General features: G+C 29.9%; 7 protein-coding genes and 2 long non-coding RNA genes across 16 annotated transcripts; 4 read left to right on the top strand and 5 right to left on the bottom strand.

The window, feature by feature from the left end:
• Positions 1-5531: 5531 nt before the first annotated feature.
• On the bottom strand, positions 5532-7141 carry LOC148234218 (uncharacterized). 3 transcript variants are annotated; one of them, XM_088187838.1, is made up of 2 exons: positions 7024-7141; positions 5532-6642 (listed from the first exon to the last, which is right to left on the bottom strand). In XM_088187838.1, exon 2 carries the CDS (start codon positions 6627-6629, stop codon positions 5601-5603), a length of 1029 nt encoding a protein of 342 aa, XP_088043964.1. In that variant the 5' UTR covers positions 6630-6642; positions 7024-7141; the 3' UTR covers positions 5532-5600. The 3 variants fall into 3 exon arrangements, with proteins under 3 accessions (XP_088043964.1, XP_088043962.1, XP_088043963.1); XM_088187836.1 differs by having other exon boundaries at positions 7033-7141; XM_088187837.1 differs by having other exon boundaries at positions 7105-7141.
• A 5373-nt stretch (positions 7142-12514) lies between these two features.
• On the top strand, positions 12515-14089 carry LOC148234217 (uncharacterized). Its single transcript, XR_015810123.1, has 2 exons — positions 12515-13817; positions 13885-14089. It is a non-coding gene; the product is annotated as an uncharacterized LOC148234217 (long non-coding RNA).
• A 2660-nt stretch (positions 14090-16749) lies between these two features.
• On the top strand, positions 16750-39670 carry LOC148234216 (uncharacterized). 4 transcript variants are annotated; one of them, XM_088187571.1, is made up of 7 exons: positions 16750-16850; positions 31543-34745; positions 34842-34934; positions 35201-35358; positions 36628-36773; positions 36902-37068; positions 37419-39670. In XM_088187571.1, exons 3-6 carry the CDS (start codon positions 34897-34899, stop codon positions 36953-36955), a joined length of 396 nt encoding a protein of 131 aa, XP_088043697.1. In that variant the 5' UTR covers positions 16750-16850; positions 31543-34745; positions 34842-34896; the 3' UTR covers positions 36956-37068; positions 37419-39670. The 4 variants fall into 4 exon arrangements, with proteins under 4 accessions (XP_088043697.1, XP_088043696.1, XP_088043695.1 ...); XM_088187570.1 differs by having other exon boundaries at positions 31543-34934; XM_088187569.1 differs by lacking the exons at positions 34842-34934; positions 35201-35358; positions 36628-36773; positions 36902-37068; positions 37419-39670 and having other exon boundaries at positions 31543-34240.
• Positions 39671-51321: 11651 nt separating this feature from the next.
• LOC148234215 (uncharacterized) lies at positions 51322-60998 on the bottom strand. 2 transcript variants are annotated; one of them, XM_088187596.1, is made up of 3 exons: positions 60957-60998; positions 53343-53675; positions 51322-52759 (listed from the first exon to the last, which is right to left on the bottom strand). In XM_088187596.1, the coding sequence occupies exons 2-3, from the start codon at positions 53664-53666 to the stop codon at positions 52364-52366; spliced, it is 720 nt and encodes a 239-aa protein (XP_088043722.1). In that variant the 5' UTR covers positions 53667-53675; positions 60957-60998; the 3' UTR covers positions 51322-52363. The 2 variants fall into 2 exon arrangements, with proteins under 2 accessions (XP_088043722.1, XP_088043723.1); XM_088187597.1 differs by lacking the exon at positions 60957-60998 and adding an exon at positions 60602-60666.
• A 2957-nt stretch (positions 60999-63955) lies between these two features.
• On the top strand, positions 63956-69543 carry LOC148234213 (sensory neuron membrane protein 1-like). Of its 2 annotated transcripts, XM_088187593.1 has the most exons (9): positions 63956-64152; positions 65546-65703; positions 66164-66302; positions 66722-66970; positions 67063-67274; positions 67546-67697; positions 67788-67906; positions 68045-68161; positions 69120-69543. In XM_088187593.1, exons 1-9 carry the CDS (start codon positions 64042-64044, stop codon positions 69282-69284), a joined length of 1422 nt encoding a protein of 473 aa, XP_088043719.1. In that variant the 5' UTR covers positions 63956-64041; the 3' UTR covers positions 69285-69543. The 2 variants fall into 2 exon arrangements, with proteins under 2 accessions (XP_088043719.1, XP_088043720.1); XM_088187594.1 differs by lacking the exon at positions 63956-64152 and having other exon boundaries at positions 65549-65703; positions 66139-66302; positions 69120-69420.
• LOC148234214 (uncharacterized) lies at positions 67755-69273 on the bottom strand. The gene is made up of 2 exons (XR_015809930.1): positions 69177-69273; positions 67755-68178 (listed from the first exon to the last, which is right to left on the bottom strand). It is a non-coding gene; the product is annotated as an uncharacterized LOC148234214 (long non-coding RNA).
• LOC148234212 (metallophosphoesterase domain-containing protein 1) lies at positions 69338-77285 on the bottom strand. The gene is made up of 4 exons (XM_088187595.1): positions 76923-77285; positions 74604-74850; positions 72868-73094; positions 69338-71733 (listed from the first exon to the last, which is right to left on the bottom strand). The coding sequence occupies exons 1-4, from the start codon at positions 77188-77190 to the stop codon at positions 71606-71608; spliced, it is 870 nt and encodes a 289-aa protein (XP_088043721.1). The 5' UTR covers positions 77191-77285; the 3' UTR covers positions 69338-71605.
• A 30151-nt stretch (positions 77286-107436) lies between these two features.
• Positions 107437-475015, bottom strand: LOC148234210 (uncharacterized). Its single transcript, XM_088188112.1, has 7 exons — positions 474681-475015; positions 381554-381592; positions 305499-305559; positions 259301-259356; positions 170201-170278; positions 128728-128824; positions 107437-109369 (listed from the first exon to the last, which is right to left on the bottom strand). The coding sequence occupies exon 7, from the start codon at positions 109366-109368 to the stop codon at positions 107596-107598; it is 1773 nt and encodes a 590-aa protein (XP_088044238.1). The 5' UTR covers position 109369; positions 128728-128824; positions 170201-170278; positions 259301-259356; positions 305499-305559; positions 381554-381592; positions 474681-475015; the 3' UTR covers positions 107437-107595.
• LOC148234211 (uncharacterized) lies at positions 425748-427461 on the top strand. Its single transcript, XM_088187833.1, has 2 exons — positions 425748-426450; positions 426523-427461. The coding sequence occupies exons 1-2, from the start codon at positions 425867-425869 to the stop codon at positions 427037-427039; spliced, it is 1101 nt and encodes a 366-aa protein (XP_088043959.1). The 5' UTR covers positions 425748-425866; the 3' UTR covers positions 427040-427461.
• Positions 475016-523438: the final 48423 nt, after the last annotated feature.

Raw genomic sequence — 523438 nt, 5'->3', positions numbered from 1 at the left:
GACGCTATGGTCATGCCGAAATTGACTGCAAAAATTCCAAGCATGGCCATCAGCAATGTACGTAGGGCCATCCCTAGATATATCCAACTGGCAGACAATGAATTTGACTTGCCGGGAGAGGTGGATGTCATCCTTAACGCAAGTTGGTTCTTTGAATCAATGCGCAGTGGGCGCAAAAGAATCAAACTTGAGAATGGGTCAGTAGTAATTCTGTCAAATTCCACATTTGGGTGGATAGTGTCAGGTAGCATCTTAGCACCGGTCGCTAAAGATCCTGCCTGCAATCTTAGCTTGGTGCAGATGGACAGGCAGTTAAAAAAGTTCTGGGAGCTCGAAGAGGTCAGTAATGACCTAAGAGCTAGTCACAGCGACAAGTGCGAGGAAGAATTCAAGGGTTCAACAAGTCGTACAACGGAAGGTAGATTTGTTGTACGCCTTCCATTCAAAACTGATGACCGCACTTTGGGTGTATCATACGAGCCAGCGCTTAAGCGGTTCTTTGCTTTAGAGAGAAAGCTGGCGAAGTCTGTAAAGATTCGGGATGAGTATACTGACTTTCTTAAAGAGTATATCTCTCTTGGTCACATGTCTGAGCTTCCCACCGATCCGTCCATAAGGGACGAGGGTTACTACATTCCACACCATGCTGTGATAAAGGAAAGTAGCCTCACAACCAAGCTCCGAGTGGTTTTCGATGCATCGTTCAAGTCCAGCAACGGTGCCTCGCTCAATGATCTACTGATGGTTGGTCCAAAACTACAGCAGAATATTTTTGTCGTGTTGATTCGTTTTCGTCGGTTCACGTATGTCATTACGGCTGACATAGAGAAAATGTACCGGCAGGTTCAGGTTCACGCCTCCCATAGGAGATTTCAAAAAATCTTGTGGCGATCTGACCCACGGGACGACGTGAAATCGTTCCAGCTGAACACAGTAACGTACGGGACAGCTCCAGCTTCATTTTTGTCGGTGCGTTGCCTGCATCAACTTGCAGCTGAGGCAGAGGTTGATTTTTCTGCAGCCTCTGCAGTCATAAAAAATTATTTCTATGTTGATGACCTGCTCACCGGAGCAGATTCCATTGTAGCCCTTAAGGCATTACGGTCTCAAATTGACGTCATATTGAGAAAGGGTTGTTTCACCCTGAGAAAATGGCTGTCAAACGAGCCGAGGGTGATAAGCGATCTCAAGGAGGACGCAAAGGGACAGATCTCTCACCATATCATTGAGACGAATGAGTCAACGACACTGGGAATGGGCTGGGAAACGAGAACAGATAGTTTCTTTTTTATGGCAGCGTTCCCGGAGACAGTCCCAGTGACCAAAAGGGAGATCCTCAAGTCGATCGCACAAATTTTTGATCCGCTGGGTCTCGTCGGTCTTGTTGTTGTAATATTAAAAATATACATGCAGCAGTTGTGGAAGGAGAAGCTTGGCTGGGATAATAAAATCCCCAGCTCTTTATTCAGCTCCTGGCAATTGTTGTACGGGGGTTTAAATGGCCTAAAGGCAATAGTTGCCCCACGCCATAGGTTTGCGCAGTGTCAGTCTACCATCAACTTGGTCGGATTCTGCGATGCGTCCATCAAGGCATATCGGAACCGATCAATGATGAATGGATATGTGTGTGTCTTTGTGTGTTTTGCGACAAAGGCAGTGCACCTGGAGGTTGTCACGGGACTCACTACAAATGAGTTCATGAACACCTTGAGACGATTTATCGCGAGGAGGGGCAAACCTGCCGAGTTGCACTCCGATAATGCCACGAACTTTGTGGGAGCCTCTCGTCAGCTAGGAAGGCTTCTAAGATCTGCCGACTTCAAGGAAGTTCCGGCTTCGTTAGCTGAACAAGGGATTCAATGGAGATTCATACCACCACGGTCACCGCATTTTGGCGGTCTGTGGGAAGCGGCTGTCAAATCAGCCAAGCGACATCTGGTAAGGGTAGTGGGAAACGCGTCCTTAACATACGAGGCCTTCAGTACCGTCGTTGCGCAGTTCGAGTCAGTATTAAATTCGCGTCCGCTCACTCCAAGTTCCAATGATCCAAATGACCTCGTTCCATTGACTCCTGGTCATTTCCTTATCGGCGAGCCACTAACTGCTTGTCCACAGGAAAACGTGCACGACGTGCCGGAGTCACGGCTGTCTCAGTACAGACGTTTACAGCAGCTGGTGCAGCACTTCTGGGCCAGGTGGTCCAAGGAGTATGTGACATTGATGCAGCAGCGCAGCTTCAGATCGGGTTCCTCCAATCCTGACATTGGCGACATGGTGTTGTTGAGGGAGGACAATCTGCCTCCTCTTCAATGGCAACTTGGACGGGTGATCGGGTTGCAGCCAGGAGAAGATGGAGTTGTACGCGTTGTCTCGGTAAAAACCCCTAGCGGCATCACCAAACGTGCAGTCAGCAGGCTAGCACTCTTACCAGTGGGGCAGCAACAGGACACAGTGTAATAAAACAAATGTGCGTAAACATCGCTCAGGCGATGAAATTAGAAAATAGTGAGTAAACAAGTATCGTTTCAAAATAAGATACAAAGCTACTTGAAGTGTAGGGAGGAAAAAGTGTTCCAAACATAAGTTTTTGCAATGTTCATATGTTACGATGTTTGTACGTGTTATCTGTTCTGTATACTTGTGTATTATAATTTTTGTTGTGTATACTTTGGTATTGTTTTTCGGTTGGGAATACTCATGTGTTATAATTTCTGCGCCTATGTGGCAGAGTTTTTATTTAGCCGAGTGGCTAACCTTTTTTAATAGTTAATATAATTGCGTTCAGCCAACTGTTTTTCAATAAGTTTGTTCAACTAGTGTTTTGAAAGAACAATACTTCTCCCTTGTTCAAAGTATGTACGTTCCTTCAAGGGGGGAGAATGTTCCGACAATTTTACATATATTTATGCATGGCCGAATAAAAGTGTGTTATGGCCGTGCGTGGTTTGTGTGTGTATAAATAACCTGAAGACGCCTCAGCTGTCACGGCGTGTGGTCGTGCGTCAGCAAGGATTCTGAGGATGTAAACTCTGATAATAAAGCATTTCTATGGTTAGAGGCGTTTAATTCCGTCGAAAGACGGTGGTCCTTCGAGAAGAAAAGACGGCCATCTCCAAAGGGGAGAGGTCGCAACAATCAGTAATTAGTTGGCACACCAAAACGAAATTCTTCCAGAATCTCCAGATTGTGTATATTATCTTCCAGAATCTCAAGATAGAAAAAATATACTCGTCGACCCGACTCTAGGGAATCATATCTTAGCATACCTTGTAGGAGTTTTGTAGGAAATAAAAATGGATAATAATTATATTCCCTCATGTACCATTATTTGAGAAACCTTTATTGTACATTTTCTATTAAAAGTGAATCGGTTGCATTATTTGGCAACCATACCGGAGAATTATACAGGATATCCAAGGTTTTTTACTCTAAATATTTGCTTATTCTAATTTATATGAATAAAAAACCTTAATTAACGTTTTAAATTGTCTTAATAGAAACATTTGTCTTAAGTTGACATACTATGATTATTTCTTACATGATTAGTTTAATTTTTCATTGCCTTACAATACACTAATGAGATAATCTAATTGTGTTTGAATAGTTTAATACAAATTATAAAAATACATACATTGGAGTAAGTTAAAAGATGCTACTTTAAAACGATTTTTAAGTTTATATACGATTTAAGTTAAATAAACCGATCACTAGAAGAACCCTTCACTATAAATCACTACAAGGCTTCAAACCTTTTACAACATAAAAGAAAGAGAAAAATGCACAAAATTATTAAGTGTAAATTAGATAATATCTAACTTACTTAATGGGGCTGTTGAAATTGAAGTTTGAGAACCTAAATCAAAATGTGCTTGGACATTTCATGTTTTTATTAAAATTTGAGTTGGATTTTGTTGTCACTGTTTGTATTACTTGAAGGTTAAAAACTAGTATTACTAGTGTTACACCACACAGAAATGCGTATTTTGTCACACTTTTTCTGTTAAATGTCGGTCGTTTTTTATGTATCTACTATAAATATTTTAAGACCGTAAGAAATAATTAATATTTTTGTGTCGTCAGAGTACATAGATAAGTAAGTATAACCACTTACTCGGCGACTATCTGCTTAATGATTGCTCACTTACAATGGAGAACCTTTTTTCTCAGCCTTAATCTCCATTTCGCTGTTAAATAATGAAACATGTCAAGCTAACTAACAATGATTTAATAGAGTTGAAAGTGCAGAAGCACATGTAAAAGAAAATAATGAGGAAGTTCTTAAGAAGCATTAACAAGATTCTTCTCGAAAGCTACATCCAGGACCCCAACTTACAAATACTTGTATTTCCATGCCATCATCTCTCTTATAACTCATGACCAAAAACTACTATCAGACTTTGGAGGGTTCACTTTTTTATGAATTTTCATTATTGTATTTATGGTCTGTAATATACAATAAGATTTTCGTCAATACACATGCTCCGACAAAAGAGGCAGAAGAGGAAAATAAAAATAGATTTTATGAAAAACTTAAAAAACAAATATAGCGCATTAGTAATTCTAGACGTTTTACATGAAAATATTAATGAAAATGGTGAACGACTATCCTACTTTGCAGCAGCCAATAATCTAGTATAAATGTAATAATCTAGTAACAAATGCTTCCCACATAAGAACATACATAAAATACTGGGTAGCACACTATGCAATCAAATAAATCATATGCTAATATTTAAAGAGCGGATTCCATACACAATGTCAAAACGTAAGAGGAGCAAATGCCGCTGCAGATCATTACTTGGTAAAATTTAAATTCAAACAAAAGATATCTATTATTCAACAAAAAGAAAGACAAAGACACGATGATGAACTATCAAACACTTTGGAAGAAAAACTAATGTAACCCAGGAAAGATTTAAGGAAAGCGTAGTAGCCAGCGCGGAAAAGACCATAAGAACATATAAACCCAAAATAAATAAAGAATGGTTTGACGAAGAATGCAGCCACAATCATTGAAAAACTCAAGCAAGAAAGATATGCCTACAGAGGAGCACAAGAAATAACGCAGAAATCTGAAGTTCAAGACGCTATTAAGTTTCTTAGTAAATATTTTTTTTAATAAAAATAAAATACCTTATAGACGTATTCTAATTAAGTCTCAATTTTGATTTAATGGACTGAAAACTATTATTAAAATAATTTCAACAGATGTATTAATACAAGTACCTTTGATTCAAAATTTATATTTTTCTCTTTTAAATTTGCGTTGCACGAAATTTTCGCATGACTGCCTGCTACCATACTGCAGGCAGCGAAAAATCGACTTGTCGTTTAATTATTAATAGTTCATCAACAGGATAAGAGACCATGAAAAAGCATTAGTTATAGTATATCTAGCATACATTATCAGTTATATTTTAAGAACGATAGAAAGGAATGTTGATAAACAATCGTCTTCATCAAACAGTAAGCTACTTTTTCAGTCCATCATCCACACAGCTTTTGGAAAAGGTATAAAATAAAAATTGTAATCACATTAGACAAAGATTATTTTATTAAGTATACTATTAATGGACATTAAGTATTGTCAACAAATGCAGTTAAACTGGATATGGTGTATCAAACATGAACTTCTTCACTTTCTCGTTATTATTTTCATAGTAAATAAAACGCATCTCCGAAGTAATTATATCCTTTGGCGGTCTCAAGGTAGTATTTATAACCAGAGCATGTACATTACTCTTCTTATCAAGCAGATTTTTCTGATAGATCATCGGTACACCGAACAAGTTTTTATGAACTAGTAAATTTTGAATGGGCAGACTTTTTAACAACTTTGTGTGAACGATCACATCAACCATCGACTGAAAGTATATTTTGCTTTTCATGTACAGCTTCTCAGATATAAAGTCGAGTTGAGACGAAAATTTGATGACGGGAACTTTGATCTCGTTAATTTTAGGCTTTGGAGGTAAAGCTTTCAACTTTGACCTGGGTATGATTGCTGCAGTTAGGTCGAAATTTAAAAATTTTGGTTTCTTCACTTGGACTTGTATTGTTGATTCTATAGAGTCCTCCGATTTGTCTTGAATATAATCAGTATCGTCATTAGACAAACTTTTGATCCATCCTTTGGCAACCTCTCTGGCTTGACATTCACTTTTTCTTATTTTTTGCAACTCTTCCAAATCAGACAGTTTATCTATTTTTTCTTCTGTCACCAAATCTGGCCTATCATATTTTTTTAGATCGATTCTTTTTCCTCTTCCCAAAAGCCCTAAGATTATTTTTAAATCATCTTTCGGTGGTGGCGGTTCAGACAACTTTTGCTTTTCTTCACTTTTTAATACAATAAACCATTCTTTAGCCTTAGACACTTTTTCATTGTAAAGTTTCCTGCTTCTATAGACTATTTTAAAGGATAATCGTCTTTTACGTTCAAATACATTTGGTATTATAATAACTCTCTTCTGGAGGGCGCTCTTAATATTAAATTTTTTTTTATACAGTCCCCTCGCGCGTTTGAGATATTTCTTGATATATTTTTTTTCGTACACGGCACGATATGGAGCAAGCTTTAAGCGACTAGGCGTTAATTGCACTATTTTTGGAATAGATTTCGGGTCCATCTCTGAAGTTTATCTGAAAGATAATAAGAATATTAAAATAACATAAATAACTGATGTTTCGCTCTCAATATAGACCTATTTCGTTCATATTTAACAATTGTAAAATACATAACTTTCTAAAAATATGCACATACGGTAATATTCACATAAGTAAATATTTTATGGTAACGTACAAAGTAAAAATGATTAATCCTTAAACTTTAAACAGTACCCCAAATTATTTTGATCGCATACCCCAGACAGAGAAAAATAGTGCACACCCCTAAATAATTACATATATTGATAAGAAAATTAATTTATCTAAAAGATTTGCTGTCTACTCTTATTATGGGTATTCGAATGCATCGTTGTCAACTTTTCATTTATTTAAATTATACAAATGTGAAATTATCACTTGGTGTACCCCTAAGTGTCGAATAGCGTTGCCTGAGGTACGACCACTGCCCTAAATCACGAAATACAAGTTCCGACGTACCTTAATAACACATGTCAAGCAGAGTCTTAAAAGCTATATATTTGGCCATTATCTACTTTACGTGGTTCGCAAACACGCGAATTTGCTGGCCAAGAACATTTTTATAATAGTGTATATTTACTTTTGTAATTAAAAAAATAGTCATTTTTTTCGTTGTATATACAGCTTTGGCCTTAAAAATTGGGCACCCCTTAAAATAGTGTATAACTTTTTACAAGTGCATAGGCTGACCGAAATATTTTAGCAGGTAGTTTTAAGCATAATTCTGAAAACTAGACAAAGTCCTTTTTAAATGATCCCTTGAGTTTTAAAAAGAGATTGCAAATCTAATTGTTCAGTCTCGCTTAAGTGACTTTCATATTCAGTTGCGTGATTCCGGCCTTTATTTATCGTAATAATTATTTTAATGTAATAATTTATTTTAAATATTATATAAACATTTTAAAAATGACAAAAAAAATTCGAATTAACTAAAGCTAAAAGGGCGTTTTGCGACGAGGATGGTGACGGGTGGCATTTAGACACTGATTGAGCCGCTGCAGTAATGTTTTATTGAATTATTTTAGGTGTTTACATTGTTACAAAGCGGACACGAGACGACGCGTCCGAATGCGAAAGATTGCCAGTCGAGAGAATAAACATCAGGCCAGTGCTACTGAAGTGCCGCAATGTTTTGGCAATAACAAATCTAGGCTCCCACAGGCGAATATAATTTGATTACATATTATTGATTGATTATATAAGAAATTAGAAAATACATTATTTGTTAAGGACAAGTTATCCAAAATGCTTTGCAATGGTTCAAAGAATGTGGTTCTTACAAATCAAAGCCAAAAAACGAAAACAAAAGTCACAGTGAGATCGTTGTTCGGACGATATTACACGATCAGTCGAGACTGACATAAGTTTTCTTAAGAACGCTTTCGGGTGATACGTTTTTTGCTGAAAAAAATAAAGTGACGTGCTGTTATTTACATATTTATTTGGTTAAAACCCAACCACGGCTTTATTTGACATCGAATTGGAAAATCGCAAAATAAGATGGAAATGAATTATTTGATTTGCAGCCCATTAGCACTCGAAAATCACCAAACGATGTAAAAATGATAAGAAAAAAATTTTGTCACTTTTTCAATAACGAGGATATATTGGATATTCGCAAGAATTACTAATAAATGTGTTGCGTGTAGGGATACGCGTGCTGGTTAGTTCTTAGGTCTGAATCCAAAGTAAATGGGTTTGTGTGTAAACCTTTATTGAGCTCGGCGTGATCCGATCACTTCGTAACGACAATCGGAGCCGACTTCTGTCAATTCGGGGACATTCCCGAACGCTGTATGACAGCGTTTGCGAACGGGTACAAGAGGCGAAACGGGCGTCAACATACCCCCCACCATGAAACATTAGTTTCATAATGACGGGCACATTAGCGGGCCTTACAAGTATTTGTCTTCACATTACAAACTCTGTGAGGACGCGATGTTTAAAATAATAACAAAAATAAAATAAGTAGTTAACGCTAAATTACAATAAACGTGAAGAAAAGATGAATGTTAGTGGCACAACAATCTTCTTCGATTGTCTGCACAAGATTTGTAACAATACCGGTCTGCCTGTGCAGTGCCGGTACCGTCTTGAATAAATGCGACGATGCAGGGAGGCTTGAGTGATATACTTGAGGATTTGTTTCCTCAAGTTGACTGACATTTTTGTACGAAAGGAAACAATCTTCTTCGATTGTAGACCGAACCCTTCTCAGAGCTGTACCACCTCTGAGCCGCGTCCAATAGACGTCGGTTGGAGCCCAATGTCCGCCGAAGCGATGTCACGGCCGCGTTAGACGGTACCGGAGCCCTATGCCACGAGACTGCGCCCCCTTCAGAGCTGTGCCACCTCTAAGCCGCGCCTCATAGACGTCGGTTGGAACCCGATGTCCGCCGGAGCGACGTCACGGCCGCGTTAGACGGTACCGAAGCCCTATGCCACGAGACTGCGCCCCCTTCAAAGCTGTGCCACCTCTAAGCCGCGCCTCATAGGCGTCGGTTGGATCCCGATGTGCGCCGAAGCGACGTCACGGAACGTTAGACAGTACCGGAGCCCTATGCCACGGGACTGCGCCCCCTTCAGAGCTGTGCCACCTCTAAGCCGCGCCTCATAAACGGGTTGGATCCCATGCTTAGCCGGAGCGATGTCACGGGCGCGTTAGACGGTACCGGAGCCCTATGCCTTGAGACTGCGCCCCCTTCAGAGCTGTGCCACCTCTAAGCCGCGCCTCATAGACGGATTGGATCCCATGCTTAGCCGGAGCGACGTCACGGGTGCGTTAGACCGTACCGGAGCCCTACGCCTTGAGACTGCGCCCCCTTCAGAGCTATGCCACTTCTGAAAAGTGCACCATAGACGTCGGCTGGAACCGGATGTCTGCCGAAGCGACGTCACGGCCGCGTTAGACGGTACCGGAGCCCTATGCCACGAGACTACGCCCCCTTCAGAGCTGTGTCACCTCTTAGCCGTGCCTCATAGACGTCGGATGGAGCCCGATGTCCGCCGGAGCTAAACGGTACTGGAGCCCTACCAATCACCAAGGACCGTCGGCTTCCACCAGTGTATATTAGAAAGATCGGTGTTGTGGGTTTCGCGATTTACTTCCACCATTGTGCGTGTTTTATAAAAATGGTATTGTGGATGGTTTAATATAGACTATCCAAAACTAAACAACAAACATAACCACCCCAACAATACATATGTCAACGTAACGTATAAGAGATCATCTAAGCTACGAAATAGATATGTATTTTAAATAATAAGTTGTATGTATAAATATGGCAATGATTGACTTTATGAATTCGCTTTTCCAGATCAAAACAACAATGAACTTGATGGATTGGTTCGAGAGAAAACTGTCAAATGTCAAATAAAATTCATATTCCTTCACCCTTCACCGAAATGGAGAAATAATATATTTATAAGCAACTTAGCTTGAACTATAACAATGTAATTTATCTTAAAATTATGTAGATCAATAAAATGTAAACACTTATCAAATAAACTATAGTTTTGTGATATTCGTTGCATGTTCTTTTCAGTTCTATTATTTTATGAACAAACTTATTTAAAATAAAAATTATACTAGAATTTTCAAGACAATCCATTCACAAAATAATAATTTTATTACATTAAAGAATTATTTTGCATACTAAGAAAGACGTATTAAAAATACGGAAACCATACAAGCGTTTAGCTGTAGATTCTTTGCTACTATTCACTAAAAGTCACTAATGTCTTAAAATCTCATCCGGCACCGTTAAATGAAATAAGGCATAATCCCTTTTCGTTTTGATATTTTCAATTGAAATATCTGTGCACGCCGGTACAGATTCTTTCACATGTTCCTATGTCTGTGTCCTGACCGTCGAGCTGACGGAGGAGTCAACTTAGAACCGGTATCTGGGATCTCTGATCCTGTTGGCAATTTCGATGCTGGTACTGGCTTCGATGCAACCTTCAAAATTAGGCATTCCGCTTGCTTCAGTAACATCATCACCGTCATTTCTGACAATACTTTCTTTAACCAAACCCATGGCTGGCTCACTGTCTCGACTACGGTGCCATACGGTCTGTGTTGTTTTTAACCAAGACTTAAAATTAACATTACATAAAAACAAAACCCTTGTAACTCGTTTAAATAATTAACAAATTCCATTAGCCTTTCAAAATAATAATCATTTAATTGAAGCAAAAATACTTTTAAATCTTCTCACCAAAATGTGAGCACGAGTTTCATTGACATGATCATATTTAATCCTGATATATTCAATACTGATCCTCAATACGTTGTCATCGTATCGTACATTGATATATGACGATAAGAGGAAATATATCCATTTTTTAAGCGAAGAAGTAAAATTTTTGAATAGTAAAAAAATCGTTATATATACATATAGATACATATATCAGAAACTTCGATTATATACATTTACCTCATTCGAATACAGTTCATAAAATTTGTTTAAAATATAATTCCGATCCTCAGATTCAACAAACTGAGGCATAGATTTTAACTTACATTAAACCACAGTTTCACTTTTTTAAAGTTAGTGATAAAATTGTTAGTTTAATTATTGACGATAATTATAATAAGCCTTATTTTGATTATAATAGACGAAATATTTCAGATATGGCTTATAACATTGAAGAAGCAGCTAAATCTGCTTATGTATTTATGTTACAAAGTTTTAATTCCTTGTTTAAAGAAGTATTAATGACGATGAAAGCAATGCAATTATTTTACATCTACCTTAGGCCCTGCGTACACGTAGCAACCGTTTTGCAACTCGAGTTGCAAATTCGTTGCATACTAGTCACACACACAACCATTTTGCAATCAAAATAAAACCTCACACCACATACGAGTGCAATTGTTTCTGGATAATTCGGAGTAAAGTTCTCTACAAGTTTGTAGTCACAAAGCTGTTTTTCGCAAAATGTCAAGGAGTAGTTCAGATGAGGAAGACATAATTGGCTATTATCAGTACCGCAGAGTACAAAGAGCATTAATAAGGGAATATTGGTGCAATCCCTATATACAGAGAAATATCAAGTCAAATCTGTTTGTAGCAGCAGAACAACTGAATCAAACAGACGGAAATTTTATAGCATTCTATAGAATGTACCAAAGATTCTTACCTGTAATTGTTGAGGATGCTTACTCCTTCCATAAAGAAGATGGACACAAATAGGAGGGAATGTGTGACTGCAGAAAAAAGAATATTAATAACTGTGAGGTAAGATTTTTATTATTTTGATTCAAATACAAAATTACAAAATTCTCCTTCGAACTCGGTTTTACACCTCGCCTCCAGTCTGAGCAACCATCTCCAGGACACGCGGTCGAGACAAATACCAACGATTACTAGAAGTGTTTAGCTACGTAAACAAAGGTTCACCGTCAACACTACGTCACAAATACTGAAAGGTTTCATAAGGGCCACTTTGTACAGTTCGCTGAACAAGCGTCATAATACTAGAAGGGTTTATCACTACGTAAACAAAGGTTGACCGTCAAACATTACATCACGAATACTGAAAGGTTTCATAAGGACCACTTGGTACAGTTCGCTGTACAAACGTCCTAATACAAATCATCAACCGGCACTGTCGTAAACGTTATTTTGAAGCGTTGACCGCTTCACTCATTTCTTGAACTTTTTGTGAGGACACGTGCAACCATGCAAGGTGACTAGGTTTGTGACTAGGAAAAACAATCGCATGCAACCAATTGTTGACTGATTTGAAATAGGTTTGATTTTAGTCGACTCATGTGCGGACCCACACTCCTGTACACGGGCATGGTCACCAAATATTTGCATGTTCAACTCTTTTGCAGCTCGAGTTGAAAAACAGTTGCTCCGTGTGCGGAGGGCCTTAACCTCGCAGCCGGAACGTCGCCACGCGTCCCTATAGACGTCGGTTGGATCCCGTGGTTCGCCGGAGCGAAGTCACGGCCGCGTTAGACGGTACTGGAGCCCTACACCTCAAGAGTGCGCCCCTCTCAGACTTGTACCACCTCTGAGCCGCGTCCCATAGACGTCAGTTGGAGCCCGATGTCCGCCGAAGCGACGTCACGGCCGCGCTAGACGGTACCGGAGCCCTATGTCACGAGACTGCGCCCCCTTCAGAGCTGTGTCACAACTGAAAAGCGCACCATAGACGTCGGTTTGAACCCGATGTCCGCACGGAGCGACGTCACGGCCGCGTTAGACGGTACCGGAGCCCTATATCACGAGACTGCGCCCCCTTCAGAGCTGTGTCACAACTGAAAAGCGCACCATAGACGTCGGTTTGAACCCGATGTCCGCCGGAGCGACGTCACGGCCGCGTTAGACGGTACCGGAGCCCTATGTCACGAGACTGTGCCCCCTTCAGAGCTGTGTCACAACTGAAAAGCGCACCATAGACGTCGGTTTGAACCCGATGTCCGCCGGAGCGACGTCACGGTCGCGTTAGACGGTACCGGAGCCCTATGCCACGAGACTGCGCCCCCTTCAAAGCTGTGCCACTTCTAAGCCGCGCTCATAGGCGTCGGTTGGATCCCGATGTGCGCCGAAGCGACGTCACGGTCGCGTTAGACAGTACCGGAGCCCTATGCCACGGGACTGCGCCCCCTTCAGAGCTGTGTCACCTCTAAGCCGCGCCTCATAGACGGGTTGGATCCCATGCTTAGCCGGAGCGACGTCACGGGCGCGTTAGATGGTACCGGAGCCCTACGCCTTGAGACTGCGCCCCCTTCAGAGCTATGCCACTTCTGAAAAGTGCACCATAGACGTCGGTTGGAACCGGATGTCTGCCGAAGCGACGTCACGGCCGCGTTAGACGGTACCGGAGCCCTATGCCACGAGACTACGCCCCCTTCAGAGCTGTGTCACCTCTAAGCCGTGCCTCATAGATGTCAGATGGAGCCCGATGTCCGCCGGAGCTAAACGGTACCGGAGCCCTACCAATCACCAAGGACCGTCGGTTTCCACCAGTGTATATTAGAAAGATCGGTGTTGTGGGTTTCGCGATTTACTTCCACCATTGTGCGTGTTTTATAAAAATGGTATTGTGGATGGTTTAATATAGACTATCCAAAACTAAACAACAAACATAACCACCCCAACAATACATATGTCAACGTAACGTATAAGAGATCATCTAAGCTACGAAATAGATATGTATTTTAAATAATAAGTTGTATGTATAAATATGGCAATGATTGACTTTATGAATTCGCTTTTCCAGATCAAAACAACAATGAACTTGATGGATTGGTTCGAGAGAAAACTGTCAAATGTCAAATAAAATTCATATTCCTTCACCCTTCACCGAAATGGAGAAATAATATATTTATAAGCAACTTAGCTTGAACTATAACAATGTAATTTATCTTAAAATTATGTAGATCAATAAAATGTAAACACTTATCAAATAAACTATAGTTTTGTGATATTCGTTGCATGTTCTTTTCAGTTATATTATTTTATGAACAAACTTATTTAAAATAAAAATTATACTAGAATTTTCAAGACAATCCATTCACAAAATAATAATTTTATTACATTAAAGAATTATTTTGCATACTAAGAAAGATTAAAAATACGGAAACCATACAAGCGTTTAGCTGTAGATTCTTTGCTACTATTCACTAAAAGTCACTAATGTCTTAAAATCTCATCCGGCACCGTTAAATGAAATAAGGCATAATCCCTTTTCGTTTTGATATTTTCAATTGAAATATCTGTGCACGCAGGTACAGATTCTTTCACATGTTCCTATGTCTGTGTCCTGACCGTCGAGCTGACGGAGGAGTCAACTTAGAACCGGTATCTGGGATCTCTGATCCTGTTGGCAATTTCGATGCTGGTACTGGCTTCGATGCAACCTTGCAAAATTAGGCATTCCGCTTGCTTCAGTAACATCATCACCGTCATTTCTGACAATACTTTCTTTAACCAAACCCATGGCTGGCTCACTGTCTCGACTACGGTGCCAAACGGTCTGTGTTGTTTTTAACCAAGACTTAAAATTAACATTACATAAAAACAAAACCCATGTAACTCGTTTAAATAATTAACAAATTCCATTAGCCTTTCAAAATAATAATCATTTAATTGAAGCAAAAAATACTTTTAAATCTTCTCACCAAAATGTGAACACGAGTTTAATCGATGATAATATTCAATTGATCCTTGATACGTTGTCATCGAATCGTACATTGATAGATGATGATAAGAGGAAATATACTTATTTCTTAAGCGAACAAGTAAAACTTTTGAATTATTGACGAAATTTATAATAAGCCTTATTTTTTTATTATATTGAATGAAATATTGAAGGTATGACTTTTTACATTGAAGAAGCAGCTAAATCTGCTTATGTATGTATGTTTGAAAGTTTGCATTTTTTGTTTAAAGAAGTATTAAAAACGATGAAAGCAATACAATTATTTTACGTCTATTTTACTGTAAAAACTTAAATACATATTTTTAACTTCAGAGAATTACTAAGCTAGTCTCAAGAAAATGTTTAATTGCCGCATAGGCGACTGGAATATCACCAAAATAGACATCCGAAAGACAGCTATCGCAAGGCCGGCCGAGGGGCAGGTGGTACAGGCGATCGCCTGGGGCGCTAGATCTTGTGGGGCGCCGTAATACCAAATAAAAACGCAATATTCACTTAAAATTATCAAACAATATTCTTAAAGAATATAATCTGATATTATTATTTTTGTGTACACTACTGTGTACTCTAGATTATTTCACGCGTAAAAAATCGCGACGAAAAATAAACTACAAGTTCTTATATACCCACAATCGCAAAAAAGAGTATGGTGTCAAATAAATTAAAATACTTTAATTTTAAATATATTTTTGCGATTATGTAATGAGCTAATAAAGTATTAATATGGGGTGGGGGAGAAGTGCGCAAATTTAGTTTTTGCCTGGGGCGCCAATTAACCAAGGGCCGGCCCTGCCACTATGATATAAAAATAAAAATTTTGTTGGCGGATGGCTGTGTGACACTTGGTTGCAAACATTTATGGCTTTTAAATTTAATTTAAAATTTGGAAAAAATTAAATTTATAACATTTTTTTTATTTTAAACAATTTTAGTTTAAAATTATTTTAAAGTTGGATTTATCGGACCAAGTGACACTCGTCTAATCTATAGATGACCAATCTTGATGTTTTTGGGCCCACTTTAACCTTCGAGTTTTATTTATTTCTTAAAGCCACGGGTTGTGTCGCGATTAACAACCTCTGAGTTGCAAATTGTTAAGCTTTCTTCTGACTGTCCGCGAAAAAATGGATGGCCTACTGCTTCAGCAGCCAGATTTGAAGACCTTTTTCGACGATTTTTAAGAAACTCACGACATAAATTCAATCTTTCTGGACAGTTCTATTTCGTTTTCTTCTAGTTTTTGACGTTAATTTGTAATAACCACATTCGTTTAACCGTTTCAAAGCATTTTGGACAGCATATATTGAACAATTAAAATGTTTACTAAAAAATCCAATTTTGAGGAAATCTTTAACTAATGTTCCTTAATATAAAAAATATTAAAAACTTCATTTATTAACACACCTTTTTAATTTTTTTTTTAGGTTTTTGTGTTTTTTTTTTAATTATCTATATGCTTTCGATTTTTAAGTCAAAAATACCTAAGTGCTACATTAATATTTAACTTGAAAATATTTTTGTTAAGCCGGATAAAATTATTTAGAAAACAGTGTATGATTAATTAATTATATCTTATTTTAATTGATTGTTTTTTTAGTTTGTTCTGGTAATATTGAAATTAAACATTTTTTTTTAAACCATGAGAGTGATATTCTGTGTGAGCAATATTCGTAATGAGTAATCTTATTGTAAGCGATCTTTTTGTGACCATTTTTTTGAGTCCGTTTACGCAATACCTTAATAAAATTAAATCTTACGTTCGATATTACCCCGTATAAAGTAAGAAAATATATATTATATTTTGAATATATTTTAAATATTAAATAAAATATTACTTTGGCATGTTTTTATAAATAAGAGATTTTAAAATCATTATTCTGTTATAATAAAAAAAATATACTACTGATTGAATTATCGTCGATGGCAACATTAGCGGCCGGCTTATTGCGACTCACTCGCCGCTGGGGGATTACACCGTCTGCGTAGATTTTCTTCTGTGCTCAGTACTCTCAGCCGTGTCAGAGGTAAAATTTTAGATATATTCTTAGTTTAGATTTCAACTACAAACGAAAAAACTTGATTTTTATGTTTTTGTTCATCTTATTTGTACAAACACTTGCCGGTTGACAGCCCAAATATTTTTTCCCATTGTAATAATTCGCTTGATTTCTATACATACCGGTAACAGGTAAGTGTTTATAATACTATTGTTGTAACATTACAGGCGCCATCCCAATTCGTTACAACGGGGGGTAACTATTAACGCATATGGCTGGGGATTGTGAAAATACCAATCTGAGATTGAGTCTGGGAATCGGTGATATGTATTTTATTAATTGTAAACTTATAGATTACAATAAATACATGTCACCGTGCAGAATGGGTCGGCATTTATTAATGACGTATTTTTATAAATATAAATTCGATCCTGCTGCGGGAATCGAACCTGCGGTTTTGAAATATTAGTCCCACGTCTTACGGACTACGCCATTCCAGTTTTACATGTAATGCAATATCATAAATAAACGATACAGTCTATTCGTTTGTGCGATTAATGTGCTGCGGTTATATTTTTTAAAGCAATCATTACTGATTAGACATCCAACACATATATTACTCTACGACAATCTCCAATTACGTTCAGAACGGTCCTGCAATATCTTCCATTCCTAAATCTCCACTCAATATCCTCCGTGTGTCTATAAATATGTCTAGCTGATTTATTTTTGTTAAATTAATCACAACTTATTGCCTAGATCAGAGATGGCAACTACTTTTACAAGCTACTTATCTATATTTTTTATTCTCTACCAGAATAATTTATTGTCTATTCATTGCTTAACTTCAAGTATAATATTTCCCTTCTCTCTTCCAAACCGGTCCTTTGGAGCTTGTGACTGCCACCTTCATTTCAACCTATCTATGTACTTCAAAAATACCATATTTTTTGCATTTTGGTGTGCCATGCAGAGTTCAATCTGTAGCATTCTTTGTTTAGATGATTGATATCTACCACTCTTCCATACAGTCAACAAACGTGAAATATTGCACTCAAGGCAGTATAGGTACATTTATTTATTGAACCGTCTTAAGGTATTCAAAGTAGTGTCCTACATCAGCACATCTTTAGAGCATGTCTAATTGCGCTCATACACCCTCAGGCTTATTAGAGAAATATTGGAAACACATGTCAGAATCAGAATTATTGTAGATAGTTGCTCTGGACATCGTATTATTGTGATTGTTTATGTTCTGCAACTTCCATCAGAAGATAAGTTGGACCCCAGACATACAAAATCTTATCCAGTATCAAGTCTTACAGCCCACATATTCTCTCTTAAGTTTAATTTACCTCATGTTTATTTTAAAACCAAGAGATAATTGCTCTGGACATCTGTATTATTGTAATTTTTTCTGTTCTACAACTTCCCGTCAAAAGATAAAGTGGGCCCCAGATACCCAAAATCTTATCCAGTACTGAGTCGTACAGTCTATTAGTTCTCTTTAATCTTTTAGCCGGCAGTATTATTACTTGTTACTTGATTAAAAATGGTTGAATCTGAATGGACAGTTTAATTTGTCAAATTTAAATTTATTAAAATTTAAAAGTTAAATTCACCGAAAATTCGTCACAGAATGGCTACACACTGACTGTTGTGATGATATGATATAAGGTATGGTAAAATTCGTCTCTTCTGTAAAACACTTTAAAATTCCATGACAACTTCTTGCATCATGCCCGGTTAAGTTTAGTTTACCTCATGCATATTTTAAAACAAAGTGATATATTTCTACTTTTATGTGGAAAAAGGTAGCAGTTAGTTTCGTTTCATCATTGGCTAGAAGAGTAGTATCATAAGCATAATGTAGATTGGATATCTTCTGACGCCTGCTTTCCTTCATTGTGCATTCACCATAAAAGATGAATAATTTTAAAGTACACCCCTGTCGAATACCTCTTTAAAGTTTATAAAGAGCTGACAAAGAATTGTCAATTCTAACAAAATATACATTGTGTACGAGAGATGTTAGGTGGGATAGAACAATCCAACACAATCGATCTTTGGCACAATCAACAAAGCATTAAATTATTAGCTTATGAAACTTTTTCCGGATATATAGCCTGCCAGTCTTGAATACTTTTAGGCATCTATATATTATCACCAAGAGAATCTTGCTGGGATGTGACACTAAAGATGCGATTATTTTGTTGCTTGTGTCAATATTTTTATACAGAAAAGTCAGAATTGATTTCATCTAGTTTTAGACAATTCTTCTATTCTCTAAACTTTTTTACATATCATGTGTATGATTCTGATTCCTTTCTGATCTAGATGCTAGAGGTGTTCTGCTGATATACCACCGTTCGAAATTTGTTGTCTTAACTTTTCTAAATATGCATATCACTATTTCTTATTATATATTTATTTAAATATGGTGGGAGTAGCTTACTACATAATATCCATTTCCAACATCCATTCTTCCTGATTTATTTAATATGTTTGTATTAATTCTAATATTGTTATATCGTTCTTAATGCAATATTTGTAGATTAATATTTTGTTCATAACTAGCAAGGAACGAAATTATATTTTTTTTATTTCCTCTGCATTTGCAATATTCTGTGTCCTCACTTTCTATCTGCTTGCGTTGCTTGCGATCGCCGAACTTCACCTGGTGACTAGTTGCCTATTGCGCGGTTTACCCAGGCAGCCAAATACATTTTTCTGCACTGTCTCTGTTGATTTCTGGTTGCGAGCAGCCACTGATTACTCGCAGCCAGTGGCGGACACTACGACTCTGGCAGCCAGAGCAGCCGTGGCTGCATAGTGAACGGTCTACCTCAGGCAGCCAATACATTTCTGTGCGCTGTCCCTTTTTTTCTGGCTGCGGCAGCCAGGTTGCTGCAGCTAAGTTGCCTAGCGTACTGCCTACCTAACAGTACTGTAAGATATTTTCTGTAAATTTGTTACAATATTTGTTTTTCTTCATTGAAAACTAGTTGTGAGCAGGTCCATTATTGTGCTGTAGCTCCTAATCACCTATGACAAGGGTCGGCAACATTTTCTACTAGGAGGGCATATTTCAGAAATGTGGTAGTTCGGTGGGCACCGTAGGACGAAGTGGATGGAGGAATAATATATAAACATGAAAATATAAATTTATTACATACATTTTTAATACATAAATTCAAATTTTAATTAAAAAAAGAATCTTAAAATTGATAATTAATGCAATATTTGACATTGTAAATCTGCAGCCAACTCGTAATGTGGAACATGAGTTGAATTCCCAGTTCTTAGGTATTGGTTCAAATGAGCGTCAATGAAGCTTGATTGGTACTTTGATTTTAAATATCTCATATTGGAAAACAAACATTCACAAACATTTCAACGCGCAGAGAGTTCAATCTTAGAGCATATTTTCTCAACAATGAAGTTCAAACTTAGAGCATATTTTCTCTCAATTTCCATTCACTAAATTCCATTTTTTTTTTCGTTATGATGTGATTTTAATTCAATGTTATTTGTTGGGTGATCTAACTTCAGTTTCCGATCTTTTATTTTAATAAAAAACAAATTTAAGGATATCTTTAATTTTTTAATATTAATCGAATATTTGATGTTTTTCATTAATTATGAAAAATAATATCAATTAAATGGCCACCTCTGGACCTTTTGCAGCAACTGATCCTTTCGATGACTCATTCATTTTGGGCGGTATCTTGGCTGTCACTTGGGGGATGTAGTTTTTTAAGTGCTCCAACGTATTGGGTTTGTCGGCGTAGGCACGACTATTAACCCCTTCAACGTTATGCTTCACTGTTGAAAGTGTGATCCGCAGTGACATGAACTTTTTGCCGCTAGCGGATATATACACAAAAAAAATCTTTTTTGGTGTGATATATTTTAAGACACGGAGCTGCGCAAAGTGGTGATCTGTTGCAGTCTTCACACCAGTATTTAGATTATTAGACATATCCGTCGTTTCCATTGAGTTTTGCTAAAATTTTCAAAATGCGGATATATCCGTCATACCCACTTTGCAAGTACTTTTGTCATGACGGATATATACGACATATCCACTTAAGGGGTTAATGTAACCCCACAAAAAATCCAATAAAATTAGAGCATAAATTTATTGCACCACTTCCATGCAGCGCGGGATCTGAAGGCTCAATATTAGTATTTAATGTTTGCGGTAGAAATAAAGACTTAACCATAGTAATTTCATCAATTGAAAGATTAACGTTACCTCATAAAGAACAGTATTACTAATGTTCTATTGCGATATAGATTGTTTTATTATTAAATAACTAATTTAGTTGTCTTTGCAATTGCGCTCTGTAAATTATCGTTTTACTTTGGGTATTTTTTTGTTCTAAAATCGACTTTTTCTTACAAACTTCCATTATTGTATATTTGATTTTTTTATTATTTATAGATTACTGAAAAGGAATAAATCACATATCTTACACGTAAACCAGTAGAAAGTCAAATATTCAAGTTGAAACAGAGTGTATAATATTATAAGGTGTGGCAAGTGTCATTCTACCATTTTGGTTTGTAATCTTTTGCTATGAATAAATGAAATTATTTTTTCTTCAACTATGATTTATTGAAATTCAAAATTTAATTTTATCATGTTCTGAAAAAATATTAGATACAGACAGCAACTATACAATTTTCATAACTTCGTTTAGTATTTCACTATGAATGTTGCTATTAAGTTGTTAAACTGTTTCCAACTTATTCACATACATTGTCCTTCAAATATCTCTGTAAAAAAGGTCAGGTCAGGATATCTTAGTAGTCAATTGAAATCACCAAAACGTGAAATTAAAAGACCAAAAAACATATTTTAAAGTTTGAATTCAATATTCTCGGGTTACGTCTGACACCATCTCGTTGAAATCACGTATCGTTCCAGTTATCGTTATTATAATTTTTCAGTCGAAAAGTTTTGAATCATTTCTTCAAATCTAAATTTAAAATTCTTTGTAAACTTATGTCAGACAAATTTAATTGTGCCGCAAGTCACCAAATTAATGTTTCAGAACACTCGCTTATACGTGCAATATTGGTGTATATTTGTCTATAATAAAATTTACTCTTTTGCTTTATAGTTTGTATACAAACTTCAAAACCAAACTCATTAACCCTTTTAATACCTTTCGACTTTTTAAATAGAAATGCCAAAAATACCTTTTGAAATGTCTGTTTACTTGAATTTATGAAAAAGTATTAATAATAAAGACATTTTGGTAAAATATTTTATATTTTATAGAGAAATAATATCATAGACTTATTTTAAATTAATAAATGAAAACTAAAGCAATTAAAAATAAGTTTAAAAAATTAACATAGAATTTTTTTTAAAAAGTAAAAAAAAAACGTTTTTGAACACATTTTTATATTTCAATTTTATTATTTTTTGATATTTTCTTAGTGATTTGTTTTTTAATAATTTCATGTCTGTGTTATTGTATATTATATAAAAATAAATAGATCATTTTGAAGAGTCGATATATCAGCTCAGGGTATTTTTGCGATTCTATGAAAGCCGATATATCGGCTCTAAAGTATTATAAGGGTTAAAGGTTAAAATACAAAAATGGTGCCAAAACAAAATGATAGAATGACACATGTCCCACCCTGTAATAATGCGACTAACATTCGCTTGAAAATATATGATTTGGATTTATTTATTGATGCATCTCTCGTGTTTGTGGTCAATTCCTCATCAGGAACAGAAGATGGTTGTTGAGTGCAGCTAAATTAGTAATCTTAACTTTGACGTTTGGTGAATTTGTATGTTAAGCGAGCGTTGTCTCTAATTTTTACGATTTATTGAGGAATAGCCGCCTATTTCGAAGCACCTAAGCAACTTCCAAGGTTTACCTGTGATCCGACTGCATGGATGTAAACCCACCGCTTTCAAGTGAGCGAAATACTCATTTAACTGATTTAACATTTTGTAAGCAGGAGATGAGAATCTTCATTTCGCGACGTTTATCGATTAAAATTGGGAGACATAGACGAAACTTTTTTGTACTAAATATTGGTATAATGTTCATCAACGTCCATCTGTTGTAAATATTTACTATTTAGAACAGGTTTTGCAATTTTGGACTATTAGCTTTTTTTATGATTTTAATTAACTGCATGAACTACTCCGTGTGCAATCATGACTATCGCGACCCACATACAAAGTGTTTGTTATCCTTTAACTGAGCTTAAATCTATATTTATATCACTTTAACGTTATTATTTTTTATTATAACTTTCATTAGTAGATTATTGTATTTTACAATTTGTTGTAGATCTACTAATTATCATTATTTCACCATTAGAACATACAATAGTACATTTTACTTTTTGTTTTTGTCTCCAAACTATTTTGATCGCATACCCTTAAGACTTAGTCCTTACATCTAGTAATATAATATATAATGTTAATGATGCTGGAAAATATATAGTGCTTACACCTGAATATATTATATATAAGGTTGATGATGCATAATTAATGTATTTCATTTTTTCATACAATTTTTTTTTATTAGTTGCTTACATTTATATTTTTTCATACAAACTATATTTTATCAATCGATATATTATTGCTAATGGCTGCCTCCCATCATTCTGCCAGCATTTTAATGTCATTGATATAGAAACTTTCAGGTTTCGACGCAAATAATGTGTCCAGTGCTCTTTACCCCCCCCCCCTCACCATGTTTAATTTTTTCCATTAAAATAATTTTGGAAATATAAAAATAATTGAAAATTTGGAGGAGTCCAAAACATAAAAAAATATTCATTGTTGTAAATGTAAATTAAATCTAAAAAAACTAACTGCATTCTTGACAATATGTTTTTTTATTCTATGAACCGCACAAATATTTTTTACATGTACAATGAATATTTGGTTTTTTATCTTCATTGCGAGGGCAAAAATAACACCTCGCACGTTTTCGAGTATTTGGCTATTGAAATATTACCTGATGTTCACGTGTTTCGTTTTTCATTTTTACTTATTAACTCTTCATTTTTTTTAAATTATTCCGCCGTTTTTTTTCGAATATTTACATTATCAAGTTCCAACTGAAAAGTCAGCTCTTGGATCTTGCGACGGCGGCTTCGCTCAGATTTTTTCCAATCAAGCTACTTTTTTAGCCATAATATATTTGTATATGGATTAAATGCAGCTATATCTATTAACTCCATAAATAGTCAGTCTCACACATTAATACTGCCGCATTATTTTGTCTGTTGGGTCAACAGCTACTTTTGTTTGGTTGTAATGCATTCTTTTTTCTGGCTTCTTTTTTTTATACCTTCCGCCATTTTATTGTCACGAAATTCAGTGCTCAAAAGTGTAAAAAGACCTGACTAGGCTCATATTTTCGGTGAAACCAAAGAAACTAGAAAATTCTTCCCTATCCTTTGATTTAAAGAATTTCTCTCTTGTTCGTCCTGAGGGTTCCTGTTATTGTTAAATTTTTCTCTAACAATTTCTTCGCCGAGTGCACTGACATGAAAAAAATTGTCAGTTGTCACGCCTTGTCCTGAACGAGATAATAAGACTACCAAGTCAACTACAACGTGTTCTTGATTTATTTCCTCTCTATTATTTATTTGACCCGTGTATAACTGTAAATTTAAACCAAATTAAAGACAAATTCAGAAACAACAGCAATAAAACAAGATCATCGAAATTGAGCACTGAATATGTCTATTTGTTTCGTTGCATATATAATCTATCATAATTTCGGAAACAAAAAAATGGATGGCATTCTTCATTGTGATAAAATTATTACTGGAATCAATCTAGCCAGAGACAATTTATAATATTTGCCAACGTACAAAAAAAATCAATAAAACATATTTTAAAGTGAATAGTATTAAAATAAACATTCTAAAAAGTAAAAAATGTATTTGCCAACCTAGTTCTCAAGTGTCTTGAGGGGATTGGATTTCGTATCGTATTCGCTACCGTATTCGGTATCGTATTCGCTACCACTCGTCAGAATCTTGCGAAATTCTTAGCAACTCTTCGTCAGTTACAACCCGATCAGCCATTTTCCAATTACAAAAGTAACATGAGAAATAAAATAATAGCGATCGAAACAGGCACCTAAGTTTGGCGGTTTAATTCGTACTGCATGTTTTTTCGGATAACGATAGGGTGACCATTTTTTCTAGAGTACAATCCGGGATATCTGTCGGGGGGGGGGGGGTAATTTTATAAAAATAGTTATAAAATTAATCTTAATGAAACAAATACTAATAAAAAAGTATTTAATAATAACACATAAGTAATTTAATTGGTTTTATAAGTAATTTGTGACAAAGAATTTTTTTAAGGACTTATTCACAATTTTCTATTTGCTGCTTGAAGTCCTCGCAAGTATTGCATTCGAAATTACACAAGTATCAATATTTAATTGCGATTTATCTGCTGTCCACATATTATTAATAATTGAAAAAACTTTCTGTGACCTGAGCAAACAGTGAAAATTCCATAATTTTTATTAAACTACCACTAGGAATATGATTTTTGCTGAAATGCTTAAAAATTTGAATCCATCGCTTATCGATGCGCGATTCCTCGCTGTTCATGTATACTTTCAAATACGAATAGTCTCTAATAAAATTAACCACACAGTGAACATTTTCTCTTAATAACCGTTAATTCATAATTTTATAGTTTAACAAAAATGAAAATTTACTTGATATTCGTGCAACAAACATTTTTATTCAATTTAACGATGATAAGGGTTAACAAATTCTCAGGCAAAAAGTTATCAATTAGTAAACAATGAATGGAAGTTGGGGGGGGGGGGTTACTCGGACTCGGCTAAAAACGTTTGTCGATACCCAAATACGAAGACGACATCTAATGCAAAATAATTTTGGCTTACAATGTTGTCAATATAAAGCTCTGAAAATAATTCGATCTGTATGTGAAAATATAACAAACTAAATTTATTTTGATAATATACGAATCTCTAATTCCGAGACATTTTCCGGGACGTTTGTTAGTTCCGCAGGATCCGGAACGAATGGTCACCCTAGGTGTAGTTTGCAATAAAGCATTGAAGGAACCGGCGTGGAGGGTAGGTACTGCGTGAATTTCTCGAAAAACTGACTCAGATATAAAAATACCATAGCGCACACGGCAACAGTAGCGAATAGTATTGTTTTTATTTTTTCCTGCGATTGCAGATAATAAAGTATAACGATTATTTTTAATAATTATTCTTTAGACTTGTTTAAACAAATACAAAAAGTTTGTGACGTAGGATTTGTATTAAATAAGTTATTCGAGAAAAACCAAAAAGGTGGGGTAGTCAAGATGGTCAAGTCACCGGCACAGATGGGTTTTAAAACTACGAAAACATGTTTTGTTTTCTTGAGTGGGCCAGAGCTGTCACTACGTCCATATATAATAGTCTTCAACAATAACGAATTGGTGATATTTTGTAAACTATAAAATATTTAATAAATTTCTTTCTTTTACAATGATGAATAACATTAGAGTTTCGGCGCACAGTCATTAGTATGATGTGTAGTCGCTCTCGTTGTCGATAATAGCCTGGCACATTCTAGGCATACTTTCGATCAATTTTTTCGCGTAGTCACTAAGTGCACTAAAAAACAAAATATTGGGTAACTAAAACCAGAACTAGCTCATGGCTATTCAGTGCCCCAAACAGAAACTATTTTTTTGCAAGGTTGTAAATATGAATAATTTTTAAACATTTTTTTATGTGACGAAGTTTTTGCGTGATTTTATGAAGAAATGTGTGGCAGATATTATTATTAATCAAGAAATCGCAAGAAACAACAACAAATGGAGGTGAAAACACTAAATTAATTTTAATTTTAACTTTAATTTGTGTTGCAGTGTATTTATGGTAATTTACTTGTCATTAATTAGTGAGTTAATATTTGTTATACAATTAACACTATTGCAAGTATTATTATTACTAACATTTTTGTATTTATATTTTCCTGCTTTATATTTTCCTGCTTTATATTATTAGGTAATCCCGGAATTAGTGTCGTTTTTTATAGTAAAACTCAAACTTGATTATTTAAATTATTCATTATTTTTTTATACAAAGTAATTTCTAGTGTTATCTAAGACTCTTTGCCATCTATTTACTAGATCTAAAATTCCTCTCATAAAAAGCTTTTGGTTTAGATTCGAAGTACTCCGAGAAACCCGATTTCAGTTTTTCGATATTGTGAAATTTTTTGTTCCTTAATTGCGTTTATAAAGAACGAAATAAGTGCCAAGTCCGGAGAATAGGGTGGATGCAATAAAACATCTCAGCCAAGGTCCTGGATGTTTTTGCAGGTAATATCGGCAACATGCGGCCGGGCGTTATCATGTTGAAGAATAAAATTCCTTCTATTCACAAGAGAAGGTCTAATTTCTTGTAAATTCGCATTTAACCTATCCATCTGTTCACAATAGAGGGCTACGGTAACAGTTTGGCCTTGTTTTAAAACTTCATAATAAATTACACCTTTCGAATTCCACCAGACACACAATAATGCTTTCCGAGGATGTAGTCCTGGTTTTGGTGCTGGAATTAGGCTTTGACCCTGATTTAACCATTGTTTCTTTTTTTAATATCATGATAAAGGACCCATTCTTCGTCTCCGGTAATAAGGTCATGGAGATACGGGGTAGACTATTGCTTTTCTTGCAGTATTTTGCATATGTCGCGGCGTTGCGCTTTATTACGATCAGCTAGCTCATGAGGAACCCAGATACCTTCTTTTTGAACTTTTCCCAGTTTCTCAAGATAGCAATGGGTGTTTGATTGTGATGTGCCGACCTTGTTCGATAATTCATCAATGATCATCATCGGATTTGCTTCGATTTCCGCCTTTAGAGCTGCTTCATCCACTAGACTACGTCCACTTCGAGGCTCGTCTTTCAAATCGAGATTGCCCGCTCGAAATTTTTTGAACCAATCTTGGCACTGTCTTTTGTCCAGTATATCACCGTAAATGTCACAGATGGATTCCGTTGCTTCTGTCGCAGTTTTTTTTTAATGAAACAAAAACAGAATATAGCTTATTAAGTGTGCTTCCGAAGGACACATCTCTCCCATTGTTTGTAAAAAGGGCGGAAGAAAGTGTTTTTGTATAAAAGAAAGGCAAATGATCACAAAGAAGGAAAAAATTACAACACACAAAAATACTAAGTCAAAGTTGGCTATTGAAAAAAACGACAATAATTCCGGGATTACCTAATATGTTTTTTAAAAAAATTGCTAAATATTTCTTAAAAAAACGGGTTTCAATAAATTTAAATAATATTTTTTAAATATAATTAAAAACAAAAAGTCTAATCTTGTACAGGCAACCCCCATTAAACGCGGGGGGGGGGGGGGGGGAATACGTTCTGGACATGATCGCGTTAAGCGAAATTTCGCGATTAACGGGGGATTTAAAAAAAAACATTGTAAAACTCGAAAAACACTTCATTTATTAAATAAACATTAATAATAACAAAAAGGCATACATTTCCACCGAAGAGAAGAGTTAAACGGTCCTTGGATGATTTAAAACCAGAAGCTGTCGTCTCGTCTATGGAAATAAATATACGTGTTGGCATTCGTTTCCAATCAAGTCCACATTAAAAATTTAATTTGGTGGATAATTTCCCCTTTCTACAATTTTACGGAACTCCATTGGATATTATTCAGTTGATTCTACGTCTGCACTATTCACCAACCGCTGGTTATGCAAGTTTAATCGTTTTCTAAACCGATCAAACCAACCTATGCTTGCTTTAAATACTTCTTCTCCTCCATGTTGAGATTTTAAATGCTCCCAAAGACTAAGTGATTTATTCATTATGATTTGAGTACCTACTAATAGGCATGTGGTTTTTGATTCAGACCCCCTATCCATTTTCTTAATAAATTCTCCATTTCCGTCATCAAAAAACTTCTGGTTCGTAAAATTTTCTTCACTATAATTGGAGTAACATTCTCACCAGCCTTTTTAATTTTATCTTTTTGTCGCACAATTGATCGCACTGTAGACTCAGCCAATTTAAAATCACTTCCTACAGCTGTAAATTTACCACCATTTTTTATCATTTCAATAATGTCACTATTTTTTTTTTTTTAAATTGTCGGTCGCAATATAACGAATCAACACTCGCTGGGGTCGCGATGAACGGGGGTTACCTGTACTAAATATACACAACAAATTATGTAAATAAAAATAATAAAAACGTGAAGTAATAAATAAAAAGAACAACTTACTTCTATATTAATTCATAAATACTTTTTTTAAATTACTGCTTTTAAATTCGTAATCGACGAAGTAAATAATATATAAAATATGTTTTCCTTAAATACTCGGATCAAAAAATAACTACTGTGTAACAAATACACGCGCCGATGAAGCCAGGAGTATGGCTTCATTGGCGCGCCATGTCCAAGACCAAGCAACTTCGTCCGAAAATAATCTCGACGCGCCGCGTCAGCACGACCGCCTCAACGCGCCATGCTCGGAAAAATATAACCGTGAAGACAGCCACCGATGCGCTACGTTCAGACACTAGGAATTGAAACTAAAAATCGACGAAGTAAATTCGTAATCGATGAAGTAAATAATATATAAAATATGTTTTCCTTAAATACTCGGATCAAAAAATAACTACTGTGTAACAAATACACGCGCCGATGAAGCCAGGAGCATGACTTCATCGGCGCGCCATGTCCAAGACCAAGCAACTTCGTCCGAAAATAATCTCGACGCGCCGCGACAGCACGACCGCCTCAACGCGCCACGCTCGGAAAAATATAACCGTGAAGACAGCCACCGATGCGCTACGTTCAGACACTAGGAATTGAAACTAAAAATCGACGAAGTAAATTCGTAATCGATGAAGTAAATAATATATAAAATATGTTTTCCTTAAATACTCGGATCAAAAAATAACTACTGTGTAACAAATACACGCGCCGATGAAGCCAGGAGCATGACTTCATCGGCGCGCCATGTCCAAGACCAAGCAACTTCGTCCGAAAATAATCTCGACGCGCCGCGACAGCACGACCGCCTCAACGCGCCACGCTCGGAAAAATATAACCGTGAACAAGACATCGTCTGACGATGGCTGGTGTGATCCAGCTGAAATATCAGAACAAAAAAAACTACGCGAACAACCCAATAAGACCTTATACATAAGTACACTCGGTTCTCTTTTTATGCGGTTTAAAGCAATTTTTTTGAATTAAACCAACCAAACGTCGACAGTTTTAGTTGAAATAATTTCTTGTGAAAAAAGACTTTTTTATATATAAATTTAGAAGGAATATGTCAAGATTTTATTTTTCTGAAATTTAATAAATTTTTCTGTGCGATTTTCGGTAATTTTAACTCGTTGGTTTGCTTTCCAACAAGAATTTAAAGTTGGGGCCTTATTTGAGAGATAGCAAGTGCAACATGATTTAAATAGTCCAAAATAGAAAATCTTTTCCAAATGTTAGTTACTGTCACTGACTCATTATTTAGTTTATCTACTACATATCGATAAGTGCTCTTAATGTAATATTTTTTAAAAGTGGAAATTATGCATTGATCCAATGGTTGGATGATGCTTGTTGTGTTGGGTGGAAGAAATAGTACCTGTACATTAGGATATTCCAAATATGGATTACCTTAATGTTCCTCGACACTCGACCAGAGACAAAATCCTCAGAATTTCTTACCCTTTTAACATGAACAAAAAGGTCTAAATAGTTATTTAAAAAAAATGTTTCTTGAAATTTAAACTACATAACTTCAAAACCGCATAGAAAGAGAACCGAGTGTATATCTTTTTGAACTTGTATCGGGTATAAAACGGTTATTATGGTTAGATGTATTGCAAAGTTAACTCAGTTCGACTTCACATTCAATTTTTCCATTACACTGGTCTTATTGGATGTTTACAAAATGTTAGTTTAAACAGTAAGTCGGATTTTAAAACAATCACATTTAAACTTAAATTAATAGTATTATTTTAATAAATGAATTTTACCAGTAAACCTTTTCCCTTGTTTGATTAAGCCGTTAAAAACATTTCCTTAACAATATTTTTGTTGATCAGTAAATATCTGAATATCAGTATGCCACTCCAAGTCCCGAGAATCGAGACAGCAAAAAGCGTAGGATTCCTGGAAATTTATTCCTAGGTTATCTGGACCATGCTGTAATCAAAGAGTTAATATTTGTCCAATAAAAAAAGTTCAGTTCAAAAGAAATGTAATTAAAATCCAATCCAAAATAAAATATTTAAAAAAGTAAAACGTAAAAGTAACAGTGCCGGCAGGAGTTTTTTTTTGTTATATTTTATAATTTTTATTTAAATTTCATTGTATTTTTGTATTGCTTATGGCATTTATGAATAAACAATAATAGAATAATAATTAATACTTAATATATATTGATTTTGCCATGCAAAAAATCTGAGCACTTTTAGAAAAAAACGCTCCATTTTCAAGGTAAATCTATAAACATTTATTTTTTATTAAGATAAAAATAAATTTATTGTATTATAAATCTATTAAAATAAATTCTTAGGTAATTCTACAGCTTGGATGTAAACTTATAATTTTCATCCATAGGATCTAGTGGGGTTTGACTTTTTAAATTATGCTTGAAACTCGTTTTATTGCTGATTTATTTCATATTTCAGATTATTCAACCATGAACAACCATAAACTGGAAGTTACGCTTTTCACCAATTACTTGGAGATTAAAAGGCCTCAAGCTGCCGGAGATTTTATCAGTAATAATGATATTTGGAACCGCGTCAAAAGCACTGTAGTGAAATTCATGGTGAGCAAGAAGCCAGACAACACTAATGCTATTGCAATCCAACCGGCCGATGCCGACTACTTGTGTCTATTGGGAGCCCTAATTGAGGAACGCAAGTCTGGAGAGGACAGTGATTTTTTGTTTCGGGCAAACGAGCAATGGAGTGATGATACTCTGGAAAATATGGCTAAAAGCATATCCTTCTCCTTGGCGCAATTGTGGTTCTATACAGCACCTGCACATGACTCAGTCAACATTGAATTGCTGATACAAACTGCTTTTAAGTGCAATCAAGAAGACGCATTGCCAACTACCAGTATTCCTATGATCGGTTGCGTCGCTGATGACCAGTGTATCCTCTGGTTGAACCATCCTAATGAAGATATGTTGGCTCAAGAGCTGAAGCTTGTTTTAGACAGTGCCATAGAAGGCACACACTGGGATGTAGTAATTACATAAGCTGAAACTCCATTTAAATTTATCCCTTCGGAGTGTTATATTTTTTATTATTAAATTATTTTATCCAAATTTTACAATTTTTGAAATTTATTTTAGAACTCAAAAGTTATGCGGTTTTTAATTTTTAACTGCTACATATCTACATATATTTGCCTAAGCCAATATGTCACATTTTATGTAATTTTAAGTTCTAAATTCGGAATGGAAATATGTTCATATATGAGGGTGAGTCTAATGAGAACCTTATCATATAGGCCTATGGAAAACCTTTCCATATCTAAATAGGGGCAGACAACCACACTAGCTTCTTTCGTTAATTCGACTGTGGCAACTGTCTGGGAATATTATTATTGGTAACCACAATCTCCGAGCTTTCTAATTCACACGCACACTCACTGAGGTGATATATGCTAGCATAATTTTCTACATATGTTTCATTATTTTACTCCCGAAAACCGATAAGAGAACACTCATTCCACTAGTGCATGTTTCTTAAAGGACGGCGATCTTTATGTTGCCACAATGATGGCTTACCGGATATTATATATATAGTCTACAGTATTTAAGATTTCTATTACAATTTTAAAGTTTTTATTTGACCCGACCCCAAAATATGTGACAATTTTCATTTTTGTGAATTTGATATTAATTAATAAGTGATATTCTTCATGCCAAATATAGTATTTTGATTAAAAATTTAAATTTTACTTTATTTTAACTACTAATTATGACAATTGGCTATTTACAATTTAATTTTAATTTTGCTGCTGAATGATATTCTAATTGTATTATTTATTTTTAGACCATTATTATTGAGAATTTTCATTAGATATTAAATAGGCTTAGAAATAATACCCATTTAACTCCTATAATATTTTAATTTCATATACATTTTTGAAAAAAATATTTTATCAGTGCTATTTTTTTATTTTATTATTCTGTAAGAAAATCTAGCAAGCCTTACAGGCAAATGCTAATTCGTCCTTTATATTTAAAAATAAATTGTATTAAATACATTGGATTAAATATTAAATACATTCCTATTTCCAATAAAAGAGAGAATGTACCATAATTTTATTACAAATTAATAAAATTACTTTTTTTTTTCATAATTATCCATATAGATATACATTAGTATTAGTAATTAAAACTATTAATCGGCTAAGAAGCTCGTGGAATTTTAATACTATTATACGATTTTCTTCAATTACTTTTCCCCATATTCAAATATGATATCATATATTTAAGAGTAGAGTAATATAGGGACAGGCCCGATCGGTGAGATGTTTTCCCTTAGCAATGGCACACTCTTATTTTTCATTCACTCTCGTTATTAACACACGAGCGACCGGAAGGAAAAAGATCTCACCAACCGGACCTGCGTAGGGATTAATTATTAATATCATCTTGAAGCTATTCTTCTGAGCGATGAATATAGAATTTAAACGGTAGCTGAATTAAAATTTCTCAATTCAAATCACGTCACTTGTGGTGGTATAGTGATATCACAGTGAAACAGCTGGATGTTTTACTATAATCGCTTGCTACAGATTTTCTAGCGTTTTCACTATTTTTCTGCATTTATTTATTTATTCATTTAATTTGAGTACTCTATAACACAATATCTCGACTGTCTCATCACATTAATGGAATTAATCATTTCTCTTGTTTTCGTTTCAAATGATTTTTTGATAATTATTTTTCATCTTGTGCTATTGATCTCTAATTTTTTAACAGATAAATCTTCTATATAACATTTTTTTAGTTTATGCATATTCTTCATCAGTGTGAGTACTTTCTGTAGGTTAAATGCTTCCATAATATGTGTCGTAAATAATATTCTTACTGGAAATAATATATTTAATCTTGTAAATCTAGAATGCATGAAATTAAATAAGTTATACGTTGAATACTAATGGTAACCAATTTAAATCAAACTAAAGTATTAGATTAAATATAAATTTATTGTGATATTTTTTCACATATAAATTAAAAATAGTTTCAAAAGCTTTTTTAAATTAATATAATATAACCGTAAACTGAAATTCATGCACTCTAGAAATAACTATTGTAACCGTAAAAGTGTAATTAAGTGTGAATTAAAAATTTTGTATTTATTCTAAGAGTTTTATTTTCAAGAATTTTGACTCGTCGTCATCATTAACGCATTCACCACGGATGGCATCTACGCATGCCACGTCAAATATCGCTCATTCGCGGAGGGCTTCTATGGTGTCATCAATTTTTTGATTCTTATAATTCTCAAAACTATAAGGCTCAAAAACTCATGCCACTTAGATACCCATTGTGGTGAAATAGTTAATAATAATCATTTTTCTCATAGTCATTTTTTTCTATTCATGATGTTTGCAGATTACTTCTATTATAAAGTTGCTGATTTCACACAATGAATTCTTTTCCAACGAATCAGCAGTGTCATATTCCTTTTTTTAAGATAAAGAACAATGAATTCATTTTATCTTACTAATAAAAATTTCAATAGATTTTTTTGATTTATTTGCTAAAGAAATTGGAGGAGGGGTAGAAATTGATTATATAGGTCTACACAAAAGCGCAATCCTGGGAACTGCATAAAAGTCAGTATCGTTTGAGCATCCGAAGGTAAAACATATTTCACTATTTCATCAGAAACATTGTTATATTGCTGTATTACTTTTTCGCACGTGTTTTAATAATTATTTTCTGTGTTCGCTTTAGCAGTCTGTTCGGGTTGGATTATTGACGACAGGTGCACTAGCATTTCTTGGAAAAGATGTTTCGGTGCGAAAAGTGCAAGAAGGAGTTTACAAGGTAATCTTTATTCTATTAATACTAATTACTTCATTGAATGTGGTGCTAATATTCCGAGATCTTCGTCTTTACTCCGGCTTAATCCCACAAGAGATGCAATTCTATCCAAGCAGTCCGTTATAACTAGAAGACTAGCAATACTAATCGTGATTGGGAACTCGGCTACAGTCGTAGATCGTGATTATAATTCTTGAAACTTCAAAACCAATATTTGCAAATGTTTCAAGACGAAACAATACTGTGTTTGTACATGTATTATGTTTTAGGAAAGATCATCTGGACAGGCACGTTGCCGGCCATGAGGCTATCAAGCGATTCCTTTGTGATCTCTGCCAGAAGGGCTTCAACCGTTTTGAACACGTCAAACGCCATATAATCCTTGTTCATTCTGCACCGAAGGTGCTCTGCAACACTTGCAATAAAGGTAATTTGTTACATATACTTATTTAGGTTTTGAATTATAGTCTAAATGTGAGCTTTTCGTATAAAGAAAAATAAAGTGTTTTGTGATAAACAAAGATTTTGGTTTTCTATTAACCACTTTACGTGGGAATTTAGAAATGTCCATTACACGCGGTGTCGAGCTCGTGCTGGAATATGAAAATCGGATTTAAATGCGGTCCCACATATAAACGTAATTGTATTTGTCGTTATACTCAGCTTCCGAGTATATGCGAGGATCCTGGCATTTCGTTAAAAGTAAAAAAAAGTGTCTCTTTGCCTTGGAAGTCATAAATTAGACAACTACATGTGTGTTATCCCTTGAAGTATTTCTCAATTGCAGTAGATCCATTGTTTATTATTGGGTTTATTCTATTTTTTTATTATTGCTTGCGATTATTTAGAAATGGTGGAGAAAATATTTACAGTTACATATATAATGTATAGTTCGTTCCAATACAAACGTATAAATTATTTGAAGTTTCATTAACTTTTTTTAATGTATAAAGATTTATATGTAATTATTTACTATTTTAATTTATAATAAAAAAATATGATTTTTTTGGAACACTTTTCAAAAAGAAATCCTCATGTTAAGTGGTTAATTACTATACCGATCATGTTTTTTCTTTTGATTGTTTTGTCAAAATAAAATCAACAATAACTATAAACAACAATTTGATAAAACTAACGTAGCTGAAAAGCCCGTGTTATCTTATTTTTGTAGTAAAAATCTTTCTGTATAGTGTAATTGTCAATTAATAATGTTTATAACTCATACTCTAGGCCAGTGGTGGCAAACAGAATTCACTTGGTGGGCCAAATAAAATAACGTATATCTTTGAAGGGCCACACATAAATATTTTACTTACTAATAATATGATTTAAACAGCTTACAATTAAGATATAATATTTTATTATTTTTTAAAATCATTTCAACATTTATTTTTTATTACGATCGGTATGAAAATGTAAAACATATAGAAATTTCAAAATTTCAAAAGGGCCACATGTGGCCCGGGGGACACGGTTTGGCCATGTCTGCTCTAGGCGCTTTAACACGCACTTATTTAAAAAGCTTATACTAAAAACTAAATGCTTATTAAGTATGTATAAAATGTTGGGCATAAAAATCAATACTTCAATATTATATATTACAGAAAAAAGGTTCAAAATTAATGATTAATGCATGTAATTTAAAATGCAGATAATATATTTAATTTTGCTATATATTTTGTATTGAATATTGCAGGTTTTGCTGAGGAGAAGTATTTGGATATGCATAAGGCGCAAGAACACTCTGACAATATATTCATATGTGACATTTGCAACTCTATTTTCAATAGAAAGTGGAATCTGATGCAGCACATTAAGGCGCATACTGGTGATAAAAAATTCGTATGTATTGATTGTGGGCTAAAGTAAGTGAAAATTTATTTTAGGGAAATATGAATTATAAAAATATCATTAGACATGCAGTATAGTTATTTATATAGCTTTATTATAATCATAATATATTTAATCAGGTGTCTCCGCAAAGACCTATTAGACGTGCACATGAGAAGGCATGTGGGAGATAAGCCTTTCAAATGTGCTTACTGCCCGAAGGCATTCACGAGACTTTGCGATTTGAAAGTACACGAGCGTCGACACACAGGCGAGATAACACACATTTGCAGTGTGTGTGGATTGGGTATGATATCGATCTCTACTTGTGTACTGTATTTCCTTGAAAATAGCCAGCTCCGAGTATTAGATGGGTTCAAACGTGGTTGACAAATTTAGGCTTGTTCTGAAAATAAGCCTGGTAATTTTAATCCAATTACTTCTTTACTGTATGCTTAGGAGTGATTCCTAGAACTGCTTTCACTCCCAAAATGGTATTCCAGAGTAATTCCTGGAACAGTATCATTCACATAATGACATGGCAGGAGTAAAATATGAAAAAAATAATATTGACCCGGGCCTATATTCGATGAAATACTGTATTTATAAGCTGATAATGTTTATTCAGAGTACTAAATTCTTTTGATTAAATTGCAGGATTTTATCGTTCATGGAACTTGACGACTCACTCTTGGACGCACACTGGATTAAGCCCTCATGAGTGCCAGTTCTGTGGAAAAAAGTTTCAGCAGAAATGTGGACTCAATAAGCATATTCGATCGCAGCACGCACAATAAGCTGTACATAACATTCCAAGCACTTCAGAAGAATGAATATTTAGAAGACGACTAGCAGATTAGAATAGATTTGAGTACCTGTTGTGCACAAATGGCGAAACTTTTCTGACGCCAGACTTGTTGGTGCTAAACTAGCCATATATTATATCTTTTTATTTTATTTTTGTTATCTTATTAAACTAATAATTTTAATCAATACATATCTGTTAAACGATTCACTCGTGGAAACACACTGGAATAAGCCCTTATGAGCGCCAGTTCTGAGGAAAAAAGTTTCAGCAGAAATGTGGACTGAATAAGCATATTCGAACGCAGCACACAGAATAAGCTGTACATAACATTCCAAGCGTTTCAAAAGAAAGAATATTTAGAATTCGACTTGCTTATTAGAATATATTAGAGTACATGTTGTGTTCAAATGGCGTAGCTATCCTGACGCCAGACTTGTTGCTCAACTAGCCATATATTATATCTTTTTATTTTATTTTTGTTATCTTATTAAACTAATAATTTTAATCAATACATATCTGTTAAACGATTCACTCGTGGAAACACACTGGAATAAGCCCTTATGAGCGCCAGTTCTGTGGAAAAAAGTTTCAGCAGAAATGTGGACTGAATAAGCATATTCGAACGCAGCACGCAGAATAAGCTGTACATAACATTCCAAGCGTTTCAAAAGAAAAAATATTTAAAATTCGACTGGCTTATTAGAATATATTAGAGTACATGTTGTGTTCAAATGGCGTAGCTATCCTGACGCTAGACTTTTTGTTGCTCAACTAGCCATATATTATATATTTTTATTTTATTTTTGTTATCTTATTAAACTAATAATTTTAATCAATACATATCTGTTAAACGATTCACTCGTGGAAACACACTGGAATAAGCCCTTATGAGCGCCAGTTCTGTGGAAAAAAGTTTCAGCAGAAATGTGGACTGAATAAGCATATTCGAACGCAGCACGCAGAATAAGCTGTACATAACATTCCAAGCGTTTCAAAAGAAAAAATATTTAGAATTCGACTGGCTTATTAGAATATATTAGAGTACATGTTGTGTTCAAATGGCGTAGCTATCCTGACGCCAGACTTGTTGTTGCTCTATTAGCCATATATTATATCTTTTTATTTTATTTTTGTTATCTTATTTAACCCTATAACGCTGAGCGTGACGTTTTCGTAACGTTTAATTAAAACGTAGCTAATACCAAAAATATAAAGTTTTTGTAGTCGACGATATCGTCGCATTTCATTAATAAAAATCAAAATTTTATATTTATAATTTTAAATTTAATATTTTTTTGAATTTTATTTTTAAATTTTATATTTTTAAAAAAAAATTTAAATTCAGGCGTTATAGGGTTAACTTATAATTTTAATCAATACATATCTGTTAAACGATTCACTCGTGGAAGCACACTGGAATAAGCCCTTATTAGCGCCAGTTGTGGAAAAAAATTTCAGCAGAAATGTAGACTGAATAAGCATATTCGAACGCAGCACGCAGAATAAGCTGTACATAACATTCTAAGCATTTCAAAAGAATGAATATTTAGAAGTCGACTAGTTTATTAGAATAGATTAGAGAGTGCATGTGTACAAATGGCGTAATTTTCCTGACGCCAGACTTGTTGGTGTTCAACTAGCCATATATTATATCTTTTAATTTTATTTTTGTCATCTTATTTAATTTTCTTTTTTATTTAATTTTTTTTAATCTTGTAATTTTAATCAATATATATCTGTTAAATGATTCACTCTTGGAAGCACACTGGAATAAGCCCTTATGAGTGCCAATTCTGTGGAAAAAGTTTCAGCAGAAATGTGGACTCGATAGGCATATTCGAATGCAGCACGTAGGAAACGAAGCTGCACATAACATTCCAAGCACTTCAAAAGAATGAATATTTAGAAGTCGACTACCTGGTTAGAATTGATTAAGAGTACATGTTGTGTACAAATGGCGTAATTTTCCTGACGCCAGACTTGTTGGTGCTCAATTAGCCATATATTATGTCTTTTAATTTTATTTTTGTCATCTTATTTAATTTTATTTTTTATTTAATTTTTTTTAATCTTGTAATTTTAATCAATACATATCTGTTAAATGATTCACTCTTGGAAGCACACTGGAATAAGCCCTTATGAGTGCCAATTCTGTGGAAACAAGTTTCAGCAGAAATGTGGACTCGATAGGCATATTCGAATGCAGCACGTAGGAAACGAAGCTGCACATAACATTCCAAGCACTTCAAAAGAATGAATATTTAGAAGTCGACTACCTGGTTAGAATTGATTAAGAGTACATGTTGTGTACAAATGGCGTAATTTTCCTGACGCCAGACTTGTTGGTGCTCAATTAGCCATATATTATATCTTTTAATTTTATTTTTGTCATCTTATTTAATTTTCTTTTTTATTTAATTTTTTTTAATCTTGTAATTTTAATCAATACATATCTGTTAAATGATTCACTCTTGGAAGCACACTGGAATAAGCCCTTATGAGTGCCAATTCTGTGGAAAAAAGTTTCAGCAGAAATGTGGACTCGATAGGCATATTCGAATGCAGCACGTAGGAAACGAAGCTGCACATAACATTCCAAGCACTTCAAAAGAATGAATATTTAGAAGTCGACTACCTGGTTAGAATTGATTAAGAGTACATGTTGTGTACAAATGGCGTAATTTTCCTGACGCCAGATTTGTTGGTGCTCAATTAGCCATATATTATGTCTTTTAATTTTATTTTTGTCATCTTATTTAATTTTCTTTTTTATTTATTTTTTTTTTAATCTTGTAATTTTACGCCATTTGTACATGTTGTGTACAAATGGCGTAATTTTCCTGACGCCAGACTTGTTGGTGCTCAATTAGCCATATATTATGTCTTTTAATTTTATTTTTGTCATCTTATTTAACTTGTAATTTTAATCAATACATATCTGTTAACCAACAATCTGTTGTCTCTTTCTCTTCAGCCAACACACATCTTCCAAAAATCTCATAAGCATTAACCAGTTCACACTCATTCACGCATCAATGCCTGAAAAATGTATTTGGTGTTAGATGCACTCACCCACGGGTGCGTGAGAACTGTATTAAAAACAACTCATACGGAATATTTCTTAACATATGAATCTGTATCAACTGTAGCAAAAATTAAATAATTCTCATCAACCTCGGAATTAAAATTAAGTCAATAATTGAGAAGAAGACGCCTCCATTGAGTCATGACTCCGCCGCTTGACCAAAAGATACTTTTTAGATGTGTTCCCTCCAAGTGTAACCTTACGAAATCCAAGAAGATTGTGTCTTGTGTACAAAAAAGGGACGCGAATGGAAAAGAATTAGAATAAATACACTATACATATTGTCTGAAATGTATGGTTGTTTTATGTGTCACACCTTGTTTCAAAAATCACAATACTATATTATAAGGTATTTTTTTTTATTTTACGAAAAACATAGTGTACAGTCCGTCCAAGATATGAACGCTTATCATCATAGTATTGGTGAGAGAATATAATAGGTTGACCATGTGAAATTACAAATGCAATTAATTTTTACTTTATTAATTTAATTTGTTGAGGAAGGTGTAAAATATCACTTTCTTACTTTTTTGTTTATTTATATACATATTTAACTCAAAAACATGAGAGCAGTTTTGGTATCACTCTCCAGGTTGAATATCTGTTCAATATAATATTTTTAAAAATACCAATAGAATATTACAGGAATTGTTTTATTGATTACAAAATACCACAACATGACAATAATTTATAATAAAATATAGCACATTATAATTTTTAATTCAATTTCCAACATATGGTCACCCTACCCTTAAAACAGCCCTGATTTAGTATTTGTAACGTTCTCCTATCGGTGTAAACAAATTCGCAGAAAACTATGTATGGATACATGCATGCGTACATGCACCCTTATTTCCAACACAACGATGATGAGCGCTAACATCTTTGATGGGCTTATACACATACATATATAATACATTTTTATGTTATTTTCAAAATTTGTAAAAACAGCAAAAAAAGCAACTTTTAATATATTTTTTTAAATTGTAATTATAAAAATGATTATGAATAAATATTTTTTTCCAATTTTTAATATAATTATTATATAACAACACACAATAAATCGCAATAAAGAAGTTGATTATTTTTAACCATTTTTTAAATAAACCTGAGTATGCGAGGGACGGTTGATAATTAATCAGCCTAGGCAAGAGATATCACTACCAGTATCATTAAAATTGTGTTATTCATAAATACATACTAATCTTTACACATCGACTTGTCAATTATTGTCAGCCTGCTGCGCCATTTAGTTTGTGTTGTGTTTGTGTTGTGTTGAAAGCAACAACTTTTGAATTTTTACAAAAATGAAGAAAATCGAATATTGTGCAGTGATCAGATACTTGTTTTTTAAAAAAGAAGACGATCGATGGGATTAACACCTAATTAAATGATGTTTATGAGGACTGCGTCTTCGATATAATCAATAAAATATTGGACTGCTGAATTTAAACGCGGTCGTACGAGCATTTTTGATGATGATTGTCCAGGCCATACAAATGCAGTCACCACGCCAGAAATGGTTGATAAAATCCATGAAATTATAATCAACGATCGACAAGTGACTGAGCGCGAGATCCTGAGACCATGGGCATTTCAACCGAACGGGTACTCAAAATTTTACATACATATTTGAGTATGCGGAAACTCTCTGCCAGATATGCATTATTCATAGTGACTATTTAAAAATTTAAAATTAACTATCAATCTTCTTCTACATCATTAGAAAGTGATAGTATTGTTGGAAAGAAACCAAAGAAAACTGACTTCCAACTTAACCGTGATTTTATTTTGAATTTCTATTTTTAAAATGTACTATAATTTTTATTTTTAAATGTAATTAATTGCATTTTAAACTATGTATATTTTCTATGTAAATTTTCTGTAAATATATTTTCTATGTATGTAAATTTATATCTATTATATTTTTGCGACGGAATAGTGACGAATGGCAATTAGACACAGATTGAGCCGCTGCAGTAATGTTTTATTGAATTATGAAGTGTTTATATGGTTATTAAAGCGGACGCGAGACGATGCGTCCGAATGCCCGGAAGATTGCCAGTCGATAGAATAACCGTCACGCCAGTGCTACTTAAGTGCCGCTAAGTTTTGGTCATAACAAATTTAGGTTCCCACACGGCTCCCGCCCTAGCGATTTACAATTGAGATATTCAACTAGGGAGAGAGAATGGGAGCTTTGGCACTGCTGTTAATTAAATGCTGGCGACACAAAAGTAACAAAGTCGTGACATATGGTGTAGCGGCGCCGACTCTTCTTGTAGACTCTGGGAGCGCGTGTGCTCCATGATGCGCGATGGCGCGGCCTCCAGTAACGCGCGGCGTACTTCGCTCCAAGCCGCGTGGAGCACATGTAGACCTGGGCAGCTCATAGAGCTCCAGAGGGTGCGAGAAGAACGGGAATGTCCGGGAGCACCTTTCGGGTCCCTGTGGTGCGTCGGTGCAGCTACACAGAGCGCGCGTGCGTCGGTCTCCGGACATGCTGTAGGAGCTCGGAGTCACGTGGCGAAGCCCTACGAATAGGTGACGGGTCACACGTGGTCCAATCGAGCTTGATTTATGGCGACTCTTTGGTGGTTTCTCGCTGGAGGCGTGTGGCGTAGCGGGTACTTCCTGGGTCACGTGGTCGGCGACAGTGGCGGCTGTCAACGGCGACGGTGGGTGACGACGGGGGCGCAGGCCCATCGTATTGGTGGTCCGCCAGCTCGAGTCCGGATCCAGGGAAGCGCTGGCGAGTTGGCAGCAAGCGGCTCGGCTTCGTTGTACTGCAACGGCGTCTGTGTCGGACATTTTAAATTTACTCCATTTGTTCAAATATCACGTCGTAGGTCAATAGTTTGGCGACGGAAGGGTAACGGGTGTCAATTAAACACAAATTGAGCCGCTGTAGTAATGTTTTAATTTACGATTGATTCAGTTTACATGTTGCTTAGAAAGTACCGTGGCGGTACTTTGTAAATAACATGTAAACCCACGCATCCGTAGGGCTGCGCCCCCGTGACTCGGAGCCCATAACGCATGTCCGGAGCATAACGCCCATAGCGCATGATGCACCACAGCAACTCGGGACACTCTCGGAAATATACGAGCGATACATTTATCGCTCGGATTTTGATTGTTGGTATTATCGGACATTTCATTTCTTAATATATGCTTAAAAACCCCTTGCTTATATTTGTAGGGCAAGCATTTGGTACTATAATTACCTATCTTTCCAAGGACAGAGTCGGCTTTCTCCTGTTTTAATCTGTTGTACATAAGGGTTGTTTACCTATGACAAAACTTCTTTATGTTGCTTATTTTACCATTGCTCTGATGGAGTCGAATAGTGATTACTCTGGGATGAGCGTTTAGTGCAATCCTCAGAGACTTGTTATGTACAACGTGTAGTCTCTTAAATTGGCTGTTTGATATACTAGATCAGACCGGGTAACAAGTGGTATAATTATATATTATATTTATATAAATGTAGTTTGTTTTTATTATTGAGCTTACTTCGGTGCCGGTAAATTGAGGATAAGGCCGATAAGGCCATAAATATCATTTTACGAGTCGTCCATTTGAAATTTAAAGTTTAATCTACGGTTTAAGTATGGACCTAAGTTTTATTTAATTTTGTTATTTTAAACAAATACTTTAAAATAAATTTGCAGTAATATTGTATTTTTAACTATTATAGTATTTAAAAAATATTAAATTTTGGCGACAGGATAGTGACGGGTGGCAATTAGACTTGGTTTGAGCCGTTGCAGTAGTATTATGTTGACGATTTGAATTTATATGTTATCTATTATTTAGATAGTGAACGGTGCGAGCCCGCCGCACCGACATGCGAGCCCGCCAGAGTCGCCAAGAGAAGAAGTTTGTCACGTTAGTGTAACGAAAGTGTCCTCAATTTTTGGCCATAATAAAACCTAAATATAAATATAATTAAGTGTGCTCTCTTCAATATAATAAAAAAAATGCTGCAATTCGATGTCGTTATTGCAAAATCTGTTAAATTTGGATTGACCAAATTAAATTTTATAACATAACAGTAACTCAAAAATATTACAAGCAACTATTTACTCTATATCATTAATTATATTTTGTCAGGCACTGAAGAGAGATACATGGAGGAAGAGTCATAAAAAATAATAAAATATATGCCACAACTTAGTATTGTTAAGACCAAATTTGTCAAATCGCTATTGATTTTCCTGTGGTAAGCTGCGTTTTATTCACAATGAACATTGAAAACGTTAATTCATTTATGTTATATATATGTATATATATATACTTTTTCAGGTTGCTTAAAAATATAATATGCAACAGGTTACCGGCGCCAAATTAGCCAAAACGCCCTGAACCCAGGCATGAGCGTTTCACATTTAATAGGAAGAACTGTACGGAATACACTGCGGATATTAATCGACGAAACAGAAGAATTGGTGGTGTACGAAATCAATCGCAAAAACATGTGGGCGAGAAACTGGGAAGACAGAGAAACTCGATTGGGTCGTCCCATTACAATTGCGAGGGAACTTGAATTTGGACATGCTCAAGGGCATTTTGGAGATCTAAGAATAACTAATGCCTCATTTAATACGCTGCTGAGCAAAGTAGAAGGAGTCATTCAACGATCTGACACTTTGATGAGGAGTGCCATTCCGGCGAAGATTAAATTACTAGCGCTTTTGACGTATTTGACGACTGGTTGTAGTTTGCGGAGGCTTCAGGATAACTACGAGATATCCAAATCGAGTCTGTCGTTAATGTTAGTGGAGGTGTGCGATGCAGTTTGTGATGCCCTAAAAGAATATACTGATGTGAGTCTATTTTTTTTTAGTTAAATTTACAAAATACAATAAATAACATTAACTACTTAATCGCCACACATTTTTATAGACACGCGCTTTCGAATATATTGAATATTAACGAAAATAATCATTTTTCTAGACTTTGTTACTTTTACGTAAGTTAATTTTCCTTTATTTTGGTTGTAGAAACTAAGTGCCCACGAGCAGACACACGGCGATTTTGAGCACCTAGCTTAAACGCCCACTAGTGCCATATCTGTTAATAGATGTTGACAATCATTTTGGTTACATTTATTTTGTTTACTACCATATTAAATAAGAAGGTGGTGGTCTTTCTTAACCACTGCCGTCGATTCTTTAGCCAAGATGTTCTTTTTGGTCCATTGATTATAAGGTGTAATAATTAAGGAGATTTTTTCGGATGACACATATCGTGACCAAAGTAAAAGATAACGTACCAGTAAATGAAAGTAAATTGCGAAATGCAAGTTTTGTTTTTTAAGGCGGAGTTACATTAACGTGGCGTGGAGTGTCATGACGCGATCTGTCTGACGGGGCGTGCTCTGGCTCTACAAGGAAGATTCCATCTTTATTTCAGTTTGCGCCATATGACCCCCACAACACCACTCTGGCGGCGATCGGAACCAAGCAGTCGCCGATATGACACAATGCGCTACATCATGCCACGACACAGTAATGTGAATCTAACTGTTCATTTAGTATGGTTCCGATACTATTCTGATGCGTCAAGACAGTCCACGCCACCATAATATTAGAATTATATTCTCTGTTATAAAACAGAGGGGATATAATACAACATTGTCTCACTTCTACATGTATTTTGATATCATCAGATTGATTTTTGTAACTCTCGCTTTTTGTTGTCAATTTAGATTGACAATAATTCGGAGATGCTTATCGTCTATTCCTGTAGATGTTGGACTTTGTCAAACACTTCCAACACAAGTCCATGAAACATTTAAATGTTTATGTTAATATCTCGATAAAATTTGCACAGTGCGTTGTTCGCAGTGGGGTAGCTAGAGTTTGTGCCATTTGGGCAGTCCCTGAATTTCCGCTCCTTAAACAAATATTAAGAAAAAAATTAAATTAAATTAAAAACATATCGCGCATAAAGGCGAAAGATTTAATTGTACTGATGGGAAACCATAGTTATATCACGCATAAAGGGAAAAAAACATGTTAGGTTCCCTGACTACTTTAGTAGAAATGCCATCCCAAAAAATGAATCGACCCCGGTGGACTGCCCCCCCCCCCGCCCCACGCGAGTAGTTGTTCGTGATAAAATTTGTATACTAAAAAGAGCTTCTCTTTTCCCCAACACTTTGCAGAAATGCTTATTTTATATCTGGTAGTCAATTTTAAATAATCAACATAAAGTAAATGTAGACATTGTTATTGTTCCGTTAATTTGAGTTAAGGCTGATTTACAGCGACTAGCACCGTATAAACGCTTAACGCCAGCCACTGGAGAAGCGAGTGCGTCACTGGCACGCCAGCAGAACATATATTTTTGTTTTACTAGTACGCCAGCTCCCCCTTCCACCACACTACCGTACTGGCGCAAGTTGAGCAGCGCATTTTCGCAACGATAATTCTTTCAGTTGCTGGCACTGTGTAAGGGCCCATACGCACTGTCGGCTAGCCGCCGGCGACTAGCGGCCGCCGGCTCAAAAACGTAGGCAACTAGGCTAGGCGGCTAAGCCGAGCGACTCGAGGTCGGGTAGTATATTCGCGAAGAAATTGCAATATTAATTTTAAAGAAAAAAAAATATTATTTTAATTTCAATATAATATTCAATTTCCCCGTATGAAATATAAATGTATATATCTCACACAATGTTTTAGATGCTAAATTCATTAAATAAATCGAGAAGCAAGAAATAATATAATATAATTATACATATTATTTCACAATATTTTTTTTTCGTTATATTCATATAAAATTATTGTAAACAATTCGGGATTCAATTTCTACGATGAGCTTTTCTGTGTCGAAACCATTTTGTGTGAATGATGTATAAGTCGCCTCGAAAGTCGCTCCTCGTGCGAATGCACTCATCTAAACCCATGCTTTTATAGGTTGCCGCGACAGGCAAGTCGCCTGTGCATCACCTCTGCATAGGATCGCGCCTGACGCTCTGGCGACTCGGCGCCTGCGTGCGTATGCACCCATTTAAAACCATATAAAGTACAGTCGTCGGGCGGCTAGCCGACAGTGCTTATGGGCCCTAAACGGTAAGGTGCCAGTGGACTAGAATGCCAGTCATCGCGTGCCAGTGACCCGCCAGTAAACTTCCGGCTGGCATGCCAGCAACTGGCAGCGTGTAAATCAGCCCTTAATGCAAATAAATAAATTTGTGATTGAAAATTGTCTTTTAACTTACTATTGTATATGAAATAGTCAATTCACGGTCATTTTACTGTGTCTTTTTATCGTGTGGACATCTTACCGTGCTACCTTTTTATCGTACGACCTTCTTACCATAGTGATTAATGAAATCTGCTGCACTCAATCCTGTACAACCTTCTGCCAATAGCTGATGACTCCAGTGTTGCGTTGTAATCGCTTTATCTTTTATCAATTGAAAAGTTTTAGTGACTTCGATTCTCGACGAATTTCCGGAATGATTGTATTCACGGACTCGTTTTATGATTTCTTTAATCTCATGAAATATTGCACACATGATAAAAAGGTCGTAATGTAAAAAGTTCCCAAGGTAAGAAGGTGGTAATAGTCGTGTATCATTATCAAATTTGAATGGATTTTGTGGCAAAAGTAGTTTAAAATTGTAAAACTAATGATGGCACCTATTAATTTATTTAATATGACTATTTTTTTTGCAGGTGCCCGAAACTAGGGATGATTGGAGTCGTATTGAAAATGGCTTTCTTGAAAAATGGAATTTTCCTAGTTGTTGTGGAGCGATCAAAGGAAAAATCGTTACATATAAGGACCAGAATTCCAGAGGAGTTAGCAGTGTTGCATTTTTGGCAATAATAGACGACAATTATTGCTTTAGATATGTCGATCTAATAAGCAGCGATACCAATGCAAGTAATAATAGACGCAGTGTATTTCGAAACAGCCAAATTTGCGCCGCATTAGAAAATCATATTTTGCCCAGTAACAAATTCATTGTTGGAGATATTGCCTATCCGTTAAAAACAAACCTAATGAAGCCATTTGCAGGTAGTGAGTTGAATACAACACAGAAAATCTTTAACTATAGAATATCGCGGGTGAGTAGAATTGCTGAAAATGCTTTTGGTGTTTTAACGAGCAAATTTAAAGTGTTTCAAAAGCCGATCTTTTTTCATCGGGATAAACTCGAGAAAATAACGAAAGCAAGTATTTCACTCCATAACTGGCTCGTAACAACGGACAGCAAACATTACATACGAAATGGATTTCTCGATGTGGAGGATGTCATAAATGGAAGAATTGTTAAAGGTATTTGGAGAAATCAGCAGATTGATCGCGGATTGCCTCCCCTGGTAATAAAATCTAGTAAACATTCTACCTCAGAAGCGATATACATGAGAGAATCATTGTCTAAGCACTTTGTTGAGGAGGGTTCTCTCGATTGGCAATTGAGAATGATTTAATTTAGTAATTACTGTCCCATTCGGTATATATTTTAATATTCTAATGAACTAATTATTGATGTTTAATGTATTTATTATAATGTATGACTTAATTTTACTTTTTTAAGAAATATAAGAATTTTTTTTTTTTAAATGTAAGAAATTTTCAGATAAGTCGAGCAGAGATATTTAGTGATTAAAATAAAATCCGTAAAGCTAAATAAGCTAAAAGCTTCATAACGTTAAAGCTGTGTTATGGTCTCTCATTCTAATTGTTAATTTTAAAATTAGAAAAGTGGTACTTTTAGTATAAATATTGATATAATTAACATATTAGTTTAAGAAAAATAAATATTTTTCTTTTCTTTTAATTAATTTTTTGTTAGCATTTGTATTTTTTCCTTATAATCGATTTTTTACGACTAAGTACGTTGTGTAGATGTATTAACTATTTAGCTAGGATTAAACTACAGTACATTTGAAATAACATTTAAAATTTAGATTTAAACTAAATTATCTTCACTAAATCTTTGTGGTAAAAATAGCGGTTAGTTTTATTATATATCAATTAGTTGTATATCGAATTTATGATTATATAATTAATCACTGTAATTAAGATGACTAAATATACATACTAGTATCTAGACTTTTATTTGTATTTAAGTTTAATTTTTTTTACTTTTTGACCCTGTAACGGAACTATGGCTTCAAGAAGCTGGGAAAATATACAATGATTATAAAAAAGAAGGTAGGATAAATGTATCCATGTATTATTGTAACATTGCAATCTGAAATAGTTCATATCTTTGCTTATCTAGAACAAGGCTGTTCAACTTTTCTTTTTTTCTGAAAACATTTCATAGGCCATCTGAAAGTGTAAGTAGTTGAAAAGTCCGATTTTGTCACCTTACACGTTATTTTGTTTATCCAAAGAAAATAAAGAAAAATATATAAAAGAATAATTTTTTTATATATTAAAAGTAAAAAACTTGTTTGGCCGGATTGGAACTGTTTTTCAATTATTGAGTTTAAATTGTGTATATATAGATTAAATAAAAAATAACATCTAAATATGATTTATAAAATTAAAAAATCAATTCACAAAATAATATCTAAATTCAATTAATAAAATATACAAATAAACTACTATTTAATGGTATGAATGGATGGATGCAATTGGTTAAAGGAAATTTTTTAATTTATTTTATCTTTTGTAAAAATGTTTTAAGTTCCTCGCACTACATCATAAATTATTCTTTCAACTGTATTATCAGCAAGCGATGTCTGTTTTGCATACATAAGATGTGTATGATTCGTGAAACATTATTTTAACTAAATTAGCAGCTGCTAGTAAAATAAGCTTTTCTTCTGTCGTATGCGTTTTTTACATTTTGCGATTCTATATACAACTATAGCTATGCGTTTCATACAACATAATCTATATGTTTGCATTTGCACATTCGCCTTTACTTATTAAACTTAATTTCCTTTGATAAATTCTTTGGATTTACCAATGTACAATATTTAGAATGCATATTTGTAATGAGCTGTTTTAATTTATCTACATGGTTTCATAGTATCCCAATCCAAAATTTTCGTACAAACAAATTTTTTTTTTTAAAGCCATTTATCCCGTTACTTGTGATTCATAATAATAAATTAGATAAATCGTATTTTCTTGCTTTAGGGTTTCTATTTTCTTCTTCTACTTTCACTATATTGTATCAGTATCTTTATTTTTAGTGGATTTTGTAACTGCTCCAAAATTATAAGTTCTATTGAAAATATTAGAAATAAATTTAAAATAAATAATTTAACTCCCCCCCCCCCAGTTTGAAAGCCGCTTGCCTAAATTATAATATTGCGAACAATTGCTCAGTAATATTTTAGTTAAAAACGTATTAAATACATATTTTATGTATAAATGACAAATCTAACCTCTTGTATAAATATATCAAACGTCAATTTCGTTGCTACTGCGTACTTGCTTTGCGCAGATTATTTAGAAGTGCAGAGTAATACCACCACGGTGTATGGCTGAGAGGCAAGTAGTATTGGATTCTAATTATAATGTAACGGTATATCGTCGAGCTCGATGGGGAATTTTATGATGCGGCGGGGTTACCACCATGAGTGAACTCTTAATCTGATTTCTCCAGATGGAAATTCTATAAGTGATTCGTTTATGACTTGTGATAAAATTGTGCCGAAAAAGAAAAAAAATATAGAGGAAAATTAAATAAAAATTAACAGATTATTTTTTATTTGCTTTACATGTAAAATTTTAAACAAAACAATTTTACATAACAATATATACAAAATAAATAATATTGTACTAATAAATAACAATAATAATTGGATACATGTATATATCGCATAAATATTATATAATATAAAATAATAACATAGAAAAAAAATGCAATGGTTGTTTTGAAATGCTTAATTCTTTTTTTTTGTTCGCGTATGAAATTTAAGAGTGTATATAAAAAATCTTAACAAACAATGAAGAAACAGAAATTTAGTAAAGTTATGTGGTCCATTACATGTATGTATATAGATGTATTTTACGTTTGTTATTATATCATAGTATAAATAAATTAATATAACTTTCACAATTGGACTAAGAAGCTGTTTTAGATTTGTTTCGATCACAAAAGAAATATTAATTTTTCTATTTAAATCAGCACGAAGACGGAGAAGTAAAGTGTGCCAATCGCCAGAGCGGGCTTTGGGAGTTGGCATAGTTGAACCGAAATAATAATGAGGCCGCGCGTTCACCGGTTGTGCGTTCGTCCGATTGGTGACTACCGATTGAGTCCTTGCATATAGCCATTTCAGAGAAAGATATTTTGGAAAGACACTAGAAGTTTTGCGATGAAGCGCTAGTATTTGACCAAATATTGAGAATGCTCTTATAGCTCTTAACAAATTAATCTGAATTGGCAAAATATAATATACAATAATTAACCGGCAGTATAAATAACAAATATGCAGATGACATAGATCAAAACAGGCGCAATAATCACAATAAACAAGAATAAAGGTTAGCGCAGCAGTTTCTCAATAATTGTGCCAATCGTAGTTATGGAACGTTTTTCAAAAAATTACCATTCATATTACTGTCGTTGGACTGTGATGCAACTGTATGATGTTGATGATAAATATACCAATAATCCAAGTAGTATAAAGTAGGAAGGTGTTATAATGTTATGTTTTATTAAACGTTCACGCAGCCGATGAATGGGCGCAGTCTGAGGGTGTTTTTGAAGTCTTAGATTAATTAGAATGCGCGTTCGATGTTCTCGTCCATGAATGCGCGCAGATCTGCGGCGCGACGGTCGCGCTTGGCTTGGCGTTGTGCTATGGCAGTGGTCTCTTCCTCCAGATCGCTGAGGCGCGCCCTGGTGGCGCGGGCCCTAGCGGCGGCCGTGTTCGAAGATTCCTCCATGGCCGTCCAGCGAACAGTTGCTGTCGACTGCTCCTCCACGGACCTCTGTGGTTTCCTGCGTTCGACCAACTCTGAGGTGCTGCTAAGGCCGGCCGACTCCATAATCTTGTCAGCGAGGCCTAGGCGAGACCTGTTCTGGAGGGTGGAAACAGTGGTTTCCATGTCCACGTCGTCCAAGAATATAGACTTCTTCTTGTTAGCGCGCAGACGGCGCAGCGAGTTCGAAATCTAGAATGCAAAAAACGTGTGTGAAGTAGTGACTACCCAAATGAACGTTATCTTCATACTATCAATTACGGAAAAAAAACATCAGTACATATTATATCGATAATTTTCCTGGAAGCTCAACTTAGGATTGTCAGTAGTGAATTAAGCAATCTTATTAAAAACGTAACATAACTGTTCTATTCATTTTAGAGCGGTGATTGTGCAGTTGTTCCTAAACCGGCAAACCATTTGACGTAAAACAACCCCATATGTTCAGAAGAATGTCAAATATTTAAAAATATTTCCTCAAAGGCATCCATTAGAGTACATTTCAACATTAAGATTTACGTCCTGATTCCTATCCCAACTTCGGACCATAACCAATTTGTTGTCAAAGAACGCATTCTAGACTAATGCAAGATTTGATCTTTATTTCGTGGACCTTTCTGTACATCTTTAAAATCGCGTTTTATTTTACATAAACAAATTATGTGTTTGAAAATAATTCAAGGGTGCTCTACTATTATGGCTAAAACTGATGGAATATATATGTTTAAATTGACAAAATAAAAAAAATATGGTAAAGAACAGAAGAAAATGTCACCTCTTCGTCGAATTCGTTATCGACTTCTTCCATGGCGGTGCTTAATGGTCTTCCACGCGCAGTCTTTCCTCCGCGGGAGTCGAATAGTGACTCCTCTGAGATAATCTTTTCCGCGCGACGCCTGGCACTGTTGAGATCATCGTCGCCAAATGTGCGATTGTAGCGTTCTTCTAGAGCTGGAGATGGCTCAGGAGCCTCGGCAGGACGTCCGGTGGACTTCTTGTCGAGCTTGTCGATGGCCGAACGGTAGTAGCTTTCGCCCATGTTGTAGTTGCAGTCGTAAACGCGGGTGCGTCTACTCCTTACTCCTGAACGGCCGGCCATCTTTTCCTACTGTTGAAAACATACAACAAAAATAAAGCGGTATATACACAAGCTCACCTACATCGATATACTCTCTGTGACAAATAATATGTTAAACCAATGAGCGGAAAACGTTCTGGAAATGTGCTATTGTTCCAATACATACTGCTAGTTGTAATTCTAGATTTAAAATAAAAATATTTCATATTATTGGAATCACTGGCGAAAGTTGATAAAAGTCCCAAACGTGCAATGCAAAAGAATTAGGTAAAATTATGCAACAAGCGCGAGAATCAAAATATTACCCTATTGGGTCATAAAACATCGGCAGGTCGATATAACTTTTCGTCAGATAAGCCTATAAAGCTTTTAGAGTACCTGCCATAAAAAAAGCACTTATGGTATATGCCGATAGACGAATGCAATATGTTTTAAAAATGACACGCCGACAGGTCGGGACATCTTTTCGGTCATATATCTCAAAAGAATTTACTTCGCAATTGTCTAATTTTAATGGCCGTTTCAAAAAAGTGGCAACTTACAAACGCAATGGTGACACCCTAACCAGTAATTGATTGGAGCAGTAAAAGTTGAAGAGCTCTAAATTTCCCTCTGAAGGAGTCATGTGTTTAAACACAGGTTCACTCCACCTCATTTTTATATAACAGTATAAACCAGTGCTCTTCAAACTTTTCACATCCGCGGCCTAGCGAAAATGTGAAAAATATTTCGCGGACCGCCATCAACCCAAAATAAAAACAATGCTAGCTGCTGCTTTTTTCAAGCAAATTTGATATACGCGATTGCAGCGCGTTTTCTGAGAGACGAAGCGCTGAATTAACATCCAATCGATTCATTTGTTTGATTTTTATTACTGACATAGATGAAACAGTCTTTTTACACAAACATGAAGTTCAAAAAAATACCATCGTGTCGCATCGGGTGAAAGTTTGCACGGACGGGCAATAATTTCTTGCAGACCGGCGCCGGTCCGCGAACCACCAGGTTGAAGACCACTGGTATAAATTATATACAACTAATTAATTACTTAAAAGCTTACTTCAAGTATAGTAATTATAACCTTATTGCAATTACAACAATAGAGTACTTAAAATGAGTTTTCACTTATGTTTTTTCGCAGCACTAATTATTCATATATTTATTTGTTTTTCAAACATAATGTTATAATTTTTTTCAAAAGAATGTTTAGTCCGTTTGAAAGTGATTCAAAACCTCTCATTTTTAATGTAAGCTCTAAGATGACATTAGTATTAGCCTTCAAATTATCATAAAAATAGTGGCGAATCATATATCATAGATCAAGAAAAAGCAATAAAACATTTATTAAGAATCAAAGGTCGAAACCAGAAGATTATGATAAATCATTAGTAAGATTATGTTCTACCTCACGTATTTTTTCTAAGCACTAAGATTTTTCGATAGAGTTCATTTTCCGCAAATAGATTAGATTAAAAACATATATCTGATTCATAATCATAATATAGTGCTAGCCCATTATTAATTCACCTTTATTCAACTCAGACTCAGGGAAAACATAGACTTAAATAAATTTACTTAGATTAACGCTGTAACATAAAATAATACATATACTTATATATAAATAGCAAACCTTGCAATAAAATGGCTAGCAAATACAATATGATACATAATCCTGAAACGCAACATATAATAGCAAAAAATAATATTTCGTTTATAAACTATAATCCAATTTATAGCCATTTTTTGTAATAAGCATTATTAGAAATAGATAATTTGGTTTTAACTCGAGACTCGGATTATAGTCGATTTGTGGCTTGCGATTGTGTTAGCATTTGTAAAAATGTTCGCTAGCCAAATTTATACTGATTAAAATAGATTGTAAATGTCAGAGCAGCCGTAAACATAATTTAGACATAGCTGTTATAATAATACAAGAAAATAATTATTGCGAAGTCCATTATTTCTTTCAGACATCCGACCAATACAATTATATAACATGGGATATGTATCGATGACGAAGCGAACAGACTTTACAAATAGTTTATTTGTATAAGCCAGGGGTATTTATATTCCTACTTGATCCCTCATTTTCATCTAGTCTAATAAGTGCATAATTATGAGCATATAATACATTCGTTGGTTGATGATTGAAAGCATTTTTCTAGATGATTTAATCTGAATAGTTTGATATCTTTATTTCTATATTTTTGAGCAACATTTGAAAGTAACCTCACAGGGATTAAGATATAAGCAATAAAACTGTATGAACAGCTTATAGCAGGTACCAGCTGCACTTTTATTTATACTATTAAAAAATACTATAAAATCTTTTGCCTACACTAGATATATTTTCCGAGCATATATTATATAATTATCAAATACTTTAGTAGCAGTTTTCTTGCTTGATTATTGTGGATGATGTGATAAGCCAAAGTTCTTCTATAAAATATTGTTAGCATATAAACATAACATAACGTCTCTTTTTTTGTAGGTTTTTATTTTATTTACTTTTAACATACCATCTCATAAATGCTATGTTGTATTAAATGTGAAGATTATTTATGTTAGTTACCGCTCTATATTGTGTATATTTTTTATCTGGAAAGGTCTCTAAAGAGACTCGACGGGAGAAATAATATGCAGAGTTTTTCTATGGAACCTAAAACTAGTTTTCAGTGCATCATATGATGTTAAAAACTCAACGCAAGTATGGAAAAGGTTAATTGAAAATATAAAATATAACATGATTTTATGTAATAAAATAAATAAATTAACACTAAAAATGAGCAACTGTTAGCCTTGACTTTACAACTTATATTATTTTTATTGGTGTATTTTTAATGTATTACTAAAAAAACATGTCGAGTTTTGGGTCAGGGTGATCGGATAATTCGTTCGTTATCCCCGATATTATAATAGTTGCTCAGTTATTCTCTGTCGTCTAATTATAAGTGGGCGCTTTCTAATTATAAAACCTTTACGGCACGATGACATCGACTAGTCATTAAACATTAAACGTATTCAAAGTTTGGCTGCTGTTTCTGCGAGTGAATCACTACCTAGCGATGATTCACTGTGTTCTGTAATAGATAATTTGCACAATGGATGCTCTGTCAAAAATGAAATTTTACTTTAAATGTGTTAAATATCACGTGAATGATTATGAATACAATAGTTATAGAATTTTAAATTTATAGAATTTTTCAACTTGATCTTAATATGGATAAACAAATTACAAGAAAACGATTACTTTTGATTATTATTTTAATAATTTGTACTGTATTCTCTTAATAATATAAGATATCTACATAATTCAGACTTTATCACTAATAAAGTTTTGTATGGGTTTTATGGGTTGAAAACTTGTGACACAAAATATTATATTGCCAGTAATTAAAATGTACATTTTATTATAATTTACACTAAATTTATAATATAAACATTAAAATCATATTTGTTAAGTACTTGACAATTTTTTTACCGTCTAATATGTAATTTATATATATTGGTTTATATAATTTTAAGTAATGTTTTAATACATTTTAAACTTATTGTAATATATTGTATGATTACATTAATATATATTAATTATTTACTCAAATATTTCTGTTGTTAAACATTTTAATACTCATATATATATTATGTATAATGAATATATGATATATAAAATAATAATTAATAACGTTAAATTATATCTATATTCTGTTTATTCAATGATTGTGCTTCACTTACATATATATATACATACATATACTTATTCTGTTACTATATGATTTTTAAACTATAGCTGATTCAGTTCTTAGCCATTATCGTGATACAGACTTTACTGTGATGAGTTAGGCGAGATAAAGAATCTGATCTTATCACCGGATGTATTAAAATATTTTATAAATTTTCTTAAACGTTGCCCAGTTACACAATTTAAAACTTTTAAGAAGCGTCGTATATTCCTATGACGTACATTCTTCCGCATTTCTTCCACAAAGAATATTTATAAACATAATTAATTATACGTGTAATTTTATTTTTAAAATAGACAAATAAATAAACTCTAGACAGTGACAAGAAACTTTACGAAAAAAGCAAAAACTAAATGAAATCGAACACGCTCAAATAAGTTTCATGGTTCTTTTTCATTACTTGTTTTTTTAGACTTGGTTGCAAGTGTAGATAAACTGTTAAAAAGATGAGTTTTGATGGAATTTTCTAGAGCTTAAAAAAATTCGTTATTTTCAACTATTCGAATATCGAATAGTGAATGATAAAATATTCGAATATGAATAATAGAAAAATACAGTTTGAATAATGAATATAGGTTTATAGTGATTTTAATTTTTAAGACTACTGATTTTAATTTTAAAAAGAATAGAGCATCACGTGTCTTAAACTTTAAATCAGTAAGAATTTAAATTTTATATATACTAAAATTTGGTATGTTTATAAAACATAACCATACTTTAGACAGACTAAATTATTGACTTGAAAGAGATCAATACCAGTCATTGAAAAATTATGCAGCTGCACAATATTATCACGTAATGATGAGTAATATATAGAAGTTCGGCAATTACAAAGTGTTTTTCCCTCATTTTGTTTGACGGCTATCAGTTGTAATGGCCATAACACATAGATAAGAAGATAAATTTCGCAAAATAAAAAGGGCACGCTTAGCCTGTAGATAATGTTATTTTTATGTAATTTTGTAAATTTAGCAACGAAGTAAATTTTTATGATTTTTTATAAATTCAATTTAAATATATTATGTTATTCCAAAGTGGGAATAAATATAAGATTCCAACTTTACTCATCCCTTTTAAGTTAACACGGTAGTAGTCTTCACTTTTTAATACATGCTATTCATTCACATACTCTTTAAAATTACGTTTTACAAACTGTCTTCGTTCGTTGCTGCTCTGATAAACCACTTATATAAGATTAATATCCCTCATTTGAAATAATTTTGATGACATATACATTTCAGTTAAATATTAAATAGAAATATACTTCAAAACAGTTTTACATTAATTTTCGTGTTTTGATTTTGTTCAACTTCTCAGTATAAAAGCTTTCATTATATCTATAAATTCTATGTTTAATAGCCAGCAGTAACCAACAATATATGCTTTGCATAATTTAGCATAAAGAGTTGGATTTTGAGTTGAAAATATGGTGACTTATAATATAATAAAAAATGCATCATAGAAACACTCGAATTGATAAATTCGTAGCACTTCTAATTAGCAATAAAACGATAACATTTATTCATTTCCGGTTTACCCATAGTATCATTTTACCTGTGTAATCTGATATGTTTAAAGCGACCATTATTATGCGATATGAATCTAGGAACTATCACTGTTGATTACAACAATTTAATATTTTTTTTCACGAAGTTAATGTAAAATTACGACCATATAATTTATTTTCTTTTATTTAAATGTTATATTTTAATGAGAACATTTTAAATGAGCCATATATGAAATAATTGCTCCATAAGACGAACCATTGAACAGATTAGGTGCGAGCGAGCGGCAGCGAGCGAGCATTCGTCACAAAAGAATCCTTTTTCGAAGATAAAAATTTAAGATTTACCTTACATAAATGCACAAACAATTCGTTTTATGGAACAAAATATTTATTTAAATGCACATATCTCTCAAAATAATTTCCTGTTAAATAAAACCCTATTTTAATTAGAAATGTGTACAAAGATATACAAGTAATATAGTGTAATGAGCGCAATAGAAGGATATTGCGTTTTTTAATCTACTCAATGAACCATTGCATCACTGTGAGTCCCTATCTATCTATTTTAAATCGATGTGTTGTGATATAGCTCACATGGTATAATATATCGATTGAGCGTAATGGAGCGTTCACACTAAAGCTGACTTTCAATAATGAACAAATAATTGCTCGCACAAATTATAGTAAAATAATGCTTGTGAGCAATCGAAAATTTTAAACGCAATATATATTCTAAAATATTTTAAAAACCAACAAAAATATAGCTCAACAAGTGACCAAAACTAATAAACAATACTGATATTGATTACATTTATTTATTATTTTTTTAATTAAGTAAAGTTGGCTAAATTCTCGTAAATTTTGTGATGTAATCTAAGTTAGTTTTCGTACAGTAGCAATTTTTGATGTATTATTATTTACTTTTCCTTTGCAGCTTTACAGGAATTAACCAAATGCGTTGAAGTGGCTAAAATTAGGTATTTAAAACTGCGGATGGATTGAGGATGAAATCAGCTCGGGGATTTTCATGGAAATCGATCCACCTACAAACAGGGATCGGTAACCTTCGCGTTTAAATTGAAGGTTATTCCTAAACATTCATTATTTTTAGCGTGGAGGTGTGAAGTAAAAATAAGATTAGAAGAGAATTTTTGAAAATGAAATTATTTTTTGGCCCAATACGGTATTTTGAGGAATAAATATAAATATCATCTGTAAGTTTTCAGGAAAAAGAAAAATAAGATATTTTCAACATCGAAGAGATACGTCATTACATCTGTACTGTGTATTTATTTTAACTAATAAACAGTACAATCTGAATAAGAGTAGTTTTAACTAAAAAAAATATATTTTTTATAAAGGCTATTAAGCAAGGTATTTTGAAAACACACACAGATAACTTGCTACGAAGATGAACGCTCTCGTAAAAGTTGAGTATGCATTGGTTGGGTCACTGTGTTTGAAACGCATGGGATTGTTCTGAGGCAAATAACTTGAGTTAAGTCAATCCGTGATATTTATAATAAGCAATGATCCAGATCTTTCTATTTAAATAAATATTTTTCCCAATTAGGATTCCATATTTATAAAACGGATTGAATGTATCTAGGTACCTAATAATATAAGTATTAAAAAAAACATAACTATATATTTTATTATGTCGCATCGGTCGCAATAGTCGCTAAGCAATAGCGTAACATAATACGTACGGAAACAATGTGAAATGGGTCACAAAGTTGCTCTTTGCTTATTTCTAGACGGCACAAAGTCCACCGGTACAAAGATAGCGCCCGCTGGGCAGCTGCTTCGGAAAGGTCAGAAACGCGGTTCTATTCCCGGCGCGTTTGCTTTTAAATTTATCCTAGGCATTTGGCGTACAGTCGATCGTTTCGGAAAAAATCGGCGCTAACAATGGAAATAGCCCGGGATATCTGGTTACGGTGGGGGAGTAGGGAAAATTTATTGATAATTAAAAAAAAATCGATACTCGGCACGAGCCGATGGGGGTTCTCTTGCGGTTCTATTGAGGCTGCGTCGATCGGCGAACGGTCAGCCCCGACTCACCTGGTGGGTGTGTGCGGACGGGACGGAAGCAGCAACAGCACTGACTGACCGATCGTCCTGAAGCGAAAGTATTAATACCTCGCAAGTGTCGAGGTCTCGTGTGGGTAGGAAATCCAACGCTAGCTGCTGTAACCCTCCGTTTCCGCGATCCACATCGATACACAATTACAGCTTACGTTTTATTTCGGCCGCGGCGATTGGCTTCGCAATCCGAAGCGGCATAAACCACAGATCGGCTGTAGAGTAAAAAGAGTTCGACCTGACGAGCAGTGCAGCAATTTGCAGCAGTTTATCGAAATACCATTGAACATAATATGTATAGTTAGAGAAGGTTTTATGTCTAATAAGTAGTATTAAAGTGTCATGTAAATAGCAGCCGTGAGGCAGCTAGTTCTAGATCAGTAGTTGCATAAGACTCTAGAGCTTTTGATCCTTACCCAGACATCAAGGTGACGGATAAGGAATACCAGGAACGTAAGAGCGGGAAAGGTAGTGGTGAGTTATGAAGTGCATTCAAGTAGAGAACAAAAAGACACACCAAAAACAAATCACTCATTACATCTACTTAAATTGTCAGACACAATCTCGAAAAACACTAAAGGGAAAACACACATTGAATATAATAAAAAAAGTAAAAATAGTGAGTCACTCTGGTCTCTGGTTTCAGTTGAATCGAGTTTGTGAGTCTTAACAGTCCGCTAGTTTTCGCCGAGTAAGTGTCAATTCTTTCTTCATGATCCTTAAGTGAAGATTTTTAGGACTAATAGCATTGTTGTTCAGCTCCGCTTCCTGTACATCCAACGGTGAAAGCGTAGCTTACTGGTGGCCATGTGCTTCGAAGTGCATGAATAAAGGGCTTTGTGTTGTGAATGTTAATTGATTTCAAAAGTCTGCGTGAATATTTCGAGCTTATTATAATTTTGCCTTACAGGACGTTTTCACTCGTGTTTTGTTTGGTCAAACCTTTGTTGCTTTAGCTTTGTAGATAGCCATTATTGGAACACCTACATAATAAATCCTTTATGGGTGTTTAAAGACAGCATGTATACAATATATTAAGAGGTTTCGAGACTTGCTTTAATAATTGAGTAATGAACATAATAATTGTTAATATTTCACATATTAAACACTCGTATGCACCTATAAGTACCGGAAAAACTCTTTGTTTGAAAAAGCGTTTACTATTGTTTTTCTAACTATTTCCGGAGTTCCCATCTAACCGTTTCACTTTTAAGGCGTAAACCCATTTTGTGGGTGTGTCCAAGAAGCCTTGCAATTGTCCCGCTAACATTCTCATTTGCAACTCACCATTACTATCTCGAATCAGCAATATAAAAATGTGACACAAAGAGGCAGACGGAAGAAGACGCGACCAGAGACGCACCAAGAGAGACGCCAAGGAGTCACATATGAAACACATCAGCAGATAACTCGGCATCGTCATAAAAAAACATCACGACATATCACACTCCATTTCACACGACACTCCGACTTTCAAGTTTTATTACCTAAAACCAGCATTTGCATTTCCATATAAAATATATAAATATAGCACAAAAAAATTTTCATACATGCCATTGGAAACACATTTTCGAAGTACATTTATATGGGGGCACAGACTCTCAGCGATGAGGCATTTAGGAACTGCGGCCACGAGGTGCATCGGATGTTGTCATCTGAAAGACGATTCCTGGTTCGTAGAAAACTCACACTTATTCGGTCTCAAAACCGATAGTAAATAACCAAGCCTGCTCTATGTCACTTTAGTTCGCATCATTCCTAAATCGGGATCTATAATTTGAAATCCCCGAATAACTAACTATATATATAACTATATTATCAATTCATTTTAATATCTTATGATTTTTTTTACTAAAAAGTTATTCGATTGGTGCTCATCCTAGATATCACGCATGGTGGGGGCAGTAGTGGCGTAGCAATGGGGAGGGGGCGGGCCGCCCCGGGCGGCACTTGCTTGGATGCGGCATATTCGCGATGGGATCATCTAGTGTGGTTCTTAACACTGAATGCACCAAAACATATATAAATCCACGAATAACAAGAGCTTAATAATAACCAATTTATTATTTTATGACCCTGCAAAAATGTATGGAGAGGGGGGCGGCCATTTTAAGGATCGCCCTGGGTGGCACATACCCTAGCTACGCCACTGGGTGGGAGAGAATATTAGAGAATTATTATTAAAGAATCAAGTCTGTAGGAACCTTTTGTCCGTAAAGGTCTGTCCTCGAAACAATGTTGTGGAACGTGTTATTTGACGACGTTTTGTGATCTCACTGCCAGTGCTTAGATTACCTTATTTTGTTACTGTCTGCAAATATCAGGAGAGAGATCGAGTTCTCAGGTAAATAAACCCCTTTCTACGGTGTCAGATATGGTTCTGGAATAATCTCTCCTTCCCCCTCTTATAAGTTTCCAATGCGGTCATACTTCGCGGCATTTGGGCAACAGAAAAGTTCACATATGCTTATTTATGAAATAGGTATTGAATAAAATTCGTGTTACATACCATAATATACGCTTAGTACGCTATGTGCAAGTTGGTGCGACATGGTTGTCATTATTAGCGAAGCGAATCATTTATAAAAAAAGGATTAAAACAAATCCAGCTTCTAAAGTACAACCTGACGTATTATTCGTTGAATTAAAAAAAAATTGTAATTAAAACTTAAAAACATTGATACATTACACTAGATATCATCAGTTATCATGCTTTACCTTGTAAGATAAACAGGAAATTACCGATTTAAAATGTGTTTTAATATATGTATCTTATCGCTGCATTAAAAAATGCAAAATGGTTTATACGCGATTATAATTTCTTAGAATATTTTTTGTTGTCGTGTATCATTGTTCATAAATTACTAATACTATTTACGAGTTTATTTTAATTGTAGTGACTCGTCGCTGTTATCTTTGCCTAGGTACAGATATATTGTTTTTTGCTATCGTATAATTTAGATAATATTCTGAAATTTATATATTACGACCAGTCGTCGCTGTGAGCACTAAGTGCAAGGATTAAAAAGTTAGCCCAGTAGTAGTTTTAAATAAAACTTTTAAAATGGGGTGCTGCCACATGTGTTGCACGTGTATAATGTTGATTATTTTCGTACTAGTCACAGTTTTGACATTGTACGGCATACCTACTCTGCTTCATACGATATTATCCCAGGTATTATTTTCTCGCTATTAGATTAACTCTGATAATACATTTTCGTTTAGCGTTCTTTGATTAGCACCATGTGCCTCTGGAATATTAGTCCATGGTCAACTGTGATTTAACCCAGTTTTGAATCCAATCCCGGAGCAAAATTTCGGGTTCGGGATTTCGGCGTTAGAAGTTTACGATCCCGGAATCTGATTATTTTAAAAATTCAAGTTAAATATATAAATAAAATTGGCAAAACGTGATTTATACAATTCATTTTATCATAGTCAATGATTAATCTATATAGTCTATTATTTACTGTATTAAATTTATCTCTATGATTCATAGAGATAAATTAAATACAGTAAATAATATTGCATTATGAATGTATAATAGTTTAAAAAATAAAAAGAGGTATAATTGAAATAAAACACTAAATAAATACCGGTATTATTAAAATAATACAATAAGCAATCCAAATATTATTTTTAATAATATGCTCGTAGTAATATTAGAACATCGATTGTCTCTTTGTTTAGTCTCTTAGGTATCTGCTGAAAAAGTCAACACTCGTTGGAGGTATTGTCATGAGATATTTGTATACCAGTTCTAGGTGATGATATCCTCATCATTTGTTCATATGATGAGGATTGTGGGTGAGACGACTGTGCTTCAAGTGTCTCTTCTGATGTTTAACCACATATTGATCATGTTCTTCAGTTAACATTTCCATTAGTTTTATAATTCACTGCCTTGGAGTTTTACGAATTGTTATAGGGAAAGTTAAATATTTAATGGTATAATCAGTGGCGTAGCTAGGTTATGTGCCGCCCAGGGTGATTCTTAAAATAGCCCTCTAGCATTTCTTAAAATAATAAATTGGTTATTATTAAGCTCTTGTTATCCGTGGATTTATATATATATATATATATGTTTTAGTGCATTCAAGGTTAAGAACCACACTAGACGATTCCATCGCGAATATGCCGCCCCTAAGAAAGTGCCGCCCGGGGCGGCCCGTCCCCTCCACCCCCCCATAGCTACGCCACTGGGTATAATTTAACATTTCGTTGGAATTTTCAATAATATGTAGTAATAATATGTGTTTATAAGCATATGACTTAGAGTTGTTATATTGTAGATATAGGTGTATGAATGCATTGGAAGTGTCAAATAAAACATGTTTGTATAATGGCTATCATGACGTGAATATAGAATAATGATTATAATATATACATATATAATTATTGCGTTTTTACTGCCTAATATGCGACAAGTTTTTCTCATGATCAATGCGTGAATTTCAATAAAATCTTTGTATATGCCGATAGTATTTTAATTTTGTGTAACATGTATATTGTAATTCTTGAAAAAAATGTTTTTTGGTTTTAAAAGTTATTTTACAATTTTTTTACAGCAATTATCACTTGTGCCTGGAAATATCATATATGATGCGTGGTCTCAAGGATCTTATCCGATCTTAAGGCGCAGTTACATATTCAATATTGAAAATCCAGATGATGTGAATCGCGGAGAAAAGCCAATATTTAATGAAATTGGACCGTTTGTGTTTAGGTAAAATATTATTTTGATTATTACTTGTATAATGCACCCCATATATATTCAAGATTAAATTTATTAAAGGATAATGGCTTGCAGCCATTGTCCATTATTCTAGATATCAGAAAATTAAAATATAATTTGTCATTCAAGTTGAATTAAGTGACTGTCTAGTTGAATAATTATGATATTTTTATTAAACATGTTGTACCAAATAATTTTATGTTATGTGTAATGTTACTTATATTTATTTGTTTTTTGGGATAAGTGAAATTAGTAAGATATCTGTTTCAATTTTAATGTATTTTTTTAGTCTATCTATTCATTACAAATTATGTTAAGACTTAATTTTGCAAAAACTAAAACATTTTTATATTAAAGATATATTTTTTGTTATAAAAACTATATAATGAGTTCTAGTTCAATTTATAGTTGGTTATTATATTTAAGGTAATAATACATTCGCAAATTATAGCGTTGGACGAAAGAAGAGTAATGTAATAGCTGATGAATTTATATCATATACGGATAAAGTTGGGGCTATATTCAACGAAACTGAATCGCAACATTTGTCTCTTGACGATGAGGTTAAGATATTGAACGTTCCTTTATTGGTATGTATGCAAATAAATATGTATATACGCGAAGTAATTCAATATATTATTCTAACAAAAAAGTTCTAACGGTGAAATTGAAATTTCTCATGGTGGTGTCTCATTTTAATAAAATACTCATTTTTTGTCTTAAAACATTTAAGACCCACCTTCGAATACCATATACAAAGACTAATAATATTTAGATTCTCATGGTTGTAAATATTGTTAAAAGATTTTTAACTATTTATAGAGCTGCCAATTTAATCTAATTGGATGGTCCAGAGTGGTTCAATTGAAGAACTTTACAATTTATTATTAAAAGATAGTTAAAATTCGATTCATAAATCAGTTTATTTTTGTGGCAAAAATTTGATTATTTTTTAGAACTATTATAAACGAAGGTTTGTGCAAAAATGGGTGTTTTCATATTTTTTCAGTCTATTTATTACTGGGCTCAGAAAAATGGTTCATTAGAGATTGTCAGGAAGAATAAAGATATCATATTTAATGAAGGTTATGATCTAGTTTTAAACGTGAAAGTGAAAAATATACTTTATGAAGGAGTGAAGATATGCGATGGTGTTAAAGCGAGCAACACGGAGGTTATGCAAATATGCGAAGGCATAAAAACTATTAAAATGGTATCTAAAGTAGGAAATACTCTACTTTTCGCATTGTTCAAAGAGGTATGTCATTATTCGCTTCATCTAGCAAAAATTCCTTTTAACGTTTTTATTTTTAATTATTGAGAAACACATAAAATATTTTTGCTTTTTAGAAAATTTATTATGAAGAAACATATACTGTGAATTCTGGTAAGGGAGATATAAAGAAGGTTGGGCAAGTTGTAAAAATGCAAAATGAAAGAACTCTAGTAATATGGCCTACTACGGGAACTTGCAATGCGATCGACTCTACCCTGGGCGACGTATTTCCACCGTTTATAAAGAAAACTGACCAGGTCGAAATATTTAGACCAGATATATGCAGGTGAGATAAAAAAATCAGCTGAAGTAAAAGATTAGGTAAATATGTCTCAATAAAAATTAAATAATAAACGTAATTTGTCAGTTTTAGTAAAATATAAAATATTGCACCTTCATTAAAAATATAATATAAAAATAATATTAAATTTGACATTATCTTGTATGTACCTAGCTACTCCTTGAGAGAGTTCTGAATTGGAAACTGAAAATGGCATGAAAATCAAATCAACAATAGCTTGATAGCAAAATTGAGAAAAGCGTTTTATTTTTTTTAGGAAAATGACATATTTTTTCAAGAGGCAGGTTCCAGGCAGTTCAAAGGCGTTTGAATTTGCAACGTTCTTGGAAAAAGTACCACAAGAATGCTTTTGCTATGAAGAACACGGTTGCTACTTGCACGGAGTAGTCGACATGCACGAATGCTGGGGTGATTTACATTTGCAAACGCGATTTTTTGTTGCGGAATATAAAAAAATGATGCTAATTGTAAAATTTTTATATTTATTTTATTCACCAGGTCCGTACATGGCGATGAGTTTGCCGAATTTTTATGGAGCTCATGAAAAATACTTGACAGCCGTTGGAAATATGAAACCTAATGAGGAAGAACATGTATCCAGAATCACATTAGACTATGTACGAATTAAATAGTATCTTATATCTATATCACTAAAGTTCTCGTATATTTAATAACATTAGGAAAAACTAGAAGAACATATTCTAAGCTTAATTGTGATTTAAAAAGATATTGTCTAAAACAATTTTTATTCACAGTATTTCGGATTTCTGAACAAAGCTAACTTTAAATTTCAATACAACATGAATTTAAAGAAAGACTTGGAGTTTTCCAACACGGAAGACATCTTATTCCCATTGCTGTGGATTGATGAGGTAAGTGAAGATAAAATCTGAAAGTAAAAATACATTCAATAAATTATACCGGGCATTGCCATAAAGACATATCGTTTATACCAGGGTCGTGGAGTCGTTGGAAATTTTGACTGACTCTGAATTTGAAAATTTCGATAAAACAATCTTAAAATATTAAATTTATTTTCATGTGAATAACAACAAAGAATAATTATATTATTAATTCTGACTCACATTCTTAATTTAATCAATAATATTTTCAAAAATCCATTATTCAAACTGAATTAGATCTTAAAAAAAAATTGCTTCTAATAATTCATCGTTTATGGAAGCTCTTCAATCGGATATGATTATTTTAAGCGTGGAAAATAAGCGCTCTACTGAGACTTGCTTCGATTAGTGCCGCGCCATTGTATGTGTCTACATGTGACCACACCGGCTGGTCGGCTGTTGTTGGGTATTTGCATAATAACTTTTATTTACTTCATATTATCGACTTAAAATGCAAGGTGGACGATGAACAATTAAAAAATTATTGGTCAGGGTGAAAAGGGTTAAAAAGGAGTCAGTCTATTTTTTACGACTCCGCTTAAAATGCTCCTACTCCGACTCCACACAACTGTTAAAAATATAAAAAACTCGGGTTTAAATATTTTTTTTGCTATAAGTTTCAAAACATCAATTTCTCAGTTCATTCAGTAGTTTTTCATATATTTTTTTCCAAATTTTCAAATTTGAACACAGCAGTATTACATACTCATAAAGCGAATTATACATTATTGTTAATTTCTAAAAAAAATCATGTTCAATATACTTTAAATTTCGGTTATCTAATTATTTTGAAACTTGTGAGGCATATTTCTAGGAAGTCAACAAGAATGTTGAGGATGACATAGTCATATTATCAAAATTTAGAAATATGGTTATAACAATTTATACATAGCAACTGTATTTTATATAAATTATTTGTTAATTTCAGGATACCTACATACCAGGCGAATTGAACGAATTTCTTGTCCAAGTGTTTTATTATTACCTCTTCATTGTCCAAGCTGCCTGCTATGGAGTAATGGGTCTATTTGGAATCTTGTTCCTCGTGCTGGTACTGTGCAAACTTTGCATGGTTTTGTGGCCTAAGAATTAGAGCATGAACTATGGATGGAGTTAAATTTGACATGGATTGAAATAAAATAAATATTTTTGAATAATTTTTATAATACTCCCACTGCTACAAATCTTCGGTAAAAAAATGTTACATAAGCTTATATTAGTTATGATAAATAAACATGAGATATGCATCTTGTACGATTAAATTGCCATATATACAAATACAAACAATGTTGAATCATTATAAATACACCTTGTAGTTATGCTAAAATTAAATAAACTGAACCAAATGTAAGTATTTATTTTCTTTAATATACTTTCACAGTTTGGACGTAATGTGAGTAAATAATAATGACTAGAAATCTTTTTTCAAAAAGATAAGATACAAAATAAGTAAAATTTAAAAATCACAGATTACAAATATGTTTTAAACAATCACTTGTATTAATAATACCATATAAAGTAAAACTATGTTTTCGTTGTACTTTAAATGCTCCTTTAAAATGGTATGTTCTTATTAAAAATATTGTATTCCTCAAGTTATAATCACACCGTAATTTGTTTTCAATAAAATCTGTGCAACTACTAAAAGGCTAATAATAATAAAAATTATATCAATACCTGAAATGCTACACTGGAATATAAAAAATGTCGTTTCAGAGTCATACAATGTTGGATATCTAAACACTCTATTTAACATATTTCTGTGATATTCTCCAAGTCAGTGATTCCTAACTGGTGGGAGGGGGGGGGGGGGGTTTATATGAAAAATACACAAATTAACAGCAGAAGATACATACATTATTGCGGATTATTAAAGAAAATAGAGTTGACGAAAATCTTTTAATTTGTCACTCTCACTCAGAATGTACAGGAAGTAGAGATCAATGTGATAACAACTTATATTTTGAGTGTGATACTATTAAACAAGAAAACAGAAAATTGCGAATAGTGTGGATACTCATTCATAGGAAAAGAAAGCTTTCTATATTTCGTGACAAACATTTAATCCACGGAAGTGTTTGATACACTGTTATGATATGTAACAAATGAAACTACAACATGAACCCTTTTGGTAAAGAAATTATACAACCAGAAATGCAGCACTGCAACACACACAAATACATGCAGATGTCAACCGGTATAAGAAAAACATTTAAACAGTTTATGGATCACAAAGTGCTCACATTTGCATTGCCACAAAATCCAGACAAGCTTTCACTAATGTGGATACGACACTTGGATCCGATAGTACACAATATACATATAGCATGCGAAGGAAAATTTAATTCTTTCTCCAGATTAGATAAATATGTCACAGTGCTTATCTCTTATGAGAAGATCAAAAAGTAGTAGGAGATAGACAAAGAATTTAATGCATGGTTTTGCGTTGATTTGGGTATTTTGATGTTTCATACACCAATTTTATAGGTATGACTAATTTTGGAGTCTGCATAATTTGGCACACGGATAGCAAAGCAGTTCAAACAATCGTCAGAATAATTAGGTTCAACGTTTCTTCCTTACATGTACATTAACATCGTTAAATATCCAAGCGACGGATGAAGTCTTAGTGAAATGATTACCTCATCTATTCTTTGAGGTATCCATATAATCACATGCTTTATGCTGTTTAGCATTATTGTATAGTAGCAAAATAGCACATACCCTAAAATGTTGATTTAAACACTTATTAACCGACTGTGGCCAAATGTGAGAAATAAGGATTTAACATCATGTTAATAGGTAAAACTAGCGCAAACACAACTGGTTTTCATATTGAAAGGTTAACATATATTAGATGCAAAAAAAACACATAAAATTTGAGTAGGAGGGGACATTAGAAGCTTATAATTGCTTTACTGTAAAAAAACAAACATTATTTTGATACTTTAAAAAAATTATCAAGATTTTTTTTGGTAGCCTTTGTTTGCTGAACCGTTTGGGATCACTTTCTAAATATCAACATATCTAAATATCAACAAATTAATTTTTCCCTGAAGCAAATACAGCCCATTAAAAATGTATTCAGTTTCTTATTCAATGATGACGTCATATCTGACAATTTTTGACAAAGTAGTTAAAGCAAATATATCGAATTTCGGCTACTAAAGGTTAAACTAACATAATTTTAATATTTACTAATATTAATTGTGCAGTATATATAATATTAAATGATAAAATAATATATTTTTTCATTCAAATTTCCAGATTTTTTATCTTAAATCACACCTTGATTCAATATAATGTAAATTAAATATTTTTTTCTACATATACAATATTAAAAGTATAAAAAGAAGTTTGCCTTTTCAAAATATAGACATATTAAGTCGATAGTCAATTCTATCATGTTTCTTTTTAATTTTTAACGACACCCGTTGGCAATTTGATGTCAAAGACGACAGGTGGATTACCTGGCAAATAGTTTAGATTACAAGTAGATGCATTGATGAATATAATCTTTCCGTCAGATGTGATCCCATAACCTGTAACAATTAAATAATAATTATTAGTATGTGCTGTAAAGTTATATTATCATAAAATTAAAATTTAAATAAAAAAGAAATACAAAGATCAAAAAAAATTACATTATCATTTAAATATAAAACGTTATCTCTAAAATAAGCTCATATAATCATATCAAATAGGGAAAAAACATATTTAATTAAACAGTGTATTCGCGTTGTTAATATCTATGTTTAGAAGAAATAGTTGAAAAATAATATATTGTATGTACACAAACACAGAAAATTTTCATTCGTTTTACACGTTTGTATTTATGTATTTTTATTATTCGCACTAGTCATTTCAAAAGTGTAAAAAGTATATATTTAGTAAAATTAAATTCTATAAAATTTCGCCGCAGAAAAGCCGCATTAATACATAACCAATAGATAATAAGCTAATGCTGAATATATATATGTTTTTATAAAAAAAATTGTATAAAATATTATTTCCTACAGAAATTTTATTATTTATTTTCCATTGTATCATTTCCGCCGCACAAAAATAAAAGAAATATATAATATATTTTCTTCGCTTTTCAATTGTGTGTATGTTACAGTGTACGTGTATTACCATTGAAGTTATAGCGAATTAACCAAAACCAACATAGCTTAATGAGAGTTTTAAATTAATTTAAACGTGTTTTTGACGTGTCACAAAAAAATAATTAGATATGCCTATACATACAATTATAAAGGAAAACAAGCAATTGGAGGTATATGAAGCAGGTTTCATTTGCAAATGTGTACCTAGTCTAATATTAAATAAACGTATTTCATGATTTTTGAAGTCCATGCTAATATTTTAACATAATTAAAAAGAAAAGTGAAATCATAGATATTTTAGTGACCAACATGTACAATTTATATAAAAACTTATAATGCACTATAAAGCGCCAAATCAAACAGTCATAAATGATTAAGCGCATTTAATCATACCTATTGATTTTTATATAAAAAAAACAATAATAGTTTATAGTACTTTGTTGATTTTATGGGTATTATAGTAGGTACACATAAATAATATGCATATTCCGCTTTTAAGTATAACTTTGTCACTTAACTACATTCGCTCGCTACAGAGGAGCAAAATATAACCTTTTTGCCGTAGTTTACCTTCATGTACATGACCGAATATGTGGTATTTTACGTTGAGCCTTTGTTGTAGAACTGTGAGGAGCTCAACACATCCAGCTCGTACGCCATCGCAGCACAAATCACCGTGGCCAATCGGTGGCGTGTGAGATACCAGTATGTCTGTGTCGGTCGGTATTTGCATCCACTTTTCTAAACACGCCAGTCCTCTTGGTACGTTAAAGGCCCACTTGCAAAACTCGGGTTGCCTGTAAAAATGTTAGAAAATAAATCGACAGCTCAACTGTGAAGAAACTCTGCTACTCATTCTCATAGCTGACCTAAAACTCAAAAATAATTAAAGTCGTAGAATATTTTAAAGAGCTTTATAAAAAGAAAAACACTAAGAAAACAGATAACACTGACAAATACATATATAACCGTAACATATAGCGATGAATATCTGGGTAATTGTTGCCACTGAAGTATCAGCACTTACAATACTGTTTAACCCTTTCGTGCCCGTTGGGAATACGGTTTCCCACTTTCGAAATTGCCCTAAAAAGATCAGTGGGAATCACGTTTCCCAATTTTATTCACTACTGCCATCTAGAATTATTATTGGGTATTACGATAAAACACTTATCTACTTCATCGATTGAACTTAAAAGTGGCAGTTGAGTTTAAAATAACACAGGTTGTATTATTTCGAGTGTCGTGTGTTAGATAAGTTGAATTTGTAACAAAACTTTAAAATTTTAAGGACAATAAGAATTTTGACGGTCGATTTGAGTTATAAAAACATTTTTTTACTGTGTGATATATACATTAGGGGTGATTTGATCTGAATTTTAAATTAGCCTTTAGGATATCTCTAGAAAATCAGTTGATCGGCAAGTATTGTTCGCTGAAACGCCGTGGCAGACCATCAAGCTTTTTGGCTAATAATGCCCGAGTACTAGAGAAAATACGACTAGAATCTGTAGGTAAACATATGCCTCTAAAAAGTGAAACTTACAGAAAGTGTAGACTTTGTAGAGTAAAAAAGAAGGCGAAACAAACTAAAAGCATGTGTAGAGGTTGCGATGTATCACTATGTACATATTTCACCATTTTTTGATCTTTTTCATAAGAAATGATTTTATTTTTATTTTTAGCATAATAATATTGTTTTTTTACTTAAAATAAATTAAGTAAATAAATTAATTTCTTACAAAAAAAAAGAAGTTTTTCTTTTTTGGGCACAATAAGTACTCTAGCAAGTATCAGTGGGAAGTATAGATCCCAGTATTTTTTCAAGTTCCAATCACTTTTTTTTAATATTTTTTTTCTATATTTTTTAATAAATATTAATGATTAAAAAATGAAAAAAAAAATTTTAAAAATTAAAAAAAAAATTTGAGCACGAAAGGGTTAATCGACAAGAAAATTAATCTACACAAAGGTATTTAAAATCTCTAAAAAACGGCAACTAATAAGCACTACACTATTGGAATCCAAAGTAGTGCTACATAAGCTATTTGAGATATTTAAGATAAATTTAGGTGTAGGATAAGAGATATATTGTCCACCAAGATATTCAATTTACTGCCTAAAGTATAATATGTAGATTATGAAACATTTATCTTTTGAATATTTAATTTTAATTAGGTTCGTATAGCAAAAGCAAAAATATCATATGAAAAAGAGGAAAAATTCAAAGACAAAAAATAGCTAGTTGACAAATATTTTCAATGAGTTGAATTTATAATATTGTTAAAATTTTACTGTATTCTTACCACGGTGTTCCGTAAATTTTAATTCCATTAATCGTTACTGATGCGTCTTCCAAATAAATGCAGTTTGTTAACAAATCTTTTATGTTGATGGTGCTGATAGCATCTGATAATTTATCTCTAGCCATTCCCAGCGTCGGTATCTTGTCAAGAACAGGCGTCATGTTTTTCAATGGATGTGTAAAGCTTTTATCAAAACTCAGCTCATGATTTCCAGCTATGACCACCTTGTGTTTGTGAGGTAGCTTTCCTGAAAATCATAATAAATATGAATATAAATAATAATTGAATATACGAGAAAAAAAATTGAAAGATAAAAAAATGTAACAATTTTATGCACAAGTTATTTATTAACACTAGATTTACGGGTGTTATTAAAAATAAGTATATAGTGACCAGATTTTTAAAAATATGAAGTTTCCGAAGATAAAAATAGTGTTAATATATTTGCATTGTGCAAATATAAAATGCCGTAAAAAAAAATACTGTCTATCTGGTACAAATCAAATTATAAATCAGAAACGGGTTTCATAAATCTAGTGTTAATCGATTTGTGTCAACTCAACTGGCAAGGAGCGACTATATCAATCGTTTCAATGAGCTTTCGAATTGTGCAGAAAAATTCTTCTGGCCCTATATGCGCATTGACTGCAAGCGATGTCTGTTATCGAAAGAGAATGTCGTGCAGAAGCGAACAAACGGACTTGAACCCCTACTTTTCAGTAAGCTGAGAGATTTATAGGGGCCACTCTGTATATTTTGCTGTACTGATCCACAAAAATCATCAATCAATCTGAGTTGACACAGGTCACTCATATATATGTATGTACCAGGCGTGGGTGGTGAGATACTTTTCCTCTCGCTCGCTCATGTGTTAAGTGACGAGAGTGAAGTTATGTATCCAGTGGCGGCTGGAGACAATAAAAACAGGTGGAACCAGGGGGTAAAAGAAATAGTTTTCAAATTAAACATAATATTATTATACATACAGCTATCACCACGAAAAACTATGCACTCGCAGAATAATACTAAACCAACATTATATTGCATCTTCCCCAAACACTGTCACTGTTTGTTGTGTTATATGGGCTGGTGGAATCATTGTTCCATATTTCTTAAAAAATGTTGCCGGCCAGAATGTTACAGTCAACGGAGAGCGCTATAGATCCATGATTACTGACTTTTTTGTTCCCCAATTGAATGGCATTAATGTGGAAGAGCTTTGGTTTCAACAAAACAGTGCAACATGCCAAACAGCGCTCGCCACAATCAATTTATTGAAGGAAACGTTCGACGAGCATATAATTTAGCATAACGTACCTGGGAATTGGCCTCCACGATCGTGTGATTTAGCACATTTGGATTTTCTGTGGGAATATGAAAAGTCGCTAGTCTACGCCGATAAACTAGACGATGGATGACTTGGAAGCCAACATTCGCCGTATTATTGCCGATATATGGCTCCAGCTGCTCGAAAATCAGACTTCCAGATTGCGCATTATTCAGTCAGTCAGTCAGTCGCGGGCGCCCAAATGCCCGAAATCATATTTATACACTAATGGCATATAATTATCTTTCCAATAAAGCCAATACCGTGGCCATTACTAAAATTTTTATGTGTCATTTTAAAGTTCTATACCTCTAAAAAAAACACCATTTACTTACAAAGCAAGGAATAAAAATATATTAGCTTGCTACGGACAAATTATTCTGTATGAAAAAAAAGATTGCACTGTGCCGTCAGACGAATTTGTTAGATTTTATGAAGCCATTGAAGTATTTTTTTTATGTAACACATTTATTTCTTATTATTTTGTATTAATATGTATAAGGAACTGCAATTTTATTAAATATTTTTTTTCTAAAGCAGTGTTTTTATTAATCCTTGGCTTCAATTAATCAAAATTTATATGTATTCACATATATACAAAGTTATACCACGACTTGTGCGATTCTTCATTGGTCCCACCTATCGTGTTATTTCGGGGGTACTACTGTATTTTCAAAAAACGATCCTAACATGTGCAAAAATTTAAAAATAAACTGAGACTGCATGTGGAAACTGATGTATTTTAGACACAGCATTTCTGGAATAATCTACAGCATAAAAAAATAAACCTAGGTGCATTTATATTAAGCCTTCATTGCCTTTACGATTTTGTTTATTCAGGGTAATTAATTTCGGTTCTCCGACCTTTGATAAGGGACAGTCTTTTGGGAGCCAAAAGAAAGGTTCAGTACAGTGAATTCATTATTGATGTTTAAATGAATATTCTAGCAATAGTATGTTTTGTAAAAGGAGAATTAATGTAAAAAGGGTACCCAGCCATTCGTCGAATTCGGCCACTTCCTCGGGGTGTCCGCACTTGGTGAAGTCGCCAGCGTGCACAAACAGGTCACCATGCGGCACAGCGAACTTGATGTGTTGCGTGAGGGAGTGCGTGTCGCTCATGCAAACCACCCGCATCTTGTCTGGCGGCGCCGGCCTTTGTGGCATCTTCGTGGATACTTTGATGACCCTCTGAGAGCGGCTCAGCTCCAGCCAAGCCTGCGTAGGCTGCCCGGTCAGTGGGTGCACTGGCACCTCCATGACCCTTCACTTGGTCGTCTGTCGGTTTTAATTTCGCATAGCAAATATTCGAAATGCTCAACTAACATGTGACGTTAGCGGCTCGGTGTTACCATATAGGAAAAATGCTAAATTCGGTTCAGTGATTATTACGCAAGTGAAAATTGCGCACAGCAATTTTGTATATATATATATATATATATATATATATATATATATATATATATATATATATATATATATATATATATATATATATATATATATATATATATCAGTGGCGTGCGGTGACTTTAAAACAGGGTATGCGGTTAGGGGGGGGGGAATAAAAACTATATTTAAAAATTTATTTTCTTTATTTTATAAATATATTATGTATCTATTTTTTAAAAATTAATTTTATTCGACACTCCTTCTTACAAAAGTCAGCAAAAACCGCATTATGTAATATATTGTCTTTTTTTTTTATTGATTTTAATGCAATAACTGACAATCTATTCTCACTTTGACTATTTCTATTGAATGTTTGAATTATTTTCATTGTTGAAAATAATCATTCTACAGAAGCACTTGTCACCGGTATGGTAAAAATTAATTTTATTAAATTAAATACTTCCGTTAATATATATTTTAGTTCATTTTTAATGATCACATTATTAGTAATACAATTTTTAGATTTCAAATGGAATTCTGGTGACGAATATTTAGGGACGGTAATAGTGACGGGTGGCAATTATACACAGATTGAGCTGCTGCAGTAGTATTTTATTGATGATTAACGGTTGTTTACATTGTAAAAAAAGCGGACGCGAGACGACGCGTCCGAACGCCCGGAAGATTGCCAGTGTAGAGACCAAACCGTCACGCTAGTGCTACTCAAGTGCCTACCAGTTTTGGCCATAACAAATCTAGGCTCCCACACGGCTCCTGTCCTAGCGATTTATAATCGTGATATTCAACTAGGGCGAGAGAATGGGAGCCTTGGCACTGCTGATAATTAAATGCTGGTGGCACAAAAGTAACAAAGTGGTGACGTATAATGCGGCGGCGCCGGCTCTGCTTGTAGAGCTTCAGGGGCGCCGCTTCCGGAAGCGCGTGTGCTCCCGGAGCTCGGCGTGTGTCGCCCCAAGCCGAGTGGAACACGCGTAGACCCAGATTTTCCAGATTAGCATCGTGGTTGAGACCACATTAAATGCTTTGCTGTTTGTCCATATTAGGGGTTATGACAAATAACTAATATTTTTATGTCGTAAATAATGAAACAAATCTTTCATTTGAGTACACTAAAAATAAATAAAAAATAATAATTCAGACAGTATATATTTAATTGAAAAAAATTAAAAAAATTGCCGAAGAAATAGATAGATTCAAAATGTTAACCACATCAACGGTTGCTGGCGAGCGATTGTAAATACGTAACGGCTAAAGTTCTAGTGCGCATGCGCAACAAATTCCACTCGCGACAAGCATGGCGCACGCGTATCGACTACGCCCGCCCGCTCTACAGTCGTCATATGCCGTTCTCTCGAAAAGGTCGTGTGGCCGATTTTCTGAGCGTTTGCGTTTCATAATTGCATAAATTAAAAAAAATGAATAAATGCATCTACCGCATGTATGGACCGACGCCACGAAACGGTTACTTGCGTTATTCACTCTAAATATTTTATGATTTATGGAGCGTAATCCATTAAGTGATCTCCCACGGTATTTATTTTTAAACGAAGTAAGCTATTTTTTATGGTAAAACATACTTTTATCGCGAGTAGAACTGGCCATTTTTTATTATATTCGATAATCCTTCCAATTATAGATATAGGAATGGTTCTGTTAATGAACCCGACTAGTCATATGAAGTCAATTCGTTTAAATTACATAAAAGATTATTTAAAAAAATATTTTGATGTAAATATTTTTTTTTGGGCTGAATTTAAAAGACAGCGAATCATACAGATTTTTTTAATGTTAGATATAAACAAAATAAGCATAATCCAATCCAAAATTTACCAGAGGACCACCAATGTTATTGGGTTCCTTCAATATTTAGACAATATATTTCGAGCACTAATTTCCGAATCGTGTAATTGCTGTTGACAAATCAAATGTCAATTATAAGGGTAGAATATGCTTCATTACACATAATCCTCAAAAACCACATACATACATGGTAAATCTGTGCATATATTTGAGCTGATTCGCTAAGTTGATCGCGAGTATTTTAAATAGTCAAATATTTTTTTAATAGGAGACAGTCCTACATTTGTACGATAAATTATTGTGATACATTTTTCACGTTGAAGGATATCATATGTATGTATATTGACCAATTTTACAAGATTGTATTACTTGCTGATAATTTACTTTCTCAGAAATGCCTTTTAACTGCTTCAATAACAAAAACGGTCTTCCACGAGTAATATAAAAAAATACGCAAAAGAGAAGTTGTAATTAATAGATGAACGAAGAATAATATTATAATATTTGCATGGAAGGACAGGGAAATCGTCCCTGTCCAAAGTTTTAAAAAAAAACCTAAATTATATCTGAATTACGTAGGTCGCATATGGTATTGGATTATTTTTATTTTTACATGCATACACCAACCATATTTAACTGTTTTGGTTCGTCCCAATTCGTGTCGGATGAACGTTTACCATTCTTTTTTGGAGCTGTATTTTACGCATTAGTGCCAATTTATGCACGAGAACCCCTTTGAAAATACGAAACAGTCAATATTTTAGTATTTTTTTTATTGGTTATTTATGTACCTATACCTAAATATACATTTAACTCTCGTCGTGCGTACGGCACTCATAAATAAAAAGTTATTTTTATTGTCACTAAAAGTAGCAATTTAATTATTAAAATAAAGCTATTATATAAATTAATACATAAAGATCCTAAGACAAGAGATTGTTAACTGAAATAAATGTAGTTTCGATATATTTAGACATTTTCAAAACGATCTATATTTTTATAATTTATAGAAAAAGTTTTTTGTGTAGGTAATTATAAAATCTCAACTGAATCATTATGTTATGTTGTCTGTTTAAATATTTAAAAATATATTATCGATAATTTTTATAATATTTTTTTTGGTAAAATAAAGTTGAATATAAATATATTTATGTATTTTCTAATTTTTCTACAATGCAATTTAAAATTAATAAAACGAGTTAAGCTATAAAAAGTTGTATAAGATATCGTTTAGACAGTTTCGTGGCTGCCCTCATGATAATGATGATGAAATTCGATATTTATTATTGGTGTTAGTTTACAAATACAGGGGTTAAAAATAGTCTAAATATTGACGTATAAAGTCAGTGTGTATAATTGTGCACAATGTGCATGCACACTTCTCATGTTAGATTTATATATCATATATTTTACTCATGTACTGTAATTTTCTTTAAAGAATATGTCAAGAATTAATTGGGCACGCAGCGAAAAATTGTCATTCAGTTTACTTTTATTATTTTACAATCCATGTTTTATTAATTTCCATAAATTATATTTTTTACAGTAGAAATAAAAAGAGTGATAGATATTTTATTAACACAATTTAGATGGATATATATAAAAAAACTACATAGGGGAGCAAATTTATCATTTTGCCTCAGGTGACAAAATGTCTGGTCCCGGCTCTGATATGTACATACATATATTTCAATAATATTAGTTCCGCATACTGTTTTTTTTTTATTGAAACCATAGAAGAAACGTATATCGATTACTATATATCAAGATACTAGACTTAAACATGTCCGTTGGCGAAATCATTTTACTTGCCTCCGACATGTCGTTTATAATTGTATATAAATAATAAAAATGTATAAGCAAATAACAGGAAAGTAGTAAAATAAAACTCAAATAATTATTATTATATTTTATCTTATTTTATTCAAGAAAGTAATTATTTGTGATCTAATTACCAATTAAAAAACATTTTGGTGCTCCTCCGGATAAATCCGTTCTTCTAATGCATTATTGCATTGTTATGTATAGTCAGTATTGCTCTACAATTTCGAGATTTGCACTTTTGTGGAGCATACGAGTGAAACGACCCAAAGAAATTAATCCAAATGGTAAGCCACGTGATAAAGTTTTATGTTGTAAGATGGCGCGACCCATCGGATTTCCGGTCAGATTTGAAATAAATTCTAATGGCGGAAAATAGTCGTCTGGATATTGTTTTAACGTGGTATAAACGAGCAGAGCTGAGGTCTTTTGTGGAGCGTGTTTTAAATAAAAACAATATGCAATTAAGTCGTAAAATGGCCTTTAATGAGGGTTTCATTATATGTTTGCGATGGGCAAGGGGTCAATTTCAACAGTCGGACCCAATTAAACCCAAGTGGATTTAGGTTTTAAAAAGAAACGAATCGGCTAAACGACGTGTTCGTGAGCAAACATACTACATATAAGAGGAACATATCAAATACGAGGAATATTCAGAAAGTAAAAATACAAGACTAGTAAAAATGAAAGCGAAATATTTTTTCGGTTGGCAATACTACGCGGTATAGTTAATTAGGTTTTAGTCGAAGCATTGTTTCACTTGCAATGTGTGTTTAAATTTTTTTATCAATTCTGAATCAGGCCAAGTTTGTTAAGGGTTCCGATATTTTTATTCTACAATGCCGTCATGAATCATAAAAAATGATACTGTTAATGTAAATAAAATTTATGAAATAAATCAAAGTTCAATAGTTTTCATTGATAAATTCATTGAAAACATGTTTGACGACACAGTATACAACTATATGTTTTTGATTTACTTGACAGATTTAATTTTTAATAAAATAAAATATTTAAAATCCATGAATTTACAATCTTGTCCACCTTTTTTGGTTAATACGCTATAATGTTCAATAAGACTAAAGGAACATCTAAGGTCTTACAAAATGGTGTATATCTAATATGCTCCTAGTATTTTGTAAATTTTCCATAAATTCTAATACATTCAATGGTACCAAAATACAAAAATCTGTGTAAATAGAGGTATATGATAACTGGTCTCTACAATTAAAATTTTATCTGCAATAAAACAATTAATTTATAAATATTATATAGAATACAAACTATACATTTTTCTAAAGTATGTGTTTACACGTCTGCGTGGTTGCATCTATTTGCCGTGGAAACTAATCGAAACTAAACACATATTTGCTTGCAGCACTAATTAGGTTAAAATAGTTTCAGGTTGAAACAACCAGGATAACTAATACTGATTAGTATTCCAAATTAAATGTCACATATAAATAAACTTCGATTTACAATCAGCAAACCGTGCACGGCTGAATAACAGAATCAAGGATGTACTTTATATATTTTTGTTGCTACAAAGATAAAATAATTAAGTTTAACTATACGGGGATTTCAGCAAGTTAATTATTATTATTTTTTTTAAGATGTAGTTTATTTTTTATTTAAAAAAATGTTTTTAAAAAACATGCAAAAATTATTTTTGAATACATTTTTATGACATACACTTATGTACTGCAGTGGTGAGAAACATTTTTTCGCGGCGGGCCACAACCGAAAACTAAAGAAATCACGCGGGCCGCAACTTTAATAAAAACCGAATTAATTTTTTATCTAAAAGAAAAAAAATAATTCTGTTATTTTTTAATTCAATTTTATAAACTAATTAAAAATTATAGTCTTAGAAAATTAAGATATTTATGAGATGATTGGTATTGTTTTTAATCAACATTTTTTTTAAATCCGCTGAAGATAAAATAAGATGAAGAAGATCGACGTTTTGAAATTCATATTTTAATTCAATTTTACATTGTAAATCAATTATATGCATTTCAAATTTTTCATTTTTTTTTTCAACATTAGTTCAAAGGGTATGAAAATATATCACATATTTTGAATCGAGAAGCAAGTTCTTGTCTAAGCTTTTTTATTTCTTCCGCATATTTTCTTGTATTCGATGGATTTTCTAAATTGTAAATATGAGAAATCTATTCAAAAGTCTAGAGTTTAAAACTCAGTATAAAATGTACTATAGTTTATCTTAAAAATGTAATTCAAAATTTTTATTTTAGAAATCAAGTTTTGATAAAATTTAAATAATATATTTTTTTAATATTGCATTTAATGAATAATTTTATAAGTTAATTTTGATGTAAAATATGCAGTAAAGTGAAATTATGTTTTAAGAATCACATTTTAAGCTAGGGAGGTTACATCCGAGACTACAAAACGGATTTAAAAATTATCGACGGATGGATTACGAAAACGATAAGTAAGAGGATGAATAAAAAAAACAGGATTAAAGTGAGAAATAAAAAAAATACAAGGAAGGAGCGAAGAAAAGTCCCCGCGGGCAATTAGGGGACGCATTGCGCATATTTTTTATAACGGAAATTTTCTCGGGAACACCTGCGGTCGTTTCAACTTCAAAAACTTATTAATATATGAATCGCTAAGTATTCAACTTGCTTCGAAGAAATTTTACTCGGCTGAGAGTAAATGAGGAATGTCAGTCTATATCTCCGGGCGGGAGATGTGGAATCTGCGTACGAATGCGAGGGCGGGGATGTATAAGTCTAGCTGAAGATATTATACTTTGTTAAACGAATTAATAATAATAAGAAAAAGTTAATGAATATCAATTTCACCTTGGTGGTAACGATCAAGGCACCCGAGGGCAGTGACCGGTTTCTCGTGTTATATTTTACTATCATATTCATATTTAAAAAATATTACACGTTGATAACAATTTAAAAACGTGATTTGAAATCAGAATTTTTGTGATCTTCGTTTTTCTTAGTATCATAGGAAGTCCATAATACAATCTAACAATTTTATTGAACTAAAGAAAACGTTCTTTAAAGAAATATAGAAAACTTATTTTAATTAATATTCTAATTTATAATTTAGAAATACAAAAGTAAAATACAGCATACTACGATACCATATTTTTGTAATTTAAAAAGTTTTATTTAGGGTATCATCCAAGTTCGTTTTTAGACTCATATCAATTATTGTAATTTTATGATTAAATTGTTCATCTAAGCCGTTGTTTCTTAACCTGGGGTGTGAGTAAAATTTTAAATTTTAAAACTTTAAGATGTATAATATACCATTTAAACTGTTTTATGCTATATAAATTTCACTCGACTGAGCTATGCATGTACTCTTGGAGCTCTTGTTAAACTTTTATATTTTTTGTACGTAATATTAATACTACGAAAAAACGCAAAAATTTCTATTAGGAAAGACATTTACTTGTATAACAAAAAAATATGGTATGCATTGGACCACAATGCATTTTATGTTATAAAACAAAATATTATAAAACTTAAATCTTCGACCGTCAAAATTGGTAGAGCATTTTAACAAGTATGATGATTGTGAAGCTGCAGAACATCTTGCACTCTCTCCCAAAATTTGACGTTGCAGCGGATCAAAAACCCGTACTTAAAAGCTTCTTAGAAAGTGGCTTTCTAAGAAGCTTAAATACGGGTTTCTAATATCTTATATGTAATTGTTTTAAGCCGCTTTCGGACGCGCATATTTTAAAATGAAACATTCGATGCGCAATTTTCTACTCTGTAAGTCGTATCGTTATATATGTGCGGTGTATATAATAATACATGTAAACAAAGGACATATATTTAATTATAATAATAAAAATAAAAATTGAATTTGCTTCGATTGATTTTCGAGCCGCCGGTAATACATTCGGTTGTTTCGACCAATGAAAAACAAGCATTCAAATATAAAACAAAATGGCCGACATCAACGTGGCAACAGTTTTAAATAATTATTATTTATAACAAAAGTTTGCTATGCGACAATAATTTTCATTAATTCGTCATGTGCGTTGTTTGATTTGACTGAATATAAATAATCGGATTGCAAATTAACTAGGTATGTTATAACTATGAAAATGAAATATATTGATAATGTGTATGAGGATTATAATAATACACTGATTAAACTAGATAAACAAGCATAAAACAATCTTCGTAATGAAATCTTCAAATTTTGAATTCCCGTCGACGGGCTGTGAGGCCAAAAAGTGAGTTTTTCCTTTTACAATACATACAAACTATCATTGCTTCTGAACCAGGTACGTTTTGAACGTAAACATGTAATATATCCTTAGTATGTATGTGGATTGAAAGTTAATGTCGATCAAATCGGCGCTGTCCCAATGGGAACGCTATATATGTTAGCCAACGGAGAGCTTATGTGTAGTTTCTTGGATGTTATCTAATATACGATATTTTACAATCATTATAAATATGTGATTGTATACCTGAAATAATCAATAGCGAACATATCTAAGAGTGGGTTATTTTTAATTCTGATGTAGTAAAATATGCATCTACGTCATGGCTTCTTATCAATTTTTCTTCTATGCAATCATTTCTCTTTTGGAACAGCCAAATTCAGGATATTCAGTTACATCAAACTTATGTAGTATGTTCTTTATAAAAAGATAATACTTGTTGACAGTGACTTCAACTTTTTGTTTATATATACCAATTCTACGTTGTCGTCATATAGGGCATAAAATTGTTCTATCATTGTTTCTGAAAAATTATTAAAAATAATAAGAACACGTTATTACTACGAATATAATCCATAAATAACATTTAAACGACAACTGAAAAACAAAATTAACGGAAGTTACCGTAGAGGATTCAACAAGTATATTGCGATCACTTCTTGAACTGATAAGTTGTACGTCATAATTTAATTGTTTGCCATATGTAAATCTTTCGTTGCTTGTGAAATTTAATTGTAAACGATACCATATAGTAGGTAAAATGTAACTATTTGCTTTTTTATTATTACTACCTTGCTAATCATACCATTGTAATATGTTTAATTAACTTTGGTATGTATACCTTTAATTGCCAAATCACTGATGTTTGTGCTCACTGTCCACTTTTGTTCTAAAGCAACAGATTAGGTGGTCAATATTTTCATTTTATTGCTTCTTTCTAATTAGTAAATGTGATAAAAACTGGCTTTTATATTTACACATAAAAAATATTTTTTTCAATTATAAAGCAACTTATGGTATAACTAAAAAATGTTCTTATTACTGAAATTTACATTTATGATAAAATTGTGTTATATGTAAGTAACATGTTATTTATATCACATAGTAATATAGTATTTTATTTTATCATACTATATTATAAAGAAAGCGAGTTGTAATATATTTAAAATTATATTATTAGGGTATGTATTCTTAGATTAAGTTTGACTTGCAAGTTAAATATTCAATTATTACCATTAAAACGACGTTCTGGTATTTATATTATATTTTCTTTTTACGAAGGAATGAGTCGACTCATAAATAAAGAAGAAAAATATATGAAATCGCAGCTTCTTATTGAGGTTAAACGCTATGGGTTATTCCGACGGCTTAAAAGCAAATTCTTCTAATTTAGCCGGCAATATTGAAAATAAATCCCGAGCATTAAAGACTGGTCTTTACCGGGCTTTGTGGTAAATCTCGTCCTTTCAAACCTGAACGGTCAAATTTAGGGAGCCCAATAGCTGGATAATATTTCACCTGTATAGATAAGTATTATAAATAACTGTTGTTTGGAAAGTCTTCAAAATCAATCTTAACATTATCTTAATTTAACCATTATGCTAATATTACAAAAATAAAAAGTGATTGCAAAATTATCCAATATAAATAATAAGGAAAGTAAATATTAGCCAAATTTATATTTATGGTATTATATAATATACAAAAAATATTCGCACACATATAATTGTGATTAAGTAAAATACATTTGAATTTGGGGAACTTTTAAAAAGCCTTAGAGATGGGGCAGGAGAGCTTAAAATATAATAAAGGAAAAGTTTTAATTGAATTATTTGGACGTGTGTTTATTTGAGTAATTCACTTAGATGGACTATTTTTGCAAAACGACTTTGAATTTGTAATAAATATAATATAAATATGTATGTATATATGGTATACAGGAAAAAAATATTTCACAAATTAAAACATTAAAACTATAAGGTGTAAATAAAAATCATAACTTCTTCTTTAGAATAAGATGTAAATAATCACTATAAAATGTTTATTAATTTGTATTAAATTTTAGATATGTTTGATACATATTTATTATTGTTTGTAAGATAATGAACACTATAAAAAAAATCATTAACTTATATACATACATATGTATGTACATTATAGATGTTAGAAATACATTGAGTAAGATTTGCACTCAGAACCGACACCCGAAATTAAAAGTTACTCAAGTAAATTTATCAAAGTAAAATAATGGTTCTTATTAAAAGTTGAATATAAACATCACTTAAATAAAACGAGCGACCGTAAATAATACCCCCTTTGCGAGTGTGCTAAATTTGAAGCAGATGCTTGAAAGATTTACATCGGAAAAACGGTAGCGGCTAATTGATATAATGCGTACATTCTAAAGAATACAATCGAGAGTCACTCAGAAATTCAACAATCATATTTCCACTGATTTCAATTTAAAATTTTATAGGATTATTGCTGCTTGATATCATAATAACCTTTGCTACCTTATGGTACTTAAAAAAGAGACGTAGACCAGTAACGATCCTTTTGAGCTCGGTGTATCAAAATTCTGAAAGAAACCTAGCTTAACTCGGGTGCTATGTCACATTTAGAAATATCCAAAATTTTGTGATATTTTAAATTCTGCTAAAAATTATATTTTTAAACTATATTTATTATAAACATGTAGAAATATTTTGTAATATTTGCAATATTAGTAAAAATTATATTTTTGAACTATGAGCAAAAACCAATAATTCTACATTAGTGACTTTTTATTGCTGAATTGCATTCGATAATTATTATTTTGTGCACTTCAAACCGAAGCAAGCGCTACAAAATTCATATGTAAGTCAGTTTTATTTATTGGTTTTAATATTATTTATAGCTGAGAATATAGTCTTACAAAAGTACGTAGAGGGGAAAATTACGAGTAAAGCCATCGATAGATTTGTCTGTGTTCTAAAAGTCTCTATCCTTTTCAAGCACTTCAAATTTATTTTTTGTAGTAGCACTTTTTTCCATTCTCCAAACAATTGCTTTCCAGATTCTTAATTTTTGACTTAAAGTCGAAAAGCTCGATGCTATCTTAATATTCTGCAAATTGCATTTTAATTAATATTCATTTTCAAGAATATATAATTCTGAAAATCAGCACATTAGACAAGTTGTATTAGTCTCTGACTATTGACCTGAAAGGCCTGGGTTTCAGTACGCGACAATTGAGCGATGAACAAATGGGCATTTTCCGGTCAATTGGGCGACAGTCATATTGGCGAAAGAAATTAAAAAAAACTTGCACGCTTGGCTTTATTGTAAATATTAGTAAAATATAAATTAAAACGAAAAAGTATAATAAATGAAAAACAATTTTATTTTAAAATTATTAACTCATATTATAATTATGTATATGCAATACCACGTAAATATTGTATGAAATTTTCTTTATTGTACCTCAAAACCTTTATACCAATTATTTGGTAAGCTTCTTCGTAACATCTTATTTGCGCTGATGTTCAAAACCTACTATAGTTCTCTCATAATCAACATTATAGCTTTTTGGATTTATCTGAGACCATTGATAAAAATCTATAAATTTGGATGACTTAAACTGCTACAAAAGCTCAATTGCAGTTTCCGATACTATGCCTCGGCAAAATTATTGGTCTTATCGCTTCCGTTTAATGTTTTATGATAAACATACCAAGCGTTGGATGGAAAAATCGGTGGAATCTTACTTCTATTATTTCTTAGGCGACCTATATAGGCGTTCGTAAAGCATTTAAAAATTGCTTCTAATTCACTGGATAAATGATTCTCTAACTCAGAAAAAGCATGTATTATATCTTGTTCTGAAAAGAAAGCAAGTGAAGTAATCATTTTTGGATTTAAAGCGAATCATAATAGTACCTAGGCAAAAAATTACATGAATCTAAATGCTTTCGGAGATTTTGTACCAGATTAAAAAAGCAACCATTTATATTAGATTGTGGAAATACCGTACGCAAATCTTGATGTATTGCCATTTCATAATCAACATTTCATTTATAATATAAAATAATTTTATTAGGTAATAAATTAAATAGAGCAGGGAAAACAAAACCTCCATCCTTTCTAGCCAAAATGCAAAAATTAAGAAAATAAAGGGGGTAAAAGTAACAATGTGCCATTCAAATAATTCTTTCATGCTTTGGCTCCACATTGTATGACTTTGACGATCGAAAATTAAGATTCTCATTGGGTCGACTTGTTCTGATCCTGAATCAACTAAAAGAAAACGTTAAAATTGTAATGGACTGAATTTATAATTTTAATATTCTACAGGAATAATTAATGTTTTCCTAGAATCAGGTATCAAAAGTACATTGTGCGCTAGATATGGGTTATTGGAACTACCATTATATAGTTTAAAATCGATAACTGTAAAATATGCAATTTTTGGAAATTCTAAAAGTTTGTTCTCACAGTAATTTCCAAGGCTCAAAACATAAAAAGAATATCGCATAAAGGGCAAATTCAACAATAAGCATTTATCAGTAGTAATGTTCAAATTACCGGCTTAAGCCAAAATGTTTTATGATATCGGGTAACTCGCACAAGTTCTTGAATAAAAAAATCAAACAATCAAACAAATATTTTATGATTTAGTAAAAATATATATTCTATGTTTTGTTCAGACCATATAATGCTTTTTTCTTTTAAGTCTTTTCTAAAAAATATTAGTAATTTTTATTTTCGTGTGTACGTATGTATATGCAATATTTTAATATGTAGTAAAACTTGTTAATTAATTATTTAATAATAGGGTCATGTTACTGAATAAAATGATAAAAATAAGATTTTTATTGCAAATTTATTTGTATTGCATTATTATTGTATCGCCCAAAAGACCATCGCCTATTTGTTCGTCACCCTTTTTGAATCGTCCAATCGTCGTCGCCCAGTTGACCGTGTCCGCTGGGTTTGAATCTCATATGGACCATTGCGTTTTTTATTTTCTATTGTGTCTGGGAAATCAAAATTATCACCACAGATTTATAATATTTTTCTAAGTAATCTTGATAATTATGAATTTTCTGTATTGGTAATATTAATTTTTAACGAATTTATCTTTTTACATCTAGATCACGTAATATTAATACACACATTTTTTATTATGTGCTTTAATATTATATAGCAGGTCTAACGGTTAACCCTAGTTTTATTTTAGTTCACTACCGATGCTTCGTTATACTATAAACATTATTACGTTAGGGTCGAGAAAATCTTTCTGTTCTCTTTTATCTAGGGGAAACTCTCAAGTTGAATTAACATTTTCCGAGGCAAAAAACTGCTGATAACCGGTCCTTGAATAAATTATGGGATTAGCTTAAACCTAAATGCCTCACTTTGCATATTGTATTAAGTAGTGTATTCGTCAATATTGGTAATCGAATCTTGATAAATATATAAATATTTATTTATATTATTATCTCGAATTTTCAAAAAGAGAATTTAAGAATGAGAATCAAATGTGCATAAAATGCCATATGCATCTGACTGAAAAAAACTGATTTGGCTTAACGTAGAACTCGCTTGGGAAATGGGAATTGCACACAGATAACTTACAAAGTATTGTCAGCATTTGGATGCAGCCAACTGTGACGGAATCGGCGATGTTAATTGGTTATTATAACTTTGCGAGCGCGTGAGCTCTATTGTGAAATTAATTTATAATTTGTGAACGTGCAACTTGGCGCCGGAACGATAAGTAGAACGTGCAGAAGTGGTTTTATATTAAAAAATATATGTCATATTTGGACGATGGATGTCGTGTTATCTTGTGCTATCTTTTATTTCAGAGTTTCTTCTACAAATTGTCGTTGGAAGTATTTTTTAATTTTACGGAACTCGTAACGATATAGTGGATCAAAAATATTTAGGTATCTGAAAATTAAATTTTTATTTTTAATTTTTACCCAAAATTTATTTTTTGGCTGTGAGAATGATTTATAGATAATTTTGGAAACACTTTTTTATTTTTACATGAATACTGTAGTTTTATCCAAATTTATAGTAAATTAATTTTGAAATTATTTCTATACAATAGCAGCTAAAGTATTTATAACAATTTCCTTCATTAATAAAAACAGTATTATTTCACAAATAGTATTTAGAGAAAAACATTCTACTGAGACTGTATAATAAATAGTGATAAATGATTGGTTGTTAGCTAAGGATACGAGCAAAATCATTAGACCACTTGGATTTCATGAAAGCTTTTGAAACAATAGCCAGAAGTATAATATTGAGGAAATCAGAGATTATAGGTATAAGTGAAATAGTTTCAAGATGGTTAAATAATTATTTAAAAGAAAAAAATATTTTAATTCCAAATAAAATAAATACTATTTCACGGTGTACAACAGGGGTACAAAATAGGACCATTTTTGTTTATATATTAGTATTTAATAATGATACAATTATTGATATAGAAAATAATAATAATTGTAAAAATAAAATGGTTATAAATCAGTAACACGCATTGTTTATGATAGTATGTTTTTAAAATTAAATTTAGTTAGCCCATAAAAGCATTTTTAATATAATTAAATACACAATCTCTGGGACTTGCATGCCTGTGTCAACATGTATCAAAACAACATTTGTACAAACATGTATAATTGATAAATGCCATTGATATCAGTGAACTTATTTAACTCAAAACATATATTTTATGTATGTAAATAAATATATAAATTTTATTCCTTAATTATTAAATTTTACTTTTTGCTTTTGATAATGAATTATTTAACATCAGGTTACCCATAGGATTGGAATAAAAATAATTGTTCCAAGTATGTAACACAATGGTACACGTTTCATTATTTTAATATAATACTTAAATTTTCATATAAACAAGGGCGAATGATTTTTCTCTTAATCAAAGGCTCACCCCTGTCGAACGAACAGCGATTATGTTTTATGAAGAAAACTTTGAAAGCGTGGCAAGAAGTTGTCCGTTACGAAATTTTCCGATAAACATTTTAAGAAAATTACTCCCTTTGATGATATAAAATTTCTAAACTCTTAAATCGTTAATGCTTTTATAATCCGTACTGCGCGAATGAAACAATTAAAGAAATTTAATAACACTGTGCGCTTTTGCGTGTATTTTAATTTATATAAATGTATATAATCCAAATAAATAATTATTTATTTTTAAAATATAACGCTTATCAATCGCTGCATCTTTTTTCAAGTCATAATTAAAATTATGAAATACAATGGTTACATATAATATAAATTAAAACTACAATTTGTATATTTACGTAATCATTTTTAAAGGGAATTAATGATTTTTTATAGCTAGAAGTAAAATAAAAATTTTAAACCATGCATGCGGATTGACGTTTTGAATCTACCTCATGTATGGACGGCACGTCACTGATTAAGGCAATTAAGGCAACATTCCATTTTTAATTATATTTTTTTAATTCAACATATTTCACGTATAAGCATTTGAGTGAATAATACAGGTGCGCTAATGGTAGACACAATTTCAATATTTTGCTCATTTTGTGTCAGTCAGTGGTACAAAAAGAAGGGACGGAGTGCTGCTAAAATGGCGACGACTCGGCCACGTTTTTGTCGGACGCATTTGCACTCGGGTGCATTGTGCAAAATTTAATGATAGATATTACAATTGCGAGTCGGGCTTGGAAAGTGCGATAAAACCATGGAGCAGTGGTGCTATTCCTTTTTTTAAACTCCCATCCCCTTATAGTAATTATCAATGTAACACCTTTTCATGGCATTTTGTGAATCTCTGCATATTTTGCTCTCTTGGTCTAAAAATGAGACGCAATTGTGAGAGCTTTGCTTTCAAAATAATTGCTACTTGTAATACGTATGAATTTTAAATTATTATATATGTGTACTGGTTTATAGATCTATAATTGTGTATATAGATCGTTAAAAAAAAGGTGTTAAGTGTAGGTTCTATGTCAGCTATTCAACATTTTTAACTTACTACTTTGTAATACATTTGAGTTTAAATATAAAGTTGAACATAACAAATTACACAAAAAAAGAATTAAATCTTATACAAGTTTTGACGAACAAGGTTTAATAAAATCATGCTCTGTGAAATTAGGAAAATCAAGGTATATCTAATTTGTAATGATCCAGACAGTATAGTAATTAAAAAAATATATTGGATTCGAACCAAGGCCATTCAAGTCAAAAGTGAGTGACTTATACCACTTTTATATCGTACTGGATATTTATATTTGCAAAATAAATGCAATGCTATCGTCAGAGATGTTTATTTGTGTCTTTTTATACAATTTTTTGTTGTTGTTTAGTTTTTGTACAACAATCGAGATCATCAGGTATAGTTTGTGTAAGTTAGTTTTCCATGGGTGCGTCAGTATATTCTAGGAGTCCCTAAAGCGGGTTCAACTTTTGAGTGATGGGTGTCGATTAAAAATAAAGAATGCCAATTCGATGGCTTAAAGCAGGGCATCTTAAACTTTTTTTCATTCACGACCCCGTTTATGATTGAGTTTCTTTGCGACCCCAGATAAATATAAAATAAAGATATATAAATATTTTGTGCTGATTTATTGATTAGGGAATACGAAAAAATATGGTTTTAGAATTTTCTTAAAAACATACAAAAATATAAAATTAAAAATTGCACAAAAAGTTGTAAAATTGTATTTATTATAGTTACAAAAATATTTTTCATCAAAACTGCATTTTTTTCAATAACATGAAAATATATCGTCGCTTAGTCCGTTCAAATATATTCGAGCACTGTCGTTGTGGTTAAGTATACAAAAATTAAAGGCAAAAATCGTTTTTTAATGAGACGGATGTGCTTGTTTTTTAACTGCATAACTAGTTAGATCTTGGTGCAATATTTGACACTGCTGAACGTATGTGTTAAAGCAGAAAAAATAATTTCACACAAATATGTGATGTTGAATTGCAAAAGAACACTTAATGCCATATCATATATTGTGGGAAATTCAGTTCTAGTTCCGATCCAAAATTCAGTCTAAGGCTTTTTTGGAAAATCTAGTTTTAAGTTTGAGTCACTCGAAATTCCTTTTGAGTTTCATATGGCAGGTGAACAATCACACTCAAGCCAATCAAAAATGGTTTTTAAATATAAGGTAACTTTTTAAAAACAATATTTAATAAAAAATATTCACGATACTGTGTTTCTAGAGCTTTTAAGTGACCTATAATATTTTTTGCGATAAAAGTTTTACAATGATTTTTCTCGATTATAAAATTGTCGATACTGGAAAACATTTCGAACGAATCCTTTTCTACCCTACTTTTCCAAAAATTGATCTTTTTAATAAAACTCAATTTTAGCATTCGAAGTAAATGTATCGCAATTGTTTCCATAAAGAGAAGTTGAGATCGTTTAATTTCTCAAAAATATCTGGCAAATAACGCAGCTTGGATAGCAATAGGTCATTAAGATCACATTTTTGTTCGGTTAAAAATATTTCGATTTCGTCCTTTAATAAAAATAATCTTCTTAAACTTTGACCTTTTAATATCCTTCTTACTTCTACAGATAATAATAAATTTGTATAGTGGGAATCCGTATTCTTACAGATATTTGAAAATAAGCGGCTGGTAAGGGCATGGCTCTTAATAAAATTTATAATCTTAACAGCATCCTGAAGTACATCGTTCAATTCTGGTGGGCTTTTCGATGAATAAGGCTGTGAGTAAAAGTTATATGATCATAATGAGTAGCTTGAAAAAAATATTTAATTTAAATATTTTACATTAAAATCTCGCGACCCCATTTGGGGTCGCGACTTATAGTTTAAAAAGCCCTGGTCTAAAGTGTACAATTTTACCGATTCCAAGCTGAATAGCTCTTAAAATTCTGATACCTTGATCGATGGTTACCTGCGTTTCTGTATTTAAATATATAGCCCCCTCCGCAGGAGCTTTGTTTTTGGCCTTAGAATGGACAATTACAAAATAGTTTTTAATTGCAATTTTAATCCAAAGCATTGCGTCAGATACTTCATCTTATACTCATCTTCTGATGAATTAGGGTACTTTGTTTTAATCCACAAAAAGTTTTTCTCTCGTTGGTGTTCCATTGTAACAAAAAAAAAACAATTTTTGTCTTGCACGTTAAAAACATGTCTTTGTATATTATATACCAAAACAGGCTATATCATCGGGACGCTTGTATATTTTGCTAAATGGTTTTAAATCGGTTTTTAATATGCCGATTTAATCCCTTCATTGGTTGGTTCAATTAACGAACCAGACAGATCTATTCGAAATTTATTTATTTAACCAAGTAATAATGTATAAAACCCTATTTTTTTACTGATAAGAGAACAATATTTATTATTTTGCAATGTATATACATATGTATTAATTAATTGTAATTTACATTAAGAAAAAAAAATTTGGGTAATAAGTATCGACTATGGTATTAAAACATTTTAATGTTGATTAAATGTATCATTTATGATTTTTTCATAATGACAAATACATCGTGGTTGATCATAGGAACAACACAGTTCAATGTCGTTTTTACGCATAAAAAAAATCTACTAAAACAAATCGTGACTTGGTTAAGAGTTTCATGAAAAAATAAAGATTGTTTTTTCTTTACAGTCGCTCACCGCTTTCTGAGAAACAGTCTGTATATTTTAAAATATTTTTTTTCGCATTTTGTTGCAATACTTACGTTTTGTCAGTTTAGCTTTATCAGATTAAAATGCGGAATTCGTTTAAAAAAAGTAAAAAAACTACAAAGAAGCAATAATTGAAATCAAAATTAGAAAAAATAGCAAGAAATGAATTAGTTATCAGTTTTAAAGCAAGCGAAATTCACAAAAATAAAATTATATTTCATAAATATGAATCTCCTAAGATCGTACACAGAAATTGAATTTTATTTATACTACGATATATTATGATATTATGTAGTTATTCTTACATACATACGTATTTATGAAAATTTCACTAATTATGAAATAAAACAATTTGAACATAAACAAAGAGAGCACAAGGGGTATCTGTAGCAGTAGAAGTAAATTCTACCTTTATGTGTCGTATGCATATGAGCAGGTTTGATACGCTTAGGATTTTGGAGGGTATTAGTGCTAAGGATCGGTTTTGAGTCAGTCTGTTGTGAAACCAACCGAGCTGCGGTCATATTGCTTTGCTTAAAAGTCTGTTATTAAGTCTGTAATATTACAAACGCTTTCCAAATTCATTATAAAGCGATGCTCTTGTTTAGGCCGTATATTGAGAGTGGGATGTACATTTTAAATATATATATATATATATATATATATATATATATATATATATATATATATATATATATATATATATATATATATATATATATATATATATATATATCAACTTTAACGTTAATATCTTTCTAAATATGATAAATAAAATACTTTGAGTAGCAAGAATTATTAAGAGTAGAGGAAAAAATTCTTGTCCTGAAAAAAATTTCATCATCACATATTATCATATGAATATTAGACTTTGTTGAGTATAAAAACACACAATGATATTACCATATTTGTGAATCATCGTTATTTAGATGCCAATTGGTTCATTCTCCACAACCATACATATGTATATATACAAGGAGTGGCGAAAGACGTTTGCCAGTGGCACAAAAATTTTAAAACCACATGAAGAATATTTCCATTGAGCATTACAGAGGCCTCCGGCATTATTGAGTTGTATACAGGGTGGTGATTGAGTATATTGGCGATAATCTTTGATGCATTTACTATAAATTTTACCACATATTACTAATTTGTTACATGTCTATTTTCTTTATTTAATACCATTCCACGTACGCTCTTATTTAGTCTATTGATAATATCATTCGATGCAATAATTGAACCATCTAATCATTGGTCTAAAAACGAGCAAAAAGTTTTTAGAAAAACATGCAGGCGCGTATAAGAAAGTAATATGAATAAAAATACTTTTTTGTCTAATTAATCAGAAATATGCAACTGCATTGAAAAAAGATAACACGTGCATTCGGTATTGCCATCCAAACGGTCATTTGTAATATAACGGCATTTATCTGATCTCGAAAAAAACTAGGGCAGCAGATACTTCCTCAAATACTTTTTAATGACATTCACACCTGAACATCCACTCTGGGGTTAAAGCCATCAAAACTTCAGAGGCTCCCGAATTTAGACTCACTAAGCTCATACGAACCAACCCAACTTCAGACCAGCAAAGATGGCAGAAACTATTGCTTCTCTCTTCGTATCTTATGAAACAGCTTGACGTCCGGAATCAATAGTTAGCCCCGCTTTAGTCTCTTATATACATATGCACCCACGGAAAACTTCGTGGCTTAAGAAAACTCTGGCGAGTTGCAGATGAGGATGTTTGCGAGGCAATTGCATCGCTTTTTGTACACATCCACATAATGTTTTTACTTTCACTATATTCTTTAGAGTTTCATATACTCAATAAATTATTAATTCATTTACAAATTAAGGAATATGTAAGACAAGCAATATTAAACGTAAATTTTATTTAAATATTATTTTTCATGAACTACTTTTTAAATTTTATGCATTAATTATGTATTTTTTCCATATATTTTTTTAATGCTATTTTAAATTTAGAAACAACGCACTAATTATTTTTTTTATTGTCAATTTTTACAATGCAATTTGATTATAAAATGGCGTGTATCTTTCTAACAAAGTAACCTTATTGACAATAACATAAAACAAAGTTATATTAGAAATAATATATAAACTTTGACCGAAATTAATTGTGTTATTGTAATACTAATATAATCACACAAATAAAGTTTACTTTATCGATAATAAATTAAAAAAAAATATAAGAATACATAAACATCCTGTGTGCATTTATGTATTTACCTACATATATATGGGTAGGTGCCTTTATTTTTTTGCTTCTTAAATTCTCCTCGGGGTGGTCGGCGATCTCTTTGTCTTCTCCACATTTGTGAAGAATTACGAGATTCGCGTTAAATTCAAATTTTCTTCCACGAGAACACGGAACAAAAGGGGAGTCTAGACTCACTACCGTATAATAGACGTGCGAATATGAATGAGAGAATTTTGCACAATTCAAGTATCTACCTCAGACTTATCTGGATGTAATTATCTGGTAATGGGCGGCATTAAGTGAAATACTAGAACGTGTAACATGTAAAGTGTGCATTTACATATTATGATGCATTAATGTAGCGGTGCTACGTGCATACAATGCGTTTGGCTTGTTGTGGTTCAACTGTGAAATATAAATAGCCACTTCTGGTTTAATATAGCCGGAAAGAAGTCCGAAATGGGCTAGTGTTGTACATCAAATGGTACAAAGAGCTTATCGCTGAAATCTTGGAGCGAAATTACTGCGGCAATTTTCTAGCGCTTAAAACGCGACTTTGAATACTTATTTTAAATTGTAGATATTGTATTTATTAAAAACAATACCATATAATAAAACTACTTATTAAGTTTGAATACAGATTTGGAGTGTAACCTTCATATTAACTATCAATATTCTTGAGAGATTTATTTGGTTTGTGCCTAACAATTATATATTAAGTAATTGCAACTGTGTCATTGTAAAAAAACATTTAAAATATAAATGAACAATATTAGAACAGATTAAAAATTCACTTTAATATACTGGCAATGTTTTAACTAACCGTAAACTTTATAATATTATTTTGAAAATTAATTGCAGTAATTGTTTATCGCTGTATTTTAATTTGTTTTATTGATTTCCCGTTGTTTCTCTTTTTATTTCTGACTAACATGCAAATTTATTAGAGGGTAAAAAACGCATTTATTATTAAAGCATCAGAAACAGCACACTAATTCTATTACAAAATCGATCATCAGATAAAAATATGTATTATACTTTTAAGTTATTATAAGTATGATATTATCGAAGCCGTAAATTGTATCCGTAACAAATAAATCCATATCGCGATAAAAAAATAAAAGCACAAGAGATTCATTTCCTTTTATCGCGAATCTATGATTGGCTATTAACGACAAACAAAACAGAGAAAGTCGTTATTTTGCTCGAATGCTAAGAATTATCAAAGTATCTTTGTATTTCATTTAATTTCAACGCCCAAAGTTTCAGATATATTGTTCCAATTAAAATATGTAAATGCGTAAGATAGAATCTTTATGTAATAATATTTTAAATAAAATATCTCAAGGCGGTAGAGATGTGATTTTTTGTGCAAATATTATATAATAATTGTTTGAGATTTATTTCACATCCCTCAGATTAATATTATATAGTATTTTTAAACCACTAATTCGAGACTTTAAAGCTATGTAGAGTAAGAAAAAGTTAAGTATATTTAAAGGTATTTTTACAAAATATCTCGCTGGAGCGAAATATTTTATATTTTGAGATAGATATCAAATTAAAACGCAATTTTATCTAAACTGAACAATAAGACTGTGATAATTTTTAATTAATTATCGGCTAATTTTCATATAATTTTACTCAAACTGTTTGCTTAAAACAGAAAGTAGCGTCACCTAATTTAAAAAAAGTTAAATAAAAGAGTAATTTCGTAGTAATAATTTTTAATTACTCTTAACTAAACATAACTTATTACTAAAAAGTTGAACTTATTTATCTCAAGCTTGAACTTTCTTTAAAAAATATTTGTTATTTTTAGTCGCGTCGAAAAATTTACTACAATTTAGTTTACTATTAAGCAGCGTAATAAAGCTTTTACTGTTGATTCACCTATTATACCTTTTTATTCAGACCATATGTTTATTCTTTATTAAGAATATGCCTGGCAGCGCAAAATATATTTTATATTTTGGACAAGATTTGGCAATGAAATGTTATTTTATTTGAAATGACTGAAAAGTTTTTTTTTTAAATCAACAGTTCATCCATATTTATTGCTTTGTTTGCAACAGTTTCGTAATTTTTTTCACCTGAAGCTTTGAAAGTAAAAGATTCTGCTCCACCAAAACTGGTTTCCCATAGCTCAATGTAAAAAATACACCGTTCATATAATAAAAAAAAAAATCATAGGTTTTCAATAATATTAGAACATCATTTATTTTATAATAATATATAAAGTTTTTTTTGCTTCTTCAGGTATAAATTTATTAAAACGCCTTTCCTCAAGATTTGTTTTTAATTTTATAATTTCACTAACAATATCTGTGGCACTCGCTTTTATACTTTCTACAATTAAAATAGATTTGTTAAACAATTTGAGTTGCCTTGCACAAACCACCAATAGTTTTCACCACAATCATTTACAGATTTTTTTTTTTATTAAAAAAATATGATCTTAGTCCAACAAAAAATTCAAGTATTCTGTTCAATAGTAGGAAGAATCGAAAGAAAATGGGTGTTGTCGTGTTGAATAATCTTTTGATACTCTACATCTACATATTCACAAAACGCTTTTAGCATGTATGCTTCTCGACCAACAACATGGTTTCCGTAAATCTCGATCCACTGTCACTAATCTAATGGTTTTGTCTAACTATGTTTCAAAATCATTGGACTCTGGTATACAAGTGGGCGTCATATACACAGATTTTGAAAAAGCATTTGATAAAGTTAACCATGCTTTACTTGTAAAAAAGTTATCTAATTTCGGGTTTTCTGAAGATCTCATAAATCTATTCTCAAATTACTTGACCAATAGATATCAATTCGTCAAGTATAATAACTCTTTTTCAGAACGATATAAGACCCCTACTGGAGTACCTCAAGGATCCAATTTGGGTCCATTGTTGTTTTTATTGTTCATTAATGACATAGAAACAGCAATAGAGCATTCAGATTTTTTATTATATGCAGATGACTTGAAAATTTACAAGAAAATGCATTCGATTTCTGATTCCCTCGACCTACAGGAGGATCTCAACTCTATATGGAAATGGGCTTGCTATAACCAATTGCCTTTCAGTGTAAAGAAATGTCACACAATTTCATTTTCAAGGTCGTTAACGCCGGCAAAATATTCATACCATTTAGGCGGATATTTTCTGGTAGGGTTTTCTTCAACTAAGGATTTAGGAGTGACTTTCGAAGAACGTTGGAAATTTAGCCAGCACATTGCAGAGACTCATAGCAAATCCTTAAAAATGCTCGGTTTTATCTTGAGAAATGCGCGTTACTTCAGGAATACTTTAGTATTGCGCACTCTTTATGATACTCTAGTCCGCAGCATACTAGAAACTAGCTCCATCATTTGGATCCCAGGCGTAATGAATCAATGTAATGAATTGAAGCTGGAAAAAGTACAACGTAAATTTCTTCGATATTTATACTTGAAGGAATACGGGTATTATCCGTTCTTGTTTCCCAGTGCTTTTATTTTGGGAGCCCTGGGATTCGTTTCTTTGTCGACTCGCAGAAGTGTTTATGTAATTAAACACTTCTGGAAATTGCTCAAGGGCATCGTAGACAATCCTTCAGTGCTCGAGCAGCTTCAAATGTGGGCTCCTAAAGGTGGTTATAGTTCTCGGTCGCGTACACTATTCTTGCCTGTAAAGTCTAGAACTGGAGCACTTTCCAACTCTTCTCTGGCCAAGGCTATTCATCTGCTCAATTCTGTCCATAGAAATATTGACATTTTCTCTTGCACATATGGAGTTTTGGTTCAGTTCGTATGGGACAATGCACACCTGTTGAGGTGATTTGTGTCTGTTGTTTTGTCTTGTTTATATTTGTATGTATTATGATGTATTTGTACTTTTGACTATCGTGACGCATTGGGTTTGCCTGGCAGGTCACGATGGTTATAATTTTATTAAATAAATAAATAAAAGTTGTGTGACTTGAACCGTATGAATGTGAAAATGTTTATAAATTTTGTCCACTAAAGCTTAAATTTCAATAGATAGAATATCAATTACAGTTGTGAACGATGTTAGCACTGCAACCACTGCACACAATATTTTTTCTCAGTTTCTTCTCCAATCGACTGTAAATATTGTTATATAATTTCCGTTTTACACCGCTAAATTGTTGCTGCTGTATAAAAGTTTTATTTTTACTCGACAATCTGATGCAAAATACCGTACGACATATGAGACAGTTTTAATTTCTTTCCTGTTATAAGTATAAATTGTTTTGCTTAAATTTTTACAATTTGCGGAAATAGCAGTAGTTCGATCACATTAACAATATCTTCACATTTTGTTTAAGCCGGTCTAAACTTTGATTCGAAAAGCTTTAATATCAATTTAGATGAACTATTGCCAAACTTAAAGCTGAGATTGTTGCTTCTCTAGCAACTTGTATCAGCACCTTTAAAAAATGACGATATCCTTGAAGAAGTTACTGACGCTTCTAGACTATCCATATGTTTCGCACATTTCAAATGATTTTTGATGTCTAAACGTCCACTATGAGCCAAATATTATCTAATACATATGAAAGATTTCTAGCTTTATTCAATTTAAGTTGGTGCATGGATCAAACAAATCCAGATGCTAAATTATGAAATAATATATATGAACAAGTTATACAAGGGACGCGGAAAGTGTGCCACGGGCATAAAGCCAATAACAAAGATAAAGTAAAATTCTCGCGAAAAGTTTGAAAACCTTTTAAGCTAAGAGTGGTTTAATTATTTGTTAACGTCTCGAACCGTCCAAAAATTGATATATGTACTTGTGTTTATCCTGTATATCCATTAAAAAAGTACGCCTACTTAATAGATATTTATTGCCAATAAATATGTAAAAATTAAATTAATATAATTTTTAAGTCTCTAATAAAGACCATAAATAGTGATTTACAACTTTCAATAACCGCAGGTAGAATATTGTAAAATTACACTAAAAATTTAAAATTTCATATAATTTAATGAATTTTATTCAAATAAGAATTTAAATTAAATAAAAATATAAATCTGCAATACTTTAAACTTAATAAATAATCGTGCTCTTATTTTCTTCCAATAGTTCCAAGTATTCCTCCCGATCCTTGGCTACAGGAAACTATTCTTCGGCAATATGTTCTCTAAAAAAAGTTAATTTGAAAAACAAATACAACTTTTTTATTATTTTCTGAGAATCGAAACGGAACGATTGTTTTATCTATTGAAATTATTATACGTTATTTGTACAGTGTAGGCAAACTAATTTTTTGATTTACTGTCGAGCGCTAGAAATTAGAACGGCATAGTTTCTAGAGTTTTCAGCGGCAGCTCAGGGCCGCGGAAGCCGCGATACAACCTTTTGAAATTCATGACATGTAAATAAATTCGTATTCAAAGCGCCTGTGCTTTTATAAAAACCACCTGTATTTGTTTTTTTGCCAAGGTGGTGCTTAGAGATTTCATTACTGAGTGTATAAATTTAATAATAAATAATTAATAGTTTAATCTAATGAATAGATATTAAGTATGGCAGCAATAACTCAAACTTTATCTTTTTCTTTTAAGTTTTTTAGTGGAAATTTTGTGCAACGTTAAAAATTATCTTAACAATTAAAATTAATGATTTTATTTACTACCTGAAAGGGTTATAATCACAAAAGTCGATCATTACAGGTTAAGTTTTCCTAGATTTTCATAATCCCACGGATGCATAGGTAAACTAAAATTGTATTTTAAGTCATGCATTAAAAAATGCTTAAAAGAAACTTATTAGGTATAAAACCTAAAATCTGTAAAAAATAAAAGCAATTCCAAAAAAAATCATAAAATAATTTTACAAAAATATATTCGAAAAAACCGGTTTATTTTGTATATAATATGAAAAATGTAAATTAAAAAAAAATTATTCATATATAATACATAGTACTTAATATGTATATAAAAAATAGCCTTGTTGAATAACATTATTTTTAAAGCATATCATTTCCATAGAAGCAAAACGAACATACATCATAGATCTGCATGAATTCATTTAGATTTATGGCATATGTGGATTTGATAATAATTGTAAAATGATTGATGCTTGTAACGCACCGCTTGTCGAACACATATAATAAATCAAAGGCAATTATGTTACAAAAGTCGCGTTTTGCACATAGTACTACAGTATTTGATCATTGAAAAAAATATAATAAATTAACATTATAAATTTAAAATAAAACAACTGTTGTATTTATATTTTATCAATATATAATTAATCAAAATACAATCAAATTAATGTTTAATATAAAAAAATAACTTAAATTATTGTATTGAACAAATCAAATTGATAAACATCGCTACTCAAATCCTTAAATTATTATTAAAAATAAACAGTGCACATATTATAATAATAAATAAAATATACGCGTGAATTACATAATTGTCATTTTAATTGCATTTTTTAATAATTTTTAAACATTTTCAACACTTAGATTTTTTGCAATATACATATATATATATATTTTCGATTATATCGTTTTTTATTTATTTATTTTAAAAAGTTTATACATAGTATATAATATTGGTATTTAACATTCCATCCATATAGTACATTTTTTAAACATTTTCCGCGATTTTCTTATAAAAATATATATTAATATCTATTATTTATATTTAAATTCATCACACGATAATATGATATCAATGTATTGTTAATTATTTATTATAAAAATTAAAGTAAAAATCAACGTCATTATCTCAACCCCTTTTTGAATATAAATTTAATATTTTAAAGTAAATAATATAAGTAAAAAACTAATATTCAGTCTCAGTATATAATTAACATAAATTAAGCATGGGACAAAACTTGAGAACTAAAAACAAAAATGACAGTTTATAAAATTTGCTCGTTTACAATTTGGTCCCAAATCCTCTCTAAAGTGATGCCCTTCGAAAACTTTCAAGTTGAAAAAAATACTTAAACAGTACATTGATATTAACAAGTAAGTCGTTACCTTAACTCCTACAGTTACTTAATGCTAACAATTTATTGCGTATAACTTATAAACAAAATAATTTTTATACACACACATCAAAATTAATTGTAATCATATAAAAGGACGATATTTTAATTACTATTAAATACACACTTAAAGGTATGTTTTTATACGCCGTAAAGACACACATATGTATAGTTATTGTTGTATTTATAGAAAAAAAAAAACGCACACCAATTAATTAGCATATTGTATGTAATACATTAAAAAAATGCTTTAAAGCTTGAAATCAATTAACACTCTATTTAAGTCGCAAACTTATATATAATTATTGAAAAACATAATTTAAAATATAAGCTATGTATTAAATTTTAATTATATTTAATGCTACGTGTTACAACACAGATTTTGCATGTCGCATATAGTTAGACTGAGAAAAAATACAAATTTTATGGCACATACGCGCGTCATAAATATTTCAGAATACGTAATAAATAACCCCCTTTTTCATATTTATGATATTTCACTTTGAATTTGGCACATATTTGTTCGAATCTATCTACACGTGTTTTTATTTATTTGATTGAATGTGTGTGAAGGTTGGCGCCTTTTGTGTGTTTACACATTTTTTATATATAAATATATTTTATATATTTAACGAACACGATGGAAAGATAACACTGAAAATATATTCTATGTAAATAATATATTGATAATGCCATATGTTATTGATCTTGAAACGATACTATTTATTCTGAAAATATAACACATTTTCAGTATCTTTCGTTTACCATCGTGCGGTTATATTAAAATCCGTTATAATTTATCAAGTCTTTGAGTTTCTTCGTTAAAAATTATTACCCCGTTTTTTTATTAAAAAAATACTAGCTTCCGTCCGACAAACATTATACATACTCAAATATATATATGACGTTTATGAAGGATTTATTATAAGAAAAAATAATTTTTATTAGTATTAGTTAAGTATGATTGATAACTGTAATAAAAAAATCAGGTCTTAAAAATTAACTTGTGGTTTTTAAATAAATTTTGATTTAATAAACGAGTGATCTCCAATGAAGATATACATTTAAAAAAAATCTATTCAAAGTCTAATTGGTTATGTTTAATGTTCCTGTTCATTTTGAATACCTTGAAGACGATTAACTTAAGGAGTTCGAGTTAGTTAGGATCAACTTTTACCTCACAGCACCACTCATTTAAAAATTTTATACCAAATAAATATTTCAGCGATGCTTTAGGACTTTTAAAAATATTAGTTTTACATCGTTTAAGCAAGAGGTTTGGGTTTTCAAGAGAGCTCTCAGAAAACTGTGGTCAAATTTCGGTTAAAAACGGGAGCCGCTAATTGTAGATGAAATTGTGTGAGAAGAACATGGGACTGGAGGTGAATGAGTTGGTGGGACATGGCCAGAAGCTGACCACTGAAAAACTAATAGATATGGATCGCGAGCAATTGTTTGAGGGGAAGAAAAATATTTTACAAATTAGGAATATCTGTTGAATGAGAGAGATAGTGCAACATTTTATAGAAAAACACAACCCTGGTGAGGTAGCAATGTGAGCAAATAAATCTATTCAATGAAAATGCAATGAAATATTTTAGCCAAATCATCAAAAGGAGAAAAAATCAAAGTTCCACTAAAGAAAAATATTAAATTGAGCTATCAGTGATATGGATATTATTAAATTCAATTATTTACTATTAAATTTAAATAGTAAAAATATACAAGTAATTTACAAAATTTATTTTTATATTTGAAGAACCAGCACATTTCCGGAACGAATAATGTTCTTAACTGAGGTTTCACTGTATTTAAGAAATAACCCACATAATCAACAATAGATTGATCTTAATATTTTGGCCAAATATATTAAATGCTTGCAAATGATGATGCTCTGTAAAAATACATTTTGCCTTTCAAGGGTTAAATTTTAGTTTATTTAGAAATACTGCCTATTTAAAAGAATGCATTCTTATATGAATTCTGAATATCAGAAGATAAGATTTCAAGAAACATTTTATTAATTCGGGACATCATATTAAGCTAATTAAAATTTAACATTTATGAAATAAAAAATAAATACAAATCGCATCCTAAAATCCACAGGCTGAAATGCATTTTGCAATATATATATATATATATATATATATATATATATATATATATATATATATATATATATATATATATATATATATATATATATATATATATATATATATATATATATATATATATATATATATATATATATATATATATATATATATATATATATATATATATATATATATATCTAGTAAAACAATAAGTGTGGGTCACGATTCTCGTCAATGATTGAACAAATTGTTTTATAATATATGGTATTTATTGTTAAATTAAATATTTTTCCCTTCAACGTATACACATATTTGGTGTAATAATATTTACTTTGGTGTCGTTTCACAGCACCGTATCGTCAATTGTCGGACGGAAGGTCGAAAGCTAAATATCCGTGGCTAAGCTTCTAGCTGTGGAGTCAACGGTGGCCACTCCTGCCCTCTCCTCGCTCACCAAAGCGAACGTAGTCTCTGCGGCTGGCATTCCATAATTAACGTCCTCGTCATTATCGAGAAGCACTACCGTACGACCATTCTCCGGTTCCGGTTCGCCTTTATTTTCATCAGAAAAGAACTCAACTATGCTTGGCTTTGAAGTGCACAAGATGAACCATATCCCTATGACGACTACAAAAGCCACCGGGGCAATTACCCGCCTGCTATCGTCGCCGATCCCCAAACGCTTAATGCGGTCCCTGTTGCACAGAGGGACGTCGTGGAGGGAAAGCATCCTCATCGGAAGACCCTCCACGCTTTTGGGACCTTCGCAAATAAGCTCTCCCAAAGTGGCGTTAAAACTGGCCTTCTCCTTGTATATCAGCATGTCGCTAATTCGACAAGAGTTGCAGTCCCAAGGGTTTCTACCCAGATAGACCTTCGGTATATCTTCCATGCGCTGCAGAGCCTTATCGTCCAGACCCTTTAATTGATTGTCGCTCATATTTAGCTCTCTCAAATGAGGCGTCAACGCTAGAGCATCCATTGGAAAATTAACAAATTTATTATCACTCAATTTCAAAGATCTTAATTTGATATTATTAGTAAAAATCCCAACAGGTAGATCTTTCAAATTTAACTTGGATAGCCCCAAATCTGTCAAATTCATCAAAATATGCAACGCTATAGAGATGTCTTCCAAACCTATATAATTCCCGCTAATATCTAAACCCCTAAGGGTATCTGCGACGGGATGTAAACACTGAACGTCCAACTTATCCAATTTATTATAGCTTATATCCAAATACGCCAATGTACTAAGATTCAAGAAAGCGGCGGTCGTCACCATCGCTAGTCTGTTCCTCGAAAACGATAGATTTTTCAAATTGTGTTGATTCGCAAACGTCTCTTTCAAAATGACAGGTATTTGATTGCCATCATACTTCAAAACTTGTAATTTTTTCAAATCTCTGAACTCATCTGACATCAAATATTTGAAATTGTTCTCCCCCAAATCTAAGTACAGCAATCCAGATAATAAATGGTAGAGCTGCGTGTTGATCATCTTCAAATGGCAACGTCTGCACTTGAGCACTTTCAAACCTTGAATGTCTTTGAACACTTCTGGAGTCAGTTCAACGAGAGGATTTTCGCTTAAATTTAACTCTGTTAATTTACCTAACATTCTAAATAGTCTCGGAACCAATACCGATATGCTGTTGTCTTCCAAAGACAAATGTCGCAGCTCCAACAAGTGGCGGAACGTCTCGCTAGGCATCTCGTCTATCCTATTATGACCTAAATATAATTCATTCAGATTCACTAAGCCCCTAAAGTTATTATCGACGATGCTCGATATATTGTTGTGTGTCAGATTTAACACTTTTAGGTTTTTTAGACCCCAGAAGGAGTACTGTCCGATCGAAGGAACGTTCGACCGGACTATGTGAAGTTCTTGGAGCTGAGTAAACGGCTTCGGTTGAGTAAATATGGGACCGATAGTTAGATAGTTCATTATGGAGTCGTCTGGTGCAGATATGACTATAAGTTCAGTCTCGAGGTCCATCTGCGAGACTGGAATGCTAGTCATATTTCCTAGGATGCACATCACTCCGGGTCTTCCTTGGTCGTCAAAGGTGCAAGCGCACTCCTCCGGACAGGTGGCGAATGCACCTCGCCACCACACCACCCATATCACCAACACTTCCCATTGGTGCACCATCCTGAAATAAATAAAAGAAACATGTAATTATAAATTATAAGCTATTACATATTATATATAAAAGATATTTGTAAAACAAAGATACAAAGCGAGAAAAATGGATCTTTAGCATTTTATTTTGGATTGACTTAAATGAACCTTAAAAGAATTTATTAATTAAGTCTCGTACCTAATCTCTATTTTGGAACTCAGAAAAAACTCCTATTCTAAGTAAAATTTACAACAATTAAGGCATAACGTACGGCAGAAACAATACTTAAATATTTTTCTCTTAGAATATGCTATTATAATTTCACAGTTGGTTTAGGCGAATAGCACATTTATTATTTTATTTAGAAATTATGGACCATAATATTAGGAATTAAAATTCATTTGCTGGTTTCGGAATAAATATGTAACATTTTTAAGAACCAGATTCTGTATAAAATAGAGTTTTTGAAGATTTTTTAATATGATGCTCATTAATTAAACAAACGTCTAATAAACATAGGTTTCTTCGTTCATAAGGATACGGCCGTGAGTAATATTTTAACAGCTTAAGTTGAAAAGTACGTGGCATAAATTAAAAGCGATTACAATATTTGTTGCTTTTTAATAGTATTTTATCAATGGTTTTCAATCTGTGGGTCGCATAAGAATAAAATTAATAAAATAAAATTTGTTTTATTTCTTGTTTAAATAAATATTTAAAAAGATTTAAAAATTTTTTTTTAAAAAGTTTTTAAATATTTAAAAAAATATTTTTATACATATTTTTTTAAAACATAAGAGATGTTCTCTATGTGCTGAAATAGCTTATTTTTTTTAAATTTGTAGGACTTTGTTAGATTTTTAAACTAATTATCATGATATTCATCCGTGAAATTAGGAAATCTGTGATTTTCGATCATAATAATTATTAAAATAACTAATTCTAATCTTCCTGATATGATGCAAATTAAAAAACATTTTCCATATTAGATTCGAACCCAGGTCTTTCAGTTCAATAGTCAGTGATTATACCACTCATATATCGTGTTTGTTATATACTTTGAGTTACCATATGATTTGCTAAAAAGCATTACAAAAAGAGTATTTAGTGCTTTGTTGGAACTTAAGTTTTTATTGATAAAAACTAATTTTAAGTAAAAACCAGATATCGTATAAAATAGCAAATTACATCAGCAAACTTTTCATATTTATGAAATATCGGAAAATGTTATTTATGTTAGTGAAACATTTATATGTAATAATTATTATTTAAATTGTTAAAATAAACTGTATTATTTTATAGTATAAAAATTATAATGCACAAGAAATCATTTTTAATTTTTATATATTAAATAATCCCAAAATATATTTCGTTTTTTTAATGAAACACTAAAATCACTTTTGAATGTTTATTTGCATTTTAATGAAGCAAAATATATTTTCCTTCAAAAGATATAACCCATTTCACCTCTCAGCTGAATAATTGTAATTAGTTTAAATTAATTTAAATTTCATTAACCTAAAATATTGAAGGCATTTTTTAATTCAAAATATTTCGATAACCTTTTCACATCATATGCATTGATATTTTTCAGATAAAAATCCAAAAATTATATATAGTTTGTTTTGATTGAACACTTATTAAAGAGTTGCTTCGCAATTTATATAATAGTCGTGAGTTTTGGGAAATAAGGTGGATGAGATAAAATCATCTAGTCAAGTTCCTTGATTTTATCGAGTTCGACATATGGGAAGCGCATTGTCGTGTTGTAAAACTCATGAAACGATACAGCTGATAACAATAGAAGCTTGCTGTTTTTATTTGGGCATGCTTATAAGTTTCCTAATGCACAATCTCTTTGCGATCTCACCATACACAAAAATGAATGAGTACTGGCTTTTAAATAGGTTTTACCTTTTGCTTTTTGAATAATCATTGTCTTCTACAATTGTTGTTGTATAACATTCATTTCTCATATACGGTTAGTAAATAAACGATAAAAGATGACCCAGTGGTAATATTCAGAAGCTCTTGAGATATGCAGATGGGCGCCGACTTGTTTTGTTCGCTCAATTCGTATGGAAATCATACACCTTGTCTCCAAGCCTTCTCAAACTTCTCAACGACCAGCTGATGAACAGTTTTATTACTGCAGCAAGGACGTAAACTTTTATATTTGCTGGTTTCCCACATCCAGGATTATTCTTGTTTTAAAAAATATTATTTGCATATCGATATCTAATGAATTATCCACAACTTCACAAATGTTTTTATTGGCTGTATTAAACATTTTTTTTAAAATTTTATTATATAACATACTTGTATTAATTTGGTAAAAATTTCAGGACCATTTAAAAAAAATGCAATGGAGTTTAGATGGTTAGATGTGGAAAATTACGTACTTTATTTAAGGATTACATTGAATTTTGTCGCCATTGTGAAAGAAAACTTGTAAAATTGCTTTACATTTATAAAATATTTTCTCGAATTATTTCAGCCACATTACAACTACTAGTCTGTATTATAACAACAAAAGTTATTTTAATATAAAACATTTATTTCAATACGATACTTTATCATGTTTAAAATTAAGATTTCAGCTACAATATAATGAAATTAAATACAACAATGTGACTGAAATAATATTGCTTTACTATTATGTGAATGATTTTTTAAAATACAAGATAAGATTTTTGTATTACAAACAATGAAGGTTTAATGTGAAATATGGATTATTATTATCTAATATTTTGACTATTCTATTGAAGACATTGCCATCCTGTTAATTTATATTTTTAATTCAAAGGATTAAATTCAAGAATTTGATATGCGTGAAATGCTAATTTGTTAAAATATATTAGTTGTTTTTATATCAAGTTATGGATATACTTTTACAGCTATGTAAAGAAGGGATTATTATGCATATTTATTAAAATTTACAGATAGTGGTACCAATTATTAAATTTATATATAAAAAAATATATAATTAAATACGTACATTCGCTCCTCTCAAACCTAACCGTATTATTTCTTCAAGCATTCTTTCAGATTTTCACATTCTATCCTTATTCAAAATACTTCTCATTACTTTGCTCTGCAAAACTTGATATTGAACTTAAAATTAATATTTAAAAATATATTTACTCGGCTCAAAGGGTATATGAGTTTATAACTCGGGTTCTAGTTTCACAAAATTAATATTAAAGGTCCAACATATATTTGCAATTATACACTTTATATTTGGATTGAATTTTATATTCAAAATTGCTTTTCATGCTACCTTCAATGGAAAAAAATATATAATGATACGAAAAAAAATAATGGCGTTAAACATGTGCAGAAAATATAAAATTACCTTAAATGTATATGTAAAAACAATTGGAAAGAGTAACTAAATTTTTTACTTTTACCTTTGCAATACTTATATATTTATTTAATTATTTATTTCGAAAGATTATTGTAGATTATTTATATTTTATTTATTAAGAGCATTAGTTACTGTAAATATATATTTTTTCGTCTATTGGTATTATTTATGAATTTTTATAATATAGAAAAATCATCTAAAGTTGCTTACAAAAATATTAATTAATTAGTTATTGTCATTAAATACACGTGACGCATAGTAATTATAAGTATTTAACTACAATATAATTTTATTACAATACAATGATATATATACTAAATTGTAATTTTTATATAAATTCTTAAATTGATCAAAACTTTTTTATTTAAAAAAATCAGGTAAAAATTAAATTATTAAATAGCTCCCGTTTAATTATTAATGACATTTATAAAAATGTAAACAATTACTAATAAATTAGTAACATCAATATAATATGTTTAAAAACAAGTAAAATATATATTTATGTGCAAGTTTTATGTATTATTTTACCACTATCTGGATTTATAACACATTTAAAACATGTTAATATTAATGTTTAAATTAGTTATTAAATAATTAAATTAGCTACTTTTAATATAAAGAATAGGAAAATAAAAAAAACGATGTAAATATGTAGGTATATGAATTATAGATTTACTATATTTTCATTAATTAAATATCATTTAATATAATTATTTGTTATTTAGAGTTGCTAAAGTATTTTTTTTAATTTTCTATCTGCATAAAATTATACTAATTTCGGTCGGCATTGAGATACTGAATTAACAATTGATGATAAATTGTTGTTTTAATTAGCACTAAAATATATTAAATCAGCAATTACCAAGTCTGTTATTAGGATTTTAATTTTCAATTAATTATTTTTAAAAAATAAAGTTTTTTTGTGAATTACTAAATACTTAAAACTATGCATTTTTTCCTTTTAATTGAAAATGTTCTGATTTTATTTTTGTTGTGCTAAATGAATCATATTTAAATTAATAATTTTAATAAAATTAAAATATAATCAGTCAATATTATAGTTCTAAACTGTTTTTTATATCTTTTGTATATAAACATATCTATTTTACATATCAATAATGTATAAATACAAAAAAACTTTTATCTTGTATATAAATATAATATAACTTTAACAACATTTGCAAAATACAGAAATGTTTCTACAGGACAAGCGTTTTAAATTTTAAAAATAAACTCCGAACAATCTGTATGTATTCTACAAAAATAAACGATGTACCAGTAATGGAGAAAGGTTTTAAAATAAATCGGTCCACAAACTTTAAGCAATATTATCCAGAAGGAAAACGGCCTCGGGTCACGTTAACGTCGTATATTCTCGCCGATCCATTATTGCGACGCTTCTCAAACCGTGGGACAAATGGGAGTTACATGATCGAAAATTGGCATCTGTACATAAGAGTTTTCAGCTAACAAACTTCAAAAGTTGATATACGAACAGCATTTAGGAATTTATCGATACAAAAGACGTTGTTACGATATGAGTTTTCCCCCGGGAAATACGTTTAATATTTATGTATCGTGTACGAAAAAAAGTAACAAAAATATATTAAATAATAAATCATTGTACAATCTTCAATAAATGCCGAAACCGCGGAAGTATATTTTTTTGAGCCACGCATGTACAAAACTTTTATACGTGCAATAAAACAAAGCTTATTTAGCAATAATGTGCTTTTCCTATCGTATTTTCTTTTAGGTAGCGATTCGCGTGAAAGTTGGAGTTGTGAAAATATAACATGCGTATATTTATATATTGTAAATAATATAGGTAATAGTGAAAAAGTTTTGAATTATTATATATATTATTAAATAACATATGTATTTAAATAGAGACTTTGGTGGTTAAGAGTAAAGTCTTTGATTACAATGTTTTTCTGAAACGAGAGTATAATAACGTTTTAGCACGAAAACGTTCGAATAGACAAAATACACAAAAATCTTGTTTTTATTAAATAAAATATGATTTTATTATTCTATTATGTTATAAAACTAATTAAGTTATAAATCATAAGCTAACACAACCGACCCCGAAAAATTAGAATGTAGCATATTTAAATGTTGAAGCTTACTATTAATAGGGGGTAATGAATTAATATATTTATATTCATATATACATATATATTCATATATGTATTAATGTAATATATTATTATTCATAAAATATTTAATTATATAAAAAATTTAAAAATTTGCTAGCTGTCATTTTGTTAAATCTAAATATTCATTAAATAACGTTTCGCATGCTTTCTAAAACAAATGTAGTCATATTTCGATAACTGACAAAATATATTATTTTAGGCCCGATCTTTATTTTTCAAATTACCGAGAAAGCCAATACGTTTTGAATTTATAGTAGTGAATTAATGAGATTTTACATCTAGATTTCAATGCAGCAACTATTAAATCAAACACGAACACAGGGTTATTTTACTTTGGAGCTTTGGAGTCGGAGTCGGTGTCAGCCGGTCATTTCTGGAGTGGAGAATAAGAGAAACTCATGGTCTGTTCGTGACGTGAAATAAAATTATCGGCAAATCGTAGACTGTAGGATGTGGCGCTCAAACGACAGCCGCTGGCTGCACCAGAGCATTGTCTCTCTTCTTTTATGTGCAGAATATCACATTTTATGATATAGAAAGAATTGCAACGGAGTCTGCAAACCTCGAATAGGGCTGTTATAAGGAGTCTCTTGATTTGACGCATGTGCATCGCTCGATTGGATATGACATATTTTAGTTTGTATGCAACAGCATTTTTTTATTTATAAAGTTTTAAGATAAGTGATATAAAAAACTATATCACTTAATATATAAATATTAAGTGATATAGTTTTAAGATGATTTAATAATTACTTATATAAAAGAAAACAAAAAGTTAAAATAAATAATGTATATTCTGAAGAGAAATTAGTGTCTTATGGAGTACCACAAGGGTCTAAATTGGGACCATTGTTATTTGTTTTGTATATTAATGATATAGTTAATAACGTGAAAAAATGTAAAATTCATCTATTTGCGGATGACACATTAATGTATTGCATAGGTGATAACATTAAAGAAATTGTAAATAATTTAAATAATGAATTAAGTATATTAGAAATATGGTTAAAGAATAATGTACTTAAATTAAATGAGAATAAAACTAAATGTATGTTTATTAATTATAAAAATGTTTTAGATAATAGTACCAAAATAGTAATAAATAACTCTAGTATAGAAATAGTGGATAATATAAAATATTTAGGAGTAATTGTTGATACAAAATTAAATTTTAAAGAACATTGTAATTACATATTAAAAAAATTGTATAAAAATAGGTTTATTATCTAGATTAAGAAATATATTAAGTATAAATACAAAGAAAATAATTTACAATAGTATAATATTGCCCCATTTTAATTATTGTGCAACACTATTAAATATGTTAAATAAATTAGATATTACAAAAATTACAAAATAGGGCAATGAGAGTAATCTTAAATAAAAATAGATTAACTAATTGTAAAAGTATGATTGATAGATTAGAATGGTTGAATGTTCAAGAAATATTGAGTATGAATGTTTTAGTATTTATATATAAGTTAGAAAATAATATGTTACCAAAATATTTTAATAAGTATTTAATAAGAAATAAAGATGTACATAAATATAATACTAGAAATAAAGAAAATTTAAAGATAATTAAGTATAAGAAAACGAGTACGGCTAGGGGAATTATGTACGGAGGTTTTGATTTATATAATAGTCTTCCAAGAGAAATCCGAAACAGCAAAAATATAACGGGTTTCATAAATGGAATAAAAAAACACCTTCGTACATATAGAAATAAATTATAATATTAAGACTTTATTATTGTATATTCTTATTTTTTCTTTTTGTTATGTATTTTTTATATATGTTTACTAAATTTGTTAGATGTAAAGATTAGCTATTAAGCTAAATAAATTAATAAAATTAATAAAATAATAAATGCACTATATCTATTTATTGAACTTTAGTATTAGCATACAAAAAATCTGAAATTAAAACTTAGATTCTATAAAAGCAATCTAATTAGCTTTTATAGAATTTATTTTATTTATTTTTATTTTTTTAATTAAATTAAAACCATCGTGGCCTAACAGGTTACCCCAATGCGCCACGATTGTCGAAAACAAATTTTAAATTTATAAAACATAAAAAAACGTATATATACATAAATATAACAATACTTAAACATAACAAAAAAATTAAATGATACAAACTGGATCAGATCCTCGTAGCTAACATTAAATAAGTCATATGTAATGCCAGCGTATTAAGGAGCCGGATGGCCACAGCTATAAGCGAGTCGGCAAGTGCGGATCTCCTAGCCCTAACGGTCATCAAAAGAGGTCTCAATCGTGATTCTCGAAAATGTTCCGGAACCCAAAACTGGAATTCCTCGAGAATAGCTGGATTGTCGACAGCACCTTTTAGTACTTTGAAAAAATGCTTAGCGACATACAGCTTTCTGCGAAAACTCAGCGAATCATATCCCAACGCTCCTAAAAGAAAAGCGCTGGGATATAAGTACGGATAATAACCAAATTTCCTTTTGTAAAGGTATCTTAAATACCTTTTTTTGAATTTTTTTCACTAAAAGGGAATATTTGGCTATTCGGGGATTCCAAATTATAGATCCCGATTCAAGAATGCTACGAACTAAGGTGTCATAGAGGATGCGAATAACTGACGGATCGTCAAAGTGAAAGGCATTCCTCATAACAAAGCCGAGCACCTTGGAAGATTTATCACAGACGTCGTGTATGTGTAGAGAGAACCTCCATTTGCTCTCGAAAGTGACTCCGAGATCTTTAGTGGAAGTTTCTCTAGTCAAAATGTTACCACCGAGATGGTAGAAATAAGCTGATGGCGAACAGGATCGAGAAAATGACACTTTCCGACACTAAAGGGCAGACGGTTAATGAAAGCCCATCTCCACAGAGAGTCTAAATCACTTTGTAGAGAGGAGTCCACAACAGATCGAATGCATTTATATAATTTTAAATCATCTGCGTTCAGAAGAAAACTTGAATTTTTAATAGCTGTATGTATGTCATTAATAAATAACACAAAAAGCAGAGGTCCCAGGTTGGATCCTTGAGGAACCCCCGAAGTGGTAAAATATTCTTTCGACAATCGGCCACCATAGGTTATAAACTGTCTACGATTGCTTAAATAACTCGAGAATAACCGAGCTAAATTATCCGAGCAACCTAGGTTCGACAATTTTTTTAATAATAACCCATGACAAACTTTGTCAAAATCTGTATAAACGACGTCTACTTGAATTCTCGCATCGAGAGAAGTTGTCACCGTTTTGGTGAACGACAGAAGGTTAGTAACAGTGGAACGAGCAGGACGAAACCCGTGCTGTTGATCTAATAAAACTTGCCGAAAGTGATTATAGAGATATTTATAAATAATTATTTCAAATAATTTAGCAGGAGCTGACAACACTGCGACTGGTCTATAATTCTTTATATGTAATTTGTCACCCTTTTTATGAATAGGGGTGACTTTTGTGCATTTTCATAGATCAGGAAATGATGATGTTTTGAGAATCAGATAATAAATACATTTTAGAGGAGCAGCAATACTAACTTCGCAACCCTTCAAAATAAAATCGGGAATTAAATCAGGTCCAAAAGAACGCCCTGTCTTTAATTTATTAAATCCGTATTTAATGAGTGCTCAGTTTCTTTGATGGTCAGTACTGAAGACCAAGAACATGACGAAGGAAGCGACTGAGCAGAAGGCGAAAAAGATTTCTCGAAAACAGAACGAAAATATTGCGCAAAACCGTCAGCAATATTTTGTGAACCGTTCAATGTTTTATCGTCGAGGTTCATCACTGTCGACGTCGACTGAGTAGCACGTTTAGTGTTAACCAGAACGCTTTGGGATTATTAATTATTTGTTTTTGGCAACTTTTGTAATGATTGCGATGACAGGAAATTATCAAACACTTAACGCGTGCTCTTAATGAACGAAATTCCTCGAGAGCAGATGGATGTTCCGATCTCTTCCATAACTTATGAAAGGCGTGCTTTCTTTTTAGCAATGAGATGATCTCATGAGAAAACCATCTAGAATATGACACGTCAAGCACTCGAGGGCGCTTTCGAATAAAGAGCTGGTCGAATGCACAGTAAAGAACCTCATAGAAGGCCGCTAGGGAAGATTTAACATCAACGCACCCGCCCACATTATATCTAGCAAATTTTAATGTGCGGACAGTTTTACATAAAATGCATTTATTGGAGAAAGGTATTTTTTGGCAGCCAGTCAAAAAAGCGTGCGTCAAATGAGCGCTGCATTATAAACGCGGCGTCATAAGAGCGTTTACCAAAGTAGCGCTGTAACAAAATAGCGTGCATCAAATGCGCAGACAGTCATATGAGCGTTTGATAAAAGAGAGCACGTCAAAAGAGCGCCAAAATACTTGGAGAAAATCAAGTAATGAATATTTTAGGAATTAGATATACAAAATTTATGTAAATTGTGAGAAACTTACAAAGAATAAAAATTCACGAGATATAGGCGGTAAAATTAGTATTTTATGTGCCAGAGCGTAATGACGATTAAAATGATTAGCCAGTGAAAACAATGGCTCCTGATCCCCATACGTACGATATACATATGTTTTTTACTAAAAGGAATCGCTGATTTTGAATCTATCATATTTGCTCTGTAATGTTTCATAAAATTGACAAATAATTATCGACTCGACTTGCAATGAATGTGTACAGTTATATGGCTGGTATATGGCCCGCCAGAATTTTTTTTCATTTATTTTAGACAACTACACTTTATCTTGAATGTCGGCTGAGTACGGATGTTATATAATATATTTTTCTAAATTAAACGATTATTGTATTAATCGTTTAATCTGTAAGAAAATTTATATATTATTAAGCCCACACATATGATATCTGTATATCGAAAATTTCCATATCTATGGTCAGAAATAAGCCAAAACGTTGGGTATCATAATAACGAAATATAAATAGAAAAAAATTAAGCATAGTAAGGTATGTTTATGTAAAAATAAATAGATTAAGCTAAATAAATAAGCTAGGTTTGGTTAGTCCGTGTGTGTTAGATTTGGATTTGAATAGTAAATGGACGTTTCGCAACTGTCAAATCGAGTTTCATAGACATTTTGGAGCAGCGTATAATTTCACTAGAACCTATCAGTTGAATTGTATTTTCGATGGGATAAATATTTATCTACTGGTTAATATAAATAATAAAAGCGAGTGTAGAAAGTATGCCTAGAAGAGTACTTAACCCTATGGACGCGGAAATCGACTTAAGTCGCCCAATTGATTTTTTATTTCTTTACGCAAAAATCAGTAAAACAAAATGTTTTTAAGAAAAACTTTTTTTGTGAATAAACATAAAATATTATTTTAAATAAATTAAAGCTAAAAAAACAGAACATTTAAGCACAGTATCAAAGTTAAATTTGCATTAAAAAAAAAATATCAATTTTATATTTATTTTTGATTAACGCGTCCAAAGGGTTAAAGTACAAAAGGAGAAAGAAGGTGTTACTAGATATTATTTTTTAAAATTAAAAATGTGAAAAAAATATATTATTTGTGTAAAAGTATTTTTTTTATTACATTAAAATGTATAGAAACTACAAAAATATAAAAAATTATGTTTGTTCCAATTATTTTGTCACACCCCTGTAGAAAAATAAACTGTCACTACAATTACATCTATCCATATTACCATTGAGCAATGATATTATTTTTGCGGCTACGTTGCTGTGTGTAGTTTGTCGAAGATTACCACCTGTCAAACGCATTTGACACCTACGTTATCAACAATTTATCACATCAGAGCGGACCAATTGATAAATTTCTTGTGACATATTTGTTTAGAATTCGGTGGGCAGCCATCGTATCACCGCATTGAGGCGCATACATATTATACATATATCGTCAATGTATGCGCTGTAGTGGCAAGTGGCTCCCGAATGACGATTGCGGTCTGCGGTCATGTCATGGTGCATATCCATCAACGTGACCGACTGATCTCGATTCGAATCTAATCATCGCAATTCACCTGTGTGTAATTCGTATTATATGTCATCGACAGTGGCCCCTGAGAGCCTTGGATCAATTACCACGGTGGCCACATGCAAACGAATGCACATACAATATATCTACACCATATGGCCTATATTAATTTTATATATACACTAATTATTCAGAACTGCCATGGGTATAACCATGACTCTGGAAAATGGTGCCAATAATATTTAATTTCCGATGTCTCTTGTAACTTATTTATTTAAATTAAATAAGGACCATTGTGCCTGTTTACCTAATGGTAAAAAACAGTACATATTATTATTACAATATACAAAAAAATATAATACTATAATACAGTTTCTAACTTATTATCTATAATACAAGAACTGATAATAATCAAATTTCTAAGCGTTTAAGAGAGAGTATTTGGTTATTTCGATTAAGAGGGAGTACTTGGTTATTCGGGGATTCCAAATTATAGATCACGATTCAAGAATGTTGCGAACAAAAGGGTCATATAGGATGGAACGTCAAAGTGAAATGTGTTCCTCATAAAAAATCGAGCATCTTGGAAGATATATGGCAGACGTCGTTTACATATAGAGAAAACGCAAAATGTTCTTTAGCCAAAGCATTCCCACCGAGATCGTAACAATAATCTAATGGCAAACGGGATTGAGAAAATGACACAATATAGCACTTTCCGACACTTAAGGGTTGACGGTTGATTCAGATGATCTCCATTGAGAATCTACATCATTATTTAGAGAGGAGCCCGCAACAGATCAAATGCATCTAAACAATTTTAAAACTTGAATTTTTAACTGCAGTATTTCTGTAATTATTAAATAAAGTGAAGAGCAGGATAAAATATTCTTTTGAAAATTTGGTCTGCGAAAGCTCACATAACCCGAGATTAACCGAACTAAATAATCCAGGCAATATATAACTTTATGTGAACACAACCTAATTATTCTCAATTAAGCACCTTATGAGGACAGAACATTAACTAATGGGGTATCAACATACATACAGAGGTCGGTAATTTGATATAAATTTCAGCAGCCATAAGTATATATACGTTGTATTATAAAATGATGAGTGTTCCATGCAATGTCTATTGATAAATGTCCTAAGAAGGAAATACACCTGTTAATTCACAAAGTCGCACCGGTTATCGTCTCAGTTATTGAATTTCACCGTAACACTAAGCCGCTTCTATGCTGGGAAGTTAATTGGTCCGTAGGTACGAGTAATTAAATTTGAGGCTCTTGTAAAATAAGTTATCCAGTTCATGGGCAATTTGACCCCAATCGATTTTCGATTCATTGCCGTGCGTATACCATAATGATCCGTTTTATATATTATGGCTCGTAAGGGCGAGTAAGTACTGGTCGTTTTTATCAAACGACACTTTGCAATATGAAAATATTTAAGCCAGTCCATAAATTTCTAGGTATTTTTGAAATAATTTGAAACAATTTGTCGCTGAAATTTGTTCAAACATTCACCATGTGTTACGATTAAACCATTTAAGAAACACGAGTGAAACAATTAAAAGTTTAAATCGCAATTGTTAGTCTTTGCATGTGTACATACATAGGTATCACGTATGGTAGAGTGCGACACGTGCTGCTTAATTTAGGCAAATTAATTAATTGCTCTTCATCTATTTTAAAATAATTGTTGGTATTTATTATCTACATTTTGGTTTAATAAAATTAAATATTCGCTAATACTATCTCGAATGAAATTTGAAAAAATCTTGTAATATATCAATTTGAATACCTTGGCAACATATGTAGTCGTTTTTCTCTCAATATACCCGAGTGACTAGTGTAGTTTAAAAATGCAAGATAATGAGACGATTCGTCTTAGAAAAAAAATGCTTTTACGCATTCGAAAGACATTTATAAATAAAATGTTTATCGTGGTATCTACTATTTATTTATATTATTTTTTTTATTTTTTTAGATTAAATTAAGACCATCGTGGCTTAACAGCTTACCCCAATATGCCACGATGGTCGAAAACAAATTTTAAATTTATAAAACATAAAAAACGTATATATACATAAATATAACAATACTTAAACATAACAAAAAAATTAAATGATACAAACTGAATCAGATCCTCGTAGCTAACATTAAACAGGTCAATATGTAATGTCAGCCTATTAAGGAGTCGGATGGCCACAGCTATAGGTGAGTCGGCAAGTGCGGATGTCCTAGCCCTAACGGTCCAAAGAGGTCGCGATCGTAATTCTCGAAAATGTTCCGGAACCCAAAACTGGAATTCCTCGAGAATAGCTGGATTGTCGACAGCACCTTTTAGTAATTTGAAAAATGCTTAGCGACATACAGCTTTCTGCGAGAACTCAGCAAATCATATCCCAACGCTCCTAAAAGAAAGGCGCTGGGATATATGTACTGATGATAACCAAATGTAAAGGTATCTTAAATACCTTTTTTGAATTTTTTTCACTAAAAGGGAATATTTGGCTATTCGGGGATTACAAATTATAGATCCCGATTCAAGAACGCTACGAACTGAGGTGTCATAGAGGATGCGAATAACTGACGGATCGTCAAAGTGAAAGGCATTCTTCATAACAAAGCCGAGCATCTTAGTAGATTTATCACAGACGTCGTGTATGTGTAGAGAGAATCTCCATTTGCTCTCGAAAGTGACTCCGAGATCTTTAGTGGAAGTTTCTCTAGTCAAAATGTTACCACCGAGATGGTGGAAATATGCTGATGACGAATGGGATCGAGAAAATGACACAGTATGGCACTCTCCGACACTAAAGGGCAGACGGTTAATGGAAGCCCATCTCCATAGAGAGTCTAAATCACTTTGTAGATAGAAGGAGTCCACAACAGATAATTTTAAATCATATGCGTACAGAAGAAAACTTGAATTTGTAATTGCTGTATTTATGTCATTAATAAATAACACAAAAAGCAGAGGTCCCAGATTGGATCCTTGAGGAACCCCCGAAGGGGTAAAATATTCTTTCGACAATCGGCCATAGGTTACAAACTGTCTAAGATTGCTTAAATAACTCGAGAATAACCGAGTTAAATTATCCGAGCAACCGAGGTTCGACAATTTGTTTAATAATAACCCATGACAAACTTTGTCAAGGACTTTCTTAAAATCTGTATAAACGACGTCTACTTGAATTCCCGCATCCAGAGAAGTTGTCACTAGAGTCTCCAATTACTCGAACCATCAACTACTCGAGTATCGAATATTAAAATTTAAAAAAACTCGAGTACTCGAGTACTTTCGAGTATTTACCAAATGTACCAAAATAGCTATTATTCAAATTCGTGCACATATAAATAAATAAATAAAATACTTAGTATGTTTATTTTTACAATTATTTTAACTTCACGAACATACTTTTTAAAAACAATAATGCAAAAAGTGTCTCGAATTTAATATTACTGCTAACCTTTGGTTTTATTATTCCCGTTATGGAAAAAACCCTTTCCGTTGCTGTTGATGTTGGTCTTATTGTCATTAACGCGTTGGATAAGGCTTCTAATTTATATCTGTTCGCTTTTTATAGATATAAAATTTTTTGAACTCTCTTTTTATGTTCTCTTCTTTCATTCCCTTCTCTGCTTTTCTCTTATTTCCTTCGACTATTGACAAAATAGAATTTTGTAATTCTTCTTGAATAGATTTTTTTTCTTAACAATATACAATATTCTACTCCTTCTGATTAATGCGAAGAATTTAAATCTATATCCTTCGAAGATGTATTTGGGTGAATCACTTTCACTCTAGAGCAGCGGTTTCCAACCTTTTTGTTACTACGCCTCCCCAAAAAAAAAAATTTTTTCCGCGCCTCCCTTACCTTTTATTTTTTTAATATATTAAATAATATAGACACGTTTTAAATAATAAAAACTTTATTACAAAAATAAACTGAAAACCACAATTAACAGAACAATAACAAGGTTTAGTTATAACATACACATACGTGTATATTTATTTTTATATATAAGTTTTTTTAAACAAATAAACCAACTACATCTATCGCATAAAAATTTAATGCGACGGATGTTGTTGTTTATTAGCACAAAACTTATCAAATCTTGGGGGCAATGTGGAGAGTGCCACTCGTATCTCTTTTTCGACTACTAACCTGTTGCGATATTTAGTTTTCATTGCAGCCAGTGCCAAAAAGCCCGTTTCGCATAAATACGACGTTACAAACGGTAGAAGCACTTGCATTGCTTTGCAATACAAAGATTCATACTCTCCTTTAAGATTCATCCAAAATTGAATTAAGGTTTCATTTTGAAACTTTTGTTTTAGTAGGCTATCGCATGATAATTCTATAAGTTTTTCCTTTTCAATGGTTGTCAGCTCAAATTTGTCGTTTTCATCGTCGATAAATGGATTCTGTACCCACAAAAACTTTGAGAAATCAAGGTCTTTAAAATAATTTGAAAAATGCAGCACTAGACTATCCAAGTGTTCAATAAAAAGATCCTTGTTTGTTTCAATATTGGCTGTGGCCCAGAAATCTTTTGACAGTGAAAACATGTCCAACTCATTCTTTTGTAAATTTGACTTCCATAACTTCAACTTTTTAATGAAAGCTTTTACTTTGTCTTTTTGAACAAGTGGATGCATTTGTGATCCCTGCATTGATTTATTCAAACTGCTCAATTTTCCAAAAATTTCAACTAAATAGGCAAGTTTAACAAGGAAATTATCGTTCGTCCACAAATGTGCCTCTTCGTGGTGATTTTCTTCGAGAAAGGCTGTTATTTCTTCTTTGAGTTCAAATACCCTTTGAATCGCTTTTGCACGAGATAGCCAGCGAACTTCACAATAATACAGAAGTGAGGTATAATTAGCTTCCATATCTACACACAACTTTGCAAACAGCCTAGATCTCAAAGGACTGTTCTTAATGTAGTTTATAATTTTTATAATTTTTGTAAAAATGTTGTTAAGTTCCTCGCTCATATTTTTTGACACTAGAGCTGCTCTGTGACATTGAGTGAGCTCCGTCAGTACACAGTCCAATACAATTATTCCACGTTATGTCGTTTTCTTTAAAAAAACTGTCCATTATATTAAAAATTTCAATGGATGTGGTCTTTCCAGGAATGGGTTTGCAAAATAATATATCTTCTAATATATTATTTTCCACAACATATCGAACATATGCAATTAAATGGGCATCTTTAGCTATATCTTCGAAGTACGCAGCCGAGAAACTAATTGATCGCAAATATCTTCAGATATATCATTGATTCTTCTTCCGACTGTATTATCAGCAAGCGGAATTTGTTGCAACTGTTTTGCATATGATTCGCCGAACATAATTCGAACCATATCAATAGCTGCTGGTAAAATTAGAGTTTCTCCTATTGTATGTGGTTTCTTACATTTTGCGATTCGGTAAGAGACATGGTACGAAGCCAATAATGCATTTGGTGATACAGAAAGAATATTTTTGAACGTTTGCTTTTGATTATTAAGCTCATCCAATTTTCTTTCAAAATATTCTATGGACTTATCAACGTATTCAGAATGTAGAGTTTCATGGTGCCGTTTTAATTTGACTGGTCTCATACTATCTGAAGCCAAAACTTTCGAACACAACAAACACATTGGTTTTTCCAAGCCATCTATAATGACACTAGTGAATCCTAATGATAAATAGGATGAACTGTATTGTCTTTTCTTGGGAGCTTTACTTCCTTGTACTTTTTTGATTTTATTCCCACTAGTATCAGCATCAGTATCTTCATTATTGTTGACTTTTCTCTTGTAACCACTCAAAAATTTATCCATTCGTCTAAAAAATATTTTAAAAAATGAAGTTTAAAATATACTAACGATTATTTTCAAGAAGAAATCACGTCAGAAACAATTAAAAAAAAACAATATCACGCCCTGCCGACACGCTTCAGTTGACACGAGTGACATTTAAATGTGAGGTTATTGTTTTATGCAACTAGCGGTCGTTTTGTGTATTACCGAAACAGAGCGTTTGCAAACGCGCCATTTTTAAATTTCTCCGCTCCAGATAATTTTTTTAATAGGAATTAAATATATTTAAATGTAAAAAAATGAACATTCATGCACTGAATTTTCACTGTTACATTAATATATCAAGTTTTATTCATTTGTGGATATTATGGTATAAAAAATAATTCATTAAAAAATGTTGGCGCCTCCCCTGGGAGGCGCGCCTCCCAGGTTGGAAACCGCTGCTCTAGAGCTAAACGGTTCGCAAAGAACTGACTTTACTTTAAATGCCTTCAAAACACACAATTGTTTTGATTTATATTTTAACGAGTACTCGATTACTCGAATTGGAGACTCTAGTTGTCACTATGATAGAAATCTGCAGAATTCATCCGTTGAATGAAATAAAATGGATAACTTTACCCTTTATTATCGTTTAACGTTTATCTCAAAAACATTTTTTTTAAATGATGAGAGATTTTAAGAATTAAAAAATCAAGCAAAAAATTTATGGTTGGTTTGACGTATCAGTGCAAAAGATCTGTTATGAATTATAACATATCAACGTATCGCTCTCAGATTTTTGATGAAAACTTACATATTATTATTTGAATTTTAACCACCGACTTACATACTGGTGTTAAAAAAATACTAAAAACGCTTTCATTCATCCCATTAATGTAAATTGTATGTAAAATGCATTTTACATACAATTTAAAAAAATTACATAAGTTCTATAAGTGTATAAATATTTTTATTTACGAATTAACGATACCTATTTACGAATTAAGGATACCTATCATATCATAGTGGCCATATTTTAAGACAAATCAATAAAATTATTTATTAAAATTAATAAGTTTTTTTTCGGAGATGGATCATGAGGATTTAAATCCACTTCCTCGAAGTTCTAGCAATATGTGTTTTTATTATATCTTAAATATGCGCTAATTATGATTCAATTACCATAATTACTTAGTGCACATTACAGAAAAATCTTTCGTATTTAGAACTTATTTTCAAGATAAATTTTAGGCAATTTTAAAAATAATTAAAAGATATTCGCTCATCGTAATTTATTTTTTGGAATTGTAAATTAATTAGTTTTACTTATGAATTGTATTAAATTTTTTCGTAATTTGTAAAAATAATAGTTCGTCACTGATTTAGCCAACCACCCCCTGATTATTCTCTACCTATGACCCACAACACTCCAAGAAATAATCAATCCGACGTACCCTCTTTAACAATTGCACACCCCTGATCTAGCCTCAAGTTACAGACCTATCAATCAAATATTAACCCATTGTAACATTTTTTTTATTTAAATATGTTACTTCTTGAAGTATTAAATAACATATAATATATAGTATCTTTACCTTGATTCAGATAATTAAGTGATTAATGCAGAACTTAAATCGTTTGAATCAATATAAAATGGCTTGCTATAGCTGCACAATTTTTATTGCAAATAAAAACTCTTAATTAAATTATTATTGTTAGGATTAACGATAAAGCGCGGTTTAATTCCTTAGTCTTTAGTTAATTTCCCATATGAATTGAAAGAAACAACCGGAAACTATCACGCAAAAGTCACTTATAGCCATACCTCCAATATTACCAAGAAGTAGTTACTTCTGTAGTTGAAACAAACTCTTATTGTATAACTTTTTGATACGATATATGGAACACCTGTATTTAGATAGCGCAACCTCAAGACTATCTTAAAGAAGGGGGGTTTGGGAAGTCATAAAGTAATTTTACCATTAAACTAATTTTGGCAAATATAATTTGTATAACTAATTTTAAAGGTGCAAACATAAACTATCTTAACATATTAAAATGAGATGATCTAAAAAAAGCTAAGCATCGATTCAAGTTATCAATTACCTTTGCACGTAACGTTATCACTCATTGATATTCAGTGATATGTTATTTGGTCACCAGTCAAACCCTGAACATGATGAACGTCCTACGGGAGAGTCGCCTGTCAAAAACAAACGGTCGTCAATATACCTTGACCTCAATAAAAATAAAATAATAAAAACAGCTCGCAATTTCGCACAACAACGCCGCCGTATGTCAAAATTCGACAAAAACAATAAAGGGATATCCCGTATTATAGTATTACACAGTTGGTATATATCCCATCGTCGCAATAATGGTTACGCAAGCAATAAACAACAGTTAAGGAAGTATCGTATGTAAGTGCCCGGCAGTAAAAAATAAAACCATTAACATTATAGGCTTATATATTATACATATGTATATGTAAAATATATAATATGTGTTTTAGTAATATTTGGGATGTATCAATTTATTTATGAAATCTTTAAAATATACACGGTTTATATTTTTTAGCATTTTTATGTATTATTAACACAATGTTCATTTGACCGAGCTTTAATTATTGCTTTCTATAAAATAATTGTAAACCATTTTATTATTTATTTTTTATTTAGATTGAATCTTATTTTAAATACATTAAATATGCATAAACAACTTTAACAGGTTTCGCCAATTGATATATATATAAACACTGAAATGGAATCAACAATTCGCTACGCTAAATAAATGGACGGCGCCATTGCCTGCCAGATGTATCTAACTGGCACATCAGTCACTGCATCCTTTATGCAATGGCAAAGCTAAACTCAGAGTGGGTAGTTTTTATACATAAATTATTAGAATTTATTGCTACTTAAAAATGGACTTTTCTTTAAATATGTATGTTTATGTATAAAACTATTTTTTGTATTGGTAAATAAAAATGTTTTTGCATTAAAAATATATGATCTTTGCATACCTCATTTTACTCACAAAATGCTTTGAAGTTAAATTAACTTTTAAAGCTCTTTTTAGGATATTTTAATCTATTGTTCAAAAATTATCGAATGCACTGGATATAAAGTTAAATTTTTAGTTATTATTACGATTATTTAATTGTTGCATCAATAAATTTATATTAGCCACATATAGTGTTTCTTCTAGAAAATAATGCAAATTTATGATTTTTCATTTCTCAGTTAAAAATTAAATTTATACGAATATTTTTGATTGATTGCCGATGCAATTTAAAAAATAAATGGTGGATTTATTCAACTAAATTCAGAGCTGCATTTAGAGCTGGTAGTACAAAAAGCGACAGATATTTCTGATAATATTCGGAAAATATTACTTATTAACAGTTTATGCGGTGCTATTTTAGCAAAATAAAATATATATCCAGTGCTTAAAATTAAATTTTTTTTATCGTATTTAAGGCAAATTCTCGTCTGACAAGTCTTTTCGATTCCTTTTATATCTAAGATCAAATGTCGTACTCTGAGTAACCACAAATCAACGTACTTTAAATATCAAAAAGTCTGTTGACCAAAATTTTAAAACTGTCTTAGGCTTCAACAATGCACTTGTAATTATATTAGAATCATAATAAGATGAGAACATTCAATTTTATAAATGGATGCGTTCTATTATAAAAAGGCACGGGTTTCATGATAAATTTCACACGGCCATATAGAAATTTTTGCTAATTTTTTATTAAAATAATAATACATTTTTTTAAGATACATATAATATTTATCACCATAAATACGATTGATAAATTAAAAAAAAAGTCAGTCATAAAAAAACTCTGTCAAAATGTAAAAAATACACAATCAAAACACATTCGTATTAAATCGCAAGAAATTTAAGCATTTTCCTTTATCATAAATTATAACGCCGCAAGCATTTAATTGACATCGATGGAAATATAAAACACGTAATATTAACCGCGTTCCAAATTACGCTCGTTATGTATTACAACAAACAACTAAGTTACCATGTAAATTTTACCACGTGATACGTTTACGTAAATCGATTAATTATAACTTATAATCGCACATGAGCTAGAGGTGCAAAACATAATATACCACTCAGGGACTATCATCGAACTAATCGATCTAAACGATTAGTTTAACTAGCCGCTCTGTTACACTAAACTAAAAGATGTACACGCGCAATAAACTAAAAAGGCAGTATATTTTGATTTTAAGTTATTTATGTAATAATTAGGTATGAGAAATATAAAAAAACAGTCTTAAAACATTCATTATTTCTCAAAAACTTCTCAAGAAAATACCAAATCGAGATACCAAAAAAAAATACCAAATTTCTTAAAAATGTTCATAGAGTCTTTTCTTGTTGAAATATAAATTTGTACGATTTTTAAAAATGTTTTACAACCTTTTATTTAATTTTTATACCACTGCATTATAAAGAGTGGGGCGTGTCAGCAGCTTAAAAGCTAAGACCGCAATAGACCTGATTGTGATATGCTTAGTGTAATTAGACTTGGAATTCAGATGTATACCCAAGTATTTGCCGCTTGCACTTTATTCAATGCAGTTTCCTTGCTTATTTTTAAGAGCTAGAGGCAAGGGTTGTCTTAGTGTTATAAAATTCATTGCTTCGTTTTATTAAATTTAAAATTTCCATTGAGTAAAAAAAATATTAAAGTTTTGTAAAGATGTTTGTAACTTAATTGTAATATTTTAAGACCGTAAGAAAAGATATGACAACTGTTGGCGTACATTGATGTGTCAGTTTTTTTTAAATTTATATGTAACTAGGATATAAAATAAAGAGGAATGGCCCGAGCAATCTACCTCGCGAAAATCCTGTTGGAATATACGCGTTATTCATTTGAGTTCATTATTGAGCGAAACAGCATAGCTTCGACCTTTTAAATGTAAGCATATACAATGTATAAAATAATCAGGGTTTTTATAATTAATTAATTTACAGATTATTATTGTGTTCATTTACAACAATTATCTAAAATATTCCAGAAAATAAAAATATAGATGAGAAAAAAGTTATACTAAATAATAACGGAGATTCAACTACAGATAAAAAAAATAGCCAATGTATTAAATAAGCATCCCATTTTAATTGGAACATTTCTATCATATCAAATTAACATTGAAAATATGAACAGAATCACAAATATGGCGCAAGTTAATATTTGTTTTCAGCAAATTGAATTGGAAGAAGTTATAAGATGTACATATGTATGTACAAACAAAATAAAAAGTAACTCGCGTCTGTTACTAATGGCATAACAGTTAAAAAAATCTAATCAATTACCATTCTTATTGCTACTACTTTAGTAAATTTATTTAATAAATGTTTAAAAAATTGGCCGACGGACAAATAGGCGATTCAAAAAGGGCGACAGACAAATGGGCAATGTTCTTTTGGGCGACTGTCTTTTGGGCGATACAATAATAATGCAATACAAATAAATTTGCAATAAAAATCTTATTTTTATCGTTTTATTTAGTAACATGACCCTATTAATAATTAATTAACATGATTTACTACATATTAAAATATATATATACGAACACACGAAAATAAAAATTACTAATATTTTTTAGAAAAGACTTAAAAGATAAAAAGGGCAACGTCGCTAATGAGCGCGGACAAATGAGCGTGCGTCAAAAGAGCGCTGCCTTATAAGCGCTGCGTCATAAGAGCGTTTACCAAAGTAGCGCTGTAACAAAATAGCGTGCGTCAAATGCGCAGACAGCCATATGAGCGTTTGACAAAAGAGAGCACGTCATAAGAGCGCAAAAATACTTAGAGAAAATCAAGTAATGAATATTTTAGGAATTAGGTATACAAAATATATGTAAATTGTAAGAAATTTAAAAAAATAAAAATTCACGAGATATAGGTGGTAAAATTAGTATTTTATGTGCCAGAGCGTAATGACGATTAAAATGATTAGTCAATGAAAACATTATTATTTATTAATTATTACGTACATACTCGAGTATGGCTCCCCATCCCCATACGTACGATATACATATATTTTTACTAAAATAAAACGCTGATTTTGAATTTATCATTACATTTGTTCTGTAATGTTTCATTAAATTGACAAATAATTATCAACTCGACTTGGCAGGTATACAAAGGTCGTCCGACCTTTTTTTTCATTTATTTTAGACAACTACATTTTATCGTGAAAGTCGAAAACAAGCACAATATAAATTTTAAGAGCTAAGTGTAAGATAAAAAAAATAATCTGAAAATAAATGTGATTGCAAAGGGGTAAGACATTAATTTTGCTAAATTCATTTTAATCATATTATATAATTATCAAAAAGGAAGTTAGCTATGATTTTTTAAATACCTAATTGTAACACTTTACAAAAAAAATTCACCGCTGTCTAGGTGCATAACAATGCATGACATTGGTGAATGACACGGACGATACGCAATTGTTTAAAATTATTTTTACGATATTAAAACTAAAGTAGTAATTGGTGAATCAGTATGATTTTTATTAAATACTTTTTTAGTCTGATATTTAGTTCTAATGTGTTATTCCTAGAGACTTTAATTTTTCGCGATTACGATAAAAGTATTTTTTTGTGAATTTCGTACTTTGTCAATTTCAAAAAGGGTAGTATTTATACAAATAGACCAGTTAGAAAAAAATAGTAATCTGTCTAATATTCTAATATTTTTTCCGGGTTCTTGCCTTTTTACCTGGTTATCGATATCATATTTTTTTCCCTTATGTTACATATTTGTTAAGCTCCAAAAACTATTTGGCGGCACGCACATTTAGAAACTGTTATAGAATAAATTGTTATCTATAAAGAAGATTAATCCTTATAGATAGTTGTAAGTCATTCGTGGTATTTTATTTTTATACTTTTCAAAGGCGAAGCGAAACTTTTTGCGAACGTTTTTAGTCAAAATTCAAAAGTATACTGAGCGCTAATATATTTATATGTAACTACCCTATCTAGCTTTAAATAGATAACTGTAAAATGCAATTTTTGTGAATTCCTAAAGTTTATTCTCACACTAATTTCCAAGGCTCAAAACATAAAAAAATTTCGCGATAAGGGCCAAATCCACGATAAACATTTATCAGCGCTATTTCTTGGTTATTATATTTATGTATAACTACCTTATCCAGTTTAAAATAGATAACGGTAAAATATGCGATTTTCGTAAATTCCAAAAGATTGTTCTCACAGTAATTTATAAATCGCAAAATATCAAATAATCGCGTAAATGGAAAACTCCACGACAAACACTTATCAGCGCAAGTTCTGTGTTATTATATTTATTAATAACTATCCTATCTAATTTAAAATAGATAACTGTAAAATATCCGATTTTTGGAAATTCCAAAAGTTTGTTCTCACAGTAGTTTCCAAGGCTCAAAACATAAAAAAAATTCGCGTAAGGGCCCACTATAAACATTTATCAGGTATTTATAATAAAATTACCGACTTACTTGCATTTTTATTGTATCGCCCTAAAGACCATCGCCCATTTTGACGAATTGAATTGTCTTTATAGTATGTATGTATACTAAACACAATAATTCCTTAAAATACTAAATTAACCTAAATTTTCGATTTACAAACATATGTCATATGTGTATGATTAATGATAGATTAATGTTCTTACAGTTTAATATATAAAACAATAATCATTTAAAAAACTGAAATATATTATATAATATTCGTACTCAGTCGTTATTCAAGATAGAGTGTAGTCGTATAAAATATATACCCAAAAACCAACCAACTGTTTATCGTCAAAAAGCAAAAAAAAGTATGACGTCAAATAGCAAAAAAAAAGGTCTATACCTGCCTTAAACTTTATGCATTCATTGCAGGTAGAGTAGGTATATATTTGTCAATTTAATGAAACACTACCGAAGAAATCTAATGATAAATTTAAAATCAGCGTTTCATTTTAGAACAAAATATATGTATATCGTACGTATGGGGATGGTAAGCCATACTTTCGAATGTACGTAATAATTAATAAATAATAATGTTTTCATTGACTAATCATTTTAATCGTCATTACGCTCTGGCACATAAAATACTAATTTTACAGCTTATATCTCGTGAATTTTAATTCTTTGTAAATTTCTCACAATTTACTTATATTTTATATACCTAATTCCTAAAATATTCATTACTTGATATTCTCCAAGTATTTTTGCGCTCTTATGACGTGCGCTCTTTTTTAAAGCGCTCATATGACTCTCTGCGCATTTGACGCACGCTATTTTGTTACAGCGCTACTTTGGTCAACGCTCTTATGACGCAGCGCTTATAATGCAGCGCTTATATGACGGCGCTCATTTGACGCCCGCTCTTTTGACCGGCTGCCGATTAAAAGCATTATATGGTCTGAAAAAACATAGAATATATATTTTTAAACAAATCCTCACAGGATCACTAACAATTATAACCATATATCTGTTGTAACAGTTCTGTTAATATTTTAAGAATCAATTATAGTCAGTAAAGTAAATGAATTTTTAAAAAACATATTTTTTTTATCACATTTAAAATTTAAAATCAAATCTAATTTAAAATAATATATTAAATGTGATTTTTAAGATATTTGAACGAAAGCTGATAAATACAGATCTATCATGATTCTAGAAATATGGTAAAAACATACAATTAGATATTGTCTGTAGCATATTTTTACAGCTTGCAAAAATGAAATGAATACAACATGTACAAGATGTACGAAAATAATAATTATTTTTTAAATGATAAAACCACATAAACCTCGAATTGTATGTTTTTGAAAAATGACTGCTGTTTGTTTTAATTATGCTGTGGTATTTAAACAAAACTTGAAATTATTTAATATTTTTATATAATATATGGGTCGGTTGATATCCGCATTAAAAATATGATACGTTTTTTTGCCATCCTGTATATTATATATATATATATACATATATATATATATAAAGTTTTTTCCCTGTATCATTCCCTGTACATCTTTTAAAGGCGGAGAAAGGGTTCGAATAAATTAGCATGCATTATTCAAATTCGTCACCCGACACGCTGCGTGCACTTTAGCGCCGGCCCTGGCATGTCGCGCCCCAGCCGACCCTGGCCGATGATATTATTATTTTATTGCCGATATTCAGGTTCGGGCCACGTAGCTGTGTTATTCAGGGCTGCTGTACTCGTGCACCACGGCCCAGTTTTTTCGTACGGTGTAGGTTATTTGTCCTTTTTACGGCTAGTTTATGAGTTTGAGGGCCATCGAATGGGCTAAAAACGCTGAGCAAGCTCGGTCACTCTGTACATTTATATTGGTAAAATTAGTTCAAAAAAACGCTGCTCACGCAAATTGTAAAATACATAATTCATGATATTAAATAAACCATAAAGTTATACATGTTTAAATTACAATGTTTCGTTCATAAAATAATAGTGGTAATCAAATCCGCAGAATATACGATATTTATAGCAATATGTAATAAGTATGATACAATACTTTTATTTAATAAATATTAAAAGATTAAATGCTTATAAAGATATGCCAAGTAACATGGCTGTTAATTAAAAAATATTTTTTAAATATAATTCATAAAGCATTATTAAATTACATTTAAAACAAAATTACATTTGCCTTAATTTTGAGAGACTGATTTCTATAATATATCATAAAATAATAGATAGACAATCATTAGCCAATATTAATACAAAAAATATTTGATATCTAGTTGTTAGTATTAAAAAAAATATAAAATACTTCCATATACATAATATTTTCAAAATGAATAATACTCAAATTTTATTAAAAGTTAATATATGTATAGAGGTTTTAATATAATACACGATTTGCTACCAACAACAATTTCGTTAAAACGGAAAGAGTAATCAACCCGTCTCGAAAGTGAGGCATCTATATTCACAACAATGGAAGAGAGATCTCGTGACCAAATAATTGCGTGATATTTTGAAATAATGCACTTGAAAAACTACTCTTTTCTTGGAAAGAATACGCGCTAGACAATACATTATATTTTGCGCATAATACTATTGTAATTCTACTCTTTGGTTACCGATCGATAAAGTTACTATCTGAAACATTTTTATTTTTAGGCGTTAGCACATTTCATGGATATGTCCAAAAAGTGATGTATTTGGCTTGCAAACATCCACATCTGAGATTCGCTAGAGCTGTCTCAAACTAGTATTATAAAAGATGTGACACTTAGTCACAGATGGTGAGATGCCACGGAGTCATAGCAGCAGAGACGAGCCACAGGAATTTTTATATGAATTTTGATCTATTTTTTGTTTTCATTATTATTTAGGACACAAATTTATGGGTCGTGTTTATTGGCTTCTAGAAAGTACAGTTTTTAAAGGCTTATATAGTTTGATAAGTATTTTTTTCTGCAAAGTTTGACAATAAAAACAGTTGAGTCGAAGAATCCGATGAGTTCCTCTCCATAAAACTAGTAATATCAGGAGATTTTTTGAAAAAACCCGAACGTTTTATTATTGTAGATTATACAAAACTAAAAGAAAGAAACGAAAGAAAATAGAGTACTATTTGCGCTAATATATTTAATATATTACTATCAAATGCATTCTTTCAGTTAATGTGTTGTCCAGATTAGAAGATCGAAGGTGACATTTTATTAAAACTTGTTGGTTAATTGTCAACAACTGATAATGTAGTAAAAAACAATATCTGCATCTCTAGAATCATCAGCAGCAAGCACACGTGGCCAAAAAAGAGGCAAAAGTCACATTTGTTACAAATTGTTTATAACCACACTATCAAAATATATAATAAGTGCCTTTATAATTTAAAATAAAAAGAAATACTGTTAAATATAATGTTCATAATGAAATTAATGTAAATAATTATTTATTCTTTGTTTAAAGTCAAAATTCTTTGTTTAAAGTGTATAATCGATTTAAAGGACGGATGAAGGTTAAGTTACCATATAATCCATTGTTTTTCCCCCCACTTACATATATTGTAAAATGTTATTCAATATACTTTCCCTCACTTGTAACCATTAACGTTTAATTTTATATATTTTTATATTGGTAGCTATTAGCAAAATTGTAAAGATAAAACTGGTTATAAATCATTACCATGTTTTGTAAAATTAATTAAAAAAAATTGTCATGTGTTCGAGTAATTTACATCTAACATTATTTGTGGGTGTAGTAATTGATAAGCTTGAATTAATTGTTTTGTTTTTACAAGCAACGTTGAAAAGTTTAAAATCACAAATGACTTACTGATTTAATTTGAGTCGTATTAAATGTTAAAAAAATAAAGATAATACAAGATTCGCAAAGTTCACTACTTCTGACCTTCATTTATTGTCAGTAAGAAATTATATGTATATCTATTTTTACAGACGTATAAAGATTTTTTCAAACTTGTGTACTATTATAGTTTTTATATCCATAGTTAGTATAGTTTGAGATTACGATTATGACTTTCAGGATATATAATACATATCTAGAATATACATTTCCACACGGCTTTTCCTTATAGCGCAATAAACATGCTAACTTATATGTGAGATACTAAACAAAAAAAGAATGCTCATTAAGATCGTTATGTTTGATTGCCTCCGAGCAGTATGTGACATTATCTATTTTAGTTATTGGTACCAATGTGCTATATAAATATTTATATGATATGAAACTCACATGTAAGATAATCGTATTATTTTATTGCTGTTTACGTTTTATTTTTACATACAATAAAAATATAATAATTACCTCCAAAATTTAAGATATATGATATACTCGTAGTATGTTACTTTAAAATTTAATGGGATCAAATTTGTTTTGTAATAGATTATTAATACCCATACGAAAGAAAGCATATTTAAACGTATTATTATTTGATTCAAAGCTTTAAAATGTAACAACAGGGTGGGATAAATTGTATATTTTTTTTGGGTTTAGGAAATGAAATATATCTTATCAAATTATCATAAAATAATCTTTTAATAATATTATATTTGCATACTAAATGTGATTAAGGCAAAATTATTATTTAAAATTTTAATTGTATTTATATATTTTTTTTTAATTATTGTACAACTAATGTTTTAAAGATTAATTTATAAAAAAAGTATCATTGTCACTTCAGATATTTTTCTAAGAAAAATTGTGCTAATACTCAATATATATTAAGTTCTCAATCATTGCATATATGCCATTGATAACAAAAAGAAATAGTAGGGAAATGAAATTGAATCCAGAATGAAAAAATACTCGTTAAAGCGAGGAAAAGCTTGCGAGAACGCTCCAAGAAGCTAATGATATTCGTATTCGTAAAGCAAACTTGTAACCATATTCATAAAGTTATGAAAAATCGATAAATACAGCGTGAATAACGAATACAGTTCATATACATATACTTATGTATACAAAGTGTAAAAAACCCAATAAAAAGTATCATGATTATTAAATTTTTTTTTTTAATTCTAGAGCATTGTGTTTCAGACTTTAAATCTGTTAATTTATAAAGATTAATATGATTAATAATTCCTGCTAAAATACTATAATTCAGTATGATTATATAATAGTATTAAAATACATTTTGTATAAATTTAAAATCAGCAATTGAGAAAGTCCACAGCTACACAATGTTGACTGGATAATCAGCAGATTTTGTACCATGAGATTCGATAGCACATTCAAAATCTCTGTATTGCACGTAGTGAAATATATCAAAAACAATTTGATATTTATATTTGTAGTATTTGTGCCATAGATTAACGAAAAATAAATGTTCAAAGAATTTTTATCGAATTTTCTAAAAAATAAATTAATGTTTTCAATTGCATTAAATACTTTTTTCTCTAAATATAAGGTACGAATTATTGTGTAATCTCAGTTTGCACTGATAGTGTCTTACAACGTTGGGCTAAATTTTGTTAGTAAGTAAATACTACTTTTGTCTAACAAACCAACAACAATACTACTGGATAAACATTGTGTAGATATACAGTTTAAAAAAATGGACACTTACTAAGGTTGACGAGTAATAGCTTAATAACATATTCACGAGAAAAGTGCTACAATGGATATACATATTATATTATACGCTATAAAATAAGGAAGGGAATGGTGCATCAGAGTAAACTAAGAGCTTTATAGTTTCTTTAAAAGAGGTGAACGTCCTTCTTCATCAATATCGAAAGACTACGTTGGGTTTGCTTGAATTTACTTCGTCTAATTGTCTAATATTAGATTTTTAAAATCAGTCAGTAGATCATTACGAGAATGTGGGAGAAGGCATGTCAGACTAGAATAAGTTAATAATCGAAAAGCTCGCAAAACCTAAAATAACATTATTTTTAAAAGTAAATAAATATTTTTCTGTATCATAACTCATATTTGATATTTAATATTTAATTCATATTTAATAATATTATTTTATATTTTCCGGAACGACGGCTCACATCACTCTCCAAATAAACCACTCACATAATAAATATACAAACGTACATACATACATACATATTGGAAATATGCCTTTTATAGCGATACAGACAGGATATGATCGCATTTTTACAGGTTATATAAAAACCGCTAAAATCAAATTGAATCCGCACCATAAAACCTGTGCCAGAGAGGGATCTTACATCCACGAAATTGGCCCTTGGATCTCGGATAGACATATAAATTTATGATGTTTTCTCTGTTATATTTGCTCGCCCTTTCGCAAGCGCATTATTGTGTATAAATAAAATTTAATCTCGATCAGTGTGTCAACGTGTGTACATTGTAAATACTATTTCATGAAAGAAGACGCACGGCAAATTTACACAATTGAAAGGAAAGAGAAAAAAAACGAGTCAATAATTTGCCGCCCGTCCGTGAAAACGTCCGCTTTTGTTGCACTGTTTACACACGGAGACGTTTTTTATTGTTATATTTTGTTAAACGCCACTTTAACTGACTGAACAAACGACTGGCAAACTGGCACAAAAATATACATGAAATTTATAATTTAAATTGTGAAAACGAATGTGTGCTTTCACAACATACACGACGAGGACAGAAGGATGTAAACGATGTGTATTTTGCAAAATATTTATTAAAATATATTATATGTAGTTCAAGGAATTTTACAGTCGCCGTTCTTTAAATACCTCACATATTTTCATGACAATTCAAACGATTGATAAATAAAAATATACGATAGCTAAAATAAAGAAACGAGAAGCTTTTTGTCATAAATACATATTAATAAATCTTTTTTTAATTATCATTTAACCAGTGTTAGAAAAACAACTTTTCCACCAACTAACCACCTAAATTTATGCAATGACTTAATGATATGGAAAAAGAAGTAGATCACTACTTAAATTAAGACTTGGCGATTAGAAAATTATTTTTCAAGAGGTTTAAACCATTTTTGGTAATAAATTAAGCACTTAAAAGACATCAGAATATGACTTGATAAATATAATAATAACGAAGGAACTAGCGATAAAGGCCACAAAGATTATGCCTATTTTATATATTACTATTAGTAAGGGTAATATTAAAAAAATGCAGCTAATAATTGTAAATACAAAATCATTCCTGATTTTGGATTTAGAAATAAACATTACACAGTGGAACAAGTTCAAAGACTCGCGAAATCCATCAACACGGATATAAAGAGAAAAAAAATATTCGACGCTGTGTCTTTGTATATTTTGTAACCACTTGACAAAGTGAAGCATTCAAGGCTACATTATAAAAGAAAGCGACAACTTTCTCATAATTTATTTTTAATACTTTAATTCTATCTGAGTGAACGCCACTTCAAGGTCATGTTTAGAGACTATTACGGACATCTTGTTTTATGTTTAAATGCTGATTTTTCATTGGTCAACAGTCAGAGCTTCCAATCAAAAATAAAATAATTCAATACCAGGGGTTTGAAAATGAACCGAGCAAACTCAATTTTTATTTTTATTAATTATAATTGAATATATTATCTTTATTTAAGTGTATTATTATACACTGCTCATACAAATTGAACGTAGAGCGTTTCAATTTTGAAGCAGATGAGATAATATAAACAATAAACATTTGCTTTAAATTTATTTTAAACTTAAAATAATATTAAAATTATTGAATAAAATATATATCTAAAAAATCGTATTTGTAACGCACGTCACTAAGCGTAAAAGTCAAAACATTTGATTAAATTTGTTAGTTGGATTACAAATTAACGTACCATTTATTTAATTTGTAGAGTAAAATTAATACAGCTATATAAATAATATAGTTATGAGTATTTTACTTGAATATTGGTAATCAAAACATAAGCATGTAACAAAAAAGAAAAATAAAGAAGAGACGACAATCGGCTTATATTAATATTTTTAATTCACCTGAGAATCGACATTACGGGCGTTTTCTTTATATATATATTTAATTACATCAGATGGCTGAAAAAGTTGATATTGCAACTGTATTTTTCATTTTTTTTGTTATGCACTGTTTTTAAGATAATCAATCGGAAAATCATAATTTTAATTGCCTTACAAAAATAAGTTAATTATAAATAATTTTACGAGAAATAAAAAATATAATTATGGATTATTTACAAACTATAAATTCTTCTATAATTAGAGAAAATCAATGCATAAGATAATACATTAAAAATCTACTCTATTATCTTAATGCATTTAAACATAAATAACAGTATTTTTAATAAATAATATTTATTTATTAAATAGTTATTAGGGGTATCATATTATTATGAATTCTTTAAAGTTAATATATACTTTGTATTATTATTGCAATCCAGAAAATATATCATAAAAAGAGCATAAAATAAATTTTATTTTATAGTTTTTATTTTACATTAAAAAATCGTACCTGTATTTAGGTGGGTACATACAGCATACAAACATCGCATTGCAGAACACATGGTTTAAAACTTGTATAAAACTTATATAAGGTTTCCGAAACAAATTGTTGTTATATAAATACATAGAAAGTTTGCCAAACTTTGACAGTTTGATTCACGGAATATTGTCATTTAGTGTATGTTACATTATATTATGACATTTATTTTTATGCTACATATATTTTGTATAAAAATAGTGGAATATCGCATGCAACCGAGATTACAATCGGAACTGAAACTTCAATCGGATAGATTTAAGCGACTTGGACGTAAGCCAATTTGAAAGCCACGAGTGTAAGTTTGGAGAACGTGATCTTGAAATCTGATCATCTAGATTTCAAAGATGGCTCCCAATATCGAGGAGTTGTGAACGTGATTCATAAAAGATACGGATAGTTAACCGAAAAGATAGATCGTTATTTATGTTACGTTTTTATATTAATATTTAATATCTACTATGGCTAAGTTGAAACTGACAAACAGGCTGATTTACATAATGCCTGTCGGCTTGCCAGTCACTGGATGCCGGGTGTAAACGCTTAACGCCAGTCACTGGAGAAGCCAATGTGCCACTGGCACGCCCGCAAAAAAATATTTATAAAAATATTTTACTGGCACGCCAGCTTCCCCTTTCACCATACTACCGTACTGGCGCTTTTTCGCAACAATAATTCTTTCAGTTGCTGGCACTGTGTAAACGGTAAGGCGCCAGTGAAATGGAATACCAGTCCACCGCCAGTCAAATTCCAACTGGCATGCCAACAACTGGCAGCGTGTAAATCAGCTCTAACGTTGGAGATATAGAGTTGCATCAGACGCTACTAGTGCAATGCAATGAAGTTGGGTCGAATGTTATTATTGACATGGTGGTATCTATTAAAGTTTAAAAATGCTGTTTGATATAAATGAATTATCTTTCACGATATTTTTAATGTGTAATGTGAGAGGCGTAATATTAATTTAGAGGGAGACAGTCAATCTAAAATATACAGCTGACACAACACATATCAGGACGTAATAATATTAAAAAAAAAATGAGTTGAATATTTGAGAAAGACCTGTTGTGAGGGTCTGGAGAGACTTGTAGTGACTGTAAAGATTGAGGTTCATCAAGAGAGAAAAAAGCTATGGATTTCTCAGTCTCATATTGGTCACGATCTTCAGCATTGAGGTCACGACGAGTAAGAAGAAGAGCAAGCACAACGTAGCTACAGCCGAGTCCTGGTAATCACTGAAATAGCGAAATAGAAAGTGTTGCTAACCGGGAAACTAACCCTTATATATTTACTTTCAAAATATCTCTTGTAGATTTCCAGGCACTTCAAACTTTCCGTATACGTTTTATATATAATATTTATAAATAAAATACGTCGCTTTCGATTCGCGTCGTTAATTTCGCACCGGAGCAAAATGATGCTACACTTTTTTGTGTGTGTTTTTTTGCAGTCCAGTAAACAAAAGTTGAAAAGTAGGGTGTGAGGGTGAGTGGAGGCGGGTCTGTTTGTGTTTAATATTTTTTACCTGGCCGTTGAAAGTCATCGCGGTGGGAAAATTTTAATTTCCAGGCGGCCGATATTAATAACGGGCCTGGGAACAGTTTGAATTGATGCCCGGCAAGCGGATGCTGCTGATTAAAAAATATATAAATATGTAAAACACAAACATATATAATATTATATGTCTAAAAAGAAAACAAAAATAAAACTCAACGAATGTATAATAAATTAACGTTAAAAAAGCGCAAGGAAGAAAGACTTGAGTGAAGTTCGAAAAACCCCGAATCGTTTTTTCTGTATGGAAAAATTATCTCGCTCGTAGCATTATTAAAAATTTAAGTTAATATGCTTGTTTTAAAATTAAATATACTCGTATCGCACAGAATTCGTAAGAAAAATGTGAAAAATTAAAAATACAGACAGTTCTCTATACAACTCACTCGGCAAAAAATTTTGGGGTCTGAAACGAGACTTGTAACTGTTTTTGACACGTCCGAAAATTAAATTTATTCGTTTAATATATATTTAAAAATATTACATGACAGTGACTTGAGTTACGACGTTATGGGATATTAATTAATCAAAATAATATTAAAAGCAATGCACGAAAATATTATTTTCACATAAAATGACCGTTTAAATGCGATTTTATAATTAATCTATTGATTTAAAAAATCATTTAATTCTTGTAACAGTCTATAGATATAAGCCATATTTTTCATTTTATTATTTTTAAAAATGAATATACCTAAATTAGATTTATTAAGCATTATGCAGATAAAAGAATAAACTATGGGCGTATAAAAACATAAGAAAAAGTGGGACCATACTATATATTTTCTAGAAGCTTTCTTAAATACCTTAAAATAGATGTCGGAAATATTTAAATGGCAAAACATTGTTTACGGTTTTAATACATATTCTAATCGGCCTTATCTTTGCTTTGGTAATAAAATAACTAAATTATTAATCAGATTAGAAGAAACCGCGTGGGAATCAGCAGATTGCAAGAATGTGTGAGTGTTTTCTATTGAGTTACGCCATAAAATATGCTTGTAGGTGAACTTAAATCTCGTTTTTTATCTTTATCTTGTTAAAATATACAGTAGCTATAGCTGTTATTGACACATTTGTCTACAATTCGATTATAAACACGGGAGTCCGAAATTTCTTTGTAATGGTTTTGTTTATATTATTAATATTACTAATATAAAATAAAATATTCGGTAACTAAACTAATAATTTATCTGTGGATGGCGCATAATTTAATAATGTAAAAAATATGTATTAAATATATTTAGGACCATAAAAAAAAATATAAAAAAATATTCTAAATACTCTTTTTAAATGGTGCACCATAATGGTCACATTAAAACGTTTTTTTTATATAATAAAATTACAATAAAAAATAAATATAATGTATGGTAGTTAGTTTATACATATTATAGTTAAATATGTACAGTTAAAAAATAATTTAATATATAAAAATGTAATTTAATTATCAATACGAAGGTATATTTAAATATCTTATTTTCACGCCCTAATAATTGATAAACCTTTGTTTTGATGGCCTTTCACTTAAAACAAACACTTTTATATTAATTATTTACCTCTCACTTTTTTCTTTTCTTTTTTAACGAAATCTAACGACGCCTTTCGGTCCAAGAGCAATGAAAAATGTAGGCAAGAGGTAAAATAAATAAATAAATACAAATTATCAATATTTAATTTAGGAAAATATTCTCTCGGTTGTAAATCAGTATAAATATCTAAATATATTTAATATTATAAAAAAATAATATTTTTCAACTTTCTTTGCACATGAATTGTTAATTTGATATAATAATGAAAAATACTGAATTCTGGTAGATAATTTAAATGTCACGGTATTTTCAATGTACATGGTTGGCATTTAAAAAATAAGTTATGCATCGACGTTTAATAAACGATCTTAAAAGTCAATCCTATATTATATTTTTAGATGGTTTCCGTGCTCAACAAAATGTAAGTGTTACATTAAAATATAAGATATACATTTTTTTATATTATACATTTTAACGATGTTATACTTATTATTTTATGTATTATTTCAATCATTTTGTTATGAATATTTATATTTCTTTATTAGATTCGTTTATATTAAGGTTTTTTGTAACATTATATATTATAAATATATCTATGCTGAAAGCCTTTGTGGTATACATAACTATGCCAATTTCTGTGGCAACATGCTAACTTTTTTAATAATCGAGATATATGCATAATATATAAGGCAACTAAAATGAAAAAGTCGTTACTTAAATGATGACAGAGTTGCTGTGACTCGTAAGAAAACTGACTGAAAATATTCTAAAAATAGCCTAATATATTTTTAAAATTGACACATTTAGTTATAACGATAGAAATAAAATGCAATGGTCTATTTCATATATCTATTTCAAGTTATGGTATTAATTTATAAAAGATACGAGCAAAATTACTATAATAAAATACAATATAATATAGTATAGCAATTAAAAAAATCAAGTTCATATGGGAAACAAGAATCAGTAACTGGGATATTAATCAATGCACAAGGTTATTTAAAACATAAAGAGGAAATAGAATTAATTACTGAAAATGAATATCCAATACTTTTAGGGTTAACTGAAACCCATATCACAAATGACATTGAAGAATTTGAACTGAATATTGGCAATTATAATATAATTAGATGTGATTCTAATTCCAGACATACAGGAGGTGTTATACTGTATATTATAAATGATATAAAATTCAATACTATATTTAAAAATAATCAAGATAAGACATACTGGTATATCACAGTCAAGATTTTTATTGAAAAAATTCCCATAATATTATGTATAGCATACAGATCTCCAAATAGTAATCCGATTATATTCATAGAATTTATAAATAATATTGCAGAATGGAGTTTTGATCAAATTTTGGATAAATTTAAAAAAGGAACTAGTACTGATGAAATAGATATAAATATAATTAAAGAAACATGGGAAATATTAGGAACTAAATTAAATTATTTAATAAATAAAGCACTCTCCTTAGGAGAAATGCCTGAAAATTTAAAGATTGCTACTATTGTACCTATACCTAAAATAAAAAATAGTAAAAAAGTTGAAGAAATGAGACCAATCAACATGCTACCGTGTATAGAAAAAATAATAGAAGAAGTAGTAATCAAACAATTAAAGGAATTTATTACTTCTCAAAACATAATATGTGAACAACAATCGGGATTCAGAGAAAAGCATTCCACTGAAACTGCATTACAAGTAGTGATAAATGATTGGCTGTTGGCTAAGGATACAAACAAAATCATTGGAGCAGTTTTCTTGCATTTCAAGAGAGCCTTCGAAACAATAGACAGAAAAATAATGTTAAAGAAATTGGAGAGTATAGGTATGAGTGATATAGTTTTAAGATGGTTTAATAATTACTTATATAAAAGAAAACAAAAAGTTAAAATAAATAATGTATATTCTGAAGAGAAATTAGTGTCTTATGGAGTACCACAAGGGTCTAAATTGGGACCATTGTTATTTGTTTTGTATATTAATGATAAAAAAAATTTACAATAGTATAATATTGCCCCATTTTAATTATTGTGCAACACTGTTAAATATGTTAAATAAATTAGATAAACAAATGTTGCAAAAATTACAAAATAGGGCAATAAGAGTAATCTTAAATAAAAATAGATTAACTAATTGTAAAAGTATGATTGATAGATTAGAATGGTTGAATGTTCAAGAAATTTTTAGTATGAATGTTTTAGTATTTATATATAAGTTAGAAAATAATATATTACCAGAATATTTTAATAAGTATTTAATAAGAAATAAAGATGTACATAAATATAATACTAGAAATAGAGAAAATTTAAAGCTAATTAAGTATAAGAAAACGAGTACGGCTAGGGGAGTTATGTACGGAGGTTTTGATTTATATAATAGTCTTCTAAGAGAAATCCGAAACAGCAAAAATATAACGGGTTTCCTAAATGGAATAAAATAACACCTTCGTACATATAGAAATAAATTATAATATTAAGTCTTTATTATTGTATATTTTTATTTTTTCTTTCTGTTATGTATTTTTTATATATTTTTTATATATGTTTACTAAATTTGTTAGATGTAAAGATTAGCTATTAAGCTAAATAAATTATTAAAATAAAATAAATAAAATAAATAATTTAAGTTTGTATTTTTATTTTGTTTGAAAAACGATTTTATTAAATTACAAATAATGCAGCCATATAAAATTAACGCTATAAATTCATTAGAAACGAAGCAAGGTAAGATGCGTAAACATAAAAAAACTAAAACCAGCAAATAATAAATTATGGATAACGATTCGATTTTCAATGTCATTAAAAACTTGAAAAATAACAAAAAACCCGACAGGAAAAAATACTTTGAGGATCATATTGTTGTTTAACAGATCGAAAAATAAGCGGATGAAATCAAAACAAGTCTAAATAAAAGGTGGGTTAAGTTAAAATCATTTTAGATTGTTTTGGATGAAAGCACAATATTTTCAAAGCAGATATATTCATTTAAAACGATTTGATTAAATAAAAATTCATAATGTATTCATTATTTTGCTCAGTACTATACGTTTACTATTTATAATAAATGTCAATAATTTTTATATAATTAAAAGTCAAATTTTTAGTACAATTTCATTTAAACATTAATTATTGGCTAATACAGATTGTGCAGATTGTGATTTTCCTCAGACAATTTATTACATATACTGCAAATTAACACCTTCCCTAATTTTTAATAAGCAACACGTTATGCTTGTGTGCTAGCTTCTCTATCATTATAATCGGACCAAATTTTATGGCAGCCCTAATATCCTCACTAACAATCCATAAGAACTACTCGCCCTCACATAGATATTAATTTTTAAATTTTCCAGAACGAAATTTTTAGAGCCACATTTGATAAATTTAATGACATTCCTGCCCCTTGTTTTATAAATGTTTTCAACTGATATTGTCGCATTATGACCGAATTGAAACTCATAAAGCATAATATAGCTTTATTAAGATTATTTTATCTCTACTGCTCTTGTCGATTTAGGGTTGAAAATATCGAAACAATAAATATCCCGTTACTAAATAGCATTAATGATACGACTACTGTTAACAAACAGTGAAAAAATAACAACCTGATATACTCATTTATATTTATAATCAAATACAATTAATAAATATTTTAAAATATATTAAGATATCTTATTACAAAATAATTATGAAACCAGATAAATATTGGGAAGTATTAATAAATCTGAAAATAAATATTTTTTTCTAATACATCTCATTTATGTAGCAAAAGTCTAGTTTATGTTATAGAAAATAAAATAAAAGAGATATTAATCATTTTTAACGCAACATTATGCCCCATTCTATTCGACTTAATCATTAAACAAGAGGGTCACGTATTCACGTTTTACGTCACACACCACGTAATTATGCGAATTTTCAAAATATTATCTCGTTAACAACAGGCACCCGCGTTGCTTGCAATCTAGTGCGAAATAATCTCACCGGCGATTTACAATTATCGCCTCCGGGCTAATGCTTCTACCAATAAATACCGTAATAATATTGTATCACCATCTATAGGTATAACATGTTTGATGCGAAAACGACTTTTAATTAAATCGAAAGTAGTGCACTGTTCGTTTTGACCCTTGGTGCTCAAAACTCAATTAACGCGCGGATTGGCCGTAAAGAAATGGCCAATTTGCGGTCCAAATTGTGTTTTGGGGGCTTTCAAGAAATTTTGTTAAAATTTAATTGCGGCCATACCGTGCGCTGCTTGTTTCGCTACAAACACTCCCTTACTTGCTATGTATTGCGTGAGGGAGTTTCAAAATAATTTTATACGAATTAAAAATTATATTTAACTCTTTTCTGTTCTTTAACAATGACTGCTTGTGATTAAAAATGTTGATGACTTGAAAGCCAACATTCGTCACGTTATTGCCGATATATGGTTTGAGCTGCTCGAAAATTAGATTTACAGATTGCGCTTTATTGGAACCAGCCGCGGTGCCTATAAGCCCAAAATCATATTTAAACACTAATGGTATAAAATTATCTTTTCAATAAATCCAATACCACATATTTCCTTCCTCCGTCTCCAACAAAAGATAGTGATGCCGGGAGATCATCAGCAGCTTCGGACCGGGATACCAACCGTAGCCGTTCACAGTGGACGGCTCAGGTTGAGATTTGGCAGTGGACCATCGTCACTAATGGGAAGCAATTGTGCTCAAGTAAGGGTCGCTAATGAGCCGATAGGTAAGGGCGCGGCAAAAAAAAATTCAATACCATGGCATTCATTTTAAAGTTCTATACCTCTAAAAAAACAGCCTTTAGTTATTTATACACAATTTTCACTGATTTGTATATTATCTATGTTATGATTTTTGCGAATCAGATTAAAATACGTTTTAGGAGAATAGCGAACCATTAAAAATAAAATTGAGAACCCAATCAAACCTAGAATGACTTCAACATCTTGAAGTCGTATATAAGACTGAGCGCCTAGTTTTCTTGATTGTCAGTACGAAGAACAAGTACAAAAAAAAAAGAGACTGAATAGAATAATATTTATAGCCGTAGTATATTATAAAAAGTGTGAGATTGTACAGTAATACTGGTGCAGAATTAGGGCATTCGAACCGGGTAGAACCGGATCCGGGCATCCGGGTACCCGGCACGTTTTTAATATAACCGAAAACCGGGTAATTTTCTTACGGGTATCCGGTTAATTTCATTTAAAATTTTTTTTCCATTATTTCAAATTAAATGGAAGAGCCGAATCGGCGTTCTTAAACGACAAACGCCTTTGAACGACAAAAAAAGGGACAGTACTTAGCGACTTATAGATTTTGAGATAAGCGAATGCATAGATAAGAATTATTTTTAAAGGATGCAGTTGTAAATAAAAATAAATTTTAATGCGTTGTAGGGTGAAAATATAACATTAGATTCGTTAGTGTTTTTAAATTATAACTTTTTACAAAAAGAACATCACTAAAACTTTGTTTTCTTACCTACATATAATACATAGGATAAATACAATCATCTAATTTTTTTTTTGTAATTTTAATAAAATTTATTTCCTCAGTATTTTTCATGTGCAATTTGTATTATTATTGCCAAATATGTGTTAAAATAAATATTTCGGTTTTGTACTGCTACACATGTATGAAGTATGTAGGTATATGTACATATGTACCTACCGTTGGAATGTAAAAATATTTCGATTGAGTAAAGTATTAATAATTACATAATATATTGATTTTATTTCAATACCTTATTTTTTTTAAAATAATATTAATTATTAAAGTAAAATTAAATATATCACGTCATATTAAATCAAATATTCAAATATAATAAAAATTGGACTCTTAACGGCTTACAAAAATTACCCGGAACCGAACCGGGTACCCGGTTCTTTCCCGAAAAATACCCGTATAACCGGGTAATAAATTAGGCCGGGTATTTGGATGCCCTATGCAGAATAATACGAGTTACAATAATTTTAGCAATAGTATAAAATTCTATGCAATCTTGGTTAGAACTATTTCAATAAATTTATTCCAGTGGTCAAACACAATAATCATGCTCTAAGCATTTTTAAGCAAAGGAAAACAAAAACATAAATACAAAGCTCAATATTTCAATATCGTATAAAGGTTAATTTATTATATATTTATAAACATAAACTATTTTGGTTGTGTTTTGGTTGTAACCGTTAGTGTACATGTATCACATATTAAATAATAAACATAGACGTGTACATACATACATACTACGTATGAGTAAATTGGCTAAAACAAAAAACACACAATAAATACAAAAGTCAAAGCTGTCGGAGACAGGCCGTCGTCATCAATGACATCTTCAATTTCCGCTCGTGACTGCCAACTCACATATCTGTATATACGTTATTGTGTATAAATTGAAATTTTCATAAAGCCAGAGGTACTTTTACGCATCCATTACGTGTATGATACGCGAATTATACAAATCTACATACAGAACGACTTGTTTCGAAAACTAGGAGACCCGGGGGTATAAATCAACAGTGATGAATTATTAAATTGATGTTCATGTATTTTTTGCAATGTAATTCTGGAATGGTCCAGTAAAGAAAATCAGAGGTTATGTAACGTAAGCATGCATTTTTTTAAAATCAATTTTCATCTACCTTAAAACAGTTGCTTTATCATCTTAATTGGCAAAGCTCTTTAGCAAGTTATATTTTAATTCATGTGTGATTTTTATCTTATTAAAAAATAAAACTTTAAAAATAATGCCTCTTTGGTATGGAGTAACTTCAGTAATACTATTTTTCCAATTTGCAAATCATCTAAAATAAAGCTATTAAGATAATATATAATACACATTTTCAAAGTAATATTAAAAAAAAAATTAAATGGCAAGAATCAAATATTTAAATAATCTTAATCCTGAAATCCTTTTTATGTAAAAGCATTTTTGACTTAAAAAACATTTTTTATAATAAAGCCGTTTCAGTGATGATATAACAAATTGTTGATGGGTTAAATTAAATTTGTAATATTAGGAGTAACATTTTTGCAACCATACGACCATTATTCGTTTACGTTTATATTACTAAATTTCATATCAAATAATTTTTACATTTATGCAAATGTGCTGTATTAATTTTGTATATTTTATGTAATAATGTGCAAATTTTAATAATTTCTGTATTGCACTACGAGAAATAAAATTTTATTATATTTTACTTTTTTTTGATATTTGGAAATGCAATCAAGTATTATTGAAAATAATAATAAAAAATACTGTGCATTAAAGATTAATTTTAATCACTTATGGACATTTTAAGCGAATTAAATTTTTCTCAATAATAATTTATTAATTAATTTTATTTTATTTAAGATAGTTGTTATTTTATTATATTGATGATTTAGATTTTAAAATTATTTTTTTGAATTAACCATTGTAATCTAATAGTAACGTGAGATTAATTATGTAGGAGCGCTAGTTAAAAAATCGATACTATTGGGTCGCCTCGTTAAAATATGTATTATTTTTTTATATTTCTGTTGCAAAATAGCAATACAGAAAAATATTAAATAAAAAAAATACATACCTAAAATAAGCGAAATAGGGCAAATTCAAAGTCAAAACCGCGAACGATATTGCTACTGGAAAAAGGGACCTTCTGCGTACGTGGCTCGAATTTAGAACAATACAAAATAACTAAATAGAGAAACGCTTGTGTGTATGTGTTTTAAAGAAAATTGAAGAAAAAGTTATTTTCGAGAACGACATTCTCGTGAAATTGGTTTTTATTATTGAGGGAAAGCGATGCGCCCCTTTGGAATTTAGGTAAACATACTGATTTTGACTCGCTAAACTTTCAATGGCATCTAGATCTAAATAAGAGTATGAAAAATAAACTAATAAACAGATTTCGTGCTCAAAATAATATTTTAATTGATGTATGTACTATATAATATTTTTTCCTATTCTCAGTCGTAATGTACATTACATTTTGAATATTGTTTGCCATGACAATCTAACAACAATCAACATAACTGTCAAATTTTATTTTTATCGAGCTAAACATAGACATATAGATATAGTATTTATCAGATTAACTTAATAAAAAATGTATGGGTTGGAAAACCTGGGTAAAAAGTAAATTCTAGGGGTCTATGAGAATTCATTGAACATAAATAAAATTAAAAAATTATATAGGAATTGTTTGGAGTCAATCGTGACGGCGTAACCTCATCACTAAATAATACTACAATATATAGAATCGGTTCGCTGACAGTTGATCCCCAACAGTTGCTTCCCCGGACAGTTGATCCCCCTGACAATTGCTCCCCCAGACAAATCATCCCCCAAAGTTTCTTCAAGTATTTATATTTGTAAATAGCAGCAGTAGGTTATAAATATATATTATTATTTAAAAAAAAAGAAAATTTATGAAAATATAGCTCTCTTACGAAATTACACATAATTTCAGATAATTAAGAATGATTTTATATATACAAAACGTTAAAGTAAATAGAAAAAAAATTATGTATATTTCGTACATCCCCATGATCGTGTTCTAAATTTAAAGAATACGAAAAGAATTTTCCCGAACCGATTTTTATATCACTTCAACGTTCATAAGTAACTTTTTTTAATTTGACTTGGTTGTAAAGTGAACTGATTTATATGTATTCGTCACCAGATTTCCATTTAAAATCTTTAAATTGCATTAATAATATGATTATTAAAAATAAACTAAATTAATTTTAACGGAAGTATTTATTTTTACCATACCGGCGACAAGTGTTTCTGTAGAAAGGTCATTTTCTACAATAAAAATAATGAATACATTCACTAGAAATAGTCAAAGTGAGAATGGATTGTCAGCTTTTGCTTTTTTATCAATCGAAAAAAAATGAGAAACAATATATTATATGAATAAAATTAATTTTCAAAAAATAAATTCATAATATGTAAAAAAACAAATATATGGATATATAAAGAAAGATGCATGTGCAGTAACAAATCATTACCTAATTAAATTTATAGAAATTAGCAATTAATGTTAGAGAATATATATAAATAATAAAACGCTACGAATCTCTACATCGTTGAAAGAGGTGGAATTGATTTCCCTAATCATTCCGGTGGTAACTGAAATACCTGGTACGAAAAGTAGTTATTTACTTTTTGTATTATATATTTTTATATATATTATTTAAATGCGGTTATGACCTTTAATATATTTAAAAAATACATCAAGAAAATAGAATGGTATAATATTATAATCAAATAGAGGATTTGTAATAAAATAGTTTCTTTATTTGATGAATGTACATACAAGCATATGATTATAATTAGGTTTAATTATTATTATATATGGTTCATTTTAATCAAGTAGTTATAAAATTTGCGGGTAACCCAAAGAAGCGTTAAGTGGAAATCGTTTCCACTGTAATAACGAAGTCCGTTAAGCAGTGCATGAGTGATTTTGCAAAGAGCTAAGAAAATTTTGCTCCGACGAGAAAAACTTTTGCTTTGGAAGTGGATTAAAAGAGGCTTAAGCCTGTGTTGATAAGTGGAGAAGTTTCTTTGAGACAATTTTTCATTATATTAAAAAAACCGTGAGAGACACAACACAAGAGGTTTTTCTGATATGAGTCAAGTTGTTAAAATTGCTGAGTATTGTATGCTACTATTATTATTATTATATTACAATAAAACTATTATTGTATAAATATGTATTAAATCTACCCGAACTAATTTTTGAGTTTATTAAAAGTTAACCGCTTTGTAGACTTTGAGTCATCCATGTGAAACATATGTCCGGTACAGTTATGAGTTAAAATTATATCGATATATAATTCTTTCGCAAAGAAGCAAAAGCATTTATAATATACGCACCGGTATACCTGAAATTGTGTACACGTGTTAAAATGTTTTTTTTTTTAAATTAAAATATGTGAGCAGTGCATAACAGACAAGCAAAAATGTAAAACACATAGGTTAATGGGACAAAAGGTGATTTGTTTACATAAATTAACGTTCAGAAATAAATCGGTTTTACTTAAAGGGAGAATGCTAATAAATATTATATTAATTTGTAAGCTTAATAAGCCAATTCTTCTATAAAAATCATAATAGTAACAAAGTCAATTATAAATACTGCATCCAAATGTATAAGTAAATAAAATACTTAAATTAAAATGGTAAATACGATCATTATTATTATAATATATCTTTATCTGTGAATTTTTCAGGACCATTATAAGAAAATAGGCTACATCAAAATTCCTTTAATATTACATGAGGTGCCTTCCACCTTTTCAAACGGACAAGAGTTAATAATGTATGGATCATATGGAGATCTCGCGCAAAGGTAAAGCACTCTTTCGCGTTTGAGAAGTATTCACCTCATTGAATTTTATCGAGATATGAAATAATTATATGTGTGTAACATATTATATGAATATGCGAGCAAATAGCAAATCTATTTATATGCATTGAATAAAAAAATTCGGTGAGTCATTGCAGAGGGGAGCTTTAGGTACATTAAACAATTTTAATTGGAAAATCTATCTACAAACCCCTGCACACAAGCAAAAGGGTTGAGCTCGCTGGACCATTTAGATAATATGAGTACACTGCATAAAATAAAGATATGTTTGTGTACTCAATAATTTCAAAGGGGAGCTTAATATCACGCTCTAAACAATTATTTTGTGTACCGTTTTATTAATCTTGTTGTTTAAAGTGTATTTGCATATTTTAATAAAAATAATTTAATTAATTTCAATTAACTATAATTTTTAAATTAAAATCTATTTTTATGTTGATAAATAAATATAGAGCTAAAACAAGCACTCTACAATATTGCAGTAAAAGTAACATAGAGCTTATTTTAAATATTGACACTTCGCTCGTTTCAATCAAAATCTAGTATTAATAACTCTTTCCATCGCAGAAGTGTTTGAATGCCAATATTTATTAGTCGTTTTAATATTCGACTCATCTATTTTGCTGTCAATCATATATAATTATATATAAATAATATACATATGCTTATAAATTGAATTAAAATCCTAAATTGTAAAATCCGTTATAATTGTAAATTATATTTTTTCACTTATTTCATAATACTTAATAATTTCACCCACATGTAGAAATATGGCAGTCAAAGTATTAAGAATGGCTAAAAAGAAATGGTATGAAAAATTGATAGATGAAATACAAAATGATCCAAATAAGATGTGGAAATCAATAAAACATTTAATTAATCCAACTCAGAAAAACAACATAATAAAAATGGAAATTAATGGAAATATATATCAAGATCCTTATATAATAGCAGAAAAAAATAAATACATATTACATTTAGAGCATAGAAGAAATTGTGAATTCAATACCAAGGATTAGTAATTTAGTACAATATAATAATAAAGCAATAATTGTAAAATTTAGTAAATTTAAATCAGTATCATTAGATGAAATTCATAACATAATATGTAAATTTAAAAAAGGAACTAGTACTGATGAACTAGATATAAATATAATTAAAGAAACATGGGAAATAATAGGAACTAAATTAAATTATTTAATAAATAAAGCACTCTCCTTAGGAGAAATGCCTGAAAATTTAAAGATTGCTACTATTGTACCTATACCTAAAATAAAAAATAGTAAAAAAGTTAAAGAAATGAGACCAATCAACATGCTACCGTGTATAGAAAAAATAATAGAAGAAGTAGTAATCAAACAATTAAAGGAATTTATTACTTCTCAAAACATAATATGTGAACAACAATCGGGATTCAGAGAAAAGCATTCCACTGAAACTGCATTACAAGTAGTGATAAATGATTGGCTGTTGGCTAAGGATACAAACAAAATGATTGGAGCAGTTTTCTTGGATTTCAAGAGAGTCTTCGAAACAATAGACAGAAAAATAATGTTAAAGAAATTGGAGAGTATAGGTATAAGTGATATAGTTTTAAGATGGTTTAATAATTACTTATATAAAATAAAACAAAAAGTTTAAATAAATAATGTATATTCTGAAGAGAAATTAGTGTCTTATGGAGTACCACAAGGGTCCAAATTGGGACCATTGTTATTTGTTTTGTATATTAATGATATAGTTAATAACGTGAAAAAATGTAAAATTCATCTATTTGCGGATGACACATTAATGTATTGCATAGGTGATAACATTAAAGAAATTGTAAATAATTTAAATAATGAATTAAGTATATTAGAAATATGGTTAAAGAATAATGTACTTAAATTAAATGAGAATAAAACTAAATGTATGTTTATTAATTATAAAAATGTTTTAGATAATAGTACCAAAATAGTAATAAATAACTCTAGTATAGAAATAGTGGATAATATAAAATATTTAGGAGTAATCGTTGATACAAAATTAAATTTTAAAGAACATTGTAATTACATATTAAAAAAAATTAGTAGAAAAATAGGTTTATTATCTAGATTAAGAAATATATTAAGTATAATACAAAAAAAATAATTTACAATAGTATAATATTGCCCCATTTTAATTATTGTGCAACACTATTAAATATGTTAAGTAAATTAGATAAACAAATGTTGCAAAAATTACAAAATAGGGCAATGAGAGTAATCTTAAATAAAAATAGATTAACTAATTGTAAAAGTATGATTGATAGATTAGAATGGTTGAATGTTCAAGAAATATTGAGTATGAATGTTTTAGTATTTATATATAAGTTAGAAAATAATATGTTACCCGAATATTTTAATAAGTATTTAATAAGAAATAAAGATGTACATAAATATAATACTAGAAATAGAGAAAATTTAAAGATAATTAAGTATAAGAAAACGAGTACGGCTAGGGGAGTTATGTACGGAGGTTTTGATTTATATAATAGTCTTCCAAGAGAAATCCGAAACAGCAAAAATATAACGGGTTTCATAAATGGAATAAAAAAACACCTTCGTACATATAGAAATTAATTATAATATTAAGTCTTTATTATTGTATATTTTTATTTTTTTTATTAATTATAATATTAAGTCTTTATTATTGTATATTTAAATTTGTTATATGTAAAAATTAGCTATTAAGCTAAATAAATTAATAAAATAAATAAATAAATAATAATTAAAATAAGATAAAAATAGCTTACTTAAACCAAAAATTTGAACAAATCTCTTATTGCTTTTTATAAAAAAATATTGCAACTTTCGGACACAGCTTTACAAGAAAATAAAACAAATACTATTTTAAACTAATTTATATAGCAGTCATATAATACCATAGAGCAGATAAAATTGTATATAATAGACATAAATTTAAGGAATTTAAAGAGTTTAAGAAAGTCAAAGAAGCGTTTAAATTAAATGGCCTCACTAATATTCATGACGAAAAGAAAAATAATAATTAAAAATTATTAAAATATTTTTTTTATTTAATATTTTACGTTTACCATATGTTTGGGAAATCTTAAAAAAAATTAGGCGATTTTTTTCTGAAGAGGGTGCTTAAAATTTAAAAATCTTATAAAACAATATGTAACATTCTACCGAATGATAAATAGAAAATTTATAATGAATCAAATTAATAGTAATACATAAGACGCGAAATATATATATTATATATGTGTGTATATATATATATATATATATATATACATATATATATTTTCAGATTGTGTATTTGAGATATTCGCTTGTTCCGGTCCGTATTGAAATCAAGTTTTGCCTTGTATTGAATAATTGAAGTGTTGATTCAAACAGCATGGTAGATATTGAAATTGCGGATAAATGAAGTGAGAGTGGATGAAGCCGAGAATGGAAATTGAAATGAAAAGATTATGAGAAACGGCTCGGTGACGACGACCACAATGAAAAAAGGGTGGCGCATTTTTATTTTATTTTTTATTACTGTCCACGTTATAAATGATTTAATTTAAAGGTAGATACTTTAAGCCCAATCATAAGATCGGTACAAATTATCCATAAGAAATAAATCTGTATAGCTAAAAGTATTTAAATATTTTATATAGAAATCTATACAAGTTTGTCCTTTGTAATTCTTAAACTAAATTTAGAAAGAGAGTCGACTTACATTTAATCGATTTTTAGTAGATTAGCAGGTCTCTATTAGTAAGATTTGATTTCTGATAAGTTAATAAATTCTATATTGTTAACAGGCAATACTTATGGCAAGCAACTGTTCATAATGCAATGTCTGTTATTATATATAAGTCACTCGGAACAGAACGATCTAGATGATTTTTTTGCTGCAATAATGGTTTTAATTTATTTTGCGGTAACCAAGCTTCTTCAGCCAAATAACCGACTGCATCACAATCATTGTCACGCGATCGTTGTGAAAGATAGTATCCCCAAATATCAATAAATAAAAAAATACCTTTTTTTAGCATTTATATGGTTTGATCGCCATTATCCTCATCCTTCATACGTACTAAGTATGAAGATTGAGGTTAATGTCGTTAGATGTGCATTTAATCGGAAGCAATGATAATGTTTATGTATTATAAAAGGAAAAACTCACTTTTCGGCCTCGGAACCCGTTGATGGGAATACAAAATTTGAAGATTTCATTATGAAGATTGTTTTATGCTTGTTTATCTAGTTTAATCAATGTATTCTATTAATCCTCAACACAATATGTATATATTTCATTTTTATAGGTATAACACACCTAGTTAATTTGCAATCCGATTATTTATATTCAGTCAAATGACGAATTACTGAAAATTATTGTCGCGTAGCAAAATTTTATTTATAAGTAATAATTATTTAAAACTGTTGTCAGGTTGATGTCGGCCATCTTGTTTTATATTTGAATGCTTGTTTTTCATTGGTCGAAACAACCGAATGTATTACCGGCGGCTCAAAAATCAATCAGAGCAAATTCAATTTTTATTTTAATTATTATAATTAAATATATTTCTTTTGTTTATGTGTATTATTATACATCGTACAAAGCGCGATGGCCCTCCACAACACAGACATCTCGTGGCCACGAAGGGAAATCTTCTGGCGTTCGAGAGATACTGCGCCGCATATGGCGCCCGCACAGACGTCCGTCCTCAATAGGACCACCTATTAGCCCCTTAAGGGCCACCCGCGAGCTCTCTTCTCTCATCGGAGCGAGCTAGGCAGCAGGGAAAAAAAATTAAAAAGAGGAAATAAACAAAACAAGCACAAAGGATGAGTTGATGAAATAAATATTTTTCTTTCCAGGATGCGTAAAATCATTTCTCTCCCGCAGAGACCCCAGGTACGCGGAGCGCGACTGCCCGCATACCTTCCCTCCCCCCACATCCCCTATCCAACCTCCGTCTCCAAAAAAGATAGTGATGCCGGAGACCATCAGTAGATAAATCGCGACGGTCTACCCGTCCAGGTCGTTCACGTGACGACCTAGGAAGGAGGCCTGGTCTAGCGCCTGTATGCGCAGTATGCAGGCGCGAAAGCCAGGCTAGGTACATCCGGTCGCTCATGGGCCGAAACTCCTGAGCCTGATGCGACCGTGGAAGGAGGGCGTGGGCCCATGGACCTTCCACATCGTACAAAGCGATCGATTTATATAGTAGAGAATTGAAGGGAGAATGTTTAATTTTCCTGTGTGTGTGAATGTTTATATATAAGATGTTTCATGTGAATATTGTAAAACGCTCTATTGTGTAACAGCAAAAAATTATAATACTCGCTTTAGAATTAATATTTCGAAGCTTGCGTGAGCAAGAATACAAGAAGAAAGCAAATAAGAAGTATCATAAAAACTGGATCCAGATAGCGTAACAGTTGGCAGCATTGGTTTGTTCTCGACTCGTTTTCTTTATTGCTTTGGCAATAAGTAATATTTTGGCCCTGACCGGTCATCACGTGTCGCATGAATAACTTGAACAAAGTGAAAACACGTGCTTATACGGTAGTGCGTAGTCGTCACACGTGGGGTTCGAAAAGCGACACCTGGGCACTCTGGCTTTGTTTCGCCGGCTTTTTTGTGTGTGCCGGTTTTAATTGAAAAAAGTTTCGCTCAGGTCTATATTTACACATATGGGGCAGGAAGGTCTGGGCTTAAGCCCCGAGGGTTATACTTTAAAAGATCCCAAAACGCACTAATTTATATTTTTAAAAGTATTTTTGGAAGGTGATAAAATATTAATTGTTGTGGAAGTATATCGCATATGTAACTGACGTGGGAAAATTGCTAGAATTTGTATCAATATTAGTACTCTTCTTTGAGTGCTGTACTGTGTTTTTAGTATATAATTAAACCTAAATCTATATATTTTAGTATACTTCAATAAATGCCACAAGTTTAAGTTATTCTAAAAATATATTTTTTAAATAGGTAAATATTATTTATAAAGGTTTTTCATTCAATAACTTTCTCAAGGTTCTCATCTCAATCCATTAAAGTTTATTCTGTTTAATAATTATATTAAGTAATAAAGTTGTTTTAAATTCTAAATTCATATTTTTCGTAGATTACCTTAAAGCAGGTATAACAAACCTTTCTATTAGGCCGCTTTCAAGAAAACGTTAAGAAAATATTTTTAATAAAAAAATCTATTAATAAAAATCACAAATTTATAAATTTATATTTATTGTTAAAAAACAGAATACTGAAAATCACAGGAATGTTATACATATTTAATTGAATCATATTATGTTATTTTTTAATTTTGTGTCACACAGCCATGTATCTACAAGAAACATTCATAATAATCTCTCGTATACCTTACATCCCAACGATCGTGTTCTAAATTTAAGGAATACAAAAAAAAAAATTTCCAGACTGCTTTTCACATCACTTCAACACTCGTATGGATTTTTTTAAAATTTAATGAGGTTGTAAAATTAACTATGTATATGTATATATATATATACTTCGTTACCAGCATTCCATTTAAAATCTATAAATTGCATTAATAATGTAAAGGGTCACTAATGACAAAATAAATATTGACTTTTTTATCGAAATAAGATCAAACATTTGGTTCTGCACTGGTATGAGTAGTCACGAGATGGTTTACCATATATTATATTTACCATATCGAAAGATTTAAAAGCAGCTCTTTTACTTTTAAAATAACAATCTTTCTTTTTTTGTAACGACAAGGAATCATGTAATATAATACATTAAGGAAATTTCAAATAAGAGTATCAAATGATGCAAACAAAACAGAAAACGTGTGAATTTTATTCTAATTAATTCAAAATTAAGCAGTTTATTTTACTTATGATTCTTAAGTTACTTAAATATCTTGAATATATCATATTTGTTATGTTTGTCTTATTGTATACAAATTTTATGAATATGAATAATATCGTAATCTTGAAATCTCGCAATTGAATTATTTAGTTTGATAATAATAGCTAAGACCTAGAAAGAAACATTTCAATAAAACTTTATCGTAATTGAGCCGTCGAACTGCTGTATGGTAGAGAAAATCAGGATATTCGGTTTCTTTTTCTGATAAAAAAATCTACGGAACTGACACTTCAATAACACATGATAGATTGAGATATTTACCACAAAGTACTTGCTGGTGTATAATACAATGAACACTCTAGAGGTTTGGAATACTTTGTATTTTCACAAGCTTTATAAACTTTTTAACTTAGCCTTATCTTGTTTTGCACATATTTTAACCACCATCGGATGTAATTTTTTAGGGGGCGTTGGTTGACCTCGTGGCCAATGAGACTCTTAGGTGAATCTTATTAGATTGTTTATTAAGTTATAATTACAATTTTGACTATGGACGATTACGGCGTGACGTTTCTCGCGATGAAGGTGTGCAGCTGATGATTTGTGGTTGCGTGCGGTGAGTGTCAGGTGTGATCTTCAGGTCTGTCGGTGAGGGCGCGTGGCTGGTTCCTCCGGATGGCTGCTGGTAGATCTTGGCTCTCTGAAAGTCTGCGTCGCTGGCTCTGCTGTCTGGTGACGTCTCCTGTCTCGTGCCTCGGACCGTCTGCCCTCTCTTCGTCGGAATCCGGGCTTATATCATCGATCTCCTAGCCAATCGCTGCAGTGGCTTCTTACTATTTGAGAAATCGGATGTGTATTTCCGAAAGCGAGGTTTTTGCTTGGCTCCAGACTTTCAAATTCTTCGGAAAGCGTTTGCATTGTGGTGATTGATTGCGTCCGTACCGTTTTGTCACAAAAGGGATTCTCTTAACGACCCGTGTTGTGTGGTCAAAAGAAATCCCTCTTGTGCCATGATGTTTGTCTCATTGTTAATGAATGAACGTTTTTGATCACGTTCACTAAAAATGAGACAATCGCCCTTTTAAATGTGCCTATATGTGTGGTCGCCACAATTTATTTTAGTTGATTTTATTTCATATTATACTTTATTACGTTTTATCAACTATAAAAAAAGTCACGAAACTAATGACAGATGTGTCTATGAGATTGATATACTTCTACAAGTTCCTGCTGGTGAATAGTACGATAATAATCAGATTTTTATCTGCAAATATATTTACCACCATCGGATGCTCATTTTATTTGTTAACTTTTTTTCAACTTTACTAAAAATATTCTCATCTTGAGTTGATATATGCAGACTATTTATAAAATATATAAACAAAACGGTGACTCCTTGAATAAACAGTAGCAACTGAGCAGTATCAAACTGATGGATCCAAAGTGCCACCGAAAATCTAAGGGCAAAGATATTCACTTAAAATCATTTACTTTGCTATTAATGTTACTCACAATGTGCTCAATATTTCTAGCATCTGTTCTCCCAGAAAATCTGATAAATAAATATATTTTCACTGGATATATTTTTTGGTTCAAGCATGACTTAATTAGTTTACCTTCGGTAAGCAGGTTTTTTGTGTTAGTTGATGTTAAATGAAATACTCAAGAACTGATTGCCTCATTAAAAAAAAACGTGAATAACGGTATTTCTATAGCTAGATTCTTATTGTATTATGTATGGAACGTGTGACAAACGAGGCTGTTTTTGGTACTAATATTTTTAGAAGAAAGTATCTAATGAGTGCAATAACAACTTTGTTGATTTATGCGCAGTTCGATGTATAAGATTCTTCAAATTACTAATCAGAGCAAATTCAATGGATGTATTAAAGTAGTATTATAGTTAAGACACATTAAAAGCTCTTTCACTTTACAAGTAAAAGAAAACACATTCAGAAGCTTCTAAAACGTCTCAAAAAGACCTTCGTCTGAATCGAACATATTACGAATATATCCATTACGAGCACGGCTTAAAACCAGATCAGTATTTTCAATTTAAATGAAAAACTGTATTTACTGTGTAAAATTAATTATAAGAACAACATCTTGAGTTTCCATTATTATTTTATTTTATTATATCTTTTGAACCTTACACCAAACGTTTGAGCTTATTAAGGCTCATCCGTTTAGGAATTCCTACAAACGACTGCGTGCATATTTAAAGAGAGCGCGAAAGAGGAAAAGCGTCTCGTGCCGCATCAGTCATTCTCAACGATTCGCTGTTCAGGATATGAATTTTCCGGACGAGGAGTTAAAGAGAAAGTGAAAAAAAACAACATGGAAAAACGACCCCTCTTCCCGAGAGCCTAAATGCGATTGGCGCACGGCCAATAACTCATTGTGAAGTGTGACCTCTTATCATTAAGGTTAGTGAATTCTGATCGTGACTTGATTTATCTTCCCGTACTGCCGGCGAACTAATTTGTTAAGTTACTTTGAAAAGAGTGTCCGGGGAATGGGTCACGGATAGCGAAATATGGGACGATAAACTTTTTGCATGAAGTATTATTATGACGACGGTCGTCGATTTGTTCATTTTCGAAGATTTCTTCTGTACGAGCGCTTTCGTCACTTTACGTTATTTGGCGAAAAGTTGGAAAGCCATTCATACTTTTTCAAGAAAAAAAGTTTCTTCTGCAAAACGGCTGCGTCCAACGTGACGGAAAACTCGTTTCGGAAAATTATTGTGCGCGCAACAATACACAACGATTCTATGTAATAACTGTTTGTTTTCCGCAAAATGCTAAGATTAATAATTGCGTAACGTTAATCCGACACTTTGCTTGCTTTTGTTACTGTACACATTAGCGTTATTAAACGAGTGCGTAATTATTTTATTTAAATTAAAGAATAAATCCATTGTATTTTTAATATCGGTGTTTAAGTTTTCCTGCTACTTTATAAATACTTAGTAACCATTTTATAATAGTAATTATGTAACAATTAATTAATTATGTAATCACAAAAAACACAAATACTTCAGCCGTTGATTAAATAATATGTTTTTCAATTTTAATATTGCTTAAATCTGATATCTGTTTCTATTGATTCTCAAAAAATATGTATTTTTGTTTAATTTTTGTGCATAAAACAAGTGCAAAAAAATTTCAACAAAGAAAAAAATAGCTATGGAAATATTTACAAATTTATTCATGAAATACTATTATTACTGCAAAGATTGCTTTATCATACTATTTGAGTGTTTTATAGTTATTTATATTCTCACAAAGCAATTGAAGTCGATAATTAAAAAATCATTACGTTATATGGCATACACCAATGACTCAATAATTCCTATTATTATTTTTCACTCAGTAAAATTCGTTGCAGCGCGTTATTACAATTCGGCCATGTACACTTTTTTCAATCTAGATTGCTTTAAATTTATTTCTTCCATATATAAATACTTTGTGCCTTCATACGTATGTACACATGTGTTCTTCTGTGTAAGTAAAAAAAAGCATAATTGTTATGTGCCTCTTATACGATTATTTTTATGTTACTTTTATCGCTTCAAAATAAAACTTTTCCCACTTGAACCATCACAACGAAGAAAGAGCTTTTTTCGTATCTTGTAGTATTATTTCTGAGAAAATTTTGAGTGCCGCCGTAAAAAAAACCATTTTACATACGCAACAAATAATTATTGTTCGCTTCAAGAAAAGATCCTGAAATCAATTCGCAAAACCGAATATTTCTTACTAGAGTATATTTACCATCGTAACCATTCTGGCAATTACAATTTATGTTATTATAAAACAATAGTTTTAGCATAAAGCAGCCGACCCTTTAACCGCCGACGAGCTGAGATTTCCATAATAATAACATAAAAACGGTTTAGCTAATAAAACTTTATGTCGCGTATTATTGTACCTTATTAATAAAAGTCGCATTCCATGATATTTATGGCGATTACTTGCTATTACATATATTTTACTAAATGGTGTTATTTAACAAAATGTAATTGTATCTTATTTTATTTATACAATACATTAAACTTCTTACAAGGGTTAATTAAAGACTTGATCATTTAAAATCTATATATATAAATAGATATATACAAACAGATGTAAAATTAAATCAATAAAATAAATATTTAAAAGTATTTTTTTCTGGTTCATACACATTTCGGGATTACTTAATAATATTTAAAACAAATATCAGTCACTCAGATTATGGCTCTTCTTTCTACTCAACATTTATGAATGGCCTTTTTGCCTCATCCTAATCCGTATTGTATTTTAATTTTTAATGAATAATCTTCCCATATATCACATGGCGAGTATATATTTTTTTAATAAAATCTCCGGATGAAGGCTTCCACAATAATTTTACCCGAATTCAATTCATCTCCCAAAAATATAAAACAACAACACAGCAATCAATCGCTCATTCTGTGTTGCGTGCCGAATGAAATTAACAAAAAACACATACACACACACGACATGAATTTACAAAATCAAATTGACAGGTTATGAATTATTCACGTTGGCGTTTGACAGGTTAGCGCCTGTCATGTGAAACGTAGCTATACAGTAATTACTTAGTCGTCCCATACGTATCGTGATTACGGGAAACAATTTACTAGCGGCTGTGTAAATCAAAGGTTTAGATTTATGCGTCCTACCCATTCATATTAGTGAGGCATTGTTTTTGGATGTTGGTCGCTATTTGTTTCCGTATTGTGGACAGTTGTGTTGCTCCAATCAAGGATGTCGTGTATTTATATGTATCGCGATTATACGCTACAGATCAGTGATGAGCAAACTTTTGAGGATTGCGGTTTTTGTCAATATTAAAAAATCGTGTTAAAAGTTGTAAACGTTGCTAGAATAATATTATCATATTAAAGAGTTCTGAAGGCCTTTAGCCATAGAAAGATTAAAACAATGCATACAAGTGGTTAATACTAAATAAATCTTAAAGCGTGAATAATACAAAAACAACGTTTAATTATGAACATTGTTATATGGCATTGTTCTTTTTTAACCCTTAGACCGCCGACCGGTAAATTCTTAATTACTCGCTGTACGCCATGCGTTTTTAGCGATATAATTTTTTGGCTACTTACTCTGTTTAACACATCATTACAGCCAAAATACTCAATTTTTATACTTTAAAATTATATATGTATGATAAACATGATTTAAACATTCTAATTATATCAATAAACAAACATTTTTAGTCGTATTGTTGGAAATATGGAGTGAACAAAACTAAATCTATTGGTCGGTCCGCGTGTTGGCTCGCGTACACACACCTACACACACATGTACGTGCGCGGCACTATACAAGCGAACGACAAGCAGGGTCATGCTCACACTGAGACAATTTTAATATATAAATCTGCAACGCATTTTTTCTTCGTCTGACCTACATCCTGTTATAAAAATTTACAAATCGACAAGATTTCTTTGATGCATACAAAATCATATATATCGTACACAAAAATAACCCTAATAACCAAACCGTTTGTTTTTGATCAATGGTGTTTGCAATTGGTTGTTGTTGAAGGTTGTCATATTTCTTTATATATAAAAATAATAAATAATAAAACTTGATAGCAAGATACGATGTTACATTTAACTATATATAATTATATGTATAATTTATAATATATACATATTCTTCTTCTTCTTCCACGGCACTACAACCGGTGATCGGTTTTGGCCTTTCCACCTAATTTCTTGTAGGGCTTCTAGATGTATCTTGAGTTTTAGTATTTCTTCCGCTATTGTTTGCATTTTTCCTGGTTGTAATATTGCACATTCCAGCTTCCAAAATTGAAGTCCAATCGTTTATCTAGATTTCGATCGTCTAGGTCAGGGTTTCCCAAACTTTTTGAGCGACGGAACACTTCGTAAATCCGAAAATTTTGGCGGAACACTTAGCTTATTTTGCTGTACCCAACTTCTAGGTACTAAAATCTTCGCCTTCATTATGAAGTAGAATATGTTCATTCTTTTAATTTACTCCAAATTTTTGTGAAATATCTATTTAGGCTCCATGGAACACATATTTTGGATTCGCGGAACACCAGTGTTCCGCGGAACATAGTTTGGGAAACCATGGTCTAGGTCATTATGAATCGGGGCGGATTTATTATTTCTTTGTGATTTTTTCATAACTATTTGGATTTATCCACGTTGGTTGGTTTGCTCCATGATAGAAACCCTCCTCCTTTATCCGGGCTTGGGACCGGCAAGAGTGCAACATATCTACACTCCAGGCGGAATATGTAATATATATTACACACACACACACACACACACATATATATATACAATAAATAATAAAATTTTCGACCATCGTGACGCATTGGGGTAACCTGTTAGGTCACGATGGTATTAATTTAATGTAAATAAATAAACACATTACAAATAAATTATAAAATAATAGAAGTAAAATAAAATGATTCTACGACAAGGAATCGTTTTTGTTATTATTATTATTATTTAATAATTACTAAGAGTTAATATTGATATTTTATTAATTATATCTTATTTATATTTATTTATAAGTATTTAATAGTAATTATAATTAATATTATTTAATTATTACAAACAATAAAAACCAATCACAAAAACAGTTGACAATATTAAAACAGTCGAAATAACGTATAAATATATTCACAAGTATTTACAAATCACAATTATCATTGAAATATTGATGACATAATTTAATTTCGATTCATAAATTAAAGTATAAAAAAACGAATTTCCGCGATGCGTTTGTGCTAACCCTAAAAGTGGTCTAAAGAAGCACGATCGAAACCGCGCGCGAAATACAAACGACTAAAATTAAGGCGTGACTTTATAATTATATATACCACTGTTTCATCGCAAATTCTATAAATAAAATCACTGAAATCGTTTACTAGGAACTCAAACTGATTTTTAAAACATGTATTGCCAACTTTTACCTTTCCGTTTCTTTAAAAAACGAAGGTTTTAACGAGCGCATCATATCATGCGCTTGGCGTTAGACAGTAGATTTAGTTGCGCATCATATCATGCGCTTGGCGTTGAAAGGATTAATTAAACAAATATTTATTTGTAACCACTCCGTTATTATTATAACATACAAAATAGCAATCACATCGCACTGTACGCTTTTTGCTAATTAATAACTTGTAATGGGAATATTTGTTCGAAATTGTTTTTATATGTTCTTCCTATACCATGTTTACACACATATACATACATCTTTCGCTAGCGAAGTTTATACAATAGTATTGTACGTACATACCTAAGCGTTTTCTGTCTCTTGGCAAATCGTTACGTTCCAAATCGTCGCAATTGTCGACTCTTTTTTAACGTCGTAGCTCTGGAACAAGAAAAATTACACCAATCAATAAACATACTATAGAAATAAAAGTTTGTGCTTTACCGACAATATATAAAATGTGTATTTATTATTTTTTTGTTATTTATTAACATGCAACTCTACAGTTCTAGATATATTATATAGCTTTAAACAGCCACTATCTTATCCTTGTTGTAATATAAAACTTTTTTTATTTGCCAGCGATATTCATTATGTTTCGTTTATTTTAAAATGATTATATACGCATATGTGTATGTTCATAATAATTTAATACCATTAGTAACTTTGCTAATTAAATTTGAAGCACATTAAAAAGGCAATTCAAACAAGATTTTACATGAGTAATTTGTAAACCATGAATACGGATTTATTTCCTTTTTGTATTACTTATAAAACGTACACGTTAAAATTAAAAGCAATAAATGTATGTATATCCATAGAGGGCATTGCTAATATATGTGTACGAGTACACGAGAACGTGTATTTTTTCTCCACAAAAACGCTAAGTAAATCTGATATGTTATATCAGTCTGCTTTTTGGGTTGATTTTTATTTAAATTTTCTTTTTGAATTTATATTAAAATTTTTATTATTTATAAAATAATAAATGTGTTTTTTTTTTTAGAAATTTAGTATAGCAATTATTTTTATTTTTTACTGATACAGTGTTCATCTTTAAAGGCTTATAAATAATATAAATAGTAAGGGTTGTATATTATAAATTATTTAGATGGATAAAAACATCCTAATTAAAAATTAATTCATTATTTTATATTTGTTAGCTTTAATAATTTATAGTCGATTATAAGTATTTTTTTCATACAAAACAGTGTTTTGGAAAGCTTCAAATAGTTCAAAATTTAGGTGTCTATAAATTATGCATTGTATTAAAAATTGTTTCTGTTTTATAAGAAGCGTTGCATAACTGTTAAATTTTGTTAACAGAGCTTGTCCCTTATGAATTAAAATAATAAAAATATATATTTCTTAAGATAAATAATGACTGTTGTCAATGCATAAAAAATCAACAGGTAATGATTTTATTCCAGTCGGTGTGTCACATCATGCAGTTTTTAACCTATTGCAAAAGTGACATCCATACATAAAAATGCAGAATTATAGGCTTGTGCCGATTTTATCAAGGCCAGCCAAAGTATTTGAAGCCTTCTTTACAAGTATGCTTTAACCAAATCAAAGGATACTTGATTGATCAACAGCATGGTGTTCGTGTATCGTGTTTTTACAATTACGTGCCGAAAAGTCGCAATATAGGCAATCTTGAATCAAAAAGCTTTTGATAAAGTTTGTCATGCTTTTTTATAAAAAAAAATCGAGTTTTATATTTTACCCTAAAATATTGTTTTTTGAATCATACTTTTCAAATCATCGTCAATATATTCAATATGGGAAACACAAGTTATCTTAATACATTGTTACATTCCTCAAAGTTTTAAAAATTATTCGTAATTCGATTTTTTTACTTTTTGTCAAAGATCTTGGAGTATTCCTTAAAAAATATTTTTTTGAGGATTGTAAACTATTTTAATTTTATGCTAAAAATGTGGGTGGTCATCCGATTGCCATTTACCATTAAAAAATGTTATTATGTAACATATTTGAGAGCAAAGGCACCGCTTAAATTTGATTAAAAATTGGATAACAATGTGATACATCGCACATAAGTGGTAATCGATTTACGTGTATTGTCACAAAAGAGCTACTAATTCCAGCAGCATATAGAAAACATATGCAATAAAGCCTAAAAAATGTTGAAATTTGCATTGCGATACCTGCATAAATTGAAAATCTCGAGGGTAGTGTCTGCGTTATATATTCACCTATTGCGCAGTACTCTCAGTTGCCAAATAATGTAATCGACTCACTTTTAATAGAAAAGGTCCAAAAAATAATTATTTGATATCTGTACATAAAGGAATATAAATATTATCAATTTTTTTTTCAATGAAAGGCCTACACGGTATGCTGGGATAATTTGTTTAAAATATAAACAGGAGTAATGATAGATCAACTGAACGTACATCCGTATCATGTGCTTTAGAGTTAATAATAGAGGCGTAAACAACACTTGTATTCTCTTTCGCAATTATCAATAATAATGAAATGGATAGCTCTCGAACTGACTGTGTTAACGCAAATATAGTATATTTTATTGATGCGTTGTGGTCTAACCATAAGTGTATATAATTTAATCTAATTGTTTCTGTGAATATATTTTTTACGTATTTTTTTAATACGTATTGTTTTATCTCTCTGCAGGGTGCATTAATGTAAAGTTGTTGTGACCGGCAAATGTATTATTGTATTTTTTGGAAGCTCGGATTGTAGCGTCAAAATGCATCTGCCTTTGTTTATTGCGTTTTTAACGCGTGTGCGTGTCAAGTGTTTCACATCTGGCCGGGTTTTTTCGCTGTAATGCTATATATATATATATATATATTTTATCATACAGAAATAGTAAATATTAAAATCATTATATGACATTACACATTTAGTATAATATTTAATATAGCTTCCAATTTCGATAAATATTACTTTATTTCGCATAATAAATAATGAAAACATAGCAACTTTATTGTTAAAAAAATTAAAAGTCGTGTTTTTGTTGTCGAGAATGATATTAAATCATATAATAATTTCTGTCGTTCACTGACATCAAAATCACATGTCAACAGAGCACGACGTCGAAATTAAAAAGTTTTTAATAATATTAAATATAATTTGACAAGTTGTTTTGTCAGTTATTTTAGTCATTTTAGCATACAACAATAATAAAAATTACTTATGAGGTCATTATATAATTTATTTTTTATACACATTCATATATACCATGTGTTTATAGGCAGATTAATGTATACGGAATTGCATGCCGCGAATATGCCACTTGAAGTTTCAATTAAATGTACAAGTTTCATATTTCGTTAATAAAATTTAACTTCAATAGAAAGGGTTAACGGGCGCACACAGACTGGCCTCAGTTAATTGAAAACGGTACAACTTTATGCATATTATATTTCACTGGTTAGTGAGTGAGTTCATTAGTAATGTAATACTGTACACGGATTTTTCATTTGAAATGGAGATAAATCAACAGCTTCAGAGAACAGCTCAAGGGAATACGAACTTTATTTTAAATCGAAAAAATAATTTAGTTAAATAAATATAAGGGATTTTAATACTGATTGTTGGTCAATCGGTATAAACCATTAGATTATAAGCCATTTTTTGATAAAATAGTACGACAAAATTATTTAGCTCTATACGAATGTCGTACAATTTTAATATTTTAAACGTGCATAAAATAAACGTGTTTACTTTCTTACATAAAAAGTAAACAGCTGTATGAAAACTTCTTGCATTATGATTTTAGTTTGTGGTTAATGTGTTGTTTACGGTTTGCGGAAGTAGTCAAATAAATCCATGAGATTTACGCAAAAAACTACAAAGCAGTAATCTGAAACGAATACATAAATTGGCCTAAAGGTATGGGTTCACAAAATATGCCCCCAAAAGGATCTTTACCGTGTATTGCATTAAATATTGCGTAGTTAAGTGTGATAAAAAAAATCATGAATGAAATCAGTAAAAACGTTATTAAATAGTATTTATCATATAAATTAATAATTTTATAAATATTAATTTTTTGTTCAATAATTTTAGGTATTTAACGTAATTTAGTATATTATTTTTTATTTAAATCCCTATTTGCTAACTTAATGGGCTAAAGAAAATTGTTTAAAAAAATGTTACGGTTTCTATATTAAGTTAATATTAATATTTTCTTGTAATTGATGTTCTTAGTTTTAATTGAAGCAAATTATCATTTACAATGTAATGCGCAACAAATTAAATGTTGACAAATATTCCTATTAATAAAAAATCTTTATTTTTGTTGTTTATACAAAATATTCCTAGCAACATAAATATACATTTTTATATGAATTAATGGTTTCTTTCAACATAACAAAATCAAATTATTGGAATGATACAAGAAACATGCGTGCTTATGATAAATAACTATTATTTTTTATAATAATATATTGACAACATGCGGTTTGCATGCAATTTTGCGTATTGTAGAATGTGCGCATTGTCATAGATAAACAATGAATGAAAATAATCGCCGAAAAATCAATGTGAACGAAAAAAAATTATACTAGAGCAATCAAAAGTATTTAAATGAAAAACTATATATATATACACTAAATACTAATATTTTTAATACAAAGATAAGATAACTTAATATAAAACGTAAAAATACATGCTAATTTCATTAGTTGTAGTTGTATGTATTTTAAATCGTTGCAAAATAAGGAATAAAAAATAAAAAATATAAAAATCACTACAAAAAGAGATTTTATGTTATTGTAGTTGGTTTCTTGTTAACGTGTGAAAAATATGTAATTTAAAAAAAATTATGTAATCAAACCTGGTTTCAGAAAATAAGGCAATGTGATGGAAAATATTTAAATGTTAAGTTATTATATTTATCATTATTATTATATGTAATAAAAAAGCAAATACTACTATTTTTTTCCTTGGTATTTTCTATCAATACATCTGCTTAAGATAAGAAAAAATATTATTATTTTATAAATGCATAGATAACTTGTGTGACTTTTGTCAGGAGTGTTTTTTTTTTTTGAAGACAAAGTTTTCTGTTATTATTTGATTTTTGTATGCCAAAAATTGATTCCGTCACGTACAATTGGTATATGTTAGTTATACGTAAAGATTTTCGCGCTTGTGTCTATGTTACAGGAGTCTTAGAAGCGAATTCAAAGACCAGGGGACGCGAAAAGAGAAGCGGCGGCTTCTGCGATCTTTGATGGTTGGTTAGGCTTTCTCTTGATTCAAGTTCGAGAGCTCTTGATGTACAAAATAAAAAAAAATAGAAGAACCAGAGGGTGTAAATGTATTAAAGTTTAATAGTCAGTAGAAGTCTCTGAGGAAATTTGGAAGTTATTAATTTAGAAGTCATTTTAACAAAATTAAAATATATACTCATTCGTTCCGAAAGTAAGGCCTAACCACGGAAGAGAGATCTAGGGATTAAACAATTGCGCTAATAATTGTATATATTTTAGATATAACCTATTAGGTTACTGGGGCGTTAAGCACTCGTAAGTATCCGAAAAAATACTATTTATTTGGTTGACAAACAATGCGTATATCCGCATTGTCTGTCACCCATTTTGTATATAGCCGCTGGAGCAGATTACGAACGGCCGTTTAGATCACAATCTCGAATGCACGTATTATTCCCTCTTAAAACATTTGCGATAGATTGCTTTTTCATTCATGCCGGGTAATTTGATTTATGCTTCAAAAAGGTTTCGGAGTCCCATTTAACCAAAGAATTACTTTTTTTGTCTTAGACGTTTAAAACCCATCTTTAAATATCACATGCTGAAACTGGCTTTGTCATTAGTGTTAATGATTCAATAGCATGATAATTTGCTTCTTACGCCTGTGAATTTTGCTAAAAGCTTTTTGCCATAAAATAAAAATAACATTTAATTTTAAAAGGCATAAAATAAAAAAATAATATTACACTTTTACATTATTTTCCGTCCTCGCTTATCAAGCGATGTTTAATATCGAATTAAGTTAAGGAACTTTTACTCATTTACTAATTTTTTAAGGCGAGTAAAAATCGAGAAAACACCCGTGATTAAATTTTTCAACTCAATTACAATCCAACGAGCCAATGACTAATGGATTGCGCCGTTGATTAAAACTAAACTCTTGCTGATTAACATTGGCGTTTTTCTGCGATGCTTATATTATATAAAATTAGATTAAAATAAAATAAATGTTATTATTGTAATAGTAGATTAAGTGTTTGATTAGGGAGCATCTTATGAACATTTAAATAAAATTATTGGGTGGTAGAAGTGTAAGAAATCATGTGTTTAATTTTATTTTTATTTGTAAAATTTTGATTATGGTTGGATATCCATTCGGTAAAGCGTAACTAAAAAGAAAGTTCATTTTTTATTTTGTGGAGCTTTCAACCACATGCACAATTTTACCATTTCGGTGAAACTAAAACACTGCTCAAAAGTAAGGTCACGAACAGTATTTTTCACAACAATGTCAGAGAAACATCATGACCAAATAATAATTATTAATATTGTACGTACCACTTTATAGCACGTCCATCCCTAGACATTTAGAGGGTATGTCCAAGAAGCAATGCGATTGACTTGCCAACATTCACATCTGCGTATCAATAGTCTTGAGCCGGCATTATAAAATATGTGACAGATAGAAGAGATGCAGAAGACAGACGAGCCAAGAGACTGCATCGACACAAAATACATCAACAGATCGTTCAGAAAGACTATCGAGAACACATCACAACAAGTAAAAGATGCTACACCGATATCATAACCGGCAACCGCCAGCGAAGACTCTCCGAGTTTCAAGATCTGCCATTTCAAATTTCAACTTCACTGCCCGATAGCAGCATCTACGTTTTTTCTATATATGTGGTGATATATATATGAATATAAAATATACTATTACTAGTAAAAACACATTTTTTTTGTCTCAAAACCCATTAGTGGTAATATTAAAATCGATACTCTAATAAAGTGGTTCTTAACCTTTTCAAAGTCACGGTGCACTTTTGATCATGGGAAAAAGTGGCGGTGCACCAGAATTAAGAGGTCGAAAAAAATATGTGGACATAATTTTTATTACATATTTAAAAAAAATAATAGGTACGTACAAAATTACATACAAATTTCTTACATAATTTTTAAAATTTAATTATATAAAAAAGTTTAGTATTGAAAATAAATTTAGGTAGTTAATTTTGCCCTAGAACCAATTTTTAATTACGTGTTTTATTAAAAATATTTGTATTAATATTTAAAGGTGCTTTTTGGATGGCAAATCTAAGTGGTGCATTTTCCCCCTTTTTTTACCCAAAATGACGTTCCTGCTTAACATAATGAAATTGATATGATCGATCAAAAATTAATTAATGTGATACCTGAGCTTGTTGCCTTTTGCAGATATCAGAAATATTAGGTAGAATATTTTATGTAGTTACCCTGAATTCTTCGTTTAAATTTTTTTCTGTCTTTCTCGTTTTTAGTTTTCATATTAGTTGTTGTTGAGAAACCAAGCTCACACAAATATGATGTTGAAAACTGTAACAAAATTTTCAGTGCCTTCACGTAAAGAACTGAATATTCCTCTTGGACAGTAATCCAAAAATTCTTCATAGTTATTTCGGAAAATTTAATTTTTAGAGTACGATCAGTCGACAATTAGACTAATTTGATGATTTCGTATCCGGTCATAATTTTCTATATTTAAGAATGGAAAATAATGTGCAATTTTTTCTTCCAATAAAGTTAAATGTTCTATTATTGCGGAAATAACTTTCTTGGGAATGTTTTCGTTAAGTGAAGGAAACATATCTACTTTTTTTTCTATTATTCGATTTTTCGAAAGAGTTATTTTTTTCCGAAATCCTGTCAATTTGTCAATGGATGTCATGAATTTTTCGTTTTCTCCTTGAATGCTAGTGTTAACGTTATATAACTAATTAAAAATATCTGCTAAATATGCCACTTTAGCATACCAATCATTATTCTGAAGACATTTTAAAAAATCATCCATACCTTCATTTCGAAAAAAGATTAACAATTCATTCTTAAGTTCTATGAATCGGCATAAAACTTTACCTTTAGATAACCACCTGACTTCAGTGTGAAAAAGCAAACACTCGTACATAGCTTCCATAGAAATGCAAAGTTTTTTAAACATGCGTGTTTTTAAAGGTCTTGATTTTATGAAATTCACTATATTTACAACTTGATTTCGTATAGGTTTTAGTGTTGCTGGTAATGTTTTCTTTTAAATTAAAGATTCTCTATGTAAAAAACAGTGCGTAAATATAATATTATGTTTTCTTGTCTTTGCAAGTGTTACAAATCCTTTAAATGAGCCTACCATTGAAGGAGCACCATCCATACAAATTCCTACACATAATTCCCATGATATTTTAAATTGTTCTAAATATGAATAAATAAGATCAAAAACATCTTGTCCTGTCGTATGCTCGGTAAGTTCTTTGCAGCATAGATATTAATTCACTGTTTTGTTTTTATTTATGAAACGAACGAATCCTAGTATTTGTGCCTTACCGCTAATGTCAGTAGATTCGTCGACTTGTAAAACAAAATATCGCTTGGAAAGTTTATCGTTAACTGTTTTCTCAGTATCATCCGACATATTTAATTTTTTTTATTGTATCGTTTGAAAGAGGAATTTTTATAATTTCTTTTTTGCTTCATCACCAAACATAATTTTTCCTATTTCACAATATGCAGGTAAAATTAGAGACTCTGCTATAGTATGTAGTTTTAATGGTACAGCAATCAATTCAGCAATCTTGTATGACGCCAGTTGTGCCTTATCGGAAATTTTAACAGTTTTTTCAAAATATTTCGCTTGTTTATTTTGCATGCTTAACAATCTTTTGAAGTTATCTTTACTTTTTGATGCAAGATCGGCGTGCTTCGTAGTGAAGTGGCGATTTAACTTGTCAGTATACATCGCGCTATTGGACAGTTTTTCTCCACATACAACACATAGTGGAATGTGATATCCTTTCTCATTGATGCTAGTAAAACTTAAACGTAAATATTCTTCAGAATACTGTCCATTATTTTATTTTTTATTTTACTGGATATATTTTCTTTTGTATGAGACGTATGATGTCTAGTAACATCTTCACTACTTCTTTCACTTGTACTTCCAGTGTCATTAATATTTTGTTCTTATTCCCAATTTCGTTTGGAAATAAATTTATCCATTGTGGGGTATCACGACTATAATAACATATAGATTGATTAAAACATTAAAATTTTACTATTTTGCGGAATTTTTGTTTTTACCAATTTTCTCGCGGTGCACTTGCAATAAGCTCGCGGTGCACTGGTGCACTGCGGTGCACCGGTTAAGAACCACTGCTCTAATATGTTACTTTACTACGACCTATAAAAAACTTTGTAAAAATTATCACTAACTAAAAGAAAGTTAATCATGTTGCGCTCCATTATATGTTCTGATTATTCTCTAATATTCTTAACGCTTCATAATCTATTCTATCCATTATATGTACTAAATACTGTATTATAATACTATGTAAGTAAATAAAAAAACGTTTAACGTATCATAAAAATAGCTTTTCTAAATACCTTTTTAATTTATCTTTTGTAAATTTCATATACATATGTATATTCTAGAAACAATGGTAGCCCAAAACTATTACATCTACTTCCATTCCTAAGAAAATTCGTAAGAAAAATGTTTATAGATAGCACTTATTTACACAATCGTATTTTTGTGAACTCCTTATACATATGTATGTAGATAAAGGATACGTGCAAATCTCAAAATGTTATTTTTCAGCACTTCTTTTACCACTATTTCTATCTGGAAGATAAAAACGATATAAATCACACGCCGGAGCATGTTTCTTAGCAGCCACCCGGTATATATCACACGGTGTCGTTTTTTTCGTGTGAATGAACGTCACCCCGCTCGGCACGCGCTGCCATTTTTTGCTGATCAAGTCACGGCTATGATTCTCCAACGAAGGGCGTAATGAATTTTATTACGGCGCTCGAATCGCGTGTGAAATGTTCTTGATGTGTGTGCATGACGGAAAAAAATGTATAAGTTTCGTATGTATTATTACACTTTTTGCGAACTATGTGTCAACTGATGATAATAACGGGCCTACCAGTGGTGGTACAAGATATATATTTTATTTATTCAAATTAAATTAAAACTAATAATAAGTAAACTAATAGATTATCCTAATGTGTCATGCAGGTAAAAAAGAAACATTGCATTATTACAATACACAAAACATATTAAATAAGTAGGATTAAAAATAGTACACTAAAGAAATAAAGCATAGTAAAATAAAAATCATAAATTATTATTAAAATAAATTATACAAATAGGACCAGCTCCTCATAGCTAACCCTTTTATAGTCCTATGTCGAATCTCATTCTACATCAATTTTGTTATATTGGGTTCTATGTCTCATTCAACATTTTTTTCATTTTTATTATTAGCTAAAATTTTGAAGCGTAGTATTTTTTTCATCATATATTTAAATTTATATTAGTATTTTGCAAAGAAATTACATAGCTTGTGGGTTTTTTAGGACTACAAAGAGCTAAGGAGCCGGGTGATTTCACACATAAATGAGTCGGCTAGTGCAGACGTTCTGGCTCAAAAAAACAGCAAAAGAGAACGCGATCGCGATTCTCGAATACGTTCTGGAACCCAAAATTGGAATTGCTTGAGAATAGTTTGATTATTGCCAGAACTCTTTAGTATTTTATTTTATATTAAATCATAATGAAAATGAAACTCTTATGCTTCAGGGGAAAAGTATAAAAGTTTTTATCCCATAAAATCTGTAATAGGCGTAAAATGGCTAGTGCGTTACATTATTCGATTTACAATAAGCTGATGAAAAACAGAAAAATTCTTATACGCAATAACAATTATGATCTATATTTAGATTTGTGTAACTACGTATACACACTGTCATAACCCAGGCATATGCACGTGTAATCTGTGGTATGTGTGAAGTTTTAATGGTCGTAGTAATATTGGGGGTGCAAATCTCCCCCGCGGCAGATGTGTCGTCGGGGCAGATGTTTTGCCGTTCAATACGTAGCAGCCCCCAAAGTATGCTGGCAAATCACGATTCACCCTTTGGGATACCACCGCAAGTCTAGACAGATGAACTGTCACATAATGCTTGTTTCATTTTATCATTTTCAATGCCGCGCCGTATATTAATTTTTGTCATTAGTTTGCCGTAGCTTGATCGCTCTCTAAAATAATGATAAATTATATATTTTACTTTAGTTAAATATTTGTATAAGAGAGACACATAAGTATGAGTTCTTTTATCGCAACAGGTGTTGCAAATCACTGCAAAATATATGATAGATGACAATAACTAAATAATTTCACACATCAGTATTCGAATTAATTTAATACAACATGGGACGAGATTAGAAATATAGATGTAATGTAATATATTAGTTGATCTTTTATAAATTTTGCATTCATTTTTAGGGAGTGTCCAAATATGATTCAAGTTAATAAGTTGTGTTTGTGTTAAATTTATAAAAAATAAACATATAATAAAATAAAAATTCTATGAAATTAATATTTTATATAAGCATTGTAGAAATATATGTATATTTATTTAGTGTAAATCTAATTTGTTAAATATCAATATTAACACTAATTACTTGATTATATCACAAGACAAACCTTGAGGAATGATTTATAGAAACGACACAATCAAGTGTCAATGTTTCTTTTACATAAAGGTTCTAAGGGTACCGCAAAATTGACGATGGAGTTTTGGTGGAGCGCGAGAGACGGCAAAACCGACCCCAGAATTCGTATTTATCATGTTTTTTTAAGAAATTAAAATAACGCAATATGAATTTTAGTTTTATATTTTGTGATACTAAATATAATATTCACGTTTGTTTTTATTAAATTTTTACTTTAAGCGCTAGGTCTTATGCGAATGAATCAGAGCCAGCCCTTGTTATTAGGTTGTGCATTTTAATAAACAATATCGAACAGTTCAGCTTTCAGACCCCTGACTATCTGCTTTGCTTAATACGCTCATAAATGAGAAGTAGAAGCGATGTTGTTTCACTAAATAATAACACTTAATACTGCGTAAAATTTCAGCTGAAGTTTCTTAGGGATGTTTGTATTGTCTGTTTCTCTTGATCTTGTATACGAATACTCGCTTATATGATACAGCTATTTTAACGAGTGATTACGGTCTTAAAGCAAATATTAATAATAAAAAAAGTTAAGGTTGAAAATTTCAATCAACCAGTAAAACAGAATCCAATATATTCACGAAATCCAGACAAATTTTGCCACCGCCTCTCCAAAGTGAACTGGGTAATTATATAGAATGGAAATCCAGCATTAAGTACCTGGGCTTACACGTGAACTCAAAGCTTGAATTTAATAAACGTATTTTAGAATTTCAATCTTACCGCCATCGCTGCTCTTAGATTGATATTTAATAGAAAGAGTGCGCTTAACATATGGCAGTACGGTATAAAGTAGCACTAGTAATACTATATTTTCTTAGCTAAGAGGTATCCTAAATAAAGATATAAAAATAATATAAATTACAAATTTTTATACTAATTCTGAAAAAAAATCATACTAGCTTTCAAATACAAAAATTATAGCAAAAAATACTAAAAAATATTTCGCGCAACCAAATAGACCCAATAATCTCGTGTATCAGAATTACGATAAAAATAACATTAAATTTATTATAAGCACAGAATACCAAAGCACATATTGCTTTATTGGTTCAAGAACACATTCGGCTTAATGTACTTAAATTAGCATTAAATCCATGTTTTTTTTTCACTTATTTGTAAAAGGTTCGCCACTAATAATGTAGCTAATAATAAAACTGTAAACATAAAAATGGTTATAAAACAGTTTGGACTTTAAAGCTCTGTGATTTCATTTCGAGCTTGGTCTCTACCAATAATCAACACATCGGAAAATAAACTTCAGTAATGCAATTTCTACTATAAACTACATAAGAATAAATAATACATATGTACGCATTTTTTGCATGAAAGTTCGAGATATTATGCCTCATATGTATACGTGCGTTTGCATTCGAACTATTTAAAGTTTAGTTTTATTGCTGATGAAAGGGTCCGTTTCCGCGACGTTAATGCTTGACGGGGTCAGCGGTGAATACTCTCCTGGCCCCTTTGTGTGCTCTCGAAACGGGAATGTGGAATAAAATTATACCATTAAATAGAGTCGCCCCCTTTATCTGCCCGCCCCGGCGAAAGATTATGTTACCCGGCGAAAGAAACGCCGATGGGATTTATTGCGCAGTACCCCAGCATTGACCTCAAACTTTTGTAATTGGATACGAAGAAGTCTTTGCGAATGACGTTTTGTTTTCTTTGTTAATTAAAAATATATATTATATTTTATTGCATTATAAAAACATTTTTGTGATGGCGATGCATACACGCGATCGTATTAAAAACGAGACTGAAAAAAAGACACGCAAAATATTTTTTTTATACTTCCTTTGTTAAAAAATAATGTACTATGAATTGCTACTTATTAAGCGAAAGCTCTGATGTTACAAAATCATTATTCTACTACAGAGAAAGAAAAAAGTTTTCATTTACGAAAATAAAAATATTTAAATGTTTTCTAAAATTAAATTTATTTTACGTGTTTTTTTTTTTTTTTTATAAAAGTTTATTTCTTAAATAGACATAGGTAAAATAGCATACAGATATATTAAATGCACAATACTGGTTCATAACCATTTACATTGTTTACAAATTGTTAAGTTATACAATAACATAAAAAGAATAATAAATTATACGAGAGTATACTAAATTAAAGAAAAAATACATAAAACCTTTTACAAATTTAAAAAATCCAAAAAAAAAAAAAAAATTTTGGAAAAGAACGAAGCAGATGAGAAAAACAAATTATACAAAATACATAATATACAAAATAAAACACATACAAAGGTAAATAAACCTAGCCCTGTAGACCTGAAACTGATGACACTGCGATGAGCTTAACTGCATCAAAGCAATATGTGCTTAGGCATTTTATGTTTGTATTTAAATTTAAGTTTTGCTTTGTCGTAATCACCGATTCTTGAAATTACTGGGTTTGCGTGGTCTCGCGAGATTTTTTTATAGTATTTTTCGGTTTGATAATAACAGTATTCTTTAATGGTAGGAATTAAATGTTTGGTGTGGAGTTTTTTAAGGTTAGTATAAAACGGTGTATTATAAATTATTTTTATGGCTTTATTTTGGATTACTTGCAGTTTATTAAAATTACTATTACTCGCGTTACTCCACACTGAACAAGCGTAAGTTAAAACAGGTCTGATTAATTGTCTATAGACTAGAATTTATTTTTTATTGTAAGCGCACTTTTTCTATTAAATATTGATTTTAGAGCCGCAATGGCGCCGAGCCCTTTTGACCGGAGTTCAGTTATATGTTTATTGAATTTTAGTCTGGAGTCCAGGTGTATACCCAGGTATTTAACGCTCGCTCTCCATTCAATGTTATGCCCTTGTTCACTTTTAATGGGTGCAGGCAAGGGTTGTCTACGTTTAGTGAATATTATAGCTTCTGTTTTGTCTTGATTAATTTTAATTCTCCATTTCATAAAATATTTTTTTAAGTTTTCAAGGGATTTTTGAAGTTTGACTGCAATAGGTTTAAGACCTTAAGAACTAGTAAGGATTGCGGTGTCGTCAGCGTACATTGAGAGTTTAGTATTTTTTAACATTGGAATATCATTAGTATATAGAATGAAGAGAAACGGGCCAAGTATACTTCCTTGAGGAACACCAGCATTTTACGTGTTAAATGTATTTTAATTAAAGTAAATAATCTGCAAAACTTACAACAGAAAGACCACAAGAGCCGTAAAAAATATAAATATCTTAGGGTTTTGGTACGAATTAACTTAAGTTTGGTGAAATTCGAAAAAAGTCCACTGTAGGTGAAATTCGAAGGTTTAAAATAACTAGAGCTAAAAGATGTTATTTTCTTTTCCTTAAAAGTAAATTGCACATTAAAATAAATTACTTATTCAAAAATCTATAATAAGACCTGCAATAACATAAGCTTCTCCGGTTCGGAGATACATAATTAAACTACAAAAATACCCGAAAAAACTTCAGACCCCAACAAAATATTTCGCCAAGAATCCCGTCAAATGTTCCATTGTTTGTTTGCCACTCGATGTTACACCGTGATTTAAAAAGAGATATATTTTGAAAAATCGGACAAATTTCATTAAATTGTACTAATATTAAACCTTCATTAAGAATAAATAAAAATATGTTTTAATATACATATGTTGCTCACAATTTAAACGAGCTGTGTTTTCAATGTTTGAATGATGCAAAAAGGGGCCGTTTCTATTGTCAATCAAACAGAAGAGGAAGGGAATGTAGGTGAGAATACAAGTGAAGAAGATACTATCAAGTACATTATCCATTTTATTGGACCCTATCGACCAAAAGGGATTCGAATAAACGATATAATAGCTTGTAGAAAAATTCGTTCTGATATTCGAGACATTTAGTCTGTATTGTAAATATTATATATTGTACATACAATTTTAAAAATAAATAAAAATTGATAGTTTGGATTATCCGTGTTTTTTAATTATATGAGCTCTTCTTCTCCTGCCCGGATAATCGAGAGTATACTGTGTTTTAATTATATTAAATTTAAATGATTCAAAAACTAATTTCTTTCTTAAGAAATTTTCTCACCTCATGGATAATTTTTTATTTCCATTAGCAAAAAATGTTGTAAATTTTGATTAAAAATATTGCGATAGCCCATTTTTTATAAAGTCTGCATTTTAGAAGTGTTGCATCGATAGTAGTCGGAAAGAACAAGTTCTGGGTAATAAGATGGATGAAATAAAACTTTCTAGCCAAGTTCCTTGATTTCATCAAGAGTCAATTTCGCCACATGGAGACGCGCATTGTCGTATTATGGTACTATAATTTTTACTTCCTCTTGCAAACGATCCAGCTGATCAAAATATAAGCTTTCTTTTATTGTTTGGCCAGGTTTAAGAGCTTTGTATTGTAGTCCCATTGCAATCCCACCATATACACAAAATTACATTTTTTACAGTGGGTTCGAGCTTCGAGTTAGGATTTGTACTTAGCTTATAGATAACCACTGTCTTCTACGACAATTGTTGTCCTACAACACCCTTGTTATTTTCCCTTAATTCGTGTGGAATCTATACAAGTAGTCTCTAAGCCAGTGGTTCTTAATTGGTGCACCGCGACCTTATTGCAAGTACAGGGCGAGAAAATTGGTAAAAACGAAAAATCCGCAAAATAGTAAAATCTTAATGTTTCAATCAATCTATATTTTATAATAGTCGTGATACCACAATAGATAAATATATTACCAAACGAAATTATGAATTAGACCAAAATATTAATGACACTGGGAGTACAAGTAGTGACGATGTTATTAGCCACCATACGTCTCATACAAAAGAAAATATATCCAATAAAATCAAAAAAATGAATGGACAGTATTCTGAAGAATATTTACGTTTCAGTTTTACTAGCATCAATGAGGAAGGATATCACATTCCACTATGTGTTGTATGTGGAGAAAAACTGTCTGTGAAAAAAAAAAAAAAAAAAATTGTTAAGCATGCAAAATAAACAAGCGAAATATTTTGAAAAGACTGTTAAAATTTCCGATAAGGCACAACTGGCGTCATACAAGATTGCTGAATTGATTGCTGTACAATTAAAACCACATACTATAGCAGAGTCTCTAATTTTACCTGCATGTTGTGAAATAGGAAAAATTATGTTTGGTGATGAAGCAAAAAAGGAAATTATGAAAATTCCTCGTTCAAACGATACGATAAAAAAAAGAATTAAATATGTCGGAAAACAGTTAACGATAAACTTTCCAAGCTATATTTTGTTTTACAAGTCGACGAATCTACTGACACTAGCGGTAAGGCACAAATACTAGGATTCGTTCGTTTCATAAATGAAAACAAAATAGTGAATCAATATCTATGCTGCAAGGAACTTACTGAGCATACGACAAAACAAGATGTTTTTGATCTTATATATTCATATTTAGAACAATTAAAAATATCATGGGAGTTATGTGTAGGAATTTGTATGGATGGTGCTCCTTCAATGGTAGGCTCATTTAAAGGATTTGTAACCCTTGCAAAGACAAGAAAACCTAATATTATATCTACACACATAGAGAATCTTTAGTTTCGAAAACATTACCAGCAGCACTAAAACCTGTACTAGATAAAGTTGTAAATATAATGAATTTCATAAAATCGAGACCTTTAAAAACACGCATGTTTAAAAAACTTTGCATTTCTATGGAAGCCATGTACGAGTGTTTGCTTTTTCACACCAAAGTCAGGTGGTTATCTAAGGGTAAAGTTTTATGCCGATTCATAGAACTTAAGAATGAATTGTTAAGTTTTTTTCGAAATGAAGGTATGGATGATTTTGTAAAATATCTTCAGAATAATGCTTGGTATGCATATTTAGCAGATATTTTTAATTACTTAAATAACGTTCACACAAGCATTCAAGGAAAAAACGAAAAAAATATGACATCCATTGACAAATTGATAGGATTTTGGGAAAAATAACTTTTTGGAAAAATCGAATAATAGAAAAAAAAGTAGATATGTTTCCTTCACTTAACGTAAACATTTCCGAGGGAGTTATTTCCGCAATAATAGAACATTTAACTTTATTGGAAGAAAAGATTGCACATTATTTTCCATCCTTAATTTAGAAAATTATGACCGGATACGAAATCATCAAATTAGTCTCATTGTTGACTGATCGTACTCTAAAAATTAAATTTTCCGAAATAACTATGAAGAATTTTTGGATTAATGTCCAAGAGGAATATTCAGTTCTTTACATGAAGGTACTGAAAATTTTGTTACAGTTTTCAACATCATATTTGTGTGAGCTTGGTTTCTAAACAACAACTAATATGAAAACTAAAAAACAAGAAAGACAGAAAAGACAGAAAAAAATTTAGACGAAAAATTGAGGTTAACTATATCAAATATTCGACCTAATATTTCTGATATCTGCAACAGCCAACAAGCTCAGCTATCACATCAATTAATTTTTGATTGATCATATAAATTCCATTATGTTAAGCAGTGACGTCATTTTGGGTAAACAAAGGGGGAAAATGCATGACTTAGATTTGCCATCCAAAGAGCACCTTAAAATATTAATACAAATATTTTTAATAAAACGCATAATTAAAAATTGTCACTAGGGCAAAATTAACTAACTAAATTTATTTTCAATAACTTTTTTATATAATTTAAAAAATATGTAAAAAAATTGTATGTAATTTTGTATGTAACTATTATTTTTTTTAAATATGTAATAAAAATTATGTCCACACATTTTTTTCGACCTCTTAGTTCTGGTGCACCGACACTTTTTTCCATGATCAAAACTGCACCGTGACTTTGAAAAGGTTAAGAACCACTGCTCTAAGCCTTCCAAATTTTCTGAATGTGTCGATGCATTGTTAAATCGGGCTGGTTTAGTTTCTTGAACAGTTGATATAGTTTAAGTGGGATTTGATTCCATTTATGCAGCCAAGACATCATCGTCTATATTTTTTGATCTCCCACATATAGCACTATTCTTGATATCGTATTTTATTAACGGATATCTAATGAATTATTTTCCATTACAAATTTGTTTTAAGTGGCCGTAGTTTTTGAATATTTTAAATAAATTCATATTACATGCAATTTCGAAAATCTATATAGCAATCTTTTATATGAAAATCACAATATTATAGAGATACATATTTTTGATCAATATCGTGATGTTTTAAATTTTTTATGGTTGAAGTTTACTAATTATTTATGTATTGCGTAGACTTGAAAAGAAAATTCATAATTACGGATTTTTCTGTGTCGTTTTGCTAAATTATATTATTTAACATCCTCGTGTGGTTGAAGCACGTGATTTATCTTGGAACACATGTTTTCATCGCACAAAATATATTAATTACGCGTACACAATATTTGGTTTTTCATTTTATGAGCACGAGTTCCGAATACGTTTAAATGTCTATCTTCCCTCGAGGGTGAGCGTTCACTGATCTATAGTTCGCTTATGTTTCTAAAGGCACCATACACATATTATGATCTGAGGGTTCAGCATGAAGCTAGTCTCGAGTGAAATTGTAAATATTTTTATTAGCGTATTAAACTTCTATTGTATGTTAAATAAACATAAATTTAAAATAATATGATCAATATATAATATATAGTAGCTCTGTATACTGTAAAATTTAGTTGAAATATCATTAGTAATTTAAAAATATTAAATAAAATAAAAAAAATATAGTAAAAGTACATTTCATAGCAATTATTTTAGAATTTAATATTAAAATATAATAATAAAATACAGCGTTTATATTTTATGATATCATACGTAATATGGGGCTCTATTATATTCAATGACAATGCTTGAACCGCATAGTATGTACATCACAATATATGCTGAAAAATAGAATACGAGGCATTATCTCGTTACATCGCATCACATGGTACATTGTTATTTAGAAAAAAATGTAAAAACATGGACAAATTGGTGTATTGCCCCAGCAATGAAGGTCGAAATAGAGGATTTTGTTTAAAAATATTTCATTGTTGCGTTAAAGATGAATAAAAAGCATATAAGATAAATTTTTAAATAGAGAGTTAAAGTGCTATCACAATAAATTTATAGCTTGCACAAAAGATAAATGTTAGTAATTAAACATTTATGGAGCATTTAAAATAACTAGGCTTTATAAATTTATTCAATATGACCTGAATGAAAAGCACTAAAATCGCTTTCATGAAATTTGTTCCTCGCTTATTTAACGCAACAGGAACTTATAGTTTTTGATCGTATTGTAACGTGCGACCGACTAAAAGTGAATCATTTGTAAAAAAAATCGGTCTATACAATGGGTAGACATAAAAAGCTGCAAAAGCATTTCGTGAAACCGAAATTATTGTAAATATTTAGTGTATTGATTTGGATGGCACCTAGAACTGTAAGGTCTGACCCCTACACTTGGCAAGCGTACTCTAGAAGCCTTAGTCTGTTAAGTAATTCATTTTTAATATTGAAAAAAATAATTCATATTTATATTGCCTATAATTAAGAACTTAATATACTTCTAACTTGCATAAACGAAGGGTTTTCATTGTTTAGATTGAGATCGTTTCGGTTGTATCGAAGCGTAACGTTGTAACTAAATCTCCCAGTTTTTTATGGTTATAATATTTTTTTATTATTTTTATTATTGTATGCTTTTATCTACTCGTGCCAAAACTGCCGCAACAGATGTGCAGCTCTCCATTATTGTTGCGAGCGTGTTCAATTGCGCGTGTGAGCAACGTGTTCAAACAAGAGACGCGTGTAAACGAGAGTTATTGATGGATGTACTATTGTGACACTTTTATTTTGATTCATCATAATTCAATCTTTTCTAGCGATGGATATAAAGTGCGCATACGAATAGTGACAGGGTCGTATTTGGGTAAGAGATGCTGTCTGGAAAATATATTATGCTGGGGCTTATAACTATAACCAGATTGAAAATTAAGTTATAGAAAATTTTTGTCTTGCATAAGATGAAATTTGTTCATTATTGCTTTTAACTTTTTTTTTATTTTAGTATATTAAATAATTTTTACTGAAAAGTATATTAAAAAAAGTCTGAGTGATACAATAAAGTTCTAGAATAATATTTATATTTTCATTGAAACTTAATACTTAGTGCTAATAATATTGTATTAAATCATATGTTAGCTAATCTGTAATATGAAGAATATTTTTTTTATTAAATTAATGTAGAGTACGCTCGAGATGAGGATTCCGGTTTGTTATTGTGTGCGTGAACTGCGTGGCTCAAAACAATTTCGCTCAGAATATTTATTTTTTTTATTTTAAAAGAAAATATATGTTTATTTAACATACATACATCTGAGCTAAGTTGGAAATTTCAACGGACAATTAAAAATTCGAACGAAGAATTATGATATCAAGAATAGCCCTTGATGTGAGAGACCAGTTATATACGAAATGTCTTGCATACATGGTAGGAATTTATACTCAAACTATTCATCAGTTGACTGAGAAACTAAATCAGTCTTATTTAGCAGTGCATAAACACATTAGGAACATTAGAAATGCCTGAAGACAAGATGTATAGGTTCTACATGAATTGTACGAAGAAAACATGTCGGCGCGTATATGGACATCACTTCACATTCTGGATTTTTCTCTATCATTTGATAACTGGAGATGAAAAATGTTTGTTGTACGACAACAAATGTCAAAAAACAACGGTTATCTAAAGGTAAAGTAGCAAAACCTACCTTAAAGCCATGGCTATTTTTGTGTATTGTAGGATTGCAAAGGAGCTGTGCATTATGAAATTCTTAAGCCTGACCACTAGAGTCTCCAATTACTCGAACCATCAACTACTCGAGTATCGAATATTAAAATTTTAAAATACTCGAGTACTCGAGTACTTTCGAGTATTTACCAAATGTACCAAAATAGCTATTATTCAAATTCGTGTACATATAAATAAATAAATAAAATACTTAGTATGTTAATTTTTACAATTATTTTAACTTCACGAACATACTTTTTAAAAACAATAATGCAAAAAGTGTCTCGAATTTAATATTACTGCTAACTTTTGGTTTTATTATTCCGGTTATGGAAAAAACCCTTTCCGTTGCTGTTGATGTTGGTCTTATTGTCATTAATGCGTTGGATAAGGCTTCTAGTTTATATCTGTTCGCTTTTTATAGATATAAAATTTTTTGAACTCTCTTTTTATGTTCTCTTCTTTCATTCCCTTCTCTGCTTTTCTCTTATTTCCTTCGACTATTGACAAAATAGCATTTTGTAATTCTTCTTGAATAGATTTTTTTCTTAACAATATACAATATTCTACTCCTTCTGATTAATGCAAAGAATTTAAATCTATATCCTTCGAAGATGTATTTGGGTGAATCCCTTTCACTCTAGAGCTAAACGGTTCGCAAAGAACTGACTTTACTTTAAATGCCTTTAAAACACACAATTGTTTTGATTTATATTTTAAGCTGAGGGATCAATATAAACAATTTACAACACTTTAAGCTACAACTGAATAGTCATAAAACCTAAAATTTTTTTTGTTGATATTTCATATTGTTCATTGCCATAAATTAGATAAGTCGGGACTGTCGAACAGAAAACACAAAAGAAATTTCTCCGTCGTACCCACTAACATAGCCGACGACCGGAACTATGCAACTATGGAACTATGAAAAAATTATACCTGATAGTAACCGCTCTAACTCGGGACTTCGGGCATAAACGCCAAATAAAAGCAAGACGTTAACCTTTACCGGACCGAGTTAAAGTTATTTTTGTTTCTGAAATATTTCAAAATTTTTTAATTTCGGGTATTAATTTTCTTAACAATAATTTTCAAAATACTCGATTATCAAGTACTTGAAAAATAGACAAAAATACTCGGGTATCAAGTACTCGATTACTCGAATTGGAGACTCTACTGACCACACAATAACAGCAAGCTTCACTCATGATCAGCTGGATCGTTGGAAGTATGAAAAAATCTATATTCTTGTCAACAAAATACGTATAGTTATCATACTACTTGATAAAATAATATCACACACATTATTTTTAAGACTTATTTTGAATAACAATTCTTTTAATCGATGCAGCAAATAAATCAAAATGCAGTCGAAGTGAAAAGAAGGCTATCGGAATATTTTAAGTTAAAGCCTCCAACATTCTATGCTAATGAAATTAAAAAAATGACCGAGAGGTGAAAGAAGGTTGTATTTGTGAAAGAAAGTTATATTATCATAAAAATAAAAATAAGTATTTAAAAGTGATTTTTTCGTTTCATTAAAATAACGGTATTTATTTCAGAATTACATAATAACGATAAATTAAACTATATCGTTAGTTATATTTCACATAAATTATAAATATAAAGTGACAAAATATTTTCAAGAACTATTATACAGCAACGGATTATTGCAAGGCTTTCATAGCCATAATTTGTTTGTAGTCTGCGAAGATTGCCCCGAGGTGTTTGAGCTCTTTGACCCTTTTAATGTTTCCACTAGATTAGTCCTACTTGTGTGATTAAATTCTAATCTCTCCGCCTTTAACGTCATCTGGGTAAACGCGCACCCGATCCCCTCAAATGACTCAAATGCAATCTTAATGATACAATCAAACGATAATCATTCGAGAATAAAAAATCTTCTTAAAAAGTAATTAAAACACCATCGTGAAAAGTATTCGCGGAGCGGAATTAAATCTTTTGCGCACCAATTGACAATCGCTGATTTATGACCGCAGATGACGAGTTTAAGAAACTTTGGCGCCGCAATTAATCCGATGGTAGCAGATGCCTTGATTGAGCTTTTAGTATTAATGTTCGATGGTGAAACAGCCGAGATCAAAGTGATATAAACGTAGCGGGCCCGCGGGACCAATAACCGTACGAAATTGCATTAGTTATACCAATAGTTTAATTAATTTATATATGTACTTGGAATTAATTTATCGATGTCGGAAACGGTCTTTATTCACAACACGGACGCTACGATAGGTTTAGCGGGATTAAATGAAATTACGCGCGTCTCGCCTATACACTATATTAAATTTATGTCTTTATTAACGTGCCCGGAACCGTATCATATGAAATAATAAATTGGCAGGTCCGACGCTTCGGCCGTTGGGTCGTGATCACGTTCGCGATTTGTCTCTTATCGAGGGTGACGCGAATCGGATCGATTTTGCCGTTCTATGAACGATTATATTAGAAAAATTGGACAACCAGATGATGTTTAGACTTATAAAACAAAGCTGAAATTTTAGTTTAATAAAGGTCTTAAATAATACATAAGTAACCTTGTATGTTGAAAATAAAATCTTTAATTTTGGTATAAGCAAAATATACAAATATGAAAAAAAAATAATAATGGATATTCTAAAATATATAATAAATCGAATTATTATATACCAGTGTTCTTTTTTTTATCTTGAGTGCGAGAAAGTATTTTCAGGGGTACGAGAGAAGTTTCTAACTTTTACATGCTTAATATAAAATTTAAAACAGTTTTGTGCTATATAAATTTTACTCGACTAAACTACGATCTCTTGGAGCCCATGATAAACTTTTCTATTTTTTATGTGATTTCCGACTATTATTTTATTGATCGTAGTAACCTTCGCTATGTCGAAAAACGCCAATGGAAAGACGATTATGTTAACATAAAAATATGGTATGCAACGATCAAAATGCGTTTTATGTCACAAGATATTTTTAAGCTTAAATCTTAAACCGTCAAAATTGTTACATCATTTCTACAATCTGTAGGGTGGTGAAGCTGCGGGACAATAATCTTAATATCTCGGACACGCTCAATTGGTCGACGGACAAATGTGCGATACAATAATAATGCAATAAAAATCTTATTTTTATCGTTTTATTTAGTAACATGACCCTATTATTAAATTATTAATTAACATGATTTACTACATATTAAAATATATACATACGTACACACGAAAATAAAAATTACTAATATTTTTTAGAAACGACTTTAAAGATAAAAAGCATTATATGGTCTGAACAAAATATAGAATATATATTTTTACTAAATCATAAAATATTTGTTTGATTGTTTGTTTTTTTTATTTAAGAACTTGTAAGAGTTACATGATATCATAAAACGTTTTGGCTTAAGCCGGTAATTTTAACATCATTACTGATAAATGTTTATCGTTGATTTTGCCCTTTATGCGATATTCTTTTTATGTTTTGAGCTTTAAAAATTACTTTGAGAACAAACTTTCGAAGCTTCCAAAACTTGCATATTTCACAGTTATCGATTTTAAACTATATAAAGGTAGTTCTAATAACCTAGATTTAGCACACAGTGTACTTTTGATACCTAATTCTAGGGAAACAATAATTATTCCTGTAGAATATTTAAATTATGAATTCAGTCCATCACAATTTTGACATTTCCTTTAGTTGATTCTGGATCAGAACAAGTCGACCCAATGAGAATCTTAATTTTCGATCGTCAAAGTCATGCAATGTGGAGCCAAAGCATGAAATAATTATTTTAACACTTTACCTACCGCTCACGCCAATTGGCGTCCTGAGTGTGCCGAAGTTAAACACCGCAGACGCCAATTGGCGTCCTGCGTATGTTTTCGTTTCCATGTCAAATTAAAAATACATGTTTAGTGTTTTATTAGCTTTTTTTTAAGAGATGACTAAATAAATGTATGAATTTTCATTTTATTTTAATTTTTTTTTTTTTTAAATTATATTTAGACAAATGCGAAGGTTTTATAAAAATATTTTATATTTCTGTCATCAGGCAGTTTCACTACCAGACAAACTTATGTATCTTTTGATGTGGTCCGAATATTTTAACAAATTTTTCTAGACATGTTATAAATGTAACAATGCATCAATTCAAGCCATTATTAAGTGGTTCTCAACATGTGGTTCGCCGGAAATAAAAATTATTACATTTCCTTATTATTAGATTTTAAAATTGATTGATGATTTTAAAATTATAAAAGTAAGTAATCTAGGAATTTAAATAAAAATAATTTAAATTGAGTTAACCAGCGGTTCTCAAACTTTTTCAAATTTCTAAAAACTTTTATCCAGCACACTTTTTTTTCGGACGGTGTAAAAAAAGAAAAATATGATATTTTATACACAAACATATAAATATGTATATTTAAAAATAATTTATTGGGTAAATGGGTTTATTTAGAAATAAAGCCAAATTACATAAAATTAAAAAATACGATGTACATATATAAAAAGTACAAGACACTAAAAATTTATCATATCATTAACCATTAGATAGTATTGGATTACGGAGAATCTCAAGATTGTCAGATTAGTAAGATTCTATTGTATTTTTTTCTATCCTGTTATAAGGAAATTCCAACATATTTTTTGTGAGTAAATATGTTGGTATTATCTCCCGTCAGATAATTAAATAAAAATAAAATAAAATAAAAAAAGGAAATACCGAATCTCAGTGACACATTATTTTAGAAAGTGGGAATTTTTTCGAGTTATTATTTTTGAATTATTAGCACGATACACATAAAAACTTATGGATAAGAATTAAGTTTAAGTTATACTATCGTGTGAAGTGCATCTGGTTTTCGTGTGCTCGAGTGAATATTCGAAAAATATTACGAACTGTTTATAAAACATAGTTTTTTAGTTAGATACGAGTGTAGAATCTACGTGAAAATAATTACAGTTTATGTTATTTAATATAGTGTTAAATATATATAGATATTCCAAGTGACAATGAAAATTAAAGTGATAGTGATTCAGAGTCCTCTGTTCATGAAAGAAATCGTCCACATGCTACGATGCTCATGAGCAATGAGGAAGATGAACAAGAAAAATTTTTAGAAGACACTTTACAAGACACAAAACTTTATTGAAGATGACTTGTTTCCCGTTATTGCAGAAGAAACGAATAGACACCATAATCAACACATCAACAGATACAAACTGCAAATAAAATCTAAAAAATGGGTGGATGTAACGGTACCAGAATTAAAAAATTGGTTTGAGTTGATATTGCTAATGGGCCTGGTAAAAAAAGGCTCATTACACCTGTATTAGACAATAAATCCACGAATAGGAACCTTGATATTTACAAAAACCATGAGTAGAAATAGGTTTTATCAAATATTACGGGACCTGCGTTTTTCCAATAATGAAAATGTTCCTGATAATGTAGGATTACTGTTCAAAGTACAAAAAATAATTGATTATTTCTCCGAAAGATTAAAAAATATGTACAAACCAAGCCAAAACATATCTCTGGATGAAGGTATGATCCCATGGTGTGGAAGATTAAATTTTCACGTATACAACCCCAGTAAGCTCACAAAGTACGGTATAGTGATAAGAATGGTATGTGAATTAGTGTCAGGATACATATCGAAATTTAAAATATATTCAGGACCTGGAATTTCGTTACAAGATTCAATATCACATCTAACATCAGACAATAAATACAAATGGCATCGTATTTATATGGACGATTTTTATAACAGTGTTGAAATAGCAAAAAAAATATATATGAAAAAAAAATAGAATCTGTGGTACCATAAGGAAGAATCGGGTTTTACCAGAATATCTGAAAAATGCAAAATTACGAATATTTGAAACCAAATATAAACGATATGGGGTAATATTGTTGCAATTGCGAAAAACAGTAAAAAATCGAGACACTTTAAACTTTCATTATATAACTAGTTATTGTGAAAAGTGATTTACACGTGAAAGACAATGTAAATTATCTGTGTATGTGCCTGGAAAATTTCACATTACGATGGAGTGAATTACAACGGTTAGTGAATATTTTATTGCAAATGAATTATATATTAGTAAACTCGTATTAGTAAAAATGTCACAATACAAAAGAAAAGTTTGCTTGAAAAATGTTTTTACAAATTTAAAAAGTTTGAGAACCGCTGGTTAGCTCAATTTAAATTATTTTTATTAAAATTTTTAGGTTATTCGTTTTTATAATTTTAAAATCAAGATAATCATTTTAAAAATCTAATAATAAGGAAAAGTAATAATTATTTTTTATTTCCGGTGAACCACATGTTGAGAACCATTTAATAATAACTTGAATTGATGCATTGATACATTTATAACATGTCTAGAAAAATTCAATGAAATATTCGGACCGTATCAAAAGATACATAAATTTAAATAAAAAAGGTAAAATTCGCGAAGTTTTGCGAAAAAGTGCCGGTATTTAGCGTAAGTCTGGTACTGAAACTGCCGGTCGGTAAAGTGTTAATGGCACATTTTTACATTTACCTCCGTTATTTTCTTAATTTTTATCATTTTGGCTTGAAAAGATGGAGGTTTTGTTTTACCTGCTCTATTTTGTTTATTACCCAATAAGACTTTTGAAACGTTCATAAAATTATTTTATATGATAAATGAAATGTTGATTATGAAATTGCAATACATCAAGCTTTGCCTACGGTATTTTCACAATCTAACACAAATAGTTGCTTTTTTAATCTGGTACAAAATCTTCGCTAATGCAGTAAATATAGAAAGGTACATATATAAAAATACGAGCGCCTTATCATCGTATCTTTAGAGTCTTTTGCTAATATGAAATCACACAAGAGCAATATTTTTATAAATTTGCAAGCACAATATTAAAATATAATATTCTATATTTATAACCTTCAATTTACAAATAAAAATATATGAATAAACTTTGGGGATCACCTGTAAACTGGATCAAATGAATCAATTAAACATTAAGCTCCAAGAACACATTAACAACTAGTGAAAAATTTAGACACGTCGAGATGTAAATGGGAATTTTGCAAACTTTTTCTTACTTGATTCAATCGTTTTAAAAAAACAGTAAGTCACTGTTATATATTAAGTTGGCAATGCATTTACAACAATTTAGTAAATTATTTTATAAATATTTTTTATGGGAGATATTAGCAAAATTCATAGATGGATCTGGAGCCATTTCTATGATGTATAACAGCGATTCAATTAAAGTCGATCTTATTACGGTTTTAAATTGTATTTCAAGAACTAGACATACAACAATTTGAATGTATACAGTTAGCACCATATCCACAGCCGGCGAGAGCAGCATTTCAAACACTTTGCCACTATTTACTTGTGTGAAATGGAATTTTCATCACTTTTGCACAGAAACGCAAGTAATGACTTTTGAAAAATAAAAATACAACATACTATAGTTTGTATATGTTAATATGTATGTAATTTCTTAGGTTACAAAAATCGACAAATTAAAAATCGTTATTTTCAGATTATGGAAAATTTATTTAAATAAAAAGTCATTAGCTTAAAGGCTTTTTAAGATCACTAAACTACTGCACGGCTAAATTTACTTTTTTATTATTTTAAGCTAATAAAAGAATTCGTAACGTAACTTTATAAGCTATGATATTAAACATATTACATAATTGAAAATTATGTTTCGTTAAAAGATACAACATACAATGTTTATACAACAAAATTATACACCTGTTAATAAAAACAAAGCGTTATTTGGAGCTGTAACTCCGCTACTAGAATAATGTAAAGTACACACAATAAGCTTATGTTCAACAATAACCGTGCAAAATGTTATTGACAATGTATGAAATACGCATTGTGTATTTTGAATTGATATATTACAAATATTTGCTTTTTTTTATATTGCAATTCAATGAACCATTTACAAACATTTGGCGTATGTTATTGCATCTGTTGCATTGTGTTCCAATTGTGCTACTATCATTCGTTAAAAAATCTCGTTAACGTGCTCGTTTTTTCAAAGGCGTCAATCGAAACGCTTGAATTTTGATTTGATTTTAGAGGCAAAATAAAATTGGAAAATTCCAATTGTCACGAACTCGAATTTTTACAATTTTAAAATTCATATTTTCACAATATATGCAAATTATTTTTGTTATATTGTTCTGATCTTGACTTTTTACTATAAAATCTTAATTTATTTAAAATATTACAAAAAATGTGATAATCAAAATTTTATTTAAGAAAAAATACTTTCATAATTTATTTTATTTTAATTAAAAATTTCAGAATTATCAGAAATATCAAGGTAACAATATGACTTTAAATGCTCTGTAATGATATAAGAAAAAATATTTTTGCTACTGAACTCATACAAACTTTTAAAATGGTAAGTTATGTTAAGTACCTGTAAACCATTTAAAATATTATAAATACTAAAAATACAAAGAATTGACTTTTTAGTCAACTAGAATATAAAATATCTAAGATAATAAAGGTTCAAAACCATACAAAAATGTTGTATTTGAGCAAATATCTCAAAAGAAGACTAACAGATGCGTTTCTTAAAAAATAAATTATGCATTTAATTTATGAATAGACCAAATCTGATCTAAAAAATACTGCTGCCCTTAATTTTGAGCAACAAAATACATATTTCTTTGATATAAAAATATAGTAATTTTAATGAAATTAAATGGTTATACATTTCAGCTTTAATAGATAGTGATTGTATAATGGCTTAATCAATTGATAAGAGAGTTTTTTTTTATGAATGTTGAGAATGCCTTTGACAAGGCTTGCTATTGTGTAGAAACTCAAATATAATATCACAGTTTGGTTATTTATAAGTTATTTAGGGTGTCGCCATTAGATTGTGAGTTATAGTGGCTACCTGTCAAAAAAGAATGGAGTTCCATGGGTTTCAAATTTGGATCTTCCGATCCATTTTTTGATTTTTTGTATGAAGAATCATGAGCCAGAGTAACTCCATTTCCTCCATAGCTAAACACAGATTCTTTTACTCCATGAAATTTATAGAATACGCACATAAAACCAAGTTTTTCAAACGCTTTGTACTCTTTTCCGACCCTAGGGCTTCTATAAATATGGTTTTAGAGCATATATTTAAAAGATTAAAAGAAAGACAACATCAAGCTTTCTATGCTTTTTGGGTATTATTGTCTGCTTTAGCTCAATGCATGTGAATTTATTACTTAATATAGTAATAAATTTAAGATAATAAAAGATCAAGACACCGCTGGATTATAACTGGACACGAAATTTTTCATAAATGAAGTTGCATAAAGTCAAATCAAAAATCGCGCAACAAACTCTCACCCCCACTCTATCCGCTAATCCCTCATTCCCACCACCTCCAGTAGTCAATCCCGATCTGCCCCCCCACCACTCGCTACTCAGCGACAGGGACTCATTTTTCACGTTGACGTGACAATGTCGCCGAATTCAGGACCGGATTGTGTCGATCATTACCGCCATTGTCGGCTTTCCGACAAAGAAATTTACGTTAGCAATAACTCCAAGTGGTCGCGTACTGTTAATAAATTTGGATGTATTTAGCTCGAATTGCGGATTTTGAACGATCAACTGTAAGAGAATAGTAGCATTCTTTGCTTTCATAAGTCAAACTCAAGTAAATCTCAATGCAATGGCGTTTCGCGTAAAATAACTGCCAGCAGTTTTAAATGTGGGGCGAGCCACATCGGGAAGACATCGTCACAAGACATTTAATGCATCCCGCTGGAGAAACACTGTCAAACAGATCCAGTACAAGTCAGTGAATTGAAAAATTGAAAAATTTAAAAGATTGATGGAAAAAAAAGACATTTGAAATTTGTAAGTTTATCAATTTCATTTTCATCACAAAAAATACAAGAAGACCCTTCAAAGTTTTTTGCATGCGAGCCAAAATTTTCTGGTTATAAATTAGCTTTTTTGTTAGGGCGCTCAGCTGTGTGTTTAAGTAGCAGGTCACAAAATACTTCAGTATCTTTTGCGATCTGCAATTCAAACGAACCGCTAAGAGTATCGTAAATTTAAAAACAACGGCTTTGAACCCTTTCGCTTTTCGTCTTTATCCGTGAATCTAAAGAAAACCCTATTTTTTCATTTGAATATTGTTTGAATACACATATAATTCAAAATCATACCTTCCACACATGAATTTTAAAATTACTTTCTTTCTTTTTACACCCTCAATGATTTGTGGTTTGCATAATTTAAGTTTTGAAATGTGTTATATACACCAAAGCCTCGTATAACACGGTTTTATATAACACGGTTTCAGAAAAAACAACAATTAAAAAATAATTAGCATGTTTGATTTATACGCATATGGATCGGGCTACGACAAGATGAAAATTTAACAGTTACACAAGTTTGGATAAAATTTCCTATTCGAAATTGTATCGATATGGTCTCTGCAAGCTGTGGCCAGTAGTAGTCTCTGAAGAAAATGTTGTACCACAAATAGAAGATAAATACCAAAGAATAAATAACATTTGTCGTGGTATTAGTGGAGAAGGATTTCATGATATGGATATTCAAGATATCGGAGAAATATTGGAAGATCGTACGTTGAACAAAAAAATAATAAGAAGAATAAATGTTAGATGAAACGTTCTTAGTTAATGACTCAGAAAGCAGTAGCAGCGAAGTAGCTAAATGTTTTACATTAAAAACAATAAATGACGGCTTGGGATTCGCTGATAAATTAGAACATTTTTTTATAGAAAATTATCCTATGATCCTATAAGTTTGAAGTTCAAGAAGAGATTACAGCAGATCTTGGCCCCTTATAACGCAATACGTAAAGATTTATCTGCTAAAAGTAGACAATCGCTTATTACAGATTTTTAAAGAATAAATCCAATCCAAATCCATTAAGTCCTTTGATGATGAAAACTTACAACTGATCTTGAAAAAGAGTCGAGCATATAGAATTTTAAGTGATAGCGATTACGAATGAATGATCTATTGTATGTTACCTATTAAATTTGTTTTCGATAAATATGAAAATGTATATTTTTTTGATTGCTTATTAAAAAAACAAAGGGTATTAACAATTTTAGATTTTTTCTTGGAACGCAAACCTTAAGTTTGTATGAACTGCAAACCTCGTATAACACTAACTATATTGTGTATTACTAACTTAAAGTGATTTTTTATATATAAAAGATAAGTTTTAAGAAACATATTTTATGAAATTAATTTTTTTTAGAGTAATATTTAATTAATATAATAGAATGTGGCGACCACACAAATAGGTCCACATACAAAAAAGGGCAATTAGCTAAGCACACACGTACGGATATGCCCGTCGGACATCTGACGGATTTGTCCGAGCTTGGCCACACACTCATTGTTAATGACTGTGACCAAAAACATTCATTCATTTACAATGAGACAAATATCATGGCACAAGAGGGATTTCTTTTGACCACACAACACAAGTCGTTAAGAGAATCCCTTTGTGACAAAACGGACTCAATAAATCACCACATTGCAAACCCTTTCCGAAGAGTTCGAAAGTCTGGACAAGCAAAAAACTCGCTTTCGAAAAGGCGCATCCGATTTCTCAAGCTCTACGAAGGGACTGCAGCGATTGGCCAGCAAGCGTGCAACCCCTAAAGTATATAAGCCCAGAATCCGATGAGGAGAGGGTAGACGGTCAGAGGCACCATACGAGACGGCCGGAGACAGCAGAAAGACGCAGATGAACCACCCAGCCAGAGAGAGAAGATCTACCAGCAGCCATCCAGAGGAACCAGCCACGCGCCCTCACTGACATTCCAGAAGATCACTCCTGGAACTCCCGAACCACTCGCCCAACGCAGTCACAAGAGCCCTGAGACATCACCACCTGCGCCACCTTCACCGCAGTTGGGAGAAACGTCACGCAGTAATCGTCCATAGTCGAATGTAAATATAACTTAATAAAAAGTCCATCTAGATTCACACAAGAGTCTCATTGACCACGAGGTCAACCACCCCTAGGGCTACGCACCCTAAAATACTTCTTTCAGAATAACAAATATAAAATGAAACGACTGAAAATAGTGCAGCACAATTACAAAATTGGATAACGAGTATTAAAAATATAGCACTTGATACAAGCACGTAATATAGAATATAAAGAAACAACTTCCATTAAAGATCAAAACGATGGAGGGATAATTGAAATAAAAAAAAAAAAAAAGGCCGGATATATATCATTTCAACCGCGGATAACTGATAATATAAAATGTATTTTAATTGAACATGAACCGGAGCAAGAAGAAGACGCATATTTTAATAAATTTGCATCAGCAGATGGAATAAAATTTTCGAAGGATTGGTTAAAAATTAGTAAAAACGAATTCATCAAAATTTGCTCATTTAAAAAATCTTAACCGTCATTATATTTTCCGTGCATTATTTTAGTTTAAAAAAATCAGATTCTGCTATCCCTAATCAAAATCGAGGGCTTAAAGATTAGCAGAATTTAAACAGTATTTCCTTTCATGAAAATTCTGCTACTCATCTTGACCCATATCTTTAATGGAAATGTTTTGAAAATAAGCTATAAACCGGTTGTTTTATAGACGATTTGTTGCAAAAAGCAATACAAAAGAAAAAATAATATTAACGTGTTGAATTGAAAGTGAATTTATATTGTGCAAAAAATAATTTACCTCTCAGAACTACCAAGAAATTGTTAGTGAACATAATTAAAATTTTTAAAATTAAATAATATTAACCCTTTGCGCTCGTAAGTCGACTATGTGTCGACATCGTATTTCAAGCGTTGTACTCGAACGTCGACAAAACTTTGAATGCATTTATTGGCTTTGTGTTCAAGCAAATTTTGAAAATTTAAATTTAATAATAGTGAAAAGACTTCTGTTAAACACATTTCAGTAATATTGAATTTTTAACTTATGCAAATAACTCAATAATCTTAAATTTACAAGTGTAAGTTTATTGTAAAATTTTTCATCGGAACATGGTCAAAGCGCGCGCTGTTAGGACGGCATCGCGCTAGACTTGACAGATTTAGGTTGTCAATTATTGCCTTACAACTGATTTTTTCCTTCTAAGGGCATCTATATTTTTATGATATGGGATGAAACGGGATCATATGCTCTAATTGTGCATAATTATTACTTTATATTGTGTGTCTGTTATGAAATAAAAATATTTTTTTTAAGACGGAAAAAAGAGCGAGATGCCGTTATGCTAGCAGAGCTCGCTTACTCGCTCGCACTAATAACATGAGCGATTGACAACTATCGACCTGGGTACTCAACTCAAACGATAATATTAGTCTCGACACATTTAATTTTTTTTTTTTGAGCTAGTAAATAACTAAATTGTGTAAAACAGAATTAGTAATCTGTGTTTTAATTATTTATAAATACATATATTGATTTTCTTTTAAAAATTATCAATATAATTACGAATGACGATATAATATTGAATTTTTAAGGACGTGACGATGAATTCGATATTAACCGTGATATTATTACTGTGACAGTAATAGTATGCGTTTATGCTAAGATTATTTTTACCAAATTTAAATCTGGTACAAGTATTTAAAGTTTCAAGTTTTAGGATAATCTTTTAATGTAAAATTTTTTTATGATCAATTTATTTATATTTTTAGAACTGTTTTAATAAATTCAAAACTTAAAAATTCAAAAATAAAGCCACGAGGCCAAACTACGCTGGTTCGCTCTAGGTGTAAAAACGCCTGCCAATCCAAAACAGATCCCCACAAAAAAAACAATGTAATATTTATCATTTCTGCCTCAAATGGGCAAATATTGTACATACGAAAAACTTGTAGAATATTTGTCTAAATATAAAATTTGATCATTTTCACAAAATATAATAAAACTTTACCAGCCCCACCTATTTGTTTTTATGTACGAAAAAATTGGGTGGGGCCTGGTCCCAATTGAATTTATATTATCACCACAGCTGATATTTTTGAGCGCCATTTCGAAATTTGTTAATATGTGGGGGCACCTATTCATGCCATATTTTTAAAAATATTATGGTTCAAATAATTGATTTACAGCCTTAAATTATACTAAAAAGCCATTTTATTAGGCTCAAATGCTTACGGCACCTTTAAATGTCTAATGAGTACTGGCGATTTTCTTGATGACACCTATAGAAGTCATCCGCGGTGAAAGAGTTAAAAGTCTTGTAAAACATATTTTTTTCAGTTAGTTTTAGGATTGTATTACACTTATATAAATTTATCCATATTTAACACTCTAAAGGTGGATGACTCAAATATGCGTCATTGAAAAACTATTGGTAAAAGTCGTTTATGCACAACATAATCAACACTTAAAATTTAAAACACAGTTTGTAAATTAGTGATATCTATTATATATTGTTAACTATAATTACAGCTTACAATCAATAGATGTCGCTTAGCAGTTAGGGCTTAATTTTAATAATAGCGCATTCTTAATATTAAAATGTTTAGTTTGCTGCGGGACCTGAACCGATAGTCTCTAGGATATCAGTTCAACGCCTTAAGGACTACGACATTCCGGTTATACAAGACAATCTAAATATAAAGTTGTAAAATCGCCATGACGCGTTTTAAATGTCTCTCTGTAAAACATATGACTGAAGAATATAGACAAGGTTATTTTGCTCGTGTAACACCATAGACCAGGGGTCGGCAAACCTTTTTTGTGAAGGACCAGATATTTTAAGCTCAGCGGGCCAGGAAGCAAAATTTAAATTAGCTTTATCATTTCTCTCAAATATTCAAATGTATTGCAAAAGGCGTTACGTGGGCACTGAAGATGCTGTCAAATTTAAAGTGCATAGCGTCACGGTGAAATACAAAGCAATAGGAGCACCTTATAAGGTGATACCTAGCTAGCTCCTTAACTCGACGGTTGGCCGCTCTATTATAGCACATACTTTGATTTTTTTATATGTCAAATCTAACAATTACTTGCAGCCCGGATTAAAATAAGCAGAGGGCTGGATTTGGCCGTAATTTTCTGACCTCTGCCATAGACAGTGAATATATTAAAAAATATCTAATTTAATTTGGCCTTCTTTTTCGTATTTTAAATATTCCTATCCTAAGTGCATGTAAACGCAGGACAAATACCCCCTGGATAGATATATCTCCCATCAAAACTCCCCTGGACATTAACCCCCTGTACAAATAATCCCCTGTGCAAATAACCCCCTGACAAATAGCCCCCTGAAAATTAACCCCCCGTGTAAATAACCCCCCTGACGATTAACCCCCGCCACGTATAGAGATAAGTATTTTATATAAGTTGTTATTATTTATAATAAATGGTCATTATTTTAATAAAATAATGTTTAATACGAATAATCAGTATCAATACTAATTTATTTCATTCAGCAAAATACAGAATTTTTAAAATATCAATAAAACTAACACATTTACGAAGAAAATATACGTATTGTATATTTTGTACCGGTGACCGGTGCGAGCAAAATTGTTATAAAGAGTATTAAAAAAAAATAAAAAATATTATTAGGCTAGATACATATGTATGTATAATACAGCTAAACTTTGGTAATGGCGTCAGTATCTGTTTTATTAAGTATAATAGAGCGTCACGAGACGTGTTAAGTAATATCTGTATTATCTTTATACGTGGCGGGGGTTAATTGTCAGGGGGATTATTTGCATGGTGGGTTAATTGTCAGGGGTTATTTGCACGGGGGGTCAATGTCCAGGGGGGTTTTGACGGGGGGTTATTGTCCAAGGGGTATATTTCCAGGCGGTTAGTGTCCTAGAACCATATTTCCTAATCTAGATTCTCCTTTATATATGGACCTTCGCTTTACTTTATTTGGAATCTCATTATCGGCAACTTAGCGTCAAAAGTGCTAAATTTTGCTTTTAAAAATCATTGGTTATATCGTCAAAATGTATCCTTTTGCTTAAAACATATGTGCTGATGTGCATATTGTTTGTGTTTTATTTATTGTAAGGTGCATAACAATTTTTCGTATTAAATGTGTTTTTAAACGTTATTATATTTTGATATATGTTTTATTTAACTAACAGTATATTTTTTTATTTTTTATAATACGTTTATTGTAATCTGATTTTCTAAAAAGTCTAAAACTTGTTAATGGGAATATATTAACTATTTACCAAGAAAAAACAACAATTAAAAAAACTAAAAACTAAGGTTTTACTAAGAAAAAAAAACTACAAGTGAAAACTTGTGCTCTTTGTAATTTTAATCTTGATTAAATTTTATTGTAACCATTATTTTTTTGTATGAACGCAAATTGTTTATCGATGTTATGAGCGCTAAACGCTATAGAACGAGCGCGATGCGCAAGATAATAAGCGCATTGCGCAAGATAATAAACGATGGGTGCAAAAAAAATACAAACAGTCCAATATTTTAATTATTTAGAATTCATATGACATCTAGCTATTTACAAATTTCTTAATGGTTATAAACCCCTGCCGCTACATCACTCAGCTGTTTTTTTAAATAATTCATTTATTTGTTTTACCGCGCATTTGATTGCGATGGACGAAAAATCATCTAAAAACATCATTACATTTACCTTCCTATACTATGTATACCTAATACTATGTCATTTATTTTTTGTGAATAGTAAGTACAATTCTTCGTGAACACATTTTAATAAATTATTCTTTTCTAAGTTTCATGGTTAACGTTTTACAAATTATTTAAAAAAGTACAATAAAAAAAGTTATTTTCCGATTAAAGTATTTAAATTATAATATATTTTAAATATTTATTTAATTTTTTTTTAACTAAAATACTGACAAACTATCAATCTTTCGCTGTATTAATTTTAATTTGTAAAAAGATTAATCAAAACATGTTTTATTTCATTTTTACTTCCAAAAATTGAACATAAAAAAAGTCTCGAAATTAAATACGAGCTGGCGCTACCCCAACCAAAAAAAAAATACGAGTGCAAAGGGTTAATACGACGATACGGAACACATTTATGATTTTAAAAAAAAATTTAAGTCAGAAAATGAATATTAAACAAATATAAATTAGCTTCTAAATATCCCAACAGGGCCGGCCCTATGTTATTTGCCGCACTAGCTCTAGCGTAAAATCTGTTCAACATTGCCCTAAAAATTCATTTCCGAATTTGGATATTGCGTTAAAGATAATTTTAACAATACCGATCACTGTAGCCTCTGCGGAAAGAGGTTTCAGAAAAATAAAAATTATAAAAAAGCTATTTAAGATTGTCACTTACCTACTCAGGAAAAACTATCGAATATGGAAATTTAATCGATTGAGCGTGATTTCACAAAACAGATTGATTTTAATAAAATAACAAATGAATTTACTTCAACAAAAGTAAATAAAATAAAACATTAAACATAAAGAGTAAACGACTTTTTTTTGTTTCAATAACAATGGAAATATATAATATATAACATCGCTGATATGTGAATTTTTCAAACTAAAGACGTAAATTTTCTAAAACGCATTACGCCTTAATCAAATTGTTACTTTCATTTTTTTTTATGTAAAAGACTCAGAGCATAATACGCACATTGTGAAAATACAAGAATAGACGTACTTGAATAAAAGCTTTAAAAAATACACAAGCACTCTCAAGCAAGAGAGCGTTATGTGATACGCAAAGGTTTAACCTTTTGAGGTTATTGTCATTGTTCATGACAATTGCTTCCCCTTTTTATTCCAGGAGACTAAATCTTGCGATAAGGTTGAGAGCTACAGCGCAGAAAATGTTTTATATAATATATAATGCAGCATTATACGTCAACTTTTCCTGGAATCATAGCAAATAATAAATTAAACATCCACCAAGGGACTCTAATGCCGCAGGAAAAATCAATCGACCGTAAAGTGTTACTGCTATGGGACCATCGTGAATACAAAATGTTTCGGGAAGGACACATAAAAAGGAAGAGAGTCCTTCGAAATGACGGAATAAAGTGCATGTTGATAATACGAATGACATAATAGCGGCGTGAATGTTTCAGGGTATTATTTATAGAAGCTGTTGCTGTGTATTTATTATGTATGAAGGTATTCTTTTTCTTGTGTAAAGATGTTGATGTGTGTTATTGGCAATTTCCTATAATATAGTATCGACACTCACTGCGTTATTATATGAGAGTCTTCGCTGGAGTGTTAAGTTAGATTATCGTCGGCTGTGATTTTATATTTTTTAACGGTACGTATGAGCGATTAACGTCCAATGACGTGCTATTATAAGTGTAATATACAGTATTTTTTTACCAGTAGATAAAAAATCTAATTCATATTTTTACGGACCACCTAATAGTACATCTCTCCAGAGATGTTGATCACCTAAAAGTACCGCAAAACTACTTTTTGTTTAGTAAAAATGCATGTTAAACAATGCGTTCTACCCTGCTCCTAATACTATTGTTATTTTTCCCTTGCTTACTGATCGCCGGAGTAGCTATCTATTTATATTTAAAGGCTTAAACAGATATTGTGGGTGTATTAAATAAGCAATGTATATATATCATCATATGCGATTTGCCAGAACTCTTTCGAACCAGTATTTTAAAAGAAGTGACACTTGGTCGCAGGGAGGAGAGACGCCACGGAGTCACAGCAGCAGACACTGCTGCTGTGACTCCAAGAAATCACTTTGACATACCAGTGATTCTCCAAATTTCAAAACTACATATTAAAACTCCTCTATCTGATATTATACATTGAAAAAAATATTTTTTTATGCTTTTTTGCACTATAATTAGTTAATAAATCACAGATAAAATATGGATACAATTTGTTAAAAAAATATTATTATTATTGACATTTTTATGTCTATATCTTTCAGTATTTGTACTTAAACATATTACTACATTGCCTTAACCCGAGAATGTTACGAATTTACCCGCGGTGGCGTAATTTACTCATGATACAACAGATTTGGTTGACATTTTGGCATATTCTGCCTATGGTTTCGGGTAACCTCCGAACAAATTTCCGTTCGGCATCGACTCTCGTCTTCGGTCGGCTCGTTTACCTTATCAAAGATAAATTTACTAATTAAGATGATCTCAGCCAATAATTATAACGAGGAATATAAAATATTTTATAAATTTTAACCATGTAGGAAAATGATTACAAATAGATAAAATATTCACAGCGTATAATTATTTTTATGCAAAAATATGGATTTAATCTATTTAAAAAAATAAAATTACTTTCTCTTTGATTAATAAATTAAAAAGATAAACACAAACAAATTAATATTAATTTGATTAAAAATTTAATAACTATAATTTAGTGATATTTTTTTAAATACAATATTTTTTCAAACCTCTCATCGATATCTTTATATTTAATGAAAATTAATATGGTTAATATTAATAAATATTCTTTTAGTATTTAAACTGTATTAATCCAGAACATTAGCAGCTCTTACTTAAACCTAATTTAAAAACATTAAGGTAAAACACTTAAATCCATTAAATTAAATTAAAATTTTAAATTTCCAGCAAAGGCCGCAGGTAAGTATTTTTAATAATGAAAAACTATCTAAGCAATTATAAAAATGTAAAATTCTCAGTCACACTTTTTTTAATGTTTTTATTTAATATAAAAATATTCAGTTTTTATTCATACATAGCTATTTATATTATAAGTCGTTCTTTTAAACTTTCCTCAAGTAAGATAGTTAAATTATATGGCAATCAAACTAGATATGTATATATATTAATTGCGAATATTGAGCACTAAATCTACCCAGTCCTGGTTTTTAATCTCGAATTAAAAATAAATAAATAGAAGCTTATATGATTCATGGTATTGCAATGATTAAAAAAGATAAACATTAGTTATAAGTAATTCAATATCCAATATATTTGTTTTAGAATCGTCAAGTGTTTTTAAGTCTAAAATATAATCTATGTAAAAACATTTTTGATGCTAGGCGCAAATCAATTTACATGATGCTACATTTATGTAATCGCTACAGAGTTCACATGGATACATTAAATATAAAAACACATGCTTGAAAAACATTCCTTTGAGCAACCCTCGAGTTTAACGACCAACTAATACCACATGAATTTCACCTGAACTCCAGGTGGATGAAAGTCTAAAAAGGGTTTAAATCATAATCCACCGCAGAAAACGTTTGTTAAATTTTCGGACAGCGGCGTTGTTAACACATTCCCTCACTTATGCCAACTCGAATCCCTGCGCATTTCACCACGTGTTTTAATGAATTTAAGCATCGCGAAGGGATTTTGAAGTGAGTGGGTGTGAAGACGATGGTAACTTTTGGATGGTGGGCGTTGGAAATTTTTGCTTTCGCTGAGAAGTTTTCGCTTCACGTATGCCGAAGGCTCGACGACTAATGCCTCGCTAGCGTAAAGTCTTTCTTGACTTTCTGCTTTTTAAGCTGTTTGCCAGAAGATTCAAGTTGGCGCGTGTACATCCAAACATTTGCTAAACAAACTGTGGAGAATCGGGCCATATGCGATGCTCGCGTGTGTGCCGCTAAACTTCGACAAAATTACCAACCCTTCACGATAAGCAAAAATACGATTTGATTTTTTCTGTTACGGGAAACGAGAGGCAGATTAACCCCTGGAAAGAAAATAGGAAAATCCTCGGTAGGCCCTATACAAGTATTTTCTAGAAATTCATCAACACATTTTCTTTACAAATAAAATAATATATTTTACAGCTATAATTATTCTTTAATAAATGTTGAAATTAGCAACATTGTTTATTTGTTTCATTCTCAACAACCATCTCACTCGTCTGTAAAAATATTCATGGATTCTTGGCTCTGGTGTTAGTCGAATCAAGATAAATGCCATTCGCCAACTTTGATAATTTATTCTTGCATTGTTCACATCATTAAATCTCGATAAATATCTATCTAAATTCCTACAACACATCTGTACATAATATTGTATTTAAAAACATTTTTATTTTATATCTGATTTTATCGCAGAACTGCTTTGAAGTTTACTTTGATACATCAATGGCAAATGATTTTCTTATTTAATACAATAAAATTGCACACTGATATTAGTATTTATGCATATGGGACAATTCTTTAGTTATTAATTGTAATGATAATACATACTTTTGATAGTAAAAATAATGTACTGCGATTTTCTTTCAAGAGTAATATCAATAATATTTGTTTGTAATATGCATACATTACAGAGACGTCATTTGAGAAAAGCAGGTCCAGAAAAAAATGTCATTTAATTAAATATTCAAATATTAATATTACACAAATCTGAAATAACGTCCCTGATTCTAAACTATAATATAAACACTATCCCTTAAAGGTAATCGAAAAATACAGTCCCTAATTAGGGTTTTCAACTATTCGAATTTTGAATAAAAAATGCATGAACTATTGGCATATACAAATGTATTTGTAATTATTTTCTTGGTTTAAACTGATACATATTTGGTAATGAAAATCTCTAATAATGATTTATTTTTAACTTAAAAGAATATCTTATATGTAATTAATTGAAAAATAATTAGTTAGTAATATTTTTTTAAATTATCATTAATTACTTTCATTAAAACTTTTTGAATCATTAAAAATATGCATAACACAATGCTGTACAATTTACTGATAAGTGAGAGCGTAATATTTGGAATATTTTTTGATTAGAGATTATAGCTCTTTAGAATAAAGATCATCTGCGATTGAATTAATTCAGCAAAATTTATGGAACATTTAAAATACACAATTTTATTAAATTTATTGTATATATATATATATATATATTTCTATACAATAACTAGTAATGTTTGAGACGAATTTTATATACAAAATCGGATCTGAATTGGCGTTTTTTTGTGCGGATTTTTACATGAGTTTAATGAATATAAATAAATTATTGTAATGATTGAAACATATTTTTGCGTCTCAAACAACAAATACAAAAATGTAAGACGAACTTTACAAAAGTTGCGATGCACACCTGTTTTTGAGATAAACGTTTAAAGTTAATAATGGGCGGGCCTTTCTTAAGTTTTGATTCGTTCAACGAACGAATTCTGCAAATTTCGGTCATAATAGATACAGCCGAATTCTATTCACAAATGTTTTTCAGAGGCGTGAAAGCATTTTTTTGTCATTTTTTCACATTTCGAAACAAAATAAAAGCGCATCAAGACCATAGATTTTGGAGCGGCACTTATCACTTGAATATTTAAAAAGAAAAAATGATTACATATATTGCTCAAGTATATAAATTGTTTCATTCTAAGATTCCTTAAATTGCGGTTCGAAAAAATGGCATTATGAAACAAATTATGTTTAATAACCAAATTTCTAAAAAAAAGTAATAGACAATGTAAGCTTTCAACCTAATTTTTCTTTTACAACATATAAAAAATATACCCAACGCCACTATTTATATCGAGATGGAAAATAAACTAATAAGAGCAATTTGCTGTATCAGTTTAAAACGGGTGGTATCGATACAAAATAGGTAATCGACTATATAAAAAAATAAATATAAACAATGACTAGAATTTTCAATATAAAACGAAAATTGGAACTCAACAATTAACTGATAAACAAACAAATTGTAAAGCAAATGTTTTCGTCGGCTTAATCAAACAAAGAATAATGTTTTTTGGAAAAAAATATTAATAATATTTACGAGAAAATATTGTTAAATATATGAAAGAAATAATTTTATATATTATTAAAAAATTATTTTTAGTTTCCCATGATATTTACGGTGAAAATGTTTATTATTTAATATAATTATTCTTAAAAGTTTGCCTTTTCTGTTGTGATTTCAGTTAAATAACCTTATTTATTTTGGTCTCGGTCATATAATCGTGCTTGAACAAAATATTTTTGAGCCTAGTGTGGTAAGTATTTCTAAAGAAAAATTTAAAAGTTCATATTTTATAAGTTAAAATTAAAAATAACTGTTTATTAATCGCTTTATTGCTTTTATATTAAAATAAAAAAAAACTGTAAAATACCAAATGTACTCATTTTTAAAAATAATCAAGCAAATTGGAAAGTATTCATCAAATACCCATTATTAAAAAATCTGAAAAATCCACAAATGCCGAATGCTCAAATAGTGAAAAACATTTACACCAGCAGATCGTCCAACATCATCACGAGAACACATCACAATAGATCGGAACTATTCTACGAATATCACAGCCGACAATAATACGACTCTCCGACTTCCAAATCTTGCCATTTTAACTTTACCTACTGATAGCGGTTTGTTTATAAAATAAACTGGTTTTTCCGCGTCTATTTGATACGTTGATCAATCTTGTTAGGAATGGTTTTATTAAAATTATTTTTGTACATAATAGTTTTTCTTAGAACTTAGCAAAAGTATTTTGACTACTGCTAGTTACATGTTCTGATAGTAACAAATAATTCAATTTCGAGCAAAATGCAAGCAAAGTTGAATACATATAGACGTCGTTCAGTTACACTTTGAGCTACCTGAGTGGCTAAGAATTTAACCTTGAACTATTTGCGTGGATATATATTCAAGTAGTCGAAGATCAAACCAAATGATAATCACACAAAAGGAAATCTACAAGTTCATCATCCCAACGTTGCACGCTGGTCCCTGGACAATCCCGCTGATTGAAGCAGCCCGCGAGCAGATGTCTGCTCGGCCATTTCTTATTAATCTCCCCCAACCCCATTGGCCTGGTCATGGCCGTGCCTTTTGTTTTTATGTCTGGAAATAAAATAGACGGATACGAGTCGAATTTCGGATCGAGGCGCTCTGCTTTATGTACGCGCGCGCATGTAAAACGCGCTTTATTCGTTTTGTATACTCGCCTATATTAAATGGATACCTGGGTATACCTACGTACACATTAGCTACAAATACACACCAGTTTGCGAATTCGATGCAAACAAAAAAATCACTTGCCGTGTCATTCACGCTTTTAACCATGTCTTAAAATGCTCTTTTAAGACATGGTGATCTATTAAAAGTTTACATTTAAAACAGCAATAAAAATATTTTTTATAAGGGATATGATACAATTTTGGAAAAGTTAGGATATAAGATAAAAGCACAGTTGATTCTGTTAAGGTCCACACTGGACCACAGTAGCAAAAAAAGTGTTAAAAATACCCGCGTGAGGTTCATTTAGAGCAGAGGTGGCCAGCCTTTTGTAAACCATGCTCCAATTTTTTCACAGACAAGTTCAGATGCGCCATACAATTCAAGCACTTTTTTTATTTTCTTACGTTCACATTTGGGGTTGTAAAATAAAGATAGGAGTAGGAACTGCTTCGCTTATGGGAGGAAAAGGAATAACTCAATCACGGAATTCAATTTATTAATTTACGTCATTTTAAAAGCACACGTTTATTAGAGCACAAATCTACAATAGTAAGAAACAATCACATGGGCGAGAGGGTGATCGCTGTTCAAATTCTAATTAGTTTTTCGGGACCCTGTTTTGCTTTTTACTAATTTCATTTATTAAAAGGCTTGTTCACACCTGTATGCGCTTTCAAAGCGACATATATAACTTTTTGCATATTTTCTTAGCTCTGAGAAATGTTCACTAAGTAATAAATGCCAGAAATTAATAATGTCAGACGCATTTTGAACCGGGAAAAGCTTATCGAATTTCATTTTTAAGAAGGAATTTGATTTTAAATCAATCAATTCCATTTGCATGTTACAAAGCATCTGCATTTTATTTTGTTCACTTACTAAAAATGGCTTTATAAATGAGAGCATACAGTTTTCTTCTTTAGCAAAATCACGAAACCACTTTCAAATGACTCTTGCATAATCTTGATTTTGTCAATATATTTGGTCAAATTGCTATTACCCGCAGCACGTTCACTCTGCTCTTTTAAGTGTGAAAATTGATTTTAATCCTCATTTTGTAACTGGGAGATAAACATTTTTAATTTGATTTTAAATAAACTAATGCTATTTACTCAGCTAGAAAATAATGTATTTTTATCTTGTAGTTTTATATTTAGATCATGAAGATGGCTAGTAATGTCAACTAAAAATTTCAAATCTAATAGCCAGTATAATAAAGTTCTTTCATCAGGTAGTTCATTTTCCTTTACCAAAAAATTAGAAACGGCATTTTTCAATTTCCAAAATCTACTCAGAATCGGACCTCTAGAAAGCCAGCACACTTCACATTGAAGGAAGTTCACCATATTCCAAATCTAGCAATTCACAGTATTCTCTGAATTCTCGTCTGTTTAATCCTCTTGCTCTAATTTTATTCACACATTTCACAACCGGTAACATAACATGTTTTATATTTAAAGTTTTCCCACACAATGCCTCTTGGTGTATAATTCAGTGATATTTTAATACAGGACGTTATAAAAAGTTTTCAAGCAAAGTTGTAAATACAGAAACTCCATCAGTACAAACACTGATGAGCTTACTATAATCGAATTTTAGATTTTCTAGGCATAATTTTACTTTTTCAAATATGTCTGTTCCTCTTGTCTTACCATGCAATGACTTCAGACTAGCAATTTCTTGAAATACATTAAAATTATCATTAATTCCTCTTATAAAAATGTTTAATTAGGCAACATCACATATGTCCATTGATTCATCCAAAGCTAGCGAAAAGAAAGTACAAGAACGAACAACATCTCCCAGTTGCTGATCTACGTCCTTTCTTTCTAAAACTTTGGATAAATATTTGGAGACAATATTTAACAATTTCTTCTCCTTAAGAAAAAAGGCTTATTTTTTTTGCCAATGCTAAAGCAATTTTATATGATGCTTCTGTCATCGCCAAGTCTTCACAACCTACTTTAAGAAATATATTTTGTCTTTTTTCTGATTTCTTCCTTTTTCTTAGTTACATATTCTTTTCGTAACTCAGACTCAAGAACAAGCTTCATTTTTCCTTTATATTAGTCTGATGCTGTGTTTGATAGTGTCTCTGAAGATCATGCCTTCTATTATGTGAAAGAGTACTTTCACAAACAATGCAAAACGGTTTTCCTGATGAATTTGCTATAAATAGCTATTCATTTTCCCACTTTTCAATGAAATCGCGCTTACTATCACTATCTTGGCTTCTTTTCTTCATTTTCTTTTGCATTATAACAGATAACAGGAATTTATAAAAAACATAGAAAAGTATATAACTCTAAATAGTTTAAAAAGAACAAATAGATCCAATGTACGTACGTCATATTACACAGAATATCAACTATGTGGCATTTGAATTCTATATATTGCTCTGCTTCGACAATTGTAATACATATTTATTCTTGAATCTGTCTTTTAATCACTCAATACAAAAACCACGCTAGTACACCTAACACTCGCAAAAACTCCGCTTCAAACTCCACACCACGGTGGCTCACTCAGAATTAACTGACAAGCACGTTGTGTGTTGATAGTGCGCAGTGATTGCGAACGTTTGAGTGGGAACGCGCAATGACAACACCTATAGCAGCGGTTCTGAACTGGTGCACCGCGATAAAAAATATGAAAAGCCGAAAAATCCGCATAAAGTTGGACATTACCGAAGGCTGAATGAATTGAATTAAGGGGACTTGAGTTAAATATGGAGTCAGTTATGACGCCTATTTAAAAGCATAAGTGGCGCAAGAATGCAATGCGCCACTTGTGATCATCCAATGCGCCACGTTTGGCGCATGCGCCACGGGTTGGCCACCACTGATTTAGAGCATACGATCTCAAAGTACGCATTATCGGTCTCCAATGGGCGATGGAAAAATCTCTGTGAGCAATACTGCCCCAAGCGAATTTTATGGGCGACAGAGGAGCCACGGAGGGCGATTAGGCATCAGCTCTGAATACAACGAAAACTATTAAAAAATATTTTAGATCTTGTTCTGGTCAAAGAGTTAGTGCAAGAGATGCAGAACTTCAGACAAAATTAGTTCCTGATATTTTAGGAGACCATCTAGTTACATAAAATAAAATTCAAGTTGTTGAAAGTAAGGAAATTTTCAGAATTTTTCTGCTTTAGATTTTATTATTAACGATTTAAAACAGCAAAAGAAATTAACAAATTGTTTTTACCTATTTTTGACATTCATAATTTAGACGATAATTAAAAAAAATTGACAATAATTTAAATTTTAAATTAAACAAAAGGAGCAACATTTTTTTTGGCAAATAATTATCGGACGATTAAATAGGAAACATAATTTGTATCGGATAAAATAGTTTGTATCGCTTCTTGACACACTTATCAAATGTGTTTACGCATTAAAACATAAACAGTTTAGATAGGCACTCCGGCGATTAGTAACCTGAGGGCAAAGAAACAATAGTATTTTCCAAGCATTCAAACATAGTACTCCAGAATGAGTGAAATACTAATTGGAGCGAAGATCTGATTATAAATATACAACTGACTTAAAATATAAGTATAATTAAAATATAACTTGTGATATATAAATTAGTATTTCTTTAATCGAGTCGGAGGTATGTATGTGTGCTGTATTTTTTTATATTTTACATTCACAACTTCAATATTTTATTTTAATCAATTCGTTGAAATTTTTAAAAATTACCGTAGTATATGAATTTGTCATAATTTACTTAGCTGATCTTCTATTTATACCATGTGCTATGTGGTTTTTGAAGTAACACTTTTTCCATATTATTCTTACTTATACATATTGAATAAATATATTTATCATGAACCCCAGATCAAAAATCGTAAGAAGATTTATACATGATACAAAAGTAAGCATGTATTTGCATACTTTTTTATGTAGGAAAAGGAAGCCTATTATGTTAGAATGTATACATAATATAGAGCACATGTGTCTTTTTCTCACAAAAATATGTCTATTCTCCACTCCTTTAACCCCCTAAATATAGGGGCTAAATATCGATTGGGTGGGTTTTCCCAAGAGAGAAACATCAACGCGGCGATCGCAACTAAAGACACAATTAAACACATTCGCACGTGCTAATTAATAAATTAATTAGCACAAACTAGAATTATTTACACGTATGTATGATTTTTAAAATGAGTATTACATTGGAAAATACGATAATTGATACATTTAAATTATAATAAGTGATTTAAATACCTATTTATATATTTAATTATGTATAATAAGCTCTTGCTATTATATAATTATAAATTAGGCTAATTTAATGAGCTAATTGCTGGGTTAAATAATTAACATATAGTGTGATTAGTATCAGCTTTCTATATAAATTAGAAATATATTTCACAATATAAAATAGATTTACACTTATGCAGGGTATAAATCATGCATTGGAGATGTATGAGGAATAAAAGGAATTTATGCTCTAAAAAATATAGGATTAATAAAAGTCGAAGACTAGGTGCTCCTTAGATTTATACCATTTTCTTTATTTTAAACCATGAATTTTGAATTAAATAAAACTTGTGTTTATTTATATTTATTAAAATAATAGTCTTAGTAAACAAGAATAACATAGCACCATGAAAAAAAAACGTAAAAATAAATTTATTATGTTTATGAATAGGAACAGTCCCTCTTATAGCTGACGTCAACAGATCAAAGGGAACTGCTAACGGACTATAATCTCAATGTTTAAAATATTATTCTTTATGTGTGTTTGGGGTGACTTTTGTACATTTTTACAATAAAAGGAACAATAAAGTTCAGAGATATAGATCAAATTAATCTTTATAAAAACAGCTAAGCTAATTTACTAACCTTTTAAAATTAAATCAGGAACCATGTTTTACCTAGAAGAGCATCTCTGATTCAACATTGGAAATAAATAATATATTTTTTTTAAAAATCGAAAAAAGCTTGATATACAAATGCCTATCTACGAAGATGGTATAGCCTAATTTTAATGCTATTAAATTAATTTTACTTAATTTTAGTATCTAATATACATCTGTATATTAGATTATGCATTAGTTTAACCGTTCACTGAACAATAGTTAGTTGGGTTTCGATTGGTTGTATGATAGAATAATAATCTTATTCAGTAATACCAATTGAACAGTTCAATAAATACAATAATTGCGTGTGCATAAATATGTATATATATAGACTATTGTCATAGTTTATACATTAGTGTGTATATGAAATAGCTTCCGTTAATGTTGGTATTATGCATATATTATAACACTCGCTTTGTATACAAATAAGACATTTGACAATTGACAGATGCTACGTCAAAAGGTTAAATTATTCATTAAAGAGAGTGGACAATACGTTTGCAAATTGCTAAACCCGCTGCGAATACTATTATTTTATCAGTTGCGTCTTTAGAGACAATGAATGGGTTGATGTTGATCATAAGTATGTTGTTATAAAAAGAGGCGTATATTTCATAGAACGTATTAATTCATACCTTCATTGTAATGGGTCGCATTATAATAATTTATAAACGCAATTTATTTTGAAGAGATAAACTATAAAAATACAATAAATAAGTAAAAAATTAATAAATCCAACTTACACATTAAAAGTTTTGGTTGATACTTAACTCGAAAATTTTTATTATTGCTATCATATGATATGGATTGATAAAAACCTTTGTTACATTTAAAACACTTATGATATAATTTATATTTATTAATATAGATGTCACTGATTCCACTGTTGTTAATACTATCTTTGTAGGTATTCATTATATCTGATTGACTTACTCAGTTGGTATAGACTTTCCCCGTTGTAACGCATTGGGCTCATGCCTGTCAGGTTACAACGAAAGATTTGTTAGAAATAAATAAATATAAACAATGTCATGTTACGATTTGGTATTTATAAAATTACCACAAGACATTTGTTAATTTTGCGTTATTATTAATTATTTTCAATTACGTCTTAAATTAATTGTTTTAATTATGTAAACTATAGCGAATAATCTATGGTGTTATTCATAATTGCTTTTTACTTGATTTACATTAGCATACATAGTATGCTTTCCTTTAAGCAAAATATAAATACCATATAATTTCCAAAGGGATTGTGTTCTTAAGAAAATGCGGACCACTTTCAAAATTTCATACTATTGGCTCTGTTGCCACAAAAGCTTTGGCGCTTCTGGCTTACGCGATTACATTGTATAATACGTTTCATTTATTGACTTTTTTTTCATTTTACTTCCGCAATGTAAGTATCGATTTTTGCAATGTACATTCGCATTAAAGCTAATCGCCTATATCCCGCCAACAAAACGCTATTAACGTCCGCGCAAAAACTCTCGCATAGAATAAAACTCTGAATATAAATCTTGACGTGAGAGAAAGAGAGAGCGAGAGGGAGATCCCTTCCTCTTGATCCGGCCCTGGTCGGTCCGTAATTAGGCCGTGTAATAATTACAGGTAATTAATTTGCACGCACGTCTTATCCACAGGTATCTACGGTTATCTGTCGCGGCTCGTTCATCTCGACGGGGTTTTATCTCACGACACTTATTCATAATACATTGTGAGGTGGTCTGGGGTGGTCCGGGGGCGTAATGGCTCTCTCGACTTAACTACGCGAACTGTTAGGTAACCGTGTAATCTCTTCATCTATGGCGATAAACCTCGTTGTCAAAGTCGAGTTTAATTAAACTATTATGGCCCTTTGCGCATCATGGTGGTCATGCATCAAGGATCGACGTAAAGGGAGATAAATGTACTTCGACACGCGCGTGACTCCACGATTTCGGATGTTGACATTCGAGGGAGCATTTCAAGGGACCTTTTGAGGGTCAGTGGGTGCGTATGGATAATGGGTCGTTCGTCTTTGGATCATTTAAATTCAGCTTAAGCTTGCGCAATGCTTAGGGAAAGGGATAAATAGATTTTCAGATATATGACCCAAATTAAAAATAAATAAATTATGCTTTTTTAAATTATTCAAGGAAGAACGAAATAAACAAGTTCGCTCAATAGGACATAATCATCATGTAAATTTGTGTCTAAAAACTGTGTCTATGATTGACGTATTATATATAGCAAGTTATGTAAAATATATGAAACAACAGTGGATCATTGTATAAGTGATAATGTTGCAGATGGAGGCGTAGTTTTACATATAATTAATTTAGCAAAATATGACGCTCTGATTATATGTTAATATAATATCTATATGTACGCAAATAATAAGTTTTTGTATGTATGTACGTATATTGCTTTTACTCGTTTGAGTTTGCGATGTTAACTGGATAAGAAACGGAGGGAAATTTTTCATTCAATCTGCAGGTGAAAATCTGCTTAAAACGTAACAATGTTTCGTGTGAATTTAATTTTGCAAAACAACTTTTAGCGAAAGTTTCGAGATGCATTCATTAAATTAATGTTTTCGAAAACATTCTCCTTTAAGATGTTGTTCGAGTTTAGGATTTCAGAGGATTGATGAAACAATTTTAAAGACCTTGCGGTAATATTTCGATTTTTTTTAGGAAGTTAACGCAGCTTTTCGGATTTATGATAAACAATTACGCTGTGTAATATATCACTTAAATAACTTTATTAATATATATTATATTTTCGACCCTTTTGCCTTCAATATAAAAAATATAATTTACGATATCTATAAATCAATATATTATAAAAAAAAAACAATAAAATGCGCCTAACATTGTAAAAAAAATTATTGTTTTACAGTAGAAGGTAATTATCGTCATTAATTAATTCGAATCTTCCAGACACGATAGATAAAAACAGCAACAAAACTATAAGATAAGTTATACATATTCCTTTACCGCAATTTCGTGAGCTATAAATCGTGACCGTCAAAGTTTCTCAAACCTTCTACTCCTGGATATGTCTTAATCCCGCAGTGGCCGAAGCAAGTTTCGATATTGCGGTGGTGTTGGAGCATTCTTCACACATTCCAGAGTATGAATTTCGACTATTACTATTGGCAGACGGCCAATAATTCAATGCATTGTTAGTAAGACACGAATAAATAAACTACAACCGCCACTAAATCATACTTAACCTGTTTAGAACGTTTCACTATTTGTAATAACCGGTTAAATAAATAAGAATAAAGCGCAAACAATAAACTTCTTAATATACCTAATATTATATTAACATCGTTAAATGAAAAAGAATTTTAAATGTGGCGTTGAATAAAAATGCATATTTTATATAAAATATTATCAAAGTGTCAATTAACAAATTAGTATTACATTACCATAGACTATGTTTCACAGAAGGTGTTTTCAAAAAACATTTTCAACCTCATATTAACGTAGTCACTAGTTTGTCGACAGTTGCCAAAACTATCAAGTTAGTTGGCCACGCTAAAAAATTGTTCACAAATCTGATTAAACTATAAAAAGAAATTCAGTACAACGCTGTCTAAATTCTGAAGGAAAAAAGTCTGCCAAATATTACCTATTTCACAAGTGTATGCTGTTTTAATAATTCAAATTTGATCAAATTTGAATCGAAACTCTTTGTAAATTATTTCCATGATATAAAGGTTATATATTTTTAGAAATATAAATTGTTTACATTTGCATATAAATGACATTTTGCCAAAATTGTTTTTTTTTTATTATTGAATTTAAATGTTATCTAAAATTATCAATGGATTTTGGGTTAAAAAAGGGAACTATAACAAACGGAAACTAACATTAAAAAACAAGTTTCACATATAAAGAGACCAAAATGGAAGTACTGTAAAAGTTATTTAAATTATGTATTTAAGCGTATTAGTAATTCAGATGCTCCTGATGCAATAAATGTTTTATGTTGTGTAATGTGTGCTTTATAAGATATTCTGAAACGGTTATTGGGCTTCAGCTAAACTTCGTAGGACGTGCATTTTTTTCGGAGGCAACCTGACTTTATAGAAAATTGTAACTTGAAATCATTACAATTCATAAAACTAGATATGAAAGGTGCTCTATCACGTATCTTGCAAGTAGCTACAAGAGCTATCAAAGATCATCATATTTTGCAAAGGCAAGCACTAGTAACAAAAAAATTATTCAAATTTAAAAAATGTACTGAATGAAGCAGTAAAAATTATTAGCTATGTAATATTTCGACCACTTCAATCCAGGGTATCAAGAATTTTGTGCGACGAAATGGGTAGTGAACATAATGCATTTTTATTACACACTTTCAGAGAAAAGTCACAAATGAACTTTGATCTGATTTATGGGTTTTCTTTAAGGCACATAATAATTCTGTACAAAATTTTATTAAATTTTTAACAAATCATGATTGATAAATCTCGCGTATCTGGCAATTATTTTTACTTACCATTACAAGGCAAAATAAATTAATTTTCTTATAGTTATTTTGCCAACCATAGAATTAAAATGTGCATTAAGCTTGTTGATTTATATTTAAAAATATATAGGTGAATTTATAAATTTATATTTTAATACTACGATTATGTCAGTTGCAATGTTTGTGCCTTAAAGGATTCATATATAATTATCACTTTATTTATTTATTTATTTTATTAATTTATTTAGCTTAATAGCTAATCTTTACATCTAACAAATTTAGTAAACATATATAAAAATATATAAAAAATACATAACAGAAAGAAAAAATAAAAATATACAATAATAAAGTCTTAATATTATAATTTATTTCTATATGTACGAAGGTGTTTTTTTATTCCATTTATGAAACCCGTTATATTTTTGCTGTTTCGGATTTCTCTTGGAAGACTATTATATAAATCAAAACCTCCGTACATAATTCCCCTAGCAGTACTCGTTTTCTTATACTTAATTATCTTTAAATTTTCTTTATTTCTAGTATTATATTTATGTACATCTTTATTTCTTATTAAATACTTATTAAAATATTTTGGTAACATATTATTTTCTAACTTATATATAAATACTAAAACATTCATACTCAATATTTCTTGAACATTCAACCATTCTAATCTATCAATCATACTTTTACAATTAGTTAATCTATTTTTATTTAAGATTACTCTCATTGCCCTATTTTGTAATTTTTGCAACATTTGTTTATCTAATTTATTTAATAGTGTTGCAAAATAATCAAAATGGGGCAATATTATACTATTGTAAATTATTTTTTTTGTATTTATACTTAATATATTTCTTAATCTAGATAATAAACCTATTTTTCTACTAATTTTTTTTAATATGTAATTACAATGTTCTTTAAAATTTAATTGTGTATCAACAATTACTCCTAAATATTTTATATTATCCACTATTTCTATACTAGAGTTATTTATTACTATTTTGGTACTATTATCTAACACATTTTTATAATTAATAAACATACATTTAGTTTTATTCTCATTTAATTTAAGTACATTATTCTTTAACCATATTTCTAATATACTTAATTCATTATTTAGATTATTTACAATTTCTTTAATGTTATCACATATGCAATACATTAATGTGTCATCCGCAAATAGATGAATTTTACATTTTTTTACGTTATTAACTATATCATTAATATACAAAACAAATAACAATGGTCCCAATTTAGACCCTTGTGGTACTCCATAAGACACTAATTTCTCTTTAGAATATACATTATTTATTTTATCTTTTTGTTTTATTTTATATAAGTAATTATTAAACCATCTTAAAACTATATCACTTATACCTATACTCTCCAATTTCTTTAACATTAATTTTCTGTCTATTGTTTCGAAGGCTCTCTTGAAATCCAATATATTATACTTATACTAATTACAAAACTTTGACATAAAAGTCGGTAACTTTTCGACTCATGAGTTTCAAAAGTAGTCGAAATGTTAATTTAACATCGTGTTCTATGCAGTTATTTTTTTTTTGGTAATGTATAAAATTAACTGCCTTAATAATTAAATTTGTATGCTGGAGAAGCTTAAAATAGTATATTAGCTTATATCATTCTTTTCAATATAATATCTAGTTAGATTGATGTTAACACGATAGTAGTTTTTAGTAGTGTTGTTGGATTCTTGGAGTTTAATAACGCTATGAATATATTTTTTTTATTATAACTTGAAAGATAGAGTAATCTAAATATAGTGTCGAATAAGTGGGTGTTTGACATTGGATCCAAAGAATGAATTGCATTATTTATAGTACACCAAGGGTACGAATTTAAGTGAATATTCACATGATATATGTATAAAATATTCACGGACTTTGAGATAATTTAATTTAATAAAATAACTTAAGATACAATAGAAAAAGCGTAAATTCATGTAGATCGTTTTTGCACGTCGCTTTTTCTCCAGTTTCAAGAACTTTCCCCTTGAAGCACTTTTAGCGATTATGAGTCAAGTTACACTGAAAATTACTGTGGTGATGAGCAAACTTGTTCGGTGGCTTTGTTCAAATGTCGGCACAATGTCATGACCTATAGAGCGAGGGAGAAAGAGAGACTGCAGTTTGAAAATCGCTGTAAGTGGCATGTTATGTAAATTACCCAAAACTAGGGTCCAAGCAATATAAATATAAAGTCGTATTTTAAATATATTCTAATATAAAGAAAAGCTGTACATTATACATAAGGGTTTTTAAAAAGTTATACTTTTATTTAAAAAGTCGTAAAATAAGACGTAAATTAAAGGAATAATTTTCCGTTTTATGCTTGACATAATAAGGGAACTACGCAAACCAGAAATACTTATGAAACTTTGGTCGTAATTTTTAATTTTATTTTAAATCGTTTTTTTCTACGTATCTTTGCAACAGAGCAACCTTAACTCTTTTCGCTCGTGAGGCTCCCTTTAATAACCGTAGAAACTTTGCGTATATTTTATTGTATCACATAATGTATGTATACTTGAGTTACTTTTAAAGTGAAACTTCTTAACACTTAGCGGATGAAGGTAGAAAAGTCGCGATTTGCCCTAAAAAGTGCTCCTTTCTGGTTCTCAATGTCTTATGCCAAATTAACATCATTTTTTGACAAAAAAATTACACAAAGTCGTTGATAGGTATTTTTATGAATATATTACAGCTATATATATCGACCGAAAGACCGATCAATAACTATATAATTAGCACCAGCTCTACGAATTTTGATCGAGCGTAAAGGTACGTGTGTGTATGTGAGTCTATACACATGTCTGTATCGAGCTATTGCATACACCAGATGTTTCGATAATTTATATTTTTTATCTTGTCATATTATTTATAATACGATCAAAAGAGTTTGTTTACTATTATTAAAAAAAGTTCTCTGGAGATTTCAAAGACGATGAAATAGTCTCCGCGTTACTGGACCAAAAGATGAAATTAAGCATCGCATGGAAAAGGTTAAGGACAGACGCGATCGCAAATCCCCCATTATACTGTTTAGAATTGCTAATGGTAGAATGTATTACAGAAACTAAATTGCCTGAACAATGAACATATCACACATATACTGATCTATCCCAACTCATCGTCGACAGATGACGTTTACAAAACGAGTCGCGCATTCGCCCGAATTTCGTTATTTATTTTTTCAGTTAGTCTACTTAAGCATATGATCCGCATCGAGCGCAGGCTCTCGTGATTTATGGCTCAAAGGCGTTGCTAGAGCGGGCAAGTCATCGAGTAAATCTCGATATTGACGACGTCATTACCGATACTAGCATGCGAGCAAACACAAAATTGTTGCTCGAGTCGAACCGAGCAGAAGAATTCAATTTGTTCGGCCGAGTCTCGCAACCAAACGTGTAATTTGCATTCGGAATTCGGGAATTCGCGTCATTTGCAGCCACATTTTACATTACCGTGTTTACGTAACAATGAAATTTTCTCTTCTGCTCCTTCGCCTTTTGACCATAACTTTTTCGTTTCCCTTTTGTTTGCCTCAACCGTGGAAAAAATATATTATAATCGCGCCCATGCACTCACGCGAGTGTTATACAACGGAGAGTAAATAATAAACAGAGATGTTGTACTAATTTTAAATATACTTTTATGGTATATGTATGTTTTTTTTTTAATGTTTATTTAAATCATGTAATAGGGCGTTGAAAAAATTAAAAGCAGCTCAATTCTCGCTGTGTTTAAGATTAATGGGAAAATGTATTAATAGGACTAGTTACTGTAAAGGTCTGGTTTATGAGTTATAGAAGCAATGCCATAACTAGGCTGGTGCAACAGGTTTGTAAGCCTAGGACAAAGATTAGGCTATAATTGATAAATTTATATTAAACTAAAAATATATATAAATAAAAAGAATTAATGATATTATTTTTTTATTAAATATCTGACCATCATGATTTGACAGGTTTATCCAATATTTATACCAAAATAAAAATTGTTTTATATAATATACACTAAGAAAGATATATTATAGAAGAATATTTTTTTTGTTATTATATTTAATGATCAATAAATATATTCATTCATAATTGAGACAATACTACAAAAATGTCATTGCGAAAAAAATCACATAAAAATGTCACCGACCTAATTGCTAAACAATTTAACAAACACATTAACACAGACACAAATGACTCATCCGGGGCAAATAATTAATTAATATAATTAATAATCCCCCACAATCAAGGACCAGAGCGGCATTTACTGATAATTCGTGATCATGGTTGGAAAATCGCAGCCGAAATATTGAAAAAAAGTAAATAAAAATAGCGATGATTCCAAATATATATAAATATATATTTCAGAGTAGAAAATTTATTTTTTCACCGTTTGTTACGTATATGAAACAGTGATGCGTCAACGATCGAATTTATGACTTCTTGAGTCCTTCGACAAATTAAACGAGAGGTCTCTGTTTCGGTCGGGCGCTCTCTAAATATTTATATAGGATATCTCAAGGATCAATATTGACCGAAAATGTGATTAGATCCGAATTGCGGGAGGGTCTGGAGTCGATGCAAAATTTCGACCTCACTGTGCGTCACAAAGCCAAAACGGCTTTAATTTATTTTCATTTCAGCTCTGGATCATTACGTAATTACATTGATATGCATCGGTAGGTATCTCCACATGTATATGTTTCACATAGTAGGATCATCCGAATGATTTGTTCTGGTAAATATATTAATTTTAAATAATTACATTGGGGAAAGATTATATCTAAAGTTGAATTATTGCAATGAAGATCGTTACGAAAATCTTAAGCAACATATTGTAATAAAAAATATGTTTTATTTTTCGCCTCTTTAGCTGATACAGGTTAATTAATATGTAAAAATTGGTATGAAAACCTTGCACTGATCTAACCATTGTTAAATTATAATTTAACAGCCCGTCGCACGGTGGGGTATTTGCTCGATATGGGCGGCTAAAAGTCGATTATGAAAATTTAAGCGCAGGTAAAAAAAAAGAGTTGATAATTTTACGCATGATATTTAACAATTCTCCCACTCTTTGCATAACGCTAGAGCCTTCACGATCGGTCGGAAGTCAGTCATCCCTTCGAGTGCACGCATCGTTTTTTCGGCGTCGAATGCATACTAGTACATTGGACTATTATTATTATATTATTTGAGTACAGTTAAAAATCCGAACCATTGATTGTAATAAAGCCGGTAAGTGTTTCTACGTTACTACATAGCTCTTTGTTGCAGTAGCTGTCATATTAAACAAACAATATTGTTTTGAATTAGTGCCATTTTTTAGTACTTTTTCCTATTTTTTTTCTTCTAATTTTGAGTTCATTAGTTATATTTCTCTCCATTTTTTAATGTAGATTTTATATACAATATAAAGCTTTGATTTTTCTCATTATGATACATTTAAATTTGGCTGCGGATTTATGCGGTTTTTAAAACATTACATAACATTATTCTTAAAAATGGGACGGGGCTTAGTCGCGAAAGTTAGGACCAAAACGTTTTAAACTATTATAACTTTTTAATTAGGTGACGTGTTAACGTCAAATTTAAAATACAGTTTTATAATGATTGTTATTTTTTAATAATATGATTACCATTGTAAAACCAGTAAACCTCAAATTGTGGATCGCGTACTAATAAAATAAAATAAAAATTTGTTTAGAATCACCAAATATACACATATTTAAAAATGAAAACGATACTGAGTATGATAAAATACTAGTCAAATAATTTTTCTTGTTAAAAAAGCAGCAAATATCAAACTTTGTGACTTGTACAATTTATTTTTTATTTTTAACACTTAACGCGGCGAAATTCGCACGACCGTTCAACACGGTATTCCTCTTCATCGGGCCTACAATTTAGGAAATACTTAAAATACTTATTTAAATAAAATTGCATGAATTATTTCATGAAAATAAAAAAAAGTTTTTTTTAAAAAAAAGATTTTTTTTTCTATAATGTATTTTTTAACACTTATAATATTATATATTTGACTAAGAGCACTTATGGAATCAACTAAAGCATAGAAATAATTTTTGCCGCCCAGATCGGGCAAATACCCCACAGTGCGTCGGTAATATTTTTTAGCTAATGGATTATCAACACAGTTGAGTGTATTATTATGTTGCATTTTTGCTTCTTCAGACTTTTTTTGTAATTTTACATATTTTATTTTATTCTTAGATTATGAAATATGACTAATTTTGAGAATAAAGATAGCGACTATGAAATAATAAATAATAGTTATAAAAGACTAAGAAAATTTATTTATTAAAAATGCTTACTACTTAGATCAAGGGTCGCGTCACCTGGCAAAAAATTGTTAAGGGCCGCATTTAGAATTTAATATTATTTTTTGACCAAAGTGTAACCCATATGTAAATAATGACATAGACTTCCTATGTGAACATTAAGCTTGTTTATTCGATATCTGAGCAGCAATATCTAATTTAATAATGAAAGTTGCGATGCAAAGAGTATTTTACAGATGCTCGTTTATTTTGTTTGTTTTAATTTTACTTTTTGTGTCCTTATTAGGGAAATAATAAACGTGTTCTTAAAAGAGACGTTATAAACAATAAATATACTTAGGTGTTAGGTATATTTCATTATGAAAGTTTAATAAAGACACTAAAATAAATCATTTTTAAAATTGCATTTCTAATTTTATATTTGTTCATTATAAGCGAAAGCAACGTATTGATGTCAATTGCAGTAAAAACGGTAATGCAGTTGATGTTTTCTAAAAAATTTTAATCTGCTCTTAAAGTAATGTAATGGAATAACAATTAAAGCCACACATTTCTTGCTAAAAAAATATATATAAAATAAACAAATTTTTTTTTTATACATATAACTTATTATTTTAGAATATTAATAAAAAATAAAAACTATTTCTCTATTATAAGTTAAATTGTATTTACAAATACAGTAATAAAGTGGTTTGTTAAAATACGTAAGCGACGTGTTTGTTTGCCCCAGGCTTACTCTACGTATAATATTAATTTTAGGAGGGGGTCGGCTTGGGAATTAAACCTGCGATAGGAGAAAAATTGCCGTAATTTTTGTATAAATCTCGCGCATGGCTGCCCTGGGCGCGATAAGAAATAATATTTGCATATTAATGAAAAATCTTTTTTATATATTTATACACATTATATACATACATAAGTACTCCCGTAGTCATCTCTCTTTTTAGCCCTGTGATCGAATATAAAAAAATTCGATTCGTCCGTATCGGTGAGACCGTAACAAAGTTGAATGCTAATCGCAGCACGCAATTTTAACGACGTTGTAAAAAAATGAAAGTAAACGTTAAAATTAACGCATTAATTTTTATCGTTCAATTTTCGCCTTCACGCGCGGGTAAGTGTTTTTCGTTGACATTTTTCATTGACTTACAAGATATAGAAATATGAATGAAATTATATGGGTGCATAATTTAATGGGCTGAAAAATAGGGCTTTTAATAACGAAGTTAATTTAATTTTAATTAAATTGAGCACTTACTTTTTTTATGAACAAATATGAACCAGCTTAAAATTATATTTTAATAAAAACGTACAGACAAATAATGATGTCAATTAGAAAGAATCGCTTACTTGTATTTATAAATAAAATACACAGAATTTCCTAATTTAAATTAACAGGCGATTGATAAAGAAAAACTATCTTTTGACACAAATGTGAATCACGTGTGCCTCAAGAAGCTACACGATCCATCAACAGTCATTGTATTTTTTATAGGCAAGTTTTATTTTACGCATTTTTACTACGTATTCAAAAGTAATTTAATTTAAAATTGTCAACAGCAAAAACTACTATTAACAAAGTGGAATTTAAGATATCTTATCGATATACATTTGAAAGAATGATTATTTACTTTTACGTGCGAATTTAGCGTATCTTGATACAAATCTTCAATATTTGTATAGTAGAATTAAATCAGTAAAACAAACTATACTCCTACATTTAGTATTTATTTTACAACGTTAAATATTCTAACACGTTATTAAAAATACACATGAGCCTTTTCAGGCACGTTTCAATTATTAATTAAACAAAACATGCCACGTTCCACTTACGCCGAATGAAAATTAAATTTCGCCAAAACATCCCTCATTGGAGTCGCTTTTCTTTACAACACCTGCGGACATGCCCGCAGTGGTATTGTTCGAGAGCCCGATCCGGCTCTGGTCGGTCAGTCACGTCGCCAGCGCAAATATTTAGGAACAATTATACGAGTCTTGATTGATCGGGATTAGGTCCGCAGCCATGGTCCATTATCTAGGAAACCGAATCGGGGCTAATTGAACCAAAACAAACCCACCCCTGATCCGAACCATAACTATTCTATAATCAAAAGCTCACGGTATGGTCCAATCCGTGGACATGATATTTGCACAGTGAACCGCTGCAATTTCTGGCCATAGTAAATTATTAAATTCAATACATTTGTTTGCTCGAAAGCGACAATAGGTTGCACTAGTAATTGATGGAATTTGTAATAGATGTACCTGTCAATATTAATTATTAAATTGAAGTTGAAAAAGAAAAGAACATGATTTTAACAGAGCAATGCCCCCAGGGTAATGCTTAAATTTGCTGCCTCCTCTCTATGAAATATAACCGATGTTTCGTTATATGTATAAAATATTAAAATATAAGTTTATAAACAATTCTATAGATAGAAAATAATTTTCAAGAAAATAAATTCGGTGGACGCGTTGTGGTTTAGCTATTGTTATATTTAATTATTTCTAATGGTTTTAATTTGTTCATTGGAGTAAAGCCGATATGCTTTGCACATGAACTAAAATAAATAAAAAACAACAGTAGTTTAATATGTTTCGAAATAGAACTTACATACACTGCTAATCTCCGCGAACCCTTCTCTCCACCGCTTCGCTTAAGCAAGATCACTCACTCACGTTATCGAACAAATCGAACAATACGTTTTTTTATTTATTAATAAAACAAGTGATTTAAATGTAATTTATTCAGATGTTTATATTCTACAATAACATTTAAATAAACAAAAAAGTATTGTTAAGCGAAGAAAATTTAATTGAATTTTTATATGGTTTTTTTACATATGCAATTTAATTGCAATTTAAAATTTGCCTTTTTTGCTTCCGAGCAACTTACATGAAATGTAACTAGCGTAGGACTCTATATATCGATTGTTAATTGTAGGAATATGTTTTTTTTAGGCCTCAAATCCACATTTACAATATATACGAACGCTTGATTAAACACATAAAAAATATTACTTAACATCACCACATTGTGATTTATGTTGTCAGGATATTTTCCCCATTACGTTTTATTGCATTTTTTATTATGACAGTGCCTGATCGACATTATCTCTCTCTCTTTTATTCTTTTTATTAACCACCCTTATATGATCAACCCGTCTTGCTTTGAAACCTACCCACATTTCTCTCGCTGGTATTGGATCTTCATTCTGGTACTTTTAGGGTTAGTCGTTAATCGTTTGATCTTATAATGTGGTCCGCCCTGTTCCATTTATTTCTGGCTATACGCTCGATTAAATCAGTGACTCTTTTATGTGCCTTGCCCAATTATTCCGTTTCAATCTTAATAAGATTTTCTGTTAGTCCTTGTAAAATTTGTGAATAATAATTACAGCAATCGAATGTTAAATTATTTGCTTATGCGTACGTATCAGAATAATCTCAATCAATATTTATTTACGTTTTGATTAAAAAAAATATAATATTTATAGATTAAAATCTACAGCTAGAATTATAAACACGGCACAAATTTAAAATGACTATCTTACCATTTAAGTTATTTTTTTAATGCAGTATTTTGTATAAACAGGAAATCTGATGTAGTACTTCGATTTTATTTATTAAAGTAGCTATATTAATTTAAAAGTGCTTTCGCAAAAATATGTAGTTAAAAGCCTTGAGATTCAACTTTCTCAATTTCAGATGGTTCTCTAAAAGTAGTGATTTAAAAAAAAAAATTTCTGGCAATAATTGTTTTAGCATTTTCCATATAAGTTAAACATATATAAATTCAACATTTAACTACTAAGAAAATAACTTTATGTTATTTACTCTGTAGTTTAATGTTGAATTTGTTTAAATACTTTGTGTTTGGAAATAAATAGAAGATCTAAAATATGTTTTTTTTTAAAATATTTCTTATCGAATGACTACAAAGCGTTTTACATACATTCCGGCAGTAAACCAGTAAATATAATAAGAACCGATAAAGCAGCAATTTTGCCTAAAAAAATGCATAACATATTAAAGTAAAATTATAAAAACCAGATCAGTTTCTCGTAGCTATGTCGGCGTATTAAGGAGCCGGATGACGACAGCCATAGGTGAATCGGCTAGTGCGGACGTTCTGGATCTAACCATAATCAGAAGAGTTTAAGTCACTACAGAACCTCAGAATTATTCAAGAATAGTCTGACTGTCGACAGAACCCTTCAGTACTTTTAGAAAATGCTTATCGACATAAAACTTTCTGCAAAAACTCAGTTAGTTGTGATCCAAGGCTCCTAAAAGAAAAGCGCTAGGATACAAAAACGGATAATAACCAAATACTTTAGAACTTTGTCTTAAGAGTGAATATTTGATTATTCAGGTATTTAAAATTAGAGATCCTGATTTCCTTACACGTTCACGTGTTAGGAACACGCCCACATGCTTTCAAAAGTGATTTCATGCCCTTTAGAAAAAGTTTCATTAGCCATTTCGTTTTTAGGAATAATCTGATAGCGAACGAGCATCTAAATTATTTGAAATTATCTGCATACAGAATAAAACAGGAATTCGTAACTGCTTTATTTATGTCATTAATAAGCAATACGAAGAGCAGAGAGCTCAAGTTTAACCCTTGAGGAACCTCCGACAGAAAGAAATATTCTTTCGACAATGGGCGCCATAAATTATAAACTGTCTATGATTGCTCAAATATCTCTATACTCCATTTGCGTTAGCACAGTCAGTTCGAGAGCTATCCATTTATTATTTATAATTTGGATACAAAAGAAAAGTTTGGGTTTATGCACCTACTATTAGCTCTATAGCACACGATACGGATATAAGTTCGACATACTTATCATTACCCCTGTTTATATTTTTAATAAATTTATAAAAATTAAAATCCTATTTTTTTATATTTATCAAGCAATCGTAGTAATGATAAGTATATTCAACGTATATCCGTACCGTGCTTTAGAGCCAATAGTAGGGGCGTAAACCCAAACTTGCCAACTATTTCTCATTTATGAATTATAATGAAATGGATAGCTCTCAAACTGATTGTGCCAATGCAAATCTATTATAGAATAACTTAAATCATCTGAGCAATCAAGGTATGATATTTTTCATCAATAAACTATAACAAACCTTGTCAAAGGCCCATTCAAAATCCGTATATACAACGTCTAGGTGTAATCTCGCATCAATAAATTTTGTCACTGTTTTGGTGCAAAATATAACAGTATAATGTAGAAAGTAATCTACTATACAAGTACATTTAAAAATAATTTCGAGGTTCGTTAAAGAAGTTTGAACTTCATTAAAGAAATCAGTACCTATATTATTCACATGTGAATATATAATACTGTGCTTTTATTCAGATGCAATAAAAAGTTTTTTTAAACATAATGATCCATGTGATTAACTAATAATGCTATTGTTTTGCACTTCTCAGGTAATTTTGTTTCTTAAATTGATTTTATATTTTATTTGTACACTTCTTCATTATTAAAAAGTTTTTAAGATACAAGCGACAAGGTTAGAATTATGTATAGTGTTAAGTTTCAAAAAAATGTCTTTTGAGTCATTAATTAATTATTATCATTCATTATAAATTGTTTTATATTATGTTTGTAAGGTAATAAAAAAATTATTGCTATAATATAAATTAAATAGCGTGATTTCTATCGGTTTTATTAAACTTGCTTTTCATCTTTAAATTACAAATAGTAATAAACAAACAGCTCAGTATCTAGCAGTACGTTCTTGTTTAATAAAGCCTTGAAACAGCTGATTTTCGTCGTTAGCAAATTTACCATGCTATAAGAAAGCGTGATTCGTTCTTATCCATCTGAATACTCAATTTTGTAATGAATTTAAAACACCAAATAATATAATTTTAATTGTTTTTTTTGTTAATATATACATATGTATGTACAGTAAGACCAAGAAAAACAATATATCGTAAACAGTTTACTGTTTTAGCCAGCTGGGAACGTTTTTTGATGATCTCTGTTTTAAGCCAAGGTTTATATTACATTGTAATAGTTATATATAAATTGCGCAAATGTATTTTTTTTATTGTAATACGTAACGTCTCGATAAATCATTACTTCTGTCATATACGAGGCTTATCCCTATGGAAAACGGATTAAGTGCTGCGATGGCATTGTTGTAATTTATATGGCGCATTATTTACGGCGATCTCAACTTCTTTATTGGGTTATTATGATAATAATCGCGGGGATCGAAACTCGTTTTAGCATCATAAGTCCGTCAATAGGAACGAATCAGAGGGGTTGGTTCAGATTTCTTTGTGCAAAATAAACTGGTGTCCAATGAGATATATGTACATAAATAAAGGGTGGCTAAATAAAGATAAATAAGTAAAACATTAAAATATTTGCTCTGGACGTTGAGCACTCAAAATTCTTATTACTAAAATATCGATAAATTAATTTAATTATCATATTTGAAGGGCTTGAATACCAAAATTTGTCATTAAGCGCAAATAAAGCAAAATTACAACCTCATGATATTTCATTATAAATAAAGTAAAAAGCAACAAGCTTGTTAGTTGAATTTGTACACATTCCAAACTGTGAATGTATCACAATTTTTTTAAATTATCAGCATACAAAAAATTAATTTGTAGCTGCCGTATTTATATCAGTTAGAATAAATAACGGAAAGAGCAGAGGGTCCAGGTTCACCCTTGAGAAGTCCCCGAGAAGGGTGATATATAAATATGATGTACTAAGACAGGTTTTAAACGTCTAAGGCAAAAAAGAGACTCCTAATGAATTATAACACCACTCGCCATTAATGCATAGATAGTACATGCATTCGGAATTGCTACCCAAATGGCCGTTTGTAACCTGCTCAAGCGTTCAACGGAAATTTGTTTCAAAAACTCACTCGCTACCTTTTTATAATTAACAATCCCAACGAAAAAAAGCGGACAAAGCAGCAAACACTTTCTCAAATACTCCCACAGATACTTGAGATACTTGAGCCTGAGGCAGTCGGGTGAGCATATTGGATCATTACATCGTGGGAAGCGGTCCTCACCCCGCAGTACCGGTTATTTTTTTGAGTTTGATCAGTTTTTATCTGAACAGCGTCCGTTTGTCACTTGGATGGCATCTAACCACCGTTCTCTCATACTGGGAGAGACGAGAATTTAGCGTGTAGTGAACTATAGCCGCAAAAAATGAAAGAGCTCTACTAGTAACCGCCGCTTCTCTCTTCGCATCTCCTAATCCATATTTACTACCGGTATCTAGAGTTAAATCTGCTTTGAATATCACTAACTATACAAATATACGCGACGGTCTTTGTTGTTTGTATAAAAAAAAAACAAACTTGTTCTTAAAAACAAAAATAAACTCCCTTGACACAAAGATCAGAGCAATATATGCCATGTTTTATTAAATATTATAATGTATTAATATAGCTGATGTTATGTACATTTTTTGTTATAATGATATTAATATGTATACATGTTTTACACGTTTCTGTATTACAATTATTATGTATATATCTATTTTCACAGTAATAAATTCGATATACGACCACTGAATATTTTTTATATGCTTATTTGGATCTATAATTATTATAAGATCTATTGCATAAATTTTAACAAATTTAATTATATAATGCAATTAACGTATTAATCATTAAAAAAACACACGTTTCTTAAAAAGGTCTTTCAACCATCAAATAAACATATCCAATACAAATCCACGATCGTTTTCAGTCCACGGGATTTCCGCTATTGAATAAAGCATTAAGGACATTTTTACACGGACAGTGAACAATTTCACAAGTGGTAGAGGATAAAAAATTTAACGCTCAGAATCGCAATTTTAAATCGCCTCTCTTCTGTAGCGGCCGAGTGAATTTGGGGGGCGTACTTCGAATTTTGCAATTTCTCTACTACAATCGCAGCGAAGAGAAGCGATAAATTACGGAACCTTGATCTCAGCAACGTGTAAACATTGCTTAATTCCAAATCCCAGTGCTGGGATTTTTTGTTGTTGAGATTTCCCGTGTTTCTTTTTATGTTCGCCCCCTCGCGACAGAAATGAACGTTTCAAACAATTTATATCCGTAATAGATTCTTTTTCGCGGTTTTTTCCGACGTACTGATTCCACCGATTTTTATTGTTGCCGTTTTTCTTTATTAAATAACACACAGTCTAGAATAGGGGATTCTTTCTATTTTTCTTGAACCCTTTCACGTAGTTACTTTCCGCTGTTTTTTAATATTAAAGAGTTACTTTTATTTGTTATTATTTTTTTTTTTGGTTTATCGTCAGCATTATTAAAAGTCTTGATTTAAAAAATTAAAAAAAAAAAAAAGACTTGCCACACCGTCAATCAACCAATGAAAGAGCGAGTTTGTATAAGCACATCTAATTCCTTATAGGCAGTAAAATATGCAAGCAATTAATTGCTATCAGTAAATTGCTGGCGGTGAATTGCGGGCGATAAATTTTCCTGATTGCAATTAATAAAGAATTTTTGCAATAAATTTAATCCAATATGTTGTGGACCCTGTTTCTCTACAAAGGAATTTAGATTCTTTATCGATATGTGCTTCCGTCAACCGCCTGCTATATTGTGGCATTTTCTATATTTCGTTTGCCATTAGATTATTCAAACGTTTTGACAAAAAAACTTTTACTAAAAACCTCGGAATCTAATTTGAAAGCAAGTAGAGGTTTTTTTTACATGTACTCATCTCCGAAAAATCTTTCAAAATACTTGACTTTGTTATAGGGAACACGTTTTTCTTTGAAGATCTGTCAGTTATTTGTGACACTAGATCGCAAAGTTCTTAAATCAGAATCTATAATTATAAGTCTCTGAATAACCAAATAACTTCTTAATTGAAACAGTTAAGAAAACGTTCTTGAGTTATATTTATAATAAAATATTTGGTTATTTACCGTTCTTGTATCTCAGCACCTTTTTTAAGGAATATGATTCGCCGAATTTTCGCAGAAAGTTGTATTTCGCTGATAACTAAAGGGTGTTCTCGAACTATTCTCAAGGAATTCGAGTCAAGTTAGGACTAAGATGTCCGCACTAGCCGACTCTCATATGGCTGTCGCCATCTTGTTCCTCAATAAGCTGACATTGCACATTGATCTATTTAATTGATTTTATATATATTTTACTTTCTTACTATTTTTTTTAATATTTTATTTTGTGTATTGTAATAATACAATGTTTTTGGTAATTTTGATCATTGTGACATATTTGATCATGGTAATCTGTTAGATCACGATTGTTCTAATTTAATTTAAATAAATAAATAAATATTATTAGGGGTGATTCAACTTCAGTTTCCGAAAATTTTGTCTCAATTGAGTACCTCTTCAGATCGGTTGGAGATAAACATATTGTCATCTGAACATTGTATATTATAAATTCATTGTCTTTCAATCGATATACAACATTCCTATTCTTGAATACATTCATTTTAATATGTATGCTTGTTATTCGAGATCTAACAAGAGCTTTATATTATGAGTCAATACATATAATACAAGTCTGTAAATTAATTTAATGTATATGACAGTTAATTTATTTTTTATATTTTATAACTTAGTGTAACTATATGCGTAACCATTATATAATACATTTTTGTCTTGTATACAAAACGAAAGCATGAGATATAAAATGCTCTAGACGCGTTTATTAACCGTGGAGAGGTAAATATTGTTAAGGTAGAAAATTGTGTAGCGCCTCTTCTCCTTTCTCTTATTTTCTGAGGGAAGCCGAGAAGAAATTGTTTTTGAATTTATAAACCTGAGATCGCCGCCAACAATGGCTACGAATAATCTCGTTCGGTATATCGCATTTAAAAATAAATATATCCACGTTACGCTTTCATTTTCTTACTGTCTGTAATATCCGCGATCTTGACAAGGTTTTCTATATTATTGTGCACATTTTTTCTGTCTTCAGTGTATAATACAATGTTATCATTTGTATTTTGTTTCAAAACGGAAATTAAAATATCCGCTGCCGGAAAAAAATGCCACCCTTTATAAAAACGGGTTATAAAAATTAATTTAATATAAAAGTGAACAATTTATGTTAAATGAAATTTATCAATATTTTAAAAAACGTTTAAGTATTTTAAAAGTAAAAAATATCGTTTAACACTGGAAAGTTTCATATAGCAAAAAATAAGTTTCACGTATTATCAATACTTTGGAAAATATTAAAAAATGTTTTTTTTTGGTACTAAAATTTTTGCAATAGTACGCTGTTAATTAATAAATCATCGTTGAAACAACTATTAGTAATATCATATATTTTTAATTAAGTGTATTGTTGCTAATGTTGTTGTTTTAAAATAAAAATTGTGTTTTTAAGATCAGAATTAGTAGTAATTATATAGGTTTTAATAAATATATCTAATTTCACAAAGAAATATTATGATAAATTATCAAAATAAAATAAATATGTAATTCAATTTTTAATAAATAAAATTTATGTCACTGTTTTACAGTCTTACTTAGTAAATGTCGATTGTGTTTATCTTATTGAAACGCCTTAGACATTAGCCATTAATGTTGCAATGGAAAATTTATATCCTAATTTATATCGCATAATTTAAATAGAAGTAATATTTTAGTTAAAATAAAAAAAATATTTGAAAGAAAGTAAAACCTTGATTTACTTCTTTATCTAACTGTGTTTCTTTGCTGCTAGTATAAATTTTAAATAATATAGTTTATATATAGTCTGTAGATTTCAATACATCTATCATTTTATAGCACTGAAATTGGTTTATAGATCAATCACTAAATCAAATATAAATATCGACTGTATCCAAACTTGGATTCTGAATAGTTTCTCTGGTAAACTTCAACTTGCGTTTACTAATCTGTTGGTTTTTTTTTTATATTTTCTTAGTATTTTAAACACATTGCATTATAATATATATTTTATTCGATCTTTTTGCAAATCTAAAACGTTGATTTCTACGATACTAGTCAGATGTTATGTTGCCTTGTCCAAACTACAGATCCAAGTCTTCAAAACGTTAAATTTTCAGGATTTGTTACAATGCATATACTTTTTAAAATGATATGGTATTCATGCACTGTGTACTAGCATATAATTAAAAATAATTTATTATCCTTTAGTGCGATATGTAGCTATCTTTATATGTAGATATATTTTTATTCGCGTAAAAACAACACGAGCGCGTTGAGTCGTTCAACGCGGAAAACAAACTCAATTGGTATCGGGTGGCTTATCGAATTTTCCGGCGATTTTCAGCCCTACGGCAAATAATTTCACGTCATTATTGTACGACTCGAAAAACATAATATTCGCCGAGGGCGGATTCAATTTTTCACCGATTAAGCGCAAGATGGTGCTTACTGCTCGGGTGGGAAGTAATCAGCATTTTTAGATTTTCGTCAGGGGGGAATTAGTGCCTCAGGCGGATTTAAAATCGCACAAATACTAGCTAAGCGCTACGTGTGTTAGTACTTATGTATTCATCACATCGTCGTCATCGTTAATCTGTTTATTATTAACCTTGGTATTAGTCGCTTTTATGGTCATCTATCTTACTTAAATTTAGAATTGCGAATATTGAATTGAGAATATACGATTTTGAATTATATTATAATTTAATAGGTAGATTTTTTATTATATGTTTAACCCCTTGTAATGTATGTAGTGGTGTAGTTAGAGGTGGCAATGAGGGGAGAGAGGACCGCCCCGGGCGGCATTTGTTTGGGGGCGGTATTTTCGCGATGGAAGGACTGTTTATGTAGGTTCTTAAATTAAATGTGCTAAAATTATTATGTAGTTGAATATGCGAAAACGATAAACAAAAGTTTACCCAATGCTGATAATAAAATGCTACAACTATAGATAAAAATATTTTTTTCTGCCAGAAAAAGCTTTCCATTTTTCGAGTCGAACACATGTTAAAATAATAAAGTGCCTGATAATTATTAACATAGTTCGTCGAACTTTAAAACTGTTTTGCACATTTTTTTATATGCATATAACATTGCTTTTACCTATGGCTCCATCCATAGAATATTTGGTTTTTCGCCTCTTTCGGCAGAACGGCCAAATAATAAATACAAAAGAATTGAAAATTTTAAGACACATTGCCACTAGTCGCTAGAGTAACTAACGAATGAAAAGTTTATACATTAACAGTTTTGTCTAAAAGCTTTTCAAACGTTTTTTGAACTTGCAATTCAATACATAAATTATGTAGTCCAAATAATTAAAAAAATAGTTTTTAAATTATTGTATGGCTTAAAAAGATATACTATGAAGCAGAAAGCTATTGACTTTCCGCATTTAGCACATACAAATATGCAGATAGTGTTTTTTTTCTTAAAATGCAACAATCATACTTTATTTATTAGATCAAAGAATAATTTAATTAAAAAAAAATAAAAGTAATATTGAGTATCAATTTATTGTAGAAAAAGTAAAAAATGAGGCATCAACACTAAATTACATTTGGAAACATTTTCTATTTTGCACTGTTTAAATCATGTTTCATCCTACTATCGCTAAAAAAAGACTACAAACTTTAAATTCTGGCTAAAAAGCAGTATATCTTGGTGTGTCACAGTCAGTGAATAGATTGAAGCAACTTAAATATCAGCAAATGAAAGTCGTGAAGAAAATTTTGATAGCCTAATTCATATTGACGAATAACTTGCAAAGCTTTTAATATCGAATATATTAATATTATAACTTTAAATATTGCTGAAGAACCAGAAAACTATACTGAAGGAGATGAAAATCTAATCACCTTCACTGCACATGTAATTCTATATGGTCTTTAACTTCGCAGTTAATTTGGGAATTATATTATTTTTAATGACATAAGGGGAAGAATTCAACACAGAAAGATAATAAAGATGCCGCTAATTCTAATTGTGAACAACTATTGTCTTAACATTTATATCTGCTGCACATATTATCTCTTCTAGCGATCAAAGCAATTTATATGATATGTAATATTATAATATGTTTTAGAACTTATTTTTTAAAACTATTTTTATGCGATTTTAATTATGCTAAATATTTGTTGAAAGAATTATAATTTTTCAATACATTTAATATAAATTATTAAAGTTTGTTATACAAAAATAAAAAAAAGTAATGCTAGTGTTTATTTTATTATACAACAAAATATGCATGCATTTATTTATTAATCAAAAATATTATTCCTAAAATAAAAAAAATAAACATTTCTTCAACCGCTTTTTTGGCGAATATTTTTACATAAATAACTTATTCATTAACCTTATCTTATTTATTTTCGGGCCGACGCGACGTAGAAAATTAAACGGGAGCGCAATACATATTTATTTATATTTTTTATTACTCTATCCATTATCCATAGGTATGGGTAACTATTATGGAGCGGGATATGTGACTTTGTGTATAATACTTTATACGGCAAAAAGCGGCACTAGAGCATTTGTAGTAGTGACGTTGAATTATTACCATAAATCTCTAAAAGCGTAGAAGGGATGCCCTATTATTTTCGTTTTCGCGAAACGAATTACGACGTTAGAATTTTGGGAATTCAACTTGTAATTAACGAAAAAATCATTAAAATACCCAGCAATGGGAAAAATAAAAATAAAAGAATAAAACCAATTAAATAAGAAATGAATTTAAATTCTAGTCTATTTATAAATTTAATTACATGCTTATTGTATATTGTTTATTTTCGAAAAAAAAAATAATTAAACTATTAACATACAGAATTTAAAATCATAAAGTACTGATTTTTTTTTTCAATAAAATCGACAATTTCAACCAACGTTTTAAAATTGCATACATAATACATCTAACTTTTTCGAGAAATCAGAAATTGATCCATATTTATCGATAATTCTCGAGAAATTCAGAATATAAAAATATATACATATGTATGTAATAAACAGTTTGCATTTTTAATATTACAGTATATTGTAGGTATTTTTACTGATTGTCGGGGCTTTAACCACCTGTACAATTTGTTTTAATTTAGAGGTTCATTATTTACAATTTAGTGGTTCGTTGTTTACAATTTTGAGGTTACCTTACGAAAACACGTTTCGAAAATGAGGTAACATTCAGTATTTCACACAATAGAAAAGTGATCAAGTGTTAAATAATTGTGTTTATATTTAAAAATAATTCACGGATCACCTAATAGCACATCCGTACTGAGACGTTATATACTTATATAATAATAAGTACCAGCAAAAAATTTATCATTATTTGGAAAGGATGCACGAGAGACAATGCGCACATTACCATTGTTTTTTACTTCTAAATTAACGATCGCCAGAGTGGCCATCTGGACTATTTATATTTTAAGGCGTGAACACATTTTGTGGGTGTGTCAAAGAAGCGTTGAAATTGACCCTCAAGTATCTTGAGTTGTCTCAAACTAGGATTATGAAAGATTTGAAACTTGGTCACAGCAGCAGAGACGCGCTGAGAGACGCAGACAGACAAGAAGATACAAGCCAGGACAATGTGCTCTAATGATGAAACGCGTCACGACAGATCCCAGCTGCCTTATATAATTTCTATTACATTCCCTTGATTCTCGTGAATAAGACATATTCGGAAAAATGAAAATAATCCTTTGCTTACGAAGTATTATGTTATGTAATATATTATAATAGATTATGCATCAACCTGTATAATTATATGTATCAATAACCACTCTCATCGTATTATATTTTTATGTAAATGCGAATTCATTAACAACCAAATGAGCGTCTTTCGTTCAAAGCGGCTAAATAAAAATAAATTACGATGGTGTGTCCATCACTGTGAATAAGTCGTGCTCGGAATTACAAAAGAAAAAAAGAGTTATGAAAGCACTTCCTGTTAGTGGACGACGATAGTTGTTTGCCAATGAATCCCGCGCCCGGCGTTCGTGCCCTTTCCTTAAAAGGGCGTGGATCTCTCTATGTCCATAAGCAAGAAAGTGACACTCAACTTTTGGATATCGAATTGAAGTATCCGCTCGAGGAAGATGTTTTTCTTAATGTATGCATATTTCCATGAACTTTTATAACATAATATTGAATATTATGTATCATCAGTATTTTATCATTAGTGGATTTTCTTTTGTAACTAATCAAAAATTATCTATTTCTTTGAAAATATTAAGAATAAATTTATAATACACCCATACCTCGCTATACGGCCGCTCTTTATACGGCCTTTCGCTATAACGGCCCTCTTTAATTAAGGCACGTTTTCGGTTTACGGCCTAAAATGTTTCGCTATAACGGCAAAAAAACTTTTTTTCGATGTCAATTTTTAAAAAAATTTAAAAATAGATTTAATTTGCATAATTTTAAAATGAAAGGTGAAGCAGCTAGCGCCGATGAGGCAGCATCTAAGAAATATCCCAACATTTTAAAGGGAATTATTGAAAGAGGTGGTCATAAACCTGAACAAGTGTTTAACGTAGACGAAACAGGGCTTTATTGGAAGCGAATGCCTGATTGCACGTACATTTCAAAAACCGAAAAATCTGCGCCTGGTTATAAGGTGTCTAAAGAACGATTAACTTTGCTACTTGGTGCAAATGCCGCGGGTGATTTTAAGCTAAAACCACTTTTAATATATTTGTCCGAAAATCCAAGGCCTCTTATTAAAGGACTAAATAAAAATCAATTACCCGTCATATGGAGTTCCAACAAGAAAGCTTGGATGACTAAAGCTACTTTAGAGGATTGGTTCAAAAATCACTTTTGCACAGAAGTGAAAAAATATTTGCGAGACAATAACTTAAGCAACAAGGCTTTGCTAATTTTGGATAATGCACCAGGGCATCCTACTAATTTATCCGAACTATCTGAAGATGTCATGATTGAGTTCCTTCCGCAAAATACAACAGCTCTGATCCAACCAATGGATCAGGGTGCAATAGCCACTTTTAATGCATATTACCTACGCCGAACTTTCCGACAACTTATAAGGGAAACCGATGGTAAATCTTCAATTAAAACATTTTGGAAAAACTGTAACATCAAGGATGCTGTTGACAGCATCAGTGAATCATGGAAGGAATTAAAATTACCAACAATTAACCATGTTTGGAAAAAAATATGGCCAGAATGTGTAAAAAGTACTGATGCAGAAGTTAATTGCCTTCCTGAAATTAGGCAAAACATTTTGGATCTAGCACATGATCTCGACTTTGAAGATTTGAACGAACGTGATGTGCTTGATCTACTTGAAGCTGATAGGGAACCCCTTTCATATAAGGAACTCATTCAGTTGCAAGCAGAACCGGCATTTGATGAAGAGACAGAGCCTGTTGTATCCAAACAGCTAACATCAAAAAAATTGTCAAAGGCTTTTTCCTATTTCGAACAAGGAATAAACATCTTCCTTGAAACGATCCTGACGTGGAACGTAGCGCTAAAGTTTCTCGAGGAATTAACTCAGCCATTAGCTGTTATTAATCACTGAAGAACGAAAGAGACAAAAAGGCAAGACAAACAACGCTGGACAATTTTTTTAAGCCAGGCCCAACATACCAGCGAAAAATGAGAAAGACAGTGATCCGCAGGTTACCATTTCTTCATCGTCTTCAGATTAAAGCCATTTAAAAAAAAATGATGTATGTATTCATACACATATTTTATGTAACATGAAGTTGTTTCATTTTTGTTTATGGATTATTGTTGGTTTTTGGAGTCTGTTATTATTTTACGTACAAATGTATGTACTTGTTATGTATGTATTTTTGATATAAATGAAATAAAAAGATAAAATGCATTTTAAATGATAAACCATGTTACATAATTAACAAATTTGGAACCGATCCCATTGAATTTGTATGAATTTGTATTAGAATAATTGATTCGTTATACGGCTTTTCGCTTAGCGGCCAAGTTTTGTGGAACGTATCTAGGCCGTAAAGCGAGGTATGGGTGTAATGGATTCAAGATTAAACTTTTTGCGCCCTCCAGTTTGGAAACCGTCACAAGCGGTGAACCTTAGGATCTAGGATCACTCTCTATTGTATTAAATTAGTATAGAAAACTTGCAAGCATTCAAGTAAAATAGTATAATTTCGATAATTTTCTCAATAAAACGTGATGATATTTATGTAGCCTAAACGTATTTCACACCAGGTAAACATGTTGTTTCTTTGTTTGCCCCAAAAATCAAGCCGTCGTATTGGCAAAGTATTGGTAACTAATTTAAATATTTACATCTTGCTCAGATTAAAATATTAGCCAAGTGCCCGTGGAATATTTCAGCTTGCGCTCATGGGGGGTGGTGAGCCGCCCCATCCCTCGTGTATCGCTCGGCAACGGTTAAAACAAAAAATAACGAGGTTTAAACGAATTCCTGCGAATTCCAGAGCCGCGCGCGCTTTAATGTATTCCAAATCCGGAATAAATTTTATTTGTAGAAAGATTTAACAGCGGCGAAGGCGGCTGAGCCACCATTAAGAACATGACGTTCATTCTGATATTTTAAGTTTGCTAGGTCAGAATAAAGGAAGTGGTGTGGGAGTAAGAGGTTAAAACATTATTAAGGATTTTAAGGTATAAATAACCAGTACAGTAGATTAGCACCAGCAGTAATGATTTACCAATTGAGCAGTTGTGGGCTTGAATCCACATAAGCCAAGATTTAATCTGTATGAAATAGTATTAATTGATTATCTCACAATAATATTTCTTAGATGTAGAAAATCTCAACTCAACTAAATGTCAAGGTTAATTAACTAAAGTTCGCTAGAGTGCTATTGTATACGATTTTTGAGTGGTGTGGTGCAATATAATTTGGCGATATTAAAGGGCATATGATATTTTTTTATTTCAAACGACGACGATAAGCAGTACGGTATATGTTTGAACATATTTTGAATCAAATGACGCAAATAATTGATTTATATTTGTTAAATAAATTTAAAAAATATTTAATATATTAAAGGAAATTGAGCATTGTTGTTTTTCATACGCCGTAATTTTTTTATATTTGATTATGAATCATCAGCACTAAAAAATATTTGGTGCCACCCTGTATATTATAAAATAAGAGAGTTGTACTTCTCAAAGTTCTCGCATAACACAGACACGATTCACCCGCGTGTCCAATTTAGCCCTAAATCAAATTTTACCAACGGGGTTTTTCCCCGATCAAAAAAAGGACCTCGTGGGACACCACATCGACGGTCGGTGGTTTGACATACGATTTTGTTTTGGCAGGACCTCCTTCGCCATATTGGAGTGCTCCACTAGGTATCGGGCAATATATCATACCGTGGGGTATCACGAGTATGTTTTATTCATTTTGGCCCACAGGACCGTTACGGACGGACGGGCTGACGTACCGAATTTTATGGCCCACATTAAAATGTCAAAATGAATAAAAAACATATATTCACGGTTATACGGTTTAGTTTTTATACGTCACACATTATTTTTATTCTCGATTTCTATTTTAAACAATAGAAAAGACAACCCCCGACCACTCACAGAGAAATTAGTTATCCACATTAAAATTGGTTAACTTATTTCTTTATATTTTTTATGCAGAACACACCTTAATTTATTTTTAAAGCTAGACCGTATTCTACATTTTGTGAGCCCGGGAAGGAGTTTCTTGATTGCTAATTCGTAGTTTTGTGATATACACGCTCAAAATATTTCGATACCCTAATTTTTCGGTACACATTTTCAACAAAATTCGTGAGAATTACGTCACAATATTTATACGGACATTGAGTTCTATAAAATAATTTCTAGCTCTTAGTAAGTCTCAAAGAGAAAAAATGATTACATATATAATTATAGGTTTTTCCTAGAATGTCTTTAAATAATATATTTTACGGATACATACAAATGTATATATTTAAAGTATTTTCCAGGAATGTCGTTAAAGTATATATATATATATATTTTAAAAATATACGATGATTTACTAAAAATATTTTTTTTATGCATAGTACTCAAAAAAGTATTTATTCAATATAGTTTTTTTGAATCAGGATATATATGTGATATATTAATATATGATAGGATGTGGAACTATTGTATGAAAGTTGAATAAATCCGATCAACTAGCTGTCTAAAAGTAATACGTTAATGCGGTTTAGTTAAGAGTTCTCAAAGCTTATATCAACACGATAAATAATTTTACAAAATTACTATTGTTTATATCATACTGGTTTAATAATTGCAGTTTTGTTATAAGCTACAATTTAAAAAATATAACAAGAGGATATTTTTAAATAACACAATTGTGTAACTATACAGAGAAATATAAACACTTTCGTTAAGCGTTCGTAATGACATAAAAACTAATTATTGTGCAGTTATGCAATGAACAATGCATCTCAGACATAAAAACCACCACTATGATATAATCCTTTGCATTAGGACCACCGAAATATGTTCATTTTAAAATTTTTATTTAACATATGTATTTTGTTGCTGAAATATACAAGCCAACCGATTTCTGCATTTTTGTGATTCGGCAGAAACGTCTCAAATCAAGAATATTAAAAATATGACACTTACTCAAATGGCCAGATGATCTTGTGATTCGAGACAAGAGAGTTAAAGACAAGCACAGTAATTAAGAGCTAACGACCACGTTTCAAGACGACAGATAATCAGATTTATATTGAAACACGAGAGACCTCAGCGGATCATTCAAAGGATATAACTTCTCCATCAGCTTCTTTTTCAACAATACAAACTTCAACAATTTTTGATTTAAAATTGTTCAATTTAATTTATTAAATTGGGACCAGCTTTCCGGTGTCTATTTTAGCTACAAAGTCACACCCCTTCTGCCTCAAAACTGCCTCAAAAGTTTATACATTCAAATATTATTTTTTTATATTTTTTCTACTTTACAGATTTATCTAAAAGCCGCAATGCCGGCAAGCCAAAATTTATGCTTTGAATCCAGATGGAAGCTCAGGTTTTTAACGTGAGATTTTTATTTGACTTTTCTGTCCCGTAAATTATATACCCCGACTTTTTATATTTTTAACACTTATAATTTTCTCTGAGCTAACAGACTGCTACTTATGTTACTACACATTTAAAAAGCTAATGTTAAAATGGGTCTGAATAATTGTTTGTATTATATATTAGGATTTTATTTTTAGTAGTGAACCTTCTTTTTTTATATTAAATATTCTTCAATGGTAAATAAATTCAAGCAACCTGCATTATATCTATAAGTTGTGACTGAATAAAGTAAGTAGAATTTTTTTATGTAGTATTTTAAAATCAGTGTTTTTCTCCGTTTAGATGAACCATTTTTTTTAAATATACATGCAAGGAGAATACATTTAAATATAACGAAAACTAACAACTCAGATGTTTCAGAAAATTTTTGAGTGATTGATAAATTTATTTTTAATTAAAGTCTTCCGAGCTAAAAAAGCTTTAAGAATTCGATGGGCTCCGCAAGGGCTCCTAGGGTTTCTATCATATAACTAACTGCCCTCGAGGGGCAAAAGCCTCTAACTTTATATTAAAGCTCTGGCTTCAAAAATGGCTCCACTCGCTAAAAGCCATTATTATCATATATTTGTTAAAAGTGAATTATTAAATATATTGAGTTTATAAGTGGACTATTCAAATGAAACTCGAAAATCAAGAAATTGTAATAGTAGTCATATCTCTTTACTCTAATTTTTAATTAAAATGGAAACGTCGAAAAGTATTAAAACATTTTTATTTATTCAATTCTAAGAATAGAATATTTTAATTAATGTTTTTAAATGTGAAGGTATCCGTTTATGTAAATGTGAATATAGATAAATAATATTATATGTATATACTTTTATATTTATTAACTTTTTAATTAAAGCTATGTAAAGCAATACTTGTTTTTAATTTGTGCTACTTAATGAAAATAAAATTGATACTACCTTTGCATACGCATTAGTGTATTTATTATTGGTTTGTAGTTAAATTTTTTTATAAAATAATATAAATTGATTAAAATAATAATTTAATCTTATACTTCGTTGTGTAATGTAGTTATGCTTAAGCAGTCATTTGTGCTTTAGTTGTTTAATTCAAAGTATTTTTATTGATGCAATATTTCCTTGACGAAAAAAAATCAAAATGCAGACGATGTGAAAAAAAGGCTATCGCAAGCCTACATTTTTTGCTAATGGTATCAAAAATATTACCGAGAGGTGCAAGAAGGAAATGATATTATGAAAGAAATTTCAAGAATAATTATTATTTAAGTTATATCTATATTTTTTATTTATTTACATACATTAAAAATAACTATTAATAAAATAGTATACTAAATATTTCTAAAATAAATAAATTATGAACATAAGTAATACGTTACAGAGAGGTAATATTTTCATCATGCAGCTCTTAATGGCAGAATCGAATTCGGTATTTTTAAGCTAGCACGTTAACGATTTCGTTATTCCAGGAACAAAATTGTTATATATTTACTCCATATACTTAATGTGTGAGCACGCGATCTGCTATCAATGTATACATAGAGTACGTCAGATTCATTTTCCAGATAATCAGCTTTTGTGGTCCGAGAACGTCACTTAATAAGTCAAAAACTAAACGAAATCCAAGCAAACAAAAAGTAGCCGCTAGCGCAACTTTGATATTGGTATTATTTCCGAATTTGACGAAAGAGAACAGAAAGAAGGGGGTTGGTAAAAACGTATTAGTACAATTGCCTCTGTGGTTTGGAACAAATGTTGCTGAAAATAAACGGACGCTCCAAAACTGGGATTTAACCCTTCTAGTGGTCGCGTATCGGCGGCTCGTAATTTCTTACCACATGACGCACGAATCGAATTTTTTTCTTTGCTAACTCTTATTACACTGTGTCAGGGGCGTATTTAGATATCTTAAATTGTTTTATATAATATGGGAATATATATTTATGCTCCAGTAAATGCAAGGACCGCAGTTTTGAGGCACTCAGTGCACTGACGATTTATTTTTGTTATATTAGTTTAAAAAAAATAATTTTGCACTTTATAAATTGACAATTTACACAACTGTTTTTGAGCGGCGTTCAGATCGCACGATATAACTAAATATTTTTATTAAAATAGCGACCCTAAATACATCCCTGCACCTTGTATACGTGCAACATACAAACGTCAATATGAACTTGGCGGTGTGTGCTATACGGGTGAGTAAAAATATATACATATATGTATATATATATTTTTACCCACAAAGATGGGATTCAGCGGGAAGCTGATAAAAAAGTACCGGCTTTGAGCGCGCGCCTAAATTAAGTGATTGCCGAATTTAACCCGTTGGCTTATTGATCCGAGAACGGGTTAAAAAATCTTCGTCCAGTCCGTGATTGATTTTAGGCCTCCTGGCATAATCCAGGTCCAAAAGCGAAAAGCTCAAGTTAAATGCTGAATAAATAAAGGCTTCTCCATCTATATATCTCACTATGTTCCGCTTGTTTGTTTTGTTTGGTTTGTGAGGATTAATTAGCTGATTAACTGTCAGAAAAATCGCATTTACGCGAAATCGTTATGGGAATAAGCTCACGTGATGGTTCATGGAAATATTTTTATCTTATTATAACAATAAAAATAGGTCAACTAATTAATTAATATTTGCTACATAAGTAAGTCGGAAGTCTTTATCATTTTTTTTAATGATTAAAAATAGTCTATTTAAAACTTTTAAAATAGTAGTAATATTAAGTATATATAATTATTAAAAATGGCAAATAAAATAAATGTAGGAATAAAGAACATAATTATTTATTAATGATATGCATATATTTAAGTTACCATTAATTTGAATAGATACAAAGTTAATATTATTATTATTAGGCATATAACAGACATTATTACTAAACGGTATATATAAATTTCATATTTTAAAACAAGGCACGTCAAGTGCTTACGTTGCGTTTAGAATTTAAAGTGGTTTAATGGGAAGCATCTTATTGTCTATTATTAAACTATCTATGATGATGCTCTTAATATATAATGTTTAAATATTTATCTACATCAATCATACACGTTATGTAGATTACTGGTTCTCCTGTTATAATTACTTTATATTTTTTATTTTAATTTTAAACGCATTAGAGATTAATAGTTTTTATTAGATTCAATTGTGTCTAATTTAGACATTGCGTGACAACAAAAAATAAGCATCATTTAAAAAGCTTCAGCTATAAACATTAAAACATCAAAATTGTATGATTATTTAAATAATACAAAACTAGGCTGTAAATGGATTAAACATATTTTATACTATAATGGAAAATTATTTTTAATAGAAGATATTTTTGAAGAAGATATAAAGAAAAAATATGGTAAAGCAAAGTGAGCTTCGTTCATAGCATTATATACATATGTACATCTAAGCGTCAATTGCACACGCCGGTCGTCAAAAGGTACATACACCTTTTCCGACAATATCATGACTTCTTTTTCCGGCTGGTGCCATTTTTCAACGTGTCATATAAACGTCACCGAGCCCAAGTTATTGGGCCGTGTAAGCCAACGAATCGGCCCACCTACATAGGTATCTGGGCCAGAGTGATCTATCATATCGGTAGTTGTAAAGTTGCTGGATGGACGTGGGAGAGAGAGAGAAAGAGAGATACGATCGGATCGGTTCGAACTCATGAACGTCACGGCTGAGCCTATTGCATTAATTCGGTTCAATCAATCAATCCCTATAAAGGATTAGAGGAGATTGTCTGCGATACATCTGCGCTATGTCCGACGTTGATTGCCTTCTGAACGAAATCACTCACGGGTGAATAAAAAACATATACTAGGTGTATGTGTGCCTTTAGGTATACATACATATATACTTCTATACGTATGATATAAATTTCTATAAGAAAAGAAAACATTTTTTTATTATTATGAACGGCGCTTTAGAAATATGTGGCAATACATGATATTTCAAATTCTTATCCTTATTTTACGGAGAGTGGGAGTAAGATGGGTTTTCGCGATATTGGATATTATGTCGCATAATATTGACATTCAATGAAAAAACAATTTTAAAAGAAACGTTTTTAAAATATATTTAATCAAATTAATGTGAGAAGTATGAGAAAATAAATATACAATAATTAATAAGAGAGCAATATGAATAATTCATAGCACCGGTATCATATATAAAATATAAACTTTTAATATCTGTATTGATTTTTTAATTTAATTTTTTTAATATCTATAATTAAAATAATTTAGATTTTTTTATAATGCAATATTTTTTTTTATATATAAATAATTTTACACGCATACTAATTATATTAATTTACATCTTACTGTTTTAAAATAAGTTATTAGCTAAATTTAATAATAAAAAAATAGTAATGTCAAACAAAACATTTGTGGTTATAATTTAGGAAAAAAAAATACATAATCCCTTACAATTAAGGCGAATAAAAAAATAAAATACAGGAAACGAAAAAAAAAATATAAAAAATGATGATTTGAGTACATTTCATTTGAGAACTAGAATTATAGATCAGTTGTTTTTAGTCTAAAGCAATATATGCTTGTATTTAAATTTAATGTTGATTTATCATAGTTACCGATACACTAGATAAGTGTGGTTTTGCGAGATATTTTTATAATATTTTCTGGTATGAAAATATTTAAGGGTTAAAATGAAATCAGAAACTAACATTTTTCGATTAGTAATGTAAATAGATTTTCTCTTTATTTAAATATTTATTTTATTATAACAATGTATACTTGTGACTTAAAGATCATCCTTATTACTATCCTCAGGAAAAAAATCTAAATGTAATAAAAATTCAGGAATATGATATCATTAATCTCACCGTCTTTATTCTTATGGCTTTTCTTAGAACTTTTTTGCCTTGCTTGCCAATATGATAACGTGCGGCTGCATAATGACGGAGTAAATATCAATATTACGATACGAGATGAGAGAGCAAATAGGAAATGGCAGAAAAAATCAAGGACGAGCACCGTAAATAAAAAAAGAGAAGGAACAACGCAAAGAATAACAAACACTGTCTCCGGAAACGTTGTACCGCTGTAAAAGTCAGTAAATCAATCACACTCAAAGAGAGAAAGAGGAACGTATATGTACATATGTGTAATGTAAGTATATGTACATATAAGTCCTTAAAATTCAAAATATGAGATAAAAAAATTCTTTATATAATATAAAGACAACCAAAATTATTTTGTCAGTAATATTTTATTTTACTTGTATAATGGTATCATTCAAATGCAATAAAAATAATTGTGCTATCTACTCAACAATCTTTTAAACCTAATTAATGGCAAAAATACGAATAAAAACTTTGTAGTAGCAAATAATATCTAGATTTTGTTTTAATAAATCGGTAATATGTATTATATATCTTGGCTCTTTTTGCAAAAAAATAATTTGGATATCAGGAATTATGAAAAGTAAATATGAGTAAAAACATATATTTTTTGTTCAATATTACTACAATGTACAGGGTGGAACATAAGTTTGCAATTTTTAATCGCTTCTGAGCGAGAACCGAGCGATTAAGAAAAGCGATTTGGAAATTTATTGGCAATGGATCGCTTCACGGGGGAACAACATTAATTATGCACAACCCCAATTGTTTGTATGATCAAATTGCAGTCATCTCCTTGTGGTTAGTTCTGGGTCATTTCATAAAACAATTGTAAAAAGAGCTGTAAAAGCACTCAAAAACTATATTTAAAAAGATGTTTTTTATAATTTAAAATACCACGTGCGTATGTTTGAAAAACGGTAAAAACCAAATTAAAAATCTAAAATTTTAGACTATTTGCGTGAACTCAAAATGTAGCCCATGGTTTTTAAATATTATTTTTTTGTCATCAAAAAATTACCTAACTAGACGCTATTAAAAGACAAAAAACCTTAACTATAAATTTTCAGCATAAAGTTTTGAAATTTGGTGTTTTTTGATATTTATATACACTTTTGCTTTTTTTTGTGCGAATTGGAAAACATAATTTTAAAATATTTCTCTTTCGATTAGGAAATGCGCAATTTTGGAGCCCTGTAAGAGTTCGATATTCAAAAAATTGCTTTTTTCGACCCATCATAATTATTAATACTACATTCAATTTTTTTTGATAGCTTGAAACATTCTTTCGTTACTATAAATATGAGAAATATTATTTCTATCTACATAAATATATAATAAAAAAGTCTAATAAAGCTATTAAAACATATGTATAATCCAAATAAAAAATAATTACTGCAGAAATACACTAGATGTTACGGCCTAGTAATCTTAGGCAGACAATTTTTTAAATTCCAGATGTTGAATGATAAATTGTTTAGCCATAAAACAATGAAAAATTTATCTTCCTGAATTATTATCTAATGCTTAAAATGTATAAAAACACAAACAGCAGTAAAATAATAAAAAAAACAGCTTGAAAGAACTGATGTCAATCCACCTCGCAAGTAAGTTTTTATATTTTTAACTCTAAGTTATTTGTGTGAATATATACACTTATATATGATTAAAATTTATTGTGTATTTAAATTAAGTAGGTGGAAAATTTACTAATTAAAAAGGTAAATCCTAACTAAAAAAATTATGGTTATTTATATTATAAAGAGATATATTTTTATTTTTCTTAATCATGCCCTGTTCAAAGATTGCCGATTTCGACTATTGGCTATAATAAAATACCCGCTAGATCAGATAATAATACTTTTGTTGTAATTGACTAATGGTTATTTATAAAATTAAAATACCGAAAATCACATTATTATACATATATTATCGTCGAATTTAAAACACGAACAACATGTGCTTTCCCAATAGAGAAATAACCAAATCTTTGCGGATAAACCTAGAGATTTTCACCACCGCTCTCTCCTTTGTGTTTTGTCTTTCTTGTCCCGACTCTCCTTATAGACAAAGATGGTTGTTTGGGGTGCAAACGCTTTATCTTTCGTCTCGGGCCGTGTCAAATGTTGCGATAAGATTTTTTCCCGTTCGCCAACTTTTCATATGACAACGGCGAACATTCTCAGGGAAGAGGGGAATTGAGGGGGTGGAGTGCGAACAAGGGGATGAAATAACCCACAGCCAAGAAACTGTTACAAAGTAAAGGAGACGTGAGATAAAGGAGCAATATTTTAGAGTATAAATATACTAACGACACGTGACGAAGAAACGATATGCGAGCTAAATCCAACACGTGATTATACTTTAAACATTGAAATGTTACTATGCATTTGCTGTATCTTATTAATTATTAATTATTTATTTCTGTATTTTAAATATTTACTGTCGATACAATTTAAACTAAATATAGTTTCGTTGGTTGTCGACTGATTACAAGATATAAGGTATTTTAACATTTATAATATTATAAAGGATGTTTTAAAATTAACGCAAGATTTGAATTTTACGTCTTTTGTGCAGTAAATGGTGGCAACCCTGAAAAAAAATTTGACAGCTGAGAGTTTAGGGTTAGTAAGAATGGAGCGTTACACGATACAACAACGCGATTGAACAATATATCAAAAATAATGAAAGTTTGGCGGCCGCAATTCTAAAATTTAATACAAAATATGGTCAGAACAGTGTTTTAAGTTCGTCAACTGCAAAGAGATTAATTAAAAAATTCAGAGGGATTGGATTAGTTGGAGACGCTAAAAACACTGGTCGTCCAAATGGCAATATCGAAGCAGTGCGTGAGAGTGTTGATAAAAATCCCGGAACATCAATTCGGCGTCATGGACAAGAATTAAAGATTTTAATTATTACAACAACTGAAGCCTAATGACCATGCACATTGACCATGCAAATGAAGCACATTTTCACCTTGAAGGCTTCGTTAATCGCCAAAATTGTAGTGTTTGGAGTTCGAAGAACCCACATTTGCTTGTTGAAAAAGTAATGCATCCACAACGTGTCACTTTGGTGCGAATTTTGGGCTGGAGGCATCATTGGACCATATTTTTTTGAAAATGACGCTGGTCAAGCAGTGATTGTTACCGGTGCTTGATATCGCGACATGATAACACAGTTCTTTCTGCTGAAATTGGATAATATTGATGTGGCCAATATGTGGTTGCAATAAGACGGTGCCACAGGTATCAGGACAAATACCCCACGATAATAACCCTAGAGGGGTTTTGACAGAGGGTTATTGTCCTAGAACCGTGCCACATGCCATACAGCCCGTGAAACAATTCAATTACTTCATCAGACATTTCTTGGTCGCGTTAATTTTGGGACAGCCTTTATGTTAATTTATTAAATAATATTTAAATAAGTAATATTGTATATGACTTCACAATAAAAAAATAATATATTTATTTATTAGGCTTCTTACCTTATTGCTGTAAAATGCTTGATGCTTTGCCCATTGCAGTCGAAGACATTACAGATCTGCAAATAAATAAAAATATACTCATATATGCATCGATTTGGAATAGCAAAATATATACAATATTTAATTAAAAATAAATACCTTACAAAATAAGCAGTTTTTAACTTAAAATTCAAGATTTTTAATAAAATATTTAAAAATTACAACCAAATAATCTTATATATAATTGTTCTAATCCGCTTCCGCCGTCGCTTCCGGACGCGCATAACTTTAAACGAAACATTCTCCGTTCAATTATCTACTCTGTAAATCGTATCGCTTTGTATTAACGGTGTGTAACAATACACGTAAACAAAGGAAATATATTTAATTATAATAATAAATAATAATAAAAATTAAAATTGAATTTGTTCCGATTGATTTTCGAGCCGCCGGTAATGCGTTCTGTTGTTTCGACCAATCAAAAATTAGCATTCAAATATTCAAATAGCGTCGAACAATGAAAAATAAGCATTCAAATTCAAATAGATAGTACCGTGACAACACTTTTAAATAATTATTATTTAATAATAAAATTTTGCTACGCGACAATAATTTTCATTAATTCGTCATTTGACTGAATAAAAATTAAATATATACATAATGTGTTGAGGATTAGAAGAATACATTGATTAAACTAGATAAACAATCATAAAATAATCTTCGTAATGAAATTTTCAAATTTTGAATTCCCGGCGACGGGCTCCGAGGCCTAAAAGTGAGTTTTTGCTTTTATAAATAATCGGATTGCAAATTAACTAGGTGTGTTATATAACTATGAAAATTAAATATATACATAATGTGTTGAGGATAAGAAGAATACATTGATTAAATTAGATAAACAATCATAAAACAATCTTTGTAATGAAATCTTCAAATTTTGAAATCCCGTCGCCGGGCTCCGAGGCCGAAAAGTGAGTTTTTATAATAATATCACATAAACATTATCATGGCTTTCCGATTTTATACACATATACGTTAGATTTTAAGAATTTTAAATTAACCAGTTATGTTTTAAACATGAACGTGTAATATATCCTTAGTATGTGAGGATTGAAAGTTAATGTCGATCAAATCGGCGCTGTCGGACAGCTTATAAATGTGTAGTTTCTTGGATGTTATCTAATAAACGACATTTTACAATGATTATAAATATGTGATTGCATACCTGGAATAATCGATAGCCAAAATATCTAAGAGTGGGTTATTTTTAATTCCGATGTGGCAAAATAGGTACAATTTTTGTTCTGTGCCATCATTCCTCTTTCTGAATAGCCAAATTTAAGATATTCAGTTACATCAAACTTATGTAGTATGTTCTTTATAAAAAGATAATACTTGCTGACAGTGACTTCAACATGAGAAGATTAACTCTTTGTTTATATATACCAATTCTACGTTGTAGCCATATAGGTCATCAAATTGTTCCATCATTGCTTCTGAAAAATAATTAAAAAACAATAAGACTCCTATCAAGAGTAAACATTGAACACATTATTACTACTAATATAATCCATAAATTAAATTTAAACGACAACCAAAGAACACAATTGATGGATGTACTGTAGAGGATTAAACACGTAGATTGGCATCTTTTCATCTTCTACAAAATTGTCACAATATGTCATATATTTTTTATTATTACTAGCATTGTAATATGTTTAATTAACTTCGGTATGTATACATTTAATTGCCAAATCACCGCTGTTTGTCTTTTAATATTAGATCCTGGAAAGTCAATAGTAATTTTGTTAGAATAACCGTGTTATATTATTCATTTATAACTAAACACTTACTGGCACACCCGCAATTTATAGTTTTGTCTATAATTTCAAATGCTGCATCACTTGAATCATCTTCAATTGTCACTTTGTAACAAATATGCCGCGATTATAACATATTTCTTGCCAGAGTGACAGAAGAACTGTCAAAGCAAATTTGGGAAGTCCCGCGCTTGAGAACGAACTAAATTGATTTTAACGAGCGAAATTTATTTTAACGATTTAAATTGTATAAAATTTATTAAAATATGTATAAAAATCATCAAATACAAAAAAAAATGTTTTTTAAAATATTTTTTTAGTTTATAGATTTAAAATATAATATAAATAATGTGGATATGTATTAGCTTCTCTATACAGAAAAAATATGTACCTAAATTTTGGCGAACGTTGGCAATTTAAAGTTTTAGTTTTTAGAGAATTTTTAAAACTTTGCTTTAAAAAATATTTTAAACAAAAAGGGGCAAAGTTTCAAAATAAGTACTATTCATTACCAGCCAACTACTAAGCGCACAGTATTGCAAAAATCCCTCTTACTGACGCCTTTGAAAGTAAACTACACAAAAATGTATAACACTAATTTAAATATTTTTTTAAATAAAAGTTTCAGAATAAAATTTCAAGATTTATTCAAAATATTTTTTTCAACATTAAAAATATTTTTTATTTTATTATGGATTTTAAATATTAATCATTTATTATAGATTTTAAATATCATTAGTTCATTATTAATTTTAAATATAGTGAAAACTTTTTACACTCATTAATTATTAAAATATATAATGCTGCGCAGAAAAACATTTACTTTAAAAAAGATGTAAATCAAAATATTTTTTAATCAAAAAAGACAAAGGTTTCAAAATTATTAATATTTTTAAAACGCACTTTTGGTCTAAAGTAACAGATTAGGTGCTTGATATCTTTAGTTTATTGTTTCTTTCTCATTAGTAAATGTAATTAAAAACTGACTTTTATATTTACACATAAAACATAGAAATATTTTTTTTAAATTATAAAGTAACTTATGATGTCACCAAAAAACTTTTTTATTACGAAAATTTAAATTTATTATATAATTGTGTTATGCAGCGTTAAAACTGGCACTCAAACACATAAAATACCCTAAAACACAATCAATGACTTATAATCACTCACATTGCACTAACTATATATGATCGATTGTGTTGTAGCGTTAGTAAGGTGTAACAAAATATTTTTTCATATCAGTAATATTTTTGAGCGGATGTGTAACCGATGCTATTTATTATTATTATTATTTATTAAACTGTAAACCTACTTTTAAATGATACAAAATGTTACGTTTTAATATTATTTTTTATGTTGAAAACATTTTGATATTTTTTGTTTTAATAATATTTAGTAAAGTTACAAACCTATTTTAAAAAATATTACAACGAAATCTCTTTGTAACGAATACCGAAATAACAAAATTCCCAGTATAATGAATCTTTAATTTGTCCCCGAAAAACTTGCATACAAAATGTTTTCATTATAACGAAGACTGATCTCAGTATAACGAAATATTTTGATCCGAATTTAAGAATGACGTTGCAACTTTACACAATATTTCTCCAAATTCAGTTCGTTCTTGACGTGGTGTGTGACAGATGTGTTCCAAAGCGACATTACAGGTGTTTCGCTGACCCTCAAACTTTTTTTATAAAACATTTTTTTCACAAATTTTATTGTTTCATACGGTATCCTTAAAAATGGGCAAAAAACTATCTGTCAACCTTATAAGAGGTTATTTCGATGTTGTAGTAATGTGATAATTAAAAATAAAATATATCATCTTCCTTACGTTCAATATAACGAATTTTCAGTATACCAAAATTTATTCATTGGTTCCGTGAGCTTCGCTGTATTGAAATTTCATAGTACAATTTTTAATTTATTATTATCTAGCCAAGTTTTAAACCTATTCATAAATGATATACAATATTTAGATTTATCATTAAATATCTAAGTTTCAATATAACGATAAAATCTAGCGTTGTAAATCTAATAAATAATATAAAATGTTTTCTTCTGGAAATATTTAGTCAAGTTGTAAACCTATTTTCAAATGAATTGAAAATGTTAAGTACTTTTTTATAGATTGAACTATTTTGTCTATCATTGAAAATCCTAAATAGTAATGTCCAATTTGAACCATTAAATTTTAAAAAATGTTTAAAAAAATCAGAACGAAGCAAAAATTATATTTAAAACCCAAAAAGTTGAGGGTCCGGTATTCGCACACTCGCTAGCTATCGGTACCTCACGATAGTGAGGTACCGACAGCTAGTTATGATTAAATTGAACCAATAATATTTTTATCGATTTCATAGATTAAAACGATGTTTTGAACAATTTTTTTTATAGTATATAATGTGCCTAAAGTTTGTAATAATCTATTATTATCTTTAAAATATAAAGAGTTTTTTAATTCCTTCAAACGATACGTTTTTAATATTGACTGAAAAGATTTGATCTAAAATGGATTTTGTTTTGAAACTTGAATTGGATTTGACTATGTTTAAAAAAGTTTAAGCTCCGAGCTCATACAACTTGTTCAAATAGATGGCTAGGGTTCTTCAGTAAAACACAATACGAATAAAGTTTAATTACTTTTCAATTGATAAATATCTTGGTTACCACGGAAAATTAAATTGGACAGGTTTGATACCTAGCGACACTATATATAACATATTTAATTTAATTCAGTATTAAACATGAGTTCTATGCAAATATATGAAACATTTTCTATGAATTATTATATTTTTATACTAATAATGGATTAAACACATTTTGATGGATAATATCTCTTTGAATATGACTTACAAATCAAAATTTAATACAGTGATATTCATCAATTATTTTATGCACAAAGCGCCCGTATAATATTCATATATAATATTCACTGGTGGTAAGTAATTTATTTTCTTTTAATTAAAAAAAATGTAATAATTTTTTTATATAGATTAGTAAATTCGCTTATAGAAATCTCTGTACTCGGCTTAAGTTTTTCCAGCAGAGCTATGAATTATCATTTTTGTAAATTTGCCGCATGAATGAAATTGCTGATTTTTAAATGTAATTTTCAGTACGTTATCGAAATTTTAATAAGGTAATATACAGTATATATAATAATGAAATAATATGCTTTTATAGTTAAAAATATAGCCATAGTTAAAAATAATTTAATTTACTTGAAAAAAATTGTACATAAATTCAAACTTTAAATATAAATATCTGCGAGTAATTTTCATAAAAAATACTGTATATTTAAGCATTAGGTTTTTTTTAAAAGCTTAAAGAATTATCTTCGCCATGACACATATACATGCTTAAGATAATAACGAATTACAAAAAAATTGAATGGAATATTACGCTAAAACCTAATGAAAACCTTACGAATTTTTAAAGATTGAAAGACAAAAATTTGTGGTTGAGTAATTAAAAGTATCTGGGTCGCTTATGGATTATAGACAGCGACGGCTGAGATATCGGGATTTCGGAATTTTTCCTAAGGCCCCGCGCATAAAGGAATCCCAAATTCAAAAATCATATTCATCCATTACTTTTACCTTTGTCTCGGTTTTACCTGTTACTTTTACCTGTACCCCGCATATAATATTTTTTCGAGGCTTTGCAAAACCTCCAGCATGCCCCGAATATAGACAGTTTATCTTTTGAGCAATTTATTTACAACAACTTTTATTTTTTTAAAAGCATTTTACAGTTGCAAGATCTGCATCTACATGCCTACAAATATTATCTGGCTCAAAAGCTAATAGACCATTTTTTATACGATTAATGAAAAACAATTAATATAAATGGTTTCGTTTTTAAACCAAATTTTGAGATTTGAGATGCAGAAAATAGTACAACGATGCAACTTTAAAGAGTCACTGTAAGATACCGCAATATGATAATGAATTTTTTGAAGCTTCAAGTGGAAGACATTTGTTATTTTCAGGATGGCGCGACTGCTTACATTGCGTAAGAAACTATTGCTTTTTTATAGAAGTAAGATTCTAAAAATATACATTAAATAATATTATTTCTTAAAAATCGATTGTATATATTATAATATAAATTTATTTATGCTTAAAATATATTTTGTATAAAATAATTGTAGGTTATTATATATTTATGAGCTCTTTCGTAATTAACATTGGGTAGTTTATCAATATTTTTTTATTTCATCTATGTCATAAAAAAGTATTTTAGTTATATGCACATATCCATTATATAGTTTTAAAGCGTTTGTTTGTATGTTCCCAAAAATGTTAGAAGGCGTGTCCAAAGCGCATGTTTGTGCTTAATTCAAATCCTTTACAGTTTAGAGCTTTGGAGCTGTGGATACATATATCACTTAAATGTGTATATACACATACACATTTAGGTGATATACGTATTTAGAGATACATATACGTGCATTTGAGGTTTGCAATTCAAAATTTATTATTTTTTCATAATATTAAAAGATTGAATTTTATTAAATTGAGAAATGTAGGTAGCCCGCACATTGCCTGTTAGTTATTATTAGTAGTAAATAGTGTTTCTCATTTCTATATGTCTTCTATATGAAACCGATATTATACAGAAAATGTTTCGTGAATTCTCGAGATATTGCGACCTTAAAAATATATATTAAATATACAATATGTATTTAAATTGTGAGAAGTCCAGTTAGCTGCGCCTTTAACATTATACAATATTTTCGATTAATTTATTGATTATATTAGTAGTAATATTATGTTCAATATTTAACTCTTGATAAGGTTTTATTGTTTTTAATTATTTTTCAAAAGCAATGATGAAACAATTTGATGACCTATATGGCATTGGTATATACAAACTAAGAGTGAATCTTTTAATGTTGAAGTCACTGTCAGCAAGTATTATCTTTTTATAAAGAACATACTACATAAGTGTGACGTAGCTGAAAATTTTGCATTTGGCTATTCCTAAAGAGGAATGAAACAGAACAAAAATTTATTAAAAACCATGACGTATATGTATTTTGCTACATCAGAATTAAAAATAAGTCACATTTAGATATTTTGGTTATCGATTATTCCAGGTATGTAATTACATATTTATAATCATTGTAAAATGTCTATTGACTAAACTACACGTCACTCAGAACGGAACAGCTGATCGACATTAACCTCAATCTTTAAAACGTACCTAGTTCAGTCAAATTTAATGTACATGTGCAATAAATCGGAAGCAATGATAATGTTTATGTATTATAAAAAGAAAAACATACTTTTCGGCCTCGGAGCCCGTCGACGGGTATTCAAAATTTGAAGATTTCATTACGAAGATTGTTTTATGATTGTTTATCTAATTTAATCAATGGATTCCTCTAATCCTCAACACACTACGTATATATTTAATTTTCATAGTTATAACACACCTAGTTAATTTGCAATACGATTATTTATATTCAGTCAAATCGAACAAATGAAAATTATTGTCGCGTAGCAAAATTTTATATATAAATAATAATTATTTAAAACTGTTGTCACGTTACTGTCAGCCATCTTGTTTTATATTTGAATACTTATTTTTCATTGGTCGAAACAACAGAATGCATCACCGGTGGTTCATAAATCAACGGAGCAGATTTAATTTTTATTTTTATAATTAAATACATTTCTTTTGTTTATGTGTATTATTATATACAACTTTCATACAAAGCGATACAATTTACAGATTGGAAAATTGCGCATAGAATGTTTCTATTATATATACAATTATATATAATATATTAATTAATCACTATTAACATTGTTTATATTTCATTTATATATGTATAAAAGTTTCCAATAAACTAATTTTGTCTTTGCCAAGGCATTAGCATAGGTGTGAGTTGGTGTTTTTCCCCCTTGTAATTAGCACCATCAAGTTCAAAAGCTCATAAAGCTCAGCTCATCGTTAATTTGACGAGCTTTAACCGATGTCACTTGAACAAGCATCTCTTGAACGCTTGCCAGCATCGCCGTCTTTGATTTATATCCTGGCCATTATTGTCAGTATAGTCTCCATGGTAGTGCATTCCCTGGTTGCATTGTTGCATGATTTCTACGTACACACACAACCTACCTCCCTAGCCGAGGCTCGCCAAGAATGCCTGCCTAGTGAGCTTTTGTTATTTACATAATGGTACAAATTCGTCGACGACGAGATTTATTTTTTCTCCTCCCTTGTGCTTCCACTCCTATCTCCCAGTTCTTTCGCAAGCCAGTGTGTCATCTCGTGGATTACCGCAGCGGGATTCCCGCGACAGAAGCAAGCGCGACGTGCAAAAATGCTAATGTATTCTTGAGTGGATAAAATTTTTCTCGCTCTCGTAAAAAATACTAAATAGTTTACCTCTAAAAATTTGCATAATTCTATTTGCGTGCGGACAATGCGGAAGAAGTTAAAAGTAACGGCAGTGTGCATGGAAACATTGTTAATGTTGTGGGCCGCTGAGAGTATTAATTAATTAAAAAAATAACAAAGGAAAACGACGTGAGTTTTTTTAATAAAAAAAGCTTTAGAAAGTTTAATTATTATTAAATTTTTAATTTTCTGAAACCATACATGCATATATATAAAGAATAGAATAATCCTGTCACTACAAAATTTAATGAAAATTTAGTAAGATTTAGAAATTTCTTAACTACAGAAGCCGTCTTTTTAATGATGCCCAAACATAAATAATCGTATTTGATAAATACCATAATATAAATTATATAAGGAGCATAGTGGCCAAACACGTTACTTGATTGCGTCACGATGGTCCTGTACGTATTCAATATTTGAGCGCTTAGTGTCCTTGATGGCCAATACAAGTACAAGAAACCAACAAACTAAATGTACGAGTATTCGCTTTTTATCACTGATGCATGATCTAAAATTTCAAATCATGATATATATGTATGTACAATGTAAACATATTTTTTTAAAAGTCTGATATGAATACTCTTTAAATTTATTAGATTTGTATCTAAACACTTATTAGTGAAATATCAGATCTGTGCTGAATTGATGACAAAGAAAAAACTCTTCGTTAAGTGACTCTCAAGTGACATTCATTTACCAACTAACGAATGAAACTGAGGAAAATTTCAGATTGATATTTCACGTATTTTTATTAAATCAAATACTTATTCCATATGTCATACGTGATTAATTAGCTTATGATTCGTTTGAGTATAGTTTATAGTTTGTAAGATTGAATTTAAAGTTTGTAAATCAAATCTTATAAACTATAAGCTATACTCATATAATCGAATTCAAGGAAATCGATGTCAAACTAAATCGAATATGTCGAGGAATTGTGGCGCATGTTGTATTATTAAATTATATCATGAATTGATAAATAAGTAAGTATAATTAGAATTGGTAATTATTAAGCATTGTCGGTTTAATTATATATTATGATTTTAAGGCAAAAAATGCTATGATTTATGTTATGAATGATTTTATTTGTTTTTAAGCAATAAGTGTCTATTTAAAATAACTTACGATATTATTTTTATCAAAAATTGAGTTAAAATATTCTTTCGTTTGAGGAAAAATATATTTTTTTCGCAAACCAAAAAGTTTGGATAACGCAAAGATTTATTATTAATATATTTTATGTTTTATGTATTGAAAGAGGCAATATTTTGAGCATAGCCATAATAACAATAGATACAAAACAAAATAATAAAAGAGCAGATTTTTCACGAAGACTTAGTAATAAAATATCCAGACAGTGTGAACGATAACGCAAACGAACAGACCTTTGCGGTTATTTTTCAACGGACATTTATAAATTTCACAACCCACCGCTTGCCACCCTCACTCCCACAGAACTCCATCCGCATCATTGCCATCAAAAACTCAAATATTGACCTCATTCTCAGAAAACGCTGAAATTAGTTAGTCGTGTAAAGCTCCAACTATAGTATGTAGATAGAGATAAAAGTCGCGTAATAACCCTTTTAACATGTGCGATCATGTGCCGACGCCATCATACATATTAATTCGGTGTAAATCATGCATAGTCTCGCGACGTCAGTGATTGCCAACAGCTTCACAGGAGAGCCAGGAGATTATCGGTTTTGTGATAGGTTTGGCCTTGTATTTGCGTCTAAAACGTCCAAAATGATTATTTAATCTGCAGCTGAAATGCATTTCGTGCTGCATAAAACATAGATAAGTTTGTAAATTTTGTGTAAGATGTATATATAATATTTGCATAGCAATTCAATATAATACTGTCTATACTATTGTGACTTTTTACGTAACAAAAATCTTCAAAAGCTTGCCTTAAAAAAGGAATGCATTTATAAAAAAATATATTATTAGTTTTAGAAATCTGTAATATAATACATTTTGAAAGCAATCAAGATGTTTTTAAGAATGGTAAGCCTACTCCAAAAAATTCTGTTAGCACGACTCCGTTACTTTAAGACAGATTATAATAATTCGTCAAAATGGCTAAATGCATGTAAATCGAAAAAAAAGATTTTTATTTGCCTTGTATTTTTTTCGAAACAGGTAAAGGTATACGAAATAGCATTGGTTTTTGCGTATCAGCAATTTTAATAATGCAATAACCCCATAATCTGTAATATACAAATTAAAAATCTTTGGAAAATGTAGAATTTACGTTCAACAAGAACATCATTGCAGCTTTTTTCAGTAGGGGCAAAAGTTGGCTAGTCAGTGGTCGTTTTTTTAATATTTCGATTCCATTAAAATTCATAGTATTTCATTAAATAACATGATTTTTTTCACCAAATTATAGGTTTAGAATATCTGTTAAGCAATAAAATCGTGTCGTCGCACTGTGGGGTATTTTCTCGATCTAAGCTGCCAAAATTATTTCTCCACTTTAGTTGATTCCACAAGTGATCTCAGTCAAATATATAATATTATAAGTGTTAAAAAATACTTTATAGAAAAAAAAAACTTTTTTTTTAAAAAAAAACTTTTAAAAAAAAAAACTTTTTTTTTTATTTTTCATGAAATAATTCATGCAATTTTATTTTATTAAGTATTTGTAGTATTTCTTAAATTGTAGGCACGAAGAAGAGGAATACCGTGTTGAACGGTCGTGCGAATTTCGCCGCGTTAAGTGTTAAAAATAAAAAATAAATTGTACAAGTCACAAAGTTTAATATTTGCTGCTTTTTTAACAAAAAAAAGTATTTAACTAGTATTTTATCATACTCAATATCGTTTTAATTTTTAAATTTGTGTATATTTGGTGATTCTAAACAAATTTTTATTTTATTATATTAGTACGCGATCCACAATTTGAGGCTTACTGATTTTACCATAGTGATCATATTATTAAAAAATAACAATCATTATAAAACTGTATTTTAAATTTGACGTTAACACGTTACCTAATTAAAAAGTTATAATAGTTTAAAACGTTTTGGTCCTAACTTTCGCGACTAAGCCCCGTCCCATTTTTAAGAATAATGTTATGCAATGTGTTAAAAACCGCAAAAATCCACAGCCAAATTTACATATATCATAAAGAGAAAGGTCTAAGCTTTATATTGTATATAAAATATACATTAAAAAGTGGTGGGAAATATAACTAATGAGCTCAAAATTAGAAGAAAAAAAATAGGAAAAAGTACTAAAAATGGTACTTATTCAAAACAATATTGTGTGTTTAATATGACAGCAACTGCAACAAAGAGCTATGTAGTAACGTTGAAACACTTACCTGCTTTATCATAATCAATGTTTTGGATTTTTAACTGTACTCAAATAAAATAATAATAATTGTCCAATGTACGAGTATGCAATCGACGCCGAGAAAACGATGCGTGCACTCGAAAGGATGACTGACTTCCGACGTTGCGGTGGGGACGCATTTTTATTTTTTTTAGTATTAAAGCATTTTTATATTTAAATAAGTAAATCATGAACAAGTGTAACGTTACTTTTTTTCTAAAAGTTTTATTCACTAGTAATTGCTCGATATATGTAGCTGATGGATCAGTGAATTTATTTAATGTGCTAAAGGAAATGCTGTTTTAAACCAAAATGCTGCCATATTTTACTTCCTAAATCTGAAAAAAATCACAAATATTGCAATTAAAAATAAACAAGTGTGATAACTTGTTATCGCAATTTTTTTTAAATATATAAATCTAATTAAAATATTAACGATGTAGTATTAGAAGGTAGGAAACAATATTTAATGTAATTAAAAACTTATATATATATATATATATAATTATTTTATTATAAAATTATAATTAGCAAACCACAGCGAGGCGTGTGTTTGAAATGTTCGTGAAGCAATTTTCATATACAAATATATTATATTGTATGTTTTGCTTATTCTGTAACTAATATATAAATTACACATTTTTCTGGTGATATTTCGTGACCCAAGGCGTAAATAAGTAATTGTCGCTTATTATGGTTCCCGCTGAAACAATGACTGTCACAATTCCGTGACGACACTGTCAGACCTTGTCAACATTAATAGCGAGCTTTTTCCGAAAAAATAAAATCCCTTTACCAAAATATATACCTCTTTTTTGATATATTCAAAGAAGTAATATATGCACACATATTAAAACTCTCTGATATTTGTTTTTTAAATAAAACTATTCGTAAGTACTTAAAAACTGTTAAAAATTAATTAAACTAAAACTGCTAAATGTAGAAATTGCAAAGACTGCTGAATATATCTAGACTTATTATTATCTAAAATTAAACTAAATAGAAAAACGCCATAGTAAGCATAGAATAACAGAACAATAATATCTCTAATCGGTTGAGACTGTTTCTAAGATACTTTAAATCCTACAATGATGACTTTAAATTCTGTCGATCCTTCAAGATCGTCAAAACGGTCAAATGACTTTAACTTTTCACCAGTTTTATAGTCGTTTATGATCTTTATTTTAATCTTAAGATTGATAGCATTCCTTAGATTCTTGGCGATTTCTCCATGTGAAGTCATGCTCTATTTTTCGTCTAGTATTATGGGGTGCATAATAAAGTACATATAAAAAAAAATACACACTCTTGGAGATTGCGAACGCTTTGTGAAAAGGGGATTCAAAAACTCTAGCTACAGAAAATTGGTCTAGTTTAGTGCATCTTCGCGCTGGAGAGCTGGTCGTAAATCTGAGCGGTCTTTAAACAAGGTAGGTCGTTAAGTAATGAGTACATATATAGACATATTTGGTAAAAACTGATAATTTACCTATGTAAAATCTTATAATTATGCATGAAAACTATTTGAACGCGTGTTTGTGTATATATGTTAAACACAATAATTTGCGTAATAACCATACTCGTGTATTTGCACAACACATAGAAAGTTTATACGCGACCATAGTTTATTTGTTGGGTTATGAAAATTTTAACTCGTATTTATCACGTCCTCAGTTTCCGGCCCTTGGGCGTAGCTATCTCATCTGTGCAAAATGAAATTTTACTTTTGGACAAAACTTTCGGGGTTAGACTCCCCACCGAATCAGGCTAAGGGTAGATTTTATTTGTGACGAACTCGTGACGACGGACGTCCTTTTAATGCCTGCCGCGGATGCCGCAATAATTACACACGCCACCCGGTTGCCAAGGGTTAAAAAATATACTTTCACTACGTGAACTCATTAACTGAATATCTTTTATACGTGGAATTTATATTTAAAAAAAATATAAAATTAAAAATAAATCTTAAATGTATATATTTTCAGACATTTAAAAAAGGAACTAGTACTGATGAACCAGATATAAATATAATTAAAGAAACATGGGAAATAATAGGAACTAAATTAAATTATTTAATAAATAAAGCACTCTCCTTAGGAGAAATGCCTAAAAATTTAAAGATTGCTACTATTGTACCTATACCTAAAATAAAAAATAGTAAAAAAGTTGAAGAAATGAGACCAATCAACATGCTACCGTGTATAGAAAAAATAATAGAAGAAGTAGTATTCAAACAATTAAAGGAATTTATTACTTCTCAAAACATAATATGTGAACAACAATCGGGATTTAGAGAAAAGCATTCCACTGAAACTGCATTACAAGTAGTGATAAATGATTGGCTGTTGGCTAAGAATTCAAACAAAATCATTGGAGCAGTTTTCTTGGATTTCAAGAGAGCCTTCGAAACAATAGACAGAAAAATAATGTTAAAGAAATTGGAGAGTATAGGTATAAGTGATATAGTTTTAAGATGGTTTAATAATTACTTATATAAAAGAAAACAAAAAGTTAAAATAAATAATGTATATTCTGAAGAGAAATTAGTGTCTTATGGAGTACCACAAGGGTCTAAATTGGGACCATTGTTATTTGTTTTGTATATTAATTATATAGTTAATAACGTGAAAAAATGTAAAATTCATCTATTTGCGGATGACACATTAATGTATTGCATAGGTGATAACATTAAAGAAATTGTAAATAATTTAAATAATGAATTAAGTATATTAGAAATATGGTTAAAGAATAATGTACTTAAATTAAATAAGAATAAAACTAAATGTATGTTTATTAATTATAAAAATGTTTTAGATAATAGTACCAAAATAGTAATAAATAACTCTAGTATAGAAATAGTGGATAATATAAAATATTTAGGAGTAATCGTTGATACAAAATTAAATTTTAAAGAACATTGTAATTACATATTAAAAAAAATTAGTAGAAAAATAGGTTTATTATCTAGATTAAGAAATATATTAAGTATAAATACAAAAAAAATAATTTACAATAGTAAAATATTGCCCCATTTTAATTATTGTGCAACACTATTAAATATGTTAAATAAATTAGACAAACAAATGTTGCAAAAATTACAAAATAGGGCAATGAGAGTAATCTTAAATAAAAATAGATTAACTAATTGTAAAAGTATGATTGATAGATTAGAATGGTTGAATGTTCAAGAAATATTGAGTATGAATGTTTTAGTATTTATATATAAGTTAGAAAATAATATGTTACCAAAATATTTTAATAAGTATTTAATAAGAAATAAAGATGTACATAAATATAATACTAGAAATAAAGAAAATTTAAAGATAATTAAGTATAAGAAAACGAGTACGGCTAGGGGAATTATGTACGGAGGTTTTGATTTATATAATAGTCTTCCAAGAGAAATCCGAAACAGCAAAAATATAACGGGTTTCATAAATGGAATAAAAAAACACCTTCGTACATATAGAAATAAATTATAATGTTAAGACTTTATTATTGTATATTTTTATTTTTTCTTTCTGTTATGTATTTTTTATATATGTTTATATATGTTTACTAAATTTGTTAGATGTAAAGATTAGCTATTAAGCTAAATAAATTAATAAAATAAAAAAAAATAATAATTATTTTAGAGAAAGGTATCAAAAATTATTTGTTTTTTATAATCAAAAACAAAAAACATATATAGACAACTAAATGAATTAAATGTTAATAAAAACATGAAAAATAAAAAAGTTACACTCATTGATTAAACATCTTCCTAGATTGCATTTATTACTGAGAGAAATTAACATCCATTTTTAATCTTTTCAGTATTTCCCAACCATTTTAAAAACCGCTAAAATTCATCCGATAAAAAACCCGACAAGGATCCTACAATAATGATTAGTAATTGTCGGGTATATCATATATAATTTTTTAGGGAATTTTTAGGGACAACACATACTTCAACATATATATCTAATAGTTAGACGGAGCATATATGGTCTTATTTTATTATGATAAAAATACGGGCCTTTTAATGTGAAAAATATAAAACATTTTTCGACACGGTAATGCCACGACGATTTGATTAAAATATATATATATATATATACAAAACCCACGACTATCCGCTACGCTTACTACGCTTATACCAGAAAAGTAAAAGGTATATTGTTATACTGAATTATAAACACTCGATACCGCGTAAAATTTCAACTGGAGTTCCTTAGGGACATTTGCGAGGGCCGTTTCTCCTTCTCTTGTTTACAATTATTTAATTTAATAGCAATTATATGCTGTATATAACACCTCTCTTAAATTAAGAGGGCGGCAAAATTAAATGGAAAATAACAAATACTTAAATTTAATTAGTGTATTTTAGAACTTCGCTCTAAAGTGCTAGCCCACATTGCGACCCTTATACAGATTTTCAATCAAAAAAGCGAAATATAAAAATCTGAATTTTAATCTATAAATAAATAATAAGCCTGCCTGGTATAGAGTAAATACTAACAATTCAAGAACACTGTCATTTCCATACCAGAAAAGGTGACTACAAAAAATCTTATATTTAAATACAATCACAAATTACAAAGCACCTATTGCTATAGAGGCTAAAGAAAACATAAAAATGGTGCATAGTGTTTATATCAAATTGTAAAAATAATTATAAACCAACAAGGTGTATATATCTATAATTAGTATGTTAATAAAATTATTTATATTATTAAAATAAAGGTATTCAAAACAAAAAAAGGATAAATATATAACATGTTTTTTGTTGTTGTACATTCAATTCATCGGTGTTATATTAGAGTATCTATTTTTAAGTTTTGTTGCGGATAAACCATGGGGAATTAAACGCAATTCTATGTGAAATATTTAGCAGGGTTCGGAGTTTTATTGAGCACTTTTGCTTGTTAATTATGTATCTTTAAACAAGAGAAGCATACGAGTGCAAGTTTTATAGTTTTACAAATTACTATTTTAAATTAGGTTTGCATTTGCAAAGAAAAGTAGGAAACAGTTTAGTTCTAGTAGTTTTATCTACAATATATAATTTTTATGAAAGTTTAAAATTAAACGTGTAAATTTGATATTTTAGCAATCAATCTAATTTGGTTAATTAATCAATAAAACATTTAAAATTTGCTTGTATGTTATTACTTAAATTATTTACAAACATACAAGTATATTTGTTAAATAATTTATAAATATATATATTTTTTTTGAAATCTCGTGATTCATCGCGATTTTCGCTTACTTTATTTCTATATTTCGGCTGCGATTCTCCAGCTATGATAAAGTGAAAATCGCGACGAATCCCGAGATTTCAAAAATAATTATACTCGTAAGCTAGCGTTGTATTTTGTTTTAATTGAATCATGTAATTACTGCTTTTAGCCATTGTAATGTTTTATGGTAAAATGTTGAGCTATGGTAAAATAATTTAAATAAATAAATAAAGAATCTGTGAGACTCCTAAGTTGTAAATTTTTTTTCGAAATACATAATAAATTTACATTTTAAATAACTTGGCCTGATTTCCTCTTATTAAACAGGCCCCTTAATATACAAAGTAATAATATATAAGATATGACGTGGCATGCGGACCTTTGGCTGTGTAACCTGTAAGCTTTAGTAGAATTACGACCAATTTCGGATGATTGCTAGTGGCCGGGCGCGTGGCACCTAACGCGCCCCTGAAACTTTGGCCCGAAGACCAAATTAGTAGTATCGATCTTCTGGTCGCATATTCTATATTATAAAGAGCCTCGTTTTGGAACGCCGTTGTGACTATGTAATCCCATTAACGGATGGCCCTACTTTGGTCATGCTAAAAACTTTTAATGTCTATGTATATTATATATCACATTAAGTAAAAACCGATATTCTATAAAATTGCAAGAACAAAAAACAATATTTAAAAAAATTTTTTAGCAAAAAAGCATATGGAAAATTATTTATGAAAATTCTTTTTATATAATAGGCGGCTTATAAAGAACAATTTTGATAAATTTTGTCTACTAACTAACGTATATGTTTAAATAATTTAATTTTTATATGTGACTAGTATAATATATTTAATATTAATTCATTAAATGTACCCCCACGCATCGACTCCCGTACCCCCTGTGGTACGCATACTTTACTTTGGAGACCACTGGTGTAATCAATTCGCTTATTCTGTTGAATACTTCTAATTGTATTTGATTCAATGAGCTCGAAATTGTCGTCTCTGTATGTCGACATCTCGCATGAATTGAATTCACGATTTTAAATTAAATTTTCATTACGACATCCGAACTCAAAACTTGCTGATGGATAAAGCAAATGATAGCTAGTAAAACATTTCCTCGTCATTCTCACACAAGGATTCTCGACCATCGCTTGAGCTTTGTTAGTATACATTATACTCTCAATTATCGCGACTGATGTTGGGAAGAAAAGATATATAATTAAAAAACATGTATTTACTACAGATTATCTCTTATTTATTTACTAATAAAATCGATAAATCTCGTTTGTTTATTTTTTTAATATTAGCACCAAATTTAAATCGTTATATTTGAACCCTGATATACTGTAATTACCTCTTTAGATGATTTACAATTTTAAATTAATTAATAAAAGCAAGGAAAATACAAAAAAAATCAAGGGTATACTGTATAATAAATATATACAAAATTTACGTACTAGAAATGTAGTTACGATAACAAAGAGTTAAATAATGTGTAGATGTACTCGCCTCTAAATCCGACTATTTTTGGCAAAATAATAGTTAAGCTTAAGCCATTAAATAATATTAATCAATTGAACCATCCAGTGAGGGAATAAATCAGCAGGTCTAAAACGGTCGAAAAGATTTTAGTATATGCTATTAAATTATAAACCTCAGTGATATAGACCGTCAGAATGTTTTTTAAAAAGAAAGTTTATAAACGTCTAATATAAAAAGAGAATGCTTTGTTAAAATGGGACTCCACTGTAAGAATACCTTTTTGATAATTAAGTCTAACTACTCTACAAGAATTATAAAGAATAAAAAAGTGTATAAGATTTCCATATAAACGACCATTTATAATTTTTACTAGTAGCTAGCGGCAACCTTTTTGTAATTGACTGTTTCATCGAAAGGAGCGGAAAAAGTCTCCTATAAAAGGGGACATGGGTCTCAGAGACTTTCTCTGACATTTCTATTGACATTCACACTTGGACATCTACTTCGGAGTTCAATGTCAGAACTTAAATATGTACGATCAGATGGAGGACAACGCAACTTTAGACCATTGAAAACCACAAAAGCAGCCGCTTCTCCCAAAGGGATTTAAACCTAAATATTTTTTGTATTAGTCACTGAGTACAGTGAAGCTATAATTTCACTAACGGTTTAGGATAATCATATCCTAATAGATTTTCACCGGATGATTTATATTTTTTCTATCAAAAATAAAAATTCGCGCTCCAAATTATATAACTTAATTTGACCGTTGCAAAACGTTTATTTGCTGTTCAAATCTGAACCTAACCTGAACTACATAAATTGCTGTAATGATAGTTCTAAAATAAGTTTCTTAACTTTCATTAAGTAGTTTTATTTAGGTATAGTTTGCTTCTTTTTTTTTATTTTTAATATTGTCGTATTTTGACCACTGAATTCTTTAAATGATTTTTATTGAAACATTTTTTATGGTATGTATAATTTCTGAAACGATTTAATCTGTAAGTTTAGTTACACAATAGTTCAGAAATAGTATTTGTGCCGCTACATTCAAAATACAATTTTAAAAGAAATGAAGTAGCAATTATTTTAATGATTGCTCTCAATTTATTAACTGTGGTTTTATGATTTCTTTGATGAGTGTACTTTATCTTTGATAAGTCTCAATAAAAAATCTAGGCACGTTTAATTTAAATGATACTTCATCGCTCCCAACAGTTTGGTTTGAAAACTTTGCACCTTACTACTCATAAAACTCTATTCATTGGCAGAGATCATTTTAATTGGGGGCGCTTCAATGCGATGTTTCACGAGCCGCTTGCGATATATATTTTATTGGGATTTAATGGTAATTTTGCAGGAGCTTATTTGTGATAGTTTCATAATATCGGTCTCATAATTTAGGATATATTTATTCTTTTCCATGTTTAGTCCAAGGTCTGCCATTAACTCAAATTAACTAGACATTTAATTTATTGAAAATAAGGAGAGCTTTGTTCTATTAAGATAAATATCTATTTTCATCGGCCCTCTGTATATACATGTTTGCAATCATTTATATAATATATATTATATATATGTATATTTTTTGACAAAAAATAAGAAAACGGTGCCGGAAGAATTTCTCGTCGCTCACCTTATCCACTCACCGTTAACAATATTTAAAATTGTTTCGAGTCACATTTTAGGAGATTGCGGTCGTTTCGCAATTTTCGCAACAAGCTCTCAAAAATGGTGCTGCTTCTTGTACTACACAACGTTCCAAAGCCCATTACGTTTGACGTTACGAATGTTATTGCGGTGAAATTAAGCGAAATAATTAAAATAAATCGCTTTAAAAAAACGAGAACAGTAAAAAGCACTCTAGTCGTGTTAAAAAGAACCCATAAAAGTGTAGAGAGAAAAAAAAATGTATTACAACTCTCCACCTCCTCGACAATGGGAAGAAAAGAATGGGGTGTCCATAAAAAGCTCCGACGGTTGGCCGCCGCTGTAGTAAACGTCTCGTCCGGGATTATGAATAATGGGGCAATAATACAATTTCAATTCATTGAACATCACCGCACCCCACTAAAACTGGGTCAAAATGGAATTTTATTACTGTCCAGGTTGGTGGTTTTCGGTAATCTTTGCGCCACTACAAGTATTGTATTATTCAAAGGAACAATGATATATTATATTATGTAAGAAAGAAGTAAAATATCGACTGATTATTTTATGTATTTATTTAAAATAAATTCAGATCAACGTGATCTAACAGGTTATCCTGAATACATCGCGACGGTAAAAATATAATTAATTGTATTATTACAATTCACAAAAATAAAAATAAAAAATACGTAGTAAGAAATAAAAAAATATGAAAATAAAATGATACAAACCTATCCAGTTCCTTGTAACTAACATTGAATAGATTATTGTGCAATACCAGTAGCCGCATGATGACAGCCATAAGCAAGTCCTGACTCTAACGAGCGCGATCGTATTTCTCGAGGAGTTTCCAGAACCCAAAATTTAAATACCTTAAGAACCTTTCCTAAACTTAGTTTATTAAGAGAGAGTATTTATTTATTCTGTTTATATTTGTTTATGTTTCTGTTTATATTTTTTGGGAGTAACTGTTCATAATTTGAACAAATTTATAAAAATTAAAATCATTAGTATATTTTTCGGAGTAATGATTATTGTCAATTCTGTTTAATTACCATTGTAACACTTAATTCAGTTTTTCTTGTAAGTTATTTTTTCACTATGGTCAAAGTCTTTGTCCTGCATAAAAATTCTATCACGAACTAGAACCAGTAATTGCAAAAATATGTTTCAAATATAGCTTAAATATGCTTTGCAAATTGAATACTAAAATTATAGTATCAAAAATACTTTTTTGTTTTGCACATGCAGATAAAAACGTTTTTTCAACGCCTTATTGTGATGAATTCAAATCATTAGAGGTAAGTTTATGAAATATTGTTTTCGGAACAGTGGGTACTACATTCTCTGGAAGTTGTCCGAACCGAAGTTCAACTGAAGTCGGCCGAGGTCGCCGACTTCCGAGTAGCGGCCACACTACCACAAATTTCATATGCCGTCCGGACGGCGGGCGTGAATGACGTCCGCACGGCGGCTGCTGTCATGTACAGCTGGCACATTACGCACGATCGAAAAATGTGCCAAATAACTGCAATTTTTAAATTGTCATATTATTAAAATTACGCTACTGATAATTAAAAAAAATTGTGTGGGCACTCACCAATACAATATCAGTGAAATCTTTTCGGTCATAAATATTCAATTTTCGCAAAATCTTTATCGGATTTTGCAAAATGCCATAAGGCATAAAAATGATACTTCACAATACGAACACAACATCTGTGACTAGGGATTCCAATCCCGGGCCAAAATTTTGATCCCGGGATTTCGGTATTGCACTTAGTCGATCCCGGGATCCCGGGACCAGTCCCGGGATAATTTTCATGTTATTTTATCAATAAAAATAATTTAAAATGAATAATACAATATATTTTTACATCTGTTTTTTATAACGTACAATGTATAAAGTACGTATAATTTTAGTCTTGGACTTAAAATAGAAAATAATATAATAAAAATAAAAAAGGGAAGGCCTTCTCAAATAAATATATAAGAATATTTATTTGAGAAGATAAAAAATGAACTTTTGACAATGTATGTACATTCATAGACACAATTAATGGAAAACATTATTTTGAATAAAACTCACGAAGTAACATCAAAGCATCAAGCGTTTCATCATTTAGCCTTGATCTGATTTTGGTTCCTAAGCAGCCTACTGCTGAAAAAGCACGTTCAGACTCACAGCCTCAAAGATTCACAGATGACACGTGCAACTCGCGCAAGTTTTTACACGAAATATAACGATTTTGTCAATAATAATTCGATTGTGCTTGATAAATCAATCAATCCGAAAAATTCGGGATTATGTTTTATAATCCCGGGACTCATCGGGTATTGAAAATCGTTCGGGATCCCGGGATCCCGGGATTGGAATCCCTATCTGTGAGTATCCTAGAAGTTGTCGCCATCGATTCTAAATAAGAATTCGTTATGGTGTGACATTTATATAAACCGATCTAGGAAAATACATAAGGATATTCGAAACGTTTTTTTTTAACAAAATCAAGTACTATTAATTATTTTTTAATTATTTAATTTTATATGAAAAAAAATATAATAACGATATATGTTAAAAGAATATTTTATCAAAAATTTAATTAATCTAGTTTGGTGCCATAAAATATTTAAAGATGTCAGTAAGAGTCTGTTGAAACCCCCTATAAGCATGTGGTATTATAACTTGACCACGTGCCTACGATATGTGTTGACCATAGGACGCCTACGCGCATACTGAAATTGAATCGAGCTACTCGTTCTATCTCAGTTTGCAAAAAAATATATTATTATATTTCTCACTCTCGTCACTTCACACGCGAGAGAACGAAAGGTGAAGTATCTCACCGCTCGCGCTCGAAAGAGCAGCTCCGACTTCGGTTTCTTTGACTTTGGTCCGTTTGCCGACAATGCTCGGAACCACTCGAAGCTGGCCAAGTTGACTGAACTAAGCCCACTTTACCTACCGTTCTCGGTAACCTCGGACAAGTTCCGAGAGATTTTAGAGCGGGCAGAACCGAACTCGACCGAAGTAACCCACTATATTCTCCGAGCTTGGCTAACCTTGGCCAACTTTCAAAGAGTATAGTGCAGGCATTTGTGGAACTAAGAAATATTTTTTTTTAATTTATATTTCTACAGATATATCTTTCAAGTAATAAACTATTTTCTTGCAAGAAAATGACCTATTGATTAAAATGATAAAAATATTTAGTACCTTTTCTTTATATTCGAAATTCAAAAAAAAAAATTTTGAATAGCTCTTTTGATTTATATTTTTTTTGAACGAATCATTTTTAGAGTGCAATGTTATTCAATTATATTATTAATTATTTACTTATAAACGTAACTTAATAATTAATTCTTTTTTTATATATAGGGCTATTTTCGAGCACTTCTAATCGAAAACATTGATTCGACGAAATCCAGCCATGAATCACTTTGATTTATATACCCCAAATGCTTCGAGACGCAACTATCTCTTTATTTTTTCTTCTTCTTATTTTGAACAAGTCTAAAATTAAATTCGGAATTAGGCGATCCGTCATTGATAATCGTTCGTCGTGTTTTCGCTTCCAGAGTGAGAAGGATTTACATGCGATATATCAGCGCTGAGACAAATGTTGTAGTATTTTGTCCCCGTGACACCCTCTCGGGGGACTCCAGTCACTTAAGGTCCATTATCGGCTGAAGGGTCTCGGAGCTCTCGAGTGGCAAACACCATTTTCTAAACGCAAGACTTCTAGGGATGTTAACGCTACTGCTGCTGTTGTTGCTACTATAGACAGAAACAAATATGCCACTCTTTTTAATTCAATACATTTTGTCAAATGCAAAATACATAAAAATTAAGTGAGATTTTTAACACTTGAACTAGTGAGGTGAGAATAGGCTACTTATAGCCGTGTTTAGATTATTATACTTACCTAATATGATGTTAAGATTTAGTATTTTTTTATTACTATTACTTTTATATTTGCTTGAATTGTTTTAATGCTTTCTAGTTAATCATATTTGTATTAGGTATAGTGTTCAAATATCTTTTAGGGCATACTAACAAAAAAATGATATTAAAGTTCTTTGTGGAAATGCTCTTATTGTATAATACAATAGTATTAAATATATATATATATATATATATATATATATATATATATATGTACATATGTTTTTGTATGTATCTACATGCTACTCTACTTGTAGGTATATGCGAATGATATCAATGTGTGTGCACAACTCGAAACAAAAACCATCTGTAAATCCGTCACAGCTTCTGGAATCTGCTAAGAATAATACCGGAAATAAATCGTAAGGGGATTGTAAGGAGGCGTGTCAAAAAATGTGTCGAGGGTGTGAAAAGTCTTGTTTGTCTTGGATTGAATGCGAAATTATATACACACATATATATATAAACATGTTTCAAATTATTTACATAAAAATATTTGTAGCTAACACAAATCAAGAAACAGAGATATACAATCTTGATTTTAAATTTAAATTAGCATAAATTTATTTGTTGTGTTGAAGACTATATCTTGAATTATAAAAAATATATATGCTACACGCGGAAATGCAAATTGGTTCAGTAAAGTTTTGAGTTTTGAAATTAGATGAGTGCTAAGCGTGATCTTCAAACTGTTTTAAATTAAATTTATTTGGAGTTACATCTCGTTCTCGGAATAGCTCTTTACATTAATTATTTACTTCCATCAACAATGTGGTATGTGGCATTCGATGCTCTAATTCAGTATCATTATTTTTAATATAACAAAAGTAAAAATTAGTATTGACTCAAATACTTTACTATTTTTAAGAGATTTGTAGCAATTACATTAGTAAATAATAATACAACTGTCAATACATTTTTTTATGAATATCAGTAATTATGGGTATTTAATCCTTTCAACGCCAAGCGCATGATATGATGCGCAACTAAATCTACTGTCTAACGCCAAGCGCATGATATGATGCGCTCGTTAAAACCTTCGTTTTTTAAAGAAACGGAAAGGTAAAAGTTGGCAATATATGTTTTAAAAATCAGTTTGAGTTTCTAGTAAACGATTTCAGTGATTTTATTTATAGAATTTGCGATGAAACAGAGGTATATATAATTATAAAGTCACGCCTTAATTTTAGTCGTTTGTATTTCGCGCGTGGTTTCGATCTAGCTTATTTAGACCACTTTTAGGGTTAGCACAAACGCATCGCGGAAATTCGTTTTTTTATACTTTAATTTATGAATCGAAATTAAATTATGTCATCAATATTTCAATGATAATTGTGATTTGTAAATACTTGTGAATATATTTATACGTTATTTCGACTGTTTTAATATTGTCAACTGTTTTTGTGATTGGCTTTTATTGTTTGTAATAATTAAATAATAATAATAATAATTACTATTAAATACTTATTAATAAATATAAATAAGATATAATTAATAAAATATCAATATTAACTCTTAGTAAATATTAAATAATAATAATAATAACAAAAACGATTCCTTGTCGTAGAATCATTTTATTTTACTTGTTCTATTTATTTACATTAAATTAATACCATCGTGACCTAACAGGTTACCCCAATGCGTCACGATGATCGAAAAGTTTATTATTTATTGTATATATATATGTGTGTGTGTGTGTAATATATATTACATATTCCGGAGTGGAGTGTAGATATGTTGCACTCTTGCCGGTCCCAAGCCCGGATAAAGGAGGAGGGTTTCTATCATGGAGCAAACCAACCAACGTGGATAAATCCAAATAGTTATGAAAAAATCACAAAGAAATAATAAATCCGCCCCGATTCATAATGACCTAGACGATCGAAATCTAGATAAACGATTGGACTTCAATTTTGGAAGCTGGAATGTGCAATATTACAACCAGGAAAAATGCAAACAAAATCGGAAGAAATACTAAAACTCAAGATATATCTAGAAACCCTACAAGAAATTAGGTGTAGATGCCAAAACCGATCACCGGTTGTAGTGCCGTGGAAGAAGAAGAAGAAGAATATGTATATATTATAAATTATACATATAATTATATATAGTTAAATGTAACATCGTATCTTGCTATCAAGTTTTATTATTTATTATTTTTATATATAAAGAAATATGACAACCTTCAACAACAACCAATTGCAAACACCATTGATCAAAAACAAACGGTTTGGTTATTAGGGTTATTTTTGTGTACGATATATGTGATTTTGTATGCATCAAAGAAATCTTGTCGATTTGTAAATTTTTATAACAGGATGTAGGTCAGACGAAGAAAAAATGCGTTGCAGATTTATATATTAAAATTGTCTCAGTGTGAGCATGACCCTGCTTGTCGTTCGCTTGTATAGTGCCGCGCGCGTTCATGTGTGTGTAGGTGTGTGTACGCGAGCCAACTCGCGGACCGACGAATAGATTTAGTTTTGTTCACTCCATATTTCCAACAATACGACTAAAAATGTTTGTTTATTGATATAATTAGAATGTTTAAACCATGTTAATCATACATATATAATTTTAAAATATAAAAATTGAGTATTTTGGCTGTAATGATGTGTCAAACAGTGTAAGTAGCCAAAAAAATTATATCGCTAAAAACGCATGGCGTACAGCGAGTAATTAACAATTTACCGGTCGGCGGTCTAAGGGTTAAAGGCTTAAAAAATAAGCAATCGTTAAACTTAGTTTCGGGTGTAAGATTAAATAAAAGTGACTTTGCAGACAAAATTGCATCGCTTTTCGGACACACTTATAAAACGTGTTTATGTTTTAAAAGAGAAACGGTCTCTGGCGATCGGTAACCAAAGAGTAGAAAAACAATAGTATTATGCGCATGATTTTATTTCTACAACCATCTAATTTTAGCATGAAAATTCAAATTATAATAATGGTTTATCTGCTACATATACAATTTATTTTATATTAAAAGCAACGTTACGAGGAACTAGCGCACGTCCGTTAATAACAAAGTGACACTAGTGAATATTTTATCAACATTTTTATTCGTTTTACTGCTTCATTTGCATGTCCTATTTATTGTACACATTTTTCTTAATTTATTTCACGATTCATTATGGAATTATCAATACTTTTAAATATATTTTTTGTATATGTTTATGTATATTGACCGATTTAAATTAAGTGTAAAATTTAATATAAATATGATATATGAGTCTAAATATCTCTTTTTGAGTTGATTAATTTAATTAAGATTTTCAAGGCAAGACGAACAAATTTCCAAAGGCAGGCGGCGTATTTCTCTCGCTGATATATTTCGCCAAATAATATGTTACCGTTGTCAGCTGAACTATTTCACCGTTGATATTTGTATAACTTTATTAACATATTGTTGTTCGAGCCGGGATTTGCGTAAATAATTAAACAGCAGGTTTAACATTTAACGCGTGTCAGATTTTAACGCTCGACCGTTATAATTGTGTAATTAATACATGCAAGCCTCGTTATTGTTGTTTTCGGTTTACTTTTATTGTTATTACTTTTTTATTTTAATTTGTACAACGGCAGGGAACGATATTTTAAATTATAATTAAAGAACCCTACAGGTGTTTGTTTGATCGGTTTTAACTTTTATTTATTTCTTTTATAAATATACAGTAAAACAATAAATACTAAAGGATGTAAAAAATAAAAAGTTTTCATTAAAAAATATTCATCGTTTAAAACTATGGTAATTATTTATAATCGTGAATTTATACATAATTTGCTTAGTTTTATACTACAAAATTAAAATAATTATTTATAAAAATGGTATAACTAGCTGGAACATTTGTATTACGATGATTTCAATCTTAGGTTAAATGACTTTGATCAACTTCTTTTAACTTGTTTTTTAAGCAATAGTAACTAAACTCTCAATGTACGCTGACGACACCGCAATCCTTACTAGTTCTTATGGTCTTAAACCTATTGCAGTCAAACTTCAAAAATCCCTTGAAAACTTAAAAAAATATTTTATGAAATGCAGAATTAAAATTAATCAAGACAAAACAGAAGCTATAATATTCACTAAACGTAGACAACGCTTGCCTGCACCCATTAAAAGTGAACAAGGGCATAACATTGAATGAAGAGCGAGCGTTAAATACCTGGGTATACACCTGGACTCCAGACTAAAATTCAATAAACATATAACTGAACTCCGGTCGAAAGGGCTCGGCGCCATTGCGGCTCTAAAATCAATATTTAATAGAAAAAGTGCGCTTACAATAAAAAATAAAATTCTAGTCTATAGACAATTAATCAGACCTGTTTTAACTTACGCTTGTTCAGTGTGGAGTAACGCGAGTAATAGTAATTTTAATAAACTTCAAGTAATCCAAAATAAAGCCATAAAAATAATTTATAATACACCGTTTTATACTAACCTTAAAAAACTCCACACCAAACATTTAATTCCTACTATTAAAGAATACTGTTATTATCAAACCGAAAAATACTATAAAAAAATCTCGCGAGACCACGCAAACCCACTAATTTCAAGAATCGGTGATTACGACAAAGCAAAACTTAAATTTAAATACAAACATAAAATGCCTAAGCACATATTGCTTTGATGCAGTTAAGCTCATCGCAGTGTCATCAGTTTCAGGTCTACAGGGCTAGGTTTATTTATCTTTGTATGTGTTTTATTTTGTATATTATGTATTTTGTATAATTTGTTTTTCTCATCTGCTTCATTCTTTTGCAAAATTTTTTTTTTTTTTTTGGATTTTTTAAATTTGTAAAAGGTTTTATGTATTTTTCCTTTAATTTAGTATACTCTCGTATAATTTATTATTCTTTTTATGTTATTGTATAACTTAACAATTTGTAAACATTGTAAATGGTTATGAACCAGTATTGTGCATTTAATATATCTGTATGCTATTTTACCTATGTCTATTTAAGAAATAAACTTTTATAAAAAAAAAAAAAATAAGCAATAGTAAATACTCATGAAGTATTAACTTTTTCTAAAACTAAATAGTGAAATGTATCTTAAGTTAGGTTAGGTTAGGGTAAAAAATGTATTTTAGGTTATAAGAAATTCATGTTAGTAAACTTAGATATAATATGTTAATAAATGAAATATAAAAAAAATTATTTACTGATTTCTCTTCTGATCTTCCTCCAATACTTGTTGCGGTAAATTTGATGATAAATAAGAAAATGTAAATTCATCGCATCTCAAGTAAAATATAAATTAGACATTATTAAAAAGCATATTAAATAAAATTCTTACAATGAATATACATATAATTAAAATCTAAAAATTACAAAAACAGATCGGTGGAACTATTTAAAAAAATTATCACACAGCTTCAAATTCTACACCAAAACCGAAGAAAATCAAATGTAAAGAAAAATATTTATTATATATAATATATAAAAATAAAAATCAAAAAATTTATAGGAAATCACAAAAGCACCTAAATACATTTAAAACTAAACCAGATGAAAAAAACATTAAAAAAATATTTTATGACCTTAGACATAAATTTATTAAGTAATTTCTAAATCAATGTCGCTTTTTTCCTTCTCGAATAATCGAAAAGGAAAATAGCACCGATTCTATTGTCATAATGTCGATTGAATAAAAAGATTCTAAGCTACTAAAATATTTCAAACTACACATAAATATTTTACAACTTAAAAGTAATATGATAAACAGCTTACAATTAAGATATAATATTTTATTATTTTTTAAAATCATATTAACATTTATTTTTAAGACATGATAATTTTTTGGTGTCGATCGGTATGAAAATGTAAAACACATAGAAATTTCAAAACTTCAAAAAGGCCAATCAACACATTCAAGTGGCCACTTGTGGCCCACGGAACACAGTTTGACCATGGCTGCTCTTGGTTTACCATCAATTTAAATTTATGTTTTTAACAGTTTTTAGAATTAAGCTATTAGACTGTATTTATTCATAATTCGAAGATTGCTTATAGCTGAATACCTTTTGAAAATGTATAATTTTTTTTCAATATATTATTATTTTGCTGACTTTTTAACTCTCAAACGAAAGTAGCGAAATATTCAAAACATTTGTCCATACTATTAATTTTATGATCTGGTAACCCTAATCCGAAACAGCGTATAGCCCCTCTCGTATTGGAGACACAAAACACTTCCGGCTGTAAATAGCATGGCCCTTTGTTCCATCACTTATTCACAATGAGCCCTAAGAAACGCCACGCAGCGGTGTCGTCGAGCATAAAAATAACTGCATTAATTAACACCTTATTACGACGCATCAGGCAGGTATCTACATAGGTGAAACGGCTTTACTGGGAGTGGGGATAATCACCGTTTACATAAAGCATGAAGTCTAGGCAGGGAATCTTCACCGTCTCAGGGATTATCCAATTAGCAGGCGCCTGAGAGGCAAATTGATCGCACGTAACGAAACATGGCGCCCTATAAGACCTAGGTTATGTATGCGTGAGTTTGGTTCTATGCATGTACATATGTATGTAAAATGTGCACCATGGGTCATTAGGTTGTAGACCAGGTTCCGCAGCTTTTAACCCTTATTTTACTTATATCTATTTAGTAGCTAGATCGGATTAATTTAATATGGACTAAAATTAAGAATTAATTATTTTATATGGAAAATCAAGTGGAACAAACCAAACTTATTCAATTATATTTAATTATTTTAAGTTTGCTGTTGTAGCTGGTTGATTATATACTAATATATTAGGGTGACCACATCTTGATCAAAAATGTTCAAATTTTAAATTAGTTTATATGTGTTTATATGATTATTTTTAAAATATCAGAATAAATAAAAAAATATTTTTATGATATTTGATAAAAAAATAAATACCTATAAAATAAAGTACTTTTAATCTATTTTTTATATTTAAGTGCAAATTTATAATTAATGTTAGATGTTTTCCTTTATTTAATAATTTTTAAATAGTAAATGGTATTAAATTACATATTTAGATTACTCTTACGTCTATCTAAATTATATATTTAAACTGTTTTCAGTGAAATTTAAATCGATCTTGAAGTAAATTGTGATAGTATTGATGCCATCATGCTGCTCTTTTATTATATTTAAGCAATAGATTTTTTTAATTATACATAGTATTTTATTTATAAATTGTATTACATAATATGTCGAAAAAGTATTTTTTAAATGAGAATATCGCTATTTTTTCTCTCTCACCGTCAAAAATATATTTTTTTCTTAATAACGCCACAAATATTATATACAATTAAGCGGCGTTATCTCTGCCGTTTTTATATGCGTGGATAGTTCGTTTTTTTCAGCGATAAACTTACAATCCGAGCCCGAGGGGATTTTAATACTAACCGTCACGCAATTGTAGCAAATTCGCGATATTATTATAAAAAATTAAAACGCGGTTATTATTATATATTATTTCAACAAATTTTTCATGATTACATATCCCTCAGTAAAAATGGGTTGAAATTGGTAAAAGACGAGCTAATATCGTAATCAAATAAAAAAATAATATGGCAAGTTTGGTCTTGTATATTTTAACTGATTTTTTTGTGAGTCTTCACTTGCATTTCTGTGAAAATGTAATTAAAAAGGTGGTGGCAAAGTGTCTGTAATGCTGCTTTTGTCAGCTGTGGATAAGGTTTTAACTGTGTATACCTAACGTGACCATACGTCCCGTTATTAACGGGACCATCCCGTTTTTAGATAGCTTATCCCGTTGTCCCCAAGCACAGCTTTGTTTTTAGAAAGAAAGCAAGCCACAGCAGCAATTTTTAAAACGGGGCAAAGAATTTAAAAAATGGCAATACGTCTCACACATACATATGTAAGCCTGCTATCTCCCTCGCTCCTCGGTTGCTAATACTCGTAGACAGCTCGCAAAAATGTCTAAATGTAAGTGCACTTTTAATATTAACTTATAAACTAAGTACCCGTTTATAAAACAAATCCATCGGACGTTAGATGTGAAATTATTTTGGTAACATTATTTTCTAACTTATATATATATACTGGTTCGGATACAGTTGCTCTCACGAACACTTGCTCTCAGGACAATTGCACTCAAGACTATTGCTCTCGTGTTTTTATACTTTGCTGCATGTTCATCAGGAGTATAAATTTCAAACTAAATTAGCGTATCAGAATTCAAACAACGACAATCAGGATCTATCGATTAAAAAATATTTATTTTAAATCGATGTTTCGCGTATTATATTGCAAAAACCTATGTAATAAAATGGTACTAATTTAGACCCATGTGGAGATTTTTTTTTTGGAGTAATTTTCTTTTTCTATTAAAGAGTGCTTTATTTACTGTATTATGTAATTTAGTTCCTAGTATACAGTGTCTAATATTAATTTTTTCCAGTTCCTGGTCAAAGCCATTTACCTGGGTATCTATTAATGTGTTCTTACTTTTATTTATTTATTTTTTAGGGCAAAACAAAAAGTAAAGAAAAAAAAAAAACTTTTTGTTTCTTATTAAATTAGCTAGCACTTTTTTTTGAAATATTTATGGTATCTTATTAAGGTTTTGCACTAATGGGTTAGAATGATTTTTATTTCTGTCATGGTAATTTACTTTAAGTTTATCGAAATAATCGCCTAAAGTGTCTATTTTCAAATCTTTATGTATATTTGAGTTTCGGACAAACCATTGAGCATTTGTCGCCATTCTTAGCGAAATATTTTGTTACGTTATTACATGTCAAACTCTTAGTATTTTTCTAAATTATACGTCATTAAATAGAAAGCTATATAAATTATATATAATACACATTTTTATACAAATCTTCAAAAATGCATAATAACTTGCAAATACCAAAAATTCATTTTTACATCAAAAAATATTATAAATATATCTCGAAAAACCACACTAAATCACTAATCTTGTGTATCAGAAACAACGATAAAAACAACATTAAATTCAAATACAAGCACAAAATTCCATAGTATTTTTTAACCTGGGGTGCCCGCACCCCTGGGGGTGCGGGAAGGTATGTTGGGGGTGCGGGAGAAGCCCGTAATATTATAAATAATTCAATACCATTTATTAAATTTTTAATAATAAAATATTTGAAAACTACAGTAATCACCACAATACGCGAAAGTCAGGACCGCGTTATTGGGGTATTGAAGCTCATACAAAAACTGGGGTTATGGGTTTTTCGCAAAAAAATACGTGAATGAAATATTTCGTTGCTATGCATGCGATCACTGACACATACATAGGCAGTCGTTGATCATTGTTACATCGGGCGCGTATTGGCAAAATGTGCCGATCACTAGCACACACGAGGACATAATAAGTGCGATCGAGTTAGGTAGATCTCTCCAACAAAAGATAGTGATGCCGAGAGACCATTAATATCTCCATACCGGGAAATCAACCACGGACGTTTATCGGGGCGACCCAGGTCGATGGGAAACATGTGCTCAAGTGCTAGGGTCGCTAATGAGCCGAATTCGGCTTACACACGACCTGAGGAAGCGGGTGAGAGCACCCGGGGACTTTCGTCCTCCTCCCTTACTCTCTACCTAAGTCTACTATTGTTTCTGTGTCATCGGCAGTTTGTCGAGAAACGTTATTGATGTTATTGCTTCAATATGCACTGATAGGCAAAAATTCCGGAAAATTACCGCAAGTTACAATAACGCATTGCATGTTGCATTATCATGCACTTGCGTCAAAAGCTTTGCCAGAAAGTTTAAATCAACATCTAATTACTGCAATAAATATAGTAAAATATATCCGTGGACGAGCGCTAAATCATTGCAATTTTCATGCCTTTTGTGAAGAAATCAGCGATGCTTATACCGTGCTTCTATATCACACCGAAATACGATGGCTCTTTAAAGGCCGCATGCTTAACAGAATTTTTGAATTGCTTAAAAAAAATATTCAGTTACTGACCAGTCAAAACTGTAATTTAGTAATAGATTTTGAGACTAAGGATGCAATTCTGAGACCAGCCTACTTAACAGATATATTTAGCCAATTGAATCAATTGAATATATCAATCCAAGGATTTGGTAAAAAGAATATACTAATAGCTAGTGAAAAATTATCTTTATTTATTAGAAAACTAGAAATTTGGATATGTCGAGTTGAAAACGGAATTTGGCAAACTTTCCCTTGCTTGATTCAATTGTTGTGGAAAATGAAAAAAATACAATTATACCTGACATTGCAATACATTTGAAACGATTGAGAGAATCATTTAATGGATATTTTTCTACTAGAAATATTACCAAAACTCAGAGCAGGTTACTGGATCCATTTATATATAACCTAAATTCGATGGATGATAGTGATTTTAAAAAAGATGCTCTTATTGAAATGCGAGACAGTGGACATATTCAAATGGAATTTGAGCAATTAGAACTACAAAAATTCTGGTGTACACAGTTAGAACGTTATCCACAGTTGGCGAAAGAAGCATTGCAGTCACTTCTACCATTTGCCACCACTACCTGTGGATTTTCATCGCTTTTGCATATAAAAACTAAAGCAAGAAATCGCTTAAATGCAAGTGATGATTTACGCGTGTCTCTTTAAAAAAAAGCATCGCTTCACAAATATTATAATGAACAAGCAATAATGGCCTATTCATTGATAAAAATAATATTGTTTTGTATTTGATATATTTTTTTTTTTTAAATAAACAATAAATTTCGCAAAAAATGTATTTTTCTAAACTAAAAAATCGAAGCACATTTTTCAATGGGGTGCGGAGACCAATTTTCAGATTCAAAGGGGTGCGGGTCACTTAAAAGGTAAAGAAACACTGCTTTAGAGGCTAAACACTACATACCAATAATTGCAATTTTCCAATGGTATGTACTCAAATTATTGGTATTATTTTTTTGTTTCGTTTATTTTTATTTTTTTTCGCTTAAATTGTCAAAACCTATTTATTTTTTTCCTTTAAATTATAACCACAAGCGTATTATTTTATATTTTTATTTTTTATTGAATTTAGCTAATAATTAATTGTAAACATAAAAATAGTTATAAATCAGTAACATGTATGTGTATTATATATAATTTGTATGTCTGTGAAATTATTGCTATGGTCGAAATAAACGTATTTAATAAAAAAAATTGCCAATTAGACATAAAATAATTTGACTTCAAAAATCGTAGCATTATGTGGAGATAATACTAACTGCAATTTTGGTGAATTGAAAATACGAAGCGTCAAAAATGTTAATGCAAAACTAAATTTATCTCTGGAAAGAAAATTTATTGAAGTCGGATGCGAAACTCAAATAATTCACAACGCGATCAAAACTGTCGCAGATTCTACACTCTACCTGTAGATTTTGCATGCGTTATTGTAAAAATATATTCACATTTTTATATTTATAATGTTCGCGTGGAAGCTCTGAAAAAATATTGTAATTATTTACTTAAGCATGTTCATTCCTGTTATTTTCATTAATAAATAAAAACTATGCATTTTCATAAATACACATACTATTACCAAAAAAATGTCCCGTTATAAGAATAAAAACTAATGGTCACATTATGACATACATATACCAAAATTATTGTAAGTCGAGTTTTCAAAATTCTAGTTGAATCTGTTCATTCGCTTGTATTATACTTGATTATAATATCGAATTTTATTTAATTACTGTCGGATATCCAATTTAAATTAAATATAAATGGATCCAGTATCCATCTCTGAACTTTGTTAATATCTCCCTTGGAAAAGTATTCTTGAAATGATTCAATGAAATTTTGTAAATGAGTTGCAACTTTAGATTTAACCATGATTCACTAATTTTTCCTAACAATTAAATCAAGCAAGTAAAAGTTGGGAAATTTCTATTTTGCCGGTTCAATTTTTTAGTTTTTAAACAAATAAAAATAATAATTTGCTCAGTAGCTTAGTAGCTGTATTGCATTTTATTTTTCAGAAGCTTTAACTAAATCACAGTTTTGATATGTAAGTAACTGTTAAATTTCCTAACGCAATTCATTTATTCGCAGTTTTTAACTATTCAAATATTGAATAAAAACAGATGAAGTATTGAAATATTCGTAATATTTTTTAGCTAAGAATATTATTATTTCATTATTCTAATATTACGATCAACATTGTCGTATTTAATTAATAAATGCTAGTAAATACAATGAAAAATTGATACAAAAAGTGCTAATTTAGCATTGTTGATAAGTGATGTAGCGTTTTGGACATAAAATAATTTTCAATTTGCATGCTTTGTTTCGAAACGTCGATAAAGAACTTTATGGGTGCTCGTGATAATTGCTTACCTTGTTGGAAAAGTCATTGCAGCCGATGTAAACAAAAATTGTAATCCCGACTACGTTGTTGCTTCGTTTCTCGTATTGCATAAATTATTCAATGGCGTTGGTTTACGAATGACTTATTAAATTAACTTATTTACTCATAATAAATATTGTCTCAGATACCAATCTAGAAATAATCATATATTTTATGTATAAGCAACAAATTACATCACTGCTTTGGCACTGTCCTAATAATTTATTTATTAAAATGCTCGTAAAAGCGACAATTATCTCATTATAAGAGCTTTTTTATGAGTTTCATACATATAAAACATAAACATATCACATAAATTAAAATTATAATGTTTTATATAATAAAACAGTAATTAATACAATAAAAAAATAGATTTTAACGAATATGTTTTTATGCGATTTATATGATATATGATAATCTCGATCAATTTCTGCAAATTTAGATAAAAAATAAAATATTTCTAGGTGGCAGATTTGTGTAAGAGATACATTTTAAAATAAATGTTTTTTATTTTAATCTATTTTAAACTAATATATATATATAAAATCATGCAATAAATAAATATAAAATAAAATTGTAAGAAATACGAGCTTTATTTGAAAAACTATTAAATAATATAAAATGCTTAAAAAGTTAAGATATATAATAGAACATTGAGATACAAGATTTTTTTTATTTTGACTAGAAACGTTTTGCGTAACTTTATCATTAATTTAAGAATAATGTATTTACCATTGCAATTTTCCGCATTGTAATGAATTAAAGGCATTTAAATTGATTTCAATGGGGAAAATTTGTTTGACATACAAGTAATTTGAGTTACGAGCTCCGCCACGGAGCGAATTAAACTCGTTTAAGTCAAAGTATGTATTTATAAGATAAGAATAGAGCAAGTAATAAAAAAATGCCTAATTTAAAAAATTATTACAAAAATAAAAATACAGGTTAATACATGCATTACAATTAAATTTGATATAAATAATTGAATAAACTTCTATAAACGCAGAGAGATTGCAAACAAATATTTAATCCAGTTTCTTTTCAATAAAATAGATCCTGAAATACTTGGAAGATGGTTGAATTGTTTATCTTAAATTACGATGAAAGTGCTTCAAAACAAAACTTTCTGAAGATAAATTATTTAATACAAAACCAATAGATAAATAATAGAAAGTTTGAAGTATGTTAAAAAGCTATCTATACAATCGTATATTTCTCTCCCGATTCTGATTAATTTTACGGTTTAGCGGCGAGGGCAATTTTTGCACGGTTCAAAACTTTAATCAATACCTGTTCAAATGATTCAATCGAGGTGTCTCGTTTTATGAATACTCAATTTAACGCCTGGCAAAGCACAGATAGATAGTTCCGACACAGCGGCCCATCGTAAAATGCTTTCATATACTGTTTGACGACATTGACAGATGTGATGGTAATAACTTTTGATGAAAGCATTGTTTAATATATCAAATATGCGATTTAGAAACGATCCAGAGAAGATGAGATGTATAGTATATGACTACATTTATGAGAAACTGCATTCAGATGTTGCTATCTTTATATAATAAGATAAAATTTGTTTAAATACTATATTGACAATTTGAAAATTACTTTATTGAAAATGACTTGCCGCGGTTGCGGCTTTTAGACTGATATTTGGCAAAGAAATAGTATGACTATTCAATAGTAACTTTTACGTAATACATAATCCACAAACTTTTTTATCGTTACAATGTGTATAACGATATTATATAAACAATGCGAGCAATCTTGATTAACTCACGCAATAATGCAAAGCTTTACATTACGCAATTTATTTAGAAGCCAAACCCTAGAGATGCTCTATTAAAAGGTATAAACGAATTAATGGGCTTTTCCCTCGGACTAAACAACGATGCCTACGTGATTAGCATTAGTTAATCACACGCGTTCTTTCAGTTAATCTTTTATTCTCAGAACCAAAACAATGTTACACATCAACACCAATGCATTGTAAGCGTCTTTCGGTACAGTTGAAAGAAAAAAATATTTCTAAGTTATTTATATATTATATGTGTAATAAAATAAATAAATAACTTATTTATTTATTTTAATACAGCTTTACGCCAATGAAAATATAATACATAATAACAAAATACTAAAATTATATTTATTATACGATAATATCTAGACAACAATGTGTTCACTAGCTGTAAATACTTTGATGAGCACAAATCATTATTACCAGATAGATTATTTCAAAGTCAGATAACTAAGCTTATTGGAAAGTTGTCCAATACACATGTTCTTGTTTGCGGTACTTCAAACAATAGTTGGGAACGCAACCATTGGGAATTAATTGGCGCACAAAATAAGTTCTTCCAGAATCTCCGGATTGTGTATATTCCCTAAAAGCAGATTAAAAAAGTACTTTTCCATGCACACTCGTCGACGCTACTTGACGAAATATAATTCCAACATACCTTGTACGAATTTTGTGAGTAATAAAAATGGATAATATTTGTATTCCCTTATGTACGTGTATCTGAGACACAATTTTAGACCTTTTTTATAAAAAGTGAGTCGGTTGAATTATTTGGCAACTAGTTCAGAGAAGCATGCTCAAGGGTATTGTGCACTAGTTGATTATAAACAAGCCCTTGAGATCCTCAATTGATGTGCGATCGCAAAACAAACCTTAACATCTATAAGGCTATAGTGCATACGTTTTCTATATGCTAAATACTTATACATTCTTTAAATATACCAATTTTGTGCGATGAAACACATTGTTATCCCTCGAATATGTAATGTAATGACATTTTTTGTGTGTGGATGACCACACTCATAGCTTTTCAATCATTGTTTAACATCAAATTGAAGGTTTTTACAATCTTCAATGGAATCGACAATAATAAAGAATTTATAAATAACTTCATTCACATCATTAATAAGCAAATTAAATATTAATGGATCATGATGTGGTTGTGTTGTCCATGTTGACTTATTGATACACGAACTTATTTTTTTAAAGATGCATCAATCTACTACGAAGATAATTATATAATCTAAAATTCATTAAACTTACATAACAATAATAAGTTAACCATGAAATAAAAATAATTAAATTAAAATTTAGAAATTAAATCTAAAAATATAGTAATGCTTATACCGTAATATATTGTTTATAAATAGTACGTTTATATAAAATTGTAAATAAAGTAGGCGAGAGGTATAAATAGTTACTACTACGTGCCCAAAGATTTTCACAGCAGTAAAACATGAGCAGTAATAATTTTATATGACGTCATAACTGAGCTCGTGATATTTGAGTTCCGCTGTAACCACTTAGCGTTGTGCTTTTACGAACGGCGTCTGTCGTTAAAGGGTTAATTTATTAAAATATGCCTAATTCACATTTGCGAATTGCCGTTACTTCCTTACCGTCGACAATAATAGTAGTTATTCGCAACGATAAACCCGTGATTTTGGAAAGTTGGTTAATTTGAGTCGGTTTTTAATTTTTTTTTAAAATATTTATAATATTTTTATTAGATTAACAAAGGTGACCTGGTAATTAAACTTAACTATTGCAGTTTAAGATAAATCACATAATAAGTCATATTCCACAATTCTACATATTTGTTTAATGTGGGAAATAGCTGTAATAGTTTTTTTATTAAAATATGTAAAAATATACTACATACTGTCAACTTTATAATATGCTTATTCCGTACAAATGTGCATTGTCCCATAAAAACTGAACAAAATACCTAAATGTGTGGAAGAATATATCTATATATCTATAGACAGACGGTCAGAGGAGAGTTGGTAAGTGGTGTTCCAGTGCTAGCCCTTGCAGTTAAGAACAGAGGACGCGATCGAAAACTATGATCGCTTTTGGGCCAAAATTTAAAGCTGATATAACACCGAATAGTTGTCAACTATACATTTGAGTGATTTCCAGTATTGTTTTACTATGTAAACACTTCAGCGTGTTGCCAATGAATCATATTCCAACGCTCTCAAAATAAAAGCATTGGGAAAAAGTAATATACGATACATAAATACCTTCAAGTATAAATACCGAACAAAATTACGCTGTACTTCTTAGAGCCGTAATTCAATGCATTGGCTCATTACGCTAAAAATCCATATAAAAGAGCTAGCTATAGGCCAAATTTGCAAAAAATTGTCATTATCAAAAATATATCATTTAAAATAAAAACGTTGATAACTTGATGACACTCATTTCCATAGAAAATTAAGATCCTTTTGTAGGTCAATGAAATTTAAAATCTGCACTTGATTGAACATTTTAAATTAAATTAAAAATAAATAAACGTTACTTAAACGCTTAAGGAAAGAGTCAGTGTAATATTATATATTCTGTAATATAGATTATATATTAATTACCTAATAAAAAAATAAAACTGCACTTTAGAATATGGATTCTTTTTGTTATTACTTATCAGTTTGTTCATATATATATATATTTAAACGTTGAAATCAAACAATTCGTACAGATTTAAACAGATTAATGCACTATGCTGACAATAAAGATTCACATAATGACGCAATATAAAACCGAACGTTTTCGCTTCGAAAGGCTTTTCGAATATCTCGTGTGGTTTTCCCACATACCACTACCGTCGTATGTTAAATAGGGCAAATTCAATTTGCCGCAGAAATATCAGCTCTCTTAAATATATCGTCTCTAATACTGTAATAAGACATAGAAAACTAGATTAAATAAATTAAACGAAACACTTTTATCCTTCAACTTTTGCTATATATGTAGAGCCGGCTTAAAATATAATGGTAAAATATTATTTTTCGATTAAGTAAATACAATGAAAGTCTTCATTTTATAAACACACAACGTCTATTTAATTAAAAAATAGTTTTATTGTTACAGGCGACTCTTCTGGTCACTTTATTAAATATATGCGGCGGCCACCTTTTGTAAAAGTGCGATATAAAGTGCAGATTTTACATAAAATTGTTGAAACTTTTTAACTTTTTATTTTATATCTAGATAATCTACATAATCATAAATAGTACTATGTTGTAATAAATATTAAAAATATTTATTTTCAATTTAAAATTAAATTTATAAAATTGATAGTCAAATTCACCTATATGCGTGATACATATGAGTGTACTCTAAAAATTCAAAAACAAATAAAAAAAATAAATTAAATTAAAATATCATTATTATCTTGTAAAGTGACCTTTTGTCCTTATATTAGCCCTAAAACGGTTAGGCACTCGATTAATTGTTCCCACTGGTTTTTTACAATTTAATTTTTAATTTTGTGTTTTAAATGTCTCCATAAGTGTTCAATAGGGTTTAGATCAAGGTTGCATGACTGCCATTCCAAAACATCCATAATATTGTCTGTGAACGACTTTTTTGCCCTACGCGAAATATGTTTCGAGTCATTGTCCTGTTTATCGACAGGACAATGACCCGATCTTCAGCATAAGGTAACATTACGAGTTCCATAATATTACCATATACTTCCTGGTTCATAATCCTTTCAATTAAATTGATAAGACAAACTCCATGTCAAGACATAAAACCCCATAACATAATGCTTCCACGAGCTCCATTAATTGTTTTTATGGTATTTCTGGGGTTGAACTCTACGTTTACATATCTTCTAACTTATTGCCTTCCATCAGAAACTATTCTATTGAACTTAGATTCATCACTAAACAAAAAACTTTTCTAGCCTAATATTGTCCAGTTTAAATAATTTTTAGAAAAATTAACGTGTAATATGGAATGTTTTTTTTTTCAATAATGGTTTACGTCGAGCAATGGTGCCATATAATCCTGCTTCATATAGCCTTTTACGCACACTTATGTCACTTTCATTTAATTGATTTAATTCTTTTCTAATGTCTACAGCAGTTTTTAATGAATTTTCTTTGGTAATTCTAATTATTTTTCGATCAACAAGTGTCAAAGTTTTTTTTGGACTTCGTTTGCGTTTAAGATTTTCTCAGGTTTTATGTGTTTTAAAATGTTTTATTCTAATATTATTTGCACTGATCAACCTTTGACATTTTGTAAATCCACAATTAGTTCTTGTTTTTTAGGATTACAATGTGCACTTTTCCCCATAATAAATTTGTTATTTAATGAAAATTATATTCTAGGTAAATACACTATTTATTATTAATTTAAATTATTTTAAATATTCATTACAATGAAAGAAATTGATATCACGGCGTTTGAAATGAAAATAAAAGCAAAAATTATCCATTAGACAATGATCCCCTTTAAATAGTGACCATGTGTACAATACGCCGTTTTGGACTCCTCAGAAAGGCAAGGGTACTAAATCTCGGGTTTAAGGGGTGCATCAATATAGCCCGTCATTGATAGAGTCGCTTTAAGGGCCCATACGCACTGTCGGCTAGCCGCCGGCGACTAGCGGCCGCCGGCTCAAAAACGTAGGTAACTAGACTAGGCGGCTAAGCCGAGCGACTCGAGGTCGGGTAGTACATTCGCGAATAAATTGCAATATTAATTTTAAAGAGAAAAAAATATTATTTTAATTTCAATATAATATTGAATTTCCCCGTATGAAACGCTTTTTGTGTCCCAAATGCAATTATAAATTTATCTGTATTATGTTAATAAAATTAATTTAAATCGAGAAGCAAGAAATAATATAAAATAATTATACATATTATTTCACAATATTTTTTTTTCGTTATCAATATTCATATAAAATTATTGTAAACGATTCGGGATTCAATTTCTACGATTAGCGTTTCTGTGTCGAAGCCATTTTTTGTGAATGATGTATAAGTCGCCTCGAAAGTCGCTCCTCGTGCGAATGTACTCATCTAAACCCATGCTTTTATAAGTTGCCGCGACAGGCAAGTCGCCTGTGCATCACCTCTGCGCAGGATCGCGCCTGACGCTCCGGCGACTCAGCGCCTGCGTGCGTATGCACCCATCTAAAACCATATAAAGTACAGTCGCCGGGCGGCTAGTCGCCGGCGGCTAGCCGACAGTGCGTATGGGCCCTAAGCCTCAACCATTTTTTTCCCAATCTCATATTTTGTAACGCAGTAATTAAACATTAACGAGCCAAAAAATGATTTTGTAAAATGTGTCTTATTTAGGTGGCCGCCACTGTATACTCTTACTTTTCAACGTACACTAAATTAACACATGTCTAAAACATTAGTTTTTCTTGCTACGCAATTAGTATAAAACCATTATTATATTCATTAACAACTATTTTTTAAAATTAGATTGAATAATATAATTTTAAATATATAAAATTTATTTTAAGCTTGAATTGTGAAATAAATATTTTGTTATTTTATTTATGTAAATGTATGACTCTTGAGAATTTATAAAACATGACAGTAAAGTTGTGTCATGTAGTGATGAGCAATAATATTATTTTTTATGCTTTTACTCTCAAGTTCTGTCGTAAAAACAAAAAGTTTAAAATTATTTTTATCCATGTTTGCGAGGCTCATTTTTGTTTTCTTATTAAACTTGGCGTGCGTTTTTATACAACTCTTAATAGTAACATTAGCAAAAACAAAATTTATATATCTAGAGAAAGATTATAAAACTTGCATGAAACTTGCTTGAAATCACTTCAGTATTTTTTTGCTGATTTAGGTAAATAATATTTTTTAATAGTTCTGAAATATTTATTTTCAGTAAATTATAAGTATAAGATTCACAACCCTTTGTTCTTAATAAAACAATTTTTTATTCCTTGTCTAATTACATGACAGCTGTGTGTTGAATATTTAAATAATTATGAAAAATAAGCATGTTGAATAATATAAACTAAAAAAGATATCGGTCGTGGTGACTTGAAGTTCCGTTTTAACTTTGACACGTGATACTTGTTTAAGCGTTCGTTGAAAACTTAATCAAAGCGTAGTTTTAAACGAAGCCGCAAATTTTTGCGGTTAAATTCCACTGCTATATCAATACGTTCTGGTGGTACGCGTAGTATTTCAACCACAATCCTTTTACATTTTAAGAATACGTAAACGAAAGCAAATATTTATTTTCTTTTATGTTGCTATTTAAATAAAAAATATACAAAAAATAAGGTATACTAAGAAGATTGCGAAGTCTTGAAGATTCTGTGGTTCTATTCTACACGAATTGTGCGAAGAAAAAAAGTTGGCTCAATTCTGGAATTTAAGGCTGAGTCGCCTTTTCTCGATCATTTAAAAGAATGTTGTATTATAAGTCAACACTCGTTATGTAAAGGTAAAGTAGCAAAAACTACCTCGAAACCTGGGCTCACTGCAAAAAAGTTATGTAGTGTATATGATGGGATTGCAGAGGGACTGTGCATTAAATTTTTTTTTAAATATGGCCAAAAAATAGCAGCTTATATTGTAATCATCTGAATCTTATACACAAAGAAGTAAAAAAGGCCTGCAGTCAACAAAAGTCAAATAGTTGCTCCTTCATAGACCTTAATAGACCTTGCTCCTTCCGAGTACTATTAATTTCGATCGATCCAACAATACTTATATTAAAAAAAGCAAAATGCTGACGATTTGAAAAGGAGGCTATCAGAATATTTTGCATCAAAGTCTTCAACGTGTTATGCTAATGATATTAAAAAGAAAAATATATTAAAAAAAATAAAAATATTTTTTTGGGTTACATTAAAAAAACGAATCGTGAAATAATCAAGTAAAATCCCTTATTAACATATGCTCCTCCTCATACCTCAAATCTCGATGGATAGGTCGACTATCAGCGAGTTATCACATTAGTACTTTCGTTCTGTCGGATATATACCATGTGCTGTACCCGGTTTATACTACGCATGGAAGTCGTGCTTTCGTGGATAAATGAGTTCATTAAAAAAGGCCCGTGTCGAATCTCACAAAATAACCAACAACCGCCACTAGGGCGAAACACCATTTTCCACTTAGGGGTGCGACAAAACGAATCAGTGTCGAAATGACTATAAATGACACAAACAGGCTCGCTGTACTTAATTATGAACCCGATAATTAATCAAACGGGCACCCGTGATGAATTATAAACTTGTCGTTGATAATTAATCTTTTGCGAATTTAATTATTTCACCGGCAACGACGAAGACGGTTTTTGTTAGTAAAAGAGAAAGAATGTATTTCGATAGAATAAATAGAACTGCCAAATTTTACGAAAACGCTGATCTGATAGGCGCTTGTTTTGCCATAGTAATATTACTGTAATATTAAAAAAATAATATATTTAATGATGCATTATGTATTTTAAAGACGAGCAATGTAACACATTAATATTTAATAACTGGAGTTATTATATATTATTCTAAATGGTAAAATTAATAATAACTATTTCTATTAAAGTTAGCTCTCTGTTATTTTTATTGTTATCCGTTGACAAAAGGTTTTGCCTTGAATATTATGTTTCAAATAGCACATTAATATTGTTGATACTTTACAGTAAAAAAAGTTTATATTATACAGTTATAATGTTTTAAAATAATAGGTGCGTAAATGACGGCTTTAATTTAGTAGCTGGAAAATTAATAAACGTGACTTAAAAAATGTTTGTAATTGTAAAGTTATTAAAAGAAAACATTTATATTTTATTTAAATATGTGATTTTATTACTAATTTATCAGTGCATATACATAATTAATCGCATTTTGTATCAGAAATCTATATAATGGATTAAAAAGAATCCGATAAACAGATTTTATCTGATTTTTTATCATGAAAAATTAACTGACCTTTGTAAATAAGGATCTTAAAGGGCATGGCCTTTAGACGTTGATGGTTGAGAGATTACATCTTAATCCAATTTCGGATATTTTTCTCAGATTTTCGTTAAAACGCGAGGTTTAATATTATTATTTTTGTAACTGACAAAAACTAGATTGATGCTTATTTTGATTTTGATTACATACATAATACAAAAAGCTATTAACCTTAAGAATAAAATAAAAACAATTAACATTTCATTGAAATCTTAAGTTAAATCCTACCTTATAGTCGCAAATTTGTTAATTTATTTATAACACAGCATGATATGACAGTCTGTGACCCCTGAAATAAAAATAAAATATAAGGAAATTTATAACAAATATAATTTTATATACATATTTATATATATATTATATATATTTAATACATAACATACATTATGACGCAGTACCGTACATTAACTATATTAGTAAATTTTTTTTTTTATTATATATTACAGATATAATATATGCAAAACGTTGCTGTGAAGCAATGATAAAAGTGTGAAATTTTCATTAAAAAATTGTTAGCTTATTTTGTGTATTATTTATTATTTATTTTATTAATTTATTTAGCTTAATAGCTAATCTTTACATCTAACAAATTTAGTAAACATATATAAAAATATATAAAAAATACATAACAGAAAGAAAAAATATACAATAATAAAGACTTAATATTATAATATTTTATTTCTATATGTACGAAGGTGTTTTTTTATTCCATTTATAAAACCCGTTATATTTTTGCTGTTTCGGATTTCTCTTGGAAGACTATTATATAAATTAAAACCTCCGTACATAATTCCCCTAGCCGTACTCGTTTTCTTATACTTAATAATCTTTAAATTTTCTCTATTTCTAGTATTATATTTATGTACATCTTTATTTCTTATTAAATACTTATTAAAATAGTGTGGTAACATATTATTTTCTAACTTATATATAAATACTAAAACATTCATACTCAATATTTCTTGAACATTCAACCATTCTAATCTATCAATCATACTTTTACAATTAGTTAATCTATTTTTATTTAAGATTACTCTCATTGCCCTATTTTGTAATTTTTGCAACATTTGTTTATCTAATTTATTCAACATATTTAATAGTGTTGCACAATAATTAAAATGGGGCAATATTATACTATTGTAAATTAATTTTTTTGTATTTATACTTAATATATTTCTTAATCTAGATAATAAACCTATTTTTCTACTATTTTTTTTTAATATGTAATTACAATGTTCTTTAAAGTTTAATTTTGTATCAACAATTACTCCTAAATATTTTATATTATCCACTATTTCTATATTAGAGTTATTTATTACTATTTTGGTACTATCATCTAACACATTTTTATAATTAATAAACATACATTTAGTTTTATTCTCATTTAATTTAAGTACATTATTCTTTAACCATATCTCTAACACACCTAATTCATCATTCAAATTACTCACAACTTCTTCAATGTTATCACCCATGCAATAGATCAATGTGTCATCCGCAAATAGATGAACTTTACATTTTCTTACGTTATTAACTATATCATTTATATATAAAACAAACAACAATGGTCCCAATTTAGACCCTTGTGGTACTCCATAATACACTAACCTCTCTTCAGAACATACATTATTTATCTTAACTTTTTGTTTTCTTTTATATAAGTAATTATTAAACCATCTCAAAACTATATCACTTATACCTATACTCTCCAATTTCTTCAACATTATTTCTCTGTCTATTGTTTCGAAGGCTCTCTTGAAATCCAAGAAAACTGCTCCAATGATTTTGTTTGTATCCTTAGCCAACAGCCAATCATTTATCACTACTTGTAATGCAGTTTCAGTCGAATGCTTTTCTCTGAATCCCGATTGTTGTTCACATATTATGTTTTGAGAAGTAATAAATTCCTTTAATTGTTTGATTACTACTTCTTCTATTATTTTTTCTATACACGGTAGCATGTTGATTGGTCTCATTTCTTCAACTTTTTTACTATTTTTTATTTTAGGTATAGGTACAATAGTAGCAATCTTTAAATTTTCAGGCATTTCTCCTAATGAGAGTGCTTTATTTATTAAATAATTTAATTTAGTTCCTATTATTTCCCATGTTTCTTTAATTATATTTATATCTAGTTCATCAGTACTAGTTCCTTTTTTAAATTTACATATTATGTTATGAATTTCATCTAATGATACTGATTTAAATTTACTAAATTTTACAATTAATGTTTTATTATTATATTGTACTAAATTACTAATCCTTGGTATTGAATTTACAATTTCTTCTATGCTCTCAATGTAATATGTATTCATCTTTTCTGCCATTATATAAGGATCTTGATATATATTTCCATTAATTTCCATTTTTATTATGTCGTTTTTCTGAGTTGGATTAATTAATTGTTTTATTGATTTCCACATCTTATTTGGATCATTTTGTATTTCATCTATCAATTTTTCATACCATTTCTTTTTAGCCATTCTTAATACTTTGACTGCCATATTTCTACATTGTGTGTATGTTTTCCATTTTTCATTAAAGACTTTATATTCTATTTGTTCTGTTTTTAATATTTGAAAAATTTTGTATGACTCATCTCTTTTCTTTATAGCATTTTTAACATCATCATTAAACCACGGTTTTGGGTTGTAACGATATTCCTTTTTAAAATTATATTGACTTTTTGTTTTACAATCTACTATATTCTTATAAATTTTGTTCCATATCCTATTAACATCCATATTATCTACATTCCAGTCACATTTTTGTAATTCTAATCTTAATTTATTAAAATTAATTTTTTTAATTATATCAATTTTTTTTGTTTTTTTAAACTTAAGTTCATTATGTTTTTCTATATAAATATATACAATTGAATGGTCAGTTATTCTTGGAGTTGATTTTACTTCACAATAAATTTTTTTGTTGTTGGTAAATACTAAATCTATTAATGTGCTCGATCTATTATTAGTCCTTGTATTTTCTTTGACACATTGTCTTAAACCAAATATATTTGATATTTTTTCTAATTTTGCTGTGTAAAAATCTTCACATTTGTTCCAATTAAAATTCCAATCTCCAATTAAAACAGTATCCAAAATTTGATCAAAACTCCATTCTGCAATATTATTTATAAATTCTATGAATATATTCGGATTACTATTTGGAGATCTGTATGCTATACATAATATTATGGGAATTTTTTCAATAAAAATCTTAACTGTGATAGACCAGTATGTCTTATCTTGATTATTTTTAAATATAGTATTGAATTTTATATCATTTCTAATATACAGTAAATAATGCTCATACTGTATATTACAATTTCTAATATACAGTATGAGCATTATTATGTTGTTATGAATTTAAGAAAACTTTGACATATCATTTTTTTCATTAAATTATTGTATAATCAACATATATTATATGTATATTCCATAATTTTGAACTTTGATAAATTGTCATAACACAATATAGTTTAAATGTGACTAGACGCTACGTTATGAATATTAAAAATTCTCTTACAGTTCCTCAAACATTGTATATAAATATATTTGATTATAAAATACTATTGGGGTAAAAATCATGCTATTTAGTTGAATATTATATTTTAATACTTTAGTTCACCAAACTAACTTTGAATTGAATAAATAATTTTTTATGCTATAGATTTTATTATTTAAAAAAAATATTTTTTAGTAATACACATGCATTGCACGATAGTAGTTTATATGCTACATAAAACTTATATACAAAATTATAAAAAAGCATATAAAAAAAATAATAAATACAACTCGAAAAATATAAAAAATATCTAAATACAATTAAATTTTTGCATATGTAAAAAATTCATTTGCTCAGATACAAATATTTTGTCATTAAAAAAGTTAAGCATAAAATAAATACATTGTACGTAATAAGAACTATTTATTTTTAAATTATTGCTGATTTAAATTGTAGCAAACTTTTAGGTCTTTTAAACGTGTTTTAGATTCACAAACACGTGTTTTGTGGACTTCAATATTCATTAAGAGCCAAATTTTCATACCTAGAGAATTTTATAGTGATTTTTATGGTCTCTAACAGGTGTTTTAGATTAGATTAGACACGTATTTGTGGACTAATAATATTCATAAAAAAGCAAATATTTTTATACATTGTGAAATTATTGTTGATTTATAAGGTCTTTAACACGTATTTTTGACCCACCAATACGTTTTTTGCTGCCAAAAAAGTATATTAAGAGCTGAATATTTCCATATTTAGTACAATTATTGTTACTTTTATAATCTCTCACAGGTGCATTATACCATTTAATCTTTATAAAATATTGTAAAGTAATGTTTTTTTAAATATATTTTTGACCAACAAACACGTGATTTGTGGCCATAAATATTTATTAAAGCATTATATAAATCGAATATAATTATTATTTACTTGCATTAGAATGAGCTATATTTTATAATTTATTAATTTATATTATGTTAATTATCAAATATTATATTATTATTATATTACACAGTCGATGCAGAAAAGAAACTCATTAAAGATAATTTAACACTCAAGGGTAATTTACAGAATGATGTAATAACGCCTACATGCAACATCTATCGCGCGTATCAAATTGAATAGGGCTCGATATAAAATATTTTTGTCGCTGTACAGGGCCGTATTCGCGGAGCTAAGCTTCGAGTTTTGCCCCGTGAATGAGCGCGCTCTAATTAAGCTTTACTATTTATCGCTGATGTGAATTAAGTTGCCAGGATATATCGTTTCACCTCTCAGCCAAAACCCTACCCACCCAAACCCTCGGGGCTTCTTCTGAAGGCTTTGAAGGTGTAGAAATTGCCGTCAAATTTTCGGTCGTTTCCGAAAGAGACGTTATTGTATAAACAGAGCAAACTCGCTCCCACCACCGCAGTCTCCTCTGCCCACCCTCTCGCGTAATGTCTTCATTTGCGTGTCTTGAAAGGCGTTTTGAGCAGATAGGGAATCTGAGACGGATTATTAATCTTTTCCATTGTCAAAGGGCTGAAGTGTTCCATTACCGGTTCGGTGCGATTCCGACATCAGTTATTTCGCTGGCGCGGTTAAATTTCGAAGATTTAACCGCGCGCGCGCTTAACCGTCAGCTGTCAAGTTTAAAGGCAAACATTACTGTTTTTTTTTGTTCTAATGTTACTACCCTCATCTTAAATATGCACAATGGCTTAAAAACTAATTAATTTATTTTTGAGATAATTTTGCTTCTTTGTCGTATATCGTATTAACGAGAGTTGTGAGATACATCTATCTATTATACAATGCCTCTCAACCTTTTAAGACACTTTGCGTAACAAAGAATCAGCAAAATGATAATATTTAAACTAATTGCAGATTAGCGGTAATAATTTTTTAAGAATATTTTCTAGAGGCACTGCTTAAGAAATAGGGTATTTTAATAGTTTATGTTCCAGTTCTACTGAGAAATAAAAATAAAACTTTGATGATACTCTTAGGCCGGTTACACACGTGCCGGATGGATTTGCCCGGCGCCGTGTAGTGGGGGTGGTGTTGTATGGGCAGCGTCGGGCCGGCGCCGGATGGATTCGTCCGGCACGTCTGAAATGGTAGGTACTAGTTCATACAACACCATCCCCACTACACGGCACCGGCCCGGTACCGGGTGAATCCATCCGACACGTGTGAAACCGGCCTAACGGATGATTTTTCATGGGACAGACTTAGGCCGGTTTCACACGTGCCGGGTGGATTTGCCCGGCACCGGGCCGGCGCCGTGTAGTGGAGATGGTGTTGTATGGGCTAGTACCTATCATTTCAGACGTGCCGGACAAATCTACCCGGCGCCGGCCCGACGCTGACTGCCGGGTTGTCGCCGGCCGCGCTCACTAAACTGTCCGGCGCCGGGTACCGAGTTGAGTGTGGTGGGGGTAAAACTCAAACATGAACCGGGCCGTTGACAGTGATTGTGGTATCTTGTAATAAAATTATTAAATATATTCCTCGTATTTAGGCAATAGCGGAAGAAATAGACCTCGAAATTTTAATTATATTAATGTAATCTCTTTTAATTGTCTTAGTAGAATACATACAAAAATAAAATCCTAAAGCGAAATGCGTGGAAGGACTTATGTGAAGCCGTTAATCCTAAATAACTGGCACCAGTTGACGGGGTATAGGTCGGGTTGGGAAGAAACCGGCCAGAAACCGGCCAGAGACCGGCCACGTGTGAAAGCTTTGTAAACGGCGCCGGCCCGATGCCGGGTGAATCCATCCGGCACGTGTGAAACCGGCCTTAGAGTTGAGATGCATTAATTATAACAATAAAATAAATCCATATCCATAACAACGGTTTTTCTATGTTGCTAATAAACTTTAGAAAATTAATGTCTCAATCCCTTTTACGCATAGTAGGCATTGTTCCTTCAGTTTATAATTTAAGTACATCTACACCCTCCCTTGTATGTAGCATCGTAATAAGACGTCAGGGTTTGTCAAGCCTAAATGAAAGTTCGATACGAAATATACATAATATATAACTTTTAAACTGTCTTTCTTGCCCAAACAACCAACGTTCAATCATTTACTCATTTAAAACGTATAACACGTACAACGCGAACGGGCACTCAGCGTTCGAGTCGTCCAAAATTTATCGCCCCGGCAACTCCCGGAGTTATTATGCGTTTTTCTTGCGTTTGTGACTATCGCCCGCGGTTACCGCCGACTGTATACTGAATGATTAACTACACACTTTAACTTCGCAGGTCGAACGTCATAAAAGATAAATTACTAGAACTTTACCCCGACGGACCGGCCAAATTATATCGGAACCGAGATTCTCCCCTTTTTTACCAGACCCCCCCCCCTCTGCCTCATCCCTTTTCTTCGCGCACTATCTATATTGTCGCCATATACAGAATGCTTTTACTAAAATGTTTTATATATTTTAGACAAATGCATGCAAAGAAAATATTACATTACCTATAATATTTGTGTCCTGAAAACAATTTTTAATAATAACAAATAAGTACAATTCAGAAATTATAAATGAATAAATAAATAAATACAGGCGGTCCTCAACTTTCGAACGTTTGACTTTCGCACAATTCGCTATTTCGCACATTAAAAAAATCTTTTTTTTTTTTTATTTTTTAAAAAAACACACATGGATGAAATGGAAAAATCTTTGTCATCATGGATTGATGACTAACATCAAAAAGATGTCCCTCTGAGTATTTCAATTATTCAAGCAAAAGCTCTTAGTTTACACAAAGGCTGGAAGGATAGATTAAAAAAAACTAACACGGTTTTTCAAGCAAGTAACGGTTGGTTTTACAATTATAAAATAAGGTATTCTTATCATAATATTAAATTTACTGGAGAATCGGATGATGCGGATAAAGATGCTGCAAAAGAATTTATTTCCTAAATATCCAAAACTACTGAATATGGAGAATATTCCTCTAGCCAAATATTTAATGTAGACGAGACAAGTTTATTTTGAAAAACTCTTTAACTATGAAAAATATGAATAAAGCCTTAACGCATCTTGAGAAATTTTTAAATATTATTAAAGATTGTGATCCCAATGGAGAACGCATATGTCAAGTGCGTAGGGCGATCAATAAAGACATAGCATGTTATAAAATAATATATGAAGAAAAGAAAAAGAACTTTTAAGTTCTTAAACATCTTATATTTACTTGATAAATGAATATTTTAAAATACACACAATTTAAAATTATTTTTACTTCCATCTACTTTCGAACATTCAACATTCGCACACATTTTCATGAACCAATTATGTGCGAAAATCGAGGGCCGCCTGTAACTATTTTATTTAAGCTATATAAATTATAATTTATAGAATATTTGCTCAGCGTTTTTTATAAATGCATTTATTTTACGGCTACAATATGCCTCTTAAACTGTGACTATGAATAGTAAAATAGTTGCTAGTATGGGCTTATTTTATAACAGCTTTTTACCTCGATTTCAAGTCTGACATATCTGCGCAACATCTTTCAAGATGATTTTACGAGGAACGCGCTTCCTTTGAAAATCCGTAAATTATTCCTTTATGAGATTTGAGTTCTCATCATCCTTAAATCAGGATCTAAAATATGGAATCCCCAAGTAATCAAAATCTTCTTTTTATTTGAAAAAGTTCAGAAAAGGTTCTAGAGATATTTTTTGAAAAGGATATTTGATTATTATCCGTTCTTGTATTCCAGTGATTTCTTTGAGAGTCGCTGAAATACGATTCGCATAAAATTGTATGTCGTTAAGCATTTTTTTAAATTGCAGAAAGTTTCTGTTGATAAGCATTATATTCTTGAGAAATTTCAGTTTTGGGTTCCAGAACGTTTTCGAGAATCGCATTACAATTAAATTATTTTAATTTATTTGAGTTGCATGTTACATAAGAAAACAGACAATTCACTATTTATTATGAAATTACTTATAAAATTGACATTTTTAAATATAAAACTATTAAATAAAAATATATATGTAATGAGTAAATAGCTAATAAAAATAAATACAATTGCATATTCAATGTTTTTAATTTATCAAGGACACAACAATACTCTACTAATTGCGACTGCACTTGTACGAATACTTTTTGCTTCAATTAATCGAAACGCATTGAAATATTTCCAATCGCTGAGTTCTGATTAATTGCAGTGTTTGATAGAACTGTATATTTATTCTATAATTTAAATTTATATTTGATAGTTACTATCTAAAAATATTTTTTTATGAATTAAACTTTTATTGTGTGTGTTAGTGTTTCTTTCGAGAATTATCATAAATCCTATTTTTATTAAAAATTAAATTTGTAGGAATATTTTTAAATATTATATTCACATATTAAATAAAACATATATTTTTTTTAATTTATCAAAATTTCTCGAGAAAATCGATATGTGATAATAAGAATTATTCTTTATCGAAAAATGAAACCTACGTATGTTATTTCTATTGCTTTTCTATGACCCACAGCTTATAAAATATTGTAAAATCAGTGTTTATAAACAGCGATTATTATTGGTGTATTAAGCTGCTTATCTTTTAAGGTTCACAATAATGTTTGGATGTATACTAAGGTATTTAATGCTCACTCTTTATTTGAAGCAATTTTTTTATTTCATTAAAAGATAAATTAAATTTTTATCTTAGCTAATCTTAAGAAATATAATAATTACAATTTGTTACAATAAGTCTAGTTTTAATATCATTGGCATTATAGACATTTTATTATTATAAATAATATTAGTATATACAATGAAAAAATAAAATAAAAATACTGTCTGCGACTTCAACTGGAATTTTTCCGCGGTCGATACCGCGGAAAATTTTCCTTTATTTAAGAAAAATATTTAGCGGAACAACATACAAAGCTTCGTGCAAAATCAAGTTATAGAATGGTGAGCGTATCGAAAATAACCCGTTGCGTGTTAATATTGACATTAATTGTAAGATAATTTAATACTTTATATACCATAAAACTTAATATTAATATGTTTTATATAAAATAAGTTCATATATGCAATACTATCTTTACTCAAAACGACTTTTAATTGAATGTAATATATTTACACATTCGCCATATTTTCTTCTCTATACAAAAATAAAATAAAAACTAAATTACCTCAGCAGCGTTAGTAGAGCGTGTTTATTTTTCATTACAACGGCAGTTTACACAGGCCAATATTTATACAGTCTAAATTAACGTTCGATATTGATCCATTTTGATTAAAAAATACTATATCTCATGTTGAATAATGTTATTCAGTGGTGAAAGAAAATTTTATTTAAATATTACTATTCAATATTTAACTTCTACCTAGCAAAACCTACTTGTTAAAAAAGCAATAAATGTAATAACTCATTTTAAACGAGTATTGTGTGTGCTATTTATCATAACTCATTTTAGACGATTTTTCCTCGAATGCGCTGTTACCAAGATGCCGTAACGAAGTTAACCCCAAAGGTAATTTACAATGTATGAAGAGGTTAAATTTTTTAATGAGGTCTCTCCTTTTATTAGAAGAGAAGAACCGCGGTCTTAAAAATGATCAAAAAAATATAAACAACCCATTGTCGTATTTTTTCTTCGACCACTGTCCTCCCCAGCATATTCACTATCTCGTTGCATTATTCAAATTTCAATCAAGCCGGCTACCTTTTGACGAAGAGCGTAATCACTCTTGGCAAACAAAACGACTTTTACACAGCTGGGCGAAAAAAAAGGGACTATATTTTACGCTCGCTTTGTTGGAAGCGAGGTCAATAAAAAAGTTTTCATACACCTCATTAGGAAAGCCACTACAGGCTCTTTAATGTAATTTTAATTAATGCGGCGACTTTTCATCGTAGTACTTTTTTCACGCCTATGGTTTTTAATGAAAGCTTTAAAGTAGTCAATTTCTGGTAAAATATAATATCCGTAGTAAAAAAATATACATACAATTAAACAGAAATGGCATTTTATGTTGCTGGAAAATAAAATATGTATTAATTTTCTTAATGCGATTAGAATTTATTTATTAAATTTAATAATGTGATGGGTACAAATTTTCAAGTTTCTGAGAAAATATTTTTAGCACTAAAAAATAAAATTGTTTTTATTTATTTAATTTTATAATAAAATATTATTGTCATTTATATAACATTACCGAAAATTAATTAAAATACATCCAACATAAATAGTTTTTAAATGCCTGAAATATTTATGGTATGAATAATATTAAAATAATAATGCAAATGAGGCAAAAACGTTGTAGAGAATAATTGAGTATATTTAAATATGCACATTTCTTCATACGACAAAAAATCAATTTTTCACGGGGTTCGTTTGCAAACATTACTCATACATAAATTACCATAAAAAATGCACGATAAATTTCTTTCGTTTTTTATACATATATACATTAAATTGAAATATTAAATAAATTCAATATAATTTATTGATAAGCAATAAACGAGAAGAAATGATGAGGATGTTGTCTATATAGTCGTTAATTAATGAATATTTTAAACGGTTCTTCTGTGTTTTAAAATCTTCTCATAAAATAATAATAATAATAATACTAGTAATAATAACCCGTTCGCGGATAATAACGTCGGGTAGGGAGGCAAAAGGGTCGAGAACGGGTTATTATTATGCGCGTCACAATTAGGAGGACGATTAAAAATATCAAAGCGCCTTCGGATATTGCGAAATTTTTGTCATACAATAAAATTTTCTGCGACTCAAAATATTATCGCCAAAATGAAAAAGAGAGAAAGGAATAGAAGAAAACTGCCTAAGTTGCTTTTTAAATTAAATACTTTTAATTAAAATATTACGTATTTTATGTTTTATTTAATAAATTAACATCTGGCGTATTGTCATAAAAAGTGTGTTACTAATTAATTTTTTTAAACCCTTAAGTCAACTTTTACTAAATTGTTTTTAGATAGCACAAACATACTACTAATATTAAGCAAATATTACTTAAGATTTTATCATTTGTAACACTTACAAAATTTTTTGACGTGAATATTGTAAAAAATATACATAAATATTATTAATAAAAAATATCCAAGTATGAAAAACAGCTTTTTGCGCCTTACAACTCACCTAATTTTTTAGGCTCTAGGAAAGTTTACCGACCAACAAATTCGTCGAATGGAAAATTCATCGATTCTACAATTGATCGTCAATGATTTATTTATTAAAAATAACTATTAAATAATTTAATTTTATATATTATGTTATATTACAAATTAATGTAATGTATTTATAGGAAATATTTTTTACATTATTATATAGAAATTATTTTGTTTTAACTCCATGCATTCCAGTAAATTATAAATAAAATATAAAATGACTACATTTATATATTAAATAATAACGATACTAATTTACAAAATATTTTCATTTATATAATAAATAATAGCAATACGTAGGATGGTTATATAGTAATATACATAAATTATCAGCTATTTGAGATATCATGGATTTTATATGTATATATATATTTTTAACACATTAATTTATTATGTATCTAATTATAAATTATTTAAATAAAATTTATTATAACAACAAATTAAAATGCGAATTTATAATTAAAAAATAATACAAATTTAAAGTTCAAAGTACACATGCGTATTATTTTGCACGTGGTGCATAGAATACATTAGATATATCTATTTCGAAAATCGACCTTAAAACATGTGATACTTTCTCTTCTGATTACTGCTTAGTTATATTATCATTGTGAATTACCCATTCATCTACCGATCAGTTATATCAAGTTGTAAAGTAAATCCTCAGGGGCTTTGACATTTGACATTGCTCAAGTTCTAGTTCGCGTTTAGGATGCAAATATTATATACAAAGCAATCAAGTACAACTATATTTTAGCTTAAATTTATTAAAATATATAATATGAATTTAAATCCCTAACCATCTATCAAATTATCGGTCATTATCCGTTGGTGCTCACCAAGGTTTAATTTTAGGACCCTTGCCATTTACAATATTTACGAGCGACTTTACAACTAAACCGCATAAAAACGATATTATCCTTTTATTCGCTGACAATACAGCTATTTATGCTCCTATAAAAATCGTTAAATAAACTTAAAATAAAATTATAGAAAATAGGTTAGGCACAAAAACATCTCAATAATATTTTCTTATATAAAGAAAAGAGCCTTTGCTTTCGACAAATTTATTAATAATAATAATAAAATGCATGTTTGTCAAAGCAGGTAAGAGTCCGTGGTCTGAAAACTGCAATAAAATTATATTAGATACTGTGAAAAATAAAACTCTTAAACACATAAAATTGTACTACACAAAATCATGACAATAAAAATTTAAATAAAATGCAAACGAACGTCGTCGGTCTGTTAGCATATCCCCAGACAGTGCATATATATATATATATATATGAATTTTTATATGTATATGAAATCATATGATAGTATTTTTATAGTCAACACGTTTCTTCTGTCAAAAAATGGTCTTAGGGCCGCTACTGATAAATATTTATATGGATGGATAGATGTAGAGATGGAAGAGCGTGGTTAAGGTGTGAGAATTGACACAGACGAGGGTTCAGGTGCTCTCACCTCTTCCGAATTTTTCATCGCCCGGAAGTTGAGAGAGGATTACCGGTTCGGAAGTACGGCTCGTCTCATCCGGAACGATGACCTTTGCGACTCTTCGATTTCATCTCGTTTGACCACTGTTCACCACCGTTATTTAGTTGTGAAATGTGACACTGGACACACAAACTATCTGTAGGTATGGGGAACAATATTTATAAATAAAAAAAAAAGATCTCAAGTAAATGTTCCGAATAGGAGATACATTCGTAATATGAGACAGACAAACATTTATTTGACAAATTCAAAGACATTGTTTAAAAAGTGAACCATTATATTCCGACGAATGGAGGCATAGAGTTATGTTTCACGTTTTGTGAAATTTAAATTTTTGACTTTAATCTTAGCTCATTTTAAGGCAAAATATTTTATTTAATACCGCAACCACAGGTAATTTTTAATATTAAACATTTTTAAATTAGCCTGTGTTTTTGTAATTCAAAAAAAAAAATTAAAAATTCTTTACACATTAATGTATTGCATAGGTGATAAACATTAAAGAAATTGTAAATAATTTAAATAATGAATTAAGTATATTAGAAATATGGTTAAAGAATAATGTACTTAAATTAAATGAGAATAAAACTAAATGTATGTTTATTAATTATAAAAATGTGTTAGATAATAGTACCAAAATAGTAATAAATAACTCTAGTATAGAAATAGTGGATAATATAAAATATTTAGGAGTAATTGTTGATACAAAATTAAATTTAAAGAACATTGTAATTACATATTAAAAAAAATTAGTAGAAAAATAGGTTTATTATCTAGATTAAGAAATATAATAAGTATAAATACAAAAAAATAATTTACAATAGTATAATATTGCCCCATTTTAATTATTGTGCAACACTATTAAATATGTTAAATAAATTAGATAAACAAATGTTGCAAAAATTACAAAATAGGGCAATAAGAGTAATCTTATATAAAAATAGATTAACTAATTGTAAAAGTATGATTTATAGATTAGAATGGTTGAATGTTCAAGAAATATTGAGTATGAATGTTTTAGTATTTATATATAAGTTAGAAAATAATATGTTACCAAAATATTTTAATAAGTATTTAATAAGAAATAAAGATGTACATAAATATAATACTAGAAATAGAGAAAATTTAAAGATAATTAAGTATAAGAAAACGAGTACGGCTAGGGGAATTATGTACGGAGGTTTTGATTTATATAATAGTCTTCCAAGAGAAATCCGAAACAGCAAAAATATAACGGGTTTCATAAATGGAATAAAAAAACACCTTCATACATATAGAAATAAATTATAATATTAAGACTTTATTATTGTATATTTTTATTTTTTCTTTCTGTTATGTATTTTTTATATATTTTTATATGTGTTTACTAAATTTGTTAGAAGTAAAGATTAGTTATTAAGCTAAATAAATTAATAAAATAAAATAATAAATAAATAATAATAAATAGGATAATGATTGAAATGTTTAAAAATGCAAACGTTTAAATTATTTTATTTATTGTTATTTAAATAAATTCTTGTCTAACTAACCTATATTACCACATATATATTTTTTTGTCTTATATTTCGAAACGTTTGCTATTTATTGCGCAAACAAAAATTGCGAATATGAAAATTATAAAAAGTGAATTTTTAAAGTGAATTTTTCATTATTATAAGCATGTTCGTCCTTAGCAAAATAACCCATTTAACAATACGACAACGTTACTATCAAGCAAAATGGAATATTAAGAAATAAATTAATTCACATTGAATAGAGTATATTGAACCCTTAGAGTATAATAAAAACTACTAACTTATATACTCAAGCAGTATAATTTCTTAAGCAAGTCCTTCCACAGTAAAATAACTACTGCGCATACGATATAAGTTATAAATAATAATTGATACTGGCCAAGGTTTGTTGTGGCCTTAAGAACATTAAATAACTATATACTGATATATAGTAATTAAATTTAATTAAACTCAATTTGCGCTCAACGAAAAGCTTTCACAGTCCAAATATTTTTTGCCATACGTTGAAAAATTTATTGTTATTCGTCGATTTAATCGAATTAGCGAAAACCAGAGCGGAAAGTTTTAAATAATGCGTAAAGAGAAAGAGAAAGAAGAAGAAGGAAAGAGAGAGAGGGAGTGAGAGAGATTACAATCTGGAATTTACTGAATTTGGAATACAGGATTCGTCGCTTTTCAATCGTTTGTATCAAAGAATCAAACGTTTAAGATTCAATTTTCAATTTGTAGGCGTTTAATTAATATGTTAAAAGCTGAGAATTCACTAAACTGTATTTTACCCTGGGAAAGCTAAAAGTTGTATTTGTATACACCAATAAGTTAAATGCGTTTCGGTTAAATAACTTCTGACTAGGCAACGCTTATATTTGATCTGAATTTTATTCTTGTTAATTGGATAAAGAATGCAAATTTGGAATTAACGAGACATTCGCGTGGTTACATTCAAGATACGCCAATAAACATTTGGTATAAAATAATTATAATTTAAGCAGTATAAGTATTTTATAAACTATTTTACATTCTAACGTCTCAATTGGCTTACCTGTGTATGTTATCAGTAAATCTTTTTATTTATAATACCTAACAAACGGATTCAGTAAAGTATTCTTAATTTAATAGCTCTACATCAAAATGATTAATACTAATTTTTATTGCTGCCATTACTTTTGTATGTATTTATAACGATGTTTCTATGGCTGACTTACACGAAACTTACATAATCAGTATTCTAAAATTATTTAATATTATACTAAAAATAATTTTATATTTTAGTTACTTTAATACTAAGGATATTAAATCATGTCACATTATATCTTACTACTTAAAAATTACATTTAATACGGTTAAAAAAGCGCAAAGAGAAAATCCTGGAAAAGCCCTCGAAATGCTTAATGTGCAATTTAGCTTTTTAAGACGGATAGTTTCATTTTTCAAGAGGGTATATGTATTTAATATATGCTAGCGACAAAGATTTTTATTAACTTTATTAAAGTTTTATATTACGTCTAATTAGCATCCTTGTAAAATCACCAAAACTTTTTTTTTAATAATCCAATAAACAACATAGTAAATTTATTAGAGCGAAAGTTTTTTAATAAAAAGCAAATATTATAATAATTAAAATCTACTCTTACAATAAACTAATTGCTTTATTTAAAACGATTTATGCTCTAAGGCACGTGTTTATAAAACAATAAATTGCCATCATACAATTTAGAAAGCTGGTATGTAATATATTAAATATGATTTGTTTTATAATATCTTATTCGAGTGTGGCTAAAACTATATCATGGCATATAACATTATTAATAATTAAATAACTTTAAATTATAAGGTACATATATAAACATTATTAAAAATAAAAATAATGTTTATTTAGAGAAATATTTTCGAAAATTTATAATATTGTTTTAGTTGTTAATCTTGCAAGATAAATCATTATAATATATGATATACGGCAATGATATTATTATCCACTTTTCTGTTATTATTTGTCGTCGGGTAGCAAATTTTGCTTTATTATTTAAATTAGTCTAAATAAGGATGAGAATTACTGCTGTATCATATTACAAAATTAGAAAGAGAAAATGTTTTTATTCACAATTTTATAAAACAATATTTACAATTTAAAATAATTATTAATCATTAAAGTAATCTCAATTTATCAACAAGTCAAATAATTTGTTTTTTCATCACAACAAATTAAATATTTCATTATTTTTTCATCTTACATTTTTATATGAAACATTTTAAAATGAAGTGTAAAATTTCATTACGCTCGAGTTTTATAAGACAAGTTATTATTATTATTGTATGAGAAAGAGATGTTTTATTTTATTTTTCTCTATACTATGTAACGGTGTACGCCTTGCGTTATTTTATTTTTTTTAGTTGAATCTCATTTATCATTGTTAAAATATTCTTATCGCCTCTGATGCAGCTCTTTAATTTTCTCGATTTTCTTTATATTTTCAGGTTCGTTCGTTGGAAAAATATAAATCTGACAAGTTTAATCTTCGAACGACACGTCTGTGATAAAGTGCGGGAGTAAAGAATCAAAAAGTTACCCGCAAAGAAAAAAAGTGAGAAAAAGAGTTGGATGTCTTTGTAAAAAGTTACATTTTTCATCGTTTTAACTTATCGTCGCATTTATAACCGGATTACATCGAAGATCGAACTTTTTTACTTAATAAATCTTTATATTTTCACATCAATGAATACCTTTTTTGATTATTTTTGAAACTAGCCTTATTTATGTATAGATTAACATATACCGAATTTTGAAGCTAAGCTTAGTATTTACTATCGATATGATTTACTTTTTCTTTTTTAGTGGTAAAAAAAATAATTACAATATGTATAAAGACAGAATTTTTTTACACAAAACATTTAAAATGTTTTTATTATTGAATAAAAGTAAATAACTATGAATATTCTACATATAAAAATATTTAATCATAATATTACAGTCATACATTCAATTCCTAAAATATAATTAAGATTAGGAGAATCCGACATATTGCCTTATGTAGAAAAAAAGAAGCACAAATGTAATGTAAAAAATGTAAAATATATCTATTTGATTTATTTTATTGGTAAAAGTGCTCAAGAAGTAATTGCTGATTTAATTGAATATAAATGGGATAAAATAATAGTGTACTTAAGCTTCTATGTTCACTTAAAATATATATACATTGATATTCTCATAAATATATAAATAGATATATTACTTGAAATATAAATAATTCAGTAGTGCCTATGTATTAGATGAGCCCATAATAAAAAATCATTTGTAACATTTAATTTACATTAATCATTTAATATTATTATTTATTTTGTTAATTTATTTAGCTTAATAGCTAATCTTTACATCTAAAATATTGAGTAAACATATATAAAAAAATATAAAAAATACATAACAGAAAGAAAAAAATAAAAATATACAATAATAAAGTCTTAATATTATAATTTATTTCTATATGTACGAAGGTGTTTTTTTATTCCATTTATGAAACCCGTTATATTTTTGCTGTTTCGGATTTCTCTTGAAAGACTATTATATAAATCAAAATCTCCGTACATAATTCCCCTAGCCGTACTCGTTTTCTTATACTTAATTATCTTTAAATTTTCTCTATTTCTAGTATTATATTTATGTACATCTTTATTTCTTATTAAATACTTATTAAAATATTCTGGTAACATATTATTTTCTAACTTATATATAAATACTAAAACATTCATACTCAATATTTCTTGAACATTCAACCATTCTACTCTATCAATCATACTTTTACAATTAGTTAATCTATTTTTATTTAAGATTACTCTCATTGCCCTATTTTGTAATTTTTGCAACATTTGTTTATCTAATTTATGTAACATATTTAACAGTGTTGCACAATAATTAAACTGGGGCAATATTATACTATTGTAAATTTTTTTTTTGTATTTATACTTAATATATTTCTTAATCTAGATAATAAACCTATTTTTCTACTAATTTTTTTTAATATGTAATTACAATGTTCTTTAAAATTTAATTTTGTATCAACAATTACTCCTAAATATTTTATATTATCCACTATTTCTCTACTAGAGTTATTTATAACTATTTTGGTACTATTATCTAACACATTTTTATAATTAATAAACATAAATTTAGTTTTATTCTCATTTAATTTAAGTACATTATTCTTGAACCATATTTCTAATATACTTAATTCATTAATTAAATTATTTACAATTTCTCTAATGTTATCACCTATGCAATACATTAATGTGTCATCCGCAAATAGATGAATTTTACATTTTTTCACGTTATTAACTATATAATTAATATACAAAACAAATAACAATGGTCCTAATTTAGACCCTTATGGTACTCCATAAGACACTAATTTCTCTTCAGAATATACATTATTTATTTTAACTTTTTGTTTTCTTTTATATAAGTAATTATATATACTCTCCAATTTTTGTAACATTATTTTTCTGTTTATTGTTTCGAAGGCTCTCTTGAAATCCAAGAAAACTGCTCCAATGATTTTGTTTGTATCCTTAGCCAACAGCCAATCATTTATCACTACTTGTAATGATAAATGATTAAAATATATTTTTTTTAAATACAACCCTTACCCATCTCTAATTTTTTCAATTTCGTCAGAATAACATGTTGGAGGCTTTGATTCAAAATATTCTGATAGTCCTCTTTTTACATCAGCTGCCTTTTTTGCTTTTCTTCTAGGAAAGGTTGCACTGATCAAAATGAATGAGCGAGGTTAAAAAAATCGGATTAATGGGTTAAAAATATTTAGCCAAGTTTCTTGATTTTATCATGAATTAATTTCGCCACATGAGGTTGCGCATTGTCGTGTTATAGAACTCTTCGAATTTTGTCGACAATAATAGGTATTATATTTTTACTTACTTGTGCAAACCATCTAGCTGATCACAATGGAATCTTGCTGTTATTGTTTGGTAATACACAATACCTTTTTAATCCCATGTTACACCTAAAATATTTTTTTTACAGTGAACCTTCGCTTCATAGAAGGTTTTGTTTCTTGACCTATGGATAACCACTGTTGTATTTGATGTTAGTTGCCGTATAAAACTGGTTATCATATGATTAAGTAATGCCATTTCATGTCATTTCAAGAAGCTCTTGGGATAAGCCAATTCACGCCGAATTGTTTTCTTTGCTCAATTTGTGTTATTACACCTTCCAAATCTTTCTAATTTGTTTGATCATATTGGTTATGTTTCTAGGGCAGCTGGATATCATATAATATCGTACTTACTCGTCCAATTTTTTTAATCATCTTTGACGTTAACGAATTGTGGTGGGCGTAGTTTGCATTTTTTAAGAAATTCATATAACATGGCATTTTATATAAAAATTCTGCCACCATAAATTTTTAGGGCCCAATTTTTTTAATTTTGTCACGTGGAGACTAGATGTAAATCAACACAGATATATTAAAAAACATAATCAGGTATCAACTTACGGGAAATGACTAGTGAGCTTCTCCCTCCAAGAGCCAATTTACTTTAACATAAAGTCTGCTTATTGTCCTCGCTAGAGATACATTGCAGATAAAGAGAGAAAAAATCAGGTTTTAACGGTCTCGATAAAAATTTACAAGACATTCATTTCGCGATAACCTAACATAATAAAATTAGTACAGAATTGTAAGTTGTATTATAAAAGAAATATAAAACAGAGCTTTAAAAGTTTTTCAAAGTGAAATTTTCTATAATTTGTACTAATTCATTTTAAATGATTTACATTTATAGTTATTAATGTTTTTTATATACTTATGGTACTGATAAGTATATATTTTTAAAGCAAATACGTACTATATAATATGTTTTCTTTAAAAATAAACATAAAGGTGCATGGATTTGTATATGTAAGTGTGTGTGAATGAAGTTTAGTTTGAAACGGAAATAAGTTAGCCCAAGTGTACTGAAGGATAATCCGAAAAGGAAGTCACATACCAGAATTGCTAAGCATTAGACGATAGTAAAAAGGAACAGTGGTCGTTAGAAAAGGAAACGTGTACAATATGGGTACCGAGCGTTCCGTTCTGAATTTTCTACCTACTCGATTAGATTTTTCTGAATAAACACGCCTACTTGCACTTTACGATAATGGACATGTATCCCTTTTCAGGGAGAAAATACGAGAGTGTGTGTGTCCTTAAATGGTCATAGTACATTTTTTGAATACCTAAAAATTCTAATACGATGCCTTTATCGAATTTATATGTTAGTATTTAAAATTTAATAATATTTTAATTAATTGATAATTTTTTAATAAATTAAATAGCTTGACTTACTATAGTATTATATATAACAATTTGTTTTAAAAATTAACAAACTATTCTAAATTATTAATTGATCTAGTCCATGAAAAAATAAAATAATAAAATAAGTGTCAATGTACCCGTGCCCCACTTTAAAATACCGAATTAAAAAAATTAGTAAGAAACTCACCAACTTTATTAAATATGGAAAACAACAAAAGCTCTCAAAAGACCCATAGTTGAAGCACTATTAGTCGAATGAGGCAATGTTAACCAGTTCAATGCCAAAGCCTTTGTTTAACATTTATCAAAAATTTTCACTTCAAATGAACCAGTATCAGACAAAGAACCCCAAGAAAATAAATATACAATACCGTATACAACATTAGAGAAGTTCGGAAAACGATTTAAAATTAAATCAATCTGAAGAAAGCTCCCGGATACGACTTAATCACGGTAGGCTTACTCTATTGGCTGCCACGAAAAACAAACACTAATATAACATGTAGTATAAACGCAGTATTTCGACTAAATTAAGAAATAAATAACAAAAGTGATTATGATACCAAAACCGAGCAAGCCCACTAAAGTTTTAACACCTCACATATAAATTTCACTACTACTAGTGCGTTTAAAATTGTTCATCGAAAGACTAATGCCCATAATAAAAAAGGAAATGATAATTCTTGATCATAAGTTTAGGTTTCTTTGATTATTTAATCACTTGACCATCAAATATGTATCTATGTAAGATAACAAATATGATAAAAAGGACAATAGTGGAACGGAAAATCTGCTCTGAAGTGTCGGTGTTTTTTTGTTACCATATTGCATGCTCTAATTAGATGACAATATTATGTTTCAGTTTAACATCAGATAACGCTCAGATAAGTTCTCGATAAATAAAAATTAAAATTAGGAAAGATAAAATACATTTACGGCATGTTATGTTATACGAGTTTCGAAAAAGAGTGATCGTTAGAATTACACAAAAAAACATTCAGGACGTTAATTTAGACCGTGCTCCTGCTCTACAGACAGTGAAAAAGTGGTTTTGCAGATTCCGAAATGGTGATTTTAACATGGAGGATCTAGAAGGCCTTCTGCCATTGATGATGCGAGTATCTTAGTTGAAAATAAATCAAGGATTATAAAGGAATTGGAATATACTTGTAGAAATGGATGGTGACTGTATAATTTATTAATAAAACTCATTGAATTTTATTTTTAAATCGGGCACGAACTTATGCAATCACCTAATATAATATATATGTTTGTATGTATATATTTATACTGCGATATAGCGATAGCTAAAAAGTTAACCCTTTTATTCGAAGCGCCTTTCCAATTTGAACCCAAAAAACCGTAAACATGTCCCATGTAAGCCCCAAGAATAAATTATTTATTTTTAATAAAAAAAATACGTTTTCGATTATATGTTTTTTTTTATAGCATTAAAATCGTTTCGTCAAACGAAATGGTATTTAGCTTTTGACATATTCAATCAGGTCGCATTGAAATTTTATTTCCTTGCTTTTAAAAGGCCGAGTCTACTATGAAAGTTTTTTGAACTAATAATATTATTTCACGTTTATTCTCAAAGTACCGCTTGGTATTGTATTATAAGTAGAGACTGAGTAATTTGTCGCAAATCCGCTGCAATAGAAACATCAGCTAAGACAAGAGGACAAGACTAGATACAATGGTCTCAGGACAATGTAGCCAATGGTACATTCGTGACGTTCGCGTGACTCTGTAATACGAACGGACATTAATGCACTGTTTGCTGATAACCATGAAAGACGATCCCTCCCTGGACGACTACATTATCTCTCACTTGGATGACCTCAAAAGTGGAGTTTACTCAAGTCGAGGGACGGCGAAAATATATAATGTTATATAATATGTATATAAAATACAAAAGCTGTGGTGGCTCGTAAGCTCTGTTTTTTTATATAAAAAACTAAAGCGGTAAGCAAAAAGTTAAACCTAATGTGTGTATCCAAGCATTGTGTTTGTAATGCTTTAAAAACGTATTATTTTAACATTTTTAAAAAATGTATATATATATAAGTGTATATATAATAAATTAAGTTGATATATAATATCATTATACGGGCCGGGGCAATGTAGAAAAAACAATTTAAAAGACGAACTTTTTTCAATATAAATAAACTTATTGAATCATAAAAAAATCTTAGAAAAATATGTATTTAGTTGTAACCAAAGAAATTATTATGCTTGCAACAATTTAACCCCTAAATAACACTAATTAAATTTAATGGTTGCGTATTTTGATAAAGCAAATTTGAAGAAATATCAATATTTTTAACACCTAACAATGAATAATTAATATAACTGCAAACTTATTGAATTTTTAATCTTAACTCGAATTACAAAGTGTAATAAATAAATGTATTTTAAAAAGTAAAATTTATTTTGTAAAATATATAAAATATCATTTATGCATAAATGTGTTTCTTTAGAGATTTTAAAAAATATGTCTAACTCTAATATTTATGAGGTGCAATAATAAAATTAATACCACATTGACATAAAAAGTTACTTTTATTCGTCACAATGGACCAAACCCAGAGACTGATTTGTGAGAAGAATACAAACCAACTTCGACGTTTGTTCTAAGATAGAATTTTTGTTGTGATAACATTTTAAGAAGTTTAGAATGATTGTCGTGGAAATTTACCATTTTTTAGATACACCTTTGCCGAAATGATCATCACGGCTAATATGTATTTTTCATTACGTCCGTGCTAAAATTTCCTCTTTTAAAGGGCGACGGGTCTATTAATCGAAGTCCTCAGGTCAACCCTTTCCTCGCCGCGACTAAATTTATTATCTCCCTGCCTTCCAGAGTGGCTAACGGGACATTATTGTTATTTTCGCCACTTCTTATCCCGATTCAAAAGTTTGCCCGGATAGTGTAACTCGTAAATTTCAATTATACGCCCACGACGCCCTGTGATGGCGCCGCTTTTTCTTAATGCCCTGCTTTACACACAGACACACATATGAATACAGGAAATGAAATAGGCACTAAGCGCTAAACATTTAAAATGAAATAAGGTGTTCTCTTCTTCTTTACTTTTTAATGATAATAAAAGACTGTTTTTAAAAAAAATAATACTTAATAAAGATAGAGCTGACTTATTTTGGCAGCTCAGTTATTTATATTTTAGATAACACCAACAAATTATAGTTAACGACTAGGAACGCTATTTATTAGAAATAAATATTGCAAGCTCGTTTAATTTCAGGGTGGTAAAAAAGGTCGAGAATATCCCAATGTACAATTCACAATGGTAAGGAATAATGCCAGTCATAAAGTCTTACTACACAGGAAACAGTATTTTAATTATAAATTATTTTTATTAAATGAAAACAACCACGAATAATGTTGAATTGCTAAAATAAATTACGGTATTTTTCTGTCGCTACAAATGTATTTATATGATATGTGAAAATTTAATAGCGTTTTTTGCGCTAATAATAAAAATAGGTTTTTGGTTTGTATAAAGTGACCTTGTCAATTTCATTTACTAATAAATTATACATAGTATATGTAATTATATTAATATAGCCATTTTATAAAGCATAAAATTTAATGGTTATGAGGAAATTGCTAACGGGTTTGCAACATATTTTCAAACCGTATACCACAGAGTTAAATTCAGATTTTAATTCTAATCACGATGAGACACAACGTTCATGTCGTCAATTAAAAACTTCAGTGTGTTTGATCTGGTTTAGGTTCAGATTTTATCTCAGACTTCAGCTTATAAATGTTTAATTTAATTTTAAGATCCTCCTATTTTCTAGAGTTGTGGAAATGATCAACTACTTGCGCAACAATAATTACAGGATAGAATTGCTAAGCTGTAAGCAATAATAATAATAAATATATATTTTTAACCGTTGCAGGTGTACGTTATTTTAGTGTTTATTATTATTATTTTTTTATGTTTTCTATGTTTGAACATTGTAAGGCGTTATATTATATCAGCTTACGATGGTCTTAATTTTTATGAATAAATTATATATTTAAGCTTAAGGTTTAGATTTATATATTATTTAAACATATAGTTTAGCACTTCGAACTTATTGTATTTCTAGTATTCATATGTATGATAAGTAAAATTAAGCTTGTTTACGGAGTTTCCGGATTCTGGCGGAAAACAATCCGACGTAGACCGAGCGATTTTCAAAGATGAGTTTTCGGCATGGACGCCTAAAAAACAATTCATCTCGTTAATGTGTTCCGTTGGAGAACCGAGGCTTCAATCCGATTAATAAACGAGTCGTACATATATTATGAGTGTGTGTAATATGTGTACAGCAATCCTAGCGGATTTATTTATTCAGACGGTCTGAGATTGAAATTAATTCAGGGCGGGACAAAAAATAATTGCTTCAGTTAGAAAATATCGTACGCTTTAATGCTTCGGATTTACCACGTCAATAAACAATATGAAATTAGAAACATCGTAAAATTAAAACCTTATGTGAAGCTCACACAACTGTGATTGTAAACATGTAATATAATAATTTAACGTTTGACTGATTTATGAAACATTTATATATGGGAGTGACGACTTATATTATATTTTTAGTAATATAATTACATAAATATAAAACACTAATAATTTATTTTAAGTAAGACTTAAACAATTTTTAAATATGTATAAAATAAATATATTGTATTTTTCATGGCTAATCAGTACAGGAAATATAAATATACACACAAAACATTTAATGGTATATTATTATTTATATTGTGATGGTTTTATTTGAAGGATTAGCTATAATCGTATCGTATTTTTAAAAACTGCTTAAAGCTACAAAATAAAAAAAACATTTTACTTTTTTTATTATAAAAACGTTAATTAGCATTTTTGTAATATACTTATAGAATATAAAATAACTCAAAGCTCTTATTGTGTACTTCTGTATTCAATTACATAAAGTAAAAATAAAACCCATAATAAGAACAACAAAAAATGAATACATAACTTCAAAGGGCTACTTTCAAGTTTGCTACCATAAAATTGTATTTATACGTTTGCGTATAAAGCGTTAATTTATCACGAAATAAGAGAAGTTTTTGTATTATTAAAATTTATTGGATCGTTTAATACTCGAACGAACCATTTAATTGTCGGCTAAATTACACTATAATTTATATATAGTACGATTTCAGAATATAGTATATTTTAATAAGGAAAACTTTCTGGAATCGTTGGCCAAAACAAAGAATTATTATCAACTTGATTTAATTTTAAGTGTTATTTCAATATTTTCTCTTATATCATTTATTATTTAAGACTTATAAGAAATGTATTCATATGCACAAAAGTTAGAGTGCACTTCTACATAAACTGCAGCATTCATTCAGAACCGTGCGACTTTTAATATTTGAAAACGTATTTTGAACGAAAATCTTTTGAAAAATGGCATCGATATATGTAATTTATTCGCTGAATGTTGAAAAGTAATTTAATAGAACGTCTTTGCCAGATATTTGGAAAAAGTGTAATCGAAAACATCAGGGAATCTTGGCATGGGGTTTCACGACTGTAGATGGACGATTTTAGTCGCAAAATATTATTGTGTAAATTCGTTAAATGTTATATACTAAAATTGTTATGAAACTGAAAACTTTAAATTTATTTAGTTTTATGTAAAATACTAAAAAAATAATAAATAAATATTTATCTGTAGAAATTTAATGATAATATAAAAATGTGTTGTTTTTTTAAATACTTAAACTAACAAACTTTTTTTATTTTTTCAAAGGCATTATAGAAACTATCAAGAAAGCTTTATGAAAACCACAAAACTATATAAAGTAATGAAAGATCGCGTAATCAAACGTTGAGCTCTGTTTGGGTGTTTTTATTTGTCTGGGTTTAATTAATAAACTTTTCTTGAGACACGTCTGCATTTGAAGACACGTAAAACTGGTCTGATCGAAGAAAATTTGATTTAAGGCTAATTTGAACAGACTTGTTATAAAGTGTATAATACAAGATTTTAATTAAATTATTAATGTTCATTCGAATTAAAAATATTATTACTATATAAGGAAGAATTCCTTACGTGGAAATGAATTTAGACGAATTGTGTTTCACATATTGAATATATTTAAAAGCGTGAATAAAATAAAATTTTTAAGGAAAATCAAAACCTCTCTATTTTTTAAGAATTAACACATGACAAACTTTTTTAAAAGCTCATGCGTTAATTCTCCATCATTGTTTTATTTCATTTTTATGTATAAGAGTCGCTTTTTTAATTATACATACATCAAGGAAAGTATTTTGTATTAATAGATTACAAACGAACAACAGCGGATATGCAATAATGTCCTCTATTTTTTTAGGCATTCAAGCTGAAACTTAATCAAGACTTGCCAATTATTTTGCATTACATTTACCAAAATCATACTGAAAGTCAGAAGTAGTGAAGCTATCAATTGATAGACATCTTAGTGTGTGTGTGTCGTTTTTTTTAAATCTTATAATTTATATTAAAGATTAACCAAATCTATAAAACCTAATTTAAACCATCTGTATAAACCAATTAACACGCAATACAAATGGTCTTATTGTTTCAGTAAAGTTTACGAGGGCGAATAGAGCGCTTTTAACCCAATCACGGCTCGGTGCCGACAAAATCCGTACTCTGTCTATTCAACGTATCCTGTCTTGGTTGCTATTTCATTATCGCAACAATTGGAGCATATCCCGAACACTTGCAGACACAGAAGACGCCATGCGCTTGGAATATCGTAAGTGAATTTCTTGCTCTCAATTGAATAAACAATCAGCTCTTACGAACCACCATGTAGCTCTAGACGCGCGCGCAGACTAGAAATAAAAAATCATGTGTATATACAGGCTGAACGTTACCGCAACACAGACAATGAACATATTTACAATATTATACCATCCAATTCTTAAGCAGCGTGCATCATTGTTGCAATATGGAGGACATAAAGTTGGAAGGTTTTTGCTACATTACTATATAGCTGCCAGACTCACTTATATTTTTATACAGTGGAACGAAATATATTTTAACCAGCCAACCAGGTTTGCGTGGCACAGAATGTATAAATTTTTACAGTTGAAAAAATACATACATGGTCTGGCTTTTATTAATCATAGATGAATGTGAAATATATGTACATTTATATATATTTTTTACTTAAAATACGATTATTTTTATTAATATTTTTTTCTAACTGCTCTTGCCAGTCAAAGAATTTCAGTTTTGGGTTTCGTAAATTCTTATAGAATCACAATCGCGTCCTCTCCTGATGCCCGTTGGAGCCCGGAAGTCCGCAATAGCTGATTCGCCTATGGCCACCCGGATTTCTAATACATTGGCAATGCACATTGATATATTTAATGTCAGCTACGAGGAGCTGGTCCGGTTCGTATCATTTAATTTTATTATGTTATGATTTCTTCTTTTTTAAATTAAGTAATATTTTTTTGTATATTTTTTTTACTATCGTGATGCAAAAGTGTGACCTGTTAAGATACGATAGTCTTAATTTAATTTAAATAAATAAACTGCTAGTTACTAGAGTCTCCAATTACTCGAACCATCAACTACTCGAGTATCGAATATTAAAATTTTAAAATACTCGAGTACTCGAGTACTTTCGAGTATTTACCAAATGTACCAAAATAGCTATTATTCAAATTCGTGCACATATAAATAAATAAATAAAATACTTAGTATATTAATTTTTACAATTATTGTAACTTTACGAACATACTTTTTAAAAACAATAATGCAAAAAGTGTCTCGAATTTAATATTACTGCTAACCTTTGGTTTTATTATTCCCGTTATGGAAAAAACCCTTTCCGTTGCTGTTGATGTTGGTCTTATTGTCATTAACGCGTTGGATAAGGCTTCTAATTTATATCTGTTCGCTTTTTATAGATATAAAATTTTTTGAACTCTCTTTAGATGTTCTCTTCTTTCATTTCCTTCTCTGCTTTTCTCTTATTTCCTTCGACTATTGACAAAATAGTATTTTGTAATTCTTCTTGAATAGATTTTTTTCCTTAACAATATACAATATTCTACTTCTTTTGATTAATGCGAAGAATTTAAATCTATATCCTTCGAAGATGTATTTGGGTGAATCCCTTTCACTCTAGAGCTAAACGGTTCGCAAAGAACTGACTTTACTTTAAATGCCTTTAAAACACACAATTGTTTTGATTTATATTTTAAGCTGAGGGATCAGTATAAACAATTGACAACACTTGACGCTACAACTGCATAGTCATAAAACCTAAATTTTTTTGTTGATATTTCATATTGTTCATTGCCATAAATTAGATAAGTCGGGACTGTCGAACAAAAAACACAAAAGAAATTTCTCCGTCGTACCCACTATCATAGCCGACGACCGGAACTATGCAACTATGGAACTATGAAAAAATTATACCTGATAGTAACCGCTCTAGCTCGGGACTTCGGGCATAAACGCCAAATAAAAGCAAGACGTTAACCTTTACCGGACCGAGTTAAAGTTATTTTTGTTTCTGAAATATTTCAAATTTTTTTAATTTCGAGTATTAATCGAGTAATTTTCAAAATACTCGATTATCAAGTACTTGAAAAATAGACAAAAATACTCGAGTATCGAGTACTCGATTACTCGAATTGGAGACTCTACTAGTTACAGACGTGATAAATTTGTATTGTTTTTGTAAGTTCGTACACCGTCTTACTTGTGATTGAAATAGTGTTATATAATGGAAAATTACTATAACTTTTATTATTTATTTCTTATATATTTTAAATATTTAAAGAACAAATGAATAAACAAATTTTATTTTAAATTACTACAACTATTTAAATATAAACATTTATGAAACATAATATTATAATAGTTGGCTAAGCGAAAAATTCACCACATCGCTCATTGTGTGCGTAATGGAGCCCGTAAAAGCTTGCGAGACCTCTCGCGCTTTAGTTTTGACACTTTTTCTTTTTGCCCCAAAAGAGCGAAATTGATCATTTTTTTCTCGACGTCCCCAGGGCGACCCTGCAAAGTATCGAACCGTTATTTTTTCGGTTTTGACGCAAGACTCGTACACTGTCAAAGCACATATGATTGATGGGCCGATGTAAATGCCTTAAAAGTCGCGCAATGTACTCACTTGCCACAAGTTTAGCTAAACTGAGAAGGAAAGATAAACAATTTCATCGAAAATCCATTTATTTTGCATTAAAAACGCGATCGCGGTTAACCGGTTATCGGCAAACACAAAACCCCTTTTTGTTCTCGGATATTAACGACTTTTGCGAGCATAATTCGCGCGACAAGCTTTTCGCAGTGAACATATTGGTTTTCGCTACACACATACATATATAAATATATAAGTGCTTGAACGTCGATTGTTTAAAATGCCAATAACCCAACAAATTAAAATTGAACATATTAGTATTCGTAAAGATTACTTGTAAATGGATTTATTACTTCCAGAAGTAAAAAAAAATAATTCAGAATAAGTCTCTTAGCAATGCAAGGAGCTATCAATTTCATAAATATTTATTTTATTAATTCATCAAGCTAATATAGTTAATTTTTACACTAAACATATTCTAGCTAAACATAATAGAAACATTAACAAAAAAAAAACAATATTGTAATTTATTTATTAATGCAGGAAGGTGTTTCTTTATTTCATTCATCATCACTAAGATCTTAAATACGGATTTAATAAATTAAAGATAGGGCGATCTTCTGGACCTGATTTAATTCACGATTTTATTTTGAAGGGTTACAAAATCAGTCTCGCTGCTCCTATAAAATGTATTTATGATTTGATTCTCAAGACATCATCATTTCCTGATCTATGGAAATGCACAAAAGTCACCCCTATTCATAAAAATGGTAACAAATTATATATAAAGAATTATAGACCAGTCGCAGTGTTGTCAGCTCCTGCTAAATTATTTGAAATAATTATTCATAAATATCTCGATAATCACTTTCGGCAAGTTTTGTTAGACCAACAGCACGGGTTTCGTCCTGCCCGTTCCACTGTTACTAATCTTCTGTCGTTCACCAAAACGGTGATAACTTCTCTCGATGCGGGAATTCAAGTAGACGTCGTGTATACAGATTTTGAGAAAGCCTTTGACAAAGTTTGTCATGGATTATTATTAAAAAAATTGTCAAACCTTGATTGCTCGGATAATTTAACTCGGTTATTCTCAAGTTATTTAATCAATCGTAGACACTTTGTAACCTATGGTGGCTGATTGTCGAAAGAATATTTTACCACTTCGGGGGTTCCTCAAGGATAATATCTGGGTCCTCTGCTTTTTGTGTTATTTATTAATGACATAAATACAGCAAATACAAATTCAAGTTTTCTTCTGTACGCAGATGATTGAAAATTATATAAATGCATTCGATCTGTTGTGGACTCCTCTCTACAAAGTGATTTAGACTCTCTGTGGAGATGGGCTTCCGTTAACCGTCTGCCCTTTAGTGTCGGAAAGTGCCATACTGTGTCATTTTCGCGATCCCATTCGCCATCAGATTATTTCTACCATCTCAGTGGTAACATTTTTACTAAAGAAACTTCCACTAAAGATCTCGAAATCACTTTCGAGAGCAAATGGAGGTTCTCTCTACACATACACGACGTCTGTGATAAATCTTCCAAGATGCTCGGCTTTGTTATGAGGAATGCCTTTCACTTTGACGTTCCGTCAGTTATTCGCATCTTCTATGACACCTTAGTTCGTAGCATTCTTGAATCGGGATCTATAATTTGGAATCCCCGAATAGCCAAATATTCCCTTTTAGTAGAAAAAACTCAAAAAGGGTATTTAAGACACCTTTACAAAAGGACATTTGGTTATTATCCGTACATATATCCCAGCGCCTTTCTTTTAGGAGCGTTGGGATATGACTCGCTTAGTTCTCACAGAAAGTTGTATGTCGCTAAGCATTTTTCAAATTACTAAAGGGTGCTGTCAACAATTCAGCTATTCTCGAAGAAATCCAGTTTTGGGCTCTGGAACATTTTTGAGAATCACGATCGCGTCCTCTTTTGATGACCGTTAGGGCTAGGACGTCCGCACTTGCCGGCTCGCCTATAGCTGTGGCCATCCAGCTTCTTAATACGCTGGCATTACATATTGACCTGTTTAATGTTAGCTATGAGGAGCTGATCCAGTTAGTATCATTTAATTTTTTATGTTTTATATTTTTTTGTTATGTTTATTATTTTTAAGTATTGCTTTATTTGTGTATATATACGTTTTTTTGGTATGTAAATTAAAAATTTGCTTTCGACCATCGTGGCGCATTGGGGTAACCTGTTAGATCACGATGGTCTTAATTTAATCTAAAAAAAAAAAATAAAATAAAAAAAAAAATAATTAGGAAGCCCGCTACAGTTATTGTTCACATAAAATGTTTTGAAAAATATCGACTACTTCCATCACCTATTATATACAAGACTCATTTACTCAAACTTTTTACTAAGTATATGTATATTAGTAGCAGTCTTCAAATTATCAAATGTTTGATCCTTCAAAAAGGGTTTTATTTACAAAATAATGTAATTTAGTTCCTAATATTATCTAACTTTCTCTAATTATATTTACATCTAATTTATCAGTAATGGTTCTTTTTTTTAATTTTCAATTTTGGTATGAATTTCTTTTAAAGTTACTTGATTAAATTCACTAAATTTTTATTCATGTTTTATTAATGTATTGTAGTTAATTAATTATCTGAGATATTGAATTCACAATCTCTTCTGAGATTGTATGTAATATATAATACATCTCAACGTTAAATATGTGTATTTACATAATAAACCAGTACCCATAATCCATGAAACAATTGGCACTTTAAAAGCCCATTCACACAGTTTTTAAGCAGTACTGATTCAAAGCTCTTTTAAAAATCCTAAAGAATATTTATTTTAACTTAGTAATTTTAAATAAAGAAAATTAAAAACTAAAAGGTTTGAAAATACTATAAATGTGGCATATGTGTTGGTAATACAGCTTTGCCAAAAAATAAATTTTGAAGTAAAAATAATTAAAAAATCTTACATTTAAACGCCTATTGGACTTGGAAGAAACAAAAACTAAATGTATTTAAAACTTTTTTTTAACTAATAAAGGTATGGATAAAAATAAAAAAAAATAGATTTTTAAGTGTAAATAGCAGAATAAAAATTATAAAAATATTTATTTATTACTGCTACTAATAAAGAAAATTTTATGAAGCAATGTTATATTGTGAAGATAGTTCTGATATATTATACATAAATGCATATTTCATTTTAGTATTAATAAAAAATAAAATAAATCTTATTCAAACTAAAGTATTTAAGAACATAATTATCTTATTACAAATTAGTAGTTATTCTTTTTTAGTGCATGCACTGGATAAGCAATTAAATTGCGACTTTCTAGAATATACATACATATATTCTATACAGTAAGCTATGCTCGTCATCATATCTGTATTCAGAATATTTTTTTAATCAAGCGTTCTTAGCAATATATTGAATCTTATTTCAACATATTTTACAATGTGTAAAAAGTAAGTGTAATAGTATTTGCTTTACATTTATTTCAAATGAACAAACACCCCGGAAATTATGCGTTTAAATAAAAAAAGTCAAACGGGCGTGATTGCTTTACAGAGCGAAATTTACTCAATTTAATTAATTCGTCGCTAAGCCGACCGACCGCAGCTTTTCTAAACTTTTACTAATTAACCTAGGGTTGGTATTATCAATTTTTGTTTCGAAAGTCGAGATCGTCACGTTTGACATTTGATATTTTGCGTACGTACAAAATTTCGCTTGTGATATGACACTCGCAAAAAAGCGTGATAAAAATTCATGGCGCGAATTCATATCGTTATCGGTAATTCAGAAGCTTTAAAAGGGATGATTTTTTTATCATATTCAATTTGTGTGCACGTACGTGTTATACGGAGCCGAGAATTGGAATAGTCAACATAATCGAACATGTCGCCTATTTTAAAATGTATAAAATTTACTCTTACGTATAAATATAGCACAGTTTCATATTCTTAGTCAAAGTCAAAAGCAGATGCTTAGTTAAATAATTTTATATTTAATTAATGAAATGGTAATATATATGTTCTGATATATTTGGGACATGTTCAATAAAAATATTAGTATGAAAAAGATTTCACTGGTCCTTCGATTAAGGCAAACAATATAAAACCAGTTTATTAAAAAGTTGACTTAGATATATTTATTCTGAAATCAATTAGGAATAATAAATATCCCAAAAAATGACAAAAACGGTTAAACGAATCAGCCGTACCCGTATATAATATTCTCAAAAATGAGAAAGTCTAGGAACAAGATTTTTATACGTGAGATACACGGTGCCGACGTAAAACTAATAATTTTTCGTAAGGTACCGAATTTATAGTTTGCCTGGGGCTAAGAAAAATCCTCGCGCCGGCCCTGTCCATAAACACAAACATGCGATATATATTTCCATTATGTGGCAGACATATTCGTGGGCGTGAGGCACAAACGAATCATGGCGTTTGAAAAATATCCTCAGATTTACCATGATGTGTGTGTATGTGCGTGTGTGAGAGAGAGAGTGTGTGTGTCTTTTATATTGCTAAGGCGTGTGTAACATGAGTAAATGTGATTTATTCGATCGCAACCTTAAATCGTGTTCGATTTTGAAGTATATACGATTATCTTAAATCTTAAAACCCTCTCATTTTTCATTCATAACCTTTCCAAGCATATTTAAATAAATTTTGAAATCATATGGGAACTTAATGTAATGTGATGGCTGCATTTAATATTTAATATTTGTTTCAAAAGCCTAAGATAATAATATATTTATATTTATATAATAACACATAATGTCAATAAATCGCTTTATAATCACTATAAAATTAAATGGGGACCGGCTTATATGCATAAGCAAGTTTTAAAGTTTGGTCTCAAAAATATCATCATCTGCTTTAAAGATTCGAAATGTGCGAAAGGATGAATTTTACTAGTATAAGCCATCGCATATCAATTTAAAGGTCATAGATTTGAGTCTCAGTTCACTTTAAAAAATTATCTTGTGTTTAAGAGATTTTAACTACTTAATATTAAAATACATATTATGAGCTAAATAAGCCACTTTAATAATATGAATAATGATTACTAATAATATATGTATGCAAATTGATGGTAAAAATAAAACAACATTTGCATTATATATACTTTAATGCTCTTATGTTTATGTTCGAATATTAACACTGAAAAATACATTACTGATTCTTACCCTTGTGAAAGCATAATGAGTTCATTATTTAGAGAATAAATGTTATATAAGACATGTATATTTTTCTGTCTGATCATAGTGTATTTAATACATTATGATCAGAAAGAACTTCAGTTAAAATAATTCAAAAGTAATTTGTCAAGAACTCTATAGAATATCTTAAGTCAACAACGAATCAATTCGTTTGTATTTAGAAAAAAGTTTCTATTATTGAACCCCTATATGTAATAGTTTTAAATATAAAGTATTATTAATAAAATATAATAAATAGTTATTTTTAATTGTTTATTACAATAGCAACAGTCATAAAATTTGCCAATTTTGATAAATTCACATCTTTGGACCATAGCCTCTTTGATTGAATCACTATGTTTCCATTATTAGACAAAATTTGTCACTACCTCTCTAAAGTAAATAGGACAATAACGTTCAGTGATAAATGCCTAGGAACTTTTACACACATTTTATATTAGCAAAAATTAAAAAAATACAGATTTTTATATATTGCGGTTTATATACGTACTAATATATTAAGATAAAATAAATTGCTTAAATAACGCTTTAATTTTTTTTAATCTATGTATACTTTTAAAACATAATTTGGGAATTAAACTGAAAAAAATAACATAATTTATTTATATCCAGAGCAATAACTCATGCTATTTAATCATAAAAAGGTCAAATTGGCATGTGATAAAGTGTTTTATCAGTCAACATAAATTTGTTTCAAAAAACTCGCCACCCTGTTATAACTAGTCGTCGCACTGAAGGAGGGCGGACAACAATATTTTACATGGAAGGGGCCATGGATAATAAATATGGGAGCCCAAGCAACCGAGAAACACTTCTTCTCTTCACTTCCCTTAACACATTCCATCTTAGAACTTTCTATCAGCTCTTCAATCAAGAAGAAGCCCACCAAACTTCGGACCAGAAAAGGTCGCAAAATCAGCTGCTTCTCTCTTCGCATCCACTGATCCAGCCCCACGTTCGGAATCCAGAGTTCAACCAGCTACAGAGACTATAGTTTTTTTGCTTGTTTACTTGCAATGCAAACAAGATTCTCTACTGTAGAATTAAGATAATACATATTACCTAAGCTTTCATATTCTAGTCGCTAGATATTCAGACTAGGTCACTTAAATTGATCCACGGATGATTCCTTTAACTATTGTTTATATCTTAAGAATTAAATATTTTTATTAGCTTCTAATACATTTGAATACGTCTGTATCTTGACTGTAGATATACGTTGTAGTAACAACAAAAATTCGCCTTCGATCCGATTAAACCGGCTAAGCGTCGGGTTCGAGGGTCCGGAACCGTAGCATCACAAGTACAACCGGATTCGAAAATCAAATTACCGGTTCGGTTGGCAAGTGTGTGCGGATGGGAAGCCAAGCGTCAGACGCTTCTGGGACGATTCCTTAAAAATTCACCACCGGCATTCGCCTCCAATTCACTTATCCCAATTTACACCCAAAAATTAATAATGGATGCACGGCCTGGGGGCCGCAATGCGCCACTGTTGCCCATCTTAATGCCCACCCAGACTTTTGTTACACATTTTATGAATGTCAAAACGAACGAGCGGAGTGTCTCCGGCAATTGGCCAATTGTGGCCATCAATGTATTTTTGACGACACATGAACAGACAATACTATGTACAGGATGGTCAGATGTTTAACACCATTTAAGCAAATGTACATGTTTTAATAATTTAAATAGTGTTTCTGTTGTGAAAATAAATAGATCTAGTAATTAATTATGCATTGTAAATAAAATTATTATGCAAAATTATCACCTATCTGAAGTCAATAATCAGTGACAGTCATAAACGATTATGCTCTATTATAATTAAATTTTGACCACCAAAATATTATATTTCAAGTAATTATACTACTTATTCACTGTGCGCAATCACGTATTCATGCACAAACGCATTTGCATTTATATTAAGCTAGAATTATAACATGTGTGTACACATAATTAATTCGCAAACACAATTATGTGTTTCATGTACGAAATAATCATAATAAACATGTTTATTAATAGTTTATTATTTTTTCTATATAAATATATTATTATATATCATGTTTCGTAAATGTATATATTATATATAAAAACATAGCACCAATGCATAGACAACAACATTAATTAAATAATATTTATAAATAAAGATTTAACAAAATTAAAAATAATTGAGAAAACCACAAATCTCCAATTATCTATATAAATAATTTCGTCCAATAGTCTATTCTTAGAAAGCAATAGACTACGATAATATTTTAAAGAAACTCAGTATCTTTTTTCAAGACTGCGGTTTACAAACTAGGGGGCGCGAAAAGTTTAACCTTTGTTCCTATTAAATCAATTAGAACCTAATATTTTATTAGGAAAAAATATTTTTTGACTGTTTACAAACTTATAATAAAGATACTAATGCTAGAAAAAAATAATGGAAATAGTGAAGATACTAATGCTGAAGCAACATAGTAAAAAAAAACCTAAAGCAAGAACTACGATTCATTCTATTTATCATTAGGATTCACAAGTATTATGATAAATGTATTGAAGTTTATTAGTATAAAAATAAAATCAAGATTATCCTAATTTAACAGTTGTTTGCCAAAATGGAACATAATATCACAAAGAGTTATTTTTAGTCCAAATCCTGATTAAATAATCAGCTCAAGTGAAATTCTATCGTATTATATAACCGAATTTCAATGCTTCAATAATAAAATATATTCAGTGGCAAAATAAATACAAAAGTAAAATAATTTAATATGAATAATATTTAAGCATTTTTAATTGCTTGCTATTTATCGATGGTTATCATAAAATTCTATTTTTAGCAGTGTATATTACAAAACTTTAATAATTTTCTGTGTATTGAAACCATTTATAAATTAATTAATAAATATTACAACTCTACTGATAGATAATTAGCGCAATATTAATTAATTATGTTTTTATGATGCTTTACAATTTCATCTAAATTTAACGGTGTCTACAATTTAAAAATATATATAAAATCCCATTATTATATCTAATAATACAATAACGAAAACAACGTTTTGATTGGAAAATAATGATTAATACAACTTTTTTCTATATTCTCTCTTATATGTATGCAGAGGGTTAATACTCTTTTCAATTAAATTATTTCATTTAGCGCGGTAACAGATAAAAGCCAAGTTTTATCCGATCTTCGCGCTAAAACCGACTAATGGAGTTTATTAACTCAGCGGTGTGTTTGCCTCTAAAAATATTTACTTCGGATATTTTTCTTAAAAACGAGCGTAATCCAGATTAAAGACATAAGTACACAAAGCCGAAGGAGGGATGTTTGATGTTTTATAGCTTATTTTATTGTTCCTGTGTGATGGCGACGCGAAAATAACAAAAATATATTATTTTTTTCACTCAGCTTGTAATATGAAAATAAATAAATATGGAGTGTGTGAGTTGTGGGTACTTTCGGTAAGCTGTATGTGTACTACTGTGTATAACAACAGTAAGTACATAGTAAGATCATAAGAAAATATCTACAAAGGATTCTTCGATAGTGTTTTTTGTCAGAAATGTCATCTGGCGACGATGTAAGACAATTTTATAACACAAATATTGATTGTATTTTAATTTACCGATCTCGCATGGCATTAATTATTCATTTTATAAAAAGGGTCCCAAATCTCAGATTGACAATTACAGGCCAATAGCTTTGATCTCATCACCTGCAAAATTATTTGAAATTGTTTTGCATAAATACATTTTTAATCATTGCAGGTGTATGCTTCTCGACCAACAACATGGTTTCCGTAAATCTCGATCCACTGTCACTAATCTAATGGTTTTGTCTAACTATGTTTCAAAATCATTGGACTCTGGTGTACAAGTGGACGTCGTATACACAGATTTTGAAAAAGCATTTGATAAAGTTAACCATGCTTTACTTGTAAAAAAGTTATCTAATTTTAGGTTTTCTGAAGATCTCATAAATCTATTCTCAAATTACTTGACCAATAGATATCAATTCGTCAAGTATAATAACTCCTTTTCAGAACGATATAAGACCCCTACTGGAGTACCTCAAGGATCCAATTTGGGTCCATTGTTGTTTTTATTGTTCATTAATGACATAGAAACAGCAATAGAGCATTCAGATTTTTTATTATATGCAGATGACTTGAAAATTTACAAGAAAATGCATTCGATTTCTGATTCCCTCGACCTACAGGAGGATCTCAACTCTATATGGAAATGGGCTTGCTATAACCAATTGCCTTTCAGTGTAAAGAAATGTCACACAATTTCATTTTCAAGGTCGTTAACGCCGGCCAAATGTTCATACCATCTAGGCGGATATTTTCTGGAAAGGTTTTCTTCAACTAAGGATTTAGGAGTGACTTTCGAAGAACGTTGGAAATTTAGCCAGCACATTGCAGAGACTCATAGCAAATCCTTAAAAATGCTCGGTTTTATCTTGAGAAATGGGCGTTACTTCAGGAATACTTTAGTACTGCGCACTCTTTATGATACTCTAGTCCGCAGCATACTAGAAACTAGCTCCATCATTTGGATCCCAGGCGTAATGAATCAATGTAATGAATTGAAGCTGGAAAAAGTACAACGTAAATTTCTTCGATATTTATACTTGAGGGAATATGGGTATTATCCGTTCTTGTTTCCCAGTGCTTTTATTTTGGGAGCCCTGGGATACGTTTTTTTTGTCGACTCGCAGAAGTGTTTATGTAATTAAACACTTCTGGAAATTGCTCAAAGGCATCGTAGACAATCCTTCAGTGCTCGAGCAGCTTCAAATGTGGGCTCCTGAAGGTGGTTATAGTTCTCGGTCGCGTCCACTATTCTTGCCTGTTAAGTCTAGAACTGGAGCACCTGCCAACTCTTCTCTGGCCAAGGCTATTTATCTGCTCAATTCTGTCCATAGAAATATTGACATTTTCTCTTGCACATATGGAGTTTTGGTTCAGTTCGTATGGGACAATGCACACCCGTTGAGGTGATTTGTGTCTGTTGTTTTGTCTTGTTTATATTTGTATGTATTATGATGTATTAGTACTTTGACTATCGTGACGCATTGGGTTGGCCTGTCAGGTCACGATGGTTATAATTTTAATAAATAAATAAATAAATTTCCAAATTCATCCATGAGATTATAAAAAGCTAGAATAATTTAATTTACCTAGCTTTTTATAATCTCATGGACGAATTTACACGAATCTACATTAGTTAAGATTATTCAACAAACATATTTAAAGAAAGGGATAGACACAATAGAAAATAGTAGTAAATGACTAATACAAAACAATGCAATGCAAAACAGAGTCACAGATCACCATCTAATAGATAGATAACTTTTTGGTTCTTAGGACAACCATTGATCTAAATATGTTTACCATAGGATAGGAGGTCAATGTCAAATTTATTGATATTTTATCTAATAATATAATGTTTATTTATTGAAAATAAACTTTTAATATAAAGAATAATAATATAATAAATGCTTTTAAACTTATTCTTCTATAATAATCAATTAATAAATATATTGGTTTATACTGTGTCGATATCATTAATTCTTACACGTATACTAAAAATTTAATTTTAATTTCTAAAAACACAAAAGAGGGACAAAAGAAAACATTTTACAGCCGGAGAAAAAACTCGATCCTTACATATTTTTTTCTCGGTCGAGTGTCACATTTGACATTTATATTTTCCAACGCTGATATACAGCCTGCGTACAAAATAATTATTCTCCTCTTGAAAGTTTTTCTACTCGATAAATTTATGATGAATTATATTCTTTTGCGCTTGATTCCGTGTGCTCGCATATATGATAATATTATATATTATTAACCGGTTTCCTGTTTACCGATTTTCGTTTCGCGTTCCCAGGAAATAACCGACCGCAAACGAGAACTTATCCGCTCGTGAATTTTCGAATGGCATCAATGCTTTTGCTCTTTTTTTCCTCTCTCCTCCCTTTTCTCTCTCTTACTCTATAAATGCGGACCATAAACTCTGTTAGCTTTCTAAAACTTTTTGTATTTGTTTCGAGTTTATTATGTTACGTGAATGCACAAATGGAGAGTACCGTAACCTCAAAATATTAAATGAGCCTACAGCTTTCTATGAATATAATATAATACTTGAAGTTTATCGCAAAGAAAATCGTATGTAGGTGATACGTTAACATAAGATAAACTAATAAAATTAATAATAAAATGCTGGTACATATGCAATACATCTCTTTTTAAATGCCATTATTAATTAGTTTTATCAAGTTTTAATATATTTTCTATTAAACATACTTTAGATTCATGTCTATGAATAGTAAATAGGTTTATAGATAATTTACATAATTTTCATTTAAATATAGTTTAATAATAAACGATATATTTTTGCAAAATTAAGGTATAACACTAAACTAGGTATTTAAAAACTAAACATTAATTCGACTTCTAAGATTTAATATATAAATAATAAAACCTAGTGGTAGTGATTTTTGAAATTGGAACTCGCGGACTTCATTAATTTGAGTGTAAAAATGCTTAACATAAACGCATGTACAAAAATTATGGGTCTAAGGACATTTTTTGCCGACAATGTATTAAAACACATATTTATGATAAACTTGTACATTTTTTCATGACCCTAAAAAATGCTTAGCGACTGACAAATTTCTGCGAAAACAGCTCCAAAAATAAAAATAACGGGTAATACTAAATATCAATAACCCTTTCTGAACTTTTTCGTTGTAATTTATAATGATTCGGGAATTCCTATTTAATAGTGCTGCAGTTTAAGATGTCATAAAGAATACGAACAACTGACGGAATGTCAAAGTGAATTACGTTCTTCATAACAAAGCCAAGCATCTTGAAAGATTTATCGCTGACGTCGTTTACGTGTAAAGAGCACCTCCACATGCTCTTAAAATGTTTCCAGCGAAATAGTAGGAATAATCTGATGGTGAACGGGATCGAGAAAATGGCACACTATGGCAGGGCCGGCTGAGGTTTTGGCGGCGCCTCAGAAAAAATATTACATGCAGCGCCCACGAAACATAAGTAGAAATATGGGATGAACATGATTTCATTAATTATTCAATAAATTATTTATTTTTTTAATATCATTAAACATACATTTCCTTGGTACTTAATTTAAAAAAATACATACAATTTACGGGCTCGGGAAAAATGAAATCAGGAACCAAATCAGAGCCAGAAGATCTTTATCGACTTTTCAAAATCGTATTTAAGACCAGAGCGCTTAACTTCCTTATTGGTCAGTACTGAAAACCAAGTATAAAAATAAGGAAAAAAGTGAGCTAAAGGCGAAATTAATATTACAATTCACTTAATATTATATTATATAATAATTACTGTAATTCACCGCAATATCTACAAAAATAATATATAAGATAGTCCAGAAATTGGAATATATTTTAAAATTCCATTTTAAAATTATAATAATTATGCATTAAAATATTACAGTAATGAAAGATTATCTTTATAAAGTTATACATAAACTTGGCGAGCAAAATAATATAACAAAATGGCAAATAGTAGATATTATTTTAAGTTTAAGATAATCTTACAGTATGTTACATATGTATGTATGTAATATATGAATTGTTAATTAAATATTATACAGAGTGGGCCATAGGTTTCTTGCATTTTTGAAAATTCATTAAAAAAACTTAAGGTCGTATTATAATGAATGGCTATTTTCACTGAAAAAATACACAAAATATTCTCTTTAAGTTGAGATATTGTGGATGATTTATTCATGTAAACTGGACTTTTGAGATAACCCCATGAAAAAAATCAATCGGTGACAAATCTAAGTTGTGGGATGGGAGGCATTAAATATCACCTCTTTGCAAAGAAACATGTAAAGATGCATTGGATGTATGGCAAGTTGCATCATCTTGCGCCAATAAGATCTTATATGGGTGTGGTTTTAAGTCCAGATTCAAAATTCGACGCAAAATTGAACTTGGTATTGGTATAGGAGCAGAACACTTGCAAGTCAACAAGTCCGGATCTTCTCGTACAGACTCGTTAATTTGCGCGACATTTTATTCGTTTCTCCTGCTCCGTTTTCTTATTATTCTTATTAGAAAATGCATTCGATTTCTGATTCCCTCGACCTACAGGAGGATCTCAACTCCATATGGAAATGGGCTTGCTATAACCAATTGCCTTTCAGTGTAAAGAAATGTCACACAATTTCATTTTAAAGGTCGTTAACGCCGGCAAAATATTCATACCATCTAGGCGGATATTTTCTGGAAAGGTTTTCTTCAACTAAGGATTTAGGAGTGACTTTCGAAGAACGTTGGAAATTTAGCCAGCACATTGCAGAGACTCATAGCAAATCCTTAAAAATGCTCGGTTTTATCTTGAGAAATGCGCGTTACTTCAGGAATACTTTAGTATTGCGCACTCTTTATGATACTCTAGTCCGCAGCATACTAGAAACTAGCTCCATCATTTGGTTCCCAGGCGTAATGAATCAATGTAATGAATTGAAGCTGGAAAAAGTACAACGTAAATTTCTTCGATATTTATACTTGAAGGAATACGGGTATTATCCGTTCTTGTTTCCCAGTGCTTTTATTTTGGGAGCCCTGGGATACGTTTCTTTGTCGACTCGCAGAAGTGTTTATGTAATTAAACACTTCTGGAAATTGCTCAAGGGCATCGTAGACAATCCTTCAGTGCTCGAGCAGCTTCAAATGTGGGCTCCTGAAGGTGGATATAGTTCTCGGTCGCGTCCACTATTCTTGCCTGTTAAGTCTAGAACTGGAGCACTTGCCAACTCTTTTCTGGCCAAGGCCATTTATCTGCTCAATTCTGTCCATAGTAATATTGACATTTTCTCTTGCACTTATGGAGTTTTAGTTCAATTCGTATGGGACAATGCACACCTGTTGAGGTGATTTGTGTCTGTTGTTTTGTCTTGTTTATATTTGTATGTATTATGATGTATTAGTACTTTTGACTATCGTGACGCATTAGGTTTGCCTGTCAGGTCACGATGGTTATAATTTTAATAAATAAATAAATTATTTAGCGTTAAACCAATTTCCCGATTTAATTAAATTAACACTCAGTCATCGGTTTACAATATAATCGGGATGAGCGTAAATCAGACGCCAAATAAATACATAAAAATTGTTATTTTTGTAAGACAATTTTACGAATAACAAACTTTGTTCCCCCGTGAAGCGATACATTACGACTAAATTTCCAAGGACCAGGCTCCCGTGTACCAGCGCGGTTTTTGCTCAGAATCGATTTACAAAGTGCAAAAACTTTTGGCCCACTCTGTATAAGAATAGTTGTATACATTCTGGTAGCATTTAATCCACAAACAATCACATCCAATGTTCACAAAATCGAATCGTTGTTCGACGAAGTAAATATTAGAGCAACACAGGGACAGAAGACAGTTCGTTACACATTTTTATCTATATATTAACTCTGCACCGCCGCTGGCATCGGCCCAAGTAAATATGTACTTCACAGACGGCGAGTACTATACGAGCAATATCGTATCGTAGTAGACCAGTGTCGATTTGGCGTAATGAAACAAGCGGAGCACGAATGCTTTCACTTGTTACACGGCGCCCGTAGTCATCGGCGAGAGTGGAATCCGCAATAAAACTCAAATTTGTCGAATTACAACCTCGTCAAAGGGTGTGTCAAGGAGCGAATCGGAGCAATGGTTACTATAATACGAGGGACAATCCCCAAAAGGCGTTGTACAACTTGCTTGAAATTGGACCCCTTTCGAAAGCCAGCGATGCGGAACGCACGATGTTTATTCGCATAACCTAGTAAAGGGTATGCGAATTAGTAGACAATATGATATTTCGTGTGTTCACTTGAAAATAAAATAATTGTTTAATTACTTTAATTAAATAATGTTTGTTTATTTTTCACTTCCAAAAGTTATCGAAATCTAATCGAGGTATAGCAGATTAATATTGATATATCATTGTAAATATATAGGGGTTTTGTTTCCGGTAGATTAACGTCAACTTATTAGTTGGTTAACAGGTTAATATTATTTATTCAAATTAAATTTAGGTCTTGAATACTGTATTATATAAAATATAGTTGAAAAAACTAAATATTAGGATTATATGACACATTATTTGTCAGTTAAAATCTGAACTCATAATATACTTTTAATGTAACCAGCAGAATTAATACAGAAACACATTAGTTTTCTAAAAATTATGTATTAATGCTTTAATAATATTTTTTATAACGTAAAATAATGTTATAGGTTGATGAAAAAACATAAATAACAAGTAACATGTAATTTTACTGAATAAAAATAATATTTTATGTACTTTTTGTTAAATTAATAAGCTTAATTTATAAATTTCTTCATAGTAATGATTTTATATTTACAGTTAATGAAAATAAAATTAAATTAAAAAAATGAAATAATTAATATAAGAATTATCTATAACGTTAGAATATTTAATATGGCAATTATTAAAAATTATTATCCTAAAATATTATTAAATTTTATTTTTGCTTCTTTTAGGCGGTACGCGACAATTGGGTCAACTGGGCGACGGTCAAACGGGCGACAGAAATTTAAAAAAACTTGCACGCTTAGCTTTATTGTAAATATTAGTAAAATATAAATTAAAACGAAAAAGTATATCAAATAAAAAACAATTTTATTTTAAAATTATTAGTTTTTATTATAATTATATATATGCAATACCAACTAAATATTGTATGAAATATTCTCTATTGTACCTCAAAACTTTTATACCAATTATTTGGTCAGCTTCTTCGTAACGTCTTATTCGCACTGATGATCAAAACCTACTATAGTTCTCTCATAATCAACACTATAGCTTTTTTGGATTTATCTGAGACCATTAATAAACATCTATAAATTTGGATGACTTGAACTGCTACAAAAGCTCAATTGCAGTTTCCGATACTATGCCTCGGCAAAATTATAGGTCTTATCGCTTTCGTTTAATGTAAACATACCAAACGTTGGATGAAAAAATCGGTGGGGCCTTACTTCTAACATTTCTTAGGCGACCTATATAGGCGTTCGTAAACCATTTAAAAATTGCTTCTAATTCATTGGATAAACGATTCTCTAGTTCAAAAAAAGCATGTATTATATATTGTTCTGAAACGAAAGCAAGTGAAGTAATCATTTTTGGATTTAAAGCGAGTCATAATAGTACCTGAGCAAAAGATTACATGAATCTAAATGCTTTCGAAGATTTTGTACCAGATTAAAAAAGCAACCATTTATGTTGCATTGTGAAAATAACGTACGCAAAGCTGTATTGCAATTTCATAATCAACATTTCATTTATCATATAAAATAATTTTATTAGGTAATAAACAAAATAGAGCAGGGAAAACAAAACCTCCATCGTTTCTAGCCAAAAAATAATAAAAAAAGAGGGTGAAAGTAAAAATGTGCCATTCAAATAATTCTTTCATACTTTGGCTCCACATTGTATGACTTTGACGATAAAAAATTAAGATCCTCATTGGGTCGACTTGTTCTGATCCAGAATCAACTAAAAGAAAACGTTAAAATTGTGATGGACTGAATTCAAAATTTAAATATTCTACAGGAATAATTAATGTTTTCCTAGAATCAGGTATCAAAAGTACACTGTGCGCTAGATCTGGGTTATTGTAACTACCCTTTTATAGTTTAAAATCGATAACTGTAAAATATGCAATTTTTGTAAATTCCGAAAGTTTGTACTCACAGTAATTTCCAAGGCTCAAAACATGAAAAGAATGCCTCATAAAGGGCAAAATCAATGATAAACATTTATCAGTAATGATGTTAAGATTACCGGCTTAAACCAAAATGTTTTAGGATATCGGGTAACTCTCACAAGTTCTTGAATAAAAAAATCAAACAATCACGCAAATATTTTATGATTTAGTAAAAATATATATTCTATTTTTTCTTCAGACCGTATAAGTCTTTTCTAAAAAATATTAGTAAATTTATTTTCGTGTGTACGTACGTATATATTTTAATATGTAGTAGATCATGTTAATTAATTATTTAATAATAGGGTCATGTTACTAAATAAAACAATAAAAATAAGATTTTTATTGCAAATTTATTGTATCGCCCAAAAGACGATCACCCATTTATCCGTCGTCCAATCACTGTCGCCCAATTGACCGTGTCCGTCTTTTAGCCAAAGAGGTGTGACTTTGCATCTAAAATATACTTCTTTTGTAGATTTTTCTGACCTGATTCCTAGAATCTTATAGCTTCGATATGTCAATAAACAATTCTCAAGAATAGTCGCATTTTACAATAAAAATTTACGGTAAGGATTATTTCTTTCATTATTAAGCAATGTCACAAGCGGATTGTTTAAAACAGATTGCTAGATAAGCATATTGTGACAAAAAACATCAGGTGTAAGAATACGATATGACTAGCAAGAACTCGATACCAAAGCCAGGTTCGAAAGCTAGTAATTAGTATATAAAGCAATACTGTTTAATACCAAATGCATATCTTTCGTATACGCATAGTTTGTCAGAAATTGGCGTAATTCTAAAAATCCTTAATTTAAGTTTCCGCTTACATCAAGATAAGCTCTTGGGTTAACCCATTAAACGCGATAGACAAAGTCACAACCGCAATTCGGCAGACAAACTACACATGCAATGATCATAAATCAGCTGGCCAGGGTAAAAATGTCCGATTTAACAAATTCAATTATCTCGCCCGCCGGGGAATGAGATGTGTCCAACCCTTTCCGGGATATAAATCGACTGTTTACCTCCTTTGTTTGCATGCGGTATTCGTCACGGCCGTCCATTACAAAGGACCTCTAATGAGAGGCTTCAGAAGAACAAGGTCACTCGATATACAACAAAGTGTTTCTGAAATTCTTATATACGGGAGAAAAAGAATAAAATACTTATTGGAAAATATTCTTGAACATATCTCGAGTCTTTAACAATATATGACATAAAGTGCATTTCAATACTAACTTTACATAACTAGAAAGAAATATTAAATTTAACTAAATTTGTGAGAATACAAATTATACTTTAAGAATCAAAATTGAACCATTTCTTAGAATTTTTAGAAGCCCAATAAATGTGTAATGGTATAAACCATCCAACTAATAGTTAATATTGTACTTATTGTACTAAAGGAAAGGATTTCGCAAGACGATTTCAAAATTTCCATTACTGTAATGATTAACACATTTTAAGATAAATAATTTGATTTTTATTTAAGCTTCTTACGACCATGATGCTTAGTATTTTAATTCTCTTGCGTTTAAAATGACCACGCCTCAAATTTTTTTAAATATACACAGGATGCGTGTGACTAGCATTTCTATTATATTTACATCTCTCTTACAATTGTATTTAAGATTATTTTCTCTGGTGTAGCTTATCCGTCACAAACTGATTTCAAGTCTTAAAATAGTTTAATCAAAAAGTTCATATAATTTTCAGCAGAGTTTAATGCACTGACTTGTAGCAATGTATTTATAATATAGCACAAAATATTTACATTTCAAGTAGCAAATATACAAGCAAAAATATCTTTCGTACCGACAGGTAAACGTACTTCAAATAAAATAAAACCAACTCCGTCGATTATTGAATATATTAAATTATAAAATAAAATTAGAATGCAATCGGAAAAAATAAGAGTTAATTTAAAACGCTAATAAATAAATTGCTCTACGATATTCAAGTACACTTTTAAAATTAAATCCGGCTAACGATTCTATATGAAGAACAACTAGAATCTCATATTTTACCGTTAAAATCCGGAATTAACATGGAAATGAAAAGGCTAATGCTTTTTCAATATTCTATATGTTGATATAAAATTACCCTCAATTGCAAACGTATTGATCACACGTTTTTAACATAAAAAGTACAGGATTAAAAATCCTAGACATAGAAAAAGCATTCGACACCATTTAGCATGTCGGTTTAATCTATAAATTATCTAAATGTTAAGTCTCTGATAATCGTTCATTATTTCAATAGCTATGTTGTTTGGCTGTGATGATTAAATCGTAGATAAATTTTTAATATCCGCAATTCAATCCTCATATATCTTTGCAAGAACAACGTGTCTACAGCATCGTAACATTATTTTTGAAAAGATGGAAATAGACATATATATTGACTAAAACCATTAAAACATCTGTATAACACTTAATTTCAATATTACTACAAACGAAGCCTCCAACATTTAATGCTAATGAAATTAAAAAAATGCCCTAGAGGTAGAAGGTTATATTAAAAAAAATGACATATAAATAAGCTATTTTTTCAAAATAACTTTAAAAAAAAGAAAAAGAAATTATGTTTTTATTGTCCTTGGTCTCCGTAAAACAAGTAAAATGGCTTCGACCCAAAAAGCGTGAGACAAGCTTTATCACCGGGATAAAACCAGTGTTTTGTTGAACTTCTGAACATCCACAAATCATCGTCGATACGTAAAAGATTACAGAGCAACACGTACAAAGGCCACTAATAAAACGCTCAAGAGACGCAACGACCCGCGCGTGACTGTAAATGTAAACCTTTTGAAATACATACACTTTCACTTCTGATTCCGCTGCAAAACGCTAAACGTGACTATGCATAACAATTGTGCTTATTTATCAAAGAAACAATACAGTGAGCAACTGCCGCGGACACCACTGAATTCACCCTTAGCCCACTGAGACATTGGTTTGCGACACATATGTATGTTAACCCTAGGTCGTCGGATATAGGGGATGGTTGTGACCTCAATACATTCTCTTACCTGACAACATGGTAATCTATACTAATGACTTGTGGGATAGGGGTTAATAATTAAATTTTAAGATAACTAAATTACCTTAAAATATATAATATTATCAAAAATATTAAATTTATATTTATTCAAGTAACTGTTACAGCTGATATGAAACCTGTATACACTGCGATGTCGATTAACCACCTATATATCAACTACAGTTTATTTTGTAATAAAATTCAATTCAAGGGTGATTTTTAGCAGCGTTGTGGTTTAGTCTTCAATCACTTTCAGTAAATTTTGTTTGATCTTGATGGATTTTAATAAACTTTTTTACTTTATTCTACTGAAACCGTGGCAAAATCTTTTATGCAGATGATTTAATTTTTTTAGATGCAATATATTTGTTGCGGACTTCTTCTTTCTATAAAAAGATTTAAATTCTCAGTGAAGGCTCTCGTCAACCCTCTGCCCATTACTGATTAAAAGTGCCATACTGATCCCGTTCGTCAGTAGATTATTCTTACGATGTCGATGGGAATATTTTGAGATCTATAATTTGTAATCAAATAATAACCATATCTCTTAATTAAAAAATTCTTGAGATACTTTTATAAGATGATATTTGTTTTTTATATTTTAGACACGATTCTTGTAGAAAGTTGTAAGTCGCTAAACATTTATTTTAAATGCTAAAGGGTTCAAATGACAATTAAACTATTCTGTAGGAATTCCAGTTTTGTATTTCAAAACGCATTGAAGAATTAAGATCACGTCCTTTTTTGATGGCCGTTAGAGCCATGATGCCATGATGCCAACTCTCCTATGGACTATTATTTTATTTTGTATTATTATTTTGACCATCATGTATTATTATTTTGACCATCGTGATGAATTGCGTAACGTGTTAGGTCATTATAATCTTCATTTAAATAAAAAAAAATTATAGCAAAAAACAAAAGCCCCCAAGTTAGTGATCAATATTTATAACATTTATAAAAAAATACATTTAAATTGTATAAAGTGATGTATTATTTTCCGGTTATTTAAATTTAATTAGAAAATACTTACTAATATTGTTTTTAATGTTTAATTTATATGGATATTATATTAAAAATAAATACGACAAGTCAGAAGCGACTTTGGCTTGTTTATGTAAAAAAAGGATCACTTTTTCCCCTTGTGAATTTTTGGAAAGTTACACAACCGACCCTACAACTTTTATCAACTTTCCTCTTTTCAGAGAGGGTAGGTTTTGCGGATCCAATATTGCGCCAGAGTCCAGGTGTTAAGTGTCTTATCTTTTTTACCTCTGAATCGTGTATTTTTTTCGGAGGATAATAAAACAAAAATAAAATTTATACCCGTACGCACATTTATAATGTGGCCGCTTTATGTTTTATGTAGGTTGTATATGTATATTATACATGCAAGTGTGTGTATATTTAATATATTATAAAAATTTAAACAACGATATTGTGTATTAAAATAATACAATTATTGTTTTCCACCATCGTGACGCATTGGAGTAACCGATTGTCTTAATTTAATTTAATTAAATAAATATTTATTTCTGACTTAAATTAATTATAATATAATATTCAAAACATATACATGTACAACTCAAGGTCGTAATCCCAATAATTAAGGGTAAGCGTTGTGATTACCCCCGTATAATTTATAGATGTCTCCTCCCAACCCTTTAAAGTAATGTAGGGCCAAGTTTTGGACTGTGATAAAGTTTACGAAACTATCATGACAAGTTATTTGCCTTTCGGTCGATGCTACTTGATTCCCTATTGGAATTTCTCAATATGTTTATTTATTACAGTTTTTATCAACTAAAGGATGCTTATAAGTGTTTCAAAAAGTAAAGTAAAGATATTGATATTTTATTTCTATATATAAAAAAAATTAAAATGTAATAAAATCGTTGGATAAATAAAGAAAAATCACTCATTATTAAATATTTAAAAAAAATAATAAATAATTAATCAAAAAAGTAACAATATATTAGTTATATAAAAGGTTAAAAATAAAAATTTTTCTTGTTAATTTAATATTAGGTAATAAATTTTATAATAAACATCGCGTGCACAATTAAAACTTTTTTATAAATATTTTTTTATTTTAAGAATAATCTTTGATCCAACATCATTATCGAGTTTCTCAACTGTTTTATCATTTAATCATCGTATATTTTATTTTTATGCATATTAAAATTATAAAGCTATAATTAAAATTTAATTTTAATTAATAGTTTATCACAATTTATTAGTTTAAAGACTACTTGAAATAAATAAGTTTTAATTCCACTGAGAATTTTAGTCGTAATCAAATAATATGCTAATGGAATAAATATAATGTAAATGAAAAAACTAGATCAAGTTACTAGTGAACTGAGTAAAATCTATTCTGCTTATTAGTAAAAAAAAGTGATAGGAAAGGCTCAATAAATATTAAATCTGATATTTTATTCTGAGTGCTCAAAAAAGCAGAGATGACACTAAAACTACTTAAATAATTAAATAAAACTTTTAAGTAGATAATAAAAAGTCATTTCAGTCCTGCTTATAATATTATTAATATTTATGTAAATTGCCGTTGTATTAAATATAATTATATAAAGTATTTTTAATGGTTAATATGTTAAAAAACAATAAAAATATTTTTAATCTCACCAGTATTATTATTCATAGATAAATATATTTTATTTAGTATTGTACCGTGTTTTTTTACATTGTATTAATTTTTAGGTCTATAAAATGGTTCTCGTTAATAAGTAATTTTGGATCTATTTAAATAAATTTACTTTGTGTATACTTAGTGATGCTATCATAACTAATATAATATCTTTCTTGTAAACTTTGTATTTGTTCTATTGAATATTTTTGTTAAGGGGATTATTTTTTAATTAATATAAGGTATCGTTTATTTTTCTGTATAATTCTGACTCCAACGTAGATGTTTTTTTTTTACTAACTGTATATTTATTATAATATAAAAATAAAGACATTTCTCATAACGTACGACGATTTTGTCTGTTCTGTTATTTTTCTACATACATATATAACAACAATATACTGTTATTATTACTGTTCCAATGACATATTTATTGGTTTGAAAAGTTTCAAAGACGCACGAACAATAAGCGATAAACACGTAAACCGAGTTCTGTATCGCACGTATAGAAACATAAAGATCGATGGATATTTGTAGCATAGTTCGATCTGAAACGAGCTTAGTTTCAGGGGTGAACAATTATTTTGATTAATGAACCGCTACCCGAGCCGATAGGTGGATGCCGATGTGAAAAATGATATTTTTTCGTCGAGAGGGTTGGTTTCTTATAAAAAAGTTTCGAAAAGCTTTGAATAAAAACGTTATCCTCGGGTGTCAAAAGAAGCGATTCGTATGAATGTCGGTTTGCTTATTTGCCTGCCAAGAAATTGAGTTTTCGCACGTGGGCTTATATATGCATGAATTCCACATTTATTACGCATTTATGATATCTTAAATTTAAATAGTAATAATAGATAAAAAAAATAGTATATGACAATTCAACAATAGAAAAACATATGTATAATTAAAACGGAATTTATATTAAGCATTGCCATTTTAATCTTAGAATTTTAGTGAAGATTGATTAATTTTTATATCTGTTTTTGTAGAAAAATAAGTAGGATATAGAAAATCTTTTTAAAATGTAAAATTTAATTTAAAGCGCATCTTAAATTCGAGTACACGACAACAGGACGGTGGTCAAACGTGTGACTTAAAGTAGGCGATGGTTAATTAGGCGACAGAAATATAAAAAACTTGCATGCTTTATTGTAAATATTAGTAAAATATAGATTAAAAAAAAACACATATGTAATTAAATTAATTTAATCGTACTACAATTATTCAAAATAAAAATATGCATTATTTATTAAATTCATAAGCAATACATAAATATTTTTATGATATGTTCTTTCTCGTAATTCAAGATCTTTATAAAAATATTTGGTCAGCTTTTTTGTAACGTCTATGTTTGCACTGATTTTCAAAATTTTCTATAGTTTTCTCATAATTAACATCATAGATTTTTTTGGATTTTTCTGAGACCATTGATAAAAATCCATAAATTTAGATGAGTTAAACTGCTACCAAATTTCAATTGCAGTTTCCGATGACACGTTTTGGCAAAATTATTGGTCTACAGTGCCACATATTGCATTATTATCACATTGCCCAGAAGATCGTCGCCAAAAAGACCACTTATTATTTATCAAATTAAATAAATCAGTAAAAAAAGTCACTTCTAAATTAATATCTAGAAGAAGTAAAGGCAGATTGCATTTAAATAAAAATATGAAAAAACGCATCTAAATATTTTTCGTTAATTAAATATTTTTTTTCGCTTCTGTCTTTAAGATTATGGTATACTATAAAATAAGATGTACATAAATTTAATATTAGAAATAAAAACAATCTAAAGATAGTTAGGCATAAGAAAATTAAAGTAAATATGTACAGAGGTGTTTTTTATATACTAATATTTCTAGGACAATCCGCAAAAATAAAACTATAATGGGTTTCCTAGATGGAATAAAAAAACACTTTCGTGCATTAAGACATAACTTATATTATAGTATTTTTTATATTTTCTGTTTGCGTTATATAGTATATACATATATATATATATATGTTTAGTTAAAATTTCTTAATGTAAAAATTAGCTATAAAGCTGAACAAATTATTAAAATTGTAATAAATATAAATAGTGAACATTAATTAAAATAAACTATATGTTTTGCTTATATTATTAAAACATTATTATATTTCTTGTTACATAGTGAACTTTTAATTAACATAACAAGCTTTTAGTACAAAATGTGCAAGCATGTATTACATATATTTAGCAAGTACTTTAAAATTTAATTAAAATATTGAGCAGAATATTTTTAGAATTAATATTAAAATGGTGTTTTAATATACTTATAATTAATTTTTAAAAGTAATAAATCCCATACTGTATCATCAATAATTGTAATTAATACTTATCGCTTTAATTAATTATGGGATTAGAATTTGCCTTTATAATGTAACCAGACATTATACAGGTAAATTCTGTAACGTAATTCCCGTAAAAAAATCTCAACGACCCTATTACCGTACTAAATATTAATACGAACAAAATATCAAAGTTTGCTAATGCTTCAAGGGTTCCCCTAAATTTGCAAATAAGGAATTGATGAAGGGTCAAAGTCGCAAATAAGCGAACGCTTAATTGCTTAATCAAACTGGGTCAACGTTTAAAAGTTTGTTCTTATTGTTATTATTGCAAAAGTTTATTTTTAAATAGTTGTTAGTAAAATATAATATTAAGTAATAAAACATAACCCATTGTGTTAAAAAGATATTTTTGTATCTATTTTTTTATAAAAAATAACCACTCTATTTCATTGAATATTTAGTTATTTTAAAATAATAATTTTTAATAGTATTTTAAAATAATAGTTTGCTAATTAATTTAAATTTAAATGATCCAAATAAGATGTGGAAATCAATAAAACAATTAATTAATCCAACTCAGCAAAACGACATAATTAAAATGGAAATTAATGGAAATATATATCAAGATCCTAATATAATAGCAGAAAAAATGAATACATGTTACATTGACAGCATAGAAGAAATTGTGAATTCAATACCAAGGATTAGTAATTTAGTAAAATATAATAATAAAGCAATAATTGTAAAATTTAGGAAATTTAAATCAGTATCATTAGATGAAATTCATAACATAATATGTAAATTTAAAAAAGGAACTAGTACTGATGAACTAGATATAAATATAATTAAAGAAACATGGGAAATAATAGGAACTAAATTAAATTATTTAATAAATAAAGCACTCTCCTTAGGAGAAATGCCTGAAAATTTAAAGATTGCTACTATTGTACCTATACCTAAAATAAAAAATAGTAAAACAGTTGAAGAAATGAGACCAATCAACATGCTACCATGTATAGAAAAAATAATAGAAGAAGTAGTAATCAAACAATTAAAGGAATTTATTACTTCTCAAAACATAATATGTGAACAACAATCGGGATTCAGAGAAAAGCATTCGACTGAAACTGCATTACAAGTAGTGATAAATGATTGGTTGTTGGCTAAGGATACAAACAAAATCATTGGAGCAGTTTTCTTGGATTTCAAGAGAGCCTTCGAAACAATAGACAGAAAAATAATGTTAAAGAAATTGGAGAGTATAGGTATAAATGATATAGTTTTAAGATGGTTTAATAATTACTTATATAAAAGAAAACAAAAAGTTAAAATAAATAATGTATATTGTGAAGAGAAATTAGTGTCTTATGGAGTACCACAAGGGTCTAAATTGGGACCATTGTTATTTGTTTTGTATATTAATGATATAGTTAATAACGTGAAAAAATGTAAGATCATAATCTATTTGCGGATGACACATTAATGTATTGCATAGGTGATAACATTACAGAAATTGTAAATAATTTAAATAATGAATTAAGTATATTAGAAATATGGTTAAAGAATAATGTACTTATTAAATGAGAATAAAACTAAATGTATGTTTATTAATTATAAAAATGTGTTAGATAATAGTACCAAAATAGTAATAAATAACTCTAGTATTGAAATAGTGGATAATATAAAATATTTAGGAGTAATTGTTGATACAAAATTAAATTTTAAAGAACATTGTAATTACATATTAAAAAAAATTAGTAGAAAAATAGGTTTATTATCTAGATTAAGAAATATATTAAGTATAAATACAAAAAAATAATTTACAATAGTATAATATTGCCCCATTTTAATTATTTTGCAACACTATTAAATATGTTAAAAAAATTAAATAAACAAATATTGCAAAAATTACAAAATAGGGCAATGAGAGTAATCTTAAATAAAAATAGATTAACTAATTGTAAAAGTATGATTGATAGATTAGAATGGTTGAATGTTCAAGAAATATTGAGTATGAATGTTTTAGTATTTATATATAAGTTAGAAAATAATATGTTACCAAAATATTTTAATAAGTATTTAATAAGAAATAAAGATGTACATAAATATAATACTAGAAATAAAGAAAATTTAAAGATAATTAAGTATAAGAAAACGAGTACGGCTAGGGGAATTATGTACGGAGGTTTTGATTTATATAATAGTCTTCCAAGAGAAATACGAAACAGCAAAAATATAACGGGTTTCATAAATGGAATAAAAAAACACCTCGTACATATAGAAATAAATTATAATATTAAGACTTTATTATTGTATATTTTTATTTTTTCTTTCTGTTATGTATTTTTTATATATTTTTATATATGTTTACTAAATTTGTTATATGTAAAGATCAGCTATTAAGCTAAATAAATTAATAAAATAATAATAATAATATAAGTTTTATAGAAAGTTTATTTATATAAAAATCGTGTAATGTGTTTTGCACAGATTTAGACGAAAGAAACGGGTAGGTCATATGGTTACATAAAAAACTTTCTAAATTAAATGCGTTATAAACATCGTAAAACTGACTCCTGAGTGGTGGCACTTAATTAAGCCGACGGTCAAAAAAGGCTTAAATAAAAGATCTTCAAAATTACACACATCCAATTTAACTTCCATGCATGCAAAATTATGTGTGTCGTGAATAAAACGTATCGGCCTCTTAATGTCGGCGAACGGAAAGTTATGACAGTTTAATAATAAGAAGATACCCGTTTCTGCCCTTAGCCGGAAGGTCCAAATAGGGCTCGCGAAAGGCCTACAACATGCATGTTTGATAGGGGCATTAAATTTTCATTAATAAAACTCTAATGCTATTTCCTGTATTATTAATCAGAGGGCGCCCTATTTAATTAAATTTGTAGGTCCCGAAACATGTAGCACCCTCCCACTGGAAACCCGAATATTTTTAAATGAATCATAGCCGAGGTCGGCCCTGTTTTAAAATAATTACAAAACTAATATATCTAAAGCAGCTAAAAATTAAAAACACTACACTACCAAGTGTTTAATGTACCCATATAAATTATTTTTAAATTGATGGTTGCATTAACTACAATTGCATTTAGATGCTTAGATGCATCTTAAATAAACATAATTTTGATAATTCCAACATGAAAAAATACAGGATTATTAATGCTATACATAGTAAACAGTTTGACACGACGGCTTAACCTATAAATGATTTAAATATAAAATTAAATATCTCATACATATGATACGCTTTGATGTTTTGCTAAATAATAAATACCGCGTGAAATTCCAACTGGTGTATCAAAAGGAAAATTTCAATGATATTAAAATTTAATAAACACTGACTTATCAATGTTATTAATTCTTAAAGTTTTTAGAGTTTTAGAAACGCACTTTTTAATGTTAAGAATACAAGTAATCAAGTTGTGATATTATCGACTATTCGCCCCGTGGATTGAATAAGAATAATTTAATTTCTAGTAGCTTTAGTTTCACATGCTAGTATAGTGATTAATAAATATAGTGTAAGTAAATGTTTTTATAACTGTTTTTTTATATTTAATCCTAATTTGTATAGCAAAATAAATTTTAAAAAATGATGTACCAAACATTCATATGTGTTTTATTTTAATAAATTTAAGCTACAAGTTGGACTATAACATACATTGTTAGAATTAGGAACTCGCATGAATATACATATGTTTATACGTCAAATTATATCTACGGAAGCTTACAAACTACCGTAATTATTGTATAACTGCATGTTGCTATTTTACAACTATGTATTTTGTACGTAAGTAAGGGTTTGCTCAAAAACATTACTTTTCATTAAAATCAAATTACTTTGTTAAACAGATATGGACACTGTTAGTTATATGAGTTTTCGGTATTGTGTTTTAAACCATAAATTCATCAGTATAATAAATTCAGTCGAACATTTTCACTTATCCGCGCATATAGAACGCTTGGCAAAATATTCACATCACGCGCTTTCATACATATATTTAAAGATTCTAACCCACTTTTGTCAACACAAGATTTTCAGTCACGTCCGGCTTAAAATATTCATGATATATTCAAAGGTGGGTACTTGTGAGGGTAGATTTTCTTTCGGCGAAAATTTCGCTTTGAGTAATGGTAAATTTTCATTTACCAGACACCAGACGAGCACGGCTCACCTACCTGCCCCAAGTATTATATAACTATGTATAACTACACATACATACGTATATGGCAAAGCGATGGTTTTAAACCGAATCCTCTCCTAACAGAAAATGCTTTTTTTTTATACGCATACATACACAAGAAACTACTTGAGATTTTTTTAACGCGCTCGAACGTGTGTAACGTTTAAATCACCGTTTTTATTTTGATCATAAATTTGGATTTTATGGCCAAGTTTCAGTGATTCTACTTTATATATGATCAATATATCAAAATTATATAGTTTTGCAATACCGCTCATATCTAAAATATTATTAAAAAATATGTCAATCGTGTGCATGTTGTTATTATATAATCACAAGAAATATGTTTTTAAAAATTCTTGTGAAACTAAAATCTCACATAATTAAAATTTATAAATTTCCTAGTATATTAGTATTTAGATTTAAAAACAGCAAAAACTTTTTTTTTTTTTTTTTTTTTTATAAAAGTTTATTTCTTAAATAGACATAGGTAAAATAGCATACAGATATATTAAATGCACAATACTGGTTCATAACCATTTACATTGTTTACAAATTGTTAAGTTATACAATAACATAAAAAGAATAATAAATTATACGAGAGTATACTAAATTAAAGAAAAAATACATAAAACCTTTTACAAATTTAAAAAATCCAAAAAAAAAAAAAAAATTTTGGAAAAGAACGAAGCAGATGAGAAAAACAAATTATACAAAATACATAATATACAAAATAAAACACATACAAAGGTAAATAAACCTAGCCCTGTAGACCTGAAACTGATGACACTGCGATGAGCTTAACTGCATCAAAGCAATATGTGCTTAGGCATTTTATGTTTGTATTTAAATTTAAGTTTTGCTTTGTCGTAATCACCGATTCTTGAAATTACTGGGTTTGCGTGGTCTCGCGAGATTTTTTTATAGTATTTTTCGGTTTGATAATAACAGTATTCTTTAATGGTAGGAATTAAATGTTTGGTGTGGAGTTTTTTAAGGTTAGTATAAAACGGTGTATTATAAATTATTTTTATGGCTTTATTTTGGATTACTTGAAGTTTATTAAAATTACTATTACTCGCGTTACTTCACACTGAACAAGCGTAAGTTAAAACATGTCTGATTAATTGTCTATAGACTAGAATTTTATTTTTTATTGTAAGCGCAATTTTTCTATTAAATATTGATTTTAGAGCCGCAATGGCGCCGAGCCCTTTCGACCGGAGTTCAGTTATATGTTTATTGAATTTTAGTCTGGAGTCTAGGTGTATACCCAGGTATTTAACGCTCGCTCTCCATTCAATGTTATGTCCTTGTTCACTTTTAATGGGTGCAGGCAAGGGTTGTCTACGTTTAGTGAATATTATAGCTTCTGTTTTGTCTTGATTAATTTTAATTCTCCATTTCATAAGATATTTTTTTAAGTTTTCAAGAGATTTTTGAAGTTTGACTGCAATAGGTTTAAGACCATAAGAACTAGTAAGGATTGCGGTGTCGTCAGCGTACATTGAGAGTTTAGTGTTTTTTAACATTGGAATATCATTAGTATATAGAATGAAGAGAAACGGGGCAAGTATACTTCCTTGAGGAACACCAGCTGGTATTTTACGCGGCGTCGAAAATGTATTATTTAGCGAAACAACATAGCTTCGATTCTTCAGGTAAGACCGTAACATGTGAATAATGTAATAGGGAGTTCCATATTTTAAAAGTTTATACATTAATCCACAATGCCATACTGTATCAAAAGCCTTTTCCATATCTAATAATAAAAGACCAGAACTTTTTTTCATATTAAAATCGGCAGATATGTGCTCTGCTAATCTATTAAGTTGATGCGTAGTCAAGTGATTTTCGCGGAAACCAAATTGCTCATTAATGAGTTTGCTATTAAGAGATTCCTTTAATCGAGATAATATAAGTTTTTCAAATAATTTGCTAAAAGAGGGCAGTAAACTTATCGGGCGGTAGTTAATTGGTATGTTATCTGCTTTGCCAGGTTTTTTTATCGGATGAATTTTTGCCGTATTCCAGATTATTGGGAAATATCCAAAAGATAAGCATGAATTAAAAATGCTATTTAAGTACTTAAAGCAAGCAAAAGGAAGGTTTTTAATCAATATATTCTCTAATTTATCTATACCTGGAGCCTTTCTATTTGATAATCGTTTAACAATACTAAGAATTTCTGATATGCCGACTTGGTTAATGGATTTTTTAGCAAAAACTTCTTCTAGACAAAGCAATGCTTTTGACATTAGCGCTATTATAAAACGTACAAAATTAATAGTTGAATCAGAACTATGAAAAACAATTCTAAATTTTTCATGAAAAATGTTCTAAAGGAATAAAGCAAAGAAAAAAGTCTATATGATTTTTATTATTCGATCGTATTGTGATGTGCTGTTAAAAGTTGTTTTTTTACGACAACAGAAAGCGGTTTATACAATGGCTCGACAAAAATAAAGCGCAAAACGTTTTACAAAACCAAAATTACATCTGTCGGGTTTATCCATTAAACCACCAATTCAATAAATAATTGTACAAAAAAGGATTAAATTAGCAGGTCTAAAAGAGATCAAAAAGCTTTTAGCCAAATTAACAGACGTTATAAGCTGAATATGGTAGTAAATCATAAACTCAAAAAGGTATGTGATATACAAAGACGTCGTTAAACGTCTAAGACAAAAAGAGCTTCTTTGTTTAATAAATAGGACACCACCGTGAGTAAACCTTATTGTAAGTAAAGTCAAAGTACCACCATAAATTAAAAATAAAATTATATTCATCACAAATGCTTTCGGGAGTGCCACTCAAATGGTTAAATATGTTAAAAATAAAATGACCTATCAACCACCCTTTTCTAATTGGCCGCCTAAGCAGAAAATAAAATATCATACGTCTGCACTAGCTATAATCCATTACAATTTTTAAGTTCTTATAAAACCATTTAGGAATTATTTTCAATTATTACTTATTTCCAAACTAGTTTGGAATTATTTTCAAGAAATTGATAATATGCAATAAAAATGGTGACAGCTGATCCCCGCAGTACTTAATCGAAAATGCGCAGCTTCACATTGCATGACTAAACCACCAAAGTTAAATAAGTAGGGCTAATAATTTTTTCACAGTACTCACCAGACTAACAAATTATCACTTTATTCGCCCTTTCTACCTGCCGCATATTGTAACAAGGTAAGGTTTTTAACAACAAATCTGCTGTTAGAAAATTATTTTTAGATTTATCGATACTAAATCCACTGAAATTAATAATCTTATTTTTTAATTAAAAAGAATTAAAAAAGGTAGGGCTAAACCTTTTGAATAATTTGTTATAATTTAAAGATCATTCTAACAACAATTTTAAATAAACTGAAAAAAATTAACACACTCTCACCTCGTACCCAAACATTTGCGTTAATAATTGAAAATATTGCACATATGACATATTTGCATATACATACCAAAATGTTAATCACCAATAAGTGCCACCAAATAAAATAGATTGAAATAAACTATTGTTATTATGCAATTTTGTTACCGATCACCAAATCTGAACCGTTTCTAATATGGCGGCAACACATTTCATGTGTGGGTTTGAGAACGATGCATTTGGTTTGTAAACATTATTATTTACGATTCGCTAGAGCTGTCTCAAACTATCAATATAAAATATCTGGCACTCTGGCACAGAGGAGAGACGCTACAGAGTTACAGCCACAGAGACGAACCAGGAAACTGCATCGACACAAAATTCATCAGCGCTTAGAGAGCATCACTACATATTCCAGCTGCTCCAAGAAATCACAGCCGACAATAATACGACTCGACACGCCAGCGAATACTCTTCGAATTCCAAGACCTGCCATTTTAACTTTACCTATTGATACATATATGTGGTAATTTATATATGCTTATAAAATAAACTGTTAATTGATTTTACGGCGTCAATTTGTCTACATAGTTAAACCTTTACAGTCTCAAAAACAGTAATATATTTAAATTTTATTCATTATAGGGTAAAAAAAAATTTCAGTAAATCTTATAAATATTAAATATTATATGTCATGACTAAAATGTATTGCTGAAATGACTAGATAATTTTACATAATATATTGTATTATTTATTCAAATTTAAGCTTTTAACGTTCAATTAATAATATTTTTAAATATAAAATTAGTACAAGGTATGAAACTGATTTTTTTATTATTTTATCAATATAGGTATTCAATGAATATTTTTTTCAAATATTTATAATATACAGTAATATTTAGTAAACAATATTGATAGTACAAATAACAAAGTGATATTAAACAAATTACTAAAATATAAATATTATACACAAACATGTAAACTTGTGTAATGTGTACATAAATTAAAAAGGTTCAGAAATGGTTTAGTGGAGGATCAAATTTACGCTGCGCTCCCATAAGCGCGCAAAACTAATATATCCTCGTTTCAAAGTAATGTTTACGGCTTATAGAAAACCCAGAGTAAAAATACCAAATATTTAACGATTAGGTTAGATGCTAAATTTACCATTTTTAAAGAATAATATAAAACATAAAAAAATAGTTTTATTAGAAGGAGAATAATTGTTTGTTGTTGTGCATTTTTTTGAATAACTCAAGACAACAATGCCGCATCGTTAGACTTAAAATTAATAAAAAACAATAATAATATTGATTTTCCGAGAAAGCTCTTGAGAGAACCGAAGAAACGGTACAAGGTCAGATGTCTTGCCAGTTTTTGACCCTAGATTCACCTTAGCTTTTTAATATAGCTACATGTTCCCAGGAGGTTTAAAAAATAAATTATTTAAATGTTGTGGATGCATTCTCTTAACATTCAAGTTTTACGAGATGTGTAAATCGATGAAAATCTATCATCTGTAAAGCACTTATATCTTAGCAACCCAAAAAGGGTTTGATCCAAGACTTGCTCTGTTATTTCAAGTACACATAATAAAATTGGTAATAAAAGCTTCCGTGCTGTTGAAAAAATATGTTGTTAAACATTATTTTAAGAATTATTATTTGACATCTGTTCCGCTTTATATATTTATATAAGTTGCAAGATTGTAAGGAATGGAAGTAAGAATATAATAAATGTATGGCTATGTTACTATTACTGTTACAAATTTAATAAATTGCCTACTATATAGTGAACAGTAACAACACCCCGAGACTAAATACATAATAAAAAAATAGTATATACATACATGCTACACGATTGACGATGATAAATTAAGGTATTTGCTCACTCGGAATTGAAACGTAATTAAAATACATTAGGGTAATCTATGAAGAGTGCGATTTATTGTTGAGAAAATCCGATAAAAAGCTTTCTATGTCATTAGCGGTTGCTTTGGTAACTTTTACTTCAGTTTCGCTTCGTTAAATGAATTAGACTAATAAATTAAGTTTTAGACTACGCCCGCGTATTGTTTTCGTATATAATTCTACCTACCTATGTATACCTTAGACGCGTTTAAATTAGCGCCGAATCCCTTTATATGATTTATATTTATATTTTACAACATACAATACATACCGAAATTCATATTGCGTGCACGTTGGCAAACGTCGAAGAAAAAGGTCGTTGAATTGATGATTTATTATATAGCGTATAAATGTGTATGTATAGCTTTGTGATATTCTTTTAGGTTGATTTCGAAAGATATATTTACTAGATATTACAGTGGATCTTATGACAAGAAAGAAATTCAATGCAGTTTCTTCTACCATCAGCAAAAAATACAAAAAACATCTTAAAATTACAAAAAATTCTAGATTTATTAAAAAACCTTTTAATATATAAAATAATACTTTTATTACAAACAGGCTTGTCCATAATATTGGGGCACCGAAATCGCGCAACAATTAAGAGACTGAACAATTTGACCTGCAGTATTTTTTTAAACCCATGTAAGCAATTAAAAACGATAAATTTATTTTTATAGTTCTCAGAAATACAAATTGTTTTATATTTATATACATTTATCTAATTCTTGCAGCATTATTTAACACGATTTTTTAAATTTATTTCTGCGAATTGTCTATAAAAATATTTATAAAATCGTAAGGTCTTCCACTGTAAATCAGACCATCGACGTCGATTCACCTTTTTTTTAATTCGCGTCGTAGAAATAAGTCGTTTGTTCTTTGCCGTAAAAGTCGAGTCCAACTTTCAAAAGCACGCTATTTTACAACAAAGAACAAACGTGCCCATACAATGCCATCAGAGGTGTCTAGATTACATTTTATTCCTTTTAAACCTCTATACGAATGAAATCGTTTGACGTGTTAGCGACACGTTTTAAACCGAATTACATGTCTTTTTTATTTATTTTATTTTATTAATTTATTTAGCTTAATAGCTAATCTTTACATCTAACAAATTTAGTAAACATATATAAAAATATATAAAAAATACATAACAGAAAGAAAAAATAAAAATATACAATCATAAAGACTTAATATTATAATTTATTTCTATATGTACGAAGGTGTTTTTTTATTCCATTTATGAAACCCGTTATATTTTTGCTGTTTCGGATTTCTCTTGGAAGACTATTATATAAATCAAAACCTCCGTACATAATTCCCCTAGCCGTACTCGTTTTCTTATACTTAATTATCTTTAAATTTTCTCTATTTATAGTATTATATTTATGTATAAAATATACATCTTTATTTCTTATTAAATACTTATTAAAATATTCTGGTAACATATTATTTTCTAACTTATATATAAATACTAAAACATTCATACTCAATATTTCTTGAACATTCAACCATTCTAATCTATCAATCATACTTTTACAATTAGTTAATCTATTTTTATTTAAGATTACTCTCATTGCCCTATTTTGTAATTTTTGCAACATTTGTTTATCTAATTTATTTAACATATTTAATAGTGTTGCACAATAATTAAAATGGGGCAATATTATACTATTGTAAATTATTTTTTTTGTATTTATACTTAATATATTTCTTAATCTAGATAATAAACCTATTTTTCTACTAATTTTTTTAATATGTAATTACAATGTTCTTTAAAATTTAATTTTGTAGCAACAATAACTCCTAAATATTTTATATTATCCAATATTTCTATACTAGAGTTATTTATTACTATTTTGGTTCTATTATCTAAAACATTTTTATAATTAATAAACATACATTTAGTTTTATTCTCATTTAAAAAAATTTAAACTAAAACTTTTATTATTTTAAAATTTTATATATAAAACATAGTATTTTATATTGTTTTATTATTAACTATTGTTTGATCTAATTAATTAAACTTATATATTTTCGCGCTCTTTGCTATAACCATTATTTTTCTCTCACAGAAGTGTCAACTATTTTAAATGCACAATATTGTGCCCTTTTAATTTATCGTAAACCATGTTTGTTTGTGTTTTAAGAAGTTAATATTACTCACTGTTTTAGATTTATGCGGTTATGATGCGGTAAAAAGTATTGAATGCATCCCTAATTTTTAACCTAAACCATGTGTTTTTGTATGCCGTGTATAAATAGGCATAAATATGTCAATTTTATTGAAATTAAATTTCGTTTAATTTTATGCTCATAAATATTAACCATAATCGTTGTATATCAACATATAATTACTTTAAATAATACTATAGTTCTCAATTTGATTATATTTAATATGCTAATGTAAGTAAAAACTTTTAAAATTTAACTGTGGACGTTTTTAAAGTTTCTTTATATTTGAAGGTTAAATTTTACTACAATATAATTATAAATATTTTACTGACATTGAAAAATGGACTTTTTAAGTTTGATTCGTAGCAACTCACGATAAAATATAATGTTCTAAAAATGGTAATTGATACGAAATTTTTCAGACAGCAAATTATTATTCATGAATTATATGTTAAACGTCAAAATTTGAACTCTTTTTAAATTCTGACAGCAAACGTCACATCGCCAAAAGATTAATTTTAAGAAATCTGGCTCAAATAATACAATAAGCACACGTAACACAATGTATTATATATTATATATATTATATATTTGAGCGTTTTGTGGTGTTACCATAGTATATACTAACTTTTGAGTGGCAATAAAATATTATAACACATTTATTCACAGTAAATGGAGTGAAAAGTATGTACTCGTATAATAACGGTCCGTTAATGTTTTGGTCACAGATGTATAACATTTTGTGTATAAACGTGTTTTACATTTTAATATAACGTACATTTTGACTGCTTAAACACAGCGTTTAATGCAAGATTATGGAAAAAGTTTATATTATTATTCTCAAACGCGTGCCATATCAATCTTGGCTAAATTTATGTATGTACATACATTTTGTATTGTATTATACATAAATGAAATATATATATACATATACTTATAAGTGAGTGAAGGAATGATGATTAAAATAAAACAAACGGTATTTTCTATTATTAAATAAAGCAGACTAAATATTTTCTAAGGCACATTAAAATACAAACGAACAGGTTAAATATATGGAGATTGTAATGAAAGAGAAGCACAAATAATGAATATGAAATTATGTTTTAAATACATATAATATTAATCATGTGTACATTATTATTTATAAAATAATAATGTACAAATGATTAAAATGACTTCTCATCAAACTATATACTTATAAATAGTATAGGTATAAGTGATATAGTTTTAAGATGGTTTAATAATTACTTATATAAAAGAAAACAAAAAGTTAAAATAAATAATGTATATTCTGAAGAGAAATTAGTGTCTTATGGAGTACCACAAGGGTCTAAATTGGGACCATTGTTATTTGTTTTGTATATTAATGATATAGTTAATAACGTGAAAAAATGTAAAATTCATCTATTTGCGGATGACACATTAATGTATTGCATAGGTGATAACATTAAATAAATTGTAAAGAATTAAGTATATTAGAAATATGGTTAAAGAATAATGTACTTAAATTAAATGAGAATAAAACTAAATGTATGTTTATTAATTATAAAAATGTGTTAGATAATAGTACCAAAATAGTAATAAATAACTCTAGTATAGAAATAGTGGATAATATAAAATATTTAGGAGTAATTGTTGATACAAAATAAATTTTAAAGAACATTGTAATTACATATTAAAAAAAATTAGTAGAAAAATAGGTTTATTATCTAGATTAAGAAATATATTAAGTATAAATACAAAAAAAATAATTTACAATAGTATAATATTGCCCCATTTTAATTATTGTGCAACACTATTAAATATGTTAAATAAATTAGATAAACAAATGTTGCAAAAATTACAAAATAGGGCAATGAGAGTAATCTTAAATAAAAATAGATTAACTAATTGTAAAAGTATGATTGATAGATTAGAATGGTTGAATGTTCAAGAAATATTGAGTATGAATGTTTTAGTATTTATATATAAGTTAGAAAATAATATGTTACCTGAATATTTTAATAAGTATTTAATAAGAAATAAAGATGTACATAAATATAATACTAGAAATAAAGAAAATTTAAAGATAATTAAGTATAAGAAAACGAGTACGGCTAGGGGAATTATGTACGGAGGTTTTGATTTATATAATAGTCTTCCAAGAGAAATCCGAAACAGCAAAAATATAACGGGTTTCATAAATGGAATAAAAAAACACCTTCGTACATATAGAAATAAATTATAATATTAAGACTTTATTATTGTATATTTTTATTTTTTCTTTCTGTTATGTATTTTTTATATATTTTTATATATGTTTACTAAATTTGTTAGATGTAAAGATTAGCTATTAAGCTAAATAAATTAATAAAATAAAATAAATAAATAATAAAAAGCTAGTTCTGAATTTTTTTGAAAAGCATTCGATTAAATAACACACAACTACTAATTTTATCAATAAGCAGCAATTGTAGCAGATGAGAAAAGATAAATAAAATTCCAAACCACACATATGTTTTGTCACACATGATCCAAATTTGTATTCCAAATTTATTTTCTAAAGAGCATTTCATGAGAAAATAAAGTAAATTCGTAATAAATGCTATGAAATCAATAGTTTTCTACTACGGGCAAAATTATAACATAAAACTGTGGATTACTATGGTTTAAACGCAATAATCGATCTTAAAAAAAATTGTAATTAAGATTGATTTAAGACGCGATTTAAAATTGAAACATAAATCTACAAGATATATATCACATGAAAAATCCAAGAGTTTCAGATATGAATATTTTTAATTCATGCAACACCTTTTTTATTATTGAAAATACATTTTCCAATTATATAATATAACTATTGCCTTATTTATAATCGTTTTTTTCTGTATTGTTTTAATTAATTATAAATATCCCAATATGCTCGACTTTGTTATGGAGACCGCATTTCACTTTGACGATCTGTCAGCTATTCGAATCCTCTATGACAGGGATGGTCAATATGTTCAGAATTGCAATTGACTATATATGTTTTTGATATTGCAATCGACTTATTTTAATCTGAGGATGTAATGTATTTTTTGTTGAATAAACAGATAATAACTTATTTTAATATTTTTACTACAACATTTATAACGTTATTTAATGAAAAGATTGTACTTTCATTTCTTCCGGAAAAATAATAAAATCAGGAGAAATAACTTTAAAGAATCTTCCGTGCAACTATTCATTAAGCTCGCTAAATTTATCTGTCTTATTATTTTAAGATATAATAATACTGATTCACATAATTAAAATATTCACAACAGTCGACACTAAAGGGTAGTTGGTTGCTGGAAGCCCATCTCTATAGAGAATCTTAATCGCTTTGTTGAGGCAAGGAGTTCGCAACAGATGGAATACATTTAAACATTTTTAAATCATCTGTATACAGAAAAAACTTTAATTTGTAACTGCAGTATAAGAATCATTAATAAATAATGAGAAGAACGGAGGACCCAGGATGACCCTTAAGGAACCCCTGAAGGGATGAAATATTATTTTGCAAGTCTACGAATGTTTGAATTACTTAATATTAGATGAGTTAAATCATCTGAGTAATCGAGGTCCAATAATTGTTTTTACTAATTACCTATGACAAACCTTGTCAGAGGCCTTCTCAAATTAGTATATTTTACGTATGCTTGTATTCCTGCATCGAAAGATTTTATCACTGTTGTGGCAGTAAAAGTCTGAAAGAAAAGATTATTGAGCGACCTTTATAAAAATTTGCTAATGTTAGAAAAAGTACTTGATTAATTAATTACAGAATTCTTTGAGCTACTCAATAAATAATATATATTTATTTTTATATTGATAAAATATAAGCTAAACCAAGAAATGCGATCCTTTATATATCGTGACATTTCAATTTTGATGTTTTGTCCATAGTTCCATGTTCAATGTTACTACTTTTTTTTGTATAATTTTAATATATTAATATATTGCGATCCACTGTTTTCACATACAAAGCACTGCGTGCGTTATTATTGTGTATATGTATAAACAAGAACCCATTTACGCCCGCATCACGTACTCGGAACGACGATTGTCAAATTTTATATCGCCTCCAAAATTAAAACACTTTAGTTGTGTTTTCTGAACACCCTATACTAGAAAGGACGTGACCGCGGATTTCGTTTCGGAAAAGGCTCTCTTAATCTCGCCGACAAAAGGTTGGCGCCAGCATTTCGTGCCGTGATTTTACATCACAATGCGGCGCGTGACACGCGCTGTAAGAAAATGTTGCGAACGACTGACAGACGAGGCAGGGGTGGCACAAAGAAGAATACAAAACGCGAACGGAACGCGCGTCACGTCAATCAAAATAATATTTCTTTATTTTTTTCATAGTGCCGCTACGTTTCAGACCACGTATACGGTGTGTGTATGTGTATGTATTATCACACGGTCGTTCCAAATAAATGAGGTATAATGTATGCGGTCTGTTTTTTATTGACGACGACTATTTTATAGATATCGTCTAGCTTTTATTTATTTTAATTTCAATAGTAAATTAGTATTAGCAGCTCTGGCAAAAGAAGTGTGCACAGGTGCATTGTTAATAACAGCACCCTTCTTTGGAATTTTACACGCCTGCTTTCTTTTCATGTAAATTACATAGAGGGAGGTGAAGTATCTGTATTTAGAGTGAGACGGTTACGGTTAAAAATAGATCAAGAGCAAAAAGTTTGGGGACCGCTGTTTTAAATAATTAATGTTCTAATTCGTCGGTTTTGAGTTTCCCAGCTTCAAACATCTTGGCTCTTTATTAATGATATTAATAAAGTAAAGACTTGCATCTCTAGTATATATATTTAACGGTATATATATATTTAATAGAATAAGCTTAATTATATCGGAAATGACATACGCTTTTCCAGTGCGAAATTAAGTTAGTAAAAAATTCATTTAAAAATAATATAAAGAACACCTTTCAAAACTAACATTAAAAAACATAACGGTAGATTTTTAATAACATAAGCCCTGAAAACTATGGAGGTTTTTAATCGTTGTATGCAAAAATATATGGAAACTTGAAAATCTCTATGGACGAATGAATAAAAAATTCGTACTATTTGAGAACAAGAGAAGAAAGTTTGCTCGTTGAAAAAATCTTTACATAAAAGTAATACAAATGTAACTTTAAGGTTTGCACTATTTTGGCTTAACGTTCATCTGCTAATGTGAAGAGAGATATACACAAAGTATAGAAAACTATTACGATTAATATATGTATATATATATTATAACACATTTCAAATCCCTACTTTATAGTATGGATTATTTAAATATATACATATAGATGTATACTTATATTAAAATAAGTGAGGCGGAAACTAAGAAACATTCTATGAATCAATTTTAATTAAAAATATGTAGGAATTTCAGTTACCTGCAAAATTTTATTTAGATTTTTAACAATCATTTCGAAACAACGAACGAAAACACAAAATTAAAGAAAGATCTCGTGACCAAACATTTCGTTAATAATTGGAAATCATCTCTCACATTGATCATCTATAAGTACCGCCAATAAAAACTTCTCTTTGTGTGAAGGAACGTTAGACAATTCATTACTATTGTTCTCTGATTCTTTGTTATTGATCGCCGGGGTATCTAGACCGCTTATATTCAAGTGTGTGTCCAAGCAATGCAAACATCCTCATCTGCGATTAGCCAGAGTTGTAAATTGACTGACGATGTTGTAGATACGTTGTTCTTGCAAAGATATATGAAGATTGCATGTTCATAAAATATTAAGTTATATTTAATTAAAAAGTTTTTTTTTTGTGTATTATTTAGTATTGTTTTATACGTATTAGTGTTAATAACAGAATACCAATTGGGTTATATAAAAATAGTAAATAAAATAAAAACATTTTTGTCTTTTTCCATCCAGTAATTGATAACGCACGAGTCAGACACATCTGCGGACTCACGTTGCTTTTTATCGTCCTCGCAAGACAATGCCCGCAGGTCGACCATAGGAGACCCTCCGAGACCCTTCCGGTGGGCGTATCCTGTCCAGGGTTGAAATAAAAACCGAAATAAGCACAATACGCGTCATTATCCGCGCGCTGTTCGCGCTGGGGTCACTATCAACCCCATCCACCCATCTGGCAAAGACAGAAAACAATTTTTCTAACCAGATGCGTCAAAATAATGATTACGGAGCTTTTCCGTGTTATGTGCGGGAAAGCGTAGTAGTTAGGTTCGTGCGATTTAAAAAAAATTAAATCACACATTTACATGATAAACGCGGAGCTCGAGCGCTTTCTCTTAACCCCCTCCATACTTTGGGAGCTACTCTTCAATGCGACCCCTTTTGCGAGAAAGAAAAAATATATACCCTTGAGAATATGTTTTGATAAATAATTTATGAAATGACAAACACAGGGCAAAAGAGCTTGCTCAATGTTTATTTTAAGTAACACATATCTAGAAATTGATCTGAATTAATTGATGTTTGCCACACATAATTATATTGATTGATTCAGATTTACAACTACATTAGATTTTTTCATAAAAATATTACCTTCTCCTAAATATTATCATAATTTGTAATGTTTCAAGTTTGTGGGTTTCAATCACATTCACAATATGTTATAATTTTAAGTCATTTAAACGACAATTTTGAACAAACAAAAACATGGCTCGAAAGTAATTCCACTCACAGTATTTTTTAAAATAGTAGAAGAGAAATGTCCTAATTATGTAATTTTATTTATAAATAGATATATTGCACTGACGATTTTATAGCACATTCGTTTTACTGCAAAAAATACTATTCTATTGACAAGCATAATATTATTGTTATTTTACTCCTGGTTACCAATCGCCGGAGTAGCTACTTTCACCGTTTTTATTTTGAGGCGGAAATACACTTCATATGTATATAATAGAAACGACGCAATTGGCTAGCAAACATCCTTAACTTTGATTCGCCAGAGCTGTCTCGAATCAGCATTATAAAAAATGTGACACCTTATTATAGAGGTAGGGATCCAATGAGAGAAACAGAAGACAGACAGGAAAAAATGTCATGGAGTTAGAATGAGTCACATTGTGAGAATACATAACGACAATTCTGCCGCTCTCACAAAAACACAGCCGACAATAATATAACTCAACACGCCAGCAAAGACTCTCTGATTTTTAATTCTTGTCATTTTAAAAACACCGTCTTAAAGCGGCAGCATTATTTATCTATGTATGTGGTCATTTATAAATATTTATAAAATAAATGGTCTCTGGCTTTTCCAGCTTCTATTTCATGTGCAAAATCACATCCCTTCAGCCTCAAAATCCAGAAAGAGAATACATTTTTAATAATAAATATTTTAAATGGATTTTCAGAATCGTATTATTAAAGCATTATTTTTTACAAAAATAGACATTGTATATACATATAAATATTTCGAACCAAAGTTTTTGGGTGAAATGTGCCAATTTGCTAAACAGTATAATTTGCCGTAATATTTTGCTTTAAAAATTCTTCCTCTTGCTCTTAACAAAACCTAGGCGTGTTTCCACAGATTTCCAGCTTCCGATTCAGATTTTCCACGTTGATGTAGAGCGTCGCAAAGATAAACGCCGGCGTTATTGGCAATTTAGAATTTATGGCCAAACTTGCCGGAATCTGGCCGGTGCCCGGGGCACCCGGATAAGACGGGCGTAAAAATTGACCGTGTACATATAGAGACCACAACAGGTGGTCTGCAATGATAATAGCGCCTATACATTATTATATATGTATATACATATACGTACATACGTAATTATTGCGCAAAACTACCGACGGGATTATACAGGCCGCCCGGCCTTAATCCCGGTTGATGGGTGGAGGTTTTAGTTTTCAATGTGCCAAGTTTCAGCTTTGAGACTTATCGATCAGTATAAAATATACATATATTATATAAATAATTAATAATACAACAGTAATAAAAAAAGAGAATTAAAGAATGGAAAAAGTTAAAATAAAAATTGTAACGGGGAATATTTTATATTTGTAATACAATATACTTCATTTCATTATATCTCGTAATTCTGACGGGCAAAATAATCTGAAAAATTTAACAATATGACTGTAAAAAGAGTCAATCCAAATTTGTTCGAATACTCTGATACACTTTATCAGCATTTTAATATTTAATTGCCGCATGAATGTCGTTGATTAAAAGCAAAAAGAGCAGAGTACATACAGTAAATCGATGTGGTTTTCTAGAATGAGCGAAATACTAATTAGAGCGCCGATTACATACAATAGTTCGCATACTAACGGCAGTGACTAATGTAACTCGAAAAAAGCTAACTAGACCGTTCGATATACCGAAGTTGATGAACTTTCGAAAAAGTTCCTTATGACAAACTTCGAATATCGAATGATTTCTGAAAATCAGTAAAGATTACATCAACCTGGATTTTAAAATTAAGGAATCTTCCACCGCATTCGAAAGACACGATCGTGAAGTTTATATTCGGAACTTTTTTGGAAAAATATCATTTTACATATAAATCAAATTACTAAACTTTTGAAGCAAAAAAATACAATTTGAAAATATGTTGTCGGTTGTAAGGTTATGAATTAATTCGTATTATATTACGTGCTTTCATTTAGTACGGATTTGCACAATTTAATCTATAATTACTACATAGCACTAAATTTAACCCCTTAATTAATTCAATTAATGCGGGTTAGCTAAATGTGACCCCTAACGACTAACATAATGATTAATATCGATAATAAATGAAATATAATATATTATTTTGCCCTCATATAAATTTAAACTTTTTTTTTACGTGATTCAATTTAAATACAATAAAGCAATATTGCTTTTCAATTAATTTAATAAATATTACTAGTGCTTTAATCATTTAAATACACACATTGTTTAATATTTTTTAATAAAAGTTACATTTAATGTATTATATGATCGCATCAAACAGCTAAAATCAGTTAGTTTGCCTATGCAAAGATTACCGCTAAAAACTTCGTTAAAAGAAATTAAGTCTTAGACGTAGATAAGACAGTCGATTCGACTCTTACTTACTAAATTCACTCAATTACTGAAATGAGTAAACTCTCTTTAGCTTTCTTTCTCGTCGTCTCTACCTACTTTAATTGTCTAATCTGGTACGATCTTTTCACTAGAAAAAAAATACGCAATTAGTAAAACGTCGTGAAAATCCAGATAAAAGGTTTTCACAATTAACTAACTCATTATGTGAGTTAATTAATATTAAATATTATAAAACGCTTTTATTTATTTCATTTAATTTAAAAGCTTTGATAATTAAATCTCTGTTATCATATTTTTATTTTATCGCACCGTTAACCATTGTGGCAATTTGTATGTTTTTTTCGGTTGACACAATTCGAGATAATAAAATTAAAATGATTAAAACATGGACACAACTCACTCAACTTCCGCGACGGTAGACGATTTTTATGAAGAATATCTGAAACAGAAAAATAAAATGATAAATAACAATATTATATGTAATACATTTTAATATTTTAACATAAATATGGAGATCTATTTTTACCGTTTTCTGATAAAGTTTTGATAAATGTTTGTAGCTATTATATTATTGAATATAATAATGGACTATTTATTTAAATTAAGAGTTGTCGATTTAATATTTTCCAGAGTGCCGATAAATAATACAAAAAAACAGTTAATCTAAGAAGACTGGCAAATCTACAAAAATAATTATAGCGTTAAGTGTTATGTAAATTTTTTCATAAGACTAGACTTTCGAAAGAAAAAAATACGCTTTTATCAATGTACGTGTTGTCACTGATATTTAATAAAAATTATAATAAATTTTGATCTATAAACAATTAATTAGCTTCATTTTAACATACGCCTGTCTAGTGTGAATTAATATTATTTTTTTCTAAATTACAAGTCCTTCTAAATAAATTTACAAAAATAATATATAATAATCTTTTTTATACTATTCTTTAAAAAAATGTACATTCGCCTTTAAATACGAACAATTAAAAGTTACTTTTTGCAAAATCTAATTTATTATTTTATTTTAATAATATTTAAATAAAAGCATAGGATGTCAATAAATTTATTGTTTTTTTCATATCTTTTTTTGTTAAAATTGTAAAAGGTTCTATAGTTTTTTTTTCTTAAACAGCAATGATTTATTTAATATCCTTATTTTTTATCAATCAATAACTAATACCAAATTGTTAATATGAAAATGGTTATAAACCAATAAAATGGTTATAAACAAATAAAATAAAAAATCAGCAAAATTACCATTTTTGTTCTTCAGTTATATTTAGGTATGTACATACATATTTATAGATTTTTATCGTAGTACATATTCTTGTTTATATATATTTTTTCAGTATAAAATATAATTAAAATATGGATCATGAATATTTGAAAAAATTTAATTCAACATTTAGTCAATATGTCTCTCGAGGGACAAGAAACAGATGTTTTTGCCCTAGAAGCCAGGGCAGAAAATTTGGTGCAATGAGAGTAATAAATTAATTTGTTTGGTGCATAGACTCCAATGTAAAAAAATACTGTCTTGTAGATTTGCGAACGTATTAATAATTATTTGATGTGTTATATTCTTACTTTTATTTTAAATATTCTAATATACATATTTTTTGATTTTAGATAAAATGTGTAAATTACAAATATTGTGATAATAAGTTATTATTAGTGTGATTTTTAATTTATATGTTATTATTTTATTTGTATTTTTTTGTAATCTCAAATCTGTAAAAAAAGTTGTTATTCTATTTTTATACGAAATTTTGAGAAGCTGCAATAATTTTAAAGACAATATCTTAGTGGTGGTAAACGGGCATCACAAAAATGCACCCCCGTAACGTAAAAAAATGGAATTAAATAGAAAAAATATATAATATATAGATGTACTATAATTATAAAATATAAATACATATATAAGGTTTTGTCCTAGATTTTTTTGGTAAAAAGGATGTTAATTTGGCATAAGACATTGGGTGCCAGAAAAGACTTTTGTTAAGACTACCTTTCATCCGCTATGGATTATTAAAAGTAAAGGTATATAATATAATGGAATTTAAAAGTTGCTGACATTTCGTTTTAGGATTGGTTTATTGTTATAGATATCTAAAATACGTATATAAATAAACACATAAGTTTATGGTTTTAAGAGATAATAAAAACGAATTCTACATTTCTAAATAAAATAATATAGCGTGAAATGTAATATTTTCTCGATAAATGACAAATGTCAGAAAGTCAAAAACACTATTGTGCGTGTATGTCGATATAAAATTAGGGCAAAATAAAAAAATACAGGTCGTTCTAGTTGGAAGCGTGTCGCAAACACATCAAACGATTTCGTTCGTAAACAGGTTTAAAAGGGATAACGTTTAATCTATACACCTTTGGCGGCATTGTTTGGGTCACGTTTGCTCCTACTGTCAAAAGAGGGGCGCGTCAAAGGGCCATACTCGAGTTTTTTTTTATTTCCATAGTGTGTATTAAAACTAGGGCAAATCAACGTCAATCGTTTTACTAACATAATTTCAGAAGCTAAAATTTGCATTAAAAAATATTACACACATTGTAAATCATAAATTTAACGAAGTTACCCACTGTGAATGCAAAATGTTATACATAAATATTTGTTATGCGTTGTATTTTATTATATACGCATAAATCACGAAAAGATTGTGCGTTAATTGAAACGCGAGTCAGGTAGGCGTTTTATATGAAAACAATGGGTTCGTAAGAGTTGTTTATAAATCATAACCATGAGACTATATTAATGAACCATTAAGATATTTTTTAGCAATTGTCTAATTGTATAATAAATTAGTGGTTATTTAAATTCAGTTAATTAATTAATTACTTTATTTATTTATTTATTTATTAAAATTATAACCATCGTGACCTGACAGGCAAACCTAATGCGTCACGATAGTCAAAAGTACTAATACATCATAATACATACAAATATAAACAAGTCAAAACAACAGACACAAATCACCTCAACAGGTGTGCATTGTCCCATACGAATTAAACCAAAACTCCATAAGTGCAAGAGAAAATGTCAATATTACTATGGACAGAATTGAGCAGATAAATAGCCTTGGCCAGAGAAGAGTTGGCAAGTGCTCCAGCTCTACACTTAACAGGCAAGAATAGTGGACGCGACCGAGAACTATATCCACCTTCAGGAGCCCACATTTGAAGCTGCTCGAGCACTAAAGGATTGTCTACGATGCCCTTGAGCAATTTCCAGAAGTGTTTAATTACATAAACACTTCTGCGAGTCGACAAAGAAACGTATCCCAGGGCTCCTAAAATAAAAGCACTGGGAAACAAGAACGGATAATACCCGTATTCCTTCAAGTATAAATATCGAAGAAATTTACGTTGTACTTTTTCCAGCTTCAATTCATTACATTGATTCATTACGCCTGGGATCCAAATGATGGAGCTAGTTTCTAGTATGCTGCGGACTAGAGTATCATAAAGAGTGCGCAATACTAAAGTATTCCTGAAGTAAAGCGCATTTCTCAAGATAAAACCAAGCATTTTTAAGGATTTGCTATGAGTCTCTGCAATGTGCTCGCTAAATTTCCAACGTTCTTCGAAAGTCACTCCTAAATCCTTAGTTGAAGAAAACCTTACCAGAAAATATCCGCCTAGGTGGTATGAATATTTTGCCGGCGTTAACGACCTTGAAAATGAAATTGTGTGACATTTCTTTACACTGAAAGGCAATTGGTTATAGCAAGCCCATTTCCATTATTATATATGTATATATAATAAAATTATATATGTATATATCATATAATTCTGGTGAAGAACGCAAAACTGTAAAACTCGATTTTTAAATAATATGTTTAAGTAAAAATAAGCAATTTATTACTCTCGATACGCTTAAAAGTTTTATTTAGGCTTTCCACGAATCAGTTTACTGCTTATATAAATAAAATTATCGATTTAACAATTTATTTGCCGAATCGTTTACACGAAGAATTGTATATATATTAAAGAGCATCATAAAAATAAAATACTTAAGACCTGTCTTCCGTTGGTTGCTTTATATTAAATCTAAATTTCATCTTGTCTTATATATAATCAATATTTAAAAAATCAAAATAAAGCTGATGATGAAGGCATTTTATTAAAAAAAGAGACTTTTAATGTAAGATATAGAAATAGCTTTTGCCACGGTATAGTATGATGGTTTGATTCATAAACTATAGTATTACAAAACCCCCGAGCTACGAAAAGTAAAAGCTATGTTGTTTTACTAAATAATGAACGCTAAATACCGGGTAAAATTCTAGCTGGAGTTCCTCAGGGAAATTTGTTCGGGCCGTTTCTCTATATCCTGTATATAAAGTGATTTAGATTCTCTATGGAGACAGGCTTCCGTCAAGCGTCTGTCCTTTAGTGCCGGAAAATGGCATACTGTGTCATTTTATCGATCCCGTTTGCCATCAGATTATTCTTACGATTTCAGTGGAAACGTTTTATCAAGAAAAACTTTCACAAAAGATCTTAGGACCACTTTTGAGAGAAAATAAAGGTTCTCTCCATACGTCTGTGATGCTCGGCGTTGTTATGAGAATCGGTTTCACTCCAACAATCCGTTAGCTATTTGCATTTTCTATGACACATTAGTTTGCAGCATTATTGAATCAGGATCTATAATTTGGATTTCCCGAATAACCAAATACTCCTTATTAATCGAAATAGTTCTTGAAATGGCTTTATTAAATGGTTATTGTATCTTAGTGCCTTTCTTTGGAGCGTTGGAATACGATTCACTGAGTTGTATCAGAAAGTTGTAAGTCGCTAAGCATTTATTTTAACTACTGAAAAGTGCTTAGAGAGACCACTATTTTCATCCATACCAATACCACCGCTTGCCCTATTACATGACCGGAACAGATTCTTACACAAGCGCCTGGACAAGCAGGTACTTGTATTTCTAATCTTATCCCGAGCACCATGTGAATGCTAGACCAAGCTCAAACACTTTTACCAGCACATTCGTATTGGGGCCCTACGAATCCATCTCCATCAGGTGGGCTGCTGGATTTTTACGTCCAGAGAGTGGTCCACAGCTTCCGCAGTAATATATATTTTTAAGAGCGTTAGTGAACGGGCCCTCGTTAGCACGCAGTATGGTCATTGCTATAGATTCTCCTTTCGAGAATCGCCCATAACGCCATCATCACTATTGCTCTGTTGCATACCACCGAGAGTTCCTTGCCCCTCGAAATGAGTTCGCAATACTCTTCCACACAAGAATGATGGACCTCCAGCGTGTGGTTCAGATGCTGTCAATAACCATACTATTCTTGAAGAATAACAGTTTTGGAATTACGCTTCTAAATTGTGCAAATTTATTTCGAAAATCGTGGTACTGTCTATTTTACAGTATTATTTTCCTTTGACATGTTATGATTGTCTTAATTTTAATAACTGTATAGTTAAGGCAATCTTATTATTTTACAAATATAACTCACGAAATAAGCAGTTTTAACCTAAACCCTTAGAATTTATTAGACTTTAAGATTAAATTTGATCGTCATAGCATTTTCAAAAATAGTTTTTTATTACCTTTTTAAAAACAACAAATAATATATTTATATAAAGCTACTCTTTTCTATCGATAGGCTGGATACAAATAAGGATATCAATCCTTAAAGGGTTTAGCAAAGCTCATTTACTACATTTAATCCTTTACGAATTAGACCCACCGATTGTCATAATTGTTATAAGTCCCCTATTATACTAAGTAGACAAATAAATAATTCTAAACAGTTTAGCAAAAAAAGTAAGCCCAATAATACCGATAGTTAGTATAAAAACATATTAAATTGCAATTTCAAGTTCTAATCGCTTCCAAATATAGATTTATTCCAATGGTGGGAGACGACCTCGCGTCCAATTAAACTAATTAAACTAGTCTCAAAGTGGGACACGACATTAGTAATTATTGCAACTACTCCAGAATTAATTCCAGCAAGATGCCCCGAAGACGAGCTGAGACGACAATACGAACGTCATCCTGATTAATTGCATCGAGAGCTAATTGAAATAACAAGTAATAACAAATATATAGAAATAAATTATTGCTATAAATTAATTTATATGATAGATATAATAAAAATACAGACATGGCCACAATAATGGGGCAACCCTAAAAATGGTTTGTAACTGTTTACAAGTGCAGGGTCTGACAGAAATATTTTAGCAGGTAGTTTTAACCGTAATTTTAAAACATATACAAGGGAATTTGTCGTTTTTAATTGCTCAGCTAAGTTTTAAAAAATATTGCAGTTCTAATTATTTAGTCTCGCTTTCAATTGCGTGATATAGGCCAATATTGATTGTTTTAATTTTTTTTATTTATTAATTTATTTTGAATATTATACAAACATTTAAAAAATGTCAAAAAACGCCAATTAAGTAATGCTAAAAGAGCGAATATAATTTTATTGCTTTCGCAGATTGCATATTATTGCCTAAATATATCGGAAATTAGTACACATACTAATTGCTTACGACATACTAGCAAAAATGCTTTGAAATGGTTTAACGAATGTGGTTCTTACATATTAAAGCCAAAAATTGAAAGAAAACGAAAGACAACTGCTCAGGTAGATCGAATGTTGGTTCGCGAGTCTCTTAAGCATCGTCAAAGAACGTCTTCAAAGCTGTCTGCTGAAAATTTTGCAAGTATATAGGGCCATCCATTTTTTCAAGGACGATGAAAAGAAGGCTTAACGATGTTGATCTTAGAGATTGTAAAGCTTGACACAAACCGTGGCTTTCTGAAATAAATAAAGCTCGAAAGTTAGAATGAGCCTAAAAGCACCGAGATTGGACAACTGAAGATTAGGCAAAATTCATTTAGTCTGATGAATCAAACTTTAAGATATAAACTTAAATTGATGGTTATAAAAAATATGAAAAGCTTAATATATTCAAAAGTTTATAAAGTAATAATTTTATTTTTTGATTTTTTTGTGTAGTACACGTGTGTTGAAGAGTTGGAGAATAATATCTAGCTGATTGCGTAGTACCCAAAGTAAAATATTATGGCGGAAGCGTTATGCTCTGCAGGGTTGAAAACCTATATACTTGCGATGAATAGTAATATTTATATTTCAATGTTGAAATCCACTTGAATGGATTTCTATTAGAAAAAGCACAGACCACGCTACCAACTAATTCCAGCAAGAAAAAGCTCTGTATCAAAGTTCCCCAAAAGGCAGGGGTTGCTTTGCAAGAAAGGGTTTGACTCTTTTAAAATGGCTTACCAGACCTAAATCTTGTGGAGGATTTATGGGCAAAATTAAAAGAAAATATAAAATTGTTCTGCGAGAAAAATTGCAGATGGAATGTAGAAAATTGTCTTCGTCAACCTGACAGTAGGGCAAAAAGAGTTGCAATTCTAATAAAAGCTGAGGGGGAGCTACTAAATATTGAAAATAAGCCTAAAATAAACACTTGAACAATCTCGATCTGTTTTACAAATTTTGACTAAGAGGAGGCCGACCTAACACAGACCATAGATTATTGCAGAATCAGCCGCTTCTCTCTTTGCATCCCCTGGTCAGCTTGATTTATACAGAGAGACACCTGGAGCTTACAGATGCACCTATGAAAAACTTTACGTATAATTATCATATTCAAACTGTACGTGACGATTTAAATAATTGCAGAAAAAAGAAATTATAACATATATTATCTTAAAAACAAAAATAAACACATCTAACAAAAAGGTCAGGACAATACTGAGGTGTAAAGTAATATGTTGATTTTTTAACATGTTTATTGGACTCTCTTGACCGTTCTGTAGCTAAAATATCATATTGTGAAAAATACTGAAACTTTGGACAAATAATTCGTTTTTAGCAAACACCATTTGCCCATTATTTTTATTGTGTACATTAAAGTGATCGTTAACTCTTAGTTTTGAAATTTTACATTGCTATAGTTTAAACAAATATTTTCCATGGAAGGTCGGAGCATTAAAAAACATCCCTCGTATCTAGCGTACTTATCAGATAATAAGGCATCGGATTTATCCGATATATCCGAGAAAAGTACGCCGTTTAACGTTATCGCAGGCTAAAAATCGGCTTAATAGATTTTTAATTGCTCACTTTATGACCGGGCGTCGCTGCTGCGGTCTATCGATTGTGCAAGTCTTTAAATTATATGGCCTTTTTCTCTCGTGCTCAGCCTTGGCTTTTTCCGCGAAACACGCACGCACCCAATTACGGGGGTTGAGGGTGGTTGCGTTTTGGGGGTGCTTGACATGAATCCTGCCGTAAATCCTACCGAAGATAAAATTATCAGCACCCGCCTCAGAATGTCAACGCATCGAGGAGGATCTTCTAGATATTCTCGTACAATATACCGAAAGCGGCTTTTCTTCTATGAACCCGTCAGGCATCGGATCTTGAAAAGTGATATTTGTCAATTGCTGAGAAACGCTTAAGATTTAGAAAAACCACATTGCAAATTGACTATTATAATACAGCGTGAGAGTTTTGAGAATACAATTTTTGAGCATCACGGATTGATGATTGATAGACAAGATACAGATAACAATATTAAGAACAGTTAGAACATATGACTTACTAAGTTAATCGTAAAGTAGGAAGAATTAGGATCCTTATTCTCACCACATATATTAAAAAAATAGTTATTTCAAAACCCGAATCCTATAAAAGATAATAGAAAACAAAGTTAAAGGATATCAAAAGAATATGTATCTTAATTATTTATAATAAATTGAAATCGATTGATCAGTTCTTGTCTTTCGATTATTCGCTTATTATTGTATTTTGTAAAGTCTGCGTTTTTTTTGATGCAGGTTAAATGTGACAAAAAAAAATGTGTAATACTTTGATTCAATTACATATTGAGCATTTCTGTACACAATTATTCTCGACCTGTTAATCATTTTTTTTACCCGATTAAAATCTTTTTATTTAAATTGTTTTTTATATCTATTTTTGTAGGATTTTTTGCCTAAAAACCGTTGCAGAGATCTAGCAAAATTATAATCGCTTGAAGCAATATCTGGTGAGTAAGGAACAAGTGACCAAAAAAAATATTTTTTTATGGTCTTCTTCTTACGTCATGCGGAATGTTCCTGGTGTAAAATTATCTTCCCTCGATTTACAATGATCATAGTCTCTTTAAAACGGTCTAGCTAAACACAATATGTGTCTGTCGTAATTGTCTGACTATAATAAAATAATTAATAATGAATTATGCCCTGCAATCCTATCAACCTTATTACATTATCTTATTGGGGTGTAATCCTGTTCTAGGGGTTGAAATTGGTGATCAATGGTATCCAACCACGTGTGAAAATATATTTTCAGATAATTCATAAGGTACCCATATTCCACATTTAGACACTTCTAAATATTTTAAATGTTTATTGTAGGCAACAGAGTTTTTGTGCTAGCTTCTGTATCGTATATTTAAGGCCTGCTTTGATGGCAGATCTAATATCCTCACTAACAACCCAATTTCTACTTAAGCATAAATTTTCTTTCTTTAAGTATAAATTTATTGTCACAATTCTCGGAACAAAATCTTTTGAACCACATTTGATACTTTCCAAGTTTCCTTTGAGGAGTATCGCCGTACATGTACAGCGGTCAGTCTTTCACTGTTTTGAATACCTTAGATATTTATAAACATACATTTATAAGTGAAAAAAAAAATGAATAAAAAACATTAAATTTAAAAAAAAAAATTATTTCAATTAATGTCAATGATTTATATAGAAAATAATACTAATAAATTAAAGAGTACGAAATAAATTACTACAACAAAAAATATTCTATATTAATTTAAAAAAATATATAAAGCTTCTGTATTGATATCAAAAAACCCGAATAATATATAAGAAATGTTTAAAATAAATTAATGAAATTTAATAATGAAAAAGTGTTAAATTGTTATGAAATACTAATACAAAAAAGGTAGTAAAATCATTCTTGTTTCGGCTACCGGACGAGATACACGCTCTGAGCACACCACTCCAACGACGGTTTTCCCCCGCTGACTCATCGGTCTTCCGACCGGCTCTGTCATGGCGGAGCCAATCTTTGACGTGGACTCCCTAAGCATGGAGTTCACTCAAGTAAGTGAGCATGCCTCAGACTTGACGAACCTCAGGGAGGAAATGGAGATCCTTCGCCAGGAACTCCTTGAGGAACGTCGACTCCGCATCTACCTTGAGGTGCAAATTGCCGAGCTCCTGAAGGGCAAAAAACCAAATAAAAAAACGGCTTCCGTTTCTTCCGCGTCCGCAACGGAGGCAGTTATTTCTGCGCCTCTAAAAGGCGCACATTCTTCTCAAATAAACAAAAATAATAAGCAAAACGTATCCGCGGTACCAATCGTTGTTACCGCATCTGCACCCGCGATACCCGCGAGTAACGTTTCGACCGGAATAGTGACATTGAACACTGCCTCTGCACCCGCGAAATTTCTCGCTGATAAACTGACCGCGCCCTCGACTACTCGTTATCCCTCGAATAATAGGGAATCGTCCCCTGCTAAGAAGAGGCTACGGCCTAGCACACCGCCAATAGTAGAAACGGAAATAAAAAAGGCGAATATCCCGCCAATTATACTTAATAATCCATCAGATTACAAAGCGGCGAGACAAACCATTATCAACAATGGTTTGTCGTTTTCCTCTATTCAGCGCACCGACTGCGCAAAAATTATTGCGGCGTCAACCGATGACTTCCGCAAAATTACTAATTTGCTAGATGAAAGGAAATTCTCCTTTCATACCTACACACTAACCGAAGACAAACCTCTTCGGGTAGTCATCCGGGGGCTGAACGCTGACTTTACTTGCGACGAAATTAAAGAGGAGCTCCTGTCGCTTAAGTTCGAGGTTGAATCCATCAACCAATTAAAAAATAAAAAGTCAAGCAAACCTATGCTATTATTTGCAGTCTCGCTAAAAAAAAGCGAGCACAATAAATCAATATACAATTTGGGATATCTCCTGCACCAGCGTATTACGGTGGAGCAGCAGAATAGACCAAAAGGCATTCTCCAGTGCCACCGTTGCCAATTGTTCGGCCACTCTGCGATTAATTGCAGAGCTACTCCTGCATGCGTAAAATGTGCCGGTCCCCATCTCACCAGAGATTGCTCCCACGAGGAAAAAATTGATAAGCCCTTATGCAGTAACTGCGCCGGTTCTCATCCTGCGAATTACGGGGGATGTGCTAAAAACCCAAACAATAAAAAAAATATAGATTACAAGAAACCGCGAGATAATAAAAAAACCCATAACCATATTAATAATAAAATAAACGGCTGCTCATTCGCCGAAAAACTTAAAGGAAACCCGGAAGTGACTCCTATCAATAATGTGACAACAGAGAACCCCTCCAATCGCGACGTCATAATCAATATGTTTATGGAATTAAGTGAAAAAATGAAATTTATCAGTTCCCACCTATTGCCAACATTATGATGTGCGAAAAAAAAGGGAAAACCCACCACCGCAAAATTTTAAGGATATTAGCGTGGAATGCTAATGGCCTTCGCGATAAAAAATTCGAACTTAATCAATTTCTCATAGATCAAAACATAGATATAGCTCTTATTTCCGAAACACACCTAAAAGAATCGATAAAAATTAACTTTGCTAATTACAAAACCTATCGCTCGGACAGGCAAATCGGTGCCGGGGGAGGAACTGCAATTTACATTAAAAACGAGATAAAGCATAATGATGCGCTTACAAAAACATTTAATAAGCTTGAAGTTACAACTTTAGAAGTTAAAGCTGATGCTCGATCGCCCATAATTATTCATTCTGTATATACCCCACCGAAACCGGCGTATCCCATTGAAGATTTACAACATTTATTTAACTATTCGCAACCTATTTTTGCTGCAGGGGACTTTAACTCCAAACATAGAGAATGGAATTGCAGGGCGACTAACAAAAATGGTAGAACGCTAAATAAATTTGCCAAAGATAATAATAACATAAACTTAGAAATCCCAACAGATCCAACCCACTATTCAACACGGGGTGTTTCAGATATTTTAGATATTGCCATAACAAACAACTTACCCACATGCAATATAGAGGTCCACAATAGTCTCGCGTCTGATCATAACCCAGTCATTTTTTGCCTTCCAATAAATTTTGATATTAACATTAGAAGAAACATAAAGAAAGTACAGTGGGATTTCTTCCCTTATTACTTAGAGCAAACCCTTCCTGAACAAAAAGAGCTTAACAACACGGTAGAAATAGAAGAAGAAATTAATACTCTCACTTGCTCAATAAACAAATCGATAGAACGAGTTACTCTCGAAAGAAAGACAAACAAAGATATTTCTTTACCAAATAATATTCGCGAACTTATTAAAATTAAAAATCAAATTCGTAGGAAATGGCAACAATCTAAGAATAAGTCAGATAAATCAAAATTAAACCGCTTACAGTCCAAAATAAAAACTGCAATTTCAGAATACAATAATGAACTATGGGAGAATAAACTTACCGACCTAAACCCTGAAGACAATTCCCTTTGGAATATGTCAAAAATTTTACGCAGAGATCCAGTAGATATAAAAAAAATTATGACTCCTTCACAAGTGCTAGTTTATTCTTTAGAAGATAAAGCAGAAGCTATTGCCGATAGCCTCCAAGATCAATGTACAATTAACTTATCTTTAATAAATGTAGACTTTAAAAACAAAATAGAAAAAGAAATTAGAACCACTCTAGGAAAAAAACACAACCAAATAGAACCAGTAACGTCAATTGAACTAGAAAATATTCTTCGATCACTAGCCAACCGCAAAGCCCCTGGAAACGATTCCATCCCTAGTAAAGCTTTCAAAATCTTTCCTCCTAGCGCTATCAGTTTTTTTCTTAATATCATAAACGCATCATTTAACTGTCTGTATTTTCCAACAGTTTGGAAACAAGCTAATGTGATAGTTCTGAGAAAACCCGGTACCGACCCAACTCTTCCCGCGAGCTATCGACCCATAAGCCTCCTACCCGTCGCGAGTAAAATATTTGAAAGGCTTGTCCAACGTAGATTATTAAAACATGTAATAGAAAATAAAATATTACCCAATGAACAGTTCGGTTTTAGAACGGAACACTCGGCTACGCAGCAGCTGCATAGAGTTGTGAACCACATCCAGTCGGGCTTTAATAAAAAAATGACAACAGGAGCAGTATTTTTGGATATAGCCAAAGCGTTTGACAAAGTATACCATGATGGTATACTATTTAAACTTATAAAATACAAATTTCCATCTGAACTGGTCAAAATAATTGAATCTTTTCTCAAAAATAGAACCTTTAAAATTAAATTGGAAAACCATCTATCGAGTCCGAGACCTATTCTGGCAGGCGTTCCGCAGGGATCAATTCTGGGTCCATTATTATTTACAATTTTTACTAGCGACTTTCCCTCCAAGCCATATAAAAAAGTAATTACTGCCCTATTCGCGGATGATACCGCCATTTTATGCTCTTATAAAAACCCCCATCGTGCAATAATTCATCTTCAAAACAAACTCAACACTATTCAAAAGTGGTTCGATAAGTGGCTAATAACAGCAAATCCCAACAAAAGCGTCGCTGTAATGTTTAATCGCAGGAGAAAACACGCTTATGCTAATAATAATCTCTCTAAATTAAAAATGTACGATAAAAGCCTCGAATGGCAAAATTCAGCCAAATACTTGGGATTAACTCTGGACTCCAAATTAACATGGAAATCCCATATTAATAACATAACTTCAAGAGTCAAAACAACTCGTGCTCGTCTATATCCATTATTAAACAGAAAGAGCAAACTAAATGTAAAAAACAAACTGCTCCTGTACAAATCGATCATCCGACCAGTTATTTCATATGCCTCCCCCGTCTGGGGAGGTATACTTAGTCGTAATTATTCGAAATCACTACAAACGCAACAAAATATTGCGCTAAGAATGGCGACAAATGCCCAATGGTTTGTCCGAAACTCAAATATACATAAAGATTTAAAAATAGACACTTTACGCGATTATTTCGATAAACTTAAAGTAAATTACCATGACAGAAATAAAAATCATTCTAACCCATTAATTGAAAACCTTAATAAGGTAACATGAATATTTGTAAAAAAAGTGCTAGCTAACGTAATAGAAAACAAAGTTTTTTTTTTTTTTTTTACTTTTTTTTTTTTTTTTGCCCTAAAAATAAATAAATAAAAGTGAGAACCAATTAATAGATACCCAGGTAAATGGCTTTGGCCAGGAACTGGAAAAAAATAAATATTAGACACTGTAAAAGGTAGTAAAATAAATCAAAGCAATAAAACGTTGAGAATCGCTGATTTTTCTATATTTATTATATTAATAATAATAAATAAAAAACAATAAAAATAATTATGGAAAAGAAACAAATATAATGAATATTACGCGTTAAAATTGTGTTTATGAAAAAATATTACAAAAACGAGAGTAAAATGAATGACCTTTTAAATGTACATGTACGTTTGCATAAAAATAAATATCTTAAATTAGGGCGCTATATCTTCAAACATTAGCAATAATGATAAAGAACGATAAAGTAAACAAGCCTCATTACTTATCTTGTCTCAAGAAACCTACATTAAAAATGTCATTCTGAATTTCAGCAAAGCTAGAATTAAGAACGACATCCAAGTTGCATGTTTTCCAAATGTGTAAATACCAACTGAATTATTTAATCTACATAGTACCAACATAATTTGTTACACTCTTATGGACTTTAAAATTTACTAGAATGAAAACATTTTGCGCCAGTACGCATTTATTTATGCACAAAGTAAACCAGAAAAAAAAGATAATAAAAAATATTAACATTTAAAAATTACTCTCAATGTTTTTCACTTATCGAGAAAAAAAATACTCAAAATCATAATATGCAGCTTGTATAAGATAACTGCAATTAAATTAATGTTTTTGTGGTGAAATTATACCCATGTTACATATTTCCAATTAATATAAAAAAATATATTTTGTGATCCCGAAATAATTTATAAATGTAGATGATTTGTTCAATATCGAATGATAATAAAATGGTGTTGTACTACAATCAAAAAAGAAGACAGTAGTTATTTAAAAGTTAAGTATAACAATATATCTTGAAGCCCGAGCTCACTGTTAAAAAAGTTATTATGTGTGTATTATGGGATTGCAAAGGGATTGTGCATTACGAAACTCTTAAACCTAGCCAAACAATTACAGCAAGCTTGTGTTGTAATAATCTTGATCATTGTACACGAGGAAGTAAAAAAATATTTTGTAATAAAATTATACACTGAAACATTAAAACAAAAATAAACATTTAAAAGTATTTTTTTGCTTCATTAGAAAATGACGCTCAGTTCAGGATTATTTAATATAAATAGTAGCTAACACAATACAATACTCCATAATTAGGTTAGCTTTATGACAAGCCTTCTGCATAACCGGTAAATAGGAGATGAAAAAAGGTTTTGCAGTTGCAAAGTTTGAACAATCCTGAGCCGTAAAAAAATTCGTTTCTAAAAATGGTCTTTTTCTTTGAATAAATTTACGAATTACGACATAGAACGTTGTCTTTCGTTCAACAAAAAAATTCTATCTACCTATAAATATACATAAATGTGAAATGAATTCACGTGGTACCTACTGAAAAGAAAGAGTTGTAGAATGTGGCGAAACGACCGAAGAAAAACGATAAAAATAATAAATGTGAATAAATATAGAAAATTCGACGATAATTTAGACGTTTTACTAAAATTATTATTGTATATTATATAAAGCAAAAATATACTTTTATATGTATATACATATGTACATATAATAGTCTCGTTTGCCGATGTTTCGGCCACAGTTGTTGGTGTCATAATCTACAGTGTAATCTTAACCTTATCTCAGCCGTCGCAGACTTTTCCGCTGCGTTTTCCATAAATTTATTTGAAGAAACCGAATCGAAAATTATTGCACTTGTTATATAATTTAAAATCAATAAACAGTTTCTCCTATAAATTCAATTGATATTGCAATATCAACGATTTCATCATTGTAAATATTTTGGAAACCATTTTTTTCTAAATACGTATCGCGTGTGAGTCTCTAAATTTTATTATAGTTGTTTATTTAATGCTTTACAAAAAAAATATTATATGTATCTAGGAAATAAATATATTTCAAAATATACTTACAAATGATTCTGTTGTACATAGTTTTTACGTGGTTAACATAAAAAGCTTTACTAAAATATTCGCTAACCTCGATATGTGAAACTCTTTGTTTTAAAAACTTTTATAATCAAGTTAATGGTACTACGCCGCATTGGGAGCCGTTAATTATGTTGCCTTGTATTATATTATACAACCCACATACATACAAACATACATATGTTGTAAATCACTTATCAGTAAAAAGGTAAATATTCTCGTCATTACCGATAAAAGTATGACGTAATTTAATAATAATTACTGTTTAATTAGTGAATATGGGAATAATATATAGCATACAATCCGTTTATTTTAATCAAATACTATTAATGTTTTGAGAAAAAACTTGAAAGTTATCAAGAAAAAATGTATTTATAAATATCGACATTATCCATAGCATCAACAATAACAAGATTATGTAGTTTAAGTAAAACACAAAACAAAGCATTAAGATATGATTTTGCGTAACTGATGTTGATGTTAAAAACTTCCACTTTTACAATTATTTTTAAAACATATTTAATAATTTATCATATTTAACAGTCAGCGTACATTGTTAAGTCAGTATTTAAAAAAAAATGAAATGTAGTTAACCCTTTGAGGAGTATCGCCGTACATGTACGGCGTTCGATCTTTTACTGTTTTGAGGTCATCTATAACCGATTATAAATAAAAAAACTTTATATTATATATGATTTAGTGTATATGATTTATATAGAGAATAATACCAATTAATTAAAGAGTACGAAATAAATTAACACAACAAATAATAGTTTATAATAATTTTATAAAAAATACTAAAAGCCTCTGTATTTAAATAGAAAAAATCCAAAATATCAATAAATGTAAAATAAATTACCGAAATTAAATAATAGAAAAGTGGTAATATTAATTATTAAATAATAATAAAACAAAAAAATAGTAAAATAAATCAAAGTTAAGAAAAAGTAGTTTTTTTCTATAATAATATAATTAATAAATATCAACAGAAATAATTATGAAAAAAAATCGTAAAATTTACTCACTACTTAAAGTTTATAAAATATACAATACAATAAAGAGGAATGATCCAAGCAAACTATCCTGCTGGACTCCAGTTCTATTTTAGGTGGTGTTATATTTTTAATATAATAAGGGGGTTTATACTTAAATAATTTATATATTAAGCTGTCGTGAAAAATAATAATCCTGCACTATTTAATGTGCAAATTAGCGTAAATCTGTTAATCAAATTTAAATCAAATTTTCGGTTAATGGCAATGGATTCGAACAATATTAAGAATGCAGCTAGCTTCTTAATACTAAAGGTTGCATTTACTTATATTCTTTTTGTATAATAATAAATAATTAAAAACATTTAATACATTTTTAAAAAGCAGAAAATTATACAAGTATATAATGAACACTATACTATGGCTCATTACTATATATAATCGCCATTACATACATTTTTACTATCTTTAAGCAAAAGAAGACAAAACGAAACAATACTTCAGTAAGGTTTAAGTTGTGCATTTTGTTTTCTTGGCGTTTTTTATTCCATAAGAAATGCAAATTTATATTTAACTTCTCGATTTTCCATGAAAATTGTTAAAAAATGTTGATAAACATAAATATATGTAATATATAATGTTAATATAATAATACAGTATATAATTGTAAATATCATTTTATTACTAATAAATTATTCGAGATAAAAATAAATATTTTATATATCATTGCGCAACTGCATTTTGTATAACACTTTTTGTTGTATTTACTACTTTTTATTTAGGTGTAAATACATACGTTTTTAATTGTAATATTTTAATTAATTGCTCTAAATTAATTTTAAATAAATAAATAAATAGCTTGCTTTTGTATTATTTACCATTAAATTTGTAAAACGGTAATGCAATGTATTTTACACAAGTATGTGTACATTCAGAATATTCCCTAAATTTATACAGCAGTGAAATAGAATCAGTCCCGATTCTGAGGAAACCCTAGGCATATCTCCTGGGACATGTTTCCTAAGAAGCTCACGGACAAGCGACAACAAACCCCGATGTACGCACCTGAGAGGGTTTTCACTCGAATAACGTCCTTCGGGTTACGCATACATGCGTATACATTTGTACCAAAGAGGTTGTCAATGCAATTCGGTGTGTCAGTCACAGTTAGCGTAACGGCCGAGATGGGAATAGGGATCTAAAACGAACCTTGATCCTAGGTCAAATATTTGGCATAACGGAAAAATACATTCTAATAATGTGAATAAAATAGTATTTATTTGAATGGAGTTTTGATTCAATTGGTATGTTGAATTTCTTTTCACTCTGAAGGGTTACATTATGTGTGCTTTGAAAGGATTAGTGAGTTATTTACTCGTATCTCTTCAAAGATGCAGATACGTATTATATATCTGCGAAGAATACAAAAACGCCTAATAGTTTGTATAAAAAAGTCAATCAAACAAAATAATATTTGTTGTTAATATATGTAGAATTAGATAACATTATTGACTAATGGGTAATTACTTTTTATTAGTTTGCTTTATAATTGTATATAAACTAATTTTAAATCCGATAAATATGTATGGGATACAAGCTAAGGGTTTCGCAACAACTACATAGATAAAATTAAAATATTTATATAAAATACCACATACTTTATTCTAGTTCATCAAAATATGAATTAAAAAACATGACCACTTTTTAATAATACAATTTAAAAAATATGTTTAAGATAAATTTTATTATTATGTTAAATGGTCATTTAAAAAATCTCTTAAAAATGAATTTAAAATACCATATATAACTGTTTCTTAAAGAAAACTTTGTATTTATAGTTATATAAATCAAAATTACATTGCAACAAAAACCGTAATGTAGTCATTTTTTATTTGAAGCAAAATAAAAATGGCACTTTTTCTTCATTTATTTTTATTGTATATATGCATATATGTAGGTAAAAATATATATTCTCAGTCTTTGGAGCAACTTTGTACGTGCGTATAGCACAAACGATATCGATTTTATTTTTGTCTTTAATGTATGTATGATACGTTTGTTTTCGAAGGATTTTCCGTAAACAACAGTGCAAACGGAGCTATGAAGCTGACAAGAGAAAATGTCTTTGGGGGCATTAACTTAACGCGATGGGTTAATGACTAAACTTGGGGATAAATGGATGGCTTAGAGAGAAAGCGAACAATATCCATTCGAGCCAGGATACTTCCCTAAAGAGTTTGCTAATGCGAAAAAAAATATGTTTTTTACGCACTATTTTCCTAACGCGCTGTAGTTGTTACAGATGCACTGTAGTGCAGTAGAGTTTATATGACCTTCTAATCAGACATTTTATATATTATTGTTTGTGAGAATTTTACCTACCTGCATATTAACAACCACTTCATAAAAAATAAATCAAAAGGCATGCCACGTGCACAGCAATGGAAGAGAGATATGTGACATTCATTAGAAATATTGTACGGATTATTTAATAGCACATTTGTTCCGAGACGTTCTTCACTAATATATTATACTCTGCGAACATTAATATTGTTCCTGCAATCTTCGGTTACTAATCGCCGGAGTGACCATCTGGATCGTTTCTCTTTTAAGGCGTAAACATATTTCGGAGGTGCGTTTAAGAAGCGATACAAATATATGCGATTTGACAGAGCTGTCTTAACAGCTTTACGACCGGTATTTATTTGCCGTACTTTGCTTGGTGGCCGGACGATCTCACGGAAAAATGGCAAACAATTATCTTTTTCAGTAAATTTCCTATAATATGCCCATACTCACGAAATGAATTTACGGTACACTTCACTAAAAATATTTTGCTTATTGCACTTAAATAAATTAAAAGTAACATGTATGCTTTCAATATATTTTATATTCATCATTTTCATTCTTTCCATAATAATAATTTGGTATTATATAGGTGATATAAACAAAAAACCAAACATAAATTCTCAGAACAGTTTCTTTCTAATTATATTGTATGCTTTGAGCGAAGGCCAACACCCATTTCTAAAAGGTTCATTGTTGACAATTTACTACCTGCACTTGCGATAGATAGATTGGCTCTAATCTTAGGAAAGATATTTTCTACTTAATTTTGTATTGGTTATTTACATGAAACACAAGTTAGATCAGCCCACAATATTCGCATACACTACAAGGTGTTTAGCAATTCACAAAAATATTATGATAATATTTTCTTTAAGAAATTATTATTAAAAAAAATAGTTTACGATTTTATCTAATGTTATTGTTAATTTATTATTCTTAATCTTATAACACATCTAAGCACTATATTTTTTACCAGCTTAACGCCCGGTGTTTTTTGCCGAACTTTCCTTGGTGGCCGGGAGATTTCGCGGAATAATAGCAAAAAATCACCTTTTTTAGTAAATTCCCTATAACTTGTAAACCAAATAATAAATTTTATCGAAATTTAAATTGTAGCTTCCTTATGATTTTTTGCATAAATATATTGTAATTACGTCATTTAACCAGTGTTTCTAAATACGTGGGCCGCATAATTAAGTGATATAACGAAAAAAAACTTGTTTACAAATATAATATTGAATATTTACTTTAAATTACAATCAATGTTATTCTTAAAGGGTAAATCGCCACTACCTGTCCCGTCTTATCAGCTTACCTTGTGCATACCTTTTAAGAATTCATCTATTAGGGTATATGACACTTTTTTTATTGTGGAATTCCCAAATTCGGGAATTCCACACAGATAAAAAAATGCATTTTATAATCGAAGTAATGCAGTATATTTAGTCTCCTCTAAACTATCTGTCAAAACGTATCGCAAAAATAGCTCTTCTGTCTGTGATCTTTCGTGATTGTGATTTAGATTTAAAAATTTTATTTTCAATCACGGCAAAATGGACGAAAGAAATTAAACCTTTTTGGAAAATTTTGATGACGCGCTGTCCAACGCCCCCAGTGATTGTGAACATAGTGATGTGTGCGAAAGTAATTCTAATTCAAGTGTACGTGAACATAGACCGCGTGTGACAAATTTGCACTCATTCAGTTCATTTTCTTCATAATGACAAATGTTTTTACACGTATCACTCAGTGTAATTATGAAAATAAATGTGTTCGAAACGGTTGTACGCAGAAAATGGACGCTAAAAAATTTAGTGAGTGCAAATTATTATTTATTATAAATGGATATTTTTTATAAATCGTTTAAATCGTTCAAAAAAAATCGTGCACTAATCAACGTTGTCAAATTTCAAAAATTTCTTTAATGATTATTCAACTATTTTTGTAAATACGCAATTCACTGTTTTTATTATTATTAACTAACTTTTACTATAAATTATCACTTATTAATAACAACAACAATAAATAAAAATATAATATTCCACAACGCAAAAAATATGGTCACTGTAAGTGGGGAGCGGCTTGGAGAACCGTTACCAAACAACACACTAGCCCAAAAATATTAGAATATAACAAACTAAAATAGACGACGGCTCGTTGCATTGCGACGCAGTGGGATAAAACGACTCTTTTTACGAAAAATAAAAGTAAAATATAATTTATTTTATATTTTATATTAGGTAAAAATAGTATACTACCATCTCGCATTATAATATAGGGGTAAACTGTATTGTATCATAGTGTATTTTTAATAAAAGAAGACGCATAACGCAGGACGCATGGGCGAGTCCTCGGCCGCTACAGAAGGTACTCTCAGGACTCGTGGGTAAGTCCTCGGTCGTTAAGCTGTTAATATGACACTTGGTCACAGAGGAAAGGGGCGACAGCAGATAAGAGTCAAGAGACCTCATCGACACAATAGACATTAGCGAATTGTCTAGATAGTATCGCGACGACACATCATGACAATCCCACCCGCTTTACTGAAATTACAGCCGACAATAAAACAACTCGACTTCCAAGTATAAGAGGAATGTTGATTGTATTCGATTTTTTAGGATTTATTTTAAAGTGTAGGTTATCATAATTAAAATAAAATATATAGTAAAGGCTTAGACTTTAGACTTGATATTTTAAACAGTTTATTTAAAAAAAAAATAACATACTACATGATATTATAATGACTAGAAAATAAAGTTCAAGGGTTTTTGTATATGCAAAAGTTATCTTTATCAATAATGTGTAACACACTGAACTGCACATTTCTTAAACAATTTTATTCACAAAATACTTTAATATTGAATTAAAAATATGGCAAAAATAGTAATATTGATAAGTTTCTACATAGTCATGCATGAAGCATAATATGGAGGAAAAAAATGTCCAACGAGTTAAATTTGCACGTTATTGAGAGTGTCATAAAGATTACGTTTTAATACCAATTATCTGATAATAAATTAATGTTAATACAATAAAGACTGCGTTATATTTAATTAGTTGAAATATTTATTTACCCTTTGAAAAAATATATTGTCTTATAGATACACATACTATGAATGCAATTTCTCACATACCTCAATTTGAAACGTGGTATAATTTTACAGGCTAACTACTTGAATATATTAGCCTCAACCCATTCCTTCATCGACAAATTGATTAAAATTTACTATGAACACATACTAACATATACATACACACGTGTTCAAAGCACCATAGTGGCATAAGCTCGAACTTCTAATAACGTCTTACGTACATATGCAAAGCGTTCAATGAAGTGCTGGATAATCAAGAAGCAGTACAGACAGCATCCTCGAAATAGAGACGATTGTCTCCATGCTGGCATAACGGCTGTGTTGATATTATCTCTTATAGCTAACACACTAGACAAGCATATTCATGATTCAATTGGTTCAAATTTACCAAAAGGTTAATTATGTTAAATTTGAACCGTTTAAATGATAATAACAGCAGCAAGATTAAATTCTAACCTATCTCATTGTTACTTTTTTTTTAAATTAATTTATGTAATACTGAACTAAAATTTAGAGTAGCATGTATGCATGTATAAAAGTAAGCATTATACAAGACATATAAATAATAGTAAGAATGGAAGTGATTGCTTAGTTTATTTAACAGATGTTTATCAGTCCTCTTGAGAACCTCTTTAGAGTTCATTAGAAAGTATTTAAAGAACCACTGATAGACTAACTCAGAATATTTATAATTATAGTTTTGCTAGACGTTTGATCTTTAATACGCATTACCAAAAAGACCTTTAAATTCATGCGATATTAACTATGTATCATTTTCTATAGTAAAATATAATTAGTATGTAAATTTTAAAATATAATTATACAAAGTTTTTGCGTCAAAAGAGTTACGTTATACATTTTTCATACGCACAAGGGTATATTAAGCGTTATAATAACATATATTTTATTAAAATTTCTTTATATTTTAATGAATCAATTTTTTTTTAATTTAATTAAATGTTTTATATGTATATTATTTTTCCATTAGCAAATCCAGTGTTTTTGCATTTATTGTTATACATGCATATTACGAAAATTTTAAGCTAAATCTATAATAGGATCTTATTTTAATTAAATAAAGCAAATATTATCTTAAAATTTTGTGATGCTTGACCAAAGGATAAATACGTATGTTCGTATCTCTTTAAGTTGTATAATGATTTTTCAACGGATACGATGGTAGTAAATAAATATAGCTCTCGAATAATAATAAAACAATTACGAGAGTTTTACTTTGCATTAAGCGCCGGTCATTATCGTAACGAGCTGGATAAATAAATTTAACTTTCCAGACGCCGAATACTTTTATCAAAGACAAACTTGACAATACACACTTAACCGGAGATTACCGTTTAACGTTTGCGAGAAATCTATATATACATTCGTATATATTTTAAAAAACATAATCAACAATTTGTAGTATACATATATCTCAGTCGCACGATCGCAAAACACCGTGTAAATGCATGCGTGTGACAGAGTGAGAGAGGTACCTCATGTCACAAGAGACGCAACGTTTCACCGGCCGTCCCTGCATATCACTTAATCGCTTTACATATTTGAACATATTATAAACTAAACTCATATGATCAATATTAGAATCGACTAAAAAAATATAAAAACTAATATATGACCACACTATGTAAATGACACTATGTGCCATGAAGTTTAATAACGTAGTTTGTGTACGTGGCTCAAACTTAACGTTTAGAACGCAGTGGTATATGAATTTTAACTTTAGACGTGAAATATCATAATACATGTAGCTATGTATTATAAAATTGTATATCATTTGTATAAAACTATTTAAGATTTTTGAATACATACGATCAAAAATCATACCTTCACATGAAAGATTACTTCTAGAAATACAAAATAAAACAAAACAGTAAATGACAGTCATTATAATGTAAATACATAATAATATTTGCGGTTTAATATATCAAATTATTATTAAAACAATAAATTCCATGTCGTTAAAAATGTGATAAGAACCCTTGGTATTACAATAGTGAATAATTAACTTAATACTATTTACAAGGCATAGAGCCAAACATTCTTTGTTGTTGTTTTATTTAAGTAATGGTCTTAACAGCTGGAACAGATACAGGGTATACCCTAAATAAGTAATTAATAAATAATCGGTAAGAAAACTTATTTTTTTTTAAATAAATAATAACAAATTTATTAGAAAAAATATATGTCCTCAAAAAGTCAATTTTTTATTTTACATTCTCAACGCTTAGACCTACTATTTAATTTTTATATAAGTATAGAAAATGTTATTTATTTATTTATTTAAAAATATTAATTATCTTATCTTAAGAAGAAATTCATTTTTGAACATTAAGAAATGTTACGATATTTATATTTCAAGTTGATTATAATAAAATATTTATTATTTAACTTGCGACTTACTCTATATGTTAAGCACTATAAAAATCTTTATTTGTATAATTTAGGACAAGAGTCTTCAACCTCCCGCGGCGTTCAAAACCTTCCAAGTCAAAGACTAAGAATATATAATAAGGTCTTTGTTTCAAGTAGATGATATTATTCTAGGAAACTTGCCCTTGAAAAACACGTTGAAACATGGGTCGACAGCTTTGCGAGCTACTTTTGTTTTTTTGTAATATTTTACAAGCTTTTATATTGTTACCTTGTCTGTCAGATTCATATGTAATGTAAGTCAACTAACTACCCACAATATTAAAAATATTTCAATAAACTGCATCCATTAATCTATGTGCTATTTTATTTTAAAAATAAATAAAAACATACTGCAGGAGCCAAAAATGAATTCGTAAATATACGCCCTGCAATCAATCAAAGTAAATCAATCCGTTTTGGTTCTTTGATTATTCGCGTTCATTATAACAAATCATCGTCCTATTAAAATTTGCTCAATGAACGATAATAAAATCCTTTGCTTATCAAAAATATAAAGATGTATACAATAATATACCGTATTATTAAATTTACTACATATATTTTTTTATCAAAATTAATTAAAAGTTCTCAAGTCCAAAAAAGTATTCTTAAAAGAATTTTAATTTCTTAAGGAATCAGAACTATTAACTTTCATCTAGAAAAAAAGTATGACTCATTTTCAATAGTTTTCATTAGTAATCCGACATGATTAGTAAAAATAAATATTATATAACATTGTTAGCCTAAAAACTAATAGGAATACTAAGTACTTCAGAAGGTTTGGGTGGTTTAAGATTTGATTGTGGTGCAAATTTATCCAAATTTGAATCCCGCCATTTTTACCATGCAAATTTCCAGTATTAAATATTTGCGTCTATTTTATATTTTTTTTAACTACAAGCATCGAAAGAAAAACCGTTTTCAGAATTCAATTTGTCATGAATCGTTCCTGGCTTGTAGACTAGGACGAATATATAAAGAAATTCACTTAACGATTTTGTGCCGCCGTTTACGTTACAAAGCGAATGATGGATAACGTCGTTGTCGCGTATAACGATCGCAGTTTTGTTTACCCCCTCTCAATCCCTTTCTCGTTTACCACCCATATTCTGCTAAATTTGTATATATATATATATATTATATATATATATATATATATATATATATATATATATATATATATATATATATATATATATATATATATATATATATATATATATATATATATATATATATATATATATATATATATATATATATATATATATATATATATATATATATATATATATATATATATATATATATATATATATATATATATATATATATATATATATATATATATATATATATATATATATATATATATATATATATTTTTTTTTTTCGCGTTAATCTTTTTTTTAATGAGTCTATATTTCGCCGAAGATTGTCCCAGCATCATCAGGAGTCTCCACATTTTTTACGTCGTGCAGGGAAAGATTTTTTATTCGCACTTTTTTTATTGGTTTTATTGTAAAAAACACGTTAGTTTGAATATTATTACCCTCACTGCTCCGCAGATAGGAGCATACTGAAAAAAATTTATTCGATCGTTTGTCGTATTGTTACAAATATTTATTCGTTAAAAAAAATTCTATTGCCAAAAAACTTTTCTTGATAGAAGCCTTAAAACTAACTTAAATTTTTAAACTCAAGTTTGATTATGTTAAATCTGGTTAATTAGTTTAAGTTTATTTAAGATTTGAACAGCAAATAGACGTTTTGCAAATATCAAATTGTGTTTCACATCGAGGTTTAGAACAGTATTTATTTTCACTAGCATGTACAGTTTAATTATATTTCTGAATTGATTGATCAGAATTTCATTTTTATATTAATCACTAATTCAGATCTTCAAGACGAAACAAAATTGTAAAACAATAAGGTTCATATGGAATTTAACCTAATCTTTCAGATCTATACTCAGAGATTAATATGTATATATTTCACTGAAATTATATTTATATTATTGAAAATTTAATTTCACTGTAATAGCTGCAAAGTAAATTTAATTCTATTGTAATAGCTGTAAAGCGCATATTTGCTGTTAAACCCAAACTTATCATAAACGAATTAGCAAAACCCAACTTTACAAAATGAAATTCCAAAACTAACTATAGTTTTTAAGCTTTCATTAAAATTAATAATTAATTTCCTAAATCATTTGTGTGGTTATTTATTAAATATCAGATATAAGGCAATGTTTTTCTCGAAGTTTAATATTTGACTAACACAATAATACTTCATAGGTACAATAACAGTAATATATTCTTGTTTCATTGCATGCTTTTTCTTTTTAACGAATCTTTCTAAAGATACATGGTTGAGTTAATATTTTGCAGCGGCAAACCATATAGATTTATTGTTCTCGTTTACTTTTTATAGCCTCCTTCGAACGTTAAAATGGGTTAACACCCTTTATTCGTTGTCTTAACTTTCACTCGTGGAATTATGAAACAAAAACATCATAATGCGCATAAAAACAAAAAATATTTTACCGCAAGATAGTATTCATAAAAAAAATTAAATTTTCAGTACCCATTTCTAGATTTATTTCTGAATATTATGTTATTATTATTTTTTAAAACTGTAGCTTATTTCACAATAATTTATTATGAAGCTTAATCTTATTATTATAATATAATAATTGACAAACCAACGTATCAGGTAAATTACACCCTCAAGTTTGATTATATTACAGTGTCAAAATATTAGATATGTACATATTATACATACATAAGAAAATCTAAAAGTAAACTAAAATATATTACGCAGGCAAGTATTAATTCTGATTTAATTTAAAATTATATATATTTTATATGTATTTATTGTCTATCATAAAATTTTAACATAATTTAGATGGACATAATTGGGGATAAAATAAATTAGTTATTACATTAATTTGTAAACGTCGGCGGTGATCCTTTTAAATTTTATTCCTTGTATATTTATTATCATTATATAAGCATTCATTTAAAAAAATACTATTTATTTCTACATGTATTGTAACGGATTCAATCCTAGGTATGATTGTAATATACCTGAGAAGGAAAAAGTCTTAATATAGCTATATATTTCTTTGTAAGACAAACGTAAATTTGTACCACTAGAAATTCACAACAGCTAGCGGGTGGATGTCACAAATTATTTAAAAAAAAATGTTATCTGTCGCAGTTGACTTTAAATTGGACGTTCGCGTCAAGAACCCATTGCTTCTTGAACTCACAATTATAACTGTTTTGTTTTTGTGTTTATGTGTACTTTAAAGTGCTAACTCATGTATGTATGTGCGTTTATGTATATAATGTTTTATGAGCGAAAGCGGAAAACTTTCTTTAACAATTTAGGAGAGCTTTCTCGATTGGTTAAATTAAAAAGTTTTCATTAAAATATTATTATTTTTAGGTTGACGATCCCTCCTTGCTAGGATAACTTATAATTGATACAGCGTTCATTTTATACCGATTTCGTTCGAATCCAAGTTAACGAACGTTCTCTCCTTCGACTGTGTACCCAATTCTGCGCCTAATTGGCAACTTTCAAATTCGTCTCTCGGATGTATACCTAATGTTATTATACCATAGTTATATATTTCGCATAGTCCGACGTTAATCGCGTTCCTTTCATGTCTTCGCGCCGATCAATTAATATGCCCATTATGTTACACAATACGATATAATATTATACCGGCTTCGTCCGCTTTTCTGCGCCACTGATTTAATTATGGCCGCGGATCTCTCACTGACACGGACGCCGCTGTAATTTGGGGACGAAACAGTAATTAGCAATGATTTAATAAGACTCCACTTTGACCGGTCGGGTTGTAACATCGTGTAATTGAATTAATTCAGGGGGTTTCAAAACGGAGAAGGGGCCTGTCTTGAGGGCAAGGACCAGGATCGGTCTTGAGGGCCAGTTTTTTATGTTGATATACTTGCTCTTCAGTCTTAAATCAAAGACAGACACTTAAGATTCGGTGTTTCTTAAACTTTTTGCTGTCACTTCCAATAAACCATGATTCAAGCTTAAACTTTAGGGTAGGTATGCATTTGATCGACCCTGAACTAAAAAAACACTAATTTAACAAACTAAAACAATAAAAAAGTTTGTAAATATTAAAACTGTATTTAAAAATAAATTTTTTTAGCAAACATAAAAAAATTATAAACTTTAGTAAAATGTTTTCGTTTAGGAATTCAGAGTAATGATCATAGGCTTTGCGCTGATATAAAGTAAACACCCGTATTTTCAGATACATGTATCTATATTAAAAGTTGTAAGCTGAAAAAAGCAGGCTTCGATTTGCAACTCAATAAGGTAATTTTTTTACATAAAAATTGTGAAAACGTCTAAATTAAATCTAAAACTCGCTTTAGGTCTTGAATTTTTAATGACTATTTTAAAAGAATTGTACATATATTTTTTTAATGCTTTATTTTTAGAATATAAAAATGGAAAATGAAGCTCTTACAAAATAAATTTATCTTATTTATTAACTAATACAGGAAAGTCATTTACTGATGATGAATTAACTAAAAATGTTTGATTATTGCAGATGAAGAAAAGCGTTTTAGGAAAACAATAATTAGTGCAATATATCAGCTTTTCGGTTGAGCACATTGTGAATAACATCAATAACCAATTAAAAAGCAAATCAAATGATTTCGAGTTGTTTTCGTTGACCTTACATAGTTGTTTCCAATTTGTTTTGCCCTTCGGGCAAAATTTGAATTCAAATTATCCCAAGGCGCCCTATATCAAATTATATCAAGTGCACTTTGCGAAATAGCGAATATTTTGAATAATTAAAAGGTTAAATAAAAATATTACCGGTAAATAAATATTTTTAGAGGGTTCTGCAAACGGTAAGCTACTAATTAAATTACTGGTTCGCACCATATTTAGTTAAAAATCAAAATATTAAGCAAATGATAATTTTATAATAGCGGAACTAGGGCATTCAAACCGGGTAGAACCGGAACCGGGTACCCGGTTACCCGCAATGTTTTTCATGGAACCGAAAACCGGGTAATTTTAGACGGGTATCCGGTTAATTTCATTTAAATAATTTTTTCCATTATTTCAAATTAAATGGAAGAGCCGAATCGGCGTTCTTAAACGACTAACGTTTTTGAACGACAAAAAAAGGGACAGCACTTAGCGATCTATAGATTTAGAGATAAGCGAATGCATAGTTAAGGATTATTTTGAAAGGATGCAGTTGTAAATAAAAATAAATTTTAATGCGTTGTAGGGGGAAAATATAACACATTAAATTCGTTAGTGTTTTTAAAATATAACTTTTTACAAAAAGAACATCACTAAAACTTTGTTTCTCTACCTACATATAATACATATAATACATATAATAAATACAATAATCTAATTTCTTTTATAATTTTATTAAAATTTATTTCCTCAGTATTTTTCATGTGCAATTTGTATTATTATTATTGCCAAATATGTGTTAAAATAAATATTTCGGTTTTGTACTGTTACACATGTTTGTAGTATGTAAGTATATGTATGTATATATGTACCTACCGATGGAATGTAAAAATATTTCGATTGAGTAAAGTATTAATAATTACATAATATAATAATTTTATTTCAATACCTTATTTTTTTTTTAAATAATATTAATTATTAAAGTAAAATTAAATATATTACGTCATATTTAATCAAATATTCAAACATATTAAAAATTGGACTCTTAACGGCTTACAAAAATTACCCGGAACCGAACCGGGTACCCGGTTCTTTCTCGGAAAATACCCGTATAACCGGGTAATGAATTAGGCCGGGTATTTGGATGCCCTAAGCGAAACCCATGTGAGGAAGCTGCGGTACCCAAGGGCACCACAGCGCACACTTTAGGACCCATTGGCCTTACCAAAACTGCATAGTCGAATGATCTTAGACTGAATGATTAGATTTCATCTAAAAATAAAAATATATTTTATAAATTTGGGAAAACGTTAACAAAGTACTACTAAGATGTATTACATATGATGTTGATATATGAAGAAAAATATTTACGGAACGGTTTAAGGCTGAGTTAGAAATAATATAAATTATTCAAAATGTAAGGTATTCATAACCTCTGATTATTCACCGTATCATTCACCAATAGGTACTTTGTTATTATATTATCAGTTATTTCAACGATGAACTGGATTTGTTCTCAAAGATTCAACCGTCTTCAGTTGCGTTATTTTTTTATCAAAATATAATATAAATAAACTGAATTGCTATAAAATAGAGCAGTTCAAAGGCTCAGTCATGGTACAGTTTTATTAAGATATTTTGAATTGAATTTTTTTTCAACGAAAACGCCCGGCCTCACATACTATTATTAAATACTGAACGGCTTTGTAAATAAGCCTGTGCTTCAAATATCATGGAATTTTATACTGAATTTAACTTAAGCCCACAATAAAAAATATTATTTATATATGTAGCTTACACAATAAAATATTTATCTTTTTTAATTTTTTTTATTCCGGGTTAAAAATACAACAATGCACGATTCACAAAATGCATGAAATGCTTTTGTTATAATAAAAAATAAAAATAAATATCACAGTGTAATATCAGATTTTTATTGTAACGAAATATTCTTATTATTATTGTTATTATTAAATTTTTAATCTGTATTTAAATAATATAAAAAAATCGAGTAAATCACAATTATAAAACTATTTCACATACACTTGCACACGCGTTTTTCATAGTAATGTATGCGGATGGTAATTATGTATGGAGGTCAATGTGATATGGGTCACGCAAATTCCATCACGTTTTCATTAACACGGGAAATAAAAACGACCGCTAATGAATTCGACTGGCAAGTTGGCGACAAACAATTTCGCTACAAAGTCAATGCTACTATTAAGCCGTACCTAACAGAGGCAGTTACTTACCAATGTGACTTTATTTTTGTTGCCCACCCATAGCAAAACGCTGATCGATAATTGTTTGTTATGTGCCCGAGGAAATGGGTAAAAATGCTGTAAATCAGCCGTCCTCAAACAGTATTGCTAGAAAATAGATTAATTATGTGCGTAACTGGGTGGTGGGAGTAGAGCTAAGGATTTAGCCGTTAAAATGAACACGATAGGTATTTTTGAAGAAAATAAAATATCTAATGGGTAAAAGACTCACAATAGTAATATAAGAATGTTTGTTATTGTAATGCTTGTATATATGGAGTAATCCCGAAGTGTCATTTTTTGGTCGTTGATAACTGAGTACGTATTTTTACCAAGGGAACTATTTAGATGATATTCAGGGATTCATTAGATATCTGTAAATGTCAAAGATGGTTAAGAAAATTAAATGAGAAATAATGATATTTAAAATGGAAATAAATCCTTCTCAAACTACTCTACATAACACATAATCTAATGGTTTTGTCTAACTATGTTTCAAAATCATTGGACTCTGGTGTACAAGTGGACGTCATATACACAGATTTTGAAAAAGCATTTGATAAAGTTAACCATGCTTTACTTGTAAAAAAGTTATCTAATTTCGGGTTTTCTGAAGATCTCATAAATCTATTCTCAAATTACTTGACCAATAGATATCAATTCGTCAAGTATAATAACTCTTTTTCAGAACGATATAAGACCCCTACTGGAGTACCTCAAGGATCCAATTTGGGTCCATTGTTGTTTTTATTGTTCATTAATGACATAGAAACAGCAATAGAGCATTCAGATTTTTTATTATATGCAGATGACTTGAAAATTTAAAAGAAAATGCATTCGATTTCTGATTCCCTCGACCTACAGGAGGATCTCAACTCTATATGGAAATGAGCTTGCTATAACCAATTGCCTTTCAGTGTAAAGAAATGTCACACAATTTCATTTCCAAGGTAGTTAACGCCGGCAAAATATTCATACCATCTAGGCGGATATTTTCTGGAAAGGTTTTCTTCAACTAAGGATTTAGGAGTGACTTTCGAAGAACGTTGGAAATTTAGCCAGCATATTGCAGAGACTCATAGCAAATCCATAAAAATGCTCGGTTTTATCTTGAGAAATGCGCGTTACTTCAGGAATACTTAAGTATTGCGCACTCTTTATGATACTCTAGTCCGCAGCATACTAGAAACTAGCTCCATCATTTGGATCCCAGGCGTAATGAATCAATGTAATGAATTGAAGCTGGAAAAAGTACAACGTAAATTTCTTCGATATTTATACTTGAAGGAATACGGGTATTATCCGTTCTTGTTTCCCAGTGCTTTTATTTTGGGAGCCCTGGGATACGTTTCTTTGTCGACTCGCAGAAGTGTTTATGTAATTAAATACTTCTGGAAATTGCTCAAGGGCATCGTAGACAATCCTTCAGTGCTCGAGCAGCTTCAAATGTGGGCTCCTGAAGGTGGTTATAGTTCTCGGTCGCGTCCACTATTCTTGCCTGTTAAGTCTAGAACTGGAGCACTTGCCAACTCTTCTCTGGCCAAGGCTATTTATCTGCTCAATTCTGTCCATAGAAATATTGACATTTTCTCTTGCACATATGGAGTTTTGGTTCAGTTCGTATGGGACAATGCACACCTGTTGAGGTGATTTGTGTCTGTTGTTTTGTCTTGTTTATATTTGTATGTATTATGATGTATTTGTACTTTTGACTATCGTGACGCATTTGGTTTGCCTGTCAGGTCACGATGGTTATAATTTTAATTAATAAATAAATAACGATCAACTGGCCGAGTCACTAAATCAGAGGCTACAGTATGGGTTTTTTTATCTGACCAGAGAAGAATCTGCCCAGATATACCCAAAATTAAAAAAAAAATTGATCTTTACAAAATATATAAACAGTAAACACAAACACTAGTAGATTCCAAGAAGTTTTGATGCAAGGGAACTAAACACGTGCAATTTTACTTTAAAGAATACCCCGCGTATTTTTTGTAACTGAAACAAAACAATTTTCTGCAAAACTGACTTGAACGTAAACCGATTGTAGATGTAAGAAAAATCTTTCAAAAACTGAAAATATCTTAACACTTCTAAATTAACATAAAATAATTAAGTCGGTGTGTTAAGTTTCTTTAACTGAATCAATGTTCCTTGCTAATAAATAGAAAATATATTAAATTCTTGCTAAAAAAATGAAATTCCAATATGAATTATCCTTGGAAAGAGTACGTAGTGTATCTGGCAAAAATAACACTCATCTTCATATAAAATCAAAATTATTTTTCTTTGATCGTCCGAACTTTTACATAATTTTTAAATAAATTTAATACATAAAAAAGTTCATTATAAAATTTAAATTTATTATTTTAAGATTTAAGAAAAGCCATTTTCAAAATGTAAAAGAAAAGATAAGCTGGACATTTGATTACTTTTTAAATAAATAAATTGGTCTTATATAATATATATATAGCAATTGTCAATTAAAAGTTTTAAAAGATTATCACGAATTCTATTATTAAAATGTATTTTTTCCTCAAAACTTGTTCTATTGTACTTTTTTATAATAATAATAATTTATAGGATCTATTAACTAGTAAAGTCCCCTTAGTTGCACGTTAGCCTCAGTTAGATAAAGACAAACCCAAAATCATGGAGAGATCTAAACAAACGTCGATCACAGTGAAATCTACAATAATAGCATATCTCGAAGAAAATGTTTTAAATCTGCTATTCAAAAATTAATTACAAAATATCGCGAAACAGCAATTATTTAGAGGGTGCATGGGGGTCGTCAGAAGCGTATGAAGTCTGCTCGAGAATAAAGGATATCATAAAAAAAGATCGATTCAAAACAGAATTGCAATCGACTTCCAACCCCAATATTTCGAGACGGACTTTGAATAGACGTTTGCTTAAAGTTCGATTTAAAGATTTATTGAGAAAATGATAAAATTCGCATTGAATGGGCAAAAGCTCATCGCCATTAGACCGTCGAAGATTGTAGAAAAGTGGCTTTCTTTGACGAATCTAAATTTAATATGTATAGAGCTATGATAAGCGACCATGCGCCGTAGTAAGAGCGAAAGATTTCATCCCTTATCCATCAATCGATTCATCAAGCACTCACCCTAGGTGATGATCTTGGGGTGCATGACAATTTATGGATTGTGTTCTCTTAATTTCATCAAGGTCTTTCTGTGATTCCAATTATACTGTTTTTACATTTAAAATTTTACGTAATTAATCATCTATCTACAGATTACACAATTATAAGACTTATTAAGAATCACGTTATTACCATGACCCAAACCCAATAAAAAAATTATTTGCAATAATAAAACAACAGTTAAGAAAAAAACGATCGAGATGAAAAAATAAATCATGGAAGTGTAGAAAAAGGAGATCGATCTGAAAATAATTTAAAATCTGTATTTATCGATGCCTGGCAGAAAACAAGATGGTATTTAAAATATAGGCGAAATTAAAAAGTGTAAAAAATCCATTAAAGTTGATAAAATAAGCAAAATACATATAGGAACCGCTATGTCAATAAGACAACTTTTGCTGTAAAGAAAACAATTAAAATGTAGCCGCAGATAGAGTAAGTTCCAGTATTGCCTTAATTATCGCCAAGAAAGTTCGACTTTTTACTGATGGTGAATTCGTTAAAAAATGACTTCTGAAAACTGCTGAAGAAAAAGTAAAAAGTTTTGGCAATATAAGTTTATCTGATATTATAGTTATGAAACGAATCGAATACTTAGGAGCAAATATTTTTTTTAACTAAAAGTAAAGACATATATGTTTCCATTTTTTTCATTGGCAATCGATGAAACTAAATACATATACTGCTCAATTGCTTATATTTATTCGTGAAAATTCTAGTTTTTATGTAACTAAAGAACTAGTAGCGTTACATATATTTTATTAGTATCAGGAACAATTAACAAACTTGAATTGAATTGGAAATAACTTATTTGTATTTAAACAGACGACGCCAAAAATTTAAATGGCATTCAAAAAAACATTTTAAAATTAAAATAAACAGAAACCGTTGATATAACATTATAGCAGACACCAACAGTTATTGTTAAATAAAAAATTAAATTAAATTAGGTAGGTCCACTGTGAATTACATATTTTTTTGGTATATCTCAACGCCAGTTTAAAAGCTTTCTGGAATTAATTGATACCGATTATAGTGATTTATTTTATCACAGTGTAGAACGCTGGCTTACTCGCGGAAAAGTGTTAAAACGTATTTTTCAGTAACGAGATAAAATTAAAATATTTAGAATCGAAAGAAGAACTTGCTGATGTTATGATCATCTATTTCCTGCTCATAAAACTGAACATTCAAATTTCCTTAATTTAAGAATCACACTTAATTTTACAAAATCATTAAAATCTAAAATAGATTTAAAAAAATCATTTTAAATTTTGTAACAATAACATGAATATAAAAAAAAATTAAATATAAAGTGTTGTGCTTTTACAGCATGTAAAGACAATACTAAGACTATCAGGGTAAGACTTAACTTATTTCTATAAATAGACAAATCTCACAAAGATAATAACGATATAACCCATCGAGCGTCTAATATCATCTCGCATTTCCGCTCGGAAAATTTTCCGGAAAACTTAACCCGTTTTCCATATCTGGCACGAGTAACACCGGCCGTAAAACGATATAACGGTCTCGATTTTTACGTGGCCACCGAATCACGGATATTTTTGCAGCCCGCGTGCACAAGCGGTTACTATATGCAGCCCATGTACTATAAATCACGACGCACACGCGTCCCTTTATCGGCTCGTAATTTCAAATGTGTTGCCATAACACTTTGGGAAGTGTAGCACTATATATATTCCTCGTTTTCTTGTAGCTCTAAACATTATTTATTTTTACGCATCATCGTTGGACTGAAAAATAACATTTTTTCAGTCGGATGAACAGTTTTGTGTCACTGAAATTTGATTGAATTTTCCCATCACAAAAAGGTTTTTATTTAAATTTTAATAAACTGAATAAACAAATTTTAGAAAGAGCAAATATAAAAATACCGATGTGATTAATAATATCCTAATTTAATTATATTTAGTGTGACAAGGTGTTGTTGTTTTTAATAAGTCAATCATTTTTAATTTTTATCGAAACTCGAAATTACTTAAAAGTTGTTAACTTGCCAATTTGATTCAATTACCATTTATTTTTAACTGGCATGTAGATTTTATGATGAACCAATTTTATTCAATACCCTACCCAAAGCATACGTTCGTTTTATCATTCATTTTTATTTTTCAAAAAGGCTCACATGCAATTAATCCCGAGCGAGCTCGCATTACGCATCGACGGCTGCGCGTAATATCGGCCGCACTTTTTATCGGCCAATTTTCTTTTGTATGGTCCGCGGACTACAGCGGCGCACAGTAGTCCAGAAGTATTAGAAATCATTCTTCATAAATATGCCTTAAACTCAAAGGATACTTGTAGAGTCTCCAATTCGAGTAATCGAGTACTCGATACTCGAGAATTTTTGTCTATTTTTCAAGTACTTGATAATCGAGTATTTTGAAAATTAATCGATTAATACTCCAAATTAAAATTTTTTTAAATATTTCAGAAACAAAATTAACTTCAACTCGGTCCGGTAAAGGTTAACGTCTTGCTTTTATTTGGCGTTTATGCCCGAAGTCCCGAGTTAGAGCGGTTACTATCAGGTATAATTTTTTCATAGTTCAATAGTTGCATAGTTCTGGTCGTCGGCTATGTTAGTGGGTACGACGGAGAAATTTCTTTTGTGTTTTCTGTTCGACAGTCCCGACTTATCTAATTTATGGCAATGAACAATATGAAATATCAACAACAAAAAAATTTTAGGTTTTATGACTATGCAGTTGTAGCGTAAAGTGTTGTCAATTGTTTATACTGATCCCTCAGCTTAAATTATAAATCAAAACAATTGTGTGTTTTGAAGGCATTTAAAGTAAAGTCAGTTCTTTGCGAACCGTTTAGCTCTAGAGTGAAAGGGATTCACCCAAATACATCTTCGAAGGATATAGATTTAAATTCTTCGCATTAATCAGAAGGAGTATAATACTGTATATTGTTAAGAAAAAAAATCTATTCAAGAAGAATTACAAAATGCTATTTTGTCAATAGTCGAAGGAAATAAGAGAAACACAGAGAAGGGAATGAAAGAAGAGAACATAAAAAGAGAGTTCAAAAAATTTTATATCTATAAAAAGCGAACAGATATAAATTAGAAGCCTTATCCAACGCGTTAATGACAATAAGACCAACATCAACAGCAACTAAAAGGGTTTTTTCCATAACGGGAATAATAAAACCAAAGGTTAGCAGTAATATTAAATTCGAGACACTTTTTGCATTATTGTTTTTAAAAAGTATGTTCGTGAAGTTAAAATAATTGTAAAAATTAACATACTAAGTATTTTATTTATTTATTTATATGTGCACGAATTTGAATAATAGCTATTTTGGTACATTTGGTAAATACTCGAAAGTACTCGAGTACTCGAGTATTTTAAAATTTTAATATTCGATACTCGAGTAGTTGATGGTTCGAGTAATTGGAGACTCTAGATACTTGTTTGATCAGCAACGAATCTGCTGTTTTTCTAATTTGACGCCGAAAAATCTCAATGGGCAATTAAGTATTTAAAAAAAGTTTTAATAAAGTGGGTTGTGCTTCATAACTTAAAAAATTTAAAAAATAGATTTTCTCACAAAATAATAACTTTTTTGAATCACACAAGTTATTACACATTGTCACATTAGTAATTCCTCAAGAGTCTAATTGTTTATTATTGTTTCTTCTGTTACTTGTACTTATAACTGATCTTCAAATATTCCTCAAAATAGATTCCATCGAGGACTGTAAAATACTTAATATTAATACTCATCTGGTAGAAGATTACCATTTCGCATTAAAAATCCATTTTATGACATATTTTAGATCAAAAACATCACTTAAATTTGATTGCACAATGAATAACAGCGTTTTACATTGCAATGAAGTGGTAACCGACTGCAGTGTCAGATACCTAAACATTAAATAATAATAATAGTACAATGGTTTATGTAAATTTATAATCAATAGTAAACATTTGTGTCTTTAGATTGTCAATCTGAACCACTGTGCGGCGACTGGCGCCCTGGGTATTAATTTAAAGGGGCAAATTCATTTATTCGGAAGGAATGGCCCGCCAGAATGGATGCGGCCGTTTGCTACATCCGGTGGATAAGGGTGACCGGTCCCATTGTACCGGGACACGCTGGCCCACCACTGCCCGCTCTTTCCTTTTCAACTTTAATCTTCGGACGCATAAAGGGCGGCCGTAAAGCCCACATTTCAAAGTTGCGCGCCCTGCGAAACTGCAAAGAAGAAAAATGTAGTTTACCTATCGCAAAGGGCAAGAGACGGATCATTTAGCGGAGAAACCGAGTGAGTATGAATTTTAGGAATTATCCATTATTATACAAGATCCATTTTTACTCTAACCCTTAAACATAAGGGTAGAGTTAACCCTCTGCTATGTGCAATACTCTTAGTAAAAAAAGCATTTCACTAATTTTCTCATTTTATTTTTTATGTATGCAAAGAACGAAATGAAATTTTTAATAATTAAATTATATATCATCCCGCTTTCATATTTATTAAAAAAAATAATTAAGACCATTGTGCTCTATGGGGTTACCCTAATGCGTCATGATGGTTCATAAAACAAGACATTGTACCAAAACATAAAAAAAAAAATTAGCAAGAAAAATAAAAAAATAAAACAATAATTTAATTTAATAATACGAAGCGGTCCAGCTCCTCGTAGCTGATAATAAATAGATAAATTTTCAGTGCCAGCGTATTAAGGAGTCAGATGACAACAGTCATAATTATAATGACAAATACCTTACGTTAAAAATTTTAAGTGGTTAACTGTGTCAAATGTCCTTTTAAAATCAATATATACATATATTGTGATTCAAGCAATTCATATGGGACGCTCGCCAGCTGTAAATAATCACTACAAAACCAATTGAGCTGCAAATTTTTCTTCAAATAAAATATTGTATAAAAAAAATGGTAATGTAATTAATGTTTGAAACCCGCCCATTATGTAACAATTCACATGTATTAACATAATTTAATTATAGTGAACATTAGAGGAACGTGTATAAACTAATTATTACGTCCACAAGTTGAACTTTGGCGAGATACTAATTATTTCATTCCAGTTCATCCTGTGTCCTATAGAAACTTAGGTATTGCTTGTATTGCAGTGGTGAATTTGGCCAAATTCACTTGGGCAATTATAAGTTTGGATCTAACGAGGCGTGTTAAATATGGAAATTCGAATTCAATACGACGACTGCAAACTATAAAGTGCGAAAATTAATATTGCCAAACGGTTCCCTCGATGTTACATCGACAACAACTCGCTCAAACAAATTCCAAGTTTAAATATAAAAATACAGCAAAAAATCTTATAAATAACCAGTCGTGCGAAAAATTGAGCTGAAAATGCGATCAAATAAAAATATGCTTATTTAACGGTTGAATATTTCAGAAAAAAATACTTTAAACGGCAACGCAGACAAATTATATTTAAAATCACGCTGAAACAACCTGCAGTTAAAACTATATTTTAAGTTATACTAAATAATTGATCTATAAATCATGGATTTAAACGGTCAAATTACAACTAACAGAATAAAATATTCTTTATACATGATTAAAATACGATCAATTTTATATGATATTGCTTTCAATGAAACACAGGAGTTTGCCGTAAAGCATTATTAATATATTGACACAATTTAAGAGGTATATAAACGTGGTATAAAAATTATCCATAAAAAATTTCACAATAAGGTTATTTATTAATCGGAATATATAGTTTAGAATCCTCGAATATTTCGATTCTTTTAAAAAAAAATCAATAAAGGTTTTGGAGGACCTTTAAATAAGGATATTCGGCTGAAACAAGTGGAAGTTCTCTATATACGTAAGTCATGTTTACTCACTCATTTTTGGAAAAGCTTAAAAAAAGTTTTTGAGACACCTTCATACAACTGGGTATTATCCGTTCTTGTATCCCAGCGCCTTTCTTTAAGAATATTTTTTTGCAAAAAGTAGTATGTCGCTAAGCATTTCTTAAAACAAGTAAAGAGTTCTGTCGACAATCATACTCTTCTTAAGGTATTCTAGTTTTTGAGAATTACGATCGCGTCCTCATCTGATGCCCATTAGAGTCAGTACTAGAGTCTCCAATTCGAGTAATCGAGTACTCGATACTCGAGTATTTTTGTCTATTTTTCAAGTACTTGATAATCGAGTATTTTGAAAATTACTCGATTAATACTCGAAATTAAAAAAATTTGAAATATTTCAGAAACAAAAATAACTTTAACTCGGTCCGGTAAAGGTTAACGTCTTGCTTTTATTTGGCGTTTATGCCCGAAGTCCCGAGTTAGAGCGGTTACTATCAGGTATAATTTTTTCATAGTCGACTATGTTAGTGGGTACGACGGAGAAATTTCTTTTGTGTTTTCTGTTCGACAGTCCCGACTTATCTAATTTATGGCAATGAACAATATGAAATATCAACAAAAAAATTTTTTAGGTTTTATGACTATTCAGTTGTAGCGTAAAGTGTTGTAAATTGTTTATACTGATCCCTCAGCTTAAAATATGAATCAAAACAATTGTGTGTTTTAAAGGCATTTAAAGTAAAGTTAGTTCTTTGCAAACCGTTTAGCTCTAGAGTGAAAGGATTCACCCAAATACATATTCGAAGGATATAGATTTAAATTTTTCGCATTAATCAGAAGGAGTAGAATATTGTATATTATTAAGAAAAAAAATCTATTCAAGAAGAATTACAAAATGCTATTTTGTCAATAGTCGAAGGAAATAAAAGAAAAGCAGAGAAGGGAATGAAAGAAGAGAACATAAAAAGAGAGTTCAAAAAATTGTATATCTATAAAAAGCAAACAGATATAAATTAGAAGCCTTATCCAACGCGTTAATGACAATAAGATCAACATCAACAGCAACGGAAAGGGTTTTTTCCATAACATGAATAATAAAACCAAAGGTTAGCAGTAATATTAAATTCGAGACACTTTCTGCATTATTGTTTTTAAAAAGTATGTTCGTGAAGTTAAAATAATTGTAAAAATTACCATACTAAGTATTTTATTTATTTATTTATATGTGCACGAATTTGAATAATAGCTATTTTGGTACATTTGGTAAATACTCGAAAGTACTCGAGTACTCGAGTATTTTAAAATTTTAATATTCGATACCGAGTAGTTGATGGTTCGAGTAATTGGAGACTCTAGTCAGTACCTATTTGCCTGTCATTATCCAGCTTCTTAATACGCTGGCCTTGCACGTTGATTTTTAATGCCAGTAACGAGGAGCTGATACAGTTTCTATTATTTAGTTTAAATATTTTATATATTTTTTCTATTTTTTACTATAACTTTTTGTGTGTTGAAATAATGCATGCTATTGCTTATTTTCTTTTATCTAGGTTACGCCAATGTGACACGTTGGTATAACCTAGTTTTAAATATTAAAGGCGTGAGCGGAAAAAATCGATTTGTTATTAAAAGATATTTTTTGAAAATCACCAAACATAAATATCCCTACACGTTATAAGCAAGCTTCGTCTGCAGTAAATAACGTGGATGTGAACCAAAAATGCCCGGTCCCGTTGCGCAGTTAAATTTAAGTATTTGACAATAAAACACCGAGCTTTCGGATGACTTATCGAACAAAAGTTCGTCGCATTCGAACCACCGCCGCCGAACATTTAGGGTCGTAAATCTGACGAAGGCAAAAGAGGCCAATTTCATTTTGCACCGAGACTCGATTACAGATCGACTAGAAACCCCAGGTTAAGGATGCAACTTTATGTGCGGAAAATGGCCGCGTGAACTCGTGTCAGATCCTATTGACGATCGCTCGTAAAAATTAGGAAGATTTAAGTCACTAAAAATTAGCCTGAATACTGCAATTTTTATACGATCGGAACGAAGCAATATTTAATCGAACGATAGTCTTAAAAAACAGTAACATATTATTGATATAATTATCGCAATTTGCTAAATAATTGCTACCAAGTATCACGGTGAATTTTTAGCTCTACATTATGTTTACAGACTTTTCCGAAATAGTGTATGTAGCAAAATAATTTAAAAAATATAACAGTCTTAGACCATCTTGTATTTTATTACAATGTATTAATTAAGAATAGCAAAGAATTTAAATCATCGTTTGCTTACTATTCATCGCAATTACAAGCTTTTTATCAAATCGATGGTGTAGCAATGTTATTTATATTACTCAAGATTCGACGCTGATTAAAAAATATAAAAGAGAGTTAAAATTACCTTTCTTACATAAGCAAGAATCTACTCGACGAATAAGACTGCAATAAGCCAGAACAAAATTAGGTGCTTACAAAGCCCAACAGGGACTCGAATGCTTCGAGAGTAACTTTAAAATTTCCAAATTTTCCCCATGAGTTTATTTACATCTTAAAGGGAGTTTTCACGGAGGGACGTTTATAGAGATTAGAATAAAATATTGCTAGTGTTTCCTTTGTTGTTGAGTTCTCTTCGCCTTATACAGTACTTCTTAAATACCGAAAGATAGAGAGAGAGTGAGGTAATTCAGAAATAAAAAGTTGATAAATCATTTGCGCTGGTTTTACTGCCGGACTTATCTGCTTTTATAGCCGCTTTATTTATGTATAAATAATATATAATGTATGTATTATATAACGATACATATTATTGTCGTTGAAAAATCGTACTGTCTATATTATTTTCGTTTCTCTGTATAGATATTTCAAAATGCACAATGGACAATGCGAAACATTATTCATTTCGTAGATATGAAAGAAAACAATAGAAGCGAAAATTTTGCGAAAAGTTGTTGGTGTGTTGTTCGCGTTGCTGTTGTTGTAGTAGTACATTAAAAGGATAATAAAAATCAATACAAATGGTTATCATTTATTAAAAAAGCGAACAATTTTAATAAACTTTTACTACAAACCACTTTTAAAAATCTAATATATATTAAATTCAAACAGTAAAACATAAAATACTAATTGCGGAATAGATACATGTGTATGTTTATAACCATTAATTTTAGACTTTTGGAAATGCTTAAAGTTATGCCGGCCAGAGATAGTTAAAATTATGAATTGTATACTTTTCGCTATTCAAGTTGTCAACAGCACGAATTACTTATGTGTATAATATAATTCAATATGTTATTACAAGGTATTGTGTTTGAAGGACAATAAGATAAAATTAAATTAAGTTCACTTTGATATTTCCTGTCATTTTGACGGAAATGGCAATAATTAAAGTTTAATGATATTATTAATATATTTTCTTAATTAGGCATGAGTAAGAAATAACTCATTCTGCGGTAACACTCTGCTCTGTACCTCAGCGGTGAACGGACGCATCCGCGCCTGCTCTCGCTGCCGTTCAAAGCTCCGACCCCCCACCCGCGACCATTTGCAACAACTACGACGCCAGAGACATTGCCGGCGCGATGAAGAAGACGCTTACGCGCAAGCGTGCGGTGGGTACGTTAAAAGCGTACCTATCGCCATCAGCAGAGCATGAATGGCAGATGCCAAAGAAAACTGCAAGACCCTCTACTGACGCCAACCTGTTGCCGACTTCAAGTCATAACAGGTATGACAAACTCCCCGAAGTTGCCGGGAGTAAACACGCAAGAGTGCCACCTGTCATCATGGAGGTGGTTGGCACACATCTCCAGACCATCGACCTCATCAAGTCGATGACCAAATCAGGTAATTTTACCCTCCGCTACACCGGAAGAGGTAATGTTTCCATCCAGTGTGCGACGCTTGAACTACGAGCGACCCTGATGGATGGTTTGAAGGGCCGCCGTGCCTTTCACACCTTCACTGCCGACGAAGACAAGACAGTTAAATCTGTCTTGAGGGGGCTTCCTGAGGTTCCCGTTGAAGAAATCGCTGCTGATTTGGAGCGGCAAGGATTAAGCGTCGTCAAAGTAACGGCGATGAACACCAAGGCAGAGACCTCCTCGCGGCTCTACCTGACGCAATTTTCCGCTGAGACGACAGTGACGTCCATAAGAAGCATCCGGTACGTTTGCTTCACTAAGGCCACGCTTGAAAAATACAAGCGTAATAAGTCGCACGCGACTCAATGTTTCAGATGCCAGCAGTATGGCCACGCTGCGAGGAACTGCCAACGAGACCCCAGATGCGTGAAATGCACAGGAAACCACGCCACTTCCGAATGCACTAAAAAAGACCGAGAGACGCCAGCAACCTGCACTGGATGCAGCGGAAGTCACCCGGCCAACTACAAGGACTGTCCTCGCAGGACAGAATATCTCCTGCAGATGAAGAAGAGGCAGCAAAAGCCACATACCGCCGTACTGACCGCACCCAAGCCAACGTTCGCTCTGGAACAGAGTCAGTTTCCTGCCCTTCGGCCAACGAAACCAGCAGTGAAAAAACCGACTATCGTCCCGGAAGCCACCCCAATTAAGACGCAACAACGCCCCCAAGCGCGACAGTCTGAGAAGCCCTCATCCGAAGTCATGTCTACTGATGAGCTTCGCAGGATGCTGACTATCCTCCAGGAAATCCGAACTAAGGCCGGAAAGTGCGCTAGCAAAATTGAAATTGCTTTGATGATGGTCGAGTATCTCGATGACCTCTTCTAAAGAAGACATTCAACTCATGACGTGGAATTCCCGTGGGATCCGAAATAAAACCGGAGAGCTGGAGCTGTTAATCAGTGAGTACAAACTTGATATTGTCGTAGTCACCGAAACTTATCTAAAACCACATGTTAACGTATATTTACCTAACTTTGCCTGCATTCGGAGGGACCGACCCTCAAGGCCAGGCGGAGGGGTCGCGATATTTGTTAAAAAATCGATAAAACACGCACGTATAAACACTAACACTAATAATCTAGAAACCGTCGCGATTCAAATTATTCATAAAAATAAAATAATAATAATTGCTGCGGGGTATAATTCGCCTAGTGACGAACTGCTCCGAAGTGATCTAGATTCGATATTTTCTCTAGGAGACTCGGTCATTCTGACTGGGGACTTCAATGCCCGTCATATGCATTGGGGCTGTTCTGGCGCAAATCGATCTGGAGCGTCACTTTTTAACTACTTGAGCGACTCTGACACGATTGTTGACTTTCCAAATTCACCGTCGCATTACCCTTCCAATCACATGACGCCGTCAATTCTGGATATTGCTTTGGTTAAGGGTAACTTAAATACGTCAGAAATGTATTGCGTTCAGGCATTGTCTTCTGACCATCTTCCAGTGTTATTCTCGCTGGAGGGTTCAGCGGAGGTAGTCTCTGAAACGCTTTTTGACTATTTAAAAGCTGACTGGAAAAAGTTTAAAGATATAGTCGAGTCTCGTTTGCAAGATGAGCGACAGAATTATACTCCGCATAACATTAAACAAATTGACGATGATATCAGTTATTTAACATCCGTTATCGAAGAAGCCAAAATATCATCAATACCGACGCGTAAAAATCATAATAATAAAAATCAACTTACTCCACAACTTATCGAAATAATAAAAATCAAAAATAAACTAAGAAAACAGTGGCAAAATAATAAATCTCCGCGACTTAAATCTGTAATAAACCGCGTAACTAGTTATATTCGCGATAAAATTCAGCAAATAAAAAACGAATCGTGGACGCGTAAACTAAAAAATCTAAACCCGGCAGATAATTCTTTATGGAAAATAACTAAATCACTTAAATATAAACATTCGGAAATACCCCCATTAAAAAATGGAAACACCATCGCATGCACGAACAAGGATAAGGCAGAAAATTTAGCCAGCGCTTTCTCCACATCTTATTCGCTTACTGTAAATTACTTAGATTCAAAAATAGACAACAAAGTCGCCCGTGCGATACGAAATATTAATTCATCTAGCGTAGATATTAGTTTAGTGAACAAAGTTGGTTTATCAGAAGTTAATAACATCATTAAAAATTTAAAGAATAGAAAAAGTCCCGGTATAGATAAATTAGATAACGTAACGATAAAACAACTTCCAAGAATTAGCATCAATTATCTAACAAATATTTTTAATGCCTGCTTATCTTTCGGGTACTTTCCCGCTATTTGGAAAACCGCAAAGATCCACCCAATTAGAAAGCCAGGAAAGGATAACACTATCGCAATTAATTATCGTCCAATAAGCTTATTACCGTCATTCAGTAAACTATTTGAAAAAATAATTTTATCACGTTTAAAGGGATCTTTGGGGAATAAAATTATCAATGAACAATTTGGCTTCCGCGAAAACCACTCTACGACTCATCAGCTCAATAGGTTAACAGAGCACATCTCTGCTAATTTTAACATGAAAAAATCAACGGGACTCTTATTGTTAGATGTGGAAAAAGCGTTTGATACTGTGTGGCATGATGGGTTGATTTACAAACTCCACAAATATAAAACCCCTAACTATCTGCTACACTTGTTACGCTCCTACCTTGATCGTCGAAGTTATGTTGTTTCAGTAAATAATGAACAATCGATACCGCGTAATATCCCAGCTGGTGTTCCTCAGGGGAGTTTACTTGGACCGTTCCTTTTCATTTTGTACACAAATGATATACCTATTTTAAAAAATACTTGTCTTTCAATGTATGCCGATGATACGGCGATAATGAGTAGCTCTTACGGTCTTAAGCCTATTTCAATAAAATTGCAAAAATCCTTAACTCTCTTAAGTAATTATTTCAAAAAGTGGAAAATAAAAATAAATCAGGACAAAACGGAGGCTATAATTTTTACAACTCGAAGACAACCTTTGCCCCCGACTATTATAAGCGAGCAGGGAAAATGTATAGAATGGAAGGCGAGCGTTAAGTACCTCGGAATTCACCTGGACTCCAAGCTTAAATTTAATAAACATATAACCGAACTTAAATCTAAAGGGCTCGCAGCCATTGCGGCGTTAAAACCAATTTTTAATCGAAAACGTGCGCTAAATACTAAAAATAAAATTCTATTATACAAGCAATTAATCAGACCGGCAATGACTTACGCCTGCCCAGTGTGGAGTAATACGTGTAATACTAACTTTTCTAAGCTACAAGTTGTTCAAAATAAAGCTATAAAAATAATTTATAATACACCTTTTTATACTAACCTCAAAAAACTTCATAATAAATATTTAATTCCAACTATTAAAGAACATGTTCACCACCATACTAATGATTATTATAAAAAAATACCGCGAAATCATACTAACCCGTTAATCTCAAGAATCGGTGATTACGACAAAAACAAACTCAAATTTAAATATAAACACAAAATGCCAAAGCACATCTTGCTCTGACGCATAAATTTTATCTATTAATTTAACAGCTCCAGGTCTACGAGTTTTATATTAAAAATATATATTTATAATTTAAATTTTTTTTTTTTTTTGTTAAAGGTGTTTATGTACTTTGACCTAAACTTAACGTATTTTATGTTCTTTTATTATTCTTATTTTTGTAATTCCTCTTAATTTAGCTAATCAATCGTAAATTGTGATAATGGTAATTAACCAGCAACCAATGAAATGTAAATATATATGTTTATAAAAATGTATTATTTAATTATGTAATAAACGATAATTAAAAAAAAAAAAAAATTCTGCGGTAACAATTTAAAAAATTGAAATTATAAATATATTACGTATACATTAATAATAATATAATAAGTACACTTAAAATATTTATTAATAAATTTTAAAAGAACAAATAAAAAAAACAAGAAGTGTTCCGTGTGAGCATCGAAAGAAAAATTTAACAAGTTTTTATAGCACTATTTTTAATAATCTGAAGTAATTTTAATTTAAGTTTATTTGTAAATCCGCAAATGCAAAAATATGTGCATAATAAATGTTGAATCTAGTTTTATACGATAATATATTTTAAACCTGTATATAATTATACATATGGTTATAAAAACTACGTTTTTATCTAAAAGTAAATCTAAGTATTTTATTTTATCATTTTTTTGTAATTAGATAATTATTTACAATGATTTACAAAATTATCATTAAATACCATATATTTTTTTTTTAATAATTGTTATTTTTTTGATCTCATCCATTCACTTATATATTTTACTGAAAGAAAAGCGATAAAAATATTTCAATAACAATCATTAATGTCTGGAAAATATATTAAAAATGCACATACTAAAAAATGCGTTAAGTTTATAATTAGATTTAGATGAAATTAAGAGGTTAAAGCCGCATTGAAATTTCTAAAGCCAGTTTTTAAAATTCAAAGCTGGTGTCACAAGCAACATAAGTCAGTCTTGAATCGAAAAATTATTTTCGAACTAGAAGTTAAGATATCAAGAATAATCCTGGATATGGAAAACCAGCAATGATAGATGATGATGTGTTGGCTACAGAAATCGAAGCAAATACTACCAAAACTATCTATCAGCTGACAGAGAAGCTGGATACAAGATTTTTAAAGCTAAAACATAAATAATTTCAGTTCTTCAATGAGATATACTCAAACAATCACTAAATTTATTGTTTTTTATTTCCTAAATTTTTTTTTTTGCTTAATTTTTTTATTTAAATTAAAACCACAAGCGTTTTGTATTATATTCTTATTGAATTAATATTGTAACTAATCGTAAACATGAAAATGAATTTAAACCAATAACATTTATATTATATATAATTTATAAACGTATTAAAAAAAATGTGATTCAAAAGTGCATAGACCCATAAAGAGGATTGGGAAAGCTTGGGGACAAATTGTATGGATTTCACATAAATTGAACCAAGAAAACAAGTCGGCACGAATCCACATATCTCAAGACCTTTAGATCTTGAGGATATTTGTCTTTTGTCGACCATTTAATAACCGGAGATAATAAATATGTGTTGTACTACAATAATCGTTGTAAAAGTTTATATTATGATCAGGTGAATCGTTTGCAAAAGAAAGTATTAAAATAGGCCTGCACTTGTCAACAGAAGTTGAATAGTTGTACAACACGACAATGCGTGTCTTTGTGTGGCGAAATTGATTCTTTATAAAATCAAGGAACTTGGTTTAAATGTTTTATATCATTCACCTTCTATTTTAAACCTTGCTCCTTATCGATCGATGCAATACTTCCCAACCGAAAAAAATCAAAATGCGTATCATGTGAAAAACAAGTTATCGGATATTAATCGGATTTAGGAAAGGCAAATAGCAACAATAATTTTAAGACACCTATATTAAATATCATTGTATATTTTATTTTTTAATAAAATAAATTTAAACAAATTAAAAAATATATATATATCTAAAAATATAAAATCAACGATATAATACACATTTAACTATACAGATTTATTTATTTCTTAAATAAAAAAGAACAAAAAGTAAACATTTTATATTAATTTGTAAAGAAAAGTTCGTCTTAAATTACTTGAGACCATCACTGTGAGTGTGTTAGCGATTGAAACAAGAGCTATAACGAGATAAAAATACACTGATTCGGTTCACCTATATAATTTCATTTTTGTCTGTGTGATGATAATGAATTATTTATATAATATTTTTATTGCAAAGGCTTTAGCTACATCTCTATTATATTATTAAACTTCAGTAATTAAAGCAAAATATTAAAATTAATTATTAATACAAATTGAAAATTGTCGGTTTATAATTAAATACAATCGTTGTTTATACACGCTTTTCAAGAACATTTATATTTATGAACTTTATTATTAAATAATAAATATAAAATTTAAAATAAACATATTTGCATTCTTTGAGCTTTTCTTAATTTATCAATTATATTTTTATTTTGCCTTTTAAATACAAGTATTTAATGGAGCGTCGAATTTACACGAACATTCTTCGGCTCCTTGAACAAACAAGAAGACAAACAGCTCAAAGACCGGAACTGCGATAAGATCGAGCTTCAAAACTCGGTCAAAGTATTAAGGTGTATTGTTTTTGCGATGTCTTTTTTGCAAAGCAATACATCGATTCTAGTGTAGAAACTGAGTTGGAATATCTAAGCAATTGGGTCAACGTAGACAAAAAAAGGCTATATTAAGTTGCAAATTTAGGGGGATCGAAAGAAATTTATTCGTATAGGGTTCTCGTGTAATATTGATAAAATTATTCGTCCCACAAAGAGAACACTCTTTTCATTATTGATTTCTAAGCACTTGCAAATTTTATTATTTATCCTTATTTCGTCGCGATATCCAGTTTCAAATGCCTCCTTCTAAAATACTAAAATATAAAGACTTACTCATATCTCATTACGATATCAAAACGTTTTATAATTTGTATTATATTTTTTAATGATATCCATATAAAAGTTGCACAGACAATGATGAATGGCATTTGGGAAAAGTAAGCTACGGATTCATGTATTGTACATATATATGTACGTATAACATAAAATTATTTTTTAATAAATAGCATATGTATTTAATGCTTTTCTATTTTCACTAAGGTTTTGTTATAAAGATTTATGCCGTTCAAAATATAAATTGAATTGCTAATCCTGGTCTATTACAAATGTCATGAAAATCAAAAAGTCCAATCGCACCGTTGCGGCATTAAAACGTTTCCGTCGTTAATTCCCGCTTCGTTCGCCTATCGTTAATCTGGAAAGAGTACTGCTGTTAGTTGGCTAGAGTCGTGCGAATGCGTGTAAGATGTTAATTATCGTGGTGGCCTGTAAAAATGCGAGATGAATGCGAAATTCGCGCCAAATCAATACTTGACCTAGCGCACAGTGAGGCCAAACGACCGATACCATCCCATAGCAATTACAAAACTTGTACTTACCATTTATATTAAAACAAATAAATTATTGAATATATATCACAATACAGAAACCCACTTGTGATATTCACAAATTGTTACCAGTTATTTATTATTGGTACAAGTCACGTATACATGTTTATGTATACGTGAATTCTGCGTTAGATGAATCAATTCGTCATGGAAGTGGGTTGAACTCTGAATGACAGATGTAGAGGGAAGCGGTCTAGGTCTTCTCCGTCTATACTATTCGGCGGAAATTTCCATCTATGAAAAAACTTAGGAGCAAATTCTTGATGTATTGTCAGAAGCGAGTTTCAAATAGAAGTTTTAGATTTTGCCATGCGTTTTTCATAGACCTAGCTAGCCTGGAAAAAATTCGTTTTCGCTCAAAAAACAAAGATTTATTAAAACTTATTTTCTGTGCGACCGCTAAATTAAAATTATTAGTGATGTAGCAACCACGCGATATGTTCAGATCTAGATCGTAAAATGAAGCTATTCATTATTTATATATTGTACAATACTACTTATATTTATAAAGGTATATCGAAACATGAAATGCACAAGTTTTCATGACATGTTCAACGGTGGATCCTACACCACCAATGAATATCTGTACTAAGAAAATAAACAATCGACAAATAATTTTCAATATTTATTAAAAATTTATAACGAATGGAGTTCAACAAGAATAAACTGAATATAAATCAGATTAATCTAATAAATATACCAAAGTTTGTTTTCAAGATTTGTGCTCTAAGGTAACCCTGATTTATAAAAAGGGTGACAAGTCAGTAGCATTGCTTTCAGCATCTGCAAAAGTATTTGAAATTTTGTGACGTAAATATATATTTTAATCATCGCAAGTGTATGGTTATTGTATAGCAAGATGGCTTCCGCTAATCTCGATCCACTGTCACTAACCAAATGTTACCTAGCTCTTTTCCAAAGATCTCATGAAGGTAGTATATACGGTAGATATCAGTTAATCAGATATGAAACTCATTTTAAGTATTAAATAATATCTAAATAGTATGACTGGTGTTATTCTACAGCAGGTAGTCATGTGCTCAAATGTATCTAATTTATATTAAGTTAAAAAAAACTTTAAGAAGCGCGCTTTTTATATTATTAAATATCGGTCTATGGGCCGCAATGGCGACTAGCTCCTTAGAGCAAATTTTAAAATATATTTATTTAATTTAGTTCAGGTGCATTTTGTTCATTTTGTAGAGAAGCTAATAATTGCTTTTGTTTTAATTCGGTTAATTTTTTTTTTAGCTCTCATAATATTTATTTTAGAATACGAAACATTTTTTAATTTATTCGCAATTGGTTATAAAGCACTTGTTAAAATAACTGTATCTGTAGCGTAAATGGACAAACGGGTATTTATTAATTTTAGAATATCGGTTATGTACAAGATAAAATAAATAGCCAAGAACATCTTCCCTAAGAAATCCAGCTAGAATTTTACGCGGTATAGAGTGCTTATAATTTAGTGATACAACATAGCTTCTACTTCTCAGGTTTAAGCGTATAAAGCGTATCAGATAGTTGTGAGTCTTACATTTGTATAGTTTATAAGTCAAACTGTCATGCCATACTATATTGAAAGCTTTCTCTATATCTAACAAGAAAACACCAGTACATTTTTAAATATTATTGATATCGCATATATGCTTAAATTCGTGTTTTGATATGTGATTTTTACAAAAACTAAACTGTTTGTAATTTATCTTATTCTTTTATTTTTATTATTAATTTATTTTTAATAACGAAAATGTTATAATAAATCAGTAATTCTACATATGTATATACATATACAAATTTGGCCGCACTGTGCAACAACGAGAATTGCGGAAGGAATGCGAAAAGAAAGAAAGAAAGCAAAGCAAGTCGGCCAATAAACCGCGTAGGCAAAGGCCCCGCCGAATCCACGTACGGAAAGGGGGCCATTTCGATTAGCCAGAGAGACGGGCCTGTCGAACGCAAGGGCCGCGGACGCGTGCCAAAGGGTTAAGCTGCGAGGTGAAGGTCGCGTGGGAATATTCGTGTCGTGTTAATGCTACGCTCTGAAAGTCTACACAAAACGAACAATGCCAAAGCACTTTAAATGTGAAATAAAAAAATCTTTTTACAAAATTCAAAATATCTATGCTTTTTTACTGCAAATATCGTGTCGGAAATTTAATTACCGGGAATTTGATGAAATATCATTTAGTTTTTCAAAAAAAAATATGCAAGAACATGATTATAAATTTAATTGAGAATAAGTTATAATTTCCAGAAAACTTTTGTGTGCTCTTTCAAAAGAGCACATTTTGCTCGGTAACTACTTTATGAACTCACAAGTGAAAAACATTTTAACTTTACCTTTACATAGGAAGGCAAATAAACAGAACATATATAAAAAACTTTAATTAGAAAACGTTTATAAAAGGTAGTAGTGGTTGTTGTAATTATGGTTTTGAAGGATATTATGATGGTGGCAGGGAAAACGTGTGATACTTAGAATTTTGTGATAGTACGCAAAAAGTTAATTCGTTAAATAATATCAACGTATTTTCAAAGCCATACACACATCCTAATACTGTAACAAAGAGGCTTACATTTTTTTTAAAGAATCAGGTAAGATTGAAAATTTGAAATGAGTGACGGACTAAAATTAATTTACCAATAATCATACATATATCATATTATGGTGTCATGTTCGATTCCAGAGGTTAATGACAACGTTGTTAATTGGTTACAAGTATCTCTTACGGTCCTCTGCTGCTCAATTTGGTATTATACCTATCATACCTGTCCATAGGCGTGTGTTTCGCAACTAAGACATTTTTTCCTCTGATTTATTTTTCACTTTAACTTTTCTTATTATTAAAGTAAAAATATGATCATATTTAAGGCCCTCTCCCTTCCACATCATATGTCTAAAGTGTACTGTTTTATGATTGAAAGAAGTTCTCGATCGAGTCCTATTATGAAGAGAATTCGGTCATTGCAGAACTTTATCCATACTTCTATAACTTCCCATATCAAACGCTTATGATTATTTTACTTACATCTCACATTTATCATTATTTTCGTTTATTGTTTTGTTTTAATCACTACTATCTACTACTACCACCACTACCACTACTACTATTTAATCACTACCATATTTATTTAAGAAGTAAATTCAGTGATTCTCATTTATGTAAAATTCCTTCATAATTCAATTCTAAAAATATGCTAATCATAATAAATAATTAATAAACTTCTAAGCCTGTCCAAACAATAACAGAAAACTTATATTATAATCAGCTGGATCATTTGCACGAGAAAATAAAAATGACCGGGACAACAGAAGGTGACACTCGATAAAATCAAGGAACTTGACTGGAAGGTTTTATCTCAACTACCTTATCATCTAAATCTGGCTCCTATTAACTATTATTTATTTCAATTAACACAAGACTTCCTTATAAAAATAATTCAAAATCCAGAAGATGTAAATAGGAGGCTATCAGATATTTTGAATCAAAACCTCCAACATTCTATACTAATGGAATTAAAAAATTGACTGAAAGGTGAGAGAATATTATATCTTTAGAAGGAAACTAAATTTTAAATTATAAAAATATAAGCTACCACATAAAAAGAATTATCTATGCGTTAATAAAAAGCGATTATGTTTAAAAAGCATTTACTTACAAACACATACACATGTACTATGTGGATACATGTTTTTCTATCTTGGTCGATTAAGCCAACGTTCAATTAGATAAAGCATTTACTAACTAGCGCCAAATTAATAGAACTGGGTTGTTCATTAAGGCATCCAAAACAAATATTTTATCGTAACCTAATATAAAAGTTTTTATACATACATACATACATATTAGAAATTTTCTCACATAATTTATTAAACAAATTAATTAATTATACAATTTAGCAGCTATTATTTTTTAATGTTTTATAAGATTACTAAGTAACATTTATTTATATTAAAAATATATAATGCTATCTTTATTAATTTATAAATATTGTTCGATTTCATTAAACTCTGGTTTTGCAAAAAAAAATTTAAAATATGAGGTCTTTAATAATATTACAATTCGGAAAATAAGGCCAAAACTTTGCAACCGAAATAGACGCCAGAAAAATTGAGTTACAGATTATTTTTATTTTGTTCAAGAAATTGAATGCAGGAGGTGATTAGATAGCTATAGCGGTTTTTACGAAGGCTCGACGCATTGTCTAGCACACTACGATGGTGTAACTAGTTGAACCCTTTTATAAAAATCTTTTTTTCCTATTTGCACTATTCTACAATTAAATATTTAATTAAACAATTAAATACCAATACTATATTTATAAATTAGAGCAATTTTAAAATAATAATTATAACTCAAAAAGTTAAGCCCCCAGTATTCACACATTTTCTAGGTGCAGTACCTAAATATAGTAAGGAACTGTAAATATATTCCACAACACATCTAAAAAAATCTTTAACAATTCTTAACATTTAATATTAAATATTTATTTATTTATCTTAAATCATCGAACTTTAAACTCAACTTTCCAACTATTTTACTAATTTATTTATGAATCCTTGTAAATAGGTTTATTATTCGATCTACATTTGACTAAACGGAAGTATGAAATAATTTCGCTACGCTTCTGAACTGTTGTTTGTTTCGTTGAACGTGTAACGGTGAAAACGTGTAAAATGATTACTTTGCCAGCTTCATACACACAGGATACGTTAATGCATAAGTAATGATATTTTAGTCAAGCGGATCCGCTAATATTAAAGTAAGTGTTGCCGGTTAACTATTTAAGCTTCATTATTGCTGATGAAACTATATATGAATAATGGAAAAACTTATTTCGCGTCAGGTGCACCACGTTTTGTATATTTTATAATATACATATATATATAAATGGCCTTTCAGAATTCTATTGTGATATTCAATATAGAAGTATATATAATCAAGGTTTTACCAACCTGTTTGATTCAATTGAGTTCTACAAGAAATATATTTTTCTTGTTATATATGAATTATAATTTATCAAGATGATTAATGACTCGTCATAAAACAAAGCGTAGTTCAAACACTGCTAAATATGATCATACCCTAGATGTTTTACTAATAGGTGCTACAAAATATTTAAATATAATAATTTTTTAACCCTTGTAACAAGAAATATACTAATACGAGTAATTGCAGTTCTAAACTAGTCCACAATAAATTACAAATAAATTTGAATGAAATACTTAATAAATATTTTGAGAGGTGGAAAATTTGAAGCATCTAAAATAAATACAAGGCAATTATATTACCATACGTAAAAAAAACTTTTCTACTGCTGATCGAAAGTAAACAGGAAAGTAACGTAAAGTGTAAATATCTAGATCATATTTAGACTTTAATAAACAAATTTGGATATTTTGCTCTCAAGAGCTTGTTGCTATTGCGGACCCAAGACCAATATTTTATAGAATGAACTCGCTTACCATTAAAATATTTTTTTTTAATAAACAAACAATCAATCAGAACCATTTCAACACACTATGCCTATTCCTTGTGAAGTAATACTATTTTATTAAGTAATCTATAAAAATAAAAATAATAGAATTCTTGCTATGTATATAATGATATATGAATCTCTAGAGTCGCTTTGACGTAAAATCTAATAATGCACTTATTTAAGTTGCTGTTAGTGACTCTACACAAGTTGATAAGTAGAGAATGAATCGCTTTTTTCTGGTAGGTTATCATCTACGGATCTTAACAGGCATGAATGACATTCGCTCGCAATGATATGAGCAACTATTTCTACCTTGCTTAGAGACGATTGAAGCTTTATCGCCACTACACCGTCAGCCCATTGAACGAGAGAGTAACTTTACCTTATCATAGAGCTCCTGTCCCTATATATAATACTTGTCAAACTCTAGCTTCTTGCCCTTTTTTCGATTTTATTTTTAATTTGCCTCTATCAAAAGCAATCAAACTGCTTTATTTGTATCTAAAAAGAGTTATAATATTTACTTTATATAAATTACATTTTTAGTGGTTTCTGAAAATAGTGCAGAAAAATTATTTTACAATAAATATTTTTAGAACACGATTTTGTAAATGTTTAATATCACTTATAAATCAAAAAATCTAAAAAAATAGTTTAGATATTGCTTATACTTTTAATATTGTACTGTGATTTTAAAATTAGGTAAATGTGGCCATTTACATTGTCTAGTACATTTCTTTTTATTATTAGTGTCCTTTTAATTGTAAGCACACGACTAATGTAAGTCATACACAAAAAGCAGCTAAGAGTACAGAGAGAAAAATTATCCAAAACTTCGTAGCAGCAAAAACATAATACACGTGAAAAAGTATAAATCTCCCGTCTGGCAAAAACTTTTTAGCAACGGCGCAAATTCGGCCTCGAAAGCAAAATTTCAATTACGGGCCAACCCTCATTTATTAAATGTCCCATTTACGAGTGCAAAGATTTCTAGCCGAATTTATTACCGCAGCGATCGAAACAAACTCCAACTATGCGCTAGATGTAATTTATAGTCCCATTGTGTAGCTATAATATATACACGCGAAAGTACAATACACGTACAACTATTAAAACGGAATACTGACTCAACAATTCGACATGGCGCAATGCAAAAAATTCTAGTTGAAATTCATCATTATAAATCAATAACCATCAACGCTTATGTAAAGAAATTTGATATTTTTTCTGTGAACAACATTAGGGCTGCGGAAAAATGCTGCTGTTACTGTATGCAGATAGTAATAAATGATTAGAGCAGTATTTCTGAGTTTGTGTACAATTGACAGATGGTAATAATTTAAATATAATATTTAGATATATATATCTTAATTAATCTCACAATATTCTGCAAATCTATATTTTTTATTTTGGGTTTTAGACTCTAAGCGATATAAAGAGACTGAGTTACTTACTATTTTCTAATTATCAAGTAAAATAAAATTAGACTAATAGTAATAAAGAAAAAGTAAAAATACGTTAAATTATTATTATTTGAAAACTTAATAAATTTATTACCTTAACCAATTAAATAATTTAAACTGAAATTCATATTAAACTCGGTTGATTATACATTGTAAATTTCACCTTAACCACAATCGAATTGTTGCTTTGCGATCGAATAGGCGAAATCGGATTTTCATCGGAACAGCGGAATTAGGTTATTGGATTTAACAAATAAGTTTAACGAATAGTCTGCATTTCAATTATCCCATTAAATTCCGTTATTGTTTATTGAATATACTTAAAATAATAAATATTTTTAAATAGCTTAATGTGGAAAAAGGACCGAGTTAACCCACTCTTCCCTATGTACGTGTACGTTTTATGTTACGCGTTTGGGTGAGACGTCAAGGGTCCATATTATATATAAAAAGGGTCCCCACTCAAATTTAGAGAATTTCAAAACGTCTGCCATACTTAATAAGTATCCTACGTGGGTATAAGTGTATTTTCGGAATTTCAGGGCTGCTCTTCACGAACCCAGTCGGCTATGAGAAGACAGCTAACCAATATTTCATGGAAGAAATACAAAAAATAAATTGTTCGAAAGGGAAACGTCTATGCATCTAAACTTATAACCCAACTGGGAAATATTCTTCGACGTGACGCAGCTCCAGAAAATTATTATTGGTAATACTGTATTTATCTACTTTGGCGAAATGCGAATCATTGAATATTTTTTCAATACTATGATTGGTATATTTTTTTATAAATATTTATTATTTTGGTTTAGATTGAAACATGTATACCATATTTCTAGATCTTTTCCGAATAATTTTTAATGATTAGGAATTGTCCAGGTAAGGGTTGCTTAATTTTTTCTTGCTAAGTAAATTTAAAAGTTTAACGAAACTCCTTATTTATTTTTTTATTTAGGTAATAATACATATTTATTCTAGACTTTTATACCATATTCTATCAAACAAATAAAACGTCTCATTTTCTGCAATAAGGCAATGTCTGTGGATGTGTATATATATATTATATTAATATTATAATAAACTTGGACTTAATTAATTGAATTATTTTTTTCTGCTCGGAAAAATAATATTAAAATAAATACGATTCAATAACCGGTTAACCGGTAGCGGTTAAATCCAATTTATATTCCATTCACCTAGTTAGGCCCAGTTGCGAATGAACAGCAATAAAATTTGATCGATTTCCGTTTTACAGGTTTCGGCAAAAACCACCGTACTCTGACCGGATATAATCCCTAAAACGCATATTTTACTACCGAGCCAATTGTAAAGCATTAAAATAAATTGCTTAAACAATCAATTTTGCTTAGACGTAAACCACTCGAGTCTTTTACAAATGTTATATAGTAAGTAGGTGTTAAAAATAATATAGAATTTGCCCTCGGAAAACTCTGACTCGGTGTATTTTAATTTATGAGCATTTTCTGCTTCGTTTCAGTTTTACAATTTTACCCTTTCGGCCACAGTCGGAAAACTACCGTTAGAAACTACAAGTAAGTGGGTTAAATTTCATAAGCCGTCATATTTGCAGAGCAGGTCTTGTACTCTCTTTTGCGGACAAACTTTTCCGAAAGTTCAACCACCTTCAATGCAGTCTAGAAAAAAATATTTTTCGTGTCCTGTTTTTGTGCATGTATGTATAATATAATATAATACATACGTGAGTGAACATTTTATTTGAACTTTGCAACTTTTCTGACCAAAAGTTTCTTCAATTCATCGTACTTAAAGTAAAGTTTAAACAAAAACGCAAAGGTATATAGTTGCTCATACGAAAAAGCCCCACTAATAACAGTTTCACAGCTAAGTATAAGTAAAACTTGGGCAACTACGTTTATGTTTTGTGTTTTATTGTGTTTGATTGTATTGGTTTATTTAAAAAATATATAGCTACAGAATGTATTTTCCTAATTTCAAATATAAAGTTTCAATGCAGATGTTATTTCTTAATAAATAACTGTCGATAATTTTTCGAGAAAAATACTAAATCTAGAATTTTTATTTCTCGAGAATTTTCATAAGTCAATAATTTTTATACGATTTTTATTAAATGTTTCAAAACCACTGCATTTTTATACACCGCTGCATAAGTAAAGGTGGTTCCGTGCGAGATGTTTGTAAATACGCTTACTTTCTTGAATGGCAAAAAAAAAATTCATGATATTCTTAACTATATTGATCGGTTTATCTTTGCTTTGGTAATCTAATAACTACAATAATGATCAGATAAGATAAGCCACTATATTACGAATATTATAATTTCATATTTTATTTATACATATTACATTTTTTTTTAATATCTGGAAAATTCTAGGAAAAATTGTAAAGTTAAAATGCGAATTGCCTTTTCTTAGGAAATAAAAAACAAACGTATAACTAAATGCCTAGTTTTAATATGCAAAATAATAATAAATTAAATATATTTGTTTTAAAATTAAATAAAAACTATTTTATTAAATGAAAATTTAAGGCAAAATAAAACTTAAGAAACTTATTGATGTACCGACAACACAGCTACCATAACTCTTACGGAAAAAAACAATTTCAATTAAGTTACACAAATTTTTACTTAATTCTAAAATTCGAAAAATTTAAACTAAAACAATATATTTTAGAATACAAAGACAATACATTCAATCCATTTCTTAATTCATATTTAAAGTTCTCTTTTTATTCTAATTTTTGTGATTCCTCTTAGTTTAGCTAATCAATCGTAAGCTGTAATAATGGTAGAAACCAGCAACCAATGAAATGTAAATATATATATGTTTAAAAAAATTATTTATTTAAATATGTAATAAGCAACATTAAAAAAATAAAAAAGAATCTCGAAAATTTCCTAGACTATAGACTTGATAATTATTAAATTAATTCATAGAAAAAAACATAGATATGTATATAAGATAATTAAAAAAAATTGTCAGATATTTATTAAATAAATATTTTACAAATTTAGGGCTATATAATATTCAGAGAATAATAAGGCATTTAACGAAGAATTGAATAGCCCGTTTCTTATTTTCGTTAGAAATGTTCCCGCTGTAGAAAATATTCGTTCACTTTCTGTTGATTCTAAGATATGAACTTCTTTTTAATAATTGTGTTTAAGTTTAAATATTTATGTGATTTATGACAATACAATCAGTGTTTTTTTTTTCTTAATTACTTTGATATCCGAACTCTTTCTACACTCGAAAAAATTCGTCTCAATAACTCTTGACCATATTTTATACATACGTTTTTGGAACAACTTGAAAAATAGTTTGTGCTGATAACATAATTGGTTTTTGTAAGTAATAAATTAAACCAATGAGGCTCATATTCGGTATTTTTTCTATTTTGGCTTTCAGAGTTGAAAACATTTCCTGCGATAAAATTGTATTGATTTCGGACAAGTTTTTCAACAGGAAATTAACAATAATTTCAAAAGTCAATAAAGCGCCATTTCGGCGACTAAGAGCTTCAACTGTTATTTTTATGGGAGCTAGTACTTCAGATATATTTTCCTATACAAATGTTCGATACATTACAAATACTAGTAGTATCAAGATTATTAAAAAAATTTTAATGGAGATACATAATTTAAAAAAAATTTCGATCATCGGAACAAAGGGATACCACATTATCGATATTAAATTCCCTCTATACGAATTTTTGTAAAATTTAATTTTTCTAAATAATCGTATAATTACATTAATTGCATTTAGGGCGTTACTGAAGCTTACTTAGTTTTTCATACGGAATTTCTGAACTTTCATTATTTTAAAAGACACTTTTCTGATTAAAATTTGTAATTAATTTTTATTTTATTTTTAAGTTCTATATCTCTAAAAAAACATCTTTTATATATGTATTGTAGGAGTTTTCATTTGCCTATAGCTGTTTTAAAATCCTTTGGGAATACATAGACTATTAGCAGTCGTATATAAGATAATTATTATGGGCGGTAACAATACGCTTGATTCAGTCCAGTTCTCGTTATCTGATTGCAATTACAGGTGCATATTATTTTACCCAAATTACACACTATTGCCTTTACTGCCTCCATTACATACCGTCAATTCGGATCGCGAATTTACATCGCTGCATTAATGCATACTCGTGTTTCGACACGCACACACACTGACCTACAACTAATGCCATATAGCGCGCCAAAACGATAAATGCACAGGTCGTTAAACACGTAATTTACATCGACAGCGTACTGTATTACCACTGCTAAAGAATTCACAGCGTAAGAAGATACCTGAATTATTGTCATATAAGAGAGCTAGGGAATGGGTTTTTTAAATTTACATCACTTTTGAATTATATATCGGAAAAACTCGAAGACGTCATATATACAGCTTTTCAGAAGGCCTTCGACAAGGTTTGTCATGAGTTAATATTTAAAAAATTGCATTCGATCCTTTGCAGACTTCTCTATAGATATGGGCTTTTGTCGACCATCTGCCTTTTAGTGTCAAAAAATACTGTGTCACTTTATGAATCTCGTTTATCATCAAAATATTTGTACGAATTAGGTGGAAAGCTGTGTCACTAAGCATTTTCTTAAGCTACTAAAAGGTTTTGTTGCCAATTAATCAGTTATCGAGGAATTACAATATTAAGTTCTGGAACATCTTCAAAAATCATAATAGCGTCCTTTTCTGATGTCTGTTAAAGTCAGGACCTCTGCATTCGCTTATAGCTGTAGTCATCCGGCTCCTTATTCTATTTTATTTTAGTTACAAGGATATGGATAATTGATATTTCTTCTGCAATCATTACAAAAAATTTAAATCATTTGATATATGAGTTTTAATAATATTGGTATTCAGTATTAACATATATCCAAAATTATTATTAAATATAAATGAACTATTTTTTTACATCCAAAAGATCAACTATACTATATTACTTTATCCTTAATAGCGTCTTAAATTTAATTTTAGGTTTAATAACTATTTTTAGTATATGAGTAAAAAGAATTTTACAATCATAATTATTAAGGATATTGTTTTAATAATTGTAGCTTACATCATAGCTGACAATTGATTATTAATCGTTATTTGAAAACCACTGGTTATTTAGTTTCTGTTGCCGTTACTCTAAAAAATCGCGGACGGCCACAAATTATGCACGTCATATGCAAAACGTAAACTTTCCACGCTTATGACTTTTCTTAAGTCACAACGTAAAGTTTTCGCATTTTTCACACAGATTAATATCTTTCATTAACATGACACGGTTTTTTGCGGCAATTAAACCGCACCGCAACTGAAATTACCGAAAAAAAATATTTATATAAAAAAATAATGATCGATTGATCATTAAATTGAGCTCCGAATATAGTGCAAGAGACACTTCGGAAGGGCAAATGAAAAATTAGCTGAAACTGAATTTTTTGTAGTAAATTCATCGGTCGATAAATAGTGTAGAACCTTTATGATTAGTACATATATAAAAAAATATACGTATTTATATTTTTATATATATTAAGTGATAATCCCTTACAAATACAGATTGAAAGACTTTGATACTTTCTTTAAGAATAGCCCTATCGTATGCCTTTAAAAAATTTAATTAATGATTTATCTTATTCTATGTAAAAATTCTTAATAATACTATGTATAGATGCTAAATATTAGTTCTGAGTTCCAAGTACAAATTATTTGATCAAAGGTGACCTTTATTATTTAAGTAGCACTTCTCTGTTCATTAGCGTATAGTCTGTGCGCTGTTTTTCACAGAATCACAAATATCCTTTCAAGTGCTAATAAACAATAAACAATACATACTAATATAAAATAGTAGTATTTCTCTGAAACAGTATTAAAACCTGAACGTGACAGAATTAATTGCTTTCGAAGATAGGAACTTCCTATCGGGTGTCTTTAAACGTAAAATTCCATTTTCAAGTGTTGACTATGAGAGCTTAGATTTAATTACATTACCCTCAAGTTAAATCACGCTTAAAATAACTAGCGGAATTAAAGAGCGTAGAAGAAATTAAAATTTCTTAAGAGCGCCTTGAACTAAATTTAAACTTTCACATATGCTTGTGAGAATAAATACGGGTATTTATCTTTGAGGGTAAACTGAGGTCAAATAAACATAATATCTATTTTTTAAATATATTTTGCGTCATGTTTTTTTATTCCATTATTTAATATATTTACTATGAACTAGTCACAGCAATAAAAAAAAAATTATTGAAATAAATAAATACATTTTTTTTTAATTAATAATATTTTTATATTTTTAAGCACTTAAATTATATTAGGATTTTATGATATACAATTAAAATTTATTAATTATTTTATTACTGTTTTATGTATCAATTTACATTTTTACAAAATATAGATCACTTCGACGTTATTAAAAAGGTAACATTTTTTAGTACTTGACTAAATTTAAAAAATAAGTACTCTTTGATTTTTAATTGTATATTATGGATTCATTTTAGTGCTATTATAGAAAGTAATATAAATATATTTTTATTTCTCCGTATAGATAAGCTTTTTTAAGCATCTGAAAAACATTTAAACACAATTTTTCTAAATTAATCATCTATGGTTTTATTTTTACCATTTTTTTTAATGTGGCAAGAATATATTACATTTGCTATTTTAATTATAGCTAACGACAAATCAGTTTATATCTTAAAATAATTTTCTTAACATATGATATTAAACTTTATATATATTATAAGTAAAAAAAGTACGATAATTTACTATAAAAAAAATATAATTTTAAGATTCTAACGGCAAACTTTAATTTTAATAGCATATATATATATTTTATTAGTAATACTAATGAAATATTTTTATACAACTCAGATAGTACTTCATGAAAGGTATACTAAAATTAAATTATAATAATTAATGTTATAATGCATTAAATATATACCTTTTAATTGACAAGGATCATTCTCAATTACGGAAATAATATAAAAGTAATAGTGTTAAATTTAAAAAATTAATATTAATTAATATTTTTATAACAGCAAGGATAAGAAATAATTTAAAAACGCTAGTTTCTTAATTATTATAAATGCTTATTTATTTATATGTAATGTATCGTTGCCTAATTTTTATTTATATATCTTTAAGCTTTTTTTTATACCATACTTGTTGCGATTTTTTATGCGTGTGATCTCTCAATCATATATGTATGTTATTAAATTTATATCAAAAGATTTCGATAAAAAATGATTTATACGAGCCTCTATATATAATATATACCATATACGTTTATATATACATATATCACATAAAAAAATAACTAGCGCCGACGAAAGTTTTGATTTGAGATAAAAACTTTAGATGAAAATAGAATATTGATGTTCGGATAAAAGTTTCGTTACACCCCCAACCGCGCTCAAACTAGAATTTGCTGAAAGAGATTTTTTCATATGAGTGTCTTATATCCATTATAAATATTCAAGTGGACCGCAAATAACTGGCATTTTTATTAAAATAACGATGCTTTTTAAAACTAAAAATGTTCTAATACTCAATACTAACATAAAATAAATGAAACCTTGGTTTTACGTAATTAAATGAAAAACAATTAAAACACGTATATTTATATTTTATTTGTATAGAATCCATAAAATAAAAACTTAAATAAAGACTCTTGATGACGTCATTTATTAGTAAATGACGACCTACAAGAAAAACTCAACCTACAAGTTTACTATCGCGCATACCACACGACTTCATGTTTCATTTACAATTTTAAAGCTCATAAAACTAGCAACGACTTTTATCCGAACTCCATTAAAAATAGTAAGCAACGTAAAAGAAATATTAAACCCGCTAGGCAATCTTTTGTTATACTACCAGAGTTTCGCAATACTATTAAAAAAATTACTGTAGTAAAATCGGAACTGGAAGTTAATTATCTTTAAATGCAGTGATATAACCATTTAATTTAATAGTATATTATGGCTTAAATTTTAAAATTAAAACGCATTATTTTTGAAAACATAAATTAGCGTTAATCAAAAAAAATACAATTTAAATCTTTATAGATTTAGAAAGATAATTAATACTAATCAAATAAAAAGAGATCTCGTGACCAAGATCATTATTACACAAGCACTTGCGCGTAAATCACACATTAGCTAAAATAAATTCTCTTTATAATGCCAAAAATATTGAGACTGAAACTCCTATATCACGTAAATATATTATTTTTAATATGTATATAAAAAATACGCTATTAAATTTTAATTGAAACAATAATCATTAAATAAATAAATTGACTTCGTTTTTATTATTAGGATTGCTCGTAAAAATGCTTTTGTTTACAAACTGATAAAATGAAGGATTCTTCTAAATATTATATATTATTAAAAAAACATATTTACGTATTTGGTATATTCTATGCAAACACCCGCAAGTTTCACTATCCTATATCGCGGATAATATATTATATGATCATTCAGTGACAAATCGACGAAAACTTTCACAATCTCTCGCAACCCTTAACCTTGTAAATAACGAGCAAAGTTCAAAACGAAATAGAAAAGACGTTATTGTGAAGAAAAAATATACAATGATTCGTATACATACATATTTCATGTATATTTCACCAATAAATTATCAAAAACAGAATTCACACTTTCGTATGTATGCGTTCAAGGTTATCGTTTGCAAACTTTGATAACTTTTGAAGTTTCTCTTTCTTTACTTTTCCTTTTTTAGGTTATTAAATTGTATTTATTTGAAAATTCTCTTCTTTAGTAATATTATTATAATTATATATATTTAAATAATTTTATATTGCGAATTTTATTTCAGACAATTTTTACTTAGATATATATTTATATATTCGCGAGCTTTCATCAGCGATTTGGCGGACATCCTCGTTTGCTGATATAATTACAAGATCAATATCTCAGTTAAGTTTTGTTTGTTAACAAAATCCGTTATCTTGTGAATATTAAAATAAATCATCCGTTAGACTAGATAGAGAAAATAAAATGTTATGCTAAAGTTTTAATATCTTCATTTTATTAAAGACTTGTGACTATGTCCAATATTATTATTAGATGTATATGTTTGGTCGCACTGTACGTCATAGTAAAGTCTCATCCGTTATCCTTTCGTTAAGTTTTTTTGTTGATTTTTAGCGTCCGGCGTAATGGCGGTTTGCCATTGTGGGCGACGAAAAATGGCAATTTCATAGCGAGCCTCGATAAATGCGCAATGCTCGCGGGCAGAAAAAACCGGCCCTGCACTGTGGCGGGTGGTTTAGTTGAAATTTATCGCCCAGCGACCTTGGAGTATTAAGCCATCGTAATTTATGCTGGATTTGTATTTTTGTCAGCGATTTAAACCCCGAGCCTTTAAGCTTCAACTATTGATATCCTATAAAAAGATTATCTTTATTATTGTATAATTTATTAAATTAACACATTCTAAAGTAGTGAAAAGCTAATAGTTTTGCTAAAAAATAATAAATAATTTCACATTGCCATGATTATTCTGATACATAATTACGCCAAAGTATTTGTGAACGTTGTAAGTCAAATTTTTCCGATCATTTCATACGCAAATCGATTTACAGTAAAATTGCATGATTTGAAGGTCACTTTCAAAATTCAGTATTTAAAAAAAATACTTCTGATAAAAATAATTTATATGAATCAATTCACAAAATTATGGCCATTTATATAAATCGTTAATTACCAATCCCAAAATGATATTTGCATTTTTCGAATGAAGACGTTTTCTGTCTGCAATTTTAGAAAAAAAATTTTGCCTTAAGATCCCAACTGTCAATTTTTGTTTTATAGCTATATATTAATACTTAATTTATTTATTTATTAAAAATATTTTAACCGAATTTTATCAGATTTTGGAGGCAAATCTTATATAATAATATATGAACAGCGCTCTTATCTCTTTTTCTGAGAATAGTTTTTTAAAAAGCATTTAAATCCAAGGATAAAATACATCATCTCCGCTTTACAAACGCATCTTTCATCCTCGTACTATATATTATAGCACACGCGCAGAGACAGCGATTCGGTTTTCTTTATTCTCGCCTTTTCTCTGAAATAAAATAATAAAATCTCCGAAAAACTGCTAAATGTACCGATATATACCGTAAAACGTTCTCCGACATGTCTTAATATATAAATATACATATGTACGACCGAGAGGAGAGAAAGAGATAGCTGAATATCTTCGCCATTACATATCGATTTCATAATATTCAAATATACGCAGAACATATTCGAAATTCCTCTTTGTTGTATGGAATCTAAATGTACTCTAGCGAGAGAATCAAACAAATATTTTTGTATGATCGTGCGCATTTTTTTCGCTATTATTCTTATTTGAGCGTATAATTATATGTAAGTTCTTGTATATGTTCAAATATCGTCGATAATCTATCGATATATTTTACCATAAATAATATCAATGAACATTACATATTCAGTCATGAAGTTACAAAAGCAAATATTCATATTTTAGACACCCTGATTCGAAAATGATTTTCTTTTATAAATTTTGATTAGTTTTAAAATAATGGTAAAAGGTTTTATAATGAATAGATTTAATAATATACCATACTTAAATTAATAAAATATCGTTTTATAGTATTACTATATTGTCGGTTAAATGAGATATGCTCAGCTGTGTATAAAATTGTTTAACGATCTCTTCAGGTATATTGACATTTAACTATCTGTAATATCGACTCAAACTTTGATAGAGCTTGTGTGTTTTTGATAGACTGAATAACTAATATTCGTGTTTTTAATATTTGTTTCTGTATTGTTCTTAAATTACACTGTATAACAATTTTATACATCTTTTGACACAATTGTAATAATTGTTACTACATTAGACTAACCAAACATAAGCTATGTATTCCCATCAGAGTCAATATTATAGCTTTAAACTAATGCGCTGAACATATGTAAGATTGTTAATTATACAAATGTATTCAAAGTATGACCTTTTTAAATAATATATCAAAGGTTTATTTTTGATATTATAAATTTTTCTTTGCCCTCTTTTTTACATAATATTACATTTATTATATATAATATTATTTTAGTGATTAAGAAGCATTTTGTAAAAAAAGTGTTTCGCCGATTTTTCACTAATACAATGCTTACATTCACATAATATATTATTAAAAATACAGACACATAATATTTTTTGTAGTATAATATTATTATTTATTTTAGTTATATTAAGACCATCGCGACCTAACATGTTATCCTAATGCGTCACGATTAGCAAAAAACAGTATATAGTATTATTATAATGCACAAAGAAATATATTACAAATATGATTAAATTATGCGAACTGGACTAGCTTTTCATTAAACAGCAATGTGCAATACCAGCGTTTTAAAAATGGTGACAGCCATAGGTGAGTCAGCTAGTGCAGATGTCCTGACTCTAACGGTCATCAAAAGAGGACGCGATCGCGTTATTTATACTGCTTTTTTAAATGTTAATATAAGCACTAATAAATATTTATTAAACATGTATGGACATTTATTCCAAAAATCCTAATCTTAAACATAAAAAATAATAAAACAATGAATTATATAATTTAATATGTTCTTTTAACATTATTTATTTATTTACTGTTTCAGCAGACACTCCAATAGCAAGTATATCAAATTATGCGTAGCTACAACATATTTATTTAGCACCTATTCCGCGTGTACTTCAATAAAACAACAACTCTGAGAATATACTATAAACAAAGGCAGAACACATACCCTCCAGACATATCAATATGCGTATTCGCAATGAATTACATTTTTTTACTGAATATACACACATATTTTCACACGGAATTTATGGCACAATGTATGGTAATATTTTACGTGTATTCACTCTTTGATGACCGCTTTTATAACCAATATTTGATAAGAATGCCTGGATATTGTACGACCTGAAAAATCCACGAAAAGTGGATATATGAAGTTATGGATGGCGTTTCGGTCGCAGCAGACACCGCTGCCGATTTTATAGGTAATCAAAACGGAAAAGATTTATTTTATCCCTTGGTGCTGCTGAATTGCTTTTGTGGTTGTCGAACTTTCGATATACATATGTAAACATATTATATGAGATATTTGTGAGAATAAAAAATATTTTAAATCATAATTATATCAAGGTTCTTAAAGGTACAATGCAATAGAATATTAGCAATATTAGCTAATTACGCAAGAAATAAAAAGATTAATTCACCTTACATATTTTGTTATAGTCAAAACGATTTTACAAAAAAAAACTATAATATTAAACGGCTTTTGGTTAGTAAGAATTTTGAAAAAATTAAAATTAAAATGGATCAAAAAAAATACCACATACATATAAATTACTTTCAAAAATGCTTAAGGAATTCAAGCAGAAACAATAACTAATCTAAAATTGAGTTTGTAGATGAGGATAATTAATGATAAAAAATGATAAGACTGCAATACAAACAATAATCTAAACGAGATCAATGATTTTTTTAGTTAAAAATAACGTTTATTTTTAATTAAGAGTTAAAACCACTTAAGTTTACCGCTATTAATTGTTCATAAAAGTTTTGTCTTATCATCAAATAATTCAGTAACTCAGAACTTTCTATTCTATCATCCCACAAAACACACAACATGCCTCTATCTATAGACCCGCATTACAAAGCGTCTAGTTTATTATAATGTACACGCTGAACTAATTTGTACAGTATTTCACATAGTTAAGCACGAAATTTTAGTGCGTAATAATCAAAGTAAAATTTAATTACAATACCTAACTCACTATTGTAAATCGAGTTATTTTATTTTTAGTAATTTTTGTAGACAATTAAAATAATAAATAATAGTAGGGATACAACCACGACTATTAAAATGATTAATTTCCCATTTAAGGAAGGCACTGATAAGCAGTGAACTATTCAGCTATGCCTTAAGAACTTTCGATTCGAGAGATACGAATCTCGAAAATGGGCTCAGAGGAAAACCCGAAACTGTCACGGATAAAGAACATTTATGAGTCGCGATGGAAGATAACCAACGAACAATAGTTGTAAAGATTTTATTATGATCATTATCATGCAGTTTTTTATAATTTAATTATTAAATACTTATTTTCAACAAAATACATATTTAATAATGATAATAAATATAATATGAAACAAATATAATAAATAAAATTTATAATAATAATTAACTTTACATTAAATTTATTTTTAGAATTTTATGCTTTTATTGCTACAAATAATTGCTTTTAAAAAAATCAGTAATATGCATTTATTTTTAATCGTTTTCTTTGATAAAATATCAAAATAAAATTTTAACCTTTATAATTGAATAACTTATTTAATTTTTATTATAAAAACACATTTTAAAATTTATTTAAACTACGAATTTTATTGTGATTCTCAAAGACGTTCCAAAACCCAAAACCGGAATTTCTCAAGAATAGATTAATTGTCGAAGGTACCCTTCGCTAGTTTAAATATTTGCATAGTGACATACAACTATCTGCACAACTCTACAGTAGATTAAATACATCTAAACAATTTAAATTACATTATTTGCATATAAAAGAAAACTTGAAGTTTTAACTGCCGTATTTATTTCATTAATAAATTGGTTGGACTATGGAGGAACCCCCGAAGGGGTGAAATACTTTATCGACAATCGTCCGCAATAGGTAACAAACAATCCTTCTAGTAACTTAAGAATAACCGAGTTAAATCATCCGAGCAACTGAGTTCCGACAATGTTTTTAATAATCCATGGCCTATTCAAAATCCGTATATATAACTTTAACTTGTTTTCCCGCATTGAGAGATTTTGTCACCGTTTTGGTGAAAGACAAAAGGCTAGTAACAGTGGAACGGAAGAATCCTTGTGTAACCCCCCTGAATAGATAATTGGTTACCAACTGTCTACTATCGCTAAAAAACTCTAAAATAACCGAGTTAAATCATCTGGGCAACCGAGGTCCGACATATTTTTTATTTTAAATCTTGTTTAATGCCTTCTTAAAAATCGTATATACGACGTCTATTTGTAGTCACGCATCACAAAATTTTGTCACTGTTGTGGTTAAAGACAAGGTTTGTAAGAGTAGAACGGGTGGAACAAAGCCCATGCTGTTGGTCCAACAAAACTTGTCGAAAGTGATTGATAACGTATCTATGGATATTATGTTTTAATAATTTAGCAGCAGTTGACAAAATTGCGACTGGTCTATATTTAATAATTTATAAATGAACACACCTTAAATAAATATTAGTGACTTTTGTACTTTTCTAAATATGGGGAAAAGATCAAATTAAAAAATGGACAATTTCATACATATTGGTATATATAGTTTCATAAAAAAAAATATTTAAAGCTTATTGCTATTGTAAAAATATTATTAATAAACATCTATTCTATGCTTAAATTAAATAGGAATAATATATATTTGTAATTATTATATGAAAATCTTAATTCCCGTGATTGTAAAAATACCAAGAATCCGAACTCCTGATTCGGATATAACTCGCAAATAAAGACGACAAATGGTAGTTCTAGCTTTTATTAAAAATGTAAAATGAAATATTAATAAACATAAAACGTCTTTCTAAGAAGGCCTAAAAATACCTTTTCAAGATAACAAACAGCATACATACCAAATTGAAAGTTTTACTCAGTAACGCTGTTAACAAACCATGAAGTAAATTAATCTTATTTTCAATAAAATACGTAAGGAAAAATAAATAAACCCTGGTATTCATATACCTAAGCCATTTATATAATAAGAATTTTTATTACGATTGCGCATGAGAATCATTGCGGTCGTTAACATTTTTACATGCCTATATGAAAAAAAACTCATCAAGAATTCAATAAAAAATAAGTTTTCAAGAAGTTAATGAGCCTCTATTGTTATATGCACATACATTCTTTGCAAAATGTTCAGCAAAAAACGCATTAATTCTAATATGGCGGCTTAAAAATTAAATCTATCCGACGGAAAGGTATTTAAGTGCTCGCGGAAAGCAGGTCACTCAATGCTAGTAGTTTTTCATTGTGCGAAAAAGGGGTTTTGGCGGTGGATAGTAATGGTTCGGCAATGTTCGGCGGGATGGAGTATTAAGTAGTACACTTATACACGTGCGAGTGTTGTATAGAAGAATTTTATGCACACGTGTACACACACGTTTGAGAATAGACGCGAAGATAGGAAAACGTGAAAAGTACTCGGCGTTGGTGGAATATTCAAAGAATACGCCCGACCATAATATATTGTGTTTCCGAAACGATTTATTTTTGAAACGTTGAATGAAACGCGCTCTCGAATCACTCGAGAATGGTATTATATCGAATTGATTGTGGCAGTATATGGGTAGATAGGTATAAGGAGCGAATAGGTAAAACGGACTCTTTAGACGTCTCAGAAAGACCATAATTTTAAGTGAAAATAGCACTATATAGTAAAATATTTGCAACAATGATAATATATATAATTGCAAATATAGCTTTAAATAATATATTATTAGCAAAATAGATACATAATATATACAGACAATATATTGGTACGAGGAGAGATTTGTTCTGATCATATACATATGTGCATTTAGTGAACCTTTTTTTTACTTATTAATTATCAAGGCAAAGCTTTCATAATTATATGCGTATTATATATGTACTATTTTTACAATAAGAAATATTGTTTAGAATTTATTTTTGATTATCAGTAAAACTAAGTGAGTTTATATTATATAATATATTGAATTAATTTATATAAATGTATTTTTATCTAATAATATTTATGCAACTACTTTAAAATATATTTAATCATTAAATAATAATTATTTAGGAAAACATTGCGCTATATAATAAGTTACATTGTTATAAAATGTATATTTTATAGAGAGCTACGTATTCACAGAGAAATCCGTAGTGAATTAGCTTGATATTTTTGTACCATAGAATAGTGAATTTTAAACTGACGCTACTGTAGGCACTGTCATAATTTCAATAGACCTTTATACATATTGTTTACAGCGATAAAGACATCATATAATATATTAAACTATTATTATTTAAATGAATTGTCACAAACTCTGTCACGTTGTCCCTCATGTCAGGTTGTATTTTTACTTATCGTGACACTTTACCGATGTAACAATACACTGTCTGACGCCCCACAACGTTTTTTGTATAAAATTCATTGCTTTTCCAAAGTTCGAATTCCAACCCGATCACATTGAACGTATGTGGCAGAAAAAAATCTTGTCACATATCCGAGCAATTTCGTGAAAATCTTATTTTTATATTTTATATTTTCACGTCGCTTGCGCTCCTAAGGGAACGCGTTGGCTTAGAACTGCACACAAAACTTATGAATCCTTAAAGAATACTAATTTAAAAACAAATACTGTTAAGAATATGAATATGTCAGTATTTTATCCAATAAACCGATAAATAAACTGATTTCTATATAAAAGTGATCACTGGTATTTTTAATCATAAAAAACATTGACATTGTGTGGATTTCACCTACTAGTACATATTTTTATAATTTAGATGGCATTCTACCAATCATTTCTGACCAAAAATCACGCTTTAAAATTATGCCAAACACATTATTTTTTATAACAATAGAAAAGAAATCTCGTGACCAAATAATTGCATTTGTTCTTTAAAAATATTGCACGGACCGTCTGAAAAAACTACTTTTTGATGGGAAATTGATTTAACTGTAGTTTTTTTTTGTTAAAACGTTTTTTTTAAATTATAACAAAGATACAATAATTATAAGAAATAAAACTATAAATGAAAGTAAAAAGTAAATAAGAGTTTCAAGATTTATATCTTCACATATATAAATTGTGTTTATAAATTTTTGTGAACTTTCTTGATTTCAGCATAGTGTTTGCTCTCTTTTAAAAACAAATAATATATTATTATGGTTACTTATTTATAAAGGTAATTTATTTATTCATAATCTTTATGGGCAAGTATAGTATGTGTTTTATATTTATTATATACGTATCTATTCAAATCTCTGACAAGCTCCGAACGTTAATCACGTTCCCTCATAAAGTTTGGAACACTTTCGGAATTATGGAATAGCAATGAGTGCATAGCAATGCTTTCTAAGATTTGCGTAAACTTCCGACTTATAACAATATATCACACTCTGGGGAGCGATTGTATTAGGCAGAAGAATCATTAATACAGATCCGTTCCGAGATAGGCAGTGTTATGCGCCCGGGGCGCTGTTACCAAAAACTTTATATAAATACCAAAAATATATGTATACCACACAAAATTAACGCTTATAATATTTATACAATTATAAAAATACAAATGTCTGAGTATTACGTACTCGTTTAAAATTAATAGCTTAAGAATTTATGTTTAAGTCTACAATCTCTGATTAAAAATACAAACATTAATCTTAGTTAAAAAAAATTCATACAGAAACAAGTTAAATTTGAAATACATATATAACATTTCATTAATAAGTGCGATGTGTTGAATTTAACGCTTTTCCAAATATACGCCTTTAGTCGTGAACCATAAACGTGAATATTGCCAACTCATAAAGCTCTCCAATATCATCATTAGTAATGATGAAATAAACGTTAATATTATGACTTACGTTTATTACATCATATGCAAATTTTGATTAAATTTCATCAAATTTAATTTAATTGAATCCTATCAAATTGAAAAAAATAATTATATCTACCAAATTATATTAAATTAATACGCTGTTAAATATTATAGCAAAAGAAGCAGCAATCATTGAATAACATTATTTAATTTATTGGAATTTTTTAATGCTTCTATATAGACTGCGACAATTATCGACTACTACACCATATAAACGCAAATTTTATATTAAATTTAGGTCCGGAAGCTGTACAAGCTGATTAAAAAAAATGTTGAAATAGAGTATATTTAAGATTTTGCAAGCAAATATATTTTTAATGTATGTGAAGAACAATACTATGAAACAATAGCCTATGAAAGCTTATCAATAAAAATAACTTTAAGACTTTTGGTAACGCAATTACCTACATATTTATTTGTAAGGGTTTTAACAACGTGCAATTTTTATTAAAGACAATTTTCAAAAGCGTATTTAGCATACTTATAACATATTAAACGTTGTTTACTTGAATTTTATACTATTTGTTTCTGCATTCTTTTACTGTTCAGCATTGATAAATATTACGTTGTTTTCAACATAACATTTTTATATAATTCTGCCCTGTACAAATAATAATTTAAAATATATTGAACTTTTTATAACACCAATAAATTTTACATTAATTTAATTTTTATAAACATGTGAAAAAAAAGTTATTTTTTTATTTTAAATTAAGTAGAAAAGTAAATAATCATAAACAACCAGTTCTATTTCGTTTGAAATACAACGCATTGTTATTTTTTTCGTTTTTACATTTTTATTTTGCAATCGCTTTATTTGCGTATGTATAGATATATTTCACATGTAAGTTTCTTTGAAAACGTGCGTGTCCTTGAACAATAAAACGAATAATCAGAGTTCAATAGAAACAAAGAAAAATTTCACACATTCATATGTATATTGATACATACATTCAATGTTGTACAATATATTGATTATATAATGTAGAACAAATCAAAAAGCAAAGGTTGATCCAATTCAAGGTTTCTATATTGGCAGCACTGTTAATCAGATAGCTGTTATTAATCACGCGTTTTTAAAGTGTCAAATGTTAGTTTGCAACAACACATTGTTTAATTGTTCTATTTATCGTCCTACTGAGTGAATAATTCGCAACGAAGTATAAAAATTTGTGGCCGAAGAACTTGAATTGTCAATTCGTCGGCGTTCGCAGCTTTTGCGCTTTTCTTATGACTCCCTTTGCCGCATTTTATATTTGGACTTGCACCTATACCTGAACAAAATTCAGATAGCACAGTGACTATAGACAGCAAAGATTTTATGCACATTTGTTTTTAGAATAGCAGGAAGTCGATCCTGATTTTTCAAAGAAAATCTTCATCTCTGATAATGCACATTTTCACCTCTCTGTGTATGCTAATAAGCGAAATTTCCGCATATTGAGCGAGGGAAATTCTCGTGGGATATACAAGAGAGCATTATTTATCCAAAAAGTTTGGTGCGCATTGTAGTCAGACGACGTCATTGGGCCTTACTTTATTTAAAACGACGAAGATCGGACTGTAACAGTCTGGTAAGCGCTATAAGCGTACTGTAACCGATTATTTTTGGCACTAATATTGATGTGAACATTAAATTCAATGTTGGATGTTTTGCGTGAAAAGTTCACATGTCGCATTATTTCACGTTTTTGAGACTGACCGCCAATATTATGCAACGCCAATATTTTGAAATACCTAAAAACTAATATCCGGCAAGTTATAGCTGAGCTACCGCTCGAAATGTACGAAAAAGTCATCAAAATTACATTGAAAAGATCGGCTGCTGCAAGAGATCTAGATGCGGCCATTTAATGAATATTATTTTTTATATAAAAAAACATATTATTTTTTTATAATTACTGAAAAACATAAAAAAGAGTAATAAAAATCCAAAGATATTCTTGAATATGTGGGAGAATTTTTAAAAAAAGTTTGGAACTGGAATTGAAGCAAGCTTTATTTTTTTATAAATATTAATTATATTTATAAATTATTATTAATATTATAATTAATATTTATTGCCAAATATAAAGAAGAAATTATACAAATTAACAAGTTCATTCAAAAGTTAGTACAATTATTTGCCTTTTTGATATAAAAAATACTTACACAAACGAGATACGTTAACATGAATTCGCGTGAAAACCTAAACATGGTTAATTTGGCGATACAAAATGTTATAAAATACATTTTGGAAAAAACGTGCCTATTAACGTCAGCGTTTCCCAGCCATTAAATGCAAATACGGTTCACTCGATGTAATACGTAGTAACAACCTTTAAGTATATACATTCTATGTATGTTAGTATTTTTTAATAAATTGTGTGTCAGCCTTTCTTCTGTGCTTGCATAATGTATACATCAGCCTTAAATCTCAGGTTGCTGTCTTATTTTTTATACATAATAAAAAATAAAATAATAATTAATATTGCGATAATTCTGAAATAAATAAAAAAACTTGTTTTCCCAGCAGATAATAATTTTGTTGAGACAATGTTCCGCAATGCAGTTGCAACATATACCGCTTGCAATAGATACAGTTTCGATAGCATCATTCTTTTAAACTGTAAATACAATTTAAAAAATATTAATGATATACCTGAAGATTAGAAATACTTCGAAATTTGCAATATTATTAGGTGACACAACGGATGAAGCTAATGGTGCTATTTACTTACATATGTTCCACATTTATTTACTAGTCACGTTTAATTACTTTTTAATATAGTTTACATTTTGTATAAGGAAGTAAAAAAGTGAAATAACTACATCGGATTCATAGTCAATGTAATAGTTAAAAAATACCTACCCGAAATTATATGGTTGTAATCAGGGCCGTAGGAAGAGATTGGCAGAAACATTTGCCAAGGGCTTGAATTCCTGAGGGGCGCTCGGTGAAATAAAACTTTCTTACGACGAAAGATACAATATAAACAATACATTTACTAAGAATTTCGTTTAAAGCTTATAATTAAAAATAACTTTAGTGTGTTTCCATTCACGCAGGTCATTTTTTTAATGTAGATTTTTCTAAAATACGGCAATAATGATTCAGAAAATTTGCCCTACTTTTATTCGTAGTTTTAACGATGAAAATATTTCATAGTACATTGCATTTTCAGATAGATACAACGTTGTGCAGTTCAGATTATACGTTTACAATTTTATTACGAAGTAAGTTAAATTATTTTTTCTAATAAATTTTTAGTATTCGTCTAAATTATCATTTAATTTATGTGTACGTATTCAAGAACTGCCATGTTTTCATCTCGTGAAAATAAAAATAAAAATCAGTAAATTGGACGCTATATAATAAATAAGTTGATTGAATTTACATTTACGAGATAGACGCATTTAAAAGATGTATTAAATAATAAAAAGATGACAAACACGAGTAATCCAGAGTAAACATACATGTTACAATTTACCTGGTATTACATAGTTCAATAATTATATGGTTTTTTCTTATTATTCTGTATTTTTACAAGATTTTTTGATAATTTCATAACCCGAATTGCTAATTAAAAACATGGGAATCTTAATACCTGATACCTTAATTCCTTACTCACTGAGCATTATCTCAAAAATTCAACATACATACACCGTTCTTGCTATATATCTTTCATACATCATTCGCTTATAAATCTTATTAATTCCTTTTCAATTTAATTTTCCTGTCGAAGAAAAGTTGAATTTTGCTTCAAATCGAATGGAATATCAGCACTGAAAAATTAATATACTATTAAGAACATAAGTCACGACCCAGATCATGCAGTTTTAAAATCATGTCCAATTTCTAATGAGCGGTGTTAATAAGTGGAAGTAAAAAAATATGGATTTTCACTGGGTAGAAAGAAAATGGTTGTTTTAATTCAAGGATCAATATGCCATATATTTCTTTCCGAAACTATTATTTATATAATCTAGAACAAAGAAATAATTAGGTTATTTGTATGGATATAAAAACTGGAAACATTTAAACCTAAATTATTGCTCATGAAAATTTATTGGAACACATAAATGAAACTATTTGAGAAAGGACTTGAAAAAGGTGGTTTAATTAATGACGTGTTCAATTCGCATTAAATAACAAGAAGAAAAATGAGGAGATATTTGGACCATTATTTTAAAACGCATTTTATTTTGCGCTAAAAACAATTTGGCATCACGTGGAACCAGTGATATTATTATTTAAGCTAATTTTAGAATATTTTACATCTCATAAAATTTGTGAGCAAATTCGATATCACCATAGAAATGTGCTATTTACTACTATTTATTACCGCATTTTCAAAAATAACTTATTATATAAATGTATTAGCTTCAAAGATACTCATTATTTTAAAAACTTCATTTTACAAAGTTCGCATTGTACACCGAATTTATTTTTTATCAAAAACATTGTGTATTTGAATTGAAAACTTTGAAAAACAAACAACTAATTTAATTCCCATATGAAACTTCATTGAAAAAAAATGCTACTAAAACTCTAGTTTCATTTTGGTTTTAATCAAAGTTTTTGAGAGAATCTGGCGAGCAAAGCTATACAAGTGCTGTTGACATTCATATTATACTTTCATCGATTAGTACACCAAAATTTGATAAACATTTGATAAAATTTGACAGCTCATCCACTACATTAAAAACATTTGTGTTATTATTTTATAAATAACATTTTTTTATTTTTCGAAAGAAAAGCTACCAAAATTATTTTATAAAATCTAAAGGTGTTCCAAGTTTTTTTTTAAATTGGATGTAGTATCATAAAGTTAAGAGACCACTGCTGTAAACGAAAGAAGAATAAATAAATAAACACCCACATAGTCAGAAACACAACACATATAATTCAGTTTGTTGTGCAGTGCTCTTTACACTCTTACGCATCGTGGGAGTGTTTTGAATCCTGATTGGTCAGAAAGTTGAAAGTGGGAGGTGTCATGATATGAACTACTTGAAATACGCGTACGCACAACAGCTGGCACTAGTTAATTTTAATGATTCAACAAGAGGTGAGTGATATTAAAACCCTTAAGTTTTTTTATATCGTAATATATTATTTTGTACAAGAAGGGTACACATAGTCTCTTTAGCGTTCAATACAATTTTTTCAATGCTTAAAGCCTATAAAAATACTATGGAAACCTATAGTCAAAAATACTGTTGAGTCACTTTTCACCGCCTGTAAAATCCCTTTTTGGAATTATCTAGTTCATTTGTACACTTTCTGTAACAGACATGCATTTTATAATTTTAATAATAGAGCTACTTTTTTTAATACTAAAAACGAATTATTAAATTCAACCGATGCGATAGAACGATGTGATTCTAACGGTACATAAAAACTTCCTTTAACCAGATTTTAATATATAATACAGCAGTAAGCAACATCTATTCACGTGTATGAAATCGTTGCAAACATTTTCCCACTAAATTAAACACAATGCAAATGGCATTATTATCAATATTGACTAATAAAATGATACATCATCACATGTCAAATTAGCTCACATACTGCTTCTAAACTACATAGTTATTAGAAATGACGCAGTACCAGGACTCGAATTTAACAGTAGTACGAAAAATTCACCGATTGTATTTGATTAATATATTATGAAAGTACATTTAAAATGTGATTTAAAAAATATTGCCTCAAATACTAAAGGTAATATTGATGTTTGCTTATGGCAGGAGTCAAACTTTTTTGGTGGACCAGAAAGCAAAATTTAATTGAGCTTAAAAAAAAAAACCCTCCAAAGTTTTTCGAAAATTCACGATTTTAGTATATATTATATTAACATATTTTGGAATTAATCGCATATAAGAAAATTTATGTAATTGATTTTTTAAGATTACATTTCATCAAACTGAGGTTTAAAGTTCGTCACTTTCTATCGTCATAAACAATTGCAAATAGCTTGTAGTAATCTGTTAATGCTGACCCAAAATCATGATTTTATGTACTTCATCTTTGAAAATGTCTTTTTACATAGAAGAAATCTATTTTACACTTATCAATTTTTCTGCAAGTTGTAAATGTACATCTGGTTGAATGCATTTTTTTAGTACATATAGACATAATTTCATCGCACAATAAATATAATGCTTCTTAAAAAATAAAAAATAATTCACAACCTACTTTGCTTTAAAATTACATTATTGAATGTCTACTAGTGTCTTGAATATCCAAGGTTAATCAAATTAAAACAAAATATCAAAAAAATCGTTACACGGGGCAATGAAGACATTATCGAATTATAGCTGCGTAATGTCTCAGCGGAATGTAAAGCAATAGGAGCACCATATACCATCATACCATATTCCGTTATATCCCACAATTCATAATTTTAAAATGTCTAAAAAGGTAAAATCTATTTTCAGCTCGCAAGCCGGATTAAAATAGGCAGCGGGCCCGATTTGCCGCTGATATTGAGTAAAAAAATAAAGAGCAATTTCATACATATCTGTCTATATTGACTTACAAACATAAACGGTAAAAATATATTTTATTAAAATATGTGCTAAAATTTCTATGCATATTTTACAGTAAATAAAGAAATAAAATGTTGTATTCCAAAGGACTAAAATATATTTATTTTTGTATAAGTATTGTTAAAATTAGAAAATATATATTAATAATTTACAAAAATTATCTAGCGTTCATTTGTAAAATATTCTACTTCGAGTCCCTTACATAATACTATAAGACTTATAGTAATTTAAACTTATTTACATTTATTGCGTGCAAGTGATTTTAAATATATTTCAATCTTTAATCTTTTATTTTTTTTTAATTTAAATGAATAAGATTTGGAAAAGTATGAAAAATATCGTTTTATTTTTGGCAATATTTTTTAGAAATATATTCATTAATACGTTTTATGAAAGTATCGCAAAACTTTAAATCCACAAAATGGTTTTAAAAGTTAAAATAAAAATAATTATACTATTAAAACAATATATTTTTTTTATAAATTTAATTAAAACAATAGAAATACTTTTGTGAGCGGTCAATAAAAGCAGCTACTAACCAAACTATTTTCGTGATCAAAGTTTTTTGTTCAACTTTCGTCGACATCAAGCGCTAAAAAATAACAACTATTTTAATACGAATAAATACACGCGAAATATATTTTATTTATAAAAAATGTTTTTTAATCAACAACCTTGTAACTTTATTGCTCTTTCAAGCAATCGATCATATCGTTATAAAACCCTATCTTGCTCGAGCATCTTTCCGGCGAATTGTCTTTGCAGATGCCTTTGGCGAATCGATCCTTCGACAAAATTTATTTACCTACATTTTTATTCCGGCAAACACTTTTAGTCGGGGAAAAATAAGAATAAACACACACACACTAGATATACAATATTCGAAAAATCATCGCACAAATCGGTAAACACCTATAGGCGCAAAATAACACGTTCACACAGTCTCTAGGGGGTTGCTGGTCCATTTCGTCATATAAGCGATATTTCATCCGATTCGAAAACCACTTTAGACGCGTGTCACGGTTCAAAAATTGATGTGACAATATGAAGAGAAGAATGGAAGAATAGAAAAAGATTTCCCCTAGCAGTAGTCATGGCGAAAAATTGCTAGTATTTGTTAAAAGTGCCCAGAGCCACGCAACGACAAATGAGATACAATCCAATTTAGCGTTCTTTCTCTCTCTCTGTACAATACCACCTGCGTTGTGTTCATATGAATGCGTGTGTGTAAAGTGTTAACTTGATAAAATCAAAGGCTTGAAACAACTATCGATAATGCTCCATAAATTTAAAATTGGTACGTTTCGTCTTTTTAAAATGTTTTTCTTTGAAGATATTTTTTTACTACGATTATTTAAAAAATAGTATAATAAAATTATTTTTATGCGATTTTGTAGTCATATTTCATGCAATTTGATTTTTATTTGTTTTTCTTCTTAATATAATAAGAATGAAATGTTTATTTTAAAGTTCAATTTTCAAAGCAAAAGTTACTCTGTGTGAATGGCGGTATTACACATTACGAAACTCTTAAACCTGGCAAAACAGAAAGCTTATATTGTAATCAGCTGGATTGTTTGCACTAAGAAGTAAAAAATGGCCTGAACTTGTCAAAATAAGTCACAGTTCTACGACACAACTATATAGCGAAATTGATCTTAGATAAAATTCAACTTATTCTTCAGACCTTCCTCCTTTCAACTACTATGTATTTTTATTGATGTGACATTTTTCATATAAAATAAAAATCACAATGCAAACGATGTGAAAAGGGGGCTATCGGAATATTTTAAATCAAAGCCTCCAACATATTATACTAAAAGAATTAAAAATTTGATCGAGCGGTAGAACAAAATTATATATTTTAATGAAAATTATATTTTGAAAGGTTTTGATTCATTAAAAAATAACATTTTGGAGTTACTTAATAAATTAAAATTAAAATTATATTTCGTGAATATTGTTGCGCCTCTTTATACATATGTATGTACCTTACTCACTACATATGTACATATTACATGTGTTAGTTACTCATCCACCATCCACAATCAATATCACAATTGAATACATTCCCTAGGCGAACACCTAGCCGAATTTGCTACAACGTCCCGCGAGTACAACAAAACTTTGTAAAAATAAAATAAAAATACGACTTCGTCAGAACGACCAAGTTTTCTCAAAGCGCCGATTTTCACTTGGGCTCTTCCAAAATTTAATTGCCGGTCGTAAATTTTTGAATAATCGTTTAAAATGTTAAATTTAAACGCTTGAGACGTTAGTGATAATAAATAATTTATACAGAGCATCTCATTTTTATATGACACACTGTAAACCTGCCATTTTGTATCGTCGGTGCGAAATTCTTTGTTTCGAAACAAAATTCGTACAAGGGATGTGTTATGTTGAATGTTTTTTACAAACATTCTGTATTATTACTACAATTTTTTTGCAAATGAAATTTATTTTTGTCGAATATAATTTTACCCACGGGTCAAGTAACACCCCTTGTTCGGTTTTGTGTTCGGTTTTTTTATGACCAAATATATAATGGTAATGTGTTCTCATAACGCATTGGTGAATAATAAAAGGAGCGAGATTATGGCGACGCATAAGAAAGTTCTATTATTTAAAACCAATTAATTAAATACATATATATATTAATATATCAAATTATTATTATCGTTACACAATGCGTTACAAACAGGTAAAATTCAACACCAAAAACTAAATTTTAGTAATTTGAAACATTTATTTGAACATATATTGTGAAGTGTTTTACAATATACATTCTCTATAACAGATTCCTTTTAAGTATTCCTTTACAGTGATAATGGATTTTAATTTTTAACATTTAACTATTTCGCAAACCACCCTAAAGCAAAAAAGTTTATTAAGTGCTGCTTAAAGTATAGTAGTTTTCTTTTATTCAAAGTATTCAGATAATTACGTGATCTAATCAGCGCACTAATAAATTTAATATGCTTATAAAATTCACGTATTATGATATTAGACTCTGCATATGCCAAAATGACTCTGTGTATACACAATATAACTATTGACTAATGAGCTTTCATCTCCGTACATAACCACAGTTTCCGAATAGCCATTTTTATTTACTGCCGCAATTTCTTCATCCAACTCTCCTCCGTTTCTTTCATTCGTATCGTTCGTCTTGCGGAAAATTTCTTTCCCTCATAACCGGTTTTATTTACATGGACAATGTGAATGTAGAGAAAAGAATATCTACTAAAGGCAGTTACGTACACATCCACGAATATAATATAATCGCAGACTTTGTCGCCAATTTGGTAGCAGCGAATTTTCTATTGCTCGAATTTTCCTTAATCTATTTAATTGGCGTACTTCTGCAACTCACGTTTAAGTAAACAGGGTTGAGGCCTTGAAAGGAAAATTTAGACGTTTGGTTGGTATTTTCAGTAATTTCCTATTAAGGTAATTATCTATCCTAAATAAATAAAACTTGGCGCTGACTATTCTATGTTATTATTTATCTTAGCGGAGCAGGTTCGACGGGAACTCGAAATGCCTGTATGGTATTTAAATTAATTAGTAATGAGTCAGTGAGGGTTTATATTATTATTACTATTACTAAAATATTATTGAAATTTATTCGAGAATAAATTTATTACTAATTTATTTATTATAAAATACTGGCTTACTAATAATAAAATCTTTAATTAAAATTACATAGTATTAGATCACTTATTATTGACACTATAAACTTATTTTACAAAAAAAATTGTGCTTTTGTGCGATTAAAGTTTTGGAATAAAGCCATTTTATTTTATTGTATAAAAATACTTTAAATAAGTAAAGAACACTATAATATACGTACAAATAAATTATTATAAGAATATCTATATTTATAATATAATTGTTGAAACGATGGGCTTAGGTATGTTACTCATTTACGAATACAAATTAGGTATGCGTTTGACATTGATACTTAAATATACGTTCGTTATTTATATATTTAATTGTTAAGTCAAAACCGCTGAATTTTCTTAGAATACACTCAATTTTATGTTTACAAATGAGGATATTTTATTGGTTTTTTGGAAAACATTGTTCTTGGAAATCAGTGTTACTCAACATAATAAATAAAAAGTACATGTTTATATAAACTAACGCTATCAGACAAATATCTTTGTATTGATTTGCATCAATAATAAAAAGTTTATTTATAATTATAGTATTATAGTTTCCGCTAATCTCAATCCACTATCACTAACTTACTGTTTTTCCATACTTTTTTAGAAATAATTGGACAAATAAATGTTATGCACACATATTTAAAAAAGCGTTTGATAAAGACGATCACGATTTACTAATAAGAAAATTATCTTATTTTGGATTTAGCAAATGTCTCACAAAGTAATTCTTCAATTACTAATCTAATTAACATCAGTTTGTCAAGTAGAAAAACTCACTTTTAGAACGATATAACCTCTAATAAAGTACTGAAAAAATCCAACTTGAGTCTATTGCTTGTTCTATTGTTCATTAATAACATTAAGATGGATAAATCACTTATTTTCTTATTGTGCGCGGTTTTATTTTTTTAAGAGGGTGCAGTTGATTTCAGATTTTATTGACTTGCAAAAAAATATTAATTTTTTAAAGAAGTATGCTATTTTTCTACCATTACTGTTTACCAATTCTTTCATTTTAGAGGGGTTGTAATATGATTATTTTTAAACAAGCAGAAATATTTATGTAATTATTATTTCTGCAAGTTGCTCAGAATAGTTGCCAACTCTTCAATGATTGTGTAGCTTTAAATGTGGGCCCAAGAGAGCAGTTTTAGTTCTAGTTCGCATTCTCTTGCCTTTAAGGACTAGCATTGAAGCACTCGCTAACTTTTCTCTAGCAATGGCCGTACGACTACCCAATACGGTGCATCCAAATGTTGATATTTTCTCATACACAAACGGAAAGTTTGTTGAGTTTGTATAAAGCAATGTACACGTGTTAGGAGGATTTGTGTTTGTCCTCACTTTATGTTTGATTATGAAATATTAGGATAAACTGTCCGGTTTTGGCTCTAATTTTAATAAATTAATAAATATACTTCTTGTATAAAATTATATTTATTATATACTTCTGTACATAATATAAAAAAAAAATTCATATAGATATTTCTGAGATTCCAGTGCTTAATTTACAATAATTAATGTAAAACGTACACGTATTACTGTTTTGTGTCATAATTTTTATAATTTTCAGTATATAAATAGCTGGAGAAACGCAGCCGAAATATAGAAAGAAAGTAAGCGAAAATCGGGATTAATTCCGAGATTTAAAAATATTAATAATCGCCTCTAAAACACTAAAAATGTATTGGTACATAATTTTAAGTTACTAAAAATATTTCACACTATTTTATATAAATTATAAATATAAATATGTTTATTAAACAAATATAATATGACTTTTTATACGCAAGCATGGAAGTCAAATTTTGAATTTAGAAAATTAAGGCTTTAGAATTATTACGCAAAGTTCATACTCTCTTAGCTTCAACACAAAGCGCTAGCGTATTTTCAAAACCCTTATGTGTATTTTGTCATTTGTATCGGTTAATTTTAAAGCAATTACTAGAGACAGACGGAGGTTCAGGTTCAGGACTCCCAGGGCCTCACTTGTTAAGGAAAATCAATTTGCCATTGTGTGTAGATACTACGCCAGAGGCTCTTTAACTTTATTTCTCTGCACATATGAAATACAAATAAATATTTAATACAAATCTTGAGTATATAGTATATTTGTGAGTAATCCGTTTGTACTATATTTTATTGAAATTTATTTGAAATGTAAACCGAATTGAAACTTCTCAATTTAAACTCATTAAGAACTTAAATAAGATTTATTATTGATCTTCTTTATTATAATTGTGTGAACGTTGTATGAATAATTAAGACTTTAACAAATCGTCGTTAATCATTAACCAATTATTCTTAATTATAAAGAACAAATTACTATATTTTTTTATCTACTATTTAACGCTTGTGACACTATTTTGTTTTAAAAAATCTGGTTAGATTAAATCTAAACTCTTCCGTGGCGCTGTAAAATATTTAAGAACCGCAAAACTATTGCCCTAATATTTATCTGTTTAAATGGCTAACCAACGACCAATTAATCTAAAAGCAATTTGAACATATTTAAAAATATTATTTTGCTGCATAATAATATATAATGTATGTTCATGTGCCACAAAATCACGATCCGTAGGTAATGTTAATTAATAACGGATATATGATGATGCAAAAATTGGATCTCAGGGATGCGCAGTATCTAGGCTCCCAGTATTTTTACACAAGAAGCTATCATCGATATAATCTTTAATAATTATACAATAAAGTGTGCAGAATTGATGTCAAAAAAACACATTGATAAGCAAATTGACCTACGATGTTTGCGTTAAAATTCAAAACATTAAAGGCAACTAAAATCGGTAGATTAGTCTTAATAAAAAATAACAAAATTTAAAAAAAATTTAAACTCTAATATTTTAACATTAAAACTTGTAAATGACATTGTAAAAACTTATATAAGAAAACTTGAACTGCTAGCCAGTGCATGTTAACACAAAATTACACCCACCCGCAAACGCTTAAAAAAGTTACACGTTTTATTCGTTAAATTAAGTAAATTCTGAGTTATGTAAAAATATTAGAGTATAAAAAAACTGATAGATTATAAAACATCTTGAATAGCTTAGTATTTCTCAAAACAGTCAAAACTCATGCAATCAAAAAACCTGATTAATTATCATCCTATTAACTCGCAGCTAAAATAATATTTCGGTACAAAGGATCAATTTTTTTTTTGCAATATGCATTTAACAACTCACAAAATTAACAGCCTTATTAAACATATATTAAACATAAGTATAGTGTTTTTAATGCTAGACTTAAAAAAAGCATCCGACACTGTACGACGACGGTCTATTCTATAAATTATCTTAGTATAAAGCTCCTAATTATCTTATATGTATACATAATATGGGCATATCTAAAAAGTCAGAGCTATTTTGTTTCGTTTAATAAAACAAACTCTAAAAATTACAGCTGGAGTCCTGCATGGTAGTTTGCTTGGACATGTCTTTTACTTTCTATATACTAATGCCAAACTTAGTTTAAAAAATACTAACTGATGACACAGCCGTCAATAAGTAATCAAACCAAAATGAAGCTAAAATATATTCAAACTAAAATATATAAAAATCAAACGAAAATGAAGCTAAAATATATTCACAAAACTTGATTAACTATTTAATTTGATCTGCGCATTGATCTCGTAAAAAAGAAGAAGGAAACTGTATACTATGTAGAGCCAGCAGAAAAAACCTGGACATATATATATATATAATTCAAGCTTGGACGGAATTTAAGACTAAAGAGCTTGCTGCCATTGCGACCCTAAAATCGATATTTAACAGAAAAAACGAATTTAAAATTAAAAAACATAATTTTACTATATAAACAGCTGTAGCTTCAAGTCCCCATTTAATAGTTATAATTAGTCATAAACTTAAGAATTTAAATAATTATTATACGTATTTTTCCTTTTAATTTTATTTTTATTTTACTTATTGCTTATTTCGTACCCAATCATAAAGTAGTAAGGAATTGATAAATTAGTAATATTTCATCGAGGAGTATGTGATATTAACATTACTTATTGTTAACAGCACAATATATTATATACGCAATACATAGTTGCCGAAATATGTAAATTATCAAACAACTGTATTCCAGATTCGGCGCCAGCATTTATCTATTGCTGCGTGAAATATTTCTAGCAACCCTTTAGGTACATCCTGTAGAATCTGTATGGTAAATGTATACACATAATAATACCCACAATACTTTCGCCCCCCACAATAAATAACGGCAAACACCGGTGCGACATTGCGTTTTAATAAATTTATTATTACGTATTGCGAATAATTTTAACGAAAAAAATATGAAATATTGCAAAAGCCAATAACGCGCATTATTATGTATTTTAACTTTGCTTGCGCTCGCGAAAAGTTTGGTTTTCTCTGATTTTATGCTTAATTTAGATGAATGGCTTTTCACACTTATGCCACGCCATTATACTGTATTATTATGTATACCAGAAACGCGTACGAACGATTCGCAATAACGCCTTAATGTTTAATAATCGTATTTGCGATACGTGTGTTTTTCTTGACACTGCAAAATTTTAATAAAATTATTTATATTATGTAATCCCCAAATTTTTTTAATAAAGATTTTAGCCGTTGATACGTATTTAATTATATCTACATTGGTGCACATATGAACCCTTTAATACAATATTTAAAACAAAAATTTGGCCGCAAAATTTACGGTGAATTGAATCTTATATGATTTTATTAAAAAAATCTGTCGTTAAGCCCACCAAAAACATTAGATAAGCAGTAGGGGATTCATAAAATATTTGTAAATGTTTAAGATGGTTTTAAAATATTCTAACAGGAAATCACGATATCAATAATAGTTCCGAATGTGAGAGACCAGAAAATATAGATGATGATGTTCTGGATGTAAAAATCCTACTTAAACTCTTAATCAGCTGGCTAAGAAACAGAACATTTACAAATTAAGAAGATTATAAAGGCTTGGATAAATGTGTATGGGTTTCGCATAAATTGAGATAAGAAAACATGTCGGCGCGTATCTGCACATCCCATGAGCTTCTGCATCTCGAAGATGAATCGCCTTGCTCGAACATTTGATAATCTGAGATGAGAAATAGGTATTGTACGACAACAATTGATGTAAAAGATAGTGGTACAAAACCAGGGCTTTCTGTAAAAAATTGTTTTGTGTGTATGGTGGGATTTTACAAGGATTGTGAACCACGAAACTCTTAAGCCTGTCCAAGCAACAACATCAAGCTTTTATTGAGATTAGCTGGATCGTATGCACAAAGAAGTTGAAAAATGGTTTGCACTTATCTACAGAAGTAGAATATTTCTACTACTAAGGAATTTGCCTGGATTATTTAACGCATACACCTTATCTTCTATATCTTGCTCCTTACAACTACTTTTTATTTCGATTGAGACAATACTTTCTAGACAGAAAAAAATCAAAATGCTAACGACGTGAAAAGGGGTTTATCAGAACATTTTAAATCAAAGTCTCCAACAATAATTATTAAATTAAAAAATTAACTGGGAGGTAAAAGAAAGTTATATTCATTAAAAAACGATTACCTAAAATAATTTTTAAATTCATTTTATAAGCAATAATATTAGATAATTCAGATCGCAATATCAGCTGTTTAATATTTATTTTTGATATGCAAAAATATTTTTTTTTAAAAACTATACAAATTACTTCATACATATTTATAAAAAATTCAGCTTAAAATGCATCTGCAAAAAGATGCTGCATTATGAATAATAAAAAAATTACAACAAATACAATCTTTAAGAAAATATGAAATCAAAATCATTTTTTATAAATTATGGATCTGATAATAACCAATATAAATAAATAGTTTCTACTTATTCAAATAACAAATTGCATTTTTTTACCGCAAAGCTTAAAAAAATGAATTGCTTTTATTTTGCATTTATTATTTGAATTAAATAAAAATCATTTAAAGTTAAATTAATAATTTTGAAAAACTTTATCATTCAATTGTTATTAACAAAAAATATAATTTTCTAGAATAAAATAGAAAGTATATTTTTGCTCGATTTTACTCGGTCCACTTCGTAAATAAGATAAAACATGTTAATTTTACTTCATTAAAAACATTGACAAAGCTTAGCTTAAATGCAAAATATGGTAACTACAATAAGTAATCATTTAAATAAATTTAATAAAAACCTTATATTTGTGTTGATAATCTTGTTTAGTATTATTGAAATAAATTGCAAAACACTATATTATTTATAATATAATATAAAAGCTTATTTAAGCATTAACTTATATACTATAAAAATAATATGTCAGGAATAGTAAGTTTTTGGTTTAAATTCCCATCAGCTGAGTCGAATTTATATCGTTTAGTAAATTAACAGTATTAATAAAAATATCAGTCTGAGTTTTCAAAGACTTTAGGTAATTTATAACTAAAATAACTTCACATAAATAAAAAGTTTGCGGTAGATTCACAGTATAAACAATGAAAATATACATATATTAATCAATCGATCTGAATATTATTTATATTCAAAAAAGTTTGTAAATATATTTTATTTACAAATTTAGTTGTAAATTAAAAAAAATAATACTTATAAGTCTACTTACGATTCTTTGCAACCACCAAAGTACAGTTCCGCTTCTACATCATCACACATCTGATAATCTTGTCACACCCACAAAACTATTCATAACTATATAAAAATCACAAGTTTATTTTTAAAATATTTTATCTGACGATTTATTCTTAGTTTAAATGATTAATATAAATATATTATATATACACACACACACATGATAAATTTCCACACACAAAAACTTCACACGATTAAAAAGTATTTTCGCACATATGCGTCCGAACTGGTTATTTTTTACGCATGTACCACTCGCGTTACGGAAATCTAAAAAATACGTTTCGCGTAGTTCGAGCTGCGTACTTTTACGTAAATCGACACGATTCGATTCGAGAGGAGCGAAAGCGTACGACCACCGCGAGCGCTCGACGCGGAATGAACTCAACAATTGTCGACTGCATGTAGGTACACCTACAGAACCCCCACCACTCCATCACACACGTGTTTGATCATACAATATCTATGCTGTGCACATACAAAATGTATATTATCCGTACCTTACATAATTTTTATGTATATGTTAAACTTCTAAGCATCACACTATAAAATTCCAAAGCAGTAAAAACTTTAAATAAAATATGAGGCTAGACAAATTAAATTAAATTTAGCTTAGGATGCTAAAATGTATTATCTACAACACAAAATGTTAGTATGCCAATGATATCTACAACAATTGAATTAATCTAATCTAACAATTGAACCACCAAATGTAGGGATTAAATCGGCAGGTCTAAAACGGGCAAAAAACTTTTAGCAAAATTTACAGGCGTGAGAAATATTAAATAACCTTGTTTTATATTAGTTAATAAATGAAACTAGTTCATCATGTTTCACCAATTCAAAAGATAACAATAACTTAAATCTATAAGTTGAGCTAAATATTTTTTATTCCAATAATGTGACTTCGAAATATTCATACTTCACGACAAGAAACTTTTATATTGAGTCTAATGGATATGTAAATTGCTATTTAAACACAGATTTAACTATTTTACAACATCAAGCCTTTTCTAAAACAATTTTAAAGTATATATTTTTCCTGTTCCTTATACAATTAAATACAGTTTAATTTGTGAATTGACATTGTGACGCGTATCGCTTAAAATAATTGATTCACTAAACACGTTAGGTCGGTGAAATATGTAGGCTTTCTATATAGCATATATGTATATGTACATATGTATTACAATTTAATGTATTTTCCATTCAAACCAATGTAGCTTCTTCACCCCGATGCAGAACGATTACGTAATATGGTATCAAAAACGAAATAGAGAAACAACGTTCTTTCCGTTTTAAAGCAACCATTGGCCAAACGCGAAAGGAAATGAGAAAAGGACTATAATATACTCGTCGACATATATAGCAGAACAACGATTAATGTATGTATATATTTATATATATATCCTTTTTTTTGAAAAGCTTATGTCGTTTCTTAGGTCTATTTAAATTCACAATCATAGTCTGAATTATATATAGAAATATTGAATTATTATGACAGAGCAACGTTAGAAATATTAACGCCTAAGAAAATGCGTCTTTATTTAAATTTTCACATCCCTATTTTTATATGGCGCCTTCACTGTAATTTTTACATTTCTATTTATAATACATATTTATTTATTTAACATATTTCACCGTTCTACATAATAAATTTCCAATATTTTTATAAATATAATTGTTTTTTTATGCATATAAATCTTTAATTATAATGCTAACTTTTCAGCTGAGATGAAAATTAATATGATCCCATCCGGAAATTACAAGATGTGCTTAATATTTAATTTGAGATACACACATTTTTAAGTCTCGCTCAATACATGATGAGGAATATAAGTTTGAAAATTTAATATATCTCGCAGTAAGTAAGAACAGCATTGTTCTCGGAGCCGAGTGATATTAAAAATAACTGGAAATCCCTCACTCAGTGATATCGCACGGGGCAATACTGAAAATTCAGCAATATCCCTCTCGCAGGATACAAAACATTCTCAAAATATTTTTTCTACCGTTCGCTTATTGATTTTATCAACATCAACATTTTCATAACGCTTATATGTTATATATCACGTACCTATACACAAGTAGGAAATTGGATAAGAAAAAACGATTTATATTATATTTGAAATACCTCAAAATAAGTATAACAAAGGATTAAGTATATCAAATTATAGATTACAACGATTAAATACACCAAGCAAACCAAAATAAGCCCTACAAATATTTTTTTTACTCGACTTTATTAACACCACTTCTAAAGTAATATTTTTTTAGTATCTCTCGGTGTTATTGTGACAATGTTCTTTATTTGTATTGAAATATACTATGAAGCTTTTTGAGAAAGTATAAAGAGGTATGTTAACGCTTTATTTTAAATGTCTTAGAATTTAGAAAAAAATAATTATATGCGCTACTCCGTTCTGGGCAAGCATATGTTATTACAGGTTCAATTAGATTAAAAAAAATATATTCTTAGACTTTAGTTCCACGACACGTTTAATGAATCTAACAATTCAAGTTCAGATTTATATCTAGTGTTTAACGCTTGCCCTTCATTTTATGTTGTAAGTGTCAGTTGCTATATTGTAACTTCTCCACGTATTTTAATTTCGCCTTTAAGTCAAGGTTCTTCATAAATTGCTCTCCATTATCAGATTCTTATCAATGAACACTTTCTGGGTATTTTTGGTTCCTGAATGACACTATACGCCAATCATTTCCTATGAGTATAATGGCGTACACACTGTTATTATTATTTTATCAATCACATGGAGCTGAAATATATGTGAACTTTAAGGCTTTTTGAATAAATTTGCAATAACCTCCTGGTTTACTTGCTAAATTAGAGGTGCAGTATCAGAAATAATCTTCTGAATCAAATCGGTGGCCAACTGCATTATCTATGATAACACCCTTCAGTGAAAAGTTATTTTTTCTATATATTTCTTCACTGTAGATGCAAGCACTTTTAACACCTTTTTGGTTAATAGTTTAATAGTTTAAACATTAGAGTTAGATTTTGTAAAAACGAACGTAAAGAAATTTAGAAAAAACAAAAAAAATTGAACACTTAAATAATGTAAAATTTTACGGTATGAATTAATGGTATTTTAATCAAAGCCTTAAAATCTGTAAAAACAAACGTAGAGTAAGTTGAAAACAAACTTAAAAATACTAAGAATTCATGACAAATATGTAATGAAAAAATTGCATAATGATTTAACTTTAAAGGCGTAGAAAAACTGTAAATACCAACGTAAAGAAATTTGATAACAAAGCAACATTCATAGACTAATTTTGAATTTATTTTTGGTTATCTCAATTCGCTAATTTTTCATTCGATAAAAGATAATTCTTAGTCACCTTTGAAAGTGATAATAGTTGAAATTGTATTTATATAAATGTAGTAACATAACAACAAACAATATAGTAAGCTTCAAAAAGATAGAAATCATGCATTGTAAACAAATATTAAAGTTGCAATGTTGGAGTTCACGAATTACACGTCTAGAATGTTTGTACAGTAAACGATCTGGAACGTCTGGAGTTGCACAATTTTATGCAGCTCAAACTTTAGTTGCTGGAATTGAGTATACAAAAGCTCACCAAGTTTATCTTTGTTAAATGTTTGGTTCATTTGTAGGTATTTTTATTTTTATTGTATGTGAAGCATCTGAGTAGGTTTGAGTGTGTATTTTATTTTTGCTCTTAATGCTTCAGAAATACAAAGAAAACAACATGAAAACTTTTAAGGTTACATGTGTCATAGAATGAATAAATCCGATTTTTATTCATATGAGCGCAATATATTTTTCTGCGTGAGATTCGTGCATAATGCTAGAAATAAAAACCCCGAATCGCCAATTATCTCGGGGCGTGCTTTCAAAGTGTAAACGTTGGGCGTTATAGCTTGCCCATGGGCGTAGTTGTCATCCATAGCCGAACAACTATGAAATCAGGATTCAAAATGGCTTCCCATGGGTGAAACTGTAACCGGATAAAAATAGGTGTACACTTTCAAATGTAATGGCGGCTAGAGTCGTTAGATTCCAATCGTTATCGTTTATAGTGAACATCCTGTAGTGGCTTTTGCAAAGGCTGCTAAAAAAGCAGATTTAATATTATTATGTATAACTAGAGACTATAAAAGACCAGCACTATAAATACGTAACAGTCATTTTTTTATCAACCCATAAGTTGTAGGTTTTTACTGTGCTGAATAAAAAACCTATTTATAATAAAATAGCATAAATACCTATCATTGCTCAGACTCATTTAATTGAAAATTATTAATTTAGCTTTTAAGATTTTAATTAGCACTATTTAATTTGACTATGAGACAAGCAAGGTGAAACCAAATTCACTCCAGCAACTTTAAGATAACAACCTTGAGATGTATCGTTATTTCAAACGCAATTTCAAAAATTGCATTTTTTTTAGTTAAAGGCACGTATTATATTAAAATATTTTTTTTAAATTTATATGTATATTCACGATATTTTTCAGTTCTTGACTAATGAGAACTTATTTTTTTTACAATTATTGAGTAATTTTTTTAAATTAAAAATATATTTAATATATTGTATGTGATTATATTAATACTGTATACAGAAAAATGGTTGATCATTGAGGAGAAAAAACTTCAATATGATGATGATTTGTTATAATGGACGCGAATAATCGATATCGATTGACGCCAAGTTACGAAGCAACTTCAGAATCCTGTTTTTATACCCGAATAGTAAAGTAAAAACTGCTGTAGCTTCTGTATATTTTTTATATTTAAATCAATGTAAAGATAAAAATCTCTGAATTATTAAAAAAAAAATTTAAATTCACCGATAGAAAAAATTACCCCCACACATTTTTGCAATCTGCTTATTTTCACGCAAATCGGGTTCTTCTTATCTAATTATTACTGTTGTTTTTCGAAATCCAAAGCAAAGATAATATTAATTAAAGTAATGTAATTACGACTAAGAAATAATAAAAAAATGCCATTCAAATACTACCGAGCTTTTAAGAAAGCATGCTAATTTTCAAACATCTGGCGCTGACTCAACCTGCGCTATGCAGCGGTATGCAGCGACTGTTTTACATTAAAAAATATTCGTACAAATTCAACTTTGCAAGCATGTAAAAATTACATGAAAATATATTACTATATATAAATCTATATGTAAAATGCGATTTTATTAAAACTATTATTATTGTTTTTAGCAATAAAAAAATAAAATAGTTATCTACGAATAAACAACACGTGTTTAAAATAAACTATGACGAAAAAAAGGGAAAAAATTAATTACAAAATCATTTTTTTGTTGAAGTAATGTGAATATAAAATAATATATAGCATAATATACCTTAGACTCAATTATAATAATATATTAATAAACATTTTTATAATATTGATGGAACAAACTGACTATATAGGGAATAACTAAATTACTAATATTACGTAAGTAAATAAGATATTTTATTCAACAGATAAATATAGAGATTTGTATTTTTTTTATTATAATATATAAATTTGTACAAAAGCGTATAATATAAATAATAATCCGAAAATACATAACATTTTTTGGGCAACGTCACAAATAAGCACGGACAAATGAGTGTGTGTCAAAAGAGAGCTGCATTATAAGCGCTGCGTCATAAAAGCGCTTAACAAAGTAGCGCTTTAGCGCTGTGTCAAATGCGCAGACACTAATATGAGCGTTTGACAAAAGAAAGCACGTCATAAGAGCGCAAAAATACTTGAAGAAAATTAAATAATATTTATTTTAGGAATAATGTATACAAAATATAGGTAAATTGTGAAAATTTTACAAAGAATAAAAATTCACGAAACATAGGCGGTAAAATAATATTTTATGTGCCAGAGCGTATTAACGATTAAAATGATTTGTCAATGAAAACATTAATATTTATTAATTATTACGTACATACGAAAGTATGGCTCCCCATTCCCATACGTACGATATACTTATATATTTTGTACTAAAATGAAACGCTGATTTTAAATTTATCATTACATTTGTTCTGTAATGTTTCATCAAATTGACAAATAATTATCGACTCAACTTTCAATGAATGCGTATAAAAGGGCAGGTATACGGCCCCTCAGTAGTTAGATATTATTCATACTACTATTACTATCACAGTAATAATTACACATTTAGTATCAAATTCATCTTCACTTTCTTAAACATCCATTATTATATCGTCATTCGTAATTATATGGATAATTTCTAAAAATAAATCAATATATGTATTAATAAATAATTAAAACACAGATTACTAATTCTGTTTTACGCGACTTATAAAGACTAATATTATTATTTGAGTTGCCGCTAAAAATGTCGATACCCAGATCGATAGTTGTCAATCACTCATTTTAATAGGGCGAGCAAAATAGCTTTTTTTCTAATCCTTTTATTTCATAACAGAGACACAATATTAAGTAAGAATTATGCACAATTAGAGCATATAATCCCGTTTCATCCCATATCATAAAAATATAGATACTCTTTGAAGGAAAAAATCAGTTTAAGACCAATAATTGTCAAGTATCGCGTTATGCGCGGTCTTAAAACCGCTCGATCCGGCCATGTTCCGATGAAAAATTTTACAATAAACTTACACTCGTAAATTTAAGATGATTGAGTTATTTGCATAAGTTGAAAATTCAATCTTACTAAAATGTGTTTACCACAAGTTTTTTTACCAATAATAAATTGAAATTGGCAAAATTAGCTCCAACACAAAGCCAATAAATGCATTTCAAGTTTTGAGTGCAACGTTTGGAATACGATGTCGACTTACTAACACAAAGGGTTACACACAAAATTAAAAAAACATTACCTTGTCAAATGCATGATGATGCCTACAATTGTAAATATCCTCGCGGGCCACGCGACTTCGGCGTCACTCCACAGTGGAAGGGACGCGGTGGAAGGGACGCGGTAGAAGCGACGCGTCAACTGCACGCCGTAGAAGCACTCTGATGCAACGACCTTGCATAGCAACAATATATTGTGTGTATAACACACAAATTTTTGCTATAAACACTAATTTTTTGTATACACTGCTTAATTCTAACACATACACTAAATTACACTGGTAATTAAAACGAATTGAAATCACTTTATATTGCACTGCTAATTTAAAACATCGAAAGGGATATTATTATAAAAAATATCAACGAAAACACTTATTCGACAAAAATGTCATATAGCTACTGAATTTTTTTTAAATATTTCGAGATGCATAAACAAGTTCAAACGAGTTCAATGTTATGCTTTGTGTTATGTTCATATAAACCATAACGATTAAAATGTCGTGCATCTCAGATTACAAAAAGAATATTTTTTATCGAAGGTTGACAATTTGTCTATTTTTAAAATATTTATCTCTAATTCCAATTATTTTAATGCAAGTTGTTTATTTATTTTTAATATTTTAATGCGAGAGTGACACTAAGGTCACCTTTGTTGTTGAATTGTTGACCTTCTAAAAGTATAATGTCGATCATTTCAAGTTTCATATTATTTAAATCTAATTTATATGTGCCAAATTTACGACATTTTTAAATAACGTTCTTTCGTTGAAAATAGTGAAAAAAATATACTTTTATTACATATTGATAATATGGTGGTTAGGAGGTGGCTGAACAAAACTATATTTTGAAATTTATTTTCTTTATTTTATAAACATATTATGTATTTATTTTTATTGAAAATTAATTTTATTCGACGCACCTTCTTACAAAAGTCAGCAATAACCGCATTATATAATCAGTATATTTTCCGAGTGTCCTCGAGAAGAAAGTTCTTGTTTAGATAAAAAGCAAATCACGTCAATTAGTTTGGAAATAATATATCTGTTTGCAGTAACTTTTTTATTATTTAATTCAACATTTGCCTTAAATTGAGCACTGAAGAAATCATAGATACGATTTTCTTTACTAATTTTTTTTAATTGTATAGTAGCGCATATGTGAGGTTAAGAGCATTCGTGCTTTTTACGAGCTTCACTAAAATTGTAATAAATTTAAAAATATAGTTTTTACTCCAATTCCAATTATTTTACGAGCTTCACATAAATTGTAATAAATTTAAAAATATAGTTTTTGTTCCTATCCCCCTAACCGCATGCCCTGTTTCAAAGTTACCGTACGACACTGATATGCATATATCGCATGTATGGGGATGGGGAGCCATACTTTCGTATGTACGTAATAATTAATAAATAATAATATTTTTGTTGTCTAATCATTTTAATCAACATTGCGCTCTGGCACATAAAATACTAATTTATCGCCTATATCTCGTGAATTTTAATTCTTAGTAAATTTCTCACAATTTCTTATATTTTGTATAGATTATTCCTAAACTATTCATTACATGATATATATCAAGTTGTTTTTGCGCTCTTATGACGTGTTCTCTTTTTTTAAGCGCTCATATGACTCTATGTGCATTTGACGCACGCTATTTTGTAAAACGCTCTTATGACGCAGCGCTTATATGACGGTGCTCATTTGACGCACGCTCTTTTGACCGGCTGCCCATTTTTTGCTTATTACCGTTATAAGCTTTACGTAAAAATCTAACTGGGTTATCGCTTTAAACTTATTTCATAATTTATCTGATTTCACTAACAATTAAATTACAATATAAACTTATAACAACAAGAATTGTATTACATTTTCATTCGCTAACCATATCAAAAGTTTAATTGATGTAATTTTTCATGCCTTTATCTTGATTGAATTTTTTAGTATATTTAAATATTCATTTTACACACACACGTATTTAAATAAAAAATAATAATATTTTTTGATAAGTAATAGGGTATGAATTGATTAATGAAAAATAAACACATTATACCCATATTTTATTTTTTTCATTTATTATGAGTAATATTTCATATACATATTATAATTACTAATAATAATCACAATTAAAATATGTATACTATTAAATGTATTGTAAAAGCATCATATTCGTTAATTAACATAATTTTCCCTCACAATTAAATTGGTGACTAATGTCAAGCATATTATATGAATATAAGTCGATCAGAATAATTCAATGTGTAATAATACATGCTTTATAGTTATGCGCTCATGCACATTTAATCACGTTAATTTTATATTTAAGATTGTATGCTTTAGATGCGTTCTTTATTAAAATTATGTCATAAACACATACTAGATCTGGGTAAAAAAATAAATAATTTATATCATCCGGTAACCGGTTTTGGATTAACCCGCGAGTATTAACCGGAAACCGTGTCAGATATTCAGCTGTAAGTCAAGGAGATAAATTATATACTTTGGAAAAAGGTTTACTTTATTACAACATCGCAAATTTATACGAGAATCGAATGACTGGTATTGGATGCAAGCATAAATGATTATAAAAAAAAAGATTCTAGATTTATGGTAGCAAAATTAAATTAATGACAATAATTGTGATCTACACTAAGTTGCATAACAACTGTTTTTGAATCAAAAATATCATTCTTTGTAAAATCGAATATTTTAGAATAAACACTTATTTTTGAAGTATTTCTCATATTTTTTTGAATTAAATTAATAATTTAGTTTACCGGAAGCATTCTTTTTTAAATGCAATATATTCCTGTTTGACTTATTTACTACAAAAGACAAAGCTTAATTTGAATACATAACCTCTAATGTTCAATATATGATATTTAAAATCACAAAGATTCAATATCTGGATGGTTTAAAAAAACCTGGACTTCATTTCTAAATTAATGGTTGGGTGAGAAAATTGGTTTTAATAAGATATTTAAAAAATCTCAATTTTATAGATCTTTATTAAATATAATTTATCATTTTTACGGATCGAGGTGCTTTAATGCAATACTTTACATTTATTGTTATACGCTAGCTAATATAAACTATACTAATATTTTTTTTGGCAAATTTTGTTATTGATGAATTAATAATGATATATATTTAAAATAAAAATAAACCTGAAAAATAATTGATTATATGCGGTTTTAAGAGAAGAAGCTTTTTAGTCATTCATTCGTTAAGACTTAATGGATTAATTGAAACAATCCGGCGGTATCCGTTGTACCTAAACCGTGACTTGAGTTTCAAGAAGCATTTAATAAGTCTCAACTGTACGCCCAACGATGTCCTGCATTCCTGTGTCGGCGCCAATGAATTAATTTATCACAATTTTCATTGATGTCCGGTGATATGAAACTAATAAAAATATACGCTTTTCGTACGTGACTTATGTACGTTGCACCTCGATCGGTGTGTCTTGAATATCACATTTTTTATTATATCTCATATCAACGACTCCCAATATTTCAGTAGCCCATTAACAAAACTCTCACATTTTTTCCCGAATTCAATACAATTTAGAATCGAAATTCAAACTTTGCCCGCGTGTCACTTCGTGACTTGCGTGTCATAACTTTGCTAGTTAGTCTTCCTAGATTAAGGGCTAACTTTTATCCACCTACCTCTAAAACAAGAATTGAAAATAGTAATTATCCGAAAATCAATTTTAATTCAACGTGTTTTAATCTATTTATTGTACTCTTATTATATTTATCAATGATCTGATGAAACATACATTACAAGTTATTAATGATTTGCTAATTTATATATGTTCTTGTTTTATGCTAGCCATTTAAAAAATCACGATTTAACAAAGAGACATTAGTATTGTGCCTATATGTTGCATAAATAATCAAATTTAAAATAATTTTAATATATGAATTAATAACCTCTTACAATATTGGTAAAAAAAATTTAGTTCTCACTTATAGTTAATAAATCCCTCAAAATGTATTGATTTTAAATTATCAAATAAAATATTGTTATGATATTTATCAATTTTATGCTGCGCAACCTTAAATTTTTTTTAAGTTTAATTCAAAACAGATGTTTTCCTTGCTAAAACTGATTATTGGTAATTGATTTATTATTGCTGCTTAATATATGTTATTCCAGGTAGCTTTAATATCAATCTCAATACATCGTTTAAAGGATTTGTTTATAGTATTAAATGTTTATAAAATGCAGCATTTAAAATGTATTTTTTCGCCACTCTGTAAATGTCTCCTTCCCCCCGATAGTATTATCCTTATATTCTGCTGATAAATTTGACAAGATAAATCATCAGTATATCACTTCATCATCCGCGATCTCTTTTTGTACGTACAGAGAGAGCGAAAGGGTTTAAAAACTTCTCGCACTCTAGATAACGTCTCTAACTCAGTGCGCGTGTGTGCGAACGAACAACGTACATATGTAAAGTGGCGGCAATTGAGAATTTACTACATTAGATTCTAAGAAATCCCAACGGTCCATGATTTTCCTTATTTGAGAAATGCTAATAATTTGTATTACCGAGACGGAGTGTAAGCGTCGGTCGATATACACTCGCATCTAAGAGAAACTCTCGGGCTCATGGTTCTAGCTTTAAAATTGTTTTCCCATCGTCTCGCTTGTTCATTGTAAAGTCTTTTTAATCTCGATGTCTTGTGTTTTTTTTTCGCTTTGACAAACGGATGAAATGTTTTCATCAAATCCTTAGTATAACTAAATTAAACTACATGGTCTTCTAAAAGTTTGTGTTCATGTAAAGATTTTTATGGAATTGTTATGTTTCGTTTTTATTTGAGCTATACGTTGGTTTATTTTAGACAATACGGCCATTATTCAAGGTAAACAAATTATTTAATTCAATACAATATTTTGTGGCACTCAAAATATCTATAAACTTTATTGTTTATACATATTTTCAATATGCTGTTATAAACTTAAAATAAAACAGAGAATTTGTTATAAACAAATAATTTAATAAAAATGGTGGTATACTATTATACACTTAAATATATCAATATATTACATAATTTAATACTAAGAGCAAAATGTTTGCCAGTTAGATTTTCAGCATAAATTTAAGATCAATGTTATATTCAATATTGAACGTCCGGTATCCGCACACTCGTTCGCTTTGATACCTCACGACAGTGAAGGATTGACAGCTAGTAATAAGTAATCGTAAATGACATTCTTGATATATTTATTGTAAATATTTACCCTCCAAATTAAATTCAAAAAATCAAAAACTAATAGACAATATTTTTTGATTGATGCAATAAAAAAAACTAAAAACAACTTATCAATAATTCCAGTTCTTCATTAAAATGTATTCAAATCATCATTTAATTTATTGTTTTTTTCTGGTTCCTGTATTTTAATTTTTTATTCAATATTAAATTAATGACAAAAATGTATTGTTTCTATGTTCATTTATTTTAAATATTATAAAACTATCTCGCGAAACCATCCTAACCCACTATTCTCGGTGAGTACCAGTGGCGTACGGTGGGTGTTAATATTGGGTGTGCTATAAAAAATTAAAAAAAAACGTACATTTTTTCATTTTTATTAGCCGAGGTTTTGGCATGCCTAAACTGTCTTACAGCTTTTTCCCATATATAAATAAATAAATAATCATCAAACCTAATCTAAAATATTATTATATAAAAATATCAAATTTCCAATAAACATAAAATTATAATTATTTATATATAAAATCTAATCTTCTTTCTTTAATCATAAATTTTTCTACCACGCTGTCATAAAAAGTGCTCTTCTTTTTAATATCCATAAGGATCCCTTTTTCTATTGAAATCAAGCTAAGGCCACATTGCCTTTCTTGGCCTTGGGTACTTCGATAACAATTATTAATTCGTTTCAGAGCAGAAAATGAACGTTCTGCTGAAGCGTACTGCTTGGAAGAGTTAATATTAGTTTGCCTAATTTATCTATTTTCTGAAAACCTGACTCAAGATTATTTGTGTTCATAAATTGTACAAGCTCATAAACAGATTTCTCTGCAAATTCAGGTAAATGATAAAGAACAGCAAGCTCATATTTTAAACTTATATAATCAAATAATGTTCCATAGAATTGTTGCAGTTTGGTAAGTAATTCATTTGGAAATTTTCCTTTATATTGCTCATATTTTTCTTTCTCCAGTAGGTGAAAAAATTCCAATTTGGACATTGAAGAAAAACGGTATTCAATTTGCTTACATATATTTTCAACTATTGTATTAAATAGTTGGCTAAACGCGTGCTTTTCTTCAACAAGCAAATCATTACTCAGTCTTGGATAATTTTCTTCCGTTACATAAGAATCCCATAATGTTTCATAATTATTTTCCTGTTCATGTCTGAGTTGTTGCAAAATTTCAGTAACTTTCTTACAGCAATATAATATGTCAAAAGATTTGGATTGTAAAATGTTGTATAACACATCAGTTTTTCCAAAAAGGTTTGAAAATATGTGGAGAAGTTTTCTTGTTTCAAAATCTTCCAAAAAGCTAAGAAAACCTCGTGCTTTTATTACAGTGTCGGGGTCCCATAGTTCACAATTTTTCACGACGTCTCGAAAAAAGTCCGTAAATTCATTTCTGTGTTTTTGCACTGTGTTACTTAACCGTGATGTGTAATTCCATCTTGTAGGTGTAACAGAAGGAAGTCTTCTACCTACAAACTCTTGTAAAGCATTTATTCGTTTGGAAGATTTCGAAAAGAATGCAGACAATCCATTTAAAGTTTGAAAGAATGATTTGCACACTTTTATATTGGAAAGACCTTAAATAAGTCATCGGCTGTTTTATCAGATCTAACGTCTGTAAAGCTAATAAACCGCTCGTAAACTTTACCTTCATAAACAAAACGCAAAACTGTTGAGAGCTGTGAGCTTGTCATTATATCTGAAGTTTCGTCAAGAATAATAGCGACAAAATTTGCTGAATTTACTTCTTCCTTAATATGATCTTTAATAACATCACCAATTGCTTCAATTATGTCATTCTGTATGGATGGGGAAGTACCACGAAACACCGTTGCAGCATTTAAATGAGTATCCAAAACAGTATCGTATTATCGAAGTGCATTTAAAAATTCAAGGTAATTTCCTTTGTTTAGTGAATTACAGGACTCATCGTGGCCTCAAAAAGGTTGTTCTTGTTTACCTAGATATACTTCTACTGCGACAATCATTCGTTTTAATATTTCTCTATTTTTAATAACTTGTTCATTATGTTGACTTATATTAGCTTTACGTTGAGCGTCAATCATGACTTCAATTCGTTGTTTTCCAAACATTTTGAGAGAAAAAAATGATTGAACGTGTGACTGCGCTCTTTTGTGTTTTTTCAGTGCCGTTATCAGATGACTAAGGTCAGCAAATCCACTTTTACTCCACACGCTTCTTTCTTTGGAAAACAATATACATGGCCAACAGAACAATCTAGATCGAAGTTCGTAGCCTGTTAACCACTCAGTTCGTTCATATGATGAAAATGAAAAATATCTTGTATATTCACATTTATTGTCTTTATGCTTCATAAATAAATTGGGAAGAGGTGGACGTGGTTTGGCAATTTTGATTATCTTCAATTTAATTTCATAACTTCTTTTTGAAAATGGATTATTCAGAATATCTTCAACAGTATTCTTCATCATTATTGGGGTAAATAAAAAAATATAATCTAGAATAGAAAATTAAATATTGATCATATGTAAATAAGATAATAAACTATTTTACGCCAAAATATAAAAAATGAGTGACCTGTTATTGTGATATAATGTAATAAAAAAGCAGCGACGGACGCAAGAGTTTTTGAAGTACGCGCACCAAATTCGAGACCAATTTTACTACTGAGCGCTGCCAGCCGACAGATCGACTTCAGCCGTTAAATCTCGGTACAATTTACTTTAGTCGGCGGCCGCGCGCAAGGTAGGCGCGTTATATGTGTTGTTCCAAAACGATCGCTCGCGCGAAAACGTTCAGAGCGAATGACAAATACCAATGCATACTATACACTGCATATTAAAATTTTATAATTTTGCATACTACTGTATGCAAAATGATGTCGCTTTACGCCCTAAATTTTCTAAATTTCTAAATTTATATTTTAGATGGTTTTGCGGGTGTGCGCCGCACACCTAGCACACCCTGAATATACGCCCCTGGTGAGTACAATAAAAACAACGTTAAATTCAAATTTAAGCACCAAATGCTAAAGCATATATTACTTTAGAGCCTTAAAACCACTTATCAATAATTCCAGTTCATCAATAAAATGTATTCAAATCATCAATTAATTTATTGTTTTTTTTTACTGTATTTAAATTTTTTATTTGCTTAAATTAAAAAAAATTTTCCCCTTTAATTTCCTACAATATTTTTGTATTTTTTTATTGTATTTAGCTAATAACTATTTATGAACAAAAAACTAGTTATAAACCAGTAACATTTATATGTGTGTGTTAAAATGTGTATTATATCAAGAATATTGTGTCATCTGCTTATCTCAAATTATTAATCATATGACATGCAATATATATGTACCCATTAATCACTAATGCAATTAACTTAAAAAAGCTTAAGAACACTTTTAGGTGATAAATCCATCAATAATAAATCGTTAAATCAATATAAAAATTAAAAATTATATGATTGAAATATTATATATAGAATCTAAACAAATCAAACAACATATTGTTTGTGTTCTATGAATAAAAATAATAAATGTCATAAAATCAATAATGCATTAACAATAAGCGCAGGATTTGACATTAATATATAAAACTGCGCTTAAAAGCAGAAATATAGTAACGAACCAGCTCGAAAATTCGCGCTACAAAAACTTTACCATGGCTTGTTTCATCGGCCCACCATTCTAGAAATACTGCTTGTCATTAAAAATTATTGGCCATCGTCGTCGCAAGATATCACGTTCGCACAAGAAGACGAACACGTATTATAGATGTAGAAGAAGAAGGGATAGCGAGTGTGGCGCTTTTTACGCGACCGGTAAAAGCGGATTTATCGTCTGTTTTTCCGACGAAAACACGACGCGGCACGTAAGAATAGCATCGAATATGACTTATTATTATGACTTTGAAGACCTCAATCATAGAGAAAAATATTCCCATCCCAAGCCCGGAGGCAAAAACGCTGAGAAAGGAGACCCGGCAGGGGACGGGGGAGGGGCGATAAGGCGCGAGTAATTTCCGGATTTTTCTTTTACAACCATCCCGTGTCGAATTTCATTTTTCGCGCTAGATCGATATTTATAATAAAGATTGCTTTGTATTATATGGTATGACAAAAAAAAGGATGAACACATACCGATAATGGTGTAGAAAAAATAAACCTAAATTCTGTGCTCTTTGTAAAACTTCAAGGCCATTATTTTAATGGACAAATCATACGTATGAAAAAATATAAACCAGCAAAAATTAATAGCGAAATTATTTTCAAAAATGAATATAAAAAATAAGAATTTTTAAATTATTATTTTTACATTTTTTTACAAAATTTAAAAATAAAAACTTTCATCAAATCAAACAAAAATAGCCTATGGAAGAAAGATAATTTTACAGTATTATATCATGTCTATGGCAGTCTTAAACATAATGAGAATATTCCTACAATTATTGTAAATTAAAATATAGTTATTATGTATGTGTTAGCTAAATTAAGACGCTTTATAAAACCATGCAACTTAAAATTTGGCAATAAAACATTATTTACTAGTAAAAATTACATCTGTATTTGCTAAATATATTTAAATCAACAAAGGGATTACATAATATTAAGCAATAAATAATAAAAACATACTAGTTTTAACATTGATTAATGCACTCAAGTATGTATATACTATATATTATTATACACAAATCCGATAAGCTGTGATTTTACTATATACGATATAAACATATATGTATGTATATGCCTGCGTGTGTGCGTGCCTCTGTCGCTATCTTTTTACAGGATCTTTTCGCAAACATGACATGGAAGACGCAGAATCTTAATTTCTCGCGAGACCCATCATTTCGTTGCCATTGCTATTTTTTTTTCTTCGTCCGTCGCTTGACCCAAAGACTTTCTTTTGATGTTTCACTCTTTGCAACCATCGGACCTTGTGCTTGGGTTGTGGTCGCTATTTCCTTGGGCTACTTCCCAAATACCGAAAAAGGGAGAAAATCATCGCCCTTTACGACACAACCCGGCGGCCGAAAGTTGGATTTTTTTAACCAGACATTGACGTGAACTATATCATGTTGTATATCAACCACTATGTATAGGATATAAAAAAAACATACTGCGATCTATCATTTTTATATATAAAAAAATGATTTTAAAACTGCCACAATAATAGTAATTTTGCTTTGAATTATAATATATATTTATCATTTCTTTATGTGAAGGTTCTAAGAAAAGTATAAATATAAATTATAATACTTATCGAATAAATCGGGTGAACAACCTTAATGTACAATACAATATCACGTATCGACAATTATTGCGTATATTATGTACGGTATATATGTTTAAGCAAACAATACACCGAAACATTTATGCGAATGTCAAAGTAATTTGTGCAAATCAAACAGAACAATAAAAACAATTACACATGTAACCAAAAACTTAATCATGAGTGCACAGTATAGGTGCTAGATATGTATTATTATATATTAGTGCAGTGGATAAATAGTAACAATTAAATAATGATATAAAATACTGAAAATCTTGGATAATAAAAATAATGAATACCTTATCTCAAAAAATAATTAGATCTTACATACTTAGAACTTACATATTATAAATATATTTTCCTAATAATATTCAGATGTAAAATTATGTTGTATGTATATGTATTTACAATATTCATATATATATTTTCGCAATAATCATTATTTATTATTAGATTAATGGTGTTCGGTCATGCTTTGACAGAAAGTGCGCTCTGTAATTGATGGTGTATGGCAATAAATATATAATAAATTGTTTTAAACAAACCATACATTACGTACTTATAATTGTGAATATATAATGCAATTTGAAATAACAGTGTTAGAATTGATAATATTTTTAACTAAAATTTTAATAAATGTACTTAATATTATTGCTTTTACTATTGTAAAGGACTAAATGAACCATCCTGTATATTAATATACAACTTTGTATCATACGAAGAAAATCACTAAAGCAATTCAAACAAAGGAAAAATTTCCCATAGCTTTTTTCTAAACGGCAATAGCCATTGTGATGTTTGTCGGGTGGCGTAGGTGTCAGTGTCCGATTTCTAGAAGCACTTTTATAATATAAAAATCTTTGAAACTCTACACCATAATGGAAAATAGATGCATCGGTTGTATAGTAAGTACGTGATCCTCTTTTGCGGGGTCCAAGTTTACACCTCATCTTTCATTTCCTTAAATCCATTTGTCGTCTAGAAATTTCACTCCATTTCGTCGCTGAAAGGCATCTTACTTTACCGTTTAACAATAGTCCAACACACACGAACACATTTACAACATATACCCTTACGTACAGAATACCCCATAAAAATTGTTTCCTAGAAAAATGAATCTATTGATAGTTAGCATACAAGAAAAACTCAACTAGTCAAAGTTATGTATTATGTTATACAAATGTGTTATTTTTATCGAAATATACTTATCAGTAAAACCTAAAACAAATCAACCACATTTATTTAAACAAATATTTTAATATACTTGACTCGAGTGGTTTACATATACATTTAATCTAAAAGTGTATATAAATTATTATAGCTAGCAGCGAGCGGTTCTTAGTTAGATTTAAAACCCAATAATTGTCGCTCTTACTTTCTTCGGGAAATGGTGACACAACAGATAACATGTGAAATACCAACTGAATGCAGATCAATAAACTATTATTATTATTTATTATATTATAGGAAATTTTATTAATCTGGAAATAAGAGTCTTATCTTAATTTAATTGTGTAATACATCGTGACAAATAATTACAGAACGATTGCAGTTTCTATTTATGTAGTTAAAATACTTTTTACGGCTTTAATTGTCTGTTCCAACTAGTATCTTGGCGGTTTTATTCCATCTCTGCGTTGATCATGCCGAAAAATTGTATCAAAAAAGTCATCACCTTTACACAATAAGTAGTTGCATCATTAACCATTAAATTCAATGTATGAAAAATGCTCTTGGATGTAGACAATAGCAATAGCTTAAAGTGTAATTTTTTTCTCTCTATTTTTGGGTGAATATAGCTTAACAATATCATCTTGTACCTTTAATCGAAATACAAATGCTCCAAAAACTGCTATTTCTAATTAAACACTACAAACTTGAGATATTGTTTTACTTTCCAATTTTCAAGTTGTCTATTTAGTTTTTTCCTTCTTTCTTGCTTCTCAACAACTTACTACTAATCTTTATTTTTATACTTAACGCAAACCAAGACACAATTACGATCACAAATAACTGACACAAATTTTCTTTTTTCGCTTTCAAATGCTTTCCAACAGAAAACAGACACAAATCAGCAATAAAATGTTGGTAAATTGTAACATTAACTAATATTTTCAATTAAGCATGTATATGTGAGAGTTTAAGAAATTAAGTTAAAAATAAGAATAAATTAGATTAAAAATATTCCGTACATAAAATTAATATATAATATAATATGATTCCCTTAAATATGTATAACATTCAGATTTTCAGTATTCTGTTTTTTACCAATAAATATAAATTTATAATTTTGTGATTTTTTATTAATAGATTTCTTAAACATAAATATTCATTTGGGGGGAGGTGTCAACGTTTTCTTGAGTGTAGACTTATGTTGAATCAGATAAATGAATACGGCCCTCAGAAATAGAAAGGCTCCACACCTGCCCTAAAGTGTCAAAAGCCTTATAATGTCCAAAATTGATTGAATCGTGTACCGTAGATTAAGCAGAATTTTTTTTTTTTATTAAGTTTATTAATTGTAGGAAGCTAAGGGTTCGTAGTAGGCCATCGATATCGTCGATAGAATCGTTTACAGCGAGAGAATTTTACAGTATCTAAAAAGTAATAATCCGCGATACACTTCAGAATAATATTTTTTGCGTTTGTGCGCATTTTGATGAGCCGCTCAGTGCACACGTAGTATTTGAATGGAGCAAAAAAATCGAGATTATATAAGCGTAGGTACACGCTAATGTATGTATGTATGTATGGGCACACATATAAAACGACTATCCACGTCCAGATGTAAACAATAAGCCTTAAAGTATTTCGGGATTTGGCCCTTGTCAGCCAAAGCCATACGGGTATTGTCCAGAGATCAACAATCGACGAGTGATTGATTGAGTTTAGGATGCTGAAAGAACGTTAAGAAGAGGAAAAGTTGAAAAAGACCACGCTAAAGTTTTTAGGGAAAGAAAATTTATTTTTTATAAATGTAATTTATAAATATTATTGTTAGTATTATAAAATAATTTAGAAATACATCTATAAATATCTTAGTATATATTTATAAAATTTCTTCAAAAAGCAAATTATATTCAACTTTATATATGTAGTTTATAATACTTATATGAACTGTATAAATTACATCAGTAGTTCAACTTAGTTTTATATTATTATTTTAATTAAATTGAATTGTTTATATATATGTTTAAAGTATAATAATAATATCGTAGTAAATAAATTGATTCTTTTTCTTCTTTGTTAAAAATATATTTTATTATTACTATTTTTTATATTAAAACTTAATTATATTTTAACTACGATAGAGTGGTAAAATAAAAATACATATGAAGTTCTTTAGTTACTTGATTTATATTTAGCATAATTGCAAATTCAAATAAAAATTAAGAGCACCTATTAGTGAATAAATTAAAAATAAGGCATTAACATTAACTGACTTTTGAAAAACATGTTTAAATCATGTTTTATCGACAGTCGCTATAATAAGGCCACAAACTTAAAATTATTTCTCGAAAACAATATGTCCTGGATGTGTTACAATTACTTTAGCAAATGAATTTGGTAGAGGTCTTGATAATTTTAGCCTACAAAATATCGACCAATTATTTGCAGATAATGCCCTAAGTAACCGTAGTTATTAATATTATATAACTTAGATATTGCTAAAGAACTAAGAAATAAAACTGAAGGGCAAGAAAATCTAGTCCTTTTTACTGCACATAAAATTCTGGAAAGTCATTAACATTACAAAAAATTAGAAAATTATGCTCTTTTTGTTGACAAAAATTCTAAACAAGCATAAAAAAATATTTATTAAATTAAAAATATTGTCACAAACATTAATCACTGATAGTCTCTCTAGAGCAGTGGTTCTTAACCGGGGGTGCCCGCATCCCTGGGGGTGCGGGAGAAGCCCGTAACAATATAAATTATTAAATATTATTTATTAAATTTTTGATAATAAAATATTTGAAAACTACAGTACTTACCACAATAACGCGAAAGTCGGGACCGCATTATTGGGGTATTGAAGCTCGTACAACAACTGGGGTTATGGGTTTTTCGCAAAAAAAAATACGTGAATGAAATATTTCGTTGCTATGCATGCGGTCACCGACACATACATAGGCAGTCGTTGATCATTGTTACATCGGGCGCGTATTGGCAAAATGTGCCGATCACTAGCACACACGAGGACATAATAAGTGCGAACGAGTTAGGTAGATCTCTCCAACAAAAGATAGTGATGCTGGGGGACCATCAGTAGCTCCAGACCGGAAAACCAACCGCGGTCGTCCATCAGGGCGACCCAGGTTGATACTGGAAACGGACCATCGGCCCTGTCGATGGGAAACATGTGCTCAAGTGCTAGGGTCGCTAATGAGCCGAATTTAGTTTACACACGACCTGAGGAAACGGGTGAGAGCACCCGGGGATTATCGTCCTCCTTTCTTACTCTCTACCTAAGTCTACTATTGTTTCTGTGTCATCGGCAGTTTGTCGAGAAACCTCTTGAAACAAACACGTTTACGCATTTAAACATCCGATTATGAACATTACTACCTATTTATTACATTATTAATTGGTCAGTGACTCAAGCCGAATAGGATACACTGATATTACAAACCTAAGAATTTTTCTCACTAATTTGAAATAATATTTTGTTAATTTTTTTTAAACGTTATTTCTAAATAATTTAATTGATTATAGTGAACCCTACTATGCAAAAAAAATGCCAATAGAACAAGTATGCTGCTTATGGATTCACTTGTAAAACAAAAAAAGGTGGTACGCAATAACCTGAATGCATCTTATGTTCCATAATATTTTCAAACTGCAATCTCAAACCATCAAAGTTATTAGAGCATTTCAACCATCTGTATGGTGGTGAAGGTGTGCATAGCATGAACAGTTTGAAGCAAAAAAAGGCTCGATTTGATACCAGTGGTACTATCTTAAAAGTATGCGAGCCAGAAATTCAAAAGCCCTTGTTAGAAGCGTCCTATCAAGTTTCATATCTGTGTGCAAAAAAAAAAAGAAAACCTCACACGATCGCTGAGAAATTATAAAGCCCTGTGCATTAATAATAGCTAAAACTGTATTAGATTCTGATATAATTCGATCGCGAATTCAAGATCTCAGTGAAAATATTTTACTGCAAATAATAAGACATAAAAGTCAGTCCACTAAAAGTAAGCATACAACTTGATAAGTCAACTGATGTTGATAATTGCAGCAAGCTTTTAGTATTTGTGCGATATGTAAAATAAATGATATAAAAATTTATATTTTGTGAGCCACTGGAGTTGACTTCGAGAAGAATTGATGTTTTCAATTATATCAAAATTTTTTTCAAAATTTTCAATTACCAATTATTGTCTCAATACGCACTGATGGGGCCCCAGCAATGTTAGGCAAAAATTCCGGATTTTTTTCACACATGAAAAGAGAATTACCGCGAGTTACAATAACGTATTGCATGTTGCATCATCATGCACTTGCGTCAAAAGCTTTGCCAGAAAGTTTAAATCAACACCTAATTACTGCAAATAATATAGTAAAATATATCCGTGAACGACCGCTAAATCATCACAATTTTCATGCCTTTTGTGTAGAAATCGGTGCTGCTCATACCGTGCTTCTATATCACACCGAAATACGATGGCTCTCTAAAGGCCGCATGCTTAACAGAGTTTTTGAATTGCGTGAAGAAATTATTCAGTTCCTGACTAGTCAAAACTGTGATTTAGTAAAAGATTTTGAGAGTAAGGATACAATTCTGAGACTAGCCCACTTAATATATATTTAGTTAATTTAATTATTTGAACATATCAATCCAAGGATTTGATAAAAATAATATGATAATAGCTAGTGAAAAATTATCTTTATTCATTGGAAAACTTGAAATTTGGATACGTCGAGTTGAAAACGGGAATTTTGCAAACTTTCCCTTGCTTGATTGAATTGTTGTGGAAAATGAAAAAAATACAATTATGTTGCAGTACATTTGAAACGATTGAGCGAATCATTCAATGAATATTTTTCTACTAGAAATATTATCAAAACTCAGAGATGGATACTGGATCCATTTCTATATAACCTAAATTTGATGGATGATAGTGATTTAAAAAAAGACGATCTTTTTGAAATGCGAGGCAATGGACATATTCAAATGGAATTTGAACAATTAGAATTACAACAATTCTGGTGTACACAGTTAAAATGTTATCCACAGTTGGCGAAAGAAGCATTGCAGTCACTTCTACCATTTGCCACCACTATCTGTGGATTTTCATCGCTTTTGCATATAAAAACTAAAGCGATAAATCGCTTAAATGCAAGTGATGATTTACACGTGTCTCTTTAAAAAAAAGACTCTCTTCATAAATATTATAATGAACAAGCAACAGCGGCCTATATATTGATAAAAATAATATGGTTTTGTATTTGATATATAAAATTCAATATTTTTTAAATAAACAATAAATTTCGCAAAAAATGTATTTTTCTAAATTAAAAAATCGAAGCACATTTTTCAATGGGGTGCGGAGACCAATTTTCAGACTCAAGGGGGTGCGGCTCACTTAAAAGGTTAAGAAACACTGCTCTAGAGGGAAAAACACGAAACAATTATGATGATGACGGTAATTATAACTATAATATAAAGAACCACTGTCTACATCGCACCGACTAACGTTATATAATGGCAATATTTCTGATAAAGTTATGTAATAAAAATGTTACTGATACCTAATATTAAATGAATAAAATAAGTTATTTAAATTTCATAATTTTTGTGGAATTTTTAATAAACTTTTTTGCGATTCTATCAATATTTAAACTGTTATATAGATCCATAAATTGTTTTATGCGGTATCCTTTGGAATGCATCCATCGCATAAAAAACAGTGTGTTATTATATTTTTAATTTATATTTTATTTTTTGTATACTTTAAGTTATAAATATTATATTTTATTCAAATTTTTACGCATGGGAACACATTAGTTATGTAGGTGAATTCTCGGCGCTCACGAACATATTGGAGTACGAAAACCACATACAAACTCGTCGCTAATTTATAATATACATATTATAATTTCAAATCCTGACACATATCGAATGCGGCATTTCATATATATATATATATATATAAATATATGAAAAACAGTAAAATATAAATCTTGAAATTAATTTCAGAATGATTTGCATACACTCATTTTGCCATTGGTTTGCACGCGATTATTGAAATTTAGCACCGACTCTTTATACGCTAAGGATATTCGTGCTAGTTAACCTAATGCCTGAAGAGTTATAGTTTAATTATTTATTATTTACATTTTAAAAATATTGTGTTTTTTTATTAAAATATAAAACTAAATATTTATATTTAATGTTACCGCAGAACAAGTTTCACATTTACAAAAATATATGTCTGTATAATATGCATAGTTTGAACTTTTCTTTTCCTTTAAATTATCCATACACAATTTTATTAGGGGCACAAAAAAAATTCTTAATGTAATTAAATTGCGCATATTAAAAAATAATATTCGTTTTTAAAAAAAGACAGAAATATAAGTAGACAGATTTTGCGAAGGCTTTCAACAAGGTTTGTCAAAAATTATTTGGTAAATATTATTATACCTCGGTTGCTCAGTTAACTTAACTCGGTTACTATCGAAAAATTATTTCACCCCTTCGGGAGATACTGAAGGGTCGAAACCGACCCCTTGCTATTCAATTTGTTTATTAATGACATAAATACAGTAGTTACAAACTCATGTTTTCTTCTGTATACAGTTGATTCAATTTACTCTAATTAATTTGTGATTTAAATTCCTTATAAAAATGGGCTTCCGTCTCGTTCTCTATCATATTATATTTACGATCTTGGCGGAAACCTTTTGGCAAGATAAACTTGCACTAAAGATCTCGGAAACGTTTTTTAGAGCAAGTAGAAAATGTAACATGCTAAAGATGCTTGGTTCTGTTGTGAAATTCTAGTTTAAGGTTCTGAAGCGTCTTCGAAAATCATGACTACGTCCTATTCTGATGCCCGTTACAGCCAGGACGTCTGCACTAGCCGACTCCCCTGTAGCTGTCGCCAACCAGCTCCTTAATACTAGAGTCTCCAATTCGAGTAACCGAGTACTCGATACTCGAGTATTTTTGTCTATTTTTCAAGTACTTGATAATCGAGTATTTTGAAAATTACTCGATTAATACTCGAAATTAAAATTTTTTTAAATATTTCAGAAACAAAAATAACTTTAACTCGGTCCGGTAAAGGTTAACGTCTTGCTTTTATTTGGCGTTTATGCCCGAAGTCCCGAGTTAGAGCGGTTACTATCAGGTATAATTTTTTCATAGTTCCATAGTTGCCTAGTTCCGGTCGTCGGCTATGTTAGTGGGTACGACGGAGAAATTTCTTTTGTGTTTTCTGTTCGACAGTCCCGACTTATCTAATTTATGGCAATGAACAATATGAAATATCAACAAAAAAAAAATTTAGGTTTTATGACTATGCAGTTGTAGCGTAAAGTGTTGTCAATTGTTTATACTGATCCCTCAGCTTAAATTATAAATCAAAACAATTGTGTGTTTTGAAGGCATTTAAAGTAAAGTCAGTTCTTTGCGAACCGTTTAGCTCTAGAGTGAAAGGGATTCACCCAAATACATCTTCGAAGGATATAGATTTAAATTCTTCGCATTAATCAGAAGGAGTAGAATATTGTATATTGTTAAGAAAAAAAATCTATTCAAGAAGAATTACAAAATACTATTTTGTCAATAGTCGAAGGAAATAAGAGAAAAGCAGAGACGGGAATGAAAGAAGAGAACATAAAAAGAGAGTTCAAAAAATTTATATCTATAAAAAGCGAACAGATATAAATTAGAAGCCTTATCCAACGCGTTAATGACAATAAGACCAACATCAACAGCAACGGAAAGGATTTTTTCCATAACGGGAATAATAAAACCAAAGGTTAGCAGTAATATTAAATTCGAGACACTTTTTGCATTATTGTTTTTAAAAAGTATGTTCGTGAAGTTAAAATAATTGTAAAAATAAACATACTAAGTATTTTATTTATTTATTTATATGTGCACGAATTTGAATAATAGCTATTTTTGTACATTTGGTAAATACTCGAGTACTCGAGTATTTTAAAATTTTAATATTCGATACTCGAGTAGTTGATCGTTCGAGTAATTGGAGACTCTACTTAATACGCTTTCATTGCATATTGATATATTTATGCTACGCAGAGCTGATCTGAATCATTTTTTTTTGTATTATGTAATATAATACAATGAACATTTTTAACCATTGTAACACATTGATAAAACCTGATAAGTCTTACTTATTTTATCTTATTACAAAAAAAATTTAAAATATTAACAAACAAGTTGAATAATTAAAATAATCATGTTACCTGAAAAAACGAAATCGTATTTTGTACTTATTATTTAAAAGTTGTAGTATATTTCTAATATAATTACGTAACAATTATTGTTGTTGTTTTTTACACTCTTGATTTGCTAAATAAAATTATTATACTCGTAAACTTTTATTTAATAAATAATTTATTATAAAATCGCGATCATAAATAATTTTAACACTAGATTTACGATAGGTGATATTATAATAAATCCGTTCCGAAATGAGCATTATGAGGTATTAATTATATTCATTATCCCAAAAATGATGCAAATGTATAAATTATAGATTTTCACAAATTAGTCGTATTTTAAAACAATAATTTGTTAAATATGATATAATTACAATTTATATCTTAAAAGAAAATCTGTATATTTAGGGCAAATTTTTTTTTTGCAGCTTTAATTAAATAATGTAAATTTTGTACTTAAAGTGTATTTTATAAATCAACAAACATCTCTGTGAGCTAAAATAATTATTTTTATTAAAAAAGCTAATGTATTAAAAATTAGCAAAATGTTTTCTTTACGCTTACGTTTTTGTGATTTTAATTACATAAATCTAAAATTGTAACAAACATAAAAAACATTTAAGAAGAAAATAAAAATGATTAAGAAAATAATATTAATAACAAAAGCTCCAAAAGAGCCTAGTCGAAAACTTTTTTATTTCTTCTCTAAGTAAACAAATTGTCAAAGAACTCTTTCTTTTGATGGTCAGCGTACTGCTGTGTGTATTTTAATTTTTTTGTTTTATTAAATCATGAACAAGTGACTTACTAGTAAGTTGTAGTTTAAGTTGCTTTTTATCACTGCCTTTAGTTCAAATAATATTTTTTTTGCAACTAGGTACTGTATGTTGATCATAAAAAGTAAAGTAAATATGGCTGATGTTTTTAAACATTTTCCTCTTTAATAATGCGAAATTTATTAAATTTATAATTCTCTTATGTTAAATAAAGAATGCAATAAAATATTAGTATTAATAATAAATATATTTCCAGATATTCAATTTCGATCAAAATTGTTTTTTTTTATATTTAAAACTAACTGTAGCCCCATCATTTTTATAACTGGCCACTACTGTTTCAATGTCGAAGTTTTGAAACTCCCGTTACATTTATCACGTTGTAGTTAACTGTTAAATGGTCGTCTACTGTGGACTTTGTAAATCTAGTATTGAGCTATGAAGCTATTGATGCAATAGCGCTGTTGAGCCAATTATATTGTTACTTAATTATGGATATCTAGATAATTGGGGTAACAATGTAGGTTAAATTATTTGCATGTACCCCCAAAGCAACATAGATATTCAATTATTGCATCGTCTAACGTAAACTATAAACATATCACGTATATATATAAAACAAAATTAAAATAATATTTTAAAACTAAAACTATTAGTACAACTATACTTATTTTAAATAAATTAGCTTGCTAAACATGTTATTGTATCCCTATTAATAACATATAATAAAATATGTAATAGCTTAAATGTTAAATTCAGTTTTAAATAAGTTTAAAGGCTCGACACAACTGTAAATCATTAAAACTGCGCTTTAATATACAAGCCTTAACGTTTTAATTAAATTAATTTTAATTTAAATACATTTTTTAATTTTAAATAAATTAATTTTAATTTAAATACATAAGCATTTTACTATTCATTTCTAAAAATAATAAACAACGCATGTCAGTGCGAAGAATGTACTCACAACTTTCAACAAAACGTATGCGACGTTTTAAGAAACTAGCAATTTGACACGTACGCGATGGTTTAAGATGATTCTTTATTTTCGACGCGTGCCACGCGTGACTTAATCATTATTTGATATGTTTAAAAAAACATTTCTTTAAAAATCGATAACTATACCCTACCTTTCATATTTAGCATAACCGTTACTATGTAAGAAGGCGTCGTTATTAATAAATAGTAACTGATAGACCACAATGCACCCATCAACTGCTAGTACTAAAAACTAAAAATAATCAATACTATCCGACAAATAGTTAAAAAGTCAGATAGATATGATTGATTAACACATTGAATGCCCTGTGCACAAATTTGTACATTATAACTTCATTTAACAAAATCAAACGTTATAATGCGTATTTATCTTAACATGCCAGCAACTGGCAGCGTGTCAATCATACCTAAAAGTATAGAATTAAAAACACGTGTACATAAATTTATATTTTCCCTCAAACAAAAAACTAATTATATACATAGCATAACATATCGTAGTTAGGTTATGTTAGAGTACAATTTATTTTACCCGAGCATAGGCTAACATAGCATAACATAGCAAAACAAGTTATGCTTGGTTATGCTATGTTATACAATATTAGGCTATGTTATGCTATGTTATGCTATGTTATGCTATGTTATGCTATGTTATGCTATGTTAAGATATGCTATGCTATGTTATGCTCAGTTATGCTATGCTATGCTATGCTATGGTGAGCTATGTTACGGTACGATAAATTGTACCCTAACATAGCCTAACTTAATTTTACGTAACCAAAATGCATTAAAATTGTTCAACTAACGTGGTTACAAATCAAAACTAAAATATAAAAAAAACAAGTACCCAGGAAGATCGAATCTTGATTCGTAAGACCCTTTAAAATAGTTAAAAAACGTTTTTAAAACTGACTGTTAAAGTCTCTGCAAACAGATGGTTATCCATTTATTTGCCGACAGTCAAAAGGCTTAATAATATAAGACTCGGAGGTTGTAAAGCCTGACACAAACCGTTTATTTTAGAAATATTTGAAACTCGATGGTTAGAGTGCCTTCAATAATACGAACTGAACCAGCTATTCGTAGCTAACATTTACCAGGGCAATATGTAATTGGTAAACTCCAGGAAGGAAGTTGGAAAAAAAACAATATTGTAACCGGAGAATGTTCAGTTTATATGAAGTTTGAAAATGAGATAGTGAACCTAGCCTAATAGACAAACGGTTGACGATGCTTGATTTATATAAAGGTAAAAAATATAAAACAATGTACCTAGTTAATCAATGGCCGGTATATATGAAGTTTAGTCGTTTAATTGTGAACTTAGTCTATGTAGGATCGCCGTTTGTGTGTTCTCTCTACACTGTTAATTTTTCGACAGCTTGACTTCACGGCTACCATCCTCTTGAATTTGCATCAAATAGAAACAATATTTACATGTTTTTATAGCGCTTAAGCGAATCGCTGAGGTCAGCGGATTAGCGCGGCAAATAATATTAGACTATATTCATCAACAATAATATTGGATAATTAAAAGTGAATATTGTGTCTTTATTTGGTATCACGGCGCACCACAAGATCTAGCGGCTTAGGCGATCGCTTGTACTGTCTGCCCCTTGGGCCAGCCCTGAACCTATCACATTTTCTTAGCTAACGTACCTTATTATTTACGTAAACTATCATAAAAAGTGTATTGTTTCTTTGCTTATCTTATTCAGATTCCATTTTTTAATTATAATTATGAATATTGTACACAGATTATAACTACGTCATTAGTTTTTATTTTATTTATTTTATTAATTTATTTAGCTTAATAGCTAATCTTTACATCTAACAAATTTAGTAAACATATATAAAAATATATAAAAAATACATAACAGAAAAAAAAAATATACAATAATAAAGACTTAATATTATAATATTTTATTTCTATATGTACGAAGGTGTTTTTTTATTCCATTTATAAAACCCGTTATATTTTTGCTGTTTCAGATTTCTCTTGGAAGACTATTATATAAATTAAAACCTCCGTACATAATTCCCCTAGCCGTACTCGTTTTCTTATACTTAATTATCTTTAAATTTTCTCTATTTCTAGTATTATATTTATGTACATCTTTATTTCTTATTAAATACTTATTAAAATAGTGTGGTAACATATTATTTTCTAACTTATATATAAATACTAAAACATTCATACTCAATATTTCTTGAACATTCAACCATTCTAATCTATCAATCATACTTTTACAATTAGTTAATCTATTTTTATTTAAGATTACTCTCATTGCCCTATTTTGTAATTTTTGCAACATTTGTTTATCTAATTTATTCAACATATTTAATAGTGTTGCACAATAATTAAAATGGGGCAATATTATACTATTGTAAATTAATTTTTTTGTATTTATACTTAATATATTTCTTAATCTAGATAATAAACCTATTTTTCTACTAATTTTTTTTAATATGTAATTACAATGTTCTTTAAAGTTTAATTTTGTATCAACAATTACTCCTAAATATTTTATATTATCCACTATTTCTATATTAGAGTTATTTATTACTATTTTGGTACTATCATCTAACACATTTTTATAATTAATAAACATACATTTAGTTTTATTCTCATTTAATTTAAGTACATTATTCTTTAACCATATCTCTAACACACCTAATTCATCATTCAAATTACTCACAACTTCTTCAATGTTATCACCCATGCAATAGATCAATGTGTCATCCGCAAATAGATGAACTTTACATTTTCTTACGTTATTAACTATATCATTCATATATAAAACAAACAACAATGGTCCCAATTTAGACCCTTGTGGTACTCCATAATACACTAACCTCTCTTCAAAACATACATTATTTATCTTAACTTTTTGTTTTCTTTTATATAAGTAATTATTAAACCATCTCAAAACTATATCACTTATACCTATACTCTCCAATTTCTTCAACATTATTTCTCTGTCTATTGTTTCGAAGGCTCTCTTGAAATCCAAGAAAACTGCTCCAATGATTTTGTTTGTATCCTTAGCCAACAGCCAATCATTTATCACTACTTGTAATGCAGTTTCAGTGGAATGCTTTTCTCTGAATCCCGATTGTTGTTCACATATTATGTTTTGAGAAGTAATAAATTCCTTTAATTGTTTGATTACTACTTCTTCTATTATTTTTTCTATACACGGTAGCATGTTGATTGGTCTCATTTCTTCAACTTTTTTACTATTTTTTATTTTAGGTATAGGTACAATAGTAGCAATCTTTAAATTTTCAGGCATTTCTCCTAATGAGAGTGCTTTATTTATTAAATAATTTAATTTAGTTCCTATTATTTCCCATGTTTCTTTAATTATATTTATATCTAGTTCATCAGTACTAGTTCCTTTTTTAAATTTACATATTATGTTATGAATTTCATCTAATGATACTGATTTAAATTTACTAAATTTTACAATTAATGTTTTATTATTATATTGTACTAAATTACTAATCCTTGGTATTGAATTTACAATTTCTTCTATGCTCTCAATGTAATATGTATTCATTTTTTCTGCCATTATATAAGGATCTTGATATATATTTCCATTAATTTCCATTTTTATTATGTCGTTTTTCTGAGTTGGATTAATTAATTGTTTTATTGATTTCCACATCTTATTTGGATCATTTTGTATTTCATCTATCAATTTTTCATACCATTTCTTTTTAGCCATTCTTAATACTTTGACTGCCATATTTCTACATTGTGTGTATGTTTTCCATTTTTCATTAAAGACTTTATATTCTATTTGTTCTGTTTTTAACATTTGAAAAATTTTGTATGACTCATCTCTTTTCTTTATAGCATTTTTAACATCATCATTAAACCACGGTTTTGGGTTGTAACGATATTCCTTTTTAAAATTATATTGACTTTTTGTTTTACAATCTACTATATTCTTATAAATTTTGTTCCATATCCTATTAACATCCATATTATCTACATTCCAGTCACATTTTTGTAATTCTAATCTTAATTTATTAAAATTAATTTTTTTAATTATATCAATTTTTTTTGTTTTTTTAAACTTAAGTTCATTATGTTTTTCTATATAAATATATACAATTGAATGGTCAGTTATTCTTGGAGTTGATTTTACTTCACAATAAATTTTTTTGTTGTTGGTAAATACTAAATCTATTAATGTGCTCGATCTATTATTAGTCCTTGTATTTTCTTTGACACATTGTCTTAAACCAAATATATTTGATATTTTTTCTAATTTTGCTGTGTAAAAATCTTCACATTTGTTCCAATTAAAATTTCAATCTCCAATTAAAACAGTATCCAAAATTTGATCAAAACTCCATTCTGCAATATTATTTATAAATTCTATGAATATATTCGGATTACTATTTGGAGATCTGTATGCTATACATAATATTATGGGAATTTTTTCAATAAAAATCTTAACTGTGATAGACCAGTATGTCTTATCTTGATTATTTTTAAATATAGTATTGAATTTTATATCATTTCTAATATACAGTATAATACCTCCTGTATGTCTGGAATTAGAATCACATCTAATTATATTATAATTGCCAATATTTAGTTCAAATTCTTCAATGTCATTTGTGATATGGGTTTCAGTTAACCCTAAAAATATTGGATATTCCTTTTCAGTAATTAATTCTATTTCCTCTTTATGTTTTAAATAACCTTGTGCATTGATTAATATCCCAGTTACTGATTCTTGTTTCCCATATGAACTTGATTTTTTTAATTGCTATACTATATTATATTGTATTTTATTATAGTAATTTTGCTCGTATCTTTTATAAATTGAACAATTTCTATCCATGGAGTTGTGTTCCACATTCAAATTAAGATTTAGTAATTTATTTGCTCTACAGAAATTCACACAGTTTTCTTTTTTGTTGCATTGATTTATTAAATGTTCTTCCGAACCACATTTTATACAATTTTTTTTATTTTTACATTCACTGGCTTTGTGATTATAACCATAACAGTTATAACAACGGTATATGAATATGTCTTCATATACTTTACACCTATCCCATTCAATATTTAATTTGCCTACATCCATTATATTTTTAAATGTCGTAACATCTACTTCAATAATAGCATCATACTTATTAAATTTGTTTTTTTTAATATGTTTTACTTCTAAATAACATTTGTTTTCTTCTACACATGTGTTTTGTTTCATTATACACTTTTTTAGTTGATCATATTTTAATTCTTCAGAAATTCCAATTATTTTTATTTTTGGTTTCTTTAAATTTCCTACTTTTATATTATATTTATCTCCTAGTTTTTTTACTGCATCTGTCGTAATTTTCGATGCATCTTCTTTACTATCACATGTAATTATTATACCTCCTTTGCTTATTGGTCTTATATTTTGTATTCCAACTTCTAATTCTGTTGGTTTAATTAAATTTTTGCAATCCTTTTTTGTCTGCTCTATATTTTGCAAATTTTTAGGTATAATTATCGCAATATCTTTTCCTTTTTTTACGATTTCCGAATAATGTTTCTTTTGCATTTTATTTTCAATAATATTGTTATTTAAATGTAGTTTATCCTTTATATTATAAACATCTTTTCTAACTTCATTTAATAACTCAATTATTGAGTTATTATTTTCATTTTTATTATTTACATCGTCCCTATTAGTTTTTAATACATCTAATAAATGTTTATACATTATATCAAATGTATTAGTTATAATGGTTTTTTTTTCTTTTGATAATATATTACCATTTGATAATAATACATTTAATTTTGTTTTTAATTCATTCATTTCCTTTATTCTATTTTCTGGCGTAATTACGCCCGCTATAGTCACGCCGCTATCGGCCATTTTTTTTTTTTTATGTAACAATACTAATTATTTCTATCTTATACTATTTATATATTATATTAATCAATCTATTTATACTATTTATTAAATTGTGCTACTTACGCGCAAATATCTGCCGGTTTTCACCTCCAAAGGGGTTGGTTACCACAATCTTGGCTAATTGCACGGCAGACACATGCACATACGATGAACACAAACAACTAACTTATATAATTATTATTTTTTAAGAGCAATGAGTAAATAATTTGACGACTTATTTTGCAAATCGTAAAAATTTATAACGCAGGAATGTTACCATACCACCCCTGAAAAAAAAGTGATTATTTCTCTTGAGCAAATATGTTTCCAATTTGCTTGGCTCAAGAACCACATACTTTGCAAGTATTGCAAAAACATTAGGTTTTGAGCCACCAAGCCCGAGGTTGAATGAATACAAGCGTAAAGCCAAATCAAAATCACATCCGTTATCAGGACATCTTAATAATTTGAATGCTCCTTTTTCATATACATTTTTTATGTATACATAGCATTTTATATAATATATGCTATTACTTGATATGATATGTAGATATGTGTATACAACTTCAATACATGTCCGTTACAATACTATTTTTAAGTTTCTTAAATTTTTCAATTTTATTAATATATAAACGTTAATCAATGTTTACACAAATTATTTTTATATATCACATTTTTATAGTTAAAACGTACCTTGTTAATTAGTAAATTGAACATTGTAAATTCCAATTAAAAAATCTTTTGCCGTCTGTCATCTTTTTTCGTATAATAATTATTTTAATGCTATTTTAATTAATCGAAAACGCTTAGAGACAAACTGTCGCAAGTACTCATTTAACATATTTTTGATAGTGGCATTTGCTTACTTTGAGTTTGAATGTAAGTAATGTATGTAAATAATTTAAAAACGTTTATTATTGTACACATTGGTGTATCGCGTTTGTTGCATAGCTAGAAATAAAGTTAGTGCATTCTGACTATACAAAGGTTTCATGTCCACCAGAAGAAAGATTATCTGATGAATGTAAGCAATGTCTAAAGACGGTTCTTTGTGTCTATCTGGTAGCAACGACACAATTTTCACAAAGCCACCACGGTCCAGGCGGTGTAGCAAAGGCCTTTTTACCTTTGACTTGAAGGCTTTTATATTGGTTGCGCTTTGATGCACATCGTTCTCAGTGTTCATTGAAACATGAACTAGCCACGGAAAATTTGCATTATCAATATTTTAAGTTACGTATGCTATTTGACACGTAATGTATTAGCCAGCATTACATAATATAATTATTATATGTATGTATAACATGTTTATTATGCGCGTAAGACAATTCGACTTCTGTTGACAAGTGCAGACCTGATTTTTTACTTCCTTTTGCACACGATCCAGTTGATCATAATAAAAATTTTCTGTTATTGTTTGGCCAGGCTTAAGAGTTTCATAATGCACAATAACTTTGCAGTCTCACCATACACAAAAAATCTATTTTTTACAGTGAGCCCGGAATTCTATGTGTGTAGGTTTTGTTACTTTATCTTTAGATAAGCACTGAGATTTACGACGTTTGTTTTTATACAATACACGTTTCATATCTTCAGATAGCAAACGCTTTAAGTAGGATTTGGTTCTATTTTTAAGTAGTAAGTAGTTTTTTTGTGCAATAATTGTTGATGGCAAGTACCTATTATTTATAAAAAAAAATACATAATTGCATATGTACAAAGGTTTGAAAATTGAAGAAAGTAAAAATATTTTATAAGATATTTATTTAACAAATGTTTCAGCAAATTTCTTGATTTCGTGCTAAATTTTCTCGCCTTAGAAAATATTCCTTAGCTTTTTGTTGAATTACGCTTGATTAAAAGCAATGATTTATGTAACAAATTTAAATTTTGAGTTCCAGTTAATTCCAAAATATGAAAATCTGTTTGATTATTTTATCTATTATTTTTCACCGTTGAAATATTTTTTTATATTTTTATTATTAGCGGTTCGTTTAAATTGCAGATCACATAACATACTTGACATATTTTGTGACATGCTACTTAAACGTGCAGCTGAGCGCTCTGACAAAAAATATAATAATATTTCACTTTGTACTTTATAAAAAATTTAAAAAGTCACGTTGAATCAAAAAAAAAATACTAAATAAAAAAACTTTTTTGAGCTTGTTTTCCTTTCAGTGAAATATTAATACGCGTCATCGACAATATTGCGCTCCTACCTTCTCCGCACCTTAGCAGTAAACACCGAATCGTTATTAATGTGTCATGTCCAATGAATTTATATGTCGCACTTTGTTCCTAGTCACGGCATGATTGAAAGGTATCCATGCTTGACAAATATTGTCCATTATCGGTCATTTCTCACCGCGCACCGTGTAGTCATTCGTCACCATTAAGTGACGACATTAGACGCGCAAAGCAATTTTGCCAAAATCCTGTCACACTTCACCACAATTTCTCATCAAACTCACTTTATAATATCATTGACACTAAGCGTTTTGTAACAGACTAATATTTAAACCTATAACATTATGATTCATTTAATTTTTATATTTTATGTGTTGCAAATTAAAATTGACAATAATACATATTGTTAATTTACTTTAAACTAAAGATGCCTATGCAGCATGAAAACAATATTATTTTATTTAAAGAACATGTTGATATTTTTATTTATGAAAAATTATACTTTTCTGATATTTCTAATATGTTTTCAAATAAAAATATATTATTGTTTTACTTACGGTTGATAATAAGTCTTTAGATTTCGCAATCAGGAAAACTGTAAATTTTTCCCATGCCACAAGAAAATACACTCATGGCTCAGCACCTTTTAAATAATTTATATAAAAATATATAAAATTCGAATACCCTGGCAACTATTGTTTCGATATATTAAATATTTTAATTACAAATTATTTTTATTAAATATAAAAAAAAATATTTTCGAAAACTCAGGCTTTTGAAAAAATAAATGTAACCCAACATAGTCATTGATCGACGGCTTCTGGATACCTTTTAAATTTTTAAACCAAGGGCTTAAATACTACTCGCTTATTTATTCTAATAAAGTATATTACTCATTATTTTTTACAGTTACGATTATCCAAAAGAACAAGAAAGGAGTGCGTAGAAAATTGTAAATTTGCTTGTTCAAACTGGAACACATTTTTGATAAAACAGATTTATATTATTGCACATTGTGGTACTCATGTTATTGAGGTATGATTTATTTATATTATTTTATTTTTATTTTTTTCTATATATTATTAATTTTAAAATATCATTATAAAATTTATTTTACATTTTATTTTATATCAGTTTTATATTTTTTTAAACTCTCAATGGTGTGTGGTAATGAAATGTGAATAATATTTAGATGTTACAAAAATAAAAAAGATATATATTTTTCATATTTAATTACTCAAGAAAATAAAATCTAAAGCAAGTTTATTTTAAAAATACCCGTATAAAAATAATTAATATCTATCAACTGTAATAGATTATTATTTATAAGTATTTAGACTCAGTATCTATACTTATAGAGATACATTTTATAAATGTTTTATGACATAATAATATATGAATAATAAAATATAACTAGGAAAAATGTACCTAGAGACTGACAAAACATGTTTTTTAAAGTCAAATCACTATTTATTGTCACATAATTACCTGTCTACAGGTTCGAGATAATGTAAATTTGTAAATTAGAATTCACGTAAACTTGACAACAACCTCCCGTCTAGTTTTGACTTGTTGAGCCGTTGTTTCCAAAGTTTCAGCACTCCTCTGAAATTATCTATGGATGCAACGTCTCAACTCCCATCTTGCCTATCTGCGTCTTTTCCCCAACATGCAAAAGTGTACTTAAATGAGATTTCACCGAGCCTTTGCGATGCTGCGAAATTATGGCAGTAAAAGAACAAAGTTTGCTCTCGGCGCCAGTACGTGTTACTGTTCGCAATTTTAATGGTGTTCGTAAAAAAATATTTTTTACGTTGAAAGTTCTCGAGCTGTTAAAATTAACAAGAGAGATAATAAGCAACAGATTTTTTTTAAGAGCATCAAAACTATTTTAAGCAAGAATTTAAAAAAAAATAACAACAAGTCCATTGTGTGCTTTTTATTTATTTTTTTCTAACGACTGGTAGCGTTTTATAAAGAATACTATTTCACGAGAATACTAAACTTCTTCACCAACTTTCTTAAATAAACCTCTCTGGTTAAAACATTCATATTAATAAAATTTATAAATGTTATAAATCAAATGATACAACAGAATTTAATACTTATTAAGAATTAATTTCCGTTAAATTAATTAATATTTAAATATTTTTAATAAATTCCTAGCAAGTGTATTTACTGTTTATTATTTATATTGAATATTTTCTAAAAGTAATTGATATTTTTTTTTATCTTTTTTATATAACTATATTTGTTTTTATTCCAATTAATCGTAATATCTATACCTGTAACATATGTTTATAAATCTTCTAATGCAGTCTTAAGAGAAGCCTGTGTATTTTGTGTAATATTTTTTTGATGCTACATTTATTTGTATTTAAATGTTCAATAACATTTATATCAAATTAATTGATATAAATGTTATTTAAAAAAAGACGGCAAAATATTTTCTAAATACATTTTTGCTTGATGTTTTTTTTTTGCTCTTCATACTTTTCCCTTGTGCGCTTCTCGCTGGGTCTCTTTTTAATGTTACCAAGTGTCACATATTTTATAAGTCTGGAACGATACAGCTTTGGTGAATCGCAGTTTATGAGCCAATTGCATCGCTTCTTAGACACACCCACAAAATTGTTTGAGCCTTACAATAAAAGGATGAATAAGGGGAATGAAGGGGAGGGGTAGGTTTTCGGGCAGTCGCGCTCCGCTTACCGTGGGTCTATCGGAAGAGAATAATGAAAGACAACATTAAAGAAAAGGGGATTTCTTTTATCATATATTTTTCATTATTATTTATTTGCATAAAAATATATCTGAATAAAAATAAAAATGTACAAATAGTGAAATGAATTTTTTGTATGAAATACCTGCTTTTTTTAGTTCGCCAGTCATCCCTATCATAATAAAAAGGCTGGCAGGCTGCGGCTACGCGGTTATTTATCTGTTACAAAATATAAAAACAAAAAACTGCTAGATGTCGTTAGATTTGCTTGTATTTCTTTTATGATAACTACTTTTATAATAACTACTTTGATAACCCATTCCGATAAAACAGTCTAAATAGAATCTTTTTAAAGAATGTTTTAGTGTAATCAGCGAATAGAAATAATTTTAAATTACAAATAAATATAATACTTAATTTAATAATATAATAACTGAGTCAACCTTAACCTGAAATTGAAAACCAAAAATGTAATAATTATAAACTAATATTGTATCAATCCTGCAGAGCTCTTAAGCGCATTTCAGTGATTGAATCTTTTCTAAAGAAAACTTTTACAAATACTTCCTCAATTCTATTCACTTTCTTACCTTTGAAACTTCGCGAGGCATGAGCTAGCTTTACTGTGAAAAATATCGCAAAGGAAAATGGACAACCTCTTTTCATTGCTTAAACGAAACATTAAAAAATTGAACTTACCTAATTACATAAAGACACCGCAAGCTATATTAGGATATTTTTTCGTGTAAACGAAAAGTGTAATTTTGATCTTCTCAAGCGAGAAATAAATTTGTTAAAGCATAATCCTCGAGAAGGAGTTTTGTGGGGACTAATAAAACGGGTTCTTAAGCTCCTCCCACTGTAAACACACACATACAAACACACGCTGTATTATATACATAGGTTTACAGTATTCACTACACATGCGCATGATTTATTATATGTATGTAATTCATATATATATATATTAAATTATTAAATGAATCAATATGGGATTTACTGCTAAACAACCCTTTTTAACCGCTGCTATTTGGCTTTAGTCTGATGCATTTATAACCGAAACCGATTCCATCGCCATAAAACTGTCGTGTGTATGTAATGAGAACTATTACATACGATCTAGTAGCATGAAAAAAAATTGGCACGCGACTAAAGCGAATTTACGGTCAAGAGTTTTGATATTTAGCTTTCTGCACTCCATATACAATATCTACCTACTGAATAGATATTTAAAATAAAAACATATACAAATATCATATATTTAAGAAGTTGTTGTTATTAAAATTATTTTTTTATTAGTTAATAATTCAAGCAAATTAGTCGCCCTGACCTTAGTGTCAGAGATGGTAATTCTTGTTTTTAATGTCTAATTATTTTCTATAATATTTATTTTGTATGAAACTTTTTTTATTTGCTATTTAAGATATTTCAGTTTATTTACAAACTTATTTTGCTCTATTTTATTGTTTTACACGAGTTTCTGATTTTACACCAGTTTCTGGTCGGTGACTACTTTGTTTCACCCAGCTTTGTAGAGAAATTAAATTATGTTTATTACTTTGTTTCATTGTAACCTCTGTACTGATTCGATACTGTTTATTTCATGCCATCTAAATAAATATTACAATAAATTTATATATTGTTATATTTTAAAATATATTACAATAAATTTTAGTTACCATTCGATTACAAATTTAATGTAATATTTTAGTATTAAAAAAAATAATCATAGTATAGGTATAAGTGATATAGTTTTAAGATGGTTTAATAATTACTTATATAAAAGAAAACAAAAAATTGAAATAAATAATGTATATTCTGAAGAGATGCTAGTGTCTTATGGAGTACCACAAGGGTCTAAATTGGGACCATTGTTATTTGTTTTGTATATTAATGATATAGTTAATAACGTGAAAAAATGTAAAATTCATCTATTTGCGGATGACACATTAATGTATTGCATAGGTGATAACATTAAAGAAATTGTAAATAATTTAAATAATGAATTAAGTATATTAGAAATATGGTTAAAGAATAATGTACTTAAATTAAATGAGAATAAAACTAAATGTATGTTTATTAATTATAAAAATGTGTTAGATAATAGTACCAAAATAGTAATAAATAACTCTAGTATAGAAATAGTGGATAATATAAAATATTTAGGAGTAATTGCTGATACAAAATTAAATTTTAAAGAACATTGTAATTACATATTAAAAAAAATTAGTAGAAAAATAGGTTTATTATCTAGATTAAGAAATATATTAAGTATAAATACAAAAAAAATAATTTACAATAGTATAATATTTCCCCATTTTAATTATTGTGCAACACTATTAAATATGTTAAATAAATTAGACAAACAAATGTTGCAAAAATTACAAAATAGGGCAATGAGAGTAATCTTAAATAAAAATAGATTAACTAATTGTAAAAGTATGATTGATAGATTAGAATGGTTGAATGTTCAAGAAATATTGAGTATGAATGTTTTAGTATTTATATATAAGTTAAAAAATAATATGTTACCAGAATATTTTAATAAGTATTTAATAAGAAATAAAGATGTACATAAATATAATACTAGAAATAGAGAAAATTTAAAGATAATTAAGTATAAGAAAACGAGTACGGCTAGGGGAATTATGTACGGAGGTTTTGATTTATATAATAGTCTTCCAAGAGAAATCCGAAACAGCAAAAATATAACGGGTTTCATAAATGGAATAAAAAAACACCTTCGCACATATAGAAATAAATTATAATATTAAGACTTTATTATTGTATATTTTTATTTTTTCTTTCTGTTATGTATTTTTTATATATTTTTATATATGTTTACTAAATTTTTTAGATGTAAAGATTAGCTATTAAGCTAAATAAATTAATAAAATAAAATAATAATAATAGTAAAGACAAGTTTTACTCAATTAAACTTATCTGTTTTTCTGACTAACGAAAAATCTAATTTGATATATAAAGGAATGTTGCACGAAAGATATAAAGCAAGAACGTTTTATTAATTTAAAAAAAAAAAACAATGTTAAAAATACATGTTTAATTTTGAGGTAATTTTAAATGAGTTAACGCAAGTATTAAAATTCTCATGCTTAAAAATAACAAGTCGGGTTATGAAATCAAAAAAAAAATCTTGTAAAAATACAGAATAATAATAAATAATTTAATTATGAACTTATTAAAAAAAGACAAATTTTAACATATTAATTAGTTATGTTTATTTCGGATTACTCGCATTAGTCATCTTTTTATGATATATATATTAGATGCGTATATCTCGTATATGCTTAATAAATATATTTATTTTATATATTTAATTTATTTATGTAGATTCTAATTTATTTTTATTTTCACGAAATGACAACAAAGCAGATCCTGAATACGCACACAAAAATTAAATGATTAATTAAAACTACATGAATTTAATCAAGACATTAATAAAAAAATAATTTAATTCACTTTATATTAATATTGTAATCGTGGAATCTGAATATTTGAACACCACTAAACGATGTTGCGCACTACAAATATTGTACTGCACAACATCATGTCAAAAATGCAATGAACTATGAAAAATTTTCATCGTTTGAAGTAATTTATTTTCACACATCTGTTTTAGTTTAAAACTCCAAAAAACTAACCTTTGAATTTGACAAAATAAATTTATTAGAAACGTTAGATTAAAAATAACATATATAAATCATCGTCATTATAATACGTATAGTTTGCAGCAATCAAAATCCACAGTTAAAAATTCCTTTCAAGAATGTGTACCCACTAATGTTCCATTTAAGTCTAAGCTTATAACGAAACCCTTAATAAATGTATTGTTTATATTTTATCTTTTCATAAGAAAGTTTTAATTCACGTACCGAACACCCCTCGGGTCTTCGCGCCTTTGGCAAAGTTCCTTTGCCAATACCTTCCTACGGACCTGTTACTAGAACATGCCGGTAGGAGATTGCTTTCTAAATCCAATTGTAAGTGATCTTTGACTGGAAAAGTCCGAAAATCTCCTTTGCGGTAAATATGAAGTCTTATTTTTTAAAGAGAAATACGCTTTTGTAATTCATCATATTGATTATAGCACATTCCTTACTTGGTGTATGCACATATCTGTTTTCGAGCAATGCGAGTTTATAAATTTGAATGAGCACACTAGACTTGGTAAAGTGCAGTAGTTTCTAACCTGCGTTCTGCTGAACTTTAATATTCCACCAAAGAGTTTTGGCGTCCTACATGACTTCAGTAATACATAAGAGAAGTCAGACTACCTCTATATCTATGTATATATAAGTGGGATTGGCGGTTTGTACAGAAACTAAACATTTGTAAAGTATTGTCAATAACAATACAATAATAAATACAATTAAAGAATAATGTACTTAAATTAAATGAGAATAAAACTAAATGTATGTTTATTAATTATAAAAATATGTTAGATAATAGTACCAAAATAGTAATAAATAACTCTAGTATAGAAATAGTGGATAATATAAAATATTTAGGAGTAATTGTTGATACAAAATTAAATTTTAAAGAACATTGTAATTACATATTAAAAAAAACTAGTAGAAAAATAGGTTTATTATCTAGATTAAGAAATATATTAAGTATAAATACAAAAAAAATAATTTACAATAGTATAATATTTCCCCATTTTAATTATTGTGCAACACTATTAAATATGTTAAATAAATTAGACAAACAAATGTTGCAAAAATTACAAAATAGGGCAATGAGAGTAATCTTAAATAAAAATAGATTAACTAATTGTAAAAGTATGATTGATAGATAAGAATGGTTGAATGTTCAAGAAATATTGAGTATGAATGTTTTAGTATTTATATATAAGTTAAAAAATAATATGTTACCAGAATATTTTAATAAGTATTTAATAAGAAATAAAGATGTACATAAATATAATACTAGAAATAGAGAAAATTTAAAGATAATTAAGTATAAGAAAACGAGTACGGCTAGGGGAATTATGTACGGAGGTTTTGATTTATATAATAGTCTTCCAAGAGAAATCCGAAACAGCAAAAATATAACGGGTTTCATAAATGGAATAAAAAAACACCTTCGCACATATAGAAATAAATTATAATATTAAGACTTTATTATTGTATATTTTTATTTTTTCTTTCTGTTATGTATTTTTTATATATTTTTATATATGTTTACTAAATTTTTTAGATGTAAAGATTAGCTATTAAGCTAAATAAATTAATAAAATAATTAATAAAATAATAATCATTAAAAAAATTAAAAAATGATATATCAAAGGTAACTTATATAATGCACACCGTGCTTTTAATGTCTAACAAAACTGCAACGCGACGGTTATTTAAATACGTTCAGCGATAATTGCACTGGATAATACTAATTATTTCGTGACGGTAGTTTATAAGTTAATTACAAATTTAATGTGTTTTGTATACTTATGCTGTGAAGCAATTAATTTATATGTAGCACTGTCTTACAAACTATGTTTTATTAGGCTAGCTTTCATATTTTATTATAAAGATGTTTAAAAGATAAATAAGCAGTATTACGTTTTAAAAATCGATCAAGCCGTCATTGTTGTAGCGTCTTAGACAAATATAAGTCTTTTTCTAGCTACATGACTAGCTAACTAATTTTCATGCATATAAATCAATTCACGTATCTCTCGTAGAACTGTTTTTTTACTAACAAGTTTATGGTCAAAAGATACTTTTCCTTTCAATATAAATTGCTTATCAAAGCGCAGTAGATCTTGTCTGACTTTCTTAAAATGGAAAGCTCAGTAAAATAATTTTATTTTCATACGTACTAAAATTATAAACCGATTATAACCACAAATAGTACAAATACTTCACTTAATAATTTATTTAGTCAGAATTGTTCGAAATGTTTGTACCCAACGATGTTTACGCACAAAGACGATGAAATGCCTCGTTTTCAGATTACGGTTAAGACTCTTGGATTTTTTTAATAAACACATGTCATCTTGTCAAAGTGATGAATGGGACGAATACTGTAAACGAAAAACGTAACAACAGAGTAAATTAAAAGCACATAAGTGAAAAACTGTACGACCCATTCATAGCGCAACAGAATACTTATATATATATAAAACACGAGCGATATAGTACAAAATCAACAGCAATGCTCAAGTGCCAATCTACAGTAACATTCGAGTTTTCATTTATTGAATATATTATATTTACATAATATGATCACTCACGATTAGCATATCTTTATCAAATACATATGTATATCTTGCAATCATATTTGCTTTATATCATTTACATATAATATAAATCACAATAGTCCTAGTATAGAACCTTGAAGCACCTTATATGAAATCAGATATACTAAATCTGGCTTTTGAAATTCGACTTGCTAAACCGAGCATCTTTCCCGCACTCGTGTCATAAGATAAAATATCAAAAGCGTAGTGATATTATGCCCATAATACCTAAATTTGCGCACGCACGACTTTCAAATTTGAAATCCCTGTATTAGGCAAGTTACACTCGTAAATACCCGAGAGTCCTTGCCGCCGGCAAAGCCGTGAGAACCGTGTCGCAATTTATGTGCAGTTTCAGTCAGAGAAGAGAGGCGGGGGGATTCGACGGTACATTGTATCGCAGTAACCCTTTAAGCATTACTTATAGACCAAGTTCTGTCGCTGAGCACTCTCCGAGAGAGTTTTGTGTCGCGAAATTGATCCGCCTCTGGGTTTCTCGCCGTGGGTACCGATTCCATTTTGGTAAAACACAATTTAACATGTATAAATACACACACTGATAAATGGAGGAAGCTGGGGGACAGATATAGATCTTTTAAAAATACAATTTACTCTCGATTATCCAGGTACAGACATCCGTGCCTAAAATATTTTTTTTTTTTAATTAATTAAAATAAAATAAATTTAATTAAAAAAAATATAAATAGTAAAAAAAGGTGGCTGGAATTAAAAATCTTCCTTTTGATCATTATTACAAAATAGCATTATTAAATAGAGAGGTATTTAAAGATTGGTATGAAAGGCAGTATGGTTAATAGATAATGCTCATTCTCATCCAAGTGTAAGAATATTGAAAAATAACTTCGGTCTTGTGGTTGCAATTTATTTACTACCTAATGTTACAAAATTTTTACTACCTAAATTTAATTTAGCTCATGGACTTATGTGTTAAATTAGTAATGAAACGGCTTTATTGTGCTGGTCTTTGCAAAACTCTTGCCGAAAAGATGATGGCTTAATCAATTTCTGGTAAAAAATGACGACATTGGATGTTATACATACATATAATAGCACAATCTTGGTCAAAAGTGAAGCCAGCAACACTTCTTTCAGATTTTTTCCAGCATGGATTTTAAAGAAACTTGAATTAGTCTTAAAAAAGTCGATCGGGAAAATATCAAGGAATAGTTTGATCGTGATGCAAATGATCCAGATTTTCAATGCTTTAATAATGCTGATATCGAGCATATTGTCATTCAAACAGAAATGGAAGGAAGTGATAGTGAGAATACAAATAAAGAAGATACTAACAATTTCATTAGTCGCAAGACGGCTGTTGAAACTTTACTGTAATAGCTTGACAACTTGAGCAAAGTACTCTGAAAAACTTAAGCTGGAATTTTCATTCATTATTTAGCGAAACAACATACCTACGACCTTTCAAGTGTGAGCGTATTATGTGTCTAAGATAATGATGAGATTTAAATTTAGAAAATTTATAAATTGAGCTGTCGTGCTAAACGATGTCGAATACTTTTTCTATGCCAAGCGTTAATATTCCTGTACATTTTTATACAGAAATTAGCGGTTTTTCTTTTTTTAGATATTGTCCTAAGTAAAAATAATAATGGGACGATAATTGATCAAAATGCTATATTCTTTATGAGAATCTGCAGTTAATTAATTATTTTTATATATTTATTTAATGTAATGCTTGAACTACACTCTCTGGAAGTTGTCCGAACCAAAGTTGAACTGAAGTCGGCCAAGGTCGCCGACTTCCAAGTAGCAGCCACACTGCCACTAATTTCATATGCCGTCCGGACGGCGGTCGTGAACGACGTCCGCACGGCGGCTGCTGTCACGTACAGCTGGCATATTTGCGCGCGATCGAAAAATGTGCCAAAAAATCGCAATTTTTAAATTGTCATAATATTAAAATTACGCTACTGATAATAATAAAAGTTTGTGTGGGCACTCACCAATACAATATTAGTGAAAATTTTTCGGTCGTAAATATTCAATTTACGCAAAAAAATTTTCGGCTTTTGCAAAATGCCATAAGGCATAAAAATGATACTTCAGTATACGTACACCACATCTGTAACTATCCTAGAATTTGTCGCCATCGATTCTAAATAAGAATTCGTTATGGTCTGACATTTATATAAACCGATCTAGGAAAATACATAAGAATATTCGAAACAATTTATTTTAACAAAATCAAGTACCACTAATTATTTTTTAATTATATAATTTTAAATGAAAAAAATATAATAACGATATCTTTTAGAAGAATATACTATCAAACATATAATTAATCCTTTTTAGTGCCCTAACATATTCAAAGATGTCAGTAAGAGTCTGTTGAAGTCCCCGATAAGCATGTGGTATTATAACTTGACCACGTGACCACGATGTAGCGCTTGTCATGCGTGTTGACCATAGGACGCCTACGCGCATACTGAAATTGAATCGAGCTACTTGTTTTATCTCAGTTTGCGAAAAACCATATCATTATCTTTCTCACTCTCGTCACTTAACACGCGAGAGGCGAAAGGGGAAGTATCTCACCGCTCGCGCTCGAAAGAGCAGCTCTGACTTTGGTCCGTTTGCCGATAATGTTCGGAAGCGCTCGAAACTGGCCAAGTCGACTGAATTACCCCCACTCAACTTCCGAGAGATTTTAGAACGGGCAGAACCAAACACAGCCGAAGTAACCCACTATATTTTCCGTCCTTGGCCAACTTGGCCAACTTCCAGAGAGTGTAGTGCAGGCATATTTGTAGTAGCGCCAGTTCTTATCTAATGCAAGTATGTATCATTTTGAACATCTTGGTCTTAAAAACCGCACCTCTATCACGAGATTCCGTTACAGACAGAATATCCAGTACTTAAACATATATTTTTTGCTGATCGAACTTTAACTTTAATAATTTAGTAATCGATTTTGAATAAAAAGTTCATTAACCTCTTATTACAGATAATCATAAAATATAATAAAATTTCTAACCATGGTAAATTTTGTTGATTGAGTTTAAAATTAATTTGGAATAGTTAAATTTATAAGCCGTTTTATTTCAATAATATTCTATGCAATTATATAAATTAATCCTTTGCGTTT

This window comes from Plectrocnemia conspersa, unplaced genomic scaffold (assembly GCF_051122295.1).
Source record: "Plectrocnemia conspersa isolate PC_06_02 unplaced genomic scaffold, ASM5112229v1 ptg000006l, whole genome shotgun sequence".
In the NCBI taxonomy this organism is placed as follows: domain Eukaryota; kingdom Metazoa; phylum Arthropoda; class Insecta; order Trichoptera; family Polycentropodidae; genus Plectrocnemia; species Plectrocnemia conspersa.
This window is presented reverse-complemented; position numbering and strand designations above follow the sequence as displayed.

What these genes read in the sequence shown, in the direction of transcription:
- LOC148234216 (XM_088187568.1), top strand. Translation starts at nt 22,743, where the DNA reads ATGGATGTAAACCCACCGCTTTCAA. An exon ending in TGTAAACCCACCGCTTTCAA is followed by an intron (nt 22,768 to 31,542) that starts GTGAGCGAAATA and finishes TTCATATTTCAG; the next exon opens with ATTATTCAACCATGAACAAC.
- LOC148234211 (XM_088187833.1), top strand. Translation starts at nt 425,867, where the DNA reads ATGAAGAAGACGCTTACGCGCAAGCGTGCGGTGGGTACGTTAAAAGCG. An exon ending in ACGTCCATAAGAAGCATCCG is followed by an intron (nt 426,451 to 426,522) that starts GTACGTTTGCTT and finishes TCAATGTTTCAG; the next exon opens with ATGCCAGCAGTATGGCCACG.
- LOC148234212 (XM_088187595.1), bottom strand. Translation starts at nt 77,190, where the DNA reads ATGGAGGTGCCAGTGCACCCACTGACCGGGCAGCCTACGCAGGCTTGG. An exon ending in CGAATTCGACGAATGGCTGG is followed by an intron (nt 74,851 to 76,922) that starts GTACCCTTTTTA and finishes TATGATTTTCAG; the next exon opens with GAAAGCTACCTCACAAACAC. An exon ending in AAAATTTACGGAACACCGTG is followed by an intron (nt 73,095 to 74,603) that starts GTAAGAATACAG and finishes ACATTTTTACAG; the next exon opens with GCAACCCGAGTTTTGCAAGT.
- LOC148234215 (XM_088187596.1), bottom strand. Translation starts at nt 53,666, where the DNA reads ATGGCCGGCCGTTCAGGAGTAAGGAGTAGACGCACCCGCGTTTACGAC. An exon ending in ATAACGAATTCGACGAAGAG is followed by an intron (nt 52,760 to 53,342) that starts GTGACATTTTCT and finishes TTTGCATTCTAG; the next exon opens with ATTTCGAACTCGCTGCGCCG.
- LOC148234213 (XM_088187593.1), top strand. Translation starts at nt 64,042, where the DNA reads ATGGGGTGCTGCCACATGTGTTGCACGTGTATAATGTTGATTATTTTC. An exon ending in TTCATACGATATTATCCCAG is followed by an intron (nt 64,153 to 65,545) that starts GTATTATTTTCT and finishes ATTTTTTTACAG; the next exon opens with CAATTATCACTTGTGCCTGG. An exon ending in TATTGAACGTTCCTTTATTG is followed by an intron (nt 66,303 to 66,721) that starts GTATGTATGCAA and finishes ATATTTTTTCAG; the next exon opens with TCTATTTATTACTGGGCTCA.
- LOC148234218 (XM_088187838.1), bottom strand. Translation starts at nt 6,629, where the DNA reads ATGGACCCGAAATCTATTCCAAAAATAGTGCAATTAACGCCTAGTCGC.
- LOC148234210 (XM_088188112.1), bottom strand. Translation starts at nt 109,368, where the DNA reads ATGGTGCACCAATGGGAAGTGTTGGTGATATGGGTGGTGTGGTGGCGA.